Source organism: Manis pentadactyla, chromosome 3, assembly GCF_030020395.1.
Source record: "Manis pentadactyla isolate mManPen7 chromosome 3, mManPen7.hap1, whole genome shotgun sequence".
NCBI lineage: Eukaryota > Metazoa > Chordata > Mammalia > Pholidota > Manidae > Manis > Manis pentadactyla.
The window spans coordinates 102,298,520-102,781,939 of record NC_080021.1 but is presented as its reverse complement, the minus strand read 5'-3'; the positions used below and the strand labels follow the sequence as shown (position 1 = coordinate 102,781,939).

The 483,420-nt window shown below is 39.4% G+C and overlaps 2 protein-coding genes, 1 long non-coding RNA gene and 1 pseudogene across 10 annotated transcripts; 3 read left to right on the top strand and 1 right to left on the bottom strand.

Annotated features, from left to right (window-relative positions):
* Nucleotides 1-64,860: 64,860 nt before the first annotated feature.
* ITGA8 (integrin subunit alpha 8) lies at nt 64,861-227,032 on the top strand. Of its 5 annotated transcripts, none has more exons than XM_036908031.2 (30): nt 64,867-65,255; nt 65,940-66,073; nt 87,702-87,802; nt 90,580-90,703; nt 103,904-103,965; nt 105,030-105,075; nt 108,310-108,435; nt 109,517-109,561; nt 112,813-112,856; nt 114,241-114,297; nt 116,556-116,608; nt 126,654-126,859; nt 129,084-129,275; nt 146,307-146,352; nt 146,942-147,049; nt 151,728-151,783; nt 152,190-152,344; nt 153,560-153,697; nt 154,180-154,247; nt 155,580-155,727; nt 160,438-160,530; nt 164,853-164,932; nt 169,608-169,763; nt 178,054-178,159; nt 180,330-180,488; nt 190,765-190,893; nt 196,032-196,145; nt 208,782-208,883; nt 222,265-222,387; nt 224,206-227,032. In XM_036908031.2, exons 1-30 carry the CDS (start codon nt 65,050-65,052, stop codon nt 224,290-224,292), a joined length of 3,264 nt encoding a protein of 1,087 aa, XP_036763926.2. In that variant the 5' UTR covers nt 64,867-65,049; the 3' UTR covers nt 224,293-227,032. The 5 variants fall into 5 exon arrangements, with proteins under 5 accessions (XP_036763930.2, XP_036763928.2, XP_036763926.2 ...); XM_036908032.2 differs by having other exon boundaries at nt 64,869-65,255; nt 169,683-169,763; nt 224,206-227,031; XM_036908033.2 differs by lacking the exon at nt 196,032-196,145 and having other exon boundaries at nt 64,866-65,255.
* On the bottom strand, nt 160,888-310,863 carry LOC118923844 (uncharacterized). Of its 3 annotated transcripts, XR_005029351.2 has the most exons (6): nt 310,445-310,863; nt 198,988-199,081; nt 185,137-185,270; nt 183,751-183,822; nt 181,103-181,210; nt 160,888-163,568 (listed from the first exon to the last, which is right to left on the bottom strand). It is a non-coding gene; the product is annotated as an uncharacterized LOC118923844 (long non-coding RNA). The 3 variants fall into 3 exon arrangements; XR_008996364.1 differs by lacking the exon at nt 160,888-163,568 and having other exon boundaries at nt 180,969-181,210; XR_008996365.1 differs by lacking the exons at nt 160,888-163,568; nt 183,751-183,822 and having other exon boundaries at nt 180,969-181,210.
* Nucleotides 254,182-254,279, top strand: LOC118923920 (U6 spliceosomal RNA; annotated as a pseudogene).
* A 31,645-nt stretch (nt 310,864-342,508) lies between the features above and the next one.
* FAM171A1 (family with sequence similarity 171 member A1) lies at nt 342,509-457,579 on the top strand. 2 transcript variants are annotated; one of them, XM_036908036.2, is made up of 8 exons: nt 342,511-342,863; nt 400,759-400,986; nt 405,508-405,600; nt 414,470-414,628; nt 419,153-419,329; nt 450,994-451,110; nt 454,000-454,114; nt 454,705-457,579. In XM_036908036.2, the coding sequence occupies exons 1-8, from the start codon at nt 342,767-342,769 to the stop codon at nt 456,401-456,403; spliced, it is 2,685 nt and encodes an 894-aa protein (XP_036763931.2). In that variant the 5' UTR covers nt 342,511-342,766; the 3' UTR covers nt 456,404-457,579. The 2 variants fall into 2 exon arrangements, with proteins under 2 accessions (XP_057354213.1, XP_036763931.2); XM_057498230.1 differs by lacking the exons at nt 400,759-400,986; nt 405,508-405,600 and having other exon boundaries at nt 342,509-342,863.
* Nucleotides 457,580-483,420: the final 25,841 nt, after the last annotated feature.

Genomic DNA, 483,420 nt, shown 5'->3' with positions numbered 1-483,420 from the left:
AGAGAAATTAGGAAAACAACTCCATTTACAATTACATCACAAAGAATAAAATACCTAGGAATGAACCTAACCAAGTAGGTGAAAGACCTGTACTCTGAAAACTGTAAGACACTGATAAGAGAAATTAAAGAAGACACAAATAAATGGAAATTATCCCCATGCTCACAGATAGAAAGAATTAATATTGTCAAAATGGCCATCTCACCCAAACCAATTTACAGATTCAATGCAATCTTTATCAAAATACCAAAAGCATTTTTCAATGAACTATAGCAAATAATCCTAAAATTCGTATGGAACCACAAAAGACCCAGATTAGCCAAAGCAATTCTGTGAAAGAAAAACAAAGCCAGGGATATTATGCTCCCTGATTTCAATCTATACTACGAAGCTATAATAACCAAAACAGTATACTACTAGCACAAAAACTGACCCATAGATCAATGGAACAAAATAGAGAGCCAAGATATAAACCCACACATATATGGTCAATTAATATACCATAAAGGAGCCATGAATACACAATGGGGAAAAGACAGCCTCTTCAACAACTGGTGTTGGGAAACTGGACAGCTACATGCAAGAGTAGAAACAGGATTACTGTCTAGCACCATACACAAAAGTAAACTTGAAATGGATTAAAGGTCTAAATATAAGACATAGGCCTTTACTCTTACTATGTTACTCTTAGAAGTAAACATAGGCAAAAATCTCTCAAACATAAGCATGAGCAATTTTTTTTCTGGACACATCTACCTGGGAAAATAAAACAAAAATGAACAAGTGGGACTACATCAAACTAAAAACTTCTGCACAGCAAAGGACATCATCAGCAGAACAAAAAGGAACCCTACAGTATGGGAAAGTATATTCATAAATGACTCATCTGGTAAGGGATTAAAATCCAAAATATAAAAACACCTCATACACCTCAACAACTGACAAACAAATAAAAATAGCCTGATTAAAAAATGGGTAGAGGACCTGAACAGACATTTCTCAAAAGAAATACAGATGTTCAATAGGCACCTGAAAAGATGCTCCACATTGCTAATCATCAGAGGAATGCAAATCAAAACCACAATGACATATCACCTGACACCAGTTAGCATGGCCACTATACAAAAGACAAGAAATAACAAACGTTGGCAAGGATGCAGAGAAAAGGAAACCCTCCTACAATGTGGTGGGAATGTAAATTGGTGCAGCCGCTGTGGAAAGCAGTATGGAGGTTCCTTAAAAAAACAAAAAAATAAAATAACATTCGATTGAGTAATACACTTCTGGGAATTTACCTGAAGAAAACAAAATCCCTAATTTGAAAAGATATATGCACCCCTATATTTATTGCCACATTTTTACAATAGCCATTATATGGAAGCAGCCTAAGTATCCATCAATTGGTGACTAGATAAAGAAGATGTGGTAAATATATACAATGGAATATTATTCAGCCATAAAAAAGGAAGAAATCCTGCCATTTGTGATAACATGGATGGAACTAGAGGGTATCATGCTAAGTGAAATAAGTCAGGCAGAGAAAGGCAAATGCCATATGATTTCACTTTTTTGTGGAATCTAAAAACAGAACAAAAAAATGAACAAAACTGCAGTAGACTCACAGACACTGAGAAATGACTGGTGATTACCATGGGGGAGGGGTTAGGATTAGTGGGTGGGGAGTGGGAAGGGGAGGGGGTAAAGGGACAAAAAAATTCTAAATCATATTATTAACTGGTCATGGGAATGGAAGTAGAGCATGGAGAATATAGCCAATGATTCTGTAACATCTTTCTTTGTTGACTAGTAAATACACTACTTGGTATGAGGTTTTAACAATGTGGGTAATTGGTGAACTACTGTGTTATATACTTGAAACTGATATAAGATTGTATCTCAACTATACTTTAATTTTAAAATGTGATACATCACATTAACACAATGAAAGATAAAAACATATTATCTCACTTTGTACATAAAAAGCATTGGTAAAAATTTAACATCCATTTGTGGCAATATATATAACAAATTAGGCATAAAAGGAATGTATCTCAGTATAATAAAGGCCAAGTATGACAAACTCATAATTAACATCATACTCAATAGTGAAATATTAAAAGCTAAGATCAAGAACAAGACCAGAATGCCCACTCTAACTGGTCCTAATAAGCATAGTACTGGAAGTCCTAGCCAGAACAATCAGACAAGAAAAAGAAAAGGCATCAGAATTAGAAATGAAGAAGTAAAATGGTCTCTATTTGCAGATGACATGATTTATATAAAAAATTCTAAAGACTCCACCAAAAAACTAAGATGAGTGAATTCAGTAAAACATAGCCAGATTCAAAACTAACATACAAAAATCAGTAATATTCCTATACACTAATAATGAATTATCTGAAAAAGAAAAACCTTCTCATTTATAATAGCATCAAAACCAATACGTAGGAATAAATTTAACCAAGGAGTGAAAGATCTCTGTTACAAACGATAGAACATTGATGAAAAACCTGAAGATGACACAAATAAATTGAAAGGTACCCAATGTTTATGCTTTAGAAGAATTAATAGTGTTCAAATGTCCATTCTTCCCAAAGCAATCTCTATCAAAATTTCAATTACATCCTTTTAACGAAGTAGAAAAAACAACCCTAAGATTTACATAGAACCACAAAAGATCCTGAATAATGAAGACAATCCCAAGAAAGAAGAACAAAGCTGGAGGCATCAAATGCCCTGATTTCAAGCTATATTATAAATCTATTGCAATCAAAACAGTATGACACCAGCATAAAAACACACAGATCAATAAAAAAGAATCAAGTACCCAGAAATAAAACCATGCATATATGGTCTTATCACTGGAGAAGACAGACTCTTCAAAAAATGATGCTGGGAAAATTTAACATTCACATATGAAAGAATGAAACTATTTTTCACCACTCACAAAAATTAACTCGAAATGGATTAAAGACTAAAATTGAAGACCAAAACCATAAATTTCCAGAAGAAAAGATGGAGGAAAAGTTCCTTAACATGTGTGTTGGCAATGGATTTGGGATATAACACCTAAAGCAATAAGCAATAAGATGAAAAACAAACAAGTAAGATTACCTCAAACTAAAAAAGCTTCTGCACAGCAAAAGAAAGAGTCAAAAAAATAAAAATTCAACTTACAGAATTGGAAAAATAATTTGCACTTCATATATCTGATAAAGGGTCAATATCAAAAAGATATATAAAGAACATATACAACTCAATAGCAAAAAAAAATCTCCAATTAAAAAATAGGCAAAGAACCTGATTAGACATTTTTCCAAAGATATAAAAGTGACCAACAGGTTTCATGGAAAGGTGCTCAACTTGACTGAACATTAGGGATATGCAAATCAAAACCATAGTGAGAGATCACCTCACACCTATTAGAATGGCTTTCATTCAAGAAGACAAGAGATAACAAGTGTTGGCAAGGATTTGGATAAAAGAGAAACCATTGTGCACTGCTGGTGGGGTAGTAGACTGGTTCAGCAACTGTGCAGAACTGTATGGAGGCTCCTCAGAAACATAAAAGTATAACTACCATATGTCCAGAAATCCTACTCCTGGGCATATATCCAAACGGAATGAAACACATTATTGAAGAGATGTATGCACTCCCTTGTGTTTATTGCAGCTTTGTTCACAATAGTCAACATATGTGAACAACCTAAACATCCATAAATGGATGAATACATAAGGAAGATATGGTATATCTACACAATGGAATACTATTCACCCTTGAGAAACAAGGAAATCTTGCCATTTGCAACACATGGATGGACTTCAGGGCATTATGCTGAGTAGGTCAACAGAGAAAAATACTGTATTGTCTCACTTACATGTGGATGTTTAAAAACAATCAAACTCATGGAGACAGAGAACGGACTGTTTACCAGAGATGGAGGGAGAGAAATGGGCAAAATGTGTGAAGGAGATCAAATGGTGCAAACTTCCAGTTAAATATAAAGAAGTCTTGGAGAGGTCGTGTTCAGCATGGTTACTACAGTATCAATAGGCAATATGATAATATATATGTGAAAGTGGCTAAGAGAGTAGATCTTAAAAGTTCTAACTACAAGAAAACAATTTTATAACTGTGTGGTGATGGATGTTAACTAAACTTATTGTGGTAATCATTTTGTAATATATACATACTTCAAATCACTATGTTGCACACCTTGGATAATACAATGTTACGTGTCATTTATATCTCAATTGAAAAGGGAGGTTAAGGATAGGGATATGTAAATAATTATTGGCTAACTAAGCAAGAAACAGATGAAACTGACACGTTACCCATATTTCAAAATCAAACATTAATTAGTGAATAAACTGCACAGGATACCACTGATCTTTTAAATTCACCCAAGTCCCTTCCAGGAAGATGAATGGTAAAGTAGAAAGAGCACTAGACGAGGTTATACAACCTGGTTTTAATTCCTGGCTATATCACTTACTTTACTTCCTCATTTAGCAAGCATTTGTGAAACACTGGCTAAGTAGCAGGCAATGTGCTGGTGAGTTCACTTAATGTTTTGAATACTAATTTCTCTGCTATAAAATGGGAATGCATATGCCTGTTTCACAAGGTTGTTACAAAAATTAAATGAAATAAACTGTAATTATTCTTGACTCCCATTTACACTCAAGTAGTTGATTGAAAATATTTTCTCTTGCTTTACTCCTCAGAATAAAGATTTTTGATAATGACAGAAAAAAGAGGGCAATTAGAAAAAAATAGTCACACTGTGAGTAAGGCTCAGCATTAGATTCTACAGAGGGTCAGTATTACTTTCTCGGTATTTCCATTATAATTATGGGCACCTTTTTTTTTCAAAGAGTGTGAACATTTTATTAGTTATTTTCTTCCTTAAAAATTACACAAATAATGCATCAGTACATTTTTCACTGTAAAAGATATAAAAAGTAAAATGCGTCAGTGTTCACACACTCCTTTTACTACCTCCTGCCAAACTCCAGGCACCTCTTCAGAGATAACCATTGTTCCCCATTTGCACTCATTTTTCTATTTTACATGTGCTCATACAAATACACACACACAACTTTGAAACAAACAACTGGGACGATACTACACGGATTGTTTTCGGATTTCTTTTTCATTGAACAGTATATTTTGGAGATCTTCCCATGTTAATGCAGACAATTTTCACTCTGTGTTCAACAGCTGCATGTTATTTCATGGCATGGATAGCCATAATTTATCATTTATATAACCTCCTGCTGATGGGCATTTAGGCTGTTTCCACTTTTTTCCTGTTTTAGAGAGTACCTCAGCAACCATCCTTGCATCTCTGCATATGTGTATGTTAGTTTCTGTATGGAAATTCCTAAAAAAGGAATTGCAGTGCCAAAAGATGTGTTTTGATAATATTTGATGGCATTTTGATAAAAATTTCCAAATTACTTTCCAAATATGAAATACCAATTTATGCTCCAACTAACAGCAAATGAGAGTGCCAGGTTATTTATAATCTCATTAACACTTGATTTTTCTCAATCTCTTTATACATTGTCAATCTGATAAGAACAAAAAACTGTTTTAATATTTTATATATATGTATATATTTTTTATTTTGGTATCATTAATGTACAATTACATGAGCAACTTTATGGTTACTAGACTTGCCGCATTGTCAAGTTCCCACCACATACCCCATTACAGTCACTATCAGCCTAGTAAGATGCTATAGAATCACTACTTGTCTTCTCTGTGTTGTACAGCCCTCCCCGTGCTCCCCTACATTGTGTGTCCTAATTGTAATGCCCCCTTATCAACCTTATCCCTCCCTTTCTACCCATCGTCCCCTGTCCCTTTCCCTTTGGTAAATTTTTGGGTTTAGTCCATTCTTGGGTTCTGTGAGTCTGCTGCTGTTTTGTTCCTTCAGTTTTTTTCTTTGTTCTTAGACTCCACTGATGAGTGAAATCATTTGATACTTGTCTTTTTCTGCCTGGCTTATTTCACTGAGCATAATACCCTCTAGCTCCATCCATGTTGTTGCAAATGATAGGATTTGTTTTCTTCTTATGGTTGAATAATATTCCATTGTGTATATGTACCACCTCTTCTTTATCCATGCATCTTCTACTGATGGACACTTAGGTTGCTTCCATTTCTTGGCTATTGTAAATAGTGCTGCGATAAACATAGGGGTGCATGTGTCTTTTTCAAACTGGGCTGCTGCATTCTTAGGGTAAATTCCTAGGAGTGGAATTCCTGGGTCAAATGGTATTTCTATTTTTAGTTTTTTGAGGAATCTCCATACTGCCTTCCACAACGGTTGAACTAATTTACATTCCCACCAGCAGTGTAGGAGGGTTTTCCTTTCTCCACATTATCGCCAACATTTGTTGTTGTTTGTCTTTTGGATGATGGCCATCCTAGCTGGTGTGAGGTGATATGTCATTGTGGTTTTAATTTGCATTTCTCTGTGATGTGGAGCATCTTTTTATGTGCCTGTTGGCCGTCTGAATTTCTTCTTTGGAGATGTGTCTGTTCAGATCGTCTGCCCACTTTTTAATTGGCTTATTTGCTTTTCGTTGTTGAGGTGCATGAGCTCTTTAAATGTTTTGGATGTCAACTCTTTATTGGATGTGTCATTTATGAATATATTCTCCCATACTGTAGGATGCCTTTTTGTTCTATTGATGGTGACCTTTGCTGTACAGAAGCTTTTCAGCTTGATATAGTCCCACTTGTTCATTTTTGCTTTTGGTTCCCTTGCCTGGGGACATAGGCTCATGAAGAAGTTGCTCATGTTTATGTCCAAGAGATTTTTGCCTATGTTTTTTTCTAAGAGTTTTATGGTTTCATGACATGCATTCAGATCTCTGATCCATTTCGAATTTACTTTTGTGTATGGAGTTAGACAATTATCCAGTTTCATTCTCTTACATGTAGCTGTCCAGTTCTGCCAATACCAGCTGTTGAAGAGGCTGTCATTTCCCAATTGCATACACATGGCTCCTTTATCTTGTATTAATTGACCATATATGTTTGGGTTAATATCTGGAGTCTCTAGTCTGTTCCACTGGTCTGTGGGTCTGTTCTTGTGCCAATACCAAATTGTCTTGATTACTGTGGCTTTGTAGGAGAGTCTGAAGTTGGGATGCGAGATACCACCTGCTTTATACTTCCTTCTCAGGATTGCTTTGGCTATTCGGTGTCTTTTGTGGTCCATATGAATTTTAGAACTATTTGTTCCAGTTCATTTAAGAATGCTGTTGGTATTTTGATAGGGATTGCATTGAATCTGTAGATTACTTTAGGCAGGATGGCCATTTTGACAATATGTTCTTCCCATCCATGAGCACGGGATATGTTTCCATTTATTGGTATCTTCTTTAATTCCTCTCATGAGTGTCTTGTAGTTTTCAGAGTATAGGTCTTTCACTTCTTTGGTTAGGTTTATTCCTAGGTATTTTATTCTTTTTGATGCACTCGTGAATGGAATTGTTTTCCTGATTTCTCTTTCTGCTAGTTCATCATTAGTGTATAGGAAAGCAACAGATTTCTGTGTATTAATTTTGTATCCTGCAACTTTGCTGTATTCAGATATTAGTTCTAGTAGTTTCGGAGTGGGGTCTTTAGGGTTTTTTATTTACAATATCATGTCATCTGCAAATAGTGACAGTTTGACTTCTTCCTTACCAATCTTGATACCCTTTATTTACTTGTGTTGTCTGATTGCCATAGCTAGGACCTCCAGTACTATGCTGAATAACAGTGGGGAGAGTGGGCATCCCTGTCTTGTTCCCAATCTTAGAGGAAAAGCTTTCAGCTTCTTGCTGTTAAATATGATGTTGGCTGTTGGTTTGTCATATACGACCTTTATTATGTTGAGATACTTGCCCTCTATACCCATTTTGTTGATAGTTTTTATCATGAATGGATGTTGAATTTTGTCGAATGCTTTCTCAGCATCTATGGAGATGATCATGTGATTTTGTCCTTCTTTTTGTTGATGTAGTGGATAATGTTGATGGATTTTCAAATGTTGAGATGAATCCCACTTGATCATGGTGTATGATCCCTTGATGTCTTTTTGAATTTGGTTTGCTAATATTTTGTTGAGTATTTTTGCATCTATGTTCATCAGGGATATTGGTCTGTAGTTTTCTTTTGTTGTGGTGTTGGTATTGGTATTGGTATTAAGGTAATGCTGGCTTCATAGAATGAGTTTGGAAGTATTCCCTCCTCTTCTATTTTTTGGAAAACTTTAAGGAGAAAGGTTATTATGTCTTCTCTACATGTCTGATAAAATTCAGTGGTGAATCCATCTGACTCGGGGGTTTTGTTCTAGGGTAGTTTTTTGATTACCAATTCAATTTCGTTGCTGGTAATTGGTCTGTTTAGATTTTCTGTTTCTTTACTGGTCACTCTTGGATGGTTGTATTTTTCTAGAAAGTTGTCCATTTCTTCTAGGTTATCCAGTTTGTTAGCATACAGATTTTCATAGTATTCTCTAATAATTCTTTGAATTTCTGTGGTGTCTGTCATGATTTTTCCTTTCTCATTTCTGATTCTGTTAATGTGTGTAGATTCTCTTTTTTTCTTAATAAGTCTGGCTATGGGTTTATCTATTTTGTTTATTTTCTCAGAGAACCAGGTCTTGGTTACATTGATTTTTTTTCTATTGTTTTATTCTTCTCAATTTTACTTATTTCTTCTCTGATCTTTATTATGTCCCTCCTTCTGCTGCCTTTGGGCCTCATTTGTTGTTCTTTTTCCAGTTTCAGTAATTGTGACTTTAGACTATTCATTTGGGATTATTCTTCCTTCTTTAAATAGGCCTGGACTTCTATATACTTTCCTCTTACAACTGCTTTTGCTCCATCCCAAAGAAGTTGGGGCTTTGTGCTGTTGTTTTCATTTGTCTCCATATAATGTTCAACCTCTGTTTTAATTTGGTCATTGATCCATTGATTATTTAGGAGCATGTTATTAAGCCTGCATTTGTTTGTGAGCCTTTTTGCTTTCATTGTACAATTTATTTCTAGTTTTATACCTTTGTGACCTGAGAAGTTGGTTGTTAGAATTGCAGTCTTTTTTAATTTACTGAGGCCCTTTTTGCAGCCTAGTATGTGGTCTATTCTGGAAAATGTTCCATGTGCACTTGAGAAGAATGTGTATCCTGCTGCTTTTGGGTGTAGAGTTCTGTAGATGGCTGTTAGGTCCATCAGTTGTAATGTGTTGTTCAGTGCCTCTGTGTCCTTGCTTATTTTCTGTCTGGTTGATCTGTCCTTTAGAGTGAGTGGTGTCTTGAAGTATCCTAAAATGAATGCATTGCATTCTATTTCCTCCTTTAATTCTGTTAGCATTTGTTTCACATATGTCGATTCTCCTGTGTTGGGTGCATAGATATTTATAATGATTATATCATCTTGTTGGACTTCCCCCTTTATCATTATGTAATGTCCTTCTTTATCTCTTGTTACTTTTTTTGTTTTGAAGTCTATTTTGTCTGATACAATTACTGCAACCCCTGTTTTTTTCTCCCTATTGTTTCCATGAAATATCCTTTTCCATCCTTTCACTTTTAGTCTGTGTATGTCTTTGGGTTTGAAGTGAGTCTCTTGTAAGCAGCATAAAGATGGGTCTTGCTTTTTTATCCATTCTATTACTCTGTGTCTTTTGATTGGTGCATTCAGTTCATTTACATTTAGGGTGACTATTGAAAGATATGTACTTATTGCCATTGCAGGCTTTGGATTTGTGGTTACCCAAGGTTCAAAGGTAGCTTCTTTACTATCTAACCATTTAACTTTAACTCTCTTCTTAAGCTATTATACACATAATCTGATGATTCTTTATTTCTCTCCCTTCTTATTCTTACTCCTCCACTCTTTATATGTTAGGTGTTTTATTCTGTACTCTTTTGTGTTTCTTTTGACTGCTTTTGTGGATAGTTGATTTTATTTTTTGCCTTTAGTTAGAATTTGGTTGGTCTGCTTTCTTTGCTGTGATTTTATTTTCTCTGGTGACATCCATTTAGCCTTAGGAATACTTCTTTCTAGAGCAGTCCCTTTAAAATACCTCATAGGGGTGGTTTGTGGGAGGCAAGTTCCCTCAACTTTTGCTTATCTGGAAATTGTTTAATCCCTCCTTCAAATTTAAATAATAGTCTTGCTGTATACAGTATTCTTGGTTCAAGGCCCTTCTGTTTCATTGCATTAAATATATCATGCCATTCTCTTCTGGCCTGTAAGGTTTCTGTTGAGAAGTCTGATGATAGCCTGATAGGTTTTCCTTTGTAGGTGATCTTTTGTCTCTTTCTGGCTTCCTTTAATACCCTGTCCTTGTCTTTTATCTTTGCCATTTTAATTATTATATGTCTTGGTGTTGTCTTCCTTGGGTCCCTTGTGTTGGGAGATCTGTGGGTTTCCGTGGTCTGAGAGACTATTTCCTTCCCCAGCTTGGGAAAGTTTTCAGCAATTATTTCTTCAAAGACACTTTCTATCCCTTTGTCCCTCTCTTCTTCTGGTACCCCTATAGTGCAAATATTATTCCATTTGGATTGGTCACACAGTTCTCTTAATATTCTTTCATTCCTGGAGATCCTTTTATCTCTTTCTGCCTCAGCTTCTCTGAATTCCTATTGTCTGATTTCTATTCCACTAACAGTCTCTTGCACTTCATCCAGTCTGCTCTTACATCCTTCTATTGATTGTTTAATTTCTGTTATCTCACTCCAGACTTCATCCCTTAGCTCTTGAATATTTCTCTGCAGCTCCATCAGCATGGTTATGACTTTTACTTTGAATTCTTTTTCAGGAAGATTGGTTATATCTATCTCGCCGGGCCCTCTTTCTGGCATTGTTTGAGGGATTTTGGACTGGACCAGGTTCTTCTGCCTTTTCGTGGCAATAGAAGTGATTGCCAGCAGGTGGCCCATGTCTCACCTGGGAAAACAAAGTCCCTTCCTGCTTGCTGGTCACCTTGCCCTTCTCCGCTGCCTGTGCCAGTTATCCACACACAGGGAGCAGTCTCTCGGTTAATCCTTTTAGCTGCTGTGGGCAGGGTGGCCCTCGGGATAGCCTAGGGCACTGCGGAGTGTCACAGATGCGCCATGTGTGTTCTCCTGCAAGAACAGCACCTCTTTGTGCCTTCCAGACCTTTTGCCAGCTTCCTCTGCCTCTGCCAGCTACCTGCATGTAGGCAGCAGCCTCTAGGTCTTACCCAGTTAGCTGCACACTGGGAGAAAACCATGTGTCATTGCTGTGGGCAGGGCTCTCCCCAGTTGGTCCGCAGCAGTGGCAGGTCCACCGGTTTGCTTGCAGTGCCATTGCGGGGGAATGAATGGCAGGCTACTTATTGCCATGAGGGGTTTCAGAGCTGCGTTGCCACCCAGGGGATTAGAGCACCTGAAGTTCCTTAAGATTCCAGCCTGCTGGGCTGAGTGTTCTGGGAAAATTTTGTCCACCTGTTAAACCCTTGTCCCTTTAAGACTTTTAAAGCACCCGCTTTTCTTTTGTCCCAGGGCAGCTGGCTGTGGGGACCTGCTTGCCGTCTCCACCTCAGATTTTACTTTTCCATTTCTCTAATATCCAGTACACCATGCAATGTGTGTCTGTGCTCCCAGTGTAGATTACTAGGGCTGGTCATTTAGCAGTCCTGTGCTTCAACTCCCTCCCCACTCTGTTGCTTTTCCTCCCACCAGTTAGCTGGGGTGGGGGAAGTGCTTGGGTCCCATCAGGTCATGGCTTTATATCTTACCCCCTTCATGAGATGCTGAGTTCTCACAGATATAGATGTAGCCTGGCTGTTGTACTGTATCTTCTGGTCTCAATTTTAGGAATAGTTGTTTTTGCTGTATTTTCAAAATATATATGGTTTTGGGAGGAGATTTCTGCCGCCCTACTCACACCACCATCTTGAGCCCCTCCCTCTATAGGCACCTTTTTTAATGGTGTCTTTGAGTCAGTCATTGTGCTTCTAAAACTTTCAAAAACCCTATGGTATAAGTTTCCTCATTTTACAAGTATAGTAACTGAAGTTTAGAGATGAAGTTACTGCCCATAATCATATAATCCTAACAGGGCAGGGGTGATGTGCTTGACCCTCACTAGTACCCTGCCCTTGAACACTAGTGAACCTAAGTAGGGCTAAGCCCAGAGAACAGCCAGTGTCACTTATACCTTCAAAGATGGGATGACTTTGCACAGCTCAGTACAATAAGGTACAAAAAGGCCTGGTGTCATCTCTAAATACCTGCCACCAGCACAGATTTGGGCAATTTAATATAGTTTTATATGTATTGTGTACATACAATGGTATTGAAAATTATATTTGCCTTCATTGACAAGAACTTAGCAAGCATTGCTGTACTTACAAAGGTACTAAAGATAAAGCATTCTAGCACATACTAGATGATCAATGAATGTTTATTCCTTTCCACCCACCTCTTCGTCATGAAGAAGATGGAATGTGGGATCACAGAATTGCTATAAGTATTTGGGAGATTTGTAAAAAAAATAAGTATAAATTTAACTGAAGAAAAAAAATACATTATGTATAGGACACTGCCCTATAACATAGTATGCATTATATCAGGGTACATAACTTAAAACAATCTTCTAAGCATGAAAAAAATGTTTTGCTATGAAAGTTTTTATCTGAGCATAAGAGTGACAGTGCAGATGTCTTTTTCACTATTCTCCAAATCAGAGTTAATTCTAAACATTTCTACTGAAGAACACTAACTCATTCTATCAACACAATGGTTACATTATGCAGTATTTCTTCCCAGTCCATTTCACTTCCTTCTTGTGTTCACACTGATGTCACACATTAAATCAATTGACTAATTCCAAACAAATATTTTGAGTGAAAAAGCAAATGTGAGCAACTTCCAGCTGTCTTGTAGAATTAAATTAAAACATTTTGTCTATAAGTGCACATATAATCATGTTATGATTTAATATGGGAAATAAGCCATGTCAAAATCACACTCGGCTCTGGGAAAAAAATGGTGTTTCTATTTACTATATTTTCTATAGGGTCTTCTTTAGTTACTGTCACACTTCTTATCTACTCCTTTTAACAATTCCCAGAGTGTTGGTACCATCTTTCCCCATGTGGCAGAGTTCCAAAATCCTAACTGAAATACACAACACTTCCTTGCAAGAAGTTGGAGCCAAAAGTTAACAGAGTGGACATCTCCGCAGGCACAGTGGCCGCCTTACAAAGATCTTCCCACTCACTAGCTATGTATCCTGAAGAAGTTTCTTGGTGTCTATCTTGTTTTCTTCACCCACAAAATGGGTTGTGATGAGCATTCTAATATTCTGCATGAATTTCCTGGCTCCAAACAAATATTCAGTAAGTGGTTGGAATTACAATTATTATTATCAATTATCAGCTACCTCACTTGCCAACCAGGTGGGTCCACATGCTGACCAGCCAGAGATATTACCTTTCTATAGGAGATGATGCACAAATCTACTGGGACTGGACAGAAAAATAAAATTACATTTAAAAAATGCAAGCTCCCAAACAATCCGGCTTTGTATGGAATGGGGTGACAGTTTTCAGTAGATTTGCAGAAGGTTTGTGGCCTCAATTACAATGTTAATAATCTCTGTGGTAAGTTTTGAGCTTTTCAGAGGCAGCAACGAGAATTTATTTGTATCTGTAGTTCTAATAACAGGTTGTGGGGGAAATGGGCACCCAGCAGATATTGTTACTCAACATGATATCCATTTGTAATCCATTTGTAATCCATTATAATCTTCGCCCACATAAGAGGAATTTCATGAATAGGTTTTTCTCTTAAACTGCTGTGTCTCATGGTTTTCCTCAGTAAACATACCTGGCAGAACTATGATAAGAGAGGGGTGTGGAATAAAGTAACATACTATGGTTCAACTGACTAGAGCTCCCATACTCCAAAAACTGAGGATACTGGGTGACCCAAATGAATCTTGATTGGTGAAATTGAAAGCAGGGTCAGTTACAAGGTTAGATAAAAAAATCAGGCAAAGAGAGAAGAAAGATTACTTCAGGTATAAAGGATTCTGTTTCTCTCCTAACACAGAGCCAGACCTGGAGCTTTAGTCTGGTTGCAAGGAGTTTAATCATTTTGGAGCAGGAGTGTGTGAAGTCTGGGGGCAGAATCTAGCCCTGAGGGGTTGAGGTATGGTGTCTACATGCCTAGGAGGAGGCTGTGGAAAGTGGGTAAGGGTTGCCAGAAAGGGCAAATGCAAACATCCTGGTTCAGTATTTCTTTTTTTTTTGAGAGGGCATCTCTCATATTTATTGATCAAATGGTTGTTAACAGTTAACAACAATAAAATTCTTTACAGGGGACTCAAAGCACAATCATTAATCCACCCCAAGCCTAATTCTCATCAGTCTCCGATCTTCTGAAGCACAACGAACAAGTTCTTACATGGTGAACAAATTCTTACATAGTGAATAAGTTCTTACATGGTGAACAGTACAAGGACAGTCATCACAGAAACTTTTGGTTTTGATCACACATTATGAACTATAACCAATCAGGTCAGATATGAATATTCATTTGATTTTTATACTTGATTTATATGTGAATCCCACATTTCTCCCTTATTATTATTAATATTTTTTTAAATAAAATGCTGAAGTGGTAGGTGGATGCAAGATAAAGGTAGAAAACATAGTTTAGTGCTGTAGAAAGGCAAATGTAGATGATCAGGTGTGTGCCTATAGGCTAAGTATTAATCCAAGCTAGACAAGGGCAACAAAACATCCACAGATGCAGAAGATTTCTCTCAAAACAGAGGGGGTGAGGATCTAAGCCTCATGTCTGTTGATCCCCAATTTCTCACCTGATGGCCCCCCTGCAACTGTGCCTGTCTTAGGTTGTTCCTCCCTTGAGGAATCCCACCCGTCTCTGGCTAACCAGTCATCTTCCAGGGCCATACAGGGAAATGTAAAGTTGGTAAGTGAGAGAGAAGCCATATTGTTTGAAAAGGTTAGCTTTTTACTTCTTTGCAGATTTATGCCCTGTGGGTTTTATGCCCAGCATTTGTCTTGAGGTGTCTTTACCACTTGGAAGAATTATGATACTCGGTAAATTCGATATGAGACACAAATTCTATTTAAGGGTTGTAATTAGGAAGGAAGAAGAAAAGCTATACAAGTAGCAGATGGAAGGAAACATGGGAAGATTGGTTATTTCTTTGACATATCTTCTTGTAGAGTAACTTAAGCATGTATAGGTTTTAAACTACTAATTAAATTGCGTACACACATTAACATAATAGGAATACAGTTACATAACCAAAGCAGACCTACAATTACCAGCCATCTCCAGTGAAACCAAGAAAACCAGTTAGGCACCCTAAGCATTTGTGAAAACTTATCAATGATAAGATGGATGTTCTCTAACTGAATTTGAATAGTTTGAGAAAAATCAGACAATTTAAAACAACACATTCCTGGGAACTGTTCACATCCCATATGTTCTTTTAACAGTAGATAGTCTGTAGTCTCAAGATTATGGAGCGCTGCAACTTGCACTTCTCCTAATTCTTGGTTGAGTTCCGACAGTATAGATCCAGTCAAATTTGTTGTTTTACTGTATGCACAGGCCAGCTTAGATAGCTCCTTCTTCATTCCAATGGCAATTCCAGGAAACAGTGGGATGAATGCAGCTACAACTGCAACAGCGCCAGGATCTTTGTTGACGTTTTTTGATGATCATCTTCTGGAATGACTTTTCCAGAGTATGTTGATGTTGGAACTTCTTCTTCATATCATATCTTAGTTCATTTTCTGGGTAGCCAAATTAGGCTTTGATCCTCTGTATAAACACAGACAGACCCTTTGCCCACACTTTGATATGCCCTTTATACCATTGTGAAGAACTTATTGGAGGTCACCACACAGGAACTGCTTTTTTTTTTTTTTAAGAGAAAGGAATATTATCAGAAAAATGTACTTCCATAGCTGATCATCTGACACCCTTTAAATGATCAAAATTAAGAATATTTGAAGCATGCTTTAATCATTGATTTATAGTTAGTTTTATCCTATCAAGGAGTAATCCCCCTTTCTTTTTTTTTGTTATCATTAATCTACAATTACATGAAGAATATTATGTTTACTAGGCTCTCCCCTATACCAGGTCCCCCCTATAAACCCCTTTACAGTCACTGTCCATCAGCATAGCAAAATGCTGTAGAATCACTACTTGTCTTCTCTGTGTTGTACAGCCCACCCCTTTCTCCCCCCCTTTATGCATGCTAATCTTAAAACCCCACTTCATCTTCCCCCCCTTGTCCCCCCCTACCCATCCATCCTCCCCAGTCCCTTTCCCTTTGGTACCTGTTAGTCCATTCTTGGGTTCTGTGCTTCTGCTGCTGTTTTGTTCCTTCAGTTTTTCCTTTGTTCTTACACTCCACAGATGAGTGAAATCATTTGGTATTTCTCTTTCTCCGCTTGGCTTATTTCACTGAGCATAATACCCTCTAGCTCCATCCATGTTGTTGCAAATGGTAGGATTTGTTTTCTTCTTATGGCTGAGTAATATTCCATTGTGTATATGTACCACATCTTCTTTATCCATTCATCTACTGATGGACACTTAGGTTGCTTCCAATTCTTAGCTATTGTAAATAGTGCTGCGATAAACATAGGGGTGCATCTGTCTTTTTCAAACTTGAGTGCTGCGTTCTTAGGGTAAATTCCTAGGAGTGGAATTCCTGGGTCAAATGGTAAGTTTATTTTGAGCATTTTGAGGAACCTCCATACTGCTTTCCACAATGGTTGAACTAACTTACATTCCCACCAGCAGTGTAAGAGGGTTTCCCTTTCTGCACAGCCTTGCCAACATTTGTTGTTGTTTGTCTTTTGGATGGCAGCCATCCTTACTGGTGTGAGGTGATACCTCATTGTAGTTTTAATTTGCATTTCTCTGATAATTAGCGATGTGGGACATCTTTTCATGTGTCTGCTGGCCATCTGTATTTCTTTTTTGGAGAACTGTCTGTTCAGTTCCTCTGCCCATTTTTTAATTGCGTTATTTGTTTTTTGTTTGTTGAGGCGTGTGAGCTCTTTATATATTCTGGACGCCAAGCCTTTATCGGATATGTCATTTTCAAATATACTCTCCGATACTGTAGGGTTCCTTTTTGTTCTTCTGATGCTGTCTTTTGCTGTACAGAAGCTTTTCAGCTTAACATAGTCCCACTTGTTCATTTTTGCTGTTGTTTTCCTTGCCCGGAGAGATATGTTCAAGAAGAGGTCACTCATGTTTATGTCTAAAAGGTTTTTGCCTATGTTTTTTTCTAAGAGTTTTATGGTTTCATGACTTACATTCAGGTCTTTGATCCATTTTGAATTTACTTTTGTGTATGGGGTTAGACAATGGTCCAGTTTCATTCTCCTACATGTAGCTGTCCAGTTTTGACAGCACCATCTGTTGAAGAGACTATCATTTCTCCATTGTATGTCCATGACTTCTTTATCAAGTATTAATTGACCATATATGTTTGGGTTAATGTCTGGAGTCTCTAATCTGTTCCATTGGTCTGTGGCTCTGTTCTTGTGCCAGTACCAAATTGTCTTGATTACTATGGCTTTGTAGTAGAGCTTGAAGTTGGGGAGTGAGATCCCCCCTACTTTATTCTTCTTTCTCAGGATTGCTTTGGCTATTCGGGGTCTTTGGTGTTTCCATATGAATTTTTGAATTATTTGTTCCAGTTCTTTGAAGAATGTTGCTGGTAATTTGATAGGGATTGCATCAAATCTGTATATTGTTTTGGGCAGGATGGCCATTTTGACGATATTAATTCTCCTAGCCAGGAGCATGGGATGAGTTTCCATTTGTTAGTGTCCATTTTAATTTCTCTTAAGAGTGTCTTGTAGTTTTCAGGGTATAGTTCCTTCTTTCACTTCTTTGGTTAGGTTTATTCCTAGGTATTTTATTCTTTTTGATGCAATTGTGAATGGAATTGTTTTCCTGATTTCTCTTTCTATTGGTTCATTGTTAGTGTATAGGAAAGCTACAGATTTCTGTGTGTTAATTTTGTATCCTGCAACTTTGCTGTATTCCGATATCAGTTCTAGTAGTTTTGGAGTGGAGTCTTTAGGGTTTTTTATGTACAATATCATATCATCTGAAAATAGTGACAGTTTAACTTCTTCTTTACCAATCTGGATTCCTTGTATTTCTTTGTTTTGTCTGATTGCCATGGCTAGGACCTCCAGTACTATGTTGAATAACAGTGGGGAGAGTGGGCATCCCTGTCTAGTTCCCGATCTCAGAAGAAAAGCTTTCAGCTTCTCGCTGTTCAATATAATGTTGGCTGTGGGTTTATCACAGATGGCCTTTATTATGTTGAGGTACTTGCCCTCTATTCCCATTTTGCTGAGAGTTTTTATCATGAATGGATGTTGAATTTTGTCAAATGCTTTTTCAGCATCTATGGAGATGATTATGTGGTTTTTGTCTTTCTTTTTGTTGATATGGTGGATGATGTTGATGGATTTTTGAATGTTGTACCATCCTTGCATCCCTGGGATGAATCCCACTTGGTCATGGTGTATGATCCTTTTGATATACTGTTGAATTCGGTTTGCTAATATTTTATTGAGTATTTTTGCATCTACATTCATCAGGGATATTGGTCTGTAATTTTCTTTTCTGGTGGGGTCTTTGCCTGGTTTTGGTACTAGGGTGATGTTGGCTTCATAGAATGAGTTTGGGAGTATTTCCTCCTCTTCTATTTTTTGGAAAACTTTAAGGAGAATGGGTATTATGTCTTCTCTGTATGTCTGATAAAATTCCGAGGTAAATCCGTCCAGCCCAGGGGTTTTGTTCTTGGGTAGTTTTTTGATTACCATTTCAATTTCTTTGCTCATAATTGGTTTGTTTAACTTCTGTGTTTCTTCCTTGGTCAGTCTTGGAATGTTGTATTTTTCTAGGAAGTTGTCCATTTCTTCTAGGTTTTCCAGCTTGTTGGCATATAGGTTTTCATAGTAGTCTTTAATAATTCTTTGTATTTCTGTGGAGTCTGTTGTGATTTTTCTGTTCTCATTTCTGATTCTGTTGATTTGTGTTGATTCTCTTTTTCTCTTAATAAGTTTGGCTAGAGGCTTATCTATTTTGTTTATTTTCTCAAAGAACCAGCTCTTGGTTTCGTTGATTTTTGCTATTGTTTTATTCTTTCAATTTTGTTTATTTCTTCTCTGATCTTTATTATGTCCCTCCTTCTACTGACTTTAGGCCTCATTTGTTCTTCTTTTTCCAGTTTCAATAATTGTGATGTTAGACTATTCATTTGGGATTGTTCTTCCTTCTTCAAGTGTGCCTGGATCGCTATATACTTTCCTCTTAAGACTGCTTTTGCTGCGTCCCACAGAAGTTCGGGCTTTGTGTTGTTGTTGTCATTTGTTTCTATATATTCCTTGATATCTCTATTTTGATTTGTTCATTGATCCATTGATTATTTACAGCATGTTGTTAAGCCTCCATGTGTTTGTGAGCCTTTTTGTTTTCTTTGTAGAATTTATTTCTAGTTTTATACCTTTGTGGTCTGAATAATTGGTTGGTAGGATTTCAATGTTTTGGAATTTACTGAGGCTCTTTTTGTGGCCTAGTATGTGGTATATTCTGGAGAATGTTCCATGTGCACTTGAGAAGAATGTATATCCTGTTGCTTTTGGATGTAGAGTTCTATAGATCTCTATTAGGTCCATCTGTTCTACTGTGTTGTTCAGTGCCTCTGTGTCCTTACTTATTTTCTGCCCAGTGGATCTATCCTTTGCGGTGAGTGGTGTGTTGAAGTCTCCTAAAATGAGTGCATTGCAGTCTATTTCCCCCTTTAGTTCTGTTAGTATTTGTTTCACATATGCTGGTGCTCCTGTGTTGGGTGCATATATATTTAGAATGGTTATATCCTCTTGTTTGACTGAGCCCTTTATCATTATGTAGTGTCCTTCTTTATCTCTTGTTACTTTCTTTGTTTTGAAGTCTATTTTGTCTGATATTAGTACTGCAACCCCTGCTTTCTTCTCGCTGTTGTTTGCCTGAAATATGTTTTTCCATCCCTTGACTTTTAGTCTGTGCATGTCTTTGGGTTTGAGGTGAGTTTCTTGTAAGCAGCATATAGATGGGTCTTGCTTTTTTATCCATTCTGTTACTCTGTGTCTTTTGATTGGTGCATTCAACCCATTAACATTTAGGGTGACTATTGAAAGATATGTACTTATTGCCATTGCAGGCTTTAAATTCGTGGTTACCAAAGGTTCAAGGTTAGCCTCTTTAGTATCTTACTGCCTAACTTAGCTCGCTTATTGAGCTTTTATATACACTGTCTGGAGATTCTTTTCTTCTCTCCCTTCTTATTCCTCCTCCTCCTTTCTTCATATGTTGGGTGTTTTGTTCTGTGCTCTTTTTAGGAGTGCTCCCATCTAGAGCAGTCCCTGTAAGATGCCCTGTAGAGGTGGTTTGTGGGAAGCAAATTCCCTCAGCTTTTGCTTGTCTGGGAATTGTTTAATCCCGCCATCATATTTAAATGATAGTCGTACTGGATACAGTATCCTTGATTCAAGGCCCTTCTGTTTCATTGTATTAAATATATCATGCCATTCTCTTCTGGCCTGTAGGGTTTCTGTCGAGAAGTCTGATGTTAGCCTGATGGGTTTTCCTTTATAGGTGACCTTTTTCTCTCTAGCTGCCTTTAAAACTCTTTCCTTGTCCTTGACCTTTGCCATTTTAATTATTATGTGTCTTGGTGTTGTCCTCCTTGGATCCTTTCTGTTGGGGGTTCTGTGTATTTCCATGGTCTGTTCGATTATTTACTCCCCGAGTTTGGAGAAGTTTTCAGCAATTATTTCTTCAAAGACACTTTCTATCCCTTTTCCTCTCTCTTCTTCTTCTGGTACCCGTAAAATACAGATATTGTTCCTTTTGGACTGGTCACACAGTTCTCTTAATATTGTTTCATTCCTGGAGATTCTTTTATCTCTCTCTATATCAGCTTCTATGCGTTCCTGTTTTCTGGTTTCTATTCCTTCAATGGCCTCTTGCATCTTATCCATTCTGCTTATAAATCCTTCCAGGGTTTGTTTCACTTCTGTAATCTCCTTCCTGGCATCTGTGATCTCCCTCTGGACTTCATCCCATTGCTCTTGCATTTTTCTCTGCATCTCCGTCAGCGTGTTTATGATTTTTATTTTGAATTCTTTTTCAGGAAGACTGGTTAGGTCTGTCTCCTCTGGTGTTGCCTCTGTGATCTTGGTTTGCCTGTAATTTTGCCTTTTCATTTTGATAGAAATAGTTTGCAGAGCTGAACGAGTGATGGCTGGAAGAACTTCCTTTCTTGTTGGTTTGTGGCCCTCCTCTCCTGGGAGAACAGCGGCCTCTAGTGGCTTGTGCTGCGCAGCTGCGCGCAGACAGGGTTCCTGCTTCCTGCCCGGCTGCTATGGAGTTTATCTCCGCTGTTGCTGTGGGCGTGGCCTGGCTCGGGCAGCTACTCCAAAATGGTGGAGTCGCGTTGGAGCAGGAGCTGCTGGGAGGCTATTTATCTCCGTGAGGGGCCTCCAAGTTCCCTGCTGCCCAGGGGGTTAGAGTGCCCAGAGAGCCCCAGATTCCCTACCTCCAGACTAAGTGACCCGCCCTGCCCCTTTAAGACTTCCAAAAAGCACTCACCAAAACAAAACAACAACAACAACTACAAAAAAAAAAAAAGAGCTCACTGTTCTTTGTCCTCAGGCGCCAGCCTCAGGCACCCTCTCACCGGTCTTCCTGCCCTGTTTCCCTAGTATCTAGCACCCCACGCATTCACTGTGTCTGCGCTCTGTTCCGGATGGCTGGGGCTGGGTGTTCGGCAGTCCTGGGCTCCGTCTCCCTCCCTGCTTCAAATCCTCTCCTCCCACCGGTAGTTGGGGGGAGGGGCGCTCGGCTCCCGCGGGGCCGGGGCTTGTATCTTACCCCCTTCACGAGGCACTGGGTTCTCTCAGGTGCGGATGTGGTCTGGATGTTGTCCTGTGTCCTCTGGTCTCTATTCTAAGAAAAGTTGTCTTTGTTATATTTTCATAGATATATGTGGTTTTGGGAGGAGATTTCCGCTGCTCTACTCACGCCGCCATCTTGGCTCTGCCATCCTGGTTCAGTATTTTTAAGAGGAAAAGGCATCATAACCAGGGGTATTCTGGAGCCAGAGCCAATCCAAGATGGGCGGACTTTTTTAAACAGCAGACAGGAGGGGCTGTCCAGAAAGACAAGTGGTGCTTGGAGTTGATGTACATCCCCACTACACATTAGAAAGCAAAAACCCAGAGCTGAGGCCCATGGTCAGACATTGGTTAGTGGCAGAGCAGGGACTCAGATGCAAATCTCTGAGTAGGAGCTACTTGGCCCTGAGCCTCAAGTGAGGTGAACCTGACAAGCAGGGCTACCATGGTGTCCAGACACAGGGAGCCATACCCTGCCGCTTACTGACCTCTCTGAGATCAGTTTTGATGTTTCACCTACAACAGTCATGTGTTGGCTCTGGCAGTTCAGCAACATGGTACTGGCTCACCTGCCACAGTGCTACCACCTCCCAGCCGCCGTATTTGTATAATAAAATGCAAAGGGAAAGAGGAGGGGCAGAGAGCGTCTCCAGTTGTCCATCCTTGTGGAGTGCAAGATTCAGAGAGCACTCCCTCCTTGCACCAGGTTTGTGAATGGGTATGGGGTCTCCCCTCCCTGGAACCAGACGACAGAGGCATCAAGACAAACATTTTTGAGACAGCGTGCTGGACAGACAGAGAGATGTCCTCAGACAGCAGACGTGGTTGTGTCCACATGCCTTCTCAGCAAGGAGGGAACTGGAGAAGGGCAGACATGGTGGCAAGCAACCTTCATTTCCACCTGGGGGGTCCAGGGGAGGTAGGTGTGCTTGAGTTACCCCCAGGTGGCCCAGCTAGGCCAGAAGCCCCCCAGAGTCTGGCAGCTCACCCGTGAGGGAGTTGCAGAAGAGAGCCCCTCAGAGCACTCTAAAGAGCTCAGCCATGTGCCCACTGAGAGGGCAGCCCTGGGAAACACCTAGACAGAGAGGATCACAGTGGGTGTCAGCCAGGGAAGAGTGACACCTGGCCCAGGCGAGACTCAAGATGGGTCTCTGTGCCCTGTGCCCTGCTCCCCCTTGCCCAATACTTTGGAGTTTGGAGCATGGCACCAGCACCCCCTCCCACTAAGCCAAGGGCTTAGTCCCAGCTTGATCCTGTACTGGCCCAGGAGGGGTGGGGGACGGGGGGAGCTGATACTGACATTGAGTTAGAAATTCAGGCTTTAGGCTAGGTTGATTTCACAGCTGTAAATGGGCTGAAAGTGAGGGAATCTTAAAGTCACCCTTAATTCCCTCTCTTTCTCTCTATCCCATGATCAAACCATCAACAAAGCCCACGAGTTAGTTCTACCTTCAAAATACATCCATAATCCAACCACTTCTCATCACCACACTGCTTGCATTCTGGGACAAGCCACCAGTCCTTTTGGTCTGAATTACGGCAGAAGCGTCCCTATTTGTATCCTGGCCTCCAACCTTGCCCCACCACAGCCTACTTTTAACACAGTGATTGAAAAAAACAAAGTGATCCTACTAAATACAGTTCTGATCATGTCACTTTCCTGCTCAAAACCCCAGTGACTGCCCTTCTCGTTCAGAATCAAAACTGGTCTTTACACTGGCGAATACTGCCATAGGTGGTCTGTGTCCAACCCGCCCGTTTCCTCTCTGACCTCCTTTCCTGTAACTACCCCACAAAGACACTCAGATGTTCCAGCTATAACAGGCTTCTTTGCTGTTCTCCAAACTACCATTCATGTTCCTGCCTCAGCACCTTGGCATCTATTTTCTCCTTTCTTGAAACTGTCTTTACCCAGATAATCCAAGCCTTACCCCCTTACCTCCTTCAGATCTATGCTCAGATGTCACTTTTTAAATAAGTCTGCCCTGACCAAGCTATTTAAAATTTAACTCATGCTCCAGGTTCCCAGAACGCCTTCCCCATTTTCTTCTATATTTTTCTACTAAGTCCTTATATGCATTTAACATTTTGCTAATGGTGGTAGAATATATTCGTGTCCCCAATTATTTGCTTCCCTGCCAATCAGGACTGTTCAAGTGACTTGCTTTTATCAGTAAAATGTGAGAGGGAGTGAGGCAAGCTAACCCTCTGCAGAAACTAGACAAGCCACTACATAACTCCACCGTCTCTCATTTCCCTCTGCCATGAGACCGGCATGTCCCAGGAGGGATTTATCCTTGGCCTTGAAGGAGAGAGAGCAGAGCAGCAGCCAACCTACAAAGCCCGTAAAGTGCAAACTTTGTCATTTCTTTTTCAAATTGTTACCACCATATAATTAACTATGAGGTAAGTGATACAGTTACTTATTCTACTTATGTGATTTTCCATTAGAAAGTGGACTCAATGAGCGCAGGGATTTTTGCTTTTTTGTTCACCCCTGTACCACCAGTGTTTAACACACAGTGGGGACTCAATAAGCACTTATTAAATGAGTCACTCTAACCAAGAATTTGTCATAGGATAGGAAAGGGAGATTGACAAAGTATGGTTTAACCCAGGGATTGAAAAACAAACCCTTGACATTTATGCTACCATGGAGTTGTGATCACACAGTAATACCCCAGTTAGCTGTGTGCTTTGGTGCAGAGCAAATGATGCACAGAAGTTTGCTGTTATGCCTATTATTGTTATTTGTATGTCAAGGACATGAAGTTGAAAACAGATTTCTTGAAGGAAAAATTGTTTAGGCTGGGACATTGGGATGGTGGAAGTTCCAAATGGCCTTGCTCACAGGGCTTAGAGCTGGTGTATGCTGACAGGTAGGAGTTCAGCTGGGGCTGTATCCAGGATCCTCAGTTCCTTTTCACATGGACCTCTCCATGTAGCTGTTAGGGCTTCTGCATAGCAAAAACATCTAGATTCTACAAAGAGTGTTTCAAGAGGACAAGTCCCAGAGTGTTAAGTGCTCAGCAAGCTTCCACTCCTGTTTCATTTGCTGGTGTTCTATTGGCCAAAGCCAGGCAGACACATGGCCAACTCGGAGGCAGTGAGGGGGCAGCCCCACCAGGAAAGGAGCGTCAGAGCGTATGGCTCACCAGAAGCAGCCAAAGGAACAGCTTCTCACGGTTATCTCGGGAAGTCTGAACCAAACACAGAGTGAACACCCAGTGCCTCGGCTGTACTGTTTAATCCAAGTTTGAGCTCATTTGGAATACCATCACACAAAGGCCAGCTTCACAAGAGCCTGATTATAAAGGATCATGTCAGTTTCTTAATTTTTCTTGGGAAAACAGCCTCTATCAAAACTCAGGACCATACACCTAAGGGCAACAGGTCCTCCTGGTGGGGTTAACAGAAAACCAAATTGCAGGTCATTTTGTGAGCAGAGAATCACTAAAAAGGAAGCTTGTCAAAGGACATTTATAGCAACCCAGTAATACCTAGCATGTTATTCTCCAAATCAAATTTCCATCTCAATCACTGGAACTGGCCATTAAAGTCAAAGCAATGAGCCCCCTGGACGATATTAGACAGAGAAAAGAGATTTCTCTCCCTAAATTCTTTCTTTAAAGACTTCCTATTGGCCTGTGAAATTATTATTTCAGAATTAAGTTGCATTAATTCAGGATTAATTAAATTAATCCACCAGATTACCAAAGACACATCTTCTATGAATTTAAATTGGTGGCTTCTGGATGAAATTCAAGGATGCTGGTTTCAATGGCAAAAAATGTACATAACACCTCCCAGTTGGTCAGTTACTGTAATGTCTAATCACATTCACTTCTTGATGCTTCTCCTTAGCATTAGTTGTACAGAGATATTTTTGTACTTGCCTTTAATTCCTGAAAGGGATCAACCCTATTTGGGCATAAAATTTGAAAACAAATGTTCAAAAACAACAGCTGACATCACTCCTGAGAATGTTAGGAAAATGAAAATATGAAAAGACCAAAGATGGAAAAACAGATCAATAATGTGGGCTGTGACTAGGAAAGAGAAGAAGAAATCAGAAAAATCACAAGAAATAAAGATCAACAGGTCTTGCTTTGAAGATTCTATTGGATATGGGGTACAAATAGGTGAAGGAAATAAAGATGACTCCAGAGTTTTATTTAAGTGATGAAGAAAATAGAACTTGAGAAAGAAAATCATTTGGAATCAGCTGAAAGGAACAGAATTATTAGTCATTTGGGGTATATGCTGAGTTTCCAATATATTTATTCATTCAACAGATGTTTTTTGAGTCCCCACTATGTGTAAGACACTGTTCTAAGCACCAGTGGGGAATAAGACAAGGTTCCTGTCCTTAACTTACATTCTGCTGGAGAGAGGCAGACTGCAAACATGCCAGCAAAAAATAATTTCCAATAATTATTTATAAGTACTATGAAGAAAATAAAAGTAGGAAATGGAATAGAGAGTGAATGGGACTGATAGGGGAGGGGGCATTCACATTGCTGCAGAAGGCCAGGGAAAACCTGAGGCTTGAATGATGAGAATGAGCTAGTGAAGGGAACATTTGCAGAAGGCATTCTAGGCAGAGGGAACAAGTTAAAAGACCATGAGGTAGGAACAAGCTTTGCACATTTGAAAGTTTGAAATGAGAGAGATAAGGTAAGAGGTTAGTTTGGGGGAGGTAGGCAGAGTTCAGATTATATAGTGGCTTTGGGCCATGGTGAGAAGTTTGGATTTTATTCTGATAGTGATGGGGCACCCCTGGAGAATGTTAAACAAGAAAGCATGAGGATCTGATTTAAAAGATAATTCATTTTGCAAGTATAAGTGTATTGAATCAATACGTTGTATACCTTAAACTAACACAATGCCAGATGTCAATTATATCTGAATAAAGAAGGGGAAAAGAAGATCACTATGGCTGCTCTCTGGGGAATGTATCATAAAGGAGCAAAAGTGGAGGTGAGAGACCAGTTAGGAAGCCACTGAAGGACTCCAGGGAGAGACACTGGTCTGGATTAGGGAGCTAGCAGCAGAGGAGCTGAGAACTATCCTGTTGGTGGATATACTTTGATGGAAAACCCGCTGAAGGATTCGAGGTGGGATGCGAGGAAAAGAGAATAATCATGTAAGACTATCATTGCAGATCCCAGAAAGAGACAATGTGAAAGACAACATGGGAGACACTGAGAGAGAAGTAGAGAAACACACAGAATTTGAGAGACCACCAAAGACAAGACTGCAAGATATTCAAGATGGGAGTATTCTCTAGGTATAGGGCTCAACTTCAGGGAAAGGTTAGGAATGGAGATGTAAGTTTGTGACATTACCTTAATATGATGGTCAAAATGTTCATGCAGATGAAGCATAGGGTGGGGACAGCAAGTCATGCCATAGGGAATATTCTAACTTAGAAACTAACAGGATGAGAGTCATAGGCCATTCACAGCGACAAAGGTGAGAGTAGGAAGAGGGTCAAGTGGACCAAGTCTGCATAAAGACAGACCCTGGGTCTCAGATGACTTTGTCTACAAGCAATGCCCTATATGGGGACTTGTTTGTTGGTTTGTCTAAGATGAGACCCAAGAAAGTGTTTTTAAAAACGACAGGAAGTCCCAAAGGCCTTAGTGATCCAGGAGGTTGAGGTCTTGGAGAAGGCCAATTCATTTTTTAAAAGGAACTCTTGGCAACCATTGAATCAATTAAAACAACAAGATGCCACTACACACCTATTAGAATGGCTAAAATCCAAAACAATGACAACAACAAATGCTGACAGGGATGTGGAGCAACATAAGTTTTCATTCATTGTTAGTGGGTATGCAAAATGGCATGACCATTTTGGAAGATAGTTTGGCAGTCTCTTACAAAACCAGACACCTTTTACCCTATGACCCAGCAGTCACACTCCTTAGTATTAACCCAAAGAGTCAGAGAGTTATGTCCACCCAAAAATCTGCACATGGAGTTCATAGCAGTCTTATTCATAATTACCATAACTTGGAAGAAATGAGGATATCTTTCCATAGATGAAGGGATAAGTATACTGTGGAATATTCAGACAATAAAATATTATTCAGCACTAAAAAGAAATGAGTTGTAAAGCCATGAAAAGATATGGAGAAGCCTTAAATTCATGTTACAATGTGAAAGAAGCCAAGCTGAAAAGGTACATACCACGTGATGCCAGCTATATGACATTCTGGAATAGGAAAAGCCATAGAATTGGTAAAAAGATCAGTGGTGGCCAAGCATTGAGGGAGGGATGGCTAGGTGGAGCACAGAGGATTTTTAGGGCAGTGAAACTATTCTGTAGGACACTATAATGATGGATACTTGTTATCATACATTTGTCCACATGCACAGAATGTACCCCACCTAAAGTGAACCCTGACATAAACTCTGGACTTTGAGGGGTGCACGTGTCAGTGCAGATTCGTCGGTGGTAGTAACAAAAGTACTGCTCTGCTGGGGACGATTATAGTGGGGAAGGTTGTGCATGGCAGGGGGTGGGGGCAGAGGGTATATGGGAAATGTCTGTGCTTTCTGATCAATTATCCAGTTAACCTGAAACTGCTCTTTTTAGTTTATTAATTTTAAAAAAATTGAATCAGTAGAATAGTGTGAACCAAAGTAAAAGGGAAGAGACCCAGAACCACAGCCAGAGCCAACAGTGAGGTAAACATGGTTGCTGCTTTTTGCTAGCTAAGTCCCACTCCTCCTGGGCCCTGGCCAAACACTGTGATGCTATCTTCCTTCCCCTCCTCTCGTGTCCCTCATCCAGTCCATGAGCAAACACTGTTGGCTGTGCTTTCAAAATATAGAGGCTAATCACTTCTCCCCTCTCCCTGATCTTCTTCCTAGGCTATTTCAATTGCCTCCTAATTGTATGTTGATTCCTTAGGATCTGTTCTCAATTCAGAAGCCGAGGAATTCTACTGAAGCCAGAGCCAAAAGTCGTACCTCCATTCAAAACTGCCCCAAACTTTCCCATCTCACTCAGAGTAAAGCTAGCACCCCCTGAGACCCTACATTGTGTCACCTCCTCATTGCCTCTCTATCAGTCTCAACCTACTTCCTGCCCCCTCACCCTGCCCTCCATCCACACCGCCTCCCTGTACTCCAGGAATTCACTGGGTACAGTCTGGGTGCTTCTTGCTCTTTCTGCCTGGAATGCTTTTCCCCAATATACCCACATGGCTCATGTCCTCATTTCATCCAGATCTTTATGCAAAGTTGCCTTATTGAAGAACCTATCTCTGTCCACCCTAAATAAAATATCAATAGCCCTTCATCAACTGCCAGCCCAACACTTGCTGCCTCTCATGTGTTATTTTTCTCCATGGCACTTCTTACAATCTGGTATATTATGTCTCTACTGGTTTGTTATTTTATTGTCTGTCTCTCCTCACTAAAACATAAGCCTCTTGAGAGCAGGGATGTTTATCTGCTCCTGCAGGTCTATCTGCCTAGGCTCTGGCATACCTCAGGCACTCGAAACATATTTGTTGGATGAATTAATGAATGAGCTAACAGAAGAAATTACCAAATCTCTGAAGGTGCATGTGAAAAACAAATTGGAAAGTAAGACATTGAGGCTGTTGGAATGTCTCTTACTCTGTGGGCTGCTATAACAAAGTACCACAGACCAGGGAGCTTATTAACAATAGAAATCAATTTATCACAGTTCTGGAGCCTGGGAAATCCAAGATCAAGATACGGATAGATGATGTCTAGTGAGAGCCCACTTCCTGGTTCACAGACAGCCATCCTCACTTGGTAGAAGAGGCAAGAGACCTCTCTGGGGTCTTTTATGAAGGCACTAATCCCTTTCACGAAGGCTCCACCCTCATGACCTTATCACCCCCTGCAGGCCTCACTCCAAACACCATCTCACTGGGGGATGAAGTTTTAACATATGAACCTTAGGGGGACACAAACATTCAGTCTACAGCAGTATCCTAGTACAGTTTTGCCACATAATTTTAGAATAAATGGCATATTGCATTTTTTTTGTTTATAGAAATTATGCCCCTTTGATTATTCTGCACTGACTGACCAACCTGATGTATGTCTTACACCTTTCACTTATATTTGACTTGAAAACCTCATTTGCTTAGTGCAATCTTTATGAACTACATTAAGTTTTTAGGATACATGGAATTGATTATAAACTCCAACAAAGCCTGAACTGTGGAAGGACTGTGTCGTTTGGTTTGGTATTTTCGGGTGCTTTTGCTTGTACACAACACTGCAGCTAAAAGGAAAAACAAAAATCTCTACACACTCTCAAGGACAGAACCACACAAGTGTCATGTTTATTAAAGCCTAATAGACTTTTCAAATTATGTTCATCATTAGTTTTCAGCCAACACAAACTACAGACAGGCCAGACATTTTTCAGTAGGATACTGATTTGCTGCCACTAAGAAATTATAGCAAAATGAGACATCACTTGTCTGTCTTCTCAGTGCTTTAACCAATTATGAAACAGATAAAACCAGCTTACAGTGTTTAACACCACCACTACACAAGGGAAATACTACTGCAATTAAGAAGTGCCACTAATATTCTCGTTGTTACCTGTAATTATTGCTAGCATCAGAGAGAAGAACAAAAGGGAAACCTTGCATTACTCCACTGAGCCACTTGAAACTCCCAGATTTTGCGACACCCTTACAATTGCAGCTATTTCTTTTTGTTATTGCTCTCGTGTCCTCACTATCCCTTCAAACTTACTTTCTTAGCCAGGAAATACATGGAACCTAGTTTAAAAAAAAAATGAAAACAAAGAGTGAAGTAGCTCAATACTCTTAATGTAAGAGAACAGAGGGAAGTTCAGACCCTGTGCTGTGCTGTGTTGTGTAGCAATAAAACAAACATGGTGTTAAAAGTTGTCTGTTACTGCTATTAAGCACTTTACAAAGTAAAACTTCATTGTAGGTCCCCACAGCCTGTCTCTATGGGAACTGCAAAACATCAACACATGACTTAGAAATACATAGTGTTCCCTCCACTGAACACAATAAACCACAGTTGCACTGGAAGACATCTTCCATGGCTAAATTGTTATCTATAGGTCTATATTTACTCTATTTTCTAAATTAGGATTAGGATTAATTAACACTTCTGCCCAACTTACCTCTTAATAGCACTAGAATAGTTTACAGACATGTATGTTTAATATGTAATATTTCAAGGTGAAGGGGAAAAGATGAATTATTTAATGGTATGTCAACATGTATCCATTTGAGGAAAAAAATTATTTAGATCCTTGACACCCTGTAATGAAATATATTCCAAATTCATTTGATTCCTTAAAAGTACTAGTAAAGGTTCTGACTGAAGACTGGGCTGGAGGAGGCTCCTGAACCAGACCTCCTCCCCTGGCAACAGTGTATCTAGAACTACAGATGAAACAATTCTCTCTGAAAGAAACTCAGAAACCAGTTGAGTGATTCCTACACATCAGGAATATGAGAAAACTTATAACATTGAAACAAATAGGAGAGGATGAGACATAACTGTGCCATAAACACCATTCCTGCCACAGCAACAATCCGGATGCAAGTCAAGACTCCCAGCTTCTCTGTCAGGATTGAAGGGTTGGACTAAACATTTAGGGCCCCAATTTTTAAGACTTCCATGAAAGAATGGGTCCAACAATCACCTAACTCTGAAAGCCAAAGGGGCTGTGGTCCAGGAGACCCACAAAGCAAACAAACTGATCATGACAACTCAAAGTGGTATCCCTCCAGGGCTCAGCACAAAAAGAGCAGACTCCTAGTCCCTCCATCAGAGAGGCCTATTTGCTCATCTTAAAAGCTTCAGCCCAAGGGCCAGACTCCTAATTTAACGCAAGTTTAGGGTCTGACTGCAATCTTCTTCAGAGACTGGGGAGACTCTCCTCTCCTCTCCTCTCCTCTCCTCATTGCTCTCCCTCTCTCTGCCCTGTTCCAGGTCACCAGTATGTCTATAAAAGGCATTTTTGCAGCTGCCACCCAGGAGACACAGCCCTTGATCATCTGGCTGTGGTGGTCAGCAGAGGTTACTATCCCCAGTCCCACAGGACTGTATCAGAGAAACAGTTCTTAACTAGCTATTCTCCCAGACCTCAGTGCAGGGAGGACGGAAACACCCAAACCTTGGCCTTTGCCTGAAAGAGGTGTCTTTGCATACTTTAAAAGCTGCTGCGTAGGGTCCTGCTTCTAAAGAGCCTGCACCTAGGCCTGAAATCTTCCCGTCTTTGGGACACTGGAAGGTCGTGATGCACCCTCAAATACTGGGAGCTACTACAAACAAGGAATGCAGCTTTGACAATCACAAAGTTTAGAGAAACAACCAAGAGCTAGGGCTAGGCAGAGTAATGAGTTTCATCTCCTATAGCAAGCCACTTCCTCAAGACTGAGAGTGGTGACTGTTTTGTCTAATTCACAAAACTATACAGCGAGTCTAGGAAAATGAAAAAATAGAAGAGTATGTTCCAAACAAAAGGATAAAACTAAAGAAACAGACCTTAACAAAATGGAGATAAATGATTTACCTGGTAAGGAGTTAGTGGTCATAATGATGCTCACTAAGCTCAGAACATTGTGTAAAGAAAGTGAGAATTTCAACAACACAAAGTTAAAGATAAATAAGAAAGTACCAAACAGAAATCACAGAGCTGGAGAATACAATAACTGACATGAAAAATTCAGTAAAGGACTTCAACAGTGGTATAGATGAAGCACAAGAAAGACATCACCTGACTCAAAGACAGGGCAGTGGGATTCACCTGAATAGAGGAGGGAAATAAAAAAGAGTGAAAAAAAATGAAGACAGATTAAGGAATTTATGGAACAACATCAGACCAATGTTTACATTATAGGGGTCACAGATGCAGAAGAGAGAGACAGCAAAAACCTTACTTGAAGAAATAATGGGTGAAAAGAACTACATATAACCTGGGGAAAGAAACAGACATCCACATCCAAAAAGTCCATGGTGCTACAAAAAAAGATGAATCTAAAGATACCCTGAGACACATCAAATTAAAATGTCAAAAGTTAAAAAGACAAACAGAGAATCTTTAAAGCAGCAAGTATAAAACAACTTTTTACAGACAAGGGAACTCCCATAAGACTGTAAATAGATTTTTCAGGAGAAACTTTGCAGGCCGAGGGGAGTGGCACAATAGATTCAAAGTGCTAAAAGAAAAAACTGCTGAGCATGTCCGAGAAGGCATTACACAAAGAGGCTGAGCCCACCTCCCCCCATGTACGTATCAAATCTGTACACAGAACAATCATACTGAGGAAGAATGGAGGCCTGAGTGAAATCTGCACAGTAAGAGATTAAATGATCACAGAAAAAAATGGCAAGAGAACCAGAGACATGATAATAGGAGGAGCCCCACCTCAATGCAGCCCTGTAGCACAGAGGGATATTGCTGAGCTACTCTGGGGCACAGATTTGCCTGCCCTGGGGTACAGAAAAATAGCCTCAAAGTTGGAGGGTTTCAACCTAATTGCCAAATGACAGGAGAACTGATAGAACTCTCTCTAGGACTGGAGGAGCTGGGGAGCCCTCCCCCTCCCCCAGCACTGCCAGTGTGAACAGGAATAGGGTGAGCACCATTGTTTGCATTCACCCCGGACACTCCTAGCATAGATGGGAACAGGGTGAGTGACATTGTTTATATTCCTCCTGCATAGTTGCTAGTGTGGATGGAAGCAGGATGAGAACCACTTGTTTATATTCCCCATGCACATTGAAACTGCAGACCAGAGCAGGGTCAGCACACACCAGCTCCAGACATGACAGAGGTAACCTCCTGGCTCCCACCACACCCAAACACACCTGTCAGAGATCCAACAGTCCCACCAAGGTGGTACTAATTTGACCTGCAGATTCACCCCACCCATGCCCCTCTCATCCTCAGCCATAGCATTTGTATATCCCCAGCCAGGTGCCAACCCAGGAGATTCCCAGAGCATACCAATCCACCCCCAGCTACACCATTAACATGACCGCAGATGGCACCCAACCAGAAGACCCCAAGACAAGTACCCCTCTGCCCCCACTCACTCTGCCAGAGAGGGCCCAACCTGTTGTCCACCTGGAAGTTCCCTGGACTGTGCATCTTTGACACAGGCCACCTTGCCAGTGCAGCTGTGGTTGGCAATGACATGGGAGATCCCAACCCATGCCTAGATCACCAGCACCAGGACTTATCCATCTCAAGCTTACTTGGTCTCCAACCGGCCAAAACCACCAGACACATGCAATCTACCCAGAGGACTTCCTACACAAAAGCAATCCTTCAAAACTGGGAGAGGTAACCCATTTGACCAATTCATAGACTCAAGCACAGAAAGTCAACAAAATGATAGGAATATACTACAAACAACAGAACAAGACAAAACCAGAAAAAACAAAAAAACAAATGAAACAGAATTAACCAATCTATCTGATAAAGCATTCAAAACTGTGGTTATAAAGATGCCCACTGGACTTCAATTAGAATGAAGAATTTCAAAGAGAGAGCTTCAGCAAAGAGGTAGAAACCTAAAAAGAACCTATCAGATATAAAGAATGCAATAAATGAAATAAAAAATACACTAGAGGGAATCAACAGCAGACTAGAGGATGCAAAAGAATGGGCCAATGACTTGGAAGAAAGGATAATGGAAAGCACTCAAGTTAAACAGCAGAAAGAAAGAAAGAATAAAAAGAAATGAAGATAGGTTAAGGGAGCTCTGGGACAATACTAAATGTCCTAATATTCACACTGTAGACTCCCAGAAGGAGGAGGGAGTGAGGAAGGGGTGGAAAACTTATTTAAAAAAAAACAATAACTGAAAACTCCCCTAACTTAAGGAAGGAAACAGACATCCAGACCAACAAATTGGACAACCTAGAAGAAATGGATAAATTCCTAGAAACATGCACTCTCCCAAAACTAAACCAGGAACAAATAGAAAATCTGAATAGACTGATTACTAGTAATGAAACTGAAGCAGTTAAAAAAAAAAAAAACTCCCAACAAACAAAATTCCAGGACCAGATGGCTTCACAGGACAATTCTACCAAATATTTAAAGAACAGTTAATACCTATCCTTCTCAAACTCAAGTTAAACACTCCAAAAATACTGAAGATGAAGGAAAGTTTCCAAATTAATTCAATGAGGCCAGCAATATTTTGATACCAAAACCAAAGACACTACAAAAAAAATTACACACCAATATCCCTGATGAATACAGATGCAAAAATCCTCAACAAAATTACTAGCAAACGAAATTCAAAACTACATTAATAGGATCATTCAACACAACCAAGTGGGATTTATATCAGGGATGCAAGGATGGTTCAACATCTGCAAATCAATGTGATACACCACATTAACAAAAAGAAAATTAAACCCATATGGTAATCTCAATAAATTCTGAAAAAGCATTTGACAAAATTCAAAATCCATTCATGATAAAAATTCTCAAAAAGTAGGTGTTGAGGGAACATACCTCAAAATACTAAAGGCTCTATATGACAAACCCATCACTAACTTCATACTTAATGGTGAAAGCTGAAAACTTTTGCTCTAAGATCAGGAACAAGACAAGGATTCCCACTGTCACCACTTTTATTCACCATAGTACTAGAAAGCCTAGCCATTAGCAATCACAGAAGTGAAATGAATAAATAAGCATCTAAATTGGCAAGGGAAAAGCAAAATTGTCACTACTTACAGATGGCATAATACTATATATATAGAAAACCCCAAAGACTCAACCAAAAAAACTACTAAAATTAATAAATTAATTCAGTAAACTCACAGGATCCAAAATCAATGTGCAGAAACCTATTGTGTTTCTATATATAATAATTAACTAACAGTAAAAGAAATAAAGAAATCAATCCCATTTACAATTGCATCAAAAAGTATAAAATACCTAGAAATAAATTTAACCAAAGGGGTGAAAACTTTCTCTCTGAAAAGTTTCAGACACTGATGAAAGAAATTGAAGAAGACACAAATAAATGGAAAGCTATGCCATTCTCATGGATAGGAAATTAATATTGTTAAAATGTCCATACTGCCCAAAACAATCTACAGATTCAATGCAATCTCTATCAAAATACCAATGGTCTTTTTCACTGAACTAGAGCAAATAGTCATAAAATCTGTATGGAACCACAAAACAAACAAACCAACAAACTTGAATAGCCTGAGCAATCTTGAGAAACAAGAACAAAGCTGGGGGTATCACACTCCCAGATTTCAAACTATACTACACAATGACAAAACAGTATGGCACTGGCATGAGAAGAGATATATAAATCAGTGGAACAGAATAGAGAGCCCAGAAAGAAACCTGTGCTTACGTGGCCAATTAATACAAGAAAAAGAGGACAAGAATATACAATGTGAGAAAAACAGTCTCTTCAATAAATGGTGTTAGAGACAGTTATATGGACAGCTACATGTAAAAGAATGAAATTGGATCACTTTCTTATATCATACACAAAAATAAACTCAAAATCATAAACATAAAACTCCTAGAAGAAAACATAGGCAGTAAACTCTTGAGCATCAACATTAGTAGTTTTTTTCTGGATATGTCACCCCAGGCAAGGGAAACAAAAGTAAAAATAAACAAGTGAGACTACATAAATTTTTTAAATTCTGTATGGCAAAAGATACCATTGACAAAACAAAAAGTCAACCTACTGTGTGGAAGAATATATTTGCAAATGATATGTCTGTAAGGGGCTAATATAAAATATACAAAGAACTCATACAACTCAACAACAAAAAAATATAATCCTATTAAAAAAATGGGCACAGTACTTGAATAGACATTTTTTCCAAAGACATAAAAAAGGCCAACAGACACATGAAAAATGCTCAACATCACAATTATCAGGAAAATGCAAATCAAAACCACAATGAGATATCATCTCACACCAATCAAAACAGCTAATATCAACAAGACAAGAAATTACAAGGTCGGCAAGGATGTGGAGAAAAGGGAACCCTGTATGTTTCTGGTATGATTTCAAAATGGTGCAGCCACTATGGAAACAATAGGGATGCTTCTCAAAAAACATAGAAATACCATATGATTTAGCAATTACACTTCTGGGAATTTACCCAAAGAAAACAAAATCATTAATCCAAATAGATATATGCACTCCTATGTTTATTGTAGCATTATTTACGATACCCCAAATATGGAAACAACCTAAATGTCTATTAATAGATGAATGGCTAAAAAAGATGTACCTATATACAATGGAATATTACTCAGCCATAAAAAGAATGATCTTGCTAGAGAGTATTATGCTAAATGAAGTAAGTCAAAGAAAGGTGAATACAGTATTATTTCATTTACAAGTGGAATCTAAAAAACAAAACAAATGAACAACAACAAAAAAAATGAAATAGACTCATAAACACAGAGAACAGATTGGTGGTTACTATAGGGAAGGTAATTTGGGGATATGTGAAATAGGTGAAGGGAAAGAGAATTAGTAAGAAAACTTGGTATCTTGATCAGGGCAATGGTTACATGAGTATATAATTTCATCAAGTTTACACTAAGATTTATGCATTTTATTGTATGTAACTCAATACAAATATATATATATATAAAGGGGAAACTGCCAACCAAGAATACTCAGAAAAATTGTCCTTCAGAATTTAACAAAAGATAAAGAGTATTTCAGACAAGCAAAACTAAAGTTCTCCACTACTAGCCACTAGACTGGCCTTACAAGAGATGTTAAAGGGATTTCAAGCTGAAACAAAGGGTGCTAAGTAGTAATGGGAAAATACATGAAATTATAAAACACACTGGTAAAGGTAAATATAAATTTGAATACTCTGATGTCATCATGATTGGTAAATTACATATAAAATCTAGCATGAAGGTTGAAAGACAAGAGTATTAAAAATAACTCTCACTATGTAATTTGCCAAAGGATACACAAGATAAAAGAATCTCAATTATGATATCAAAACATAAAATTTGGGGGTAGCTTAAAAATGTAGAGCTTTAGTATACATTCTAAATTAAATTGGTATCTGCTTAAAATAGACTGTTAAGATGTTTTATGCTAAGTTTCACAGCAACTAGAAAGCAAAGATCTGTAATCGATACACAAAAAGTTAAAGAGAAAGGAATCTAAGTATACCATTAGAGAATTTCAGGAAATCACAGAGAACAAGAAGAAAGGAACAAAAGGAATTACAAAGCAGCCAGAAAACAATTAAAAATGCAATAATAACTATACTTACATAAGAAAAATATAGGCTTTCAGAAAAGACTATAATAATAAGAGACAGAGTCATTATATAATGATAAAGGGGTTAATCAACAAAAGAACATAATATTTGGAAATATTTATTCACCCAACAGAGGCACATAAATATATAAAGTACATATTACCAAACCTGAACAGAGAAATAGACTGCAATACAATAAGAGTGGGGAACTTCAATAAGCCACCTTCAACAATGGCTAAATCATCCAGAAAAAAGTCGATAAGGAAACACTGGACTAAAACTACACATTGGCCCAAATGGGCTTATACATTTATAGAACATTCCATCTAAAAGCAGCAAAATACACAAGGAATACATTTTTCTCAAGCACACATGGAACATAATGCAGGAAAGGTCATATATTAGGCCACAATACAAGCCTTAATAAATTGAAGATGGAAATCATATCAAGCAACTTTTCCAACCACAGTAGTTTGAAACTAGAAATTTCACAAATAAATGGAGGTTAAATAAGATGCTCCTGAACAACCACTGGGTCAAAGAAGAAACCAAAAAAGAAATTTTAACATATTTATAGGCAAATGAAAGTGGAAATATAACATATCAACATTTATGGGAAAACAACATAAGTAGTTCTAAAATGAAAGTTTATAGCAATAAATGTCTACATAAGAAACAAAAATGGTCTCAAAAAACTAAAAATAGAAATACTATTTGACCCAGGAATTCCACTCCTAGGAATTTACCCTAAGAATGCAGGAGCCCAGTTTGAAAAAGACATATGTACCCCTATGTTTATTGCAGCACTATTTACAATAGCCAAGAAATGGAAGCAACCTAAGTGTCCATCAGTAGATGAATGGATAAAGAAGATGTGGTACATATACACAATGGAATATTATTCAGCCATAAGAAGAAAATAAATCCTACCATTTGCAACAACATGGATGGAGCTAGAGGGTATTATGCTTGATGAAATAAGCCAGGCAGAGAAAGACAAGTATCAAATTATTTCACTCATCTGTAGAGTACAATATCTAAGCAAAAACTGAAGGAACGAAACAGCAGCAGACTCACCAAACCCAAGAATGGACTAACTGTTATCAAAGGGAAAGAGACTGGGGAGGATGAGCGGGAAGGGAGGGATAAGGGGAATAAGGGGCATTATGATTAGCACACATAATGTAGTGGGGGGAGGGCACGGGGAAGGCAGTATAACACAGAGAAAACAAGTAGTGATTCTATAGCATCTTACTATGCTGATGGGCAGTGACTAGAATAGGGTATGTGGTGGGGACTTGACAATGGGGGGAGTCTAGTAACCATAATATTGCTCATGTAATTGTATATGAATGGTACCAACAAAAAGAAAATAAAATGGTCTTGACCTAACTTTGCACGTCCTTGAACTAGAAAGAAAGAAAAAAAAAATAAGCCCAAGTTTGTATGAGGAAGGAAATAATAAAGAAAAGAGTGGGTAAAGGAAATACAGAGTAAAAAAGATTAGACATGAAACTAAAAGCTGATTTTTTAAAAAGATAAACAAAATTCACAAACTTTTAAACTCATCAAGAAAGAAAAAGAAAGAGAGGGTTCTAATAAGTAAAACCAGAAATGGAAGAGATTACATCTGACATCATATAAAAGTCAAATAATCATAAGAAACCACTATGAACAGCTATATGTCAACAAACTAGACAACCTAGAGGAAATGGAAAAATTCCTGGGAACATACAACCTATCAGACTGAATTATGAAGAAATGGAAAATCTGAACAGATTGATCACTAGTAACAAGACTGAATCAATTAACAAAAATCTCTCAACAAAAAGAAGTCCAGGACTACACAGCTTCTCTGGTGAATTCTACCAAACATTTAAAGAAGAATTAAAACCAGTCCTTCTCAAACACTTCCAAAAAACAGAAGAGGAGGGAATACTCCCAAAATCATTTACAGCACCAGCATTACCCTGATACCAAAACCAGACAAAGACACTACACAAAAGAAAATTATGGGCCAATATCCCCCATGAACATAGATATAAAACTCTTCAACAAAATATTAACACACCAAATTCAACAATACATTAAAAATGATCATATGTCATGATCAAGGGGATTTACCCCTGGCATGCAAGGATGGTTCAACACCCACAAACCAATGTGATGCACCACTCCAACTAGATGAACAACAGAAATCAGATGATTATCTTAATAGATGCAGAAAAAGTATTTGACAAAAACTCTCAACAAAGTGGGTATAAAGGGAATGCTCCTCAACATTAACAAAGCCATATATGACAAGCCAACAGCTAACATCATCATCAATGGTGAGAACCTGAAAGTGTTTCCTCAAAAATCATAAGACAAAAATGCCACTCTCACCACTTTTTTTCAACACAGTACTAGTAGTCCTAGCCAAAGGAATTAGTCAAGAAAAAGAAATAAAAAGCATCCACGTTGGAATAGAAGAAGTAAAAATAACATAGTATTATGTATAGACAGCCCTAACGACTCCACCAAAAAAAACTGTTAGAATAAACAAATTCAGCAAAGATGCAGTTACAAAACCAATTTATGAAAATATATTGGGTTGCTATACACAAATAATGAACTATTAGAAAGAGAAATTAAGAAAAAAAATCCCACTGTAATTGTACTAGAAAGAATAATATATCTTGGAATCAATTTAACCAAGGAGGAAAAGGCTTGTACACTGAAAATAAAAGACACTGATGAAACAAGAAGACATAAATAGATGCTCATGGATTGGAGGAAATTACATTGCAAAAATGTCCACCCTACCCAAAGAAACCTATAGGTTTAATGCAATCCCTATCAAAATTCCAATGGCAGTTTTCACAGAAATAAAACAAACCATCTTAAAATTTGTATGGGACCTCAAAAGACCCTGAATAGCTGAAACAATCTTGACCAAGAAGAACAAAGTGGGAGACATCACATTTCCTGATTTCAAACATATTACAAAGGTATAATAACCAAAAACAGCATGGCATTGGCATTAAAACAGACATACAGATCAATGGAATGGAATAGACAGCCCAGAAATAAACCCACACATATATAGTCAATTAATTTTTGAAAAAGGAGCCAAGAATATACAGGGGGGAAAGATACTCTCTTCAAAAAAATGGTACTAGAAAAACTGGACAGAAACGTGCAAAAGAATGAAACTGGGCCAGTATCTTACACCAAACACAAAAATCAATTCAAAATGGATTAAGGACTTGAACATAAGACCAGTAATCAGAAAATCCTAGAAAAAAATATAGGGATGAAGCTCCTTGACATTGGTCTTGAAAATGATTATTTTGGATTTGACACCAAAAGCAAAGGCACCTAAAACAAAAATAGCAAATGAAATTATATCAAACTAAAAAGCTTATGTACAGTAAAGGAAACCATTGACAAAATGAAAAGGCAAAATATTGAATGGGAGAAAATACTTGCAAATCACATATCTGATACGGGGCTAATATCCAAATATAAAAGATCTCATACAACCCAATAGTGTGCACACAAAAAATCTGACTAAACCATGGGCAGAGGATCTGAGTATTTTCCCAAAGGGGACCTGCAGATAGCCAATGGATAAATGAAAATGTGTTTAACATTATTAATTATCAGGGAAATGCAAATCAAAACCACAATGAGGTATCAGCTCACACATGTTAGATTGGCTACTAACAAAAAGAAAGTGTTGGTAAGGATGTGGAGAAAAGGGAAACTTCGTGCACTGTTGGTGGAAATGTAAATTGGTGCTGCCACTATGGAAAACAGTAGGGAGGTTACTCAAGGTTCAAATTTCTAGTTTTAAGATTAATAAGTCCTAGGGATGAAGTGCAGCATGGTGACCATAGTTTAACAAGTATATTTGGAAGTTGCTAAGAGAATAGATCTTAAAAGTTCTCATTACAAGAAAAAACTGTAACCATGTGATGTGACGGTTGTTAACTAAAGTTGTGGCAATCATTTTGCCATATATACAAATATCAAATCATTATCACCGGGGACTAATACAATGTTATGTATCAATTATAGTTCAATAAAACTGGAAGAAGTAAAGAATAAAAATTAAAAAAAGAAAAACTGGAAGAATAAAAAAATGTACTCGTAAAAGTTCTAAGTGACTTTTTATGGCCTTGGGATGGAAAGAGACTTTCTAAGCATTTCATAAAGTGGGAAAATGATAGCACTGACACATAAAATTTTATAATTTCTATATATAGAAAACCATAAGTAAGATTAAAAAGGAAATGACGAACTAGAAAAAATACATATGTGCGGTTGACAAAGAATTTGCATACTATCCTGTCCCAACGTGGGAACAGACTTAAGATATAATAGGACACTCACTAAAAAAATATCTCTGTAAGCTTTAGTTTCCGTCTTGAAAATTGGAAATAATGCATATAGAGTTTAGTGTTGGCCCTGCACTTGAAGTTTCTAATAAAATGGTTTCGTTACTCTGTGTATGTGTGTGTGTGTGTGTGTGTGTGTGCGCGTGCATGTATGAAAGCATCTATACAAGCTAACTCTCCCAGTTTGCCCAGAACTTAACCATTTGAAAACGGAAAGCCTGATATCCTGGGAAACTCCCCACACAACAAGTTGAGATGGTTGGTTACCCTACTGCATACACCCATAGCAAAGGACCTGGAAAAATGAGCACCAGTGTTTTAACAGGACTTCATTCTGGGAAGGAAGTGTTATAGATTCTTTTTATTATCTTTGCTATGCTTAGTTGTATGTTCTAGTTTTTTTCCCATAAATGTAAGTGCTGGCTTTTAGGGGAAAAAACCACATTTATACCAATGTGACATTTTTAAAGAATTGAACAGAGTCTCTAGAACTGTTAATAGCTGCAGAATCATTTCCAAAATATAGACTGAATCAAATATTAGCAGCTTTAAAAATATGAGAAAATCTTCTGGTCCTCAAACATGACATAGTACCTATTTGCCAGCATTACAGAAATGTTCCCTGTGCATGTTTTCTGCACTTATTGTCTTGACAATTCACATGGTAAGTACAATATAAGTGGTTTAACAAAAGACAAGTCATGCAGTTCCATGAGTATGCAATGTTTTTAGTGTTGCCAGTAAAAATTGGAGATTCTCCATGTTTCTGTCCCATTTAAACGATGACATTTGTGATGTCATAATTTCAGACTATGATTTACATGCTAAAACTCTGTCCATTGGTTGCTAGGATTATGTGGTCAGTGATAAACTTGATAGCTTAATGATAGATTTTGTGATTTATACTTAAATTGAGGGTTTTTATTAAATTTCCTTAACATTTGAAGTGTTCCTAAATTAAATACATATTTTGAAGTGTCTTTTTGGAGGGGGGAGGTGGGGCCCAGAACTTGATGAGGAAAAAAATATATTTTCATTATTCTTTTAGTACCCAGGGAGCTGCAAGTTTCATGGAAGACAGATGTGGTAAAGGATGAGCTGGGGGGCAGCCTCTTCTTGTGACTGGTAAAAGCCTCACCGTCCACACAAAGGTTCATCAGTACCAGTGGGATCGTCTCGCATTCCCTTACTTAGTGTCAGCACGCTGTTAATGACTTGACTAAAGTCTTTCCAGTTACTGTATTTTTGAATACTTCCACATGAGATTTAGACTGTCTGAGTTGTTAAGAGAAGAAAAGCATTTTTGGAACACTGGGAGCACACAAGACAGCCTCTGATTCCCTAACTCTGCTTCTTAGAGCTAAATTCAAAACACAGACACATGGGCACCCATAGACCTCTTGACCAGGACTGCAGGAAACTGATGGAACCCCGTAACTGAGCCCTACTAACACACCCAGGCTCGCTGATGTTAAGTGGCTCACCTACAGTATTAGAGCCGATTTAGCCAGAATTCCAGATGCATTCAAAATCTATTCTTCAGAATCTAGCACAAATTGTCAGCCTTTTCGACCTACTGCTTCGGCCCCCTCTGCAGAGGATTGTCTGCGCTTATCTCTGTGGCCTTAGTTATGGAGCCCAAGCCGAGTGTCTGGGATTACATTACTGCTATATAAACTCCTCTCTGGCTCTGCCCAAGACAAAGGGTCTCTTTTCAGCAATGGTAGCTAATCAAAAACAAACTGAGCTTTGGGCTTTACTGCTCTCAAAGCAAAACAGAAACCAAAGCCAGGCTGCACCAAAAAATACTTCTCGCGTGCGTGGTCAGCACCTCCCAACTTGTCTGTCCGCTGTCACTCCCGCACCAACCACCGGTCCCCTCCACGGGCAACCTGAAAAGGACAGCCAGATAGATCTTTCTGAGGAATTCATGAAACCCTCCCTTTCTGTCCACTGTTATAACTGCAGAGAAGCTGTAAGACGTGTCTGTGGGGTGTCCCGCAAGGGAAAGTAATAGCCTTATTTTCACAGTGTGGCACCAGAAAGAAGGTCAAAGAAAGAATCTCTGAAGATAACACAGGCTGGCGGCAAGCAGAGTTCTATAAAAGTGAGGGCAGACAGTCTGGTGGAGGATAAGCAGGCCCGGGGAACACCAGCCTGAAAAATCTGGACCCGAAGTCAAGTGCTGGGGCTCAAGCCAGCTTGAGGACCCAGACTGAGTAACATGCGAGACGGTGAGCATGGGCAGCTGATCTCTTCTTAGAAAGGCCATCACACTCGCAGTTCACGACCTCACCCTGGGCCACCTCCACAGTCTCCCATTTCCCAAGTGTGGGCAGCAGTGGCAATATTCTTTTGGGCCTTGTGGTACACAAATCTTCTCTCACTCTGTCCACCCAGTGCCCATTGCGGGCATCTCCTTCCTGTTAATCATAATCATGCGGCCAGTGACCTACCTGCCTCCTGTAATGACCTCCTCACCAACCTTCTGGTCCTGCCTTCTTCGATCTTCTGTCACAACTAGAAACAAAGTCTTACTTCCTTACTACATTTTGTTATGCTACCCCCAGCCCACTGAATCTGTCACTGGCTTGAAATTATATGTATTGCTCTGATCAAATAAAACCAGTTGTGGATTATAGGGAATCGTTACTATGCACTTCTCTCCCCCATCATCAAATAATCCTCACCCCCAAGTACAAGCAGCAGCACCCACCCTCCTTCCTATTAACTACAGTTTCCACAAGGCACTGAGCCTCTGAGCTGTTTGATTCTGAGCCAGAGAGTGTTATGGCAGCACAGAACAAAATTCACCTTCAACTCAGACTCTGGGAAGGAAGCGATTGCACCCATCAAAGCTGTTTAAAACAACTGCACAACATAAGTTAATTGAACAAAAAGCTCCTCTTTGCCCAAAGAGAATAAAGTCTGAAAAGAGAATCCAAACACAGTTTAGTCTAGGTAGAGAGAGAGAATAGGACAGAAACACAACATGAATTTAAAGAGTCTAACCAGCATTTGTAGAACACATTGGAAGAAGAAAAATCTTCCCTAAAAATCAATTCATAAAGATTCATCACTTAGAGATTATCCTGGGAGCAATGACATAGCAAACACTAGTTATATATTTTCTGCATAGTTAGAGGGACTTTGAAGCAAAAAAAAAAAAAAAAAAAAGATGTCACAGCACAGCTGGTGCAGACAAAGGAAGCCTGGAAAAATCAAGATTCCAGACAAGAGTCTCCAGCCCACCCTGATTAATGCTATCCTAGGTTCATGAATGAGCAAGAACTAAAGATTGTTATCACAACCCACTATATGTTCCTTATAGCTTTGGGGGAGAGATCTGGGAAAATCTGCAGTTCATTGCATTGAGCTCTTGTTTTATAGTATGACTTAAACATTCTCAAAAAACCTGTTTGTTGGATTTTTAAGACCCCTGTCTTCTTCCAAGAAGGATCGGTAGATCCTTTCACTGATTCTTTCTAGAGGACTCGATTAACTAGTACATTTTAAGATTACAGAAATCCCTCTGAACTCATTCATTTCTATCTTTGTATACAGTCACTAGTTATATATTTTTTCATATTTCTCTTTGTGTGTGTGTGTGTTTATTTGGTCCCTGATTCCAAGTTAAAGACTATCCCAGATACTGTGGGGACACTAAGTACACATTGCACATTATTCTTGCTCTCATAGGGCTAGCTATCTAGTAAGATGAAAGAAACAAGAAATTAAGAGTTAAATAATGATGAAGCAATTAAGAAACAACTCAGCACTGGTGGTAACTTCTAGGACAATCAGAGGGGAAAACCTCATGGGGCTTCAGGGTTCTTCTGCAGTCTCTTCCCTACATGCAGGAAGTACTATTGATTTTTCCTGCTGACTCTTGCTGGATATTTTAGGTCTTGCCTCCTGGGCTACCCAAAAAATGGGAGTTTGGGTGCTGGACCTGAATTGTGATGCTCCATCCCAGGTACTGGGGAGAAGGTTACTTGACCACTAGAGATCCCAGAACTAGCATCTTTGAGAGGAATTTAAATCAGAACCCTGTAGAACATTCAGTCAGAAATTTAATCCAAAGAGACTAGGATTGGATAAAGAGAGGAGGTGGAGAAGAAATACAGGTGTGAAGGAGTCACTGGCTAGAAGCTGAGGAAACTGGGCAAAGTGAAAAGATGGGAACCAAGGGTAGGCACAGAGTTTGGTAGCATTCCCCAATTCAAAGAAAAATGTTGCAGAGCTATTTTAAAAGTGATTACACTCTTGGGTTTTAGTAGGTGGAGTCATAAGAGGGGCTCAGTGAACTTACTCACCTCCCACTTGGTACAACTTGTTCCCACCAGGAAGGAAGGGATGGCAGTTTCCTAGGTTTACCCAGGACTGACCCTAATGTTCCCTAGAATATTCCTGAGGTGTGAGAGGGATTCCTTCACCTTCCTCTTTAACCCAGGCACTGCCAAGTGGCTGATTTTAATGCCATTGGATGCCCAGAACCTCTTCCAACACACCCTTAGTGCCTCAAGGTGGAGAGGAGATTCTTGAGTCTTGGCAGTCTAGATGAGCATTAAAAGAGCACATGGGGTGTGAAGGTGTTGAAGAGAGCATCTCCTGTTACCTTCAAGAGTCGCCCTAAGGATGTGTTCTTCCTGTAGCTGGCTCTGGTAGCATGTACACTGTGCAAGCCCAGACTCACAAATCCCCCATGATCCTCTCTCCCAGGGACCAGCATGAAAGAACTTCCATGTATATGGTGACAGCTTCATTAATACTGACCAGCTGTTAGGGTCACAATGGTGCCAGGGATAGCAGAGGACCAGCAGGAGCAGAACAGTGTTTGATACAGAAGGGAATTCTGGCTAGTGAGCTATGGTGAGTCATTACAACTGAATTCCGTTGTGAATATATAGAACATGTGTCTTTTTTAGAAAGAAGTGCTACTCTGGAGTTCACATTTGAGTATTAATTGATACAATCCATACGGCTGATAGTCTGTACACAGTGGGAAGAGGGAACCAGACTTGGAAGGTCTAAAACAGTCAGCTGTTTAGTCTGATAACAGATTCACCTGTGCAATTAAGATTCCAGATCACTGGGACGCCTCCTAGATCTACTGAATTACAATGTTTGGGGGCTGGTGTGGGGAGTTTGGCATACTTACTATCTAAAATCTCACAAGTGATTCTGAGGCATAGCCAAGGTGGTAAAATTACTGTTCTAGAACAATGCTCTCTGAAATTGAGATACAAAATGAGACTAAATTCCAATATTATGTGGTCAGTTAAACTGTGGAAACATGTGACCAGGTAATCTGTGATGCTATATGAAGCCAGGTAATCTGTGGAGATGTTATATACTTAGGTTATCTGTGAACTTGCTTAAAGTTAGATATTGATAATGTCTTAAAATACATAATCAATCAGAGATAACCTGGTGCTGGTCAGCTTGATCTAACTAGATACAGAGATCCCAGAAGCAGCATCTTTGTAAGGTTACACCAATGGGACGTGAATTACTATTCTTCTCATTAGATATGAGTAAATAGGCCAATGGCTTATAAAGACTCATTATCAGAACAAAAAGAGCAACCAGTGGAACAAGGATCTACTCATATAGCAGTGAAAGGGGAAGGACAGAGGGAGGAGTGGTGGAAATTTTAAGAATCCAGAACCCTTTGAAAGGTGGGACCACTGCAGGAAACATGTCAGTTAAGAGAGCCAACTTCTTCCAGATGACTCCCCCTGGGGAAAGCAAGGAAAAAAATATCTGAGCAAAATCAATCCAGGGTATAAGGAGATTATTTCATACCATATACATCCACATCTTGGGTAGAATAGTTGGTAGATAGGCTATTGTTGCCATAACTTCCTTCTTTGATCACAATTTCCAGTAAGTAGGTCACGTTTCATTTTAAAGTTCATGGTGTTGGGTGCTAAGTTTGATCAAGAGGAGAATGGGTGCCAATGGTCCAAATTCTTGTAATTAAATCAGTCAATCCATGGTTACATCCATGAGTTGGCAGCATCATGTAATGTCATGGCAGATATAAGGCCACTAAAAATCTTGTTGGATCTTAATGTTTTAAATAGGCACAGTGGTCAGCTAGGGTGTTGCCAGGGCATAGGCAGAGTACATGGGCTCAACCTCCCTTTGTTGCTATGTAAAGCCAGCCTCTCTCCATATTCTTGCTTCTGCACTATTCAACTTCCATGACTGCCTCTTCATTTCAGGGAGGGCTCAGTATACATAAGCTATCACTCTGTTAGAGCTATAGCACCACAAAGGTTTGGACTCCCTAGGAGGGTCCCTGGATAGCTCAGATACCTGTTGACAAAGTAATAGAGTTCTCCAGAGAATAGAACTACTAGAATGTATGTGTGTGAATGTGTGTTTTAAGGAATTGGTTCCCACAGTGTGGAAGGTGGCAAGACCGAATTCTACAAGCTTTGCTGGGAGGTGGAGGCTCAAGGAAGAGCCTATGTTTCAGTGCAAATCCAAAAGCTGTCTGCTGGCAGAATTCCTTCCTGCTGGGGAAAACTGATCTTTGGTGCTATTCAGGCCTTCAGTTGATTAGATGATGCCCACCTACATTATGGAGAACTCTCTGCTTTACTTAAAGCCCACTGATTTAAATATTAATTGCATCCAAAAACACCCTCACAGACACACCCAGAATAATGTGTGACCAAGTATCTGGGCACTATAACACAGCCAAGTTGTCACATAAAGTTAACCATCACAGGCCAAATGGGCACCCTAATCAGCCAAGAAGACCACTTCTCCTCAAGCCTTGGAGTATCAAGTACAGGTGGCCAATAACAAGGCTGTCCTCCTTCCCCAAGGTTGTAGATGGGGTCCTTCTATAGCGAGTTCTTTTAGCCACCCAAACAATGTAAGAGCACCAATCTGGCCAGGATGGTATTCATCCCTCTGGAAATCACTGAGAATGAGAAAAAACAATGTTCTATCTGAAGAAAGTCCTTGTTTCCAGTACATTAGCTTAGGGTCCAAAGTGAGGATAGAGGGATACCTGTCATGTTCTTAATGCATTAGTGTAAAGTTTAGGCTATATTTGGTCAATGGGGGTGGAATCTCACACAATTCAAACCCCACTCTGCTGGAATATTTGCTTTTGAAAGCTTTAAAAGCTATGTCCCCCAGCTTTTGCTTATCATTTGTTTTCCCAGAAATTAAAATATCTCTGGAAAAACTCTTAGTAATATTATGTATCCTATCCACCTTTATGAGTTTCACAGGAGGACCAAAAATGGGAAACAGTCTAGCTTGCAGAAGATTTGGCAAAAGAATACTATCATAAATCCATTCAGTGTGGTTAAGGTCACCACTGTCTACTGAAAAGTGATCCACAAGTAGCTGGTAAAATCCACCATAGCAGCAGAGAAGCCATTGTTAACTGCCGCTGAGAAAGCCACTGTAAGGGCCTTGTCAGAGGCTTTGGAGTACCAAGTCTGGCCCCCCCTGAGCAAACCAAACCAGTTATTTACAGGACTTACAGAACTTGAAGGATATCAGACCAAGTCTAAGAAAAATGAGGCAAGTGACAATGTAAAGGCATCCCCATCTGCACTCTGTCCGGTAACCTGCAAATTCCTGAGGGCAGGGTCTTCATCTTGTTCTCTGCTGTACCCCCAGAATCTGCCACACAACCACCTGTGCTCAGTGAGCACCTGTTAACTGAGTGATTGGCTGGTTGAATAATGTACAAAGCAGTCTCCCTTAAAGTATTGACATCAAAATGGTCAAAAAAGGAATGGAACTTTCTTTTGGTAGGAAAACTGGAACATTCTCAGATGATTAATTTTTGAAATGAATCTTTTAATAAAATGGCCACCATCCCTGCATGTCTGCTTGGCCTTCTGTAAAATGTGACTGGGGTGGGGAATGGCATGTTTATTTAGCACCCACACAATGTGTGGGGATACAATGATAGGTAAATATGGCGAGGAGAGAGCACCCAAACTAGCCATTCATGACAGCTCTTTCCCTTCCTAGGAAAGAGACAGAACATCCTGGCAATGTCTTCCCAAGCTGCTTGATCTGCCTGGATTTTAGCTCCCCTCGAGGGGAGAGCCTGTATCGGATCCCCAGCATGAGGTGTCCTGTCCAACAGCCACAGAGTGCGCTCGGGTGATAGTTATCCAGTGCTTATGTTCTCAGTTCTTTCCTGCCAAGCAAGGAGATTGGAGCATGGGGGAATCTCAGGAAGCCTGTGATAACAGAAAGCTGGTTCAGTGAGCAAAGACTGTTACAGTGGAATATCAGAAAGCAGTATGAGTAGCAGAGGATATTGACAAAGAGAAGAACAACAAAACTGCACAGGTGGAGGTAGTAAGAATGCAGAAGGGAAGACAGGTAACCAGATCGCCGGTGAGGACTTATCCTGCCAGGATGGGGAATAGATTATGAAATATGTAAAAAGAGAGAAGCCAAGAGATTGGGTCTTTAGGGAAATTTAGAGAACATGAAGGGTAGAGTTCTCAGTCTTCAAGAGCTTACCCATACTTTTCATTCATGACAACCTGGATCAAGTGTCATAGCATGAAATAATAATTTAATAATCAGGGATTATCATTATATTATCTTGGATAACCCATATGTATATTTACCTTAGAGTAATACTTACAAATATTATATTTCATTAAATATTAAATAGAAGTGTAGTTGTAAATGGCTCAGTCATAGATTAAAACCCCACAATATTTAAAATTTTATAATTGTCATCTTAAAACAGGAATTAAGACATTTAGTCCTTTCAAATGAATAAGTCCTAAAGCCACCATTTAAAATGCTGCTAAAAAATCTCCAGCCCTTCCCAAAAAACACCCATCACATCAGAACTATAAGTGGGCCCATAATGAATGCCTCTACTTTCATTCTTGTAATGAGTCTTGACCATGTTGGGGACATGAATTCTCTGAGGAGCTGAGGTAGGTATGGACCTTTATCCCTAGAAAAAGCTTATATAATTTACTATTTCATTATAGATTGCTTTTGCTCCACACAGACAAAACATATAAGATGTGTGTTCATGTCTTTTATGGGAAAGTTAATGTGTATTTCCAGAAATGAAAGTTAAAATTTACAAACAAAAAAAGTTAAAATTTACCGTTCACATTTCAGTGAGAAGTTGGATTTTGTTTGCCTTAAATAGAAAGATAAAATTCTAATGAGGTTTTTCTTGCACTGATGTTCATATCACAATAGTGTTTGACATCTATTTAATTTTTACTTTTCTTTCTGATGGCCATAAGTCCTGAATATTCCAATACACAAAATTCTGAGGTTCTCAGTGAAGTCAGGAAAGCCCAGGCTTCCTTGCATCAAGATAAGCTAGAACCCCTCAATTCTTTAAATTGAATGAATACCCCATCATTTTCTTTGCCTATGAAGTGACCTTTGGCAGAATCTGCATCTTTGATGTTGTCCTCGAAGATGAGAATTTTTAAAAAGATGAGTCACAGCAGAGACCTTAAGAGCCAGACTTTCTCATCCCTTCTCACACAGCCCCTCAGACTTCCTTCCTTCCATACTTGAATCCTTACCTTTTCCCACCCAGCAACACCTTCTCCACACCATTCTGCTCTGTCCCTATGGACCAGCCAAAGAGGACCGCAGTCCCACTGCAGCCAGGGAGGGCAAGCAGCCCAAGTGGAGTCTGAACCATTTCCCCACAGAAGCACCATTTTCACAGATAGATTTTTGGCATACTGTTCCATTATAAAGCCATTATGAGCAAACTAGGTGGGTTGGCCTTTTGACAATGACATTTGTTCCTATCAAAAAATATGTTCCAAATTTCATACAACCCCTAAAAACTGGCTTTGGGGTACAATCTGTTCAGAGCCCAGATGATGTTATACTTGCACTAGACATGAGTTTCACCCTCATAAGTTTTAACAGAATAGAGATCCAGATGTATTTTACTCTTACAGGACTAAACATACGATTTATGCCTTTCCATGTGCCAACTGTCAGATAGTGGGTAGTTAATATTAAAAGAAAAGTAGATGGTAAAAGCTTCTAAGAAAAACCACTTCTGTTTTTCCCACTGCCAACTAGACCTCTATTTTCTTAATATTTTGTTTCAAGAGCACAGTGGAAAGCTGCCGTTTTAACTGTTATTCTACAAAGTCATCTTGGGCCAAAGCTAATAGAGAAGCTGAAAACAGAATGGGATGTCTCAGACTAGAGAACTAACTGCCTTACAGACACCATCTTCCCAGTTTGGTAAAAGTCAAACCTTAGTGTGCTACATCTCAAATGATTCTTGATTAGCTTTGGTCTTGTGTCCTCAGAGGCTAAGATCCCCATGAAATATTAAATTGGACATGGAGGGACTATCCTTGAATATGTACACGCCCTTAGATAGAATGCAACCTCCCGTGCATTTTAAAGTCCTAATCTCCTATTACCTTCACTCTTAGTTACTAGGTATTGAGAATGAAACTGTGCTTTTTAAACATTTGGTAATGTATGATTAATTGAAGACATACAGGCTGATGTCTTGCCTCTCACATTATTATAACCTAGCAGTGTCTCATGGTCCCAGCAAAAGCACTAATCTTCATCACAGCAAGTACTCTGTGTTCATGGTGGCAAACCTCCAAGGCAGTATTGTTTGGCAAAAACAGAAGTGTTTTTAGCAACAAAATCCAAGACAATTGCATGCTACAATCTGAAACCAGCATCTTGTGGGCCAATTAACTGAGCATCTGTTACATCTGGCACCACACTGTTAATGCACAATCTTGATTATCGCCATGTGTGAGACAAAGGAATCACCCAGCCTAATGTATTTTACTTTACCCTAATTTTTTCAGATAAGTCAGAGATCCAGATTTGTTTGCAAATATTCTCTGGAAGTTTAAAGCCCTCAAGATAATTTAGTTTGTTTTTGATTTTTTTTTAGTTTCTTGTGAAATTTGCTTTTGAAAAACCCACTTAAATGCTCAGGGCTTATATGCCTAATATAAGAAATTATTTGTAAGTCAGAGAACCAAGTTAATCTGCAAATGTTCTCTGGGTGTTTGAAGCCCTCTGGATAATTTAGGTTTATTTAGTTAGTTAGTTTTGTGTGAAATTTGTTATTGAAAAACCAATTTACATATTTAGGATTTATATGACTAATGTACTAAAGAAATTATTCTATCAGATGGTATGATTTTGAATTAAACTAAAAGAAACTCCAATTCAAAGTGATTTAAACAATGAAGAGTACTATGACTCACATCACTGAAAAGTTAAGAAGTGAGGCATATGTCAGGCAGGGTTCAATCAGAACTCTAGCTCCACTTATCTGGGCTTCTCTCAGTTCCTCCTCCACGATGGAGGCCAGCAGCAATTAGAGCTATAAACCTCATCCTCCCTAATCTGCAGGAGACTGAGACTTGCCCCTCATCTCTATTTATATAAACCTGAACCAGTCCTGATGGCTATTAACATGCCTGTGGCATTAACTTTATCCATACCAATCATGTGCCCAGAAAGATGGCACAGGCTGTTGGACTTATAGCAATCAGAGCCTACTCATAGAGTTACAGTGGGTCCATCCCACCAGAACCACCAGGATAGTTAGCAACAGCGAAAGGAGAAAAGAGGGAGGGGGAAATGGAAAGAGATGCGATGGGTGCAACATAAGCACCTGCATCATGCCACAACTGCACCATTTTCCTTAAAAAGAACTGCTTTTTCTTTTTAGAATTGTAATAAGGAGACAATGCAGATTTTTTTTTAAGGCAGCATGCAATTTAATTTTGGAACAGAAAGAGAAAGATAGAAATAGGATAGTATTTCTCTATCTAAAAGAACACTTTTACCAATGTTATAACAGTTAGAAATCTAAGTGTTCTGGAATCTGAGACTTTGGATTTAGATTATATCTCCATTCCTTACTCACTGCATGAGCTTGGGTAAATCACTTAGCATCTATGTCTCATCTCAGTCACTGTGGATAAAAATAGTGCCTACATCATCAGGACTAAATAAAATCACACATGCAAAGACAACCTGTAGCAATAAAAAGTGCTCCATAATGATTACTTATCCATCAGGCTGTGGCTTCTATGTGGGCAGGGACTTGGCCTCCCTTATTCACTGCTGTAACCTCAGTGTCAGGCTGACATGGTTGATAAACACTTGTGAGAAGAACAAATGAATCTCCTGTTTTCCATTTCCCTCAAAACAAGAGTAAAGAAGAGGAAAGAGTTAAGGAAATTAGGGGCCAAGACAGCTGGAGCAAGTTCTTGGTTGGAAGCCAGCACTAAAATCCAGGAGGAATGGACTTTGAGTGCTGTTGGAACAGTGCAGCTGACAGGGTCTGTATCTGAAGAGGTAGAAGTGTTTGTTAAATCCCACAGAATGGGCTTTTTTTTTTTTAATCTTTTTGAGCTGAGAAGCAAAGGATGAAGTTGCATCATTTGGTTCAGTAACATAACCTTAAAATAAGATGAAAAATCTGTGAGTGTCTCTGTGGGAAAAGTGAGAAGATTCAAAGGAAAAAAAAACAATAGAAAATTTAATCCAAAACATCTAAAAGCAAATATTGTTTTCAGGGATTTTCAGAAATCCCTTTACAAAGGGAGAAAGAAATTGATGACTACAGGAGAGAGAGCTAAAACTGTGAGATGTTTCAAATATAGGGACTGCATGTGCATCTTTCAAGTATACCTGCAGCAACTCATTCATACAGATAAACAAGCTCAATTTTGAGCTGGCCCTCCCCACCCCCCAGCCATATCGCCTGGGCTTCTGCAAGAGGTGGCAGGATGCTGACTGCAAAAGTGGGTCTTGTTGAGTGAGAAGAAACGAAACGAAACTCTCCTCCCAAGTTAAAGCAAATAACTGTACACTTGGGAATAATCAGAGAAACAACAGAAAAGAAAAGTCATATGGAAGTGTAACAAATGCACAATTTTGCATTTTTGTTTTAAGTAGATTTGAAAATTCAGAATATTTTTAGATTGACAGAGAACTTGCAAAAAAATAACAGTAGTAGGTTTCCATATATACCCTGTGCCCTGTTAAGATCTTATATTAGCATATTTGTCACAACTAATGACCCAATACTGATACATTATTATGGACTGAAGCTCATGCCTTATTTAGATGTCTAGCTTCCACCTAGTCCTTTGTCCCAAGATCTCATCCAGGAATCCCACACCACATCTAGTAGTCATGTCTCCTTAGGCTCCTCTAACATGTGACAGTGTTTTGGACTTTTCTTCTTTTAGGTGACCTTGGCATTTCAAAGGAATACCAGTCAGATATTTCATAGAGGGTCCCTCAATTTGAGTTTTTCTGGTGTTTCTCTCTTGATTCAACTGGGATTACAGTTTGGGGGAGGAAGAGTACAGACGTAAAGCCCCATTCTCATCTCATACCCTCAAGGGCACATCATCACCAGGAAGCTCCGCTAATGATGTTGATCTTCTGCACATTCACCCTCTTCCCATACTGTACTCTTTGGAAGGAGGTCACTGTGTACAGTCCACACTTAAGGGGTAGGGAGTTATGCTCCACCTTCTTAGGGAGGCAGTATTACTAAATTTATAAAACAAAAAATTCTTCCATATGGGAATTGGTCTCTTGTCCCTCTTATTTATTTATTCAATCTTTTATTTATATCAACATGGGCTAGAATTAGTCTGCTAGGACTGCCATAACAAAATACCACACACTGGGTGGTTTAAAGAACAGAAATTTTTCATAGTTCTTAAGGCTGGAAGGCCAAGATCAAGGTAAGGGTAGGGTTGGCTGATGAGACCTCACTGCTTGGTTTGCAGATGGCAGTTTTGTCACTGTGTCCTTGGCCTTTCGTCTATGTGCAGATTCAGGGAGAGAGAGATCTCTCTCTTCCTCTTCTCATAAGGGTGCTAGTCCGATTGGATTAGGGACAGACCCTTTCCCCATAATTCACATAATGAAATGAATTGACACAAACTTCAAACTAATACTGAAAATGCTCAATAAAATGAGAAAAGATTGAGGATTTTGGCAGAGAACTGCAAAGTCTAAAAATAAAATAATATATGGCAATTCTATAACTTAAGGATACATTAACCAAAACTTAGAACTTGGACTGTTTTAGCAGCAGACAAGTCACAATTACAGAGTTAATCAGTGAATTAGAAAATAATCAGAAGAAAAATATTAAGATAAAACATGTAGAACTGAACAGATGAAAAATGCCAAGTAAAATAACAACAGACTATAGCTGAGAAAGCCAAATGTACACTACTTGGAGTCTCAAAAGGAGATAAAAGAAATATTGGAAAAGAAACAATATCTTAAGAAATAATAGCTGAGAATTTTTTTAAAAGATGAAAGAAATTAACCTATAAGTTGAAGAAATTCTGTACCTCAACAAATAGAAACAAAAAGAAAACCGAATCACATATATCATATTGAAAGCTCTAAAAACAGTTTGGCTGTTAAAAGCACTAAAAACATAGCTTTAACTGCCCAACTCTACTGCACCATCCTAATTCCGACCTTCATTTTTCTTTTGTAGACTAATACAATCACATGCTAAGTATTCTCTATTTCTCCCTCATTTATATAACTGTCAAATCAATTTTCCTAAAACATGACATAACACCCAAAAAACACTCAAAATTATTTGGTAACTTCTCTACAACCTGCTATTGCCCAAAGGAATGTTAATTGATACTCAACCAAGACAGCAGGGCACAGTGCTCAGATGACAGTCTTCAACTGGGAGGACTTGAGGTCCCTGGTGAGGGGCAGGTGCATGTGGATAATAGAAGGGAAAAGATGACATCACTCCATTAGTAATCTATAACCAATTCTAAGTGTAAGTAATAATAATGACTAACACATTGCTTCTCATATGGACTTTCACAGAGGTCTATATATTTTAAATCATTTAGTCTTCAAAAGTCCATGTCATACACTGTTAGTGTCTTCATTTTACAGTTGGGGAAACTGAGGCATAGAGATGGTGGGTCATGCAGATGAATGGCAAAGCTGGACTGTGGACCCAGATATCTGGCTCTGAAATCTGTGTTCTTAGTGCCTGTGTTATACTTCCTCTAACATGTGCGAGCAGCATTGGTTTCCAAACAGAATAAGACTATGGCTGAGATGATAGTAGGGATTTAGAGTTCAAGAGACAACTATGGTTAGGCTGACCTCTCACCTTCCAAGACTGAGATGCAAATGAGTGAGATCTCACCGTGATCAAAGAGCCAGACAAGAATCCTAACATTATTATAAAAAGAATTATAATTTAGATCCCTTCTCTCCCTAGGATTACCATTGTCTCCCTGATTTGGTGTGATAATAAGTAGTGGCAAAGTTTTTCAGAGCTTTCATAGGAAGCTGCCCTAATATCTACAAGTCCTCCTTGCAAACCATTTGAAAAATGGGCTAAGCTTAATCCATTTGATTTAGTGTTCTCCTTCCGGTAATTCTACTCAGCTTCTTTCTTTTTCCTTTATGAGAGTACTTTAACTTTCATCTGCTGGTTTTAATTTAACTTGTCATATTTCTATTTTTTGTGCATATGCCCAGAGGCTCTTGGGAAAGGACACATTTTTTAATAAGTCAAAAAACAATAAAAACCAGAAAGGTCAACTCAAGTCAATTAGTCACGTTTTAAGCAATCTCAGTAGAGGACAAGAAGTTCACTTCCAACCTTCTAGTTGTTCTCTCAAAGACAGCTGCTATTGGAAAGGGCTACGGCATTCCTGCGCAGAGAATTAAAGTGATCAAGGCCACAGGAGTGGATAACTTACTGTCATGGTAAGTAGGAGGCCTTTTTTATGTAAGTTACATAGATGACTAAATATACTGGTATCATAGGAGGCATATGGCATTTTATAGACGCAGTAAATATCTTAATTTGACACCATGTGCACAGTTGAATTCTGCTAAGATTGAACTTTTCTAAGTCAAAAATGGCCTCAGACAAGCCATAGGGTCCCTTGTTTTCCAGATCTGGGGAAGCAGGATTATAACCACTTTTTTTTTTAAGTTATGTCATGAATAGTCCATTTTATTCTTTTGGCTTGACATGTGCTGTATTCTTCTTTGAGGAGAAATATCTCCTATAAAACATTCCCCATCTTACCCTCGCCCCCATTATTCTCTAACCACACCTCGCTAGTCTTGCTCCTGGCATTCAGCAATTTATCCATTTAATTATATTCTTATCAAATTGCTAGCTTGTCACTTACCTCTCCATTAGATTATAGGCCCCAGGAAGGGAGAAACTACCTCTTAAACTAACAATTGTATCTCCAATACTGGTAGGGTACCTAAAATAGTGGGTGCTTATATTTGTTGAGTGGTTAAAAAGAATAAATACATAAATTGCAAAATCAGGTAGGCAAATGAAGTCGTGCAGGACATAGTCCTTCATGGATGACATGGAAATCTGATTTGGATTCTGCAGTTAGTTGGCAAAATATGAAGTATTATTTTTATGGGCAAATTCCTTCCAACCATCCTCTTTGTCTCTCTTCTCTGTTTCCCCTCATGATTTGCAAAGATATAACAAGGAAGTAAAGATGGTGATAAATGTGGGAGAGATCAACTTGATATTTGGAAACTTTTTAATGAAAAAAAGGTAATCTAAACTGTTCTAAGATTAAATCATTTTTACATGCTTTAACAGGATCACAGACACTAGAGGGCAGTCCCAGGCATGCTTATGCTGTCTTCCAAAGGCAGAAGAAACTCAGCAACCTAGCTGGGCTTTAAAACACACTCAGATCAGCATATCAGATACTCTAGCCACCTCCTGCTCCCGCAGTTGGAGGGCTTCCTATGACGTCACCACCTAGTTTAGGAGGCCTTTGGTGTCTCACCTGAGTCCTTCAGCCTTCCCCAAGAGTTGAGTGGAGGAGTGGCTGACTGCTTCAGAAAACCCGCAGTGCTGTCTCCCCCAGGAACCCACAGGCATGGCTGCTGCCCTTGTCCTGGGCCCACGGAGGTGCCTGGAGCATTGTGGTCCTAGAAGCCTGATTTCAAGCCCTGGTGCAAGGGGCTGAATGTTTGTGTCCTCCTAAAATTCATGTGGAAATCCTACCCCCCAGTGTGATGGTAGTAGGAGGTGGAACTTCTGGGGGTTGACTAGGACATGAGGGTGGAGACCTCATGAAGGGAATTAGTGCCCTTATAAAAGGGACCCCAGAGAGTTCTCTCAACAGCTTTCCACCATGTAGCCATGTGAGATACAATAAGAAGGTGACACTCTTTCTTATTGAAGAAAAGGGCCCTCACCAGAACCCAACCATGTGAGCAGCCTGATCTCAGACATTCAGTCTCCAGAACTGTGAGAAATGAGTTTCTGTTGTTTACAAGCCGCCCAGTCCATAGTGTTTTGCTGTGGCAGCCTAAATGGACCGAGACATCCCGTGCATGTACAGGCAGGGAGATGGCCTTGCCCCCGTTTCCCGTGATCCTCTTTCCCAAAGGCCAGAGTGCTGCTGCCCAAAACCCTGACACCTCGTTGAAATTTAATAATAATTTTTTTAAAAACTTTGAATATATTCCCACAGCCTCCCTTGGCACTGGACCCAAACATTAGCTCCTGGGGAATTGGACTCCCCATTGCCAGACTCCAAATTTAAAATTAAGATGTTGTGAGTTTTTTCCTCTGGAAGTTTTCTTCAGTCACATTGGCCAATAGTTACTTAAAAGGTGCAACCTGCCAACCCAACAGCCATGTGTAGATTTTTCAGGATTCTAGAGTGAACTGGCCCTGACTGAAACGTGTAAATCATTCAAGATCCTGAGTATAAGTTCAGGTGCCCCTGGGGCTTTGTGTCTCAGAAAGATTTATCCCTAAATGTCAAAGTTTTGGAACAGCATCATTTTCCTTAGTTACCTTCCCTTTAGAGGAAGAATTGTTTTACTTAGTTTTATTTTTGTTTAAAGCAGAGCTGTATTTAAAGGCTCATTCTAAAAAGAGATCAAACTGGAGTCTGGTTTTGACTAGTGGGAATTTTCCTTTAGCTAAACTAACCGTTGGCTGTGCTTGAACGTCTGCCGACACAGGGGCCACTGCTGTAGCACTTTTAACTTAAAAGTGGCTAATAAAATCAGGAAGGGAAATCATAAAAGAGAATTACAAACAAAATTATCAACAAGAGAAAAAAAAAAGTATTTTACTGTGATGAGATTCACCCTCCAGGGACCAGAAGAAAAAATTTGCAGACATGAGCTTATGTCAGCAGAGACACTTAACAAATTTAAAAGTTGTTTGCCCTCAGTGAGTTGAACTGACCAGTTTCTACCAAGCAGTTGTTTCTACTATTGCAGAAAAACCGAGTGCAGCTGGGAAAAAGAAAAATCTGGTATCATCTCAACTACCCAAAATACAAAAAGAGCTTGAAAACTGTTTTCCATTTTCGGTGCATTCATTCTTAAAGCTGACAGAAACTTCAAGGACACATTGCTTTATATTGGCTTATTTTGTAAATGGCTTAATTAACATATTGAAAATCTGGTTGTAATAATGAAGTAATCATGTTGGGACTTTCCTACCCCTGATTGAAGGCAGGATCACATTTTATCATACAAAGAAAGATTAAGACATAGTCAGGAATAACAATTGGTTATTAAGTTACAAATGTATTCAGTCTTCTGTTAAGAAGTATGCAGTAATGGTTAAATGTTACAGCATCTCCATTTTTAAGTACTCTGTACATGGCTACCACACAGAGATCATTTTTTTCATGTGATGCTCTTTACTTATTTATTTTTGGAAAGTTTCAGACAAATCTGTTCAATCTTTGACCTTTGGATTCCTTTCTTTTCTTTTCAGGGAAAAACTATGTATACCTTTCCCAGTAATAAACATACACATGTACTCACATGCATGATAAACAATTCCCAGACTTGCTTTTCTGACAAATAAATCAGTGCTAGTAGATCTTTAAAACATCAGACTCCTCATTCAGCATGAGAGCTGTCACTGTCCATGTGTTTCTTTGATGGTACCCCAGATCTTACTGATTGGCATGGTTCCCATGTGTCAGAATTGTGAAATGTGCAAGACACCTATCCTATCCCTGCAATTATTGTAGTTTTTTCCCCTCTGGCTTCTAAGGAGATTTACTACTTTTCCAGGCTCTTGGCCTCCCAGGGAGGTCAAAGGGCTTCGAATTAGTTTGCTTTCCCTCCACTCTTTCAATGCCAAGGTGCCACCAAACCCTTTTCCAAGACATTTTGGGAAAGTATACAGCAGCTTTATGCCATCTCTCAATCACAAGCATGTCCAAAAGGTGGCCTGAAAAGCATACCTACCTCCAGAAAGGTGATTTCTCATTATTATCATAACTTTTGAAAATATCCTTATAGACCTAATAGCATCAGAAACTGGTTCGGGCATCTGACATTGCTGGATTCAGATCATATCACTACTTGCTCTGAAAATATGTGGATTTATTGTACCTCTCTCAGCCTTAATGCTTTCATCTGTAAAGTGGAAAGTGGTATTATTACAAATGTGGGCTTGTTGTGTAAGTCAAGAATAAGTGTGTTTTAGAAGAAAGGAATGAGTATATGTATCCAATTTACATGGCAATAAGTAGAATTTTCTTTCACTACATACCCTATTTTGCATAAAAAGATAAGGAACATGCCAGCAATATTACAAAGCAATGGAGTACATAAGGGGATACCTGGTGATTTGCTGCCCCACACAAATCAGAGCATTCACAATATGTAGCTGCTCTGCCTTGTGAGTCATGTATGGGCCAAGTGCATGTCTCAGCTTACACTACTACTTTCTACCTATTAGGTGTTCCACTTCAAGCGAAGGCTTGCCTGCAATATGACAAATTTCCAAATTTCAGCATGCCAATATCAGAAATTTGTCAAGTTGAGGTTATTCCTTAGCCTCAGTGTCTGCTAGAGGTCTGAATATGCCCATGCATATGTTTTGTGTGAATTACTCATTGAAATTTACTATAGGGAAGATCACTTTAAGTCACGATAGTAAGCTGACTAAAGTAGCTGTCTCTGCCCAACACAAATGAACTTCTGGACTGAGAAATGAGTTTTCTACCATCTACTCTTAAGTCCTTGTCTGGGAAAGGGCTATCCAGTTAGGAAATTATCCAAATGTGATGATTTGGCAAAGATAGACATAAAACACAAATCAGTCTCCCAAGTGAGTTCTGATTAAGAGAGATGAGAAAGTCCAGCTTGTCGGTGGACTCAAAGATTCTCTGTGGACACACTCCCAAATCTGCACCACCAGGCTGAGCACTTCCCTGAATTGCAGTTTATTCTCCCAGCACTTCCAGAGCTCCCACACTGGTAACTCAAATTCAGGCCCAGCATCTGACTCACCATTTACCTCCCATCTTGCTCTCCTTGCTCCATTGCTACTCTTTGTTACTTTTCTCTTGTACCTTGATGCTTTCAGACTCACAGTGACTCTCCCTCACTTGCACTGTGTCATCAGTCTTCTGACCCTCTTCCTTCTCATTGACATTATGACCTCCCTTCCCTTCCTTCTGTTCAACAAGTTGAGGTCCTTATCAACCAGAGCATTTGTGCAACAGCTGCCTTGCCTTCTCAGCCTTGTAACAACCACTCCCCTTCCCTCTACACACATTCTTGCCACTAAACTTTTTGAATCCCTGCAGGCACATGTAGATAAAATGAGAGTTCCTGTGGCCAGGATTCTCACCTGGCCGTGGTTGACTAGCTCACTGCACACCTGTGGGCAATACATGGCTGTTGACTCTATATAAAGAGCTCCACCCAGTGCTCTGGGTGCAACATGGTGGCAGGGCTGCAAGGCTACAGGAGAGCAGAGCAGAGGCTGGAGTGGTGACAGTGCCGAGGACAGAGGCCCAGAGGATGGCTGTGAGGGATGACTGTGCAAGCAGAGAGGCCCAGAGGACAGCTGTGTGGACAGAGGGGCCCAGAGGCAGAGACCAGCTTGCTGCATGCAGACTCACTCTGAGTGAACGGGATTTTAGTGACTGACCTGCCACCTGGAAATAAAGTTGGGTATAACCCTTTCACCCCAAGAACGTTTTGCTGTCATTTTCTTTGGTCACACCGAATCCATAGCGAACTTGCCCGGGGCTGAAACCCATTGGCAAGACCGCACATCATGCCTCTGCTCTAGAACTGGCTCCCTTAGCCTCGTTAAATGTTGTTGTTCAGATCTTCTGCCTCAGGGGATCCATCCCTATTTCCTGCCACTTCGTAACTACTCTTGTTCTAATCCCTTGCACAACCATTGCATCCCAGACTTTGCATCTTTAATTTGTTCCTTCAACTTCTCCACCCACAATGACCAAATCCAAGCATCATATTCACATATGTCTACATCTGCAACCAAATCTCCTTAAGATACTTGGGAAATTACTTACCTCTGCTGCGTCTACACTTCATTTCTCTTCAATCCCAGCCCCACACAGTTTGACACTTAATTGCAATTTGTGCTTTAGTCCTACTGCCTGGGCGACCGTTATATGAGGACTTCCCTTCTCCACCTCCTTATTTTTTGTTTCCTTCCCCAATCAGAGGACACAGAAAGAGATCAACAATTCTGTGGACTGGAATCGAAGTTTGAACTCTTGCAGATTCCAACTTATATCTTCTACCCCTACTGACAGTAAACTGTCAATTCGAACATTTCTAATTTTGCTGATCTTCACCACTGCACAGGGTCACGGGAAGATTCAGTACCATCACTTAACATGACCCTTTGAGAAATACCTAAATAAGATCTGGGGGCTTTGTTTACCTTTGAGGGGAGGTGGCAGAGCACAGAATTGTTGGATTTAAGTTTTAACTCACAGACGAACAAACCACGCACCCCGAGAGGCTGTCAGACTGCAAAGGCCATGAGAAGTGCGGGGCTCTCTCTCGCCTGGTGCTGGGTGCGCCTTCACCTTCTTCCATTTCGGAGAACCTGGAGCAGACGCTCGCCCCACGCGGGGGCACTGCTCCGAAAGAAATGGCTGGAATTGGCACGTGCGAAATTCAGATGGTCCTTCGGATGCGACTGCCCTGGAAGGCCGGGCAGCGGAAGCGGGCGCCTGGCACCGCCGCCAACCGGGCAACTGCGGCCCGGGCGTCGCTAGCTCCAGCGCGCAGCCCGCGGACCCGTCGCTAGGAGGCGCCGCGAGAGCGCCCGGCCCCCGCCCGCTGCCAGGGGAGGGCTCGGATCCCCTCGGCCAGCCCGGGAGCTGGAGGGGAGCAGACCGCAAGGGACGCGCGGCCGATCGCCGGGGCTGTCACCGCGGACGCGCCGCGCGCTCCCACCGGCACGCGGGCAGCTGGGGGCCGCCAGCCGCCGCCCCCGCCACTTGCCCGCCGAGGTTCTCGGCGCCCGCTCCGCGGTGAGCACACGCCGGGCGAAGGGCGATGTGGGCCGGGGCCCGCCGCAGTCCCCGGGGCAGCCGGGCGCAGCTGCCCGCGCCCCTCTGGTGCTTCTCGGCGGCGCTGGGGATGCTGTGGCCCCCTGCCTCGCAGGCTTTCAACTTGGACGTGGACAAGCTCACGGTGTACAGCGGGCCGGAGGGCAGCTACTTCGGCTACGCGGTGGACTTCCACATACCTGCTGCTCGCACGTAAGTCGCCTCGCGCGGGGAGGTCGCGCACCCCGGAACCCGCCACGAGTTGGGTGGGTGCCGGCCCGGCTGCCGGGGGTCCCGCAGCCTGATAGAAGGCGATCCCTGAGATTCCACCCCGCTGCCCATTTGGGGTCCCGTCCGGCTCCCCTCTGGCCACTAGCCTCTCCATTCCCCTTCATGCTAGATGTGCCTCGTGGTCTTTGCTCTAGAGACACACCACTTCATAGAACACTCCAGTCCTGGGGAGTTTCTGGTGCAAAGACTCGAGCATCATACAAAGGGGAAAACGAGACCCAACAGACTCAGCCAGTTAAAAGAGAGACCACAACACGGTCTGTTTATACATAGCCTGTAACAATTAAGTGTCTGGGCGCAAGTGCTGTCGACTACAAGCAGCTGGGCTCTGTCCTCTGCTATTTATTTTTCTCTTCTCTCATCCCACTGTATACAGAGCTCCACCTAGAGAAGAATTAGGACTATTTGCGCCCTCTTTCAAACCAGGTTTCAGACGCCCGTAGGTTTCCAAGAGGAAATCAAGGTTGACAGTCGATCTCCATCATAAATACGTTTCTACACCCAGACCCCGACCTTAGTCTCAGTGGGCAGGCTGCTACAGAGACTGCATCGCATGCGTACACTTTTATGATTCCCAAGGACTGGTTTTCTCCTACCCTTTCGCAGAGCGAGTGTCTTGGTGGGGGCGCCCAAAGCCAACACCAGCCAGCCAGACATCGTGGAAGGGGGAGCCGTCTATTACTGTCCGTGGCCCGCCAAGGGGTCTGCACAGTGCAAGCAGATACCGTTTGACAGTACCAGTAAGTCATATTTGCCTTTCTCATCCGTGAGTTCTGGTTTCAAAGATTCAGGGCCATCCGAGAGTTAACTCCCCACTTGCTTTGTACTCATTTGGCCTGTCTAATGGGTCTGTTCAGTTCCCTAGAGAAATCAGCTTCTTTAAGCCAGAGTGAAGGGGAGGAAAATGCTGAGTGAACCCCAAAGAGGGAACGATAGTTTACTTTGAGTATTTGGATGCATTCTAGTAACTTGTGTTTCCTTACTGTCTGAGACAAGCATTTTCAGGATGAGTGGATGCTTCAGAAAAATATAAATGTTACACCCTAACCTTGATTATGGAGACAATTTGATTGCTTCCCAGGAACAGATCTGGAAAAAGGCAGTGAGCTTTAGCATTTCCAGTGCCCAAAGTCCGGAGGCAAGACTCAGCTGCACAGACCTAGACATTGCTCCATGTTGCTATTTAATTCTTTACAGAAAGAAAGAATTTTCTTTCAAAATATCGGACATCAGATGCAAACTAGTACAGGCAGAGTGTGGATAGATTACATTCATTTCCAAAATCCCTAGACAGATGTTTCTTATTTAATTAAAGGGAAAATACATTTTAAACAATTTGGGCTGGTTATATTTCCTCTGGTGTTTTCTCTGGGTCCTGAGAAAATAATTTAAATGTAAGGCTTTAAAAAACATTAATGCTGAATGTTTTAATTTGTACCTCCAAAACTTCATGAATTCAAAAGTTCTACATTGTTGGAAAGCAAGTATCTTTTTTCAGAAAAATGTGAGTATGTCAACTCAAGTAATGTTCTTTGACAAACAATCATTTAAAATACCTTTTGTACTACACTACTATTTTATGACATTCTTCATTATTGTTATACTAGTGTGCATGTAGAATTTGTGTAGAAAATCCATATTCACATAATTTTGATGAAATTGTATAGGTGGCATTTACCTGTTACTTTAACTGATGTGCATTTGTTTTATTTTAAAGGAGAAAATCCTTTCAATTATATGAATATGGGAATCATTTCAAAGGAAAAAATTCCTATGTAAGCATTACCTTGAATTATGTCCAAATTAGGAAAATATTTTATAAAGGCATTTTATAATTGTTTTTCATATGTATCTATATATGGTCATAATAGCTCATTTAACATTTTATTAAACAATTCAGTTATTTCATACCAATTTTTATAAGCTTTTACCTTTAACTATTAGAAACTGGAAAAATGAAGCCACTGGTGTTAATTTGCAAAGAAATCTTTCAATTTGTTGTTTAGTCAGGACTTTACATGCTTCTAATTACTGACCTCTAGCTTGTGAATAAATTTCCTAAGTCAGAAGAATTAAGCATAAAATTAATAGCATTTTAATAATCCATGTCAAAGTCATTTCTATTTTAAGAAGTATTTTAAAATACATATCAAATCAGGATCTGGCTAGCATATTTTTCCTTTGATAAAAGAAGAATCTATGACTGCCCAGAGAAGTCACACCTGAAAACCTTTCTAAGTACTGATGCCAGTAGATGTCTTGGTTCAATAGATGAAAACCAGAAAATACAGACAACAATAGAGTTGTTTTTGACCACTTCCAGTCAAAAATCTCCAATGTTAAATTACAATAGGTAGCTTTTTCCAAAAGTTCATTCTAAAGCAACTGTTTGGAGCTTTGAACATGCTTTCCCATAGAGAACTAATGCTGAAAGATTGTGCTTTGGTTTCCAAAATAGCCCACAGGAATGTACTTAACCCTATTGTAGCTGAATTATATTTGCAATGAAACAGTAGGAAACAAACTAAAACAGTTTTGGCAATTAAATAAATAGGAAAATAATGTTGAGCAAAAATTAGTGTTACTTGGAGAAAGAATGGGGGTAGATATGCAGGTTTTGAGGAAGACATCTGGGTATCTCAGAGGGCTTTGGAGATTCATGCTACGGGTTGCACACTATGTCTTATTTTACTTCTAAATGTAGGGGGATTTTTTTCTTGATAGGCAGATGCACTCATCCAGCCTTAGCAACCTGAATCACAGTAATTTGAGGATTCATAAGTGGAACAGCAAGGGAAAGAAACAGGGAGATAGATGTTTCTGAAATAATTGAGCAAAAATGAAAAAAAAAAAAAAGGCAAGGCAAAGGAGGCCACACAGCTCTGTGAGAACTTAGTGGTCCATGATGGAATGAGCAGAGCGGGGGCCGGTGGAAGCCTGGCAGTGTTTCACTGAGACAGATACAAGAATCATGGAGAAAAGAAAGTTCCCATGTTTAGCCATCAGCGGGTGCTGTGGGTCCAGGAACCTTGGTTGTTGGGTTGACTCCACCCCAACATTACTTTCACAAATTGCAGTTAAAATGATCCTCCAGAGAAGGTCTGAAAGGAAAAAGCAGTTTGGGTAGAAGGCTGCTGAAATCAGAGGTTGTAGAAGGAGACTTTTCCTTGATGGGAATGATGGGTTGTACGCACCCCTGGTTTGCTGCAGCTCACCACAGCATGCCCCTCATGTCCCCAGTCAGCTGCCTCCTGTCTGACTCTTTGTCCACTGGCAGCCATGTACCATTTTCCCAAAAACAGGAAGGACATTTCTCTGCTTGATGAAGTAGTGGCTCTGATTGTTGGACACCCACAAACTGATTTTCACATAACAGAGCATGATGCATCAGGCATAAACATATTTTACTTTGCAAATATTCCTCTGTAAAGATAGTTGTGCCTTTCCTTGTATTGTGCTGTCTGCTTTTAATATCACATCTGAATTCAAGACACTCGAGGTAAATGTTACCTTTTAATGACGTTGTTTCCAGTTGTTCAGGCCTCTGGGGTGTCTACTATTTAGTGTCCACTGTGGTAACCTACAAAATGAACTTTCTTAGACACAGAAGGACACTGACCTGTCATTCAGCCCTAAATCTGGCTGGCTGTGACCTTGAACCGCAGCTTATGTAAGGTCAACTGCCTTCTAGTTCAATTCTTTTCTCATTAAATTATCATTTACTTTATTTTTACCTTATCACATAACACTGGATTTTAAAAATTACTTCTTGTCATAAATGCAAAAACAGAGGAAGCTAGGAATGGCCTAGCACTTCAAATGCATGAATACTATTAAAATCTTTGGTCCTTTCAAGTACAGAAAAAGGAAACTTTAGGAAAGCATATGGCAGTGGGGGAGGTGCAAAATGCAGAGAGAAGATAATTTTCCTGCTCTGTACAAAATCAAGTGGTTCCAAAAAAGCACTTCTCTCATCTCCCTTCTGACTTTCCCTCTTACTTCACTAAAATAAAATCCATCTTCACTAAACCGATTTCTTCCACTTTTGCTTAAGGAACTCTCTTAAACTATGCCCTAATGCCTTAAACAACTTCAAACATTGATTGCATCTGAAATTCATGCTTCCTTCCTTTCTAAATCTACTTCAAGGTTCATGTCTTCTTTTTACTATGTTTTCCAAAAGCATGTGGGAATTAAATAAGAGTTGCTAGATTGTAGCCCTCCCTTTTTAAGGGGGGATAAATGAGCCAGAGCCTCATCTTTGGAATGATGAAAGAAAAATTGCGACAATAGTAACAACAGCATTGTACACAAATATTCGTATTAAATGCTCAGATGAAACATTTTGATGAGAAACATAATGGCACATATTAGTTAATGATAGTCATCCTAGCAATAAAAATAATGGAAAGGCAATACAGCTGAGAGACACTCATAATTTGGGAGCTAAAGAGTGAACACGAAGAGGTGGGAGGTGCCACTGAGTTTGGAAGTCATCTGAGTAAGACTACAGAATTTGCCTGGCCTTAACTTAGTATATTCGTGCTTTTTTAAAAAAAACCTTAAATTGGAAGACAATTTTGTTAGGCTATTTCAAGGTTCTGGAATGGTAAGATTTTTGCTGGAATTGCGCTTTAGCTTGAGGACCGGAAGCCCTTGGTTTGGGTCTGTTTTATTTCGTGTTAAGTGAACCCACCATAAGAAGCAGCCTGAAGCATCTGGTGCTGTGCTTGGTATGGGGCTGCTCTGTGACAGTCCTTACTGGGCGTGCTCCTCCCTCATGTGAGGCTTGGGGAGCATATTGGCCACATAAGTCTTGCCTAACTTCCTCAAAAGAAATCAGTTTTCATTCAGGAACAAAGAAAAGAAAAATGTAAGTCAAAGATACCCAAGTAAATGACAGAGGAAATAATACAAATGTGATAGAACTCACAGCAGAAATCTGGGCTCTGGGAAGTTCATTTGAAAGGGAAAAAAAGGAAGACAGACTAAAGAGAACTGCTCCTTTTAACAATTGATAATGTCATTATCAGGGTAAATTTTGGTAGTCAAGAAAAATATATACATATATGAAGGCAGAAAGCTTACTGTGCTGAGTGCTAACCCCACTCAGTTATTGTGGTTGAACTCAATGGTATACATACATACTCTGGGAGCTGCCCTCATGGCGGCTGCCCTGCCTGACAGGCTGGCCTGAAAGACACAGCCACCATCCCTGTGCTTCTCCCATTTGGCTCAGATTTCCACGCAACAGAACACAATCAAGTCCTGATAAGAGAAGGAAGGAGACAGTGGTCCCTATAGCACAGAACAACTGAGGAAACACTTGGAAAGAGGAAGTCCTTGAAACTCCAGCTAGGAATGGGAAACAGATCTGTTCTACAGCTAGTTGAGAAGTGTGAGCATTGGGCGCCTCTTGCTTAATCTACAAAATTCTTTCAAGAAACTGGAAGTCTGTGCAGTGGAACAAGCTTCCAGGCTCTTGGCAGGAACAGTCCATGCAGCAGCAGCCGCATTCTGGGAGAAATGTAGGAAATTGTCTTGAAATTATTCTGAAGGTAGAAAAATGCACTTTGACATTTGAGCTGACCAGTTGAGTTGTGTGCATTCAAACTTCCCCTGTTGTGTACAAAGAGTCCTATATCTGTGAACCGTGTTGATGAAAGGAGTTGCCAGCAATACTGAAGAGCTCCACTCAGTGTGCCCTGATTGGCACCATCGAGATACACAAACATGGATTTCTGTGGACAACAGATAGAAGACTAATTATTGATCTTATTAAAAGCACTCACTTACAAATAATATTTAATTTTCAAAATTTACCTTTATAAAAACATATTTATTGAGTGCACCAAGCAAGGTGTACTTGTAGAATGAAATCCTAAAATAGAGTAAAAATAATTTATTTCTAGGTTAGGTTATGTGGAGATTTAAGGTAGATAAGCAAATCATGATTCACCAATAAGCAATGTACACTTAAAATATTCTAACACCTAATACACTGGTGTTATTCTGTTACGGATTCAGCCAGGCAGCTTCCAGCCCAGTGTGGAAGGAACAGAGCTCAACATAGCCCTACGGAAAGGTCCGGCTGCTACATCTCTGATATTTAGTGTATGGCCCCAAAACTCTGCCAAACTGAGGAACTTTTCTAGATCCATAAACATTGGTGAAAGTAATCATTTACCTTTCCAACTGTTTTAGTAAAAATAAGGCATAGATTACAAAAGTAAATCTTTACAGACATGGTTGCCAGGCATTGGGAATGGCAAGAAGAGGTTGACTCCATAATGGAGAAAAGTGAATTTGGGGGAGGGCAGTGCAAGTTTCTGTGTCTTGATTGTGGTGATGGGTACATGATTCTTGTATTTTTGTCAAAATCCATAGGACCATACATTCACCAAGAGTGAATTTTACTGCATGTGAATAAAAAAATTTTTTTTAATGAGAAATAAACCTTTATGGAAACTGCTAGAGATTTATATATTCGATATGATGATTCAATTTGGTTTTGTAACCATTGCTGTGAGCATGTGGGCAGTAAGCCCTTAGATCACAGGAAGTTCTGGTGTCAAAATAACCAAAATATAAGGACTCATATTATCCCTGAAGAACTTAGGTTACTGCTCCTAAATAAGAACAAACAACTAGTCAGATCATCATGGAGGAGCTTCTTCAACATTCTTTCAGTATAGATTTAATAAATCTTTTAAATTAATATTTAATTTAATCTTTAAGGATTATATGTTCAGAATGTGTTTAGTAAGAGAACTGTGAGGAGAGCGTGTTGAGTAAGACTAGATCTTTGCAATGAGGCATCATACTTGTGTGATTCTCATATCCTTACTGAAATTCAGGCATGAGACTCCTCGCTAGAAGTCATTAAACTAAGGAGATCTCACTTCAAACACATTATTTTAGTAATCAAAACTATTACAACAGCATTGCAGGGCAGGTACTTATTAATATCTTAGGTTAATTTTATTCTTTATTTCTGATATTTGACATATGGACACAGATTTGTATATGATAATTGCAAAAGCCACTGTATCAATCTATACTGATTCCCAGGATGTGTAGAGCTTAGAGAAGGGCCTACACCATTGCAACAGGAATAGGTTTACACAGAGACCCTACACAGCCCATATTATGCACAGCATTTCAACCCAGGTATAGCAGGCAAACTCCCCCAGCCAGATTACGGCTCATTTCAGATTTGTCTCAGCTGTTATCTGCTATGATTTGCCCAGATGTCTCCAGCCAAGCCACCCCTCTCCTGCCGTACCACCTGCACCACTTACTTCTTTAGCATAGTACATCATAGCAAGCTTACCTCTGAAATGTGAGCTATGGACTCACATGTCCCATTCACACTGGGTCCACATCCTGGCACCTCTTTCTTAACTACCCAGAACATCTTACTGTCCAGTAGTGATTTTCTGGTACTTCTGGCTTCTCTCTTCGTACAATTCCCTATGGAAAATACATTTTAGAAATTAAGTTGAAAATTGCTGCAAATGTTTTTTTAGAGAAAAGGAGACTTAGCACTAAAAAATAATGTTTTCAGACATCCTAAATATGGGTAGTCAAGTAAATTACAGCATAATCACATAAGTATTATATAATCATAAACAATGAAGCCTACCAAGAATCAATATTACTATTTCCATAGTATTACTATGGGAAAATGCATTTGTTCTAATATTTAGCGAAACACACAAAATTCAAAATTGTATCTACAACCTGTAGAAGAGTATAGGAAGGGATATGCAATGAGAAGCTATCTTTGGGAAATGTGATTAATACTGGATTGTTCTCTTCTTTTTCTAATGCCTTTTTTTTTTTTAATTTTTGAAACCACGAGCAGGTATCTATTTATGACCAGGAATATAATGATAAAAGTAAACATCTAAAAATTTTAAAATGAGATCAAGTTCACTGAAGTACTATGGAGATTCACAATGAAAAACCACAATTAAGGTTCTGTGTTGGATGATGACGATCTCAGTTTCTCCCTCTTTTGTCTCAGATGTAGATGGTAGAGTAGTTCCTAAACTTATGTATGTCTAGGTGCTTATGTTTTGGAATGCTTAAGCCCAAAGCTGTTTTCAGTAACAATTATATGTGTAAAAATAAGAAGGTGCAGTATATTGCCTGTTCTCATTCTACATTATCCCTGAATCAATAAAAACATAGATTGGATGGTCTAACATGACAGTTTTTAGAGTCTTTAGGATAACAGAGCTATTTGTGGGAACAAACCCATTCAAATACTAATGTAATCTGGAAACACCTTCATAGTCAAATCCAGAAATAATGTCTCATCAAATATCTGGGCACTTCATGATCCAGTTAAGTTGACACATAAAATTATCTGCCTCCCCCTCTATGAGATTCATAGTGCTTATTCTCTTAGAACAGGCACTCAGAATTCATGAACAGAAGAAACCCACTGGATTCATAGGATAGAACTTTTATTGACAGTCATTCTATCTACTCACATTTCTTAGGCCAAAGCATGCTAGGAGGTTGGCTGCAACAACTTATTTGAATATCTAATGCTTTATTTATCCATACCTAACAAAATTCTATCTATAATCTTTAAAAGAGTATCAGAAAGGAAATGCAATAAGAGAGATTATCTTTGGGAAGTGTAATTAAAACTGGCCTTTCTTCTATCTCTAGTGGACATATTTTGCAGGACATATTTTTGGGATCACTGAAATAGCATAGTTCTTTCTTCAGGGCTGCAATCCCCATTCCCACACTTACAGTAGGGAGCGGACACACTGTAAGGAAACGAAGGTGTTTCTGTCAGCAGATGCAAGATGTGAGCAAGCTCTTTATAACAAGAGTCAGTCCTCAACCTGTTCCATTGGAATACAACTGGACTCCACTCTCTACTACAAGTACTGTCCGGGAAGACTGTATGTCCTTCACTCTTCCAATCAGATTCTTTGGGTGGCATGCTATTAAATCGTAATGCCTTCCCCCTCAAAGAAACCCTTCAATTAATTTTAACCCACTTGTACTTAAATAAAAACATCGTCTTAAGGAATTGAAAATAAAGCTTTCATTGGCAAACAAAATATTTTGTTTATTTTGCTTACCACAGGTGGTCAGAGAAAGTTTCATTGAGGAGGTACTATCTGAGCAATTACCTAATTTAGTGAGGCAAGAAACCAAGCAATTTCAGGGGGAGTATAGTGTTCTAGGTTGCATTAAGTCAGTGCTATAGGCTGGAGATGAGAAAGTTCATGGGAGAAAGGCCAATGGCTGGAGAGAAGTAAGTCAAGGAAAGAGTGGCAGAAAATGAGGCCAGAGAGCAAGGTATAGGCAAGATTATATAGTAATACGTTAAGGGCTGATGTCAGGATGTTGTTCAAAGAGTGATGGGCAGCTAATAGTGGTTTTGAGTAGACAAGTAACATAATTTGAATTATATTTCTAAATGAATCCATTTAATAAACTGTAGGCAAACAAGAGCAGAATAAGGATTCTAGATAGGAGAATCTTCCTGTTGTCTTGTAATGGAGAAGTGTGGTTTGTGTTGAGTGATAGTAGTTAGGGTTGAAAAACTGTTGGATTTGGGATTTATCTGAAAGTGGTAGAATTTCATGATGGATGAGATGAAGGGTGCAGAAGAGTAAAAAAATTCTGAACAATGGAGGAATAGGAGTGAGACAGGGAACAGTGGGGAGGGGTAAGTCTGGGAGAAAATATCAAGAGTTGAAGTCAAATATTTGAAATTTGAGATGCTTATTAAGTAGCCCAGTGATGTCAAATGGGAAGATGGATAAACCTGGAGCTCATGCAAGAGGTTTGGAGATGTAGAATTGGGAGTCATAAGTATGTGGGTGATGTTTAAGGCCATGACTTAGGCAGAGAGTATGAAGAGAAAGGAGAGAAGCCAAGTGAAGCAAAGAGGAGGGAAAAGGAAGCAAAAGGTCAAGGCTGAGATTGAGTCTGAAGCACCATTGGCACCGAGAGAAATAGCGGGGAATTGAGGACGATGTGACAAACACTAGGAAGTTGTGGCCAGTTTGGTAAAAGAAGTCATGAAGCCAAATGTTTACTCCATGGGAGGTAAAGTAAAATAAGGACAGGAATGCGGACATTTGATTGGCAGTGTAAAGTTACCAGTGGATGAGAAAGCAGTTGCACTGGACTGTGGTGAGAGAGGAGAGGAGGGGACCGACGGGAGGTAGTGAGGATGGATGTGTAGCCATTTGCTTCCAAAGAGGTCAGAGAAATGTAATAGTCAAGAAGATTCTAGCCCGTTTGTAGTCTAACAGGAACTATCCAGTTGAGAGGGAGACGAAGATGACTGGGAGGGAAGCAGAAGCACAGGAACAAGTTCCTGAGAAGATGAAAAGGGTGGGTGGGGTGCCTACACAGGTGGAGGCACTGTTCTCAGACACGCACCTGGGCGTTCATCCTTGGTGCCAGGAGAAGGCAGTGAGGACCCCACTGGGGATGGGGTGGTGGCTTTGGTAACTGAAGAAGGACAATGATCGTTTTCCATTTCTTCCATTTTCTCAGTGGAATCAGCAGCAAGGTTATCAGCTGAGAGTGAGGAGGTGGAGGGGGACTCGTGGGAGGAGGAGGACATGTGAATAGCAGTAGCAGACTGGTAGAACGAACTGAGCAGACTAACAGGATTACCAGGCAGTGCACAGAGCCCGTGTGTATTTACATTTCAGGATTTATTTGTGGAAGGAATGAATTTTTGCCCCTGCTCACCCTATAGCATGGTCCTGCTCATTTGAGATAGGATTTAGGATCCCCCAGGGCATAATTCCATCTTGGGTGTTAATCTTCCATAAAGCTATACTGTAGACACAGAAGGTCTGAATTCTGAAATGCCTATTTTGTGTGACATTGGGAATGGTGATTCCTTTTTTTTTTTTAACCACAAATGAACCATTTTGTTAGATGAATGGTTGGGATCCTTTTTGCTACCACATCTTCTGGCAATGGGAATGAGGTCCTGAGGATGACACAAGCGTACAGCAGGAACTAGTGTAATTACAATTTCAATTGCTTTTGGAGGCAAGTGTGTGCAGCCCAATCATATCCTGTATCTGAAAGCATTGCTCTGAGGTCATATTGAAGAGATTCATGTCAGTGAGTCTGCTTCCTGAGATTCTCCTGCTGAGAGGTTTTCATTACTTGAAGCAAATGAATTACTCGGCCCTAAACAGAGGCATGTTGTGCTCCTCCCACTCAGAAGGTGACATATAAGCCGCAGTGAGAGTTCTCATTTCCCCAGCTGTATCTGCAGCAATGATATTCAATCCCAGGTAATTACCCCAAGTGTGAGAAAACCTAGAGATGAGAGAGTATGAAAAATTGAAGGAGCTGAAAGAAAATCACTATGGTTGGGAATGACAGGAGATGATAGTAGCAAAGCAAGGATATCTGAGTCTGGTTTTAACAATTTTTGTATTTTCCAAAGAACTCCAGCTTCAGGGTAGAGAATGAATTTGAAGGTGCCTAATCTGGAGGAGGAGAAATCAGTTAGGATGTCATGGCAGAAACTGGCTAAAAAACAGTCCAACTGGGGAAGTGGCAACAGAGATGGAAAGAAGTAGATGGACCTGAGAGAGCTTTCAAAAGAAGAATCGACAGGAATTGATTACAGAATGGAATTTGGGAGCACAGGGTGGTGATTGTCAAGGAAGTAACCAAGTTTCTAGGGTTAACTGGACTGCCATTATACTAGGTATAAATAGCAAACAAGACCAGCATACTCTGACCTTGCAGTGTTCAGGTCCAGTGGATAAGAGAATTAGTGCCTGCCAGTTCTAATCTAGGGAAAAGGAAAAAAGGTTTTAGGTATGTGGAAGGCGAGACTTTTTGTGTATCAGGGAAAGCTTTTCAGACATGGCATCACTAAAGGTCAGAGCTGAAGAGTGTTCTGTGTGCACACATGCACACACATGTGTGAACAAGGGCATGTGTCTTGGGGCGGGTGAGATGAGAAGGAAAACTGTTCTAGCCAGTGTAGGTGAGCTGGAGTGAGCTGTAATGGTCAAAGCTGATGTCTCAGTATATACAACCCGACTGTAACCAGCTCTGCCTTTCAGACTTTTGTATTATACTAGGGGAGTTTTTGTTTTGTTTTTACTCTAATCTACCACAGATGGTTTATCATTTCTCTTTGGAGAGATGATTATCTCATTTCTTAACATTTGCTCTTCTCGGTGCATCTTATAAATTAGCAGAACAGCCACCCAAAAAAATCACTTGCATCATATCAACAAAAATCTCTGTGCATTTCCAGAACAAACCTTACATATAACCTGAGTCAACTTACATATGAAAAATATTTCAAATGATATTACATGATGTAGAAAATCACTCATATTTATTACTAAACAAACATCTGAAGAACACTGGCTAGGCCCTATTGGTTACTAAAAATGAGAAATTGGAAATGTATCTCTATTCTCAGGAAGATGATATGTACAATGGAAATGATTGCAGCAGAAAGTGTTATAGTCTCATCTAGAGCTGAAAATCATATAATAAGAAATTGTAATACAGTATTTCCTATTGCTATCCCAATCCCATATTTGTTAACATTATTACTAGAACTCTAACAACATACATTCAGCTCATTTAGCTTTATTAGTTATCTGGTTATGTGTGGAGCCAAACATTTAAATAGTGATGTGATATTTAAAAAATAATTTTAAATAAAACTTTCATGATTTCCTGAAAAGAAATGTCTTAAACTACAGGAATGAGCTGGAACCTCTTACACTCTAAATGTCTGGGTGGATTCATCAAACTTAACATCTGTGTTGTTGGCTCCCAGCAGCCATGCACTCACTACTTTAAATAATTCTTTACCCAAGTTTCGTTACCTTATATTGTTTGAAATTTTCAAGACAATAATTTGAAAAAATTTCACTTTGTAAGGAGCTTTTGGCCCTACATTTTGAAACAGTTTTTTTAGTGACAATGATAGAATATATTTTATTTAATACTTTAGGTTACATCATTTCACTATGTAGATGTATAATGTATATGTAATGTATAATGTATAATATAAAAACATTTGTATTTAACATTGTAATTTGCAAATTTAAGGTGTGCAGTGTGTGGCTTTGATACATTTATATATTGTAATGTGATTGCCATTGAAGCAATGTTTATTCCATCAGGTCATTATAACACAGTATTATTAACTATACTCAGTATGCTGTGCATTAGTTCCTATGGCTTATTTACTACTGATTACAAGTGTGTGCCCATAAACACTATCAATCTTAACCCCAACCACCCATCCCCTAGTAACCACCATTTTACTCTCTGTAAAACAGGTTTTTAAAGAAAAGACTTGGATTAGTTGGCAAACAAAGAGGGATTTTGCAAGAGAAAATGTCATATATGAGGTCTGGGAGATGCAATAGGGAACAAAGAGAAAGCTACCTTAATGGAAGAAACACCATACCTGGAAATCACGTGTAGGATCCAGGACCTGTGAGATAGAGGGCAGCATATTTAGATTTGACCTACTAGGTAGAGCCAGGATAAGTACTTAGTATGTGTGTGTCTATGTGTACACACATGTATGCATGCACACATATTTGTATATAGTATATATATATGATACAAATAATATATCTTTGTTATATAGAATATTCATTTATACAGAGTAACACATTTTTGTCCATTGACAAATGAATAGATAAAGATGATGTGGTAATATAAATTAGTCACAGGGATGAAAGTACAGCATAAAGAATATAGTCACTAATACTGTAACATCTATGTTGACAGTAACTACACTGGGGTGAGCACCTGATAATGCAGATAACTGTCGAATCACTATGTTGTATACTTGAACAATATAATATTGTATATCAACTACACTCAATAAAAAAACATGATGTGGTACACACACACACACACAGACATACATACACAATGGAAAATTATTCAGCCACTAAAAAGGAGGAATCCTGCCATTTACACTACCATGGATGACCTTGAGAACATTTCACTAAGTGAAATAAGTAAGACAGAGAAAGACAAATACTGTATGATCTCATTTATATGTGGAATCTAAGAAAAAAAAAACTCATAGAAAAAAGACCAAATATGTGGTTACCAGAGGCAGGGGATGGGAGGAGGAGGAATTGGAAGAAGGTGGTCAGAAGGAAGATGAATGATGAAATGTAATATACAACATGATGATGATACTTCACACTTTTGCATAGTATATAGGAAAGTTGTTAAGAGAGTAGATCTTATGGGTTCCCATCATCAGGGAAATATTTTTTTCTTTTCTGTTTCCTATATAACATAATGAATGTTAGCTAAACTTATTGTGGTAATCATTTAATATATATGTAAATTAAATCATTGTGCTGTACACCTTAAACTTACACAGTGCTGTGTGTCAATTATACATCAATAGAATTGGAAAAAAGAATAACCCATTTTTGAACATTGTATGGAAAAATGAATTTGTGTGATTTTTCCTTACATACTCAAAAATTCACACTAAGATGATCAAGAGTGTGAAGGCTTAAGGTGTTCTTTAATGGTTAACAGTGGTTTTAGGGTATTGGGAGTCATACATTTGGAAGTTCAATTTTCCGGGACATAAAAATCAACCCAGGTTCTTTTCTTGGACTTGTTTCTTTTAGACAAGAAGTTCTCTGGCCACAGCTATTTGATTTTGAATTTTCGTATCACTAGTCCCTCTTCTCAGAATCAATTTAAATGATACTCTCAGAGTCTAAGATGACTATGGAAAAGATTATAAAGAAATGCTTAAAGATTTCTTTTCCCCTTTTCCTGATTAAAAATGTCTGGACAGCTCCTGAAATAGCTTTAAGAAAACTCCTAAGGCAGAGCCCTTCAAGTGATGATGGACAGGTAAAGGGAAACTTACTGTTTCCCAGCACAAGACTGAGGACTTTTTCAAAAATCACCCCATCTGCCCTGTCACACCTGTGTCAGTTTCGGCTCTTCTCTCTCCCTTGATGATCTATCTTTACTTCTTATAATTCCTCCCATTTTACTAAACTAAAAAATCAGAAAAATATGCTTGCAGCCCATATGTGCACCATATTCTACATCCCTCACTGCTGCTCTGAAATGAATATTCCCAGGAAAAAGGAAGCGAAAGCTTGCCACCCACTGGGATTTGTATCCAGTTTGCCCAAAGACCAAAGATGCCAATTTAAGAGAGATGGCTTCAAAGCCCAGAAATGTAAGATAAGCCAAATCCATTTTATTGCTACCACTCATCTAAATTTCCCAGGTTGGCCTACAAATCTTTAGGTTTTCTTTTTTCAGATCCCAGATGTATGAATGTTCAATGTAAAGACTAAAACAAAACAGAAATAAGGGAAATTGAAATACAGAAAGCCACTGAAACATGTATACAGCCTGCCTTCAAGAGAATCATTTACAGTTCAGCATCTATATGTATATAGACAGTCCCTGACTTACAATGGTTCTTAATTTTTTGACATTACAGTGGTGTGAAAGCAATATGCATTCAGTGGAAACCATACTTTGACATTTGAACTTGGGTCTGTTCCTGGGCTAGTGACATGCAGCCTGATCGTCTCTCATAATGCTGCACAGCAGTGCTGGACACAGCTCCTAGGCAGCCATGTGATCAGAGTCTGCAACCGATGCACTGCACCCATTCTGTTTTTCACTTTCAGTACAATATTCAATCAATAACATGGTATATTCAACACTTTATTATAAAATAGGCTTTGTGTTCAGCGATTCTGCCCAACTGTTTCCTCAGCTATGTGTTTGAGCACATTTGAGGTAGGCTAAGCTAAGCTATATTTTTTGGTAGGTTAGATGTATTAAATGCATTTTCAACTTAGGATGGGGTTGTTGGGGCGTAACCCCTTCCTAAGTCAAGGAAGATCTGTACATACATACCCATATACAGAACATTTAATTTTTAAGCAAAAGTGGGATGAAACTGAATAAACAAACCTCTGAATACATAGATGGGAGCCCAATCATTCATACAACAAACACCAAGGGCCAACTGTGTGCCAGGCATGGTTCTAGAGGTAGGAAATACAGAGGTGAAGCAAAGAACATTTCGGCTTCATGGAATTTATGTATATTTTGAAGGGCATAGATAGCTAGTAAACATGCAAACTTAATGAGGAAGATCATCTCAGGTAGTATAAGTACTTGGAGGAAAATTATAAAGGGTAATAGGAGAGTGAATGACAAAGGGTAGAGTGAAAAGGTTGGGCCAGGACGATGTCTCTGAGAAAGTGGCATTAGAGCAGAAACCTGGTAATGAGCAGGAGTCAATCAAATGGAAAATGGTTGGAAGAGTATATCAGGGAAGAGTAAATGCAATGAGACAGAAAAGGCTGGGCATGTTCAAGGAACAGAAAATCAGTATGTCTGCAGAGCATGGGAAAATAGGAGTTGAAGCTTGGGAGGTAGGCAGGGGCCAGATCCTGTCGGCTACTTCCAGCTATGTCAGGAGTTATTCCTCAGAGGTGGGATTGCAACTCTCTGAGTAGGAAGAAGGATTGTTCAATGAGTAGTGTTGGGACAACTGGCCTTTCATATTGAAAATAAATATCTACATCACATCATACACAAAAACAAATTCCAGATAGAAAACAAGCCCCATAAACCAAGTTAAAAGACTAGCTAAGCTTGGCAGAAGATATTTGCAGCATATATTAGGAAAAAGAATCAATAATCAGAATGTATTTCAAATTCTTACTAATCAATAAAACTGATAACCAAACAAGAAAATGAACAAAGCATATGAACTGGCTTCACAGAAGAAAAAAAAGTATGTGGGGCATAGACATGAAATGATAATCAACCTTCCTATAATCAGGGAAATGCATAGGAAAACAGAACAAAATGAGGCACCATTTCACAGTCTTCTGGACTGGAAAAAACCTTAAAAACATTCAATAACAAGAGCTGATGTCCCTCTCACACGCCCTGCTAGTACTCATGGAAACTGTAGCTACTTTGGAGGTCAGCCGGCACAGCTAACAGAACAGATATGATAATTCTTTATGATGCAGCAATGTCATTTCGATTCCATGCTAAGGAGAAGCTCTTATATGCAGATGGATGTAAATTTATAAGGATAGAGACAGAGAGGGAGATGGCTATAAGGATGTAGTAGAAAAACTGAAAAATAGCGAAATATTCATATATAAGTGGAATGGATGAATAATTATAAAAGAGTATTCAATAGGATATAATACTGTACAAGAGTTAAAAAGAATGAGCTACATCTATCTAAGCTTTTCTCCATCTATCCACCCATCACCCAACTATCTGTCTGTCTTTTTTTCTATCTACCCACCTACCTATTTTTCTATCTACCTAAACATGGATATCTTTCACAAACATAAAATGTTATGTCAACCACAGATACAGACTGCTACATACAGATAGTTGAATACCATTTTTTTTTTTTTAGTTCAAAAGAATACACAAAAGAATACTCAATATTAAGTTGTCAGCAAACTACAACTAAGTCTGACCCACCACCTGTTTTTGTATGACCTATAAGCTAAGAGTAGTTTTTACGTTTTGTAATGATTGGGAAAATTTTTCAAAAGAATACTACTTAACAACACATGTAAACTATATGAATTTTAAATCTTCATGTTCATAAACTTTACTGGAACACAGCCAAGTCCAATCTTTTACATATTGTCCATGGCTGCTTTTGCTGCAAGGGCAGAGATGGGTAGTTGCAACAAAAACTGTAGAATGTGTAAAATATTTGTTATCTGCCTTTACAGAAAAAGTTTGTAGACCCTATTCTATATTATTCAAGGGCACTATTTTTAAGTGACCAGGAGTCATCAAATTCATGATAGTGGCTACCTCTGGAGGAGAAGGAGAGGGGTATAGAACTGGAGATAGATGTTAAAGTGTACTGAAATGTTTGTAAATGTGAAAATGCTTAACTGTCAGTTCTGTCTGGTAGAATACAAGTGTTTGTTATATTAAATCCATGGACCTTTCTGTACTTTTTAAAGCCTCAAAAAAGCTAAAAAGGATATTTGTAGATGTTATTCTGTATCCATGCATACACATCTGTCATATATGCTTCAACAGTTGGCTAGGAGTCTGTTTTATAGATAATAGAAATTTCTTTTTGAATCCCTTGTTATAACATTTAAGTTGTTATGGTTTTGCTATCATAACTAAGACAACAAGTATCTTCATATTGCATCTTGAAAGCATTTGTGTAATTATTTCCATTGAACAAAATCCTAGAAGTCTAATTCCTTTGTATAAAAATTAATGAATTTAGATTTTGATATATGTAGCCAAATGGTCTTTCCAAAATGCTGCATCAGGTTATTATCTTGAAAATGGTGTGAATATTAATATTTTTTGCCAAGCTGGTTCATGACAAGTATTGTTATTATTGTTTTAATTTGAGGTGCAGGATTTCTCCATGAGTTTATTGGCTATTTGATTTTGCCTCTGCAATGCCTGTTCAGGTAGTTAGAACTTTTTCTATTGAATTTTAATATTTTTCTCTTATTGATTTGGCAGCTCTTTTACATATGAAGTATACTGATCCCTGTAAGTCTGGGGAGAGGAAATCCCTGGGAAAAATACCTCTAAAAACTGAAATCAGTCAAAGGGAGACATAAAGTTTAAAATCTGTTTATTGCTTACAAACTGCAGTCTTGGGCCTTCTCTCTTTCCTGTTCCAGCATAAGCAAAACCGGCCCTCCCCCTCACCTACAAACTGCAGTCCGGGGCCATCTCTCTCCTCTGCTCCGGAAGAAGCAAGCCAGCAAGCAAGCCAGCCCCCTCCCCTTAACCTCTCAGGTTCAGACATGCCCTCATTTACCTAGGTAATTACCCATTGATATGGGGATGAACTTCTCTCCACACCTGAGAAATGATGCAAATGCCCTAAAGCCAGGTGAGATATTCTGGAAATGTTACTCCTGTGGGTAAAATTGTAGTATTTCCGGAATATCTCGCCTGGCTGTAGTACATCTGCATATCAATAGGCATTCAGAGGTGGAAAGAAGTATGGCTTTAGTGTATTTGCATCATTCCTCAGGGGTGGAGAGAAGTTAATCTCCATATCAGTGGGTAATTACTGGGCCAGGAGGGCTTATCTGTACCTGAGAGGTGAGGGGAGGGCCAGTTTTACTTCTGCTGGAGCAGGAAAGAAAGATGGCCTCAGACTGCAGTTTGTTAGCAATAAATGGATTTTAAACTTTATTTCTCCCTTTGACTGATTTCAGTTTTTAGAGGTATTTTACTCTGGGATTTCCTTTTTTTGGATTTACAATCCCTTCTTTGATAATAATTTCACCTGGATTTTTATTTATTAACTTTGTTAATGGTATTCTGTCACTTATAAAACCTTAAATTACATTGTCACTGTAAAACTTTCTCCCTGCTTCTGGCTTTGCTTTCTTCATATTTTGTGATACTCCACAGAGAGAATTGCTTAGGTAGCTAATGGTCTCCACCATCTCAGAACCACTAGCCTGCCAAGAGTTCTCTGAGGTTGACCACAACTTAGAGGGTAACAAGTGCCTCCATTCTGCTCCAGGATGCATGGTTCTACCCTAAGTGCTTTGCTCCAGGCCATCAGTGCATCAGTGGATGTTTGGTCAGAAAAAAGAAACTGCTTTGAGTGTTAGAACTGTTAAGGAATTTCATACAGAGATTGAAAGGTTTACACAGCCTTGGAAAGACTGCAGATGTGAAGGTCAGTAACATCATTACCTGCAGATCAAGAAATCTGGAAGCTCAGGACTTGATCTCAGCTGCCTTGAAGCACCAGAAAGGGTAATTGTCAAAGGATACTTGAAGGGCACAGGAAGAACATCACATCTGTTGTGGCTGATGCCCACGTGCGTGCCTGCAGCCACCACCAGAAAATAATGATTTCCCCATCCACTCTTTCCAAATGTCTCATGAGCCTCATTCAAATAGAATCTTAGTTGTAAGAGAGTCTGGGAAATGTATGTTCCAGGCTTTCAGTCCTTTGCCATATAGAGAGCTTGGAAGGGTAGAAACTGTGCGAAGTATTTACCTGATATATACTAAGATATTACCTGGGGGTTGTTTTCAGTAAAGATCAAATGGAATTAAATCAAAATCATTTTCCATGCATTGAAGGTTTACTGAGCACCAAAACGCAAGAGATAGCACTAAGCCCTGTGTTGGGTAACTTGGCATTAAAGAATCTTGTTCAGAAAAAGAAGTTGGGAAAGGTCATTTTCACAATCAACCCAAATATATTTTACTTATATGAAATAAGAATACTAGGTTTAAAGTCAAAGAACTTATAAAAATAATAAACGGAATTTTTAAAAGGTGATTTGTCTATCTCAAAATTCAAGGAAAGGGCGATACACTAAATCAACATGCATCTCAGTACAGAGAGACCTGGGAAACTGAAATTCTTTTCTATTATAACCCTTGGGTTGGGTATGGAATTAGTGCAGTCTAGTCACTTATCTTCCTGGTCCAGAAGAAATTTGTTGTGGAAAATAACCCACAGTTTAAACTTTTAATCAAGTTAGTACAGAGTTCAACCTTATGGTAGCAGCAAAGATGCCTCAGGAATTACAAAGGCAGCGTCCTGTCATTTTCTCTAGCAAATCAAGGCCAGTTTGGAACTGGCTTCTGTCTTTTGCCATAATCCATGTCCTTCCTCACAGCAACCTGCTTTTCATTAAGTCCTTTTGGGATCTCCTTTAAATATACTTGAATTTTTGAGGTGCTGGTCTTCTCTTCATGGCTTTTTAGTACTTTAGAAATCTCAGTATCACTGCAGTACTTTCTCCCTGTGCTTAATCAAAGTCACATTGACAATCTTGTGAGGTGTTACCAACTTCATTGCTGAGCATCACAAATCACTAATAACAGCACACTATACTTGTGTGTCTGAGGTTCTTTCTAACCCTTGGACTTAGGTTGAGTTTGCAGGTTTATAATTGAGATATTTTTAAAGTGTATGGACCTTCAGTTGTACTGCTACAAGATTTTTGTAGTACACAACTTCTCAGCTTAGAAATGCACTTTCACATCACTTATCTTGTGTGATCTTTATGACTTTAATCACCTGTGAAAGAGGAACAGGGGAGAGTATTCTCAGCCTCTTTTTACAGAAGAAATCAAAACTCCGAAAGAGAAGTGCATTGCCCAAGGTCACCCACCTAATGGTGAAAAGATTCTCATTCCTGAGTTCTGAAATCACCCAAAGTGTCTTGATGCAAATAGAAATGCTTGTATTTCCATTTTTAATGCTGTACTCTTTAAGATTCTTGGCCAGTTTTGCACATTTTGAGTAAGGATTTCCAGAAACTCAATTTTTTAAAAAGCCCCCAGTCATCAAAAGCATAAGATTCTTAAGAAGGAAATCATGATCTTCCCCAAACCTGTCAAAATGTAAATTTTAGGTTAAGATTGCATATATATAATTTGTGCTTTTTTTTTAAAGTCTGTAGTCGTATGTAAACTCAATTGTTAATTACATGTATATTTTGGCCTCACTTCATAGGTGTTAAAAGTTCATTTTGTAATACATTTATTATAGAGTCAAGCAAGAAAAGTAAAATGCATACCAAAGAAAGCAAACACACAAATAAGATACCCTAGGACAAATGTCTTTCAAACTTCATTAGCTGTTACTGATGAAGCTCCAGTTAGAACCATGGAGATACAACTGAGTAGAAAGTACATTGACTGGGAATCAAGAGTGAAAGAAAAGATGCCTTCTTTTTATTAAGATCTTAAGTGTGTTATAATTGGGTTGAATTTGTACCCAGATGGCCCCCCTCATGCTGACATCTGTAAAGTGTACACAAAACTGTGATAAGGTGTTATTTTCTGTGACTGTGTGGACATGTTACTCAGTTAAAAACCAAGGCCTTGGTGTCCTTCAGGCCAATTCCTGCTAACCCTTGCTGAGAAAACTTGTGTTTCCTGGAGCAGGGAGAGTCCCATGTGTTTCACCATGGGAAAAGATTCAGAATTCTTTAGAGAATGTTTGGTCTTCAATGTGATACAAATCAAATTACAAAAGTATAGATTTAAAAAAATAGAGAGACAAAATTATAGACTGTCAGAGTCCACATCAAGTTTACAGTAATCTTCAAAAATGTCATTAAAAAATGTTTTTTTAAGTTGTGAAATGTCATGTTCACGTATGTATTTTTGTTGATTGGTATTTTCCTAAATGAAAAGTCTAGCATAGATTTAAGCAAAGAGAAACTCCCCTGTGTATGCAAATCGTTTTTCAAGTATTTTTATTGAAAATTTATTATTACATATTTTAATGGCTGCTGAGATTTACAGATTTTTAATAATTCATGTCCTCCTTGTCAGACAACAGAAAAATCAGAGTTAATGGAACCAAGGAACCTATAGAGTTTAAATCAAATCAGTGGTTTGGAGCAACAGTGAGAACGCACAAGGGGAAAGTCGTGGTGAGTGTGGGGCATGGGCTTGGAATAATATGTAAACAGAACGGTTTTAAAACTCATATTTATGAAGTTCCTTTGACGTGAGAACATGTCAGATTTTCAAAGATAAGCTATAACATTCTGAAAAAAGAAATTTAGTGCTTAAAATTAGTCCACTGTAGTGTTTAATGCTATAGGAAATAAAGTTTGTTTGCCAGAATTTGGTTAGATATTTTCAAATATTTCAAAAACAACTAAGGTAGAAAAATAAAAGCTAAATCTTACAGATGTAATTATTTTATTAAGATTGAATTAAAGGGCTGATTAAAAATGGACCAGAGAAATACGACAACTAATATCAGGATTCTTTAAAAGTTAATCTACCATGGTGTTATTCAACCTTTTTAGAACTAAAAGAAAGTTTTAAAATGTAGCTACTACATTTAGTTATCTGAGTACATTGATACTTTTTAAAGTAAAAATTTTCACTCTCAATAGGTATCTTTCAGCTTTAAAATGCTCTGACTTTATGATTCTGTTATTGTTCTGAGCAATGATGGATGTCTAGTTATTGATAAAGAAATGAGTGTATCAAACTGATCTGGAAATTTTTTTGTTGTGGAAATTTTTTAACTGGTGGCTTTGATTTCCTTACAACAATAAAACAATAACTTTGGCTATTAGGGTTTGTTTAAAGCTGCTTGAATTATGATTTAATAAGAAGTAACTGAAGGAAATGCCTTGCTTTATTTGGTCTGTGGTTAACCCCCAAAGAGAACTTGACATAAAACAGGTAATATATAAAATGTAGATAGTCCTCTCTAGTTACAAATTCAGAATTTACAATATGTTCTCTACAGAACTGTATTTACATTAATATAGTTTTCATATTCCAGAATTGCTAAAAACTTTTTTATTCTTTATTGGGGTATGATTTATGAATTACTATTAAAAAGCTTTTTATATCTAATAATTATTTGAAGTTAAAAAAATCTGTTGTGTACTATATAGATTTTTAAGTCTTGGTAATTTACCTGTAACATGTAATTGTGTATATATTTAATCTTTGTAGAAGCCTTCAGAATCATTGAAAATAAAATAATCCACCATGTTCATAATAAAATGGATAATTTGAGGTCATGCTTGCATTTTCAAAATTGTGTGATAGGAAATACAGGATAGTATAAAGTATATTTTAAGTTAATTTTTTCTCCGAGCACTGAAAGTTAGCAGAATAAAGAATTAAATTCTACCCGGGTGACAATTACTAGAATTGCAAAATGCAATGAACAGAAGATCATTTTGAATATCTAGGAATCATGTGTGTATATATTAAGTTGGGGTCAAAGCCCAAATAAAACATCAGTGTGTTTCACATTAGTGTGAAACTGAGAAGATATTAAAAAGGAAAACTTTTTAGAGCAGACAGCAGGCAAACACTGGAAGGAATTTTCATGGCATTTAAATGTCCTATGGTGATAGGGCAGGTGAGGTCCATTCGCGTGATACCAAGTGCACACTGCACAGTGAGCACTTTCAGTGCCAACCTCTTCTTGCTTCTCAACACTCATACCCATGTATTAACCATAAAACCGGTCAGTTCACTAAGAGGACTAACGTAAGGGAACTTATATGAGTTAAAGGGCCATTAGGTACTGGCCAAGACCTCACACATAGAGACACGAAACCAGAGCATATAAGTTGTAGATCACCCTTCTTGCTTGAGAATATGTTACCTTTACTAAAAGTAGTCACACACATTGGACTGATTACCAAAGACACATTTGGAATCATTAAAGGACTTTAAAATATGGATCTGCCTTCACTTCCCTGGCATTGTTTTAAGTGTGATATTATCAAATGAGGAGATAGGCTGATGGTTCCTATCTAGGAATCTGTTATTCTGTATCCTTAAAAATGAGTGCTCAAATAATCAGGTCAAACATGCTTATGGAGGATTTGAGCTAGCAAAACTGAAATCAAAAAAGTACCTATGCTTTCTACACATTTATTTTTATTGCCTGTCTCATCCCTAGCAAAGTTAATGTTATTTAATTTACTTAATGAGGACTTGGTATCCTTTCAAATATCATACCCTCGTTGGAATCCAAACTCCCGGGGAAGTAACCATAGAATTTCATGCAAGAATCATGTTTTTCTTACTGTTATTTAAGTTCATTTTTGTTTTGCCATGAATAAAGATGATTAAATGAAAAATAAAACCCAGAACACTGTGATAAGGGAGTAGCATGTCCAAATGAAAGTTATTGTTTAAAAAGTGCACAAGATACACCTTCAGTAATAAACTGGGAAAATTTACAAAACAGGTTTGCAAACTTGTCTGCATTCTTTCATTTAGAAGTAATTTTTTAAAGCAATGATTAGACAAAGAAAGGAACTAGTTCTCATTTTGAGACATAACGCTGATTCATTCATTCACTTTTTAATTGATTATTTGCTGTTATGTAAGTCCAATTCTTTAAAAAAAGAAAATATGAGTTCTTTGCTTTTAGGAAATATTTATTTTTCCCAGGTTATACTTATTTTATTTAAAATCCTGGGTGGGTAAAAAATTATGCTTTTGTCATATTTAATTTATTGTGATTCTACAATGCATTACTGTTGAAAAATTGGCTTTGGATGTTTCACTAACTCTGACTACTGACGTACTCATGACTAATTAAATCACCTAATAATTTAACATAGTTTGTTAGATTTATGTACATTAATCAACAAGTCATATCAAATCATAGTATGAGGAAACTACATAAAAAATATCTATTGTCTTTGATGTTTCATAGGCCTGTGCTCCTTTATATCACTGGAGAACTCTTAAACCAACACCAGAAAAGGACCCCGTTGGCACTTGCTATGTAGCAATTCAGAATTTCAGTGCATATGCTGAGTACTCTCCTTGTCGAAACAGTAAGTTATTTTTATTCCCTGAAACTGAAATTTAGCTCAGGAGCTTCTCTGTTGTAGATAGAGCAAGTCATGTCAACACAGCACTGATAAGGAAAAAGAGATGGGGTAAAGGTTATTAACAGCCTTACAAGATGTCTTTCTGTGACATGAGGGCCAATACATGGAATTCTGCTGAACCTTATCCATGGTTTAGAAAATTTCTGTTTTTAGATGTACTGCAGTAGAATTGTTTCCTTACTTAAACCTTGAACTCAGTTGCTATTCAAAATTTACGCGATCTAAAGAAGGCTGCCCACCCACTTTACTTATTAATCACAGGAATGATGTTAGCACGCTGCATCGGAAGGCACATTAGAAGTCAGCTTTCTGTCCAGCCTGTGTTTTCAGTGGCCATTGCTTTCTTCGGCAGCTGTGGACTCAGACTGTCTGCATAATACACTTTCTTCCTTTAGGTGTTTAATCCCCATTTTTCAAAGAGGCTCTGTACACTAAAGAGTCCAAGTCTCATCTAGCAGTTCAAGGCATCTTCCAGTGAAGCATCCTTTAAAGCAAGTCAGCAACTGACATCTTTGCGGCAGTGCTGTTTAATCACTTCATCTTGGGCAATGCCCAGAGGCTTGGGACAGAATTTTTGATTGACTGATTTACTCAGAGTCCTTTTATAAACTGTCAGTTTCTATGTGTCATGAGGATCATTGGGATTTGTCAGGAAGCAACCAATGGATTTTCATTCTTACTCTTGATAATTCACAAGGCCACATCAAGGAAAGAAATGTCATTAGAAAATAGCATTCTAGTAACTGATTTCAGGATATTGATTTTTAAAGACTCAATCCCAAATTAGATTCCCAAAACTGTAAGCAAATTTTCCCCACTTCATGGAATATTTTTTAAATTCAAGATTAACTTAGGCAAGGTAATGAGCAAATATAGAAATAAAACAATGAAGATGAAAGAACTGATCAGTGATATTAGAAGGTTAATAAAGAGGTCACTGATATTAGCAATCTAAAGGGCTGGGAGAGGAACAGCCAACTCAGATGGTTGTTAGTGAAGTTTTTGGTGAGTAGTTTGTGACTTTCTGTTAAAAGTACTGAAATATTATCAGCCACTGCCTCATAGCATGATAAATGTCACCTGAGTGAATAGTGTGTGAATATAGGATTTTATTTCAAATAGATTTAATACAGGGTTTCCTTGCTGATAATGAGGTTCAATTATTTATTGAACACATGTTTAATAAACACATTGAGCACTAATTATTCTATGTTGTAGAGAACAAAGCCCAGAACAGAGAAAATAATACCCTGTCTTTAAGAAATTTACATTCTAGTGGGAAAGACAGAGAACAAATATATAAATAAGTAAGTTCAGATCCAGCAATTACACTTCTGGGTATTTATCCAAAGGGAATGAAATCATTATCACAAAGACATATGTGCACCCTCATGTTCATGACAGTATTATTCACAATGGCCAAGACATGGAAACAACCCAAGTGTCCATCTGTGGATGAATGAATGAAGAACACATAGTACATACATATAACAGAATATTATTCAGCCATAAAAAAGAAGGAAATCTGGCCATTTGCAACAACATGGATGGACCTTGAGGCATTATGCTAAGTGAAATAAGTCAGACCAAGAAAGACAAATACTATGATATTACTTACATGAAGAATTTAAAAAAAAATACTCACAGATACAGAAAACATATTGGTGGTTGCCAGAGGCATGGGGTAGGGTGGGTGAGATGAGTGGTCAAAGGTATGAAGTTCTAATACAAGATAAATTAAGTCCTGGGATGTAACATATAGCATGGTGACTACAGTAACAATAGTCAATACTATATATAATATTTGAAAATTGCTAAAAGAGTAGATCCTTAAAAGCTTTCATCACAAGGAAAATTTAAAGTTTCTAACTATATCTGGTGATGGATGTTAACTAGGCTTATTATGGTAATCATTTTTCAATATATACATATATCAAATCATTATGTCATATACCTTGGACTAATACAATGTTATATGTCAATTATATCTGAATGAAAATAATTTTAAAAAAGAATAAATTAATAAAGTAATGTCAGGTAGTGAAAAGTGCTACAAAGAAAAATGTAGCCAGGAATGTACGCAGGGAGTGACATGGCCTGGTGGGCCACAGGAAAGGCTCCTCTGAGCAGATGACGGTTGGAGCAGGGAAGTGAGGAGCTTCCGGGCAAGGGCAGGAGCCAGCAAAGGCATACTTCGTGTTCTCCTCGAGGTGCTGCGTTCCTGGGTTTAGTGAGAGGTCATTATTACTTTTCTAAAGATAGAAGTCAGATAGAGAGATAACAAATAAAATCCTGAATTTACTCAGAATATTAATGGTAGAGCTGAGATTCAACAGTGAACTTCTTTCATTAATCGTACATATATCATTTCTCATGATTTGCTAAAGATACTTGCCCACAACAGTAAACAATTGTAGCTAAAACGACGAGCCCATCCTTCACATGCCTCTTGCCTTGATGTATCATATTTTTCCAACTAACATCAAGGATGACCAGTTATAAACCTTGTCACTGTTTCTTATTCTGCCTTTTGACTGGCTACATATGTGATGGGAGAGCTCAGATTAAAATACAGCACATGGCATTTTGACTTTTATAAATTAAAGTAGGCTTGCATCTTGAGTTTACACAGGCACATTATAATGCTAATTTACTTACTGTTTATTTTCCTAAATAAAAGAACAGCTTGACAAAGGTAAAAATGGAGTTTATGTTGAGGTGCAGAATAGATAAGTAAATTGCCAAGAATTTGTTCAACTGCAGTACACATTCATAGTTTTCACATCCTTGTGATCTCTCTCGTACTATGAATACTTCTTCCTCAAATCCACCCAAGGAGCAGACTTCCTGTCTTCCCTCAGGAGTTCACAGTTCATTAACACAAAGCCAGCTTGTTCCTGACCATATGGTCAATATCACAGAACAGAAACATCAGCGATATTATTTTCAAAAAAGAATTTAAAGAACCCTCTCATGCTCATTTACACCACAAACCCAGTCCATGGATACTTTAAGCAGTATGGGAGCTAATCTGCTCATTCATATTAATGACATGTCTATAGCTCTTATGATCATTCATAATTCAAGTGGAGATTGTTTATACACACCATTCTCCTTGGGAAGCCAACAAATAGGAGTGAGCAATTGGCATAATTTCCTGGGTTCTCCAGGGCAACTATAAAATTTACAAATGCTATGAAGTTCCGAGAAGAAAGATCCCTTCAGCTGCCATAAACTATTGTTCTAAGATTTAAAAAATTACTTTGCGAAGGGAAGAACCTCACATTCTATTACAGCCCCTGTTTAAAATAAACATTTGAAGTTGGTTATTTTCTCAATGAATTTTATGAAAAATTAGTATTTTCTCTTAATTTTTTCAGTTTCCTGTTCTGAAGCAAAATAATTTCAAAGGATGGTCATATGTCTTCCTTCCTGAATAACTTACAATATTAAAAACAAAAGGGTGATTTTTTGAAAGGATTTTTTTAAAGGTTTGTGCATTAAAAATACATTTTTAAATATACTAAGTATTTCACATACATGTTCACATAATTATATAGCATGTGCTCATATATATTCTGGATGCCTATAAATACACACATGAACTTCTAGAAAACTAGTACCCAGACATTTAAGGTTATACAGATGAGCTTTTAGGGAACTTTATAGCCTTCATAACTATAAACCACAAAATAGAGTTGCAAAATAATGAAAACATTTTATGAAAATATAATGTAAGATGTTGTGTACATACAAATTTCATGTTAAGTGTATTTACCACAGAAAACAAAAACAAGGGGATGCAAGAAATCTTTGGGAGGGGATAGAAATGTTTGTTATTTTGATTGTGGTAATAGTATCACAAGTGTATGCATATGTCCAAATTCATCAAAATAAGCACATTAAAATATGCAATTTTTATATGTTAAGTACATCTCAATAAGCTGAAAAAAAGTTAGCTTAAAAAAAAAAGGCCACAGAGCATTAATTAACATTCGAATTAAAAGCAGATCTTACCATCCAAAAAAAAAAAAATACAGTCTATTTATAGTAGAACAGTATTTTAAAATATAAAGGGAGCATCTGGAAAAAGTGGATGATGACAATGCTAAAATTAGCTAAGTACTAACCAAAGAGAAGAAAAAACAGAAGACATTCTAGGAAAAGCTGGAAAGGCCAGCCCCGTTTCAAAAAGTTTCTCCAACAGGCACATGCCAAGCCCATAAATTTTTCCTACAATATGTGCATTTCCTTTCCTGCCTTCTTATTTTAGTCTCCACTGAGGAAAATCCTTGATAAGAAAGGAGTAATTATTCATACATTCATATCTAACTATATAAGGATTGAGATTCCTCCAACTGCATACATTTGGGTTTTAAGTTAAGCACTTTAGAAGTTGGAGAGACTCTTAAAGCACAAGTGACAAGTAAATTCCCGATCCTATGTCCTAGAGACTTTTTATAACAATACCCTGGGAATCCATATAGGGGCCTGCCTATAATTTTTAAAAAACTATGATAAGGTCCTACTGGACTTTCAGTTAGTGAATTATATTGGGTAGAGTACAAAATGGGCCATTACTAGAGAGCCTTCTGTCGCGCGCCCCGTCCTCGCCGGCAAGAACAGCACGCAACAACAGCAGGATTCTTCTGCAGAAAGCTTTACTCTTCAGCTCTTTGTGAAACAAATGTGTCGGGCAGGACCCAGACTAAACGAAGGGGCCAGCTTATATAGCTCTCATGCTCTGTGCTGATTGGTGCTGCTATACGTGCTTCATTAGCGTGGCAATTTTTAGTAGATCTGATTGGTTCTTATGCTAAGGAGTGATTAGCATGTGGTTTTGTGACGTAGGGTATTTTGCAACTGGGAAGTATGGGACTTTCCAGTTGCCCCACGTTGAGCGCCACCCTCTGGGTGCGGCTGCCAACATCTCCCCCTTTTTTGTTTAATAGAAACTCAGGACGGAACTTGTCAGCTGAGGCGGAGATAGAGGCCTGACCTCCAGCAAACATTTCTTGATGCCCCCTTTTTGGAGAGGGGTCTCTGGGCATCTACCCCTATGCAGTCAGGCGTGTCTCTCAGAGGGGTCCAAAACCTCTTGCAGTGCTTTGCCTCACATCCTCTAGCAGACGTTGGGACCGCCTGGTACAAAGGGTCTTGGACCTTTTCTTTGACCCTCTTGCACCGCGAGTTTCTTAGGGAAAGCTGCAGGTAAGCGATAAGGTACCCGGGCCTGGTGCAATGCCACAAGGGCTCAGGGTGCAAGGGCTACCTCAAGCTAAAGCTGAGCTTCTTTATTGAGCATGTTGAGCCATACTTGGGGAGAGGCGCCAATATCTACCGCCATTAAGGCTTGAGCAAGGATTACGTTATCTTGCCTATGTCGGGCACGGAGCCTGCATAACAACCAGAGTAGGAGCATGAGACCTCCAAGCATGAATACACCCATCCCAGCCATGCCCGCCCACTCTTTAACGTGGGAGAGAGCTCTGTGGAACCAGGAAGAGAGTCCTTCTGCTACGGAGATATCTAGCCGGGTGGAGTTGATGTGGATTATTTCTCGCCGTAGCTCTTCCAATGCTCCATCAAAGTCTTGGGACCAGTTTCCTGAAAGATACTGGGACAGGCTTCGTGACAGATTAGCTGCTGGCGTAAAGTTTTTATATTGTATGCTAGTAATGCAGAGAGCGTGAAATTTTCGCTCACATCCCAATTGGGCTAACTGCCAGAGCACATCTAGTTGCTCTTCCACTAGATCTACTCGCTGATTGAGGACCATTATTCCTCCTTTCAGCTTGCCATCAAGCGTGGACTGATGGTCAAGGGCAGAGGATACTGATTCCGCAAGGTTATTGAGTTCTGTAGCTGTTTTGATAGAGGTGTCTAAAGCTATGCCAGCTGCGGTGGCTGCAACTGCGGTTATGGAGATTAGAAGCACTATAGCGGCTGTAGCACCGAAGTCGCGTTTCTCTCGAAACAGTGTCATGGTATTAGGTGCGTCTACTGGGACGGGGACCCAACGAGGAATACGGGCTATTAAGGCATTGGTAAAGTTAAGCGCATCCCAGCACTGAGACAGAAAACAGGAGGTATTGGAACAGGAGTTAAAACCATCATTGGACAAGATAAACAGGAATGGGGGGGAAAGGCATACTGGAGCTGGTGGGAAGGGGAGCCTGGGGGCTCCCTGCGTAGAATTGACCGGGGAACAGAAACGAGTGGTAGGGCTTGAGGATTTCACATCAGTATAGCACTGATAGGTCATGTTGTAGCTGACGCCTTTTCCTCCACCCAAAAGGGCGGATAGTGGGGACAGGTCTGTACAAGAGCCATTAATGCCACACAGCATCCATTTGTGAAAAGGATTCCTGTTCATAGGCTGGGAGTAATTGCTATCTTTTACCATTGCTGTTCCCCAACTTCTACCTTCGGTCATATCTGGGGAGATAGTGAACCTCTGGTGTGTGTCTGCCCAAGTCACCGTAGCTGACTGGCAGTCTGTCCAGGGCCATGGTTCTCCCTCATAATCACCTAAACAGTGGGGAGCATATTTGGGTTGACGGAGGCTGGTGGTTGAGTTAAGGCCTCCGGGAGGGTCTACAAATGTTCCATTGATCCAGAGAACATTCTGGGGGATCGTTAGGTTCTCGGGCCCCCCAAGCACGATCCCCGTTATCGGATCACTGAACCAGCCATATTTTCTCTGCTTTAGGGAGATACAGTTGGTTAGATTCTTAGTGGTGAAACATAATGATCCGTCGGTTACAAAGGATCGGTTTTCTCCCAAAGGAGCTGTCATGGTGTCTTTTGCCAGGTATGGCAGATTTATGCTAGAGTTGGAAGTAAAAAAACGTGGAAAAACCGCTGCATTGAAGCGGACGGGCATGGGCTTAGGAAAGGCAGACAATATTCCCCATCTCAGTACTCCCTGAATCGGGGTTCCCAGCGACGAGAGCAGGATCAGTAGGCACAGAGAGATCATCTCCTTTGTCCAGGACCTTCCTTGTCAGGCGCTCTGGGATCCAGAAGGGGTTTTCTTCACCCTGGGGGAAAACACATACAGCTCCCCTGGATCTTATTATAATTGGATCCGGGCCTTTCCATTGGTTAGATAATACATCCTTCCATTTCACTAGTTCCTGTGGGTCTTTTGGCCACTGATTGTGGCGGTCTGCTGCCGTATGGCCTCTAGCATCCAGGTTCAAAAAATTTATAGTGAAAAGTGCTAGGGCTATTGCTGTTTTTGGTGTGGGGGGTACATCCTCAATTCCCCCTTTTTGTTTAAGTAAATAGGATTTGAGAGTGCGATTTGCACGCTCTACAATCCCTTGACTTTGCGGGTTGTAGGGAAGACCAGTGACATGTTTTATCCCCATGTGATGGCAAAATTGAGCAAATTTGGTAGAGGTATAGGCTGGACCATTGTCTGTTTTGAGAATTTGGGGTAACCCCCATGCGCTCCAAGCTTCAAGACAGTGCTGGATGACATGGGAAACTTTCTCTCCAGACAATGGGGAGGCAAAGATGACTCCCGAACATGTATCTATAGACACATGTACGTATTTCAGCTTCCCAAAGGAAGAAATATGTGTCACATCCATTTGCCAAATTTGCAAAGGCTTAATACCTCTGGGATTGATCCCAACATGAGGTGTGGGAAGAAAACTGCAGCAATGTTGGCAGCTAAGAACAATGTTCCTAGCTTCAGCTTTGGCTATGCCAAAGCGCTTGCGCAATGTTTCAGCAGTGACATGGAATTGTGAATGGAATTTTGAAGCTGTGGCGACAAGGTCTAGCAGAGGGAAAGCTATACTTCTAGTTGCAAGGTCTGCTAAGTGGTTGCCTTGGGTCATAGGCCCGGGAAGGCCTGAATGTGCTCTAATGTGGGTCATATATAAAGGAGAGCGTCTAAGGAGTAATTGTGATTGTATTTGTTTGAACAGGGTAGCTACCGAACTTGATGCTTTGATCAGTCCAGCTACTTCTAGGGAATTAACTGCATTAACAACATAACTAGAGTCTGACACAATATTTAAAGGTCCATGAAAGGTTTGTAGTACTTCCAAAACTATATGGCATTCTACTATCTGTGGAGTATTGGGTGTATAGTTTTTTGTCACAACTTCGCCATTATGGACATAGGCACCTGTACCTGTCTTGGATCCATCTGTGTAGACTGTTTCTCCATGTGGCAACGGGGTTTGGCTAGTGATCCGAGGGAACACTAGGGGATGAGTTTTGGCAAAATTGAGGAGGGGATGTTTTGGGAAATGGTTATCAAAGGTTCCTGAGAAGCTATAAGCAAGTATGGCCCAATCATCATTCATAGCGCATAATGTTTGTATCTGCTCCATATTGTAAGGGGTTATGATTGTTGCTGGAGCTTTCCCAAAATGTGTTAATGAGTTTTTTACTCCCCTCAGAGCGAGATTGGCTATGGCAGCTGGGTAATATTCTATAGTTCTAACTTGAGAGGCTTGGGGGTGGACCCAGATCAATGGGCCTTGTTGCCACAGGACAGCAGTTGGCAGTCCCGGAGTAGGAAGGATGCATAACTCAAAGGGTTCATTTAATTGTATCCTATTCAATTGTGCTGTCATAAGGGCTTGCTCTACTCTGTGGATAGCTTGTACTGCCTCAGGCGTAAGAGAGCGCGGAGATGTTAGTTGTGAGTCCCCCTCTAGGATTTTAAACAGTGGTTTCAAGTCAGTGGTAGGTATCTTTAAAAATGGCCGCAACCAATTAATGTCTCCTAGGAGTCTTTGGAAATCATTCAAGGTTCGCAGCTGATCATGTCTTATCTCAAGCTTTTGGGGGTAAATAACATCTGTGGAAATAGTGGTTCCTAGGAATTTGCTAATACTAGACTTTTGGACTTTCTCACTGGCTATATTCAGTCCCCATGTTTCTAGGGATTTAGTGAGCTTTACATAGGCCTCTTCTACCTCTGCTGATTGTGGGGAGCAGAGAAGGATATCATCCATATAGTGAATAATTTTTAGTTTGGGGTAGTTCTCGCGGATTGGTGCTAGCGCTTGCTGAACATACAGTTGACATATGGTGGGGCTATTTGCCATCCCTTGAGGGAGGACTTTCCACTGAAATCTGGCGTCGGGTTGTTCATGGTTAATAGCTGGCAGGGTAAAAGCAAACCTTTCCCTATCTTTGGTATTTAGGAGTATAGAGAAAAAACAATCTTTGATGTCTATTATGATTACTTTCCATTCTCTGGGTAGAGCAGAGAGGAGTGGCAGTCCTCGCTGGACAGGTCCAAACAGCCTCATTTGAGCATTTACTGCTCTCAAATCATGAAGCAATCTCCATGATCCTGACTTTTTTCTGATTATAAATATGGGCGTATTCCATGGAGATACAGAGGGTTCTAAATGTCCTAATTGGAGCTGTTCTTGTACTAAGTGGTGAGCTGCTCCCAATTTCTCAGAGGATAGGGGCCACTGAGGAACCCATATGGCCTCCTCTGTAAGCCAGGGTATGGGCATGGCGTCTTCAATGGCCCCTACGAAAAACCCAAGCCGCGACGGTCATTTTTTACTTTGGGTAGGATACGCTCCATGCATCCCTGTTGATGTTTCCCTAGCCCTCTGCCAGGGATGTATCCCATATCCATCATCATGCCTTGGGCAGGGGTGGAGTACTCATTAATGAGTTTAAGGCCTAGGCCTTGCATAACATCTCTCCCCCACAAATTGACTGGCAGTGGGAGCACATAAGGGGTAACTGTACCTTCTTGCCCTTCAGGCGCCTGCCATCTCAATGGTTTGGCACTAATGGTAGGACTAGACTCATATCCTAAACCTTGTAAAGAGTGTGAGGACTGTGTTACAGGCCATTTGGAGGGCCACCAGGTTGCAGAGATAATACTTTTATCTGCTCCAGTGTCTAGGATTCCTTCAAAACTCTTTTCTTCTATTTTGAGGGTCAATTTTGGTCTGTCTGCTAAGTCTAATGCTATGAAAGCGGAATTGTAGTTGGAGGAGCCTAAACCCTTTTCTCCTCTCTCCGCTGCGATGGAAGGGTAATTGGCGCGGAGACTAGGTAACACTAAAAGCTGGGCTATGCGGTCTCCTGGGGATATGGGGTAGATACCTCTGGGGGCTGAACACATAATTTTCACTTGTCCCTCATAGTCTTGGTCAATAACTCCGGGGTGGACTACAAGGCCTTTTAAGGCGGCAGAAGAGCGCCCCAAGAGTAATCCAACTGTGTTTGGTGGTAAAGGGCCTTTGAAGTCTGAGGGAATAGGTTGAACTCCCATCTGCGGAGTTAACACTATTCTGGTGGTGGCACGGATGTCCAATCCCGCGGAACCTGGAGTGGCTCTCCTTGGGGGGCTTTGTTGCTCCCGAATGACACTTGTGTGCTGGTTGCCCCATATATTTGCTGGCCCTGACGGCGGGGGCCCCTCTGGGCGTTTTTTGGCAGCTCTAAGGGTTTCCCTTCTATGTCTTTAACAGATCGGCATTCATTGGCCCAATGTCTGCCTTTTTTGCACTTAGGGCATAATCCAGGGGTCTTTTGGGTTGTGTGCTCTAAAGTTGGGCTTCTACATTCTCTCTTTATATGTCCTAATTTCCCACATTGAAAACATTTAATATTTTTATTAGTAATTCTGGCTTGTTTGTGGCTTTGTAATATAGCTGCGGCTAGGCCCGCATTGGTGAGTGGTCCCCCTATTTCTCTGCAGGCTTTTAGCCAAGCATGCATCCCCTTCTGTTTCCAGGGTGTTATCGCTTGCCTGCATTCTTTGGTACACTGCTCGAATACTAATTGCTCCACTAGGGGCATAGCTTGCTCTTGGTCCCCAAATACTCTACCCGCGGCCTCCATCATGCGAGCGACGAAATCTGAAAATGGCTCGCTCGGCCCTTGGATAATCTTTGTCAAATTGCCTGACACTTCCCCTTTGTTAGTGAGGGCTTTCCATGCCTTAGCAGCGCACGCGTTTATTTGTGCGTACACCTGTGCGGGGAAGGCAGTCTGGTTGGCCACCCACTGTCCCTGGCCTGTCAACATATCATACCACCACGCGGGTTGCCTTTCGGCAGCGTTTGCACGTGCCTGGGTCATGCTGATATCATGCCACAATGCTTTCCACTCTATATATTGTCCCATGCTAGTAAGGCATGCTTTAGTCACATACTGCCAATCTGTAGGTGTCATAGCTGTCTCTGTCAACCTTTCAATCTGTGCTAAGGTGTAGTTAGCACTGACTCCGTAAGCCCGAACGGATTCTGCTAAATCTTTAACTTGTTTATGGCTCAGGGGCTGGTGGGAGCGTACCCCATTGTCCTCAAACACAGGGAACATTTGCTTAATTGCTTGTATGGTATCTGGGTGACAGAAAGTATGTGTACCGCTCACATAAGGTGGCGGAGCAGTGGGCGACGGAGAGCACCCTGCTTTCATTTTCTCTTTGGTCTGCCTTTCAGCCTTGCTAGTTCTCTCACTTCCGCATTTCACAGTCCTGGTCTCTCCCCCCTCTTCCGAGGATATGAGCTCCTCCTCTGGCTCCCTGTCGGAGAGTTGAAGCTCTCTCAACTCTTCCCATGGGTACTTGCTACTTTCTCCGAGGCGGTAGTCACCTGCTCCTCGGAGCTCTTTCACTTTTGCCCTGGGCGGACTTTCCCCCTCACTCTGGGGTTTTTTAACTTTCATTTTAGCGGTCCTCTTTCGGCCGCGAGCTAGCTCTGTCTCCCGTTCCGTTTCTGACATGCTTTCTTGGATCTCTGTCAAAGCTCTCTGTCCTGCCTTTATCACCTTTTCACATTTTTCATCTTGTAGGCAAGCTCTAATCAGTTTCCATAGTGGTCTAGTGCCTCCTCTCAAGTGTCCCTCTTCTTCTTCTCTATCAAGATCTTTCCCTAACTTGTCCCAACTCGGGATGGAGAGGGACCCTGAACAGATAAACCAGGGAGCGACGCGGTCTACCTCCTTCACAAAAGATCCTAAGACTTTGCTGGAGACCTTCAAATTTCGCTCTTTGAGCGCTGTCTGCAGCGCTGTGACTAATGACGGCGCGTTTCCCATAGTGTCTCTTTATCTACCGAGAACCATCAGCCCCTACCCTTAAAAGCGCGTCTCTTGGAACTTACCACTCCGGGTTTTCTTCAATCCTGCAGTTCTGAATCCTCTCCAGATGTCTGAAGGGTCCTCCCTGTGCCGGTGATGTTCTGGTTCCCGGGTTTCGGCACCACTTGTCGCACGCCCCGTCCTCGCCGGCAAGAACAGCACGCAACAACAGCAGGATTCTTCTGCAGAAAGCTTTAATCTTCAGCTCTTTGTGAAACAAATGTGTCGGGCAGGACCCAGACTAAACAAAGGGGCCAGCTTATATAGCTCTCATGCTCTGTGCTGATTGGTGCTGCTATACGTGCTTCATTAGCATGGCAATTTTTAGTAGATCTGATTGGTTCTTATGCTAAGGAGTGATTAGCATGTGGTTTTGTGACGTAGGGTATTTTGCAACTGGGAAGTATGGGACTTTCCAGTTGCCCCACGTTGAGCGCCACCCTCTGGGTGCGGCTGCCAACAGCCTTCTCTTTTGTAAGCATTAGCATTGCAACGTCCCTGTAAGATTCATTGTGACCAGAAGTTTCATTTCCAAATTTACCTAATGATAACACAATAATTTAAAATCAATTTCCCATTAGAGATCACAAAAATTGGAATACTTGTTGGCGCCCCCAGCAGAAAGCATACACCCCACATGACCATGCTCAGCTCTCCATTTCTCAAGGCATTTCTTTCAGAATGACATATCTGGCTTCATTCAGAACATACTGGCAACACAGAAGTACATTACTGCCATTGGAGAACTTGGAACATAGTTGAGAAATGAAGACTTTATTTCTTCAAACAAACATGAGTTGTAAAAACCCAATATAATAGCTCCAAGAGACGTTATTCCTATACTGAAGAATCACAGTGCTATTTCGGACAAGAAAATATACTGAAGTATATTTAATAAATCACTCAGAATGAATTTAAAAGTAAATATAAAACATATTGATCATTTTAAAATTAGGAGCCTCTAGAGAAAACAAAAGAATATCCTGAATTGGTTATTAAAATATATCTTGGGAAAGATGATGTTATAACATTTATATATTTTGATCATTCCAGGTAATGCTGATCCTGAAGGCCAGGGTTACTGCCAAGCAGGATTTAGCCTGGATTTTTCTAAGGTGAATCCTTTGGTCTTGTAGCTTCTAATATTTATATTGTCAGCTGAAATTTTTTTTTTCCCCTCTGCCTGTCACTCCAGCTTCTACCCCCTAATAACCAATAATAACAAATGAACCTTTAGGTACATGTCTAGCCTGCTTTAGCAAACTCTTTAAATTTTTTTTGTTTGCTCTTTATTTTTATTAAAGTAATAGATACACATGACAACCTACAAAATAATACAGAAATAAATGTGATGAAAAGCAACAGTCTTTCTTCCTACCCCTTGTGGTAATCGATTTTAAATGAAAAAAATCTCAAAACAGGAAAATGCTCCTGAAAGATCACATAACCTGTAAACTGCTTCATCTCTTAGCTGTGATTCACCAATCAGATTTAACATTAGTGTTGAAATTCACATATCCTTTCACAAAACTGAAAAACAGAGATGTCTGGTAGGAACATAGGGAACAAAGATTCCATGGTTTTGAAATAGTATAGGAAAATTTCATCGACATATGAAAGTTTTATTCTCTATCATTATCTTTTTTTTTTTTTTAATCATTCCCCACCACCACCACTGAAAGTTAAGGATGCCGAGTATGGAAGCTGGAGTTGTAAGTAGAAGAGAAAATTTATATTTACCACTCTGGAGATTCTGCTGTCACTCCTTGGAAGGGGCGGGTCTGCAGATCCATGGAAAAAAATAGGAATTACTATGGCCTTGAGATAAATAGGAACCAAATTTCCTTTCTATTACCATGTCTGCTAAACTGCACAACATTAAACATGTAGATATTTTGGTTACTTGAGGCAGTGCCAAAAAACTGAATTTACGTATTCTCAAGGGAAAGAATTCAATTTACCTAATTGAGTCAAATTAAAATGATATAATATAACACACTGAATAACTGAAAACAAAAAAGGAACGACAATGATCTACATGACTCAGATGTATGGGCCTCTCCTAAAAATTGCTTTTTTATGGATAGCAAATTGTTAAAGCAATGCTTATTAACATGATTTATCACCTTTTTAAAAGATCTGTTTTGCTTTTCCCATTGTTGCCGCTTCTGTTTTGTAGAATGGAGACCTTATTGTAGGAGGACCTGGAAGTTTTTACTGGCAAGGTATGATCTGTTAGCTCAGAAGAAATGCCCGCTTGTTACTAACAAGGAAATGAAGCACAAATAGCATGAAATACTGACTTTTTATTATGCTAATTTTATATCGATATTCATAATTTCTCAAAATGAATGACACATCATTTCCAATTGTACTTTGTTATGTAAAGGATATTTTAAGAGATTCTGTTGCAAATTAAATTCATTTATTCACCAAATATTTATTGAGGCTATGCCAGGCTTTGTGTTAGATTCTGGAGATAATGATAATGAGTAAAGATAGACATTGTTCCCACCTTCACAAGGTCACTATCTGGGGAAAGATGCAGGCATTAATGCAGTAGGCACACAGTTCCTGAGAAACTGCAGGCCTGAACCTGATACCCACCACGAAGGAAAGGTATGTCCTGATGGGGCCGTGAGAGTACAGGTGATTTCTCCCTGTGGCTGCATGCAGGTGTGTTTTGTCTTCTGAACACTGGCTCACAGGAGGCTGAAATACAACCTGTGCTCTGTTTAGGGAGCTCTAAACCTGCTCCCAGGTGCAGGGTAGCATCTGCCAGAGGGGATGCTGTTTTCTAATTCTTGTAAAGATGTTACACAGGTTGGCAGCTGCCCTAAAGTCAACATATTTGGAAACAAACAACCCTGCACTAAGATCTGAAACCTGAGTAGAAGGTAACCAGGTGAGAGAAGGGACTGTGAGAAGTTCCTGTGGTCCAAATTTGTGCAGCCAGGTGAGGTGGAAAGAAGCCTGGGTGACCAAAGTCAAGAGAGTGGGGAGGAGTTACTGAGTGTTGTGGGTGTCCCCACTGGCCACGCTAGGCTGGCAGGCTGAGGTAGCAGTTTTTGTCTTTATCCTAAAAACAGTGAGAAATCCCTGCTGGATTGTAGGAGTATAAGTAGATGGCTTTAGCTAGAGTAAATGTTTATTGTTTGACTTGAAAACAATGGGAATCCATTGGAGAAGTGTATGCATGGGATGCTGTGATGGGATTTGTGATTTGAAAAAGTCACTCTGGCTTCAAGATGAAAAATGGATGGGATGTTGGCCAAAGTGAAGTATCAGCAAACTAGTTTTCAGGTTATAAGCCAGTTAGAAGTTTATATGGTAAGGTAGGTATAAGGTCCAGATGAAGATGTTTGCTTCTTAGAGTGGTGATAGTACAGACTGAGAAAGAGGAGAAAGTTGAGAGATACTTTAGAGACAAAATAAACAGGCTAGATTATGAATTGGATATATGTGGGTGAGGGAAGAGAGTATATCAAGATGATGTTTCTAACTTTTGCAACTGAGTGGCTAGAGGTGGGTTCCACTTGTTGAGATGGAAAAAGCTGGAAGAGAACAGGTTGGAAAGGGAAGATTGTGAGTCTGCTTTTGGTTATGTTGAGTATGAAAATGTTTGAAATATCCAAAATTTTTCACAAAAGTATTTAGATGTATGGGACTAAACTCAGAGAAGACATCTAGGCTAAAATAAGAACTTGTGTCACATGCATACTGGTGATGACTGAAGCCATGGATGTGGATGGGCTGTCTGAAAAGAGATTACAGAAAATAGAGACTGAATTTTGCTGTAAAGTTTAAGACAAAGATAGTACTCTATCTTTGAGACTATGAGAGAGATGAATAGTTGAGTGAGGTTTATTTTTTTAATGAGACCTGATCATGTTTAAAAGCTAATGGAAAAGATCCAGGAGAGATGGATTTATGGAAGAGCTTACATGAAGTTACTGTCAAACTTAATTTATACACATCCATCTATGAACAACAAATAATTAGCATTGCAGTCTTTAAATGTTATTTTGCAAACTGAAAAATTTGTGTAGCAAGAAGATATAAAATAAAAATTCTGTTTAAAAAGATTTTCTTCTAATTCACTTGATTAATTTCACATATTTTTCCTTTCCTTAAGTTGGAAGAATGTCTGATACAGATGATTTGCTGAAAATAAGCCATATCAAGGGGATATAGAAGCATTTGTCTGAGAGAGATAATTTAAAATTTTATTCAGGCTTAAGATGATAATGCTTGTAGGAACAGCTAAAGGAAACATGCAAAGGCAGTGTGTATGTGGGAGGAGGGAATGGAGTATTAGCTTTAACCCAGAGAAAACTGGCAAATTCTACAGCCACTGTTCAGAAATTCATGTGTAAATACCGTTGTCTTAATATTAGAATGTTTCTTTCAGGCACAGTCACGTGGAAATATTTATGGCCTGATTTGACAGTTGTATCCTTTTTGGACTTCATATGGAAAGACTGTGAACTGTCTGTGAATTCCCAAAGAATAATCTGGCTTTAAAATTAATATTAAATGTTAGTCTCTTGAATGCCTGTTTTCTCCAGTTATCTCCCAAAGAGCATGAGATCACACTTGTCCCTTAGATGTCCATAAAAAATAAGGGGATACATAGAAATCATAGTGGAAAAGTGCTGGCCATCTTTTGAATATTTATCCACCCAATACAATCATATCTCAAGACCTCTTAAAGTGACTTTGAGAAAGATTATCCAGACTTCTTATTGTATTAATGTTGGTGGCCCTGGATTCCTTTTTTTGCTAAAATTCTGGATGTCACTGGACCTTGTTGCCTCTCATTGTCATAATTCTATACTCTATTTATACATTTTAGCATAAAAAGTAAATGCTTCAGAAATTGTGTAATTCCTTCCTTTAACGTAGCTGATACATTTTACAATCTATTAATTGAATGATTTAGATTTAATATATCTGGGGTTTTTTTTTGAGGACACAAAATGTCTTATTAGAATGCCAAAGAAGACCTTGGTTATAATGCCAAATATCCTAATAGCAAAAACAAAAACAAAACAAAAAAAACCCTTAGAGAATGCACTCTGGCTCTTTGAATCTCAGTTTCTCCATATGTAAGAAGTCACATCTTGCCTAGGTGATGTTTCTTCCAGCTAGCAAGTTTTAGACTAAAAATTAAATAACATAAATTTTATCTACATGTTTCTGTCCTCTTGGGCATTTTTGGCAGTAGAGGGAATATGTTTGGTGAAGGCATTGGAATTCAGACAATTATGTAGTTCTTGGGTCTTTTATGAAGATTAAAAAGCTCTACATCAGTGTAACTTGCAGTTCTCACAGGAAAGGGACAATCATTCCAAGATGGTTTTCAAGGGAGCATGTGTTGTTCAGACGTTCCATATCTGCCGAGGGAGGACCTGCCTTTTGCACTCATTCAATTACTGTATTAATTTGCTTGAACACAGGTCAGGTGATCACTGCCAGTATTGCTGATATCATTGCAAATTACTCCTTCAAGGATATTCTAAGGAAATTGGCTCGAGAAAAACAGACAGGAGTGGCTCCAGCTTCTTACGATGATAGTTACCTTGGTGAGATCTATTGCTCAAGACCTTTGTGGTTTCTCAAAAGACAAATGTATTAAATGTAAATGTAAATTTTATTTTTCACTTGATATTATTTGGCATCTTGTGAAAATTTGCTTTTCTTATTAGCTTAAGATGGACTCTTCTTTTCTTTTGATTCAGGCATGCTATATCACCTACATGATTTGACAAGCTATTTTATGGCTCTTTAATAGAACTTTCTCTTTTCAAATTCAACAACCGTTTTTCATTTTTAAATTTTCAATAAGTTGAACTATATGAATACTTCCTAGACACAAAACATCGGTCTCAGCCCCAAAGTCTGTATCTTATTTATTGGGAGACTGTGACCATACAGTGTCTTGCCATTAAATGTTTTGCCAGGAGTAGCCACTATGTCTTAGCAGTGCTGCACTGTGCAACAGGAGGAACACCAGATGGGCCTTTTCCAGTTTTTAGAGCAAGGACAAGAGACTTTCCAGTTGCTACAATGGTCTCAAAATTTATTATGGGCAAAACACACAATACTTCATCACTATTGCTTCCCACCTTTGGTATATATAACAGCAGCATTTTGATTACTTGTTGAATTTTTTTTTTTAATTGTAGTTATATTTTGTCACCTACCTCACTTCAGAGCCAAGTGAAATTTGTGGAAAAAATCATTATTAAAAAAATTAGGAAGTATTCTTATTGATGATCAGAAATAGCAAAACCTGAGCACAAAGGATATCTTCAGAATATCATTTCTGAACCTGATCAGTCATCGACCTTAACATGCAGCAGCCGCCATATACACTTTACACATTTAGGAAGCATTTCTTCTTTAAATAAGTGACCTCAGAATCTGATTGTGTTGCCATGCTCAACAGTAGGAGATCTATTATGCTTCCAGGATTTAGTACAAAATGTTCATATTGGTTTGATTAATTTTTCCCTTTATAGACCCTTGAACTTACATGTTCTAAAACTTGTCAAAATTTCTAAATAAAGTAATGCTATAGTAGTTCTTTGATTTTTTCTCTAGATACAGCTTATTTATAAAGCCTTCAAAATGTGATTAGTTTGTTTCTTTTCTTTAACATAGGATATTCAGTTGCTGCTGGGGAATTTACTGGAGACACACAGCAAGGTGAGAGACATTATTGAGTGTAAGTCATTTATAAAGCCTGGGGAAAATGGTAAAAAGACCTAAAAAGCCCCCAAAATGTGATTTTATTTGCTACACAAAATGTGTGTGAATGGCATCTCAGAATGATATACATGGTAATATTTTGTAGAAAAACAAACAAAAAATAAAATAATATTTTTAAGTCTCAAGTTTTCATAAGACTAAATATCAATCTAAGTAATAGATTATATATATCAATATATAATGAATATATAATATCAATATAAAATCGAGTTAAGCAATAAAAAATTAGCCCAGCAGTCCCATGTTATGGACCATTAGATGGCTTAGACAAAAGCCATGCTGTTAGCAGCAGATTGAATGTGAGAAATCAGGATCCCTCATCTTGGATTTCTGGGCTCTCACATTGGACATGTTCAAACTAAACTCCCCACCCAACTCCAATCCAACATCTTTGCATTATTTCCTTTTCCCTTTGACATGCCCAAACCCAAAATAACAGAATTAACTAATCCCAATTCTCATGAAAGCCCCTCCTCACCTTCTGTCCTCTGCTTCACTGTGGATGTCTTCACTGGTTTCAGTTCTCTGATGCTGGAGCCACTCTCATCTTCCAGGGAAAAAATGCTACTTTTTTTTTTTAGGTCTGTTTCAAATATTGTATCCTCTAGAAACCCTTCTTTAGCTTCCTTCTGTAAAGTCCTATATCATGTCATTTTTGTCTCTCCTGAGGCATTTACTATTCATTTATTCATCAGATATTTCTTTGAGCACCTATTACGCACCAGGCAATGTGTTTTAAGTGTTGAGCACACAGTGGTGAACAAATGGTCCTTAATCTCAAGGCTGACATTCTAGCGGGGCTAACAGACATTAAACAATGAACATGAAATACTTGATTAAAAATTGTAGTAAGTGGTAGGATAAAAGTTCTAAACATAGAACTAATCCCCTTCATGAGGGCTCTACCCTTATGACCTAATCACCTCCTAGAGGCCCCACCTCCTCATACCATCACACTGGGGATCTGGTTTCAACTGTGAATTTCTGGGGTACACAAACCCTCAGACCATAGCAATAGCAATCATATGCAAGACAATAAATGGTAGCTTTACTTTACTAGTAATATTTACTGAATGACTCAATCATCTATCGATATTTGCCATTTTCCATCGTATCATATGAACGTTAACCACTTTTCATTAACATATTTTAACTAATTCATAAAGAATTAAGAATAAATTAAGTATGGCCATCTCTGAGAATCATCACAGCTCTTAATGGCTTCATGTTGACATGATATACAAAATGGAAATTCATAAAGAATAAAATATTCTTTATACAGTAAGGTAGAGGTTGAAAATTTTTTTCTTTAACAGAACATTTTACTTTTAAATACAAGCTAATTCTTAACTCTCTTTCCATCATTTTTTTCTTCAAGATATTAAAAGACAATCTATTGTGGTTGCTCAAGCCCAAAACCTTGGAAATCAGCCTTGGGACTTGCTGCTTCTCTCACACCCTGTCCACATCTAATCCAAGTTCTACTGAGTAAACTCTCACAATACAGCCAGAATCTGTACACTTCTGACCTCTTGCACAGCTTCTATTCCCATCTAGCTCCCCAGCTGCCCTGACATTATTAACTTCCCAACCGGCCTTCCCACTTCATCTGTGCCTTCTTGTGACCTGCTCTAAGACAAGCAGCCAAAGGAGTCCTGCAGAAACAGAGGCCAGAGCATGTAACTTCTTTGCCTTGAGTGGTTTCTCAACTCGTTTTGCCTAAAATCCAAGTCTGCACAACGACCTAAAAACTCTAATCACAAGGCCCCTGATTACCTTGACCTTGGCTCCGAACCTTTACCCCTCATTCTCTCTCCTCCAGCTACTCTGGATTCCTTGCTGTTCTTTTGACACCCTTCTACCTCAGTACCTTTGCACTCGCCGTTCCCTCTGACTTGAACAGACTTCCCAAATCTCCATAATATTTACTTCCTTACTTTCTTCAGTCTTTACTCCAAAGTAACTGTCTTGCTAAGTCCTTCCTGGTTACCTTAATAAATCACAAGCCCTTCTATATCCCAACTCCAGCATTTCCTGTACCATTTTACTGCTTAATTTTTCTCTGCTATACTTATGCCTTCTAATATACCATTTAATTGACTCTATTTTCTAAGTTGACTGCCTCTACCAACTACAATATGAGCTCCATAAGAACAGGGAATTTTGTTTTATTCACTACTGTATATTATGTCTGCCTATACATATTTACTGATTGCATGAATGAATATACAACTGAAAAGTCCAACATCTAACCCCTAGTGAATCTTCTCTGATTATTAATGCTCAGAACATGGGTGCCCAACTCTGCTGCTGCACAGCACAGCAGATAAAGTTGATGCTAGAATTTGTTCTATACTTTTGGAAGTGGGATTGTAGGGAGGGAGATTTCAATAGAAGGAGACCCTTGTCCAGGCCCTTCTTATTTAAATTAAACTAAAATTTTAACTCCAATGACTAAAAGGATAGTTTAGATTTATAGAAATGAGAGCTGGAAAGATCTTTGGAAACCAGTGATGCCAACTCCCACCTATTGCAGGTGACTGGAAAAAATTAGGTGAAATGACTCATGCCAGATATATGGCAGACTCAAGAGTAAACCATTATTCTCTGAATCTAGAGCTAGATCATTGTGCACTGAGTTACGATGGTCCTTTCCCTCAGAGTTGCTTTGCCTCCTCTGTGTCTGTTAGTGAAGCTTCTTTCCTGGAGTACCCTTGACTGCCAGGTTGCCCCCTAATTCTGCTGCCAACAGTTACAGGGAGACAGATTCATATCATTTATAGTATGTGGTTTTCCTTAGGTAACTGAAATCATTGTAATATGTTAGTGTGACAAAAGCTGTACCTTTTACATTAGTACAAAACATGTCACCACAGACAAAACTGGAGGAATCAGAGTAAAAGGCCTAACTAACTGCAAATCATATGCAGACCTGCAAAGACAGGCTTATGTTCTAGAAGCAGAAAACATGGAGACTTGTGATGGAGACAGGGAAGCCCCAAAATGACTTTTGTTCTGTTTCCTACCATCTGCTGCAGAAGAAAAAGCAAATGCAAGACCATGACTTCATACCTCCAACTCTCCATATGACGGCTACTCAGTTAAAAAGCACTAGCTTTAACTGATTTGTTAGACCTTGAAAATATATATATGTAATTCCCTTTCTAAATGGCTATTTTTATTCCCAGAATTGGTTGCTGGCGTTCCAAGAGGAGCACAGAATTTTGGATATGTGAGTACTGAGAATGCATTATAGGATATTTTCTTAGATATGCAAAGAAATGGTTTCACACAACTTTTAAATCTTTTAAAATGCCTGGTCGTAATAAGCCCCTACAGAACTACATTTGTTTGCTTACTAAAAAGGCAGGAAAATAATTGAGGCTTTTTTTCCTTATCCATGTACAGGATCAGCTACACAACTTGTGGAACCCAGTGCTAAATGAAAATGCAGGGCGCTCTGTTAAAAATTATTAAGAATTTCAGGATTGCAATAGCTGGGCATTAAACCAAAGAGGGGTCCATCTGAGGGGGAACCCTTTGTGACTGCAAAGGTCACACACCCATGTGTGTGTGATTAATCTAGGCATATTTGCAGAGGATACCACTGTTGATATGATCAACATTTTAGTATGTCTCATAAAGAAAAAATAATAAAATCAATGGTTATTTCACTAGTGTATTCGTTTTCCAGGGCTACCATAACAAATATCCACAATCTTGATGGCTTAAAGCAACATAAATTTATTCTCTCACAGCTCAAGAGGCCAGAGTCTGGAATCAAAGTGTCAGACAGGTCACACTCCCTCCACTGCATCTCAGGGAAGATCCTCCTGGCCTCCTAGCTGCAGATGGCCCTGCCTTCCCCTGCTATGTGTCGGTGCGACTCCAGTCTCTGTCCCCGTCTTCTATGGGCTTCCTCATCTCTTTTTCTTATAAGGACACGTTATTGGATATAGGGCTCTCCCAAAGCCTAGGATGATTTCAATTCAGGTCCCTTATTTCATCTGCAAAGACCTTATTTCCAAATAAGGTTACCTTCTGAAGTTCTGGGTAGACAGGTTTTAGAGGGATATAAGCAGTTGCCATGAAATTAGGAAAAGAAAATAAATAGACCTTTGAATTTTAAATAATGTTTACTTACTCTTTCTCTTTTTTTAAAGGTCTAGTAAACACGTAATATCTGTAGATTTTAGGTTGTTTGAGTAAAATTAAAAGTAATATTTTGGCTAAATGGATAGCATTTTAAAATTTCACTTTTTTTCCCTTTGCAAAGAGCCATAATCATCAATTTCTCATAATAACATAACATAAGCACAGAAATGAATTTAGACAAAAATCCTGATTAGATCAGTTAACTAACCATCAGTTTCATTGCTCTGGGCATTCTTTAATTTCTATCACCCTTCTTCAAATTGGTAAGTATGGCTTTTGTCTGGAAGTATCTCAGACTTAAACATAAACAAAAGTTCAGTTGGACTTTTTAAAGATCATTCTTATGGGCTTACATTTATCAACCCTTCCCAAAAGTCTAAAAATGATTTAAGTTGCAATTAAAAATATTTTCTTCAATTCTATGCCAAATGATGTAACCTATCTAATTTCTATGATTTCAGGTTTCAATCATTAACTCTACAGATATGACCTTTATTCAGAATTTCACTGGTGAACAGGTGAAGGCATTTTAATATCAAATAATGTTAGTCGGTACTAACAGTATATTGTAATATTTGTATCATTTATTCTTTCAAAAAATAAATATTTACTGAGCACCACCTACTGTGTGCTGGAAACTGTTCTAAGCTCTGGGAATATTCCCATGTGTCAGACAGACAGGATCCCAGTTGTCATGCAGCACTGTGGGGGGGGTGCCAAAATGCTACTAACTGGTAGGATCAGAGAACAAACCTACTATATCGAAGCCCTGTATGTAGTGTGACTGGTGTGAATTCTGGTAGTTAGCCTTACCTCTGAGAAAACACAGGGTTCTTGTAGGCCCCACTGTACTGGTTGGAGTCAATGGGCCTGTGCTCTGCATCCTTTCCTCCCTGGAATTGAGCCCTCCCCTGCTCCCAACATAGTAGGGAGGTTGACAATCTATCTGGTTCTGGTCCCTTCCGCCCAGGGACTAGCTATTGCTCCTTACACACTGTCATCAGCTAAGGTCTTATTATGAATGTGTCAGTGGCCTGAAAGCGAGCTGCTGTCATCTTCCTGACCTAACAGAGCCTAAAGTCACACTTCGTCATCCACTATGGAGGTTTTCCTGGGTATCGCAACCTGTTGAAATTTGCCACATGTCTTTAAACAATGGATGTGGTACTGCTGTCGAAAGGAGCCAGCTGTGATTTGAATAGCTCCTCTGGGCAACCGGTTTTCTCTGACCATCAACTCAGATTGCTGAGCTTCTAGCTTGCCCCACATATGAATCTGGCCAAGTTACATCTTGGCCTTCTGGATCATGGTTTAAGGTCCTGAGATGTTCAACTCTTAGCTAGAAATATAAATTTGGAATTACAAATTTGTCAAGAAATTTTGATTCATAGAATTTTTAATGAACACAGAGTGTTTTTGACATTCTCCCCAACTGGAGGGATTTTCCCCCCAAAATGGTGCTTTAGTCTCTCCATTACTCTGGAATATTCAACACTGCATTTAATAATGTCTGTCATGATACTTTTGTGGTCTATATGGGGAAATAACACTGGGGCGAAGCTGGATGGATTTATAAATTTTGAGCCACTATTCCCAAGTGGTGATGGTTTAATGAAAATCTGGCAAGACTTCTTTATCTAGATATGTTTTACATTTGTATCACTAGAAGCTCTTTAAACATTGTTAAATTTGGCCTTTCAATAACTTCTCATCCTTAGTACTACCTAATTCTGCGATCTTGAATCTCAGAACTTAATACATAAATGATGAAATACCTCTGAGTGAAGGCCACACATGCCACACAGGAATAAGAATTCACCACCATGTTTGGAATAGAGAAAAAAGGTGGAAAAACTGAATTACTGCATAACACCTGTTAAGTCCTGTATTCATTCTCTCTGCAAGGAGTATCTGGCACCTACTTTGAGCTATACAGTCAGGAAGAACAGATAGAAGAGGGAACACAGGCCAAAGTTTCCTTCTGTGGAGCACACTTTCTAGTGGATTATAGGCTGATTAAATTAGTATATGATGAGAGGCTAAGTCAGCTAAAGCACTGGATGACAGAATATGGAAACAAAAAATCTTGACAAGATGAAACAGAGGTTGAAAAGCTAAACTTAAAAGCTACGATGTAGAGAGATTATGGCACCCTATTTAAACTCAAGAAACTTAGTTGTCAATAAACTCAGTATGCTGTGATACTGAGACATGATTTTTCCCAAAATTAAAACCCTTTTTGTGCATCATTAATGATACAAGGAGCCAAAAGCAGAGTGAAAATCCTTCTTAGCTCTCCTGTTACTCAAAGGGTATCATCTTTTCTTTGGTATCCCATGTGGTATCTCTAAGAAAAAGGGGCCAGGATGGTGATCCAGCTGAATTATTTCCATTTGAGGCTTCATATGGCAGTGGAATTCATTTTATCCTGAGGCTCAAGATTATAAAACTAGATAGGATTGAGGACTAGAAGTTACAGAAGGGCCAATTTTAGCAAAGAACATTCTAATAATTGTGTCCACAAATTGAATGGGCTGATTGTTGAATATCTCCAGAGGATGTCCAAGCAGATGTCAGGGGTGTTAAGGGGAAAATTATGCACTGGGTCAGGGGTTAGACTGAATGACTCCAAGACTCTGTCCATATCCAAGAGTCTATGAATTTAAGTGCAAAAATGTGCTGCAATGAGATTAATCTTTCAAGGAAAATAAGAGATGACTATAAAAATGATTTTTTTTAAACACAAAATTTTTTGTCTTATGGCTTTCCTTTGCAGATGGCATCTTATTTTGGATATACAGTTGCAGTATCAGATGTTAACAATGATGGGTAAGTCTATAAAAACTTCCTCACTCACCATATATTATATTCATTCATAAAGATGTTATATTTTTTCCCTCATGAAATGCATCCTGCCATACTTCCTTCATAAGGTAAGAGGCTCTCTTGTTTTCACTTTTTTTTGGTTCAGGGTTAGAATATACATCTACATTTGCCATAGTATTGTATGTCTTTGCTGAGATTTTCTGTACCTACCTCTTCTAGAAAAGGACTATTTTACTTTGCTTACTTTTAATTTTATGAATTGAATAGTTCTTAGCCATTCAAAATCCATAGCCACTGAAAAATTTGCTTATCTGTCTCTCTTCACCCCTTAGCACATGAATCATTCATAAAATATTTGCAAACAAAGTATTTTTCTCCTGACATTGCTTTACCCAACATACTAGTTGCACCCAGGAAGAAGAGGAAATAATAATGGTATTTTTTCAGATTATGGCAGTGAGCTTGGACCAAACAGCATGAAATATAATTGTTGTGTTTAAGTCATTATTTCAATAATAAATTATTATTAAACATCTCTTTGATTCACTAAAAGCATCTATGTGGCAGATAAAGAAAATGACTAAATAAAAAAAATTGAGATGAACTGATTATCTTTCCAATAAATATTGTTGGAGTACCTACAACATGTCAGGCATTGTTCTAAGTACCCAGAATATGTCAGTGAATAAGGCAGAATAGGTCTCTGGTCTCAGAGAGCTCACAGTTTTGTAGGAGGCAAATATTTGAAAAATTCTGACTATGTTCCAGGATCTGGGCTAAGCACTTTAGATACATCATTATAGACATTAGCTGTGACTTTTTTATAACTAGAAATGCACTTCATGTAATGTATGATTGGAGAATAATTTAGTAATTTTTGTACCTTTTGGAAAATATCTTATTATTCTTTCATTCAACATATATGTCTTGAGAATCTGTTTTTCACTAGCATGGTTCTAGGTGCTGGGATATGGCAGAGAACAAAATTAAAATTCCTCACCCTCATAATGGTTATACTACAGTTGGGGGATGGGAGCCTTAGACAAAAAATAAATAAGCCAAGTAAAGCGTATGTTAGACACTGATGAGCACTAAGTAGAAAACAAAAAATTGAAGGGCTGAAAGTAATCAGGATATCCTTTAGTAGGTAAAGATAGAAGTACACAGTGTTACATCCAGACAATGGAATATTACTCAGCACTAAAAAGAAATGAGCTGCCAAGCCATAAAAGACATGGAGGAGCTTTATATGTGTATTACTAAGTGAAAGAAACCAATCTGAAGAGGCTTCATACTGTATGAATCCAACTATATGACATTCTGAAAAGGCGGAATATGGAGACAGTCAAAAGATCAGTGGTTGCCAGAGGTTAGTAGGGAAAGGAGGAATGAATAGGTGGAGCACAGAAGATTTTTAAGGCAGTGGAACTATTCTGTAGGACACTACAATAATGGATCCATATTGTTATACATTCGTCCAAACCCATACAATGTTCATCACCAAGAGTGCACCTTGATGTAAACTATGGACTCTGGGTGACGGTGATGTATCAGTGTAGGTTCATCAATTGTAATAAGTGTCCTGCTCTGGGGAGGGATGTTGGCGATGGGGGAGGCTCTGCATGTGCAGGGGCAGGGGTATATGGGAACCTAACCTACTCAGTTTGACCTAAAGCTGCTCTGAACATAAAGTCTATAAATTAAATTTACAAAAACAAAATCAGAAAGAGGATAGGGAATATTTGGAGGGGTGCGATTTTGAATTATGTAGGGGGAAGGCCTCGGTGTCAAGGGTACAGCTGAGGAAAGACTGGTGGAAGGTGAGGCAGCCAGCCATGAGGACATATGGGAAAGAATGTTCAGATTTGCCAGGAAGGGAGCTGCTGTTATATTCAAGAAACATCAAAGAGGCTTGGAGAGGTAGCAGTGGGGAGTGGACTCATGAAGGTTTGTGAGCCACTGGAGGTTTCTAAGCAAAGGAGTAGCCTGCTCTGGCCTTTGTTTCAGCAGGCATGCTCTGCTGTTGGGGTCTCCATGGCCTTCTGGTAGCCCACTGCCATAAGCCATGTGAGGCAGGACAGTGGCTTGGACCAGAGCAATAGCAGGGGCAGGAGGTAGAAGTGGTTGTATCTCGGTGTGCTTTGGAGGTATATTTCAATGCCAATCATATCCCGGTAGCAGCTAATTTAAAATTAAATTGCTTTAATCTTCAGCTGTCTAAGTTGTGAAAAGAAAGTCACACTAAGGAACACCATTCACAATTGCCAACCCGGATGGACTGTATTTGTTATCAGAGGCTTTTAGTAATTTAGAAAGAGAGTAGCCAAAGAACTTGAGCCTAAAACATGGCATGTTGTCCAAACTTAGGAAGTCCATTCTTTAGTGAAAACAAAAAACACCACGGTGGCCTTTGGGATATGCATACACACATTTCACTGAACAGATGGTGACCAGCAAGCACAAGGGCCTCTCTTCTGGGAGCCACGCAGCATGCAATAGGCCTCAATCAACTCAGAGTACTCTTCCATAGTACACATCTTGAATCCCTTCCACTTTCCCCAGTTTAACATATGCCCTGCAGAGCGTGATCTCCTTCCTGGAAACACATTTGTTCTAGTCTATAGCAAAGTTCAGTGACAATGTTTCTAAAACACTTTTTTTGCCATGTTAAGAAAAAAAGAGAAAACTTGTGAGAAAAGGACCTCATTGGTTTCCTGCTGATTCATGTGTGGTAGTAACACACATGAATTTTCCAGTGATAATTTATACATTCTTGATGTTCTAAATTGCTATGCACGTTTTCTTTTTTATTAGGTGGTATATTCTGAATCTTAGAATGCACTGAAAAAATAAATTCATTATTTTAATATTACCATTCTTAAAGTGCCCATAGATTCTCAGTCTGTATATAATTTTCTGTTTAAATTACCTAGAGGCTATGTAAATTCAAGGTTCTATTATAAATGAGTAAGTATGGAAGCCACTGAGAACTCTTCATCCCAGACAGGCAACTCACGTGACGTCTGAGATTACAAAAATAAAGATATAATTTACCATCATCTCTGTAGCACCTGTGTTTCTAGAACTATCATTTGATATTATTGACTTTCAAATAAACACAAACAGGGAAAACCTGGCATCTGGTGTTTCTAGTTTATACTTGATCCCAGGACAGGGGCCTGAAAATCACTAATAACAGTAACAGCCATGCCCTCACCTCCCTGGATGAGTACTCCTCCCTAGGGAAGTTACACACCACCCACCAGGGCAGAGACAGAACTGCAGTCCCTCCAATATCATAGCAGAACAAGAAGAGAGGCAGCAAATCTTGTGTTTGTCTATGTTTCCTAAGCTCCTGTGATGGCTCCATATCAGGAAACGTGGCTTCATTTTGAAAAAGAGTGCTTTTGTCCCTCTCGATTTCTGACAAGATTTCTAGCAGAGATTCTCAGAATGCATGGAATTTGTGGCAAACATGGATTCCCTATCTCAAAGTTTTCCTGGATTGCATATATTTGGTCTCCGAAGTTTGTTAGTGGTTTCAAATGCAGGTATCTCTATTCTCCACTGAAACTATTGTACAACCTAAAATAACTAGTAAGCAACACAATTTTATCATGCATGATTAGCATGTTTTCCTTCCTCTCAAACTGCCTTCATGTATAATACATCTGACAACATAGGACCATCCGTACTTAACCCAGTGAAGCTATCTAAAATTTTGAGGCACAAAAGTTAAGTGAATTGTCTAACATAACCCACTAATTACTAGGGAAGGTCTTGGTTAGTTCCTAGACCTTCTGCCGAATTACCCAACACATCTTTTATATTATATACAGAGAACTCTTTACTAAGATCTATAAAATACCTAGTAGGGAAAAAATATATAATTTTAGTTTTCAAGGGCTCATAATCTATAAGTATTAGGAATTTCCAATCTAAAAAGTGAGTAAAATGACCAACATGTCTCTCTCTCACTTACTAAACTGGGAAATGGAATAAATTAATGTATTTATCACTGAAGAAACCCAATAACCTTTGTATATATCCTTTTTTAATAAAAATTGCATATATTTAAGGTATACAACATGATGTTTTGGTATACATATACATAGTGAAATGCTACATTAAGCTAATTAACATATCCACCTATGTGATCCATCTATTGCATAGTTACTTTGTGTGTGTGTGTGTGCACATGCACACAGTAAAAGCACCTGAGATCTACTCTTTCAGCAAATTTCCATCCAATACAATATCTTAGCTACAGTTCTCTTGGCTATAACGTAAGTCTCTAGATTTAATTCATCCTAAATAACTGTAACTTAGTACTTTGGACCAATATCTCCCCATTTCCCCCAACTCCCCACCACCACTGGTAACCACCATTTTACTCTTTCTTCTATGTATTTAGCTTTTTAGATTCCACATATATATCTACACACATGTACATATATGTGAAAACATATAGATACAATTTATATACATATCTGTATATAAATATCCATATATATATAGATTCCAATAACTTTAAATAAGGGTTGTAGTAGAAGAATAACATATGTGCTGGCTGATGTGTTTATAATAAACATAAAATCATAATTTCAAAGTTATTTCTACCCAAAGAACTTAAAAAAAAAGAATCTCTTCAATGATGCTAAAAACAACTGACTGATGAGAAAAAATTCAGTTATAGATTTTAGTGTCATGGCATATAATAAAAATCAGTTTGATTAAATTAAAGATAGCCACACTAGTTCACTGCATTTTGCTGAGTCATTAGTTATGATTCCCAAATAATTTTACAGAGCCTGTAATTCCTACAATTTCTTAATAATTCACAAAGCCTTTTCTAGCTTTCCCAGCATTTATCAGTAGTTAAAGAATTATCAGTGTGCATTAATTACCCAGCAGAGTTCAGTACTAAAATTGAGACTTAATTCCCATTTTATATCCAAATTCCTAATTTCCAATAACCTTTTTTTTTTAGGCCTTCATCTTTTAAACCCTGAATCTGCAGTGACTCAGAATAGGATTAAGAACATCATTTGGATAGTTGATTGTTCACGGTTCAGAAGTTAGAGGACTCCCCACGTTTTGTAGGATTGAACCAGACTTTCCTTTCTCTAGCCAAGAGAGAATTAAGTACTATTGTGCGTGAGACTACCCAGTGAACATTCTTTGACAGCGCATGTGATCTTCTCTATCTGCTATGTAAAAAAAGCAAGGTCCCTACAAATGCTCCAAAATCTCAGCATCAGGGGGAAAACATGTCACTAAGTAACATAATCAAATAAGTAAATTGGTGGGAATTTTCCCCAATATTTCTTTACTTAAAAAATCCCAGGTATTATATGAGTGGACTCCAAAAGTTTAGATCAAAGAATTGCACACATGCTGATTGGTGGCTGATATTGCTAAGCCTGTGATTGTTTTGAAAATATAAACAAGCTGATGAAATTAACTTCTATTTAGTTATTTTAAGATTAACTACAGCTACAAACTCTGTCAACATAAACTGTTAGGAATTTCTGGACAAACTTAACAAACGGAGATGGTACTTTTCATCTTAAGCCTAATCAAACAAATCGGTTTCTTTTCTTATGGTTTTTGAAATTTATAATATTTACACTATTTCTGAAATTCACATAATTAAAATTTAATCCGTTGGATTGTTTCTAGCTAGCATCTGCAGGGCCAGAGGAGCTAAATGTAAAGAGATTCTTAGCAGTTAATTTGAGCATTTTAGAGAAAATTTATTTGAAAGGAAACAGCTTTGGATAACTGATTTGTGCTAGATTTAGTCCAAGTATGTTCTCTCATACAGTTATATCATTATGATTAAGTAGAAAAAACTAGAAAACTAAAACAAAAAGAAGTTGTACATTAAATTGATTTCTGTAATGTACTTGATAGTCTTTATTAGTCCTTACCTATCATAAAATAATTGAGTTGATTAGATAGCAATTCTAGTATACAATCTCTTAATCTATATTATTTTAATACATAACTACATTCTGAAAATTAGTCATGGGCATTAGCATGCAATATGTTTATTGGGAAATAAAGAAACTTAGAAAAGCTTGTATGTTAAATCAATACATTAACACCATTTAGCTATAGAAAACTTGAATTTAGATTCTTCATAGTGAAGGTTCTCATGATGGGCTCTCTCATTCTGTCTATCACTATATTTATACTTTGTTTTTCAGGAAAAGATACTTTCTGTCTCAAACAACATGCGAAGAATGAGAAATTGAGCCTTGCTGTATAACATCAGAGCAGATTTAGACATAAAAAAGAGGCACAAATAAAGCCTGTCTGAATGCTATAAAGAGATTTCAAGAAAACTGTGCTTAAACATTAGACATTTAGATAAAATGAAATTTCGTGTATCTATCCTTTTATGAAATGCCTTTACATAATAACTTAGATCACCTCCAAACCAGCAAATTAAGACAGAAGATAGCTTTGAGTGACACCTTATTCTTGATATTATTTCTTCATGATTGTTCATTTTTTAGATTAAATATATATAGTGTAACAGCCTGGGTGATACATGTAGATTATATTCTCTCAGGATGGCACCCAACTACTTATCAGAAGGTCAGTGAAAAACAGCTTTACTAATAAATATTTTAAACCTTAAACTCAAATTGGATATATTTAAAACCAAGATTTGACAAATTTTGATATAGGCTAATAGCACTGGAGCATATCATTGGTTTTTCAATGATTTTTTGCCTTGTAGCCCATAATACGTATGATTTGACAGTGTAAGTCAGCACACAAAACTGACACAATAGTTTCATGTAATAGTACTTACCCTTAGTTGCAACACATTCACTATATATTTTATTATATTTGAATTCATATTTAAAAATTACTTGTCAAGACCCATTAAACTGAATTCACAATCCACTAATATGTTACAAGTCAAGATTCAAAAATACCAGCTTAAATAATAATTATATTGTTTTTCTTAAGTGGTATTGCTCTTATAAAATAGTACTGACACTAAGTGCAAAATATTTTGTAAGGCACATTGTACCAATTGAATCTAAGACAGTTACTGTCTCTCAACTTTTGGAGAAAACAATTATAAATTGAAAACAAATGCCTTTGTCTTTTTTTTGGCATCTAGAACATTTTAGAAGACTTACACATATCTAGGGAACTATATGTCTAAGAAAATATATCAATGCTGTCATGATACTCCAAGAGTGTAGAGATTCCTTGGATGTACTAGTCTTTCACAATGATAGGTGGAATAATTTCCCATTTATAGAACTCTGTATTGGCAGTGAGAAATGTAGTGAGCCAATTGTGTCAGTCTCATGTCATGTTTATACCCTCAGGGACCAATTATGTGCCTTTGTTCCTTCTTTATAGCCTGAGAAACTGGCCCCTCAACCTTTGCAACAGAGAACGAGTGATTTTAGACGTCTTTGAACTACAAGGCAGCAGCACACACCAACAGTTGTTTAACAAATGTCTTTCTTACTGGCAATAATAACAGCAGAAGGAGAGGCAACCAGCTTCCTGCATGAGAAGGCCAGGGGCTCAAAGAGCCCCAGTCCCTACCCTCCTCTCAGCCTGTAACACACAGCAGGATGGCAAGCAATGGGCATTTTTTTTTTAAGTAAATGTAATTTATAACATTTTTTAAGAAAATTATTTTAAGTATAGCAATCCAACTATAATGAGAAAATACTATGTGTTCTCTTCAAGCCTGATGCCTTCATAATGTCTATCATTCACTAAACACTACTGTGTAGCCTGTGTGTATGTGTGTGTGTGTTCATATTTGGAGAGAAAGAGATGCACACAAAGACAGAGACAGAGAGAGATTTAAGAGCTTCTGTATATTCTATTTTTCCAATTAAAATTACTGGCATCCCTCCGGCTGGAACCCACCTAGGCCACTCACTGTTCCCTGACTCCACTCAGGAACATTTGCCTTGGCTCACAGCACTGCCACCTGGAAAGCCTGCCTCTAGATTCACCTGTCAGAATCCCACCCAGGCTCAGTGCCATGCCCGCCACAAGCCTTCCTCAGCCCTCTCCAGGTGCCAGCTCTCTCTCCTGTCGGGGGTCTCCAGCACGGTGTTTGAGTCACTCATCTTTTTTCCACTCTGCCTTGTTAATAGTTACACAAGTAGCAATCTGACCTCTCATAATTAATTAGGAACAGGGTTGAACTAACAGTCATTATATTCTTTAAACCACTTATCACAATAGCTTAAATATAATCATTACATAGGACATTCCTTGAATCATACTAAGAAAGAAACAGTAATGAACAGCACAGAGAAGGAGGGGACAGGTCAGAGTAGTGCTGGAATGCCTCACAGATAGTTCAGATCCTAAAGGAGGTTTCTTCTCAGTAACTGTTCCCAGCTCATTCCTGCCTTTTAGATTAATGAGATTTTTAGTTTACTTGGCAAACTTCCATATGTTACCTGATCTACATAGACACAAAGTCAAATGCAGATTTGTGTTACTGCCTAAGGTCATTCTTCAGATTATTGCATCTCCCAGGATAGGGGTGTCTTCAGACAAATTTTAGCAGAGGTCACTAGTATCAACCAAATTATGAATTCTGGTTGAAGTGACTTTTCTTTAAATTTAAAACAATAATACATACATACATTTTTTAAAAAACACAAAATAGCTAAGACATCTCTGTTCTACTACTCTTCATGCTCATCCATCTCTGTGAAGGAAATACCTTTAGCCACTTTTGTTTTATTCTCCTGGCTGTTACAGTTTTATCATTAAATAATTTGCATAGGTGCTTTTTTCCTTAATTTTTTTAAACCTTAAGAATTAGCTACTAGCTTTGTGCTATAATATCTACATTTATAAAGAATAAATATAAATTTTCATTTGGGATGAAAATTTTGTTTTCTTTCTAGTTGGTACTATAACCCTCTCTGACCTGTTTTAACAGTTAAATAGCGGTAACAAGAGGAAAGGGGAGGACAAAATTTATTTTAAAACTTACACTGCAAGAAAACTTCATAATTTAAAAGTACAGCTATATAAATTGTAGACAAACTCTAATCCACTATTAGAAAAACCCATTTAGGTCTATGATATCTTTTACTTGTGTAACTACAGTTTCTGGAAATGCACTAAAAAGATGAAAAGGGTGAAATAACTGAGGTTTTTTTTTTTTTTGAGAGGGCATCTCTCATATTTATTCATCAAATGGTTGTTAACAACAATAAAATTCTGTATAGGGGACTCAATGCACAATCATTAATCAACCCCAAGCCTAACTCTCAACAATCTCCAATCTTCTGAAGCATAACGAACAAGTTCTTACATGGTGAACAAGTTCTTACATGGTGAATAAGTTCTTACATGGTGAACAAGTTCTTACATGGTGAATAAGTTCTTACATGGTGAACAAGTTCTTACATGATGAATAAGTTCTTACATAGTGAACAAGTTCTTACATGGTGAACAAGTTCTTACATGGTGAATAAATTCTTACATGGTGAACAGTGCAAGGGCAGTCATATCACAGAAACTTTCAGTTTTGATCACGCTTTATGAACTATAAACAATCAAGTCAGATATGATTATTCATTTGATTTTTATACTTGATTTATATGTGAATCCCACATTTCTCCCTTTTTTTTTTTTTAAATAAAATGCTGAAGTGGTAGGTAGATGCAAGATAAAGATAGAAAGCATAATTTAGTGCTGTAAGAGGGCAAGTGTAGATGATCAGGTCTGTACCTATAGACTAAGTATTAATCTAAGCTAGATATCTGAGGTTTTTTCAACATAGTCATTTTTAACATAGTTAAGTTCAATGTGATAACTTAACAACTCTTGTTTTCTTAGAGCATTCTACTCCATAGACATAACATAGCAATGAAAGAAATATGATGATTGTAAGATGTCTCTTGAAAAAGGAAAAATACCAATGGAAATATATTCATCGAGTTGGCTAAAAATGTACCAAAAAGAAAAAAAAATTACCAAAAAGAACCTCGTGTCTGCCAGTGCATTAACCTCTCTTTGTTTCCTATAGAATGGATGACGTATTGATCGGGGCACCTCTCTTTATGGACCGTGAGTTTGAGAGCAACCCTAGAGAAGTAGGGCAAGTGTACTTGTATTTGCAAGTGAGCGCTCTCGTCTTCACAGACCCGCAGGTCCTCACAGGCGCTGAGGCTTTTGGGAGATTTGGTAGCGCGGTGGCACACTTAGGAGACCTGAACCAAGACGGATACAATGGTAATTTACACCGCTGTGTGAAAATCACTTACGTGTCATAATCTCATGTTACTGTTATATAAAATAATGCCCATCTTAAAGTATTCACAACTGTGTGTGGTGCAGTTATTAATTGGTTTTTAATAAACTATCAAAAATCTCAAGGCAATTTAAAGTTGATATGCTTTGGCTAAATATAGATGTTACATGGAAATTTTCTCACGTTGATTTAGGGAGTCATATAACAGCTATAAACAAATGCAGCAGTTATTTTTAAATTGGTATTTGGATTTAGCCCCTCAAAGAGAACTACAGAATCTACTATATGTACAGTCAAGACACATAATACATGTTGCTATATAAATCGGGTACTGCCTTCTGATTAACCCATATGGGTTATGTATGGGTTATGCTGAATTTGAATTGGTGTGCAGACTTCACCTTAAAGGCAAGTTCAATGTTTGCAGTAAAGTGTTGTTAAATTCTTAGGTTAGGATTGTGGTTTCTTAAAGTTAGGAACTTTATGAATGCCTTCTAAGTACCCTATCCTCAGAAAAACATGCAAGCTCACACAAAATTTTGCATACATTTTCTTCAGGACTTTAAATTAAAAACCAAGGTACAGTAGGTTTCTTGAAGTTTGAGGAAGTAACAGGAATTTGTTCCAACAAAATAGCCTAGGGAGTATTTATACCAGATCAGTATTCATGAGTACCTTTGGCAAGGGTTACTGTATTTTTATGATTTCTTTGAGAAAAAAAAGTATCAACAATGTATGGTTAGTGATTTAAAGTAACATAAAACACAAATGCATGTTAAAAGTTCATGGTTCCAGAGAAATACAAAATAAAAGACCATTTCATCTTTAACTGATTGGCTGCTTTCAAAAACTTCCAATTCCTGAGCACCAAGTAAAATAAATAATGCTAAATTATCTATGGAGTCATCCTTTTCATCACATTTTGTTCTATGTGTCTTTTCTCTCAAACCCTTAATGATATTTTTAAGAGCTGAGAGAAACATTTTTAACAACATAAAGGGTTCTGCCTCTCTGAGTTTTGGTGGGTAAATCAAACTGGGATGAAACCAGGGACAGATTTACAGGAAGGGAAGAAAGTTCCCCTTTCCACCTTCCAAATTACAGCATCTTTATTTTCTACTATAATCTGAGTTTTTACATAGTTTATACTTACTTGTTAAGAGAAACTGGATTTATGATCCTTGTTATGTAGTCAAAATTGATTCACAATTTATTTAGCCTTATCAGACCTACTTAGGAAAAAATAGAAGTGAATGAATGACAAAATGAGGACACACACGGTCATCCACTCTGGTGGACTATTACGTTATTGGGTTATTGGTGCTCTTTTTATGTAAAATTAAGTTTCCACGTGTATTGTTTAGAACAATCCTGATGAATACAATGTGTGGAAGTTAATTTTCATTCAGTGCTACATCTAAGTGGGTGTAGGGCAATAAGGCTGTCTCAAGGTTTCCCAGTGAACTCAAGTAAAAAGTGGTCTTGCCTACCTTGGGGGGGCGACATAATCATTAAATGATAGAATATCTTTGTGGAACAGGTTGTTCATTTCCTTCAATAAGAAACTCCTAAGGACCCTGAAAAGGTGCCTCACCTGGCCTCCTCCGCCTGGCGATCTGACCCCACTCTCCCCCCACATGACAAGTGCCCAGGTAGACCACCCTCTGGCTGTTCCTAAAGTGGACCAAGCTCCTTCCACCTCTGGGACTTCACACAGCAGTTCCTTCTGCCTGGAGTGCTCTTTCCTTCTGACCTCACACGGCCCATTCTGCCTTGTCCCTAGATTTCAGTTTCAATATCCGCCTTAGTGGCACCTTATCTGACCCTCAAAAATCCAATCACTCTCCATCACATCAATATTTTTAAGATTTCTTTACATAGCATTTGTCACTTTCCACCTTTTCTGGATTATTTCTTTATTCAAATTGTCTGTTACCTGCACTAGAATATAAACTTTCTAAAATCAGTGTCAGTTCACTATATGTTGATTGTACCCACCGCATTCAACACATAGTGGTCACTCGGTAAGTTTTTGTTGGATAGATAAAAGACAACAAATAATTTATAGTTGCTGCAGTGCTACAAAGTTTTCATGGAAAACTTAAGAAGCCCGTTGGACTTTACAATACTGCCCTTCAATTATACTTAATTCTATTTCTAAAACATCCTTTATTTAAAAAAATGTTTATGTGTCTCTGTTTATAGACGTTGCCATTGGTGCACCCTTTGCAGGCAAGGATCAAAGAGGCAAAGTGCTCATTTACAATGGGAACAAGGATGGCTTAAATATTGAGGCTTCCCAAATTCTACAAGGAGTGTGGGCCTCACAGGCTATCCCTTCTGGATTTGGCTTTACTTTAAGAGGAGATTCAGATATAGACAAGAATGATTACCCAGGTAAGGTTTTCTTTCTTTTCCCTTCCTAGAAAGAGCCCCTTTCTAGGGGAAAATGCATCGTGTGTAAGGAGTTCTCTCATAAAGGCCAAAGCCAACCTTAACCACAGCACAGGTTTTTTATGTGTTCAATTCCAGAGTGACTTTCACAAGAATTTGAAGACAGACAAAACACTCTCCCTTTCCTGTCAAAAGACAATGTTAGAAAGGCAAGGTGGCTTAAAAAAACTGTATTGGACATAAAACTTGTCAACTTTGCAACAAAAGCTTTTATTAGAAACCCCTCAGTAATTTGGTCTCCATTGACAAAGACAGTTTGCATCAGAGATAGCTTAGAGCAACTTATTTTAATCCTATAATCCCCTTTGGAGCCCATAGTTCCTATTAACTTATGAAATGCAACATTTCTGTCATAAAGTTCATGTTTTGGAACACAAATATTTTCCAACCACATTTTGGGGATTTTCCAAAAAGAGATTAAATATTTTAAAGTGAAGCAAAAAGAACTGGTTCATGATAGAGATAATAAACTGTTCTTGATCACCTCATTCATATTGAGGACTCATGTAAATCCATACAGCACAGCGAGATAATTCATGTTTTGTGTATGCTGTATGGAAACATGGATTTGTCTTAAAGGATTGTTTCAGCAATTAGGATCTTTAGCAGAGAACATTCAACTTCTTGGTTTTACGGTTCAATTTTTACTTTTATGTTGCTAATTTTAAGATGGTTTCAATAAATAATTAGAAATCATTAATAGTTAACTGACAGCTTCAACTATTTACTAAAACCCTATCTCACCTCTCCTCTATTTGGGTATTTTCCATATGTAGAGTTTTCCTGGTTTGGGGCAGCATTCCAATAAACTGACTACCTAAATATACATCACTAATTTCAATTCTTTGACTTTCTGTTCCCCACTGGGGTTAGACAAAAAGGATACTGCAACATATTCTTATGAATTTGCCAGAAATCTTTTATGGCACTAATGGAGATGCTGTGGTGGACTCAAAATGGATTTAGTATTATATTTTATATGAATGTGTCCTACCTACAGGGATTTCAAGAGCATCAAGTTAAATTTATTTTCTCAGGTTATAGTATACTAACCTAATCAATGATGGTCAGCTTTGATTTGTTTGGTGTAGGGGGCTCCTATATAATATATTCTGTTTTTAAATAATCCAAAAATGAGGTCCCTTATGTGATTTCTTCCCCCAGATATGTCAGGATGATTAATGAAATTCAACTCCTGGATTGCAATTTTAGATAAACAATTATTTCAGAAAATTATTGCTATACATTGTGCTTGTTACATTCTTCTCTTAATACCATGGAACTCAATGGACAGAGTGGCTTTAGCAATTGCTAATTTTCCACCAGTGCATCTTGTTATTTCAGCACCTAAAAGGAGTTGCAGTTTGCATAGGTTTTGCCTGGAAAAGAAGCATAAGCCCTCTTTTCTCCCAAAGGTTATCTGGCGGCATGCTTTCCAAACTCTATAGCTCATTTTATAAACTCTGTGTTCTAGTCCTCTATGGTCAATCTTGTGATTTTCCAAACCAGTACTTTCCAGAACTTAAAAAGAAATAAATTTTTCTTTCTTTCTGGAAGCCTGCTCTTTATAATCAAAAGGGCTCAGCCTTCAGATTACTGTGCCTTCTCTGAGTTTCAAATGCACTTGACAAATTGACTTGATTCTAGGCTGTATCTAGTTCAACCTCAGTAAGCAGTGGTTGTCAATTTTGGCAGCACTTTGAATCACCTGGGGAAATTTAAAAAATCCATATGCTCAGGTCACCCTCCAGACCAGTTAAATCAGAATATCCGGGATGGAACTCACACCACAGTAATATGTTCAAGTAACCTGGGTAATGCCAATGTACAGACAAACTGGGAACTAAGAACCTAGAGCAAATTCCCCCCACTTTAATGAACATATGGATTACTCAGGCATCTTATTAGAGCACAGATCCTGATTCAGTACGTCCCATTAATAGTAGGCTGCTTTCTGGCTGTGTAAGAGCAAGACAATTTCTTAACCTCTCTGAACTTCAATTCCCGTATCTGTAAAATTGGATAATAATACATTGGAAAAAGATGAAATAATATTGTTTATACCATGTGAAATGAGATGGTGTGTTTACATTAAAATGAGATCATGCCGAACATAATAAATGGCAGCTCTTCAATCAATTTTTAAAACAAGACTGTATTTTGGAGGTATTTTTTTCTTAGGCACATTAGATGTTATTATTTTCTTGTGCTTATTTAATTTCCATGATCCCCAATCTTAATTTATAGTCTACATTTGCTTCCCATGCCCCAGACAAATAGGAATATGAGAGTAAGAACGGCTATGGAGACCCTGATGTTTATGAGAGCCACTCATAAAAATCCTGTTGCTGGACCCACTCCAGAAGCTTCTGCTAATAACATAAGGTTGCTACCCTGCTATGATGTAATTCCACCACTCATTCCATCCTACCTCCCACCCCTAAGTGGGAAAAAGGCATGGGGACTTCTCCCATTTCTCACTGCTGTGATTTACTGGGTGCCAGGAATGGAAAGCGCTCTTCCCTCTTAACCTTTTAGCTCTTTAAGGTATTTAATTTCATATAAATTATGCCTGAAGTAGGGTGATGACAACAGTTGAAAGGAAGGGACTGAGGACTGGCTGTGATGAAGGTAGAGCAGGTGGGGGTGATGTTAAGATGACTGGAATTTTGATCCCATGTACCCAGGAAAAGTATGATATAATGGACAGACGTGGGGCAGTATTGTTAACAGAAATATAGAGATTCTAGTATAGAAATATTTGGAATAATTTCCTAACATCTAGTTTAACCACTTAATTTTTTAGACTTCTTACAATAAATATTGTCATCAGCACACATACATACATAGAACTCTTAAGTATTTTGTTTTGTGGCACCAAAATTCTTTTTCCTATTCAAAATATAGATGTGTTCAGGTTTTAATACTCATGCTCACTGGAAAACTAGGGCTGACCAGAAGAGTGTCTTGTATACATTGAGTGAAAGCATTTCAGAGAAGAAACATCTGTGATAGTTAGGAATCCCTAAAATTCAAAGATCTAGTCTAATCCCATTAAACATGATTGTATAACAAGGCCATCTGCTAAAAGTGAAACCCAGACATTGGAGGGGGGGAGGGGAAGTACAGGTTTGTTGAGTCAAAATCTTAAGGCAATAAAAACTAGAGGGAAACATGGGCAGAATGCCAAAACTATCATTGTCTCATTCAGGCCCCTAATAAATGATGATTATATTATGAAGCTGCCTCAGAAAATCATACCAAATGAAATAAAATGGCCCATCATCTGTTTCAATGAGTGTTGTGTGTGTGTAAGTGAACAACTGAGCAAGAACCTATGCAGGAGAAGAAATAAAAGGGTGGCTTTAACTGAAGGAATAAAGTATTTTAATCAAATCTTGAACCCCTTGAAATTGATTTGAAGTTTAGCTGAACTTTATAGTTAATGTTTATTTTTACTTCTCAAACGCTACTCAAGTTTCTATGAAAAGCAAAACATTATGTTCTTACTGAGCAAGATTTTCATACTTTCATGAACACATGAAAAATTAGAATATTACATTTCTTATAAAAATATCTTACAAATTTAGATTAAATGGAATTAATTAAGTCAACTGAAAGAGTTCCTAGACTTGAATTCAGCAGTGTCATAAAGTAGAAATGAAAATAATGGATTACATTAAATGATTTCCAAATGTTGCATTAGGGTTATAATGTATAAATCTTTTTATACAATGTTGGATTCAATTTGCAAATATTTTGTTGACAATTTTTGCATCTCTGTTCATGATACTGGTCTGTAGTTTTCCTGTAATGTCTGTCTGGTTTTGATATCAGGGCAATGCTGGCCTCACAGACTGAGTTAGAATGTATCCCCTCTGCTTTTATCTTCTGGAAGAGAAGATGTAGAGAATCCATATAATTTGTTAAATCTTTGGTAGGGGTCTTATGCTTTCTGTTTTGGAATAGTACTAATTGTTGATTCAATTTATTTAATAGATATAGGCTATTCCAGTTGTCTTATTTTTTCTTGTTCTGGCAGATTGTGTCTTTCAAGGAATTATTCCACTTCCTCTACATTATCAGATTTGGTGAGCAGAGAGTTGTATTCCTTTTAATGTCCATGGAACAATAATGTCCCATCTTATATTGTTAGTAATTTGGATCTTGTCTATTTTTGTCTTATTTAGCCTGGCTAGAGGCTTATCAATTACAGTGATCTTTTCAAAGAACCAGTTTATGCCCTTGTTAATTTTCTCTATTGATTTTCTGTTTTCAGTTTCACTGATTTCTGATCTAAATCTTATTTCTCTTCTTCTCCTTACTTTGGATTTAATTTGCCCTTCTTTGTCTAGTTTCCTAAGGTGGAAGCCTATGTTATTAATCTTATATCTTTCTTCTTTTCTAACATGCATTTGATACTATAAATTTCCTTGGTTTGATAAATTGTGTTTTCATTTTCATTTAGTTCAAAATATTGCTTAATACCTCTTGAGTTTTCTTCTTTGACCTATCTGTTTTTTAGAAGTATGTTATTTACTCCAAGTATTTTGGGATTTTTCCAGCTATCTTTCTGTTACTGATCTCTAGTTTAACTCCACTGTGATCTGAGACCAGACATGGTATAATTTCCAGTCTTTAAAAAATTTTAAGGTGTGTTTTATGGCCCAGAATAAGGTCTGTCGTGGTGAATGTTCCCTACGAACCTGAGAAACGTGTTCATGCTTCTGCTCTTGGATGAAGCAGCCTATGGATGTCAGTTACATCCGGTTGATTGATGGTATTGTTGAGTTAAATTATGTCCTTACTGGTTTTTTGCCTGCTATATCTTTCCATTTCTGATAAAGGAGTGTTAAGGTTTCCACTATAATAGTGGATTCATCTATTTCTCTTTGCATTTCTATTAGTTCTTGCCTTGTGAATTTTGACACTCTGTTAACTGGCACATATATGTTAAGGATCATGGTCTTCTTGGGGAATTTCCCCCTTTATCATTATGTAGTGCCCCTCTTTAATCTCTGATAACTTCCCTTATTCTGAAATCTATTGTCCGAAATCAATATAACTACTCCTGCTTTCTTTTGATTAGTGTTACCATGGTATATCTTTCCCCTTTCCCCATCCATTTAATTTTAATCTATTTGTGTCTTTATATTTAAAGTGCGTTTCTTGTACAACACCATATAGTTGGGTCTTGTTTTTGATCCACTTTGACAATCTCTGTCTTTTAATTGGTATATTTAAAGCCATTGAAGTTCAAAGTGATTGTTGATATAGTTAGATGAAGATCTACCATATTTATTAATGTTTTCTATTTGTTTCCTTTGTTCTTTGCTTCTATTTTTGTCTTTCATTCTTTTTCTGCCTTTTGTATTTTAATTGAGCATTTTATATGATTCCCTTTTATTCTCCTTTCTTAGTGTACATTTTTTTAAACCTTTTTTTTTAGTGGCTGCCATAGAGTTCACAATATACTTTTGCAAGTAATCCAAGTCCATTTTCAAATAGCAGTATACCACTTCACAAGTATTGTGCTTACCTTATAATATCTAACACTAATCTTCCTTCCTAACCTTTGTATCATTGTTGTCATACATTTATGTTTCTCACACACATACACACACACACACACACACACACACAATCTGTGTGTGCAATGTATAAGTAAAAAGTATATACACTATTTATATATAAAATATATATTATATACTATATATAAAAATATATACTATTTATATATGCATTATATATTAGAATATATACATACATATATGCATTCATAGTCAAATATGGATTGCTATTATTACCTTGAACTGTTATATGTTAGATCAATTAAAGGTAAGAAAAATGAGTTTTTATTTTTTCACTTTTTCCTTCTCCAGTCTCTTCCTTTCTTTATATAGATCTGAGTTTCTGACATATATTGTCCTTCTCTCTAAAGAACTTATTTTAACATTTCTTGAAGGTAGGACTATTATCAATAAATTCCTTTGATTTTTATTTGTCTGAGAAAAGTCTTTGTTGTTCCTTCACTTTTGAAGGATAATTTTGCTGGTTAAGGAATTTGGGGTTTGTGGGATTTTTTCACTCAACACTTTAAATACTTTACTCCCCTCTGCTTGCTTGCATGGTTGTTAGGGAAAGTCGGGTGTAATGCTTGTCTTTGGTCCTCTACAGGTAAGCACCAAAAAGGCTTCTTTCAGGATTTTTCCTCTATCTTTGATTTTCTGTTGTGTGAAAATGATGTGGTTTTTTTGGCATTTATCCTATGTGGTGTTCTCTGAGCTTCCTGGATCTTTGTTTTACTGCCTGACATTAATTTGGGAAAATTCTCCATCATTATTGTGTAAATATTTCTTTTGTTCCTCTCTTTCTTCTTCTGATATTCCCATTACATATATGTTACACCTTGTGTAGTCATACAGTTCTTGGATATTCTGTTCTGGTTTTTTTTTTCCCCACTCTTTTCTCTTGGCTTTTCAATTTTGCAGGTTTCTATTGATATATCTTCTAGCTCAGAGATTTTTTTCTTCAGCTGTGTCCAGGCTACTAATAAGTCCATCAAATAGTCTTCATTTCTGTTACAGTGTTTTTTATCTATATAATTTCTTTTTGGTTCTTTCTGAGAATTTTCATCTTCCTCCTTACCTGGTGCATTTGTTCTTGTGTGTTACTTTTATCCACTTAGGGCCTTTGACATATTAATCATAGTTGCTTTAAATTCCCAGTCTGATAATTCCAACATGCCTGACATATCTGAGTCTGGTTCTGAAGTTTACTATGTCTCTTCCTACCATGTTTTTTGCCTCTTAGTATGTCTTACAATATTGTTTTTGATAGCCAGGCATGATGCACTGAGTAAAAGAAAGTACTATAAGTAGTAATGTGGCCATAGGTGTTGGGTGAGGCAACGTGTTTGATAGTCTATGATTAGGTCTCAGTCTTTTAGTGAGCCTATGACTCTGGACTATAGACTTCATACATGCTTCTCAGTTTTATCCCTCTTTAGGTGGGACAGGATATCAAGAATAGGTGAAGTCAGGAATTTCCTTTTCCCAGGTCAGTTAGACTCTTATAATATTCGAGCAGTTTGGATTCTGGTTTAGTTTTTCTTGGGGGCAGACTGTATTAAGAAGAATGGAATGTTTTGGCATATATCAAATGGTTCCTTCTTCCCTCCTCCTGCCAGAAGTGCAAGGGGATTTTTCTCTAATATTCACTGTGAAGATGTGGTAAAGATTTGGGAGGTAAAACTCACAAAAGTGTGCCTCCCTCCCCATCCAGTAACTGGACGCCCCTGGAGTTTTTAATTCCGAGAGTTGTCCACATTACCCCTCCCGCACGTCATTGGTGACTTCCAGTTCCAGGACCCTGGCACGGGCTCCCAGAGCTTGCTGCTCCAGTAAGTGGTTCTCTCCAGTCTCTACTTGCCTGTCAGTCTATCCAATCTGGACAGTAGTTTGCCCTGTGATCTTACTTCTCTTATAGATTTAAGAAGAGTTGTTGTTTTTCAGTTTGTTCAACTTTTTACTTTTTGTTAGGATGGAGTGGCAACTTCCAAGCTTCTTACATGCTGGACCAGCAACAGGGAATCTGTCCATTTAAGTTTGAACTAACTACCTTCCAAACACTCAATTATAGAAAAGCTGGCTTTTCTTTGAAACCCAAGGCAATAGTAAATATGACAGGATATCATTTGTACTTGATCTTACTTGTAAAAATATAGTTAATAAAAATGTGCTGCCTTGCCATGTCCTTTCATGGGTGGGGGGCGGGGGGCAGGATGTAGAGGCGTGGGAGGAAGTTCTCCTGGACTTAGAGCCTCTGCATTATTTATGACCTCCCACTGCATGTCCTTCTGTAAGTCATTTTAAATTTATTAATATGTGATTTAAAAGCCATCTTTTAATGTAATTCATTTGAAGCATCCCTTCTGTCTTTGCACACCCTGGACATTTTCCCGGGAGTTCACTTCCCACTAGGAACTCAGTTCAAATGTCACTTCCTCAGGAAGCCTTCCCTGACCATTGATCTTTCACTAAAAACATTTATCTCAAATTGAAATTACTCAGTTGTGTGATTATTTGATAAATGTCTCTTTTGCCTCCTTAGACCAGACACTTTTTTAGAAGAGGGCAAGACTAGGTTTGGTTTTGCTCACTCTGGAATCCCTAGTGCCCAAAGCAGTAGCTGGCTCCTAGTAAATACATGTTGAATGAACAAGTGAGAATAAATGAATGAATGAATAAACCAATTTCCTCACAGCTACACACCTAGGCATATAAACTGTTGCTCCCCTCTGTTTTTACTTGGCCACTATCTTCCAACTCCACTTCAATCCAGTAAACTATTTTATTCCTGAGCAGAATGAGAATGCAAATGTACGTAGAGGTAATGATTCCCTTTGAAACATACTCTGGCATTCTCTCCTGGGGTGTTGGGAAGCTCCACTCAAGGTGGTACACTTATTCTTGAAAATCAGAACCCCTGACCCTAACTGTATTCACTGGAAATTTACATATCAATAGCCATTCAAACTGCTGGATCAGAAGACCCAGTAGCCAGTGTGATAGTAATAGCACCAAACTGGGGTCAGAGGGCCCATGTTCTCATTTCTTTACCCATCTTCATCAGTTTTGTTGCCCTGGACATACCACTTCTATCTCTGAACCTCAGCTACTCCACTCCTCAGGACTGTTGGCAGGATGCAATCTGCAAACTGTAAAGAACTCTACATAGTCAATTATTGTTATTTCTTAATACCTCCTACTGAATGGAGGTGGGAGAGATGAGGAACTAGCTCTAATGCAGAGATCCAGGCTCTTCAAGCCAGACCTAGGCCTGTGCTTTAAGATGATGACTCAGGTAACTTAGGCCTAAAGTCTCCTAGGAGAGGAGGAATGAGAGATTTACAAAATAACTAACACAACAGCAAAATCCTCTTCACTTCTGCCTATTTGTTAACACTGTTCAGTGATGCTCTTCTCTTTATCTGACCATTATTTTATATTTTCTTACATTTTCCTATGATGACATTATTAGTAGCCAGTTTCCTAAAAACTACCAACCCTAATGGAAATTCATGAGAGCATGAGTGTACAACGGAAAGGTCAGGGTCGGGCCAGACCTCAGCTGTATTGTGAAGTAGGTGAAGCTCATCTGGTGGATGCTCAGTGCCTCTCATCCCTGGCTTCCTTTTCTCTGTCCCCAGTTGTTCTTCCACATCAACTGCAGAAACTTACACTATTTCCTTTTCTCAAATGTGTGGTGGGGAAGGATCTAACATCTGTATTTTCACCAGGGTGTAAGTGGTCCTGGGGTAGTAGGTTACAGCCAGGAACTCTGATGCAGTGGATGCTGGCCTGCATTTTCAACAAGCCGCCTTGGAGAGCTAATTGATAGACTCTAAGTGCTCTGAGGACAGGGAATGCGTCAGCTCGCTCTCTGCTGAATCCTTGGCAGCTAGGACAGGACTTGGGTCATGGCAGGTTGAATACTTCAATCATTAAATGAGGGTGCCTAGTGTAAGGGAATCGCTGTGTAAGTATTCTTCCCTTCCTGTCCTACTTCCCTTGCACCTCTGTATATTTGTATCTTAGTGTTTATCTGCTAGGCTGCCAGAACAAAGCACCACACACTGGGTGGCTCAGACAACAGAAATGTATTTCCTCAAGGTTCTGGAAGCTATCTAGGTGTGGACGGGGTAGTTCTCTCTGAGGCCTGCCTTTGGCTTGTGGACGGCCATCTTCTCTGTGTCCTCACATGGTCTTCTCTCTGAGTGTGCCTGTGTCCAAATTTCCTCTGCTTTTAGTCATATTAGATTTGACCTCACCCTAATTACCTCATCTTAATCACTTCTTTAAGGACCCTATCTCCAAATAGAGTCACAGTATCCCAGAGGGGTGACTTCCTCAGAGTTCTGAAGTACTGGGGTTAGGTCTTCAACATATGAACTTCAAGGGAAAGACAGAAATTAGGCCATAACACTGAGCAAATTTACAAAGTCCCACAAGCTTCTAATCATTAGGTTTTATATGCCTGGCTGAATGTAAGGGATGTGTCTTGTAAGATACAAGGCTTTTCTGGAGACTGTGAAATCTTATTCCCAATAGGCAGCCACTTATAAATGGGACTGGTCCTAAAGAAAAAAACTTTTCTCTAAGACTTTTAGCAACTAACTGGACAGCACACACACTGTAAGTGTGGCACAACAAGAATAAAGTGAAATGCCTTTGATACCGGGATCTAGAATGAAAGGAGGAAAGCATCAAGCAACAGTAGAGGGGTAATTCCTGCAGCCCCAGGATGCTAATTACATATAGAAAACTGTTTTCACAAGGCAGACTCATCATTTGATATTTCATTCTTATTTTTTGTGGGATTTTTTTAAAGAAAAATAAACCCTCTCTAAATTAGAATGTTGCAACCTAATACTATGTTCCAGTTCATAAATGTTTTTCTTCAGAGTTCATTTGGAAGTATTTCAGACAGATTGTTAGGATTATTACTTTCTGGGATAAAAATCACATTTTTTTTCAAACATTTCTTCCTCAACTCATAACCTTCCTCTCAGTAATACTTTGCATGTTGCAATAAAAAAGCAAGGAAGAAAGGCAGCCTCTATTTTTAGATTCACACATTTGCCAAACTCAAGAAGACTTATTTAAATGTCTGCTTCCCACAGACATGAGTGGTTTTTCCAGTGCCAAACATTTAAGCCAATTTTTTAACCTACTTGCAAGTCAACATCACCATATTTACACACCACCTTTAATGCCATTGTTGTACACACCATCTTTAATCCTGACATTTCTCTTAATATCATCCCTATATGAAAACGAGCAGACCCCGGAAGGGTCCAGGTAAACAACTATGCTGGACAACCTGTCTTTAAGAACATGTATGCTATAGGAAGGGGCTTAGCAGAGAGGGACCCCGGATGGTGAGGAGCAGCTGGAGGAGATGCTGTGAGCCATCAGCTCATCAGTAATGCCATGACAGGAGCCAGAAGTCTGTGGATGATGAGCTCAGGCAACAGAGTTGTGAAGGTGAGCAGATCTGATGCCCAACTCTGGTTAAGCCAGGGCGAAGGCCAGAAACTGACCATCCCATAATGGAGGCAAGAAGCGATGCAAACCCTGCAAAAGCAGAGCTAACTCAAGAGGCAAAGGAGAGTCCTGGATTGTAAATCATTGCAGAGGAAGTATGATCTTGTGACCCCAGCCAATTCTACTGAACTCTCAGCTTTCATGTGGGGAAACTTGAAGACTTCACCAGACAGGTGCCAATGAATAGCGACTTGTGCAGAGTCATTAGGAAGCCAGCCAGTGGCAAAGCAAACTGGAATTTAGAATTCCTACTTTTTACACTCCAGTAATTTTCTACTTGAAATACAATACTGCATTTAAAAGAAGCCTTCAAAGATGTTAGAGAGATTCAATGAGAGAATTTACAAGTCACATCTGGCCTGTAGATGCACAAAAACCTGCACACAAATGTTTAGAGTGACTTCCAAAAACTGGAAACAACTTGAACATCCCTTAGCCAGGAATGGACAAACAAACTGTGGGCCACCCCCACAGTGGAATACTACTCAGTAGTGAAAAGGAATGAACTTCAGAAACACCACAACATCATGAATGACTCTCAAACGCACTAAGTTGAGTGAAAGAAGCTAGACCCCTACATACTATATGTTCATTTATATGACATTCTGGGAAACAGATTTGTGGGTGGGGCTGGGGTAAGGGTAGGCTTGATTACCACATGGCGTGAGTGACATTTTTGGGTGATGGAATTATTTTACATCTTGATTATAGTGGTGGTTACAGGATTGGATACATTTATCAAAGCTCTTAGAACAAGATCCTAAACAGGATGAGATTTACTGTGTGTAAAATACACACTAATTTAAAATATTTTAAAAAGAGAAAAATTAACCTGTAGATATGCTCCTGGGAGGCATTATGGTAAAATAAGTAGTAGTGTGTGGGCTCTGCTGCTGAGCACCTGGGTTTTAAAACCTGGCCTTGCCACCTACTGTATTTAGCTTCTCTGGACTTCATTTTTCTCATTTTAAGTGGGAATAATTAAAGTATCCATCTCATGGGGTTCTTATAACAAAGGAATTCATATATTTAAAACATTTAGAATGTTAGCTTTTATTTGACACATTGCACAACTGTTCAGTATATCCTCAGGAAAAATTCCTAGAAGTGCAAATGCTGGCTGGTCAAAGGTTTGCATTGTCAGACATATCAACAAACTACCTTCCAAGATAACTGTGCCAAAGTATAATCCCACAAACAGAGTACTGGGTTCTTGGCCCTTTGCTCTCTACCCAACACTGTCTAGGACTAATCTTTTCACCTTTCCCAATTTGAAAGGTCAAAATGATATCTGATTTTTCCTTCCGTTTGTATTCCCTTGATGATTAATGAGGTTGAATATGTTTTCATATATTTATTGGTCACAGCTATTTATTTTTATGTGAACTGCCTATTTATAACCTTTTTATTGGAATGTTTATGGTTTCATTATTCATTTATGCAAGTCTGTTATGAATTAGAGTCAATAATAATGATGAATATTTATTTTTTTACTAGGTGCCAGGCATTCATGTAAGCACTGAAAAATAATCACATTTGATCAGGCAGATATATTATAAACATCTTCCCCGATTCTTTCACTTCTCATTTGACCCTGCTCTGACTTTTTTGCAAAAGAGGTTTACACTTTAAAATTCTTTTGTGTTCTACATTGTTTTTGGTCACATTTAAGGAGAGCATCCCTTTTGAGCAATTGTAATCTTTTCATACAACTGTTAGTTGTACATTCCCATGTTTCTCATTTATTTGGAAATTCTTTATGGCAATGCTCATTGTCCAGAAGTATTCTAAAACAGTAAATGTTTTTTAATTCCAAAATAAAATTTTCCAATGGCATTGTCAGCAACAGGCTTCAGCCTCAGTGTATTACAAGATGAAAAAGCAAGAAGGTAGCAGATCAGAAGGCTCACAGCTTATGAAATAGTGGTGGTTGGGTGGCCGTGGAGACTTCTGTGAAATGACTCTGGTGATTCTTTAACCTAGTGCTGTCACTGCTCTTCCTGTTGTCCTTCCCCTCCTGTCTGCCTCTCCATCTTCTAGGAAGTTTCCACTTTTTCTCTCCTCCCAGCACCCTGCTCACCTAAGCCCAAAGTTCAAATCCACACTCAAAACAAAGCTGATGTTTTCACTTAGAACTTCCAACTCTAAAATTTCCTTCATAGATTAATGAAATCAGACTCTATCAACCAAGTACCACTTTAAAAGCTTGGCTCATTTCTTCTTCATTTAAAAATAACAATTTTGGAGAAAAAAATACAAAACGGAGATGTAATACATCTCCTATGACCTCACATTTTTAGGGTCATTTTTTCTTGCCAACTGATCCTGCATTCATGCTAATGTCCCCTCTTGGTATCCTTAAAAATACTCAGTTGTTCTATCAAAAGCCAAAAGGAAAATAAACTATGTTTCTCAGGCAATGTGAGGTGATAACGAAGGACTCCAGCATTTTGAGAACAGTTTTTGATTAAGGGAAAAGTACCAGTTTTAGTTGCCAGCTATTTCTTCAAGGAAAGAAAACAAATGACTAAGTGTCTATGTATAAAGAAAGGCAAAATTTCTTGTTTGTTTTTTCAGAATCTGCCTTTAGGAAGTTTTCAAAAGGAAAGTAAACATTAGATAATGGTATAAGACCTATTGTCTCAAAGTGAGGGAGAAAGTTTGCAGAATTTGAATTCAAATACCAGCACCAAAATTATTTTGTCCTCAGATTATCTCTTAAGTTCCTAAGCATGACAGAATTATGCAGGATTTAAAAAATATATTATGTATATACTATACGTGTATGTGTATATACATATATAAATACATACATGTATGTAAATATTTACACAAATATTATTTGTATATATCAATCATATATATAACTATATATATAAATAAGAAAACCACATAGTACTTATTAAAACAAATCACATATTTTGGAAGGATAAATTGGTTGGGAACATAATAAGATCAATTCTTCCCCTAGAGAGATCTGAGAATGTTAAGGTCTGAGCACAAATGCTTCTCGCCTTTCCCAGCAGGCACAATACCAAGGTGGTGTCTCAAAATACAAACATACTTTTGTGGTAGATAACTGTTTTCTTGGTATCTGAATAACTGTGGCCACATTCTCAGAAAGAAAATTGTAGCCTATTCTGCCAGTTATTTTTCCAGTGTAGGAAAATTCCCACCCTAAGACATAAGAATCAAAGTTCCTAAAGGATAAAACCTCTTGTTCATTACCATCAGAAGGGGTCTCTGAACTCCTCATCTGTAATGATCTCGTCATGAGGCAGCTTGTGTATTATTTTCTGGGGTTTTCTAGTATTTGAAGCCTTTTTGCATGTGTGCATACATACATGTGCACACACACAGTCCAGCAAAATTTAACTGTGGTTTACATCAGCCTGTCTTAATAACTGTCTCATCTCTTTCATCCTTCTCATCTTCAGTGTATTATCTAATTATTACTTATCCCCCTATTTCACAAGCATTTATAAAGCCTCTGCTCTGTATCTGGCACTGCACCTGGCATTATGGATGCAGCAATGGTTTCTTTCTTCATTTATTTCAACCCATACCATTCCATAAAATGTTTGTGAAACGCAGAAAGATTCCTGCCCTGAAAAGGCTTACAGTCTTGTTTTCTTTGTCATTTCCAGAGAGTCACCTCTTAAAATTCACCTGTTTTTTATAAGCTATTTAACCATAATGTATAAGTATTTTACCTTATTTGGAGCAAAAACAAAACACATAATTCCTCTTGAATCCATTTCATAACAGAACTCTCCTGTCTGGTGTCATGTCAACATGTGGATCAGGCTGAGGTCCACCTGTGTCACACTTGTCTAAATATTGGAATCTGTGATTACACAAGAGAAACGATTCACATTTCTTCAGATCAGTAGTTCTTTTTCCTCTGATATGTTGGAAGAGGTGAATGTAATGTAACAAAATATAAATGTGAACATAGTCTAAAAAGTTGAAATTTTGACATAACTTAAAAAATTTGTAGACCTAGAAACTTTGGCTTCTCACTTCAAAGACCTGAACCCTTGGAAAAGACTACTTAATTCCATGAGCCACAGTTGGCCAAGTTTGTAGCCCTTTTCTTAAGGTGTTCTTCAATCTCATGAATAAAGATCTCTTTTGAAGCATTTGAGTATTAGCACGCACATCTTTTTAAATAGGGAGCTTTGGGATCTAATCCTATTATCTGAATCTGAGTCTGTATCTTTAAAACATAAGACATTCGACTGTGTTCTTAACACTGAAGATATGAATCCACTTTTTGAAAAATAATTTTTAACAAGAATTACTGTGTCTTAGGTTGGGCTCTTCCAGAGAAGACATTAACACAGGATTAGAAAACAAGCAGTTTATTTAAGAAATGGTCCAAAGAAATGTTGCTAAGAGAGTAGGGAAGAGAGACAGGGATAGGAAGAATGCAATCAAAGACAGTTGTGAAGTAGGTTGACACAGTGGGCCACTAAAGCTGGGGAAATCTAAGAGACAGGGAAGAACATGCCTCAGAATCATCCCACTTGAAGGGTAAAATGAAATGGTTGTCCCATTCCCATCCATTGTTGGCTGAGGACTGTGGCCAGGGGCACTTACAGCCCTCCAAGGATAATCATAGCTGCTTGCAGTCTGACACTGTTCCTGGGTATGGGAAGGGTGAGTGCCGAGGGAATGTGGCTACAAATCATTGTCCTGTGCAAACTTCATTAAACCAATTTATCTTTAACTGGCTTTCCGTATGGAGTGGCCAAATAAGTCACCCCCCACCTTTTTTTTCATTTTCATTTCTGTTCAACTAGAATTAACCAACTGTATTTCAATTGTTTTAAGTTTTCTTCTGTTATTTCTACCAAGTCTAGTTTTCTCACATTTACATCTAAATTTTACTCTGCAAATTTAGCCTTTGCCATTTTTGTTTTTATTTGGTTGCATCCACCAAGAAAAATCATTATACGTTAGATTAAGAAAAACATACAGTTTGACCTATTTATTAGGCAATCACTAAGATCATTGTGAGCATTGCCCCTCAGATAGTCTAAGATTTCTTTCTGTGTTGCCCAGCACTGACATAACCCAGCTCCACCTCTTACCTAGTTGTGTGAGCTTTAATGAATTTATAGGTTAACCTCTTTAAGCCTCAACTTGCTCATCTGCAAAACTGTGCTAATAACGGAGATTTTCTAACTTCTTGTTAGGAATCAATTAAAGCAAATCATTTAGAAGAATTCCTGTGTCCAATGTGCTATTTATCTAGAGTAGTGTGCAATATGTGCTGTTTATCATTATCATTGTTGTTATCAAAGATCATTATAATGATGTCATTTACTTCATATACTGATCACTTTGCCAAAAGTATACTCACCATCAACAGTATTTGTGAAGAACAAATGGTTGTTTCAAAACCACAGTCAAAATGTCCCACTTCATGGATAATACTTGCTTCATAGGGTCACTGATGGCAGGGGAATGATAAAACAATATGTGTAACAAGACTGTATAGAGTAGGCACTAAGCATGTATTTTTTTCTCTTTTGCTTGCTTTAAGATGTGTACCTTGAGTCTAGAGGATAAGAGAAATAGTATAGTGTTATGATGAGTTTCTTAAGCATTTCTAGAAAGTTGGCCTTCCTAAGTCCCAAGGGTTTGAAACCTACTGGTTTATGTGTCACAGTGAGTTAAAGAGGAGTTCCAATATTCTTTCGAAAATGTCTTGAGAAAGGTACAATTTGCTAATCTTATTTTATGACTCTCACTCCTGCACAGTCAGCATTTCAGGATGCTCTATATATAATGTATGATTATGTACTTGGGTTGTTTCTATAAAATGTGTGCATGTGTTTTGTGTTCTTGTCTTTTTTAGATTTAATTGTGGGTGCATTCGGCACAGGAAAAGTAGCTGTTTACAGGTATGTGCTTGGTAGTATGCAAATGTTCTTCTAATTGTTTCAAAAGCATTTCCTTTTTGTTTTTAGTTTAGTCTTAGAGAGTATATCCCAACTATTATTTTGGAGGACATTTAGATGCTCTTTTTAAAGTCTGAATGAATTTTTGCTCTCTTTTTACCTTTCTTTCATCCCTCTGTCTTTATATTCTCATACCTCATGACCAAGCTTCCAGTCTCTACTTACATAATGTTAAATAAGATAGGAATCTTAGAAGCACTTTTTAAATGATACACTTTTTAGATGTTACTATATTTGATCTTTCTCTTTGCTTTGGAAATGCATTACAATGGGCTTATAGGAAAGGAGTAGCCCACTCCATAAACAAAGCAGGTTTGTGAACACCACTTTGCTTGATGGGCCCACAGCACCTTGTGTATTCATGAGCTACCTGGTGTGATTTAAGGTAATTAGTTGAGTCTGGTGCCCACCTGTTCATGTGGTGAGGAAAAATCTTGACACAACGGCTGGGAATGTGGGCAGCGGCCTCTGAGAGTGGACTTCTGTCTGTCGCTCATGTGGCTTATTAAAACCCTGTGTCCTCTCTGCACAGAGCAAGGCCAGTTGTGACCGTGGATGCCCGGCTTCTGCTGAACCCAATGATTATCAATCTGGAAAATAAAACCTGCCAGATTTCAGAGTCTTTGACACCTGTGGCCTGGTGAGTTAGTCCAGTGCTTCTCAAACTCTGATATGGGGTCAAATCAACTGGGGATCTCGTGAAAATGGAGCTTCTGGGTCCATATGCCTGGGGTGGGGCCTGAGACTCTGCATTTTTGAAAAGGCCCCATTGGGGGCTGAGGCTGCAGGTCTGTGCACCAGATTTGAGTAGGAAGGAGTTAGTCTTTCATAAAAAAAAGAAAGGGTCTATCTATGACATGGTGCTGACCTTTGCTGTCAACTTGTCACATGAAGGCTACTTCTCTAATCTGCAGGCTCCAAGTGAGTTAAGAAGCATAAAAACATTTGGTGAAATTCCCAATGAAGCAAACCTTGAAGATCCTTTTAGATTCTTGGCATGCTAAAATAAACATTAATCAAACTGAAAATATAATAAAATGCCTTGCCTCTTGCATTTGCATATGCTTATGGATACCACTTTTAATATATAATGTCCTTTTTTTTAAAATAGTGAAGCTTAGGTAAAATTTCCCAGTCTCCTGTGCTGAAAACAGATGTCAGTTTTGTAACTTAGCATGTACAATTAGACAGAAGGTAGACATATAAAAACAGCGATTTTTGTGCCTTAAACTCTGTTTTTATAGCCATGATCTCATCATCAGGAATAGAAGTAGAATTATGGTTCTTTTGCCTGGATCATAGGAGAACATGGCTTTATACAGTTTCTGAGTGTTCCTTCTGAATCTTGCCAGTCATCCAAAGGGACTACAAAATGGAACTTGATTGTAACACAGCTTCTGAGAAAATGCCACTTTGTTTCTCAATATGTAGGTCCTTGAGGGTCAAAGTCTGTCATATTGGGTAATGCCAGCAAGGTGTATCCTCTGAAAAATCAATGAATACTTGGAGTGTCTGAGACTTGCCCTCATTTTCCAGAAGATGTGGTCTAACTCAGACAGTATTTTTGGTTCCTGAGAATGTTAGGATGTAGAACAAACCAGTCTTGACCCAGAGAAGTTATTTCCAGCCAGTTTGCAGCATGCTGTTGATGGCCTTTTGACAGGAGTTCACCCCAGAGTCAAAGCCCTTGTGGCAGAGGGTGGAGGGTGAGGAGGACCCCGAAGAATTCACTCAAAAACATTGTTTGCTGGGAGCTTCTGATTCAATGAGGCATGCCCTCTCCTTCACCAGCTTTTGAAAGTAGCAGGGAAATGCCCTGGGCACATTTTAAAATGGTTTAAAGCCATAAAATATTATAATGAAAACCTGATCTGAGAAAATATGTAAAGGAGCAAGCATCTCTCTTTACCCTGGCATGATTAAATGAAATGAACTGTGAGAACACTTGAGCATGAGTATTAAAACTTCAGTATTTCCCTAAATATTCCCTATTTCCCACTTTCACAACTGAATGGATGCTAGGTTGAATCTTTTAAGCATATGTGTGTGGCACACTCTAGTATGAAGTTTTATTACAAACTAGATGCTTTTTCCTAAGAAATTTTAGGGTTTTTTAGTATTTTTAAAATGCTTAAGTAGTTTTAATAGGTTATGAGATATTTGTCTTTATGGAAATAAAATTATTTTGCAAAAAGAAAATTTTCTTTTGCATGAATCATTTTCTTTGTTGCATTAAATCATATTATTAATATAAAATGTAATTTGTTATGTGGGCAAATGTATAATGTATGTCTTTACAATTATTTATTTTATTCTATTGCATACATTCTCTGAAAGATACTTCAATGTGATATACAAATATCTTGAATGGTGACACAGAGTATTAGAAGATGGCAAGTTAACAGCTGGTTCAGCCTAGAATGTGTTTCTCTCATACTTTTTAATTTTATTCTAAGAATTTACCTCAGTTTTTCCAAAGTGATTGAAAGGCATTTTTAAATTTTCTTTTCTGTAAATTTTGTCTGTATTTGGTTGAACTTGTATCGTGCATCTGAAAACTATTAAGTAAACTTTAACTGGGTAATAGTTCTTTGCTTCCATCCATGTGAATTTCTGTGTCTTTCAAACAGCTCTGTAGTTTTATAAAGTAACTTCTACCAGCATTTCTAAATTAAAAAATAATAAAGCCAGCCTGATAAATATTATAATCAGTATTAACCAATCAGAAAAATAAAACTATTTAGTGAAAGTGTTTCAATTTGAAAAAAACTTTTCAGTTATACCTAACTTCATGAAAAATCTAATATTTGCTGTTGTTAAAATAGGATTGAATTAGTTAGATTGAAAAATGAATTGCTTTGTACTTTTAAATCCTGTTTTACATTTATCTCATTATTTCGCCATAATATATGGCCATGAGCACTGTTACATAACAGAATCATTATTCCAGCTGTGCACTAGGTTAGGACAACTAACATATCAGAGAATTTATAGTGTATTTTCCTACCTCCTGACATATCAGAAGCACTGCAGAAAAAGTTTCATTCAAAATTCATGTGAGGAGGGAATCTGGGTTGATTCAATGTTTTTTGTTCCAATCAGACCTATTCAGACTAATGCACCATATTGAATGTGACCATAAATTCTAGTTTGAAATTTTAACTCTAATGTAATAACAGCTCACCGCTTTCTCTGACAACTATGAGTGGGCCTCATTCTCTGGTATATAAAACATATGATGTATCTATATGTGCATGTCTGTATATAATATATATGTTTTGCTAAATTCAGAAAGACCATTTCAGGCAATTACTATAAAATTTTGAGTTTTTCTTTTTAAAGTGAAACAAGGTGCATTGGCAAGTTATAACTTAGCAATTCTTTTATGCTATAGACATTTATAAACTGGCAGGTTTAGGATGGAGTGCTGTTATCAATAATTCAGTAAGTTGTAGCAGTTATTTTACATTTGCATGAAAAAATTTAAATTCATCTAGTTAATGATATCGAGGTAACAGAAGGGGGAAACTAAGAAAGAAATATAGAATAACACTGACATGACTCATATAATCATAAATCAGCAAACATCATTTTTCAAATACCTTCTCACAGAGATGAAATAATGTTCATATTACAGCTTTATTTCTTAAAATTTTTAAAGTTTTTAAATTGTTAAACAGATAGTGTTTCTGAAATTATTTTAACTTAGATACATTGATAATTTCATTACAAATAAGAATTTATCTTATAAAAGCTAATAAGCTTTGTCCATGATTTTAACACATAACCAAGTACTTCCGAAAAAGTTAGACACATAAAAAATTCCAGCTTTGAAAGCCAGACCTGCTACAAAATGTAAAGATGTGGTTAACTATTCATCTTCTTTAAGTAATTCTAATTGAAGGAGAATGGCTGGAATTTGTGATTTCTCTGGGGAAGAGGTACAAACATCTCGGGAAACTTTTGGCTTAATGGCATGCAACAAATTATTTACCCTGAAGGGAGACATTGGCTGAGGTCACAATAGATAGATGAATCCCAGATGTGACATATCTTCATTATATTTGACACAGGAAGCTGACACATAATTAAAGTATGATTAGGAATTATTTACTCCTTTTGGATGCTGTAGAAATGCTCAAATCACACTATTATTTTACTAGTAAAAACATTAAGACTGTCATTAAGTCATACTTAAGTATTTTCTTATATTTTTACTTTCTTAGAAATATTAAAAAGCCCCATCTCAAATGCTTGCTCTTAGGACTTAAAGCTTTTCAGGAGAGCTGTGAGCACATTCTGCAAAGCCAGGCAGAGATAACTGGCCATTTCTCATTCCTCATTCCCTCCATGGCCAGAGAACAATCCCACGTGCACGTCATCCTACAAGCCATGCTAAGCTCTCTCTGGAACTGAGTTTAGGTCATATTCCAGGCAAAACTCTATAAAGAGTCTCTTGTACACATCTACCCTCTTTCTATTGTCTTCATTGTGCCCACCTAACTGGAGACAGCCACCCTGAGCTCCTTATTTTTCTCTCTCCTTTCCCTCTTCTGATGCTTCTGCCCCAAACTGTACCCGACCCTAGCAAGGTATTGCCAAGTTCCCATCACCTTCCAAGCAGAGTGGGGCTGTGGGTTAATCACACTATGGCACTCCATGCCTCTTACAATTAAATCCAGATTTTTTAGCATGACCTTCAAAGCCCTGTTCCCTACTGATTGACCCCAGCCAGCCTCACCTCCTATGGCTTCCCTGTCTTGCTCTAATGCACCAGCCACACCAAATTTCTTCAGGTTCCTCACATGGAATTACATCCTTACTCATCTCCAGGCTAAACGACTGGCCGTTCCCCTGCTATACACCTAATTCCTCAGTCCCTGGCACATGGAAGATATTTATATGTATTTACTGAATAAAGACAGCAAATAATTGATTAACTATTAACTATTATTAAATTTTAGTATTATTTTACTATTACTTTATAATAATATTACCTTAATAAAATATAGTTAAATATTACTGAATATACTCTGGTAATATTTTAATGTATTATCTCCTATGTAACAATGTCACCTGCCTTAACTGTAGTGTTGTGGCCAACTGGTGAGACATATATATAAATAAGTATAGTTTTTGATAAATATATATATAGATAAATATGTACATATTTATTTAGGTAGTTGTATGTGTGTACAATAAGAGAAGTATAGAGGAAAAATGATGTGTTCATTTTATCTGGGTGAGGTAAAGGAAGATTTCTGTTTCAGATTCAAAACTGTATTAACCAATAAAGTATTGACTATTATTTTCCATAGCTTTTCTTTAAGAGTATGTGCATCTGTAGCTGGCCAGAGCATTTCAAATACAATAGGTGAGCATGTTTCATTTTTACACTTCTGTATTATACTAAGTAAGCATTTCTCTGCACAGTCCATATAAACATTTTAAAGAAACTTTTATTAACATCAAGATTTCTATTGTATATATGGAACCTTCCATATAAATCTTGGTTGAGTAATTGGCATTAATATTACCTGTAAAAACATAAAATCATGGGGGAAAATGACTATGTAAATAACTTAACAAAACAAGGTTTTTAGCTTGGGGAGTATTTCATAAAATTTTTTTCACTCGTGTATTTTTCTTTATCCCAACTATGAAAAAAATGTTTCCTGAATAAGCAAGTTGAAATAGGAATTTGTATCTCTGATAAAGCACTACTTTCACTGAGTAATTTTCCTTCCCTGATTACATTTGCTTTGTTTCTGTCCTTTAAGGCCTTACTGCCGAGGTGCAGTTAGATTCCCTCAAACAAAAAGGAGCCATTAAACGCACTCTCTTCCTTGATAACCATCAGTCACATCACGTCTTCCCTCTGTCTATAAAGCGGCAGGAATCCCTCCAGTGCCAGGATTTTATCGTTTACCTTCGAGTAAGTGTTCTTTCTGACCTCTAACATTCAAATCCAAATTCCAACCATTTTTCTCCATTTAGGCATCATACTTGGCCACACAGATCCACATCAATTTTCATTTATGGGAGAAAACTTTATTTTGAGGTCACACACTCCCCTCTTGAGCCTTACTTCAGCTAGGCTAATGATGTGTGGCTATTAACTCCCAAGCTTCTCTTCATTTTGTACATTTTATCTTGATAACAGTACTAACTCAGGTGGTTTTTATATTTAAATGCCTCCCCCCCAAAAAAAACCCATAAAAGTTAAACAGTTTATTTGAATTTTTCCCATATGTGAGTATGTTTGGCCAAATTTTATTAATGTGCATCTAAAAGTCAGCTCAGGAAAATATTTAAACATTCAAAGCCTTTATTAAAAGTAATTTATAATTATATTCTTAGAGCAATGTATTTTTACAGTAACTCCAAAACCTCCATTAAATAAAAAAGCCAAAATATTTATAGCACAAGAATTTCATCTTCTTACTAATTGTGAGGCTATTATCACATTATCTCATTTCACCTCCTCCTTTAATGGATTTAGTGAGCAGAAACCTGGTGAAGGCAATGCTCACAAACACAAGGGCACAAGATCCTTGCCAGCATACAACCAAAGGGTGGCATGCCACAGCATGGCCAGGGGTGTTCGGCGTGCTCAGGGCTTGCTTCTGGTGCTACCCGCTTCCCCTGGGAAAAGTTCTTTCTTTTTCTGAGGGAACCTCTAATATACTGAAGGTATTTTGAAGTTCATGCAAGAGATAAGAGAGGAAAAGAATCAAAATGTTTTCTTCCTCTGAACCTAAGGGACTCATAAATGCTACCAACCTCGTGAATAGAAAGATCCCAGTTCATGAAACTTCTAATGACATTCGTTGCATAATGAGTATAATATTTTACTTTATAATTTCACCAGTCAGTGTGAGTTTTGTGGGTCTGGAGTACCTGAAGATCACCTCTAGAAATAAATATCTCAGTGAAGCCACAGCCCTAAATGATTTCATCTCTGAACGTATATTAATTAAGCTGACTACTGTATACCGTACCAGTTAGTGTGCGCCAAAGCCTGCTGTGGTGGTAATTACTTCATCATTCACTTTCATTAACTAAAGTCAAATGTTGCCTGCCTTTCACAGACTAACATCTTGCAGCTATTTCACGGAGCCTTTCTTGAGTTTGTGATTATTTTCCCTAGGATGAAACTGAATTCCGAGATAAATTATCCCCAATCAACATCAGTTTGAATTACAGTTTGGATGAATCCACCTCTAAAGAAAGCCTGGATGTGAAACCAATATTGAACCACTACAAGGAAAATGTTGTTACTGAACAGGTAGGTCCTTGATAGTCTTAATGGTGTATTTTTCATCAGGCCCTGGGCATTGCTCCTGTGACCTTAAGAAAACATCCAGCTCCTTTTGTCTTCATTCCCAAACACAAACTTGTAACATTTGGGAGATTTTCCTAACATGTTTCCTGAAATGCTGCATCATTTGTTTTTCAGAAGCCCTTCCCCTCAGGCAACCAAGATTTAATTTGTTCAAAATGTGGCTGTAGTGGAAGCAATACAGCCTGTAATGCTCAAAACAATGCCAGAGTAGCATTCTTTGCAGATATTTCAGAATGAATTGGAATTGGGCTGTCATGTAAACTAGCCTATATTGGGCAGTCACTACCTAACATAGGGTTTCTAGCTGGGTAGAATCGTGAAATGAAAGCTTTGATTTAATTTGTGGAATTGTTCATAATTTCCAAGAAAAAGGATATGATTCAAGTTTTCCAAGATTATTCCTGATGCATGTTTGCACAACACAGGCTCACATCCTGGTGGACTGTGGAGAAGACAATATGTGCATTCCTGACTTGAAGCTGTCAGCTAGACCGTAAGTTTAAATAAATAAACGTGTACATTTTATCTAATGGAATAAAGGTGTTTATTTAAAGCTTCTCTGGAGAAGTACACACTTCCAATGATTACAAAAAAACGCACTGCGTGGAATTCCTGAGCTTGGCTACTCTTTGGGTTAGCCTGTGGTGTGGTCAGCTCTTTGTCATTGGTGTCAAGTGACACACCCTAAGGTTTTGCCTGGGATGTTTCACCTTTCAGCAGAAACGGGGAAAAATGTTTTTGTTCAATGTAAACTCATCCATGGGGTGGTTCAGGTTGTATTTATTTGCCCTAGGCCTGTGGGCAAAGAATTCAGACAAGCTCTTCTACCTGCACTCTAGCCAAACCAGTCTTTGCAGCACTTTGCGAATCATCCTTAAAATTACCAAAACAAAATCAATTTTAATTTGCTGGAAGAAAAACTTAATGGCATTCTATGGAGTAAAACAGGTGTTACAAAATCCGATGAGAGTCAAAGGGCTCCCCAGCTGCCTGTAGTGGAGAGTCATCACCAGGCCTTCACTGGTGATAGCACTATGTTCCATCACAGATAAAATGGGACTGAGATGTAACATATCCTATGGTGGAAAAAGCAGATTCATGCTCCCCCCACCCCACCACCACCCAGAGCCTATCTCACTGCCAGTGTTGGGAATTTGCTTGGTAACCTCTCAAGCGGACTTTTTTCCAAACTTCACAACTTACTCAGCCCACAGCAATAGCTTCGATTAAGGGTAAAAATCAAACAGGCATTTCCAAATATTGGGAATGTTTTCAATCTGAAATATGGAGTGAATTAAGTTTCCTCAGAATACCTCAAAAACTTCAATCAGCTATCTGAGGTCTCATTTTACCTGCCTCTTTTTCCCCCTTCACTGTCCACGTTGCAATACACATCTTAGTTTCTAAACCAGGTCTCCCCCTTCTTTCCTGCTGCTCATCTTCTTCCTCGTGGATGCCTTCAGTGATATGCTGGGGCTGCCTCATTCTAGCTTGTGAGTCAGTTGCTACATTTTTTGGAATTTTTGATGGCATATTGCTAAGTATGTGGTGACTTGAAATTGGCCACAGTGGGAGGATTTACACCCCCACTTTTACTTTCTTTCTTTTTTTTTTTTTTGAGAACTTGTTAAACATTTACCACACACCAGTGGATCTTTTCCTGCCCCTCCCATGTAGTTTGTTAGTTCTTCTCACCACTCCCACTTGATGATCCATCTTTTTTTTCTCTTCCTTTTTTCCCCTCCCAGATAAGTCCTTAAGTAAAACATCCATGAATCCAAAGGAAGTATAGTACCTAATGGTTGCCTTTAAACTGTATTTTTAGAGATAAGCATCAGGTCATTATTGGAGATGAAAATCATCTTATGCTCATAATCAATGCAAGAAATGAGGGTGAAGGAGCCTATGAAGCTGAACTCTTTGTGATAATACCAGAAGAGGCGGATTATATTGGGATTGAACGCAGCAACAAGGTAATGCCTGGAAATTATTTGAAGTGGTAAACGGTGAGGTGTATTTTTGAAGTCAAATCAGTGTTCAGTGGGGTCATCTTAGCTGAGAGTTTCTTCCTCAATAAAAGAACAAATTGGCACCTTACTTTCTTCATCATAATAGTAAGGAGCTAGGAAGGGGGTTGATCTTAAGCAGTATGAATATCTTTCCTGGCCATAGTGTAAAGATAAATTGGCCAAAGATTGAGAGCTGAAGCAAGGAAGAGAAAGTGGCCAAAAGAAGAAGTTTACCAATGTGATTTATCAGCTAAATTCCCCCACCAAACTTCCACCTTCACTGGATGTTTTCAGACCTTTGTTTTGAGTTCCTTTATGTTTTAAGCAGGTCCCAGGAGGTCTGGTTTTCATTATTGCTCATGGAGGAAGGTCTGACCAATCCCAGCTGAATACTGATAATAGCCTGGACAGGCACTGGAAAGGAAACACGTTCAATTTTCTTTCTTCTTGGTCCACCTTTTAGGGACTGGGACCAAAAGCCAGGTCTTTGTCATTTGCCAGTCCTGCAATGCCACTATCTATTAGCCAATGCCTTTTACAGCCTTTCCTTTCCTTTTCAGAACATGAATCTTTCCACTCACAGTATCCTCAGATTTTGCTGTGTTGTTAATCACTTGGTTTAAAAAACCATTATAAATACATTGCAGAATAATGGAGAGAGTCCCTCGTTTTCAGAAATATACAGACTCACAATTAAGAACAGAGAACAACTTTAACAGTCCCTGTAGCCATCACTGCCCTTCACACAGAACCAGGCACAATGGAGGCTCCTGAAAGACTTGCTGATGGATTTGTTCATTTAACCAAGATTTATTAAATGTCTGCTTGTTTCCAAATGCCCCATATTCTAAAGAGTTTTAACATTCTAATGATTAAAAAGTTTAATGGAAAACAATACCCCAAAGAGATTTTAACAGACTGTTGTGATGTTGGTATTTTATAGTCATTTTTAAACACAGGAATATAAAATTCTCTATTCACACCTATAGGTGCATAATTTATGCTTTGGTTAAATTATCTTCTTAGTGGAAAAAAACAGGTGAGTAATAACCACATATCTTTGACAGTAATAAAATCATAACACATTTCTGTTGAAGAAACGTGTAGAAAAAATCACCTGTAAATACTTACATGCAAAAAAAACATAAACAAACAAAAAAATGAAGCTCAAGTATGCTGTTTTAAAAAATGTTCCAGGGCTCCACTTATATTTTTATTTTAATTCCCTTTGTGTCACTCCACTCCTGACTTAATAAAACAAAGCATCTATTCTGAAATGTTCTTTAACATTTAGTTTACTGTTCAATTTATTGCATGGAAAATATAGGCAACCATTTATCATTTCTAGCTTTGGCTGTAAATAATACAACAGACATTATCCATAATCTCAAATGAGTTCTTAATTGTTTTTCTTCCGATCAATTTCCCTTGGGCAGAGACTTAGCTCAGTGTTTGAATTTTACATGACTAAGCCACATTTTAATTTCTTCTTTGTTTCAAAGCAGTTTGAGGTTTGTGTACCTTTTTATTTAAACCAGTTCAAGTTTTTTTTTTCTTTTGTACAATTTTCTCTCAAGGAGAAAGCATTAAGATTGTCTGGTTATAAGTTTTATTATTCTTTTGTTGAAAACATTCACCTTTTCAAAAATGTAAATGCTGATGATCTCTTTCTCTGGAAACCTTATTTGGGCCAGTCTTCATACTTCCTTCAGTAACCTTTCTTCTGGCCTATGTGTCTTATCTTTTATTATATTACTATAGTAAAATACATGTAATATTAATTTTACCATCTTAACCAAGTGTGCAGTGCAATGGCATTACGTACATTAACATCGCTGTTAAACCATCACCACGGTTCACCACAGAACTTTTCATCCTCCCAAACCGAAACCCTGTACTCATTCAATACCAGCTGCCTCCCTCCCCTTCCCCAGTCTGGAGTAACACTGTTGCACCTTCTGTCTCTGAATCTGGCTATTCTAGAGACATCATATATTTCACCCCACCCTCTAGCTCGCACCCTTCTCACTTGCAGCATGTCCAGAACTGGTCTTCTCGTGTTCCCACACTCATGCTCCCCCCCTCCCTCCCCATCTCCTAGCTCAGAGAATGGCCCCAGTATCCTCCAGTCTGCTAAAGAATGAGCTGGTCCTGCATCTCTCTGGTCCATATCCTCTCTCCATCCACTGCCGCTGTCACTGCCTTCATCAAGGCTGGCACCACCTTTTTCCAAGATTACTGGACCAGTCTCTTAATTCATCTCTCCATCTCTTTGCCTCCTTCCCTTCTCTGCAGGGAGCGCTGTCTTTCTAAAATGCAAATCTGATCACATCCCTCTCTTGCTTAAAACCCCCTTGTTTTTAGGCTAAAGCCTACATCCCTTGGATGACTAAGGAAACCCTGAATTCTGCCCCCTGCTTACTTCATAAGCCTCATCACTAGTCTTTGATCCTTTCCTTTCCCCTGCCCCCTACATTCCAGCGTGATGGGATTTCTTTTCAGTTTCTGTAATACCTGTGCACTCTGTACCTGCTGTTCTTTCTCTCCAACACACTAACTCTACTTCCTCATTCCTTTTATCCAAATTACTTCTTTCTATTCATCCTTCAGGCCTCAGCTTAAGAATGACTGAGACTGCAAACACTTACTGAGCAATTGCTAAATGCTGGGCACTGCTCTGAGCTCTTGTGTGCATTTAATTTACTTAATTCTCATAACAGCCTTATAGAGAAATGGCAAGTCTATCGTTATTCCCGTTATAGATGTGGAGAAATTCAGTAATAGGCCGAGTTACACAGCTACACATAGTAGAACCAAGCTTCAAACCTCAGCTATCAGGTCCAGTTCCATGTTCTTAAAGACTGATCTGCATTGTCCCCATCAGCTAAGATGTCACCTCCTTTAGGACGTCTTTTCTGGTTGCTTCAGTGTTCAAGGACATGCGTCACTCTGAATTTCTCCTATCGTAAAACTTAAACTGTGCTAGTTGCATTTCTGTTGCTTGTTACAATTGCTTGTGATTACTTGCTACAATTGTTATAATAATTGGAAATTCAGTGAGGACAAAGGGTCTTCTATCAGTGCTTGGTGAAAAGCAGGTACACAGTAAATGTTTTCAGGGAATGAATAATATTCTAAGAGCTATGAATGGATTAGAACAAGAGTATCCCTGGAACAGCTAAGGAAAATAATCTGAAAATATCTAGAAAAACAGTGATTGTTTCACTCAGAGAGAGGAAATAAAGGTTAAAAAAAGAAAAGAGGTGGGGGGATCCCGGAAGAGAAAATATTTTTGATCGATATGAAAAAGCTATTTTTAGAAAACTGGAAAGAAGTACATATAACTTTTAACCTTTAGATAAGATAAAAATATTTACCATAGAAACTAAATCCTTAAATTATATTCAAAGGACACATGGGCATTTTTTAAAGTTCTTCCTGAATACTTTTTTTTTTTCCTGTGAATGCTTTTTTTTTTTCCTGTTCTAGGCACTGGGAATAGAATATATACAAAAACCCCTGCTCCCTGAAGCTTATTTTTTCAAAGCATATGGTTTACCTACAAAATTCTTTATGGAGATGTTTGTTGGGCTTTTGTTTGTTTTAGTTTGGGATCTTGATTTTCCTCAATAAAGTGTAAAGAATGGAATGGAGGATGCTTTATGAAACTTTAACTTGAAAATTCAAATTACTTTCTTATATGAAATTGCAATAGAGCTGACAAATGGGTAAATGGCCCTCATATTCTTTGTAGAAGTCCTCACATTGCAATCTTATCTTTGTCATTAAGGGTGATAGGTAATGTATTATTTGCACTTAGGTTGGAGTGGAAAAATGGATGAACATCTGAGATATCACCAAAGGCAGAGCAGGGCCACAGGGATGATAGGTTTTGAAATAAGTAAAGAAGCTCAGGGTGGAGAGCAAGATGTGGATTTCTGGGTAGCTGGGAATAGCACGAAGGTGAGAGGAAGAGCTGGAGCAGAGGGAAGTCATCCAAAGCGAAGCCTCCTGTTTCCCTTCTTGTCCAGTATAACTGAGACCTTCTCCAGCACATAGTTCTAAGCACCTCTTCAAATTTGAGTTTTTAGTACATTCTAATCAGAATAGATTATCAGAACAGAAAGCCAGCCCTGTGTAAACATAATAGTGTTCTCTTACCCATCTTAAGTATTTAGAGGACTGAAATAAAATTAATTTTGTAATCTCAAATTGGGACCACGGTGTGTAGAAATTTGTGTTGAAAGCAATTCTCTTGCAAATGGTCATTGAGTTATATGTTATTCTATGCATATTACTGTCATTTCATCTTTCAAGAATAAATTCGTTTAGTCATATTAGGTATCTCTGATCTTCCTGGCCTTAAGTTAACATTAACAATAGTGAAAATAATTTCTAAAATGTTCGTATAAATACTATGTTAAACACTTTCTTCCTCAGTGAAACACAATAAATGTGCTTAACAGTCCAACCTGTTTCCCTCTAAAGTTGAACTTCAACTTTTCTCTCAAGTTTCTCTTCTGAGTTAATGGCCACAAATTAATTCTTGGACAGAGTTATCCACACAGGTGTTTGAAATCAAGAGGGGCTTCCCGACCTGCAGCACTGCTTTTGTGACAGGATGTAATTTATTCTGCCCCCTGAACTCCACGCTGGTGTTCTTTCCTGTTGCAGGGACTGCGACCACTGAGCTGTGAGTACAAGATGGAAAATGTAACCAGAATGGTGGTGTGTGACCTTGGGAACCCTATGGTGGCTGGAACAAATGTAAGAGAAAACCAGAAGCACTTTTTGATTTCCGTCTAATTGAATTTTAAAGAGAACTAATGGCAAGCACCCCAATTAGCACTGAGCAACTTATCACATAGTAACTAAGACAAATTAGGCAGGAAAATACCAGGGTAGTGAAATTTAGCATTATAACCTACACAGAGTGGGAAATCAGAAAACACAAAAAGATGAATACATTTACATGATTTCTCTTTTGACTTTACTCTGGCATGTCTTTTCAATGCAACAAATCTATGAATACTATTTTTTTAATACAGATATTTTTCTTTGAATATTTTTTTCTTTGAATTTCACACAATTTTTTCTTTCTATTTAAAAAGAACTACAATGTAAATAAATGACAACATAATTAAAGATTTTAGCAAAGGCAATTTCCTACACACCTCCCATATGAATATCCTTTCCCACATTTTCATATTAAAATATTACCATAATACAGCTTTTGAATCAGCTTTACCAGGTCTATACATGCATCTTACTTGAAGAATAATATGGAAAATTGTTTATAGCAAGAAAAAGAAAGGGTTCATAATGATCTGCAGCTTGTTTATGAAAGAACAGGAGTTATTTTCTTCTTGTGCTTTCTTTCTTTGTTCCCAAATTTAGGAACTTCCCATTCGGAATTATACGTGGACAATAAATTTCTTTTATACCATTGCAGTTAAAGTATACATATGGTAACTTCTTGTAATAAATATCACAGTGCAAATAGTTATTTTATGAAGTCATAAATTAGAAAAAAGTATTGAAATCTGCAAATAGTACATAATTAAATGTTACATAAATAAACCTACACATTTCTCTTTATATTAGATGGTTATGATTATCAATGAAATGGGCTGTTTGAAAAAAATGTCATGAAAATTTCCAATTCGTTTGAGGTTTGTCTTAGAACAGCTTCCCAAAGTGTATTCCAGGGAATGCTAATCACTTGAGAAAAGGGACTTCTGTAGTCACTGCTGAATATCATATACTGCTGGGACATTCAGGGATATATTTGCATTTTAAGGTGCTGAGTAGTCCTACAGTAAATAAATCTTTTAGTCCAGTGTTTCTCACATTGATGTGAGCATTTGAAACTTCCTATCAAGTAATAGTCCCAATTTATACTTTAGGAAATTGTGCTAGAATACTATTTTTGCTTTTTACACTACAATAAACTCAATTTCATTGAGCTTGGGTATTTAAAAAATGTGCCAAGCTGTAGTCTAGTAAATTCACTTTTTTGGTCAAAAAAACTAAATATTTAAATGAAAGATAAACTTTTATGACAGACTTAATTAGCTAATATGTTGATTGATTGCCCTCCATGTTATAAACCCATTATTGGGTGCTTTTTTTATGTATCTCATTTACCCTCACAACAACCAACAACACTGCGAGTCAGGTATTTCTTCTCTACTATGGATGAGGAAACTGAGATTCAGAGAAGTCAAATGAATTGCCCAAAGCCACACAGGTAGTGAAGGACAGAACCAAGATTCAAACCAGGCCTAAACACAATGCCCATGTTCTAGCTGGTCTGCAAAACTGTGAAAAGTACCTGGATTAAAACTAACAAATAACAGATGAGACTTTTAAACAAAGCATTGAAAGATAGAGTGGGATACATAAGCTGAGATATTGGAACATTTTTCATTAGAACCCTTTTATCTAGAAGCTAACAAATCTTTTTGCTGGTTTTCAAGAAAAATCCAACCATCCAATTAGATATGAAGAGGCCAACCAAAGGCCAAAGAGAGATGAGTTGACATCGTGGCAATGGTGTTAGCATCTGTAGGAGACCAAGTGCTCATTCCTTTTCAGTATTAAAAGTGTTATATCTAGACCAAAAATCATCTGAGATCATTATTAACTAAGGATAATCTTGGAACAAAAACTGGCCAGTGTTATTCAAAGTGGAGGGCAAAAATGTCAGTGTGGTCTAAACCACAAGTGTGTTTATGTGAAAGGATATCAATCCATTTTACCAGCAAATAATCTTTAGAAGTCAAGGAAGTAAATTGTTTGTGTTAGTTTATCTCTGAGGTCTATAGGAGAAGAAACCTAATAGCTTTCTAATCTCAGCCTGTAGTGCCCTTAAACACATCAAATTTTATTGCATTCTATTTGTTTTAAAACACTTTGATTTTACTTCTTAATTTTGTACTTTAAAAAGAATACTCTCCTTGGATTAAAGTAAAATTCCAAATTTAAAAGCAGTTCTGAATATTAAAAAGCACCCTAAATCACCAGGAACATTTATTCCAGTCCCAAAATTTAAAAAAAAACAGTTTTCATGTGACTTTTTATTTTAACAAAACATTCAAGTTAGTATTCAAAAATGTTACTTCTGATTTGTTAATAATGTCATGTTCACATATAGCTAAAATGTTTATCTGCAACATGATTCATAAAAACCTGCAAAATCTCTCCAGTAGGAAAACAAAAAAATAGTGGTTCAAAAAAGGCTCTTTAGAATCAGTGCCCAGCGATCAGGTGTTTGGTTCTAGTTGAGAATACATGACTCCTACTAGTATGGAGTTATCACGTCTTCATTGCATCTTGATCACATGCTGAATTATTTTATAATGAACATGACCACTATGTAGGCTTCATCATAATAGAGTAAGATCCCCATCACTGGAAGTGTGCAAACTATGGCACACTCTTTTCATCATTCTTTCAACCATTTTTATTGCACTTTTTTATATGCCTGGTTCTAATCTAGAGTCTGACAATATCAAGACAATATCAAAATATACAATCCCTACTCAATAAGAAACTCAAGATTGGCAACATCATCAAAGGTTGAGTGATAGGAGAGTAGCAAAGACAGAGATAGGAAATAAAGAGAAAATTTCTGCTGGCCTGGATTGTAGGATTGGAGGATGTGCTGCAGGAGACTTTGCTGCAGGAGGATCTCTTGTCCTGAGCTTTGAAGCATGGTTGGACTTCTCCAAGTAGAGAAAGCAGGAAAAGGCTTTAAAAGGCTTCTAAAGATGACAGTAGAGCATGTGCAAAGTCCCTGAGGTCTACAAGAAAATCGCACATTTGGAATTAAAATAGAAATTCATCAGTATCATAAGAATGTGTAGTCTAAATACTTAGGCACACCTGGGTTTAAATCCTAGCTTTGCCATTATCAGCTATGATACCTTGGGCAAGTCACATGGAGATGGGAGAATACCTCTTTGTAGAAATGTTTAGAGCCATGCAATAATATGATGTACATCAAACCACTAGAGCAATACCTGGCTTATAGCACATTTATAAGGACTAGAGAAATGATGATGACAATGATGACATATGATTAAAAAATGGTTATATTATTAATTTATATTATTACTGGTTCACGTTAACACAAGTGTTTAGTGACTAATTTGATGCTCACAGTGTAGTGGCCTTCGAGTGTAACTTCTAGAGTCAGCTTGCAGGGATTTCAATTCCAATAGTTATTTGCTCTGTACCTAGAGCAAGATACTTAATCTCTCCTATCCTCAGACTGATGCTCAATTGTAAAATATCAACAATCACAGTACCTACCTCACAGAGTGGTGTCATGATTATGTGAGACAGTGCATGTAAGACTCAGTACAGTGCATGGGAGAGTAAGTAATATAATTGTATATCTTAGTTATTAATATTATTTCCTTTTTAAATTATCTTTGTATTTTTCTCCAAGTTTTTAAAATCTGTTTATAAAAGGTATAAAAATAATAACAGCAGTTTTAAAACTTTGGAAAATAAAGGTAGAAAAAATAATCCATACACACATAATGTAACTATAGCATATTTTCCTACTATATTTTCATACAATACACCCTCACTTCTATACAGAAATTTTTCCACTGACAGATTTTTGGGACAATAGCTGAAATACATTGCACATGCATGTTTGTAACCTTTTTACTTCATTTATCATCATATAAGAAGCATTTTCCACATTGGTGCATAGGCTTCGCAACCATAATTTCAATTACTACATAAATGTCCATCAAATGGAAGCTTCGATGTTTTCTAAATCAATCTCCTTTCATATATGTAGGTTGTGTTTAATTTGGAACATAAGAAAGGTGGCAAGAGAAGAGTTGGTTAGGGACTAAGTGAGCAGAGGGACCCACCATGTAAAGGGACTTGAATCATCTGGGCCTTGAAATCTCAGTGGCTGACTTCTCTCAGTTCTCCAGAGTTGAAGCAGATAAAGGGACAGCCACCTGATGTGAGCTTACAGGGAAGACTTAGAAAGATTTTATGCTGCATATAAGGTTCCTCCTGTGTAATAAACTAAATGCCTTGTTATTATTATTTTTTTAAAGTATTCTCTGGGCCTCCGGTTTGCAGTTCCACGTCTTGATAAAACAAACATGAGCATTAACTTCGATCTCCAAATCAGAAGGTGAGACCTTTAAATGCCTAAGTGATCAACAGCATTCTGTATTGAAGAAATCCAATCTATGGTGACATGAATACCACCTGTCAAGCTCCTTCACTTCAAAAGTTCTTCTGAAATTAGAACCCAGACTTTCAGAGACTATTTTTCCTTTGTTTCTATTATTGCCATTTTTTAATATTTTTGTTTTTGAAAAAGAGATCCATTCTGTAAGCCAACTCATGATAGTAAAATTTTGTCCTGTGCTCCCTCCTAGCCCCCTTAACCTCCATTTTCCTCTTTCTGATGCCCGTGCCCCAGCCCACCAATACCCCTACCACACCGCACCATGATCTCAGCTAGGGGTCAGCTAATCCTTGATAAGAAAATTTCTGCAAAAAAGCATGGATTTTGCATCTGCAATCCTGAAATATAACTCTTCCAGAGTGAATGAGTCTCTGATGGTTTCATCGTGAGCACCATGCAGGATGCAGGGACTTCTCTGGAAACAATAAGCTGAACCATGTAGGAAGCTGCCCTCCTTTCTTAAGACTGACCGTTTTCAGATATTCAAGTGTAATTTTACTTTTTCACTGTCTATTGTTTGTTCCTTCATGGCCAAAAATAATATTTCATGAATGGGAAGACCCATAGAGAGCAGTGTACATGAGGGCCAGGGATTCCCTATGGCAGATTTCAACCCATTAGCTGGTAATGAATCAGGTTAATGTCCCTCGGCCCACATTAAAAGAAAAGGAAATTGAACAAAATATAATGTATCAGAGTCTTGATTATGAAACAATCCTCTAGGTTAAATGTAAACGTATGTAGTAGGACACCCTGTGAGATGTATATATTCTTTTGTGATCTGCAGTTTTAAAACTTTGAACAACACTGATATAGACAACACATGCCCAGCCTGTTGAACCCTTGTTCTAACTATAAAATGACTCTGAAATTAGGATCTACAATGTGGTTCTCAAATACTAATGTGCAATGAGGCTAAATCTCTAAACTTACCTTCTAAAGAAGTGTCACTGTAGAATGATGATTTTTATAATAATTATTTTGCACACTAGATTACTTATTTTTTAGTGGTTTCAATCAGAGGCTTAGGTTTTTTGAAAAATATATAAACTGTAAGAATGCAGGTTTTTTATATCTGCAATGTGTGTCATAAAACACATCCTCTAAACTTTGTGATAGATTTCTAGGAAGCCTCCTTCTGTTTTCTAACTTACCTTAGGTCCTTTCCTGACCTTAATTAGATCTTTTTCGAATTTCACTTAAATATATTCTGCTGACTCTTAGAGATATTTTTTAATTTTACCCAAATTAGTGATGGGAAGCTGATGGAATGAATTCTGTAATATCCCTTCATTTTACCAAAAGCTTATTAAATCACTTCTTTGTATATACATAAATGTGTATTTTCCAAAAGGTTCATGTGGTCCTAAATATTTTCATTTGGGAAATCTCCTGTTTATATTTGTAGTTCTCAGGGGATAAAAAAAATTAAAAGCACTCCAGAGTGAAAGACCACCATTGCTCCAGGCAGTGGCCTGAAATTTCTATGTCCCACCATCATTGTCTGCAACATTAGTCCTGCAGTACATGAATAAACCTCTCTTATAAAATATAAAGCCTTTATTTAAAAAGAAAGTCAAGTGCAAAAATGCAAAGCAAATTCCTTGGTCTCCTCCTTACTCTTGATTGCAGTTAGAGATAACAGAATGGATGCAACTAGCAATTCTATAAATGCCTTCCCAAAATCCATCTTGGAGATTGCTGTTCAAATCATGAATTCAGCAATGAAGTGCTGAATTTGATGGAAACAGATATGGTTACATTTTAACATCCCCCTTCATCAAAAGAATGGACCATGATTAAAATTTCATCCTTAAACACTACAGAAATTCATGAGTATTTTAACATATAAAAATGTAGAAAGGCAGAAAGAACCAAAGATGCTATAGGAATATACAAAAGTATCAAAAACATACATTATAGAGATAAAAGTGTTTGTGAATACTTAACACTCAAATACTCAAGTATTTGAGAAGTGAACATTTATCTGCGTGTTTTGCTGGCAGACCCTAAAGATGTAAATAAGTATTTAATAGATGGTTTGCATTCAGTTTAAATGTGTTTAAACCAAAAATAAGTTAAAACAAATGCTCTAAAGAAGTCTAAATTCTTAAGCTTCTGATCATATTGATCACCACTACCCATATTTAATGTCCTTGACTACAAACAGAACCCAAAAGAGAAATGGTCTTTATAAGTTAATAAAATTAAAATATTTTGTGTTACCAAATGTTTGTAATAAATGGTTTCTCCATGCCCTGGCTCTATGGGACACATAAATATTTTCCTCCTTGTGGAAAGCAGGTCTCAGATTTCTACAAGCAGACAGGTCTTTGTGATATTGTTGAAGTTGCTTCCTCAACAGTGGTGAACTGAACACTGTATTCTCCTTGCTGACATTCCACAGACCACAGAAAAACACAGAGGGAATGTTATAAAATAAAAAATAGGAAACAATAAAGAAAAAGAAAATAGCATTAGAGTAGTATGTGAAAAACATGTTTATCCTTGGTGCATGACATAGAAGTAATTGTAGAAAGGAAATCCATCGTGCCTTGCATAGAACTAGCAGAGACAGTATAAATAGTTCAGCATCCAGGGCAGTAATGAATTGCTTGTTTCAAAATAGCAGTAATATTAGTGAGGGAGGTTTCCTTCCAGTAAAGAGGTCAAAGATGCATCTAAGTTATGTATCAAGTCTGGTGCCTTCCTTAGCAGATTTTGTTGACACCACTGGTTGCAGTACCAAGTGTCATGGAAAGCCTGTGTGACGCAGGATGGTTTGATTAGCCAACCATGTTTAGCCTCTGAGTCTGCCCTGGCTTTCACTACATTTCAAGACAGAGCCTGTAAGCCTTATATTAGATTTCTGTCCAAAGACAATTTCAATGCTCAACATCTATATACATTTTCAGGGTGCTGTGAGTAATGGAAATTGTCTTGTTTATACCACTTGGAAACAATATGCAATCAAATTACAGGATAACTTAAATGAAATTCACCCACCCCTACCCCCTGCAATAATTCTACTATCCACTGCTGCAAAGCAGTAGTGAACTAGAAAATAGAACAAAGTCTGGATAATCTGTGGAACAATTACATAAGTTTCTAAACTAAAGAGTTCCTTGTAATGTATTATGGAACCATAAAATATGCAACAAGTGGAATTATTTAATGACTTCTTAGTGGTTAGTAATTCAGAATCTAGCCTTTAAAAAAAAAAAAAACCCTTTTAGTGGACTGATCCTCCCCAGATGTAATTATAATAAAGTGGCCTGGAAACTTGGGTTCAAACTCTGGTGAACGAGTCCCTCTAGGCTCATCACAAGCTTAGCAGTGATAGCCCACTACAGGAAATGGACCCAAAATTGGCCTGTTTATATCTTTTATGTGTGTCTGCAATGTAACTTGCCTTATCAGTATATACAATCGAACAAGACTTTTCAAAAGCACTGTGGGAACAATTCTGTCTCCTCCTCCTTTAAAGTAGACTTTTATCATATCTTTTCCAGTTCCCACATTTGGACAGCTTCAAAAGCTAGTCAGAACATACCCCATTACCATCATCGCAGAGTTAGAGCTTGTCCATTGAGTCCATGTGAGATTTGATGATGAAAAAAGAGGAAGCTTTCTCTTCTTAATGAGACATGAATATAAACATGACTTATTAGTAGTGGTGGGGTGATGTTTCAGTTTGCTGAAAGCGGCATAATCCTTGGGATATTAGGGTGACTTCAAGGAAAGCACAGTAGAAGAATATATGCAAGTGGCTGCTGCATCCAAAGCTAAGTTGCTGATCGAGCTTCTTGTGAGACAGCCCTGGCTGCTTAACACATGCATTTTTTAAAGTTAAATTTCATGTATAATTATATTTGCTTGAGAGAAAGAAACCGCAAATGTAAAATGTAAAAAGAATTTTGCCACTGTTCGAGAAAACATTATTAAACATGACCTGTTACCTTGAGACTTTTGATGCACTTGACAAACATCTGCCTCACCCCCTACCTGCCTTCACATGAACTGCCCGGCTTCCTGGGGACTTGACTCTTCTCACCGGTGGCTGTGCTTCTAATTCACTCCTCATCACCCACCCCAGTCAGCCAGTGAGCATGTAGATAATGTACACTTATTTTAATATTGTTTAAGAAATAAACCATAAGGAAGATAAATTTGCTGTCGAAACAGTATATATAGTGTGATGCATTCAAGAGCCAAATGCTAACATTTTTTTCACTGTGTGCTTCTTTTGGATTATTCTTGGCAGTTCCCCACTGTATTGGCATGGAAAATCAGGAGTTGACATTGCTGTCTGTTCCCATTTGACAGGCAATGAACACAATGCTCAGAGAAGTTAAGGAATGTGCCTGAGGGAGGAGCTGGAAAATAGCTTAGCTCACTGCCTTTTTGGTTTAGCCATTGAAACAAAAAAGTGTTTTCTCCTCTATATACCTATTGTGTTTTCAGTAAGGTGTCTCCTCATGGGAAGTTATGTTACTTTTGCTCATAGAAGTTCTTAGCACTTCCATTTACAAATGGTTGTGTTTTTGCAGAATGGATATACCATTGTTTTCTTAAGTATTACACTGGTATTGTGTGTTGCTCTTGTGATATACAGAATGTTTCTTATGATCATCTACTGTGGGAACACGTCTGAGAAAATCTACTTAAATTACATGTCACTGTGTTTTAGTTCCAACAAGGACAATCCAGACAGCAATTTTGTAAGCCTGCAAATCAACATCACTGCTGTTGCTCAAGTAGAAATAAGAGGGTAAGTAATAAACGAGGCGTTGTGGTAGTTATACTATAATAATAGCTTTCTGTGTATGATAAAATACTAGTAAAATCTATGTGGAATTTTCCTAATGCATTAGAGATCACAGTTCACTTTGGCTATAAATTTTCATTCTTTCCAACCAATCATTAGCCTTCCACGGGAAAGTAGGGTAAAATTTGTATGATAATTAACAATAAAGATATCAAAGCAAGAGATCACTTTAGTCCCCAGGCTGACAGTTCAGTAATGAAACTATAAAAACTAATTATAACAAGCCAAATAAAATAGACAACCAAGTGATTGCCTGAAAGTCTCACATCTCCAGTAATTATTTTGGCATAATGAAAATACAGCCTCACCATACCACATCTTAAGTCTAAGAAATGGCCAACTCTTAGATGTGAGAGTTGATGGGATCTACATTTTATATCTTTTTCCTTCTGTCATATTGTTTGAAGAAGGTGCCAGTAAGCAATCAATTGAGAGACAGAAGGAAAGCGGTCAAGTAAAAGGCTTGGAATAATTACCACCTGGGAAATCCATGCCTGGGAGAAAAGAGGAATCAGAAGTGAATTGTATGTAGTTCTCACCTCGCACAAGTGTGGACTTCATTGATTTTGTTATAATTCTTGTTTCTTCAGAACAGTTAAAGACGTGGCTAAAAATGTCAATTGGTATTTGGGGCTGAATTGTCACTGGGGGCTCCAGCAATCCCAGCTCCCTTTCCTTTTCCATAGGTCCTGCATGGTTCACACTTCTCACACTCCTCCATGTTGGCAACTATAGATTTCTGTACTCAAGAGCCCTGGTCACCAAGTATTCTTACTGCTGTCCCTGCTCTTGCAAGGGAGTTGGGGCAGAGGGCTGGGCTGCCCTGCCTGCTGTCCTGGCTCTGCTGAGGCCCCACCTAGTGGATTACAGAATAATAATAATGCCTAGTATTTTCTGATACTTCCATGTGCTACCCCAACATATAGCACATCTTAATATGCACTTACTGTACAAGTGAAGAGGTTTGGCACAAGGTATTGAAGGCTATAATCTGAGAAGTAGGGAGCTAGAATACAAATATAGGCAGCCTGTCTCCATGTTGATAAATGATCATACTATAAAACTATGAGATAGAGTGTTTTGAATTTCATCTACACAAAAACTTATTTTTTTTCATGTTTCCATGATTTTTTTCATTCATATGTATGTTTTTGATATTCATCCACTTTAGTGCATGCGCCTATAATTCATTTGTTTTAATTGCATAAGAGTATAACATTACAAAGCTACACCATCACTTATTTTTTATCCATTTTACTCTTGATGAACATTAAGGACTTTTCTTTTTTATTTTTTACAAACTTTCTTGTACATATCTCCTAGTACACATGTGGAAGAATGTCAGAGGTGGGATTTTAGGATCAGAGAGTCTACACTGTTTAACTTTACTAAGTAACACCAAATTGTTTTCCAAAATTGTTATACCAAATTATAGTCCCAGAAGACATGGATAAAAGTTCCCACTGCTCCACATTATTAACTAGCTCTCAAAATGGTCAAGTTTTTACATTCTGAGCCAATGTTAGATAAGAAATACTTTCTAACTGAAGGTTTAATTTGTTGTTCCCTCATTCCTAAATGAGACTGAATAGCTTTTTTATTTTAATGTGTTTCTCATTCAGGGAAGTTTCTGTTCATTTTTTTGCACATATTCCTACTAATAGACCTGACTTTTTTGTATTAATTCATGGGAATTCTTCCATATTCTAGAGTTTAGACACTCACCCTTTATCAGTTACACATTTTGCAAATATTTTTTCATAGCCTTTGAGATTTGGAGGGTTTTTTTAAAGTCAGGTTTATTGAGGTATAAATTCTATAAAGTAAAACTCCTTTGTATATACATATAAAAGGAGTCGAGGTTGAAGAGTTATGACATCACAAGAACATTCAATACAAAATAGCTCCATCACCCAAATAGTTCCTTCATATGCCTTTGTAGTCAACCCTTCCCCCAACCCCCAGGCCCTGGCAACCTTGATCTACTTTCTGTTGCTGTATTTCCAGAAAATCTTAATAGACATACAGAATGTAGCCTTTTGAGTCTTACTTCTTTCACTTAGTATAATGCATTTGAAAAACACCCCTTTTCTTACATGTATCAGTTGTCTGTTTCTTTTTATTACTCAGAAGTATTCCACCTTATGGACATCCTGTGAATTGTTCATTCACTCAGGAGTTGCTGAACGTTTGGATTATTTCCAGTTTGGTGCTCTTAATAATAAACCAGAGATATATGTATTCACATACAGGTCTTTGTTGGGACATATGTTTTAACAAGTGGAATTATTGAATTGCATAGCAAGTGTATGCTTAACTTTATAAGAAACTGCTGAACTATTTTCCTAAATGGCTATACCATTTCCATTTTGCATTCCTACCAGCGAAGCATGAGAGTTCCAGTTCTGCTGTGTGCTTGCAGGCATGTTCCTGAGGTCTGCTTGTTTTTAGCCGTATTAGTAAGTGTGTAATGAGAAGTATCTCTCTGAAGTTTTAATAGCACCTTCTAGTAACTAGTGATACTGGGTGTCTTCTCACTGCTTATTTGCCATCAGTAGCTTTTCTTGGTGAAGTGTCTCTTAAATTTTTTGTCCATTTATTTATTATTTAGTTTTTGTCTTATTATCAAGTTGTAAACATTTCTTATATATCTGGACACAAAATCATTTAAAAGATATGTGTCCTGTAAATACTTTCTCCCAGGTTATGGTTTGACTTGTTATCTTCTTAACAGTGATGTTCAAAGAGCAATAGTTTTTATTTTAATCAAATCCACCTTTCAAATATTTTATAGTTTGAGCTCTTTGTAGACTATCTAAAAAATCTTAGCCTTATCCAGGGTCACAAAATTTTCTCTTATGTTTTCTTCTGTAAGTTTTATAACTTTCCATTTTGGTCCATGATTAGTTTTAAGTTAATTTTGTACCTGGTTTGAGGTAAGGGCCACAGTTCTTTTTTGCAAATGAATATCCAGTTGTTGCTTTGCCATTTATTGAAAGACCATCCTTTCCCCCATTGAATTACTTGGCACCACTGTCCATCTCTGAGAGTCTATTTCTGAACCTCCTATTCCGTTTTCATTAATCTACACATATGTCTTGAAATGCTGTAGTTTATGCTGAGGTCTTGGTTAACTCACTTAGAAATTTTAGTAGCTTTATTAGTAGTAGTTGGCTTCCTAGGATTTTCTATAAAATTTCTTATCTGTGAATAAAGTCAGTTTTATTTCCTCCTTTCTAATCTGTCTGTGTAAAAAGTTTGGCCAACTACAAAGTTAGAACAGTCCCCACAAGAGATCACTCTCACTTCTGACACCAATATTAGCTTTGAGTGGGTTCCCAAAACCACCCTCAGGTTTGATAATTTGCTTAAGATGACTCACAGAACTCACTGAAAGCTATTTTACTCATAAGTATGGTTTATTACAGGGAAAAAATAAAGATTAAATCAGCCATGAGTAAGTACACAAATACTAACTTCATAAAATGAGTTGGAAGTGTTCCTCAATCTGCTGTATTTTCTGGAAGAGTTTATGTAGAATTAGTATCAGTTCTTCCTTAAATATTTGGTAAAATTCAACAGTGAAGCCACATGAGCCTGGAGTTATTTGGGGTTTTTGTTTGTTTCTTGTTTTTGCATGATGGTTTTTAACAGTTCAGTTTCATTCTTAGATAGAATGCCACTCATATTCATATTATCTATGTCTACTTGAGTGGGCTTTGGTAGTTTGTCTTTCAAGGAATTTGTCTATTTCATCTAAGTTCATACATTTTTTTGTATAAAGTCATAATATTCACTCATTTTCCTTTTCAATGTCTGTAGGACTTCTAGTGATAGCTACTCATCATTCCTAATAATGACAATTTGTATCATCTACCCATCACCCCACCACCTCCAGCCCCGCCCAGATTTTTTTCCCTAATCAGTCTGCCTAGAGTTTAGTGATCCTTTCAAAAGAACAGGTTTTTTGTTTCACTGATTTTACTTTCTTTCTTCTTCTATTTGTTTGTTTTGCTTTGCTTTTGCTTTTGTTTTGTATTCCATTGGTTTCTGCTTTTATCATTATTATTTTCTTCCTTCTGGTCGCTTTAGGTTAGATTTTCTCTTCTTTTTCTAGTTCCTTTATGTAGAAATTAGATCATTGACTGAAAGTCTCTCCTCTTTTCTTATATTAGCCTTTAGTGCTGTAAACTTCCCTTTAAGGATTGTTTGAGCAACATACCAAAATGATGATATGTTGGGTTTTCATTATAACTCAATTCAAAATATTTTCTAATTTCCTTTGTGATTTCTTCTTTAACTCATGAGTTGACTCATGGGAAGTGACTTCTCTGATTTAGAGATATTTGGAGCTAATCTAGATGTTTCATTTTTGTGCATTCCTAATTTAATTCCCCCTCTCTCTTGGTGAAAAAACAGTATATTTTTAACAATCAGAGAAAAAAACCACAAGCATCATTTTTACAACCTTACTTTTATATCCTTTTTAAATTTACAATTATTGTATATGAAACTTTTCTCCTTTAACTGAGCTTATCTTTGTTTTACTAACCAAAAATTAACCAAAATTTTTTCTTAATTCCAAATAACTTTAATTTGGGGACTGTTTTATTTCATAAGACATGAGTCAGTCTAACGCAGCAAAGGAGCCAATGTAACTATATTCTGACATACACAATTTATGAGATTCATATTTTTAAATGTATTTCTGCCAACACCTATGGCACCCATGTTTCTAAGTAAAAATAGAAGGAAATGTTTTATTCATTTTGCCTATAATCAAAACAAGTAATTAAAATTGGGTTTGTCATGTGGGTGCAATTATTTTAATTACTAGATTAATGTCCAACAATTGACTACTGATAGAATCCTGCCTAAGTACCACCTTTCCAATAAGCCCACCCACCATCTCAGAGACACCTAGGTGTCATCTTACCTAGGCTACAAGCATTCCCCAGAGGACATGTCAGCAAGTCACAAGCCCACCGTTCCCCTGACTCCTCCCCTCAAAAAGCCTACCGAAAAACCTGGCTATAAAAAGCCTCTTGGCCTGTTAGAGACCCCTTTCCTTTTTTCTGCTGGCCAGGACAGAGGGTCCCTCTCAGGTTTAACAATAAACCTGCTTGGACTGTGGAGTTCATGCCCTTTCTTCCCTTTCAAACACAGTTTATTCTCTAAGATAGTGTGAAAATTCTTTTTAGCCATTTTGCAAAGTAAAACTTCCCTCCAAAAACACTGGTTCCAATGTTTAATTCTTCAAGGAACAAACACCTACTATGTTGAAAATATTTCATGTTCAGTCTTCAGGAAAATCTCATTTCCCCTTGGCCAATGGTGTTTATTCCAATATATTCTATCATGTACTCACTCTAACAGTTCTTTTTTTTTTTTTAATTTACTGTTGTTTTCTAATTTTAAAAATAATCTCAAATGGACTTATTTCTTTGAATGGGAAAATAGATGCTGAGAATTGTTCCACTTATTCCAAAGCCAGATTATGTCAACACTGTCTTTGCGCAGATTTACACATCATTTGTTGGTACAAAGGATTAATTTAGCATCGATCTAGTAGCCACAGGAGGAAGCACCACATAACTGAGCTCATGAAAAGTAATAGAATTGTGTTCTTCAAAAATAATCAGGATTGAGTGGGTTTGTATTAGGAGAGACTACAATCATGAATAACTATGGCCTGTACAGAGGCTGCCTATAACAAGTAGAGTCAACATTGCTTCATACAATAAATGGTAGTTTTTGCTATTTGAGACTAACAGAGTTTGAAAACAGGATTATGAAAACAGGGTTCATCAGATCTGAGCTTCCTGATACCAATAGACTTTAACTTATCAAAAACTTAATTCCTTGCTTCCTCTCAAATCCCTTCCTAATGACCAATGTTGGCCACTGAGTACTCCACTCTTCTTATTACTTGAGGGTCTCAGTGGAATAATGCTCTAGCCTGAATCTCAGAATATGAAGGCTATTCAGTAAAATTTTGGTTAGTGCACTGGCTGTTCATCCTAGGTTAATTAGTTGATTAAATCCTTTCTTTCTTCCTTCTGCCTAAAAAAAAAAAATTGAAAACATCAAACAACATTGCAATTATTGAGTTGGGATCTTTAGAGAGCCATTCTTTCCAAAGGTTTCTCCAAATATGAAAAAATCCTAGAGGGTAGGTAACTGAATTTTGTGAGGCATACTTTTTGAATGATTTTGCCACGTCCCATAATAGATTATATGTTTCTTTACAGATTTCTATTTGATTTGTTACGGAAATGGGCCAGAACGTTTCTTTGTGTTTACTAAAAGCAATATTATTTAGTGGCCCCTGTGCTGCATCATATATTGGAAATAGAGTGGATGATACTTAGTAAACCTGAGCTGTAGTCTTCACTTACAACTAACCCCCTAATTTTATACTTATCATTTCATTCATAAAATGAGGGGTATTGAACACATTGTCTCTACAGTACCTGTCAAGGTATAAAGACTTATCATTGTATGGTCCTCAAGGATTTATGACCAGTCCTACAGGATTAGTGACCCCAAGAACAAAATTTTTTAGAGAAAATGTGCTCAGTTTCTTGTTTTATAGTTGTTCTCTATGCCCCTAGCCCCATAAAAAGAAAAGGGTTCCCTAGAGCATCACAATGAGTATGGAGCATGGAATCAACTCTTTGCTGACAAACAGAGCAAAGTAAAGTTTTGGGTGGCAAGGTCGTGAAGACCCCCTGGCAATGGAAGCCCAAGCTCTCTGGGCTTCCCTCTGATGAAAGCAAGGTGCCACACTCTGTATTCTTCTCCTCACTAAGTCCGTGTTTGATGTGAACCTGATTTAATCAAATCAAGTTGGAAAGGGAAGCATGGCATAACAACAAACCAATATAAAGGTAGAGAACGTTGAGGTATTAGCCCAGCAAGTCTGTGCTGTGAGCTTTTTATTTAATAGTTGTACATTAGGGATGAATGCAAAGGGTTTTTATACTTTAGCAACATTTCTGTGGGTTGTCAGTTTAAAAAATGCACTTCTCTCACTCATCCCAATAAGACAAATTAACTCTGACCAAAGGCATCTGAGATGTTTTCCAATCATTTGCGGTATACAACCCAAAGAGTTTATCATAATTTTCCAGGTGAGGAAATAGAAATACACGGAAATTAAATTACTTGCCCTTGGTCAACATTTAACCCAATAAATTTTGCTTTCTGTATTAGAGATAACCCAGAGGGAAAAATTAAGATAACATCTGAAGTTGCTAGAAGCTGTGTTAATTACTAGATACCCTTAATAAAAAGGCATTCAAGACATTGCCAAAAGAAATGTTTTCTGTTGAAGTTACTTTCAGCTGAAGGTCTAGGAATTCTTTTAAAGATAACTTTTATCTAAAAACTTTCAGAAAGCATTTTTTTGAGAATTATCCTTTTTAAGATTATATAAAAATAACACTTCAGTTTGTAGTCATCTTTTAATATGGACTAATGCCACATACTATATTTCCTTCATCCAGTACTCACTTTCTAGATGTAAGTTGCAAGCAAAAATACCTACATACCAAGTTAATATCCTACTTACACGATTATACCACTTAATTCTCTGACCATTGAGTTATCTATAAGATAACTCTAGGACTTGATCAGGCCTTATTTTGGCCGTAGGCCTGTCCTTATGAGAGGTATAGCTGCATTAATGGAAAGCCAAAGAATTAATGTACAAGTGGCACAATTTGAAAATATTTAACTAATGTATTTAACTAAAAACTATTTTTTCACAATTGGACATTTAGCACACCACACAGAATTATAGATTTTATCCACAAAAAAGTGTTATTTTTTATATGGCTTAAGGCAGTGATTATATGTCATACACACACACACATACACACAGGATCTACAGATACATGTACATATTTACATATGTATATGTTAAACTGTTCATCGCAACTCAGGAATGCTTTCCATGCTGCCCCCTAGTGCCCAAGAGATGAGCTACTATAAAATAGTCACTCAGCTAGAGATGAGTGATTGACTGCCAATGGTAGATGTTTCAGATCCTTTACTATTCCTTTAGTTAGCTTGCTGAACATCATCTTCAATACTTTTTTGCCATATAGTCAATATCTGTCCAAGTAAATTGACAGCCACCTTTTTCTGCTGTTGCTAGTGTACTGTACACTAGTGAAGCATTTTTCACATGTGCCACCACTAGTGATTAACACAATGTTCCATGTTTCAGAGTATCCCATCCTCCGCAGATTGTTCTGCCCATTCATAACTGGGAACCAGAAGAGGTGCCCCGGAAAGAGGAGGGAGTTGGACCATTGGTGGAACATATTTACGAGGTAGCTGTTGTCTGTGTTAAAGTTGTTTGGAGTTTATTCTTATGCTCTTTACTAATAAACTTCATAGCATTTTCAAAGACAACAATCCAAGACCTGAGCTTTATACACTGCTGGATTTGTGCTGCTATGCTATCATACTGCTGTGGGTGGTGGGGGTGTCCTACTAGGTAATCACTGTATGATCACTTGCTTTTTAATGGTGAGAACCATTATATAGTGAGAAACATTTTGTCTTGCTACTCTTCTCTTTTAAATGTTCTTTATTTCTTTTTTTGTGTTTGAACAGCCTAAGCATAAAAATGACTAGCTCCAAAAACTTTTTCCACTTCTTCCTACATTTTCAGATATCCATAAACCTACCCACCTCTTAAACTGTATGTCCACCAGAAGGTACCAGGCAGAGACAATTTTATGGATTATTCACTATTGTACAAAAAAATGCATATATAATATATAGGATGGGTAGATAGTAGATAAGAATAATTTTACTGTTCATTCCAGTGACCTAAATCAGATGTGAATAACTTATTCTGAAATTTTAAATAGTCTATTGACTAGTAAAATATTTTCCAGAAGCACACCAGCAGCTCATGAAAAATCCTTGACAGTCTTTTCCCACTTCAAGTGTTAAATTGTAAATGAGGAAGATTTGTTTACACATCATCTGCAATATTTAAGTCTTTTACAGTTAGAAACCAGTATATAGTAAAGGCTTAGTCTAGAAGGTTTTCCTTAAAAAAAAAAAGTAAATGGTATTGGTGGAAAGTAGTTATTCCTGTTCACTTCTGTTTGAGGTTCCTCCTCCACTAAGGCCCTCTGTTCCTCTCTAATGTAACGCATGCCACTAACCTAATAATTCTGACTGTGACTTTTATCTCAAGATATAAGGGACATGAATAGCATTGTCCAAGGTTAACAATAAGGCCACTTCAAAACTACAAGCTGTTTACATATATGAGAAAGAAGCATCAATTCCTGTGCAGTATCAACATGAAAGTCTCTGTCATCAGCCTAACCTGTGGTTCGGAATCGGAATCCCTCTCCAAAGCTGGATCAAAGCTTTGCCTTAAGCTGTCTTGATAGCCAAAGGATAACACAAGTCCCCAAGGCCACTTGGATTAAGAACTTGCTGGAAAAAATGCTATCGAATAATTTACTAAACATTGTATGCACCAGTTTCTGCTTAAGAATAGTGAAACTGTAGTTTGAAAACATATTCAAAGTCAATCATTCTCAGGGCAGCCCTGCTTCTAATCTTAGCATAAATGGATCATAAAATTTTAGGGTAATAATCAGTAGTGACAAAAGTAATCATTGACTGTTTCTTACAGACTAATCTCATGTCCTGAAATATACTTTTATCAATGGATGTCATGTTGCTTTGATGATGTGAATCAAATAAGCCACTTAATAAGGAAAAACAATTATAAATTACTTTATTGATCATTATAATTGTCAGAACTGTGAAAAAAAGACAAAAAGTCCCTGCTAACTTTGAAGTGAATTTTCAAAACCACAGTAAATTTAAATACACGTAGTGTTTTTCTCAGGCTGTTTTGTGTCCTGCGAGTGCAGGAGGCATGTGTTTAAAATGTTCATCTCTTTGTGAGATGTGGCCTTTCTTTCCCTGAGACTTGCTGATTAAAACAGAAGGAACTAAGCTTTGAAATGTGCACTTGAAGTGAACTGTGGTGAGCCCAGACCATCTTTGGCATTTGATGGATAGCCATTTTTCCAGAGAGTGAAAGAGAGTGCATCACATATGGTTGCAATTGACAAGTCAGTAGTCAGGAAAGAGGCAGATTTCAATGTAAAGGAAGAATAATTGGGTTTTGAAAGCATATAATTAAAATTGCATTTCTAGCACTGCAATTAAATTAATATAAATTTAAGGTAAACATCACAATTATCAGACATGGTTAATGTAGTCTTTGCTGAGGAAATCTACTCTTAAGGCCTCCCGATTAAAGAGTCCTGTCCAAGTCCCAGCATCTCTTGGTTTCAGAGCTCCTCTTGCTTATAAACTGTATTTTCCTATATCCATGGTCATGGTCCAGATGAGTTGAAACCAAAAATGCATGTGCTTCAGAATGTGTGGGGAGTATTTGGATTTTGATGTCATTTTCCTGCCTTGTACTGTACCATTACATGATGTATTTCTGGCTTGTAGCTGCACAATATTGGACCAAGTACCATCAGTGACACCCTTCTGGAGGTGGGCTGGCCATTCTCTGCCCGGGATGAATTTCTCCTTTACATTTTTCATATTCAAGCTCTGGGGCCTCTGCAGTGTCAAACAAATCCTGATATCAACCCACAGGATATAAAGGTAGGAGCCTGGTCTCACCAGCAGCTTTGTTTTTTTTTTTTTATGGTAAGGAATAAATAAAAACAGCAGCTTATTTAAAAAAAAAGCAAAGTAATTATAATAATGTTACTTCAGTGATGGTTGGTCAGACATTTTCTTTTAGTTTTATAGTTAAAATGCCAGATCCAACTTAAAGCATCACTCCTAGAAAAGTTAAATTTACCTTTGCCTTATTGCTCATGGTAACCTATCATTCATTTAGCCTTTTAAAAAATTTATCTTTTATATAGGCTTGACTAGCAACATAACCAAACCAAAATCATAAACAGACATGTCATGTTTTGGAGAATTCATATAAAATGCTATTTTAAAAGTCTTTTTGGTATATTGCCAAAAAATATAAGGATCTTTGCCAAAGTGGGATTTTCCAGATATTGCCAATAGCAAGTGGTGACATGTGGTAATTTTCCAAAGACCATCTCAATGTCCTGAGGACCCCCAGACTTTAGTGCAGTTATATAGAAGCCTAGAGCAGTGTTTCTCAAATTCTTAAGCATATCCAAACCAGGTGGGAGTCTGTAAAGATGCAGCATCTGGGAAGGGGCCTGAGATTCTGACTCTCTTCAAGTCCCCACCTGATATTCACAGTGTGGGTTTGCTGGTCACACTTCAAATAATGAGTTGTTCAAGTGTCCACCAAGTGGATCCCATCAGATTAGATCCAAATTTGGCTTCAGTTCCTTCTGGAAAGGAAATTAATTAGCCCTTAGAAATGTCATATTTGAATGGAAAAAATTTTTGTTTAAGAACCTTGTTAATCAGATATTGTCTTCCAAAGAGAACTTCCTTTAAGAGTGAACATTCTCTAGTAGCTCAGAGACACAGTGTCACTATTAGAAACGGTGCAAAGGCCAGGCTTCATGAAATACTAACTCACTCACCCAGGACGCAGGTCTGCCACTCCTCTCAACCAGTGGCACACAGACATTGCCCATTATGAAAGCCTTTCTTTTTCAGCCCAACATTTAAAGACAGGAAAACTGAATGGGGGTTCAGTTTTGAAGGACATATGGGGAACAAACTTCCTTTTTAATGGGGAAATAAAAAATAAGGCCACTTGTGTTCCATGAAATTATTTAAAGTACTTTCTCCCCAGAATTTTTTTTCCATTTCCTCTCTCTTTGCTCTTCATTGAAATGAGTTTAACTTCTAGGACAGTAGCATGTTATAAAATAACATCTTCACATATTAATATGTAACATCTAAGTAATTAAAACTTTCATGTTTCCTTTTCCATGGTATATGTACACTCCATTTCAGTCAGAGATTTTTAGAGCACATGATTATGTGGAAGAGTTCTCTTTTTGAGTGTAATGTTTAGTTTTTATCTGACACTATTTATATGTTTGTGTACATTATGCAACTTGTTTAATGTGCACCATATTGGTTGTAAGTTATTTTTCTTTGTTGCAGTTTAACAATCATTTGCAGTGACTGGAACATTACCAATTGATAATTTGCCCTAAATGTTGACAGAGTTATGCAAACTGAGTGGTAGTATATACTAGGTACCTGCATGCACTACTATTCAGGTATCCTTTACAGTATTGACTTGGACTAAAAATCTGAGTCTAGTAATTTTTAAAATTAATTATGTTCTTTTATAAAATTCTCAATCTGTGGAAATTGAATATAAGAAGATTTGGTTGTAATATGAAGTAATAGCTCCCTAAAACAACTAATGTAACAATTGATGAATTCTTAAAATTCTGAATTCATGAAAATCTTCAAATGTCTTAACTCTCAAAGTACTTTTACCATATTTAACAACTATGACCCACAGAGCTTAAAAGAGCTTTTTAAAAAATAAATACATAGATTTTTTAAATTGATTATCAGAATACTTTAAGTCAGTGGCTATACATAATTGAAATTGAAAATTATTTTCCTCTTAAGATATTAAATAATTTCTTGGTGGAATTGCTATTAATTTACTTGGCAATTTATTTTTCAGATAACACAAAGCTAAGCAGTTTATTCTCTGTCTTACATATGAATTAGAAATTAGTAAAGAACAAATTATAAATTAGATCTTTTTATCTTCAACAGACTAGGTCTAGGAAATGTTTAACTTAATATCAATTTCAGGTTCTTGCATTAAAGTTAATTGCTTTTTTTTTTCAAGTGGAATGTAAAAGTTTTATTTTAAAGTACCTATATATATATTTTTTAATTTAGTTCTTAAAGAAGCAGAGAGAAGGTAGGTTTAGTAAAAGCAGCAGGGAGGCAAAAATATATTGGTATAGGCAAAACTTAAATTCCAGTATTAAATCTCACTTACCTACTAAACTAAATTCCTTGCTATTTGGTTCTACACTTCCTTAATAAATAGAGTGATAGGTGTTGAGTGCCTCTTAAAATATCTGCATCTGTTCATTTTCTAATTTCCATTCTGAGAATGCTCCAGTCCTCACTGGACTGGCCACCAAGTATTACAAGCCAGCTGCAGACCAGTCAAGAGAGGGAACTACTACCTCAACTTTCTCAAGTTTCTCTAGAGGATTTTCAAAGTTCTCACATGGTTTCTTCTTCAACCTTTCAGTTGATTCCCTTCCTCTCATGTTCACATACACTTTCGTAGTCTGCTTATCCCTCCTGTAAATACTCCCATTTTCACCCACTTGACCACAGAAAGTAGCTCCCTCCTTCGTGCCTCTTTCCAACTTTTATAAATTCCTAAGGAAATTCGAAAAATAACACTTTCCAGGTCTCCTTAGAAACATTTTCTGGGCTACCCACTCCAAGTAACCAGTGCCACTGACTCTAAAACCTTTAGAATTCCCCAGATATCCCCTGCAGAATCTTCACAACATGTCCACCCAATTTCTCATTTCTGTCTAATTAAACCTGTCAGCATTTCATATAATGTACTTAACACAATGACTTTTTTCTATTTTAAAAATTAATCATATAGCAACCTTCTTGGATTTGTTTTTATTGCAAATACATAGTTTTACACATCAAAACAATATTGGAGATAAAGTAGGCTTTTCTGTGGGCTGGCCTGAGAACTGAAACACCTTAAAAGGTTATGTCTGAAGAGAAATGTATTCTGAGTGCCAAACATCTAGCATAAAACCTTCTGAAATACAACCCGTCTATAAATTGAAAATAGGTTCTAAATGTGACTCTGCTCACATAAACCTCAAAGTCCAGTAAGGCCTGAATGGGATTCCGTTTTCACAGTAGTAATTGGTACAGTTTGTTTATCCCGCCAAGTTACCTTAATGTCCCCAAGGTTTGAAGAGTGGACACTGACTGCCTTTGAAAACTGCCACCATGATCCTCCTGTGACCTATGGCCATTTTAGGAGACAAAAGGCAAAAGTTCTCACCCATGTGCACCTCACTTGTTGCCCAAATATAGAGCATCCTCGACTAAATGGCTGGGGGAAGCCAAGGACAAACTCAGATGGCACTAGAAGTCGATGAGTTTTTATTTGTGCTTGCCTCTATCAGGCTTGACAGGGACTCACACAGCCTGCTTTGTGGACACTGTGCAAACATTCAACTATGAGGGCAAACAGAAGCATGGCTAGATGGTGGGGGGCAAGTGCACAGCCCTCGGGGTGCAAACACGATGGGGTGACAGTGACTTGGGCACATACACTGCCTCTTCCACTTTTATGCCCAGTGAAATTGTTGCTGCTTTTAGTTTACTGGTCCTCCCATGATGGTTTCACATCACCAAATTGATTTCAATGTCTTCTATAAACTGGGGGCATAAGCGGATAGCCATGAAGATTTTGCCTCCAGGCTTCATGGTCCAAATCAGAAATAGAGGATTTTAATGTGGCAATTTCTCCACATGCTACCACCTAAAACATTTTGAAACATTCAACTGTCTGCAGCATTCCAACCAATCCATTAAATCTGAATTGTTCCAGATCCCTCTTAGAATAAAATTTTAAAGTATTTCTCAACTATTCCAAAGACAGTAAAATAATGATTTCTAACTACCAATTTTCCTATTTTGGTGGGTTTACTCTGGAGTTTGGAAAAGGTCCTTCAAACAGGCTATGATAGCTAGATAAGATGAAGTTGAAAAACACTATTAAGGAAGCAGAGTTGCATGAAGAGTAAAGGATATTTTTATGTCAGCAAAACTTCATAATAAACAGCCCAGTGTGAGACACTGGGAGAAAGGGCCACAGAATATCAGACTGTACCTAGTGGGGAAGACAAATGAGATGCTTCAATTCAACCTTCATTCAGGTCATAATACAGCATTCTGGAACTACATTCAACAAAGAAAAATCCTGAGATAAAAATGGTCTGAGACTAGGACGACTGCAATAGGAGAGAAAGCCAGTGTTGTATACAGAACATCTCTGAAGCTGTGAAAAGCAGGAGGCTACAAATGAGAACTCGTCTTTTGAACAAGACCTTTCCCACAGGAAGTCTGAATTACAATCAGATAGTGCAAACATGGAAAGCAGAAACATAGAAACCATTCATAAGAATTTTAGCTCTGCAAATCGTTTTTTGCTTTGTTCTGTTTTGTTTTCTAGTAAGTGAGCCCACAGACAATGGCTTAGCTTGGCAGGTTTGCATAGCTTTGTCTTATCCTTAAAAGAATTTCTTCCTCCATAACTGTCTCAATTACTTACTGCTTTTTATTCAGAATGCAGGGACACCGTTACTTCCTACAACCACTTTCAATTCTAGCTCCCAGTTCATTTGCTCTTCTCTCTCTCCCTTTCCCTCCGTCTTTCTGTCTCTTTGCCTCTTGGGAATGCTCTTCCTGAAAGAGAAATATCATTTATTGTTTACTTGTAACAGTGCCTACAGATCCAATTTTCAACCATCAAAGAGAATACATTCTCCAGGGTCAATTTCTCCTTGCCATATCTTCTCTTGAGGATGGTCATCAGGTTCTCCTGTGTATTTGAAAATGTAAAAACACAGGTTCAGCAACTAAAAAAAGCTTCAAGTTCACCAATGGACTGAATTGATTCTTTTAATAATGCTTTGGGTAAACTTATGTCTGAAAGAAAATTATATGGTAGACTGACCTCCTAGGTTTGTCTCTACTTTGATTTAATTATAGACAAAGAATTACAGGAGACAAATCCACGATATCGTGTATACTGGGAATACCTGAAGTCCAAAGACAAATTACATACAAAGAAAAAGAGAGCATGCAATGCTTTGCTTGGGTTCACAGAGCTCTAAATCTTTTCTTCAAAAGCTGCATTTCCAACTGTATTGAACATTCTGACAACAGAGTGTCCCTTTAATCCATAAGTTTAAACTTACACCAGAGTGAAGGGTTTGATGAAGAGTTACTAAAATAGAAAACCCTGTTGGGGTCTGAGTAGCAGCTGGGGAAAGGACCATATTTACTAACAGTTGTTTCCTTATTGCAGAAAGGAGAAATTTTCATATTTGTTCTGAAGAAGATACTTTATAGTGTTTATAACCACCAGCTCCTTGTAGCACTTAGCAAATTTTTCTCTGAACTGAATGTCTGGCCTAACATGGGTGCTAAGAGTCCGGCCTCTCTCACCTCCAAGGATTTAGATTAAGGAAAACATGACCTGAGGGTTCACAATCCATTGTAAAATAGTCTCCAAAAGTTCATCTGGAAAATAGGCTTTAACTGTTGTTTACATTTCTTGGATAACTTCTTCCTTGCTTTTTCTTTTTTTCTGTATTTTGAAATAATTTCTGGAATGTCATTTGATAAAACTGTTTTGCAAGCCATTTGTGTGATACATTTATTTTATAGCTCAGAGTAAATCCTGTGTTTTCTTAAGAAACCACTTATAAATGCTTATTACTGATGATATACCAGGGGCCACAGTAGGACATGTCCTTTATCTGTACACAAGCTGCATCTCATGGAACCACACAGGAAGTTGGACGAGTTTTCTTCTCTTTGGGCTATTATCTCACTACTACTACTACTACTACTACTAACTACTGTTGCTGCCATTAGTGGTAGTAGTAGTAGTAGTAGTAATAGGCTGTAACTTGGGAAGGAACATTCTCTGGCTCCTTCAGCACCCTCTCGCGGTAGTTTGGTTACCTACAGTTAAATGTAACATATCTCCCAATGACCTACTATAAAAGAAATTATACAAGATAAACCTCAAAGGAAAAATGACACACACACACACACACACACACACACAGAGTATATAATACAGAAAATATAAGGGAATCTTTGTTAAAGACTTTCACAATTTTCTATCTAAGCTCAAATTTTAATCTTGTGCTGAAAATGCTTTCCTGTCGGCTTCTCCATCACTGAGTGTCCTTGAACAACTCTGGCTGACACTCCTCCTCACTGTGCCAGGCCCTTCCATGGTCCTGGCATATTCCAGCATCCACAGGGCTGACCCTCACCTCATTTCTGTGCACTTCATCATCCCAGTGCTTTGAACATCACCTCCAATTACCCGACCTTTGAAATACTTAATTCAACAGCCAAGCCACCAATTCAGGCTCCTATTTTTATTATCTTCTCACTGCCTTTCTCCACAAGTACCTCCCTGCCCTGATAGGAAAACTTTCTCCGAATCAGTTAACCCACCCCACTCTCAAAACTGCCTTTGGACATACTTTCTTTCCTGCCAAGCCTGGAAGCCATGATCATTGGTTGAAACATTCTTTACAAGCTCCCTTACGTAACCTCCCTTCTCCTCTATTCTTTCAAATCCCTGCCCTGAAAATCTCATCCATGCCCAGTCCCATAGTTGGCTTTTTACCCCTTAGCATGAAGGCACCACACAGATTGGTGGTGGGAAGTGCTCACTGGGCAGCCAGCACCTGGAAAAGCCCTCTCTGCCATTCCGACCATCTCTCCCTCCCATTCGTTGCCTTTTTGTTGGCTTCTCCAAACCTTCACCACCATCCTTGTATCACCTGTCCAGCCTCCCCACAATTACTGTTAGCAGGTGACCCTAAAGCAAGAGAATCTTCAAATGGTCCATGTCCTCATCCCAAATCTCACCCTCCACACACACACTTTCTAATGCTCTTTCCTCCTCAGCTCCTTCCCAGTGCTCTCAGAGGAAGAATGCTTCCTCCAGTTCTAAATTTAACTTTCCTACATCAAGTATCCCCTCTGTTTCCTGTATCTTTAACCTCTTCCTCTCTGTTAGTTCCTTCCTTGGATATAGTAAACACACTTAAATTTCCTCCAGCTTCAACACAAATAATAAGGAAATAACTTGGCTCTGTATCCTCTTCCAAGATTGGCCCCTTTTCCCTCCCATTTTTAGTCAAGCTATTACTCTCTGCCCCTATTTATTTCTCTTTTACTCTTACTATAATTATAAAATGGATTTTTTTCTTTGGTTTTCATACTTAAAAATATTAAATGCCCATCATAAGAATATATCAGGTAATATGTAAAAACATAAAGAAGAAAAATTTGTGCTTATTGTAACATCACCACTCATTTGGCGTTACACTTCCTATTTATTTATGCATTCATTTATTTTTACTTTCACTGTATATTGACAATGATTAATGATATTCTTTAATAATCCATTATACCATTTCATATGTATAAATAAATCAGCAAAACTTCCTTAATATCATTAAATCTCTACCACTGGTAATATTTAGATGACTATTCTTCCAGGTTTTTTATCTACTACTAGTATACAAGGTAAGTATACATCCATTATTAAAAATTAAAATTTTATTATATATACTATTTTGTAACCTGCCTTTTCCCTTACTAAGATCTTGCTGCTTTCTAAATTACTATATAGCTCTACATCACCACTTCTAAAAACTGTCCAGTAATCTTTTGCATAAATGGCATAATATATTTAACCCAGTAACCTATATATGCCAATACATATATATACCTTTTGTTTCCATTATAAATAGATACTAAGAACTTCCATGTTTTAGTTTGTTTTGTTTTGGTGCTCTCTTGTTTGGGGGACAAGGCTGCACCTCATCTCTGAGCCATTGGGAATTGCTTCAATACAAGAATAAGACAAAGATTTAATTTCATACTTTTTCAAATAATTATACATTTGTCCAAACCCATTCACTCTTTAGCTTCCGCAGTTCAACTTCCACCCATACCAACTCAGAAAAAGGCATCCTTAAATTTTTTTCTTTTATTTCTTTCTTTAAAAATTGAGATATAATTGACATATATGTGCATTAGTTTCAGGTGTACAACACAATGATTCAATATATGTATACATTATAAAATTATCATCATCTTATGTCTAGTTAACACCCATCACCATGCATAGTTACAAATTATTTTTCTTGGGATAAAAACTTTTAAGACCTTCTCTCTTAGCAGCTTTCAAATATACAATAACATTATTAACCAAAGGCATCAGGCTGTACAGTACATCTCCTTGACTTATTTATTTTATAAGTGAAAGCTTGCACATTTTGACCATCTTCATCCATTTTACCTATCCCCTAGCCCCCACTTCTGGCAACCATAAACTCTTCTCTGTATCTAGGAATTTGGGTTGGGTTGGGTTTGACTTTTTTTAGGTTCTACATATAAATGAGATCATACCATATTTGTCTTTCTCTCTCTGACTTACTTCACTTAACATAATGCCTTCAAGGTCAACCATGTTGTCACAAATGGCAGGGTTTCCTTTTTTATGGCTGAGTAGTATTCCATTATATATGTATACACACACACACTACATTTTCTTTATCCAATCACCCATTTGGTGGACACTTAAGTAACTTCCCTATCTTGGCTATTATATATAATACTGCAATGAACATGGGGTGCAGATATCTTTTATTTTCTTCTGATAAATATCCAGAAGTGGAATTGCTGGGTCACATGTCCATAATTTCTTATGTAACAAATGCAATGAATACTTTCAGTCTAACTCTTCTTTACGCCTTTACAGGATTTGACACTTTTAGTCACTCCCTTATTTTTGCAACTTTTCTTTTCCTTAGGCTTCCACAGATTCACACTTTCCTGGATTATCTTGTACATCTGATTTCACCCATCTTACTTTTCCTGGCTGGATCATCTTCCTCTCCCTGTTTTCTGGTATATCTTGGGATGTTATTTGTGACTGTGTGTTTTGTTTTACATTTTTTCACTGGGCAACTCAGACCAGTCATGAGGCAATTACTATAGAACTTGACAGATGCTGATGGGGAACAGAACCATCATGTGGAACATCATAAAGAGGCCCAGGGAGTCAGCTTGGTGCAAACCGGGAGTGGAGAATGGTTCTGCATGCTGGAAAGCAGGATGCTGGGGGCTACTGGTGAGAATGCAGCTGGAGAAGCAGGCTGAGGCTGCACATAGAGGCTGTACATGGCAAACTAAGGAGTCTGACTGTCTTTTTCTGTTTATCCAGTAATTTTTCTAGGTTCTAAGGACATACTGAGCACAATCATTTCATCTTTTGTGGTATAGGAAAATCTTTTTTTCATTCCACAGAAGTGAGCATACTGTTATTGTTCTTATGACTACAAGGAGGAACTGTGTAAAAGAAGATGTGTTTGTGGGGTTGGGGAGCAGGCAGAAAATTGGGGTTCTATGTTGTCAGTCTAAAATAAATACTTTTAATGGGATATTATGTGTGATTTATTAGAACTCTCAAAATACTTAGTTAGCCAAAAGATGCACCCAGCATGGAGCCTGAGATAAAACCGTAAGTTCTAGAACATTTGCAGAACACACTCAGGGTTGAAAACAAGCTCTGTTTCAGCACAATGTTTCACTTTGCACGCTTTGGAAAAGTCATTTTCATCAGAACATGATTCTCTCCTGAGGGATCACTTCTTACAATTACAGGAGTTTGGGGCACAGACATGCCGAAGTCGGGGCCTTCATTTCCCCATAGTCAGCACCTCACCTTCTTGCCCTCTCAGGATCCATCTCACCACACTGACTGCCCCTCAGTTTAACCAGCTGCAATATATAATTAGAGAAGGTAATGAGACAATCATGGCTCATGCTTGAAATGTCAGTTCTACACTTTCTATTCTTAAGGAGAAATCATTTCTACTTAAAATCTTACCCTTACAAGATAAATGTTCCAGGAATGCGTTTCCTATCCTTCATAAACTCCTATAATTGGAGAATGGGAAGGCTTGATCCTTGTCAGTAGAGTTCACTTTGCTGTTGTACATGCCGGGGGTAAATCTGAATTCTCAAGTGAATCATATTCAGTTGAGGGAAAAAAAACTGCTTAAAGTTCAAGGCTAATGAAAAAGTAACACACATCAATGTAATTGATGTGATACCTCTTGCTTTCTCTTTACAGCCTGCTGTCCCCCCAGAGGACACCCCTGAGCTGAGCGCCTTTTTGAGAAACTCGACCATCCCTCATCTTGTCAGGAAGAGGGATGTGCGTGTGCTGGAGCTCCACAGACAGAGCCCTGCAAAAGTACTGGTGAGTATCTCAGCCTGCATAGAAGTAAAGGAAAAGATTGTATTGGACAGAATTCCCAAATACAGATGGTTTTAACTTCAAGTGGTGTTTTTCATTCTCCTCCAATGCTCAGATATGCCTGACACTTTTTGGCTGTACATTATTGTAAGAAATGAAAACTTCCCTGTGGGGACTAAGGAGTATTTGCAATATAACGTTTTCACTTTTCTAAACCTGCCATGCAGGCCACATTAGAGAAATAATGATGAAAAGATAAAATGTGACCTTTGATGCATTTCCAGTACATAAAAATTTGGTTGTTAGACCGTCCCCAAACACTCAGCTGGTGAGAGTTTGAAGTGAGCCTGGAGAAGCACCACCCAGGCAGTGGATCCTTGGGATGCTATACCTGTCCCTGCAACTCAGAGTCCTCTGCTCATCCAGAAAAGACAAGAGTGGTGTTTTCTTATTTCCTGAGCCAAAATCTCTGCAGTCTCAGCATTGGGCTCTAGCTGAGATCTAGCCTGAGTGGTAGGTCTAGTGGTAGATCTAGCCTGAGCTCAGTCAGCCTTTGTAGAAAGCATTCAAGAGTCAGCATTTTAATGCAATTCTCCCCCTCATTCCAGTGTGAATGTTAATGCCACTGAATTGTACACTTAAAAATGGTTAAGATAGTTTTTTTAATAATGTATGTCTTGAACATATTCTGACCTTCATTTATTTCATCTTGACTATATAAGTTTCAAATGTGGAAGTGGACACAAAAGTACAAGCAAGTCGAACTTAATCAGTGAAACATAAATCAAGAGAGGAACATTTATTGTAATAGAAGGACCAGCAAAAATGGCAGTTGGCAATTATGATTCAAGTACCCATAAATTTTGATGACACTGTAATGTTTTTCAAAACATAACAGTAGGCAATTAATATGCTATTCAAATTCAGCTTAATTGGATAAATTAATGAAGTTCTGCATATTATCATTATGAAAAAACTTTAACTTTGGGAGGAAAAACAGAAAACAGTGAGTCAAGTCAAGGGGATTTGTAACATACTGTGTGGTGAATATAGTTAATAATACTATATTGCATATTTGAAAGTTGCTAAGAGTGGATTTTAAAAGTTCTCATCAGGAAAAAAATTATAATTTTGTGAGCTGATGCATGCTAACTAGACTTACTGTGGTGATCATTTCACAATATATATAAATATTGAATCATTATGTTGTACACCTGAAACTAATATGTTATGTGTCAGTTATACCTCAATAAAAATTTTTTAAATTAATTTTTAAGAAAAAAAAAATGATTGACCTCTATAGAATTTAATTGACAGTACCAATAGGAAGGCCTTTGGGAGAACCAATGTCCATACCTATGAGGACCAACAATTTGGAAAATCAAAGAGTCAAATATGTTTCTCTATTTCCACTTTAGCATATGTCTCATGAGTACACTGAGGCAGTAGAGATATATAAAAATCTTTTGAAAATTATATGTGCTTCTGTTGTAAGGTCAGCGTTTTTCCATCCCATTCTTCCCTCATTAGATATTTTAATACAAGATGATTTTTAACTTCTGAGTATCATAGAAACTTACTATTTGCAGGTGAGAGGAAAGCAATCCTTGATTTCTACATCTGAGTTGTTAACTCATCTTCTATCTTCTTTCACTCTTATTGGTTCAAAAATTGCAAATCATATAATTCTCCATGTCCTTGAGTCAGAATAGTTCTCAGTAAAAAGTGATTATGCAAAGTTTATTCAAAAACCAAAAGCTAAATAAGACCTCTTACTGTTTTTGTTTAGTTAAAAACAATTTACTGAATCCCATTTCTGATTAGGAATTTGAAAGTGCAAAATGCTAACATCCTGTGTTGGGATCATAATTTCCAAATTTGCATAGGAAAAACTTGTATCTGTAATACTGAAATATAATTTCTCCTCTGCCAAAGAATGTCCTTGCTTTCCTACTCTTGGGCCCCTGCTGCTTTTGCCATTATCACCATTATCTCCTCCGGTCCAGACTTTCCTTTCATCCCTTCCACTACTAAGCTTACAGAAACCTTATCTTTCTAACCCTTTTTAGCATATGATCCTATTGACCACTTCCTGAAACCATCACATCCCCCAAAACATTCTCTCGGTTCTTTTTGACTCTTCGGCCTGCCTCTTATAATTTTTCAAGGACTTCTCCTCTGCCTACCCTTAAATGCTCCTGTACCTCAGGATTCCATCCTCAACCCCTCCTCCCCTCTGCCACTGATTTTGCTCTTTCAGGGAGATTTTTTGCATGATCCTAAGTCCAGTCATGCCCAGATGCTTCCTGCCCACTTAACCCACCTTACTGCACTTTAGACTTGGAGGGCTTACCATATCTGCTCATCTGGATGTCTGATCACCACCCCAGTCCCACATGTCCAAACTCTCTTCCTCCATGACCCCGAAAATGTGATTCTTCTCTAGAACTCCCAATCTCAGTAATGCTAATACCCACCCACCCAGTTCCCCAAGCCAAGAGAGCTCCCTCCATCTCTCTTTCCCTCTCCATCCCAACCTCCAAATAGTCACCAAACTTCTACATCCCAAACTGCTCTACATTTCATTTTCCTCTCTCCATTCCCACTCCCACAGTCCAGGGCCTCATTATCTCTTACCTAGACTCTTTCAACAAGCCCTTTTCATGCTCCTGCCTCCCACTCTCGTTTTTCCATTCTTTCCTCACATACCACCTGTGTCCTAAAACACAAACCTGATCACATCCCTTGTTTAAAAAGTTTAACAAGCTCCCCAGGACTTTCTGAATAAAATCTAAACTCCATGGCATAAATAGAAGGAAGGATCCTTTACCACCCAGACTTTCTCCCTTTCCTACCTCATTTCCATCGGTCCATCCCCACCCCCAAATGCCCCTTCTCCTCTTTTCTGAACATGCACTGGTCTTGTACAAATGAACTATGTCCCTTAGCCCTTACTGCTAGGTAGCTCTTACTCACCCTTCACCATTCATTCTAAGCATCCCCTTCTCCAAAATCCTCCAACAGAGCTAGCTAACAAGATCACTATCTTCAGGTATTTTAGAAGAACTACCGCCTTCTGACCCCCTTCTTTTGCCTCCAGAGGGTGGGACTGGCGATACACAGTGTGTCAGTTATGGAGCACAGGTCAGTGTGAAGGTCCTCACAGGTGACATGAACTGCACAACTCTGAGAATTCCTGCTCAGGCTGGAGGCACAGAACCGCAAATACCTCAGTACCCAACTCTAGTAAAACAAGAACAGCCCAGCCGCCTGGATTTGGAAAAACCATGTAGAAATCAGGCTTTACTGGCATTTATCAGAAACACATTACTGATTACTTTGTTTTTAGATAACTCTGAAGTTTTCCAAAAAGGTTTCCATGGTAATATAGTCCTCAACTTACTCTGTGATTCATCAGTTTTATTAAGTGAAATGCTTCTATTAACTACTTCACATAATATCCAATAAATTGATGTTTATTGAGCACTTATAAGCCAGTGCCCACTGCCTCAAACATGAAAAATAAAGCATAGCCACTGCCTTTAAAATTAGTGAGGGAGTACAATTCAACAAGTATCATCCTATATACTGTCACACAGAAAGTGTATGTGAGGTGTCCATTTATTCCTCAGGATCCAACCAGAAAATATGATTTGGTAGGTAGAATGTCATCCTAACGAATACTTTTCAGGAACATGCACTTCATATAATAAAGGTTACCCATTCTAAGTAGGGCAAACCTAGAAACTAGTTTAAAAACAGCTTAATGGATAGAACTTGCAAAAGAGCCTGCTTTATAACCAGGAAGTAATTTAGACAGAAAAAATAATGGTATGGAACAATACTTATCAATGGGTTCAGAACATTGGGTCTTTTGAATATAGGCTCAGAGACCTTTACTTAGCAGCCTTTCCAGGATTTACTTAGTCAAGGTGTTGTGAATGTCTAGAAGAAATGTCTCCCCAAGTTCTGATAAAATGAAACAGAGGTTCATCACTTCTGCAGGAAGATTATTCTAAGTCCTTAGAAAATAACTTGTTTTTTTTTTTATTGAAGCATCATTGATATAGAATCTTATGTTGGCTTCAATATACAACACAGTGATTCAACAGTCACCCATATTATTAAATCCTCACCCCTTGTAGTACGATTGCTATCATTAATGTAGAAAGATTTTACAGAATCATTGATTATATTGTCCATGCTGTACTGTCCCCATGACCAACTTATATTTTGTTTGCAAATTATTGTGCCCATTATTCCCCCAACCCTACCCCCAAAACTGCCCCAACCCCTCCCCCTTGGTAACCATTAGTCACTTCTCAGTGTCTATGAGTCTATTGCTTTTTTGTTCTTTCTGTTTTTCTTTGTTTTTATATTCCACAGATAAATGAAATCATATGGTATTTGTCTTTCTCACTGACTTCCACAGAAGTCAGTGCCTAATCCATGAATTATTAATTTAAGTAAAGAATACCTGGCTTATTTCACTAAGCATAATAACCTCTAGATCCATCCATGTTGTTGCAAATGGGAGGATTTCTTTTCTTTTTATGGCTGAATAATATTCCATTGTGTATATGTGCCACATCTTCTTTATCCATTCATCTACTGATGGACACTTAGGTTGCTTCCATATCTTGGCTACTGCAAATAGTGCTGTGATTAACATAGGGGTGCATTTATCTTTTTGGGTCATGGATTTTGTTTTCTTCAGGTAAATTCCTAGGAGTGGAATTACTGGGTCAAATGGTATTTCTATTTTTAGTTTTTGAGCCTCTTCCATACTGCTTTCCATAGTGGTTGCACCAATTTACATTCCCACCAACAGTGTAGGAGGGTTCCCATTTCTCCACATCCTCATTAGCATTTGTTATTTCTTGGAAAATAATTTAAGTTTTACATTGCATTTTTATGTCCCATTTTATCTCTACAGTATCACTAAGCTTGATGCATCATTAGTATAAAACTGTGGGGGTTATTTGGTCGTTTCAATGTAGTTGTTCTTTACTTGAATTAATAATTCATGGATTAGGCACAGACTTCTGTAGAAATAAAATGTAAATAAACTGACTTCAGTGTTGATTCTCTACCATAATTGAAAGACACTGTGTAGCCACTTCTGCTGTTGTTTCTTGCAGAACTGTACAAATATCGAGTGCTTACAAATCTCTTGTGCAGTAGGACGACTAGATGGAGGAGAAAGCGCAGTCCTGAAAGTCAGATCACGGTTGTGGGCCAAGACATTTCTCCAGGTACTAAAACACTGAAACACATATCACACTCCCAAGAAACCTCTTCTCAAAAGCTCCTCATTTTTTAAGAGGATTTTTTAAAAGCTTTTTAAGAAGGATTTTTTAATGTTTTAATTTTTAAATGAAACACATTTTCAAATTTTCAAATATTTTTATTGAAAAACTTTTAGATTTAAATTTAATTTTTAAATAAAATTAAAAATTTTTTATTTAAATGAAATTTTTACAGAGGAGCCAAGATCAGCTGGTCATCTTTCCCATGAGGTGAAAACACTTTTTTCCAGCTTTACTGAAATAGTGTTGACATATAACTGTAAGTTTAACGTGTAGAAGGTGATGATCTGATATATGTAAATATTGAGAAATGATTCCACAATAAGGTTAGTTAATGCCTCCATTCCCTCATGTTTCCAATAAATTACCTTTGTTGGCAGGGGTCAGGGACTTTTAATATCTACTCTCTTAATGACTTCCCAGTATACAATACAGTATTGTTAATTATACTCACTATCCTGTACATTAGATCCCAAGGCTTATTCATCTTGTAACTGGAAGTTGGTACCCTTTGACCAACATCTCCCCATTTCCCCCACTCTCAGCCTCTGGTAACCACCAATCGGCTCTATTCTTATGAGTTCAGCTTTTTTAGATTCCATGTATCAGTGAGGTCATACAGTATTTGTCTTTCTCATCTGACTTACTTCATTCACGTTCCATCCATGTTGTCACAAAAGGCAGGATTTCCTTCTTTTATATGGGTGAGTGTCCCATTATATAGTGCTTAGGTGAACACAATTTAATATCCTGAGTCCCTAAGACCTTTAGACACTAATTTAGATTCAAATAAATCTATCTGGCTCACTGCTATATACCCAGTGCCAGCACATGGTAGTTGCTCTGTAATTTTAGTCAGGGGAATGATGGTGAGTACAAGAGTACTCATTTAATTTTGTTTCTAAAACAAATAGAAGGAAAATTAAAGGCATTTTTAAAGACAGTTGTAAAACATCCTCTTTTTTTAACCTAACACAGGGATTCTCAGCCTCAGCACTACTAATATTTCAGATCAGATCATTCTTTGTTAGGGGGAGGGCCTGTCCTGTGCATTACAGGATGTTTAGCTGCATCCCTGGTCCCTACCTACTCGATGCCAGTTGCAACCCCAACCCTAGTTGTGACAACCAAAAATGTCTTCAGACATTGCCAATATCCCCTGGTGACAAAAATTACCCCCAGTTTTGAATGACTGACCTAAGGAGAAGTGAGTGCACAATCTGTTTGGTGGGATTTTTTTTATTTATAGTAAATAATGAATCATAAATCATTATTTACTCATCAACTCAACAAATATTTATAAAGTGACAACCATGAGCCAGGCATTGCTTCAGGTGCCATTTGCATTCCACCATTTTGCTTTTGGTCACTCTGCTTTAAGGCTATTATTTCTTATTTCAGAGTTGAGGAGAGGAGTCTCACTGAATTCCCCAGGCCACACAGTCTAAATGATAACCAAATGTTCCTCCCTTTACTTTGGGCACCACATCCTACTGCAACGAGGGAGAACAACTCTTCACTGAAGCAGTACAAAGATCATTACAACACTACTGTCAAGGGAAAAATGATTATTTTAGACAGCATGAGTCAGTTCTATGCATAACATTCTCTTCTATTAGAAGTCTTATAGAGTAAACATTGCATCTTCATCTTCCTGTTAAAGAAAGCCCAGTGAGTCTCGAAAAAGTCAATAGCAATGGAAGAACTTTCTAAACAATAAATATTTAGTACAAGTTGAGTCAGACCTGAATAATCTGCAGGGAGGTTCTGAGGTCCGACCAAAGTACCACTTCCAAGATATGGGAAACATGGTTCAAGTCACTGTTTACCCACACCAGACCCCAAATTTCCTTTTGTCCACAGTTCCTGCTTATTCCAGTCTTGGAAGCTGACTGCCAAAGAGGAGTGCACCACTGCATTCTCTCTTTCCATCTCCCAAACACTATACTAGATATTGGAGGTCTTTTTTTTGTCACACAACCCAGAGGAGGTAAACATTTTCTGCCTTCCCTATCCAGGCCAAAATGTTCTCTATTCTTGGTTGACATGTTTGCTGCATTGTTTCTGTCCACATGGAGAACATGCAAACTGGTCAGAAAAGGATTTTATTTTTATTAATCCTGAATAATACCCTGTCCTGGGATCATTGCTTGAAATGGCAATATCCTTTATAGTTTACAGTTTTACCAGTAATTGCTTAGGTTTTGTCACCTTACAAGGCTTTATTCCGGGTAAGTGTTGAGTATTTAAACATGGGCTCCATAAAATGGAGATGTGGTTAAAAATAATTCTTGTGTAGGAATTAAGCAGTGGGAATAGAGCTGCTGATGGTATCAGCCACACTAGGTATTTGACCAACACAGAAGCCTCACTCCCCACTCCACTTGTTACCAACACTGGAACTTTTATTGGTACCATGACCATATGCAAATCATTGTGCAAAAGTACATAATAGAGACAGCCAGAGGGCTGCGAACTGTGGCTTAAATGATTTGGCAATGACAGAAAAATAGGTCATTTCTTAGGAGTAAAAGCTAGCTGGGGCAGGCTGAAGGTCCAAGATATTATCAAGGGATATTAATTCCACCTCTTTTTTCAATCCTAAATTGTCAACAATATGGCAGTGATCACTATTACATGAGAAGATCACTATATGAAGAGGATCTTTTTTAACATTAAGAATAAAATAGTTGTTACATAAAGAGCACGGCTGAAAGCATTCAACTTTGAATGTGGAATCAATAATGTGACTCTGTTCATAATTGTTTTTCATGAGTTTAATACTTACCTTTGCAATGCCTTTGACCTACAGGCACAGGACTGATGTATCATTGGTGCCAATGGCTCGCTCACATTTCCCATTTCTTAGAGACCCAGAGCACCTTTAAAACATGAAAAAAAAATGCATTTTCCCACTGAAAGGGTATAAGAAACCTTGGTTTTAAAGAATAGTTTAAAGAACAGATCAATATATGAATTGTATTGATTACAGACTATTTGCCTGCCACCTAATTTGTTCAGGCCCCAGACTGTGTCAATTTGCATCACTGAATTAGACAGCGGAGGTGGGAACATGTCAATAGCCCCTTACCATGAACTGTAGCCCTCATTTTATATCACTACCTTCTAGTACAACTTCCTAATCTAGTATATGGGGGGCTGTAGGGTCCAATTCGATAATTGAAATAATTAAACCTTTTATAAGATGCTATCAAATGGGCAGTGGGAGGGCCTCTGAATTACCAAACCACTGATGTGTTTATTCACTGTTCACTCATGTGGTCAGTCAACCAGGATTAACAAAGCCCTCCTGTACACATTGTTCCAGGTGCTGGGGAGAATGTAAACATTATATTCTATCGTATATGCCTTGACTTTTTGTATAATCTTGTTAGGGAGAAAAGTAATACAGAAAAATAGAAAGTTACACAACAATGTGAAAACTCCAGACAATACAGGACAAATATAGTCTCATCCCAGACTTGCTGAATCAGAATCTCTGAGCCTGATCCCAGGTGTGTCTGAAGCTCAGTACAACGCAGTAGTTTATGAACCACTGGGAATGACGGTAAAGATTGGTAATGAATTGGAAATGGGAGGAAGAATCAAACTGTGGCCAAGAGCAGAGGGGGTAAAGGAAACAGGTGAAAGAAAATCTCCTCAGAGAAACATGTTTCCCCAAGTTCTGCAATCTCGAGTTCAAATCCCACCTCTTATTCATTAAGAAACTCCCATGTTCATGAACATAGAATCACATAGGAACAAAATGTTCCATCTAGAGTTCATACAGAGATCAAGTTCTCCTGTGATGTGTTTCCGGAAGATATGACTTCAAGAGCAAGAGAATCACTTTCTATCATTTTTGTTAATTAAACTTGGAGACTAAAGAAAACTTGTTCATTGGAGATTTGGGAGCATGGAAACACATTTGTGTGCGTAATTATAAGTCTTATGCACAGAATCTCATTACCAGAAGTCGTGTTTCTCCTGTGTCTGCCAGCCAAGGTGGTAAGGAAAGTAGATTTAAATCACCAAGTATACATAAGATTTTATAAGCAAAGATTTCCACATTTTAAAAACACTTCCCAAACAAACAAAGAAAAATTCCAGCTTTCAGTTAAAGTGGAAATGCCAGGATACAAGAGAACATCAGAATAACAACCAACCAAAAGAGAATTTTTTCCAAAAGAAGAGTTGCTTATCCTGGAATGTCCAAATAGAAAGAAGGAAAAAGTAAAAAATATAGTGACTTTAAGTATGTAAAAGCTTTTCATACTCTGGCCTGTCCTTATCATGTACAGGAAATGGGATTTGTTGAAGTGAGAAAAAAAATTCAGCCACAGGGGGAAAAAAATGTTATAATAAAAATTCAAACAATAGTATTACAATCCAGCCTGTTGGACTGGCCTCCAGAAACCCAGCATTGGTTCAGTGAAGTGCACAGATGGTGAAGTGCTGCTAAGTATTAAATACACTGCCGTCTGGGAAGAAGAAAAGCTCTCATATGTACCATTTGCTGATTCCCATGGTGTAAATACTCCCACCATGACTGATTTCAAGTTGCCAACATGACATCACTGAATTTGGAATTGGGAAGAGATGCACAGTAGCACATCATCATATAGTATTTCCCCTTACAGACACAATAGACGCAAGTAATATCAAGAGCAAAGAAAATAGTAAAAAGCAATAAAATAATTAGTAAGCATTGGGTTTTGAGGTTTTAATGCCTTTTTAAAAATACAATATACTTGGAGATTCTCAAGATAGCAGCATGAGTAGGGTGGCGGAAATCTCCTCGCAAAACCATATATACTTTGAAAATACAGCAAATACAACCATTCTTAAAAGAGAGACCGGAAGATACAGTACACGAGCCAGGCTACATCTGCTCAACATCTCACAGAAAAGGGTAGGATACAATGCTGTGACCCAGCGGGACCCAAGCACTCCCCCTACCCCAGCTCACTGGTGGGAGGAAGGGAATCAGAGTGGGAAGGGAGTGGAAGCACAGCACTGCTAAATAACCAGCCCTGGCAGTTTGCCCCAGGAGCACAGACACACATTGCATGGTGCACTGGATATTGGAGGAGCAGAAAAGCAAGGTCTGAGATTGAGCCTGCGAACAGGTTCCCACAGTCAGCAGCCCTGGGACAAAAGAAAAGCACGTGCTTTAAAAGTCTTAAAGGGACAAGGGTGTAACAGGTGAACAAACTCATCCTGGCACACTCAGTCCAGCAGGCTGGGAACTTTAAGGAACTTCAGGCGCCCTAATGCCCTGGGCAGCAACGCAGCTCAGAAGCCCCCCCACGGTGATACGCAGCCTGCCATTCCTTTGCTCCAGCCGGCACTGTAAGCAAACCGTCTGACCCACCATTGCTGCAGAACAGCAGGGGAGCAGCCCAGCCTACAGCAACCACACAGCTTAGTACAGAGGCTTCTCCCTGCACACGGCTAACCGGCCCAGACCCAGAGGCTGCTCCCTGCGCACAGTTGACCGGCACAGACAGTGGAGAATGGTGCAGAGTCCAGGAAGCACAAAGGGGCTTTGTTCTCATGCCATAACAAGCACCACTTGCCTGTGACCCCCCGCCAATGCCCTAGGCCATCCCGAGTGCTGCCCTGCCCACGGCATTTCAGGGGATTAACCCAGAGGCTGCTCCCTGCGTGGTTGACCAGCACAGATAGTGGAGATAGGTGCAGAGTCTAGGAATCATGAAGGGACTTTGTTCTAGCAGCAGAACACATGCCACTCACCTCCTTCCCCCACCAGTGTCCTAGGTCATCCCAAGGGCTGCCCCGCTCACAGCAGCTCAGGGGATTAACCCAGAGGCAGCTCCCTGCATGCAGTTGATCAGTGCAGACAGTGGAGATGAGCGCAGAGTCCAGAAGGCACAAAGGGGCTCTGTTTTTGCGACAGAACACGCACCACCCACCTGCGACCCCAGCCAGTGCCCTACGCCATTCTGAGGGTCACTCCACCCATGGCAGGATAGGGGATTAACCAAGAGGCTGCTCCCTGAGTGCGACTGACTGGCACAGACAGTGGAGACCAAAAGGCACAAAGGGGCTTTGCTCTTGTGGCAGAACACATGCTGCTAGCCTACAACCCCCTCCATTGCCCTATGCCATCTTAAAGGCTGCCCCAGCCACAGCAGCTTAAGGGAGTAACTCAGAGGCTGCTCCCTGTGTGCAGTTAACCAGCACAAACAGCAGAGACAGGCAAGGCAACCAGCAAACAAAAAGGGACTTTGTTCTCCAAGCTGACATATGCACCACCTGCCGGCAACCACTACAATCACCATGAAAAGGTAGAAGAACCTTCTTCAATTAAAAATCCCTCAAACACTGGAGAGAGGCCTTGGTGAAATGGAAATCACTAATCTTCCTGAAAAAGAATTCAAAATAAAAGTAATAAGCATGCTGATGGAGCTACAGAGAAATATGCAAGAGCTAAGGGATCAATTCAGGAGGGAGATAACGGAAATGAAACAAACAATGGAAGGATTTAAGAGGAGACTGGATGAGATGGAAGAGACTGTTAATGGAATAGAAATCAGAGAACAGGAATACAGAGAAGCTGAGGCAGAGAGAGATAAAAGGATCTCTAGAAATGAAAGAATATTAAGAGAACTCTGTGACCAATCCAAACAGAACAATATTCACATTATAGGGGTACCAGAAGAAGACAGAGGAAAAGGAATACAAAATGTCTTTAAAGAAATAATTGCTGAAAAATTTCCCAATCTAGGGAAGGAAATACTGTCTCAGACTGTGGAAGTCCAAAGATCTCCCAATACAAGAGACCCAAGGAGGACACACCAAGTCATATAATGATTAAAATGGCAAAGATCAAAGACAAGGATAGAGTATTAAAAGCAGCCAGAGAGAAAAAAAAAAGATCACCTACAAAGGAAAACCCATTGGGCTATCATCAGACTTCTCAGCAGAAACCTTACAGGCCAGAAGGGAATGGCATGATATATTAAATGCAATGAAACAGAAGGGCCTTGAACCAAGAATACTGTATCCAGCACGATTATCATTTAAATTTGAAGGAGGGATTAAATACTTCCCAGATAAGCAGAAGTAGAGGGAATTTACCTCCCACAAACCATCTCTACAGTGTATTTTAAAGGGACTGCTCTAGAAGGAAGTATGCCTAAGAAGAAATAGCTGTCACCATGGGAAAAAAAACACAAAAAAGAAAGTAGAACAACCGAATGCTAACTAATTGAAAAATAAAATCAGCTATCCACAAAATAAGTCAAGGGAAACATAAAGAATACAGAATAAAACACCTAACATATAAAGACTGGAAGAGGAAGAACAAGAAGGGAGAGAAACAAAGAATCATCAGACTGTGTTTCTGACAGTGTAATAAGTGAGTTAAGTTAGATGGTCAGATAGTAAAGAAGCTGCCCTTGAACCTTTGGTAACCACGAATCCAAATCCTGCAATGGCAATAAGTACTATCTATCGATAAGCACCCTAAATGTAAATGGACTGAAAGCACCAATCAAAAGACACAAAGTAACAGAATGGATAAAAAAGCAAGACCCATCTATATGCTAACTACAAGAGACTCACTTCAAACCCAAAGACTTACATAGACTAAAAGTGAAGGCATGGAAAAAGATATTTCATGCAAACAGTAGGGAGAAAAAAGCAGGTGTTGCAGCACTTGTATCAGACAAAATGGACTTCAAAACAAAGAAAGTCACAAGAGACAAAGAAGGACATTACATAATGATAAAGGAGCCAGTCCAACAAGAAGATATAACCATTATAATTATATATGCACCCAACACAGGAGAACCAACATATGTGAAACAAATACTAACAGAACTAAAGGAGGAAATAGAATGCAATGCATTCATTTTAGGAGACTTCAACACACCACTCACACCAAAGGACAGATCAACCAGACAGAAAATAAGTAAAGACACAGAGACACTAAACAACACACTGGAACAGATGGACCTAACAGACATCTACAGAACTCTACACTCAAAAGCAGCAGGATACACATTCTACTCAAGTGCACACAGAACATTTTCCAGAATAGACCACATACTAGGTGACAAAAAGAGCCTCAGTAAGTTTTAAAAGATTGAAATTTTACCAACCAGCTTCTCAGATCACAAAGGTATAAAAGTAGAAATAAATTGTACAAAGAAAACAAAAAGGCTCACAAACACATGGAGGCTTAACAACATGCTCCTAAATAATCAACAGATCAGTGACCAAATTAAAACAGAGATCAAGCAATAAATCGAGACAACAGCACAACACCCCAACTTCTGTGGGATGCAGCGAATGTAATTCTAAGAGGAAAGTATATAGCAATCCGAGCCTATTTAAAGAAGGAAGAACAATCCCAAATGAATAGTCTAAAGTCACAAGTATTGAAATTGGAAAAGAAGAACAAATGAGGCCCAAAGTCAGCAGAAGGAGGGATATAATAAAGATCAGAGAAGAAATAAATAAAGTTGGGAAGAATAAAGCAACAGAAAAAATTAATGAAACCAAGAGCTGCTTCTTTGAGAAAATAAAAAAAATAGATAAACCCCTAGCCAGACTTAAGAAAAAAAGAGAATCTACACACAGAAACAGAATCAGAAATGAGAAAGGAAAAATCACTACAGACACCACAGAAATACAAAGAATTACTAGAGAACACTATGAAAATCTGTATGCTAACAAACTAGATAACCGAGAAGAAATGGACAACTTTATAGAAAAATACAACCTTCCAAGACTGACCCAGGAAGAAACAGAAAATCTAAACAGACCAATTACCAACAATAAAATTGAATCAGTAATCAAAAAACTACCAGAGAACAAAACTCCCAGGGCAGATGGATTTACCACTGAATTTTATCAGACATTTAGTGAAGACATAATACCCATTCTCCTTAAAATTTTCCAAAAAATAAGAAGAGGAGGGAATACTTCCAAACTCATTCTATGAAGCCAGCATCACTCTAATACCAAAACCAGGCAAAGACACCACAACAAAAGAAAACTACAGACAAATATCCCTGATGAACATAGATGCAAAAATACTCAACAAAGTATTAGCAAACCGAATTCAAAAATACATCAAGAGGATCATACACCATGATCCAGTGGGATTCATCTTAGGGATGCAAGGATGGTACAACATTTGAAAATCCATCAACATCATCCACCACATCAACAAAAAGAAGGACAAAATCCATATGATCATCTCCATAGATGCTGAAAAAGCATTCAACAAAATTCAACACCCATTCATGATAAAAACTCTCAGCAAAATGGGTATGGAGGGCAAGTACCTTAAAATAATAAAGGCCATATAAGACAAACCCACAGCCAACATCATACTTAACAGTGAGAAGCTGAAAGCTTTTCCTCTAAGATCGGAAACAAGACAACGATGCCCACTCTCCCCACTTTTATTCAATACAGTACTGGAGGTCCTAGCCAAGGCAATCACACAACACAAAGAAATAAAAGGCATGCAGATTGGTAAGGAAGAAGTCAAAGTGTCACTGTTTGCAGATGTCATAATATTGTATATAGAAAACCCTAAAGAATCCATTCCAAAACTACTAGAACTAATATCTCAATTAAGCAAAATTGCAGGATACAAAATTAATACACAGAAATCTGTTGCATTCCTATACACTAATTATGAACTAGCAGAAAGAAAAATCAGGGAAACAATTCCATTCACAATTGCATCAAAAAATATCAAATACCTAGAAATAAACCTAACCAAGGAAGTGAAAGACCTATATACCCTGAAAACTACAAGACACTCTTAAGAGAAATTAAAGCGGACACTAATAAATGGAAACTCATCCCATGCTTTTGGGTAGGAAGAATTAATATTGTCAAAATGGCCATCCTGCCTAAAGCAATCTACAGATTCAATGTAATCCCTATCAAAATACCAACAGCATTCTTCAATGAACTGGAACAAATAGTTCCAAAATTAATATGCAACCACAAAAGACCCCAAATAGCCAAAGCAATCCTGAGAAGGAAGCATAAAGCATGGGGGATCTCACTTCCCAACTTCAAGCTCTACTACAAAGCCATAGTCAGACAATTTGGTACTGGCACAAGAACAGATCCACAGACCAGTGGAACAGAATAGAGAATTCATATATTAACACAAGCATATATGGTCAATTAATATACAATAAAGGAGCCATGGATATACAATGGGGAAATGACAGGCTCTTCAACAGCTGGTGTTGGCAAAACTGGACAGCTACATGTAAGAGAATGAAACTGGATTACTGTCTAACTCCATACATAAAAGTAAACTCTAAATGGATCAAAGACCTGAATGTAAGTCATGAAACCATAAAACTCACATAAGAAAACATAGGCAAAAATATCTTGAATATAAACATGAAGAACTTCTTCATGAACATATCTCCATGGGCAAGGGAAACAAAATCAAAAATGAATGAGTGGGACTATATCAAACTAAAAAGCTTCTGTACAGCAAAGGACACCATCAGCAGAACAAAAAGGCATCCTACAGTATGGGAGAATATATTCATAAATGACATATCTGATAAGAGGTTGACATCCAAAATATATAAAGAGCTCATGCACCTCAACAAACAAAAAGTAAATAACCTGATTAAAAAATAGACAGAGGATCTGAACAAACACTTCTCCAAAGAAGAAATTCAGATGGCCAACAAGCACATGAAAAGATGCTCCAATCACTAATCATCAGAGAAATGCAGCTTAAAACCACATTGACGTGTCACCTAATACCAGTTAGGATGGCCAACATCCAAAAGACAAACAACAATAAATGTTGCTGATGATGTGGAGAAAGGGGAACCACCCTCCTACACTGCTGGTGGGAATGTAAATTAGTTCAACCATTGTCGAAAGCAGTATGGAGGTTCCTCAAAAAACTAAAAATAGAAATACCATTTGACCCAGGAATTCCACTCGTAGGAATTTACCCTAAGAATGTAGGAGCCCAGTTTGAAAAAGACATATGCACCCCTAAGTTTACTGCAGCACTATTTACAATAGCCAAGAAATGAAAGCAACCTAAGTGTCCATCAGTAGATGAATGGATAAAGATGTGTTACATATACACAATGGAATGTTATTCAGCCATAAGAAGAAAACAAATACTACCATTTGCAACAACATGGATGGAGCTAGTGGGTATTATGCTCAGTGAAATAAGCCAGGCAGAGAAAGACAAGTATCAGATGATTTCACTCATCTGTGGAGTATAAGAACAAAGAAAAAACTGAAGGAACAAAACAGCAGCAGTCTCACAGAACCCAAGAATGGACTAACAGTTCCAAAGGTAAAGGGACTGGGGAGGATGGGTGGGAAGGGAGGAATAAGGGGAAAAAGGGGCATTACGATTAGCACACATAATGTTGGGGGGGTGGCATGGGGAAGGCAGTATAGTACAGAGAAGACAAGTAGTGATTCTATAGCATCTTACTACACTGATGGACAGTGACTGTAATGGGATATGTGGTGGGGACTTGATAATGGGGGGAATCTAGTAACCACAGTGTTGCTCATGTAATTGTATATGAATGATACAAAAAATTCTATAAAAATTCTCAAAAAAAATACAATATACTTAAGTTTACATATGTGTAATTTAAGTTTTAATTATGGCTCTGTATAACAACTGATACTCAAAATTCCTGAAATTTTAAGTCTTCTCTCAAAAGCCAATATAAGCCAGCTACAGCCCACCACTGGATAGATCTAATCATTACCTCAAGCTGAATGGAGAACCACAGAAGCTTAAGTTCTCAAAACAGCTTTCTTTAACTTACTTTTAAAAACTTTCATTTGGCTTTAATCACCAGTTAATATGAGAACCAATTAAACAAAAAGAACTTCTCCTAAAAAATTATCTCAAAAACAGAATGGTCTAGGTGTGGCTCTCAGTTGTGGTTCTTAACCAGGGTGATTTTGCTCTCCAGGGAACACTGGCAAGAATTGGAGGCATTTTTGATTGTCACAACTGGATAGGGTGCTATTGGCAGCTAGTAAGTAGAGGCCAGGCGTTCTGCTAAACATCCTATAAGGTTCGGGATGGTCCTCCATCCACCCCCAGATCCTAACAGTGCAAACACTGAGGTGCCCTGCTCTGAGTCTTCTGTGTCAGATGAAATTAGGCAAGTTTCTTTAGTACCAGACTCTCTTTCTTCTAAAATGTTTTCTTCTATCAGATAATAAGAATTTTGTAATCTACTATGTCTCTACTTTATTCTTCACCAGTAGTAGCTCACTCATTTTTAGGACTCTGATTTTCTGTTTCTATTTTAACTTTATTGTACCAAGTCTTTTGTTAATAAGAAATTATCTTTATAAATAAGAAGAGTATATGGGTGGGTGGTTCAGTGGATGATGGATGGATGGATCACTGGCTGGGGAATAAAAAATAAGAGAGAATACGAAGAAAAAAGGAAGGAGGAAATTTTGCTCTGGAAATGGAAAACACTGAAAACAACTGGGTGGCTGCCAGTACAACTTGTAAAAGCTTTCCATGGAATATACTTAAATAAATATTTTTAATTTCAGAGAAAAAATGATCCGTATTCTCTTGTATCCCTGGTGTCCTTTGAAGTTAAGAAGATGCCTTATAAAGATCAGCCAGCAAAACTCCCAGAAGGAAGCATAGCAGTGAGTATCTTAAAAATATTTAAGCACAAATACTTCCACTGAAATAATTATTTTTTAAATCACTGTTCAGCTTGTGCTAGGTTAAAGGAGCTTATTACATTGACTTGAGAAAAGCTTTCCTCTTCAGATCACTGTTTTCTTATTTCAGTCTGGAAAGTTCTTGGTGTCATTTGAGGAAATTTTAAAACTTTCAGTGTAAATTGCTTCCCCAAAAAATCACAGTGCAGGTCTAATACTATCTTTTTAATATAGCCATTTTGTTTGAAAGAAGTCCACATAGCAATGATCGCTATGATGAAATCATGATTGTTTAATTCGAAAGACAGCATGGTGGGTAAGGTGGGGAGGGAGGAACCTCCTGCTTCAGGACAGTTGCCACAGACTTGCTGCAAGACCCAGTCAGCTCTTCTTTCTATGCAAAAAACCATAATTTTCACCTTGAGGAAAAGTACACTTTGAGTGTCATTTGAATGAAAGGTTATTTTTAAAATTGAGGCTTTCAAATATTATAGACACCCAAATATCTGTCATAGCACAACTGCTGCCATCCTCAGCACCTAGCATGACCATGCCCAGTGGCAGGAAGAATGGGTGATGGGATGAGCAGTCATGGTCACCAGCTCTGCATTTATAGTGAGACTGAACACAGCCATGGCTCTAGGGAACAGAATTGAGATTTAAGCCTTCATCTCTTGGTTATTCCATAGATATTTAAAACATCCACTTGAACTCTGGTCCCCAGGTCTTGTCACTCAACGTGTGGTTTGTAGACCAGCAGCATTAGTATTACCTAGGAAATTGTTAGAAATACAGAAACAGGCCTCACTACAGAGTGAGTCAGAATCTGTATTTTATCAAAACCATAAGGGCATCATGTACACAGTACAGTTGGAGAAGCACTGCTTTGGATGGTATATACCCTGATTGTGTCATTGCTTCTGATCAGCCTATATCTTAAAATGTAATTATAATATTTCATTTTTCTAGCCTAATCTACTTTGACTAATTTAAATTAAATTAATCCACTGATTAGTGGTTTTCAACCCTGAGTATGCAAAGAATCATCACTCATACAACTTTAAAGATATATACACATCCTAAGACTTCACCCCAAATATCAGGATTGATCAGGTCTGGAGTGGGGCTTTCATACTGTGCTTTAAAAGCTCTACAAATGACAATTCCACAGTGAAACTAGGATTGAGAACCTCTAGCACAGGCAGACAGCACAGAGGAAAATCCACAGCTTTCAAAACAAATTCTCCTGGGGTTCATCCTGGCCCCACCCTGCTCTAAAAAGAAAGCCTTCAAGAAGTTGCTATACTTTGCTGAGGCTGTTAACCACATTCACCTGAAAGAATTGTTGAGATTAATAACATACATAAAGCCCAGTATTGTACCTGGAGCAAGATAGGTCTCAAGCCTGAATAATAGTAGCCCTCCCAAAATGTCTTACCTCCTCTGGCTAAGTCAAGTAATACTAAATTGGAAATGTCAGCAGATTTGCACAGTCAAAATATTTCAGTCAACTTTGGTGGCATTTTAAAGCAAGCACTGCCACATCTTTCTTCATTTAACTTGCCTTTCTCTCATGAGTTGTCTATTGTCATTTGGATTTATGTTCCACCTACAAAACAGAGGCTTTGGGTTTAAGAGAATGTTCATCCAAAGAGGTTCAAAGGCTGGTTGCTCTAGGGGAGATAAATCTGGGCCCTTTTGTTTTCTCTGAACATATGTTCCATAACTGAAACATATGTTAAAGCTGATTCTATCAACAATATTGCATCTTTCTGTACGGCCACAGGTGACAGCCTGCTGTTCTCAGCCCACCTCAAAAGATCCACAATGATCCAATGCACGCTTCCCCCATCCCTATCACCCTTGTCACTTTTTAAAAAGTCTTTTTTAAAAACTGTTATCTGACGTAGATGATTTATCACACCATTTATGTAAAAGTTATTGAAAAATCATTTAGGAATGGAGGTGCTTTCAGGTCTCCTAATACCTGGATGAGTGGAGATTTTGCCAGTAGAAAACTCACTCTGTACTACATGGAAATGATTTTGCTTGGCTTGAGAAAACCGAGGCTTGCTTTGAGAGGACTGTGCTTGGGGCTGGCAGATGTTTTCCACCGCAAATTCTTCTCAAAAGTCTTATCATTCTTATCTTGAAAAGCACCCAGCAGAAGGGAACTGTGATAGAATTTGTTGGAATAGGTAGTCGAGAATCATCAGAGCTTCAATCCATACTCTGCCACTGGGAAAAGTCTCTCACTTGTTCTTTTTGTAATAAGACTAAAGAATATTTGCTTGTTTTCCAAAGCCCTTGTGTAGAATGATTGTTTGTATTACCTCTTCAACATGGTCATAATTCGACCATTTCTTGAGCCCTATCTAAGCTTTATATATTGAGGAAAATAGCAATCCCCATCAATTCCTTGGGTAGTGTCTATAACAAATGAGTTCATGCAGTGTAACACTTAACCATGTTCAGAGGTGAGGGAAAGGTTGCATGATGCAAAGGAATATGAATGAACTTTGAATCATTACAGCACAGCAGAAGAAAAAATATTCATTTACTTGAATATTTCTGTTCACAAATGAACTTTGGCATTTGTGTCTCATGAGACTAGAGCCAAATTCTATGTTTACGTCTAGAAGGGACTATTATTGTCTAGTTTAACTCCAAAGGTAGTTACGATAAAATATTTCATGAAAATACTTATTTAAAAATTCATACATAAACTGTGAGTCCATCTGATTTTCAGAATTATGAGAAAAACTTCAGGACCTTAAGATGGAATTCTGATATTAAACAATTGGAATTCAAACTTACAATAGGCGCTACTTATTTCATTGGGGCTATTTAAATATTGTTAAAACATGTGTTCAGCTGGTCCACTTTATGTTATTATAATCCTCTAAATGGCACTGTAGGTAGGGTGTCTTGGTACATTTATTTAAATGGCACTGTAGGTAGGGTGTCTTGGTACATTTATTTAAAATATTCTTGTGACCTCAATAAAGTATGTTTACACAAAATTTTGTGATGCATAAATACAGATGTCAATGTTAATTACAGTTGCAAATACAAGGGAGCTTTTCCTTTCTACCTTGGTATTTTGTCGAAATATACAAAAACATATCATAAATGTCAACAGTAAAATGTAGGCATATTAAAGATTTATTTATGATCTTTGAACCACAATAAAGAATAACAAGATTTGTGACATGATGAAGGTAAGATTAAATGTTCCCTACTTAGCATCACTTTAAGAAAATCTAAACCACTTATCATTTATGGATCCCATGTCCTAAAAGTACAGATAATTATAAAAAGTGAATTGTTAAAACTTTATATTATTTCTTTATATAGCTACAGGTTCTTGATACATAAAAATGAGTTTAATCAGTTTGCTGATTAGTTGGCATGTGATTGAATTTTTCTCCCTAAATTTTAAGTACTTCAGTTATTCAACATTACCCTTCTTTCTTAAAGCAACTGAAGTACATAATCACAAAGCTTGTGTTCTTTTTTTTAATTAAGGTATCATTAATATACACTCTTATGAAGGTTCCACAAGCAAAACAATGTGGTTATTTCATTCATCCTTATTATTGAGTCCCCCCCAATGCCCCATTGCAGTCACTGTCCATCAGTGTAGTAAGATACCACAGAGTCCCTATTTGTCTTCTCTGAGCTATACTGTCTTCCCCATGACCCCACACACACCATGTGCACCAATCATGATACCCCACAATCTCCTTCTCCCTCCCTCCCCACCCTCCCTCTCCCACCCCTCCCCTTTGGTAACCACTAGTCCCTTCTTGGAGTCTCTGAGTCTGCTGCTATTTTGTTCCTTCAGTTTTGCTTCATTGTTACACTCCACAAATGAGGGAAATCATTTGGTATTTGTCTTTCTCTGCCTGACTTATTTCACTGAGCATAGTACCCTCTAGCTCCATCCATGTTGTTGCAAATGGTAGGATTTGTTTCTTTCTTATGGCTGAAGAGTATTCCATTGTGTATATGTACTACATCTTCTTTATCCATTCATCTACTGATGGACAAAGCCTGTGTTCTTAAAGGAAACAATTAGTCCTAAATACACACTATCTTCTGCCCTGGGACCACCTTCTTGATGAATGAATCTTACAAAGAGGGACTTAGGCAATTTAGCTTATCGCACCATTGTGTGAGATTACAAAATGTTCTGGAGCTGTGAGTCCGGTCTGGTAGCTACTAGTCACTTGTGGATAGTGAGTATCTGAAATGTAGCCAGTATGACAGAGAACTGAGCTAGCGGTTTTACTTCATTTTAACTTTTTTAAATGTAAATTTTAAAACTATAGCAGTATATACTTTTTCCACTAAATGAAGCTTTATTTTTTTGATATATACATTCACTTTAACCACTGGAACAAATCTAACAATTATTATGGGCTGCAAATGTGAAATACACACTGGATTTTGGAGGCTTGGTAAGAAAAGGAAGAATGTAAGATTTCTTATGAATATTTTATATCAATTACATGTTGAAATGATAATGGTTTTGATATTTAGGATTAAATAAAATATATTATTAAAAGTAACACCTCACTTTCTTTTTCCTCTTTTTTAAAGTGGCTACTGGAAACTTTTAAGTTACACATATGGCTTGCATTATATTTTTATTGGACAGCACTGATCTAGAGCAAGATTATAGAAGGATTCAGCATGTAGCTGATGATAGTACCTAAAGAGCTTAGGGATATGGGGTGTTTAATAAATCATATTTGAAATAAATGAAAAATTCTTCTTGTAAATCAGTGTTTAGTCATTAGAAACTCTAAAAACTAAGACCTATTTTTCTTATTATATATTACTACACATCTTGTGGGCTTGTCAAAACAAGCCACAAAACAAACATAAATAGTAGGAGTAACAAAGTTTTGGTATTTTCCAACATTTTCTTTGGCCAAGGTTTCCCAAAACCATTCTGTAATTTCCACAGCACTAATAAAATTTAAATAAACTTCAGTCCTATGAAAGTGGTCAATTAAGTCTTTTCCTTTTATGCTTGCCTGTGCAGTTCAAGTTTCTAGTTTATTTATACAGAGCATTGAGTTTCAGGAAAAGCTTTGCTTTACCTGTATCCACCTGCAGATGAAATGCCCCATTGCCACTTAAGACATGAATATGTCACATGACCCCCTAATCAATATGTTCTCAGAAAGATATTTCTTTAAAAGACATAAATGACTCTTCCAATGATGTGTTATGTTTTCTCTCTTCATCCACCTCTTTCTAGCAACAGCCATCTAGCATCTCTGCATTGGAAATCTGAAGAAATGTTGTGGGACACTATTGTTGGTTTTCTGTATTGCCAATATCCTTAGTGCAGGGACTTTGTGACTATGCCGCAAAAGCCTAGATAACTTTAGGAAACACCAGGCACAAACGAAAGTTTCTGCAGCTGCACCCATTTTATATTGAGAAGACTGGACAGCCTTCAATGCCACATGGATGTCCTATAGGCAGTGGTCAAGGAAAGCAGAATGTAGGCTTAGGAGGAAAATCACTCTGAGTTTGCCTTATTTTAAAACTCTTTATGACCTATCTGCTTAGTCACATATGATGACACATGGGAGAAATGTATATGATCTGTGTAAACTTAGCATTTAAAGTACTCAGATAAAGGGTATGAAGAGATTTTTTTTATTTGGTATCATTAAAATACAATCACATGAGCAACACTGTGGCTACTAGATTCCCCCCATTATCAACTCTCCACCACACACCCCACTACAGTCACTGTCCATCAGCATAGTAAGATGGTATAGAGTCACTACTTGTCTTCTCTGTGCCATACTGCCCCTCCCTGTGCCCCCCTACATTATGCGTGTTAATCATAATGCCCCCCCACTCCCTTCATCCCTCCTCTCCCACCCACCCTCCCCAGTCCCTTTCCCTTTTGTAACTGTTAGTCCATTCGTGGGTTCTGTGAGTCTGCTGCGATTTTACTCCTTCAGTTTTTGCCTTATTCTTATGCTCCACAGATGAGTGAAATTGTTTGATACTTGTCCTTCTCCACCTGGCTTATTTCACTGGGCATAACACCCTCCAGCTCCATCCATGTTGTTGCAAATGGTAGGATTTGTTTCCTTCTTATGACTGAATAATATTCCATTGTGTATATGTAACACATCTTCTTTATCCATTCATCTACTGATGGACACTCAGGTTGCTTCCATTTCTTGGCTATTGTAAATAGTGCTGCGATAAACATAGGGGTGCATATTTCTTTTTGAATCAGGGATCTTGTTTTCTTTGGGTAAATTCCTAGGAGTGGAATTCCTGGGTCAAATGGTATTTCTATTTTTAGTTTTTTGAGGAACCTCCCTATTGCTTTCCACAATGGTTGAACTACTTTACATTCCCACCAGCAGAGTAGGAGGGTTCCCCTTACTCTGCATCCTCACCAGCATTTGTTGTTCCTAGTCTCTTCTATGTTGGCCATTCTAACTGGTGTGAGATGATATCTCATTGTGGTTTTAATTTGCATTTCCTTGATAATTAGTGACATGGAATATCTTTTCATGTGCCTGTTGGCCATCTGAATTTCTTCTTTGGAGAAGTGTCTGTTCATATCCTCCACCCATTTTTTAATAGGATTACTTGCTTTTTGTTTGTTGAGGCATATGAGTTCTTTATATATTTTGGATGTTAACCCCTTGTCAGATATGTCTTTTACAAATATATTCTCTCATACAGCCTTTTTGTTCTGCTGATGGTGTCCTTTGCTGTACAGAAGCTTTTCAGCATGATGTAGTCCCATTTGTTCATTTTTGCTTTTGTTTCCCTTGCCCAAGAAGGTAGTTCAGGAAAAAGTTGCTCATGCTTTTATATTCAGGATATTTTTGCCTATGTTGTCTTCTAAGAGTTTTATGGCTTCATGACTTACATTCAGGTCTTTGATATATTGTGAGTTTACTTTTGTGTATGGGGTTACTACTGTTATGGGACAATAATCCAATTTCATTCTCTTGCATGTAGCTGTCCTGTTTTGCCAACACCAGTTTTTGAAGAGGCTGTCATTTCCCCATTGTGTATCCATGGCTCCTTTGTTGTATATTAATTGACCATGTATACTTGGGTTAATATCTGGGCTCTCTAGTGTGTTCCATTGGTCTATGGGTCTGTTCTTGTGCCAGGACCAAAGTGTCTTGATAACTCTGGCTTTGTAGTCGAGCTTGAAGTCAGGGAGTATAATCCCCTCTGCTTTATTCTTCCTTCCCAGGATTGCTTTCGCTATTCGGGGTCTTTTGTGGTTCCATAAGAATTTTGGAGATATTTTCTCTAGTTCATTGAAGAATGTTGTTGGTATTTTGATAGGGATTGCATTGAATCTGTAGATTGCTTTAGGCTGGATGGCCATTTTGACAATATTAATTCTTCTTATCCATGAGCATGGGATGTGTTTCCATTTATTGGTATCTTCTTTAATTTCTGTCATGAGTGTCTTATAGTTTACAGAGTATAGGTCTTTCACTTCTTTGGTTAGGTTTATTCCTAGGCATTTTATTCTTTTTGATGCAGTTATGAATGGGATTGTTTTCCTGATTTCTATTTCTGCTAGTTCATCATTAGTGTATAGGAATGCAACAGATTTCTGTGTATTAATTTTGTATCCTGCAACTTTACTGAATTCAGATATTAGATCTAGTAGTTTGGGTGTGGATTCTTTAGGGTTTTTTATGTACAATATCAAGTCATCTGCAAACAGGGACAGTTTAACTTCTTCCTTGCCAATCTGGATGCCTTTTATTTCTTTGTGTTGTCTGATTGCTGTGGCTAGGACCTCCAGAACTATTTTGAATAAAAGTGGGTAGAGTGGGCCTGCTTGTCTTGCTCCCGATCTTGAAGGAAAAGCTTTCAGCTTCTCGCTGTTAAGTAAAATGTTAGCTGTGGGTTTGTCATATATGGTCTTTATTATGTTGAGGTACTTGCCCTCTATTCCTATTTTTTTTTATCATAGTTTTTATCATGAATGGATGTTGAATTTTGTTGAATGCTTTTCAGCGTCTATGGAGATGATCATGTGGGTTTTTTTCCTTCTTTTTGTTGATGTGGTGGATGATGTTGATGGATTTTTGAATACTGTACCATCCTTGCATCCCTGGAATAAATCATACTTGATCATAACGGATGATCTTTTTGATGTATTTTTGAATTCAGTTTGCTAATATTTTGTTGAGTATTTTTGCATCTATGTTCATGAGGGGTATTGGTATGTAATTTTCTCTTTTTGTGGTGTTTTTGCCTGGTTTTGGTATTTGAGTGATTCTGACCTCATACACAAGTTTGGGAGTATTGCCTTGTCTTCTAGTTTTTGGAAAACGTTGAGGATGGGTATTAGGTCTTCACTAAATGTTTGATAAAATTCAGCAGAAAAACCATCTGGTCCAGGGGTTTTGTTCTTAGGTAGTTTTTTGATTATCACTTCAATTTCATTGCTGGTAATTGGTCTATTCAGATTTTCTTTCTGGGTCAGCCTTGGAGAGTTGTATTTTTCTAGAAAGTTGTTCATTTCTTCTAGGTTATCCTGTTTGTTGGGATATAATTTTTCATAGTATTCTCTCATAATTCTTTGTATTTCTGTGGTGTCTGTAAAGATTATTCCTTTCTCATTTCTGGTTCTATTTATGTGTGTAGGCTTTCTTTTTTTCTTGATAAGTCTGGCTAAGGGTTTATCTATTTTGTTTATTTTCTTAAAGAACCAGCTCCTGCTTTCATTGATTCTATTGTTTTATTCTTCTCAATTTTATTTATTTATGCTCTAATCTTTATTATGTCCCTCCTCTACTGACTTTGGCCTCATTTGTTCTTCTTTTTCTAGTTTTGTTAATTCTAAATTTAGACTGTTCATTAGGGATTGTTCTTCTTTCCTGAGGTAGGCCTGTATTGCAATGTACTTCCCTCTGAGCACAGCCTTTGCTGCGTCCCACAGATTTTGATGTGTTGAATTATTGTTGTCATTTGTCTCCATCTCTGTTTTTATTTGGTCATTGATCCATTGGTTATTTAGGAGCATGTTATTAAGCATCCATGTGTTTGTGGGTTTTTTCATCTTCTTTGTGTAATTTATTTCTATTTTCATACCCTTGTGGTCTGAGAAACTGGTTGGTACAATTTCAATCTTTTTGAATTTACTGAGACTCTTTTTGTGGCCTTGTATATGATCTATTCTTGAAAATGTTCCATGTGCACTTGAGAAGAATGTATATCCTGTTGTTTTTGGGTGGAGCGTTCTGTAGATGTCCATTAAATCCATCTGTTCTAATGCGCTGTCCAGTGCCTCTGTCTCCTCACTTATTTTCTGTCTGGTTGATCTGTCTTTTGGAGTGAGTAGTGTGTTGAAGTCTGCTAAAATGAATGCATTGCATTCTATTTCCCCCTTTAATTCTGTTAGTGTTTGTTTCACATGTGTAGGTGTTCCTGTGTTGGGTTCATAGATATTTATAATGGCTATATCCTCTTGTTGGACTGACCCCTTTATCATTATGTAACATCCTTGTCTCTTGTGACTTTCTTTGTTTTGAGTCTATTTTGTCTGATACAGGTACTGCAACTCCTGCTTTTTTCTCCCTTTTAGTTGCATGAAATATCTTTTCCCATCCCTTTACTTTTAGTCTGTGTATGGCTTTGGGTTTGAAGTGAGTCTCTTGTAGGCAGCATATAGATGGGTCTTGTTTTTTTATCCATTCAGTGACTCTATGTCTTTTGATTGGTGCATTCAGAGCATTTACATTTATGGTGATTATCAGTAGGTATGTACTTATTGCCACTGCTGGCTTTAGATTCATGGTTGCCAAAGGTTCAAGGATAACTTCCTTACTATCTAACAGTCTAATTTAACTTACTTAGTATGCTATTGCAAACACAACCTGAAGGTTCTTTTTTCTTTTTCCTCCTTTTTCTTCCCTCTCCATTCTTTATATATTAAGTATCATATTCTGTACTCTTTGTCTATCCCTTGATTGACTTTGGAGGTAGTTGATTTGATTTTGCATCTGCTGAGCAATTAATTGTTTTACTTTGCTGTGGTTTTATTTCCCCTGGTGATAGCTACTTAGCCTAAGGAAAACTTCTAGCTATAGCAATCCCTCCAAAATGCACTGTAGAGGTGGTTTGTGGGAGGTAAATTCTCTCAGTTTTTGCTTATCTGAAAACTATTTAATCCCTCCTTCAAATTTAAATGATAACCTTGTCGAGTAGAGTATTCTTGGTTCAAGGCCCTTCTGTTTCATTGCATTAAATATATCATGCCACTCCCTTCTGGCCTGTAAGGTTTCTGTTGAGAAGTCTGATGATAGCTTGATGGGTTTCCTTTGTATGTATCTTTTTTCTCTCTCTAGCTGCTTTTAAAAGTCTGTCCTTATCCTTGATCTTTGTCATTTTAATTTTTATATGTCTTGGTGTTATCTTTCTTGGGTCCCTTGTGTTGGGAGATCTGTACACCTCCATGAAGAGATATTTTTTTAAATGAACATGGTGTTACTTGAAGGAGACTGACAACAGATTTGGTGATGAAAATTTCAGCATTTTGGAACTGTACAGGATAGTAGTGATCCTCTAGTCTTAGACTTTTTAAGATGCTGCTGGCAGAATCTTTGGCAGTAATGCAAACAAAAAGCCAGCCAATTTTGTAATTATACCTATAAAGCTGTTCTCTGCTTCAAGAGACCTTAATAAGCATATCCTTCTCAATTTCGTGTTTTATTTGTACTTTTCCATCAGTACTGCAAAGAAACCTTCAAATATCATTATTAGCTCTTTGTAAGTGACCTGCACTGCTTGTTTCTGCAGATGGACCAGGTTTATAGATAATACATCAAATCCTGCAATAGCCATGTGGCAAAGGAACCCAGCAAAGTGCTCAATAGCTATTCTCTCATTCCATTCCATTTGTTTTTGTTAAACTAATAATTTGAACAATCTATGGTTCTTATTTCAAATTCTTTAGCTTTTCTTTTTTACTTACAAAACTAGGACTGTTTCCATATTTAACATGAAACAGCAGATAGTGACTTAAGATATTAATTAGGTAAATCAGGAAAGGGAAAATTAAGAAGCATCATTGCCTGTCTTACTGTAAATGCCCCGTTAGTAAATTTTGGCAATCTCTACCACATGCACAAAATACAGACTAAAACTATGTTGTTTCCTTAGTGGACTTTGAGGCTGGGGAAGAAATATTTGTAAGAAACCTCAGAACTGTCCATGTCTCCAGATCTCTTTCCTGAGTCATCGTAACTGGCCTACAAGTACAAGATCATGACTATCCCTTGTAGATCCAAAATTCTGAAATTCTCAACACCAAAACTGTATCAGTCTGCTTCCAGTAATGTCAGGGTCATTTTAAATCACTACTTCATGCCATTTCTCTGAGCACCTTAAGATACTAGGATTGAGCATTGATTTCATATACATTTAGCAGATGTAATTCACTAAGGGAAACAGAAGTCTGCCCTTAAGAATATAAAGAGAAGTAATTTAGAAGTAATCTAGTTCCTGATTTGTCACATAGCTGTATCCATACAAAGGATCATTTTAGAATAAATTACTTAGGCTTCAGAATCCAGGTGGCCCTGTGACTGCTTTGAGTCTCTACAATGCATTCCTTCAATATATATACTATGTGTCCTGTCCTTACACTATGGCAAGCAGGGTGAGTTTAATCCCATTGTGGTCATTTAATGTTGCACTTCTACTGATGTGTTGGATAAAATAGGGACAATACTACAAGGAAAGTTAACAAGCAAAGGAAGACAGTAAAATGATGAGTAGGTTACAGCCAGCCTTTTTCTCACAGAGAGCATGTATCAGTCCCCCCAGCACTGCTGTCCATGTGAAATGACCAGTAGTATCACTACTGTTGGTGGCATTGTTTAGTCTGGAAATAAATGATATTTTGGGCTAGAGAATCAAGTGAATTAGTCACCAGTATGTCTGTTGAATAAAGGAAGTGAACCAAAATGAAGGAGCAATAAAAACCCTGAGAAGCTGAGAAGAACATAGACAGGATGCTTACACCTAGTTAAGAAGACAGAAGGAAAGAAGTGAGCATGATCAGAGCTCTGTGCTAGGAGGCAGGTTAAGAAAACACCCATATATTTCCAGCCAGGGGAAGCTTCAGAGCCACTGGCCTTTGCCACGAGTCCATCCTCTCCTGACTGTGGGTTAGAGAATTGTGACCTAGATATCTTGATCATGTGTCAGGACTAAACTCATGATCCTTTTCAACACCGTTAAAGTGAGGAGCACTTCAATCAGTTTAACTGAGGCAATACTAACCTCTCTAAAACTAGAAAGGCCTGCCCTGGTGAACATCTCAGATCCAAGGATATTGTCATTTCTCTCTGCTTTGACAGAAGGTATTAGCAGCATGGCTGGGTCTCTCTTTGGTCTTGTTTGGGGTCCACAATTTCTTTGCTGTCTGGGTCTTGAGAGGCACAGGCCCCCAGCACATGGCCAACAGGAGAGCTTCTGCCCACGTGGGAGGCAGGGGTGGTTCACAGATGCTGCATGTGCAGTCCTGCTGGGCAGGTCTCATTTTCCAAGTTCCCTTGCAACACGGGAGAATGTTCCAATACAATGGGAGTTCCAATAGTAACTGAAAGCTGGATTTGGGATTAAAGGCAGCTTCAATGTATAGGGACAATTAGAGTTCACTTTGCTCACTTTACAGGTGCTTCCATGATACAAAACAAATACACGTACAATACAAATATAAGATGGCTAGCCTCACACTCTGGTATGTTGTTCACTGATAGAGCACAGAACCTAGGGATAAAGAGGCGGTGACAATAACTAATTGAATGAATCACTTAGCCCCTCTGTGACTCAATTCCTCATCTGTAAGGGGGATCTGATTAGGTGACTTCTAACTTTATTGCCCATCTAATAATGTGGTTGTTCCCAAGCTCAGTTCTCAATGAGGTTATCTCAGTTCTGTGGAGAAACATGTATGGCCAGACTTGACCTTTTGTTGGGTCACTTTTAGCCATTATTGCCTTGAAAGGTCCATCCCAATTAAAGGTAATTCCACCTTTTTGGTTCCTGGTGCATCTCAGTTCTATTCTAGGGTCTCTGGGCTATTATAAGCAAACATCCACTATGTATCTATAGTTAGACTTTCACCCAACCTAGGAGACCTGAGAATGCGCTAGTGTTTAAGATTCCATGTTTGAGTGCTGTAAACCCTCAAATCTCCCTAGGATGATTTCAATTATTACATGGATCCTTTCAGAACTACCCACAATATTGCATTGGTAATTACTACTTTATTTCACCAAATAGCTTTCATATTAGGGCTCATTTGCTTTATTTTCCATTTCAGATTAAGACATCAGTGATTTGGGCAACGCCAAACGTTTCCTTTTCAGTCCCATTATGGGTAATAATACTAGCAATACTTCTTGGATTATTGGTTCTGGCCATTTTAACCCTAGCTTTATGGAAGGTAAGTTTATTTACTCTTTTTCTTCTTGAGTAAATAGGCCACTGAGAGGATTTAGAAAGATATATCCAGGGATCTAAAAAGACAATGCTATAATGCATGATTTGGGGATTTTCAACAGTCTAAAAGACATAAAGAGAAAATTGTATTTTGCTTCCTTTGGCAAACTTAATATGCTTATGTAGCTGACATTTAAGAAGACTAAGGGTGTTTAATGCTGCTTTTATCTTGAGATTTCTTGTAAATAAATACACAGTTAGACTTTATTAACTAAGATCTTTCCAATATGTTTGGCATGATAATGTTATTATGAAGACTTCTTTTTCTTGTGAATTAATTAAGATCCTAATCTCTTTATTGACAAGGTCCTTTCAGCAATCCTTTGAGATTTTTCTTTATAAGCACTACACAATTAATATAATAATTAACTGATACTTTGGACTATCAGTTATGCCAAATATCTCATGCATGTTGTAATATTCTTGGATTTGTGTTTTCAGTCTTGCCAATTAGTCCATCTCCATTAGGAAGCCTTAATTTACTCTTTCATGTATTTTGCTGAAGGTTGTTCTGAAAGTCTACAATAGGAATTAATTTCTGGCCCAAAAACCAACATGATAGCCAGGTTCTACAGAGCTTTCCATTTCAAAACAGAATCAATGTCATAATTACATGACTACTAGGGTAATTAATCAAGTCACATCTAGTTACTGGTGTGACCCTCCAAAATCATAGTGTAGTTTTATTTTAAAACAATAAGTGGCATGCTTAATAACTTAAGAAAACCTTGCCTTGTGAATTTATATGGCTATCACTATCAATTTTTGCCATCCTGAGCACACATAGTACTGCATTTTCTACCTTTGGAAATCGATTTTTGTGATATTCCATTATTTATGGTAACTTATTTCCATAAGTGATACAATAAATTCACAAGAAAACCTTGCCTTGTGAATTTATATGGCTATCATTATCAGCTGTTTTTGCCATCCTGAGCACACATAGTACTGCATTTTCTACCTTTGGAAATAGATTTTTGTGATATCCCGTTACTTATGGTAACTTATTTCCATAAGTGATACAATAATAAGTGGTAATTAACCAAATATTTTACTAGTTCTATGAAAGACAGCTCAAAGTTATAAGCCAAGCCCAGTGAACTGAATTTCCAATGAGGTTCCAGATCTCTAGGAAAATACATATTCTCCTAGACCAAATATTTTGAAATTCAGGAGGATGAAGATTCTGGAATCACTTCTTCCCAGAGTTGCTTCCCAGCGACCTTTGGAAAGTCACTCGGATGTTCTGGGATTGAAACAAATGACCACTCTGATTTTCCTTTATATACTATATGTTCCACGAAGTGCAGAGGAACATGCAAGCAGCTCCTTATTCTTCCTATAATCCATCCCAAGAAGCCTACAGTACACTCAGGAAAGAATTTCCCTTCTCTAGTCAGCAGTAAGTGTTGCTGCTGGCACCAGAAAACATGCAGAAAAGCAGAGAGGAAATCTTTGGGCCATGTTGCTGTAATCCCAGGAAAATATATAAGGTCCATACTTGGTTTGTATAAAAAAAAGGACATTCTCCCACTACCACAGCATGGCAGGAAGAAGGACACGAACACTCTGCCCCAGGCAAAGAATCCTCTCTGCAGGTAAAGAGCACTCTGCTCTGACCTCCTATCCAGAGAATTGTGCAGATTATATTCACAAAGTTCCAAGTTCCTTAGAAAATATATCAAGTGAAAATTCTTATAATGAGAGTTTTCATAAATTCCCAGGATGATTTTATTTTATAGCCCATTTTTCTTTTTCATAGTGTGGATTCTTTGACAGAGCAAGACCCCCTCACGATGATATGAATGACAGGGAACAGCTGACAAATGAGAAAACCCCTGATGCATAAAAAGGAAAACCAAAGACCAAAAAACTCAAGCACTGGTCCTGTTCAAAATAGAAAAGGAACATGAGGGTGAAGCAAAGATTATCCTAGACCTGCCAGTGTCCTAGGAAATAGAAAGGTGTCAGAATATGCCACCTCATCTACACTGTGCTTTGGAGAAGTTGCCAAGGAACTCAGTGACCCTTTTGGGAAAGGAAACATACTCAGCGCTGTAGAAACAACCAACGATCGTGAAGAATTTATTTTGCTTGAGTCATTCTGTATTTGACAGACTCTTTGAAATGGGTATGGGAACTAAGGGTGCATTCCAGGTAAATCCAACTTCAGTCACAAAGACAAAATGTCTGAACTATGATAGAATTTAGAAGGTAAACTAGGACTAAACCTTCCAACACTACTGTACCCAAAGGAACATTTGACACCTCCCTATGGAAATGACGTTATGGCTCAGGGAGACAAGCATATGTTGTTGGTACTGTAAAAGTACTTTTAAAATGACAAAGATAATTTTGTAAGTGAGGATAACAATTTATTTATTTATTTTCCATTTCTCTAGGCTAATACTCTAGTCATCTAGAGGATTTGGAAATTAAGACTTGGTTAGCTGGTTTTTGAAATCATACACTTAATTTCCTTCTAAGATAAACATTGTGTGCAGAATAAATCATTTAACAGAGCCTCTTCAGGATTTAGTGTTAAGGAAAAACAAATTGGTATTAGGTGACAGTTCCACTTAATACCTTGCTGCCTTCTACCTGAAACTACTTTTACTCACACTTTACAGGGACTCACATCTGCTTGATTTAGCTTTGCAAAAAGTTGCATTTATATTTCCTTTTATTTAAAATAAAAATATTTCCATAGATTTGATTAGCAATATACACATTTCAAGATACTGTTGAGCCTGTGTGGTGTTTAAAAGTAATGGTAAATGTCTAGAGTCCATTAGTAAAAAAGCCATTTAACTAAATGAGTAAGCATATTATATTTGTGATCTATAAGAAGCAACACCAATAGTTATCTTGGGTTTAAATATTTTATTACTATACCTCAAACTTATATACACAAAGAAGACATGTTAAACATAAATAGCAAGGGAATATAAAGTTATGCAGATGTGAGATAAACCTAGAAATAGACTCCTAAGGATTTTGTTTAGAATTGCCTAGTCCAACTTCATTTTCACTGCTAATCTTTATAGTTATAACTTTAGAAAATAATCATTATTTAAGCTATTTTCCCAATATCTTGAATTTAACCATCACAAAAAACTTGATGTTTAAAACTCTTGTAAATAATCCATAGTTGTGTGTAATACCATTTTTGAAGTAAAATTGACCAGCCAAATTCATATAGTCTGCACAATTTTGTATCCTTTTTATCATAATGAAAAATTAGTATGGAGAAATGCTGAACAAATTTTATATTTATGTGCAATATTTTATAGACCTATGTATCTAAAGCATGTTTACACTGGCATTAGTTATTTTTTAAATTAATATCCTGAATATTTAGTAGAACAAGCAGACCAAAATACTTAAGTTTGCAAAGCAGTTGGAAAATTTGTATCCCAATCTCAATAATCACACTTTATTTTAAATATGAGCCATAGTCAGACACTAAATTTTCTGTCATGCCTTAACCTGCAAACAAGCCACCTGGCTACAGCTGCAGAGCCTCTTTGGAAAGAAAATGAAAGGCACATGAAAATACAGTTTCTATTCTCCCTGTTTGAAAATTCAATCCTGTCATGGTAGTGGTTTCAAGTCTGCAGGAACCAAAGTCTGGCTCCTAGTGTGAGTGAGAATTGTGCCTCAAAGACCTTGAGGGTCACACACCCGCCTCTGGGGGTATTTGGTATTAGTCATCTATGTAGGACTGGCTTCCCAGGGAGGTGGTCATCTATGTGATGGCTGGAGGGGATAACAGCTCTCTCTGCTCCTAAAAAAATGCCTTAACTCTTGTCATCATGTCTGACTTTTGGCCAATAGCGAACTCTTCAGGATTTGGGGTTATAAAAGGACCCTGAGAAAATGCACCTCTGGTCTTTAAGCTAACATCTATGAAGGAACTTGAAGCTCTCAGTGCTAGAAACTGTCAGAGCCTGTGAGTCAGGTTCTACAGACACCTGAGGATATTAGAGATGCCAGGAGCAAGAATGGATTCAGAATGGAGCAAAGTCTATGGGCTTCAAAGGCAGACTACACATTTCTCACAATCTCAGCCCCTCTAGAGAGTTGGTCACTGCTACCCACAGGTATTTCACAGAGGGCCATCATGCATGCATCAGCCACTTTTGATGTGGAAGCAGATGCAGAAAGGGGAACAACTGAGGTCAGAAGAACCCTGCAGTCATTAGTTCTTGAAGATTCCTCCAAATGCAGAATATTCTAGCAATGCACTGAGTGCATAGCATTGCAAACTGCTTTCAGAATCCATACTTTGCTGTGCTTCTCTTACAGTCTATCTGTATTTCAGATATCCCTTTTGAGATTCTTGCAGCTGGGAAAAAATGGGCAAATCAAGTTGTACAAACTTGGAGATTTTTTATACATTAAATAAACAATATAGACTAGTCACCACCGAAACCCCACCTTTGAATTAAACTCTTGTTTTATTTAAGTACATTTATAGATATCTGTATAGGTACATGTGAAGATTTTCATGTACCTATTTACTTTGTCACTAATAAAATTAAAAATTAAAGATATGATGATGTACTTGTGGTTTGTTTCATAAGCAACATAAAGGTTTCCCACAGTGACAGACAATAAAGGTTTCTGTATTTATGCCTTGGTTATTTATTACAAAAAGGTTTAACACTGGAAGAAATTTGAAAGAGCAAAATACAACATTCCTTTGGAAAGATGAAAATGTTCTAAACTTAGACCAGTGATGTCTGCATAACTCCATGAATATACTAAAAAATATTGAATTATACACTTCAGGTGGGTTTTATATGTGTATTAAATCTCAATAAAGAGGTTTAAAATTTTTTAAGTCACTCCTAACACCTCCACCCTTATACAAATGATTTCTTTTCTTTACATTGCCTTTCAAATTTTGTCCATATAAAAATCTCCCCTTGCGTCTCCAGCCAACTCAAAGGCTCCTCCTGTCCTCTAATGGCATTTTATGGATTACAATACTTTTCCATTCGTTCACATGACTGTCTTCTAGCTGGACTGACCCTTGATGAGAGCAGGAACTTTATCTTTTCATCTTTGTGTCTTCTACACCTAACACCAACATCTGGTATACAGTAGATGCTCAAAAACACTTCCAGAATGAATGAATGAATATACATATGTTCACAGTAATACTGAGAAACATGTACTTTTGCAATCTGCTTTCATTAGAAAGCCTCAGAGTAGACACATTTTTATGCCCTCTTATTTATAGTGTACAGACAATGTTATTATACTAGTTACCCAAAATTCTATTCAATTAGCAGACTATCTTTTGTTTAAACATTTCACTCTTACTGGAATATTCACAGATTTATATATTAAAAATAACATTAAATTGAATACTTTCATGCAAGAGGTTTCTTTTGGTTATTCCAATGAATAAATTTCACAAGGGTGAGACTGCTTGGTCAAAGTACATAGAAATTTTTATAGTTCTTGAAAACATTGTTTCTTGATAGCACTAGATCAATTTGCATTAACATAAACATACCATCTCTTTCAGAATTCTGTCAGTATTTTTAAATATTTTGGTAATCATTTCCAAAAATACTTTGTATTTTACTAGAGTTCAGTACATTTGTTTTACACATTTAATTTTAAGTTCTAATATTTATCAACCATTCAATACAGATCAATTTATTGGTTATACCCTGTAAAATATTCCAGTATTTGCCACTTCTCTGGCCAGTATGCATGAATCCCAGTGAGAAGAACCCAGTGTCTGCATGCTTTCCCTATAGCCTAAAGCAAGCAGTAGGATCAGTCCTTCACTCCATATTGTATATCGCTTAAACTTCAAAGTCTAGACATATCTAAAGGCTTATGTGGCCCGCTGTGCCTGTGTATCCCAGATGATAAAACGCAAAACCATACTGAGTGCGGCAAGACTTCCCGAAAGCACACACAGGAAAGTCTATTCTAGGCCAACCCCACTGCTTAAAGCCTGAACATGCTCACAATAAAGGAAAAAAGAACTCTCACCATGTCTTTTATAGTAGTAAAATGCTTTGTAGTTGCATGTGTGTAACGAGATCTTGGTCTTCTCAATAAATCTGTTGATACGTTTGTCATTCCAGGCACTTTATACATAGACACTTAGCTGCATCAATACTTTTCTAAACACTGAGCTGAGATTAGGGTGCCCAAAGTGGGCAAAAGGAATTAAGGATCACTCCTTGCCAAATTCTGTGACAAAGTAGAATTCCCTTACAAGGTACACACTTCCTCTGTGAAGTCTATACCATACTTATAGGTATGTGTGTAACCCCTATAGAATGCAGCATACTGTTACCCTCAGGAAGAGCTAAAGTATGAAAATCATATTTGGTGGCTATCCATTAATGCAAAGACAGTAATTCCCTAGGGCCTAATGTCCTTTTTCCCAAAATATAGCAGATTTTCCCCTTCAGAACCCTGAAGATATTTCTTTAGCAAGAGAAGTTTAAAGCATTGAAACTGTAGAGTCACTGGGGAGCTGAGCAAAACCATAGCTTCCTGGTGGTGCTTAAGTCAATGGCGAGTTCAGAATGGCCAGTGTGCACAAGACAAAACTCTCCTTACCATGTAAAACTCTCCCCAACTCCACCCACAAAAAACCATCTGCCTGACACACTGCCTTTTCGGAATTGTTTATGAGAAAGTTCTCTGTTATTTATGATTGCTGGCCAAAATCCATATGGAAATGTAGCCTGAAAACTAATGCCTCTTGACAATAAAAAATCTTCAATTTAACTTCTGTCAGCACCAGGATCTGACACAGTATGAATGCTCTTAATATCTCTGTGCTATAGCTTATTTTGGTTGTACATTGTGTTGTAGAAACCAAGTCATCAGCAAATTGCCCTGCTATCCAACCTTTAGGTGGGATTTTTTTAAAGCAATAACAGTGGAACTCCCTGGTTTTAAAATTTTAGATTTTAACTTTAATTCACTTAATTGGCTGTAGGATGTGAGTAAATATATTTTAATTTCTACAAGAACTTTTAATGTGTTTCATTTTAATTTTTATGAACTACATAAATTTCTTACGGCTACCCTAACGAAGTACCACAAATTAGGCTTAAAAAAACAGAAATTTATTGTCACATAGTTCTTGAAGCCACAAGTCTGAAATCAAGGTGTTTTAGGGTTCATCCTCATTTTAACTTGATTACCACTGTAAAAACCCTATCTCCAAATCCAGTCACATCTTGATATACTGAGGGTTAGGAACTTCAACATATCTTTTGGGGAGGACACAATTCAACTCTCCAAAATACCCATTATACAGAGAGTTTGACAAGTGAACTGAAAATTACAAAGCACATATAGATTAAGGATAGGCTGAAGAGTTTAAAGACAGTATCTTTGTATCAGTCTTTTTACTTCTACTCACTCAGGTAATATACTAGTGTCCTCAAATACATAATAGATTTATAAATAGTTATGTGTTTTCTCCTCCCTTACTGCCTTCATGCACATATTAGAAGATTAATTGCATTTTTATATAATTTACTAATCTGCTCTACTCTTCAATTTCTTACCACCACCACCTACAACATTTGCATTCTCCACTCTCTTTTAACTTAAAATAATCACCATATTCTCAAGGAAAACATGGATAAATGTAAGTTTTGAGATATGAGAAATTAGATTCCTCATTACTTGGAAACCAAAGGGTGTTAGTCACTGTGTTAGTGGGAAACTAAAGGAAAGTCCTTATCTTTGGGCTATAGAGCTTGCTCTCCAGCCTCACTGTTCAACACAGGGAAGGCATTGCTTAAATCCACGATGACCCAGAGCTGAGAGAATAAAGCAAAGATAACTAGCATTCACTGAGGCCTATGTTGTGTGTGACACTGGGCCATACACTTGGTGGAAGGAAGGAATTTACCAAAAGGAAAGAAGGCAGGTCCCTCAGAGTCATGGATGGGAGATAAGCCTATCCATGCATATCAGTCTGGTCTCATAGGTTGACCAATAGGCCAGAGTCAGAGCTCACTGGGCAAGTCTTCTGTCTTGTATCCACTATACCTTGCTGCTCTTTCTGCCATCTTCTTTCCCAGTCTTTATGGGTGGATTTCCATCAGCTTACATTTGGGATGGCTCTTACTCCAGGTAGAGTGGGAGACAACGGCCTTTGTCCTCACACTGAGCTTCAGGAGTTTGTCTAAGATGATGAGCTCCAGGCATTAGCTACCCTGGTGGTATTTCATTACTGAGAGAAAAGCCACGTGGATAGGGGAAGCCTCGAGCATTCCATGTAAGGATGGTTAACCTATAGAAGAGATTATCTGGGGATATTATCTGACTGTAAATTTCTAAAAGACTTATAAGTCTTTTAGAGGAAGAAGAAGTAGAAAGAGGACGGAGTTGGTATGGAATAGCATAAGTGGTAGCAATAAAAATTGACACTCATTTAACATTCCCTCTGTGCTTTACATGCCTTTTTTATTTAATCCTCACAACCACCATATGAGGCAGATTCCAGGATTATCCATTTTACGAATGAAGTCTAGAGAAAGTAGCTTGAAGACTTACACTATATTTGGTGGCAGAATTGAGATTCAAACCTAAGTCTGCCTAACTCCAGAGGCCAGGACCATTCAATCCACCATTGTCAAAAATTGGAGTTCCTACTATATTTCATGCTGAAAGTAGAGAAGGAATCATTTGAGAAAATGGGATAAGATGTTTTTCATGGCCTTGATGATCCCTTTAAAATTCTGCCAGAGGTAGGAAATAAAAATAATAAGGACTTCTGGGTACAGAAGTACAAAGTTGGATCCTTTATCTAGTTTACAAAGAGTTGGGATAGAACTTTAGTCCTCTTCTACTTTCCAAACTCTCTTTAGGTTCGTGCACATGAAACATTCTCAACATCCTTTAACATCTAAAATTAGATACATGCTATTTTAATTTTCAGAGTATATGGAGAAAGAAACTCATTCTTTGGGTCATTTGCCAAAATCAAAACTGACTCCCCAAACCAGAAGGATTTCAGAGTTTGAGAACTGTGTTTTAAATAGTTTTTCTTCATGTCCAAAAGCTACTGGTTAGAAGCCTAAATAGGAGAATAAACTTATTTTGTCAGATGAAAAATCTGACATTTTGTTTCTTTTTTGAAAACTGCAGTCTCATCTAACATCTTGCCAAGGCCTCAAAAAATTGCTAATGATCTCATTTTAGGAGATTAATCTGATGTGTGGTTTTCGTATTTTGGAGACCAGAGGTAATGAAGGATTAACCCCTGGCAAATAGAATTCTAATTTAATCTTCCATCTAAGAGGTCTGCTAACTGCAGTAGCATCAATGTCTGTTCATATACAATTCAGGTTATATGATGTTAAAATTCTAGACATTATTTTTTTCATCAAGATGCTATTTGTGCAACTAGAAAAATGAATGTCTCCTAATTCATTCCCCCATTGAATAGAGGGAGAGACCATGGTCCTTGCTGGTTTGAACTCTAGGTCAAGGGATGGTAATGATGCTGCTCTGTCCTATGTTGTGATACAATGCCATTGTGGGACAGGCAGACTGGAGTTCATCTGGGGTAGTTACAAAGACAGAGAAATACAAAAGATATTTTACTTCCTTTTTAATTGTTTGGATAACACTGCCTTCCAAAACTAATATTTATTTACCCTTAGGAGTTAGAAGTGATGTGTGTGTGTGCATCTTGTATGAGAGACAGAGACAGAGAATATGTGTGTATGTGAAGAGGAAAGTCTACAATGAATGCTGGTGGAAAAATTTAGAAGGGAGTTGCACTTGGAGAGCCAGAATGTGTTATAAAGCATGCTAGGGAACATTCCTCCAGCCTACATGCTCATGGAGAAATGTAATTCTAGGGAGAGGACAGGCACTGGTGGGGAGGTCTGGTGAGTGAGAAGCAGAGTTTCCCTCGAAGCAGACTGAGATTTGCAATGTGGAGCTTTGAAAGGGAAGCTCTGTACAGTGACAGAACTGAGGACGTGGAGCAAGGAGTGAAAACAGGAACCCACATAAGGAACCTCAGTTCATGGATCCTCTTCTCATGGACAATGGCAAAGTCATGTTCAACATGAAGTTTATAACTTCTTTTCCTCCTACATTGCAATGCCTTTCAGTGATCCCATTTCAGCAGAATTTGATCTGCTCTCCAATGGCAGGCTGCATGAATGGTGCCAATTCTTCACTCTTCTCTGTATCTGTGCCCTCTGCCATATAGCTTTGCTGTTCTTCCCATGAAAAGATGACCTGCTTGTGCTTCTGAGTTCAGTTGTGTGTGACATGATCTGGCCAGTGAGATATTAGCAGATGGGAAGCTAGCAGAAGCTCAAAAAAACACATGCAAAATAAAACTTGCTCTCCACTACCATTACCATGAGAAGGACATGCCAGGGTTAACCTCCTTGGCCCAGGAGAAGGATGAGAAACACCTGGAGCAGAACCACCCTACCCTAGCCCAGTGTCAATTAGCTGACCTCCTGTAAACCCATAGCCTCCAGAGAGAGAATATATATAATAAGGTAAGTAGCTTATCTGACAGCAAGACAAGCTAGCAGGGGCCTGACTCCAGGGCCCACTCTCAGCCACTGTGCTATGCACTTCTTCTGGAGGATGGAGGTGCAAGGAAAATAAAAGGGACACACCCTGAAATCTCACATCCACAATAGCTTGTGTGGAGGGAGCAGCATCTCACTGAGGGGCCATGGTCTGGAGTCCAGTGGTGGGAGGGGCCCGTGGTGAGCAGGGAGCAGGGAAGATCTTCCTCCCAGACCCTCTACTCACCAGTGTGACTCACAGTCATATGCCAGGTCTTGAGATAATCACAGGGTAATTCTCCCTAATATACTCTAGAGAGGGTTCCCATTCAGAAAAGGGAAAAATACTTCTTGGTCTACACATCATGATTTAAGTAGAATGACATATTAGACATGTGATATATATAGATATCCTTATATATATATATATATATATTTAAAAAATACAACATAAGTTTATAGGCAAATAAAAAGTTACAGGGACTATTTGCAATGCATTCTTTTAAAGGTGAATATAGGAAGGCATCTTACAAAGCAATAAGGTAAAAAGTAATTCTCCACTACAAAAATGGGCAAAAAACAAAGGGACAGTTCACATTTTGTATGGGCAAATGTAATAGGTATGTATGGATGGGGCTATAAACAGGTATGTTAACAACCCCCTTCACTTCCCTGAAGTGTTGTCACCTTCAAAGGAGCCTTCTTTCAGAGCTGTTACTATAATGACGGCATCACCATGAGGCTGAAATTGTTCAGTGAATTGTTAAAAATTCCTCCATTGGACTTCAGACTCTCCTCCAGTCAAGTAAACATATATACCTGTAAGTCACATGCCACAAACAGACACATTACATTTAGCATTTTGTTTTTACTTCCACCAGTCAGTACAAGCACATCAGTTAATTAAAAATAACATTCTCTTGATCACACACAGATATGTTATTGCACTCCTCCCTGTAAGTTTAGAATATAAGCATCCAGCTATTTAGATTGTGCCCATAAACAGGTTTCATTGTGAAGTTAGGGACCATTTTGTGCTTGGCAATTTTTAAATTACCAGAGTCAAACTCAGCATTTCCATCAGTGGTGGCACCAGCACCTCTGTGGAGTCATGCCCTCACCACTGCCTGACACAGTCTTGTTCCCTCAAAGCAGTCCCAGACCTTGCACTCATCAAGGCACTGAGCACCAGAGGAACGGGCTCATAAGTTCTTTGTCATTTCCTCCTTTATCCTATGTTAAACCGGGGCTCAAGTCTTTTGTGTCATTATGGATTCTTCTCTTTCCTCACAATCAGTTATGTCCTACCAAGGCTCCTCCTTCATGAAGTCATCCTATTACCACCACATGAATGAGCCCTCACATAAATTATTGTCTTCGCTGCTTAACCAGGGCCTCTCTCTCTCTCCCACTTCCTCTCTTTCAATCTCTCTGTCACACACACACACACACACACACACACACCCCTCACCTTCCTTATTACTATCATCTGTGAGAGAGTCAAGACAAGTAAATGGTCCTTTTTAGTTTAGAACAAAGATCTTCATTTGATATGAGTTATCTTTTTTTAAATTATTTAGTCCTTTTGACCCAACTCTAGGTATTCTTTTTTTCTCATAATATCATTACCCTTAAATGTCTACCCAAGGGGCAGAAGAAAAACCACACTCTACCAAGTATTTATCACTGAAGTTGCAATTCAGTGTCTTCTGCTTTTGAGTTCACATGAAAAAAAAAATCTTCCTTCATTGTGTTTTACTCAAGACAAAAATTATGACAAGGGAGAAGGAGTGAAGGGTTACATCTGGAGAGAGTTAAGTTCTGTGGCTGGAGAAGCAGCTGGGACAATGTAATGTGGCAGCTTCTCTCATGCAGCCATTCTGCTTTAGCTTGACAATGTGTGGTTTTTTTTCAAATAGTGTGAGTTTTATTTGGAGAGAATGAATACAGTGTGCTTTCAGAAAAGAAATTTCAGTTTATTCATGCTCTTAAACCACTTTTTGCCCTAAATTTGTTGACCAGGAAAATCTAATTAACTAAAATTGGGAGGTCTTAGGGAAATTAAATCTTGCATAGCAACTAATAATTTGGCACTATTAGAGTTTCTGATAAGGTTTTGTGGAGTGCCTTTTTGAAACAATTCAAAAATTTAAGGTCTTTAGTTATCTTTTCCTCTTTGATGCCTGCGCTGCTTGTTTTACTTACTTCAGGACTAAGCAGCCTGATAATGCAAGCTGAATTCTCGACAGATGAGGGACAGTGACTAATGGCCTTGAGTGTCGCCAGCAACACTATTCCTCAAATATCTGTGTCTTTGTATCATCTGAGAATTTATCATCCTTTCTCGTGGTCTCTTATTTGTCTAGCTGCACCACCTGATTAATGATAAGGAATAGTTCTGGCACATGAAGTCCGTTTGAAACAGAAAATTTTCTGAGTATAAAACAGCATTTTATTTATGCTAAAACATGACCTACCATGCAAATTCCTGCCCCAAGTTGCTTAGAGGAAAAAAATCGCTAAATGTTTTAAATGCTTTGTTAGATTTGATAAGAAAGAATCCTTTAGAGAAGCTCTTCTATTTACAAATAAGTTTCAAGAGGTGGTTCATAAGTGGATTTATTAATAATAAGTCCAAAGGTGGCAATTCCTGAGGCACCTCCTCCAAAAAAGACAGTGAATAGGTTGTTTGAATCCTGAAAGTTGGGCATAAACTTCTCCCACTTACTGAGAAATACTCTCTCAGGAATTATCTCTCATTCTTTAACTTTCCCTCATGACATAATCTCTCAAGAGTTGTCCACAGCCACCATCTCCACTTCCACCCCTCCCCTGGAGCTCCCTGGTGCCCCAGTGACATCCTTGAGGCCAAATCCAACAGCCACCTCTGTGCATGCCTAGTTCTCAGTAGTATTCAGCTCAGCTCACCACCTGTCCTTTTGGAAATATTCTCTTCTCCTGGCTTTTGAATCACAGCATCCACCTATTTCCTTTTTCACTGACGATTCCTCCATGGTCTCCTTTGCACTCTTTCTCCACTGCTCAACTTCTAAATCTAGGAGCTTTGTGGCACTCCATCCTAGGCTCTTCAGTTTAATATATGGACACCCTCTCTAGATTACCTCTGCTAGATCATCCATTTAGGTACCACCTCCATGACAATATGCCAAGTCTTTATCTTCTCTCATGCTTGGCAGGCTCATCTATCATCCAATTGTCCATTCAATACCTCCACTTGGACATCGAATAGGAATCCCAAATTTAGTATATTCCAAGTTTGCTATGAAATTATCTTGTTTATGTTTATTTCTTTATTGTTTGTCTCCTGCCACCCACACAAACTGCAAGGTCCAGGTCTGTTGTTTTCACCAGCGTATCCTCACACATAAATCAATGTTTAGCACATCCTAGGGGGTTAACACATATTTAATTTAATGAATAAATCTTTTTGTAAAAAAGAACAGATTCAAAAAGACAAATGGTATATAACTCCATTTATATGAGGTAACTTGAGCATAAATTCATAGAGACAGAAAGCAAAATGATGGTTGCCAGGGGCTGGGGGCAGGGAGAATGCAGAGAGGTAGAATGGGTTTCAGTTGGAGATGATGAAACATGTGAAAATGAGCCAGGGGCACACCATGGCTAATGATCAAAGTGAAGCTAATGCCATCTGTCAACACAGGGGATGAATCAATGTATTCTAAAAGGACAAACTTGTGGCCTAGGAGCAGCCCATGGACATGACTTTTATTGTTTGTTTGGGATTTATTTAGTTCACAAAGCAGTTTTTAAAAAATATTTATTCATATGTACAAAGCTTTGGAGCTGCACATACATATCCAGAATTATGGCCTTGTTTGAAAAACTGGAAGATCAGCAATTGGGTCTACATTCTGCAGCAACAAGCAGCTGGCCCTGGGTGGCAGGGCCCATCAGGCCAACGTGAGCTCTCTAGCCAACTACAGTCCTCTCCTAACGCCTTCACCCATGACCCACCTGGCCCTGAGAAGCACCTGAATTAGTGAGTCCTCCCATGTGAAGGGAGGGCAGCTTTTCATCTAAAATGAAGCCTCCTAAGAGAGGCTTCCACACAGAGAAAAACTTTGCCCTTTGATGTTGAATAACACAGTGACAAATATGTCTCAACTAAAGCTGCTGATGTGCATAAAATCAAGTTAGTGAATTTTTAAGAAATAGATTAAATATGGATAAACCACAAAAAAACAAATGAAATTTTTTAGAGAAAACAAATCATTAAAATAAAATTTATTGGACTTTAAAAACAAACTTCTGGTACTATTTAAAACTTTTAATAGCTAATGTTTTCAAATGATGAAGAGAAAATTTTCATTATGCTAAGCAATATTATAATGTGGAGCACACAAAGACAGAAGTAAGACTTGATACAGCAAAATTCCATCATAGGGCACTGTCTTCCTGATATAATCTTGACACTAATGGTCAGGTAGATTCAGGCTGACCACAAGTCTATACAGAGCTACAACTGGTGGTGTTGAGAATGGGGTTGCTTTAACCCAAATTTTTATAAAGAAGAAAAAGTGGTTGGGAATAGCTAAACGTGCACCCTATGATAAAAATATATGCAAAATACGCGAACTAAAAGACAGTTGTTTCTATCATTTTCCTTTGCCTCCTCACTAAAAACTTGTAACAGAATTAGAAAACCCATTTTAAAATGGCTTATGCAAAGAAGGATTTTATCAGTTCCTGTAACAGTAAAATTCAAGAGCAGCTTGGTCTGGGGATTCAATCTGTCTCTCTGTCTTGGCTCTGAGTTCCCACTGCTTTCAGTTTTGGCTCTCCATTGTGGTAAGATGGCTCCCAACACCTTCAGGGTTCAAGCCCATAACCTCTCCCACAAGGGTTCCAGAAATTCTTTTAATTGACTCAAATATGTCCAACTCTTAACTAACAACTATGACCAGGCAAATGCAATGTTCCAGTTGGCCAGGTCTAACTCACACACTCACATCTGATATGAAGGAGGAAATCTTCCGGTTCTGCAGATCAGAAGTCTTAAATGGGTCTCATGGGCTAAAATTCAATGTTAAAAAGACTACATTCCCTCTGGAACTTCAGGGGGGAATCTGTTACCTTGCCTTTTCCAGCTTCTAGGGGTTGCCTATATTCCTTGGCTTATGGCCTCTTCCATGATCTTCAAAGCCAGAAGTACAGCATCTTCCAATCTCTCTCTGTCACTTTAAAGAACCTTGAAATTACATTGGGTCCATCTAGATAATCCAGGATTATCTCCTTAAAGCATCCTTAAAGATCACTAGATTGGTACCTTAGTTCCAACTGCATTCTTAATTCCCCTTTGACATGTAACATGGCATATGTGCAGCTTCCAAGGATTCAAAAAAGGACATATGGTGGGGGGTGGGGGAGGGGAGGGCTATCATTTAATCTACCACAAAATCCAAGTTGAATGGTCTTTCATATCTCAAGATGATCTAGCTCTACGCAAAGCTCAGAATTTCTTAATTCTTCAGCATCCTTTCTGCTAAGTCCTTACTTGTGAATTCACTCACTTATTCACTTCATAAATGGGCACTGAGTAGTTACTATTAATTAAGCAAGAAGGCCATTAAACTGAGGTGGTTCTAATGCTGCTGCAGCCTACATAAGTAAACCAAAAGCTAAGCTTGTAAATGCCTCAGGGTCACAAAATTGAAACCTAAGAACAACCAGTCACAAACAGCCAACTAGGATTTAAGATAGAGCCAATCAAATACTTACCTTTCTCTCTATACAAGTCTTTCCCTAGCTCCTGTCAGCTGAGCACTCTAAACCACATCCAATTTATCACTGCAGGATCAAATCAACTTTTGCTCATATAAACTTTTAACATTTGTAATATGCCTCGGTTTATCTTGTAACACTACCACAGGCAAAGCACTACTCAGGCAATGGATGGTAAACAAGATGTTCCCTTCCCTTCCCCTCCGCTTCCCTCCCCTCCCTTCCCCTTGCCTTCCCCTCCCCGCTCCTCCCCTTCCCTTCCATGAGCTTACAGTCTCATGGGTGAACAGGCCATAAATAAATTCACCAATAAATAATATTTAAATAATTATTATCAATCTATTTCTATGGAGGCTTTATTTTTCTCCAAATTGGTTTGGAAAACATAGGCCATCTTGGAGATTCTAGCACTCTCTGTTTTCTAAGTGGACCCTGTGTCTATACTCTCTCCAGGTGGTCCGGACACTGAAGAGAGATGGCCTTAGCTAAAACATGCTGGGTAGGAAGTGGCACTCCCTGCCAAGAGTCCCAGCTCAAACAGATGTCCATGGCACAGAAACAGAGTGGCCAAGACACTCTGTATAACATCTTCGAATGACAGTACCTCCCAGACCCCTGCTCCCCATTCCTCCCAGAGCAGCAGTTCCAGGGTATTTACATTTTAATCACTTCACACAGGATATCATGTTGGCTGAATTAGTAGGAAGTGCAAAACTACTCAGAACAAATTAGAAAAGAGAAAAGGGACAGTTTCCATGAGTCAACTGAATGAGAGATAAGAAGGACATAATCATTGTTATGTAGGATAGATTCCTACTCTTCAAATATTATCTGTCTGTAATTAATATACCATTACATAGGAGCTTCAAGTTTTAATGCAATCTTTCTGCTGTATCCTCTTGATTAAGTCTATGCCATAGTGCTCTTATTTATTGGAGGTGGGTAGAATGTGGCAATCCTTCAGACAGCCATAATGAGATTACTTTTAAAGGAGTTTTAAAGCATGGGACAAGTCTTAGGACATAGGTCAAAGGGTTTTGTATACAATCACTAAAAATTCTTTCAATGCTTCTGTAGCACAGGCTGCATTTCATCCTTGTTATCTCCTGAGAATCATAGGTCCCTTAAAAACATGACCTTGAAAAAATCCTTTTAATTATGTGTTGACAGCAGCACTACTACTCCCTCCTTTCCAGTTCACTCTCCTCCCCCTATAGAAATAACACAAATATTCACCCTGGAAGATAGTTTTGTGCTATGAAACATGACCACAAATTTTATATCTCAACTGAGCACCTCATAGTGCTGAAAAAATTAGTTAGCTTTTGCCCCAAAGTGAGCAACATGATGAGACTGGCCATCAACTATAAACTATTCAACATATTTCCTTATAACTCACAGATCTTTGGCTGGATTGCCAACAAATTCTGTCATATGTGTTACCTTCAGATGCCTTCCTCCTATCTAAAACTTTATCCTTGTGCTTTCACATTTTCATTCATTTCATTTCCATTGCTCTATTAACCAAGGTCCCAGCAAGACGTTTATGAGACATTCAAAGGGTTGAACTGAAGAGCACTAAAAGAATTATTTACAGAGGGCAAATTGGTAGCCCAACGGGGAAAGAATAAAAGGAAAAAGTACTCCAGCCTCTTCCTTGTCCCTCTTTCTGGTCTCACACCAATATAGCCAGGTCCAGAAAGATGCTAGAGGGCAGGAAATCCTGGAGCAAAGACAGGGTATGGGATATGATATGGAGGTGACCCATGTGCCCAACAACATTGACTTTTCCTCCCCACCACTCAGTATCCTACCCAACCAACAGCAGAGACCAGTCTAAGCCCTTAAAATGGCAACACTCCCAAGGGGACCAGCCAGCTGGATGGTATAGGACATTTATGTTGGTCATTACCTCTTTCACACAGTGGGTAGATTTCTATCCCACACTACACACAAAATAAATTCCAAATGGATTAAAGCAAAAATAAATACTATATCAGTATTAAAATAAACAGAATTGTATTAACAACCTTAGGATAGAAAAGGCTTCCTTCAGAAAAGACATGAAATGCAGATCCTCTGAAGGATGGATGCGTTTGATTCAAAAATGTTAAATCTGCTCATTACAAAAGACAGCATAAAATGAGCCGCAGATAGGAAAATATTTGCAACAAGTAATAATAATGACAACTGCTTTATTTGCAGCTTACCGTGTGTCAGTTATTGCTGCTGCATTGTGTCCTAATTCACTGAGTCCTACAATGGGATGTAGATACATTATGATCGTCCCCATTTTTCAGACAAGGACACTGAGGGATAGAAAGATTGAGTAACATGGCCAACACCACACAACCAGTAATGGCACACCCAAGATTTGAATCCAGGCTCCCTCCACTCCAGAACCCACTCTACTATTCCTCCTTCCCATTCTCTATCCAGGTCAATAGTTCTGCTTTCAAATATCCAAGAAGTCATTCCAGACTCCTCTCTCCCTCCAGCCCCACCAAGACATCTGTTAAATCAGAAGCAACTTACCCATCCTTTGTGTCACTATGCTAGCCCAGGCCTGCTTCACTTTTCACATTCATTACTACAACTTACTAACCATTTTCACTACCTTTGATCTCTTTTCATCCTTTTTCCACCATTTTGTCAAACAGATCATTCTAATGTAGAGTCTATGTGTTTCCTGCCCACCACCCCAACTCCTTTGCCCACTTCTCAGAGGCTCCAACTCCCCCTCAAGGTGACAGCATGTGAGGCTCTTCACAACACCAGCACTGCCCATTTCCTCCCGCACATCCCCTTTTCCACAAGCGCCCAGCTCCCTCCCCATACTGAGTCTCTTGCTTCCCTAACTTTGCGTGCTATTCCCTCTGCCTGGAGCATTTCCTCATTCTCTTCTTTCACCTGGCTTACTTCCACTTCTTTGGAGAGTCAGCCAGACATCCCAGCTTCTGTAAGCCTTTTGTGATCCCCCATCCCCACCCATAATTTGGGTTAGACGGGCCTCCCATGACAAGCTCTTAGGTCAGGGACTCTGCCCATCTCTGTGTCTGACATGTCTAGACAATCAACAAATGTGTTGTGGTCACCACAAAGAGGGTACACATTACTTCCTTTATGTAATAAAGACAAGCTGCCAGCCAAAAAGTAAAACAAGCACAAGATACACATTGATGCATTCATTGCATATTCGATTACACTCCAATTTGGGAAGATTGGTTTTTTGGACTATTGATTGTCAAGCAAGATATTCCTACTCTAGAAGAGTTAAACTGAAAGTGTCAGTTTTTTCCAATCCCTGAGGACTTGACTGTACTGAAGAATGCAGACACAAAAAATAATAAAACACAACTGGAAGCTAATAAAATACTCAGTTCTACTTGTGCTGGCCATGCTTCTACATGGGAATAATTCCATTTACATCTCTGAGAGAAAAATCTGGGTTTCATTTTATAAACTCAGAGCAGAAATAAGGTGCCTGAAGACATCCTGACACTTTAGCAGCATTTTAGAGAAATTCCATGTTTTGCACGTTTCTTGATGACACCACCACTCAGAAATGTGTCATTTTCAAATGAAGGAGAAATGATATTCAGTCCATAATCTGACAAGTCACCTCTGAAACCTGAGTTGAGGGCTGATTTGCACCTAATTCCCAGAAGAACATATTCATGCAATTTCTATTTATAGGTTAAATCTAGTCACCACAAAAATGCACACAATAAAAGACTGTTAAACCCCAAGGGGATAACCTACTTAAAGGAAAACGATTGATCACTAGGAAAGCACAAACCACAGAAGACTGAACTCAAGTCTTGCTTCAGTGGAATTTGACCTCTGTAACTATTTCCCTTCGTCACTTAACTGTTCTCCAGCAGGGCTTCTCCACAGGCTTAATCCAAACCTTGTTTGCTGCTTTTCCTGATCCATTTCTGGCAGATGGTATTTTGTGGGACTGGATTGAGTTAAGATAGCTAGACAGTTTCAGTGGCTAGAACATGAATATATGAATGAACTAATGGCCAATTCAAGTGCTCTCATTTCAAGAAAGGATAAGAACAGGACTCATATAAGGTATTGGGATAAAATCCCTCTCCTCTTGGCCCTAAAAATATTGAAAGAATTTCATGGCATGAATAAACAACACCTCATTCCTCCTGCAGATGAACATTTCACACAGTGCTCTAGTCCCCAGTGTTCATGTTTGCAATCCATCATTTCCCATACACTTATTTTAAGGGTAATAAGCTTAGGTATCTCAATTTTATGAATGTGGAAAATTTTCCTTTTGCAGGGACCACACTGGCACTGAGTATAAATCAGAATAACAGAGGTCAAAATCATACCATTCTTTCTCTGGCCCTCCCTCACCACCCTCCTTGCCCTCCACTATCTTTAATCTCCAGAAAGTGCATATCTAATTTCTAGACTCTCCACTGTTTAAAAAAAAAAAAAGCCCAAGCTTGCACAGGCACTCCTACAGGGTTAGGCCAGCATCTCCCAATCTTGAGGATTGCTAAAAGAACACACTGATACAGGGCATTCAATCTGCTCAGGTCGCCAGCATCCCAAGCATCTCCTGGAACTGCAGATGGTTGTGATTCCTTTCCTCATTCCAAAGTGACAAGGTCAGGGCCATAGGAAATTAAGACTGTTGAGGGTTGACTTGCCAGATACCAAAATATACTATCATGCCACATTAACTAAAATAACACAGAACTCACACAGGGCTAGAAAGATGGACCAATGAAAAAGAATACAGTCCATAAAGTAGATGCAAATACACACACACACACACACACAAGAATTTATTATATGATGCAAATATTTCAAAGTGCTGTTTCACGGAGAAAAGTCTGTTATCAAATACTGTTGAAATTGAACTACCAGTTGGGGTTCAAATGAAGATTGATACTTATTGTATATTCTATGCCCAAACAAATTCCGAATAGATTCAGGTTTAAATGCCAAAAAAAAAAATCTCATAAAAATATTCTAAGAAAATGGGTAGAATACTTTTAATAATCCTACAATGAGGGATATCCTTCTAAGAATGAAAAAAAAACTCAGAAATTGCAAAGGAAAAGATTGACAGGTTTTAAATCCCTCTATGGTTAAAAAAAAATACAACATAAGTTTATAAGGTAAATAAAAAGTTACAGGGACTATTTGCAATGCATCCTTTTAAAGGTGAATATAGAAAGGCATCTTACAAATCAATAAGGTAAAAAGTAATTCTCCACTAGAAAAATGAACAAAAAACAAAGGGGGAGTTCACAAAGGAAGACATACAGATCCCATGAAATGTTGTTAGAGATCAAAGAAAGTCATATTAAAAAACAATGATTTATCTTATTTCACCAATCAGATTGGCAAGGACTAAAAAGAGTGAGCCAACCCAGGCTTAGCTAGGCAGAGGGAAGTAAGGCCCTTTTCTCCACTGCTTGTGGGAGAGAAAATTGATACACCTTTCGAGAGTATAATCTGGCACTGGGTACCTAAATTCAAAATAGGCATATCATTTGACTGGCCATTCCACCTCTGGGAATCTATCTTGGAGAAACATCAGCCAGGTATGGGAAGGGGAAGGTGCACACACTGTGAGGCCATGTCCTGGGTGGGACAGGAACCCAGAAAAAGGAATGCACAATAAGCCCTGAGGACTGGGAAGGACAGAGGGGAAGATTCCAGCAGATTTTGAAGAGGAGGGGATGCTGGAGATGAATCTCAAAGACAGGTGGTAGGAGGATCAGACAAGGATGGAAGGATACAAGGAGGACCTATAAAGAACATTTGCAAATGGGGATGCAACCAGAGAGGCTGGGCCAGGATGCAACTGCCAAAGAGTAGGAAAGAAAATGGTAACCAGAATAAGAATGTGGCTGCTAATGATGCCCATTTTATGGATGAGGAAACTGAGGTTTCATTACACAGCTCAGATTAACATAGCTGGTCATATAACTTGAAATGAGGGAGCAGGAATTTGAGCCCTGGTTTGTCTGACTTGGAGCTAAGGCCATAGTCAGGAATTTGGACTCTATCCTGACAGCCAAGGGCCGCTGTTCGGAAGGCATGTGGAAGAGTAGGTTTTGCCTTCCAGGAAGTTTGTTCTGACAGCAACTTTTAAAGGAGATAGGAGGCAGCCAAGGAGGAAAGGGAGAAAGGGGTGGGTTACAAGGAGATGGGCTAAGAAAGGCAGAGTGGAAATGGAGCAATGGACTGATAGACACTCAGAAGATAAAGTGCACAGTTTGGGGAACCTGTTGGGTGAAAGGTAGTGGGAGACTGAGGAGTCAAGACAGTCTCCTGATTCCTCCCTGACGTTATAGGATGGGTGAGTGCTAATATACAAACTGCCTGTTGCTTCTTGAACACACTGATGTCCACACCTCTGCTCTCATTCTTCCCTCCCCTGAAACATTACCCCCAATTGGCTTCAAGATGAAATCCCTTCCTTCAAAGCCCACCTCCAACACTACCTCCTCTCATGAAGTCATCACAGAAAACCCTCCCTTCACCTCCCTAGAGTAAGTCTTGGGGCATTTGGCTGTTATCTCCCATTTGACTTCATCTGTCTGATAATCAATATGCAGATATCTTGTTTTCCTCTCTCATAAGCCTCCTGGTTGCAAGGCCCTCAGGACCATATCGTACCCCTTTCCACATTTTTCCACATTTTAAGAGTCTCAGCAGTCTCTTATGCATGGTAGACATTTGTATAATTGAAATAAAGAATACAAATAGCTCTCCCCGTTTCCTCTCTCAGATTTTGCCTTCTCAGGTTTTAGCAAAGAAATAGCTTAAATGTTTCTTACTCCAAAAACCAAAAAGTTGAAAGGAAGTTTTGGAATGCCTGCAGGAGATTTTCTTAACCCTTAACTTGCTGATAACACTGCAGGAAACTATCTTAAGGAAAACACAGTGATGAAACAGTAGGGACCTATTACCACTTCCTTGTTATACTGAACAGAATATTTTGAGAGTAATTTCCAGTGGAATGTCTTCCAAATGTATATAAATAGTAATGGTCAGCTTGGTGAAAGTGTGTGTTTCCAAGATGAACTGATAAGCTAAGCAAGATAAAGGAGGTCAAGAGGACAAGATGGATTGCATGGGACATTTACAGAGGAAACTGCACATTTTGCTGAAAAACAAGTGTATAAGAGCTCAGACACTCTATGGATCTGCCTCATTTTAGGGAGAAGAGTATAAAACTTAAAGCTCAAAAAAATTAGAAATAAATAAGGGGAACATTGTTTACAGAACTGAAATTTTTGAAAATATAGTAGGTCAGTGTGGGGTAAAATTGCAATAATTCCAGAATCCCCTGTCTAGCCTCAGTCCATTTACCTATTGGTACAAACAGATATTCCTGGAAGAAATAAGGTTGATCCTTGGTAAAAATGATTCAACTCAATATCCTCCACCATGTAATGCCACTGCAATAACACATGAGACCCCCACTTGGGATTGTCTTTCCTTTTAACCACTCCATATACCAAACCAGAATTTCCCAAAGTGTATTTCCTGGAACACTAATCCCAGAAAATTTTCTACCAGATGGTTCCATGATAGAATACATTTAGGGAATGCTTAATGTTATAACATCTCTTGGAAAATCACAGTGCATCTTGGCATCATGAAGGCTCTAAAAAGTCCTGTTATAAATTAACTTTCGCTCTTTTCAAGCATGTGTTTTATCAAGTTATTTAGTCATGGGACCTTCTGAGAAAAGTAAAAGTAAGACCTAGTAACACCAGCTTGAAACAGTTCCCCAAAGTCCTACTGGGAACCACAAGATCCTAAACCCTACCATGTCTGGTTTTCCCTCCTTCTTCTGAACCTTATCTTTTCCCTGCAAAATTCAACAGCCACATTGCTCATTTCCTCAGAGCCCAGACAGGTGACAAGAAAACATGACAAGATAATTTAATTCATTTAAAGTTACTAATGGGTAATGATGTTTTTACTACTTTCCCCTGGGAATCTTTACATTTTTACTGAGGTCTCTGTAATATAATGGCTACATTCAAAGGAATCCTGCAAATGCCAAGAGTATCATGCCCATATGTCACAGAAGAAAAGTCCCTTCTTCTTCCCATGTGCAGAGTCACCACTAGGAAAATGACAGGAAATGTCTCTCTATCCTTCCCATGACGGCGACTACAACACCAACAAAATATCATGTTCCTCTCCTGTGTAAACTGTGCTAAGTTTTGCCCCACCTCTTTACCTGGCTCACTCCTTTTCATGCTGCAGGCATCAAAATAAGATTTGCTTCCTCCTCCCTGACCCATGGACTAGAACAAAAATGAGCTATCAGCTGGCATAAAACCCAGTACATCCCCTTCTCCTGCCCCTGTAGTATTTATCATTCTGTATGAAATTGCCACTGACTTCTCTGTCTCAACCACCAGATTTTGAAGTGTGTGCAGCCAAAAATTCTGTGTCTTACCTACTTCTGTATGCCCAGAAACTGATACAGCATAGGGTACATAGTAGTGTATCAGTAACATAAGGAATAGAAAAATGTGTTTCTTTGTTTGTTTTTAATCCTAAGGATTAAATATATCCACATTTCTAGAAAAACATTAAAAGGAAAAGATGAATGTATGAAAATGGAATATGGTAAGAGTCCAATGACCCTATTCAGCCATCAAGCTAATTGAGCATTGCTATTTAAGGCCATACAAGAGAAACTGTAGAAGAATAAAAGACATAAGATTCAATTCCTACCTTCAAGAAACTTAAAATAATGAAGTGACAATTATAACCCTTCCATGGGCCTGCAACATGGCTGATGCAAGAGAGCATTTCTGAGATCTGAGTGTGTCCTGAACACTGTGTGGGTTGGCTAGTTAAGGACACAAATGTTTATTAGATTAAGTTTCACCCTGGCCCCCAGTGCCAATGGCTTGCAATAGGGTAGTTTCCAGATGCAAGGAGAGTTTCCCACTGGCTTAGTGTGTTTCTGCTACTAGATACTGTGCAATCATTAGCAAAACAGGCCAAAGAGCAAAGGACTAGGTCTAGGGGAAGTTGGGGTTGGGGGCGCAGGGCAGCTTTGCTGTTATGTGTGGTATCGGCCAAATGGGACCATCTGCATCCTGTCAGTTTCCCAGAGATCCTCTCTGTCTAACTGTAGTGTGAGCAAATTAAGATTGATAAATTGTAGCCTCTTTCTGGCTTTAAAGATCCCAGATGCTCTGCTAAATTAATGGATGCTCTATCTCTACTCAATCTGACACCAAAACAGAACCTTGAAAACATACCAGACCCCCACTCCCCCACTGTCTGAGCAAACCCAGGGCAGCACTGTTTCTTTCAGTCTGGATTCCAGAGCACAAACTCACAAATTTATCTGGCCTGTGTGTGTGTGTGTGTGTGTGTGTGCACATAACCATGTACATACATTTTCAGACTAGAACTTATTTTCACTATAGGGCATGTGTACACACAGTCCTGACCAACAAATGTGCATCTGTTAACATAAATTGCTAAGCTCTCCCAATGTTCCTTAAACTCAAACTGTCTACTACAGAATAATCTAAGAAAGATGAGATCATCTGTGTCATTTGGAAACTATTGTTTTATGCAAATATAACACAATGCTATTAATAACATCTAAGATTGTTCTGTTCTTATTATTCAGCACTGAGGTCTCTATATGGCTGACAGCATTTGTTTATATCAGTAGAACATAAACAAATACAGCTTGAGGAAAAGTATTTGGGGCACTCAGCTAAAATGTTCTGTTTCTCTGAGATCCCAGAGATGAAATACAATTGGATAACGGCCTCTTGGTGGCCTACCAGATACCTCTACCATGCAACTCCAAATGACATCTTTCTTAAAATGGCACTTACCTTACAAAGAAACTGACTAGAAGGAGAGAATCCTAACCAAGGAAAAGCATCCTAGGAACACATCAAAGCCAAAACAGGAGAAATGTCCTACAAATTCAGACCACTGGATCATCCTGATAAAGACCACTGGACCATCTATTTCCATATTCTCTCTCTTGTAAGGGCATGAAAGGGAACCAGAAAGAATTCATCCTCTAGGAAATCGTCTTCAAAACTTCAAGATGTTCCTAAACATTCCTAAATTCCCTACTGAGGGTTGGTAAGAATGATTTAAAACAATGATTTTGTGTGCCCAAGCTCTCCCTGGCAAAGCACGCCTGGGCACGGGCCCGCCTGAAAAGCCTCTGGCCAGGGAACCCCATCAGTTTCCTCAGCTGCTTGTATTTAGTTTTCAAAGTTCTCCCATTTCCAGAGCCCAGTGATCATATCAGCTTCCACTCATTCATTCATTCATTTATCCACTCAAGAAATACTTACAGAGCATTTACTATCACACATACTGGGATACACTGAATAACAGACCTACGGTTCTCAAAATGTGGGGCCAGGACCAGGACAGAGGCATCACCTGGGAGCTTATTAGAAATGCAAATTCTTGGGCTCCACCTCAGACCTACTGAACTGCAAACTCTGAGGGTGGGCCCCAGCAATCTGTTTTACTAAGTAACCCTCCAGGAGATACTGATGCACATTTAAGCTGGAGAACCACCAGCACAGACTCCACCCTCATGGACAGAGAGTGATAGGCAATAACTAAATAACACGTGTGATTTAAGCATATCAGGCAGTAATCAAATCATTTTTTTAATTAATCAAGGAAATGGAGAGAGGAATGGGTTCTATTTCAGATAGGAGGGTCAGGGAAGGAAAAGCCTTCCTTCTGAGCAGTGAGTGAAGTGAGGGAGGGACAGGTGCACGGCTGGCTCAGCATCCTAGTGCTGTGTTCTCTCTCTCTTCAGAGTTTCCAGATAAATATCAGACCACACTGGAGAGAAGCTGGTCTTACCAGCCACTCCAAAATGCCTACAGGAATTTGAATCCTGAGGAAAAGTATAAAGCTGGTACCTGCTCCAAACTCACAACCAAGTTTTCAAATCAGAAGACACCAAAACAGCCAAAAGCCTCAAAGACTTCACTTACCATTTGAAATAGACAAAAGAAAGCACTTCTTAGCAGCAAAGATTATGAAAATACAGAATAGGCTGCCAAAGAAGACAGGAATGCCGAGATAGAAACATCTGCTATTTCATTTTTTCCAATGCTTTTTATCAAAATCCTTAAACATACAGAAGAACGGAGTGATGATCACATGTAGAAAAACTATCTAGAATTCAAAATTGTTAACATTCTGCCATATTTGTTTTATCTAGATAGATGGATAAACAGATAAAAATAGAAACTGCAAGTGATTGGAAAGTAAATTACAGATGTCATGACATTTTACCCCTGAATATATAACCACACATCCTCTAAAAATACATTTTCCTACATAATCACAATATTATTGTTCCTAAGAAAATGATTGATAGTTTCCTAATACCTAATAATATCTAGTCCACATTCAAGTTTTCCCAATTGCTCCAAAGGTTTCTTTTAATTACTTATTTAGGTGATAATTGCAATATGCTTGCCTTGTTTGGATAGAGATTTGAGTTCCATTTGGTTTGAAATTTAGACATAGATGCCAAAATTGAAATTATACCAAAATGCAAAATAACGATGATTACAAACCCAATGATTATGACAAATGATTCTCACGGAGATTTGCTAGAAAAGAAGTAGGGATCCTAGAAAAAGAGACTGAGCCTGTTATAGACTGAATGTTTGTGTCTCCCCAAAATTTGTTATATTGAAATCCTAACCTCTGGTGTGATAATGGGGAATGAGACCTTTGGGAGATAATTAGGTCATGAGAGTGGAGCAGTCATGATATTATTAGTACCTTTATAAGCAAAAAAAACAAACAAACAAGAGAGCTTGCTGCCTCTCTCTTTCTGTCTCTCTCTCTTTCTACCTTATGAAGGTATAGCAAAAAAATCAGCCAACTGTAAATGAGGAAGCAGGTTCCTCACCAGACACCACACCTGCTGGCACCCTGACCTTGGACTTACAGCCTCCAGAACTGTGAGACATAAAATTTGGGGTTTAAGCCATCCAGTCTATGACAATGTGTTGTAGCAGCCTGAACTAAGACAAAGCCTGAATACATTCATTCATTTATTCAGCAAATAGGTGACACTGGACATGTGGTGGTGTGTAAAACAGATACTATCCCTGTACTCTAGCGGTCAGCTCAGCCCATAGAGAAGGAGTCAGCAGTGAGGAGAAACAGCTTCCACATAATGGGACTCCCTTCTTTGGCTCAGGACCTACCTAATACCTTCCTCTTTCATCTTACTGCCATCCTTGAAAAATTCTTTTTATTTATAATATAGGATTCTAAATTAACAGTGGATCCAGTCATTGTTTACAGAGTACTTAAAATAAGGGCCATTTGTCTCAGGAAGGTAACTGGGCTACTGGGATCAGAGTGCCAAGCAGATGGGTGCTGGATGACCCTAGTCAGTAGACCAGTAAAAAGCAGCACTGACCAAAGTCATCTTCAATAGAGGCACAAGCAGAAGAGCCAGGGAAATGAATGCCAGGTCAAGGAGTGTCCAGGCCATGGCGAATGGTTCTTTGGCTTCTTTAGCATGTGCATGGAAAGGGGAAGGAGGGACATCTGTCCTTCATTCCCTTTTTAAGGTGCTTGTGTAAAAACTGGTATATGAGAGACATAAAGCTTGACTCCCACTGACAAAAGTAATCTGTAATACCATTATCATTGAATAGAACGCTAAAAATATAAGAGAACATGAAGTCTGTTTATTTGAAAAACATTTATGGAACACTTACTAGGCACAAGAATCTTAGACAATTTAGGAGACTCTACCATATGTTGATGCTGCCCTTCAGAAGGTTACACTACAACAGGAAGGAAAGTACCAGTAACTTTCTGAGGGCACATAGCTATTACGATCGCACAGTTACACGTACAGTGTAAGTTTCTTAATTGACACCCCCCAAGGCTGTCTCCACCAGCCCATTGGCCTTGGTGAGATTTAATATTACATGAGTTCTTTGTTAGCATTATTACATGTAAGTTTCAGGAGGACAGAAACAGATTTTTTACCCAATGACATACCCTACTTGGTGTACACACCTGCTAAATGCTTGGCCCAGAATAGATAGACAATACCTATTAACTAAATGACATGAGCTGAGGCCATGAAGTATATTAAAATGTCTCTTCCATTTTGTGCTGAACACTTTTAATTTGCATTTAACTTGCTTTATCTCCCATACTTGACAAGGAGATGATGATGATTCACACAGCTAAGAATATTCTGTTTTTCTCAGATCTCATCTTGTCAGAAGCAACTTTATTCTAATTTTAGTCTTAAATAAAGAAAACTATACAGGCAGAAGCAATTTGATCCTTCCTACTCTTTGGGGAAAAACCCAACACTATTGCAAGTTATTGGTCTAACTTCAACACAAATCCATTCATCTTCCCACTTGATTAAAGCGAGAAGAACCACATCATAGATTTTTCTGTGACTTAACAAGAAAGCAAAGCTATGCGTAGATAAAAGAGTTCATGTATCACTTCAATAGTAGCCTAATTGGCATTTTAACCAAAGTAGGATTCTCAATAACAAATACAATTTAGAGACATAATTTCCATTGTTGCTGAAAGCCTTTGGCAACTTTTCTAACTGTTCCTCAACATAAAGTAGGCTTAATTTTTAACTCGTATTGAATTTCCCACATTGAATAGCTTTTCAATTTTCCCTCAGTTAGAAATTTGCCAGTCATTTGGGATAAACAGTTAATAATTATCAAGACTTTGGAATTCTTCACAGTTTTTGAGGTAATTTTTAGTAGTAAGTTTAATAACCATTCAGACAACTCCCATCAACATACTTAGTGCTTCACGGTAATTGGAGGCCTTCTCCAAACTCCACCATTTTTTATTCTATTTGCAATAACTCACTCTACAGAGAGGTTATGGTATCTTTCTAGGGAGGTGGGATATCTACCAACAACGACCAAAATCTCCTACCTGGTGTTTTTGAGGCCCAGTTAGAAACTCCAGCTGAGCTTCTGTTACTGGCTAGGACTCAGCAGAGATGCCACCCACAGTGCCATTTTATTAACTTGCTCCAGGAAACAATGTGGTGAACAAGGAGACATTGTTCCTCAGTCCTCAGTGTCCACTGGTCAGCTGTGGTGTGAATGATCCCTTGGCTTTGATTTCCCTGGGCCTCATCCTTTCCTCTGCTTCTTAACACCAGTTGCTACACAGAATTATTTTTATTTATTTTCATGATGAGGGTGAAAGGCCTGAAGGGGGAAAGTGAGAACTCAGCCTCCCACCTGCTGGGGGGGCTTTCTATGGTCTGGCTCTCTTTCCACACTCTACTCCTGACCTGCCAGCATAAGCCACTGGCTTTGATGTTCCAGTGTCAGATACACAGATCAGTTACCACTCACAGTCACAAGGTTCTTATGAGCAAAGAAGAAAGTTGTAGACAGGACTTGGGAAAAGATACTGTCTGAAGGGTATCAGAGTCTCCTTCCAAGTGAAACACTGACAGAATATTTCACCTAAGGCTCTCTTTAAAAATCTGGACTAAAACAAGGTTAAACATGCATAGGCATACACACACACACACACATATAGCTAGGCTGAGACAGGTGTTCTTCCCCAGGTATTCTTCCAATACCTTGTATATATACCTAATGCTGTATTTCTAATTGTTTTTTATAATTATAATCATCTGTTTTTATATACATCTTCCCCATTAGACTCTGGTCTCCCTCAAAGACTATGTATCTTTATATCCTTGTATCTACAGCAAGCATGTGGCATATCTAGTGTTGAAGGCACATTTGTTAAATGAATAAGCCAAACAATACCAATGAGTCAGGCTATTACCACTCCCAACCAGCCTCTAAAAGAAATAAAGTGAACAAAAGAACAAAAGAAAGAAAAGAAGAAAAGCTGAAACAGACAAAAGCCAAATGCCAAAACCTGGAAGTAATTTACACTAACTCTATAAGTCATGCAGAGTTGTATGTAGAAAAACAATCAGTTGCTCACACATGCTTTCCTACAGAAACAAAGACATCACCCAGACTTTCAGGGAGAAGGGAGCCCTGTTAGCCTCTGGGCTGAAGGATTCAGGGTCTGTAACATCCAAGCCAACACAGGTAGATTCTGCTTTGGAGGATGAGCAGTAATAAATTATTCCTTCCCCCTTCATTTCCACCCATTCTTTCCCTAACTTATAGCCCACAAATGTTTCAGTCCATCAGAGACCAAACAGAATTCCCCAAAAACAATGGGTCAGGAAGTGATTAGAAAGCAGGAAGACGTGGTCCTCCTACAGATGAGAGAGAACACAAGGAAGGTCCTGCGATGTGTGGTCTCCCTTGGTTGAGTTTTCCAGAGAACTAGGAAGTGAATACAGTAGGAAACAGCTTCACCTCATCTCATCAGTCACAGTAAATGTGTGGCATGCTTGCTTCAAAGCTGGAACAATACAGAGATGATGATCATTGCTCTGTGCAAAGATGACATGCAAATTCCTGAAGCTTTTTAAAATTAAAGGTACTTTTAAATTACATGCTTTGTGAATTTTACCTCAGCAAAAAATATAAAGAAATAAATAAATGCCTCCTTGACACTGGAAACTGAGCTGGGTGTTTTATGTATTAAGTGGTCCCCCAGCAATAAATTTTAGGAAGCACCATAACCACATTCAAGTGGACAGGGGTTGTAGCCACAGGCAATCTGCACTCTTTACAGTTACTGTTCTAGAATAACCAAAAAGCAAGAGGCCCAAAGAAAACAAAATCTCTGACTCAAAAAGATATATGCACTACTATGTTTATTGCCGCATTATTTACAATAGTTAAGATATGGAAGCAAACAAAGTCCCCATCAGTAGATGAATGGATAAAGATGTGGTACATATACACAGTGGATATTATTCAGCCATAAAAAAGAAAGAAATCCTGCCATTTGCAACAATATGGATGGACCTAGAGGGTATTCTGCTAAATGAAAGAAGCCAGGCAGAGAAAGACAAATACCATATGATTTCACTTATTTGTGGAATCTAAAAACAAAACAAAATGAACAAAACAGCAGTAGACTCATAGACACTGAGACATGACTGTTGATTACTATGCATGAGGGGTTAGAGTGGGTGCCAGAAATAGGTGAAGAGGCACAAAAATCTCATTCATAATATAAATTAGTCAGGGGGATGAAAGTATAGCATACAGAATATAGTCTGTATATAGTCTGTATAGTCTGTAGAATAATAATTCTGTAACATGTTTCTATGTTGACGGAAACTAGTTGGGGTGAGGATTTAATAATATATGTAATTGTTGAATCACTATGTTGCATACTTGAAACCAATATACCATTGTATATCAAATATACTTCAATAAGAAAAGAAAACAAGCAAAAGGAAAAAGAAGCTCCAAAAGTCAGCAGGACAGAAGAGAATTGTTTCATAAGGAAACATCTCAGAAAATAATTTATATAGTAAATAGAAGAAAATTAAAGTCATCAAATGCAGAGAAAAGTTGACAAGGAGGGAGATAACAGGTATGAAAGTTCTAACCTAAGAGTTACAGTAGAAAGAAACCAGAAATTTGAGATAGGAGCAATAACTTAGGCAAATTTTCCTGAACTAGGACAAAGTCCCAAGCATGCAGATTAAAAGAACATCCCAAACAAAGTCAGTTAAAATAACTTCACAATTAGATATCCTCTTGAGGAAAAAAAAAAAAGTGGATTATAAGAATGTCCCAGTCACTGTGCTGGTAGAAACAACAGGCTCAGCTAGTAGGTTAACTGCGTGACTATTGGGGAGGATACAGGAGAACCTCATAGGAGTCAACTGATTGCAGTATAGCTGGGCTTCATGGGAAAACACCATCCTCAGGAGTTTTCTCTCTCTGCCCCGCCCCATCTCACTTTCACTTCATGACTACTTCATCCAAATTTCTGTACAAACTGGCTTCTCTGCTTACTTATTTGCTTATACACAGCTCATAATGGCTGTCCCCAAATGAAACATCAGCACTTGGGTCTGCATTCTTTTTTAGCTTAAATTCCTACAGGTAACAAACTCAGTCTCTGCTCCCTGGTTACAAGTTTCTAGATAAGATTACTGGTGGTCCTGCTTTGCATAGTTTCCACTCACGGACCAGTTAGCTGTACCCAAAAGGGTAGGGTCATAGAATAATTAGAGCTGTTCCTTCTGGGCTAAGGATGGAGCACGTTCTCTAGGAGGGGTTATGGGATTGCAGGAAATTATTTAAATCTCTAGCCCAGTGGATTAAGAAAAATCCTTTAAGCACCCAGGCAGGAAAAATATTTATTGGCAATGGAATAACTAGAATGGTGTTCAATGACTCTGCCATTTTAAATACTAGAAGACAAAAAAGCACAGTCCATTGGGTTTTGAGTAGAAAAGGTTGTGACCTGAGAATTTTACATTCAACCAATAGATATATATTCTTTGCAACTGAAAAACATTCTCATATCTGTATAAGATTTTTTTTAATACTATTCACAATACATAGTCCAGCTAACCAAATGGAGAGGCAGGCCCTACCAACAGAGCCTTAGCTGAGACACCAGCCTCATGTCACAGGGAAATCCTGAATGAAACAACAGAAGAGCATAGCCATGGAACTCCTCCAGTTGATATGGAAATACTCTTCACTGGCTAGATCAGTGAGGACTTTACTCACCACACTACAATGGACCACATGCTTCACTCATAACCACTCTAGCTACTGGAGCCATGCACTTTGCCCCAGCTACTATGCTTCAGCAACAGAGGCCAAGGCCAGCTATTACCCAGCAGTCAAGCCCTCCTAATACCAAGGTGGGACTGGATGGAACAGACTACTCACTCTATCTCCAGAGTCCGGTGATCATATCAGATTCCTACATGCGTGAAAATAAGTGAGTTAGGGCTCTGAACTAGATTAAGCTAGGGGCTTGGAATCCGAGTCTGAGATTGACACACATTATTTAAAACACTAAACTATAAAAAATGCTCACTGGCTATAGAAGGGATTAATCACAACTACTAGTTCAAGTATTTACAAGTCATAGGCTTAATACTCAGTGTTTTACTCTAAGATATCTGTGCATTTACAGTGCCAGTGCCACCCAGTTGACTGATGATGAGCACATCGAGGGGAAATTGGTGCTGTAAAACTACCTTGTCACTATCATTGACAAGGAAAGGAAATGTCTGGATTGCTACATGGACAAGAAACATTATCCTGATTAAATCATTAAGAAGTTTAAAAAATAATAATATATAAAATATTAACAGACTAAAGCCTGAGACTATTATAATGGTGATTTTATTTAGAACCCAACCATATACCAGATCAGTGTGAAGCATTTTCCTTGCATTATATCCTTGTGATCTTTACAGAAGCCAAGTGAGATATATTTTATTATTCCCATTTCAAGGATCACTAAACTGAAGCTCACAGAGATTAAAGAACTTATCCACAGTTGCATGACCAGGACAAAGCTTAAAGCTACACTCAAATCTGTCTGATTCCAAAGCATGTGCTTTTAACCACTTTTAGTTGATTCTCTCCTGAAATTCATGGGGTTACTAGGAAAGGCTGGCCAGGAAGGATTCTCTTGTGCCAGCTTGATTAGTCTGAAAAATGAGAACTAATTTTCAACTTTCAAAAAGCCAACAAAACAAAATAAGACAACTCTAAAATATGAATAGGAGGATAAACAAAGCAAATTTATTTAAAATGGTAGAGAAAGATGGCGGCATGAGAGATGAGACAGAGACCACATCCTAAAATGACATATAATACGAAAATTAATACAACTAATTCTGAAAAAGCAACAAGAAAGAAGGCTGCGCCAGACTGCATACACCTGGATAAAAGAACAGACCTCACAGAACAGGGTAACGCACCAAAGCCGTGACCCAGCAGGACCCAAGCCCTTCCCCACCCCAGCTCATAGGTAGAAGGAAGAGACTGGGACTGCTGAACACCTAGCCCTGGAGATGTGCTCTGGGAGCACAAACCTACATTGCATGGTGCTCTGGTGATTAGTAGGGTTGGAAAGCTACGACAGGCAGAATACCTGGAGAGACTGAGATTCCAGCTGATTGTGGAAAACAGGTGTGCAAATCTAGCTGCTCTGGAACAAAAGAAAGGCGGGCAGTCTGAGAGACTTCCTATCAGTGAGAGCATTAATAAAGGGGCAAGGATTGCACAGAGCTTACTGCTCAGGAGAAAGGACAGGTAGACAAAATTGTCCAGATGCACTCTACCCAGCAGGTTGGGAACTTTCAGGAGCTTCAGGTGCTCCATCACCCTGGCTGGCTACACAGCTCCAAGGCCCCCAGCCATGATACAAACCCTGCTGAGCCTTCCTCCCAGTGAGCCCGCACCTGCCTCGCAAACTAGGAGTCCCTGCCCTGGCATCAGGCCAGCCAGAGAGAAGCACCGCCTATACCAGCTACAAATGCAAAACACAGAGGCTTACATCTGTGTGCTAGGCCCACTGGTTCTGGCAGTGGAGACAGGCATAGCAGCCGTGAAGCAGGAAACAGCTCTTTACTCTCCCCAGGTACCAGCACCACTTCTCTGTGACCCCCAACATCGCTCCAGGGGCTGAGCAGCTCCAGAGAGTAGAAATTCTGGTCACTACATACAAATATGAAACGTCAAAGGAACCTGGTCCAAACCAAAATTCCACAAACACCAGAAAAAGCAAAAAGTGAAACTGAACTCATCAATCATCCTGAAAGAGATTTCAAAATAAAAATCATAAATATGCTCATAGAGGTACAGAAAAACACTCAAGAACTCAGGAACGAATTCAGGACAGAGATCCAATCATTACAGAATTCAATGGAGGGATTTAAAAGCAGATTAGATACAGTGGAAGAGATGATAAACGAAGTACAAATTAGAGAAGAGGAATACAAAGAATCTGAGACACAGAGAGAAAAAAGGATCTCTAGAATTAAAGAATATTGAGAGAACTGTGTGACCAATCTAAACGGAACCATATTCATATTATAGGGGTAACAAAGGAAGAGATTAAAAAAAGGCATAGAAAGTGTCCTAGAGGAGGTAATTGCTGAAAACTTCCCCAATCTGGGGAAGAAGACAGTCTCTCAGACCATGGAGATGCACAGATCTCCCAACACAAGGGACCCAAGGAAGACAACACCAAGAAAAATAATAATTAAAATGGCAAAGATAAAGGATAGGGACAGAGAGAGAAAAAAGATCACATACAAAGGAAAACCCATCAGGCTACCATCAGACTTCTCAGCAGACACCTTACAGGCCAGAAAGATTAGCATGATATGCTAAATGCAATGAAACAGAAGGGCCTCGAACCAACAATACTCGGCAAGATTATCATTTAAATTTGATGGAGGGATTAAAAAATGTCCAGATAAGCAAAAGCTGAAAGAATTGACATCCCACAAACCATCGCTACAGTGTTATTTTGGAGGGACTGCTCTAGATGGAACTGTTCCTAAGGCTAAATAGCTGTCACCAGAGGTAATAAAACCACAGTAAAGAAAGTAGAACAATTAATTACTAAGCAAATGCAAAATTAAATCAACTACCCCCAAAGTCAATCAAGGGGTAGACAAAGAGTACAGAATATGATACCTAATATATAAAGAATGGAGGAGGAAGAAAAAAGATGAGAAAAAAATGAAACTTTAGATTGTGTTTGTAATAGCATACTAAGTGAGTTAAGTTAGACTCTAAGATAGTAAGGAAATTACCCTTGAACCTTTGGTAACCACGAATATAAAGCCTGCAATGGCAATAAGTACATACCTATCAATAATCATCTTAAATATATATGGACTGAATGCACCAATCAAAAGACATAGAGTCACTGAATGGATAAAAAAACAAGACCTATCTATATGCTGCCTACAAGAGACACACTTTAAACCCAAAGACATACACAGACTAAAAGTAAAGGGATGGAAAAAGATATTTCATGCAACTAATAGGGAGAAAAAGCAGGAGTTGCAGTACTTGTATCAGACAAAATAGATTGCCAAACATAGAAAGTCACAAGAAACAAAGAAGGACATTACATAATGATAAAGGGGTCAATCCAACAAGAAGATAAAACCATTATAAATATCTATGCAACCAACACAGGATCACCTACATATGTGAAACAAATATTAACAGACTTAAAAGGGGAAATAGAATGCAATTCTAAGAGACTTCAACACTCCACTCACTCTGAAGGACAGATCAACCAGACAGAAAATAAGTCAGGAGACAGAGGCATTGAACAACACATTAAAACAGAGGGGCTTAACAGAAATCTACAGAATTCCACACCCAAAAGCAGCAGGATACACATTCTTCTCAAGTGCACATGGAACATTTTCAAGAATAGATCATATACTAGGCCACAAAAAGAGCCTCAGTAAATTCAAAAAGATTGAAGTTGTACCAACCAGCTTCTCAGACCACAAAGGTATGAAAATAGAAATAAATTACACAAAGAAAACAAAAAAGCCCACAAACACATGGAGGCTTAATAACATGCTCCTAAATAACCAATGGATCAATGACCAAATAAAAACAGAGATCAAGCAATATATGGAGACAAATGACAACAATAATTCAACAATGCAAATTCTGTGGGATGCACCAAAGGCCGTGCTAAGAGGAAAGTATACTGCAATACAGGCCTCCTCAGGAAAGAAGAACAATCCCATACGAACAGTCTAAACTCACAATTAACAAAACTAGGAAATGAAGAACAAATGAAGCCAAAATTAGTAGAAGGAGGGACATAATAAAGATTAGAGCAGAAATAAATAAAATCAAAAAGAATAAAATAGAAAAAAACAATAAAAGTAAGAGCCAGTACTTTGACAAATTAACAAAATAGATAAACCCCTAGCCAGACTTACCAAGAAAAAAAGAGAGCCTACACACATACACAGAATCAGAAATGAGAAAGGAAAAATCACTACAAACACCACAGAAATACAAAGAATTATGAGAGAATACTATGAAAAATTATATGCTAACAAACTGGATATCCTAGAAGAAATGAATAACTTTCTAGAAAAATACAACTTTCCAAGGTTGACCCAGAAAGAAACAGAAAATCTGAACAGACCAATTATCAGCAATGAAATTGAATTGGCAATCAAAAAACTACCTAAGAACAAAATTTCCAGACCAGATGGCTTCAGTACCAAATTTTATCAAACATTTTGTGGATACCTAATACTCATCCTCTTTAAAATTTTCCAAAAAGTAGAAGAAAAGGGAACACTTCCAAACTTATTCTATGAGGCCAGCATCACCCATATACCAAAACCACACAAAGACACCACAAAAAAAGAAAATTACAGACTAATGTCCCTGATGAACACAGATGCAAAAATTCTGAAAAAAACATTAGCAAACCAAATTCAAAAATACATCAAAAAGATCAACCATCATGATCGAGCAGTATTTACTCCAGGGATGCAAGAATGGTACAGTATTAGATAATCCATCAACATCATCCACCACATCAACAAAAAGAAGGACAAAATCCACATGATCATCTCCATAGATGCTGAAAAAGCATTTGACAAAATTCAACATCCATTCATAATAAAAACTCTCAACAAAATGGGTATAGAGGGCAAGTACCTCAACATAATATAGGCCGTATATGACAAACCCACAGCTAACATCAAACTTAACATCAAGAAGCTGAAAGCCTTTCCTTTAAGATCAGGAACAAGACAAGGTTGCCCACTCTCTCCACATTTATTCAACAAAGTTCTGGAGGTCCACACCACGGCAATCAGACAACACAAAGAAGTAAACGGCATCCAGATTGGTAAAGAAGAAGTTAAACTGTCCCTGTTTGCAGATGACATGATATTGTACATAAAAAACCCTAAAGGATCCACTCCAAAGCTACTAGATCTAATATCTGAATTCAGTAAAGTTGCAGGATACAAAATTAATACACAGAAATCTGTTGCATTCCTATACACTAATGATGAACTAGCAGAAAGAGAATTCAGGAAAACAATTCCATTCACAATTGCATCAAAAAGAATAAAATACCTAGGAATAAACCTAACAAAGGAAGTAAAAGACCTATACTCTGAAAACTACAAGACACTCATGACAGAAATTAAAGAAGATACCAATAAATGGAAACACATCCCGTGCTCGTGGATAGGAAGAATTAATATTGTCAAAACGTCCATCCTGCCTAAAGCAATCTACAGATTCAATGCAATCCCTATCAAAATACCAATAGCATTCTTCAACGAAATAGAGCAAATAGCTCCAAAATTCATATGGAACCACAAAAAACCCTGAATAGCCAAAGCAATCCTGAGAAGGAAGAATAAAGTGGGGGGGATTACGCTCCCCAACTTCAAGCTCTACTACAAAGCCACAGTAATCAAGAGCAGACCCGTAGACCAATGGAACAGAATTGAGAGTCCAGATATAAATCCAAGCATATAAGGTCAATTAATATATGATAAAGGAGCCATGGATATACAATGGGTAAATGACAGCCTCTTCAACAGCTGATGTTCGCAAAATTGGACAGCTACATGTAAGAGAATGAAACTGGATTACTATCTAACTCCATACACAAAAGTAAACTCGAAATGGATCACAGACTTGAATGTAAGTCATGAAACCACAAAACTCTTAGAAGAAAATATAGGCAAAACTCTCGTGAATATAAACATGAGCAACTTCTTCCTAAATGCATCTCCACAGGCAAGGAAAACAAAAGCAAAAATGAACAAGTGGGACTATATAGAACTAAAAAGCTTCTGTACAGCAAAGGATACCATCAGTGGAACAAGAAGGTATCCTACAGTATGGAAGAATATATTCATAAATGACATATCTGATAAGGGATTGACATCCAAAATATATAAAGAACTCATAGCCTCAACAACCAAAAAGCAAATAACTGATTAGAAAATGGGTGGAGGATATGAACAGACAATTCTCCAAGGAAGAAATTCAGATGGCCAACAGGCACATGAAAAGATGCTCCACATCACTAATTATCAGGGAAATGCAAATAAAAACCACAATGAGATATCACCTCACACAAGTTAGGATGGCCAGCATCGAAAGACTAAGAACAAATGCTGGTGAGAATTCAGAGAAAGGGGAACCCTCCTACACTGCTGATGTGAATGTAAACTAGTTCAACCACTGTGAAAAGCAACATGGAGGTTCCTCAAAAAACTAAAAATAGGCCAACATGGCGGCGTGAGTAGGACAGCGGGAATCTCCTCCCAAAAACATATATACTTTTGAAAATACAACAAACACAACTAGCCCTAAAAGAGAGACCAGAAGACGCAGGACAGTGGCCAGACTGCAGCTACACCAGCGAGAACCCAGCGACTGGTGAAAGGGGTAAGATACAAGCCCCGGCCCGGCGGGACCCGAGCGCCCCTCCCCCCAGCTCCCGGCGGGAGAACAATAGGCAGAGCGGGAGGGAGACGGAGCCCAGGACTGCCGAACACCCAGCCCCAGCCATCCGGGCCAGAGCGCAGACACAGTACATGCCCAGGGGGCCCTGGATACTGGGGAAACAGGGAGTAAGACCTCTGAGCAGGTGCTGAAGCTGATGCCCCTGTGACAAAGAAAAGCGGGGGCTTTTTGAAAGTCTTAAAGGGACAGGGACTTAACAGCTTGACGGAAACAACCCAGGTCACGGTACAGCAGCTGGAAATTACAGGGAAAACCGGGTGCACTAACCCCCTGGGCAACAGCTCTGAGACCCCTCACGGAGGCAAACAGTCAAGCAGCTCCCCCATCCATCACCCCACCGGGCGCTGCGAAAGCAGAGAAGCAGCCTGAGACAAATTCCGCCCACAGAAAGGGAAATTTCTCCCTCCCGGCCAGGCAAGACACAAAGACCCACTCTACACGCAATTACCCAACACAAGCCACTAGGGGTCGCAGTTGCCCCAGTAAAGAAAGGCCAGTAGTAAGTGAAAATTTTGGCCCTCCCAGCTGACAGTCAATAGCACCTGTCAACATGAAAAGGCAAAAAAATATGATCCAGACAAGACTAACCCAGACAGCTTCAGCATCTGCTACATCTTCCCCTGAGAAGGAATCTGGGGAGATAGATTTAGCCAGTCTACCTGAAAAAGAATTCAAAACAAAAGTCATAACCATGCTGATGGACTTGCAGAGAAATATGCAAGAACTAAGGAAGGAGAATTCAGAAATAAAACAAGCTCTGGAAGGACTTCAAAACAGAATGGACGAGATGCAAGAGACCATTAATGGACTAGAAAACAGAGAACAGGAACGCAGAGAAGCTGATGCAGAGAGAGATAAAAGGATCTCCAGGAATGAAAGAATTTTAAGAGAGCTGAGTGATCAATATAAAAGGAACAATATAAGAATCATAGGCATTCCAGAAGAAGTAGAGAGAGAAAAGGGGACAGAAAATGTCTTTGAAGAAATAATTGCTGAAAATTTCCCCAAACTAGGGGAAGAAATGGCCTCTCAGACCACAGAGGTACACAGAACTCCCATGACAAGGGATCCAAGGAGGGCAACACCAAGACACATAATAATTAAAATGGCAAAGATCAAAGACAAGGACAAAGTATTACAAGCAGCCAAAGAGAAAAAAAAGGTTACCTACAAAGGAAAACCCATCAGGCTATCATCAGACTTCTCAACAGAAACCCTACAGGCCAGAAGAGAATGGCATGATATACTTAATGCAATGAAACAGAAGGGCCTCGAACCAAGACTACTGTATCCAGCATGAATATCATTTAAATATGAAGGAGGGATTAAACAATTCCCAGACAAGCAAAAGTTGAGGGAATTTGCCTCCCACAAACCACCTCTACAGGGCATCCTACAGGGACTGCTCTAGATGGGAGCACTCCTAAAAAGAGCACACAACAAAACACCCAACATATGAAGAAGGGAGGAGGAGGAATAAGAAGGGAGAGAAATAAAGAATCATCAGATTGTGTTTATAATAGCTCAACAAGCGAGTTAAGTTAGACAGTAAGACAGTAAAGAAGCTATCCCTAAACCTTTGGTAACCACAAACTTAAAGCCTGCAATGGCAATAAATTCATACCTTTCAATAATCACCCTAAATGTAAATGGACTGAATGCACCAATCAAAAGACACAGAGTAAAAGAATGGATAAAAAAGCAAGATCCATCCATATGCTGCTTACAAGAGACTCACCTCAAACCCAAAGATGCGCAGAGACTTAAAGTCAAGGGATGGAAAAAGATATTTCAAGCAAACAACAGAGAGAAGAAAGCAGGTGTTGCAATTCTGGTATCAGACAAAACAGACTTCAAAATAAAGAAAGTAACAAAAGACAAAGAAGGACATTACATACTGATAAAGGGCTCAGTCCATCAAGAGGATATAACCATTATAAATATATATGCACCCAATACAGGAGCACCAACATACCTGAAACAAATATTAACAGAACTAAAGGAGGAAATAGAATGCAATGCATTCATTCTAGGAGACTTCAACACACCACTCACTCCAAAGGACAGATCCACCAGACAGAAAATAAGTAAGGACACAGAGGCACTGAACAACACACTAGAACAGATGGACCTAATAGACATCTATAGAACTCTACATCCAAAAGCAACAGGATACACGTTCTTCTCAAGTGCACATGGAACATTCTCCAGAATAGACCACATACTAGGACACAAAAAGAGCCTCAGAAAATTCCAAAAGATTGAAATCCTACCAACCAACTTTTCAGACCACAAAGGCATTAAACTAGAAATAAACTGTTCAAAGAAAGCAAAAAGGCTCACAAACACATGGAGGCTAAACAACACGCTCCTAAATAATCAATGGATCAATGACCAAATCAAAATGGAGATCCAGCAATATATGGAAACAAATGACAACAACAACACTAAGCCCCAACTTCTGTGGGACGCAGCAAAAGCAGTCTTAAGAGGAAAGTATATAGCACTCCAAGCATATTTAAAAAAGGAAGAGCAATCCCAAATGAACGGTCTAATGTCACAACTATCAAAATTGGAAAAAGAAGAACAAATGAGGCCTAAGGTCAGCAGAAGGAGGGACATAATAAAGATGAGAGAAGAAATAAATAAAATTGAGAAGAATAAAACAATAGCAAAAATCAATGAAACCAAGAGCTGGTTCTTCGAGAAAATAAACAAAATAGATAAGCCTCTAGCCAGACTTATTAAGAGGAAAACAGAGTCAACACAAATCAACAGTATCAGAAATGAGAAAGGAAAAATCACAACAGATCCCGCAGAAATACAAAGAATTATTAGAGACTACTATGAAAACCTATATGCTAACAAGCTGGGAAACCTAGGAGAAATGGACAACTTCCTAGAAAAATACAACCTTCCAAGACTGACCCAAAAAGAAACAGAAAATCTAAACAGACCAATTACCAGCAACGAAATTGAAGCGGTAATCAAAAAACTACCAAAGAACAAAACCCCCGGGCCAGATGGATTTACCTCGGAATTTTATCAGACATACAGGGAAGACATAATACCCATTCTCCTTAAAGTTTTCCAAGAAATAGAAGAGGAGGGGATACTCCCAAACTCATTCTATGAAGCTAACATCACCCTAATACCAAAACCAGGCAAAGACACCACCAAAAAAGAAAACTACAGACCAATATCCCTGATGAACGTAGACGCAAAAATACTCAACAAAATTTTAGCAAACCGAATTCAAAAATACATCAAAACCATCGTACACCATGACCAAGTGGGATTCATCCCAGGGATGCAAGGATGGCACAACATTCGAAAGTCCATCAATATCATCCACCACATCAACAAAAAGAAAGACAAAAACCACATGATCATCTCCATAGATGCTGAAAAAGCATTTGACAAAGTTCAACATCCATTCATGATAAAAACTCTCAGCAAAATGGGAATAGAGGGCAAGTACCTCAACATAATAAAGGCCATCTATGAAAAACCCACAGCCAACATTATATTGAATAGCGAGAAGCTGAAAGCATTTCCGCTGAGATCGGGAACTAGACAGGGATGCCCACTCTCCCCACTGTTATTTAACATTGTACTAGAGGTCCTAGCCACGGCAATCAGACAAAACAAAAAAATACAAGGAATCCAGATTGGCAAAGAAGAAGTCAAACTGTCACTATTTGCAGATGACATGATACTGTACATAAAAAACCCTAAAGACTCCACCCCAGAACTACTAGAACTGATATCGGAATACAGCAAAGTTGCAGGATACAAAATCAACACACAGAAATCTGTGGCTTTCCTATATACCAACAATGAACCAACAGAAAGAGAAATCAGGAAAACAACTCCATTCACAATTGCATCAAAAAAAATAAAATACCTAGGAATAAACCTAACCAAAGAAGTGAAAGACTTATATTCTGAAAACTACAAGTCACTCTTAAAAGAAATTAAAGGGGACACTAACAGATGGAAACGCATCCCATGCTCATGGCTAGGAAGAATTAATATCGTCAAAATGGCCATCCTGCCCAAAGCAATATACAGATTTGATGCAATCCCTATGAAACTACCAGCAACATTCTTCAATGAACTGGAACAAATAATTCAAAAATTCATATGGAACCACCAAAGACCCCGAATAGCCAAAGCAATCCTGAGAAAGAAGAATAAAGTAGGGGGGATCTCACTCCCCAACTTCAAGCTCTATTATAAAGCCATAGTAATCAAAACAATTTGGTACTGGCACAAGAACAGAGCCACAGACCAATGGAACAGACTAGACAATCCAGACATTAACTCAGACATATATGGTCAATTAATATTTGATAAAGGAGCCATGGACATACAATGGCGAAATGACAGTCTCTTCAACAGATGGTGCTGGCAAAACTGGACAGCTACATGTAGGAGAATGAAACTGGACCATCGTCTAACCCCATATACAAAAGTAAACTCAAAATGGATCAAAGACCTGAATGTAAGTCATGAAACCATTAAACTCTTGGAAGAAAACATAGGCACAAACCTCTTAGACATAAACATGAGTGACCTCTTCTTGAACATATCTCCCCGGGCAAGGAAAACAACAGCAAAAATGAACAAGTGGGACTATATTAAGCTGAAAAGCTTCTGTACAGCAAAAGACACCATCAATAGAACAAAAAGGAACCCTACAGTATGGGAGAATATCTTTGAAAATGACACATCCGATAAAGGCTTGACGTCCAGAATATATAAAGAGCTCACATGCCTCAACAAACAAAAAACAAATAACCCAATTAAAAAATGGGCAAAGGAACTGAACAGACGGTTCTCCAAAAAAGAAATACAGATGGCCAACAGACACATGAAAAGATGCTCCACATCGCTAATTATCAGAGAAATGCAAATTAAAACTACAATGAGGTATCACCTCACACCAGTAAGGATGGCTGCCATCCAAAAGACAAACAACAACAAATGTTGGCGAGGCTGTGGAGAAAGGGGAACCCTCCTACACTGCTGGTGGGAATGTAAACTTGTTCAACCATTGTGGAAAGCAGTATGGAGGTACATCAAAATGCTCAAAACAGACTTACCATTTGACCCAGGAATTGCACTCCTAGGAATTTACCCTAAGAATGCAGCAATCAAGTATGAGAAAGATCAGTGCACCCCTATGTTTATCGCAGCACTATTTACAATAGCCAAGAATTGGAAGCAACCTAAATGTCCATCGATAGATGAATGGATAAAGAAGATGTGGTACATATACACAATGGAATACTACTCAGCCATAAGAAAAGGGCAAATCCAACCATTTGCAGCAACATGGATGGAGCTGGAGGGTATTTTGCTCAGTGAAACAAGCCAAGCAGAGAAAGAGAAATACCAAATGATTTCACTCATCTGTGGAATATAAGAACAAAGGAAAAACTGAAGGAACAAAACAGCAGCAGAATCACAGAACTCAAGAATGGACTAACAGGTACCAAAGGGAAAGGGACTGGGGAGGATGGGTGGGTAGGGAGGGATAAGGGGGGGAGAAGTAGGGGGGTATTAAGATTAGCATCCATAGCGGGGTGGGAGAAAGGCGAGGGCTGTACAACACAGAGAAGACAAGTAGTGATTCTACAACAGTTTGCTACGCTGATGGACAGTGACTGTAAAGGAGTATATAGGGGGGACCTGGTATAGGGGAGAGCCTAGTAAACAAAGTATTCGTCATGTAAGTGTAGATTAATGATTAAAAAAAAAAAATGCAGTTCCTATGTGGTGACCTCTAATGAGTTCTACACAATGATATAAAGGACATATAAAAGTGTAGGCAAAGGGTCTGTTTGTGTTTATACAGAGGATCAAAGCCTAATTTGGCTACCTCGAAAATGAACTAAGATACGATATGAAAGAGAACTTCCAACATCAGCACTCTCGGGAAGACTCATGCCAGAAGATGATCATCAAAAAACCCCAACAAAGATCCACGCACTGCTACAGCTGTAGATGCACTCATCCCACCAGCTCCTGGACTTGCCATGGGAATGAAGGAGATATCTAAGCTGGCCTGTGCATACAGTAAAACAACAAATTTGACTGGATCTATACTGTTGGAACTCAACCAAGAATTAGGAGAAGTGCAAATTGTAGCGCTCCAAAATCTTACAACTACAGACTATTTACTGTTAAAAGAACATATGGGATGTGAACAGTGCCCAGGAATGGGTTGTTTTAATTTGTCTGATTTTTCTCAAACTATTCAAATTCAGTTAGATAATAACCATCATATCATTGATAAGTTTTCACAAATGCCTAGGGTGCCTAACTGGTTTTCTTGGTTTCACTGGAGATGGCTGGTAATTACAGGTATGCTTTGGTTATGTAACTATACTCCTATTATGTTAATGTGTGTGCGCAATTTAAGTAGTAGCTTAAAATCTATACATGCTGAAGTTACTCTACAAGAAGATATATCAAAGAAATAATCAATCTTCCCATGTTTTCTCCCGCCTGCTACTTCTATAGCTTTTCTTCTTCCTTCCTAATTACAACGAATTCTTAAATAGAATTCGTGCCTCATATCAAATTTACCGAGTATCATAACTCCTCCAAGTGGTAAAGATACCTCAAGACAAATGCTGGGCATAGAAGCCACAGGGCATAAATATGCAAAGAAATAAAAAGCTAACCATTTCAAACAATAAGGCTTCTCTCTCACTTACCAACTTAACATTTCCCTGTATGGCCCCGGAAGATGACTGGTTAGCCAGAGACGGGTAAGATTCCTCAAGGGAGGAACAACCTAAGACAGGCACAGTCACAGGGGGGTCATCAGGTGAGAAATTGGGGATCAACAGAGGTGAGGCTTAGAACCTCACCCTCCCTGTTCTGAGAGAAATCTTCTGCATATGTGGATGTTTTATTGCCCTTGTCTAGCTTGGATTAACACATAGCCTACAGGCACACACCTGATCATCTACATTTGCTCTCTTACAACACTAAACTATGTTTTCTACCTTTATGTTGTATCTACCTACCACTTCAGCATTTTATTAAAAATAATAAAGAGAGAAATGTGGTATCCACATATAAATCAAGTATAAAAATCAAATGTGTATTCATATTTGAACTGACTGTTTATAGTTCATAATGCATGAGCAAAACCAAAAGTTTCTGTGATGACTGCCCTGGTACTGTTCACCATGTAACTTATTCACTATGTAAGAATTTGTTCTCCATGTAAGAACTTGTTCGTTATGCTTCAGAAGACTGGAGACTGACGAAAATTAGGCTTGGGGTGGATTAATGATTGTGCATTGAGCATTGACTCCCCTATACTGAATTTCATTGTTGTTAACAACCATTTGATCAATAAATATGAGAGATGCCCTAACAACAACAACCAAAAAAAAGTACACACTTCCAATTGTAAAATAAATAAGTAACCGGGATGTAATGTATAGCATAAGGAATATAGTCAAAATATTGTAACAACTTGGTATGGTGATAGCTGGTACCTAGAATTATCATGTATATAAATGTTGAATCACTGTGTTGTACACCTGAAACTAATGTAATGTAATACTGTGTGTCAACTACCCTTCAATAAAAAATAATTATCTAAAAAAAAAAAAAAAAAAACTAAAAATAGAAATACCATTTGACCCAGGAACTCCACTCCTAGGAATTTACCCAAAGAAAACAACTTCTCAGATTCAAAAATACATATGTAGCCCTGTGTTTATTGCAGCACTATTTACAATAGCCAAGGCATGGAAGAAACCTAAGTGTCCATCAGTAGAAGAATGGGAAAGAAGATGTGGTACATATACACAATGAAATACTCTTCGGCCATAAGAAAGAAACAAATCCTACCATATGCAACAATATGGATGGAGTTAGAGAATATTATGCTCAGTGAAGTATGTCAGGCAGAGGAATACAAATATCAAATGAGTTCCCTCATTTGTGGAGTATAACAGTGAAGCAAAACTGAAGGAACAAAATAGTAGCAGATTCACAGACTCCAAAAAGGGACTAGCAGTTCCCAAAGGGGAGGGGTGGGGGAGAGTGGGTGGGGAGGGAGGGAGAAGGGGATTGTGGGGTATCATGATTGGTGCACATGGTGTGTGGGGGGTCACAGGGAAGACAGTGTAGCTCAGAGAAAAAGAAATAGGGACTCTGTGGCATCTTACTACACTGATGAACAGTGACTGCAATAGGGTATGGAGAATAGGTAAGTGTTCTTCCTATTGAAAAGTAATATTCTGAGATTTAAAAAATCAGTCTGAGCTGACAAGATTGTACCATTGTAACAAAAGGTACTGTGATTTTGATGTTTTCTCTTTCTTAGCCAAGACAAAGTTGTCTCCCAAATTCACTCTACACCAGAAATCCTCGAATGTAGAAACCACGTTGTTTTTTCATGTGAAACCTTCATAAGAGTGTATATCAATAATAACTTAGTAAAAATTTTTTAAAATATATGGTAGAGAACAGATAAATGTTCTTCCTATTGAAAAGTAATATTCTGAGGTTTAAAAAGTCAGTCTGAGCTTTTTCTTTAAATGTCAGAGGAAGGATATACCAAAGAATGAGTTAGAAGGATTGTTGCAAGTTTTATCCATCTGACAAATATGCCATGTTGAAACAATAAGTTTTAGAAACTTTTTTTAAGAATATACTCACCCTAACTGTTCTTAAATTTTCCTATTTTCTCACATAGTTCATAATAATGACTCAAAGATGAGTTAGTCATTTAAATTAAGTTTATGAAATATTTAGAGCATGAGAAATGCCTATATTATAATGCCATGTGAAAAAACAGGATATAAATTTTATACAGTATAAACTTCAATATATAAAATGCATAGAAAAAACTATAAGGAAATACACCATGAGGTTAAGAATTTGAGGGTTGTTTGGATAAATTGTGTAATATTGGTCCTTCTTGTTACTTTACTTTCCAAGTTTTCTACAATGTGTACAATTTTATCATCAGAAATACAAATATTATTTTTTAAGAACTGTAACCTAGCCTGCAAGCTAAACTGTTAATGCCATTGGCTCAGTGGAAAGAGCCCTAAAGTCGGGAGACCTAAATGTTCTAATGCAAAAATCAGCTTCACTGCCCAGGGTTGCCCAATACCGAAAGTCACCCAGCCACACATTCCCCAGTCTCTTCATGTGCAAAATGAGAGGGTTGAAACAATGATCTTCAAGGTTCCTTCCAATTCCACAGATGGTAGCATTGCTAACATGAATACTCCACTGAGCAACTGCGGTGGCCTTGAGGATTCATTGTACAAACTTCCTACTATAGTATAACTGACCAAGAGGTTCTGTTGCTTGCTCTGAAATCCATATGCACATTTGCATCAAGGTCACGCCTCCCACAGGCTATTCAGAGTCAGTGACTGAGCACAGCAGGGATACCTGAGAGACAGAGGACTCCTCCCAGACAGAGAACCTGGCTTTGGCTCAAGGACTCCCCAGCAGCCTTGCTGAACCTTCCTTGTAAAACACAGTAATCTTGGACATTTCCACCCAACTTTCCTTCCCTCTCTCCTTTACTCAGGGTCACACTTGCATTGTGGTCTGATGGCTCTTCATCCTTTCCTGGCTCCCTCTGTGTTTTTTCTAACACAGGATTTCCCCTACAGAAATCCTTGAGTACTAATCTCATCTTGGCATCTACTTACCAGGCAACCCAGATGAACCCAGCATAGTGGCAGATCCGCAAATCACACCTGTGGATACAAAGACTGAACAGGAACTACACAGATGACACAGCTCCTCACAGGACTGCACACCTGGTTTGTTCTTTGTGTCTTGTTATTGCTGTTTTCTTCCATTTTAAAACAAATGTCAATTACAGTCCAAAAAAGAGTAGCATTCTATTGCTTGTAGACCATAAATAAATAAATAAATAATTTTTTCAATAAGACTTTCTTGGATTTATTTTAAACTTGCCTTTGTTTCTTCCTCCCTATCAGCCATATGTATCTCTTCAGTAACTTCTAACTCCCTGCTTCGGATCAGATAATAAAGTTCATTCTTCATTTCTGTCATCCACAATATTAGAGGCATCTTCCTCTGAGATTTAAAGTACAATTAATCACTTTCATCCCAGTGTGACCCTTTCAAATGGCAAAGGGACTGTTTCTTGCCAAAGTCCTCTATTTTTAATACAGTGGTTTCTGCCTTTCATGGTATGCCAGTCTTTGTTCATCTTAGTACTACCTTTGAAAATGTGAGCAATTCAGAATTCCCTGTCTCTTTTGCCCATCTCTTCTAGCTTGAGGATATTGGAATCCAATGATCTTTCTGCTGTGCTGCTTAGAACCTCTTCTGCAAGCTAAATAAGGCAGCCTCACAAATTTAAATTCAGAACCTCCTAATCAACATTTCAGCAAAGACACCCTTATGCTTTGGTAATTAGGAGGACAATTAGCAGCTCTCCAGGGAAGTCCTTCCTTTGATGAGCTCTGAGTAATTTGGGGACTCCTTGGGAGACATGTCCTCCTCTGGGTGAAGAGCAGCAGGTCCTGGGGAGGGTCATGACGTAGGATGAAACCAAGGCCTCCTCTGTCCCCTGAGCAATGGTTTCTGTGTCTGCAGGCCTTGTACAAGGAGTATTTCATCTTGGTGATGTAAGATTTGGCTCTGGCTCGTGGATTCCTGTGGTGGTAGTTGTGCCTGTGCCAAAACTCTTACAGAACGATGCTCAAAGAGATTAAGGAGGAGAAAGCCCCCCCTGTAATGTGCACAGACAAGATTGTGCCATTGCAACAAAAGGTGCTGTGATTTTGATGCTTTCTCTTCCTTAGCCAAGACAAAGTTGTCTCCCAAATTCACTCTACACCAGAAATCCTCAGGTTGCAGTAGATGAAATGGACTGGAGATTTAGATGATGCAGGAGAACCCTGCCAATTCCTCAGAGAAAGAGCTGGTCCAGTCTTGGAGGTATAGGAGTGGGTCTCACCCCACTGGATTTAACCATCTGACCATCTGACTCCAGGGTCCCAGGGCCTTGAATCAGGTCAAGATCTGGTGTCTCTATTGCCTTGTTTGACCAAATGATTAAAACAGAAGGCTTCAGGTTCCTCAAAATGCTCAAAATAGAAATACCATTTGACCCAGGAATTCCACTTCTAGGAATTTACCCTAAGAATGCAGCAGCCCAGTTTGAAAAAGACAGATGCACCCCTATGTTTATTGCAGCACTATTTACAATATCCAAGAAATGGAGGCAACCTAAGTGTCCATCAGTAGATGAATGGATAAAGAAGATGTGGTACATATACACAATGGAATATTATTCAGCCATAAAAAGAAAACAAATCCTACCATTTGCAACAACATGGATGGAGCTAGAGGGTATTATGCTCAGTGAAATAAGCCAGGCAGAGAAAGACAAGTACCAAATGATTTCACTCATATGTGGAGCATAAGAACAAAGAAAACCTGAAGGAACAAAACAGCAGCAGAATCACAGAACCCACGAATGGACTAACAGTTACCAAAGGGAAAGGGACTGGGGAGGATGGGTGGGAAGGGAGGAATAAGGGTTGGGAAAAAGAAAAGGAGCATTATGATTAGCATGTATACTGTGGGGGGGAGGGGCATGGGGAAGGCCGTACAACACAGAGAAGACAAGTAGTGACTCTACAGCATCTTACTACACTGATGGACAGTGACTGTAATGGGGTTTGTGGGGGGGACTTGGTGAATGGGGGAGCCTAGTAAATATAATGTTCTTCTGTAATTGTAGATTAATGATACCAAAATAAAAATTAAGAAAAAGAAGAAAAAAAAACCAGAAGGCTTTATCAGCAAACAAATAACAGAGTTTTTTCTACCTCTTGTTTCTGTTTCTGTTTTCTTATCTTCAGGGAATATAGAAAATGCAAATATTATCTATACAGATTTCTCACAGGCCACATACATAAGACTTTATGCCCCCAAAGAATTTGTAGCCTTTCTCTAATACCCTCTCCAGTTTTTATTGTGGCATTTCCAAAACAAACAACTAGACAACTGAAACAAGGTCTTGGAATGAGAGGCTTAGGGACATAAGGTTATTGGTTTTAGGCAGCAGGCAGGATGCCTTCCTGGGGGACAAAGAGCCCATCTCCTCAGCCTGGTGAACTCCATTGAGTTTCTCCAGTCACCCATTAATGCTTCAATGATACATATTACCCCCTTCTCCTCCCTATGATGAGGAGGCCACTTTGCAATAGAGAAACTTGGACTTCTAAATGTAAAATCTCTTGCTAATACCCATATTCCTCACACATCATTCAGACAAGATTTGGGATTTTTTTTGTAAACTTAGAATGGAATTTCAGTACTTGTTGTTATTCAAGTTTAATCCCAGGTTCCAAATAGCATCACCAAGAAGTAAGGAATTCTATCCCCATCGGTATGGGCACAATTCCCATCCTCCCAAAAGTATTCTTTCTAAATCTAAACTCTATTGCCAATCTCCCAAAATGGAAGAAATCAAATGGTGAATGTCAAGAGGAGGGGAAATCCTAGAGTTGGTAGCTAAAAGCATAATGAAACAGATCAGGGCTTTTGGAACTATGAAAATATCATGGATTTAGCAAAAGAATGAGAAAAAAGATACTCTTAACCAAGTTTGGGGATTTTGGATACATTCTATATTATGAATGGTCCCTCCAAAAGAATTCTCTTTAAATACATGTACCTCACTTATGTACATCTCCAAAGAATATTTCAGAAATGATTTGCTGCCTTACAAGAGAACTGAGAGCAATAACCACCCTGAGAGGTTAGCATTAACTGAAATTCTTTAACCTGGACAATACAATGAAATTGGATGGCCCAGTGATATAAATTATCATGAAATTATTGTGTCAATAACTCAATCTTTTTTTATTTTACCTTAACTGCAAGTATATGTAAAGTGGGTATGAAAATACATCATGTGATTTTCTTAAGAAATTGGTCTGGTGATACATGTTAGGTCAACTAATTTGAGGACAGTGTTAGTGCTGAGCATAGGCATCTTTGTTAATGACCTGGAAGATTAAAAGTGAAGACAGTAAGCAAAATTGGAAGGAAACCTGTTGAGAAACAAAATGGAATTAGAGGTGTGAAGCTTTAACTCAGGCAAAATTCTTCTTCCAGCAGAAAATTACCCAAAATACAGACCAAAAATATGGGCGAGCGTAGAATAGAACAGAGAAACATGGGGTGGATGTGGGAAACATGTGACTGAGTTTGTGCTGTGTAATAGGGAAATCAAGGACCAGCATTCTTTAGGGATTAATGACACTGTTCCTCCTAAGAAAAGATGATTTTCCTATACCCTACAAGTTGATCAGTTCTCACCTCCAATTCTACAAAACAGAATAACTAAATTCCAGTGACCTGAGGAAAACAGAAGTTTGGACTGTATTTAGTATGAGGGGTGTTGAGGCCAAGTTCTTACTTGCCTTAGGGATGATAATCCACATGACACCAGAATGCTGTAAGCTATGCTTCAGAGTTCATGATGTTTGTATATTTACATGGTGTACTTGAACCCAAGCATAATGACAATGACCTAAGGAAAATTGTTTTATAAACTCAATGTACATGTTTTAAGTGAAAGGGCATTGGGGAAGATGGCATGAAAACAACAGCATAACTCAGGTGGAAATTCTTGCATATGACAGGTCTTAGCACTCCAGAAGACAGGAGAAAGGGTGAGAGGGACATTTCAGTGCCATATAGAGGGAATAAAAGAACACTGCTCACAAGAGCAAAAGTATCATGAAAAACAATTTCCATATGAATAGCTTAAGCCATTCTATCCTGCCCCTTCAATGCCAAACAATCCCCTAAAGATGTTAGAAGTATCTTGGAGTAACTGTGGAGAAGGGAGTAAGTGCTACACTTGTAGACTAACTATAATCTTCTTCAGTGCTGGAGAAGGCAGAATTAATCAAGCTAAAAGTATGTGATAAAAACTATCACCATTAAAAACCATTTTTTTCTAATTTGGAAAACCAAGAATTGAAAATAATCGGTGGGTAATAGAAGTCAATGCAAAACTGCATTGAGTTACTGGGATGGCCATGAAGCCCAGAGAAATTCATAGAAAAATGCAAGCAGAAGTGTCCACTGAGGTTTCTTGGAAGATGGGTTCTGAAGGCTGAGTATGATGTGAGTAGGCAGAAAAGCAGGAAGAGGACAGTCCACACACACAAAAAAAGAAGTGAAATGAAATGAAATAACAAATAAAATAAGATAGCAAGGCTTCAGGGGAAGTTTCCTGGGGACAGCGAGGACACTGGCCAGATCAGGTCAGAGGGGCTGTGATGAGGAGCATGAACACGACATACTCTTGAAAGGCTAGTGTGGGGTCAGATGGGGAAGAACATTTAGCCAGGCAGGGATGTGTGCACTTCATAATAAGAAAATAAGTCTATTAGCAGGGAATAAGGGAGACTAGCTAGTAAGATGCATATGGGAATCCAAGCCTGGGTAATGAGTCTAGATTAAAAAGTAGTGGTTATGGCAACATAGAGAGGAACAGAGAAGAGAAACATTCCAAAGAGAAGCATTTCAAAGGCACATTCCTGAGGACTTGGTGACTATCTATCTATAACCTAAATCTTGGGGAGGGGCAGCCTGCCACCAGGAGTCAGCTGAGATCATCTGAGAAGGAAGCCATGTGTAATTCAACTTCCCAAAATATTCTTTGCAGGGGGTAGATGTAGAGAAGAATCTGTCAACTCAAAAGGCAACATCTGAGTATTGGGCATGAAGCCCACAGTATAGGCTGTGAAGAAGAAAACAACTGTGGATTAAACCTTGAAGAGGTCATATTGAAAAGAACATTAAATGTGGTTCAGTGGAGCTGTGACATGAGCCAGAAGCCTCTAAATGTCCACACTGAGATTTCCCCAACAACATCGTACGTTCCTAAGGAGAAAGGAATGAGACAAATGGGTAATACGGTCCCTTCCTAAAGGAAAAAAACAAGTATTGCATAGGGAAGAAGGATGCATAATGTCATATTCCTACTCCTCCCCCATCCAGCCCCTACATCCAAATTCACTGGAGTCTCATGCTCCAATATTTACAATGACAGCCCCTAAAATATTCTATCTTTACCACTCCTAAGCCTTTCCATACCAGAGACCTTTAAAGAGTTCTAACTTTCTACCTTGTTTCAGCTCCACTCATATATTCAGGGTAAGGATGGAACAGTTTAATGCTATGTCTCCTCTGGCTGTAACCAATTACAGCAACTCAAGAGGAAATCATTAAAATAGGGACACCTCACTGATTTTAAGAATCCCCACTGCCTCTGTTTCATGGCTTCTTGATCCTCTGTTGTAGAATATTAAGCAGAATGCAATAAATGTTACTTTAACTGCAGTCAGCTGACTAATAGAGACAAAAAAGTAGCAATTACTGTAAGACAATAGAAGTGCGGGTTTCCCTTGACCCTCAGTCCCTGCTTGAGGCCAGACTGGTTTGCAATGACTCCAAGGTCTCTTGGAGTGTAATTCCTCGCTTAATTAGAGTTCACCAGGCCGTTCTGAACATACTTCCCCCTACATTCCTTACTTTTATTGCATATTTTAATGGTCAATTGTGTCAGTAAAATCTAAATGAACAGACTAAGCATATAATAATTTGTTAGAGCAAATACCAAATATAAATGGCATTCATGTAGGAAATATTAGAGAAACCATCTCTTCAAGTCTATGCTTAATAGAGATTTCATAATAAAATGTAATGCAAGCACCAATTATCCCTGTGAATTGTTCTTTTCAAGTATTATTTGTGAACATTTTAACATTAGGCTGGCTTACCTCAACATGTAACCTGTCTGGGGGCTTCTTTCCCTCATGCTCATGTGCTCAAAGCTAACACAATTATCACACTGAACTAAACAAACATAATTGTGAAGACCAATGTTGAGAAGTTGTTACACAGTAGATTGTTTGTTCCTTGCTAAATCTCTGCTCCTCCTTCCTGGACTGTCCTTCCCATTGCTCTCTACCAAGTGCAGCAATAGGAATTCTGCTTATTCTTCAGAATTCAGGCTTAACTTCCTTGGTAACACTTTTCCTGCTACCAGCCCATTTCCCTTCCACCAAAAAGACTACATCAGGAAATATGATTAGAGTGAAAAAGCAATGGAAAAAAAAAGGAAAAATTAATAAAACCAAAATATAGTTCTTTGAAAAAGATTAACCAAGTTGACAAACCCTAAGTATATTAACTAAGAAAATAAAAGACACAAATTACCAACATTAGGAAGTAAAGGGGAGATAATGTTACCAACCCTATAAAAATGAGAGGATTATAAGAGAATACTGTAATGACTTTATACCAACAAATTCAACAACTTAAATGAAATAGGCAAGTTCCTAGAAAGACACTGACTCAAAAACAAATAGAAAATCAGAATAGGCCTATGACAAGTAAAGAATTTCAATCATCCTACAAAGAAAAGACTAGGACCAGTTGGCCTTGCTGGTAAATTATCTCAAATATTTAAAGAAAAAAATAATGCCAATCCTTCATGAATTCTTTCACAAAATGGAGAAGGAGAGAAAACTACCAACTTGTTCTATGAGGCAAGCATTACCCTGATACCAAAAAGACATCATAAGAAAAAAAATCCCTAATGAAGTACAGAAAGCCTTAAAATATTAGCAAAATGAATTCAGCTACACATAGGAAGGTGTAGCTCTGGAAGTAAGGAGGTTCCCCACCCATTTCAAGTTCTATACAAATCTGGTGAAACTGGAGGAGAGCAAGGGGAAGGGCAGGTTGGAGGTAAAGGTTTTTACTGCTCACAGCTCTCTCAGGTTCGCTAGGCAGCCCCCACTTCATCTGTTCCCTGAGGCTGCACACACTCACTTCCCCAGCCCACACCTTTGGGGAGGAACTCCATGGGTGGGTCCCTGGTGACTGAAGGACACCAGACCAATTAGGTACCAGGAACAGAGCAGAGGAGAGAATGGCCATTTTCTCTACACCCCTTTCCCCAGCTGCCATCCTTCCAGGGCCTATGATATGTAAATGGCCCTTATCCACACATCACTATGGAAGCCAGGTGGGAACTTCCATTTATCCCACAGAATTATAACCATAACCAAGTGAGATTTTTACCAGGAATGCAAGGTTAATTTAACATCTAAATATCAATTAGTGTAATATATTAATGAAGGACAAAATACACATGACCATCTCAATAGATGTAGAAAAAATTGACAGTGGGTATAGTAGGGGAGAAAATGTCAAGCATTGGCAAGGATATGGAGAAAATGGAATCCTCATACATTGCTGATGGGAATGTAAAATAGTATAGCCACTTTAAAAATCAGTTTACAGTATCTTAAAAAGTTAACCATTGGCTTCCAATAGGACCACTCATAGGGATGTACCCAAGAAAAATGAAAATCTGTGTCACACAATGGTTTCTATGTGAATGTTTATAGCAGCATTTTTTTAGTTAATTGAAAAAAATTTATTGAAGTATACTTGATACTATATTGGTTTAAGTATACAACAGTGATCAAGTTATATACATTATTAAATCCTCACCTATATTAGTGTAGTTACTGTCGACAGAGAAAAATGTTACAGAACTATTGATCTATTCTCCATGCTGTACTTTCATTCCTGTGACTGAATTATATGATTGAGATTTTGTGCTTCTTTATCCCTTTCACCTATTTTTACCCACCCACCCCAACCAGTCACTCTTCAGAGTCAGTGAGTCTATTGCTATTTTATTCATTTTGTTTTGTTTTTAGATTCCACATGTAAGTGAAATCATATGGTATTTGTCTTTCTCCACCTGGCTTATTTCACTTAACCTAAAGCCCTCTAGGTCCAACCATGTTGTTGCAAATGGCAAGATTTTGTTCCTTTTTGTGGCAGAGGAATATTCCACTGTGTGTATGTACCACATCTTCTTTATCCATTCATCTATTGTTGGACACTTTGGTTGCTTCTATATCTTGACTATTCTAAATAATGCAGCAATAAGCATAAGGGTGTATATATCTTTTGAATCAGAGATTTTGTTTTCTTCAGAAATTCTTAGAAGTGGAATTTACTGGGTCATATTGGTATTTCCATTTTTAGTTTTTTGAGGAACCTCCATACTGCTTTCCACAATACTATACCAATTTACATTCCTAACAACAGTATAGGAGAGTTCTTTTTTCTCTGCATCCTGCCTAACACTTGATATTTCTCATCTTTTGGATAGTGGACATTCTGACTGGTGTGGGATGATACCTCATTGTGATTTTGCACTTCCCTCATGATTAGTGATGTGGAGCATCTTTTCATGTGCCTATTGGCCATCTATATGTCTTCTTTGGAAAATGTTTGTCCAGGTCCTCTGCCCATTTTTTTAATTGGGTTATTTGGTTTTTTGGTGTTAAGTCATATGAGTTCTTTATATATTTTGGATGTTAACCCCTCACAGGATATATCATTACAAAATATATTCTACCACACTGTAGGCTGCCATTTTTTGTTGTTGATGGTTTCCTTTGCTGTACAAAAGTTTTTTCGTTTGATGTAGTCCCACTTATTTATTTTTGCCTTTGTTTCTGTTGTCTGGGGAGATGTGTCCAAAAAAAAATTACTCATGTTTATGTTTATGAGTTTTTTGCCTGTTTTCTTCTAACAGTTTTATGGTTCCATGTCTTATATTTAGGCCTTTAATCCATTTCAAGTTTACTTTTGTATATGGAGTTAGATAGTAATCCAGTTTCATTCTCTTACATGTAGCTGTTCAGTTTTCCCAACACATTTACTGAAGAGACTGCTTTTCCCCATTGTATATTCATGGTTCCTTTATCATCTGTTAATGGACCTTATATGTGTGGGCTTATATCTGGGTTCTCAATTCTGTTCCATTGATCTATGGGTCTGTTCTTGTGCCAGTACCATACCATTTTGATTATTTTAGCTTTGTAGTATAGCTTGAAGTCAGAAAGCATAAAAACCCCTGCTTCATTCTTCTTTTTGAGGACTGCTTTGGCTTTTATGGTCTTTTGTGGTTCCATATAAATTTTAGGATTCTTTGCTCTAGTTCACTGAAAAATGTCATTGGTATTTTAATAGGGATTGCATTGAATCTGTAAATTGGTTTGGGTAGGATGGCCATTTTGACAATATTAATTCTTCCTATCTATGATTATGGAATAGATTTCCATTTATTTGTGTCTTTTTTAATTTCTTTCATCAATATCTTAGTTTTCAGAGCACAGATCTTTCACCTCCTTGGTTAGTTTTATTCCCAGGTACTTTATTCTCTTTGATGCAAATGCAAATGGAATTGTTTTCCTGAATTCTGTTTCTGCTAGTTCATTGTTAGTACATAGGAATGCAACAGATTTCTGTATATTGATTTCATATCCTACAATTGCTGAATCCTGTTATTAGTTCTAATAGTTTTTTCGTAGAGTCTTTAGGGATTTCTAGGTATAGTATCATGTCATCTGCAAATAGTAACAGTTTTACTTCTTCCTTACCAATTTGTAGGCCTTTTATCTCTTTTTCTTGTCTGACTGACATAGCTGGGATTTCCAGTACCATACTGAATAAAACTGGTAAGAGTGGACAACTTTGTCTTGTTCCTGATCTTAGAGGAAAAGCTTTCAGCTTTTCATCATTGAGTACAATGTTGGATGGGGGGTTGTTGTATATAGCCTTTATTATGTTGTTCCCTCTATACCCATTTGATGAGAATTTTAATCATGAATGGATATTGAATTTTGTCAAATGCTTTTACAGCACTGATTGAGATGATCATATGGTTTTTATCCTTCCTTTTGTTAATGTGGTGTGTCATACTGATTGATTTATGAATACTGTACCATCCTTGCATCCCTGGAATAATCCCCATTTGGTCATGATGGATGATCCTTTTGATGTGTTTTTTAATTTGGTTTGCTAATATTTTGTTGAGAATTTTTGCATCTTTTTTTATCAGGGTTATTGGTCTGTGATTTTATTTTTTGTATTGTCTTTGTTTTGGTATTAGAGTGATGCTGGTTTCACGTAATTAATTTGGAAGTATTCCCTCCTATTTTTTTGGAATACTGTAAGAAGGATGGGTATTAGCTCTTCTTTAAATGTTTGGTAAAATTCAGCAGTGAAGCCATCTCATCCTGGACTTTTGTTTGTTGGGAGTGTTTTACCAGTTCAATTTATTACTGGCAATCAATCTGTTCAAATTTTCTGTTTCTTCCTGGGTCAGTCTTGGAAGATTGTACATTTCTAGGAATTTGTCCATTTCTTCTAGGTTGTCCATTTTATTGGCATGCAATTTTTCATTGAATTCTCTTATATGTCTTTGAAATTCTGTGGTACCAGTTGTAACATTTTTTTTTTCTGATTTTGTTTATTTGTGTCCTCTCTTTTTTTCTTGAGAAGTCTGGCAAGGGGTTTATCTGTTTATCTACTCATAGAACCAGCTTTTGATGTCATTAATTTTGTTTCTATTGTTTTCTTATTCTCTATTTTATTTATTTCTGCTCTGATATATATTATGTCCTGTCTTTGACTAATTTTGGGCTTTATTTGTTTTTCTTCTAGTTCCTTTAGTTATGAGGTTAGATTGTTTATTTGGGATTATTCTTTCTTGAGGTAGGCTTGTATTGCTATGTACTTCCTTCTTAGAACCACTTTTGCTGTGTTTTGTTTTGAGCCATTGTGTTTCTGTTTTCATTTGTCTCCATGTAATGTTTGATTTCTTTTATTTATTCATTGATCCATTGATTTAGAAGCATGTTGTTTAGTCTCCATGTGTTTCTGCAGTTTTTTGTTTGTTTGTTTCTTTATGTAATTAATTTCTAGTTTCATACCACTGGGATCTGAAAAGAAGCTTCCTACAGCAATTGTTTTGAATTTATTGAGGCTCTTTTTGTGTCCCAGTATGTAATCTATTCTGGAGAGCATCCCATGTGCACTTGAGAAAAATGGGTATCCTGTTGTTTTTGCATGGAATGTTCTGTATATATCTGTTAAGTCCATCTAGTCTAATGTGTCATTCAGTGCTTCTGTTTCCTTATTTGTTTTCTGTCTGGATGATGTATCCATTGATGTAAGTGGGTGTTAAAATCCCTTAATATGATTGGGTTGCTATTTCTCCCTTTAGGTCTGTTAGTTATGTTTACATGAGTCTATGTTGTGTGTATAGATACTTACAAGTGTTATATCCACTTGTTTGACCCTTTATCATTATGTAATGTCTTTCTTTGCCTCATTACTTTCTTTGCTTTGAAGTCTATTTTGTCTGATATAAGTACTGTTACTACTCATAACAGCATTATTCATAATAGCCAAAAGCTAATGATGGATGCCCATCATGGGGTTAATGTGGTCTATCCATACAATAGCATTTATTTCAGCAATAAAAAGAAATGACATGGTGCTATATGCTACAACATGGATGAGACTCAAAAATATGATGCTAAATGAAAGAAGCCGGAGGTAAAAGATTGCATATTATATGACTCCATTTATAAGAAATGTCCAGAAAAGGTAAATTCAAAGATAGAAAGTAAATCTTGACTGGTGGCTGGAGGTAGGAGTACAGATTGCCATCAAATGGTCTCATAATAATTTTTGAGGTGATAAAGATGTTCTAAAACTGGACGGTGATGGTGACTGCAAAGATAATAAGTTTATTAAAACTCAAACCATTAAAATTTTATTTTTAAAATTAAGTCAGAGGGAAAAGCAGGGGCCAAATCAGGTAAGACTTTGTAAGCCTCAGTAAGGAATTTGGATTCATAGGTGTGGTGAAGAGCCAAGGAGCAGTTTTAAGAAAGGGAATTACACAATGTAATTTCCTGGGGGGTGAGGGGATTGTTTTGTTTTTTAATTTCTCATGCTGCTACACAGAGAATCGACTGTAAAGGAACAAGAGTAAAAACAGAGATGAGTTACAGGGACTCTTACTCATTCAGGCAAGAAATAATGAGACAAGAAATAATCAGTCAAGCTTGGATGAGAATGGGAGCAGTGCAGATGTCCCTCGTGAATTTAAACTAAAGAGAATAGAATCATTGCCATTTGGTTCTGATAAATGAACCAGGAAATCAGACGATGAAAATCATCAAATTTTCCCATCTTTGGACACACATATAGTAAAAAAGAAAAAGCCACATAGATGACTCCGAAAGAGAAGGCTAGGACAGATGACTGACTGAAATTCCTGGTTCAATGGTTTCTAAGTAATGAACTTAGAGTAAACAAGAAAACATGATTTCTAATCATGCAGTGCCAGACTGGTATTCAAAATTTTATTTACATTTTAAGAACATTTTTCCCTCCAAGCATCTTATTTTGTCCTGAAGAAATCCTCATCATCAAAACACTGGGGGTATGTCTGTAGTTAGCAGTTGCATGTTTGAGTTCTGCATGCATGCCTCTTGGTTGTGCAGATATATGTAGCCATTGATGGAGTCAACAAAGCTGGGAAAACAACAGAGGTGGCTAATGATGATGCCAAATTTATACTCCCGCACTGGCATTCAGAAGCCTAGATATTTCTATGTGTATTTGAATCTCCTGCTTGTTTTAATTACGTTCATACAATTCTAAGTGATGCATGATATCAAGCATGACCAGGAATGGAAATATTTCTTTGTGGAATTTTTTAAATCTTGATTGCTACAAAAAAGACCTTTAAGAAAACAAGAATCTTTCCAAACACAGAAGAGATTCCTGTAACTAAAACCATTCCCCAAAATGAAATAGTATTAATGTTGTGGTCTATTGCCCACCTCCTATTAGCCATGATGATGCACCCCCAAAAGGATAGAAATCAGATTGAATGAAAGGAAAAGGAGCAGAAAACAGGACCTGGAAAGCAGCAAGTGAGACCACAGAAGTATTTTTCATGTCTTGGTTTGAGAGAGGAAAGAGTTGTTTATTCAAAATGCTGTTTCAGGGAACAGGAAAACAGAGAGTAGAACACTGACCTAGTGACCTCCATGAATTGCTGGCTGCAGCTCAGCCTCCCAGCCTCATATGCAGAAAGCCAGCCATTCAGACTCCAAACTTCCAGTCCTAATCAGGAGTGATGGGGCAGGCCTTGACTGAGAAAGTCTTGAGAAAGCTATTAGCCACATTTAAAGTTCAGGGCAACTGTTGCCTTCTGGAGCATTCTGACAGCAGCAGGCAAAGCTCTGAAGCAAGGGGCCAGGGCTGCTGCTCCAAGGGGTGGGAGGCTGAGAACGTTGCTTTTCTCCCTAGGGGAGTTTGATGACAGTGGGTAGTCAGCTTTGACTCAGAGTCCTGGCTTAACAGAAAACTCTTATTTCTTCTTGGTCACTGGGTCACTGTGTCTTGGAATCACTAGACAGACAGGAACCTTACACAGTCTCTGCATCCATCCTTCAGCCTCAGGTAAGACCACCTTGACTGGTCTGTAATGGTAACAAGACATGATAGCCTCCATGAACTGTGCTATATTGCCCCCTGCTGACAAGTCTGGTGATATTCCCCCACCCCCCACCCAGAGAAATAGCTTTGACACAAAAATTGTCCTGGCCTTAGTATGATGAAACACCAAGTCACTGTCAGTAGGACATGGATTCTATTAGATTTTTCCTGTGGTTGAGACTATTTCGCTCTTATTCATTGGCACTCTCCTAATAACTATGGTGACCTGCCCATGAGAACCTGGCTGGATCATGTGACAGCTATATTTGGGAACTCAGGACATATTTCATGCAATCATGCCTTTAGCTATAGCAAGAATCATAGACAAAGGATTAATAAAACCTTAAAGGATATCAAATTTCAACACATACCCAGTAGTTTAGTCCCCTCTACAGTTTCCCTGGCAAGTGTCCACATAACTTGTATTTGAATACCTCCACTGTAAGTGGTAGCCTTTTTTCTTGTGGGGCAATTACTTCTTCTTGAAGAGTCTTAATGTTAAGCTGAAATAGATTTCCCTATGACTTGAAGTTCTACAGTATAGGAACTGTATTTCTCTTAGGGTTGTACTTGACCATCTTTCTCCATTTCATCCATGAGAATACCATGAGCCATCTTGTCAAATACTTTGTTAAAATCTAAAAACACTGTACCATTCCCTGAGCTAGAAGCCTAAAACCCTGCCACTCAAAGAAGCTGGTTCAACAGGTGCTATCTTAAGTACTCTTAGTATTTCATAACACATGATTAACTTCTTCTTAGGGAACCAATACTGGTGAGCACTACTTTCTTCTTTGAGAACTCACAAGTCATTCTTTTAAAAATCCACTCTAAAATCTTCCCTGGAGTTGACGTAAAGCTGGCTGTAATCTCAGTCTTTTTGAGAATGATGAATAGTTCATAATGCTCACCTCAAAACCATCATTCTATTGATGATCATTCTCCACCATGAGAGCCCTCCTTTGGTGTAATTTGGTGTAAATCTCTGGAAAGCAATCTGGAAATTTATAGCAAGAGTCTGTTGCATACTATCCTTCTACTCAGGTCAAGACACAAAGACAGTCACTTGCAGCTATGTTTTCAGGGCTCCAGCTTGTCCCAAGGAAGACTTCTGACCTCTGAATAAAGGCCTATGTAAATAACAGTGATGTTTAGGATCGCATTTTTCATGAGAGGGAAAATTGGACACAATCTACATGCTCACAATTGAGTGTATGATTAAAAAAGGAACTACTATGAATCACTAAGAAAGTGGTTATAAAAATAATTTTTGACAGCATATTGTGTATATCTCAAACATATATATATTAAATTGTATATATACAATTTTGTTTAAAAAGAAATCTCAATTTTGTTTAAAAAGAAATAGTCATTATTGATGGATAATAGAATAACTATTTTTAGTTTTCTGTATTTTTCAATTTTTCTTTTAATACCAAATTTTTATCTTAAGGTTACAGTGCTTTAGGATTATATACATAAGGCTATATATATCAAGGGGGACTGGAGTCCAATGGCATCTTTTGTTAAATACCATATGAAAAAAACTAAAGGTTGAAAGTGCTTGCTTCTGTGAAGTGGTTTGAGAATAAAAAGTATAGGTAGAAGAACTGGACTACTGTTTTGTTATAAGCCTTTTGACACTATTCTGGTTACAATTATGTACATCTATGAACAATAAATTTAATATTAAATAAAAATTATTTTAAAAAATAAAACTATATTTTGTGAAAATCATTTTTTAAATGTAAAAAAGAAAGGAAGAAAATCTCTCCAAGAATATTGGCATTTTCATAAAGTATCAAAAGAGAAAGGGAGAATTTATTTAAGGTAGAGTTCTAGACATTCTACCCAAATCTTCCTAGGATGAAACAGGAATAAAGCCTGTTCTTGCCTTCAAGGACCTTACATATAGTCAGAGGAAGGTGAGATCAACTACGCAAAATAAACAAAGTACAAGTTAGGATATAACAGTATCATAAATGACATTTCTCACAATGTTACAGGGTTCAAAATGAAAGAACATATGGGAGGGAGTCAGAAAATTGTTACGGAAGAATCACATAGGAAGTCAAAAGGTACCTAATGACTTTGGCAGGAAGAGAAGTGGGACAGCAGAATCTCCCAACTCAGTCTGAAGGCACAGAATGAGTAGTGGCATGGAGACAAGAATGAACAGAGTCCACATGGAAAATGACCTTGGTCATTGTGGGGAGGGCTGGGTGCTCGCAGAGTCAGAATGACAAGACAGCACCCTTGCTGGGTCCAGGAAACAATGGTAGACAGTAAACATTTTTGAGTCAGAGATGTGCTCTAGATAGATTAGTCTGACAACCTCTAAAGGGAAATTAAAGAGGTGACATCAAAGACTCACCGGAAGGTATCAACAAGAAGTGGAAAACACCTGAGCCTACCGAGGCAGTGTCTTAGCTCCTCAATGAGAGAAGTGCCAAAGAACACACAGATGTGTTCCAAAACCGCCCCACTTTCTTTCTGTTTAGTTTCTCCTTCCTACATTTTCTTCCTTTCCTTAATTTTTCTGTTCATTTCCTCTTTCCCTTTCCTCCAGAGCAGAGGATTCCCCTAACTTCCGTAAGCCAAACAAGCCATTCCATTCAGTCATTCCATGCACATTCATTTTGCTCCTATGAGGAGCCAGCTATGAGACATAGGCCTCCCTCACAGAATTTAAATGACTTCCTGGAATCCCTATAGAGGCCTTCTCTCAACTAGGAGGCAGTCTGGAAGGCAGGGTCTTGACCAGGCCATTGTGTGGAATCTTCAGACATCAGCTCATTAATTCATAGACCCCATCTTGAATACTACATTTTTCAGAATAGGAACAGTGAGTTCACATGGCTCCAGTGCATGTTTCTCAAGAACTTCAAGTTTAAAGGTTATGTTAAGTGGCTTCTAGGAAAAAAATTATAAAATCACAGAAAAGGCACTGGATCCTCATATAACTATTGTTTAATTAAGAAAATTATAGTAAGGGAGGCTTCTGTCATAAAACACAAAATTATGAATTTCCTTAACTTTAGCAAATATAAACTGAATGACCTCATAGACTCCAGACACAATCTATCACCTGATCTCATATGACTCACTTCAGTTGATGTTAGGACCCTCACAAAACAAAGGATTGATAAATGCAAACATATAAAGTGACATAAAAAGATGCATGCTAAGAAATGATAAAGACAATTTTTCTGAGCTAAATAAATACAGGGACATGTTTTCCTTCATGATGCTAGTCACAGACTTTATAGTGCAATTTAGCAGGAGTGAAAAGTAGCTCAGGAAAGATTCACAGTTAATCTCAAAATGTCCTTCCAGCCTGAACAGTGGGTGGTTCTTCAGTATTTCCAGACTGGAAAGCAGTATGCATAAGACCCATGGTGCTTAAAGGGTCAAAAAACAGGAAACTGAAGATTAGTAAAGTAATCTACACACAGATTATGTGTGAGCAGTTGATGGAAAAACACAGTTTAACTTCAAATAATGTAGCATAAAGCAATGGAAACAAATGTTGGCCAACCTACTAGAATATTACAGGTATTTTACCAGATGGCTTCATGGAACAGATAATTCCCAAAAGGTTTCTTGATGATTAAGTATTTAAAAGCACCACAAGGTTATGAAAACAACTGGACATCTAATTATGTATATGTATATAAAGTATGGTCTAAATTTTTTAATTTTAAATGTGTACATAAAAAGACTGAAAGAATATACCAAAATTTTGTAGTGCCTATCTTTGGAAAATGGGATTGTTAGTGATATTTATTTTCATTATTTTCAGAATTTTTAGATTTTCTACCTAAGTACATACTATTACAATAAATACATGCTATTAGTATTATAAAAAAAGAAAATGGCATTATGGATTCTTGCTGTTTATTGAATCCCAAAATCAATACATTTACAACGCTAGCAATCTTTTCTGGTGGAATGTATCAAACTCTTTAACCCTTATGTATAATGAGTTTAGACTTTGACTTCATATCCATACTTAAGTGAGATACTTTCCCTTTAGGCAGAGAAATTGGCTACACTGAAGTTACAATGAGTATTAGGTTTCTAACACTTTTTCTTTATGTCATCAAGGATTGAGAAAGAAGAATACCTAAAGGCTTCACCTAAATGTTACTCATTTTATTAAAGTAAATACAAGGTGTACTTATAAAGATATATTTCTATACATTACTCAAAGGAAAATGCAATGTTAGGATGATTTTAATAGTGGGAAATACCAAACACCGTTTAACAAAATGAGAAAATTTTGTCAATATCCTCCACAACTCTTGAAGGAATTTCACTTACAGGAATCATTCACTTTATAATTGAAGGGTTCCTTCAATTTCAACTCAAGCCAGCTTATTATAGGTTCAGTGACTTCCATCTTCTTCATTCAAGACAGAACCATGGGGAAAAAATCATTTAGCTATATTTGTAGTGTCAACCTGTCCAGATACAGCAAAATTATCACCAACCAAATTATATCAAAAAGGAAGCAGCACATACTTTCAAATGTTTCTGAAGGGCCTCTAAATTTTATATCAGAGGTGAGTTATGGGATGCATAGAGCTCACCTTTCCCATGATAGCAAGTATTTTCCTAATAAAGACTTCCATACCTACAATCAGGTATTTGCAGTTTGATTACTGTCACAGAGAAAACAAACTTACAGTCCTGACGTGGTGTAAATGCAAAAAGTCCACCCATCTGTGTCCCCAAAGAAAAAGTAATCCCATTCACCAATGAATAAACGGCTAGCTGAGAGCCAAGGGCAGGGCCTCTGTGCACATGCAGATGACTTCAGTTCCACCTTGAGAGAAGGAGGTTAAAAGCTACCCTCGCTCCAGAAGACACACAGAGAGATTTTCCTGTTGATTTATATAAGGTTGTGTTCTCAAAACAAGACATGAGGCAGCTGTTTGGGAGAAAGCACATCCTTAATGCAGTGTTGGTGTTGGCACTGTGAGGAATAAAACATGAACCCAGTTGAGTTATCACAACAAGCAGAGAATCAAGGACTGGAAACTGTGCCAGGAAGAGGCGAATCCTTTGATTTCTGTCCACCCTTCCCCTGGCTGTCACAAAATCTCATAAAAGGAACTCATCTTGCAGTGTGCATCATTCCCGACAGTGTAGTCCATTGAAACTTTGGAATTTTCAAGCCCTTTAAGGGTATATCTTCTTTTCTTAAATTTTTCAGATTTCTGCTCTTCTTTGCTCCATGGCATACCTGCTCATGGCTGACTATCCTCCCTGCTTGTTTGGGTCCTATAAAGTAAATATGACTTGCCCTAACTGTCCTACTTCTTCCTTCCAGGATGTGGCTGGCTGCCATTGAGTCAAGGGTTGAGATCAAACAAAGGTTGTTCCCACGCAAGAGAAAATAGAGATTGTCAGCTATACTCTCCCAGCTCCATGAGACCATGTGATTCAGAAGAACGGGGCAACAAGATTTGGATATGCTTCCCGCCTCTCACTGGTCTGAGTAAATGAGACTGGCTGCCAGAAGAGGGAAGGAAACCTTTTTCTATTGAGATTTATTACTAGACTCTGGTGTAGCCTGCTGGAAAATTACTAAAAGACTGGGTGTGAATCTCCCCCCCAGAGATTTCTCTGTTCGCTTTGGGTAAACAAAAAATCAGAAATTCAACCACCCAGGATCCCCTCATCACACCCCTGCATCAAAGCAAGAAGCAATAAAGCCACTCCAAAATAGTCTTTCCCAAAGCCGCTGACGTTCCCAATCTTATGTTTAACTACTAGAAAAAGTTTGCTTATCTACAGGATTTCCACTCTTTAAGAAAGAACCTCACCCTGAGATCTCTTCTGAATCACATGTACCTTGATTTTAGGAGCTGGGAGACCAAGCCCATTACAGACATATATGCATCAGAATAATTTTCTCTTCCTTATGTCTAAAGCAAAACATTTATTTCCCAACAGGCCAGTTTAAAAATCTTGACAGAAGGAAAAAGAGAGAGAGAGACATTGGAGACTGAATCAATACACAAAATAACTGAACAAAGATGATCTGTGTCCTCTCAAAACTGACCTATATTTAGAAAGCCGTAACACATGCCCTTTGAGTGAGATTGTTAAAATCAAGTACACATTTGAGGTCTGAAATTAAACTTACTCATCCTTCCAGCCCAATTTGAAAAAGTAACTTCTCCAATCTTTCCATCTCTTATTGACTTACTTTAGCCAAATGTTGATTATGTTCCTAAAGAGATGTTTGGGGGAAAGAAAATTACTAATTCTAAATGAAAAATAAGAAACAGTAATTGTTTGAAGAATGTAATTCATCTCAGTTAAATAAATTAATGACCTATATAATAACTTAATGATATCTTAGACTAAGGTATTTTTGCAATTGTCTAATTGGAACTGCCCTGCTCAGTGTATACGGGTTATTGCCAATGATGCTATTGCTGTTACATATATGTGAAAGGATAGCTTATTTTCAGCTAAGTATCTGAGTCTACACTGAACAGATATTGAACTGGAATTGAAAATACAACTTTACCCTAACAGACCACATAAAATACTAACACCAATCCCCAAATTCTCTAGAGATTGAGAATACATCAAATCAAGATTTCATATTCACTTCCAATTAGAGCTAAACATTTTACCCTGTTCCATCAGGAGCTGGTAAATCTTCCTCGTTGTATAGGAATGGCTTTTGTCCATAAAACAGGCTTATCTTACAAAATCAAAACTTTCATTTTCAGATGAGGTTTTTCTTAAGCAACTCAAGGGCTTCATATTTTCTGTGCCTATGTCAGTTTCTGGTATATATAGAGTCCTAACAAATGTTTCATAATTGACTCATAGCCCTTAGACAATTGAAAAAAACAAGTAGTATGTTTGTTCTTCTTTAAAAATTTACTTCAGTAAAAAAAAAATTAACTGAACATCGTCAGTTAACTGACAACACATTTTGTAAACAGCTACTGTTTAATTAACCTTAAAATACGGAAAAAACTACAATTTTTAAATTAAAATATTTTCAAAGATTTGACAAATTACTTCATAAATAGGAACATGTCTTCTCATCATGTCATTGACACACAATGCTTATTTTATGTTTGCATTTTTTTGTTATAATACAATACACATAAAATTTGCCATTTTTCCGTTTTCAGTATACAATTCAGTGCAGACATTTAGTGCATTGCCAATATTGGGCAACCATCACCACTGTCTAGTTTCAGAACATTTCCATCATGCCAAAAGGAAACCCCATGCCCACTCCTGGATCTGGGTAAGACATGAGCCTTGTGACCAAATACCTCAATATACTAGGGTTCTTCTGTTAGTGAAGGCTAGGATAGTAAATGGTAGACTACCTGCAGTGTCTGCTGTGACATCTGTATTGATTTTAAATTAATTACTTTTCCAACCTAATATTGAGAATGGTTCCCTAAGGTTGGATAGTCTATGACATCAGAGCTGAATAACTCAGGAGACCAGACATTCATAAATGGTTGTTTGAGACTGAACTCTCAAACACAAACTTTACTTAGCCTCTTAGCTGGTTAACAGAAAATAATGGACGGTTATCTGTAAAAGAACACTGCCTTGGCAGAAAAAAAGGCTAGAACTGTTATGCTGTACTGGAATGTGGTAAAGAAGGCATCAGATCAAGGAGATACTTTGGAAAGGATCAGACTGCCTCTCCATAACACTTCCACAGCATGTTCCCCGGGTTATGTACTCACAGTTCCCAGACTCCTCTGACAGACCTATTCAACTGATCAACAATTGATCAATTTTTTCACCACCCAATTTACTGCTTTTGTCAGGAACTAGACCAACCCCACAGTTAGTGTCATATAGATACAGCCTTAATTGAACCAATAAATCTAGAGGCCCATCAATTCCAGTGATGGCTAAAGAGGGAGAAAAGCATAGATCATTAACAATCAAACAAAGCACAACCCAGAATGGGAGTTGTCCTCTTCCTCCTCATCCTGTGGGAAGAGGGAAACCTTATGAAATTTGAGGAACTCTTTAGCCAAGAGAATAACGAAGCATAAATCCTGCTGATAATGAGAAGCCTACCTCAGGAAGTAACACCATTAACCAAAAGATCCTTGTGCTATGAACAGTGATTAATGGTCTGAACATGACACTGCTGTGTGACTGGAAACAATTTGCAGAGTCAGTTTTCACTCTTAAGGAGAGTAATTTGCAGAAACTGGACAATTTTGGTGACCACTGTCTGTTTTGCCAGTTCCCTTGGTTCAGCTACTCAGGAAGAAGAGAATTTTTTATAACCTTTGGCCTCCAGATTTTGAGAACCTGAGACTGTTATTTATGCAGTTGGTATATGAGGGCTTCCCTCTAAAACTGGAGGGCAGGTTGTTAAATTACAATTTACAAAGTGCTTATCAACAAAGTTCAGCTTGTAGATGGCTCCAGGCAAAGCACTTCATGATTATCAGAGATAATTCTCCCTGGCCACCATTTGTTGGTCTAAGATATTAACATGGGCAGAGCACCGCTGTCACACACTTGGAATGAGAATAACGAAAAATCCTACATACTAACCTTTGGAAACTGAGCTTCTGTCACCTCTACAGATGTCTGCCATGACTCTTTATCACTAAATCCTAAATCTCACATATTTCTCAGAACACTGGAGAATTAAATAGTAGGACCAGTAACTCTTTAGGACTCAGCCTTTCTGTGAGGAAGGCTAAAATTTTTTCTTTTTTAAGTCTAAAATAGGTAAGTGGAGAAAGGGCAGGAATCCACCAGTTATTCAGTAGCCAACTGGGGACCAAATAGATAAGCAATTTTGTTGCTGGAAGAATTTTAGCTAGGGAGGAAGCTGTTAACATCTCCAGTTCCTTTGGATGAAATGAAATGTTTTCTGCATTTTGTTACTTTTTTAAAATAGGCATCCTAGAAGTTAGTTGTATCTCACTGAGTCTTTAAAGTATTTATCAAAAAACTGTAAATTATTCCAATGTTACTGTCATACTTAAAACATTTTTGGAACTGTGCCCTAAAAGCCACTCACCCATAAGAAAATTAGGCTCATTATTTTACACCTGTATCTCATTTAAGGAATAAAATAGAATTCTCTAGTTTATACGCTCAACTTTATTCACTAGTTTTGCTTCTGAATGACGTTGTTATATGTCAATATGTAAGGTCAATATTTCACCCAAAAGAACACTGGATTAGCATAGTCACTAAGGGTCTTTTTAAATGAGAGTTCTGAAGGTATTCTCATCAATAGAAAGAGCACAGAAATAGTTAAAAAAGAAACAACAGGCCCGAAATGGAGTCACTTCTGCTAAGCCTCATGCCAGCAAACCAAGACATAATACCTAATCTACTTACAGTTTCAGCCTCTCCCAAAAGTGGAATTTTAAATCAATCAGCCTGGAATGTCCTGATAACACTAAGGTGATCTGCATGAGAGACACACCAGTTTCCACCATGCCTTTCCCAAAAGATAACCTTGCTTGAAATAATCCTTTCTTTTGTTTAGGACTTCCCTTGTCCTTGCCCCTTCTGCCTATAAAATCCTTCCACTTTGTACAGCTTCTCCAAGTTCCTTTCTACTTGCTAGATGGAATGCTGCCTAATTCATATATCATTGAATAAAGACAATTAGATCTTCAAATTTACCCAGCTGAGTTTTCTTTTCAAAAGTTTAAAGACCAATATTAACTGTTTAATATATGTATTTAGAAAAAATTAATTAATTGTATATTATGATGTCATTTATACATCTCATATGATGAGCCTCATATGATGAGGCTATTGCTATTAAAATCTCCTTTTCGTTGCTACCAACTATCCCCCACTGTCAGATACAAACCAAAGTCAAGTATTTCTATGCTGTTGACAACATTGATGTAATCATTTTATATTAGAATTTTTTCCAAGTTTCTTACCTGTGAACTTCTTTGTATCAACAACAAGAAACTTAAATGTGCTTGATGAAAAATAGTATAATGATAGCTGAGCCAGAAGAAGCAGCTATTAGGTACACCACAAAAAGCCCATTAGTTTTAAGCACTTGTGTAAATATGCAGTATAGTGTTGGGTTAAGAGTTAGGTGTCAGAGTCAGACCAGGATTCAATTCCTGACTTTGCCACCTCAGATGTGCAAACTTTGCCAAATCCCTAGCCTCTTTAAGTGTCAGTTTTCTCATATACAAAATGGAGATAATAACAAGCAGTATTACCACCTCATGTTGTGAGGACTGCATGTGATAATGCATGGAAAGCTCCTCACATTATTCTGGGCATGTGAATGCTTGAGAAATCTTAGTTATTTTTCTAAAGGTCCACATAAAGTTAAACTTCTGAATGGAACATCCTCTGATAGATGACCATTATCCTTACTTGCCTATACTACCATAGGCTGAGTTATAAAATAAAAATTTAAGAAAGTTTAGAAAAAATTTTCAAACCTTGCTTAATCATCAATCTATCTTTTCCTCCTAGAAATTCCTTCAACCAACTAAATTAGTTGCCAGCATAAAACAGCACTTTCTTTGCATGTGATGCACTATTTGTTGTAGCCATTCAATACAAGAGTCACTCTAGTTGAGAACATAGACTTGTCAAACAACTGGACATGCATGCACAGGGTCATCTAATTCATCATAGAGGAACAGAAACATTGCTTACTATTAGTGACTGGCTGCCTAGATAGTTCAGAACTGAAATAACACTGAAATAGTATAACATTAAAATCTACTATTTGTGCTGAAATTCCTGTAAGAATACACACGGAATATGTATTTCAAAGAAAAGTAAGAGGCAACACTGTCTTCTCTTGAGCCAAGGGAATAACCACAGTTTGCATCTATTCTAAACCTAAGATGTGGATTACATACATTAGGATCTGGGTTTGACTGATGTAAGAGACCCAAAAATCTATAGCTTTAAAAAGCTAGTAGGTTATTTCTCTCTCACACAGAAGTCTGGGAAGGCATTCCTAAGCTGGAATAGAGGCCACACAACCATCAAGGGTCAAATTATTCTTTCTTGTGCTCTGCAATCCTCAAAACAATTTCTGTCTCATGGTTTAAGTTGGTTGCTCAATCATGTCTGCATACTGCTTGCAGAACAGAGGGCAAAAAAAGGTCATGTCCTTGCCCTTTCAGGGAAAAACCAGGAGGTTACAAGGGGGGATGTTGTACACTTCACTTCCATGCATAAACCACTGGCCGGTATTAGTCACATGGCCATACCTAACTACAAGGTCTTGAGCTCAGCCAGTAATTCATCACTATGAAAAAAGAGGAGGATAGACATAAGGAGGCAACTAACAGTCTCTGCTATAGTGGGGTGCATTTATTTAGTTCAGGTGGGTTGGAAATGAACCATTCTTTAATACCATGAGTCATTGGTTCAAATGCTGCTGCAGCATATTAAATCCTATATAGGAAAGTAACAGGCATCATTGTTTCTGTGCATTCCAGTTTATTACATAGGCATTAAACCAGAAGTTATCTCTTACTCGAGAACAGTCTGGGTGTTGCATTTCCAGGTTGCCTCTGCACTAGTAGATGCTTTCTCTGCAAATACTTTAACAAGAGCTTAATTTCCTCTATCTTCTAAGTCTCACGGATTTCCAGGAGCTATTATAGGAAAGTCAGCTTTGTCTATGTAGGGAAAATGGAAGTTCCATGCTCAGGATCCTCACCTAATCCTAATCTCACCCATTGTATATGTGAAGTGATATAATACTTAGCCTACTGTGCAGGTGAATACTTGTATACCCATTGGCTTAGATAAGCCATTACTGCCTGTGTTGATAGAAAAAGAATCCCCCAGGGCTAAGAGCAGAGTCTAGAGAAGACAGCAAGAAAGCAGAAGAGAGGAGAGCAGAGACTGGAGGCGAGGGCCAAGCCTGGGGCAGAGACAGAGCCTGGGGCAGAGGCTGAGCTGGAGGCAGAGATGAAAGCAGAAGCAGATGGGATTCTAGTGCTCGACCTACCGCTGTGAGAATAAAGCTTAGCATAAGCCCCTTTTTACCCCCAAATATTCCATTGTCATTTTTTGGTCTCACCGAATCCAGGATGAACTTGCCTGGGGCTGAAACCCTCAGGCAAGACAGGCTGATACAGCTCTCTGGGATCCACTTTATTTTTCATAGCAATCACTGGGTCTTCAGTAAAGCTTTTTATCACTGAATCATCCATACAAATTCTTCAGCCTTTAAGATCAATATTGAAAATTAAACCAATCTGAGTAATGGGAACAGATCAATTTACCCAAGTCACATGGAATTCAGTGCTCATTCTTAAAAAGCATATATTCTTGGGGTTTTTTGGTTGCTAAAACCCTCTATTTTTAAAAAAAAATCCTGACACCATTGCCCCCCGAACATTGCTGAAACTCCAGGAATCCTGGCAAAGCCTTCATCCTGGCAAAGGCCTGCATTCCTCTTTGCCCTCCTCAATGTGCCCCATTTCAGACTATGCCTTGCCCTGGTTTCTATTTAATTTCCTGTCCCATTCATAGCTCATCTCAAGAGTTTGGAAATTGTTTGCTCTAAATTTGGGAAGAAGACAGAGTTGTTTCTGAAAGCTGAGTGCAGAGCCAGTTGCTACTCTAGTCTAGTGACTCCAAATTTGCCCTTAGTATGTGCAGCAGATTTTGAATGGTACCAAGCCAGCATTCCACACAATCCTGACAAGCTAAAGTGGACAGGAAGCTAAATCACTTTGTTCCCTCCTTTCTAAGGAAAAAAAAAAAAAGCTGAAATAGTTTCAATGATCTTCCTCTATACCAATGTCTTTTAAAAAGGATTCAAATCTAAATAGCAGAAGTAAGAGATTGATGGCTTTTTAAGAGAATATAAGGAATGGGGAGGGAGACTTGATGGAACCTAGAGCTCTGGGGGCATGTGACCTAATACATAACAATGATTGCCTTTTCTAACAGTTATCTAGATAAGGTTGATTTCAAATATAAAAACACATTTGCAGGGAAGGTTGACCCCAAGTTGATCTCCGTTTTTCACACCTTGTGTATCAAAACTTTGATCATCCAAGGAAATCCAGATCTCCCATAGACGTCAATGGATTCACGTTTGATAATTCACATTTAAATAATTACAGCAGTGACAATAACATTCCTAGCACTACACCCCTGTAGTGCTGGAAAGAAGAAGGGAAAGGTGTAACCCAAGCCCAGAAGCTCACACTCAAATGGGAAACAGGAAATGATTAAATTGGTCTTTGAGTCCAATTTAAAGTGCATTTTATCCTATTACATACTCCACAAGAGAGGTGGGAGCTCTGAGAATACCTTTTCATACCCTTTCCCTCAAGCTCCCCCTTCCCCAGCTGGTGTGTGTGGGTGTGGGTGTGTTTTGTGCTGTGTGTTGTGGGGGAACATAGCCAACCCCTGCCTGTCAAAGAAAAGCCTCTTTCTCCTTAGATTTCCAGTGTCCTCTTGCCCTCACCCAGATCCCTCTGTCCTTTCTCCTCCTCCCCTCCAGATCCCACTTCCTGTTCTGGTGGAGTAGGCCCTTCAACTCTATGAGTTCCCTGCTGAAAGGGGTGACAATCCTGAGCAAGTAAAGGAGGGGCAGAGGGAATCAGATTTCACAGGGATCTGCCTTCAAGAAATTGCATCTGCAAGAAAAAAGGCATCCTCACAGCTCTCAGAGTAACAATCCAGTGAGCAGCGCCTTTATGCTATTGTGTTAAAAGTTTCTGTACCATTACTACTTCCACTATTACTACTACTACTACTATCGTTGTAAGTTAGTTTTACATTCTGCTCCAATCACTGAGCTCAGTACTCAAATGATCTCCTCTAATCTTCCCATATCCCTGTACATAGGCTCTGTTGTTACTCCTGGTACCCATATGATGCCACTGACATTTGCAAGACTGACCTCACTTGCAGAAAGCCACAGAGCCCTAAGGGGAAGAGCTGGGAATGACCAGCTGAGGAAGCCTGAAAACACAGTCTTCCCAATACCTTGTAGGGAAAAAGGAGCTGGAAGGGCTGAACTCTGCAGATAAGATGTGTGGAATTGTTTTGTTGTGGTTAGCTTTAAGGATAGCCCATGTCTCTTGCTTAAAATGCTTCCTTATTACCTATTTTGCTCCAAGGACATCCAAACTCTTGCTTACAAAGGCCTTCATGATTAGATCCTGCTTCCTTCTACAGCCACATCTTTCAGCACTCTCTGCTTTGTCCTCCGTGGTCTAGCTAAAATTGGGCAAAATCTTCCCAGAAATCTCCTCACTGGAGGGACTTAATGAACTGCTGGCTTTGCAATTCTATATATGTTCAGTATAATTTCAGTACTGCCATCAAACCGATTGCAAACTAATAGAAAGCAAAGAAAACGCCTTCAGACAATAAACTCATCAGTTACTACTCTGATTGTTGCTGAGAGAGCAAAGAGAAGAGGAACCTGTGATGAGGCACCCAGATTTCTCTGAATGACAATCTAACACTGGCAGTGATGGAGAAAGGGACAATATATAAGGCAGTCTAGGAGGAGTCTTTACCAGGCTTGGATGACCCTAGAGGGCCTCCCAAAGAAGGAATGAGCAAATGGAGACTTTTAGGATGAACTAGAGTTAGTCAAGTAAAGGACAGCAGGGGCTAGCGGGCAGAGGGCACTGCTCCAAGCTGAGGAACAGCATACAGCAGAAGTAGAGGCCAGAAAGAGCTTGGCTAGATGCCAAGACTGAAACATTTTCCAGGAAGGCCTATGGAGTGTAGATCAATGAGGGTGGAAAAGTAAGAAGAGACATAGCATGAAAGTCCTCAAGCCAGAGTCTACATTTTATCCAGTAGGCAAAGGGCCACTTGTAATATTAAGATGTCTTAAGCAGAGAAGTGATATATAACCAGATGGGCATTTTTGAATGATCACCATGTTTTCTATTTATTTTGTCATTTCCTACATGCTATTGAGTACAGTTCCCTATATGAGATTAAAAAATAAATAAATAATTAAAGAGAAAAAAGAAATAAAGAAAGATTAAATGTGTGATTTTTTTTTCTTCAGCTCTAGGTAGAAAGAGACCAGAAAGTTGTGTCTATCCCTATGGAAGAAACCCTCTCCAGAAGTCAGGAAAGGCTGCCAGAAGTCATGGCATCTGCCCTTAGGATATCATACTGTCTGGGACATGAAAACAATCAGCCCTTTTGTGTTTAGACTCCATAAGGAAAGCTGCAGGGGCCCAAAGTAGGCCTCCTGAAAACACTGGTTTCAACAGGGAAGAATAATGCCCTTATTGCAGGTGGTACTTAACCAACCTTTTGAGTAGAGGTGTGGGAAAAGCAGGGAGAGTACTAAGTCCCTTAGGAGGGTGATAGGTTACAGCCAACTTTTACACAGACTTTATCATGTGCCAGGCACTGTCCTAAGGACCCTACATAATATATTAGCTCAGTTAATCCTAACAATGACCGAGGGATGGAGGGACCTTTATTAACTCCATTCTCCATATAAAGAAACAGATGCACAGACAAGTTATATGACCTGCCCAGTTACCCAGCTGATGAGTAGCAGTGCTGGGATTCAAACCCTGTACTTTCAGAGCCAACTATGCCTTTTATATTACAGCCCAGGTTGTAGCCTGGGCCACAGCTCTCTGGGAACTGAAAGCATTGTTATCCCTTCACTCCTCATCAGATCCAGCACTCCCAGACCAGCCACAGTTCTGACACTGGTCCCCACAATGTGCCTGAAGTATGATCTCTACTTTCATGGTCCCTCTGTGGTTGGAGAAGTAAGGCTGTGGTCCCCACTTTGGGCACAACCTGCATTCTGGCTGGAGGAAAAAGAAAAGCACCCCCCATTTTTATCGATAAAGCACACATGACTTATTCACTCCTCATTCTCTGTTCAGATGTCACCTCTTCCTAGAAGCCTTCCCTGACCGCATATCTAAAGCACACACATTCCCTGACCCTGCTTTATTTTATTTCACAGCACCTATCACTAACTGAACTTACATAGTCTATTCATTTGTTTAACTGGTCACTCAGATATATATATAAATAACATGTAGGCATATATGGATACAAACTCCATGATGGCAGAGACGTGGTCTTTGACTACTGCAGTACTAGCTCCTAGAAAACTGGCAACAAAAAGAGGTCACTCAAGAAATACTTTTTAAATTTATTAAGTAATTAAAATGCAAGCAAAATTACTGACCCACTTCCCGGCTTCACCTCTGCTAGGACTGCTCTTTGACATTAGAAGCATGAGTCCTCTGCTTTCTTACCCCCTTTTCTCCTATTTGCGCTTTACAAGTTCTACTGTGCAAAAAACAGAAACAAGTATATTTTGAGTTCCTCCTATTTAATGTTCCTCCTCCCCCTCTATCTCTTCGCGTCTCTGCTGGTTTCCTGAGACTTGCTTCTTTCTGTGTAATGAGAGGAGAGCCACATCTGTTGGATAGGACCATTTCTGTGACATCCTGCACATCGCAATGGAATCGACACCTACCAGTGGGCAGGCTTTCCTCCCTCGCAGACATGAGCTCTGTGACTGCAGCACCACAACGTGGAACAGTGAACTCTGTCATGTGTTTTGTCCAGCTTGTTGCTGGGAGCATGTCTAATGCTAAGTCGAGAGATCTGGAAATAACACAAATGAGCAGGAGCCCCAAAGGAAAAGAATTCTTCTGACGTCTGTAAGAACTCAAGCAAACCTGTGTGGGATGAAGCTCCATGTCCTGTGGTGAGTAAAAGGCAACTTCCCTGGCAAGAGAGGACTGTCCTGCTTCACTCTGGCACCAACTTCAATCCAGCTCTCTGTCAACTGTCTTGTCTGTTTCTTCATCCCACACAAAATTGCAGGAGGCAAAACAGGGCAAGAGAGGTTGGCCAGCTGGACTTGGTCCACAAAAGGAAATCCAGGGCAAAGTTCTAAAACAAGGGAGGTAAGCTTTTTAAATTGTTTTTCTCATTCTGGTCTCTCCTACAACAAATTCTGCTCACTTAAAATGGAAACACAGCAAGGTGTTATCTTCATGTAAATATTAGAACAAAAGAGATGCTCTCCATAAGAAAGGAATCCCAATGTAAGCATCCAGTTTGGAGTTGTTTCTTCAAGAATATTCAACATGTGAGCATTCAGAAATCATAGTAAATACTCAGTAGTAAGTCTGAATAATGACCTAAAACATATGCTTTTACCAGGATGTGAATCAGATAAAATAAAATAAAAATAAAAATAAAATAATCCCATACATAAAATAAAATGTTAACTAAGATAAATTTTTATTTCTATCTCAAATATTTTAGGCCAGAATTAACTAATTTGCTCAGATCACCGCCACAAATTCTTATTATGCATTTTAAGAAAATATTTTATTCAATTAATGATATATCAAAATATATTCTAAAGTCATCGTAAGACATTTGGACATGTTGCCCTATAATTTTATTTTTCTTCATTCATAAAACTCCCTTTTAATCCATAATAAACTTTTCATCACCAACAGCATTTACTGAACACCTTTCTGTGCAGAGATGCACGCTAAGCATTTCCATCTTGGATAACCACTGTTCAGGTCAACCTGACATGAAGCCTCAAATTGTCATAAACTCCCCTTAGGCACTAGGTTCTCTTCATTTGTGCATTAAAATATTTCCTTCAATGTATTTTTCCACATTTTTTTGAAACACTGTATTTTTTCCCCCAAAGCTTTAGTATGTCTCCAATTTGGAATCTTTCTTCCATTTCCACAGCTTTTTAAAAATAATGAAATTAGGGACCACATTAAGAAATCTTTAAATGTCAGTACTCTTTAAAAACTTCTATTTTCAAAATAGGGTGAATATTAAATAATCAGATTCACTGAAGTCCAAAATATATAAATGTAAAATATAAAAGTTGCCTCATATCTTTGAAGTACCAACATTCCATGAAAATATTTGTGTCTCAAAATCTTATACAACCAAGACTTACTTAGATTTGGCAAGTAACTTTCACCTTTTCTTCTAAACTCATGGCAATCTTGCAGTATCCAGGTCTAGACAAAACAGAATAACCATTTTGTTCAAGGCCCAGACTCTTTTTCCCCTGAACATCATTTGCCAGCAAGGTGAAAAAGAGAAGCTCAGACAAACCATTCTGAGAGTTTCAACTCATCTTTCATTTTGCAACTAACTGGTGCAAATATCAGACATCTGAATCACCTGCCACACTTTTTCTAGTACACTCATACACCAGCAGCTTACTGCTGATTTTGGTAAGTGTATTGATGCGCTTTGCACATGCAGAGTTGAGAAGGTTATGTAGATACATGAATGAATATCTAACCACATTTTAGGTATGACCTCTTTAAAATTCTGATTAGTAAATTTTTAAAACTATGATAATTGTAGACCAATCCTTTCAAACTTTGGGGACAGGAGAGTTTTCAAATGAGGAAAAAGAAAACTAAGAAAGATAAAGTAGACAAAATAAAACCAGAGATTTTTGCTTGCCATGTTTAAGACAAGTTTTATTTTATTCTTTTGTACTACTTGAGTTTCTTTTTATCATGTGCATGTGTTTCCAGGTGAAAAAGAACTAGAACTTTTTAAATCAACCATTTATTGTAATTGTTTTGTTCAATGGTTAGCAAAATAGAGCAATGTGCCAAAAATGGGTCAATGAAAGAATGCTACCATGCAGCCAAGCCCTGCACTGCCTTGGTTGTGAGATTGAAGTGTTTCACTGGAAGTTTCTGGGGACACCTGGTTGTACCCTCTTGTTCTCCAGGCACCAAAACCCCTCACACTTCTCACTCTCTAGCCCTAATCTTGCTCTTAGTTGTCTAGTAATCCCCATAAAGGCACTCAATTTTTTAAATATGTAAATGTATGTTTAAAACAATGACTAACTCCAGAGCCCTCTTCAAGTGAATATATAAAGGGATGCCCCAGCTGATGCAACAAATTAGACTACTCCTTAGTCTAATAATGTGTGATTCCAAGGCAGAGCAAAGAGAACAAGTGAACTCGTACATGTGTGTCAAAATTAACAGGAATGATAGTTTCTCAGCTATGACTGGTTACTCATTTAATCAGCTAACAACACACTGTGCATCAAGCTAGACTACCACAAAAAAAAATTGAGACAAGGTCTCATCCTAGAGAGTTCATATGCTCACATGGAAGGTAGGCACATAAATAAGAAACTGCAGTTCCATGTGACAAGTGGCTAAAATAAAGGCATATACAATACGTCATGGAATCCAGAAGAGACTATGTCCTTGAAGGATTTTAAAGAGGAAAGCTATGCAGTCACAAATACCTCTCTGCCAGCACCATGGAAGGCTAGAAACCAGGAGACCAGAGGGGATGCTCTGACACAGCCCGTACAGATGAGGACAGGAGGTAACACAGAAAGGAGACTAAGTTATCCCAATATCGCATCAGATAACGTTCATCCAGCATGGAGAAAGAGAGAGTGTGTGTCACCCTCTGGTGGCTAACACCCAAAATGAAAGAATTTGCATTGTAATGTATTTGTGTATTTGAATATTTTCACCATTCTAAAAGATGGTTCTGGTGAAGCTGCTGTTAATCTTGAAGTATGTAATTGAAAAGGCATGAAAAAAAAACATTATTTTAATACAGGCTTGTATCTGAAATCTGTATTCTGATCTATGGCCATAAACATACATAGCATTCATTTAGAACCACCACTGTCTATTTTTAACAAGTTTTACCTGCTGTCCTTGATGCTTAGTAAGTCATCAAAATGTATTGAAAAGGATCTCAGAATTAGGATTGTTTGGTTCCACTCCATGCTCTGCCTCCAATGAGATATGGGATATTGAACTGGTCGGTTTTCCCCTCTACACCCCAGTATTCCCATCAAGAAATGAGTCTAGGGTCCCTCTAAGTTCTAACACGATGTGTGTCATTTGGCACATCCAATTCACCTTTCCCCTTTGCCTGCTGGAAATGGGTCCATTCCATAAGTGTGTCCTTTGTCTTACTTCCCCACATTCAACAGTTGTGTGTAATAGGGATTGCTTCCCTGCTAGTGAACCCTTTGTGTTCAAGGATGGTTCATAACAACCATCAGTGAAGCTCTTTGATAATTAAGCTCTTATAGCTTTAGGAAGTCTAACATTTAATCATAAAAAAAGTTAGTAACTTTTGTGTCCTCACTCATCATTCTCAAAGTAAAAACCACTTTACTTTAATAAAGCAACTATTTAATTATTTAATGATCAATATTTAGATTTTGTTTTCAAAGGACACTTCACTGAACTCAATTTAAACAAAAATAATTCAATCAAAATGATTATTTTAAAAGACTATGACAAGCAATGACAATGCTCCCCACCCCTAAAAAATGTATTTTCATATAGGAAAACTTTCCGTAACAGCAAAAACAAGGAGGATGCTATATTAACACACACCTCCTCTACTCAACAGTGCTTGTCTTTATAAAGGCAATTTGTAGTACATGTGTGTTATTATTCCTGAAATGCAAACCCAAGGCTTAGAAACATAATAGAGAGCTTTGCCCCCTCTCAATTTGTTTGCTGTGATAATTTGAAATCCCACAGATACTTAGACTAAGCAGGCAAATGCCAGATTCCACTCTAGGTTTATGATCTTTGTATCAAATTAAACTGGAAGGCTCCCCTTTCCTCCTTTTCATTTCATTTGGTTTCTCAGGTTTCATTCCTCCACCCAGAATTTAAAGAGAAAAAGGGATAAATAAGAAATTAAATTTCAAAAATATTACAGACCTCATTTTTTTTCCCCTGTAACACACTACTCATTAAGACAGTTAGTTTTAGAGACCAAGAATGGTGTGAGAAAACATCAAATTTACTTTTCTCTGATTTTGTGGGGAGCAATTTCACTCTACTTGTTTATTTTCTCTTAAGTCAGTCAAATAGCCTGGAAATATGGAAGGATATCTGGTTTATTTTTTAGTAATTAAATAGAAAAATAAAGGGGAATTTTTAAGTTTTCTTGACTCCAGTCCTTTGGTTACTGGATGGATGAAAAATAAAATTAGATTACCAGTTGAAGAAGGAGCAGGGACCTGCATGATCCAAAGTACATAAAGAGCTGGTTTTGACTTAGAAATTATTATTTTGATGCAGTAAATGTTTCGATCTAATGACTCCCAAGATTGTCATCAATTTTAGGTAAAGGGGGAAGTGAAAAATCATGTAGAATACATACTGGGAATGTCGCCTCTCGTTGTTTTTAAAGTGACCTTAATCTTTGCAGGAAAACCCAATTCCTTGACTGGAAAAAGATCCTGAAAGGATGTACAGGAGCAATTTGTGAACTATGGCAGCAGAAAATTTGAACACAAATCTGATCAAGATCTGACACCAGTTTTCAGAAAACACAGAGACAGAGGAACACATCAAACAATCTGGGACACAATCAGCAAAATGCAGAATGTGAGAAACTCTAGGATTAACAAACCCATTTTTTTAATAATAAATACCAAGGGAGGGAAATAAATACAGGAGAAGGAATCCATAGGTTAACAGACATCAACAATCATAATTTATGCATCTTACTTTGAATCATGAATCAAACAACCAATAACAATGTTATGAGACAACTGTGAAAACCTGAACCTTAATTTTATGTAATTAAGGAATGACCGTTGATTATTTTTAAGTGTGATCATGCTATCGGAGTTATGTTTAAAAGAAAGAAGCCTTATCTTTTAGAGTAATATCCTGGAATGATAACATTTGCTTCAAATACTCTGGGGGAGAAGGAGTGTGAATGTAGGTGGATGGGTACATATGATGCAAGACAAACCACGTATTGCTAATTGTTAAAATTGAATGACAGTAACATGAATTATTCCATTCTTTCTATTTCTGTATACTTTTGAAATTTTCAATAAGAAAATGTTAAGAGCAAAACAAGGAGACTGACAGTATTAGGAGGATGAAGAGCAACTGGAGTTCCCCAACACAGTAGGAATAGGAATTGCTGCCACTACTTTAAGGAGCTATTAGGCATTTTGAAGTAAAGTGGAATACGCCCTACAACCCTACCGTCACTCCTAGGTATTTAGGAAACAAATTCAGAAAGGTTGAATTGCCCTCTAAATGGCTTTTTAACTCCCAGTCTACTATTGCCTCCTAATATTTTTAAATCTTTTACTCCTATCAGAAATAATACAAACTACATTTAAGGAGGGAATGTGAAACTAACCTGGCTGCAATGATTATAGATAAATTTTTTATGTTTTGTTGTTATGAAATATTTAAGGTTCACAAAATATATAGGCTTATAGGAATACTTCACACATAAGAATGCATGTTGTCTGTAACAGCAAGCAATATAAATATGCATCCACAGAAGAACAGTTTAAACAAAGTGGGGAGAGTTCACTCAGTTGCAAATGTGAAAATGAATAAAATATATGTCAACTTGGACAGTTTTCCAAAACATAATGTTGAATGAGAAAAAGCAGCTTGCAAAAGAACAGTGTGATCATAACGAAGTCATAAATGAAAAAAATGATCTCTAAATACTAGGGAGGAGGGAAGGGAATGCTAGTGGGAATAATGCACAGGATGTTCACGTGTACCCATTATGTTTTCTTTCTTAAACTGAATATAAGTGTATATATGTTTGTTGTATTATTATCTATCCTATTTTCTATCCCTGAAATATTTAAAAATAAATCAGAAAAAAATCGAACAAGAGAATGCCTATTAGCCAGCTCCAGGGATGTGCTTAGGTCTGGCAGGAAAGATGCTGCAGCCAGCCAACTTGTCATATCATTCACTCATCACATAGAGTTTATTTCTGACAGGCCCGGTGATTTTTTTTAAAATCGAAAGGCAGTTTTCTGGGAGTAAAAATGCCATTTGCAGAGTAACGCGACTTCTCTGTGGACTGTGTTGTTTTATGTGTTCACAAAAAAGTAAAGAATATATGAGGGCTACCCGTCTACATGTATTAGAACACCTTCAGACTCTCAGATGAGATGTACACAGACAAACGCCCAAGGAATGGATGCTTTACAATCTCTATTTACCAAGTCACAGAATCTTAAAGGGTTGGGAAAAAATGAGGCTTAGACTCCTAGAACGTACGTCCCTGGTATCACCCGTTTCTGCAAGAGTCCTCAAAAGCAACAATTCTAAAATGACCAAAAAAACGGTATGGCAGCGCCATCTACTGAACCCTTGATAATTCTACACAGAAACTCGGGATCCGACCTCAGGTGGACAAAAGTAGGCTTTAAGTCAGGCATAAACTCAGCACAACGCCTCACAACTTCCATAATTAACGTACTCATTTTATTCTTCAGCACCAATTGCAGAATTAAAGACCATATAACAGCAATACTGTAAGGGAAGTATTTCAAACGGTGAGGTGTTTTGTTTTGTTTTTTTTGCCAACTGCTACAGTACTATACTATTTCTCACAAAAAGACAGTCTTAAAGTACCTTTTACCTCAGAATTGTGCGGCATAAAATGAGATCGATTCAGGGTGTTAGGCAGGAGTGTGCTGAACACGCTTACGCGCCTGCGAGGGGGCCGCCCTGCCACCAGCGCGTCCGCTCCGTCACCTCTGCCCGTCCCCACCCGGCGCGCCGACCCGGAGCCACCGGCTGGAAGCGGCTGGGGCGCTCCCAGTTTCTGATAGGCCACGGTGGCCACCGCCCCGGCAAACCACCTCCACATCCGAAGGGATGGTGAGGCACCACTAAGACGTTCTTCAGTTTACGTGATGTAATTCTAGGAAACGAACAAGGGTACTCACGGATGGACGTCTGGGAGAGCAGCAGCGCCACTGCGCGCACATCTCCGCGGGAGAAAGACAGCGGCCCCCTGGCACGCCTCCTCACCTGTCCCTGAGCCAGTCTGGAAATATCCTCCCTCTCTGCTCAGACGGGCTGGTTTTGTTATGTGAAAATTAATAAAGGAAACCCCACTTAAAGTGGAGCCGGGAGGTCAGCAGGGGGCGCCCTCGCGTCCACATAGTCACAGCACCACTCATAGTCATGGCTGACCAACCAGAAGACGGCGGCCTTGTGAGAGATCACCCACTGCCTTCTCCCCTTAGGAAGACATTTCTCCTGTCCTGGCAACAGCCCGGCCAATGAGAGACCGTTAGAACTCAGCCAGTGAGAAACCACTAGCCACTACAGTTTCCTCCAATGGAATTTTTGCTTATAAAAGCCCGCCCAACCCCCTCTCTCTTTGCGTGTGCTCTTTGCTCATGTCGTATTGCTGTCTTCCGTTATTCTCTCGTAGACCCATTTTTGCTAGTAAAATAACTGACGGTTTTGTTGTGATGGTTAACCATTGCTCAGGAGTGTGAGGGAAGGACTCATGTTCAAAGCTGGTAAAGAGAATAAAAATCATTTGTTGAGGAAAAAACTCTTACGTACCACCTTGCAAGCCTCTCCTAATCGTTTTATTTCCTGAGCTAATGAATAGGGCCATCAAAATCCTAAAAGCCACGTCCCAGACCTCAAAGAACTGAAGTGGAATCTGGCCTGGCCAGGTATCTCATTGCAAAACAGCATCCTCAATAGCAGGATCAGATAAGGTGAGAAGGGAAATCACAGCAGTGATTGCTCAGCGAATTGAGTTAACACTCTGCTTTCTGTCTGGCACTACTTACTGTCTTGACTAGGAGGACAAAGCAGAAAGAAAGCGTGGACCTCAGATCTCGTGACGTCCAAAGGAACGAGTTGGCAGTGTCTCCTAAAAACTTAGAGAAGAATCCTTAGAAATATGTGACAGCCTTCTAGGTGATCCAGTGTGCAGCCATGGGTGAGACCATAATCTACTTACCCGTTCAATTTTGAGTATCTGCTTGTTTCCTTTTCAGGGTTATTAAAAATAATCTGTGAATGTTCTTGCACATGTCATGTTGCTCATGTGTACACATTTGGACTGGGTCTGTTCCTATGAATAATTGTTGGGTCACAGTTAGAGTGACCACATATTTTAGTCATCCAGTTTGGGACACTTTTAAGAGTAAAAGGTGAAAAAAAAAAGAATAAAGGGTGATATTAAAAATAATTAAAATTGATTTATTGACTAACAAATTGGTTTAATAAGTTGGTAGACCTATAAAAATATTTTGATTCAAAAATGACTTTCAAAAGTAAAATCCCTCCTAAAATATTAACATATATATCCATGTACACAAAAGTAGAATTCTGAAAAAAATTGAGAATCTGAAGAGAATTTTTTTTAAGAGCAGAATAACTATGCTTGGTACATATTCATGTGTCTAAGGTAAGGGTTCAGCACATCTAGCATTTTTTTGGATGACATATTTTAATATGGTCTTATTAATATTTTTTGTAAAACTGCTTGCAAATTTTCATCAAAGTTGCATTTTATGCTAAGTAAACGTGGTGTTTGACACTGCCAACCAAGTCTTCTTCATAGAATGTATTTTTAATACAGATGCTTTCTCTGCATTTTCTGAGGTACCTTGTAAAGTCTGCTCAGTGAAGGATATTCTCAATTCCAGTTTTTGTCACATTGAAATGTGTAAATATTTATGCCCCGTATTTCCCACAGATACTCTTTTTGTCCCTATTCAGAATAGTTTTCTTCAGCAAATATTTTTATAAGCAAAATTTACAAGTCTACTTAAAATTTTTTCAATCATTTTACAACATATATTTGCAGCAAAATCATAGGCCTTCTCAATTCCATTTATTTCTGATTAGAATATGAATATATACAATTTAAGCTAAAACTCTATCAAACAAATCAATATGGTTTAAAGTACAATTTCAAAATTAAATCTCATACAGTGATTTGAGTTCTCATCATTTGTTCAATTTCCCCACCCCTGGTTGCTCTTCCAGGGATAAATTTCAATGCCTTTTGGATTATAAGCTTGGTTTTCAATAGTTCAAACTGAGGAAAGTTTCAAAAGCTGCAGTTTTTTTGTGCTCAATTTTTTTAAACATTTTCATTAAGATTTTCTATAGTTTCTAACAAAATTCAACCAAAATAGAGAGGATCATTTGCTAATACTATTGTAGGTCATTATGTGTATTAACAAAATAATTTTCAAATGCTTAAATATTTCTAACAGTTGTTGAATTGTGGATAGCAAATAAAAAGAGGATATATATGTGTGTGTAAATTTAGACAAATATAGCTTCTATCTATGTCAGTAGAATAGCACATTGTGGTAAAATACAAATAAAACCAAAATTTGTATTTGCATCATCACCACAAAAATATTATCTTTAGTGTTCAATATTTGAATCTGTGGTAACATACACCATCTTATTATACATCTTCCCTTTACTAGAATGAATTGTAAAAGCTTTGCTTTCACTCCATGAAGTGAAATAAAATATTCAGCCATTATTAAAGTGATTTTCTATTTGAGGCATGAATGACATTGCTATAAAATTACAATTTAACTGAAAAGTTCTTGTTCTGCTAATGGAGTGAACACTGAGAACTATCACTTCACTTTTTGTGTTTGCACAAGAAAATCTGAAATCTAAAAAATGAACAAAATTAATTTGCAATGGTCATTTCATCTTAATGAAAAGGCGTTCTTCATGGAGGGGTATGTTAGTTCACCCTTTGTGGCTGCTTACAGTCTTCCTAAAATAGCTATTACCTTAATGTATATGTGGATGTTTCTTCTGTCCATTTGTGTCTTCTGGTTTTCATGCGGTCAGTGATATACTTTGCCCCATGATGGGCCATTAATGTCAATAAATATTTTTTGAAAATAATACATTTATCATTACCGTCCTTGAAAAAAATAAGCAGTACTTATTTTTTTATTAAATATACACTTGCACTTATTTGAGCTCGTTGGTCCAGAGATAATTTATTGTGAAATAAAAAGCATTGCCAGATAATGACAAATAAATGAACTATTATAGATTTATGCCATACAATACGTAAAGCTACTATAGTAAAACATTTAGACTTCTCTCAATTCACCCTTTAACAGGACAGCTCAAACTCTATTTTCTGCACTTATTTGAAATACATCTAACCTGTAGTTTTTCAGCTTTCCCACTAACCATCCCATCTGACAGCTTATTGGATTCATGCTCCTTTCAGGTCAATGCGTAAGTGCTGTTGACACGATTGTCTGATATTATAACAAATGGTCAACAGGGGCAGCAGTGTCAGGAACTTCTTTCACTGCAGTTCAAGCCTGGAAAAACATAGCTATCCCTAGACTTTTGTGTTCCAGATTATTTATATTTAAATCGGTGAGCAATCTGCATGCTATCCATCAAAGAGAAATTTTAGTTATGTGGCATCAGGGAAGAGTTAGGGAAAGAAAAGTGTGTTATCTCTGGTTGCCTTTAAGATTTAATAATATGTTACAGTGCGAACTCTATTTACTGGATGTGTCTCACACTACTAGAGAAGATCCTAGCCAAAGCTGGAGGAATAAAGTAGAAGTCCAGCAAACCTTTCCTGCCTTAGTTTAGTGCAACTATTAATGACAAATTTTTGTTTAAAAATGAAAAGGAAAAAGTCTAGGACAAATACTAAACTAAAAGCATTCTGAGAATATATGCTTAAGCCAAAACTGTTCAGGGAAAATGTGGTCATAGGAAATGAGCATGTTCCACTTTAGAAGATACTGGCAGTTTCCCAAAGTGATGGTTGGAATTTATATCCCACCAGCATCAAAGGAGAAAGGGGAGATATAATTACTACACTTTCTCACCAATATTTGACACCATTTGTCTTCTTAATTTTGACCATTTTTGGTATATACAGTGAGACCACATTGTGATTTTAATTCTGCTTTACCTGCTTAATAATGAAGTGAACACATATTTATTGACCAGATGGATATATTCTTTTTTTTAGGTGCATGCACAGCTCATTTGTATACTGGGTTCTGTGTGTATGTGTATTTTTCTTACTGATTTGTAGTAGTTATTAATAGTTGACAAATAAGCAACTCATTAGTTATATGCATTGTAAATATTTTGTACTACACTCAGGTTGCCTTTTTGGCCTCCAAATGGTTTCTTGAGAGAATGAATAATTTTAATGTAATCCAATTTAAGAAATCTTTCCATATTCAAAAGTCGTGAAGATATTATCCTGTTATTGTTTTAAAGTTTTTTTTAACCTGCCATATTTAGTTATACAGTACTACTGGAATTGATTTTGGGTTATAGTAAGAGATAGTAATAGTGATTTATTTTTTTCCCATATTGGTATCCACTTGATTGAGCATAGTTTTTTTCAAAAGATTGCCCTTTTCTACTGAGTTTCAATGGAGATTCTGTCATAAATCAGATGATCATATATTTAGTTTTGTTTCTGAGCTCTCTATTTTGTTCCACTAATCTAATTGGCTTTGACTTTCCTTATGCCAATACCACCCCCTATCTTAGTACTATAGCCTTGAAATATATTGGTTTCTGGTGGTATGAATGTTCATTTATGTACTTCTTTGTACAGACTGGCTTGGCAATTCTAGTTCTTTGCATTTCCATATAAATGTTGGAATCATTTTGTCATTTTTCACCAAAAACAAAAAAACTCTGCTCAGATTTTGATAGCATTTCAGTGCATGTATGGATCAATTTGTGATGAATTGATGACAATATTGAGTCTCCAAGCCATGAATGTAGCATATTCCTCTTTCTTTTGGTCCTCTTTAATTTATTTCAGTAATACTTTGTAGTTTTCAGTGCAGACATCTTGCACATTTGTCAAGTATAAATGTATATTTATTCCTATATACATTTTCCATTTTTTTTGTGTTACCAAAAATTCTGTTTTTAATTTCATTTTCTAATTGTTCATTGCTAGCATATAGAAATGTAATTGATATTTAAATTCTGAACTTATATCCAACTATCTTGTTAAAGTCACCAAGTCCAACTGTTTGTTTCTATATTATTTTAGATTTTTTTGTGCATATAATCATGTAATATGTGAATAAAGACAATTTACTTATCCATTTATAATCTTCTTACCTTTATTCCTTTTTTATACCTTATATATACCTTGTTACACTGGCCATGACCTCCAGTAAAATAATAAATAGGAATGGTGTTACTGGATATGTCACCATCGGAGGAAGGCCCTCACTGTTTCACTGCTAAGTATAATGTTAGCTGTAGGGTTTTGTAGATACCCTTAAGGAAGTTTCTTTCTATACTTCTTTTACTGAGAATTTTTAAATCATGAATTTTACCCAGTGCTTTTTCTGTTCATATTAAGATAATCATGGTTTATCTTAATTGTGTTAATTTGATGAGTTACATAGATTGACTTTAATTTTATGCTAATTTTACAATCCAGGAACAAACCTTTCTTGGTCAGGATTTATTAGTCTTCCTAATATAATTGCATTCCATTTGCTAGCATTTTGTTTTGGAATTTTTGCTTCTATGTTCATGAAAGAGATTGATTTGTAATTATCTTCTAATGTCCTTGTCATATTTTGAATCAAGGCCAAACTAGCCTCATAAAGAAAAAAGGTGAAAATAATTCCCTCTTTTTCTATTCTTTGGTAAAGTTTGTATAAGATTAGACCAGTTGACCCTTAAACAACTCAGGAGCTAGGGGTGCTGAGACCCCATGCAGTCAAAAGCCCGTGTATAATTTTTGACTCCCAAAAATCTTAACTACTAATAGCCTACTGTTGAGTAGAAGCCTTACCAATAACAATAGTCAATTAACATGAATTTTGTATGTTATTATATTTTATACTGTATTTTTGCAACAAAGTAAGCTAGAGAAAAGAAAATATTTTTTCAAAATTGATTCAAATATTCAAAATTTTTTCCAATATATTTATTGGGAAAAAAAATCCACAAATAAGTGAACTCACACAGTTCAAACCCATGTTGTTCAAGGGCAAACTGTATTATCTCTTATTTAAATGGTTAGAAAAAGTCACTAATAAAACCAATGTAGCCTGGGTTTTTCTTTGTTGAAAGGTCTTAAATGATAAATTTCATTTACTTAATATATATACTTTTTAGTTCTTGTATCACTTATTCTGTCAGTTTGGGAAGCTGTTATTCAAAGTATTTGTATCATCTTATTTGTTGAATTTATTGGTAGAAAGTTGTTTATAATGTTTTCTTAGCATCTTTTTATTACTTGTATAATCTATAATGATGTTTTATTTCTGATATTGGTTGTGCCTTCCCTCTCTCTCTTTCTCCCATTTTGTTTTCTTGATCTATTTTACCAAAGATTGATATATTTTATTAGTCTTTTTTATTCTAGTGTAGGTCTGCTGGTAATAAATTCTCTCTGAAAGTATCTGTATTTCATAACAATTTGAGAAGGGTATTTTTAATGACTGTAATGCTCTAGGTTTTTCATCATTAAGATGCCATTCCATTGAATTATGGCTCCCATTGTTTTGGCTTTGAGGTCAGGTGTCAGTCTTATTGTTGCTTCCTTGAGAGTATTGGGTTTTATCACCCTCCAGCTGCTTTTTGGAATTTCCCTTTCTTTGTTTTTTCATCAGTTTTACTATGTGGTTTCCTTTATATTTACCCTGATTGGGAATCATAATGCCTCTTGAGACTGATGTCTTTTTTCAGTAGAAACAGATTTTGCTGTCAAAGTTTTGCTTTGAAAGAGAAGTTTTGCTTTCTTTAAATTGTTCTGATTTTAAGAGTGATAACTAATTTTTCTCCCCATATATATAAGTTAAGGGAGAAATTCAGTATGTATACAGTAATTAGAGACATGGAGATCAAAGTACTAATTTTATGCCTAGTAAGTATGGAGCTGAGGGAAAACAAGCTAATTTCGGATCACAAGCAGCTTGCTAGTATTCTACTTGAAATCTAGACCTCAGAATAAGTTTCCCAAGGGAGAATTTTCATCTGCAGAGCAGGCACGTTTCTTCTGAATTGCTTCCTAACACTTATTGGACCATAATAGTGAGGAAAGAGGGAAATGATCCTTAGAGTAGACCATAGATCATGTGTACTTGCCTCATGGAAAGCTGAAACAGAAACCAATAAACCATCTTTGTGGGCAAGCCAGAGAGAAAAGAAAGAGCTAAATTACACATGCTTGGTTTCTTCTTACTCTCACTGATTAGATCAGTCACTTCCTCCTTCAGATGAAGGGGTAGAGAGTGGTGCCTCCCATATTTTTCCCTCCTATGAAATCAAGTTAAAACTCCCCCCCACTCCATGGGAATAAACAGTCTGAGATAAGCATTCTCCCTAAAGTAAATAATCTGAACACTAAGAAGCATTTTTTCCTGTCTGGTTCCCAATCCAAAAGTTTAGTAAACTTTTTAGAGTATGACTTAGATTGTCTAGAAATTTCTAAAGATTCTATCCAAAATCCTCAGTTGGTGAAACACACAAAAATATACGTAAATATATTCAAATTCTGTTAAAATGAAAGAACTCATGCTTGGGGAGACAGCACAAAGTAACAAACTATGTGAATTAGTCTGAAAGAGGAACCATGGAAATTCAGAATAACTCAGCTGAACTGTAAAGAATAAAGTAAGTATTCAAAATGCCAGTGGTAGAAACAGTGAGGTAACAAAGTAACTTCGGCAGTTCATAAATTTCACTGCTTTATACTTCGTATCAATACAGTGAGAGATTAAATAGTGTTTAAGATTTCTTCTGGTTCTAAAAGTCCATGATCCTGAATTGATTAATAGATCACAGTATGCCCTAGATTTCCATGAACTACATATTCCTTCCATGGATGATGCTATGGACTGAACTGTCTTCCCCTGAAATTCATATGTTGAAGCCCTAACCCCTGGTACCTCAGAGAATGACTGCATTTGGAGATGGGGCCTTAAAAGGGGCAATTAAATTAAAGCAAGGCTGTTAGTGTCCCTAATCCAGTCTGACTGATATCTTTGCAGGAAGAGATTAGAATTTACAGGGAGACACTAGGAGCATATACATACAGCAAGAGGATGGCCATCTGCAAGTCAGAAAAAAGGCCTCAGTGGAATCCAACCCTGTGAGCACCTTGATCTTGGACTTCTAGTCTCTGGAACTGTGAGAAAATAAATTTCTGTTTAAGCCACCCAATCTGTAATATTGTGTTGTGGCAGCCTGAGCAAATAGAGAGGAGGACCCTGATTAAAACCTTATTAAATCATGCCACCTTGATTCCAGTCTTAGCAGAATGACACAGAGAGAAGGAACATATCCAACTTCCAAGAGCCTAGAAAAGTAAGATAAATTCTTACTAATGTCTCATGAAGAGACAGCAAAGAAGTTACATTGTATAAACACACATGAAAACTTCCTAAAAATCCTTTTCATTTCTCTCCCTAAAGCCCACATCTCATGGCAACTGCTTACCATCTCTCCTTTTCTTTCTCTTCCTCCTTCAAAATAAAAAATGAGCTCTTCCAAACTTTTCTTCTCTAAGATATTTTATCATTACTTAATTTCAGAGCATTTTCTTATGTATCTAAATTTAAACTTCTCTGAACTTCTTCCAATCCTCTACACCTATCTTTCCATCAGCATAACGAAAACCTATTAGTGAATCCAAGGAATCCTTAAATCCTTCCTTCATAAAAGCCAGGAGAGGATGGAAAATTTTTTACAGATATAAGTTAATATCTTTTATGTGCCTTTTGTTATTCATAACAAGCCATATGCAACAGTGCTGGAATTCATGTTAATATGGTGATTCTTGGAAAACCCCTAAGGGTGGGGGCTGATTGCCAGGGGAGCCAACCATGAACAGAGGGTTGGAACTTTCAGTCCCATCCTCCTGATTTCTCAGGAGGGAAGAAGGCTAGAGGTTAAATCAATCACAAACAGCCAGAAATCTAATCAATCATGCCTAAGTAGTAAAGACTCCATAAAACCCTAAAAGGATGGAGTTCAGAGCGCTTCTGAGTGATGAACATGTGGAGGTGTTGGAAGGGTGGCACCTCTGGAGAGGGTATGGAAGCTCCATGCTCCTTCCCACATACCTTGCCCAAAGCACCTCTTCCATTTCACTGTTCCTGAATTATATTCTTTTATAATAAACCCAAAATCTAGTAAGTAAAATATTTCTCTAGTTTCTGTGAGCCACTCCAGCAAATTAATCAAACCCAAGGAGGGGGTCTATGGGTAAAATTGTACTATTTGCAGAATATTTTGCCTGGATTTAGTTCATTTGCATATCCTCAGGGGTGGAGAGAAGTTCATCTCCATATCAGTGGGTAATTACCTGGGCCACCAGGGCTTATCTGAACCAGAGAGGTTACAAGGGAGGTCCTTGCTTGCTTGCTTCTGCCGGAGCAGGAGAGAGAGACAGCCCTGGACTTAAGTTTGTAAGCAATAAACAGGTTTTAAACTTTATTTCTTCCTTTGACTAATTTTGGTTTTAGAGGTATTTTGCCCTAGGATTTCCTCTCCCCGGACTTACAGGGTCATTGGAAACTAATCAATAGCCAGTCAGTCAGAAGCACAGGTGACAAGCTTGGCTTTCAACTGGCCTCTGAAGGAAGCAGGGGGAGGCAGTCTTATAGGACTGGGCCTTTAACCTGTGGGATATGACACTATCTCCAGTTAGTGTCAGAATTGAGTTGAATTGTAGGACATCCAACTGGTGTTTGAGAATTGTTGGTAATGGGGAAAACCCCCACATCAGAGTTGGGTGTAGAACCCTCTTTACATCCCATTTAGAAAAACTCGATATTGTTTGGAAAGTGAAAATTTCAAGAAGCCAGGTTTGGGGGATGATAGCATAAACTGCCAGAACAACAGTCTTATGGGTGTTGACTCGTGTTCTCTAATTTGCTTTCTTTTATTCACAAATTACAATTTGTATGAGTTTGATTTCATATAGAAAGAACTTAAATATTGAATCATCCAACAACAAAACTGAGGCAATGCTATGATTTGTAGTTAAATTCTTCAGCAAAAAATCTTTAGTTATTGGTTTAAGAGGAAAACCCGTACTGTAATTTAGGAAATCACAGGAAATTCCCTGTAATAAAGTGTTTTGAAGAGCATGCTGAATTCCCACCAGTCAGTGGCAATGTTCAAAGTTTTACAGCTTTCCAAAGATGAAGTCGACAATTCAGTGGCAAGCCTTTACTCTTTCCTAATACTTAGATGCCAGAAAGGAAGAGCATCAGCAGTTAGTTCTCTTCCAACTGGAATAAGAAATTATTCTAATATTAACAAGTGATTTTGCTTATAATAGACTCTCCAAAGAAAATAAAGATGGTTTACATAAGGAGAGCCATCAAAACAAAAGGATCCATTCAAGAGAAATCATCAAGAATTTAAGCAGCTACTGAAACTATCAGCCAGTTCCAGCAGGAAGGATAAACAATACTTTACATTTCACAGAAATGCAGCTTATCTCCACAATTGTTCATCAAGAAGCCAGACAGCTGTTAAGTATTCTGTTATAGAGGATAGCACAAGGGGAATTCCACTTACAAACCTAGCCAAGAGACGGATCCTGGCAGTTCAATTAAATGTTTTAAGCCATCACAGAAACTATGTGGGATCATAGAAAAAGGAAGTTAATGCACCTGGAAAAGATTAAATAAAACCTGGAGAATTTAATGATCGGGTCTGTGCCATCCTAAATTCTTTAAATTTTGTTTATGTGAATTAACACTGGGACGGGGGCCTGAGTGGGTGCACAGGGAAATCTAAATCTAAGTCATTGTCTTATTCTTCCTCAGGGACTCATCCAGATAGGCCTTCAAGATGTATTTATTTAACTGAATTACATTAAATCAAATAGTGTATATCAAAGTTAGAATTTGACTTGGAAAAGGATAGAAATTAATAACAATAACTTTTTATTTGATCAAATTGGGAAGCTTCTTTTCCATATCCCTTTATTCCTTTCCTCTACTTGACACCAAGCATCCTGAGGAAAAGGAACCTGTCTTTTCTGCCTATTCAGTAACTACCTTTTAAATGAATGAATGAATGGTTCTTTAAAATCCCTTTTATTGGAAATTCTGACTCCATACTCCTGTAGAGAATCTTTGTCTTGCCAATGGGTTTCAGCCCCCAGCAAGTTCACTATGGAGTCAATGTGACCAAAGAAATGACAGTAGAACGTTCTTGGGGTGAAAAGGTTATACCCTACTTTATTTCCACGATGGCACATCAATCACTAAAATCCTGTTCACTCAGAGCGAGTCTGCATGCAGCAAGCCAATCTCTGCCTCTGGGCCCTTCTGCCCACACAGCCGTCCTCTGGGCCTCTCTGCCTGCACAGTCATCCCACACAGCTGTCCTCTGGGCCTCTCTGCCTGCACAGTCATTTCAAACAGCCTTCCTCTGGGCCTCTGTCCTTGGCGCTGCCACCACTCCAGCCTCTGCTCTGCTCTCCTGCAGCCTTGCAGCCATGCCACCGTGTCACCCAAAGCACTGGGTGGAACTTTTTATATAGAGTCAGTAGCAACGTATTGCCCACATGTGTGTAGTGAATTGGCCAACCCGGGTCAGGTTAGAATCCTGGCCACAGGAACTTTCATTTTATCCACACTCCACCCCTCCAGGATTCTCTCCTCTCAATCTCTGTGCCCTCAGTCCTCTGCAATGGTCCCTGTGCAAGGAAGCTGGAACATTGTAATCAAACTCCACAACAACATAATGCAATATGCAAATAACAGAAATTATAAATTATAATAACCCTCAAGCCTGAGGAGATCCATTGCCACCAAGTGGTCATCTTAGCTGTACTCAAACCAATTCTACTCAAATGAGTAAACCAAAAGAACCATGGGTGGGCCTTACAATACCCTCTTTCTCCAGTCTTTCCAGCAAAAAGTTTTGCAGACACACAGGCCAGAATTGTGGCTCTGTCTCTGACCTCTGCCTCTTTGGTCTTAATGGCTGGAACTGCTGCTCTGGTTTCAGTTGTTGCCATAGCTCTAGTAAGATCCCATTTGACTTCCCATCTAATTTCCTTCCATCTGCTCCTGCCCATATTAAATCAACCCACATCTGGGTCCTCATAACCTTCATGGGGCCCTTTAAATTCTTCTTGTGAATAACAGACATTATTTATTTCCATATTCTCATTGTTTCAGCCTTTCTTAAGTCTGCTACTGTACGTGTCACCTCGCTTATGGGCTGCCCTAAGTGAGGGGAAAGAATGGCCATTAGAGACCCAAAGAGGGATGTGGGGGCTGTTTGAAGCACAATATTTCTCATCCTAGTAGTGAAAGTCTCTGCATCTGGGCCATTATTCTCTGGACTATAGATGGCATTTCTTATGCCTAGTTCTCATAACACCTGTTGGAGCTCAGCATACATCTGTCATCTAGCAGGAGAGGATGGTAGATCACCCTGATTGGGCCACACAGCATGAAGTGCAGCCATAAGCCAATTGAAGAGGGAGTGATTCCCTGGGGTCTGATGTGCACTTTGTAACCACTGCCCAAGGCGGGCTGAACTGTCAGGGAAGCCAGCTTTCCATCTCTGATCCCGACAGAACAATTCCATCCACCTGTAAGTCCTACAGACACAGGAGTCAAACTGATACTGACTCCAAGGACTTCTGCCTAAACCAGGAGCCCAAATCCACCAGCTCAGCCTGAGTATGGGAGTGGAGCATAGAGTGCTCCACGACCTGGAGAGGGGGCTGCTCCTCTCCTTGGGCAAGTCTCAGCTGCTGGGTCTTTATTTTCTTTACAACCACTGGGTGTGTTTTCAATACAGGAGGGTTCAGTGCCTCTGGCACCACCCCTTCATCCTTCCCCAGCTCCTCCATTTCCAGGGCTGATGGCACTTTTCTCTCCACTCCCCTGAGTGCCTCCTCTGCTACAGTGCCTCGCAGCAATGCTAGCTCAGTCTTCAGCTGTCTTACTTCACCTCAATGCTTCACAGCTGGCATTCTTGTGTCACCTCCGCCTGTGCTTCCCTCAGGAGTTCATCTTTTTTCTTGATGGCCTTTTCCTCCTTCAGATCACCTGGAAGCACTGCTGTCTCATTCTGTAAGGAATCTTTTACCTCTTCAATGGCACCTTGCTGCTGGTGTTCTTGTGCTGTCTCCTCTCACATCAGTGCCATTTCCTTCTTCAGGGAATCCACAGAAATTTGCAGCTTGCATTCTCATGCTGCCATTTCTTGGGTCTTTTTGAGGAGCATGTCCTTCTCTTCTGTAGACTTTTTTAATACTGTGAGAAGCAGCCAACCCACAGTCCCTGCTCCCTCATGGGCACTCTGTCTCTCAAAAGACCTACTTACTATACCAAGGTCCACCCCTACTGTCTCAGGTATCACCTCCACTTGCCTCCAGTCCTGGGGTGGGGCCCAGCCCTCTAGAAGGCAACCCATCTCAGACCACATACCCAATGGGGGACAATCCACTGCTCCCCACTCATAGGGGCAGCCCGCTGAAGCTCTCCTCCCATGAGAGCAGCCTGTCTTTTTCTTTGTTCAACAATGAACCCTGCCAACTTCACCAATTGTCTTGCCAATGGGTTTCAGCCCCCAGCAAGTTCACTATGGATTCAGTGTGACCAAAGAAATGACAGTAGAACATTCTTGGGTTGAAAGAGTTATACCCAACTTTATTTGCATGGTGTCAGGTCAATCACTAAAATCCTGTTCACTCAGAGCAAGTCTGCATGCAGCAAGCCAGTCTCTACCTGCCTCTGGGCCTCTCTGCCTGCAGAGTCATCCCACACAACCTTTCTCTGGGCCTCTGTCCTTGGCGCTGCCACCACTCTAGCCTCTGCTCTGCTCTCCTGCAGCCTTGCAGCTGTGCCACTGTGTCACCTAGAGCACTGGGCGGAGCTCTTTATATAGAGTCAATATTAATGTATTGCCCACATGTGTGTAGTGAGCTAGCCACCAGAGCCAGGTGAGAATCCTGGACATAGGAACTTTCATTTTATCCACAATCTGGATAAAGAAACTGAGACTCAGGAACACTGAAAAATGAAACCCAAAACAGGGATGGGATAACAGTAAATAAACAAAATAAGCCAAGCATGCACATCCTATCTCTGTCTGGTACAAATTTAAAATCTAAAACAGATATTCTAGGATCAACAAAATTGCAAAGGACCAATAGAATAGTATCAATAATCAACTAAAGTATGTATATCAATATAGAGTCCAAACTCCACTAGTTACAGTATTAGGAGAAACATAAACCAGATCAGAAAAACCAGTTCAAATTCTGAGTGCAAAACAAATGGCAAAGATAAGTAATGACTGAAAGGACTTATAATCAAAGTGATGATTTTATAATCTTGTTCTAGAAGCCACCCTACCCCTAATACCTCTCATTTTCATCAATGACGGAATTTCCATCAACTTGGGAAAGATAGTAACAGATCTTTTTTAGTTATTAACAGTTTGGCATCATCATGTGAATCTTCACATTCCTTAAGAAAAAGGTATCATTAATCCAGTTTTATAGATGAACAAGTCAACATTCAGGAATTAAGTAGCTTGAACCCAGGTCTTCCTGACTCCAAAGCCCATGTTCTATTTTTTTTAATTAAAATATTATTACATATAACACTGAGTTTAAGGTATAAACATGTTGGTTTTACACGTTTATATATTGCAATATGATTACCACCATAGCATTAGCTAACATGTCTACCACATCACATAATTATTTCTTTTTTGTAGTCAGAACAATTAAGATCTAGTCTCCTAGCAACTTTGAAGTTTATAATACAGTATTGTTGACTGTAATCACTATGCCATGCATTAGCTCTCCAGGACTCATTAATCTACTAGTTGCAAGTAAGTACCCTTAAACAGCATCTCCCCAATTCCCCCACCCCTAGAGCCTGATAATCACCTTTCTACTCTGTTTTTACCAATTAGCTTTTTTAGATTTCACATGTAAGTGATACCATACAGTATTTGTCTTTCTCTGTCTGACTTAATCCCATTTAGTATAATGCCTTCAAGGTCCATCCATATTGTTGCAAATGGCTGGGTTTCCTTCTTTCTCATGACTGAGTAATATTATGTGTGTGTGTGTGTGTGTGTGTGTATATATATATATATACCTCATCTTCTTTATTTATCTCTTTACAGACATTTTAGGTTCCTAATTTCCATATCATGCCTCTTGTAATAATGCTGTAGTGAACATGGGAATACAGGTGTCTTTTCAATAATCTGTTTTTATTTCCTTTGGATACATACTCAGAAGTTGAATTGCAGGATCATATGGTAGTTCCATTTTTAATTATTTGAGTAATCTCCATAGTTTTCCATAGTTAAAGCCCATGCCCTTAATCACCATCCTAAATTGTCCTATAGCCTAGGTTGCTGGGTGACATCTAAAGCTCAATGTGGTCAATCTCACAACAGTCCCCTAAGAGTTGAGAATTGGTCTATCATCTGATACTGATTTATTGTCTGTCTTTGTCTTGTTACTGTATCTAAGGAAAGGGGATACTGACAGTTGCCCTTCTTCACTGAGTAATTGAGAGATAAAAGTGAAATAATATTTGTAATTTTGTAATTCCATCAGTCTGTTTTTTATAGATACTAGGTATCTTATCACCTAGTACTAGGTACATGGGGGTCAGAAATATAAATCATGACCCTTTTTTTCTAGCTAAAGAGGCCAGAGACAGGCATCATAGTAATGATTGCTAAATAGTTTGATGTGGCCTGTGAATCCTGTGCTCTTCCACTAGAAAGCAGGGTCCACAAAAGCTTGTTCACTGCTTCTCCCCAGAACCTTGAATGGAGCCAGGCATGAATCAAGCCTCCATAACAATTTATTAAATGAATAGTAATGAATTAGTCTATTCAGCCTAGAGCTAATGCACTTTGGGGACAAAATGCTATTGAAGTTTATTTTTAGAATCTAAAAACAAAGCATTACTATTAATGTATATCATTTCCCATGTATATTTCTACATTTATAAATACTACACTATGAAAAATGGTATTGTCTCATGAACCAAAAAAACAGCTACAGCCATCTTTTCTTGTCCTTCCCACATCTAATCACAGAATCAGAATATTGAAGATGGAGGAAATCAAACAGATACTTTGGTTAAATCTTCATTTGACATATGAGAAAACTGATCCAAAGAGAGCAAGCAGTTTGACAACGGTCTCACCAGTTGCAGAACCAAAGCTTGAGTTCATGTGTTTAATGCCCAATTCAGTATGTTTTCCACAATATTCTGTCTCTCCACTTCCACATGCTATATTGTTCTTTCCAAAACATTACTCTCTCCTCTCCTTTTAAGGTGACTTCATCCAGCCCCTTGTCGTCTTCTTGGGATTATGGCTAACTCTATCTCTCTGCTTCCAGAACACCAATGCCATTTCATTCAGGTGATGATTGCAACAAGCTCAGTTGATGCCTTTTATGGAACAGTGTCAGTTGCCAGACTGTTTTCTGAGAACTTGACCTTCACTATCTGCAGTCCTGCTGCAGACAATCTCATACTCACCCTATATATTCATACACACACACACACATACACTACTTTGCTACCACCCAATGATCTCAACCTCCAAGTAACTTTAGACTCCACTGATTCTTGCTCACATTTCCCCATACTTGACCCTTTATGATCAGACTCTCCTCATTTATTTCCTCTATTTATAGATAAGCTTTAAGAAGTCCATGGTACCCATAATCACATATGCATCAGAATTAAAAAAATATATAACCAAGTTGTAGAACTTCATCTTCTGAAAATATGGTGTGGACAAGATAGCCTGAAACCTTCACACTAAAAATAGGTCATTATTTTTTAATCATCCTTTTAAGTGCAAAAATGAAATTAACAGGATAGTGAGATAAATTTCCAAGACAAGGAACAAAGCAGGAACACAAATGCATTTAGGGTAATTGGATATTGAAGCCATCTGTTACTTTGGGACACCTACTGATAACAGGTGACCCAGAGCAGAGATGAGTGACAAAGCCAGGAGCTCATTTAGAGCAGGAAGTCAGATCACAGCCTTCTCCTGTCCTCCTCACAGATCATGCAGTGCTATAGCCTCAGAGAAAAGCATCAGTTTAGAAAAGGCATTGTCCTGGTAGGGGCAATCTCGAGGAAACATGACTGTGAGTGTAAGGAGGGAGGTGGCTTTCTGATCAGTGTGTCCCCAGGAAGCCCTACACAAAGGTCTGGGACATAAATTTACTTCATTTGCATCCTGGGAAGCCACAAGCCATGAATTTCCTTCTAAACAGGCCCCAGCAGACTTGAGCAATTCCTCTGGAGGGCTGAAGTCTCAAACCATTTCTTTTTACAAGTAGGGTAACTTGCTCCAATGGATTAGATCTTCCAATGTGGCTTGAACCATGGCAGAACTCATTTGGCCATGGTTGACCACCCTAGATCTCCTGAAAAAACACAGAGACAACTGGACCCCAAGATGGAAGGGGTTTTTCTTAATTCTTTGGAATCTAGAAGAATTGCCAGTGGCAACCGTCACTTTGCATGCGAGTTGCTATCTCCTGAGGGCTCTGCAATTCCCATACATTTATGCACAGATCTATTTACATTCAGTGTTTTAAAAATCAAGTTACATCATTAAATGTGTCCTGTCTGTTCAGTCAAAATGTGTACCTGGGTAGCCCAACCCCTGTGGGAGCGGCCTGCAGTCACCCCGCTGTCTGCCTGGGCTGCAGCAAGTTTGTTCAATTTAGGGAAGTAACAGCAAGAATTCTGCTTGGCCACAGGTCCAAGCACAGCAGTAACACTCATACAAGATTCCCAGCCTTCTCCTGTGTATATTCTTAATTTCAGAGCCCAGAGGAGAGAGTGGTGTCATTAATTGGGTTCTTCAACCCCATTCATAGAAATAACTCAAAATTATAAACATCAGAGAACATATGAACAGAATGTTTATACTATGAATGGAGGAAAAGGCAGAGCATGGAGAAAGAGAGAGCAGTGGGCTAATCCCTTAAGAAGATTGTCTTCTGGCAAATTCTTGAGACTTTCCCTGTGGGACGGAAAGAAACTGCTTTGTGATAATTCAGTCCCTTCCCCTGTCTTCCCTTGCTTTTTCCCTCCTCCCCCAGATACACAGGGAATTTCTTAAAGTTCTGGTTGTGATCATTTCTCCCTGGGAGATATGGAAAGAACAAATGGTCAATTTTTTAAATGCACTTAATATATTATGAGTCAAAAAAATGAAATTTAACCCAACTTTTCTGGTCATTGCTGACCTGCTGAAAAAGTGTTTTAGGTCTCAAAATTAATATATTTTCTCCTAATCAAGATAAAGCTGTTGTCCTTTATTATTATCAATATTATCATTAAAAGAAGAGTATGAGAAGAAGAAGGCAAAAATGAAATATGACTTTGTTTCTAATATTGGACATAAACTTTTGACAAACAAGCCCCTATTTACTATACTTACCATAAAAATAACATATTCCCATTATAAAAACAAACGTTAAAAAAGATGGAAGATTGTTAAAAATACCACCATCCAGAGATAACTACCATTACACATTACACATTGCACATACACATGCATGCATACACTTTTTTCTGTAGATTATTATTTTTATAATATGGAATTATACAAAAATTACTATTTTGAAAATGTTTCACTTAACATTACAGTTACCATTCTATGCAACCAAGATAAATTACAGCATAATTTTAATGCCTGCATGATATTTCATGATACAATTATACCATAATGTATTTAAACAATCTCAACAGAGCTTCATGTTATAACACTGTTTGCAACAGTAAACATTGTACAGTAAATATTGCTGTGCTGAACATCCTAGACTTGTTTTATTATCATTTGGGGATGAATTCCTGAGAGAGGAAGAGTTGAAGTCTACATACTTTCTTTGAAGCATAGATACATGTTGTCAAGCTGTATGTATCTTTTCACATCAAAAAATACATTTCCACTGTCATATTAATGTCTTCATAGTATTCCATTGTATGGGAATATCACAATTTATTTTAATCAATACAATAGTTAACTTATAGACAATATTTTTTCTTTGCTATTGTAAGCAAAGCTGTAGAAACTTGACTGATTACTTTTGCAGGAATTCCTGAGTGAAATTACAGGACCAAGAGTAAACAATTTTTTAAAAATACATGCACACAAGTGTTTAATGCCCTTAAAATGTTGTTCCAATTTATTCTCTCTTAGAAGGTAATTAGCCATTTGCAAATCACAGCATTTCTGGCCTCATGGCTTGTCAACACTGTGTATCTCTTGTAGGATCAGCCTCTGGATCTATCTGAAGCACCCACCCCTTCACATGCCATTTTCTTGTGATTCATAAAGAAAGTTAAAGTTTTCTTCCACTGCCAATGCCTGACACCTCTGCAGTTTCCAGAATTAGCAGCAGGTATCAAGGCGGAAGCCTGTAGCTCCTCTCTGGAAAGCAGCTTTCAAAAACTAAAGTACAGCAAGTTTCATATTGGTTTCCTGGTCTGCTATTACTTGGGTTCATTTTGTTTCCATTTTTAGCTTTATACCTGCCAGGATCAGAATCTTGAGTTATATATTGCCTGTTGACACAGAATTTAGGAAATTATTTCTAGCCAAGGTTCTTAATCCTGCTCCCAGAGTATTCACTTGCTTATTTTTTGCTTCTGTTTTAACAGTGAAGCCAGAAAGCACAGGACACCCAACTCAGGAGCCTCCAGAGGCTTTATGAAATCATAGTAAGTCTTCCTGTTATCCAAGAAATGCATGGAAAATTGCTGCAAGTCACATTACTCTGTTCTGCAAACTAATGCTGGATTGCTTGACTTTGTTTCAGATTTCTAAATGTCTTTCCTCTCTATTTCCTACTCCTCACCCAGAACTAATCTGAGGCTCTTAGCCTTGGGCCAGAGGTTTGGGTGGGTGGGTTTGGTAGAGAGGACCTTTGCCACAGAAGCTGTGTGGGAGGCATCACCTGGGGAGAAAACCCAGGTACTCAGAAGCATCTCTGCTTCCTGTCACCAGCCTATGAGTCAAGAGTTATACATTCATATTTGTTGACTTCAGGAACTCATTTCCCATCCTCTCAAAATCTCTCTTCAGGTTATCTCCTGTTACTAGTGAATGAAAGCAGGAATCAAATGTGGCTCATAGCAGGTAGGGGTTCACCATTTTTTTAATTGTGGCAAAATACATGACATAAAATTTATCATCATAACCATTTTTAAGTGTACAGATTAAGTACATTCGCATTGCTGTGCTACCATTACCAGCATCCATCCACAGGACTGTTCATCTTGCAAAACAAAAATCCATACCCATGAAACAACACTCCCTGTTGCCCTTCTCTGGTGCACATGGGTTTTCAGCCTGGGCAGCTGGAAGGATGGTGGGGCCCCTCCTTTCTTCTGCACTTACCATTGCCACTCATCTTTTGATGACAACCCCTTTGGTTTGTCCACACCATCCTTCAACACTTATTTTAACCTCATATTACAAATATTGTTATTTGGGGTCAGAAATGGCAGTTTCTCTGTGACAGCCACCTCCAGACAACCCACTGTGATTTATCTAGTTTCAGAATTTTCCAAAGCCTACCTCAGGAAAGTAGTGTTTCTAATCCCCCAATGGCCAAAATTTAGGGTCATCTAAATTAAGCACTTAAATTTACTCTAAAAGTCATGACCCCCATGGCCATGACCCAAAGGAGGACAAAGGAAATTGACATATTAAGGAGTTTACTGTCACTGGTGTTTGCTTAGAGCAAAGTGCTTTGTTTTCATACATAGTCCCATTTCATCACCTCATCAGCCCCATCTGGTAGTTGCCATTATTGTCCCATTTTTCAGAAATGAGAAAACCCAAGTCTGAAAGGTAAAGCAACTTGGCAAATATCAGGCAAATAGTCAGGGAGTCTGTCTCCAATTCTAAGAAAAAAGTTCTTGAAGTTTTAGAAAATCCCAAGTGTTGTAATTACTTCCTTGAAAAATAATTCCCAATGTACCAACCGGTTGTGCTTTGGCTACTATTTTGATTTGGTTGGGAGAGGTTTTAACCTAAATCTCTTGTCCAAAATTTATTTGCTTGGCTATTTGAATGACTGAAATCTTGAAACCTTGCTTAAACACTCTAATTTCTTGTATTGTTTTCATTCTCTTACCATAACTCAGTATATATCTTCATCTTTGTTCTTATGCACAAATTTAACTGCTTGTTCAGCCATGGAAAACTGGATGTTCTTTTTCCCCTTAAATGGTCCTAACTCCTATCAGACCTGCTCTGGCTTACCTGCATCTTTCTGCATTTCTTGGACAGCAATAATAAATGAAATACCGTGTATTAAAGTGGTCAAATCTCATTCTGTCCTTTTTCCTCTACAGACTTTCCTCCAGCCCCTTCTGTTTATAACTGCCCCCCTTTCAGCACTTAGGACCTCAGCACATATGGTTACTGTAGGGACAAGTCAAAATTATAGAAAAAGTTTTGTTTTTATCCCTCACCTTTGCTTAACCCTACTTTTAACATTGACCAGCTAAGCATGACATCTTTTTCTAAAGTTTGCTCCTGGTAAGCTGGACCCCGGCATCCCTCATGGGGATCGGTCCATGGCAGCTCCTCAGCCATGAGGCCTCCCTTGTCTTTCACAGGGACAGATGGCCCACTCAGTGGGGGAGGAACAGAGCAGATGTGAGCAGCTATGTTCAGGTTGTCGGGGAGAGGCAGGAGGCCTGTGCTCCAGGAAAGCAGAAAACATCTGATTTCAAATTCCAGACTCCACTCATCTACTCAAGGACCACACTGCAAACATCCTGTGAAATGCAGAATTCTGGAGTCTTGTGGAGAGAGGTGGTTCTCTCCTTATTTCCTGCTCACCTCATGTGGCATTAACTTTGTGAAATTCTGTTGAGGAGAAGAGCCTTGAGTCTTTGTAAAATCATGTGGAAATCTTCTGTCCACTTTAAACTGAATCCTTTTAAGTTATTACAGGTCTCAGTACTATTTAAGTCCTTGGAGAAGTGTGCATTTTCTTTTTGGTTTCTGAATAAGTTGTCTGACTCTGTAATTCACGAGGAGGAATGATTCCTCTACTTTCTGCTTCCCTCTGCTCATCCCCTACTTTCTCCACGTAGTATCCTCCTCTGCATGCATTTTTTTCAATCATTAAAGCTCTTTGACATGTATTATCTTGTCACCAGCATGTTGGTACACCTACCTGCAGATCTCAGTGTAATGTTATAACCATATACTTTGCCACTGTATGTGATAAACCCTATAGATAACAGATCTGTATAGTTTTTTATCCCTTCCCCCAGACGTGGGCTGAAACCCCACCAGGGATTAAATTTGTGACTCGGCTTTTCTTCAGTGCTTAACATTCAATCCTGCTGTGAGCCTCCCATTCTGCTGGTGTTCCTGGTTCTTAGCTGATAAGCTCTTCCTTCCCCTGTAATAGAAGCTTTGGAGACAGGAAAAATAGCAGTTTCCTGTTCCGCCTGAACTGTTTATTATGTTTAATTAACTCTTCTATAGTGATTTCTATTTTTGTTGGCCATGACAACAGTCATTTAAAAAACTTAGCTTTCTGTGACTTCTAAATTATTTACCAAATCAGGTCTGGCTTTGTGATTTACCCCACAAAAAAGACTACTACCCAGTTACCCAGGAGGCCCCCATGGGTGGTGGTGAACTGAGTAGTTGGGCATCAAAGACAGTTAAGTTCCCACTGTGGGAGTGAAAAGGCAGATGTGTTGCTGGCAGTGTCTGTAAGGCATACTTATGTGTGACAAACAGAAAGAAAAAATGGTGGTAGGCTGGTTAAGTGTCAACGCATCATAAAAATTTAGGATCTAAAACACAAAGAATTACCATGTTTTTAGGGACTTTCTTCACCTAATGTGAAGTGAGATTTAAAGAAGAGATTGGCCAGCACATGCAGACTTTCTGATTTTGTTCCTATATGTCTCTCTTATTCTTACCCACCTGGGAAATATCCTAAAAGTGCCTTCCTGAGAAAGTCTAGTCTTCTGGAAAATTGTTCTTCACTGTGGTGACAACCACAGTGGGCATTGGAAAGTTAGGTAAACACCGGCTCTCCCAAGTACAAGGTAGAACCATGTGACAGGCCCAGGAGTGAGCCCAGGGATTACTGGTTTCTACCCTCATCAAGGAGGCATTAGCTTCCTTCATTCCTGGCATGCAGGAATCTATGCAGCATCCACAGTCCAGCAGAAGATGCTGAGGCACATGAGTGACTGTCATGGAAAGAACAGCAGTTAAAGCCACTTCCACTTCTTTTGAAAAGTTGAAACCTGCAGCATCCAAGGGTGCCCCTGATAAGCACCACACAGGGCAGGTTTTAGGCAAAGCCCACTGCTGCCCAAGAATCTTGTAGCCTTCAGAACAAGTCTAGTTCTGCAGTGGAGTAATGAGCACTACACAGAGAGCTGCTAGCACAGCAGGCTCTGTCACTGAATCCACACAACACCCCTAGGAGAGAAGTACTACTATTTTCATCCTCATTTTGCAAAAGAACACACTAAGGCAAGGAACATGAACTAACTCACCGAGGGTCTCATTCCTGGGGTCCAAGCCCCATCAGCCTGGAGTCAGCGCTCAGGCATGTAACCCCTACACCACCTGCCTCCACATCAAGAGGGCTTGTTATGTATGGGCAGATGCCAAAGTGCCTCCCAATAAGGCTCCCAGGTGATGCATCAAAATTTTAGCAAGGTATTGATTTGGGGATGGGTGAAAAAAGAAGTCTCTAGGTTGTGGGCTCTTATGCTCTGTCTGATGTTATCTGTAAACTTAGGAATCTTCTTTTATGCTACTATTGGACACTTTCCCACCAGGGTTCCTAGGAGTCAGCTGTCAGTGTGGACAGAGAGAGGACATGGGCTCTTCCATGCAGATTGTGCTCCCAACCCTTTGCCCCTTCCCAGCCCTTTCCTGACTCATGACTAAGTTTCTCTAGGTTCCTATTTCGCATTATTCCTTTCCAGCACAAACCATCCTCCTCAGGGAAATACACCATGACCACTGCTCATAAATCTACCAAAACCCTCACCTTAGGTGAGGGCAGATCTTTGAGAGGAGGGGTTGAGCAGATGGAGCGGGGGAAACAATGCCTAGCTCTTGCAAAGTGTTGACTCAAGAAGTTTTTATTTGGAAAGAAAATATTTTTATTTAGACAAAAATGTTGCTGCTATGTAACAACTTTATTTAAAAATAATTGAGAGAATAACTTTTGAATATGTGAACCAAATCTAGTATTCCATGTAACAACTTACATTTCCTCTGAACTATTTCCAATCAACCAAATCTATTTATACAGCCAGTAGGTAACTTAATGTCATTGTTGAAAGTCAATTCTGAGCAAGGCATCTTTAGAATCCTGAGGCAGCCACGAAGATGTAGAAGAGGACATTCCTTCAAAGCGCTTGCCCTCTAGGAAGAGAAGCTATTGCTGGGGGAAAGATGTCATCCTCAGACTTGAGATTTACTATTTTGAGTTTATTTTAAATGACTGAAGGATGCCCTCTTTTGAGGAGAGGATTCTGGAGATTAGTGTACTTTCAGAGGTCAAAAGTTTACACAAACATTCCCAAACAGCAGTGCCAGATGTTGCGGTTTTTACTACTACAGACAGACTGCGGGCACTTTGGGCAGAGCAGACCAATTCACTTCAGAATCTGGCTTCTCATCTTTTCTATACATGGCCTAACTTACATGGATAAGGCAGTTGTTTCCAAAACATGCTAACATGTAATTATAATAACTACCTCTATAAAGTAGTTAATGAATGGAGTGAGCCTTAGCTGTTGGAGAGCACTACGGGCTGTGGAGGTCACAGCAGAGGTAGGACTTGAACATCCCCTTGAAGCACTAGAAGGAATGGGAGGGTCAGCATTCACAAAGGTCCCAGGGCGGGAAGGCTCAAGCTCAGCTCAGGGTCCAGGGAGTGCTGCCTGCCTGTCTGAAGTGGAATCTCTGAAGACTAGTGGTGGGAGGGAAACTCAGAAAGGATAAAGGCAGGTTGGAGAAGGTCTTGAGTTACCTTCTTCAACTTGGAGCGTGTAGTGAGGACTCAGTAAATCCTTGCTAATTTATTAATTAATCCAGTATAGCAGAGATATGTTTAGATTAATTGGAATTATTTCTTTAAGGTAAGACATGATTTTCTGCTTTGGTCAATATATACTGAGCACCTGCTTTGTGGGAACATTTTTTTACATCTGGGAATATGGCAGTGAGCTGGACAAAAGCACTGTTCTCATGGAACTCCTATTTTAGTGAGTTGGGTTAACAGATGGTAAGAAGCTGAATAACTCAATATTCAGATCATCTCAGATAGCAATAGATGTTAGGAAGACAATAAAATATGGACAAAAACTTGGAGGAAGAGGGATATTTCAGATAGAGGGCAGTCAGAAGGACCTGTGATTAGGTGACATGACCAAGAATATCAAACACAGAATTGGTTCTGCACATATGGGTCCTCAGGATGCCTTTGCTCCTCTGTGGGGTTCACCTGTCCACCCAAACCTCCAGTACTAAGCGTGGAGGTGCCCTCTCTTGTACCTTCCTCACTTCTGCCAAGGTAGCCTGTCTTACCCAGCCTAGTTGGGTGACAGGCTGGCCTATCCTGCTGTAGTTTTCTCCATTCTTATCTGTGAGACAGGATGGACTAGTTCTTTCATGGTCTTCTGAGTTCTAGCATCCCATCATTTCCATGACTGCATTTCATGTTCAAAACTGCAGAAAAGATATTGGAGCCATTTTAAAGGGTCCACTGGACATTTTTAGCTATTCTTGAACCTAGAACTGGAGTGATAAAACACGTAACTGCCAAGTTCAAGGGCTCTGAGTTGACATGGTAAACTGGCATCAGCACCTCCTCCTTCTAGTATGCTATTATACATTCTAGAAGTTAGATTTTTTTAATGACATTTCCAGACTTCCTCACAGCCAGGCTTCTGGGTGGGAGTTAGTTATCCCAGTTAGATGCTCTTGGTGGAGATTTGGAAGGCAAAAGTGAGGCAGGGCTGTCTCCCTGCTGTTGGCAGCACTGGCCTGGAAGTTCTGGGCTATTCTGCAGCAGAGCTTCCTTGTGTCTAGACAGGACACTGACAGGAGAGCAGGGGAATCCCTGCTTCCTGACCCCTGGACCCAACAGCAGTGTGGGTTCCTGACTTGGGCAGAGGGACAGGGGCACTGTCCTGGAAGCCTCACCTGGAGCCCCACCTCCAGCCCTTCCATGGATTTCATGAGCACCTAGTTCCCTTTAGAACATCTGCTTAAAAAGTTGGAGAGTTTTCTCTTCCCATGAACTGAGCCCTTACCGATGGAGACTCTCAACTATGATCAGAAAAAGGAAAAGCCCTTTCATGTCATGGCTACTAAAGTTTTTATTTTATTACATCTTTATTTCCAAATCAGAACAAGACACATAGTTCCAACTGTATTATCAAGGTTCTCCAGAGACATAGAACAAATACAATAGATAGATAGGTATAGATAAAACAGTTTATTGTGAGGGATTGGCTCACACGATCATGGGAGCCTGAGAAGTCCCACGACCTGGAAGCAGGAGGACCAGGAAAGTCGGTGGCATGGTTCCCGTCCAAACTGGAAGGCCTGGGAACCAGGGGGCTGATGATGTAAGTCCTGGTCTGGAGTCCAAAGGCCCAAGAACAAGGAGCACTGATGTCTCAGGGCAGAAGATGGATGTCCCAGCTCAGAGAGCAAATTCCTCCTCCACTCCTTTTTCTACTCCAGCACTCAAAGGATTTGATGATGCCCACCCACATTGGTGAGGGCCATCTGCTTTACTCAGTTCACCAGTTCAAATGCTACTCCCTTCCCAAAAAACCCTCAGACACACCCAGAAATAATGCTTACCAGCTTTCTGGATGTCCTTAGCTCAGTGAAGTTGGCACATGAAAACAGCCGTCACACTGAGAGCTCCAGCTCCCTAAATAAAGAACCCTTTACCTCTGTCACTCCCATTACACTTAGGGTTAAATACTCTCTTAGCAAGAGTATAGATAGGGTTCAGGCATATTTAGATTGGAATTATTTGCTCTGCATTTGTACACATTACTGGGCAGAGGGATTAACAACCAGAATTTATAACATTAAGTGAGAATGCCACTGACTTAACAAATACACATTTGAGACACAAAATCCATTTATGAAAACAAGGTCTCTTGTATTTGGACATAAAACCAGACCTTTCAAGGATTATGAAGGAATGATTTTTTTCCCCTCCTTTTTGAAGAAAACCATTGGTTTTTCATCCAGTACTTTCCAAACAAAAAAGTTGAGAGTTTGAGCTGATTTTTGTTTGTTTGTTTGTTTGTTTTGAGTGAGGGTCTCTTTTTTGGTTTACTTTCTGAAGATTTCAGAATACAACTGTAAAATATTAAAATTTTCATGAAACTTTAAAATATATACCTGTGAATTTCCTTGTCCACAAAAGTTTCCATGTTTAGAAGATGACAGTAGAATTGAATACCAGCAGCCAAATGCACTCCTGGTTAAGACTCATCAGAGGGGAATTTCAGAGGCAGACAGGGCAATACAATCTTTCGACCCTTTCATTCTATACAGAAAATGATTTAAGGCCATATTGAAGGTAAATGCATCTAAACCTATTGCGTATTATTTGCCCAGAAAAATCACCCCACCCCCATTTCCTGTCCATGGGGCCTGTAATGAAGATGACTATTGGTGGGAGAGACCCTTTGTTTAATAATTAAATAGGACTAGGACATTAAGAGAAATGTCCTAGCTTTGGGTCAAGAGCCTCAAAATTAAACAGAGGGAAATGAAGAGGAAGGAAAAGGAAAAGAAAAGAATAAAAAAGTACCACTCAAAGAGTTAGCCTGAAAATGGACCAGAGATTGGGGGAATCTTAGGCCTCTAGCACAGCAAAGCTTTCCTTCCTGTTTCAGGGACAGAGTAAGCCTCAATACAAGAGTGCAATTAATGCTAATTACCCTCCCAGTCTTCTCCATTATCTTCCTGTCTTTTCACTAACTCTAAATAAGTTTTCTATGAAAAAAAAAGAATTCTATTTTCTGCCTTGCTGGATGTCCCTTCAAGTCTCTGAGAGTAGATCCAGTAGTCACAGACATTTCTTCCAGTTAGAACATAGAAGCTCACTGTCCTATTCTCCTTGAGCTCCCCTAGTCTATGTGACAGTAATTCAGTGGACCAGCAAAGGGATGAGCTGGAAACGTCTTGCTCTGATGGAACAAGCTCGCCAAAAGAGAACATTGATCTAAAATGTATTGCTGAGCAACCAAATTCTCAGTTAGCTGCTAGCCAAGAGTTTTTGAATATTCTTTCCAACAGCCAAAACCTCTTGAAGTGTCCTGGCCTCCTTTGGTCACTATGGGGCATTCAAAGCAGGTGTGATCAGTTATTATGCTCCCAGAGATGCAGTCTGACAGGCTAATGTACATTTGCAACACCAGAAGCTGACACCAGACATTCATTCATGGATTGACATACGGCTACTGAGCCACAAAAAGACAGGAAAGTGGGAGTGTGGGGTAAAGTGGAACATCAATTTCTTTTCAGTAATTTCTTCTCCTGTTTTTTTTTCTTTTTCAAATGAATAGCAAATGGGTTCTGAAAAAACTCTGAGCCCTTACAATGTCCACCAATGGCTACATTTTATCTAATAAAAGCAACCACAAACAGAAGTAGGAATGTCCATGACACACTTCCTGATCTGTACAAACCTCATAGTAAGCGTTGTTCACAGGCAGCTTCCTCCTCAGGGGCAGATGGGAGAGGCAGGCAAGGGACAGGGGGTAAAAGGGGAGAAGGAAGGACAGTATTTCTTGAAGTAAATTCAGGCAATCAAAATCCCCCCACATAGGCACCAACATCAGGAAAGATTTCAATATAATAAATAATCTTGGGCTAGGAAACCTTGACATAGAGCCTCTGAAATCAAGGTCTCTGGAAAATTCAGGCAGGAAAGGTTCTGTATATGGCATCACAGCTTCTGGCAGAGGACTCGGAAATTGAAACCAAATGCTGCAGTCAGGCAACTTCTAAACAATTTCAACTAAGTACAGTCATAATTCATCTTTAGTCAAACTGTGAGATCTTAATAGAAGTAACAGGAAAAGTTCTAGAAGGAAATAACACTTCTAATTTCCATTGTTCTGGAAACATTCCTCTCAAGCTATGATTTCCCTCCACCACCACCCCCAAAGTTACTAAGTGGGAGTCTTATTGTTGGAACATGAAAAAAAGCAAACCCTATTCTTTTACTCTGGTAGAGCAGAAATGAGATTATTCAATTCTTACATAACTCTGGGCAGATGATATGCAAGTGTACTTGTTGATTGAGCAAAATTTGTGCTTTCTTTGCCTCTCACCCAGTCACTGATGAGGGAATATCCACGTGATGAGGGAATGCTCATGGCCCTGACTCCTTTCTTGACTTTGAGACTAGCTTGCAAGGTGCACTGTTTGAAGAATTTAACTTCTTTCTGTTTCACAGTGGGCATCTGCAAAATGGGTGGAGGGTAGTGGTTCTGAAACTATTTATATAAGCCTCAGTGTTGCTATAAAGGTACATAAACATAAACTGCTACACCATCCATATAAATTTTATTATACACACAGTAATAACCATTATACCTGAGCACCTACAATCATGATTGTGACCCAAACTTGATTTTTGTCTAAGACTCCTACTCTTAAAAGTTCTAGAACTCTATACTAGGATCTCAAACACCAGTGTTTTGAGTGAAACAAAAAAACTTAAGAAAGAGTGGTATAGAACAGGGGTTTTGCTTTTTCTAAACTTCTTATTTTGGAATAATTAAGACTCACAAGTTGTTATAAAAATAGTGCAAAGTGGTCCCTTACACACTTACCTAGGCTCCCCCAGAACCTCAATTGAATATTTTATGTAACTATAGTACATAAAACCAGGAAGTTAATTGGCACAGTACTATTCACTAGATACTATTAACTAGATTCAGACTTTACTGGGATTAGAACGGGTTTTTAAGACCATATGGACACAACTGAAGGTAACTTGATTCATTTGCATAAAATTTATTCTTGGAGATAACATGGTACAGAGAATTTGAGTTTGCTGTTTTCAGGCCTGGATATTTTGGGCAAATTGTTTATTGTCACTGAGTATCAGTTTGTTCATCTGTAAAATAGGAATACTAATACCCCCTAAGTACATTCTTATGAGAGATGATGCACCTATATGTCAGGCATATATTAGGAACCTCAAAAATAATAGTTTCCTTCATTCCCTCATGAAACCCTCATTCCCAACACTTCAGCAACCAAGATTTTGTAGGGGTCCCAGGTAACCTCCTTATAATCAACCTGGTTCTTTTTTAGTTGTTGTTCAGTCTGGGCCTGTCTCTTAAAATTCAACATCTCTGACAAAGGCCCATCAAAATATTTGAAGTGAGACATTTCAATTCTGGGATGGGTTTAATGCCACTTCTCTTAGACGCAGTGAAATAAGAAAGTGCATAGACTTGAAAACTTTGGGGCCACACCGCTTGTGAAGCCACCCTCCGCTCAACAGTTGTGTTTGGGATTCTTTGTGTTCCTATGGACTGGACCCAGGGCTGAGCTGGCTGGTGATTGCATTCACTTCCCTCCCCAGGCTCTGAGGTGGACCCTGGAATGATAATAAGGCTTTCACGCTGGGAGTCAGAAGGAGGAGGGATCAGGCAATCTCTAATTGGGGGTTTTCTTTCTGCTTTCCTGTCTACCTGCCACCCTGTGCAGGTGTGCAATTTGTACTAATAGTAGCATTGGTTTTGAGGATGCTGATAAAACCCATTTGGGCTTCTCTACTTCTTCCTTGTTCTTATTGTATCTCACACTTATTTGTCTATCATAAGCCAACTGGGCAAGTGCCATCCTTCATTTGCTTTTTGGTACAGTGCCTGCCATGCCTTAATGCCCAATTAATAAAATTACAATAATAACCCTCCTATGGCCTAGTGTTCTGGAGGCAGAACAGGGCTGCTGGTGAGTCTGGAGTGGATTTCCTTAAAGCGTGGGTTCCCCACAGAGGTCCCAGGATCACTGCAGTGCTGGTTGAGAGATGGGGTTGAGTCAGGGGGGACATGAGGGTTGTGTGGAGGAAGGCACAGACAGGAGATCCTTCCCAGTTGAAGAGGAAAGGTTGGAGTGGGGGGCTGGGTGGGCATAACTAGGCTTAAAGGAAGCCTGAGGTTTTTGTGAAGAGCTTTAACCTTGGGCCAGATGGACTGTTCTGTCTCAACCTTGGCTCAGCTACTGAACAGCTGAGTGCTTTGGACAAATTCCTTAACCCTCTGTTGCCTCTATCTTCTCATCTGTAAATGGGGATAACACTACCTCTTCGTATCATATACTGCGAAGACCAAAAGTGAAAAAAGGAAGTACTAAAAAAGTACCCAGCATTTCAATAAATGTAAGCTTCCTCTCCAACCTAACTAGAAATATCCAAGCACAATTCAACCTGGAGATATTCATCCGTCAGCACTTAGGCAGTGAAGGCCTACTGCAGCTTTTCCGGATTTAGGGATTCTGTTCCCGCTCACCTCCCTTAACGCTGGGTGCTGTGTGTTAAAACTACCTTAGGCACACAGGCATTTGGGACGTGAAAGGTTGAAGGAGGGCGTTATACTGAAGAAACCAGGCAGGTCACGCCCTGAGAAACGAATGCCACATGAGGACCTTCAGTTAACCAGGTGCCAAAGCCTCAGTCTCGGAAGGCAGGTGATGTTTCTTCCAAGCTGCTGGAATGGGGCACCTGGCGCTGTCTCGGTGCAGAAGGTGGCGTTCCCGGCTGGCAGGGAGACGCGGGCACGCGGGGTGGAAGTGGGGGGCGACGCTTCGCTGGCGGGAGTGGGGCTCGGGGGCGCGCGGCCCCTACACCCGCGTGGCGCCGCGGCCGCCAGGTGGCACTACGGCCCGGGGCCTGGGCGCCGCCCGCGGGCGGGGCGCGAAAGGGTTAAAGAGTTGGCGGAGCCGCCGCCACCGCTCTTCGGGGAAACCCACCGGGGCGCGCGGAGGAGGGAGCGGTCGTGGGCTGCGGAGCCCGGCGCCACGGGCGCGCGGCCAACCGAGCGGCGGGCCCGGCGCGCGCGTAGCCAGGCAACACAGAGAGAGACGCGACGCCCCGCCGCCCCTGACGCGCCGCTCCGTCCCGGTGGTCGGAGAGCGGGAGCCGCCCGGGGCCCTGTGGCGCGGAGATGAGCAGGTCTGCGGCGCTCCTGCTCTGCTTGCTGTGCTGCAACGTCTGGAAGGCGGTGACCAAGACGCTGCGGCAGCCCGGCGCGGGAGTCCAAGGTGCGTGTCCCGGGGCCGTGGGCCGGCGGGCTTTGTGTCGGCCACGGGCCTGCGGCAGCGGCGGCACGGGCGGGGAGGCACTCGGGCCGCATTGTGTCGGCGGCGGCCGGGGCCGGAGCCCCAGCCGCAACCGCAGCTCGGGGGCCTGCAGCCTCCTCGCCGCGCTCCCGAGGGGGCGGCAGCGCCCGGGGACGTCGGGTGCCCGGGGCAGATGCTCCCCTAAGGGCCGGGGCCGGGACCCGGGGTGGGAGGTGCGGGTGGCTCCAGCTGTGGCTGCTTCGGGTGGTTCATTTGGATGCAACCGAAGGTCCTTTCTTTTATGCCGTTAACACGGAAACACGGATCCATCTCCTCCGCCGCCGCCGCGAGAGGGGCTGCCCTGGGGTCGCCGCCGCCCGCTCCTCCCGGGACTCGGGTCCTAGAAGCCCGAGCGCGAAGGCTGTGCTCCGCCCTTTTGTTGTGGCGGGCGAGGGGGTGGCCGCCGCCCCTGGAGTGCTCCCAGTGCCCCGGGACCCCGAGGTCCACAGCCGCTGCCCGCCACCAGTCTGCCGCAGTTTGGGAAAGTTTCGGGGTCTCCTCTTCCTCCCTTTCTAACAGTATCTTTGCCAGTCCTTAAGGGATTTTCTTAGCGGCCCAGCAGTCACCCCCAAAAGGGGAGAAAGAATTGGAACTGGGAGGCCTTAAGCACTTGAAAAAAAATCATTTCCAGGTCATGTCGCTAGCTCATGCCTTTTGTCTAATATTTGGCCTCTGCAATTCTGCTTTCCAGCCCTGGGAGTAAGATGATTGCCTCTGAAAATGGCCACAAGCCTGTCTTTTGTTTTTAAAACAAGAGTTTATTTTAAGGAAACCCTGAAGCTTCCTTTGCACGCGTTTGTGGGGACAAAATCTAGTGTTTCCCTGTTGCTTGCCTTTCAAAAAGGTGAGGGAGGCCCCCCAGATGAGCATCTGCATCCACCCAGGATACCGCTGCCAGGCCTCTTAGATCTCTCAGGAAGGTTGCCCTGCGGCCACATAGACTCCCAGACTCCTTGCTGGTGACCTATGCGTGGCCTATAAAGTCTGCCCTGCAGAGGAATGTTCCATCCCAGCTCCATCTTCCTACTTGGTCCCTGACTTACCCCCTATCCACATCCTAAACCTCTGCCTCGTAACAAATATTCAGAGCTGGAGGTGCCTGGGAGCAGAGATCCCTGGATGGACTTCCATCCCTGATGTTGTGACAGGGAAGATAAGGTCTGTCTACCCACAGTCTGCTGGTTTAGTTTGTTACCTACATGTTGAATTAAAGATTTTCGTATTCATTATTTGCCATACATATCTTTTGCTGGCATCTCTTTCATGCATTGCTTTTTCTATAGCTATGGTATAACAGGACTGTTATGAATTGGGTATAAATTTAGTAATGTATATTACAGAAAGAGGGACATTGACAAGGTAAAAAAAGAGCCATGTCTTTTCATGTAGGAAGTGAGTGTTTGGGACATTAGACCATCAGTGTTGAATTATAGCCTCTTTCATTAATACTCTACTGCTCTTTGAATCAGCTACTTTAAGGAATATGATACTTGTGTTTCAGTTAGGCCATTAATTCCAAAGAACAGGTTGAATTTTTGGTTTTGCACTTGAAATAGGAATATATAGAAACATTAAATTCATGTACTTAAAAAATAGGGGAAAACCTACTAGGTTTAGGTCAAAGAACACATTTCAAAGAGATCTTGCTGTGCTAAAATCAGATTGGGTAACTAAACTCTCAGAATGGAAGACTCTATGAAGTGGGTGAGAAGTGGTCAACCTGTGAGGCTATTCACACCATGGCTAGAAGTATCTTAGTACATGGTATGGTTTCAGTGGAAGATCAAGTATCTTGGAATATTTTTTCCTCAAAGATTACTTCCTTGATTGGTTGGGTAGGATGGCTTTTTAAAGAGTTGAGCCCAGGACCTCCACTGGGTCTCACTACCTGGCATTTAGATTTTGAACTAGTACCATTTTTAAGGGAATGGACAATTGCCCTTTCACATATAAAGGTAATCTTTACCCCACTGAGTTCTTCATCTTGACACTTGTGACATATTTTTAAAATTCATGTCTTCTCTACTATCATGGATCACAAACAGTGGAGACAAATGCTACATCTGATTTCACTTTGCATTTTCCACAGCAGGTGGTAGATTGTTTTGTACATAGAGTTTAGGTGGTGCTGAGTGGGTGAAGGGTTGAAGATAGCTAATCATGGTACTGTTTTACTATCTATCTTGTAACATGCATGCATTTTAAGAGGAAAACTTCAATGTTTACCTTTTCCCAAAACTAATTAGTAGACTTTTGCTTTTACTGTAGAAACTGTTACTTAAATCATATTTTGAACATGCATTGTGCACATGCAGATATTGCCTACCAACAGAATTTAGAAATTACAAAAAACCTGGAACACATAAATCATACACTATAGTATTCCCATTAGATTCCTGGAACTAAAATGACACCTTCTTTATTAAATGAATGTTACATCTTCAGAGGCAACTGAAATATGCAAAATTTATTGGCATTCTTTGCTTTTTATATATTCAAGATAAAATTTAAGGTTAGGCTTCAGATTTTCTCTTCTTATTGTACCTTCTTTGAATCAGCAAAGGGATTTCAGAGGCAGCAATTTTTTCAGTGAGGCCTTAATTGCTCATCATGAACTTGAACTAGTTCTACAATATGATTGTTTTTATCGTTTTCATCTAAGTTTCTCTAAAGTGTTTATAGTGTCTAATTTTTTTCTGGGAATTTTACAGAAACTGTTATTCAGAAGTATTGACTAATTTTGACTTTCTCCACCTCTTTAACAACTATGCACTGAGGCCAGCTTGATGGGGGCTCTCCTTGAAGAGCAGTAAGCTGTGCAGATGTACTCTGTAGAGACATATTTTTGAAACACAACTCTCTCTGTGCCAAAAGAAAGGTCAGAGCTAGGTTAAGGGCTTTGTGCTCAGACTTATGTTGTATAATCTTTATTTTGCTGCTCATTATCTAATAGTAAGGTATTTTACGGTGATGTGCTAACTTATCGTTCATTTCAGAAAAGCTACAGTTTGTCGTAACATTTGAGGTGAATGGTTGGCTGACCGTCTTCTCTCTGAGAGGTCTGTTCTTTGCCAGACTCAAATTTCAGTTACTAGAACACCATGATCAGTTGAAAACCATGTTGGAATATAAGATATCAGGGGGCTCATCCAACAAGCATGACTTATATTGACATTATATTAAGAGCATAACATCTACATAAAACCTATGGGTTCACATCCTGGGAAACTGCTGGACTTGGACTTGGACTTGCAGAGGCTGCTGGGCTTCAATGCAAGCCAGGTGTGGGAACTCTCTGCAGAAGCAACAGCAATGTCAAGGGGATTTCTGGCAAAACTTTTGAAAAGACTTTATGAATTATTTTTGTGTTCTATTTGTACTTGTCCTACAATAATACTTTGTAACTTATAATTTATTAACTTAAAGTTCTAACCAAAAGAAAGAAATATTGCATGGATTTCTAAACTAGTAGCTTGCAAATGAAAATACCTTCTAAGTTTTAATTAACTTCATTTTGAACAAATTACTGATATCTCTGTAAATCTAACTGCATGTTTAAAAAATATTAACTTAATACTCTCAGTAAATACTACACACTAAAAAAGCACATGGAATAAGTTGTACAGACAACAGGCATGTATGATACTGTATATTGGGAAAAACTGGATAAAAAAAATTTCAGAAATCTAGATGGAAGATTTTTTCCTGTGCTAACACCTACCTTTTGTACTTCTTGTGAAACATTCCTAATGGAAATTTTCATATACTTCAATAATGCTATTATAGTTTGATCAAGTTACAGAGAAATATTGTAAACAAGTCATTTTCATTTGGTTTCACCAAATGTGACCTCAGGAGTTTTAGAGACCACAGTCCTGGCTAAATTATTCGGGCACAGGAAACATGGAACTGAATTTATTTTAACTGTATTTTTAAAATTAAGCTTTAGCACCCTAAACAGACCAGTTACTTGTATGAAGTAATAGTTTTTAAAGAAATTATGTAGGGTGACCCAATAGTATGCCTTATGTTAAGACAACACTATTTTTATAAAGTAAAACTTGTAAATAGGCAAGATTTGAGGCAATTAACCATTTTTAAAAGGGCTTCATAATAAATTCCCTTAAAATACACAGTTCAGTCAGAATATTTAAGATGACTCCATCTTCCTCCGATCAAGCCTGTGTTTGAAATGATTTGCTATCCCCTCTTCCTCTTAGATTCCAGTCAGTCTGCAAACATTTGCTCTTTTTTCTTTCATTTACCCCTTACAGAACTTATTAATCAATGCAGATTCTAGTAATTAAACCCTTTTATGTGGGTGACTCCAACTTTTCTGTCTTTTGACTAGACCTGGTATCTTAGCTCTGTTTGTTTATACCCAAAAAAAAGCTGGTAGATGTCTCCACTTCAGTGCACCAGGTATACCTCAAACTCATTTTCCAATTTCCTTCTCCAACCCAGCATACTTTAAATTTCCTGTTAGCTAGACCCCAAATCTGGATGTACCCTTGGATCCTTTCTCTATCTTGTAATCCATAGTCAATGATCTTACAAGTGCATCCATGTAGCACACTTATATAGATATCTTTAGATCAAGGTACATCGATTTATATAGTATGGGGAGGATCTTGGAGGTTAAATTAATACTCATTGTTTAGGAGACCAGGAAACCCAGACAAGAGAAATTAGGTGACCTAAGATAACAGCGTTCTCTCACCACACAGACCCTGTGGCAGGTAGAATAATGGCCCTCAGAGATGTCTATTTCCTTATCCCTGGAACCTGTGAATAAATTACTTTACATGGCAGGAGGGACTTTGCAGAGCTATAAGGATCTTCAAATGGGAAGATTATTCTGGATCATTCGGGCAGGCAGTTGGAGTCAGAAAAGAGATGTGACAATGAAAACAGTCAAGGTCCAAGAGAGAATGAAGATGTTTCACTAATGGATGTAAAAATGGAGGCATGATTGTCTTAAGCCACTAAGATGTGGTAATTTGTTATAGTAGCAATAAGAAATGAATTCAGGCACATGTCAGAGGTTCTGTGGGTTTAGTTCCAGACCACTGCAGAAAAAGCTAGTCAGATGAATATTTTGGTTTCCCAGTGCATATCAAATTTCTGTTTACACTCTATTATAGTCTGTAAAATGTGCAATAGCTATGTATATACCTTAAAAACTATGTATATACCTTAATTAAATACTTTATTGCTAAAAAATGCTAACCATCATCTGAGCTTTTAGTGAGTCATGATCTTGACACCGATTTGAGCAAATGCTGTTGGAAAAGGGGCACCAATAGAGTTGCTTGATTCAGGGTTGTGACAAACCTTCAATTTATAAAGTGAAAACACATTCAATAAAGTGAAACACAATGAAACGAGGTATGCCTGTACAGACACTGATGGCCAAAAACTGTGAAAAGAGATGTACTCATACAGTCAGGATGATGGTACAGTCAGGATGATGGTACAGTGAGGACCACTTTTGGGGACCAAGCTAATGAAGATAACATTTGGAGAAGTGCATGGAGTTTTTGCATCTGTTTAACAAAATTCAGCCAAATTGGAGCCATCTTGGGGATCCCCTCAAGGATGCTCCCCACCATCACCAAAATAACTTTTTTCTCCAGATAACCCCAGAGGGCTGTGACATTTACTTGTAAGCAAGGTGCATCAAACCCTCTGGGTTCCCCAGAGTTGGGATTATTCACACCCACAAGGAGAATATGTAGCTTCCCAAACCCCCCCGACAAAAGCCACTTTTAGAAATCTTACTTGCTTTTAAATTTTTTCTAATTTTTGTTGAAATGTATCTGTTGGCAACTAGATGAGGTAAAAGAAAGTTGTGATTGAATGTCACCATAGGTCCCCAATGCCTTTATATAGTCAAGTAATAGGGGACCCCTTGACCTAGAATGGCCTCCTAGGGTTTATCCAGAGGCGCAGGCACACCCCTCCCCCCATACCGCACTACTTCTCTGACTCTCTTGGGCAAATAAGCCCCAAAAGTTTGTGCCTGGGACCATGTGAACAATTGAAGACACCCCAATGCAGGCCAAGGGCAGGGTAGTGTGGAGACATCTGGGCAATTCTCGACACTGCACCTATTAAGGGATACTGGAAGACTGAAACTGCTTGGTTGCTGTTATTTCTCTCTCACTGGGACCAAAAAGAATTAGGTTCAGTAGAGCCCCTAGAGGGGAGCTCCGTGACATGTGGGCAGGTCCCAGAACAGCAGCTGAAAGGGGATCCCTGGCAGTTGGGTGGAATGGTGTGGGATGCAAACCTCGTGGACTGTGAGAAGAAGGGTGCTGAAGTGTCCTGGCTCAAGCCTTTGCCCAAAGGAACTGAACTCAAGAATGGGGAGAAGCTTGAACCTTCTCAATTTCAGGGCTTTGGTGGGAAAGTAGATAAATAATGGAGAAAGGAAGAGTTATTTTAAGACCTTACCTCCTGTTAACGTTTTGCACTTGTCTTCTTATCACAACCCATAAACATTCATTCAGTAAGTCCTCTTTGCTTTCACCAAGCCTGCCTTAGCCCTCATCAGGCGCTTAGTGACAGCAACATGTCTTTATTTCTCTATTTTCATCTGTTCTTCCAAGTCAGGCACTCTCCACATGTCCACCTTCGAACACCATTTTATTCATGTTTCTCTCCTGTAGAGAAACATTTAATATTTTTCTGTTGCTTAAAGTATGAAGCCCAAATCACTACATATAGACTTTACAACCTTCTTCCTTTCCTCACATGCCTGTTCCAACTCTATCTCCTATTCTTCTTCAGTTTAAGTCATTTTCTCCAGTTATCATCCCCTGGATGATTATTATACATCCTCATTTCTCTTCACCTATAGCTGTGCTCCCCTTTTTTGCTCTTGAAATCGTAAATTTTGAGCATCTGCTGTATGAAGATGGTATGCTAAATACTTAATAGAGAAAAAAGGGTGGGGTAGGGGGAACAATGTAGTATTGGGTAAACTTGATTATTTAGAAGTCCTGATCCTCTGATATTTCATAATCCAAATGGAAAAGAAATGAAAAAAATAAGGACATCACTAAGATACCTTCTATGTAATTAGGCAAGAGTCTGTTGAGTAACATGAAACTCACTAATACTTGTATGACAAAGCCCAACTATAAGTTGTCTGTGATGTTTACGTCTAGATCTCTCAAGCATTTATCCACAGCAGGACATGGAAAGTTTAATTTTATAGAGCATAAATACATAGGACATCACTCAGTGATCCTGAAAGTTAGAAGCTAGGTAAGAGATGTCCTTTTGATGATTAGATATTTAAGCAAGGACAGCATTGCTTGGACAATATTGGTGCTATAGTGATTTCCAGTGTTAATTGAAGCTCTTTGTAATAATTATAGGAAGTTTGGTAAAACTCATTATTTAAACAAGATAAGATGATCAGATATGGATTTGGTATGTTCATCAAATGTTTCAAACCCTTAATTTTATGTAAAACATTTAAACACTGAAACATGAGAACTGTCAAAATCTTTTGGAATTGTGGGAAGTAGCAAATAGCATAGGAAAAGTGTGTGGTTTGTTTTAAGCTGTACTCCACAGGGATAGAGAAATGTGTATTCATGAGGAAAGATAGCTATTTCTAAGTCAGATGAACATTTCACTTGCTTAGACTTACTTTTTTGAGCTCAGAATTTAAACAGAACATTTACTGAGTTTATAGTGAGTGGAATAATTTTTAATCCTGCTTTTAATGTAATTTTGACAGAGCTGAACTAAAGATAGTGAACTCATTTATTAAAGCTATCATCAATCCATAAGGTAAGTCGTATTAGGAAGATTACTGATTTCAAAGCAGTAATTAGCAGCACATTCTCAATGGATGAGGTTCTTGTTTCTCTTCATACCAATAGTATTAGTGTGTGGTTGTGGTTTGCTTCCTTTGTACAATTACAGCTTATATTTCTTGTCTTGGAGAGAAAGGTCAACAAGTAGCATTTTCTAAAAGAAATTTATCTTAACAGAGAATTAAAGCACATGTAACTTGGGTCTTAATATCTTATTCACAACATTTTATTTGCTAATTCCTAATGTGGTTGTTAATTATTATTTATAATTTTAGATGACTTTTAATAGTATTTTATTCATTATTTGGATGAGTGCCATCATACTGATCATACTTCATTATGAGGTAAAGGTGAGAAGGGATGCCTCAGTCCATTCAGGCTGCTAAGACAGAATACTATAGACTGGGTGGCTTATAAACAACAGACATTTATTTCTTACAGCCTCAGTGGCTGGAAGTTCAAGATCAGGGTGCCAGCAGATTCAGTGAAAGCCCATTTCCTGGTTCATAGATGGTCATTTTTACTGTGTCCTCACAAAGAAGGCGTAAGGGAGCTCTCTGGGGTGTCTTCTTAATAAGGACATTAATCCCATTCATTAGGTCTCCACTCTCATGACCTGATAACCTCCCAAAGGCCCCATCTTCAAATACCATCACATTAAGGATTCAGTTTCACTATTTGAAATTTTGTGGGGTACACAAACATTCAGTCTGTAGCAGAGGGATTATGAGATTTAGATGGGAAAAAAAAACCTACAACAAAGCAAAACTCCCCGTGGGCAGTAACTAGTGGTTAAAGTTAACAAAATGCAGAACGGAAAGGAATAAATGTATTTTTTTAATCATTGGGAAAAAGGCTTAGATCTCTTAAGTGACTGTAAGATTAGTCAAAAAGTGAGTGAAAAGTGACATGGTTGCTAAAAGTGCTAGGGTTACCTGCCTTGATGAATGTGTGGTTTCCAGAAGGTGGGTTAGGACATAATCCTGCTATGTCTTGTGCTGGTCTGACCATTCTTGGAGAATTGTATTTGGTCCTAAACGCCATATTTAAGATTGCCTTTGACCCTCCAGAATACAGTCAAAGGAGAGCTTGAAATCAGGTTGCTTGGCTTCCTATGCCATGGGTATCCATACTACATGGTTATCCATCCATGATTCTAGCAAGTGCTGGGCTGGATCTGCAGTCTTCTGTGTTCACATCAACAGAACCTCCTCCTGATTGGTCATCACAGGCTCACCCAGTAATAGCTGAACTGAGTTGACAGAGAGGAATGTCAGGCAAATTGTTGTTTTGTTTTTAAAAACAACGCAGCTAAATGGGTAGCTTCAGAGTCTTGTTTGTGAAAGATGGTTCAGTCCTCAAGAATATGTGGTCTAGAGAAAAAGAAAGGTATAGGGAGGGAGACCTGTTGGGGAGCTTTGAATATATTAAGGCTATTGCATTAGTTTTCTATTGTTGCCTTCACAAATTATCCCAAATATAGCAGCTTAAAGCTGCACCCACTATTATCCTATAAGTTCCATGGGTGGGAAATTTGGGTACAGCAAAGCTCCACTGAGTCTCTGTTTTGGGTCTCAAGAAGCCAAAATCAAAGCATCAGCAGGGCCATATTTGTTTTTGGAGGCTATGGGGAAGAATTTGCTTCCAAACTCAGTCAAGTTGTAGTCTGAATTCAGTCTTTGCACAGATAAAGCTGAGGTCCCTCTTTCTTTGCTGGCTGTCAGCCTGGCATCTTCTTAGCTCTGTAAGGCCAACCTATAGCCTCTGTCACCTTGCTACTTCCACCCCTAAACAGGCATGTGGAGTCCTTGTCACACACCACATCTCTTGGATATCTACTGCTGCTGTGTCTCTCTGACCACAGCCAGAGAGGTCTCTGCTTTTAAGGGCTCATGTGATTAGATTAAGCCCTTCAGGTAATGCAGGAAATCTCCCTATCTTAAAGTCCATAACCCTAATTATGCCTGCAGGCCCCTTTGGCATTTAACATAACATATTGGCAGGTTTCAGGGATGAGGGTGTGGATATTTTGGGGGAACTCATCCTACGTGTCACAGACATAATGTAGAGGGAAGGTCATGCCGTCTCCAGTGGGCACAGGGAAGGTCGAGGAGAGCGGGGAGAGGACTGCTCTCTGAGAGAGTCTCATGACTGGTTCTGGATGGGTGACTTCTCTGTGCCTTCAGCCCTGAGACATTGGAACTCTGGCATGTGCAAGGAAAACCTAAGGCAGCTTATGCCATACCAAATGCTGTTGTTTAAAGTGGTCCTGAGTTTTTGTACTTTGACCCTGAAAACCTGGAAGGGATGTTTATTTCGTTAGCTGTGATCCACTAAATTCTTTGAGTGGTAAATAGTTACAGTATATCTGTTATACTAAATGTTAAGTCTGGATAATATTGATGGTCACTCTCCTGTTTTATTCGCTTAGACGTGGAAAAATAATGATTAGCTGACGTGTACTGGGTGCTTATTCCATGCCAGTTACGCTGAGTACCTGAATGGATCATTTTATTTAATCTTCACATCAATCCTGCAAGGTGTAAATATCAGTCTCATTTAAAAGAAGAGGAATGTGAGCAGCAAAGAAAGTCAAGCCAATTCATCCAAAGTCACATAATAAGTGGCAGGGTCCACTGTGTGGCAGGAGGCAGCCTGGCCTTCAGCCTCGGAGTGTGCTGCTTTATGACTCAGAGGATTAAATTATAATTTTACACAACTTTGATCCTCATGGCATTTCACCAGTAAAAATAAGGGACCTGGTCATTTTTGTGAAGAAAGAAAAAAATACCCCTTTGTGTGGTCCCTGTTTGCCTTGGAACCATGGAGAGCAACCTCTGAGCGGTTGTTTACTAAGCAGCTCCTAAGGGCAAAGCTCTGTGTTTGGGGTTGTGTGGGACCCAGATGTGAAGAAATGCTAAGATCACACAAATAACTTTCATGAACTCTCAAGAGAGGTCCAGTCGAGCAGAGTGGGATTTGGGGTTACTTCCAGCTGGGATTGGGGGAATCATCTGGCTTATGTTCAAAGCCCATTATATTTGGCAAACTTTTTCTATAATGAAAGAAACTTGTCAGAACCCAGCAGTTGGAGAATTGAGGGTAGGAAAGGATGTGGTTATTGTAAAACAGCCCTTCAGGTATATTTGGGTTCATATAGCATAATGAGATGCCCTTATTCTCTTAGGGCAGCAAGTGAGACCTTTATTCACTCTGAAGTGCAAAATACCAGTATTTATTTGTTATTTGAACTTACTTACTTCCAAAAGTTTAATCTTTTTCACTCTTAAAAAAAAGAAGAAAAGCTTTCTAGTTCCTCTTTGCTTATACAAAGATCCTGAAAATAAATTTTTTAATGATGTTATTACAGGACTGTCACAGATTCATTCTGACTTATTTCATGGAAATATTCAACCATTCAAAAATTTTTAAGGGATTCTGCAGTGAATACCCATACTCACCACTTAGATTCTACAATTAACATTTTGTTATACTTGCTTTATTACTTATCTATCGATTCATTCATCCTTCTATTCATCCATTGGCCCATCTTATTTTTTGATGCATTTTTGACACATTTTAAAGGTATCAGTTATCTAGTACCCTTTCTTCCAAATACTGCAGCATGCATATCATTAATTAGTGTTCAGTATCTATGATTTTTCTTTTCTCATAGGAACTTTTAATACACAAATCTCAAGGGTTGACATGTGCAAACACCCGTGTAACCCCAAATCTCATCATGATGCAGAATGTTACCATCAGTCCAGAAAGTTTCCTCCTGTCCCTTCTCAGTAAATCCCTAGAGGTATCCTTTAGAGGCAAGCACTGTTTCTGATTTTTCCCACCATATAACTTTTTTGCCTGTTCTAGAACTTCACGTAATTGGAATCATGCAATATGTGCTGTGGCTTCTTTTATTCACCATAACATTTTTTGAGACCCATCAATTTGTTGCTTGTATCACTAGAGTTTATTTTTACGGATTAATAGTGTTCTGCTGGATGAACATTCAACAGTTTGTTTATCCATCTCCTGCTGATAGATGCACAAGTTGTTTCTGGTTTTTGGCTATTGTAAACATAGTTGCTGTAAACATTTTTATACAGTTCTGATGGACATGTGTTTTCATTGCTCTTGGGAAAATGTCTAGGAGCAGAATTGCTGGGTTATAGGGTAAGTGAATATGTTTAGTTTTGTAAGAAAGTGTTAGACCTTTTTCCAAACTGATTGTATCTTTCTATACTCCCACCATAAGTATGCGAGAATTTCTGTTGCTCCATACTCTCGCCAGTATTTGGTGGTGTTAGTGTTTTTAATTGTAGTCATTTTGTGGGTCTATTTATGTATGATTGATAGATAGATGAACAGACAGACAGATAGACAAACTATATAGTGCATACTTTTTATTTCCCAGCTGTAAATGGCTTTAGTTTTTGAAGATTGTTGGAGCACATTTAGAAATCAAAGTTCAGGTTTCACCATTACACTTTTACTTACCTTCAACAATGGTTTAAGGGAGACTTTTATTTTTATTTGATATTATATTAATTTATTAAAGTCTTTCACATGACCAAATTGTCTGCTCAATAAATATCCACCTGATCATACAGAATCACTTTATCATATACATACCAGATCAGACATGGTACATGTGTGTGTGTGTGTGTGTGTGTGTGTGTGTGTCAGGGGAGAGAAGGAATAGGAGAGAAAAACATTAACCCTTCCAGAGTCTAGTATTTGCATATTGCCCATGAAAGATAGAGGTTATAAAGAACTGTTTTGATGCTTCTAGAAGTTACTTGGGACATTTCATTAACCTTTTGGAATAATTAGTGTATTGAGTCAATTCCTCAAAGTATTCTAATAGCCTTTTTAAAAAAGCTAAGTTAATAAAGTTCTAGACACTTCTGTTGACAGAAATCAGAAAATTTGAATCAGAATTGAGCATTCCAAGAGATGATCTACTATAAAAAGTGAAATTCCTTGAAGACTGAAAAAACTCACCTAAAGACTGCATATATAATTTGGAAATTTAGACAAGATAAGATTGTTACCTTATTTCCTCTGTGCCATGAACCTCTACAAATATACACTGGGCATTTCAAATGAATGTGCATGTCCACGCTGTGTAAACTTCATGGAACTGAGTTGTTGCAGAGATGCACGTCTGGGCTTGGGGAAGAAGTGGATGTTTGAGGCAGGTGCTCCTTTTTCAGTTCCATTTCTTCTCTCATGTGGCCTTTCCTAACTTTTTCTGTTTCACAGCCACTTGTCTTTAGGAACTGTATCTGTGCAGAGAACAAGAATACCTGTGTGCAGTTTCCCTGCTGTATGAACTATTGCCCTCTTAGTGGAGGTCTTTTCCCAAAGCCCTTTGTCTGGCTTCTTTGGACTTCTACACAGACAGACAGAGTTAGTGGCATAAATAGTCCTTTTGTTGTTTATCTTAAAATAGGGGTTCTATCAAGGTGAGGATTTTTGCCAATCTCAGAACATTTTCTTGCTTCAGTGCCCATGAGATACATTTGTTCAGTCTGATTTCTGAATGTGGAACCTCAGAGTTTTTAGGGTGATGAATGTGGTGGAGTCTTCCTGTGGGAACTGCTGCTCACTCTATTAGTTTGTCAGTACTTTTTGATATTAAGAAAAACTGTGATTATTTCAAGTCAGGAATAACAGAACAGTATTAGATAAATGCATCTGTGTTACTCCAAATACTATAATTCCAAAGGGCAGTATCTGCTTCTTAAGGGTGGCATAAAACAGGCTCCTTGTGTTTAATGTCATCTGATTATTTTTAAAAGTCCCATCTCATCAGAGGTTGGAGGTAACTTGTTTAGATTCCTTGTTTAGAACAAGGTTTTTCACTTTTTGCCCGACTGGTCTAGCTCTTTCTTTGTTACCTACCATCTGCTGCCCATGTTTTTGAATGTGCAATAAAGCATGTGGAAAAGGATAGAAAAGTTAATGCATTCAACTGGTGAGGGTGGAGGACACAGTGTCTGCAGTCTGGTCAAGTTTATAGCCCATCTGCTGGAGCACAGGGAGCCCTTTTAAAATGTGCGTTTCCTTTCCAGGCTGTCTGTGTAGAGCCTCTTAGCCTCCAGATTATCCAAATGTTAGTAGTGTGGCTGCAGGAAAATTGAGTCTCCTTCCCAAATGACTTCACTTGGCACACAGGGCATATACTCCATGCACATTTTTATGGATACATTTTTTCCTTTACTACAAATTTAAAGACTGGCCTAGTGAAATTAAACTCAGAAAGATGATCCTTTTAGCTCACTCACCTCTTGGCAGAGCAAACTGTTAAAATGACTTTTAACGACACTTTGTATTTTCTTTAGAATTGATTTCTTGTGCTGTAACTTAGGTTTTTAGTTGGAGTTAAAATTGATAAAGGCCTCTGTTGTGTACTTTCCCCACTACTTTTTGTAAGTTTCTCTTTTTTTTTTCTTACCGCCTTGAACCTTGTTTGCCTTTGCAAATTTAAAAATAAAATCATTGCCTGTAATCACATTTATTTCAGTGTCTTGATGGAGATCTGTTAGATATGTTGCATTAAATATTAAACTTCTGCATTCATGTTAAAGTCCTAGACAAACGCTAAGTAAACAGGAGAAAAGAGTTACTAGCTTTAGGACCAGGGATATTGTGTCTGTGTGCTCGTTAGGTAGCATTTGGTTAACTAGGTAGGGCTCTTCCCTGCTCATATATTCCCATTTCTAAATTCAGAATCCTTACGGAGATGTTTACACGAGAGAATAGACTGGCAAGACTTGAAGATAGACATCCTAACCTTCCTGTTTGTTGCTTCATGGCTGATGAGCTCTTCATGCTTCCATCCATCCACCATCCCACCATGCATCCATCCATATATCCATCCACCCTCCTTCCATCCAACAAAGAGTCTCTGCTTCCCTTACCTTTCATCACTGAAATGTTGATATTATTATCTGAAATTTGTATGTCTGTCATAGATTTTCAGGTGCTTTCAGATCCATTATCTGTTTTACTCCTCATAGTCCTGAGAGATATTCTTGGATAAATTGTTGCTTTTTATATATGAAAAAAAAGTGTGACTTGAAGTCATGTGCTGGTACAGTGTGGGGATGGTAATGTCACACACACCTTCCTCCTCTCTCCCTTCAGCATGTCCCTTTCAGTTGTTCCAGGCGCTCACACTGTCTCAGCCAGTTTCTGCACAGGCACTCCAAGCTGAGCCACTGAGCCACCCAGTTTCTGGGCAGCATAACTGCTGCCCACTAAGCATAGCTCACTTATTTATAATGAACATAGGCATTATCTGTCACTTCTTACAGTTTCAAGCTCTGGGGATCCAAAGATAATTCAGATCCAGTCCCTGCTTTTCAGGAACTGAAGTTCCTGTGGGGGAAGCACAGTTAAACAAGTTAAACAAACACCATGGTAGGTAGGAGCAAAGTGTGTTGGGTGCAGAGGAGGCAATGATTAAGTGGGAAGTCAGGGAGGCCTCCCAGGGAAGTGGCTTTCCAGCCTGGGTTTGAAGGCTAAGAATTCATTGTGTAACGAAAGGGAAAAAGGCCTTCCTTGAGCCACACTACCATCTGTGTGAATTGCAGCTTTATGGAAGGACAAGACAATAATGACATCACCCACAACTAAGCCTCCTGAGTTTATTTATAAAACATTTGAAATAGAGGTGTTTTTTTTCTTTTTTGTGGCAGAATCATCAGTGGAGTTGCTGAGAGTGTGCTCATAAACTTACATCTCTTACATACCACAGGGTCATAATGAGGAGTGGGTATTATTCTGAATCTGTGGACTGGTTGCCATGTCTAATCTATCTTCCTCTCCCAGATCGTTATGAATCCTCCTTTATTCTGCTTGCTTGGTTAATCTTCAACCAGGTATTCCAACATCAAAGGGTCTGGCTTTTCTAGCGTAACTTCCCTCAACCCTACCTCTTCTACCAGTCTCATGTAATTTATGTAGAACACAATTAGTCTCTGTTACTGACCTCCTCTATTGTCTTTCCTCACTCCTGTTCTTGCTTTTTCAATAGAATTAATAGAAAGTGTCCACATCCAACCAAAAGGGTACAGAAAGTTCAACCTTGTTAAAATCAATTTCGGGAGAAGAAGGAAGAGACTTTGAAAATTGTTGAAAATAACCACTTACACCCATATCTAAGTTTATGTAGCGGTTATTGAATGTGCAGTGTTATTAGTTTTTCCAAGTCCTAAAAGTATTCCAGGAAAGAAACTATTGTAGCGATGGTGTGGGAGCAATTCAGTTTCTGTGGAAAGAGCCCCTCTAGGGGTCCCCCTGGGAGCCGTGGTAGAGACGTGTCAGTGTGTGGAGTGGCCTGTTGGCGATCAGAAATAAATTGGAAGTTCCTTTAAGTCTCTTGCCTTCACAGTAGTTGAAAGACAAGGGGCAGGGTGTTACAGGGAGAGCCTGGGCTTAAGTGCAGTTCATTAACTCACTTGCTCACAGTTTCTTATTCAATCCCTCCTACTATTTATATAAAATATATTCATGATCCCAGCTCTTCCTGAGTTACAATTTAGTGGGTACATGGATACAGTTAACTATTCAGTTACCAGGGCTGCTATGCCAGATGGAAACTATACTCAGGCCTGCTACGGAACACCTGTCTAAGCACGACTGTGTGCGTGCGGTCTTATTTTGTACCTTATATAGCTCCAACCTTGGCCCCTTCTGTGTATTCTAATTACATGTCATTTTTCTAGATAATGCTCTAAGTGACTTCCTCACTTGCTGTGAAAACACCAGTTTGCTAATGCATCAATTAACAGTTGTCACCAAAAGAGGGAAAAATTATATAATCATATCTGAAATTGAATATTTTCCATTTCCTCCTACCCTATTAGTGTATGTAATTTAAAGCTGACATTAGTTTAGATAGTAGTATAAAGCCAAACTACTTTGAAAAATCAAAACTTACGGATAAAGCAAAAGAAAACAGCTCTGGTATTTGAGAAAAAAGGTTAAATAAAACCAAAAAGTGTTATGAAATGAAATGTGATACAATGGAAAGTAGTACTTGAGATATATTTCCTGCGGCCACTTGCCTGGTCTCCATGTTACTTTTGGGTCTGGACTGACAACACAGGAAGCCAGCCGATCTTGCTCATCCGACCATTGCTTCCCACACTTCAGCTTGGATATGGATCTCTTGTGGGTCTCGTTAAAAGCAGCGGTTTTTAACCTGGTTCAGTTGGCCTAAAATGGGGCAACTCCTGACTGTGATACTGGTTTGTAGACCACACTTGGAATAGGTTCCCCCCTGCGCATCTGATCCTCATGTTCAGGGACAGAGGGACGCCGACCCAGGAAGCCGCCCGTTGAATCTGGACTTTCATACACCTTGTCATGCTGCTGCTCCTGCCATCAGGGTATGAGCTGCTCTTTTTCCTTGGATTTTTAACTTCTCAGTTTAAGAAAGCTACCTAAAAAATTCATTCTCACCTTATTCAAAGCCTGGCTTCAAGGGAGGAAGCTGATTTAGTATATTCCCGTGTTGGGGTGGAACACAAAGGACCTGGAAGGGATTGTGTCTTTTTCCATGTAAGTATTCACTTGGTTACTTTATTCACACAATTAAAATGTTTATTTATTATGTATGTATTATATACATAATAAACTCTCCATAGCTTCTAGTGATTCTAAGTGTAGGCTTTTGGCTTCCTTATGTTTGATCTGCCTGTAAGCGATACTGCGTGCATTTCTGACCTGATGGGAACTAACAGGAAGCAACAGAAATACTGCTATTGCCTAGGTTCCAGTTTGCAGGTGATATTGAACTCCCTTTTTATAGTGTTTCTTTTTAAGTGGAGTGCAACTATTATAAACTGTAAAGCTTGCACATTATTATTGATTTTATGTTCCTGATTTTTACTATTGTGCAAACGGCATCTTGAACTAAGTCATTTATTGCCTGCTGTTTGGGGCCTCTTTAAAGAAGTAATAGTTGATTATTGTTACTCAGATGGAGAGTGCCAGATTTTTTTTCCATACTTTTTTAAAGGAGTTACAAATGACTAGATCTCTGAGTTGCTTAATTCAAAAGACATGGTTTTTGCACCACAGCTGGATAACAGCGGCAGGCTCTGCCAGCTGCCCCAAGCCGCCTTTTCCTCTTTGTCTCTGGGTGAAAGGTGGCTCAGGCACTGCTGAGGCAGCAGAATCGCCGAGTGACCTTTTCATAATTTGTTTCCCTGGAGATTCTTAGCTGCCTGCAGAGTCCCAGAAGACCTCAGAGGAGCCAGTAAAACAATGATATGTGCGAGCGCTTATATTTCTCAGTCATGGGGCTTTTATTTTTGTTTTGTGTTTTTAAATGAATGAGGTAGAGTTGAGTGCCCTGGTCCCTAACCTCTTGAAATGTTCATTTCCACTCGCCTAGATAAGAGCAAGCTGGGAGTTGGGGGCTCACAGAGGGATTATGAGGGAGAGGAAGCTGAGAAAAGGTGCCCCCAGTCCTCTACACAGTGTTCCAGCTTTCAGGGGGAGGGGCTCTGCATCCCCGGCCTGTGGCACCATCTCTTCATCTTAGGCAGACCCTGAGGCTTCTTCTACCTTAAGTACATCCCTATGAAGCAGCCCTGGTGGCCCCAAAGCCTCCTCAACCTGCTTTATTTCTTCCATTCCATTGCCAGAAGGGTTGCTGTCTATTGCTCTGTCTCTCTACTTGCTCACCTCCCAAAGTCTTCCCTTAATTAATCTCTGCTGGCTGTCCCCTGTTCCTCCCACTCACTCCACTGTTGCCAAACCCACTGGACATCCTGATTTGCTCTCCTTTGACACTGGTTCCTCCACCTCCATGACGTGCTGTTCTGACTTCCCTGGCGGCTGTCTCTCCAGTGTGTCACCTCCTGTGACCTGCCCTTTCTTAGTCCTTTGTGTCCCTCCTCTTCCTCTTGGGAGGAAGGTTTGACCTAGGGTTCCATCTCTCAACTCCTTAGAGCATCTGCGCTGCCCTTCAGCTTTAGTTTCCAGCTGTCTCCTTAATGGACTCCCAGGTCTCCATCCCCTCCATGCCCCAAGCTGAGCACAGGCCAGTTTGGTGGCTGGCTGTTGGGTGGCAGCCCAATGCTATCACACTGATGTGCTTTTCACCAGCCACCCCTCCTGTCTGGAATGCTGCCTGCCTCACTTACTTTCCCTCTTCCTAAAGCATCAGGTGTCATCCCCCTTGGGGAGCCATCTCTGGTCCCCCTTCACTCCCAGGTCTGTGTACATGCCTCTGCTCTTTATTCAACATGTTTATTGAATGCTTCGGTGTTCCAGGCACTGTTCTAGGTGCTGAGGGGACAACAGGAAACTATCCCAAGCTTACAGCCCTATACTGAGCAGTTGTGTGCACACGTCCCTAATCCATCTGTCCTTCCATGAAGCCAGAAAGGCCTCCCCCTCATCTGGTCCTCAGCGTGTACTGAAAGAGCAAATCCACTTATGCCAATGTTCTTCCTTCTCCTCTCTCCTTTTTCTACTGTGTGTCTTTCTTCTATCTCTTGAAGGAGCAAAACAGGAAATAGAACTTCATAATTACAAGATTAGCCAGATAAAATTTCATCACTGTTTCTGGTTTGTACGTAGAGTTTGTTGAAGTTTCTTGTGTGTGAGTGTGGTGCAGAGTGCAAGCTGAATGCTTCCTTTGTTTGATAAATTTGCTCAGCTGCAGTCAACAACAAAGTTCACTTCTGCTATGCTCTTTGTTCAGAACTGAAGAACTCAGTTCTTTGAAAAGGCACTGGGGGAAAGGGATATTCTCCTTATAGTTTATTCTAGATGGTCTCTATGCCTGTGGCTACCAAAGCATTTTGTTGGGGAGCAAACACAGGGTTTTCATATTTTTTATCTTGTAATACCATCATCCCTTTCTTCCAAAAGAAAGCAGTACAACGCAGCAAAGCCAGACAATTTGAGGCTATTACCAGTACAGTAGCCAGAGAAAATATAGGACATTCAGTTAAGTGGCATTTCAGATAAGCAATGGGTAAAGTTTTAGTATTAGTAAGCCCAAATATTATTGTATGGTACATAATTACACTAAAAAATGTTTTGTTTTTCTCTGAAATTCAAATGTAACTGGGTGTCGTGCATTTTTACTTGCTAAATCTGGCAACCTTTTTTACTGGCAGAAGGCAGTTGTTGGGATTAACCAATTTTAGCTCTCATTTGCAGTCATGGTGATACTTCAGAGGGACATCCCTGTATTTGGTGAAAGCTGCTGCTTCTGCCAACGTTAATGTCAGCCCCACTTAAGAGCACTTCTTTGCCCTCAGCTGGAGGATCAGTGAGAGGCTTACTCCATAGTACCTCCAGGTGACACCCAGTTTAAGAGGGTGTTTGATTGGAAAGATGAGATCACAAATGGCAAGCCCGTCTTCCATCCTGGAGGTCGCTTGCCTGTTATAGAGGTGGAAGTTGTCTGGTAATGTAAATATATTCAGTTTAGTTAACCATTTATTAAGTGTTGCCTTTGTAAGGCAGAGTGGGGGAACCTGTGCCCACCTTCAAGGTACTCAGTCTCGGGAGGACCAAAGCATTCCCAATGGGGTCAATCCTGGATGGACATTATAATTACCTAGGAGCATTTTAAAGCAACATTGATGCCCAGGACGTACCCTAGAGATTCAAGTCAGGGGTCTGGTGTGGTCTCAACACTGGTAATTTTACTAAAGCTCTGTCTCTAATTTTGGTATTCAGCCATAGTTGAGACTTGCTTGTCTTAGCATCCTGTTCTGTCTTGAGGTACTCTCTGAGTGCCAGTGAGGAGGAGGAATAGCAAGTGACAAAGCCTTCGCTGTGGGCAAGCACATGGCAGGTTCAATCCTGGGCCATGACTCAGTGGTGGGGCTTCCAAGCTCTGCCAGTTGTGTCCCTAGGGGTCAGAACCCATGTGTGTGCCGATTGTGTTTTTAAAAGTTTTTAAAACCATTGATACGTGGGACTGGAAAAGGTCAGACTTGGCATACTGGAGTGCCTCAAATTGGAATTCAGATTTTATGGAGATGTGTTCATGCATATTTTCCACTTGTCATTAATCCTTCACGCTGTGCAGTTTGTTGATGTAATTTTAGTGGCATTAACCTGGGATAGTTGAAGTGATGAATGTAACACTGAATATAATTAAGTACTAACTGATACAAGCCTGTCACAGTGACACTTGCTAACAGTTGCACAACACATGGACACACTAGGCTGCTGATTAGACCCTCTTCCAGTCAGGGTGCAGCCTGATTAAGTTAAACAGTTTGTCTTTTTGCTACAAGTGCTGAGGGGCGGCTGAGTCCCAGGGTGCAGTGGGCTGGGGTGGTCTGCAGATCGCCTGGGGTTTGTAGCCCCAAGGCAGGGTGGCTCCAGGTGTCCTCGAGTACTCCTGCGTCTGAATCCTGGGGTGCTAGGTCAGTGTGCAGATTCCTGGGCTCTGCTGCACAGGGAGAGGGTCAGGATCCCTGGGGGAGGGCCTACAAATCCAGTAAATAATCTACTCTGTGATTATGATACTGGGATCAAGGGGTTATTCCGAGCAGCATTTTAATGGTGACAGACTGTGAAGTCAGGCGGGGAGAGTCGCTGATCCTCATCATCGTCATCACCCTCATTATTATTATTTCTGTGGCCCTCCCTGTGTTTGGCACAGTGGTGTCTGACCTCTTTGCCTCCGCAGCAGGGTTCCTTTGCTGCCATGATGTGCTTGAGGGTATTGTGGGCATCCTCGGAAGTGCCACATGTCTCCTGCGTAATCTGCAGCGCTGCCAGCAACGCATGGTTTGGGCACAGCTTGTCTGTCTGCTGTGCTGCCAGGGTATCACTTTTCCCTCTTTGGTACTTTTTCCTATTACTCTGAAAGCTGTTTGATTTTCTTAACTAATAGCAGAGTCTTCCACATTGAACTCATAAGTAATTCCATGTATCTTGTCACAAATCTTCATTAACATAATAGAACTAAAAATAGAAGAGTGGCATTGCCAGCTATTGAAAAAAAAAATAAGGAAACTGTTGAATAAAGTTTTTAAAATTTATCTTGTGAAGCCTTTTTATTTTTTTGCTGATTTGGATCTTCTGGTGATTTAGAGAATGGTCTCTAACATATGGCCTTCCATCAGCTGAAAACAGGATTTGTTACACAAATTAGTAGTGTAAACCAGAAGTTCTCAGGTAGGTCTTTTTGTGAGCTAAGCAAAGGTGTTTTGATACCAAAACTGGAATATTTGGTATTATCTCCTGAATGGCTTCTCGTGGGCTCACTTGGCACTTCATACAGCCTCCAGTATGTCACCTGCCGTGTTTCAGAGGTAGATGCCCCTCACTGCTCAGTTCTCACTACCCAAATACACTCACCACCAAGACTTGCAGAAATGGTTATCCTAAATTCACTGGCCAGGCTGGGCACCCACTGATTGCATGCACCACTGTGTACACAGGTCTGTATGAGAGGTGCAAAGGTGGGTCCCAGGTCCACCATGTGTGTGATTTGCTGCTTGCTCCAGGGTTTGGGCTTGAGGACAAAGGTAGGGGTGGGCACTAACACCAGCAGCTGGGCCTTTGGAGTAGTGGGTTCAGCACTTGCAGTTTGATTGCTCAGACTGAGCCCGATGTTCTGCAACACATGGGACTTTGTAATGTTATTATGCAGATAGTTCAACATTGTGGGTCATGAGCCTGGTGTGTGAGAAGCCCCTTGTAGCTATGAGGGAAGCTAGCGACCCTCCTGTGTCCACATCAGCGGCCTCAGTCCTCCTTCCCTTTGCACATGCACAAGCAACAACAAAATTGCTTCCTGCCTCTTCCTCAAAATCACTTCTCAGTGTCCAGGAGTCCATTCTGATATGAATAATACATGAGCGAGTGAATGAATGAGTGGGACAGAAGAGACAAATCTCCTTTAGAGAAGAATTCCAAATAAGCAATGTCAGTACTCCACCTTCAAGAGGGGGAACATAACTCCCAACCCTTTAAGTGTGAACTGAGCAGAGTGACTTTCAAAGAGGACAGTGGAAAGTGGGGGAAGTAACCTTACAGGCAGGCAGGTCCTCAAGGTCAGTGTCAACATTAAAAGCCATGTTAATAAAATGGCACCCTTGACAGGATGTGACAAGAAAGGCACTTCCACCTGTGGTCCTGCTCCCCAAACCCAGAATCCCCATCTAACCACAAGAAAAACCCCGTTTGAAGGACTGGCTATGAGATACCTGACCAGTACTCCTCAAAACAGTCCAGGAAAGAACAAGGAAAGTCTGAGGAACTAACAGCCAGGAGGAGCCTGAGCAGACATGACCGCCAAATGTGGTGTCCTGGATGGATCCTGGATATGAGAGAAAAACCAAGGAAGTCTGTGTAAAGAATGGGCTTAGGTTGATAGTAATGTATCCATATTGGCTCATTAAATGTAACAAATGCACATTCTAATGTAAGATGTTAGTAATGGGAAACTGGAGGAGAGGTATATGGGAACTTTCTCTCCCATCTTTGCACTTTTTCTGTAACTGTAACACTGTTCTGAAATGAAAATGTACTAAATAATAAAATAATCCGAAGGAGGAAGGTAACTGTTGGTGCTGGGATGGAAGTGAAGCAATTTTAGAAGGTGATCCTTACTAGGTAAAAAGACAAGTTTTATAGGAGGAAATATGTGCCATATTTGAATTTCTGGGCTCTTAATACTCAGAATCTATTTCTCACAGATGTCATCAGTTTCCTTTTTTTTAAATTTCAGGTAAAATGGATATAAAATACTGGGTCTGCATTATGAATTTATTAATGGGCATTAACAAGTATAATAATAAAAGCAAAAAATGTCAAAACAAACCATTAATCATGACAACAGAAGCAAAAGCAGCACCATAATTAATGACTTTTCTAATTGCCATTTCCCATTCTTAATTCATTTTTTAGTCTGACGTGCACATCATAAGCTTTTTTTATTTTTACACTTATTGTGAAAGAGCATACAAAACAGTGACTCTTCTACTCAACTGTTCCAGGGTTGAATTGGAATATGTTGGAATTCTACTAGTGTTTGAATAGATACCAGTTTTAAGAATACATTTCTGTTACACATAATACTATTAACACTTCCCCTGTAGGAAATTTATTTTTTGAGTATCTGAGGCCCAGGTGAGCACACTTAATTTCTGTAGCTCTGAAACTCATGATCAGATCTCACTCATCTGCATCAGACCTCAGGATTAATTCCAAAGTATTTCAGTGAAGATGTTTAATTGAATTGTTTGTATGGTATGCCTGCTAAGAAGAGTGTTTTGTTTTTTAAGTAGAAGCTTATCTAAAACCATGATGAATGAGCCATAACTATCTTGAAAGAGGATTTCTTTCAGCTAATTAAAGTGCCAGTTTTTTGTTTTTGTTTTTCCTATTTTCCAAAGGCTTTTGATGTATTTAAACTAAAGGTACTCTTTGGATACCCTGTTCAGCTGAAGCCACCAAAAAGGGATCCAGTGACATGAAGTATAGTTTCGGAATCCCAGGGAAGTTTAAGGTACTAGTAAGAAGCTACAGATAAAATGTCATTTCTTACACACCTTCTTTAGGAGCCCATTATCCCTACTGACTCCATGAACCATAGACCTGAATTTTTTTGCATAGCTATATCATGTAATCTCACTGAAGGAAATGCAGTTTATCAGATAACTTTGTGTTATATTAAAAGATGAAAATTAAGTTTATTCATAGTCACCATTTTCTGGGTTGAGCATATTACATGTAACATTTCACTTTAAACACTAATAAAAGTCCACACAGTCCTTTTGCTAGCAAAACCCTGGTTTTGTTCAGGTGGCAGGGTAGGTGGGCTCAGCCTCAGGGCTGAGGTCACCCTGGCACAGGACTGGGTCTTGCTGGTAAGTGGCAGGCCGGGCCACCCCTTCCCTTCCTTTCCTCGTGGCCACTGTTGTGATGACCCACGCTCCAGCTTTGAGACTTTTGAGTAGGAATTGCTGGGACTTGATACAGCTCCTACATCAAAACCCTTTGTACTTAACCTCTGATTAGTGCCTTTCATCCAAGATAGGGCTATGAACCTATGGAAGATAGCCATGTCTGGAACAAACCTGATCATAGATGAAGAAGCTGTTTCCATATTGCTGTGGGTGCAGTCTCTTTTCCTTTGCTTATAAAGCCAACTACCAATCCTGTCAGCTTAGGAGCCCACCCTTACGACCTCATTTAACCTCACCTCTTAAAAGCACTTATCTCCAATACGTCCCATTGGGGGTTGGGGCTTCACCATAACATACATGACTTGGGGGAACAATTCCATTCATAGCACTCACCCACATGAGGTGACCCTGAGAAACCGAAAGCTTCGAGAATTCTAGCCAAGCTCAGTGCTGGCCGGTTGTCTGTGAGCTTAACACTTTGAAACCCAGCTGTGGCTCTGGCGCCCCCCTCGGGAGTACTCCTCAGATTGCTCAGTGCTGACTTAGGAACCCCAGGATTTCAGCTCTCCTGGCAGCTGGCTGTCGGGTTTTAACATTGTATTTTCTTAAAGAAAAATCGGGAAGGTTTTATTTCCAGCATTAATTTCCACCTAGCCTGAGGGTGTTGGGCCTAGACTTTTAGCAGTCGGCCCAGGCCAGTTCCCTGAGGAGGCCCGTGGTCTGCTCAGAGAGAACCCAGCCAGAGTGCAAATGAGTTATGGGTGTGAGAAAGCAGATGTGATTTGTCAGTTTCCACCACATTTAGAAAATTCAACCCAGGACAGGGATCCCCAAATCCTTGAATTTGAAAGCCTATTTCTTACCAAAATGGCTTGTAGGTACCCCTTAGCCATTCCATACACACTATCATTAAGTAGGGAAAATATGTTGGTCCTGTGATTGTTCTAACACTACATTTAATTGGATTTTATTAACTAGAATGATATTTCTATAGAGCTGACAATAATGGGAAGGGCAGAGACAGTATTTTCTTGATTTTAAGGGACAGCGTTTCTTTGTTGTCTGACACTATCATATCACAGGCTCCCATTGATTATAAAACACCTGTTTCAGAAATACTAAAATAGGGTAGAAAAACTAAATCTTAAAATCAAGTAAATACATGTGACACAGGTTTTTCCGTCCACAGGAAGAGTTTCTGCATAGGACTCTTCACTCGTGCACACCCAAAGTGCTCTCTGCTAGTGACCACCGATTTCGAGCATTCTCCCTCTTACATGTGGAAGGCGAATATATTTACTGATAAAACTGCCCTGTTTGTCCCCTTTTTCCTTCTTTTTATGGGGTGGAGGGCTGAGTCTTTTTCAGGTTAGCCTTGCCTCAAGAGTGGCAGTCAGAAAACACTTGGGGGTGACAGGTGCCCCCCAGATGGTGGCCTCAAATCCTGGTTCGTCTCTGTGGGTTTCCCTCTGCCAGCTCTGTTTCTGAGGATACCATGCAGGTTGTCTCTGAGAACATCCTCTTTATATTCTGCCTTAGAATACTGCATTGTTGACTTGTGAATAAATTCAAGATTTCACAGTTGTCTGGTGTAAGGACCTCTGATAACAGATGCTCCATTAAGTTCCTGATTGTTGAGTAAGAATCTGAGGGCAATTGCAGAGATTAAAAGAATTTCTATAACCAGTCAAGGTAAATAATGAAAGCTTAAACCAGTCAGAAACTTGAGTCTAGTAGAAGATAAACATGAACCTGACCTTTATTATCAGTCTTAGGAATTTATTTCTATTTCCTTCTTCTCTTTTTAATCTATATGAGAAGAAATAGCATCATATTTATAGATACCCACTTTCACTCCACCCTGGTGGAAACAGACATAAAGTACAGTTGTATGCAATCTTTGCTTTTGTTAAAAAGTTGGCACACACGCACACAGGCCACTTTCTGGAGTCTCTAGCACAAATAAAAGAAGATTGGGAAATCCCTTGTCACTTTCAGGCTATGAATCAAGTAAGTTTTTTAATTTTTTTCAAATCTCAACATTATTGCTATATAGAATCTTGTAAATATTTAATGCTGTTTAAAATTTAGAAATGTCCCTTGGCCCACTTTTTGCTTTCTTTCTGTTTGAACATCCTGTTGAGGTACTTTAGGATCATGATTTTTAATTTATTTTTTAGTGACAAAATCCATTAAGCAAATAGATTTTTTGAAGCAGCATTTTTTTGTATGTAAGTTTATTATTTTTAATTTTTTCCTTTTTATATTTTGACCCCCTTCACTTATTTCTCCCACTGTCCATTACCCCCAACCCCTCATGGCTTGGTTTTGGTTTTGTTTTGTTTTGTTTTTTGATTCCATGTATATATGAAATCATGCAGTATTTGTCTTTTTCTGTGACTTATTTCGTTTCGCATAATGACTTCAAGGTCCATCCATTTTGTCACAAATGGCAAGATTTCATTTTTTTTAATGGCTGAATAACATTTTGTGTATTTATATGTATATGTATGTGTGTGTGTATATATATATATATATACACACACACCAGTTTCTTTTTCCCTTTATCTATCAATGGACACTTAGGTTGTGTTTTTAAATTTATTTTTAATTGAGATATAATTGATTTATAACATATTATAGCCGTAGGTGAACAACATAACAACTTGATATGTGTGTACCTGGTGAAATGATCACCACAGTAAGTCTGGTTAACATCCATCACCACCTGTGTTTTTTTCTTGTGATGAAAACTTTAAAGATTTGTTCTCTTAACAACTTTCAAACATACAATACAGTATTGTTCGCTAGAGTTGCCATGCTGTACATTACGTCCCCAGGACATATTCATCTTACAATTGGAAGTTTGTACCACCAAAAGGTTTTGACCACCTTCTCACATTTTGCTCTCTCCTCCCTCCTCCTGCCTCAGCATTGACCAATCTAGTTTATTATTAGTCCAAACATTTTATGTTCTCCTCATAAAATAAATGAGAGCACTTTTAGAATGAGGTAATATGTTTGAGTGAGAAAGGACACATTTATGATAATTTAATGACACCGGTTATTTCAAGTTGGTAAGTTCTGTCTATGAAGTCTACAAAGACTTTATATTTGTATCACTTCCATGTGATAAGATTGGAGAATCATGTATGTGTATATCATTCAAAAGCAAGCTTTATGCAAGCAGTCCCCATATCAGAATCTATCCTTGTGTGGAAGAATGTAGCCTTGTCTCTTCTGCAGCCCAGCCAGCATTAAGAGAATAAAAACTCTGGCTTAAAAATATAAAAAGGAACTTTTGGGCATCACTGAAACTAAGGAAATGCTAAGTAAACCACATACTGTTTCTCATAACCTAGAAAGGAAAATACCAGATTGATGTTTGGTTATGTCTCTAAAAAGTGGAGCTTAAAATACGGATGCCTCAAAATGCTAGTACTAATTTTTAGGTACTCTGGGTAACAACATTTGAGCTCTTGACTCTTAATTGTAATTTTAAAAAGTATGGAATCAGTGCTACTAATTAACAATGTACTTAACTTTTGAATGTGGGGAATCTCAGGTACCACCCAGAGACTTTTTTGTACCCTATGGGGATAAGACCTGGCTGCTGGAATGGAGAATAGCATGAAGGAGCTTATTTCTACAATTAGTTTTTAATATTCATGTATTGGTCGTTCCATTTTTAGATCATGTAGGGGTCCTGTTTCTTAATCTTATGCTCTAATACAACATCTGAGGAAGACTTCTTTGGTCTCTACCTACCTGCTTTGATAGGCAGGAGATATTTCCTAAACTGGGAGAGACAAGGTGATAAAAAGTTTGGATTTGAATTAAAAGACTAGGGTCTTCCACCTTCTGGCTCCTCCATATTTTTAGTGAACTTGAAGAAATTACTCAGTTTTTGCATAAGTGTTTCTTCATTTGCAGTCATGCCTGATAATGCCTCCCGGTCCACAGGAATATCATTGCATTCCTGTTGAGATCTTGCATGTGCAAATATGCTGCAGAGGCTTTCCCTACCACCATGAGTTCTTATGGAGTGCTTCTCGAGCAGTAGTGGAAAAGGTTAGTAGAAGGCCACCCATTTACATTTGTGCCAGAAGGAATTAACTGAAAGGCTTTTGACTGGTGTACTGCTCTTGCCTTATTACTAGAGTGGTCTTATTAATAATGACTGAAAGACGTTTTAGTGCTTATCTGTGGAATCTGGATATCTGTTGCCTCTTCCTTGGACTGTTATGTAGAAGCTTTCTGGTTTGCCCATTTCATGGCCCCCAAAGAAATGGCTTTGTGTGCCTTTATAAACAGTAGGGAATCCTGATCTTGACAACATAATAAAATAATCAATCTAGAATAGATGAAGCCTGTTGTGTATACCAGCCATCTCTGAGGGGAAAAATATTTACCAAGCAAATTAGGCCTACAGACAATGTTCAGTGATATGCATTGCCACCTATGCAATAAAAGGCTTATTTTAAATTCATCCTGTGGCAGGACTGTTTAGATTATAAGTAAAGAGAAATATAACTCAAGGATGGCTTAACCAATAAAGGTAGTATTGGTTTATGAAACTAAAAAGCCAAAAGGCATGGTGTGTACAGCAGGCAAATCTTGATATGACTCAGCAGTACCACTGCAGGTCCTGGTTCCTTTGCTCTGTCTGCTTTGCTTTCCATGGTGTCAGCTTTATTCTAAGCATCAAAGTGATCCCCAAATAGCTTCCTGTAGGTCTTAGAGCTTTATGTGCCCCTGTCCCAGCATCCCCTGAAGCTCTGCTCTTTATTATTACTGGATCTGCTCAGGTCACCTACCTCAGACAGAAATTGCAGTAGCAAAGGGGAATGGGCTGTGCTTGTTGCTGTAATGTCCCCTGGAGCCAAATAGAAACCCCAGCTTGAAATGGAAGATTCTAAGTCAAAAGAAGTCTTCCAACTGTCCCCATCTGCTCATTATGACTGTTTGGTCAGGATTCCCATTGATAAACTCTTAGTTATTAGGTAGTTAGTATCATATTATAAACTCAGAAATGGGATACATATTCTGGGATTTAGCCATTCTTAAAGCTTAATTATACTCCATGGCTCCTGCAGAACACAGTAAGCTTTTGGAACCCCTGAGTCCCAGTGATACATGAAAAACCCTGACATAGACTAGAAGGATTTGGGGTACACAGTGTTGGGAGCAGAAGGGCCTAGAAAGAGGAAAAGAGAAGATGGAATGAGCCAGGCCTGGAAAAGAGGTGGGGGTTGGACCAACAGCAGAGAGAAAAGACCAGAAGGAGAGCTGGAGCCAAGGCACAGCCATCCAGGGTCAGTCAGGGAACCCGAAGTGGAGGTGGAAGGGGCAGAGTGCCCTGAGAGGAGTGGGAATGAGGCTGGCCGGGTCAGAGTCCTCACAGACCATGAGCCAAAGGAGGCAGCTCAGACTTAATGCAGACAACCAGTTAACTGCTGTGTGGTCTTGAGCAGCAAGGTAATCTGCTAAGTTGTCTTGACTTTACCCTACAAAGTAGACAGTCATCCTCAGTTTACCAGCTGGTAGATTTGGGTGTCAGGAGCACCCCCAAGCCTGCCAGATTCACTAGTATTGCCAAACGGGACTTGAGGTTGGTGTCCAGGGTGGGCAGATGTATGGCCTCCAGGCCCCCCTGTCCACCGTGCTGGGCTGCCCTAGATGCTGAATGCTTATTTGGAGAATTTCCTTTTCAAACTGTTATCACCAGTGGAATTTGTAATGATCTGATTTTAATTCAATATTGCATAAACCATATAAGTGCAACATGAAATTATCTTGTGAGACTAAATTGAAGCTTTGCAAAGATTCAGTAAAGACTAGCCACTGAAGAAACGACTGTGTGTGACAACTGGAAAGGGGGGCAGTCATCAAAAGCAGAAGGATCCTGTGTCAGATTGCTTTTCAAGGGTTTTTTTTTTTTGTATCATTAATCTACAGTTACATGAGGAACATTATGTTTACTAGACTCCCCCCTTCACCAAGTCCCCCCCACAAACCCCATTACAGTCACTGTCCATCAGTGTAGTAAAATGCTGTAGAATCACTACTTGTCTTCTCTGTGTTGCACAGCCCTCCCCATGCCTCCCCCCCACATTATACATGCTAATCGTGATGCCCCCTTTCTTTCCTCCCCCCCTTATCCCTCCCTTCCCACCCATCCTCCCCAGTCCCTTTCTCTTTGGTAACTGTTAGTCCATTCTTGGGTTCTGTGAGTCTGCTGCTGTTTTGTTCCTTCAGTTTTTTCTTTGTTCTTATACTCCACATATGAGTGAAATCATTTGGTACTTGTTTTTCTCCAAATGGCTTATTTCACTGAGCATAATACCCTCTAGCTCCATCCATGTTGTTGCAAATGGTAGGATTTGTTTTCTTCTTATGGCTGAATAATATTCCATTGTGTATATGTACCACATCTTCTTTATCCATTCATCTACCAATAGACACTTAGGTTGCTTCCATTTCTTGGCTATTGTAAATAGTGCTGTACTTTCTTTGTTTTGAAGTTTATTTTGTCTAATACAAGTACTGCAACACCTGCTTTTTTCTCCCTATTGTTTGCATGAAATATCTTTCTCTATCCCTTGACTTTTAGTCTGTGTATGTGTTTGGGTTTGAGGTGAGTCTCTTGTAAGCAGCATATAGATGGGTCTTGCTTTTTTATCCATTATGTTACTCTGTGTCTTTTGATTGGTGCATTCAGTCCATTTACATTTAGGGTGATTATTGAAAGATATGTACTTATTGCCATTGCAGGCGTTAGATTCGTGGTTACCAAAGGTTCAAGGGTAGCTTCTGTACTATCTAGCCATCTAACTTCACTCTCTTATTAAGCTATTATAAACACAGTCTGATGATTCTTAATTTCTCTCCCTTCTTATTCTTCCTCCTCCATTCTTTATATGTTAGGTGTTCTATTCTGTACTCTTTTGTGTTTCCTTTGACTGCTTTTGTGAGTAGTTGATTTTATTTTTTGCCTGTAGTTAGCATTTAGTTGGTCTGCTTTATTTGCTTTGTTTTTATTTTCTCTGGTGATGTCTATTTAGTCTTAGGAGTGCTTCTGTCTAGAACAGTCCCTTTAAGATATCCTGTAGAGGGGGGAGGTTTGTGGGAGGCAAATTCCCTCAACTTTTGCTTGTCTGGGAATTGTTTAATCCCTCCTTCATATTTAAATGATAATCATGCTGGATACAGTGTCCTTGGTTCAAGGCCCTTCTGTTTCATTGCATTAAGTATATCATGCCATTCTCTTCTGGCCTGTAAGGTTTCTGCTGAGATGTCTGATGGTAGCCTGATGGGTTTTCCTTTGTAGGTGACCTTTTTTCTCTCTCTGGCTGCCTTTAATACTCTGCCCTTGTAGTTCTCACAGATGTAGATGTAGCCTGGCTGTTCTACTGTATTCACTGGTCTCTCTCTTAGGAATAGTTGTATTTGTTGTATTATCAAAAATATATATGGTTTTGGGAGGAGATTTCTGCTGCCCTACTCACACCACCATCTTGACTCCTCCTCCCTTTTCAAGGGTTTTTTAAAGTTCTCTCTTCACTTAAAGAGAACCTGGAAATTGTAGACAGTGCTTTCTGGGTACAAATTTTGCAAGAAAAGACATGGGGCTCCACCAGCTATTGAGGAAGAAAGAAAGGAGTGGAGAACACATCTTGTCTTTTAGTTTTAACAAGTTTTTCCTGTTAGTTATTGATCATTAGCCAAATGTGTTACATGATATACCTCCAACTTTTCTCAAGTCTCATCACTTCCAGTGCTTTTCCATTTGTTGCAAGTGTTTGGATGTGAGGGACAAGTGCTGGATACAAGGCATCTACAGATGTTTTTAGTCAGAGAGCGATTAGAAGTGCAAAGGCCTTTATTTAGTCCGGGTTGGCCTGCCTGTGATTTGTTATTAACTCCATGACTAAATTGTGGTTCCTATCACGACAGCAAGGATATTGATGGGCTGGTTTGGTTTTTGTTCTTTTTTTATGGGCTCTTTTTTCCCCCTCTCCCTTGCATCTAAGGCTTTAATAGACACTGGTGGTTAAGTAGATTTTTAAGATTGTCGGTAGGAAACCTCTTAACCATTCCATGGGTAGATGTGTGTAATGTGAGTAAAACCACCACAGAAACAAACAGTAAATCTCAACTGAGTGTGCATGGTAGATACACGGTGCATGAGGCCAAAGGTTGACTGGGATTAATGCCACCAGAAGTGCTTTAGTGCAGTGCAGCAATGCAGATTGCTGGAAGACTTTGGTTAAAATTTGAATATTAATAAATGTTACACTATGGGAATAAAGTATATTTTGTTATAATATATAAAGAACGTTTCCCCCAAAGGAGAAAGAGGATGAACCTCTTAAAGGTTAAAAATAAAAAACAAAACAAAACAAAAACCTTCTCTGAGAAAAGTATGGAAAAAAGGAAATTGGGTCTCAGTTGGGCATGTGACAGTAGATGCCTAGGTGTTAAATTCCCTGTTCATCAGAATCAGACATTATGCGTGTCAGTTACTGTCTCAAATCTTGCATATTTTGGGGTGGAGATTTAGACTCAGATCTGTCCTACTTTCATTCATTTCATTTGCCACCTATTTATGAGGTTCAAGAATTCTAACTAGAAGCTACATGACAGCACTCTTGCAAAACTGATTAATCACCAGCCTTCCCATTTTTGGTGCTCCATTTTGGTTTATGCTCTGTGTGGACTTTTTCACCATTATATTTTTAGCAGTACTGAATGTTGAAGCTTTTCCTGGCAAGTACATGGCTATTACTTTTAAAGAGTTTGCACTGGGTTGAAGGATTTTTTTAATTGTTGAAACTACAGTAGGTACTATATCCCACTGAGATCTGAGTACCTTGTTCTTTTCTCCCAACTATATTAACTTCCCACTTACTTTAAGTAAAATTATAACACACAGGGTAGAAGTGCCTTTCATAAGATTATTCTGATTGTGGAGGCATTTACATTGGGTTTATTTTAGCCTGATGCCATTATGCATTTTAACCTTATAGTCAGTTCTCCTTTTTCAAATCTGTATGGTCCACCAAGTAAATTTCTGATTAAAAGTTGGCTTCTAGGGTTTGTCTACTTTCAAGGGGAAGAGCATTCTGTTATTGGATGAGTTATTGCCACCTTGAGGAGGTGCATTTTTCATTGCAAATTAAGATGGACATGCATTTTCATACATCAGGCTCTAGCAGCCTGGTAAAGGGGAGTCCATCTGGGGGCATAATCTCCATCAGCAGACCAGACCCAGACACTAAGACTAATTTCCCAGAATGACTCCACTTTGGGAGATTATTTAGTACCCAGCTGTCTTGTTACTTCTACCATCCTTATGCTTTTCACTGGAAACATTAATAATTGCTATTAAATGGTTTTGATAATAGTGTCTAATATTGTCAAGCAGGGATCAGTGCATTTGAATGAGTACAATATCCTGTTGGAGGTTAACTTATAGGTCGTATCTCCACCTGTGCCCTGCTGAAGTGTAGGTGAGTGGAATAGCCTTAACCTTAATTAAAGCTATCTCCTTTAAATCCACTTGGGTGGAGCATGATGGAAAAAGTTAAAATAAGAATCATCTTTTTTAATGCACTTAAGATAAATAAGACTAGTCTGAGTGTTGGACAGCATTCTGGAAAAGAAAACCTGGTAGTGAACCAAATAGAAATCTCTTGGCAGCTGGCTCTCTCTCCAGCTGTATTCAGTTATTGAACAGCTGTCAAAGAAAGCAAGGCATTATTTGTCCATTTAGAACAATTTCAGAAACTGTTTTTAACCCCCAGTGGTATTTTTCTGCAGCCTTCTAATCTCTGCAAAGGTTTTAAAAGATCTAATAACCTATGCATGTATCAGGCCTGACATACCACCAGAGCATAAAGAAACACAGTTAGCATTCATGTAAAAGGAATTATAACCATTAGAGTTTTATTTCCTGCAAAATTTTGCACCATGGCACATAGTCATATGTAGCTGTCTTGGCTCATAGTCAGCAGCAGCATCTACTGTCTGTTTCTCAGCTACATGATAAATAATGTAAGATAAAAATCAGAGTAATATTTATTCTTTGCATAACTACAGAGCTGGCAACAACTATCCAGTCAATTTCGATTCTAAACATTTCATCATTTGGAGGGGCTGGGTCTGTGTAGTTTTATGAGCTTATAATGGTAAGAAATACAGTCAACATGATCTGTCTTTTTGATTTGAGGCACAAACCACTCAAAAAACCATTTTGAAGCATCAATTTTTTTCTCTCTGATTTCATTAAAGGGTTTAGGTATCTGACTGGGAATGCTAGTATTTGAATATATCAAAATTTTAGACTTAGAAAAATCCAAAATATTTGTGTTTTTCTTTGTGCTTTAATGTTTGCCTAAATGTTCTTATTTTAGTGGAAGTTGTACAGATTGTATGACTGACTGTGAAACTGGGTCATAGCTTATAGTGAGAAAAAAGTTTAGGTCTTTTCTAAAACTCTAAGTGGAAACTGGTTTTCTCATTGCTGTGTTAGTAAGAAGTAATTCAGAGAAATGTCCTTTTAGGAATATGAATGAGAGGACAGACAGCCTACCAGAAAAAAAGACTTTGTTTCTTAAGACCCTTGGACAAAAGTATGTGTTTATTTTTATAAATGATGTTCTGGGGTCTGCCCAATTCCCGTTACCCTCAATTCTCTAAGCAGAGATTATCCTCCTGGGAGATCATATGAGCTACCTTATCTCTTACTTAAAGCATTGAATATTGTGTTTTGAATATATTCAGAAGAGTATATGGTATCCAGATTACCTTTCCCAAGTAGCAGACTTAAACATGTGAGGAAATTCTTTTATATAGTGGGCCTGATTGAGTCACCCACAAAATGACCAATTGTAAAATAAACCAGTGTGATTCTGACAGTGAAGTGACTTTGAATGCCAAAATTCCACCACCATTAAACTCTCCTTTCAAAGACGTTATCTAGAAACCATTTGATTTAGACAAATTAAAACTTGGCTGAATTACCTAAAGTCTTTCTTGCCTCTCTCACTGATAACTTTCAGTGCATCCCCTGCACAATATTGCTATCATGATTTAGGGAGAAGAGAAGGTGATTTCTTATGGGCATAACTGCTGTATGGTCTAAAATGGTCCATGTCCTATAAAAAGTGAAGTATTTTTACCTGGTGTTTTCATTTCTTTAATTAGAAGCACCAGAGACGGAGGACATTATAAAAGTTCTTTGTTCTGTGCCTTCCTTGGGTTCTTGGATGAAGAGATTGTTTTTGTTTTTGTTGGTTCCACACTCCCACTCCACTCTTGAGAAAGAATCTTCCCCCCATATGTGTTCAAAATCCCTGGTCATGTCTTACTCTTTAAATGGGGAGAGATGTATCTTTTTTCTTTTGTGGCAAACAAAGGCTCTCTGTTGGAAAGAGCAAGTGACGGAAAAGAGCTTCTGTGACTCAGATCAATGCCCGTCCCATCCACAGGTTTGCCTGTGGAAATGGGCACATGTGCCATGCTTCCGGGAGTCTCATCACCATCCTGTTGCATCTTTCTATCCCTCCAGACATGTCCCCACACTTCAGCCTCCCTGGGTGTTCTCTGAACACCACGATGGTCTCCTTTACACTGACAGGGGGATGGGGTACACAACCCACTGGTGACTTTCTGTGACTTGTTCTTCTCTACCTTTTGCCCTCTTGGAAGTATTTAATCCCACTTGAACAAGAGGCCTCTGAATTTTCCTCTTGTGCCTGTCAAAATCAGGATGTCACTCCTTTCCCAGGTACAGTTTGACACTGCTTCATCTTTTGCTTTTAGTAAGAGAGACAGTACAAGTGTGATCCCCAAATAGTAAGAGTTTCTGCACACCCAGAGTAATGGCCAGGGAGCTGTGCTTCCACAGTATCCATGCATGGACCCCTGGAAAGTCCTAAAGGGATGGAAAGAGGAAAAGCACACTTACAGGAAGGGACAAAATTAAGCACACTCTAAGAGAGGAGAAATAAGACTGCGTATACCTCAAAACTCCTAAAAATAACAAGTTGATATTCTGAAGCCTCTGAGAGGAACCAGTTTTAGCCCTTGATAGGGGATTTGGTCTGAGATTCCTGTCCCCCAGAGCCCCCCCAGAGAGTGTCCTGAGTGACAAGGATTGCTTGGAACAAGGCAAATGTTATTTCTCTGCAGTAGCCTGGAGTTAACTGCCTTTTTTCTGTTTCAGCATGCTACCCACAGATACATAACTAGTTTCATGGCACTTCTCTGTGTGGCAATGGGATTTGGTCACAGATCTGAGTAGTTGCTACCATCCCAGCAGGACCAAGCTGGACTTCAGCTCCACCCAGGAGGCGTCCCTGATCTCTTTCCTCCTCCAGGTTCAATTGCTCTGGGAATTAAGGAGAAGGAGTCTGGCACTCCTGGTGCCCTACCTAACAACAAATTTAATCATGCCACTTTCCTGCTGAGAAAGTTCTAAGGTTCCCCATCGCCAGGATCATTTGTCTCTGCACTTCCTAGACTACATACCTCTAGCTAAATGGGGCATGTGCTCCTACTTATAAATGTTATGTCATATGTATCCGTATTAAATATTAGTACAACTGGATTTCTTTTTTAGTTAGAAATGTACACAAGTGGTTTTCATGCTGTCCTTTGACCAACCACGGCCTCACAGGGTGAACCCAAACCTCCTCTGTGGCGTTCGGCTCCTCTGCTTCTGACGCAGCCCCGTGTCTCCACCCGTGCAGCTTGGTTTCGCTCTCGTCTCCAGACAATTCATTCGGGCCTCTTTTCAGGCCTTCCTGGCCCTGCCGTCCTCACTTGCCCATTTCATTTGAGGCTTTCTTTCTACACACGGTTCACTGTTTAGAACATAACCTTTCTCTCCCCTGCATCCTTGAATCTTAAAGGTTGGTTTTTCTTCACACAAATGTCTACACCTTGTAATTTTTTGTCATCTTCCCCCAGAAGATACCTGTTTAGACAACTCTCCTATTAGACACCAAGTATCTCAAATGTTGGTTGAATATTTTCTATGTGTGTCACACAGGACTGCTTCAAGACCCCTGAGGGACAGGACATCTTTTTCTTTTACATTGTGTCAGACAGTACACGAGTCTATCTGTGGAATAAATTCCTAAAAGTAGAATTGCTTATCAAAGCATATGTGCATTTGTGACTTTGATGGATATTGCCAAACTGCCCTCCAGAGGACTTAAACCTGGGGGGGACTTTATGTTCCCCACAGGAATGAATGTTGAATGCCCATTTGACAGAGCTATGCCAACACAGCATATCATCAAGTTTTAAAATTTTTGCCAGTCAGACAGGTAGAAAAATGGTACCTCATGGAGTTTTTTCTGTGATTCTGCTTAAACCTTCCCTCTTGTTAAGGATTAGAAAAGAAAGTTACTTTCTTCAGAGGTAAAAAGGACTCCTTTGGCTGGAGCTCTCCCCCTCAGTCGCTGAAGTCAGCATCTAGAAGGCTCATTCTAAAAGCTAGAATGACTTCTCAGAGGACCAAATGCAGCAGGGCCGTAAGTCCATCACCTAACAAACACTAACTTTGCAGTTTGAAAGGACACCAAAGCATGTCCTTCCAACACATGGAGGGTGAATGGCTTGGTGAGAAACTACCTGGTGATGAGCAAGGCAGCCACCCTATGCATTCCAGAGACAGCCCAGACAGTCCAAACAAAAAACAGCTCCTCAATAAACCAAGGAATGTCTGTCGTTCACAACTGGCAAATTATGCACAAGGGTACTCGTAGTATTATTTATAATAATGAAAAACTAGAAATAACCTACAAGTCCAAAATAGGGAAAAATTATATGAGACATCCATACGGTGGAATGTTATGCAATCTTTAACATAACATTTTTAGTGGCAAGGGAAAATATTTACATGCTAAATGTAAGTTAAAATGTAAACATACACATATAATATAACCTTCTTACTATGTAAAGAAAAGTGGCAAAAAATCAAAAACAAAAATTAAACCTGACAGGAAGTATGCCAAAATGTTAGATGTAGTTGCCTCTGGGCAATGGGGTTGTATGTGTAGGATTTTTTTTCTTTCTACTTCTTCATATTTTTTCTTTATTAATTTCCTACTTATATTGATGGTCAGCAGGGAAAGGTACAAATCTCAGCCCCCTCCAGCCACTCCCCGTCACCAATAAAAAGGATATCAGACTTTCTTAAGGCCCGAGCTTGGGACTAAGCAGGACACCAGGTTAGTCTCAGGGAAACAAAGATGGGTTGCCAGTGTAATCAAGATCTCAGTGAGCCCAACTAGTTAGAACATAGTAAACTCTTTTAGTTGAGAGGTGTGTTTCCTGAGACCTTTGTGAATAAATCCGTATTTGCTGATGTACTAAGTCTAGTAGAGTAATGGAATGATGTGGTATTAAAAGGTGATTTCTCTGGGACCCTGTCCCATTAGAGAAATTCAATCCCAGTGTAGGAAGCTCAGCCATTTCTTATAATGATGATGAAGAGGATGACAATAGTACCCACTGACACATGTGGAAGGCAAACTGTATGTCAGGCACAAATGTAAATGCTCTGTACTTATCACACCGTATAATTCATATATCAAGTACAATGTTTTACTGTGTCATTGTTCCCATTTGGTAGACGGAGAAATGGAGACAAAGAGAGATTAGATAACTCACCCCAGTCACACACCTAGTAAATGGCAGAGCTGTATAGCTCCAGAGTAGAAACCATTCTGCCTTTCTTTATCAGATTCATCCAAAGGATCAAAACAGGCCAGAGGACAAGGGGAGGTAATGGGAACGCACTGTATTTATATGTGTCCTGGTGGTGGTTGCAAGGGTGTGTACATCCATCAGGATTCATCCCACAGTACACTTACTATGGTGGACTTTTTGCATCTAAATTATACCTAAATCAAGTGATCAAATAAGAAAGCCTGAGGGTAACCTCTTTTCCTAATTGCAAACTGGAGTTGGAATTTACCATTGTGGTGGGGGAAAGGCAAGGCCAGTCCACAGCACAGCTCGCCTCCAGAAGAAGAGAGATGGGCCCAGAGAGCTGAATCAGCCTCTTCCTGCTACCAAAGCCTTGCAGGCCTGGGTGGTGGGGCATATCACAGGGGTTGCTTCTGTCGGGTCTTACCTGAGCTCATTCAGAAGGAACATTGCCCCATGTGCTCCCTGACCTTTCTCCAGGCATGCCAGCTCCCACTCTGTAGCATTGAGATAAAATGCCCTAATCTGCCCCAGGGATGAGGAGGGGTGCCAGAGTCCTTTGAACTTTTTCTGCAGAAATCACTTGGTGCTTACAGAGAACTCAATGCCACGTTAAGCCTGTGGTATTGGGTAGTTGGCCAGATGGGCCCAATGGCCATCTTTATACAGTGAGCATGATTCACACCCCAGGCAAATTATAGTTTTCCCCACATTGCTGGCCTTAAAAAGATTTACAAATAGACAACACTACAAAAGTGAAAGTCTGCAGTGCCCAGGTCTGCTGTGTTTTTTTAAAATGAATGTTTGATTAATCCGCTGAATTAAAAAATTCTAAAACATGCCAAATGGATTTCTCTTCTTTTTGGTTTTTTGCCAGTAATATCAAGATCTGCATGAAGCTGATGGTGTGCGTTTAGGCCTATGTTTTTATACCATTGTCTGTGGCATCCCGTCTGAAATTCTTTCCAGTCACAGGGTGCTGGTTTGTCCCACCACATACCATGTGATCAGACTCTTGGCACACCTCCCTTGCATCATCAGGTTTTGGCAATGGAAGTTGGCTTTTCTGGGTCTGATCAGAGAAGCACATTGTCAACAGGAAATATCTGCCAGTGAGACCGAGAGGACTTCAGGAAAGGTAGTGGGAGGAGAGGCCAGATCCCAGCATGTTGTTATGTTCAGCTCTGGACGGAGGATGGAGGACAGGAGCAGTTCCTACTTACTCGGAATGTGGACACAAGGAAGTTCTGCTCTGTACTGGCAGGAAACCAGTCATTCTCTTTCTGGAATGTACAGGCTTGCTTTTCTCAGATCACACACTTCTATAAATCCTGAAGTAGCTTCCATAAATACATTGTATTTTTTTTCCAGCTTTAAGGATGACTGTGAATAGTGAATGGAGTTATCCACCCAGAAGGGCTATATTTTTCTTTACCTTTAGAATGTGCATTTCTTAGTTTTCCTTTTAGTTTGGATATGCTTTATTATAAAAGACTTGGAAATATGCAAAACCACAGAAGTTAAAATCTGCAAGTGCCCATGTCACCTGTGTTTTAAAAATGGCCAGTTCCTTATCATCATAAAGTTCACTTGTTAAAGTATAACTAATTGATTTAGAGGCAGTCTGTGGTTTGGATATTGACATCTCCAAATTCTGGCTAGGGTCTTTAGGTGGGAGACTGTGTTAATCGTTGGCTTTTGAGGCCCCAGTTAGGATAGTGGAGAGAAAGAAGTTACAGAAGGGAGACTTTTAAGGTCAGGAAAGAGAGATTCTCTAATACCCAAAGCTTTCCAGTCAAGAAATAGGCAGATGCCCAGTGCAGGGAAGGTAGTGGTATACACTAGAGGCATTTCAGCCTGGGGTGCTGGGATTCTCCTTCCTGACGCTACTGGGGTCTCCCTAGTTTCCTTTCTCCAGCTGCTGGGTTTGGAACAGAGAAGTTTGTAGAGGAGATGCTCCTGCTGTTCAGAGTTAGAGTTCCAGATGTGTTTCCATGGAGGAAGAGACCATTCTAACTAAGTGCTACTAGACTCCAAGTCTCCAGAATTCGTTCCCTAGATGGATGCTGTGTTTCTGGCGTTCAGGGAGAGGCACAGCTCGTGCCAAAATGAAATCAGTGCTCTGCTTACTGCATCAGGAATGTCTCACTAAAAATTTTTAAAGTGCTGAACTCAGAACAGTAGTTGATTTACATCCTGGTGCTAAATTTTTAAAAAGGAGCAGTTCAGTTTGCAGAGGACACTTCTATGAACCTCAGCCTGACAGGCACAGCCCTCCAGGTGTAGAGAAATTGGGGAGAGGTGCCGAGAGGGTGGAACTGCGGGCACTGTGGTGTCTCCAACTTTACCCCACTGGCTCCGTGTTTACTCAGCTTCAGCAAAGCATTGTACACAAGGGGTTTTAGGGCCAAAAAGTGCTGGAAACCTCTCCACATAGCAACAGACTGATATCATATAGCTTAGCAGCAAGGTGGTAATGAGATGACCTCCCTTTTGCCATTAAAAATGAGTAGTTTGTTTAAAGGAGGAAAATAAAAGCATTTGTACAGAGAAGGCAAAGGTTACTTCATGCAGACAGAGACTTTAACCACCATTGGCTCCTTTTGCAGCAAACAGGTCATAATTAGAAGGGAATACGAATTTTATTTTTTTCTATCTTATCCTCCATTCCAATTCATTGATATGGTAAATAAAAATGGAAAATGTTGAAATGATACATTGAGATTATACCTATGCTGGCAGAAAGCACACAAATGTCCCACATTGTGCTTATAAAAATACAAGAAGTCTGCTCAGTCTTTTCAAACACAAATACTTAGACTCCAAGTGTAAAATAAGTGGACTTTTTTTGAAAGTTATGAATGTGTATTGTTTGTGGGAATGGGGAGACCCATGTGGGCTCTAACTGCATGAAAACAGAGAAGAGGCTCAGAACCGGCATATGTCAGGGCAGCCCCTTCCTGCCTCCTTTGGGCGCCCGGCCCCTGTGCTGCATGTGCTCTGCTCCTTAGGAACTCTGTCCTTTGCTCCTGATGGTTAAGGTCCAGCTTGCCACAGCGCTGCTGCCCTGGCTTCCAGGCATAGGGAGGTAGAGAGAGAGGATCCTATGGAGGGTCGATGCTTAACCCAACAGGTCTTTATACAGGAACTAAGTTTTAAAGACAAGTCAGCTGGGGAGAGCTTTCAGTGCAGGGTTGTAGCTGAGAGGGAGTGGCTCCTGCCTCCCTGCCTAGCGAGCCCAGGCAGGTCACACTGTAGTGCACAGCTAGGCCACACAACCAGACCAGTTTGCATGTCAATGCTGCCACCCCTAGGGTGTTTTTCAACTTCTTAGGCAAGGACATTACCTGTTTTATGTCAGGAGATTACTTCTAAGATCAAAAAGTAGAACGTATATGATAATTATTTGGAAACTATAATATCCTGTGCATATATAGGACTTTTTTTAAAAAGTCAATTTTGTTACACTTTCCCAACAGAGTCCTCCCTCACCAAGTTCTTTCCCTCAATACCCACCCACCCCCATGCAGCATGTCAACAAATATTGGAAACTGGTCATTCTTCTACACATTTGGTTGTTCAGGGTCAGAAAGAAAATTTATCAAGTACAATTGGCTAGTGAAGCTCAACTCTGGTAGATCCTAGAGCCGAAAGACAACTTATATCTGTTGCTGAAGAACAAACTCCAAAGACTTGCCAAAGTTAGAGGTCAGAGTTTAGACATTAAATATACCTTTATGTTCTTTCCTCCTAATTAAATGTTTATCCTATCCTAAAGCACCATAATTTAATGATCACTGAAAGTTTTCTACATTAAAATATCAGCATTTTCCTGTGTTTTTTAACTAATAAAGACATAGAAAATGTAGATTTCCTTTAAGTCCTAAAGCAAGCATTTAGAAGATAGATTCTTCACCTCCAAGTATTTAGTTTTCTTTGTGGATTTAAATTCACATGCTATTGAGCATCTCATTTCTAATTTGGCCAAATTGTCAGCCAAGACTTTGTATGTTGTAGTTTGCTTTTGGTAGCTTTTAAATTGTGAGTTGTGAGCACATGTTCAGCTTAACTTGAATACTGATTATTTCAGTATATATGTGCATTAGAAGATAAGATAAACTTGCTTTGTGCTTGGCCTTGATCTGTGTTATATTCATGTTCAAGCTATCTATATTCATTAATTTATTATTTATAAATTATATAATAAGAAACAAGGAAAAAGACAGAATCAGAGTTTAAAGTAAGACTAGGTTTTCAATAAGAAATAGTTGTTTGTGTTAAGATTATGTTTGTTTTTTTAAAGTTGAAAAACTGGAACAGTTATTTATGGAAATATTGATCAAAATAGACTTTGTCAAGATAACATATCTGAGCTGTTCCATATCTTTAAAAACTTTTTGCTTTTAAAAACTAAATGTTAGCCGATGTTTGTCTATTTACAAGACTTTCTCTTAAGAACCTGTCCCCCACCCCCAGCAGTTACTAACTTTCACAATGAGGTAAATTTTTTGGTTTCCAGTTTATTACATTACATGCCCTTTCTAAGTAAATCTTGTGTACTCTGACTGTATGCTTGGACGTGGAGTACAATGTATGGCATTTGGTTTATTTGCATAACCACTGATTTTGAAAGATTAATTTGTGAATATTGCCATCGTGAGAATGACAGAATGTTTTATTCTTCTCTAATACTTAAAAATTTTCATTTCCCCACCTTGTCTCTGTGCTCCTAAATAAATACTAACTATTCACTGGTTGTTTGGAAAGGACACCTTGTCACAGTATTGGAAGGATGTATTCATGCGTTGGTGTTGGTGGATGTTACTGTTTGGATGAGTCTTCCTCAAATTGCTTCCTATTTTAAGATGAAATCATAATTATTTAAGCCTGTGTATGGCCTCTTATTCAAGCTCTTAAGAACCCCATATGTGTTCCACCACCGTCGTGAATTCAATCCTCAAATGTCAGCCAATGGCACCAGGCAAGCAAGTGGGAAGTTGGAGGGTTTGTGCTGACTCACAACAGCCTGAAACACAAGTCAGGTACTGCCTGTTGAGGATACGTGAGTGTGTCATCCTTACGATGCAAGTTAGCACGTGAGAGCAGGAATAAGATCACCCAATGGAGACCATCTCAAAAGTACACTGGATCTAAGGGATCGTCTACACCCACTTCGCTCTCACAATCCAAAGGCCTGAAGGGAAACTGAGGTTCCCTCCAGAATTACTGTGGCCTGATGGAAAGCCTTGTTCTTGAAGCTTAACCTGTAGAAGTGTTAGCCATAATGGACGTTTGCTGAATTTAGTTCCCATGAGAAGGTGGATAGGACCTAACTGAGCACAAGAATAGGAATCCAGAAGTAATTGCTGGTTCTCTGTGTGCAGGCTGTTGTATTTAGGATGCAGTTCTCTGCCATGCCCTCATTTCTGTTTTGGGGTCATTCTTGAGAGTCTTCACCCCAAATCAGAGATAGTCTTGACAGTCAACTTCAAGAGAACATGTCGTCCTAAAAAAGCTGAATAAATTACTCTAGATATACTGGTCTTGATTACAGGATGATTTACACATTTTTCCTCTGTATGATTTTAATATTTCAGTGTGACTTTTCCAAAGGAAAACCAAAATATTTCACCTGTTTTAGTCTCCATGAAACACCAAACATAAATCCATAACTGAAGAGATTTTTTAGTCAAATGATTGAAAAATAAATGTGCTTCTGAGTATGAAGATAGGGATTAGCCCCTGCAAGAAATACTCTGTAAGGTTGCTCACTAAAGTGATACCCATGACATGTTTCTCATTCTATACCTAGTCTATGCTCTGCCTAGGTGGTTCTTTTGCCCAACAATGTCCATGCTGTCAGACCCCTCCCTTATGGTGTTTTGGTATCCATTCCACTTAGAAAGAGCGCAGGCCTCTCTCCTCACCTGTGTTGAGAGAGGGTCTGTTCAAGTTCAGGTCTATCCCTCTTCCTATTTCTCTCTTCACCGTCAGGCACATGCACATATGCACCAGCAGACCTCTCTGTAATCTCAGGGCCTGGAGTCATTATTCCTGCCGCCTACAGCCTCCCTCTGTTGCAGTCCACTTTGCATATTGTCTTAAAAGTCACTCTAATGCTCAGAAACCTTCAGTGATTTCTGCAGTTGAAAGTCTGCAGATTCACATTCACTGCCCAGATACATTTGGAAGTTTTACCTGTCAGAGAGTCTGGAAGGTTACTTGGAGGTTCATAAGGTCCGATACTGAGGCCTCTATTATGCCTCCTTGAACAGTCATTTTCTCCTGTAACTGCTCGAGTATGTTCTGTGATATGGAACATACTGCTTATTCATGCAGCCAAGATTTTTAGAAAGGTCTTCCTCACAGTAAGTATGACTATAACTAGTTCTGTACCAGTGCTCTGTTCGTGACTTATTCTCAGCCAGGAAAACTTTGAGTCATCTACTGCTTTAAAACATAGATTTTATTATTATTCAGGTATACTGAGGCCAACAGATCACGAGGTGATTGCCATTGGAAAGATAATTTGTGCCCAAGAGGAAGGGGCACAGCATGCCACAGGGGGAGGGCACATGGGGAAGCACCAGGGTCGGTTAGGGGCAGAGGGAGTGAGGGGAGGATGTGGAAAAGAGCCTGTACGGTGATTTTTTGGGGAAGGGATGGGTGAGGCAGAGTAAGCAGGCTGGGCAGGGTTAGGATTGGTTAGTTTGAATAATTTTAGCAGGCTCTGGGGCATAGGGGCTTCCTCTGGTTGTCTGATGTCTGGCTCCAGGGTGCTTAGGGCAGGTGGATGGGGATCTGGAGTGTGAGGTGGAGGAGGACAGGTTTGGGCTCTGGGTGGGCTAGTTTGCAGGCAGGTGCTGAGAGACAGTAGTTTGCTATCTCAGGCATGATTGGCCCTGGGAAGGGTGGTCTCTCCAGGGTCATCAAAGCCCCAGAATGTCAAAGCATCAAAAACACAGACTTAAACAACACGATTATTACACCTACAAACCTTTACAATCCACCTCAGTCACAGACTAGCTATGTAACCTTGAATGAGAACCTCACATTCCTCATCTATAAAATGAAGGATTAAAGATGATAGCTGGGAGCCCACTGTTTCCTCTGTGGGGATGAGGCCTCTGACAGTTCCCATCACTTCCCCCACTGCCGGATTCTTTCAGTTCGTGTTCCCAGTGGAAAGTGCACTAACCAGCACTCTCTCCCTGGCTAGTGCTCAAGGGAGGCTGGTCACCGGTGGGAACAGCACTTTAAGCTCTTTCACAGGGTGGACTGTTCCACCTAAACTGGTATTCCTATTCCTTTGGCTGATGGGCTCTCTTTGGGATGTAATCATTGGCCTGCCACTCTCATAACTTTTGAATTCTTGATCTGAGCCAAATGATTATTCAGTGTAGAATATACATCTGTGTCCCATTTGGCAGGTGACATTTAATAATGCCTTGTGAAGGAGAGCTAAAAAAAATCGACTTCCAAGTATAAGACAAACTGTGGCAGCCATTCTATACTGCAACTTGGAAAAATAAATCTTTTTATGCTGCAGAATTATTAATTGAGTTGGTAGTGAACAGGAGTGTGAACTCTTATTTTTCAAGGCAAGAGTGGAAAATAAAATCCCTTTCTTGACATTGATGCCAATACATGAGCTAAAAAGGGTAGAAAATGACATTTTAATCCATTTGGCCCAAATTAAGGATCATTCTATAAACTTAAACTGTATGGAAAATATTGTAGGTTGATGTTCACAATGGAAAAAAGTCACAAGGACCATCACTCTTTTGCTCAGAATAGTTAAGTTTTTTCCCCTCAGATGAAGCAGGAAATTTAAGTTATGTTGTGAAAAGTTTTTAATTTCTTAGGAAACCACTCTAAATTGAATTTCATAAATGTTGTTAATCAAAAAAATTATAAGGTTTTGTAATATGGAGGAGCAAACAAAACTTCCAGTGCTATCTCATTAATACAGAATTTATTCAAACATGTAAAAAGTAGAAGTGATATTTCACCAAACAAATGTACATTTTCAAATGTTAAATGAATAGTGACTAGCAACTAATTAGCATGGAATTTTAATTCTCCTCATGAGTTATTGCATGTGATGACCTAAATAAGGCTTGTCAACTCTTAAAGTTTAGAGGGAACTAAAATAAAATGATCAGTGCTTTAGAAACAAATAAAACACCCACCAGTGCTTGGAGTAGAACCTTCAGATTCTGCTGCTTCCCCAGTTTCCCATGGGGAGGCTGGGATACTGGAATGATCATGTTAAGCCGGTGGAGCAGAGTGGCAGGTAGATGCAGTAGGTGCACTGGGAGGGGTGGTAGTGGTGAGATTTTGCCAAGTGAAAAGGGCAACTTCAGTCATCCCTGACAGGGTTATTCAAGAATTTGAAAAGCCATTGGTGAAAAAGCACCTTCGTAAGCTAAGAGGCTTTGCCCAAAACCTTGGACTGTCTTGTCTCTTGTTTTTTCCTCTGGCTCTCCTGGCCCCTCTCCCAGGACCCTAGCCCAGTCCTTTTCTGCTTCAGTGCCTCCATGAACTGCAGACTTCCTTGGGTTCCTTAGAGGCTGTCAAAAGCCATGAAGGGTCTGATATTCTGCCCTGCTTGGAAGCTGTTTAAGTCAGCCTGGTTTATAGATGCTGATGGAAGACCCAGTACTTTGGGTTTGAGGTGAAGGGCTTAGTATCATTCATGGTAGCAGTACCCAGAGTATCAATCAGTGTTCCTGAGCCTCATTCCCCACAGGGCAAGAGGGCTCATGGCACCTGCCCACGCAATGGTGAGATAAACCATTACAGAAGAGAACCCTGAGCTTGGGACCCAAAATAAACCATTACAGAAGAGAACCCTGAGCTTGGGACCCAAAATAAACCATTACAGAAGAGAACCCTGAGCTTGGGACCCAAATCTTTTAGAATGGGCAGCAGGCATGCCTGCCCTCTGCTTGGAGGGCAACACTATTTATCTTGCATGGCTGTTCACTAAGCAAATGTCCTTGAAGAGATAGTCCAGAACAAAGACTAGTCAGTGGCTTGCTCCCAAGAAGTGCAGAAATATGAGAGCCTTGGAGAACTCCCTCATAACAATGACTGCTCTGCTTGAATTCCTCCAGCTCCTTCTGACCTTGGGGATGTGAGTGGTGACTTGGAAGATGCATCTTCCATGAGCCTTCTCAGGAAGTCTTTCACAGACTTTCTAAAGACCATGATGATCCTCATTCAAGAGTCCGATGTTGGGAAACAAAATGCTAATTATAAAAATCACTAACTGAAGCCTCCCTGTGTGCTGTGCAATATGCTAATAAGCACTTTACCTGTATTGTCTCACTATTTGGCTGTGAAACATGCAGTCATTACATACTTCCCTCCCTATCTAGTAGCCATGGATGTCATATCAAAGACCTGAAAGTGCCCTAACATAGTAAAGCTTCTTCTGAAACAGGAAATTTTAATTCACTGTAGTTTGTTGAATATCTCTATTTCTTTGGAAAAATAAGCACATGTATATAATTTAATCACTGCATTGATTCAACCTAAGCTGCTTTAAGGACCTTTATCTTTCTTTCATAAAACTTCAAGTGCCAGAAAGCCTCACACACAGACTTGGGCCATTCACAGCCTTCCAGCAAGCCACTTCAGCTTGCCTTTTTTGCCACTTTTTAAAATTCTGAAAATAATTAATGAGTCAGCTTCCTTACGCACTGAGTACTGCTCTTTCCCACTGAGCACTTTCTAACTGGTCTCTTCTTAGAGAAATGACTTGCTAAAAAAATATTTTTTTAAAAATAAGAAACATCTGAAGGCTTCTTTATTCAAAATAAATCATGTAATTTTTCTCTTGACCTAGACCTAGACAAAAAACTATTAAGAATGCATATCTGTAGATAAAAGGAGATCTGGAAACACATAATGCACACAGAATTTTTCCTCCACCACATTCCCTTGGCAACCATTCTACTGGCATCTTCCAACACATATTTAAAGCTTGGCTAAGGTGTGTATGTTAATTTTATAAACATGCTTAATATTGCTCATTAACTTCACACTTCTCAGATCCTTCCAAATTCTCCTGAGGGGACTTGGTGCCTCTGTGAAAATTTTAAACCACCAACAGAAGCCTTAAAAAGGTTTCTTATAGTGGTTTCCTTAGAGATACTTGTATGTCCTCTTGTCACCACAGTGTTGTATCATCATGATTCTCTTACTTCTTTATGAATAATACTTTGAAACTTATAAACACATTCATTGTATTTACATTTCCATGTTATAGTTATATATATATCTTTCCCATATAGCTGACTAAAAATGGGGCTATTGTTAGGTTTATATATATGCATTGATGTCTGTGGAAAAGTTCTTAATAGTTAGAACCACAGCCTTTTTATTTTTTAGCTATATTTGGGATTGTTCTGGTGTTTAATAACTGCTTCAGTTCTATTTCTTTTGACCAGTTAAAGCATTGTTTTATTCTAAACTGGTTTGAATTTTTCTAAAGACATTTCCCCCAAGAAAAATAATCCTATTTTCATAGTACTTTAAAGCTACATCTAAATGATCCCTACTATCACAAGAGAGGATTGGGATTGTGTCAGTTTAGTTCGTTCTCAAATAACTTGATAGGTGAGATTATAGGAACATTTTGAAATTATTTTGCTTGAGTCCACTTGTTTATATATGCCAGTTGTACAGTTGAATCAGAGAGATCCAGCAATAGTCTTCAGATTATCCCAGGATATTTACCTGAATAACCCTTGATTAGTTGCAAGATTGTAGTTACTTTATAATTGCTTTTTATAGCATAAACCTGCATGTGGAACCAGACCCTCTAAAGCCTCATTTTGTAGCTTGTGCAAGATCAGAGAATGACTTCTGCCATTTAATGTATTGGTGAATGGAAAAACTTAATGGATCCTTATCCAAAAAGTTGTAAGAGGTTGGTTGTATTTGAGTATTACATTTTCTAGTTCCATTATGTAGTGTTTCAGGTCAGGGGAAAATGGCATTCTGTCACTTGAAAACAGTGGGAAGTCAATGTCATACATGCATATATCATTTATTCTATATGTGTATATCATAGCTTCTTTAACTGCTGTACTTCTGTGAATGTCTATTGTGTATTTCAATATTCTTGGCAATTTGGTAACGTTGTTTAGAAAGTGTTGTTAATGGGATGATCATCATTTTGATCCTCATACAGATTTCTTATGTGAGGAAGGAGAGCTCCACTCATTTATGGCCCAGAGATATCCTGGCAACCTCACCAGGACAGAAGTATATGTACAGGAGGGACAGGCAGACAAGAGGGTAGAGGTGAGAGAATGTGTTGTGTGCAGAACCTGTTGAGACTGTGATAGGGAGTAAGCCTGAAGCACATGCCCTGCAGAAGGTGGGCAGCTCATGTAAACAGCACTTTCTAGCTTCATGTGCAGATCTCTCCTCCTACTTACTCCAAACTGAAGCTGTAACTGTTGAGTCTACAACGTAGCCATCTTCTCATGAAGTTCAGAATATGAGTCAGTTGCCAGAGACTGTAGAACACAAAAAGGCACAAAAAGGGATTCTAACTTCCCAAGGTCTGCAGCAGCAAATGTATCTCTTATATGCCTTTTCAAGTGAGGAGAAATTCAAAGGGAAAGGACAGAGATCATAATCCTCCACTGAAAATTATGGGACACATTTCTAAGGAAACCATCTGATGGGTGGGAATTCTGTATCAGATATTGTGACCTCAGAATAATAGAGCAGTATTAGGGCAGCTCTGGGTACAGTCAATAGCAAATGGTGTCTGAGTAGAGAAGGGCTGCTGAGGGAATGACTGTAGAACCAGGAGGGCCCAGTGCCCAGTGGAGGTGACCTCTGAAATATGCTGGCATTGTCCTGTCTCTTATTGATGATGGAATAGAAGTCTTGGTCTTTGCAAAACACCAAAAGACTATACTTTTAGAATTAAACACACAAGAACTGCCAGATTCTTTACTGCAGCTAGAAATTGGAGACCTGGGATATACAAGTTGTAGCAGATTTTTATTGAGCTATGTTATGTTACATATAATAAGTAATATATTGAATATAATTATTATGTGATGTATAAGATATATTACATATGATATATACTGTTACATAATATGTTATATATAATACAGGATATATACATAATATATAATATGTTCATATATAATAATATAACAGTGTATATTAATATAGTAGAAAGAAAATGAAATTAAATAACGTAAGGCACATATATACTGTGTGAGACTGAAGAAAATTTAAGAAAACTCTAGTGTAACAAAGTGCATTCTAATTCCATTAAATTACAAAGTAAGATAAACCTTTCATGTTTAGAAGAGAAATAAATGACTAGAAAGTGGACCCTTAACACGTTGGCCATCCTAGGATGTGCCTGTAATTGCTGTATAAAGACATGGAAATTCTGTAAATATACTGATACTGTAAAATGTCAGCACAAAGTAAAACAGGGCAAAATCTCTTAGAGCAAAGGTCTAGTAACATTCTAAAAATAACCTCTCATTTGGAAAATGTTTTTCAATGGTCAAGTAATTTTTTTTGTTTTATATAAGAGATGAAAAGCCATTTTTTACTCCCCTGAATTTGAATTAGATATATAGCTAATTATAGTGCTGGAAGCTGAAGTGGACTGAGTTGGTTTTCCATGCTTTCCCAGCCACATTGTTTTTCCAAGTAACTTGGAATAAAAGTCTTTGCTTGACCTGCTGGTGGGAATGTACTTCTTTCTGCAGGGCCGTATGGCCAACTCAGCAAACACTGGGTTCCCAACTGGGTGGGTTGCTGTGGGAACCAGCAGCTCTAAAAATTAAAAGCCCAGAATAAAGGCCAATTTGAGGGGATGTAAAAGGGAATGAAAAACAGTCAGAGGAGCCAACAATGTCATAGAAACAAACCAAAAAAAAAAAAAAGATGGAGTCCACAAACTGCACAATCCCTTCCAAGATGAAGCCAGTTTGTTAAAAAGGGAGGTTCAAACTGAAAATGTAGGCAGTTCAAAGAGCAGGTGAAAGGTGTGCTCCTAGCTCTGTTTCCAGTGAAAACCACAAAGAACTTCATGATCTGGAGTGGTACCTGTTACCTTGTGATTGCCAGAGAGGGATTGAGAATGCTGGTTTTGGAGTCTGTGTGAGAAGTGGTAAAATAAATGCAGAATTGGAACTCAGTCATTTGTAGAAAAATAACTCAAGGTATAAATTATTATTTGAAGACAAAGGGGGAGAAGGATAAACAAGGCATATGCTCTGCATGGCCACTCAATGTTTGCAGGCAGGTTTGTTAAACACTGGTCGAGGGTTCTTCCTCGCACCTGTGAAGTATGGACCATCACTCCTTCCTCTTGTCCCTGCCATTACATTTGCACTAAATGTGCTACTTATGGGGCCTTCTCTCGAGCCAGCAATTTGAAGCAGCTTAAATCCAAGACAGATAGAAAGGAAATGAGTAAAGACAATTCTGGACTAAAAGATAATGTTTCATTTTTCTACCCACAAAGCAGATGCCCTTTGTACTATTTAAAATGGACTAGTTTGTGCCCACAAAGCCGAACTCTTGTTTTGGCCAAGAGCAAATCATGATGGAGGAAGAATTCCTGCATGCTTGCTTCTTTCTTCTTGATTCTGCCACTGAATGATGAAAATTTGAAATGAATGCTCTAGAGGCAGTGACTGAATTCCTGATAATGAAGTGATTTGCTGAGTAGGAGTGTGTAGCAAGAAGAGGCCTGAGCACACACTCCTGGGGCCCGCCCACTCTGAGCAGGCAGAATTGGAACCCAGGATGGGTACTGTGTCAGGGTTCTCCAGAGAAACAGAAGCAATTGGATGTGTGTATGTGTAGAAAGAGCTTTACTGAATAGAACTGGCTCACGAAATTATGGAGTTAGGCAAGTCCCAAGATCTACAAGGTGAGTTAGCAATCCCAAGACCCAGGAGACCGGACAGTGTAGTTCTCCAAAGGCTGGCAGGCTTGAGATGAAGGAAGAGCCAATGTTTCCTTTGAATCTGAAAGCAGAAATTAGCCAAAGTCCCAGCTCAAAGGCTGGCAGACAGGAGTACCGTCTCCTTTACCTGGAAGAAGTTCAGCCTTTTTGTTCTATTCAGGCCTTCAACTGATTGGATGAGGCCCACCCATACTAGGGTGAGTGGCCTGCTTTACTCAGTCTACTGATTTAAATGTTACTCATCCAGAAACACCCCCACAGAAACACCCAGAATAATGCTTGACCAAATATCTGGGCACCCCATGGCCCAGTGAGGTAGACATGTAAAATTAACCATCATAGACACTGAGAAGGAAGGCCAGAGGGTGGGTGGAGGACAAGCTGGGTACAGTTTCTAGGGGTAGTCCTCAGCCATAGAGTGTCATACCAGGACACGCTGAACCTAAGGAGTGCAAACACTACCAACCACTCAGCTAGTTCATCTAGAAAAGACATTCACTGAAGCTTTTAGGTAGGTTACAGAACTGTGGGGATAACAAGACTAGCAGCCAGGACAAGGCCCAGGCCATATGGATAGACTGAGCCAGGGACACCCCCCTGCCCTCCTGCATTGAGACAGGGCAGCTTGGTCTGTGGGCCCCAAACCGGGTGCCTCCTTCGTGTCCCTTTGATCAAAAGAAGGACCTGCTTCTTTATGTTTTCTGTCTTCTAAGTGAGAACCCAATAGGAGGACATCAGATTAGCAGAGACAAAGTCCATTCCTCCATCTTAGCTTCCAGGAAGGCTGGAAAAACAAGTTTCTGGCTCTGCCTTAGGCTAGAGGTGTGGTAGGGAAGCACACTCAGATGGAGGAGGGCTGCTCAGAAGATGCTGGGGTGGCCACAAGGCCCAGCTGCCCGTGCCTCTCTCCTAGGCAGCAGTCCCCCAGAGCTCAATAAGCTGTGGTCACACAGGACATTCCTGTACAGGCAATGCCCATTCCAGCTGAACAGTATGGTCCATGGGTACCCCCTTTAATGTCACCCCTACATCACCTCTACCTCTATAGGTACTTCCAGATCGTTTTTCTTTCTCGGTTTAATTTTTGTTTTAAACCTCATTAGTCTCTTCTGTGCTATATTTTCTACTCTATTTTACCCAGTCTCATCCTTTTTGCTCTCCGGCACATGGGTGTGCCCACTCCCCTCAAAAACTGTACACTCCTTAAAAACAGAGTCACATTCTGATGTATCTTCTTTGGAATTTGTTGAACCATTCAGATACCCTAAATTTCTTTACTCAGGTTCTGAGATGCGAGTTTGTAGTACCTAATCAATGCCATCTGATAGAACTTTCTGCGATGATGGAAATGTTCTCTCTGTGCTGTCCAGTACCAGAGCCCCTACTCACATGTGGCTGTTGATAACTTGAATTGTGCCTGGTGGGATCAAGGAGCTCAAATTCTGATTTATGTTTCTTTTAATTAATTTAAACTTATATTTACATGCTTGTATGTGGCTGGTGGCTCCCATATTGGAGTATTAGGAGAGTATTAGGTGCAGTATTAGGAGATGCTTACTTGCACCCTGGCCTTTCCTTCCTCACTGGTGTTCATTCAGCTCAAGCAACCAGGTCCTCCTCAGCTCCGGGCATCCAGAGCTCTGCCTCACCTTTGCCGGGCTGGCTCCTGCATGTCTGCCTGGCCTGAACTTCAATGACACCTCCTCCAAAGGCCTTCCCTGACCCCCTGCACCTGCCACTGAAAGTAGGCTCCCCTCCATATGCCATCACGTGGTACCCAGTTTTCCTTTGAGGCACTTACCTTAGTTCATAATTATACTTGGTATTTATTCAAAATCTAAAGCAGAAAGCCCCTTAAGGCTGGGGATCTGATCACTATTGTCTACCCGTGTATTTAGCCCATAAGAAAACTGACTGGAATGACTGGAATGGAAACAGAGAAGGGTCAGTGTCCATGTGTACAGTTTTGGGGGAGAGGTGAGTAGCCTGCAACCCTGTTGGGGGAGGGATTGGTGATATGTCAGGAGTAGCTTCTCCAGTAAGCCTTAACTAGGACTTTCAGAGGATAACTAGGAAAAGCAACCTGAATCAAGTTGCAGAAAGGCCTTTCCTCCAAGGATGAGAAGCAGCAGCAAGAAGGAAGGAACAGAAACAGTCTGGGAGTGCCCAGGGCCTGTGAGCTGTGTGGGGATCCAGTGGGGCCTGTGTGCCCAGGATCTGAGGTCAGCGGTTGGCTGATTTTTTTTCTTTAAAGGGCCAAAGTAAATAGTTAAGGCTTTGCAGGCCATCAAGTCTCTGTCAAAACTTCTGAACTTCACCACTGAATACAAAAACAGCCTTGGACAATATGTAAGTCGGTGTGGTTGTGTTTCAGTAAAACTTCATTTACAAACATGAATTCGAATTCCAGATAATTTTCATGAAGGGAGACCAGAAGTGTCAGTTCAGTATTTCAGGTAGCTTCCCCTGGCTTCAATAAGGTTTTGGGGACAGGTCTGTAGACAGTGGCAGTTTCTGTTAAGAGGCTGAGTAGCAGTCTGGTTGATAGATGGCAAAGGCCTGAAATAGGACAGTGTTCACAAGAAGGGGGAGGTCCTGCTTTGAGACATACATTGTGGAATCAAAACCTGAAGAATCTGGTAATGGATGTTCAGGGTAAGGAGGAAAAGAATGATGTCCCAGCTTCAATTAAGTACTTAGATGTCCCATCTGAGCAGGCTCCATAAGCTCTCACTGACCAACATCATGCTTCTTAATGCATGTTTAGGTCTGGAGCCATTTAGAAGGTCTTCCTTTAATTTGCAAAATTAGAGTCATATTAGTAAATATGCCTCTCCTCGTTTTAAGATGACTCCCCTGATAGGAATAATTTTGTTTGTTGTTGAATGAATAACCTAATTCTAAATGTTACTCTAGAAAAATGATACCCCAGTGGTCTGTAATAATTACCTAACCATATTGACATTTTCCCCCATCCTGTCATGTCAAAAAAAGTAGCTAAATGATCTCTTTCAAAATATATAATAGCAGAACATAAACTAGGCCTCCTATGTTAGAATAAATTCAAGTAGTAGGATCTAGGACATTGGATATAACAAAATTCCTTTCCTGTAGCTTTTTCCAAATCTCAGCTGTTCATGCCTTCTCAGCAAACTGAAAAGAGAGCAGAAACCTTGCAATCCCAGTTGTTGGTAAATGTTGCATTACCATAAAATTACATAAACCATCAATGCAGCCCTACAAAGCCACCTTCCCTCTTGCCCTGTTGTAGAGGATTTCTGCTATGTGAATATTAATGAAAGCTGAATAATTTTATGTTATAATTGTGCATGCCACCTGCGGATAAAAAGAGTGAGTTAAATAAGAAAACAGGAGTGTGGCGTACAACCTGCATATCTGCCATGAGTGACCTTCCCTACTTTCCTTTCTAGCACTGTCTCTCCCTGGGCTTCATACCCCTCGCACTCCATCCAGCTTTCAGAATCTCTTTCCATTTCTTCAGAAAACATGGCTTTTTCTTGACTCTGAGCCTTTGCACATGCCATTCCATCAGTGCTGCTCTGTGCCTGCAGCCAACACCACCCAGGCATAGATAAACACTTGCCTATCTACTCACTTTTATTCACCCTCTTCTGTAGTTGCACAATTACTCACAGTTCTAGGCATAGAGGAGCACTCAGTAAACATATCTTGCATGAATAAATGCTAATTACCCAACCATTTAAATTTTTTAACATAAATTTGGATCTATTTCCTACATTCATTATCTGTTTTTGCCAGTATTATTATCTCAACTTTATCTTTTCAAGCATTTCCTTTTCCTGTTTTTACTTCTTCTAGCCTTCTCTTCTCCCTCTCTTGGGGTCCTTCCTTTTAAAGATACTTTGGATTACTTTTCAATCTAGTCTTCATGATTACCAGCACAACGATCCTGGCTTACTCATATTCATGTTCAGCAGGCCCACAGAAGAATATGGCTGCAATTCTTACAGCCTGCAGGGTCCTTCTGTAGCTGCCTGAGCCTTGTTTAGGCTGCTTGCCAGCAGTTTGAGCTGAGAAGCATAAAAGTATTGTGTTGATCACACCATGTTTTAAAGGGATAGAATTTCTCTCTCAATTATTTGTTGGTATAGGCAGAGGAGCAAAAAGGAAAGCAGTTTGTAATGAGCAGTGGTTTTGAAAAATAGGAAATCTTGTAAAATATAAAGATATCTTAAGAAGAAAATGTTTCCTGGTTAAAATGATTCATACTTTGGAGATAGCTCTAGATGTTCTTAGCATATTCTACTTTCCCACTCCTCTTGCAATTAAAGCTTAATTGCTGTTAAAGTTGCCCAGTTAGAGTTATTGTTCTTTGTTGCTTTTTCCTATTCCAGAGGTCACGCTAAAGGTCCATGTCAGTGACGCCAGCACCCATCAGCCTGTCCCAGATGCGCTCATCGAGATTTTCACCAATCAGGTCTCTATCGCCTCTGGCACTGCGGGGACAGATGGTGTTGCCTTCATCAAGTTCCAGTATAAGCTGGGCAGTCAGTTGATCGTCACGGCCACAAAGCACGCTTACGTGCCAAACTCAGCCCCATGGAAGCCCATCCGGTTACCCGGTAAGGTAGTCTTAACCATTCTCTAAAACAGCTCATGGTACAGGCTAGTAATGGAATCATACACAGAAACAACTTTGAAAGTGGAAGTCAGGAAAGTAATTGTTTAGTCTCTGGCTTTACTTGTTGGTGCCCCTTAAGTGAAAGAAGGGCAGGATCCCCATTGGAGATAGTTGGGGCTCTCGCTTATTATACACACATGACAGAATCAAAAGCTTAAGAGTTTCTGCTTGTTTCCCCAACATTCTGGTTTGTTCCTTATTGATAAAAGCAGCAGGATAGCATTGGAGCAGTGCTCTGGAATGGAGCCTCCTCCTTCTGCTTCACTGAGAGCAAAGCTGGCCAAAGAGGTAGGGAATGCCGGGAAGCTGCCTTCTCTTTCTCCCTGCTCACCTGCTAAGGGACAGCACAGTCCCATGTGCTCCTCACTCCAGTACTCTCTTCACTGCTGGCACTTCTGATCACCAGACCTGTGGGATTTTTCCCACACATCCAGCAACTCTCAAATTCTCTGACACCAGTTGTGTGTTCCACAGTTTAACTCAATTCTGACACTGTTTACCTGAAGATAGTGTCAGATCCCACAAGTTTAGAGCTCAGTCCCACATGCAGCCCCCCTTCAGATTCCAGTCATAGGTCCAGGTTGTCACCTGTACTTCTGACCAACTGGCTAAAAATCAGATTCCCATGACCCCCTCCTGTGTTCCCTTAATATGTTAGAGCAGCTCATAGAACTCAGAGAAACCTTTTAACTTACTAGATCCCTGGTTTATTATGAAAGGATGTAAGTCAGGAATAGCCAGATGGAAGACATGTATAGGGCATACATGGGAGAAAGGGTGCAGAGCTTCCGTGCCCCTCAGGCCTGCTGCTGCCCCAGAATGTGCCATCCTGGCTGCAAACCACTTCCTTTTGGGTTTTATGGAGGTGTCATTACATAGGCACAACCAGTTAAACTCATCAGCCTCCAGGCACCCCCTGTCCCTGGTTGGTCAGCCTCACATGGTTGGTTCTCAGGCAACCAGTGCCTACTCTTAGGTTACCTAGGGCCTTTGGAAATACCACCTCAGTAACTGAAACTGTTGAAAGGGGCATGCTGTGAATAACAAAACACACCTTTAGGCCTCTTAGAACTTAGGAAATTCCAAGGATCTTAGTAGCCCTAAGCCAGAACCAAATGCTTATTTCTTACTACAAATCATAATATCACAATATTACCAGTCACCAGTTCAGTCTCCCACAAGGGGTGAGGATGGTGCCTGACACAGATTCAGTTTGGGGTGGGGTAGGTGGATAATGGCACAAGGCCCCCCTTCTGTCTGCTCACCTCAGGCTCCAGCTGGTGCCGGACCACATTGTCTGTCTGCGACAGAGCAGGTACTGCCTGGGTACTGGTTCTGGCAGACCACTTGCTTCTGGCTCTCAGCCTGTGTCTGAGCCTCTCTAGCTTTGATGCCAGTCTCAATAAGTGGGGCTAATACCACCTTGTAGAGTCATTCTGATTAAAAACCACCTTACAGTGACTGAAACACAATAGAGGCTCCATGAGTGTGTGTCACCTAGCACAGTACGTGGCAAAATACCAATGTGAGTGCTCATCTCTGTGCCATAGCACCTCCAGATACTCCCCGTTGGGGACCCTGCCACCTCAGGACCCATGGGAGCTAAGTAAAGGTGGCTGTACCTGTCTGTTAAAGCCCCCATGTCTACCCTCATTCACAAAATTCTCTTTAGTTCAGTTTGCATTTATTAAGTACCTGCTCTGTGCCGGGTACCGTCCTGGCCACTGAGAATAAGATCTGGAGATACAGGACTTGCCCCTCGGGAGTTTGTAATTTACTTATGAAGTCAACTACAGACGCCATTTCTGTCTACTGGGGCAGGTGCTCTGATAGATTTATGTGTATATGTATGTAAGGGATCCTCCAGGAAGGCAGTTAACCAGCCCAGGTGAGTGAACGAAGGTTTCCCAGAGGAGAAGAGAGGGAAGCTGAGTCTTGAGCGTGAATACATAGAGCATCAGAAGGTGCTCGTAAAAACGTACAGATTCCGGGACTCAACCTTTTCACGTGGGAACGCTGACCTAGGAATTTGCAGTATAACAAGCAACCTCCCTGCCCCCAGATCATTATGGATTAAAGTGTTCACTAAAGGTTGAGGCCACTGCTTTGCGAGCTATGAAAAGTGGATTTGATGTAGGTGTAGGGAAAATGTAAGAAATGTTTAGCAGGCAAAATCCAGAAAGTCTTGGAGAATGGAAATAAAGGAAAGGACGAGATGGAAGAAATGCAAGTTGGAAGGATCCGGCTGGCAATGGTGCAGATAGAACACGTGGGTAGTGGGCTGGGAGCACTGCGCTTCCCTGGTGCTGGAACCCGGACTGAAGGACCGCCTTTTTTAATAAGCCCACCCGCCCTCTCCAAGAGACCTATGTGTCATCTTACCTAGGCTATAAGCATTCTCCAGAGGACACATCAGCAAGCCACAAGCCCACTTTTTCCCTGACCCATCCCCTAAAAAAGCCCACCAAAGAACCTAGCCATAAAAAGCTTCTTAGCCTGTAAGAGATGTCTTCTTGTTCTGCTGGCCAGAAGGGAGGGGTCCCTCTCAGGTTTAGCAATAAATCTGCTTGAACTGTTGAGTTGGCGTCCCTTCTTTTCCTTTTACCTGGAGTCGACTCAGTTGGTGAGGTGGGTTAAAGAAGCACCTTCCTCCCTCCCTCTGTGCATCCTGCCCTCAGCCATGGGGCTCAGGCACAGGTGAGTGCAGGTGCTACTGGAGGTGGGGAGGGAGGGAGGCAAGGAATGCTAAATTGGGGTCATAGCTGATGATAACTACTATGCAGTGGCCAGTGACAAGTATGGCAGCACTTGGTTTTTCCCAGAAAGTCACTTTACTGCTCTAGACCCTGCTTTCATCCTCTTTAAACTTAGAGACGTGGACTGGATGAAGTTCAGGGGGCCTTTGGATTTGAGTCTTTGCAGCACAGCTGTTGAGGACAGGCTCCAGAGTTCAAATCCTGGCTCAGTGTTTACCAGCTGTGGGATGTTGGACAAGTTACTTCCATATCTATAGACCTGTTTCCTTATCTGTTAAATATTATACCTATTTCACAGAATTGTTTGGGGATTTAAATAAATTACCAACATTAAAACACTTAGTATGATGTCTGGCATATTAGTAAGGGTTCAGTAATAACAGTTATACTTGTTATTCCATAATACATTTATTTGTCTTCTGAATGCACATTCCACCCAGAACCTTGTAGGCTTTGTGCAGTCAAGGCCCTTAAGTTGTAGTTTTAACATAGCACGAATTCTATCATCTGATTAGTTCTCAGAATCGGGGGGAATATTCTTTTATCATGAGGCACCCATTAGCCTAAGTAAGCATATTTTGAAAGTCTGTCTTTATGTTAATACTGATTTTACATATTTTGCATTCATATAGTATGTGTGTACTTTAATATATTCCTAATGTGAAGAGGTTCACATGCTTTACTAAAAACTTGTAATGGTTAAAACTTTGTTGGCTATTGTAGGACAGGCAGTTGTTATTTGAGAGATGGTAGCCCTCCTGTGGCTTTTGAAAGTCTTCTGCTAATCACACTTAAAGGAGTAACTGTTTCCTCTGCTCACAATACTTCTGACATCAAATGAGTGGAGTTTTTTCTCAAAGCAACCAATCCTCCAACTCTCTGGACAACTAGGTGTCCTAAATTCAATTCAGTTCTGACATTAACCACCCAGAGTTAGTGCATACCCCACAAGTTAAGTGTTCAGTCCCACAGAACTGCCCCATTTCAGACAACAGTTCCAGGCTGCCGTCTGTACTAATGAACTGGCTGTGAGTCAGGGGTTCCCACGTCCCCTTCCTGAGGTTCAGTAATAAGCTATAATGGCTCACAGAACTCAGGGACACACTTAATGTCTGCTATTTTATTGTAAAGGGTCTTTTCAGGGGTACAGATAAACAGCCAGATGAAGAGGTACATAGAGTAAGGTCTAGAAGGTCTCGAGCAAGGGAGGCTCTGTCCCCTGCAGTTGGGGTGTGCCACTCTCCCGCCGCAGAGACCTGTCCATCCACCCAAAGTCTCCCAAACCTTGTATGTTTGGAGTTTTCTTGGAGGCTTCATCATGTATGTTTGACTGATTATTATTAACCCAGTCTCCCCTCCCTGGAGGAAGGAGTGATAGGATTGAAAATTCCAATCTTCTAGTCATGGCTTGCTCTTCCTGGGGACCACCAGGAGCCATCTGGGATCCCCTCACCCCACCCCCCGAGTCACCTCATTAGAACAAAAAACACTGCCACCACCCAGGAAATTACAAGGGATTTAAGAGCTGTGTGTCAGGAAGCTGGGGCAGAGACCAAATATATATTTTTGATTATGTCACAACACTAAAAATCAATATTATGGAGTGATTTGAAATCAGGGAAATCAAAATGCAGAGCACCCAAACAATTGGAATGGACATTGATTTAAATGTCAGAATTCCCTTATATCCATTTTTTTTTCTACAGTGTTTTCTTCCCTGAGCCTTGGCTTGCTTCCAGAACGATCTGCTACTCTAATGGTATATGAAGATGTTGTCCAAATAGTATCAGGATTCCAAGGTATGTTGAATATTTAAAGAGAGAAGCAACGGTAACTTTTGGACCAACTAATTAGGGATGGCTTGTTGTCAGGTAATGATGGCAATGACTTTATCCAGAGCTGAACATAACATCTACTATTCCTATGAGGGCACAACACATTTGAATTTTGGCTGAACCCATTGGCTGTCATCTTATTCTTCTAGGGTTAGCTTTTAAGTGTTGGGAAATGAAAAGAAAGGGCTCCCCCACACTGTGTACCACATTTCCCTCTTCTCCAAAGGAGAGAACATTCCTCTCCTGGGTTCAGAGCCCAGGACCCTGTGTGGGCCTCCTGAAGCAGAGGTTCATAAGCATTTAAGGGTGTAGAGTTTCAGATTTGCATATGACAAAAATGTTCTGGAAATCTGTTGTGCAATAATGTCAGTATACGTAACACTACTGAACTGTACAGTTAGAAGTGGTTACAGTGGTAAATTTAATGTCATGGCTTTTTACCCAATAAAAAAATTCCCCCTAAGAAAACACAGGTTGATAGGCATGCCTATGTGGCCTTTCTCTTTCTTGCCCATCATTTTCTCAGTCCATCTCACACAAAGTGATTTGTGTAAATGTGACCTCACCCCTTCTAATTTCTCCTGCAGAGATGCTGGTGTGTAAAGCTTGGGGGGACTTGCCTTAGTCCGTGTTCAGGTTGGAATGGGGAGTAACACTTGTGTCAAATGTGTTTCTGTGCCAAGAAGAGCAGTTTCTTCCATCTGCATCCTGGGCCTGAGAATGATATTTCCTGGCTCTTAATATTTCCTCCATTTAGCTTTTTATTTCCTTTATCATAATAGCATTTTTCACCAATCATTTTCTGTCTAGCCACATTCATGTGCCATTTGCAAATGATTTGAAATCATTTATTCCTTTTGTATTGAGTGCTGTGAGGAACATGCAGAGGTGAACATGTAGTCACTGCTTTTAGAAGGTGTGTTTGAAAAGAAAATAAGCAGTATATGTGACTCACGTTTGGAGAGAAAGCAAGAATAGAAATACAGATTTTCATGCCAGTTGCACAGTGAAATTCATCATCCCTTTCCCCCCTAAGAGCAAGCAGAGCTTAGCCTGGACCCTAGAAGCCTCTCACATGAGAACCATATCTTGGGCTTAAGCCCGTGGGCCTTGGTACCTCCAATTGTTCTTTGATTAGCTTTGCTCATAATTGTTAGTTACACTTTTCCCTGTCTCAGTAGAGCTGAGGCATGGCAATAATACTGGATGCTTCTGTTTCAAGCTTCCTTACCAGCTGGAAGGAAAGACACATGAAGGTAATTTGGGGTCTTTGCAGTTCTGTTCTATCAAATCAATATAAAACTGGATTTCTAAATGATATATTAAATTTGTGTTGTCAAACTGGTCAAGTGTAGATATATTTTTTTTATGGCTTCAGAAAAGAGAAAAAATAAGTTCATGCCTGATCAGAGCTGTAAGTCAGTTCAATTTTAGTGTATCACTTGGATGTTAGAATACATCGGACTTTCCTGAGAAAAGGCAGGTAGTGTGCTAACATTTCAGTGATGTAGCTCCACACACATTCTGCACGTAGTTTTGAGTGATGCCTCATTGTTTAGTTTTAGGTGACACTAGAGTAAAAGATTTGAAGGAATGGAGGCCACTGGGTAAGGGATGGAGATGGGACAGGAGAGAAAGGAGTCCACTGTTCTCATTAGCCAGATGCTTAATCCCTCAGCTGAAGTTTTGGTTTGAAATGTTTACAACCACATAAAATAGAATAAACTCAGGGTTAATGAGAGTTTTCCTTGAAAAAAGACTGCCCTTTTGTTTTCTTCTGTGTAGGTACGGTAACTATTTAAATTCTGACCATTTACACCCAAAAACTGTTCTCTCATCAGACGAGGTGGGGTTATGTTAGAATGCCTTCAGACATACAAGGTGCATGATAAATGCCTATTTCCAGTGGGACTGGACTGCGGTCAGTGGCCTTTCCTTCTGAAAATAAGGAACAGGACTGTGCTGTTACTGTTGACTTTGTTTTATAAAGAAAGCCTGGAGCCATCTTAGGATAACAGTGTGGTGAGGGGAAGAGCCAGCCTAGTGGTTGGTTAACTATAAGGAATTCCCAGCATATAGACTGTATCTGAAAATGTGCTTATTGCAGAAGTCTTGCAAATTGCTTTTAAAGTCTGTAGTGAGATGGAAAGTGAGAACACTGGTCTATTATTGTGTAAGAATTATTTTCTTTGAGAGTGTTTTGCACTTTGCTGAGGAGCACATTCACACCAAAGTCATGTGCGGAGGAGTTTGGTAGTGAGTCCAAAATTTAAATTTCAAGATGATTAATGATACGGTAAAGCTGGCATTGTTGGAATTTGGGGGATGAGACCGTGGCTGGCAGCCTGCAGCTCTGGCTCCCAAAGTACATGGCAGACCTTCATGCTGTCTCAGGAGAAACAGGCATTTTGTCACCTCAGAATGTGGTGACAGTAAATAAGAAGGTGCCATAAAGATGCTGTGCTGTCATCACCCCTGTCTCTTGTCACAGCTGCCATCACCAGCAGCCCCACCCCTTCGGGGTCTCCGTCTGCTGCTGGGCCCCTTCCTGCTCTCCTTTCTGCTCCCAGAGCAGCTGCTGGGACCTCTCCCACCACACGCTCACACCCCACCCCACCTGCAGGCCCTCCTCTTGACAATGACCTTGTTTCACAGAGAAAGTGGAGGCCATCAGGGCAGAATGCCTCCAGTGGCCCCTTTCTGCTCCTCTTCTAAGTGAACATTGCACCACCTCCCTGCTCTTCCTCCTGCATCTCAAGCCCTTCCCACACCTGCAGAACCCACTCCTCCTTCCTTCTCAACCTCCCTCTGTGCACAATATTCCATCTTTCCCATTTAGTTATTTCTCAGCTCCCAAATTATGAAGTCTACCTTCTGGAGAAGCCCTTCTTAACCCCTATCTCTCCTTAAAGTTCCAGGCTCCTCACTTTAATTCCCCCCAAACTTTGGAAATGTCTGCCCTCAAGCAGTGAACCCCTTAACTCCCTCTTACTTTGCCTCAGCTGTTCTCTGGAACTTTCCCTGCTGAGTTGCCGGCTCTGCTTCCCCTGCTGCTGTCCTTCCCTCCTTGCTCCCTTCCCTGTGGCCCTCACCATGCTCTCTCGCTCCTGCCTCTCAGGCTCCTCCAGGGCTCTTCCTTCCCCTCCTCTCCCATAGTCCAGAAAATGGCTTTGAACTCCAGCCACCTTCTCCACTTGAGTCCCCAGGCCCAACTGCCTCTGTGGCACGTTGTCATTTCTTACAGGAACCCCTTCATAACAATCTCCTGGAGGACCCACACCCTCCCATCTGCTACCATAATTGGATAAAAACAAACACGACTACTGGGCTCCCATAACAGGAACCCCCGCAGACTGTCCCGTGCAGGCCTCCTCAAGCCCAGACCCTTGAGCAGGAGGCCCTTCGCCCTGCACAGCACCTCATCTCTCCGCAGACCCACACACCTGCCCACACTGGACCTGCTCTCAGGTGTCCCGTCCCTTCCCATCTGCCTCCACACAGCCTCAAGACACAGGACACAGATGGCGCTTGGAAACTTCCTTTCTCTTGGGCAGCTGGTGGCTCTCTTGGACTTTCTCCCAGGCTTTTAGTGTAGCTCTCTTATTTTAACACTTAGAAGCCTGTGGTGATTAGGCCATTTCCACCATTGCCTGCTTCCTCCTGAGCTCCAGGACAGCAGAGCCTTGGACATTTTCCTTTTCACATATCCTGTGCCCGCTACGTAGGAGATGGCATATCACCTGGGTCATTGTGAGTGTGCTCAGAGACTCCTGTGGTGTGTTTCTCTGTCAGGGATGATTTTGTCCCCCAGGGATATTTGGCATTGTCGCAACTTGGGAGTTACTCCTGGCACCTGGTGGGCAGAGGTCAGGGGTGTTGTTAGACACGCTCTAGTGCACAGTACAGCCTGCCTCACCCAACAGAGGATTACCTGGCCTGAAATGTTAATAGTGCCAAGACAGAGGAACCTAGACCTGGTCAGAACTGAGACAGACCATTATCAGGACATAGTGAGTTACCCAGTATAACGTGACATGCAGATCTGTATAGTACCAGCTATACACAGGACATAGTGTGATGTGTTTGACAGAATGCCTGCTTTCAAGGAGCTTCAGCCTGAAGGGGAGAGGAGATGGGGAATTAATGCTTATCCTGCCCCTGTTAGGTACCAAGGCAGCGGGAGGTTCTGTGAAGCATCATACATATGTGTTCTGATCTAGTGTCAGAACAGCCTGTATTATGAGATAGGCATGAGTCATTCCCATTTTAAAGACAGAGAACCTGAAGCCCAAAGTCACTCAAACAGAAAGTGGTAGAGGGAAGATTGACATGTGCAGCTAAGCGATCCCACTGCCCATGTTCTCTTCTCATGATGCCTCTGCTCAGGGAGATGTACAAATACACAAATAAACATAATACAAGGCACAGAAAGATCAGTGCTATGGAAAGCTACAAGTGGAGTTTAGAGCTTGGGTAGGATCAAGAAGGCTGCATAGAAGAGGGGGCATTTGAGACACCTCCTGGGTGATGTGCAGCAGAGGTGATGGAGAAGGGGCCTGAGCATTTCTGCCAGTCAGACTGTGCAGCCCTGCATGGCCAGAGACTGAGAGCCTGTTGGTGATCCATGGAACATCTGTTCTCAGATAGGATGGTGACTAGGAAGGGATGCAGAAGTTAAATTAAGAGAATTCATTTCAGCCTCTTAGAAAACAGAATGACTTTGGCAAAGTCACTTAACCTCTCTGGGCCTCCATTTCCTTACCCATAAAGAGAGGAGTTCCTTCCTTCTTCATAGGATTGTTGTAAATATTAAGTGAAATAATATGTATATAAGAACTTTGTAAATTCTAAAGCACTGAACTACACCTCATGTTTACTAAGACAGGTGTAATAGCAGTTTGGGTCTGTAATTGTCGCTATTATTGTTAATGTGGAAAGTAGTGGAGATCTCTTGGAGGTTTCTGGAGAGGGAAAGGATGTGATCAGATTGGAATTTTAGAAAAGTCAACGTTTCAATAGATGAGGTGGAAAAGGTGTGAGGCTAAAGCTGTTAAGGGCCAGTAAGGAGATATTTGCAGTAATTAAGGCGAGGGGTAATGTGGGGGAGGTGGGATGGAGACAGAAAGGAAGAAGATGCTGAGGAAATGTTGGTGAGGGAAGATTGGCCAGTCCTCGTACTTCATGAATGTGCAGAACAACAGAAAGGGAAAATGACGGAATCAAACCTGGGTGTCTGGGGGGAATAGGATGCTATTAAGTGGGAGAAAAGGGAGATGAAGATAGCAAAGTGCCTGGTGGGCATCAGGGTTGAGATGTCCAGAAGGCAGAGAGAAATGTAGGCATGGGCAAGGAGGTACCAGCTGAGGTTGCAGCAGAAGAGGCAAGTCAGTAAGGAGAGAATCCAGAAGCAGCAGAGGTAACTGAAGGCAGCCCTTTAGGAATTTTTTTTCTGGAGGCAGGAGGAGAAAAAAGCACTTGCAGAGGAAAAAACAGGCTGACTCTGGAGAGACCAGCATGCAGGACATGAATGCCAAGCAGGATGGGTTCCTGGGCGGGGGCAGGGAACAGTGTTGGCCATTGTGAAGGGGTCAGCAAGGATGAAGACCGAGAAGTAGTCATGGGGTTTGCAGATTACACAGTCATCAGATGACATTTCCAAGGGCAGCATGGGTCGTGGGGAAAAGCCACATCACTGGGGGTTGGATGGAAGGAGAGAAGACATTCACTTACAGAGGAAACAGAAGTAAAGTCATGTTCTATTGTTATTTTCCTAAAAGAGGAAAAAATCAGTATATTTTTGGGGGAGGAAGAGCCTGTAGAGAAAGATTATTGACAAAGGCAAGAATAGTTGGTAGAGCCAAGTCTTACAATAAAAGAAGCAAAAGTTAGGATAGAGGTTTGGGTGGATGTCAGCGGAGAGCAGACACAGAGAGGAAGAAGGAGAGTGTGAAGCAGGGAGATGTGGTGGCCCCAGGGCTTTCCGCAAAGTAGGGCCTGAGCCTTTGGGGGAATAGGATGCAGCCCCGAGTGTGAGAAGCAGAGGAAACAGCTGCTGAAAGGGGTATGGATGAGAGGTGCCCAGAGAAGACCAGCAGACCTGTCCACTCTCCATCCTCCCATCCACACCCACTCACATCCCTTCCTGGGATTGTGGAAATTTAGCAGCTTTCATATGTGAAAATTGGCCTAAGGACATAAACCAAACCATACGCTTTGGGTTTCATTTACACCACGGCTTTGAATAGTTTGTCCCTGTGGTCTTTTCAGCAGGCAGGGAGGTCTGGCCTTTGCCCAACAGTGGGGACGTGTTTGCTCCCTCAGCTGAGACATCCATGTTGTGCTGGTCGCAGCATGTGTCACATAAGCCAGACAGGCCACAGCCCCTTCCAGTACACCTCCCCTGGGCGTGGCCCATCTGGGCCCCCTCCTGCCAGCCACAGCACATAGACTGCAGGTGTCTGGCGAAGGACCAAGTTCTTCTCACAAAAAAGGGGAAGGAGGCCGCAGCTGGGGGAGAGAGAGATGCATCTGCTACGGAAATGCTTAATATGCCTGAGAATAAGAGAAGGTACTAGTGAGACAGACAGACAGACAGAATCAGGACGAGCTGTCCCATGGCCCCTGAGAGTTGGGCCCAGCAGTGGATTGTTGTCTGCAGGTTCCCATGAGAACTGCTGTCCTTGGGTTCAGCCTGACTCCCCCTCCCGCCCTTTCCTTTGGTCTAGCATGAGTGGGTTTCTGTTCCTTGCCACCAGAGGAGTCTTCCCAACAGTCTTGGCCTCCTCAACTCCCAGGGGCTGTTCCTGAACGGGGCACATACTCCACCTGTTCTAAGATAACCACGCTGGATTCTGCTCTCTGCCCTAATCCTTACGAGGGCAAGCCCCCCTTTGCCCTATCACAGGTCACACATCTTTCCTATTAGCAAGTTCTTGCTCCCCCACTATGTGAGACCCAGGCATCATCAGCATTATGGAGATGGAAGGAAGTGGAGAAAGGGAAACAAAGTATCAGAAAGTTCACTATGTCTGGGGAAAAAGAAATAGGAGCAGCAAATGCCATGATGTAGCTGGATGTGAGGAGCTGGAAAGAAAGGGCTGACTTTGACCTTCCATCTCTGAGGGCAGCCCGGGGAAGAACAAAGAAGCAAACAGCAAGAATGGCGAAGGTAGGAGAGGAATCAGGAGAAGCAGACACTTCTGGCTGGGTTGGATCACCCCCCAAGGGCACGAGGCCCCCTGAACTTGATGCAGACCCAGGAGGTGACAGGAGGAAGATACCAAGTGTTCTGTGAAATCAAAGACAGTCACCAGACCAGGAAGAGCGGGGAGTGAAAAGATACAGATAGTGGGTGTGTTAGCAGACTGCTGTAGGTTTGTTTGGGTGATAAAGAAAGGGCACCAGTGAGCTGAATTGAGACTGGTGTGCATGTCCAGTTGGGTTCAGAGGCAATGACGAGTTAGATAGGATGGTCATGACTTTGGGCTCCTGGCTTCCAGGGACCCTACACCTGGGCCTGTGTTTCATGGAGTGGAGAACTAGTCATCTGTGAAACCTAACTAGTGATTTCTAGAAAGTAGAGGATTATCGTGACTCTCTACCACCTCAGTCATACACAATCAAGCCCACCTACCCCAGACTTACATCTGTATTGGCTGTCAGTCTGTTGGGCCTTTGTGGCCTATCAGTAGGAAGAGAGACATGGATCCTTTGAGCTCTGAAACTCTCTTATTCTAGAACACTTTGAGATAGGCCTATGCCCCCCTTAAAATTTCCTGATCCAGGGTTAAGAGGAACCCTGAAGTTGGCATAAAGACCATTGGCTCTGGCAGGGCTGTTGTGCCAGACAGCCATGGATTGGGCAGAAGGAGCCTGGCCATGCACAGGGGAAACAGCCTGCTCCATGCCTCGGGTTGGGTTTGCGATGACCAGATCAGGGCAGACCACTGCTTTTAAGGAACCACTATTTTAATCTGGCAAAATGTGTACTTTGGTTGGTAAATGCTACAACTCCCCTTTCTATTAGTTTTTGGCTGGATAATGTTTTTGCTGGGTTTGTGCAAAATGACTTAGCACCTCTACATCTTGTGACTGTCACTACATTAGGTAAGAACATGTTGAGATTTTATAATCAAAACAACATCTGGCACACTAACTGCAGATGAGGTCTGAATGGGGCCCCACCCATCCTTCTGCACATCATTTCAAGATGTTATCATAAAATCGCAACATAATCTGTTGCAAATAGGATGCACCCCACCAGAAGAGACTGGAGCCAAACAGTGCTGCCACAGAAGGGAAAGGGTACATTACAGTCGGGCTCTTGTTTGCAATTCTTGTCCAGACTGCACATTTAATTCCCTTGTTCTGCTTCAGTTTGGTCTGTAGTGTTAAACCAGATTTTACCAGGAAGAAAAAGGATGTTTTTTAACAGTGTCAAAGGGTATCTCTTGCCTTATTTGTATAGGGAGGTGAACTGTTATCTATTTGTTTCCCTTACACTGACTTCCGTTCCCAAAATATTACCCCATCCATAGACAAGTGCTGTGCAGTGAAAAGACTGCTCACAAATAGAACTTGGAAAGCTTTTTGTTAAAAACCTAAATAACATCCTGTGTCAAAACAAATGTGACAATGGGCTATTATTTCTATCCCCATAATACCATGTTGTCACATCTTTGTGTCCTGCATGAGTGGGGGATGGGAGGAGATGTGGGGAGGGGGAGGGGGAAGAGAGGCATGCTGACACTGGAGAGAAGCACTTCCTGGTTTTGCATTTTCTAAAAACAGAAACTGCTCCTTTGGGAGGTAACTCAGAGGTTAATTTCTGCAGGTGCCCGGCCACAGCCTCGTGTGCATTTCCAGAGAAGAGCTCTGCGATTGCCTGAGAACACAAGCTACAGTGACCTGACGGCTTTCCTCACGGCCGCCAGTTCCCCCTCAGAGGTGGACAGTTTTCCTTTTTTGCGAGGATTAGATGGAAATGGAACAGGTAATTTGAGTCTCTTTTCTTTCTGGCTGGGGCTTCTGGGTTTGAGTCTTTCTACATGGCTTGGAAGGGTTAGTACTAAAAGGGAGAGCTGGAGCGAAGTTGCAGCCAGGGTGTTCTGTCTACAAGTTCAAGTGTACTGAAGCTGGGTTACTTAAGAAATTCAGTCTGCACCACTGCAGGGTTAAATTTTACTGCATATGTCTCCTTGAGCCTTTCTACTGGTACCAGTTGCTTTAGGTACCTTCTCTGAGCTCTCTTTTGGTGGACTAAGTATATTTAATTCAGAGGAGTTCTTTTAATTGAAATTGTGTTTTTTTTAAGTGAAAGATCAGAGTTACAGGCTTTTTGCCCCTCTGTCCTCAGCCCGTCCCACTGGCCCTGGAGCATGTCTTTGGTGGAGTAGCCTGCCTCGGTGCCCTGGCAGAGATGTGCAGCTCTTGCACCCACGTGTCACAACTGGGAGGGGAAGGGGTGGCACTGGTTCAGAGATGAGCAAACCAGTGCTCTCCACCCCCTGCCACATGGGGGACTGAGGAGTGGGGGCCTCTGCTCTCCATTGTCCAGTCCATCAGCATTTTCTCACATCTTCCCTTTCTCTGTGGTGCTCTCTCTGCCTTCACTCGGCAAATTGTAGTCAGGCTTTGAGGCTGATTCTGAATCCTCACCTGGCAGACCGCTAAATAAGCTCAGTCGTTACCACCCTATGCTGGCATGACATGCAGAGCTGAAAGGTCAGAGAAATTAAAGCCACCAGCCAGAAAATGTATAATAATCCCTCATCAGTAAAAGACTGGAGACATGTACCTTTCGCCTCCATTCACAGCCAACAGCTTGCTGGCCCATTCCTCCTGGTAAATGGAGAATGGCGGATTCTGTAGTCCTGAATCATTTTCTTGTCTCCTCTTCCCTGGCACTTGAAAGAGTAGTCACAGCACAAACTTGAAAACCAGAGGCTGTTCTGGGTTAAATCGTTGGTGCATTTCCCAGGGCCACTACTATTGAATTTCACTTCATGGTCCACTGCTTTACATATACGGATCATTCTGGAAAAGCCTGTAGACCTGCAATATATTTTGTAGGATGCTTATGAGTTCCTCATTACCGATCAAGGTGACCTTATTGTTTGTTATTTGCTCTTCTTCCCTCTGTAGTATGTGTTTTCAGAAATGTTTCTTCTTTAATTTTTGGGTGACCACGATGTGATTAACATTTGTAACAGGCCATGGGAATGGTGCAGGATATTCCTCTACAGTAAACATCATTGGGAAAAAATATGGACTTACACTTCAAAGGTACAGGCCAGGGAGAAAAGTAGCATTTTGGGGAACACAATAAAGTACATTCTGAGACCATGATGAAACCTGCTCCCAGGATCCCTGACAAACTGGTGCACCATCATTAAACCCTGACTTGGAGGGGCAACCTCATTCCTCAGCTCTCATTAATTTTTCCATGCCCCACTTCCAAGAGCTCTTGAATAAATGATGAAATCCGAGTCAACAGGGGAAGAAGAACACAAAGATGTAGGACTATTGATTTTAGGGGAGTCTGTCCTATTTTAAAATCACTCTGTTATTTTAGAGAAAAGAAAGGTCTTTGGAAGGTTACATTCAACTTCTTTACCACTGAAATAACTAATCAGTTAACCTAGGAAGAATCAGACCTTCTCTGAGGTCTGCCAGGAAAGGCGGCCCCCAGGGGTGTGTGTGCGACTGCAAGAGCAGGGAGCATTCAGCACCGGCCAGCTCATCAGGGGCCCATCTCCAGTCACTCTGTGCATGGCTTCTCTTCTGCCCATAATTGTTGACCACCTGTTTTATAAAACCCATCTAAGAGATTTGAGCTTAGTGCAGTGCCTGGACCACGCGTACCTGTGTGAGATGACAGGTCGTAAGTGGAGTTCAGGGAAGATGACCAGAATCACAAATGTGACTGGAAAGTGCTCCAAAGGAGGTTCCCTAGGAATGTTCTAAGGGACATTGTGTTCACTGAGAGGGAGTTTCCAGGGTTATAAATAGAGAATTGCAGCCACGAGGAGCTTCAGGCCACTTCCTCACTTTTTCTTATTCCCGTCTCTCTGCTCTGTAGTTTCCTGGTGTTACAGTGGGCAGCCTGCCTCCACCTCCCAGATATGCTGCGACACTGCACCTTCACAGCATCACACCCTCCCCTCAGGTTGCTAGGAAAGCATAGAACCATTCTGTGATGGTTCCATGGGGTTTTATATCTTCCACAAGTAACTCCAGGAAGACAGAGAGGAGTTAGTAAAATGACTAATGTGCAAGGCTTTCCTGCAGTTCAGAAATGGTAATAGAAGGCAAAGCCAAACAGAATCCTAGATGCTTTCTGAGGAAAACCCCCTAAAACGATAAATCAGAGACCCCTACACTGCTTTTGCCTGACACCTGCCTTTATTCCGACAGGACATGAGCCAGGTAACATCAAGATGGAACAGGAAAGAAAGCTTGTTATGTAAAGAACTTAGTGTTTTGTATCAAGTTACAGTCTCATAACAAGAACTGAAAGGAAAAATACAATTTAGCCCTTCAAAATATGAATTGTTCCTGAATTTTAAAAGTGGGAAGGTTGAGGGAGAGCCCTTTGGAAGGCATGGAGTAGGAGCAGACATTTAGGGGAGCCCTGAAAAAAGAAAGGGGCCTCAAGAAAGCAGATACAATTGCCTGCAGTGCTGCAAGCAGAGAACTCTTGAAAGAACATTGAATCACGTGCACCTAATGCACATTGCTCTGAGATAATATGCCCTTTTCTGCAGCACTGTACTCCTGAATGTTTATGGCTGAGTCTGGTTCTTTTCACAGACTCATAGGAAAGCATCTAGTTCAACCTTCTTAGTTTGCAGATAAGAAAAGCAAACCCCAGCGGAGTGAAGGAACTTGCCCGAGGCCACAGAAGCAGTCAGTGATGGGCCTGGTACCCAAAGCTTGGCAGGAATGTGCAGGATCCTAGAAAGGGAGAATCAGGTGATGAGTGGAGATGTCATTGCTAGGAACTAGGAGTCAGAGTTCAATGCAGGAAAAGACGGATGGAGATCTGGACTGCTTATGTGTGGCCTGCTGCGACCCCACCCAGAAATCCTGGCACAGGTTTGATGGAAGCAGCAGCATTGCCTACTTACCAACAGCGGCTCAGAGTCACATAAACAGAGTCTAGCACAGTTCCCTTAATTTCTCTTTGTTTTAGGTTCTCTCTCATCTAAGGTCTACTAGCACCTTGAGAAGTACTTTGTAGGCCTGGCTTTGCTCTGGGGTCACCTTTGGGCAACTGGCCCATTTAGTTCTCAATCCACAAAATATGTTGGGCAGAAATGGTCCAGTAAATTCCAGGTTTTGGCTTTTTTCATCCTAAAAAGAAATGGCCAGACTAAAAGATTTTGGAACTTGAGTTATTATTCCACTGTGGACCATTTGGTGAATACCAATTTCCATGTCTTTTCCTTCATTGAAAAACAAAGATGGGCATAAATCATAGAGGTAGTGCTGTATAGAAATTGCTCTGCAAAGGGCTTAGCTGTAACTTGTTGACATTTACTAGATTTACTTTAAGTGTCTAAATTTATCCTAATTGGAGGCTTCTGTTAGCTCAGATTTGTTGATGGATAGGTTAGTATATAAGTAGTTTGATAAGAAACCCCATCGATTGTGTTCTAATATAGCTTACATTTTGTATCACTGTGTTTTCATCATTGTGTCCAAGGAAAGATTGAAAATTACAACAATACATTTTGTGTGATATTTTATTTCACTGGAGAAAAATTTTTCTAAAATGGATTGCTTAACTGTGTAAATATCACTGTCATAAGCATTCTCTAATTTATCTGTAAAGTAGACAGTCATTAAAGCACTGGGTTGGATAAAAGTCCTCTAATGTAGAATAATTGGTATATTAAGTTCCTTTTAAATAGATCAAAATAACAATGGCAACTAAAATAACTCATAAATATTTCAAGTGCAAGTTTTTAATAGTGTACTTTTAGTAGAGGTAAGTTAATATCTTGAAGCACTCTTTGAAGATATTCACTTTTTTTTTTTAAGTAGTCTCTAATCTAAAACATTTGGTTGCATTATGGTGATCTGACAAGTAATTAACATTTGCCCGGGGCTCACTTTGCATAGGAGCCAATTTAAGGTGCTACACACATACCCTCCTCTGGTATTATAGACAAGTCCTTTTCTTCAGAGGCCCTTTTGGAAAACAAAGCACAGGAGTTAGAAACAACAAACCTGAGCTTGAATCCCAGCCCTGCCACAAACTAGTGTATACCCTTAGGCCAGTTCCCACCACTGCCCTCTCTCAGCCTGTTACTTTTTGTGTAAAATGTGGATTTTACCTACTTTATAAGGTCATGGTGAGGATTATGTATGTAAAGTGCATAATATAGTCACTGGCATATAGGAGGATTGGTTCTCAGTAAATGGTAGCTGTTACTATTTCTTGGTAAATGGTTTCCACCGCCCCACTTGGGTCCTTGTGTGCATGTGATGGAAAACACCTCTTGGTTTGCAGGAAACGGCACCAGGTACGACCTGACACCAGTCACAGCCGTCAGTGTCCACTTGCTTGGCAGTGATGGAACAGCAGTGCTGGTGGATGGGCCCATTTATGTCACCGTGCCCCTGGCCACACAGAGCAGTCTGAGGCACAATGCCTATGTTGCAGCATGGCGGTTTGACCAGAAGCTGGGTAAGTAGGACTCCTGTGCCAATGATTTGTTAACAGACAACTTCATTATTGTTTGATTTTCCTTTTAAGAAGCCCACGCAAGTCTCCTCTCCGTGAAGTTACTGAACGCTGCTGCTCACAGGGTTTGACATGGGTTCTGGTGGGCCAAGCTTGCTTGCCGTGCCATCTGTGCATGCTCTTTGGATTTGTTGTTTGTTTTTGTTTTTGTTTTGCACATTTAACCTTATTTACTTGAAAATGATCTTTAAAGGTTATTAGAGCTATAATTTGCTCTCCTTGTGTATCCTTTTATTCTTTAGAAGGTCACATGATCTCTCTTGGTCATGTGTCCCTTTCCTGTTTTCTGAAAAAGGAGAAACATTGCCAACATTGTACAAAAAAATAAAATAAAAAATAACAATAATCCCACCACCTAGAGAAGACCACTGATCATATTTTGGATTATATCTTTCCAGTCATTTCACTATGCATGTATGTATTGGTTATCTTTTGCTGCATAACAAATCACCCTAAAACAAAGTAGCTTTAGATAACAGTGAAATACGTTATATCTCAGTTTTGGAGGGTCAGAAATGCAGGCCACAGCCTAGCTGGGGGGTTCTGCATCAGGATCTCTAATGAAGCTGCAGTAAGACTGTCATCCAGGGTTCTCTTCATCCCAAGGCTCATCTGGGGCTATCAAACACTCCAGTGTCACTCACATGGTTGTTGCAGGCTCAGCTCCTCACTGGCTTGGCCAGAGGCTTCAGTTCCTTACCATGTGGGCCTCTCAGTGGGGCTGCTTACAACATGGCAGCTTTCTTCCACTGGAGCAAGTGATCCATGAGAAAATAAACTAAATAAAAATATAAAAGTACAAGTGGGCAAAGTGGGAGTCAGTCTTTTTATTTATGTATGTATGTATGTATGTATTTTGTTATCTTTAATCTACAGTTACATGAAGAACATTATGTTTACTAGGCTCCCCCCTTCACCAAGTCCCCCACACACACCCCATTACAGTCACTGTCCATCAGCGTAGTAAGATGCTGTAGAATCACTACTTGTCTTCTCTGTGTTGCACAGCCCTCCCCGTGCCCCCCCCCACATTATACATGCTAATCATAATGCCCCCTTTCTTTTTCCCCCGCCCTTATCCCTCCCTTCCCACCCATCCTCCCCAGTCCCTTTCCCTTTGGTAACTGTTAGTCCATTCATGGGTTCTGTGATTCTGGTGCTGTTTTGTTCCTTCAGGTTTTCTTTGTTTTTATACTCCACATATGAGTGAAATCATTTGGTACTTGTCTTTCTCCGCCTGGCTTATTTCATTGAGCATAATACCCTCTAGCTCCATCCATGTTGTTGCAAATGGTAGGATTTGTTTTCTTCTTATGGCTGAATAATATTCCATTGTGTATATGTACCACATCTTCTTTATCCATTCATCTACTGATGGACACTTAGGTTGCTTCCATTTCTTGGCTATTGTAAATAGTGCTGCGATAAACATAGGGGTACATCTGTCTTTTTCAAACTGGGCTGCTGCATTCTTAGGGTAAAATTAACACACAGAAATCTGTGGCTTTCCTAAAAACTAACAATGAACTAATAGAGAAATCAGGAAAAAAATTCCATTCACAATTGCATCAAAAAGAATAAAATACCTAAGAATAAACCGAACCAAGGAAGTGAAAGACCTATACCCTGAAAACTATAAGACACTCTTAAGAGAAATTAAAGAGGTCACTAACAAATGGAAACTCATCCCATGCTCTTGGCTAGGAAGAATTAATACCGTCAAAATGGCCATTCTGCCCAAAGCAATATACAGATTTGATGCAATCCCTATCAAATTACCAACAACATTCTTCAATGAACTGGAACAAACAGTTCCAGAATTCATATGGAAACACCAAAGACCCCGAATAGCCAAAGCGATCCTGAGAAGGAAGAATAAAGTGGGGCAGATCTCGCTCCCCAACTTCGAGCTCTACTACAAAGCCACAGTAATCAAGACAATTTGGTACTGGCACAAGAACAGAGCCACAGATCACAGTCTTTTATAACCTAATGTTAACATGGCAAACCATCACTTCTTTCCATATGCTGTGGTCACAGAGCCCAACACTGGTACAGTGTGGGGGTGGACTGCACAAGTGTGTGGACACAGGAGGGTGTGGATCACTGGAACATTCTTAGAGGCCACCTTCCACAGAATACATATTTAACAGAAATGGCATTATATGCTATGGCCTGTTCTATAACTTGCTTTTAAAAATCATTTGTAAATCATGCCACATCTTTCCATAGCATTAACTGTTATTTTGTAACATTGGTATTAGTGATTGCATAGTATTCCATTATGTGGATATGTCACAATTTAGTTGTTTAATACCCTAAAATTAGGAAAAACATGACTCTTCTTTCCCATGCTGTGATTAATATCTTTGTAGATCTTTATGAATAGCCGTGATTATTTCCTTAGAATAAGGAGTGGAATTGCTGGATTAAAAATGTACAGAATTCTAAAGCTTTTAATACATACTTACAAATTTCCCTGCAGGAAGTTTTGTAATTGACACTCATATTAACAATATTGATAAATGTGCTTGTGCTTAGGGTTTTCTTAGCACGTGGGTTCCTCTGTCCCATTGGTTCCCTGTCCTGTGAAAGTCAAACTTGAAATTATCAGTTGTCAAATAATTCAGTTCAGAATTTTAAACTGTTAGATCATGCATCAAGATTATTGGGAGTTTTTTTTTTTTTATGTCAGATGTGTTTCTAAAGATACCTAGTTCCTCGACTAGTCAAATTATAGTTTTGCAAATTTATATTTGGAAATAGATGTCTTTGGTCTTTCTGGAGTTTGGGGGCTTTTGTTTTATTTTTTGGTTTGTTTTGTTTCACTTCCCAAATAATTACCAATAGACTCCATAATTATTTGTAACAAATCATTGATTTTACCAGATGTACTAACTTGGCATTGTTAGGTGGATTGTGCTGTGTGTCACCATATCCTGCACTAAGGTGGACACTTTATCACTGGCCCGCATTCTCTACAGCTCAGTGCTTTTTTGAAGCATTGTGGTCCTGATCACATGTGCCCTGTGATCATAAGGTACCCTGGGTCTCCCAGGAGAAAACACCTTGAGAGGAACATGAGAAACTCAGAAGAACATGGGAATTCTGAAGGGAGGAAAGGACATGGACAAAGACGAATAGAGAGCAAGTGGGAAGGAAAAGGAAAAACCTTTCATTTTTGAATCCTGAAAACCTGGGTCTGCTACTTATAAAGCTCTAAGTCCCACCTTGGGCAAATCACTGGTGCCTGTTCTCTCATTTGTACAAGAGAAGCATTGGTTGAGGCTGTCATTCCCTTGTATGTTCTGCCTTTCTGCATTGACCCTCCCACTTGGCTCCAGCATGCCCAGCTCAGTGCTCCAGAGCAGCAGCATAGAAGGTGGTTAAGAGCAGAGACTCTGGGTTTGGAATTCTACCCACTGGCTGTGTGGTCCTAGCTAAGTTATCAACCTCTCTGTGTCACAGATTCCTCAGCTGTGAAATGGGGGCTAATAATAGTACTTAATGTTGCTACAAAGAGTGTATTTACTCAAACTATTTAACCATCCCTGAATGTGCTGAGATCTCCCCCAGAGCTTGTCCCGGTGTGTGAGCAGGATCTCTCCAGTCTCCTTCTGCATCCCCTAAATGATAATTTAGCCCTTCCTGAGAAGCTAAATTGTACATACTGTACATACTGTACATAGTGTAGTGGCACTGGAAATATATAAGGACATGGTCTTGCAGTTTCCTAGTTATCAAGGCAGTTTAAGATATTACAATGTAATACTTGTGCTTAAGATGACTATATACATAGAATTTATCTTCACATATATATGTTTAATAAGCAGATGATGTTTTGAGCTCTAATCCAAAGAAGTTATATTGAATTTTCTACATCCTAGAGCTTCTATCTCTGCTGCTGTTATTCTTCTACTCCTTCTTGCCTCTTTTCCAAATGAATATATTTGAATATGAATTAATAGGGCAGCAGGTATAAAAATATTAAATTCCTGATACAATAAAGCTTTCTCTATGGAGTCATACCTAAATATATGATAACAATATGGCATAGGTCTATAGAAGCAGCATCCTTGCTCTCACTGGTTTTATTTTGTAGACAGCTCACAACAACAAAATCTATTTAGACTTTTTTATACATATGTGACTGGGTGACTAATGGCGCCCCCAGTATCTCCACATCCTAATCCCTGGGCCCTGCAAATATTTCCTTACATGGGAAAAGGGCTTTGCAGATGTGATTAGGAATCTTGAGATGGGGAATTCTCCTGCATTATGCATATGGGCCCACTGTCATCTCAGTGGTCCTTCTAGTAGGGGCGCAGGAGGAGTCATATTCAGAGGAGATAGCAACGTGACAACAGAGCAGAAACTGGAGTGCTGTGCTTTGGAAATGGGGGGAGGGGCCCCAGCCAGGGAATTCAGACAGACGCGGGAGCCTGGGAGAGGCCAGGAAAGGCGACGAAGTGGCTTCTCCCGTTAGAGCCTCCAGAGGGAGCCAGCCAGGGTGACACCTTGTCTTTAGCTCAGTGAAACTGACTTTGGACTTTGACTTCTGAACCCTGAGAAGATAAATTTGTGTTGTTGTTAAGCCCCTAAATTTGCAGTACTTTATTACTACAATAGGAAATTAACACAAGACAGGAATCAGTGAAAACAAAGAAATGTAGTTTATTATGAAGCCTCTAAAATGTAAATTATCTAATTCTGTATTTCTCTCTGAAAGTAATCTCCATGGAGTTGAGCCTTTTGCCATTGAGAATCTCTGTGGTGTAGTTGATCTATTTCCATTTAAATGATCTTTTTAAATTAAAATCTACTGTGAAAAATGTTATTGCCAAATTCCTGGCTATAAAAGATTGTATGTGTACAGAGAAAAGCTAACATTTGGAAAGTCATTCAAAAATAATCAAATGAAATAAAATACATTTTCTGAAAACTTTAAGATTTAAGTATTTAAGACTGGATGGACATTTTAAAGAAAGCATATGTTCTTTAACTTCTTGAACTCAATAGAAGGCTACATTTTTTCATAAGGTCTTTTTACTTTTACTGTACTTAATCAATAATATTATTATTTAAGTAGAAATTATTTCAGTTAAGTGAAAAGTTCCAAGACCGTTTTGTCAGATCAGGAAAAAAAATAGGTATACATCTTCAGGATATATCACTATTTACTGATTAATGATTATTTATGATTAATTCTAATACAGTAATCACTTCAAAACAGTTTTAACACTTTAAATTACCTACTTTAGAGTTGAATCAACAGTAATTGCAATTCCAAAGTGTTTAACAGTTGGATATAGCAATCTGTGACTGCATTAAGAAATTTTCACCTAAACCTGAGTCAGCAAACTGTGGCCCAAAAGCTAAAAATGGGTTTAAATGGTTGAAGAAAGAATAGAAAGAAGACTATCTCATGACACATGAAAGTTGTATGAAATTCAAATATAAATATCCCTAAATAAAGTTTTATTGATTGCTATGGACTGAATGTTTGTATCCCCCCACTAGAGTTCATATGTTGAAATCCTAACCCCCAATATCTTAGGAGATGGGGCCTTCAGAAGGTGAGTAGATCACAAGGGCAGAGCCCTCATGAATGGAATTAGTGCCCTTATTAAAGAGACCCCAGAGGGGGGCGGAGCCAACATGGCGGCGTGAGTAGGACAGTGGGAATCTCCTCCCAAAAACATATATACTTTTGAAAATACAACAAACACAACTAGCCCTAAAAGAGAGACCAGAAGATGCAGGACAGTGGCCAGACTGCAGCTACACCAGCGAGAACCCAGCGACTGGTGAAAGGGGTAAGATACAAGCCCCGGCCCTGCGGGACCCGAGCGCCCCTCCCCCCAGCTCCCGGCGGGAGAACAATAGGCAGAGCGGGAGGGAGACGGAGCCCAGGACTGCCGAACACCCAGCCCCAGCCATCCGGGCCAGAGCGCAGACACAGTATATGCCCAGGGGGCCCTGGATACTGGGAGAACAGGGGGTAAGACCTCAGAGCGGGTGCTGAAGCTGATGCCCCTGTGACAAAGAAAAGCGGGGGCTTTTTGAAAGTCTTAAAGGGACAGGGACTTAACAGCTTGACGGAAACAACCCAGGTCACAGTACAGCAGCTGGAAATTACAGGGAAAACCGGGTGCACTAACCCCCTGGGCAACAGCTCTGAGACCCCTCACGGAGGCAAACAGTCAAGCAGCCCCCCCATCCATCACCCCACCGGGCGCTGCGAAAGCAGAGAAGCAGCCTGAGACAAATTCCGCCCACAGAAAGGGAAATTTCTCCCTCCCGGCCAGGCAAGACACAAAGACCCACTCTACACGCAATTACCCAACACAAGCCACTAGGGGTCGCAGTTGCCCCAGTAAAGAAAGGCCAGTAGTAAGTGAAAATTTTGGCCCTCCCAGCTGACAGTCAATAGCACCTGTCAACATGAAAAGGCAAAAAAATATGATTCAGACAAGACTAACCCAGACAGCTTCGGCATCTGCTACATCTTCCCCTGAGAAGGAATCTGGGGAGATAGATTTAGCCAGTCTACCTGAAAAAGAATTCAAAACAAAAGTCATAACCATGCTGATGGACTTGCAGAGAAATATGCAAGAACTAAGGAAGGAGAATTCAGAAATAAAACAAGCTCTGGAAGGACTTCAAAACAGAATGGACGAGATGCAAGAGACCATTAATGGACTAGAAAACAGAGAACAGGAACGCAGAGAAGCTGATGCAGAGAGAGATAAAAGGATCTCCAGGAATGAAAGAACTTTAAGAGAGCTGAGTGATCAATATAAAAGAAATAATATAAGAATCATAGGCATTCCAGAAGAAGTAGAGAGAGAAAAGGGGATAGAAAATGTCTTTGGGAGGAGGGGGCGGAAGATGGCGGCGTGAGTAGAGCAGCGGAAATCTCCTCCCAAAACAACATATATCTATGAAAATATAACAAAGACAACCCTTCCTAGAATAAAGACCAGAGGACACAGGACAATATCCAGACCACATCCACACCTGAGAGAACCCAGCGCCTCGCGAAGGGGGTAAGATACAAGCCCCGGCCCCGCGGGAGCCGAGCGCCCCTCCCCCCAGCTCCCGGCGGGAGAAGAGCAGGCAGAGCGGGAGGGAGACGGAGCCCAGGGCTGCCGAACACCCAGCCCCAGCCATCCGGGCCAGAGTGCAGGGCCCTCGATACTGGGAAAACAGGGCAGCAAGAACAGTGAGCAGGCACTGGAGGCTGGGCGACAGAGGACATAAGAAAAGCGCGCGACCATTTTTATTTTATTTTTTTTTTTTTGCTTTTTTGCTGCTTTGTTTTGGCGAGCGCTTTTTGGAAGTCTTAAAGGGACAGGGACCCCAATATTAGGGAAACAGGGCAGAAAGACCGGTGAGCAGAGGCCTGAGGCTGGCACCGAAGAATAAAGAAAAACGAACGACCACCTTTTTTTTTTAATTAAAAAATTTTTTTTTTTTAATTAAAAAAATTTTTTTTTCTTGTTTTTTTTTGTGGTCGTTGTTTTGTTTTGGCGGGTGCTTTTTGGAAGTCTTAAAGGGGCAGGGCGGGTCACTTAATCCAGAGGTAGGGAATCCGGGATCTCTGGGCACCCTAACCCCTGGGCTGCAGGGAGCAGGGAGGCCCCTTACGGAGATAAATAGCCTCCCAGCAGCTCCTGCTCCAACGCGACTCCACCATTTTGGAGTAGCTGCCCGAGCCAGGCCACGCCCACAGCAACAGCGGAGATTAACTCCATAGCAGCCGGGCAGGAAGCAGAAACCCTGTCTGCGCGCAGCTGCGCAGCACAAGCCACTAGAGGCCGCTGTTCTCCCAGGAGAGGAGGGCCACAAACCAACAAGAAAGGAAGTCCTTCCAGCCGTCACTCGTCCCAGTTCTGCAGACTATTCCTATCACCATGAAAAGGCAAAGCTACAGGCAGACAAAGATCACAGAGACAACACCAGAGAAGGAGACAGACCTAACCAGTCTTCCTGACAAAGAATTCAAAATAAGAATCATAAACATGCTGACAGAGATGCAGAAAAATACGCAAGAAAAATGGGATGAAGTCCGGAAAGAGATCACAGATGCCAGAAAGGAGATCGCAGAAATGAAACAAACTCTGGAAGGGTTTATAAGCAGAATGGATAGGATGCAAGAGGCCATTGATGGAATTGAAATCAGAGAACAGGAACGCATAGAAGCTGACATAGAGAGAGACAAAAGGATCTCCAGGAATGAAACAATATTAAGAGAACTGTGTGACCAATCTAAAAGGAGCAATATCCGTATTATAGGGGTCCCAGAAGAAGAAGAGAGAGGCAAAGAGATGGAAAGTATCTTAGAAGAAATAATTGCTGAAAACTTCCCCACACTGGGGGAGGAAGTAATCAAACAGACCACGGAAATACACAGAACCCCCAACAGAAAGGATCCAAGAAGGGCAACACCAAGACACATAATAATTAAAATGGCAAAGATCAAGGACAAGGAAAGAGTGTTAAAGGCAGCTAGAGAGAAAAAGGTCACCTATAAAGGGAAACCCATCAGGCTAACGTCAGATTTCTCAACAGAAACCCTACAGGCCAGAAGAGAATGGCATGATATATTTAATACAATGAAACAGAAGGGCCTTGAACCAAGGATACTGTATCCAGCACGACTATCATTCAAATATGACAGTGGGATTAAACAATTCCCAGACAAACAAAAGCTGAGGGAATTTGCTTTCCACAAACCACCTCTACAGAACATCTTACAGGGACTGCTCTAGATGGGAGCACTCCTAGAAAGAGCACAGCACAAAACAACCAACATATGAAGAATCGAGGAGGAGGAACAAGAAGGGAGAGAAGAAAAGAATCTCCAGACAGTGTATATAACAGCTCAATAAGCGAGCTAAGTTAGGCAGTAAGATACTAAAGAGGCTAACCTTGAACCTTTGTTAACCACGAATTTAAAGCCTGCAATGGCAATAAGTACATATCTTTCAATAGTCACCCTAAATGTTAATGGGTTGAATGCACCAATCAAAAGACACAGAGTAACAGAATGGATAAAAAAGCAAGACCCATCTATATGCTGCTTACAAGAAACTCACCTCAAACCCAAAGACATGTACAGACTAAAAGTCAAGGGATGGAAAAACATATTTCAAGCAAACAACAGTGAGAAGAAAGCAGGGGTTGCAGTACTAATATCAGACAAAATAGACTTCAAAACAAAGAAAGTAACAAGAGATAAAGAAGGACACTACATAATGATAAAGGGCTCAGTCAAACAAGAGGATATAACCATTCTAAATATATATGCACCCAACACAGGAGCACCAGCATATGTGAAACAAATACTAATAGAACTAAAGAGGGATATAGACTGCAATGCATTCATTCTAGGAGACTTCAACACACCACTCACCCCAAAGGATAGATCCACTGGGCAGAAAATAAGTAAGGACACGGAAGCACTGAACAACACAGTAGAGCAGATGGACCTAATAGACATCTATAGAACTCTACATCCAAAAGCAGCGGGATATACATTCTTCTCAAGTGCACATGGAACATTCTCCAGAATAGACCACATACTAGGCCACAAAAAGAGCCTCAGAAAATTCCAAAAGATTGAAATCCTACCAACCAACTTTTCAGACCACAAAGGCATAAAACTAGAAATAAATTGTACAAAGAAAGCAAAGAGGCTCACAAACACATGGAGGCTTAACAACACGCTCCTAAATAATCAATGGATCAATGACCAAATCAAAATGGAGATCCAGCAATATATGGAAACAAATGACAACAACAACACTAAGCCCCAACTTCTGTGGGACACAGCAAAAGCAGTCTTAAGAGGAAAGTATATAGCAATCCAAGCATATTTAAAAAAGGAAGAGCAATCCCAAATGAATGGTCTAATGTCACAATTATCGAAATTGGAAAAAGAAGAACAGATGAGGCCTAAGGTCAGCAGAAGGAGGGACATAATAAAGATCAGAGAAGAAATAAATAAAATTGAGAAGAATAAAACAATAGCAAAAATCAATGAAACCAAGAGCTGGTTCTTCGAGAAAATAAACAAAATAGATAAGCCTCTAGCCAGACTTATTAAGAAGAAAAGAGAATCAACACAAATCAACAGTATCAGAAACGAGAAAGGAAAAATCACGACGGACCCCACGGAAATGCAAAGAATTATTGGAGAATACTATGAAAACCTATATGCTAACAAGCTGGGAAACCTAGGAGAAATGGACAACTTCCTAGAAAAATATAACCTTCCAAGATTGACCCAGGAAGAAACAGAAAATCTAAACAGACCAATTACCAGCAACGAAATTGAAGAGGTAATCAAAAAACTACCAAAGAACAAAACCCCTGGGCCAGATGGATTTACCTCGGAATTTTATCAGACATACAGGGAAGACATAATACCCATTCTCCTTAAAGTTTTCCAAAAAATAGAGGAGGAGGGGATACTCCCAAACTCATTCTATGAAGCTAACATCACCCTAATACCAAAACCAGGCAAAGACCCCACCAAAAAAGAAAACTACAGACCAATATCCCTGATGAACGTAGATGCAAAAATACTCAACAAAATATTAGCAAACCGAATTCAAAAATACATCAAAAGGATCATACACCATGACCAAGTGGGATTCATTCCAGGGATGCAAGGATGGTACAACATTCGAAAGTCCATCAACATCATCCACCACATCAACAAAAAGAAAGACAAAAACCACATGATCATCTCCATAGATGCTGAAAAAGCATTTGACAAAGTTCAACATCCATTCATGTTAAAAACTCTCAGCAAAATGGGAATAGAGGGCAAGTACCTCAACATAATAAAGGCCATCTATGATAAACCCACAGCCAACATTATATTGAACAGCGAGAAGCTGAAAGCATTTCCTCTGAGATCGGGAACTAGACAGGGATGCCCACTCTCTCCACTGTTATTTAACATAGTACTGGAGGTCCTAGCCACGGCAATCAGACAAAATAAAGAAATACAAGGAATCCAGATTGGTAAAGAAGAAGTTAAACTGTCACTATTTGCAGATGACATGATACTGTACATGAAAAACCCTAAAGACTCCACCCCAAAACTACTAGAACTGATATCGGAATACAGCAAAGTTGCAGGATACAAAATCAACACACAGAAATCTGTGGCTTTCCTATATACTAACAATGAACCAACAGAAAGAGAAATCAGGAAAACAACTCCATTCACAATTGCATCAAAAAAAATAAAATACCTAGGAATAAACCTAACCAAAGAAGTGAAAGACTTATACTCTGAAAACTACAAGTCACTCTTAAGAGAAATTAAAGGGGACACTAACAGATGGAAACTCATCCCATGCTCGTGGCTAGGAAGAATTAATATCGTTAAAATGGCCATCCTGCCCAAAGCAATATACAGATTTGATGCAATCCCTATGAAACTACCAGCAACATTCTTCAATGAACTGGAACAAATAATTCAAAAATTCATATGGAAACACCAAAGACCCCGAATAGCCAAAGCAATCCTGAGAAAGAAGAATAAAGTAGGGGGGATCTCACTCCCCAACTTCAAGCTCTACTATAAAGCCATAGTAATCAAGACAATTTGGTACTGGCACAAGAGCAGAGCCACAGACCAATGGAACAGACTAGAGAATCCAGACATTAACCCAGACATATATGGTCAATTAATATTTGATAAAGGAGCCATGGACATACAATGGCGAAATGACAGTCTCTTCAACAGGTGGTGCTGGCAAAACTGGACAGCTACATGTAGGAGAATGAAACTGGACCATTGTCTAACCCCATATACAAAAGTAAACTCAAAATGGATCAAAGACCTGAATGTAAGCCATGAAACCATTAAACTCTTGGAAGAAAACATAGGCGAAAACCTCTTAGACATAAACATGAGTGACCTCTTCTTGAACATATCTCCCCGGGCAAGGAAAACAACAGCAAAAATGAGTAAGTTTGACTATATTAAGCTGAAAAGCTTCTGTACAGCAAAAGACACCATCAATAGAACAAGAAGGATCCCTACAGTATGGGAGAATATATTTGAAAATGACACATCCGATAAAGGCTTGACGTCCAGAATATATAAGGAGCTCTCACGCCTCAACAAACAAAAAACAAATAACCCAATTAAAAAATGGGCAGAGGAACTGAACAGACAGTTCTCCAAAAAAGAAATACAGATGGCCAACAGACACATGAAAAGATGCTCCACATCGCTAATTATCAGAGAAATGCAAATTAAAACTACAATGAGGTATCACCTCACACCAGTAAGGATGGCTGCCATCCAAAAGACAAACAACAACAAATGTTGGCGAGGCTGTGGAGAAAGGGGAACCCTCCTACACTGCTGGTGGGAATGTAAACTAGTTCAACCATTGTGGAAAGCAGTATGGAGGTATATCAAAATGCTCAAAACAGACTTACCATTTGACCCAGGAATTGCACTCCTAGGAATTTACCCTAAGAACGCAGCAATCAAGTTTGAGAAAGACAGATGCACCCCTATGTTTATTGCAGCACTATTCACAATAGCCAAGAATTGGAAGCAACCTAAATGTCCATCAGTAGATGAATGGATAAAGAAGATGTGGTACATATACACAATGGAATACTACTCAGCCATAAGAAAAGGGCAAATCCAATCATTTGCAGCAACATGGATGGAGCTGGAGGGTATTATGCTCAGTGAAACAAGCCAAGCGGAGAAAGAGAAATACCAAATGATTTCACTTATCTGTGGAATATAAGAAAAAAGGAAAAACTGAAGGAACAAAACAGCAGCAGAATCACAGAACTCAAGAATGGACTAACAGGTACCAAAGGGAAAGGGACTGGGGAGGATGGGTGGGTAGGGAGGGATAAGGGGGGGAGAAGTAGGGGGGTATTAAGATTAACATGCATGGGGGGGTAGGAGAAAAGGGAGGGCTGTACAACACAGAGAAGGCAAGTAGTGATTCTACAACATTTTGCTATGCTGATGGACAGTGACTGTAAAGGGGTTTATAGGGGAGACCTGGTACAGGGGAGAGCCTAGTAAACATAATATTCGTCATGTAAGTGTAGATTAGTGATAGCAAAAAAAAAAAAAAAAAAAAAAAAGGGCAGTTCCTGTGTGGTAACCTCCAACGAGTTCTACACAATGGTATAAAGGGCATATAAAAGTGTAGGCAAAGGGTCTGTTTGTGTTTATACAGAGGATCAAAGCCTAATTGGGCTACCCCAAAAATGAACTAAGATACAATATGAAAAAGAACTTCCAACATCTGCACTCTCTGGAAGACTCATGCCAGAAGATGATCATCAAAAAACCCCAACAAAGATCCATGCACTGCTACAGCTGTAGATGCACTCATCCCACCAGTTCCTGGACTTGCCATGGGAATGAGGAAGGAGATATCTAAGCTGGCCTGTGCATACAGTAAAACAACAAAATTGGACTGGATCTATACTGTTGGAACTCAACCAAGAATTTGGAGAAGTGCAAATTGTAGCGCTCCAAAGTCTTACAACTACAAACTATTTATTGTTAAAAGAACATATGGCATGTGAACAGTCCCCAGGAATGGGTTGTTTTAATTTGTCTGATTTCTCTCAGACTGTTCAAGTTCATTTGGACAATATCCACCATATCATAGATAAGTTTTCACAAATGCCTAAGGTGCCTAACTGGTTTTCTTGGTTTCACTGCAGATGGCTAGTAATTACAGATATGCTTTGGTTATGTAACTATACTCCTATTATGTTAATGTGTGTGTGCAATTTAAGTAGTAGCTTAAAACCTATACATGCTGAAGTTACTCTACAAGAAGATATATCAAAGAAATAATCAATCTTCCCATGTTTTCTTCCGCCTGCTACTTCTATAGCTTTTCTTCTTCCTTCCTAATTACAACCCTTAAATAGAATTCGTGCCTCATATCAAATTTACCGAGTATCATAATTCTTCCAAGTGGTAAAGATACCTCAAGACAAATGCTGGGCATAGAAGCCACAGGGCATAAATATGCAAAGAAGTAAAAAGCTAACTTTTTCAAACAATAAGGCTTCTCTCTCACTTACCAACTTCACATTTCCCTGTATGGCCCCGGAAGATGACTGGTTAGCCAGAGACGGGTAAGATTCCTCAAGGGAGGAACAACCTAAGACAGGCACAGTCGCAGGGGGCCATCAGGTGAGAAATTGGGGATCAACAGAGGTGAGGCTTAGAACCTCACCCCCCCGTTCTGAGAGAAATCTTCTGCATACGTGGATGTTTTATTGCCCTGGTCTAGCTTGGATTAACACATAGTCTACAGGCACACACCTGATCATCTACATTTGCTCTCTTACAACACTAAACTGTGTTTTCTACCTTTCTCTTGTATCTACCTACCACTTCAGCATTTTATTAAAAATAATAATAATAAAGAGAGAAATGTGGTATCCACATATAAATCAAGTATAAAAACCAAATGAGTATTCATATTTGAACTGACTGTTTATAGTTCATAATGCATGAGCAAAACCAAAAGTTTCTGTGATGACTGCCCTTGTACTGTTCACTATGTAACTTATTCATTATGTAAGAATTTGTTCTCCATGTAAGAACTTGTTTGTTATGCCTCAGAAGATTGGAGACTGACAAAAATTAGGCTTGGGGTGGAATAATGATTGTGCATTGAGCATTGACTCCCCTATACAGAATTTTATTGTCGTTAACAACCATTTGATCAATAAATATGAGAGATGCCCTCACAAAAAAAAAAAAAAAAAAGGGACAGACTTCCAATGGTAAAATAAATTAGTAACCGGGATGTAATGTATAGCATAAGGAATATAGTCAAGATATTGTAACAGCTTGGTAGGGTGATAGCTGGAACCTAGAATTATGTATATAAATGTTCTACCACTGTGTTGTACACTTGAAACTCATGTAATGTAATACTGTGTGTCAACTACCCTTCAATAAAAAATAATTATTAAAAAAAAAAAAAAAAAAAAAAAAAAAGAAAATGTCTTTGAAGAAATAATTGCTGAAAATTTCCCCAAACTAGGGGAAGAAATGGCCTCTCAGACCACAGAGGTACACAGAACTCCCATGACAAGGGATCCAAGGAGGGCAACACCAAGACACATAATAATTAAAATGGCAAAGATCAAAGACAAGGACAAAGTATTACAAGCAGCCAGAGAGAAAAAAAAGGTTACCTACAAAGGAAAACCCATCAGGCTATCATCAGACTTCTCAACAGAAACCCTACAGGCCAGAAGAGAATGGCATGATATACTTAATGCAATGAAACAGAAGGGCCTCGAACCAAGACTACTGTATCCAGCACGAATATCATTTAAATATGAAGGAGGGATTAAACAATTCCCAGACAAGCAAAAGTTGAGGGAATTTGCCTCCCACAAACCACCTCTACAGGGCATCCTACAGGGACTGCTCTAGATGGGAGCACTCCTAAAAAGAGCACACAACAAAACACCCAACATATGAAGAAGGGAGGAGGAGGAATAAGAAGGGAGAGAAATAAAGAATCATCAGATTGTGTTTATAATAGCTCAACAAGCGAGTTAAGTTAGACAGTAAGACAGTAAAGAAGCTAACCCTAAACCTTTGGTAACCACAAACTTAAAGCCTGCAATGGCAATAAATTCATACCTTTCAATAATCACCCTAAATGTAAATGGACTGAATGCACCAATCAAAAGACACAGAGTAATAGAATGGATAAAAAAGCAAGATCCATCCATATGCTGCTTACAAGAGACTCACCTCAAACCCAAAGACGCGCACAGACTTAAAGTCAAGGGATGGAAAAAGATATTTCAAGCAAACAACAGAGAGAAGAAAGCAGGTGTTGCAATTCTGGTATCAGACAAAACAGACTTCAAAATAAAGAAAGTAACAAAAGACAAAGAAGGACATTACATAATGATAAAGGGCTCAGTCCATCAAGAGGATATAACCATTATAAATATATATGCACCCAATACAGGAGCACCAACATACCTGAAACAAATATTAACAGAACTAAAGGAGGAAATAGAATGCAATGCATTCATTCTAGGAGACTTCAACACACCACTCACTCCAAAGGACAGATCCACCAGACAGAAAATAAGTAAGGACACAGAGGCACTGAACAACACACTAGAACAGATGGACCTAATAGACATCTACAGAACTCTACATCCAAAAGCAACAGGATACACGTTCTTCTCAAGTGCACATGGAACATTCTCCAGAATAGACCACATACTAGGACACAAAAAGAGCCTCAGTAAAGAGACCCCAGAGAGCTCTCTGGACCCTCCCACCATGTGAGGACACAGTGAGAAAATGCCATCTGTGAACTAAGTTCATAAGCTTCCTAGTTCATGTGTTTTGGGTTTCTTTTTACCAGCCTGAAGAGACTGTTGGAACACAGTTGTGCCCATTTGCTTGCTTTTGGCCTATATGAGAGCTTTCTCACTACACCAGCAGAGCTAAGTAGTTGTACCAGAGACTGTATATCCCCACAAACTGAAAATATTTGCCATCCAGCCTATTACAGAAAAATTTTGTGATCCCTGATCCAAAATGCATTCAACAAGATCTCTCTTACCATTCTAGTATTAGGCTGCAAGTATACTCTATACTCTGCAGCACCAAACCCAGGGTGCCTCATAGAGTCACATTCTGCACTTGCTGTTTTGCGGGTCGCCCTCCAGGGTTTTGCCAGGAATGACTGTTGATGCTCAGAGTGATAACACCCTTGTTATAGGGCAAGACTTCAAACTCCATAAAGAAAGATGAAATCCTTTTTTAGTTCCATGGAACTTCTATTTGAAAAATAAGTCCACATTTTAACTCTAGCTCAAATACTTCAGTCCATGACTGCCAGATAATTGAAATTTTACTCTTACAAGAAAGACCTACAGGTGCTTCATTTCAAACACTGGAGAGTGGAGTCAATTACTGATGCTGTGACTTATCACTACTGTCTTTTTTTAATAGTTACAGTTGTCTTTAAAATTTTTCTTTTGGAACAGGCAAAAAATTTCTCATAAAAATAAGTACCTCCTTATTTCAATCCCCATGCACATCAGAAGTGACCCAATAGATTAACACTCCCTTAGAGCATAAGCAAAGTTCGATTTTATTTAGTATGTTACAACAGTATGAATTGGCTTATTGTTATGAGTACTCTCGGTACACATTTAAAAAATGATTTTTTAAAAGATGTACAACTTGCATGTACTAGAATTGAAACCTTTGCTGAATTTATGTGCAGTGCTAAAGCCATCATGTTAAAATGCCACTTGATGTATGGCATAAGGGAGGACTCTAGTGAATATAAGTCTTTTCCTTTGAGAAATTAGCTGATTTGTTGAACTGATGATCTTCTAATGATTTTCTCTCACTGGAAGAGCAGCACAGTGCCTGTCTCCTAGGCACTAAGTTGTGTCTGAGGGGATGGGACCAAGTGGACATACATACCTTCTTATCAATCATGTGCAGTGGGGCAGCTTCACCTTTGAAAGAAGCAGTTTTCCTTCCCAGGTCCAGCAGATGAAGTTTTATTGGTCAGAGCATCTTAGCTGAGGCTTTCGGAACAGTAAGAGATGATTATGTCAGCTTGCCTTTACAGGCATTTACTCTCTTTAGCCTGTAACTGGGACAGCAGATGCCTGTTCCATGTTCTGGGTTGTCAGACTGTGATATGACTTGTTTCCCTGGGGAATGGTCACTTACAAACATGCAAACCAGGTCAGTGGTTTGAATTTAAAGTGACCGACTGACATTGAGTGGCAAACAAATCAAGATTTAAGATTCTGCATGTGATAAGTTTCTGCTATTTAATGATAACCTAGGTTACTTGCTTTGAATCTCTCATTCTAATGCAACTACAGAAACAAAAGCATATTCTAAGTGAAACTACATTGTGGAATCCAGGTCTAACTGCCTTCCCAAAACACAGTCTGCAGTGTGTGTATGGGTTGCTATAGAAATGGTGGTTACTGAACCAGCTTCCTATCATGTATGGTACATACGTAACAGGCACTCAGGAATGTCCACTCATCATTGATCCACAGTGCATCTATCTCCGCTTCAGAGGGTGAATGCTATCACTGAAGCTGTGCTCAATGAACTAGTCTTTTTAGGTAAGTCATGGCCAGCCTGCCTTTGAAGCTGGAGCTTGATTTAAAATATAGACCTAAGATTTTTTTCCATTTCATTTTTATTTTGAGGTGGGTGGGTGGGGAGAAGGAAGAGATGGGAGTTCGTAAAGCACTGAATTATGCTTGTAACTTTAAGAAAATAAAGAGTAATATCACAGGCTTATCTTTTTCTCTGTATATCATGAGCCACATGTCCAGATGGAAGGTAAAATACTGAAGTGTAGTGATTTAATTACCAGGATGAACCATATTATATTGGGTGGGCAAAGTTAAAGTACAAGAAGGGAGTTCATATTTCTAAACAAGTATGTATTTACATGTGTGATGCTAATTTTAGAACTGTACCTATCAACTTTTTTTTAAAGAACAGACTCAGTCATTAAGGGTATAAAACAAAGAAAGCAGCGGACTTACCTTTCTAAATGTAATGCCAGCATATCCTTAAGAAAGATGATCTGAAATAGGTCTTCTCACAGTGAAGGCTGTTTCTTAGAAACAAAACAATAACTCTCAGGAAAAGAGTCTCTATTTTCCCAGATGTTAAAATTGTCCATAATGAATCAGGCTTCTATTAGATACAGAGGAGAAAAAAAGGTAACTTACCTTCAAAGAAAGCTGAGTAAAGTGATATTACAGGTAGGAGAGGACACCGGAGGCCCCTGTGGGACTTACTCAGGCAAACAGTGACAGTCCAGTGAAAATTTTTTCTTACCAGAGAGCTCGGCTGCCAGGTGGCCAACAAACCATGATTTGTATTTGAGACACAGATTGGTATCTTTTGCACTGCAGACCATTCGTGTCACGGTTGAGATGTTCCGCTCCTGCTGTCTGAATGGAGTAGAGTCGGGCTGCCTCACACGTGCACTGCCCTCAGGGAGAATGCATGCTGAGTGATCTCAGAACACGGACATTTGTTTTTCAATGTTGCTTAGCAACTCCAAAAAACAATTTTGTGATATCAATCCAGCCCTAAAAATTGCTAAGCCTTTTGTGTTTGTAATCCCTCCCCCCCAAATTGAGAATTTTCAGAGAAAAATACCATCACATTATCTATACTGTAGTTGTGGTTCAGGGCCACTTTTGTTCTGAAACCCTATTCCTAGAGACTTCATTTTCCTAAGTGGCATTTTATATAGAGCTAGAACTTCCCATGCTTGACTTCAACTGAAACAATTTTTGGCAAGCTTTACAAATAACTGTTGCCACTTTGTGGTCTCAAAGTGTATAGATCAATATGTTCCTCCTGAAACAAAATGTGTCTTACGTTATATTACAGTCAACTCTTAATGACCACTTATAGAGTATTCACTTTGTGGATTATCTGTGGAAAGTGTATATCCTCCTCTTAGCTTCCCCACCACCTGGAAGCCTCAGAGCCTTCTTGCTTTGCTGCCACTGGCCTGAATTTTAAGCACTGCATCTAACATGCTTAATCTAAAACCAGTCTGGGTGTAAAATAATTGGAAAGGTAAAACTGCCAAAATTTATTTCAAAACCAAATAATTTGTCAGTGTCAGTGTTTTCAATCATCTCTACTGAAAAGGATAATTGAAAGGTAAAATTATTTTTGGTAGAACTGAATACCATACTGTTTGTACAGTGTAAAGCAGGTGTTACAGAGCATGGGTAGCATGTAGCCCAGCAATTGAGACAGCCCAGACTTGAGTACTGGCTCCTTCTCAGGTTACTAGTTCTCTGATCTTGAGCAAGTCTCTAGCCTCCCTGGGCCTCAGTTTTCTCCTCTATAATATAGGGATAATAATAGTCATTGTTCCCACCTCATACAACTGTTATAAATGGAGAATGTGTACAACAGTACTTGGTGCTCAGTGAAGAGATCTATGCCTGTTAGCCATTTTAATTTTTTTTCTAGATAACATATTTGTTAAAGTAATAAGACATAACAATTTAAGCTTTCAAATTACATTCAAAATATTTTTATATGTTTCAGTTGTCCATTATAATTCAACATCTATATATACTACAAAGTGATCACCCAAAAGTCTAGTTGCCATCACCATACATTTGACCCCTTTGCTTCTGGTACCTGCTAATCTGTTCTCTATCTATGAGTTTGTTTTTGTTTTGTTTTGTTTGTTCATTTGTTTTTAGATTCCACATATGAATGAAACCATATGGTATTTGTCTTTCTCCTTCTGACTTATTTCATTCAGCATAATACTCTCAAGATCCCTCCATGTTGTCACAAATGATAAGATTCCATTCTTTTTATGGCTGAGTAATATTCCTTTGTATACCCCATCTTCTTTATCCATTCATCTATTGACAAACACTTAGGTTGTTTCCATAGCTTGGCCCTTGTAAATAATGCTTCAGTGAATGTGGGGGTGCAGATCTCCTTTTGAGTTAGTGTTTTCATTTTCATCAGATAAATACCCACTAGTGGAATAGCTGGATCATGTGGTAGTTCTAGTCTTAATTTTTTGAGGAACCTCCATACTCTTTCCCAAGTGCCTTCACCAATTTATATTCCCACCAACAGCGCATAAGGGTTGCCTTTTCTCCACATCCTCACTAATACATATTATTTCTTGTCTTTTATATAATAGCCATTCTGATGTGTATGAGGTGATATCTCATTAGCCATGATTATTATAATCATAATTTCAATTACTCAGTCAATAGTGTGTACATTTTTTGGTAAAGAATGATATAAGAAAGGACAGGTACAATGATGTCCTAGTGTCTTTAAATTTAATACCCCTGTCTCAGCCAAGGCTGTCATCTAGCTGGTATGCCCCAGGTATCCAATCTGGTTGGTTGGTACCCATGCTCTACCAGTTGTTCCATATTTTGAATGTCATTCCTGTTTCCCTATTTCCAAATAACTCTTGAAGTTCAGAATATGTAATGCTTTCTATTTGAGTAAAGTAGAAATACAAATCCTCTGGGGTGCATAGCAAGTGTTGAACCAGGGAGCCAGCCTGACTGGCTGCCTGGCATTGAAACTTTAACCCAGCCCTGCTCTTCTCCTTTCTTACAACTTGGCTCCCTTGCTCTTCACAGCAGACTATGTTGTTGTCCTCACTTCTGGGACTTGAGATTGATGAAAATCCCAGATGTCCAGGATTTGCTGAGTAAGATTCCAAAGTTTCTCAAATAGGAACCTATCAACCTGGATGGCTTCTTTGGGGTCTGGAAATTTTCTGCAAGGATTTTTAAATCTGGGGTTGGTTTTGGTAATAACCTTTTAAAAGTTAACATGAAAATTATTCTATATCATCTGGATTGAATATGGCATTTGAAACTAGATGCTGTTATTGTCTGAGTTTAATGTTTATGAATAGACTGTTAGAACTAATGAAACAGACCTGAACAAGGATAAATGTAATACATAAAGGACCCACCTTTATGTATTAAGGAAAAGTAAAATAAAAGTTTGTTGAAAGAGTAACATTCCATGGTAAGTTCAGTTAGAGAAAGGTGGCAGGAGAATCAAATCATAGGCACGCAAGTCAAACAAAGCGTCCCCCAGCCATCTATGTCATGTTTATGTTGCAAGTGAGAAGTTCCCTTCTGTCATTAGGTAATATGTTGTTGGTTTTTATTTGAATTTTATTTTCAAAGTTTATAGCCTATTTCTGTTTCTTTTATGAACTTATTTTGGGTTTATACTTTTGTATGAGCTATACTATTATATGTTAGGACATATTTAACACACTGTGATTTTTTAAATAAGGTCAACACATTGTGTGAGAATATCTTTCTGTTTTTTGAAGTGGTTTTTTGCATTAATAAGATCTGGAAGTCATTGGTAAGAAAGATAGTCCTGGTCTGTTATCTGCTTTAGGCAAAACCTCATCAACATGTGAGATTTAATTTTGAAAAAATATACATTATTGGGAAAACCTTCTAGGTATATCATTTTATCTTTTGGAACAAAATTCTACCTGTTAGTAGTTCTACCCCTGGGGCAGTGCCACCTGAGACTGAGCAAGAGGGACCCTTGCCCTAAGCCCCTCCTCTTTAGGGGACTCTGCTCTGGCCTTCACCCAGCTACGTCCTTTCCCCATGGAAACAGACATCCACTGACCCAAAGAGATGTGGCCACCTGGAATCTCAGCCCCCTTCTAGAACACCTTCCTGCTACCTTAGACCCCAGAATTCCTTCCCAAACAGGCCTAAGCAGGCTTCCAGGCCCTCTTGCCCAGGTCCATCACCCAGGGGCAGACCTCTGCACTCACATATACTCACCATGTGCCCGCCCTCAGGCAGAGCAGTCACCAAGGAGGGGCTGCTGGCTGGGGCATGAGCTTGGACATGGGAGTTGGGAGTCCACATCCATGTGCGCAGGGCTGGGGTACAAAGGAGTGTTGCTCACAGACTAGCTGTCCTGTGCTGCTTATTTCAGTATGTAATTCTTCAGGTTATTATTAAGTTATAATGGTGGGGGGACAAGACATTTATTTTACAGTGTGATCACTTGCCTTACAACTTTTAAATATTAAGATAAGTTGTATACGGACTTCCTTTTATACCTTTGCTTAAGTTCTGCAAATGTTAGGAGTAGGCCTGTCCTTAGGCAAATCACTAACTTCTCCAAACCTGAAGTTTCTAACCTCAAAAGTGAGATACAGACACCTAGCTTTCAATGTTGTATAAGACTGAAGAGAGATAATGTCCATAAAGCACCTAGTCCATTGCCAGGCATGTATGAAGTTCTTAGTATCTTGATTCATTTTTCCCTTCTCTTGAATCACCCCTGTAAAGTTTTGAATGCACACATGTGCACATGCAGACACAGAACACACTCAGCTGGCCCAGAATGCACTTAAAGATTTGCACAGAAACATTCTTGCTTACTCTGCACTATGGTGCATAGCATAGTTGTGCCATGGCAGCCCAGCCATTTCAAATGTGCAATTTGAAGTGTGCCTAAATTGAAAAGGGAGGAAAATAGGATCATTGGAGAGAAGATTTTTTTTTGTCTCATTCTTAGCTGAACATATCCATTTGGCAATGCAGGTATTACTATAAACCAACATTTTTTCATCACTATTCTCAAAGCAGCCTTGGAGGTGAAGGGTGGGGATGTGTGTGCTGCCATCTTAATTAGCAGGAAGTGAAAACTCAGCACAGGTAAGTGCTCAAGGTACATGCACAGCACCCTAGGGAGTGCAGAGGGGAATGCAAAACAGTTTCCTTTGGACTTCAAATCCCCTTCCTTTTCTCGTATGTCGGATTGTTGGCATTCTCACTTCTATGCCAAAATTTATAACATGGCTTAATAGAATAATGGGCTATATCTTGGGATGCACAACACCCATTCCCAGGTGTGTTTTACTTGGCCCATAGAATTGGTTTGGGGGCCTTTGTTTGTTTGTTGTGTTTTAATTTACTTCCAACACACATAAATTGAAAGAATTCCCATAGAGTTCTGTTCTGGGCTTCTCTTTTAAAAAATCAAACAATTCATTCATTTCAGCAAATATTTATGGAACATCTTCCTTCTGCCACACATTCATCTGTTCTAGGCTTTTGGGAGAAAGCAATGACAGAACAAGTTAGGGAGGGGCCTTATAATTGTGATGCTTTTGTTCTGTATGAAGGAGACAGTGAACCAGTTTGCTTCATATGGCCTAAGAACTATAAGACAGTTAAGCAGAGTGATATCAGAGTGCATGATTGGCTGGTTAGAGCTTTTGGAGAAGCAACATTTCAGCTGAGATCCTACAGACACCCAGGAGCCTGACATGGAAATATCTTGGGGGCAGGACATTCTGGGCAGGAAAAACAGTCAGTGCAAAGGTCTCAAGGTTGGGACCAGTTTAACCACACCTGTAGCAGCCAGTTCACTAAGAGCCCTGCTCTTTCAAGCAAGAGCACATCAGCATCTGTAGACATCTGAGCCTGCCAGCTCCTGGCCAGTAGTCTGACGTGCAAGTATACTACTTCTTAAACACATGAGAAATATTTCTGAAGTTGCTTCAAGCACTGACTGCCCAGTTGATGCACCACAGCCATGCTGTGGGAAATGACATCAACATTTTCTCAAGGAAATCACAACAAAAGTATAAATAATTTAGAGCTTTGCTACTTAAAGTGTGGATCCACATATAGGGAGCTTTTTAAAACTACAGAATGTCATGCTTCCCTCTGAACCCACTGAATCAGAGCCTGTATTCCAATATTGCAATTGTCATGGGCTATTTAAGAAGCATTGGTTTAGAGCATCTTACATCTGCCCAGGTGTTTGTAAGCTGTTATCTGTCACTCTGAGTGAGCTTTCTAATGCTGGAGGTTAGTGACTGTGCTTCCTGTAATCTTGGTTGGCTTCCCCCACCCAGTCTCTTCTGACATGTAATTGAACAAAATTTCTCTCCATATGGGCCTAATTAGACTGTACTCTGACACTACTTTCTGGAAATTTATATATACCTATTCTAAATTCAAAATTCTCTCATTAAATTTTATTAATGCTATTATATATCCTGACACTTCTGGTTAACTATTTAAGGCATAAGCTTTCTCTAACTCTGCCAGAATCTTTATGGTTTCCCATTACTGCTCTTTACTAAAACTTGTTTCAGTAAGTCTTATGATAGCTTAGCTAAAGCCTTAAGGGAAAATATCAGCTGCTTAGATTAAATTTGTTTTTAAGACTCTGTTTCTCAATTGCCCTAAAAATACCATGGGAACATGTTGTATCTGAATACAGATTTATTTCTTATTTTAATTTCTAATAATTCAACATATCTGAGATTTTAGGCTTTGAACAGAAGGTTGTTGTTTATAGTAAGTTGCCCTTAATTTTAATTCTTGTTTAAACTAGTCCTGAAATGTGCTTGCCTGAAGCTATAAGAATCCAATCATCTGTACATAACTTTTATTCTTTAGTTTGATTGCTTTCAACAAGAACAGTTGGATAATTGACCACCAGGTAAATACGTTACTATGTAATTAATAAGGGATGTTTCCTCCTCACAGATTACATGGAAAATTAATTCCAAAAAGGAAACACAGCTATTCAAAGTCATAGACATTAATTTGGAAAAAAAGGAAGTGTGTTCCACAATATCATAAAAGTAGAAATCATCAGTGTTTCTGCTCTATTAATGAATGTGACTTAGGGCTGATGGATTCTTATATTCTGATTGTAGTGGGTATTCCTGTCCCAGTTTTGTTAAAGCCTGCAGTAAAAGACTTAGGCTTTGATACGTACAGCTGGTAGAAAAGTACAGTAGCAGTTATGGCTTAAGGTAATGCAGATGAAAGCCCTGAGCAGTCAGTAATCTGGTTTCTAAAGAAATCCAGCATATTCAGGCATCAAAAGAGCTCCTAATTAGGACCAGCAGTAAGAAGCAGCATTGCATGTGCTAGGACCTGAGAGGTGTGTACCTTCTAAGAAGATTGCTCCTCGAGGGAGCCAGAGCCTGTGCCATGCTGGTTATCCAGTGAGAGCCACGCCAGCTCAGCCAGGGAGGTGGTGGTTGGCTGCAGCTGAGAGCAAGACAGCCTAGGTTCCTGCCGTCCAAGATTATGCCTTTGTCCTGTGTATATGTGTCTCACCTCTCACCATAAATATTCCCAAATATCTCACAGTGAAATTTAGAAATAGGAGTAGAAATGGCTACATTTCACAGTGTGAATATTCAGTATTCACCTTTTGATTGACAGAACTTTTTTGAGATGGATTTTCTCGGTGGCTGTGGAATTTGTTGAGTCCCACCTTATGAACTTAGAAGAACTCACTCCATCCTCTTTCAGGAAAAATTTATCAGTCTTAATATGTTCACTGCATGAGGTAGAATACCCAACTGCAGACGCTTCACTGGGGAGGCTTATATGACAAAAGGACCGTGAGCCAGCCGGCTCCAGGATTGCTTCCAGGGCTCAGTGATGTCACCAGGGACCTCTGCTCCTCTGCTGCACCATCCTCAGCATGCCCACAGTTCACAGCTAGAAAATGGCAAAGCTTGAGACCATTCAGGATTATCTTATGCTGGGAAGTCATCCATGTAGGCAGTTGGCTCCTATAATGCTGGGCTTTCATTTGTCCAGTGTTGTATGGTCTGACATGGTAACAGGTCTTCACATAAGTTCAGTGACTTGTATCTCTGCACATTGGCTAATGTGCAAGGTGTCAACTTCAGTTTGTAATCAAAGTGTGCACAGTTACCTTTTCAAAATCAATAGTGTTCCTAATATCTGGTTTTTCCGCTTGTTCCCCAATGCTGAGATGAGCCAGCGTGGCTGCTAAAATAGGGTCTTCCAGGCATAGTGAATGTGCCAGGCAAGAGAAGCAAGGTAAATCTGAACTCTATAGGTTGTAATCAAATTAGACATGTGTTTGGGGCCCTTTTTCATACTTCAGAATTCTTTCCCCTTTGGATAGCCATTTGTTACATCATTGACCTCACTTTTCTTTCTGTTTTACAAACAAAAGCTTGTTTTATCACTGCTTGGTAACCAAATAAAAAAACAGCACCCTTGGTGGTTCCTGAGAGACCCCATCAGATCATACAGGCAAGCTTAAGGCATGTGTTTTTCTGCCTGTCAGTATAATAATCATTGTAGTTCAGTGTACCCTCCAAGTTAAGAACTTTATACACAATGACCTTTGCCAGCTGAATACACAACTTACTCATTTTCAAAAGATTAGGATGGTTTTTCAACAAAGTATTCTTGAAAACATCTCTAACTCTTTCCATTGTGTAAGATTTAACTCTAGAGAATGATCATTCAGAAATTGGTAGGAAGGTGTAGTGGTAAAGGAAAAAACATACTGAACTTGGATGCAGTCTGTTGATACCTGGTTCTGTTCTCCAGTCTTCTGCCCTGCTTGTGGACATTACTCCAGATGCAGCTTTAATTAGGTGGGTTATCTAGTTCCCAATAACAGGCTGCCCCAAGTGGAGAGCTGGCGGTTGGTGGTGGTGAGAGCAGAGCTGATAACAGATAACACTGGTTTACAGCACATGGGAAACGAGGGGATACCAGCATTGCTGTGGGTGGTGGGTATGTGATATAAGAGCAAATGTACCTTGGTAGGGACCTGAGGACATCAGTATTTTAGAACTTTGCCTTATAGTTTATCATAATCATGACCCTGAGTTATCAGGAAAAATCAAAACTGTATTAAACTTTATAAAGGAGTAAGTGATACTTTATAGAATTTTGTAAAACTGCTGTCTCAAATTTTGGAAAATAAAACCCAACTTTTATAGAAGAACTTCCAAACCATGTTCTGGAGATTTCCTGGGGGTTACAATGGGGAGAGGGAAGTGGTCCTCTCCTTCATGCAAAGACTCCCATCTTTAATCTGTTTTGTTTATTAATTTCTGCTAAGATTCCTTTAAAGAGAAGAGAGAGTTCAAATATTTAAAAACTATTTGGAAATTGCCAAGCTAGAAATTTCAGTAATGCATAATTTCATTCCTTGGTTATGCCAGAGGGATCATGAAATAGTATTCACACACTTACAGTCCCAGCAGTAGGCATGCCACAGGCCGTGGTCAGAGCACAGAGGTGCGCATGGCCACCAGCCTACTGCTGACAGACCATTGAATGGTGGGCCGCCCACTCCTGCAGTAGCAGCTGTGCATGAAGGTTGCCCCATGGGGCAGTCCTGCCTACACACCTTTCTTTGCCAGGTGACCTGCCTGGACACTCTGCATGTCCCAGCAATTGCTTTGACTTGTGAGGAGGACCCTGAGAGACTCATTAGCCAGTCATCCGAAGGAGGTAAGGGAAAGAGGCTAGAAGGAATAGGTTGGAGCAGGAGAAAGAGAAGCACGGGAGTGAAGTGGGTCTGAGGCAGCCACTGTGCCAGGCTGCTGTGATGACCGGAGGGGCTGCGCCGTGTCTGGACCACAGAGACCAGCCCACCAGGAGAGCGCCCCAGGAGGTGTACTGACCTGGGAGTATTGGAGGCTGCCCATCCAGGAGTAGGTGGTGGGCTGGAAGAGAACAAGAAGGAGGCCTTACACTTGGAGCTTTCCTTTGTCCACACAGCAAGAGCAGCCTGTCCTGTCCCCTGTTCTGCCTGAGGCCAGCCAGGACAAGAGGGGCTCCCTATGAGCACCATGGTCATGGGTTCTGATGGTCACATAACCATACTCAACAGAATAGACGTGCAGAGGCCTGTTCGTGCTGCTGTCCCACATCAGCAGTGAGGATTCCTGCGCTTGCTCCGGGCCTGGAGCACCAGAGTCTATTACGTGTGCCTGCTCCTCAGGTGGGAACACAGCCTCAGCCTGCGACATCAGGATTTCAGTAACGAGAAGCATATGTTCTAGTACACAATTCATTAATCCTTGAATTCCCTGTAGCTTATTTCCTCCCACAGAAGATAGAAAGCTTGAAAATGATTTTTGCCAATAACAGCATGTTTGTTGAATCCCAAGACAGTGCCACCCTTTATTCACTGAAGACGTGTATGTTTTACAGGAAATGCAGGCTAAAATCAGTGTCTCTTTCATAGCTGGCTTTGCTCCCTCTAGCATGAAAGGGTAAAAATTCCCAATTTTAAAGATATCTTTTCAGACAACTGTACCCAGCTTTACACAGGGGTGGTCACCTGATACTATTTTGGGTCACATGCATGTCTAGTCTAGATTCACTCATTCTCAAGTACTGAGGATATTTCTAGGTGCTGAGAAGAAGACAAAAGGACGCTATAACATGGGCCCAAACTCACAGAGCCCACACTCTGAAAGAGGAGGTAAGACGCAAGACGACAAGTCAGCACCAGAGATGATGTATGTTTTTGGAAAACTGGCAGGGAAGCACCCCGTGCACTTGAGTACCCAGACAAGGAGGATCGTGAGTGCTGGAGGGATTCGGGATAAACACGTGACGGAACTTGAATCTTCAAAGATGGATAGATTTTTGGGAGAGAGGAAAACTGTGAGGTTGCAGTGACAGTTGCTGAAATAGTCACAGACTTAGGTTAAAAGTGTGCCCTACGTAGACTGGCCTGGCGGGGTCTAAGGGGACTGTGGTAGAGGACAGGCAGAGGTAGAAGCTCTGACCACACCGTGCTTCCATTTACAGGGCCCAGTGGCCTCCCACTGTGAAAGGTATAGGAAGCCCTTCCCAGGCTGACTCCGAACTCCTTCCCAGCCCCAAAGCAGTCTTGCCCTTCCGTCAGATCTCAGCTCATCCCAAGCATCCTCCTCCCACCACGGGGGGCGCTCTTTCCTCACTGTGCTCCCAGAGCGGCTGTGTTAATCCCTGTCCTTTCTGCTGCCTGCGTCTTCACCAGCCTCACCACCGCTACCGAACCACGGACCCTCCAGGCTGCACTTGGGGACTTGTCCGCAGCGGGGGATGTGTGTGTGTGTCTCCAGATAGGATCGCCCCCAGTGTAACTGGGAGGTCTTTTGAAAGACAGCTTCCAGTTGATGTGCTTGTGTTGTAGAAAGCAAAGGCAATTTAGTGATCAAGATAGATTGAATGCCTTGAATGAACAGGAATTAGGACTCAGCTTCCTACTCTTTCCCTCTGGGTCCCCTTTAACCTGACTTCGTATCTGCCCCATTTGAAAAGCAGTGACTCAAGAGTCTAATCTGGGGAAAACTGATAACCAAAGAATGCATGGCCACTTCCTGGCTCGTGGGGAGCTCCTGGCAGGCTTGTGTTGTGGGAGAGTGTGTGTGGGAGGGGGAATGTGTTGTGTAAGCCATGAGCTAAACAGCATGGAGTCCCACAGGGAAATCTGGCAGCCTTCACAAACAATCCATTCTCTACCTCCAGGGAAACTTTCTAACCAAAGATAGAAGCCCTTTAGCTGCATGTGTGTAGTTCCCTGTGTTTCCATTTCTTGAGTAGCTCCATAGATACGTGAAGCTCTGAGTGGCTCAGTCATGTCTGAGTTGGTATTCTTCAGCAAATGAAGCCTGAATTGGGGCTCCTTATTCTCATACTCATTTTAGTAACCTTCCAGTTTATATTCTGCAATTTGAATCAGATCGTCAGGACCTGTGATTTAGACTGTTGCATGGGGAGATCAGACAATGCAAAGCACCTGCTGACACCTGGCCTGCCATCTTCCTCCTTTAACGGCTGTGTGCACAGAGGGAGCAGGCTGGGAGGCATCACCACGGCACCTTTCCACCCACTGCTTCTGATGTTGCTATGGCAACTGATAGGCCCTAGAAGCACCAAGTATTGTTTGTTTCTTCAGTAGGGGGTGGAGGGATTCACTATTGCCACCTCAGTGATGTGTGTTCACAGAAAATTTGAGGATTTGGAGACAGGCAGGTGGAGTGTTTCGTGCATGGTTCGTGCATTTAGGCCTCAAGGGGACAGGGTTACACACGTGGCCATTTCAGGTGGTGGATGATTATAGGCGGAAGTGAGCAGTGGGGACTGTTGAACCAGGAGCCCTGCAAACGTGTTGGTGTCTCTGTGCTGGTGGGTGTGTGGGAAGGCACAGGTCGTTGGAGGACGGGTCAGCAATCTCCCTGGCCTTCTGATATCAGCTGCCATAACAGGCTGCAAAGCAAGGTTCTCTGCAGGTGAGACAGGTGACAGCCACACTGCCTTAGGCAGTGGGTCTGTTCCTGGAAACCTTACAAAGTGAGAAGGTTACCCAACCTGGAAAGATTTATGGGAGATGCGGCAGTGAAGAGCCGAGGAAATTGCACCACCCTTGAAGACATACAGACAGACGCTACTGCTGTGCGCCACTGGGATGCCTTGGAAGGGTTACACAGCTCACCCATCTTCAGTGTCCTCACCCAGAAAGGGAGTATAGGTCTCACTCTGTAGGATTGTCATGAGGATTATAGATACTGTGTATAAACCACGTCTGCTGTGACCAGCCAGCACACAGTAGGTGGTTGTACACTACTAGTTAGAGTAATAATCAAAAGGCAGCACACCCTGGGGCTTACTAGTATTTCCCAGTATCAGAACCAACTGGGAACTTTTTAAAACGCTCAAGTACGCCTGACTTACTGGGTCAGAATTTGCAAACGGGGCCCAAGAATCCATATATTTCTTTAACTTCCCTAAGTAATTCTGATGAAACCAGTCTGTGACTCCCAGTAGGAAATTTGCTGACCTGCTTGAGGATGAAGAATATAAACAGTGCTTGCTTTTCCTCCCCTTCCTTCTGCTTCACCAACCTGTATCATGCTATCTTTATTCTACTTCTAAATTCCAAGGGTTTCTGCTAAAACCTTTGGAAGCAGGAATATTTGATAAAGTGGTTGAAAGTAATTGAATCAGGAAGACAAAGAAAAACTAAAGTTCACCTCTTTCCTGAAAGAAGTTGAAAAGAATCTCTACAGAAAGCTGTATGTAGGCCCTAGATGACAAGTGGACCACCATCTTGACTATCTAATGAATGATAAACATGACATTTAAGGTCACTTGTATTGCACTTAAGCCTTAAATAGGAGTTCAGCATACATATAACTCAAGTTTGTTTCTGCATCCCACAGGAACGTGGCTGAAGAGTGGTCTAGGCCTTGTCCACCAGGAAGGCAGCCAACTGACGTGGACATACATAGCCCCTCAGTTGGGGTACTGGGTGGCGGCCATGTCTCCCCCCAACCCAGGTAACATGAAGTCAACATCTGCAATGATGGGGATTGGTTTCTTTGGGGGTTTGAGCTAAGTATGCTTTTGAAAATAACTTCAGCAGGGAGATAAAATTCTGATCTTACTCAAAAATGGTTGAAAGTCTGAAAATCAAATGGCAAAACTAAGGAATTTCATAGGGGTGGGGAGGTTCTGATTAGAGCCCTTCCATCTGGGATAAGAATAATATGTAGAAAATAGTCCTGTCTCATGTCTCTGTTTTGCTCAGACAGCTGCCAGAGGGAATTCTTAATCTAAAGCCCGCAGAGGGTGTTTAGACCTCCTCCCTAATTCCTGAAACAGCTGTGGCCTGGTGTCAGAGAACATGCAAGGAAGGGCACTCAGAGAGGGTCTAGCAGAAAGCTACCATTGGAGGCTTTTTTGGGGCAAAAAGTTTGATTTAGCATTTCTGAAAGATTAAAAAGGAAACCAATTGCTTTGTGTCTAAAAGAATATTCATCTCCATTTAGCATATATGAATTAACTAATATTTTTCAAAACATACCTGAAAGTTTATTTTTTAAAACCTACATGCCCTAATTTATCCCAGTGAGCATTCCAGAATTGTTTTTTAGAATAGTCATCTTAAGAGAATTCTTTCCACTGGTGGCTTCCACTGCTCAAAATGCCTTTAGAATCTGTGTCACTTACACTGCAATCATTAGTAAAGCTCTTCATTGTGATGAGTCTTTATGTTCAGAGGGTCTCTTTGATTTTTCTTAGACACATCTAAAAGTCTTGCACATCCAAAACAGGTAAATAAAGTAGGTAATTGAACTAAGTCAGAATGTGCTATGATATTGTCTCCTGTCAATTAATAGTGACAGGAAACAAATGGGAGTCCAAAATAATTTAGCAATGGAATTATCATTGAAATGAGCACTTAGACTCCCTAAGTAACTAATTTGATAGGAGCCATGCCTCGCTGGGTATTGAAAAAACCTGTCACATACACTTTACATTCCCATACAGAGCAAATGTGCCCTTCACATCTGTGCTTTAAGAGTGTACTTCCCTTTGTGAGATTGTTCTTGTAGTAATACAGGCATGAACCAGCTGCAGAAATGCCCCAATCTCCAAATCTGAAATATCTAGAAAATAACTAAGAGGAAGGAAGGAAAGAAAACAAATTCTTTAAGTACCACACTAGAGGCCACAAAGTACATGCATTAAGTTAACTTTTATTTTAAATGTATTTCAAACAACCACAGTGCTCAGTTTTCCCATCATAGGACAGATTAATTGATACTTTGTAAAGAGGGGAGAAAACTGTTAGATGTAGGTCCACTGAAGCTTCCCAGGTAGAGACAAAAGGCTTTATAAAACATACATAGCACACACAGCCTGATGGCATTTAATGTAGAAACATGCTGGTAACCTCGTAGCCATCGCTTTTACTGAAACTAACAGTGGTGCTGGGACTCCAGCCAAAAACCAAAAAGAAAACAATTAGGGTGTTTTCTTTAATTCTCTGGGTAAGAGGGAAATGGAAGTATGACTGTGAATGTTATAAAGATTCCCCGTGGCAGAAGCTGAGATAATAATATTTTAATTTATAACTTCAGTTAGTTATTTGGAAATGATTTTTGTATACCATAGATATTTTGGCAACTCCCGCCAAAGCATTAACCAATATTGGAGGGTGGTTGTCTTTTGTTAAAAAAAAATGTTTCACTGAAAGATTATGGCAGTATATAGTTGTCCGTTGTATTTTCCAGTTTTCATAAATATTCACCTTCCTACCCGACTGAAGTAAATTCCATTTGGTAGAGAATGGCTTATCTTTTTATCTTTTGAATTTAAGTTAATGTCGCTATTTTCAAAAACTAGTAAACCTCCTTGGGTGTATCTAGCTCTTAAGAGATTTGTCTCCTTTAAAATATTTTTGAAGAAATCTGTCCCTTAGAATATTGAAAAATCAGCAAGTAAATGGGTGTTGATGGCATCCAGTAATCCTAACTGTGCTGCCCTGACATCATGTAAAGCCATGGTCCTTCCTTCCCATCGATCAGTGAGGTGCAGGACACCTGGACACCAGTAAGTGCCCAAATATAATTTGGAGAGGTTTTCATTGTCCATCTGTTGTCAGTGAGATTAAGACAGAGTCTTGCTACTTGAACACAAAGAGTCTAATCTACCTTTTGGGATTCTTTACAATGTAAATTACAAAGAAAATACATTTGTCTCCGACAAACTCGTTTATAAATTCTGAAGAGGTCTGTGGCTACAAACAGCACTTGGAAAGGTATTATAGAGAAAGATTCTATTTTTAAAAACATAAGGCATTTTAGAAACATTTGACAACCCTATAATCTGTGGAATTTTTTAACCATAGTAAACTTATTTCTTATATTTCAATGGATTGATTTAGGCAAAGAGCTCTTCACACAGTAATAAACTGCCTAGGGAAATTGAGAATAAAATCTTGCCATTTTTTTGTCTCTCTTGCAATATAAAATCCCCAGATATTCAGGCCACCTCTCTGAGTATAAGAGTGCCTCTCATTATATTATTATGCATCCATTTTCTTTTATTAAAGATCACATATTTAGAATGCTGAACATGCCACCGGATGTGGCTTTCTTGGCTGAGGAGGGACCCTTGACACTGCATTGAGTATTTGAGTGTTCATTGTGCTCCTGGCCACAGCTGCTCCAGTGATGGTCGTGGTGATCCCTTTTCATTGAGTGAAATTAAGATGATGCTGCAGATCTAAAGATGCTACATCATCCAAAGGGTATTTGCATCTGGCCCCTGCCCCACACCCAGCCAGCAGGAGTAAGAGAAACATTACGCTCTCAGTTCATTATCCCTCTTATTATGTAAAGGTTTTCACAAATCTAAAATGCCCTTTTCTGAACTTCTAGGTCCCGTTGTCACACAGGACATTACCACGTATCACACGGTGTTTCTTTTGGCCATTTTAGGAGGAATGGCTTTCATACTTTTGGTTTTGCTGTGTCTCCTTTTATATTATTGCAGGTAAAGTTTTACCATTTTGGCAATATATTTTTAAATTGGAATTGCTTGTGGAAGCATTGGTATGGAGGTCTTGTTTTTCTTTTTCTGAATCAAGGTCCTTTTTCTTTCAGGAAAAAATATCTAAGAACTGAACATGCTTGTGTCCTTTGAGCTGTAAACCAGTGAGCGGACGCATGAGGCATGCTGTGTACAGTTGCTTAGAAGAGGTGTTAGCAAAAAAAAATTTGACTATTGTCATGATTTATTCAGAATATTCCTAAATGCTGATTATGAGATGATATTCTCAAGGACAAAGCAGAACTATTCTTATTTCCATGCCTCGTCTGTTTGGCTTGTGAGAATGTTTATTGGGTAGCCACTTTTGAATGAATAACCTGGATGCAGATATAGAATCCTAAGGCAGGAATCTGCAGATTGTGCTGCTCTGAATCAAAATAAGGCCAAGGGTGAGGGGCAAGAAGGCCTCTAGCTGCGGGTTTGTTACTTTGTCTTGTTTCTTCCTGTGGAGATTGAAAATTAGGATTTTACTTGCAATGTTACTGTTTTGAGAATCTTTAATCTTTGGGTTTGGATCGTATCTTTGATTGCAGGCGGAAGTGCTTAAAACCCCGTCAGCACCACAGAAAACTGCAGCTTCCTGCCGCCCTGGAGAGTTCCAAAAGAGATCAGTCAACCTCCATGTCCCACATCAACTTGTTTTCCCGGCGTGAGTCGGAATTCCCAGGCCCACTCTCTGTTACCAGCCACGGCCGCCTGGATACCCCAGGCACAAAGGAGCTGATGAGTGGAGTCCACTTAGAAATGATGTCTCCCAGCGGAGAGGGGGACATGCGCACCCCCATGCTAAAGCTTTCCTACAGTACCTCACAAGAATTCAGCTCCCGGGAGGAACTTATGTCTCATAAGGAAGAGGACAAAAGCCAAATCTCCTTTGAGAACCTGACACCAAGCGGGACGTTGGGAAAAGACTACTGTAAGTCTGTGGAGAGTTTCCCCTTAAAGTCCAGAAAATCTGTGGAAAGAGAAGGCTACGAGTCCTCTGGCAACAGTGACTACAGTAGGAGTTACAATGCCATGCTGTCACAGCCTTTATTTGAAAAGCAAGACAGAGACAGCCAGGCCTCGGGGAACCATATTTCCACAGGAAATAAGCTCACTGTTCAGGAACACAGGTACCCTACACCCTCATCTCCTGAAAAAGAACAGCTGCTGGACCGCAGACCTACGGAATGTATGATGTCGAGATCAGTAGACCACCTGGAAAGACCCACATCCTTTCCACGGCCCGGACAGTTGATCTGCTGCAGTTCTGTTGACCAGGTCAATGACAGCGTTTACAGAAAGGTGTTGCCTGCGTTGGTCATCCCCGCTCACTACATGAAACTCCCAGGGGACCATTCCTATGTTGGCCAGCCCCTGGTCGTCCCGGCTGACCAGCAGCTTGAGATCGAAAGGCTACAGGCAGAGCTGTCCAGTCCTCATGCAGGGATCTTCCCTCACCCCTCCTCCCAGATCCAGGCCCAGCCCCTGTCCTGCCAGGCAATCTCTCAGCAGCACTTGCAGGACGCAGGTACCCGGGAGTGGACCCCGCAGAACGCATCCATGTCAGAGTCCCTCTCCATCCCAGCATCCCTGAATGATGCGGCCTTGGCTCAGATGAACAGTGAGGTCCAGCTCCTGACTGAAAAGGCTCTGATGGAGCTTGGGGGTGGAAAGCCACTCCCACACCCCCGGGCGTGGTTTGTCTCCCTGGATGGCAGGTCCAACGCGCATGTTAGACATTCCTACATTGATCTCCAAAGAGCTGGGAGGAACGGAAGTAATGATGCCAGTTTGGATTCTGGTGTGGATATGAATGAACCAAAATCTGCCCGGAAGGGAAGAGGAGACCCCTTGTCTCTTCCACAGAACCACCCCGCTGTCCAGGAGCATCCACAGAAAGAGTCTAGGGCTGCGGACAGCACGTCCTACACGCAGCTTGTGTACCTGGATGACATGGACCAAAGTGGCAGTGAGTGTGGCACCACCGTCTGCACCCCTGAAGACAGTGCCCTGAGATGCCTGCTGGATGGCTCTAGTCGGAGAAGCGGCAGCCAGCTGCCCAGCCTGCAGGAGGAGACGACAAAACGAACTTCAGATGTTCCCCAGGAGCCACTGGCCAGTTCGCAACAGAGGTCTGCTCAGGAGGATGAGGAGGAGGAAGAGGATGAGGATGACCAGGGCGAAGACAAGAAGAGCCCCTGGCAGAAACGGGAGGAGAGGCCCCTGATGGCATTTAACATTAAGTGAGCTTTCACAGAGCCACCCACAAGGGGAATATAATAAAATTGCCAAAAATTCTTTCTTAAGGAAGCACTTACCTGTGCAGAGGAAGTTGAACAACAGCAACCGTGTAAGTGAACTTCTCCTGCATCACTGTTTGCTGTGTAAATGTTAGAAGGTAATTAAAGTTATTACTCAGAGGAAAGGACGATGTTAATGGATGCCTCACCTCCAGGGAGATGGCCAAATGTAGTGTCTGAATGTCGTCTCACATACTTGATGTCCACCCAGGACACTGAGAAACCACACATGACATTTAGGTTCTTCTGATGACCTCAGTTCTCCCTCAGATTCTGGGAACAGATGAAACTCTTTTTGCATTGCTTGAATCAATTTTATCATGATAATGCTCCTGTGAAGTTATTGAGAAATTAACTTAGCACTTAGTGTACCGAGGTGTGCATTATCTCAGAGGAAGCTGTGCATCACTGCTTTGTGCTCTTGCTTTGCTTAGGTTATTGCTTTGGTTAGACTTCCTTTCAGGTTTGCTTTTTTTGAAACACAATTTGATTATAAGGGTTTTAGTCCTTCATTCTCGTATGATCTGCTTCTCTGCTTCTCTATTCCATGTTCTTCGTTCTTCGTTCTTGTATGTTCTGCTTCTCTGCTTCTCTATTCCATGTTTCCTTTCAGGAACTCCTGAGTGTCATCTCTTAACATCCGAGGCTTTTAATGAAATCATTCTGAAGTTTTTATCAGCTGAGAGTCCTTCAATTCTGGTCCCATTAACTCCAAGTGCCTTTTTTACAGTGACAACAGACAGTCCCCTCACTTTTCTGTTTTTCTTAACTCCTTTAATTGAGCTGCCTGGATTTTATAAAGCTGTTAAATGATACCCCTTTTCTTTAAAATGCATGCTGCCAAGTGCCCATTGTGCCCAGAATTCCCATTTCAGCACAGTGTTCTCTCAAGTCCTCATGTGTGACGTGGATTCTGTTTAGCTAAGGTAGACTAGAGGACGCTTTAGAGATCCCCTGCCTGCCTCCATCCTTTGGCCACTAGCCACTGTTATGGTTTCGTTGGCTGTTTGTATATATGGTTACTATTAACTCTGGAATCCTATGGGCTGAGCTTGCTCACCAAACATAGAGTATGGACTGAGCAAGTGAACTGAATGTGATTATTAAAAAAAATCTTATGTACTATACAGAAGTGCCAGAATGACTCTTCTGTGCATTCTCCTTAAAGAGCTGCTTGGTTATCCAAAAATGAAAATTCAAAATAAACTCTGAAGAAAAAAAAACAGTCTTGTAGTCCTTTCTGTCCATTCTGAGCCACTATTTGTTTCAAAGTTGCTGTTAAGACTTTGCTCTTCATTCCTTGGCAGTCTAAAATGCCAGTTGTTGAACTTATATTCAACAACTAACTATAGCATAGACACTTAGGAATTTACACTGTGGTTAAAATCCTTAAAATCCTGTGTTTAGTTTCATTCATTAATATAAACTAACATCTTGTGTTTCAGATAGGGAGAGATGTCTGTGCTTCACAAGAAACTGATGTTTTCTTTTATGTTCAGTATTGATCCACCTTGGAATAGCTTCAAAAAGATTTCATTAAAATGTCCAGAACTATCCCAGATGTGTGAAACTATTAATCAAAATCATTCATGGAGACATGATAACGTAGATCAAGTTGGTGGAAATAAATAAGCTAACTGTTAACAGTACATGAATCTTAGAAAATCTTTATTCTTGAATTCCATGCAGGCAGAAAACTAATCAAGCTGATCTTTATTATTTTAATTCTCAAATGGTCGTGTTTAGTATTTTGCTTCTAGGGAGGAAAGCAGTTGAGAGACTCCCCGGCAATGTTGGGATGGCTGAATGGATCGGTGGAAGTCTGTAGTTTAACAAGTGAGGGACTGTTTAGGATGAACATGCTCACCAGTAGGGGGCAGGTGAACCCTTACAGACTCACGAAGACTCCAGCTAAGGGCCATTTGTCACGTATCCTCCAAAGAAAAAGAAAGTGGCCTCTCCAAAAATACCCCAGACCAGATATAATGGACTAGAAAAATGCTGGGGATCCCCAACCCTTTGCAGCCCTTCCTAAGGGTGCTGCCAATGCAATTGCCTCCTTAAAACATCAGTTTCCAGAAGAGTCTTGTTTACAATGCATATTACTTGGAAAAAGTAGGTAACCATTACCTGCCAGTGCTGACTGTGGGAGATTTAGCAGGGTGACTTGGGGGAGGGGAGCTTTTCTGACTCCTCATTAGGCGGGACATACCTGGGTCGGCCATGATCATGGAAAGACTGGGGGTCAGAAGATCCTATGTCCCTAGGAAGACAAGTGTATTTGCCAAAGGGAAATTGCTTCTGCCAAAAACGAAGCTTAACTCATTTTACACTTGTCCAAAAAGAGGCTCAGAGGTTAACATTTTTGCTCAGGGTGACGACATTGATCACCAGACTAGAATTGTCTGGACAGCACTGTGACTGCGACTTTAAGCATTTCATTTATCTGCTCTCTAGCCTGGCAAGGATAAAATACGTCACAGTATTCAAAATTACATTGTTTGAAGACATAAAGCCTTCAAAGGCATCTTGCTTCTGCCACCTAGTGGTGAGTTTTCGCCTGCCAGTGAGGCAGAGAGTTCTCCAGGGCCAACTCTGCAAAGATTGGGAAACTGTGCACAGGATGGCTCAAGCCCTGGTCCTTTCCTCCAGGTGAGGTGAGTGAACTGACGGGGATTGACACTTGCTGACCGTATACCTGGAAACAATAATGCATTCAATTCTCAAAGTCTTCTGCACAAGGTATGTTTATTCTTTGTTGTACACCTAACAAAATTGAGGGTTGGGGATTAAGTAGTTATGGTCACTCAGCTAGAATTAGTGGTATGTTGTGTGAGCAACCAACTCTGTGAAAGTGAATGCACTTAAGTTATAAGTGTTCCTGATAAAGGATTTATAAGATACAAATACAACTTAAAAAGCGTAAAAAAATACATGTTTGTAAATTCCATTTAACCATTGATTCTCACAGAATGCTTTTGTTGATTTTTGTCATAGCAACCTGTTGTTGCAATTCATGAAAAGGTGTAGTCTAACATGAACATTTGTTGGGTTTTTAAAAAAATATTAGTAATTAGGATGAAACTGAAACAATGAAGAACATCCCCCCAATCATGCAATGATTTCTTTGCTAAATCAGGTAATAAGTTTGAATAGTGGAATATTTCCTAAATTTTTTGTGCTACTTGCAGTATAATCGCTCCAGGCATGATACAGTTTTAGGTTTCATCTCATTATTAACATTTCCCATCACTTCCTTAAATCTAGAAAGTCAACAAATCAAGCCTAGATTTGTGGCATTTGCCAATTTTCATGGTGTAACTACTCCCAGGTGGCCAACTTCAGGCAACAACAGTGATGTCAGTGCACATAAGAACTGGGCAGAGATGCACAGCAGCACACGGTTACATTGATTGGTAACCCCAAAATCAGTCTTCACTGTGTGTTCATGATCATTCACAGACATGTATAGAGCAAGGAGAAGTGGGAGCTGCTCAACACGCACGTTCCAGCTGAGGCCAAACCAGGCAATGTGCTGCCTTCTCGTGTCAGCCCTTATGCCGTAAGCAAGTGCCCCTCTTTTGCAATCCATTTATTGCCTCATTTTGTGCATGTTTGTGGTTTCTGTTGGTGATTTTGCTGTTTGAAATGACCCCCCACACCCAGTGCCAAAGAACTGCATAGTGCTCCTATGGGCAAGAAGGCGGATACGGAGGGAAACCCTGTGTTAGATAAGCTTTGTTCAGGCATGAGTTATAGTGCTGTTGACCATTGATTTAGTATTAGTGTATCAGTAGTACATATACAGTAAGATATCTTTGAACAGAAATACACGTAATACAAGAGTATGTATGGATTGGTTGATGAAAATCTTGTGACCAGAGGCTTACAGGAACCTAACGCTGTTGTTTTCCTTAGGAACAGTGGCTCTGGCATTGTAGTCACCATTCAGTGTTTGAGGCGACTTAATAGAACATAACTACCACAAATAACAGGAATAGACTACAGTAAATAATTAGGAAGTGATGAACTTCAAGTAATTATTACCTTTGTGTTTTTAATTGTATTTAAATTTAATTATCTGTTGTTGTTAGTTAAGTTCTCATTTCAGTGTAAACTTGTAAAATACAATTTTTAATAATGGCTTTGTCTAACAACTAATGTGCAAAATTCCTGACATTTCAAGTCATCCTTCATAAGTGCACTCTGGCATGCCACTAGCCAGAAGGTAGCACCTTAGGAACAAAGGTCTGCCTGACTCTAAAACCTGGTCTCTTGCTTCTTGAAGCTTCACATGGAAACCTCTAATTAGGACAGAAAAATCCAGGTGCAACTGTTTACAACGCATTAGGTGTAACTCAAGGTATAAGATGGGCAGTGTTTCCTGGGAAGAGAACCACATACCCTCTCATGGTTCAAGTCTGGCTGTAGGACTTGGGAGGAATTTATCAAAGAGTGTGCCCTACACCAAGCCAGGAGACACAACATAATTAACTGGCAGAGACTCTGTGCTTTCAGAACTTTGTTTAGTATAAACTAACACAGATAAATGCTAAAACAATTATGATAGAGCACCTAAGAAAATGAGATCAGAACCAAAAAGGAAATAGATCATGAAACCTAAAAATCATCAGGCCACAAGTATGATAAACTCTGTCCATTTTCTTGTGTTCATCCTCTTTTTACTTTTGCAGACCTCTGTATTTGGAGGACAAATGGATAAAAATAAGTACAGTTATAGATAGAAATTTGTGGTAGTTTTTCAACTATTTTGAAACTCTTTTCAGAAAATAAAAAGATTTTTTTTTTGTCATTAGGGGTTTCTTTGAGGCATAATTCGCATACAGTGTATTAGTTTCAAGTGTACAGCACAATGATTCGGTATTTGCATGTCTTGTGAAATGATCAGAGTAAGTCTAGTTAACATCCATCACCACACAGTTACAGACCTTTTTTTCTTGTAATAAGAACTTTAAGGGTTACTCTCTTAGCAACTTCCAAATATGCAATACAGTATTATTAACTATTGTCTCCAATGTATATTGTATTCCCACAGCTAATTTTTTTTATAACTGGAACTTTGTACCTTTTCCACAATTTCTTGTTTGCTGTTTTGACACTACAAAGCAACGGACAATTGTGTTTTGGACTTTCATGGCAACCCTTGATATCATGGAGAACCTGTGGAAGTGGGTATGATGGCTGTCAAGATCCAAGGAATAGGAGAAGAGGGTGGGCAATGGAGGAGAAGTAGTGATTGCCATAACAGATGTGGGAGAGATGCAGCTAACCTCTTTAGGTGAAGGAGAAATTGCAAACCTTATTTTCCCCCCCTGAAAACTATTTTCAAAGCTGTGGATAGAAATACCAAAGTCCCTGGTAAATATTTTGTCATTCCTTTCAACAGTTGTGACTTGTTTAATGCTGGTATTCTGACACTTGAAGAGTGGCTAATAATTCCTATAAGACCATTTACACCTCAGCAGGATGAACAGATTAGAGTACTGGAGAGTGTGGAACATGAAAGAGCCTTCATAATCTCACACAGGAGGAAATTGAAGCCAAAAGTGCTGAGATGACTGCCCCATGCAGTTAGTGAGTGACTGTATGGAGGGTCTTAGTCGATTCAGGCTGCTGTAACGAAAATACCATAGACTGGGTGGCTTACAAACAAGCATTTATTTCTCACAGTTATGGAGTCCAGCAGTTCAGAATCAGGGCACGAGCATGGTCAGGTGAGGGCCCTTTTGGTTCATAGCTGGCACCTTCTTGTTGTGTCCCCACACTGTGGAAGGTGGTGGGGAGCTCTGCGGGACCTCTTCTATAAGGGCACTGATCTCATTCATGAGGGCTCCACCTTCAGGACCTGATCATCTTCCAAAGGCCCCACCTCCTAACATCACGTTAGGCAGTAGGATTCCGACATATGAATTTGGGGAAAACATAAATATTCAGGCCATAGCATGGGACAAGGCCCCATCTGACAGCTGGCCCTGTATATGTCCACCTCCTCAGCCTACTTCATCCTTTGCTTTTTCTGGCTGGCTCAGAAAGGGTATGGAAGCTTCCTGCCCCTTTTCCCATACATTTCCCCATGCATCTCTTCCATCTGGCTGTTCCTGAGTTTTAACCTTTTATAACAAACTGGTGATCTAGTAAGAAAAATGTTTCTCTGAGTTCTGTAAGCCCCTCAAGCAAATTAATGGGACCCACGGAGGGGTCATGGAAACCTCTGATTTATAGCCAATCAGTCAGAAGCAGAGGTGACAGCCAGGATTTGTGATTGGGGTTCAAAGTGGTGGGATGGGAGGCAGTCCTGTAGGACTGAGCCCTTAACCTCTGGGATCTGATGCTGTCTCCAAGTAGTGTCAGAATTAAATTAAACTGTTAGGACAACCAGCTGGTGTCAGAATTGTTTGGTGTGTGGAAAACCCATATATCAGAATTGTCAGAACTGTACGAGGGAACCAAACCACAAAAGACAAAATAGTAATAACCCCCTGAAGGTTTTCATGTTTATAGGCTAGTTTCCTAATGCTTTATTTTGTTTTGATTCTCACAACTTCCCTGTTGTATAGCTAAAGCAGGTGATGTTATGCCTCCTTTGTGTGCAAAGATACTGAAACTAAGTGTATTGCCCTAACAGTGATAATGACTCAGAGTTTGACCAGAAGCCCAGATGCTTTGTCCCAAAGTGGGGTATTTTCCCCTCTGCACCCAGCCACCCCACAGAGATTAATCCCCTTGATGGTAACAGTACCCCTGCTGAGCACGCCTCTAAGCCCTTCCCTTGGGTCTGCTCATCTCATCCTCCCCAGAGCCTGTGAGGTCAAGACTTCTGTCATTTCACAGACAAGGAACTGAGAGAAGCAGGGCAGCTGGCCTCATGGACCTAAGCTCTCTGCCATTCTGCACGCTTATGAAATAGTGCTTTTTCCTTACAGAAAGCTTAAAGTTTTCTCGCCCAGAGTGCTAACAATTTGATAAATAGTTAAAACATGACTATAGATTCCTCCAGGAAATGTGGTAGTTACTAAGGTCTTAAGTAATGTGTGAGCCTTAGTAGGATAACTTGCCACTAGCTACCCAAGGTGGGAGGTTTTGGAGTCCGATGATGTCACCTTAAAAGGCCAGCCAGAATGGGAAATAGGTGGAAATGAGATCAAATGCCCAGTAGTGGAAAATTACGTCTTGGTATCAGGAGGCACACAAAAGGGTATAATGATGACAAATATAAAAGAACTTAGAGGATAGCTCAAATTGCACTGGGGAACAATTCCAGTTTTCATGCAAGGAGACCAGGAAGAGAGATTTTCATCTTGTTGAGTGAGAGAAGAGGAATGTAAAGTATTTCTCAGGGAGGAGGCTTGGCTTTTTCTGAATTAGAGGGTGAAAGGAAGCTGGAAAGAGGCATCTTCAGAGACAATTCTTGGCCAGAGAGCACTTGGCAGGCTCTCAGATCAAAGGCAGTTGCTTTGTAAGAGTTTATCATCCTACTGAATCTAGCCCCTCTCGAGCCAGTATTGAATCAGACAGAGTATCAACAAATAAACAGCCAAGGATGTCATCCTGAAATGCAATGAAACTTTAAGTTACATGAGTACCTGCTGTCCTTTAAAATGGACTAGAACAACGGCCATTCCTTCTAGCCTTAATACAACACCCTATCTTAAACAACTTTTTCACTGGGCTAATAGAAAAAAAATTTGGACTGTAAGGAAAATCATATGGTTGGAAAAGGCACGTATCTTTCCAGAGACACATGTATTGATTAATGATAGGGGCTTTTCAAGTAAACTTTAGTGCACTGAAGGTGGAAATCGAGGGAAAGAGGAAATGTCATTGCTTCTAAGAATAGAAGCCTGATCTTTCATTCACTTTTGTATCCTGTGACTTGCACAGTGTGTGTGTGTGTGTGTGTGTGTGTGTGTAAAAGAGAAGAGAAATAGTTACAAAAGCTCAGAAGAAACACTGGCTGAGAAATGAACTTACTAGAAAATTGTAAAAACAAAGTTACTGAACCATGTAGTGATTTTTGGTGTTTCCTCTATTTATAAAACAAGTCATTTGGCAGATGAAAAGCTGTTAAGTTTTCTCAATAATCCTTTTCCCTTTACATTCTTAAAGTACCAAAATGACATTTCTCCTCATGTATCTAAAGGGGTGTTTTCTGTGCCTCTTTCTGGCTAATAATTCCTTTTTCTCTGGAAATGATGCCCAGTAGACAGGGTGGAGTTCAATGCCTAGATCTCCACTACCTGGTAGAGTGACTGGTGTACAACCACAGTGATTGACCCAGGTAGGAACCAATCAGAGTTCTTTTTTTAACTAGCGCTGGGAAAGGAAGGGATAGTCGTAGAGCTACTGTATATGAGACTCTGAGGCTGTTAGCAGTCATATTCCTTTCATCAACTGAGCCACCCCACCAATTTCCCACTGAAGTCCTCATTTTGCCTAAGACAGCCAGACCACAATAAGAGAGAATGACCTTGACACATACACACGGAAGAGCTAGGAGGAAAGTCCTGGTGATGCTCAGGACTCTCATTCTAGCTGCTTCCAAAGCTCAGCTGTATCACCATCATTCCCATAATGTTATAATTCATCCCCTTCCTTCCATTATTCAAAACATTCCAATACCCTTCCAACAAATTCCCCTTTGTTCAAGTTTGTTGTCACTAGCATCTCACAGAGCCCAGACATTAAGCATCCTACTGGCCAGAGATAGCCGAATAAACTGAGGAGTCCTGCTCCTGTTTAAAAACCTGTGTGGTTTTTTTCAGGTCTAACCATTGGCAATTACAAAGCCTTGCTGGGCAGGTGCCCCTGGGGAGGCTGCCTTTCCGCAGTGGACTTGGTGTACCGCCGTAGCCCAGCAGGATCTGAGGGGAGCTGCAGTCAGGGTCTCAGGCACCCCAGCCGCTGGGTCCCTGAAATGGCAGGCACCTCTCGTTCCAGCCTCTGTGGTGAGATGATCCCCATGTGGGTCAGCTTGATCCACTGACCGGACTGGCGCCATTGCAGCAGGAAACAGGACCCTGGGGGAGCTGGCACTTCAACCTCTTGCTTATACTATTGCAGTGAGTGATTAAAGACCTGACTGTTACTTTCAGTTTGGCATATTGCCTTCACTGAGCACGTGGACACCTGGCAATGCAGCTCTTGAAATAAACTAGTCAGTGAATTTGGGATATCTGTTTACATCAAGTTATGCAAATACATTAGGGCTAAGCCATTTGAAGACATGCATGTGCTTGAAAAGGTAAATAAACTTGAATATTGAAAATATTTATATTTATGTTAAATATGTATATATGTAAACTTCTAGAAGTTTTTCATCTGACTTCTATGGAAGTATATGCAAATTTTCGTCATGAAGTACTAGATCACTTATACTACCCAGTCATACTCATAAGTCACCACAGGAGCAATCATAAGTCACCATGACAAAACAACAGATTCTCATTCTATTGCATTTAGGTGCTCTCCACTCTACCAAGAGAGCTAGAGCATTCCCCTCCCTCTGCATGCTAGTATTTCCCATGATAGACACAGAGAAGGTACTTAAGAATCATAAATTTGGGAATGGTAATCAAAATCATTCTCTAACATGGCTCACAAAAAACACACTTCTCTGCTCTTGAAATTGAAGGAGAGCAAAGACAGTCATCAAAGCTAAGATGCCGACATTGCCCAGTGAACAGAGGGAGTTTTTAAATTAATTTACTTGTCTTGTAAACCCCATGTTTGTGTTGGTTTGTTTTTAATTAATTCTTTAAATCTCCTTTTTTTCTTAACTAAGCTTTTTCATTTCTTTTAAGCCCCACATCAAATGTTCTATATACCTTGGCGGGTCCATTTAGAACTTGCATAAAGATAAATCTATTTGTGACTGACTTTATGATTGCATGTTGCCTTAACGTGCACCCATAATATGAGCCCAAAGCCCAGAAAATACACAAACAACTCTCCTGACCAGAGCTTTTATGTCAATGTCAATCACAGCTCTCAATTTAGGAATAGGTATCTTTTCTGCTGAGAAAAAGCCCAAAATTGGCTTAACCAAAATTTAAAGGTAAAATAGATAAGGACTGGGATGATAAGGAGAGTCTGGAGGGTGATTAACCTGGGAAGGTCCAAGGAAAAGATAAGACTACTGGGTTTAGAAAGTCTGTGAAAGTTTTCAGAGAAAATAGTAGGAGAGGAAGCAGCAGGAACCAAGGGTCGGATGAGGCTGACTTACCATTTTATTTACCAGGGCTCAGCTACCCAAGTCCCAAGATGTACTTCTTTGGATGTTTATTCCTTCTGCCTGTGACACAAGGTAGATGTACCTAAAAGATGGTATAAACAGACTACCACACATCTTGAATTTTTCAACTATACCTTAATTATTTGTTTTAATTAAAAAAATGTAATCCTGCCATTTGCAGCTACATGGGTGGACCTTGAGGGTATTATCCTAAGTGAAGTAAGCCAGCCAGACAAAGACAAAAAAATACTCCATGGCACACTTACATGAAAGCTTTAAAAAAAAAAAAGTCAAATTCATAGAAACAGAGAGTAGAAAAGTGGTTGCCAGGAGCTGGGGCATGGGGGAAATACGGAGAAGCTGATAAGAGGATATGAGCTTCCAGCAATGAGATAAATAAGGTCTGAGGGTCATGTACAAAAGGGTGACCACAGTTGGTAACACTATTATATCATTGAAATTTGCTAAGAGAGCAGAACTGGAATGTTCACACACACACACACACACACACACACCCCAAAGTAAATATGTGAGGTGATGGATGCATTAACTAAATGGTGGGAATTCTTTCACAAAAAAATTTGTTTAACTTCATCCTTGGGGGCTTCAGATGTCAAGTGATGGCATCTATTGTGAGTCAGAATCTCTTGGTTTTCAGGAACACCATAGTAACAATGATTATTTTCATTTGAGAATAACATTTGGAATAATTAGAAAAATGCCTTAGTGTGACTCAGTAATATTTCTTCTCCCTTTGTCCTCTGAAGCCTGTAACATTGATGTGCCCTAGGGCATCAGGATTCCAGAAACCCATGGTGAATTAAGTCACCACATTCTCTATGAGTTACTCACAGGTATGATTATCTGTTACCTGTTTCCTTTGATAAAGTCACTGTTAATCTACTGATAAAATTTCATCATTGCATATCTGTCACCTATTCATAGCCTAACATGCTGATAACTGAGAGAACAGCAGGATGTTGACTGACTTCTTCCTTCCAAGTGTCATCAGCCCCAATATAAAAAGTTTTTAAAGTTGTTTAAAATGGATATGAACAGGAAATTTGTGTTCTTGCTTCAGGTTTTGGAACTCCTGACCAGTCCAAAGACCCCCAAATTCTGCAGCCACAGCATTTGCTCTGTGTGAGGTTTTCCAGCCACTTGACCCATAAAACTGCTGGGATTCAAGAGAAATAGGTCCTTCCAGTAGAATGCAGGGCTCTCACCTTGATTCTCCTAATAAACTTACCATTTTGCTAAGAAAACATATATATATTTGAGAGATTAACAGTACCAGTAAACAGGATGTAAGACTTTGATGCCGATGTATGGGACTCTCCCACCCCGAAAGATGACTGAGTTTAAGCTATTTCCCACAAGAAAGCTAAAGGGAGAGGGCAGTCTAGGTTTCACACAGGATTGGAGCCCTGAAACCCCAGAAGGTTGTGGGAGTAGTTAATAGGTTAATAGGTACAGTCAACCTGCTTCCCCTTAGAACTGTCCAAGATCTTAAGTTTGTGATCAGAGTACCTTGGAAAGACAAATTCTATTAGAGAAAACAATGCCCTAGAATTATTTAAAGCAAAAACATCGGCTACCTCCATGTGGAATTGGCCACATAGCACAGGACAGGGACACTTCCTGTGTAATCATGTTGCAGCCACACATGGCAGAGTTCAGAAATATCAGAAGGTAAGGTGCAGATTAATCTACAAACTGCAGCCTTCACTTTTGTGTGAATGAGTCAGTCCTGCAAAGAATGCTTTGAATGAATCAGAAAGAGAAAGGACTTCGCCAGAAGTTGATGCTGGTGTAGCAGAGCATCGGTGTGTAAAACTTATGAAGAAAATATCTGAGAACTGGTCCCATAATTCTCAGCCCACATATAAAAGGGTCATTAGAGAAAGTGGGAGCATTTTGGATGATCTCTTCTGACAGAACAGTGCTGTAAACTCCAGCCTCCCCCACTTTGCACCCAGGGCCAGAGTAGAGGAAGGTGCAGAAGCCTCTGTGAACAAAGAGGGACCAGACTAAGAGGGAGGGGCACTGGCCACAGCCCCACTCTCGGACCACATGCTCACCCCCTGGGAAGAAAAGAGTCAATGCCAAAACAAGCAGAACTTTTGATTGTTTATATGACTGAGCATTCAGATTAATGGATTGAAACACGTTTTGTCACCTAATGGTCTGTAAGACTGTTGTTTCTTGAGAGCCACAAGAAATGTCACCAACCTGACAGTTGTCAATGGATGGACAAGGAAATTTCCCCTGCCCCCATCAAAGAACAGCGAGAGGGAAGACAAAGTTTAAACTGTGTTTGATTCTGTGACAGGTCACACTTGTTTGACACCTGGTTACACTGGTGTGGAATTTTCTTCTTCAGTCTTCTCTAATCATGTAGCAGAATCTGTTCCATTCCTGTGGTTCACATTCACATCTAGGTTCACATCTCGTATAAAAGCATCTGCTAAGAGTGCCTTTGACAGTCATAAGGAGGAGTGACCTTTGTAGAGACTAGAAGATGGACAGTAGAGAAAAGGGCTGTGGGAGGCTGAACCTGTAAGGCAGGGATGGCTGGAGGTACATGGAAGGATGCTGGGTCCTGAGCACGCAGCTCTGACTCCAGCTGCACAGAGTGGCCAGTCTTGCCCAAGATGCCCCTGCACTAGCTACTCTGGGAGGCAGCAGAGCCACTGTACCAAGAGGAGCCACACTGACCTAGACCACGAGAGCCCAGCAGCCCCCATGAGCAAAGTACTCCAGAGGAGTCCCCACTTGGTATCTCAGTGCACTGGTGCCAGTGGAGACCTTCGGGCATCTTTGTACATCCTTAAGTGAGAAAAGGTGATCTGGTGACATCTGAGATTGAATTTCCCACTAATCCAGGGGCCTGGGTCTCAGAATCACACCCAAGTGCCCTCAAAAATAAAGAACTGGATGTTCCTTCTCTAAGTTTGTGGACTGAGATCTGTACCCATCACAATAGAAAGAAAACATTTGGCTTTAAGGCCATACGGGCAACCAAAGAAATGATCAGCAGACAACAGACTGAGATTTTCAACAATTTTTTATTTTCAATTTCTAAGATTTATTTTTTTATACTATTTAACAGATTTTCTTTTTCTTCCCCAGAAGTTTGTTTCCACAGTAATAGTAAGTACCTAAGCAGATTGGCAGACAGTATTTTAAGGTGACCTTTAGGAAAAGCAGGAGAATGTGTTTTTTCTTGTTGTAGTGAACACTGCTGGGATTGCCTGCCAGGCCTCCTCTTTGGAAACTGCTCTCATCCCACCCCATCCCTAAGCCCCAGGAGTGGGCTACGTGCAGACACATTTGTAGAATACAACACGGTCTCCCGCAGCTGATTCATACACAGATCTCCAAACGGTGTAGTTCACGTGACTGGTGGCCTTCCAGCTTCTCTTCCTCCCTGACCCTGTTGCAAAGCAGCTGTGCAGCTTGGGTAGGATTGACTGCAAAGGTGGGCCCTGATTGGGCTCCTCAACATAAACCCATCCTTCTTGCCCAGTGATTGGTTGAACAGTGAGCACATGGTCTAAGTTGGCCTAATTAGAATGAAATTGAAGACTCTTGTTCACACATCTGAAGAAAAAAGAAAGTCTCTCTTACAAAATGAAAGCTGAAACTGCTAGCGATTTTGTTACCATAAAGAAAGTCAGAGGATGCAACTGATTAAAAACACCAGAGCTAGCCAAAAGAATCACAGAGAAACTAAATTAGAGCCCTGATCAAACAAACCTAAAGCCTTCCAATACCACTGGACTTTTGAAATATAATCTAATAAATTCCTCTTATTATTTAAGTCTGTTTAAATTCTGTTTTTTGCTCCATCCGGACATGTGAAATTTGATTCCAGGAAGAGGGGAATTACAAGTAACAGACTTCAACATGTGAAATTGACTGAGTGAATTAAGTAGAGTGGAAAATAGCTCTATACTAGGCTAGGAAGTTGGTGGTCCTTTTATGTAGTGGCAATAAAGTGGGACTCAGCAAATGTGCCTCCCAAGATCTAATACAGATTGATAGAAAAATTAAGGTGTTGGAATATATTAATTGCTTATTGCAGGTTCCCAGTTTCATTGATTCTTTCTGTTTTATTCTTCTCAATTTTATTTACTTCTGCTCTGATCTTTATTATGTCCCTCCATCTACTGACTTTGGGCCTCATTTGTTCTTTTTCTCGTTTTATTAACTGTGAGTTTAGACTGTTCATTTGGGATTGTTCTTCTTTCTTGAGGTAAGCTGTATTATGGAGTTTCCCGTAGATTATACAAGAAAGAGACATTCTCAGGCTTCCAGAAAAAGAAAATACTTATTTTGCTAAAACATGCTGTTAGCAAATGTCTTAATAGAGCTCCAATTAAAGATCTCTGAGAGTAGTATCAAAATCTGGAGTCTGACATGTTGAAAAAGCCAAACTCTTTACTTCAGATCAGCAGAGGAAAATCTTGCAGGCACTATGAGCAGGGCTCAAGGGAGGCATGACTCGTCCTGCTAAGCATAGAGACAATGCCTGTGGTTGCACAGATGATGGATTGCAGCACAGGAAAAGAGGACAGAGTAACTGTCTCTCCCCAGTCTAAGTCATTATTTTGAAATTCTGTGAAGCAGAAACCTGGACAGAAAAATGGTCATTAACTAGAGCTAGTAATAGATGAAGTGTAGCTAGCAGAAAGATAGTAGCAGATCTAAAGATCACAGGAGACATCCTATCTGGCTTTGCTTACAAGCACATGAAGTTGACCATATTGTTGTACTTAAGGAGTTTGTTTCTTTAATTTCAGCCTTGTGCTATGAAGTTCATCTTTCTTTTAACTGGATCTAGCCCTGGTAAAGAGAGGACTTATGTGTAACTCAGTTTTGGGCTCCCTACCCCGTATTTTTTTTCTGTATTTGATTGACCCAGGTTATAGTGCCTCCATAAATATGAATGGGAAAATAACCCAAAGAAAGCTCTCTTAAAAGCAAGCCTAATTAGTCTTACTTCCTTTTACCATACATTTGTAATATCTAGGGGAGCAGGTAGAGTGTTTTTACTGGTGCTTATTTTTTCACATAATTTATTTTTTCAGTATCCTAAGCAAATGGTTTTAAAGTTATTCTAAAGTATACCAGGGTTCTGTGAGGTAGGAGGCTAGGTAAGAATCTTTTAACCTTTACTGATGGATATATTAGGGACTTTGTGTAATTGCTTTTTCTAAAATGATTGCACTTTTTATGAAGTTAGTAATACCGTTTGAAAGCTGTTGTCCTAGACCATGGTAACAAGTGCTTGTTCTTAGCAAGTATCTGTGCTGTTATAGTTTTAAAAAAAAATACAGGAGGAGAGAACTGGGTGGAGAGGGCGGCAGAAGCGGAGGGGCAGCAGCACTCCCCAAAGAGAAGGATATTTCCCTGCAGACAAGCGGGTGCCCACAGCCAGGAGAAAGTAGGAGCCTGCATCGCTCAGAGTCTTCTGGGGTGACAGCCAGGTTTTTACACTGGTTCTCAAGGTAAGGATTAGGGAGAACAGGAGTTGCTAAGATTGAGCCATTAAAAGGATTTGAAAAATTAACCTCACAACTACCCTCAACACTGTAACTCAGAGGAAAAGGGAGAAAACACGCAGAGAGAGAGAGAGATGGTTGCTGCTTCCAGATCTAGTCTGCTAGTCCGATGTCATCACAGAATGACCCAGAAGGCCCTCAGGGGTCTCCTGCTCCAATCACCCTCTTTGCAGATTTAATGAAAGATTAGACTGAGGCTAGTTTCACTGTTCATATATAGGCGACAGGCAGCTTTGAAAGGCAATAGTGGTCCGCCAGCCCTTTAAAAATGGATATCCTATTTTAAAGGTAGATTTATCTGAGGACCTTCAAATACAATACATGAGGAACCAGATATAACTGGTGAATTCTTTCCCATGCTCTTTGCCCTCCATCCGATTCCCTGGCATAAGCTATTCAATACCCACATTATTTGGGCGAGCAATGACTGAAAAATAACTGCATAAATTTCACGTTGCTATCTTTAAAGTAAGTTCATGTTAACTATTCCCTGTTCCCTTCTCTGTTGGAGAAGGTGTGTAAATTCTGTTAAGCAGTACTTCCCTGTTGAAATAAGAGTTAGATTTAGTTCTCCTTTGTGTTTCCTCTTGCACATACACTCATCCTTGAAGCCTGAAGTGGTGGGGGATAAACCCTCTAATGAAAGTGTGTGGTGTTTCATGCGGTCTCACTTGCTACGTGCGGTTACTTCTCAAGTGCCAGCTATGTATGCAGTAAGCACTAAACAAAGTTCTGTGGAGCAGGTAAACACGGCAGGGTTCTGGCCACAAAGCTCACTAACCCAGTAGTGCTGTCCAAGCAAAACGGATCATTTTTCGGTTCTTTTTCTGATTATCTCACCTGTGAGATCCATAACAGGTAACACAGTTTTCCTGTTTGTTGGGGCTTTTCCTGTTGTAGATTGTTACACCCATGCTCATGTCAGGGTTCAGAGAGAAATATTTTAAGACATTCTATGGGAGGCTCTGAGGGGCCTGGGAGAGGAGTTGCATCAGTGGGCTGAGCCATGTAGGGCTCGTTCAGGTGATAGCTTGAGACTGGCCCTTCCAGACCCTCCCTAAGAACAAAAAAAGTCACTGAGCATGGAGGCCTAGGGCCAGCCAAATCCTGGCTTAAGAAAGTCTTTGACGTTTTTGTGTCCTACTAAATCTCCCCTGAGAAGAAATGTCCAGCCCTTTACAACCTTCTATGTGGGACCACTGGTTATGAAATTAGAATCGGGCCAATGTTTTCACTTGCAATTTTTATCTTTTCCTTTTGTTTTGCAAACTCATAAATAGACTTTTTATTTTCTGAAGCCTGGTGTTAAAGAATGCTTCATTTGATTCAGTCACTTGGTGTTTGAGAGAGAACTGAAATTGAATGTCTGTAAATTATTAACAGGAGCCCCCAGAAGTCACCCCTAATGCATTATAACCCTGAGAAAGGCCACAGTAGAGGCATGCAGAACATGCTATATGATAGCTCACATTGTCACAGCTATTTAAAAAGAAAGTGAACTATCAGTACAACAGGTAATTCAGAAAATTTTGATGAAAGGGAACCTTCTTTCCTCATCTTTAGCACAACACAAAGGATGTGTTCTACTCACAGGCAGACATGAGAAACACTCTCTGCCTCATAGAAGAGAGAGGAATTGAAAAGAAGGAATACAGAGCTCATGGATGCTGGAGGTGAGACTCTGATATCCCTTCCCTAGCAATCAGCTGAAGGAAAGGCATCATGACTAGATTTTCACAAAGGTGGAAGCTGTACTTAAATTTCGTACTTCCTAGCAATGACTACAGGTTTGAGTCCTGGCTAGATGTTTTTAATTCTTAGAAGAATCATTTAAGTTGTGTGTAAATGTAAGGCAAGTGGCATCCACTGACCTGGGAAAAGGTTCTAATAGGAACTTTTATCTTTGGCTTGGCAAAATTGTCCTCCTGGAGAGCAGTCCCTTCTATGTAAGGTTCTACGGCCATTTGGGAAGGGAGACTCCCACCCCAAGCCCTTCTCTGCAGTTTTTAGTTAGGCAAGCCTGTGAAAGTCCCCTCAGCTATGGGAAAACACACACAGTAATAAAGGTTTCTCTGAAATGCAATAACCAGGAGGGTTGAAAGAAAAGGAACCAGTGAATATGCACTGCAGAACCTCTTCAGGGGGCAGGCTGACACCGCAGGGGAGGGGTTGTCTGGGAGAATCTCCAGGACAGACCCTGTATGCAGCAGGAGTGGAGAACAGATTTCTCTCAAGGCACCTGTGGGAGCAGAGGCCTGTTTAAAGAAACCAACTTCTGAGAGATGTTGAACATTCTCCTGCTCCATATCTGCATGCCCTTCAGCACGGTGGGGTGGGGCAGTCAGGTCAGGTCCTGAGATTCCTAGCTGCAGTGAGTCACGAAGGGCTTACAGAGGGACAGATTAGACCTTGTCCTGCTGATCAGGCCATGGGGGTGCAGGACTGTGGGGACACTGTGCACTGGAGGGCAGATTTTGTAAGACTGAATTGAAATAAAACTCTTCTGGGACTCTAAGATTTGGGAGGGTGGTAATACTCCCTCTGATGGAATCCAAGGATGGAACTCCAGGGTGCTGGGAGCAGGAAGGGGCCAGTGCAGGCTCAAGCTGTTCCTTCTTTGCATAAGCGTAAGTCTGGGGGCACAAGCAAGGCGAGCTACTGTTTACAACTCTGGACACCAACCTGGAAACAGAAAGATGGCCTCATAGCCGATGCCGCCTCGCAGGTTGCAGGCATTCTGCCTCCTTGACAGGTTCTCTCTGCCCAGATGATGTTGATAGTTCTGGGCCTTCCAATCCCCAACCACATGCTCACTGGGGACCTTGTACAGCCTGCAACCAGGTACAGCCACTTATGGGGCAATGACCTGAAGGAACTAAGGAGACTGGAACCTAAGAGCAAAACTGCATCTGCTCAGGACTGAAGCCAAGATGGCGGCGTGAGTAGAGCAGCGGAAATCTCCTCCCAAAACCACATATATCTATGAAAATATAACAAAGACAATTCTTCCTAGAATAAAGACCAGAAGACACAGAACACCATCCAGACCACATCCACACCTGCGAGAACCCAGTGCCTCGTAAAGGGGGTAAGATACAAGCCCCGGCCCCGCGGGACCCGAGCGCCCCTCCCCCCAACTCCTGGCGGGAGAAGAGTAGGCAGAGCGGGAGGGAGACGGAGCCCAGGACTGCCGAACACCCAGCCCCAGCCATCCGGACCAGAGTGCAGACACAGCACGTGCGCGGGGGGCCCTGGATACTAGGGAAACAGGGCAGCAAGAACAGTGAGCGGGTACCGGAGGCCTGGCTACAGAGGACATAAGAAAAGCGAGCGGCCATTTTTTTTTTTTTGCTGTTTTGTTTTGGCGAGCGCTTTTTGGAAGTCTTAAAGGGATAGGGACCCCAATACCAGGGAAACAGGGCAACAAGACCAGTGAGAAGATGCCTGAGGCTGGTGCCAGAGAATAAAGAAAAACGAGCGGCCATTTTTTATTTATACTTTCATTTTTTTAATTAAAAAAAAAATTTTTTTTTTTTGTGGTCGTTTTGTTTTGGTGGGTGCTTTTTGGAAGTCTTAAAGGGGCAGGGCGGGACACTTAATCCAGAGATAGAGAATCCGGGGATCACGGGGCACCCTAATCCCCTGGGCTGCAGGGAGCAGGGAGGCCCCTTACAGAGATAAATAGCATCCAGGCCACTCCCTCTCCAAAGGGACTCCACCATTTTGGAGCAGCTGCCCGAGCCAGGCCACGCCCACAGCAACAGCGGAGATTAACTCCATAGCAGCCGGGCAGGAAGCAGGAACCCTGTCTGCGCGCAGCTGCGCAGCACAAGCCACTAGAGGTCGCTGTTCTCCCAGGAGAGGAGGGCCACAAACCAACAAGAAGGGAAGTTCTTCCAGCCGTCACTCGTCCCAGCTCTGCAAACTATTCCTATCACCATGAAAAGGCAAAACTACAGGCAGACAAAGATCACAGAGACAACACCAGAGAAGGAGACAGACCTAACCAGTCTTCCTGAAAAAGAATTCAAAATAAGAATCATAAACATGCTGACAGAGATGCAGAAAAATACGCAAAAGATATGGGATGAAGTCTGGAGGGAGATCACAGATGCCAGAAAGGAGATCACAGAAATGAAACAAACTCTGGAAGGGTTTATAAGCAGAATGGATAGGATGCAAGAGGCCATTGATGGAATTGAAACCAGAGAACAGGAACGCATAGAAGCTGACATAGAGATAAAAGGATCTACAGGAATGAAACAATGTTAAGAGAACTGTGTGACCAATCCAAAAGGAACAATATCCGTATTATAGGGTTTCCAGAAGAAGAAGAGAGAGGAAAAGAGATGGAAAGTATCTTGGAAGAAATAATTGCTGAAAACTTCCCCAAACTGGGGGAGGAAATAATTGAACAGACCACGGAAATACACAGAACCCCCAACAGAAAGGATCCAAGGAGGACAACACCAAGACACATAATAATTAAAATGGCAAAGATCAAGGACAAGGAAAGAGTTTTAAAGGCAGCTAGAGAGAAAAAGGTCATCTATAAAGGAAAACCAATCAGGCTAACATCAGACTTCTCAACAGAAACCTTACAGGCCAGAAGAGAATGGCATGGTATATTAAATGCAATGAAACAGAAGGGCCTTGAACCAAGGATACTGTATCCAGCACGACTATCATTCAAAAATGATGGTGGGATTAAACAATTCCCAGACAAACAAAAGCTGAGGGAATTTGCTTCCCACAAACCACCTCTACAGAACATCTTACAGGGACTGCTCTAGATGGGAGCACTCCTAGAAAGAGCATAGCACAAAACACCCAACATATGAAGAATCGAGGAGGAGGAACAAGAAGGGAGAGAAGAAAAGAATCTCCAGACAGTGTATATAACAGCTCAATAAGTGAGCTAAGTTAGGCAGTAAGATACTAAAGAGGCTAACCTTGAACCTTTGTTAACCACGAATTTAAAGCCTGCAATGGCAATCAGTACATATCTTTCAATAGTCACCCTAAATGTAAATGGACTGAATGCACCAATCAAAAGACACAGAGTAATAGAATGGATAAAAAAGCAAGACCCATCTATATGCTGCTTACAAGAAACTCACCTCAAACCCAAAGACATGTACAGACTAAAAGTCAAGGGATGGAAAAACATATTTCAGGCAAACAACACCGAGAAGAAAGCAGGGGTTGCAGTACTAATATCAGACAAAATAGACTTCAAAACAAAGAAAGTAACAAGAGATAAAGAAGGACACTACATAATGATAAAGGGCTCAGTCCAACAAGAGGATATAACCATTCTAAATATATATGCACCCAACACAGGAGCACCAGCATATGTGAAACAAATACTAACAGAACTAAAGGGGGAAATAGACTACAATGCATTCATTCTAGGAGACTTCAACACACCACTCATCCCAAAGGATAGATCCACTGGGCAGAAAATAAGTAAGGACACGGAAGCATTGAACAACACAGTAGAGCAGATGGACCTAATAGACATCTATAGAACTCTACATCCAAAAGCAACAGGATATACATTCTTCTCAAGTGCACATGGAACATTCTCCAGAATAGACCACATACTAGGCCACAAAAAGAGCCTCAGTAAATTCCAAAACATTGAAATCCTACCAACCAACCTTTCAGACCACAAAGGCATAAAACTAGAAATAAACTGTACAAAGAAAGCAAAAAGGCTCACAAACACATGGAGGCTTAACAACACGCTCCTAAATAATCAATGGATCAATGACCAAATCAAAATGGAGATCCAGCAATATATGGAAACAAATGACAACAACAACACTAAGCCCCAACTTCTGTGGGACACAGAAAAAGCAGTCTTAAGAGGAAAGTATATAGCAATCCAAGCATATTTAAAAAAGGAAGAACAATCCCGAATGAATGGTCTAATGTCACAATTATCAAAATTGGAAAAAGAAGAACAAATGAGGCCTAAGGTCAGCAGAAGGAGGGACATAATAAAGATCAGAGAAGAAATAAATAAAATTGAGAAGAATAAAACAATAGCAAAAAACAATGAAACCAAGAGCTGGTTATTCGAGAAAATAAACAAAATAGATAAGCCTCTAGCCAGACTTAAGAGGAAAAGAGAGTCAACACAAATCAACAGTATCAGAAACGAGAAAGGAAAAATCACGACGGACCCCGCAGAAATACAAAGAATTATTAGAGAATACTATGAAAACCTATATGCTAACAAGCTGGGAAACCTAGGAGAAATGGACAACTTCCTAGAAAAATACAACCTTCCAAGACTGATCAAGGAAGTAACACAAAATCTAGACAAACCAATTACCAGCAAAGAAATTGAAGTGGTAATCAACAAACTACCCAAGAAAAAAAACCCTGGACCAGATGGATTTACCTCGGAATTTTATCAGACATACAGGGAAGACATAATACCCATTCTCCTTAAAGTTTTCCAAAAAATAGAGGAGGAGGGGATACTCCCAAACTCATTCTATGAAGCAAACATCACCCTAATACCAAAACCAGGCAAAGACCCCACCAAAAAAGAAAACTACAGACCAATATCCCTGATGAACGTAGATGCAAAAATACTCAACAAAATATTAGCAAACCAAATTCAAAAATACATCAAAAGGATCATACACCATGACCAAGTGGGATTCATCCCAGGGATGCAAGGATGGTACAACATTCAAAAGTCCATCAACATCATCCACCACATCAACAAAAAGAAAGACAAAAACCACATGATCATCTCCATAGATGCTGAAAAAGGCATTTGACAAAGTTCAACATCCATTCATGATAAAAACTCTCAGCAAAATGGGAATAGAGGGCAAGTACCTCAACATAATAAAGGCCATCTGTGATAAACCCACAGCCAACATTATATTGAACAGCGAGAAGCTGAAAGCATTTCCTCTGAGATCGGAAACTAGACAGGGATGCCCACTCTCCCCACTGTTATTTAACATAGTACTGGAGGTCCTAGCCACGGCAATCAGACAAAACTAAAAAATACAAGGAATCCAGATTGGTAAAGAAGAAGTTAAACTGTCACTATTTGCAGATGACATGATACTGTACATAAAACACCCTAAAGACTCCACCCCAAAACTACTAGAACTGATATCGGAATACAACAAAGTTGCAGGATACAAAATCAACACACAGAAATCTGTGGCTTTCCTATACACTAACAATGAACCAACAGAAAGAGAAATCAGGAAAACAACTCCATTCACAATTGCATCAAAAAAAATAAAATACCTAGGAATAAACCTAACCAAAGGAGTGAAAGACATACCCTGAAAACTACAAGTCACTCTTAAGAGAAATTAAAGGGGACACTAACAGATGGAAACTCATCCCATGCTCATGACTAGGAAGAATTAACATCGTCAAAATGGCCATCCTGCCCAAAGCAATATACAGATTTGATGCAATCCCTATGAAACTACCAGCAACATTCTTCAATGAACTAGAACAAATAATTCAAAAATTCATATGGTAACACCAAAAACCCCGAATAGCCAAAGCAATCCTGAGAAAGAAGAATAAAGTAGGGGGGATCTCACTCCCCAACTTCAAGCTCTACTATAAAGCCATAGTAATCAAGACAATTTGGTACTGGTACAAGAACAGAGCCACAGACCAATGGAACAGACTAGACAATCCAGACATTAACCCAGATATATATGGTCAATTAATATTTGATAAAGGAGCCATGGACATACAATGGTGAAATGACAGTCTCTTCAACAGATGGTGCTGGCAAAACTGGACAGCTACATGTAGGAGAATGAAACTGGACCATTGTCTAACCCCATATACAAAAGTAAACTCAAAATGGATCAAAGAGCTGAATGTAAGTCATGAAACCATTAAACTCTTGGAAGAAAACATAGGCAAAAACCTCTTAGACATAAACATGAGTGACCTCTTCTTGAACATATCTCCCTGGGCAAGGAAAACAACAGCAAAAATGAGTAAGTGGGACTATATTAAGCTGAAAATCTTCTGTACAGCAAAAGACACCATCAATAGAACAAAAAGGAACCCTACAGTATGGGAGAATATATTTGAAAATGACACATCCGATAAAGGCTTGACGTCCAGAATATATAAGGAGCTCACACATCTCAACAAACAAAAAACAAATAACCCAATTAAAAAATGGGCAGAGGAACTGAACAGACAGTTCTCCAAAACAGAAATACAGATGGCCAACAGACACATGAAAAGATGCTCCACATCGCTAATTATCAGAGAAATGCAAATTAAAACTACAATGAGGTATCACCTCACACCAGTAAGGATGGCTGCCATCCAAAAGACAAACAACAACAAATGTTGGCGAGGCTGTGGAGAAAGGGGAACCCTCCTACACTGCTGGTGGGAATGTAAATTAGTTCAACCATTGTGGAAAGCAGTATGGAGGTACATCAAAATGCTCAAAACAGACTTACCATTTGACCCAGGAATTGCACTCCTAGGAATTTACCCTAAGAATGCAGCACTCAAGTATGAGAAAGATCAGTGCACCCCTATGTTTATCGCAGCACTATTTACAATAGCCAAGAAATGGAAGCAACCTAAATGTCCATCGATAAATGAATGGATAAAGAAGATGTGGTACATATACACAATGGAATACTACTCAGTCATAAGAAAAGGGCAAATCCTACCATTTGCAGCAACATGGATGGAGCTGGAGGGTATTATGCTCAGTGAAACAAGCCAAGTGGAGAAAGAGAAGTACCAAATGATTTCACTCATAAGAACAAAGGAAAAACTGAAGGAACAAAACAGCAGCAGAATCACAGAACTCAAGAATGGACTAACAGGTACCAAAGGTAAAGGGACTGGGGAGGATGGGTGGGTAGGGAGGGATAAGGGGGGGAGAAGAAGGGGGGTATTAAGATTAGCATGCATGGGGGGGTGGGAGAAAGGGGAAGGCTGTACAACACAGAGAAGGCAAGTAGTGATTCTACAACATTTGCTATGCTGATGGACAGTGACTGTAAAGGGGTTTATAGGGGGACCTGGTATAGGGAAGAGCCTAGTAAACATAATATTCATCATGTAAGTGTAGATTAATGACACCAAAAAAAAAAAAAGGCAGTTCCTGTGTGGAGACCTCCAATGAGTTCTACACAGGGGTATAAAGGGCATATAAAAGTGTAGGCAAAGGGTCTGTTTGTGTTTATACAGAGGATAAAAGCCTAATTGGGCTACCCCGAAAATGAACTAAGATACGATATGAAAAAGAACTTCGAACATCAGCACTCTCTGGAAGACTCATGCCAGAAGATGATCATCAAAAAACCCCAACAAAGATCCACATGCTGCTACAGCTGTAGATGCACTCATCCCACCAGTACCTGGACTTGCCATGGGAATGAAGAAGGAGATATCTAAGCTGGCCTGTGCATACAGTAAAACAACAAATTTGACTGGATCTATACTGTTGGAACTCAACCAAGAATTAGGAGAAGTGCAAATTGTAGCGCTCCAAAATCTTACAACTACAGACTATTTACTGTTATAAGAACATAAGGGATGTGAACATTCCCCAGGAATGGGTTGTTTTAATTTGTCTGATTTCTCTCAGACTGTTCAAGTTCAGTTGGACAATATCCACCATATCATAGATAAGTTTTCACAAATGCCTAAGGTGCCTAACTGGTTTTCTTGGTTTCACTGGAGATGGCTGGTAATTACAGGTATGCTTTGGTTATGTAACTATACTCCTATTATGTTAATGTGTGTGCACAATTTAAGTAGTAGCTTAAAACCTATACATGCTGAAGTTACTCTCCAAGAAGATATGACAAAGAAAGAATCAATCTTCCCATGTTTTCTTCCACCTGCTACTTCTACAGCTTTTCTTCTTCCTTCCTAATTACAACCCTTAAATAGAATTCGTGCCTCATATCAAATTTATCGAGTATCGTAATTCTTCCAAGTTGTAAAGATACCTCAAGACAAATTCTGGGCATAGAAGCCACAGGGCATAAATATGCAAAGAAGTAAAAAGCTAACCTTTTCAAACAATAAGGCTTCTCTCTCACTTACCAACTTCACATTTCCCTGTATGGCCCCGGAAGAAGACTGGTTAGCCAGAGATGGGTAAGATTCCTCAAGGGAGGAACAACCTAAGACAGGCACAGTCGCAGGGGGGCCATCAGGTGAGAAATTGGGGATCAACAGAGGTGAGGCTTAGAACCTCACCTCCCCTATCTTGAGAGAAATCTTCTGCATCCGTGGATGTTTTATTGCCCTTGTCTAGCTTGGATTAACACATAGTCTACAGGCACACACCTGATCATCTACATTTGCTCTCTTACAACACTAAACTATGTTTTCTACCTTTATCTTGTATCTACCTACCACTTCAGCATTTTATTAAAAATAATAATAATAAAGAGAGAAATGTGGTATCCACATATAAATCAAGTATAAAAATCAAATGAGTATTCATATTTGAACTGACTGTTTATAGTTCATAATGCATGAGCAAAACCAAAAGTTTCTGTGATGACTGCCCTTCTACTGCTCACCATGTAATTTATTCAATATGTAAGAATTTGTTCTCCATGTAAGAACTTGTTCGTTATGCTTCACAAGATTGGAGACTGACGAAAATTAGGCTTGGGGTGGATTAATGATTGTGCATTGAGCATTGACTCCCCTGTACAGAATTTTATTGTTGTTAACAACCATTTGATCAATAAATATGAGAGATGCCCTCACAACAACAACAACAACAACAAAAGTACACGCTTCCAATTGTAAAATAAATAAGTAACCGGGATGTAATGTATAGCATAAGGAGTATAGTCAAAATATGGTAACAACTTGGTATGGTGATAGCTGGTACCTAGAATTATCATGTATATAAATGTTGAATCACTGTGTTGTACATCTGAAACTAATGTAATACTGTGTGTCAACTACCCTTCAATAAAAAATAATTATCTACAAAAAAAAAAAAAACTGCATCTGCTCGGACACATCCCATAGCCAACCACAGAGCAAGCTGAGCACCTTGTACCTTCCAAGGACCTTGTGATGTTTCCCAGCCCCATCCTGTCAGATACCAAAATTGAGAAATCAGAACAGCAG

What these genes read in the sequence shown, in the direction of transcription:
- ITGA8 (XM_036908031.2), top strand. Translation starts at nt 65,050, where the DNA reads ATGTGGGCCGGGGCCCGCCGCAGTCCCCGGGGCAGCCGGGCGCAGCTG. An exon ending in GAGCACAGAATTTTGGATAT is followed by an intron (nt 112,857 to 114,240) that starts GTGAGTACTGAG and finishes CTATGATTTCAG; the next exon opens with GTTTCAATCATTAACTCTAC. An exon ending in GGATTGAACGCAGCAACAAG is followed by an intron (nt 155,728 to 160,437) that starts GTAATGCCTGGA and finishes TTCCTGTTGCAG; the next exon opens with GGACTGCGACCACTGAGCTG.
- FAM171A1 (XM_036908036.2), top strand. Translation starts at nt 342,767, where the DNA reads ATGAGCAGGTCTGCGGCGCTCCTGCTCTGCTTGCTGTGCTGCAACGTC. An exon ending in ATTAGATGGAAATGGAACAG is followed by an intron (nt 414,629 to 419,152) that starts GTAATTTGAGTC and finishes CTTGGTTTGCAG; the next exon opens with GAAACGGCACCAGGTACGAC. An exon ending in GCGGTTTGACCAGAAGCTGG is followed by an intron (nt 419,330 to 450,993) that starts GTAAGTAGGACT and finishes TGCATCCCACAG; the next exon opens with GAACGTGGCTGAAGAGTGGT.